Source organism: Homo sapiens, chromosome 7 (assembly GCF_000001405.40).
Source record: "Homo sapiens chromosome 7, GRCh38.p14 Primary Assembly".
Classification (NCBI taxonomy): domain Eukaryota; kingdom Metazoa; phylum Chordata; class Mammalia; order Primates; family Hominidae; genus Homo; species Homo sapiens.
In genome coordinates this window covers 10365750-10919948 of record NC_000007.14, presented here as the reverse complement: position 1 = coordinate 10919948, position 554199 = coordinate 10365750, and the positions used below count along the sequence as shown (strand labels likewise).

At 37.1% G+C, this 554199-nt stretch overlaps 5 long non-coding RNA genes and 2 pseudogenes across 5 annotated transcripts, besides 9 other annotated features; 3 read left to right on the top strand and 4 right to left on the bottom strand.

Annotated features, from left to right (window-relative positions):
- Positions 10252-10784: an enhancer, noted in NCBI's record as "H3K27ac hESC enhancer chr7:10948792-10949324 (GRCh37/hg19 assembly coordinates)". NCBI's record gives its function as "activates a minimal SCP1, AML or CMV promoter by ChIP-STARR-seq in naive H9 embryonic stem cells {active_cell/tissue: H9 hESC(naive)}" and the evidence as "EXISTENCE:reporter gene assay evidence [ECO:0000049][PMID:30033119]".
- MGC4859 (uncharacterized LOC79150) lies at positions 140005-470129 on the top strand. The gene is made up of 3 exons (NR_147499.1): positions 140005-140067; positions 358372-358467; positions 467171-470129. It is a non-coding gene; the product is annotated as an uncharacterized LOC79150 (long non-coding RNA).
- Positions 177278-177777: an enhancer, noted in NCBI's record as "H3K27ac hESC enhancer chr7:10781799-10782298 (GRCh37/hg19 assembly coordinates)". NCBI's record gives its function as "activates a minimal SCP1, AML or CMV promoter by ChIP-STARR-seq in primed H9 embryonic stem cells {active_cell/tissue: H9 hESC(primed)}" and the evidence as "EXISTENCE:reporter gene assay evidence [ECO:0000049][PMID:30033119]".
- Positions 196310-196506: a silencer, noted in NCBI's record as "fragment chr7:10763070-10763266 (GRCh37/hg19 assembly coordinates)". NCBI's record gives its function as "represses an EF-1alpha promoter that drives an FKBP-Casp9 reporter gene in an ReSE screen in HepG2 liver carcinoma cells {active_cell/tissue: HepG2}" and the evidence as "EXISTENCE:reporter gene assay evidence [ECO:0000049][PMID:32094911]".
- LOC100131472 (uncharacterized) lies at positions 212411-217273 on the bottom strand. Its single transcript, NR_149037.1, has 2 exons — positions 217173-217273; positions 212411-212890 (listed from the first exon to the last, which is right to left on the bottom strand). It is a non-coding gene; the product is annotated as an uncharacterized LOC100131472 (long non-coding RNA).
- Positions 216394-256612, top strand: LOC124900231 (uncharacterized). The gene is made up of 2 exons (XR_007060210.1): positions 216394-216878; positions 256276-256612. It is a non-coding gene; the product is annotated as an uncharacterized LOC124900231 (long non-coding RNA).
- Positions 241970-242170: a silencer, noted in NCBI's record as "peak6385 fragment used in MPRA reporter construct". NCBI's record gives its function as "represses an SCP1 promoter by STARR-seq MPRAs in K562 erythroleukemia cells {active_cell/tissue: K562}" and the evidence as "EXISTENCE:reporter gene assay evidence [ECO:0000049][PMID:32103011]".
- LOC107986766 (uncharacterized) lies at positions 244558-279605 on the bottom strand. The gene is made up of 4 exons (XR_001745090.2): positions 279440-279605; positions 274084-274194; positions 267419-267516; positions 244558-244653 (listed from the first exon to the last, which is right to left on the bottom strand). It is a non-coding gene; the product is annotated as an uncharacterized LOC107986766 (long non-coding RNA).
- Positions 273320-273520: a silencer, noted in NCBI's record as "peak6384 fragment used in MPRA reporter construct". NCBI's record gives its function as "represses an SCP1 promoter by STARR-seq MPRAs in K562 erythroleukemia cells {active_cell/tissue: K562}" and the evidence as "EXISTENCE:reporter gene assay evidence [ECO:0000049][PMID:32103011]".
- Positions 274217-275258: an enhancer, noted in NCBI's record as "VISTA enhancer hs793". NCBI's record gives its function as "enhancer in: midbrain (mesencephalon)[10/13]" and the evidence as "EXISTENCE:transgenic organism evidence [ECO:0001131][PMID:17130149]".
- On the top strand, positions 281697-282987 carry LOC124901588 (uncharacterized). Its single transcript, XR_007060209.1, has 2 exons — positions 281697-282107; positions 282843-282987. It is a non-coding gene; the product is annotated as an uncharacterized LOC124901588 (long non-coding RNA).
- Positions 325670-325870: a silencer, noted in NCBI's record as "peak6383 fragment used in MPRA reporter construct". NCBI's record gives its function as "represses an SCP1 promoter by STARR-seq MPRAs in K562 erythroleukemia cells {active_cell/tissue: K562}" and the evidence as "EXISTENCE:reporter gene assay evidence [ECO:0000049][PMID:32103011]".
- LOC101154643 (cyclin dependent kinase 2 associated protein 2 pseudogene) lies at positions 442603-443549 on the bottom strand (annotated as a pseudogene).
- Positions 442673-443314: an enhancer, noted in NCBI's record as "H3K4me1 hESC enhancer chr7:10516262-10516903 (GRCh37/hg19 assembly coordinates)". NCBI's record gives its function as "activates a minimal SCP1, AML or CMV promoter by ChIP-STARR-seq in naive H9 embryonic stem cells {active_cell/tissue: H9 hESC(naive)}" and the evidence as "EXISTENCE:reporter gene assay evidence [ECO:0000049][PMID:30033119]".
- Positions 454348-455258: an enhancer, noted in NCBI's record as "NANOG-H3K27ac hESC enhancer chr7:10504318-10505228 (GRCh37/hg19 assembly coordinates)". NCBI's record gives its function as "activates a minimal SCP1, AML or CMV promoter by ChIP-STARR-seq in primed H9 embryonic stem cells {active_cell/tissue: H9 hESC(primed)}" and the evidence as "EXISTENCE:reporter gene assay evidence [ECO:0000049][PMID:30033119]".
- On the bottom strand, positions 466452-468713 carry HSPA8P8 (heat shock protein family A (Hsp70) member 8 pseudogene 8; annotated as a pseudogene).
- Positions 470130-554199: the final 84070 nt, after the last annotated feature.

Sequence of the window (554199 nt, the reverse complement as noted above, 5' to 3'; positions counted from 1 at the left end):
GGAAACTGAAGTACTTATAGGTTATTAAAATGAAAATAAAATGTAGTAAACTGTTATTTTATAAGCACCTAAGGGATCATATATATAACAGCAATAAAATAGCTGTTGAAGAAACCCTAATTACTGATAATTGTTTACCATGTAGACACCTTATGTGATGTTTCTAGATGGAAGCTATTAATTTGAATTACTCTAGAAAAAATGATATATATAGGCATTTATACTTTATCATTATAATGTGGCAATATACACCCTCTTTTTTTTTTTAACTAGAATCCCACAGTGCCTAACAGTCATGACTAAATTTATAGACTTGTTTTTCATAATGAAGCAAAATAACTATGAGCATGAAATGTCCTCTTCTTTTAGTTTCATTACTGCAGGCAAATAAAACAAAGAACCTAGTGGATAGGGAGAATAAGTTATGCCATGGAGAAATAAGAAATAGATGCCTATTATTAATTTTCAGATTCAGAAACAAGTAAACAAAATGGATCATATTATCAGCTTGTATTGGTACAAAAAAATGATTGTAATTCTAGTTTTGTGCTCAAGTTTCAAATAAGTATAATTTTGAGTTCAAATAAATGTTTCCAGGAAAAGGAAATGAGTATGGTATTTGCTGGTATATCAATATGTAGACATGATCACAGATCATAAACAAGTGCAGGAAATACAGTGCAATTTATTTATTAGAATGCAGTGAGAATTTGTTCACCAGAAAGAAAACAGAAGCACATTTTAGCTAATTTATATTGCTTCTTAATAGCACACACCGAATGAAAGATTGTATTAGGAAAGAAATGCTTAGAAAGCAAAGAACATGGGGAAACATTGAATAATCAGATTGCTAGGGATAAAAAAGGAAGCTTAAGGAATTAGAAGGATTAATTTTGCTCTTGCTTCTGTAATGAATAGGGAGGGGGAGAGAAAGGACTTGTGTTTAAATGTGCAAGTCTATTTACAGGGGTTATCTCACTTTTTATCCTCCCATCAGTCCTATTGAACTTCTATTTTTTCCCCATTTTCATATAAGAAAAATAAGGTTCAGGAAGGCAAACAGAATAAATTTTTCAAAGTCATGCTATTAGCTTTAAGAGCAAGTATTTGAATCCAAGTCTACATAGCTTCCCAAATTAATTCTTTTCCCACTATATTATGCCTCTTCTCTGGCAAGCTCCTCTCTACTTGTAGCAATGCTTGTTGGGGCAGACCACAAAAAAGTGTCAATTATTTTGAGTCCCAAAGTCATTGGCAAAATAATCTAGCTTTACAAATCTGCAACCAGATGGGAGTGGCTTAGCGTGCCTTAACTGTAGCTTGCTTTGTTCTTTGCTTTTGGGTTATTTTTATTCATCTTTAACAGTTGAGAAAGTTAGAGTTAAGTAAATTACCTATGGTTACAGAGACCAGAAATTACTGAACTAGGATTTGAAACCATCAGGCAGGGTAACTCCAGAGCACAAACACTTAACCACTGTGCTAAAATGCCAGTCCTCATAGAGGAGGAAATGTAATCTTTCCTCGCTACCAAAGATTTCATTATCTTCTGGTGATTTACGTTGCTTGTGGAAAAGTGGCTGGGGAGGTATATATGTGAATGGGCACGGAGGGAGTGGAGAGGAAAGGGAACTCAAACGCAGTTACTTCATTACCTTGGTGATTGGTTTATGGCTCACATCTGCTTTCTGCATATGTTGTGGGAAGTGGGAAAACAAAAGGTATATAATGGTAAATAGGGATACAAGGTTTATAAGGTACACAGTTTGTAACATAGGATATGTAATCTGATGGCAAGAGATAAGACTGAAAGTATGTGTTGAGGACAGATCAAGAAAGGAATGAAAGATAAGATTGGATTTTGGGATTTTATGTGGGAGCTGAAGAGGAATATTTATAATGGACACAATCAGAGATTTGCTTTTGGGAGATTCATCTGGCATAGTTGTACATGGTGAATTGCACAGAAGAGACACAGGAGTTAGGAAGTCCAACTGAAAGGCCATTTAAAAAATAACTTATATTACATGTATTTATTAGGGAAACATTAATTGTTAAAAGAAATAAATCTTCCTGTGTTAGTTAGCTTGGGTTGGCATAACAAAATACATAGACTGGGTGACTTAAACAACAGAAATTTATTTTCTCACAGTTCTGGAGGCTGGAATCCAAGATTAAGTTCAGTTTCTGGTGAGGGCTCTTTTCCTGGCTTGCAGATGGCCACCTTCTCTATGTGTTATCACATGACAGAGAGAGATAGAGATAGAGAGAGAACTCTCTGGTGTTCCTTTTTACAAGGGCACTCATCCCAGCATGAGGGACACACCCTCATGACTCCATCTTACCCTAATTACCCCCCAAATGCTCCATCTTAATTGCCACAACTTTGGGGGGTAGGGCTTCAACATATGAATTTTGGGGGAATTCATTCAGTCCATAATACCCCCAAATCTCCATGGTTTAACACAATAGAATTTAGTGAAGTTCAAAACAGGTGTTTTTGATTGGCAGAAAGCTTTCAATAGGGGATTCTTCAGGCAACTTTCTGTGGTGTGGTTCTACCCTCTTGTAGGGCTTAGAATTCTGTCCATTAATTTGGCAATTCATTAAAGAGAATGGAAGATCATGCATAGGAGGTGTTTCTTGTTGTTGTTGGTTTTTTTTGTGTGTGTTTTTCTTTTTGTTTTTTTGAGACACAGTCTCGCTCTGTCACCCAGGCTGGAGTGCAATAGTGTTATCTCAGCACACTGCAACCTCCGCCTCCCAGGTTCAAGCTATTCTCCTGCCGAGTAGCTGGGATTGCAGGCACCCATCACCATGCCTGGCTAATTTTTGTATTTTTAGTAGATATGGGATTTCGCCATGTTGGCCAGGCTGGTCTCAAACTCCTGACCTCAGATGATCCACCTGCCTCAGCCTCCCAAAGTGCTGGGATTACAGGCATGAGCCACCTCGCCCAGCCTCCCTACATGGGAGGTTTTATAGACCATGTCTGAAATTGGTTCATTCATATCACTTCTGTCATACCCCTTAGACGATAACTCATTCATATGTCTAAAGCTGACTGCAAGGGAGACTGGAATATGTTCTTTAGTTGTATCAGTCAAGTTGGCTAGGTTATGCTACAGTAAAAAGCAACAACAAAACTTCACTGGCTTCAGTAACAGAATTTTATCTATAGGGAGTGATGTGCAGTAATTTCTAAGTTTGGTCTAGATAAAGTTCCTCTTGATCCAGAGACTTAAGAACTATAGTAAAAGCTGTTTACATCCCATAAACTCAATATACAGGGGTATGAGAGGGACAGGATAACCATAATAAACATTCCCATTTAGAAAGAGGAAAAATGGGACCACACAGTAGTCCCTGGTCCATGAAATCTCTCCATGTGATAAGCAGATTCCCTACCTTAGGCATAGCTTAATGTTCCTTGATTAGGTCAATCTGCTTTCCAGGAGGTGCCACCCAGTTCTTTGTTCTCTGTGGCTCTCAGGTCTCTTTTTTTTTTTTCCTTAGTTTTTATTTTAAATTCGGGGGTACAAGTACAGGTTTGTTACATAGGTACACTTGTGTTATGGGGGTTTTTTGTACAGATTATTTCATCACTCAGGTATTGCCTAGTACCCATTAGTTATTTTTCCTGATCCTCTCCCTCTTCCTACCCTCCACTTCCCAGTGTCTGTTGTTTCCCTCTATGTGTTCATGTGTTCTCATCATTTAACTTCCACTTATAAATGAGGACATGCAGCATTTGGTTTTCTGTTCCTGTGTTAGTTTGCTAAGGATATTGGCTTCCAGCTCCATCCATGTCCCTGCAAAGGATATGATCTCGTTCTCTTTTATGGCTGCATAGTATTCTATGGTGTATATGTACCACATTTTCTTTATCCAGTCTATCATTTATGTGCATTTAGGTTGATTCCATGTCTTTGCTATTGTGAATTATGCTGCAATGAACATACACATACACGTCTTTTTTTTTTTTTTTTTTTTTTTTTTTGAGGCAGGGTCTTGCTCTGTCACCCAGGCTGGAGTGCAGTGGCACAATCTCGGCTCACTGCAATCTCCGTCTCCTGGGTTCAAGAGATTCTTGTGCCTCAACCTCCTAAGTAACTGAGATTACAGGTGTGTGCCACCATGCCAGACTAATTTTTGTATTTTTAGTAGATGTGTTTTCACCACGTTGGCCAGGCTGATCTTGAACTCACGGCCTCAAATGATCTGCTGGCCTCATGTGATTCACCTGCCTTGGCCTCCCAAAATGCTGGGATTACAGGTGTGAGTCACCGCACCTAGCCCATACATGTGTCTGTATAATAGAATGATTTATACTCCTTTAGGTATATACCCAGTGGATTGATGGGTCGAATGGTATTTCTGTCTTTAGGTCTTGGAGGAATTGCCAGACTGTCTTCCACAATGGCTGAAGTAATTTACACTCCTACCAACAGTGTATAACTGTTCCTTTTTCTCCACAACCTCGTCAGCAACAAAGGTCTAATATCAAGTGTCTATAAGGAACTTAAACAAATTTACAAGGAGAAAAATCCCATAAAAAAGTGGGCAAAGGACACGAACAGACACTTTTCAAAAGAAGACATAAGTGTGGCCAACAGTCACAGGAAAAAAAGTTCAACGTCATTGACCATTAGAGGTCTTCCTCTTTAAAGATTTTTCTGGCCAGGCAAATCCCAGAAGTTTTGGAGGCCAAGGTGAGAGGATTGCTGGAGCCCAGGATTTCGAGACCAGCCTGGACAATGAAGTGAGACCCTGTCTCTACAAAAAAAATTTAAATATTAGCCAGACATGGTGGCACATGCCTGTAGTCCCAGATACTTGGGAAGCTAAGGCAGGAGGATATCTTGAGCCTAGGTGGTCAAGGCTGCAGTGAGCTGTGTTCATGCCACAGCAATCCAGCCTGGGTGACACAGTGAGACTCTGTCTCAAAAAAAAAAATTCTTCCTTACTATTATTCTTCCTGATTTCATCTAAAATTGACATTGGAGAACATGCCCTTCTTGGAGTCTGAATAGTTTTTTTTTTAACCTGCTTGCTGTTCAAAGAAGGTGGAGGTCAAGGGTCAGTCTAAGTTTCAAATAATCACAGATATTTCTAGTCTTGTTTCATAATTTATTTGACAGAAAAATGCTCTTGTAAGCTTAATAGAATTTTAATCAGATTCCAGTTATTTCCATGTGTCAATGACATACTCACAGTTCTTTTGAAGCATACTTAGATGTATTATATATCTTTTCTTTCTCATCCATATGTGCTTTTTCTCCATCTCTCTATTACTCTATCACTCTCATCATTCTCTCTTTGTGTCTTAACTTAATTGGAGTACCTTGGATTTATCAGACTTCAGGGGCAAAAGCACACCTTTAATTTATTTTCCTTGAGTCAGGGAAAATTATTTACAACTCTTAGGTTCGATCTCTCTTCCAAAGGCTGAGTTTCAATCATTCTTTCTTACTCAAAGATCTTTTCTGTTTTACCTTTCACAACTTGTATTTGAAGAGAGTTACTTCTTCTGACCCTACAAATTACTGAATTTGTGCGTTCTCTCTAAATTGTATATTCCTACTTATTACCAGCCGATTATTTCCATGAGCTTTTCATTTTTTGTAATACCTCATTGAATATAGTCAGCTGCAACCAACACACTGCTAAACTTCTCTGTTCTACCTTTTCCCTTAAGGCCACAAGTTCAGTAGGTATATCATCTTTCAGTTATTTCAGTTGGCAACATTATCAAAGTTTTGCCATGGGATAGTATTGAAAAACCATGTTTTCAACCTCTGAAAAGACTTCCTCATCACCTGCTGCCTGGACCTAATGCCACATGTATTAGGTTTTGTTGTTATGGCAGCACCTGTCCAGTTAGTACCTATTTATGCATTTCTTAAGGGAGGTCAGATTATGATATAGAATCAAAAACTACCAGATCTCAGTGGTTCACTCAACCAAAATTTATTTTTCTTTGATGCTACATGCTTAGTGTGGGTTGAGTGAGAGTTTCTCTTCATATTCACTCTGGAATCAAGGCTATTGTAAATTTCATCTAAATACCTTTTCCAGAATCACAGAGTAAATAAATAATTCCAGTTTGCTTGGATCTTTCCCAGGTTTACTCTTGAAAACCCTGTATCCTGGAAACCCCCATTAGTTCCAATCAAACCAGGGCAGTTTTTTCTGGAACTGTTTTGGTTTTAAAACAAAAAGTCCTGTGTCCCAGGAACTCTCTCTGTCCTGCCCCCACACCGTCACTGCAGCAGTGGGAAGGAAATTTGACTCTTAAGGCATCTGCCCAATAATGGCAACTGCTACTTCCTCTTTCTTTCATTGGCCAGTGCAAGTTATATGGCTATGCCTAAAATCAAAGTGCCGAGAAAGAGCAACTGACCCTATGTCTGTAAGTCAGAGAGTCATAAATATTTAATGAACACCACAAAAGACTGACACACTAGCTCTATGCCTAAGAAGACAAACTGGTTTTATAAGCAGCTGGTCAGACTTTTCATTTATAAAAGATATTGTGGGGGCTTAAGGTACTAAAATATAGAAAAAGTTGAACAAACAAAATCAATATAAAAATTATAAAAGTAGATGTTTGGAAAGAGATCCAGAAAATAAATCAGATCCAAAGGATAACAGGATCTGCCTTTGAACTATACATTTAACAACAAATGCCTTCTTGGTTTTAGTGAGTATATATATGTATCTAGATGTGCATGTGGTAGTAGAGGTAATGCGTAAGATAAAGTTACTTCCTGAGAATGAAATTTTGAAGAACATATAGGCAATGAATGCAAATTAGCCACAAGTAGAAATTACTGTCTCTGAACTTAGTGAATGTGAGAATGAGCTTTAAGAATTTCCAAGTCTGTCAGTTACAGACTTGGAAGGGTTTGGGCTCAGAATGGCATTCATTTATTTATTCATCTATTCATTTAGTCAATGAAGATTTATTGAATGGCAAGCACTGTGATAGAGACTAGGGATGTACAATGATAAGACATGATGTCCCTGTTATTCGGGGAGTCAGATAAACAGATAGTTATAGGTTGTGACAAGTACTATGAAGGAGATGTGCAAGATGATAAGATGGAGTACAACACAGAGGGCAAAGAAGAGGTAGGAAGACTTATGAATTTGGTCATAAGGGTCATTTTTTGTAAAGGGAGTCATATAAGCTGAAACCTAAAGGGCAGAAATTAGCTGCCAAAGGGAAAAGCTGGTGGAATAGCTTTATAGCCACAAGTGTCAGCAAATGCAAAGACGTTGCAGCTTGGAAGAGGAACCAAATGGGCTGGGTGCGGTGGCTCACACCTGTAATCCTAGCACTTTGGGAGGTTGAGGCAGGTGAATCACTTGAGACCAGGAGTTTGAGATCAGCCTGGCCAACATGGTGAAACCTTGTCTCTACTGAAAATACGAAAAAAAAAAAAAAAAAAAAAGAAGAGGAACCAAAGGAAGCCCATGTGATTAGAATGCAGCAGCCACAAGGAAAACTGCAACAAAAAGAAGTGGGAAAGGAAGTAGGAGCCAAACCAGGATAACGAGTTTGAATTTTATGCTGCCAATAAAAACCTTTGTATTCAGGAAGTGATATTATCTGCTCCTCTATTTTTCAGAGAACAACCTGATTGCTGTTTGGAGAATGGATGGGAGAGGTCAAGAGTGAAAGCAAGGAAACTAGCTAGGAGCACTTTTAACACTCTTGACTACACAATGACACTTGGACTAGGGTGATGTCAGTGGAGGTGGAGAGAAGAGGGTGGATTTTAGATATAATATGAAACTAGCAGCAATAGGACTTGATGATGAATGGAAGGGAGAAAGAAAGAGAAAGATCAATGATGATGTAATTGCCTGATTGGTTCTTTCTGCCTGCTTCACAAAATCAATTCACTGAGACCATGGCATTGTAGTAGAGAAGAGTTTAATTGGCATGCGGCTGGCCGCAGCCATGTGAACTAGAGTTTTCACTCGAATAAGTCTCCCTGAAGGCTCAGAAGTTAGGGTTATTTTTGGACAATTTGGTGGGAAGGGGGCTAGGGAATGGGTGCTGCTGATTGGTTGGGAATGAAATCATAGGGGTGTGGAAAACTGTCTTCATATGCTAAGTCTACCTCTGGGTTGGGCCACAGAATCAGTTGAGTCATGAGTCATGAATCCAGGTGGGGGTCAGTCTGAAAGCTTGAAAAACCAATCTTAGGTTCTACAATAGTGATGTTATCTATGGGAACAATTGGGGAAGTCACAAATCTTGTGACTTCTGGCCACATAACTCCTGAGCAGTAAGGGGTTATAGAAAATATGACTACTTCTTAGCATAATTCAGACACCTCTCATAATTTTATACTTGTGGCCTTTCATTAGTCCTATGAAGGCAGTTTTTGGTCCTTGAGCAAGGAGGAAGTTAGTTTTAGGGAGGAACTGTTATTAACCTTGATTTCAAGGTAAACCCCAAACTAAATTTTTCCCAAAGTTAGCTTGGTCTACACCCAGGAATGACCAAGCATAGCTTGGAAGTCAGAAACAAGATGGAGTCAACTGTCTGATTTATCTTACTGTTATAATTTTGCAAAGGTGTTTTCCATCACTCTTTAGTTTCTGGCTTGAGCAACTGAATGAATGGATGTACCATGTTACTGACCTATTGAAAACTTGGAAGGAACAAGATTAGCGGGAAAATGAAGAATTCTGCTCAGAGGTAGTTGGATATACTTGTTAGATGTCCAAGTAAGCACTTGGTATGTGGGTATGGTGCCATGGAGGGGCTGCTGGGATGGAGATAAACATTTGTGAGACATCCACATATTGATGGCATTTAAGAGAAGGAGGTTGGTTAAGGTCGCCTAGGGGGAGTGTAGATACAGAATAGAAGAAGGTCCTGCACAGATCTGGAAATGCTCCAACATTTAGAGATTTTTGTTGAGAAGGAAGAACAGAAAAGGAGACCAAGAAGGTGCTGCTAGAGACATAGTGTTGTGTAATGGATACCAAGTGGGAAACCGCTTTAAGGAGATAAAGTGGTTGACATTTTGGATGGAACGAAATAAAAGGAGAAAAAACAAAGAAAAAAAGAAGGTAAAGTGGCGGTGGGTAATTGTGCTATTGCTGCTGAAAAGTTCAACAAGCAAAGGACAGAAAATAACCACCAAACCTTGCAACGTGCAGATTATAACAAGAGCTATGTCTGTGGAGTGAGTTGAGGAATGAGTGGAAAATCAGGAAATAGAGACAATGAGTATAGATAAGGGTCTCCAGGCATAAATAAATCATATTAGATAGTAAACAGCTGTAACATAATTAAATTGCAACTTCATATACTAGAGTAAATGGAAAATTTTTACCAGTTATAATTATATTACTTATCTCTAGATGAAAATTAATTAACAGAAGGTGACAATAAACATAGATCCTAGACAAGACCAAAGTCCAGGAATCTAGTACTGTTGGTGCAGTGGGCTCAAAAGGAGCTTGACAAAGAACCTGGAGGGAAAGACTGCTTTCATAACCACACAACTGACTTTGTTGTGTGGTAATGAAATAGGAGAATTCTTCAGATTTTGTATTGTGTGAACAAAAATTTTCTCAAGACTCTCCATCTCTCTTCACTTTGATTTCTTGCCTACTGTACAACCTTTTCACTAATAATTCAGTGTCCTAAAGTAACTTGATACCAGAAAGAAAGGAAAGAGTGGGAAAGAGAAACAGAGAGGACTTTAAATGGGAAGAGGTGGTAGGAAGGCTACAGACAAACGGATTTATTTTGGAGATAAGAGGCTGTTGTTGGGCCGGTGGTAGCTCATACCTGTAATCCCAGCACTTTGGGAGGCCAAGGTGAGAGGATGACTTAAGGCCAGGAGTTGAAGGCCAGCACAGCCCTGGTGACTTAGCAAGATCCCATTTTACATACATATATATATATATTTAAGGAGCTTCTTTTTCTAAGATGCATGTAAAGATTATAAGATGTAATCAGATGCAGCAAAATATGTAGCAGGTGACTAAGTGTGGAGTTCCTTCAGGATGGTGTATTTGTCACCTAGGGCAGCTGTAACAGAAAACCACAGGCTTAAACAGCATGATTTTTCCCCCCTCACAGTTATAGAGGCTAGAAGTCCAATATCAAGGTGTCAGCAAACTTGCTTCCTTTGGGGAGACCTCTTTCCTGGCTTGCAGACTGCCGCCTTCTCCTTGTGTCCTCACAGGACATTCATTTTGTGCATGTGGAGAGAGAGAGAAAGAGAAAGGGAGATAGAGATATCTCTGGTGTCTCTTCCTCTTCTTATAAAGACACCAATCCTAACAGATTAGGGCTCCACCCTTATGACCTCACTTAACCATAATTACCTCCCTAAAGGCAATATATTGAGGAATTGAGAAACATAGTCATATTGGAGTTCAGGGGTTCAACATATGAATTTTGCAGGGACACAATTCAGTCCATAATAGATGATTTTACTTGTCTTACAAAGGCAGGATGCATCCCCAACTAATTTTAGGTAATAAGAAATGGAAGGACTGTGTATCAATTTATTGTAGTTGTATTACAGTCCCAAGCAAGGCAGGGCATCCTGGGAATGGGAATTTGTAAAAATGCCAGGGTAAACAGGATTGGGAATTGGAGTGATAGACAAAGACAAGACTGTTTGGGAGCGTGGGGGTAGTGATAGGAAACAGACATAATTGAAATGGTTGGCCATTAGATTTAAACTAATGCTTTCCTAACTTTTTTCATGTCATGGCAGGAAAAGGACATAGATATGATAGTTTTTGTGGCATCTGGAGGCATCTATATGGGATGTGATGGGAAAATTTTTTTAAATTATTTTTTAGGAATATATACTATAATATAGCAAATATTATGTAAGATATTGAAAGGGCTCCATTGTCTGGGGGTATATATCCTGGCTCTTGGTCGTGGTTGAGAAATAATTCAGGACACTGACACACATGAGGAGTGGGTTCAGGAGCAGAAAGTTTAATAGAAAAAGAAAAGAGAGAGAAAAAGCTTTCTCATATTGAGAAAGTCGGTAGCCTGAGGGTCTTCCGTTTGCAGCGGAATGCAGTTGGTTTTGTAAAGAGGCTTGAGGAGGCGGTGATTGATTTACATGGGGCCAGGGGACTGGTTTTACCAGGTGTGCCATTTACACATCCCACGAAAAGACTGGCCCTCCCACCCTAGTCTTTTATTATGTAAACTTGGCCTCCACGTGGCTGGTCGCCATGATGCCTGTACACGTGGTGTCATCTGGAGGCTGCCATGACAGCTGGCACACGTGGTGATAAGAAAAAGAGGGCAGGAGATGCCACATTGAATGTACCTGGCTTCCAGGTACAGCTGCCTGCATTTACATATAAAAGCTTCCAGTTTGCATATCTATGCCTGACTTCTCAGGCCGCTTTCTATTAGAGAAGAAATGGTTTGGGGTTGCTTTTTATTAAAGGAAAATTGCGCGGAGAAGTTTAACCTTCTCTAGCTGCCTAAAAATAATTTCTTAATAACTCCTGTATTAATATTAACTATTGAATTTGCATACTATCCTAAATAAAATCTTAATTTTTTTTTGAGGCAGAGTTTTGCTCTTGTTGCCCAGGCTGGAATGCAATGGAGCGATCTCGGCTAACCGCAACCTCCGCCTCCCGGGTTCAAGCGATTCTCCTGCCTCAGCCTCCCGAGTAGCTGGGATTACAGGCATGCACCACCATGCCCGGCTAATTTTTGTATTTTTAGTAGAGATGGGGTTTCTTCATGTTGGTCAGGCTGGTCTCAAACTCCTGACCTCAGGTGATCCGCCTGCCTTGGCCTCCCAAATTGCTGGGATTACAGGTGTGAGCCACCACGCCCGGCCTAAAATGTTTTAATGAAAAAAACCTGAGTTTCTTTTCATAAGCATACTTAATTGTTGCTGTTGTTGTTGTTGAGGCAGAGTCTTGCTCTCTCACCCAGGCTGGGGTACAGTGGTGCGATCTCGGCTCACTGCAACCTCCGCATCCTGAGTTCAAGCGATTCTCCTGCCTCAGCTGCCCAAGTAGCTGGGACTACAGGTACGTGCCACCATGCCTGGCTAATTTTTGTATTTTTAGTAGGATGGGGGGGTTCAGTATGTTGGCAAGCCTGTTCTCAAACTCCTGACCTCAGGTGATCCACCCACCTTGGCCTCCCAAAGTGCTGGGATTACAGGTGTGAGTCACTGCGCCTGGCTGCATACCATTTTTAATGCCAGCATTATTACTTCCCTAGGATGACCATATGCAATTCCTTATCAAGACTTCTAAATGATAATACCTTTAAATTCTCAACAGTCATTATTGATAAGAAATGTTATTCACATAAGTATGTAATAAAAAAATTAAAACAAATTTTATAGGACAATTCAATTTTAGAAGAGTTGAAATCAGTTTCAAAAACTTTTTAAAAAGCAGCTTTTCCTTTCTTTCCATGGACAAATGTAATGTTAGAATTTTTTTTTTTCCATCAGGTGATTTCACATATAATTAAGCTTTTTCAGACCAAGCATTTAAATGCATGTGCATTGTTAGAGGAATCATCCTATAGTTAGCTTGGTGGCTACCAAAAGGGTAAATTAGCCATGAATATTAATTATTTATAATGACAGATTTTCGGGATGCAGCCTCCAGCTCTGCCTGTCTGACTTCCTCACCCCCAGCTTTCTGGAGTGTGGGCTGTTATAACTTGGCTGTGTGGAACAGAAGCTTCTTCAACAGCTTCCTGGCTCATTGTGTGTAATGGGCAGTGGCTGCATGCTGACATTGATTTTGTGGACATCCAGATGATAAAACACACCCTTGTCTACTCTTATCATTTTAAGACAGAACAGGAGACAGCAGATGTTACTCATCACTTCTTGTGGGCATCAATTGGGCTGCCCTCTGAGGAGCCCTAGAGAAGGCTGCTTTCTGCCAGAGGTGACAGGTGGTGCCCTGGTAGATCCAGGTCCCAGTGTGCCACCTCCAAGATTAAAGATGGCATTGTTTCAGGGAGCTCTGCTTACGTTTTATAAAGAGGCTAGTAATATCAGAAGTGGAATAACGGTTAAAGTCAGAAGAGAGATGATAGTTTGTCTCTTGAAGAACCAAGAAAAATTTTGATAAAATGAGCAGGCTCATTAATTCGGAGCTTAAATTCTGAAAACTATCTCTTTTTTTCTTTTTATCATATAAAAACAGTGCCATATTTATTTAGGCCACTAGATCATTCAGCTCTGTCTTCTTTGAATACTGCCACCAATAAATATTTTCTAGGGAAGCAATTTTTTTCAAGCAAGGACTAAAACCAAATTTGCTAACTTTTCTGGATAATCTATTATGGATTAGTCATCTGTGCATTTGTGTTAATCTTCTTGAATCTACTGCAATACTGTTCTTGATAGTAGCCCATATATAATTTTAGATAGCTTTATTGGGAAATGATTCTTATAGCGTATACTTCACCTACTTAAAATGTGCAATTCAGCGGTGTTTCACATATTCACAGATATGTGCAATTATCACTACAGCCAACTTTAGAACATTTTAATCACCATCAGGGTTGCACAAGAAAGAACAAGCAGGGGCATGGAGGTTAGGTTTTGTAGTAATGAAAAGATGAGGTAATTCTTGGTACCCATGAGAGGATGTGATTGGCTTGTTTGAATTTCATGGAGTGGCAGGAAAGTAAAACTTACTAGGTTGAGGGCTAGCTGGGGTGTAGCAGGTACAGCTGATAGGGGAACTAGCCAGGTGGGAAGCCTTTGCTGTTAGTTGGGAGAACGTAATAAGAGCGAGGGGTCCCGTTGTTAGAACTTTGGAACTTAAACTTGTCTATGAAGCTTAAACTTGTCAAAGTAGCACATGAAATGTTATACCTCACAATACGAAGGGTCCAGCTTCATTCTTTTGCATGTGGCTGTCCAGTTATCTCAGAACCATTTGTTGAAAAGCCTCTTCTTCCCCTACTGGAGAGACTTGCCATCTTTGTCAAAAATTGGTGAATTCACTGATGTATAGGCTAATTTCTAGACTCTTAACTCTATTGCATTTACCTTTATGTCTATCATTGTTTCATTACACAGTCTTGATCTGCATTGCTTTGTAGTACGTTTGGAAATCAGAAAGTATGAGTCCTCCTGCTTTTTTTTTTTTTTTCAGGGTTGTTTTGGCTAAAGAGCCAATATTCTTTTGGAGGTCATATTAGAAGTGAATTGAGATCGATGTAGAAGAAGAACATAGCTATTGTAGACTAAGGAAGGGTTTGCTTTTGCTTAATAAATGTTCCTTTTTAAGAGAGGCAACTTTAAAAAGGAGGTAAGTAGAATGAGAGAGGAGAATCCTTCCATAAGGCGGAATTAGCCCTGGATAAGGTGATAGTAAAGTGGGAGATGTCTAAATAATATAGCATTTACATCCTTACATATTGAACTCAATAACAGTTGAGAGAGTAATTAGCTCTACTCACTAAATATTTCCAGATGCAGGTAGGATTGCACTCTCCTGTACCTTGAGGTGACTTGCACTGGATAACGATATATGGACAGAAGTAATGCTAGTCACTTCTACACAGAAAATATGAGTCAGTGCACATTTTACCGTTTGTTCTTCCTCTTACCCTGAAACATGGAAACAGGCAGATGAACTTTCCTTAGTTGGAATTCCTGAGTGAGGAGAATATAGGGCTAACTTCACCCCCTAACTCCCACCCAAGCTTACTCATAATGGACATGTAGCATGAGTAACAGACCACTGTTGTTCTAAGACACTGGGTTTGATTGTTACCAAATTTGTTACCAAAGCATAATCAAGTCTATCCAATAGAAAATTGATACCAGAAGTAGGGAACATCATAAGTCTAAAATTTGTGGCATTGGCTTAGGGATTTGAAGATAGCCTGCAAAAAATGGTTAGTGAAGACTGGAAGGATAGCAATCCATGTATTGTGATACAATTCTTGGGGGAAATATTACATGCAATGACTTAGAAGGAGAATTATGATCCAAATGAATTTGTAACTCTTAGGAAAGAGGTTTTAAGCAAAGTATTAGAAATGTAAGCTGGCTTCTATTGATTGCATTTGGCAGGGTATTACAAGACAGAGACAAGCTCAGAAAAGAATTAGTCTACTTATAAGCAAGGATTAAAGGGAATGGAGTAAGTCCGGAAATTCAGAAATGTTCAAATCTGGACAAGGCAGCTGCTTCACAATCTCAACTAGTAAATACAAAGTGACAAGGCCATTAAAATTCAACTGTATGTATGATAAGGATCAAACCAAGTGTTTGCTCATTATATCCGTTGCTAAAACTCGTGAATGACTTCAGGGAGCATTCAGTAAATCTTTTCAATTGAACAACGTAGCTTAGCAAAAAGAGATTGAAGCAGTTATCCTCTAGTCTTGATAGGCTCATGGAATACATAATTACATTAGAGATGGGTGTGGTATGGTGACAAGAAAGCGGAACAAAGAAATAACAAAACAAATCAAGGAAGTGTGTCCAGAAATGAGTGATGGCTGTGGCTATTGGCACATAGAAATAAGTGGAATCAGATAGACAGAAAGTTTGCTATGTTTGTAGTAAAGTGATACTGGTAAACCATTAGATTGGAGTAAAAATAATTGTGACTGTTTGAGCCTTAAAATAATGCCATCTATGGGCAGGAGAAAGCAGCTCGAACTCCAAAGAGGGTATATATTTTGGTGCCCCTTCACGTGTGGCCAAAGAAACTATGGGAAAGGAAGACTCTCTCAGAGGGTGGAGCCAGGCACCATGAAGAAAAATGGGAAGGGTGTTACTTTCGGGAAGTAAAATCAGGGCCTAATCAAAAGTTATTTTTCACCTCATGTAATGGGATCCTCATAATTTTGCCCTGTAGATTTCAGAATTGCTAAGGATCAATGTCTCCTAGAGTGTTTCTTTCATTTTTCCACCTTCTGAATGGTTATCTTGGTTATCCTGTCCTGCTTCACTATTGTATAATGTGTTTGTGGGACAGATAACTTGCTTTTCTAGTTCTTAGACTTAAGATCAAGAGAAGCCACTGCCAGGGCTTTATATTAACCCCAGATGTAAGAGACTTTTGCATATGACCCAGAGATCCTGAACTCTGAGCTTGATGCCATTTTGGATTGTCTCTATGGAGAGGTAATAAGTATATTTTGCCTGTGGAAGAATAACGAATAGGATATTTGGTCAGGTGTAGGGCATATTATGGTGGTCATTATTGCCACTCACCAAATCTTCCCTGTTCACGCCTTTTTTGGTACACGGTAGGATTACATTTCCTTGTTCCTTTGCAGTTAGATGAAACAATGTGTCTTGCTTTTACCAGTGAAATGTAAGTGGTAATATGCCATTTCTGGTTATAATTTTAAGAGCTAATGTGTAACTTGCTACTCTTTCTTCTTCTTGGCTTGTAATATGGAGATGGAGCCTCTTTCTGCCTGCAGGCTGGTGGGACAGCAACCCAAGCCGACCTGTGATAAACTGTAGTGAGAGTATTACTGTATTGTAGGACAACCTAGCCTACTCTGACTGATACAACAATCTTTGGTTTGGCAGCTTCTGGAAATTTTTTGGAAAATATGAATATATAAGGTAAGTTGATCTAAAGTTTACTACAAGCTTAATTGTTCCTCCAGAAATGTCTAAACTATGGTAGACAACTTAGCTAAAATGGAAGTAACATTACATTGAGCTTGTGAGTTGTAGCTTCTGAGGTATTTGCTGACCATCCTGGCTTCTGAGGTATTTGCTGACCATCCTTGTATCATCAATCAATGTAAGCTTTCCTGCCATTAGCTGAGTTTAGCGTAAGACAGAAGATCTGAAACTCAAGACCAGCCCTGGGCAAGGCACAGTGGCTCATGCCTGTAATGCCAGCAGTTTGGGAGGCCACAGTGGGAGGACTGCTTGAACCCAGGAGTCTAAGACCAGCCTGGGCAATATAGCCAGACCCTATCTCTACAAAAAGTAAGAAAAATTAGCCAGACGTCGTGGCATGTGCCTGTGGTCCCAACTACTTGGGAGGCTGAGGTGGGAGGATCACTTGAGCCCAGGAGGTCAAGTCTGTAGTGAACCATGATCATACCACTGCACTCCAGCTAGGCAACAGAGGGAGAACCTTTCTTAAAAACAAAGACAAGAACAAACAAGGTCTGAGAACTGGAAACATTTTGCCACCTAACTTTAGAGTTAAGTGAATTAGGAACAAGTGGGGCTAGCTTTACAAAACTAGATTCATTATGAAACTAGGGATAAGTTATCAACATAATTAAAAATGAGAAAACAGCAGCCCATGTAACAATTGCTTTGTTTTTATTATGCTAAAATTAAATGTTTTAAATACAAATGCATACAGATCACATAAGTAATTTACATTGCTAAATTCTTTAGCATTTAATAGAACTAATATTTATATCTGATACTTTATACAGAAGAGGAATTCTACTATACTTACTATGTAAATTAGTTCAAAAACAATTTGGTTGTTACCCTCAGCTATAAACAGAGATGATAAGTTCAAGCTGATTTGGGAAATTATTTAATCAGTAAGGGCCAAATGTGTGCAAATGAAAATAGAACATCATATTGTACAAATCAACTTCAATATGAAATAATATAATTTCTACATACAATTTGACTGTCCTGTAAACATTAACAGTGCAAAGTCAAAGCCACATTTTTACATTTATATCACACAATGGCATAATTTTTCAAGGATATGTTAACATGAATTACAGAAAATGAGACCTCCTGTGTAAAACTTTACCAGAATGAAAGTTGGAAGAAAAAGCCACAACTTTGTGTAATTTCCTTCAGTTAGGTTTATTACATATTTATATTTTACATATATTTTACAATTTCTTCAAGGCTAGTCAAGTGAAGCAGTGAGAATGGAGAAGGAACAAAGAAATCTGTAACTGGTTGTGATCAATTAGTTATAAACACCACTTGGACCAGTCTGATTTATTTATTTATTTATTTATTTATTTAGAGATGGAGTCTCACTTTGTCACCTAGACTGAAGTGCAGTGGTGTGATCTCAGCTCACTGCAACCTCAGCCTCCCAGGTTCAAGCGATTCTCCCGCCTCAGCCTCCAGTGTAGCTGGGATTACAGGTGCGTGCCACCACGCCCGGCCAATGTTTTTTTGTAATTTTAGTAAAGTCAGGGTTTCACCATGTTGGTCAGGCTGGTCTCGAACTCCTGACCTCAGGTGATCCACTCGCCTCGGCCTCCCAATTTCTGGGATTACAGGTGTGAGCCACTGCTCCCGGCCTGATTTTTTTATATATGTTTTTAAAATTTAAGTTACACATATAAAAATTAAAGGTTATCATTTATGTGTGTCGCTATGTGCTAGCCCTGTGCCAAGTGCTTTATTATTATTTTTTATCTTTATGATTGGCCTATGAGGTAGGCACTAGCATTATTATACCAGTTTTATAATAAGAAAACAAGAACATAGGTTAAATAACTGTCCAAGATTATAATGCTAATAATTGGCGAAGCTGGAATGAAGCCCTGTCTTTCTGACTATAAAACTCACATGCTTGGTAGGGCATGGTGGCTCACGCCTGTAAGGCCAGCACTTTGGGAGGCTGAGGCAGGTGGATCACTTGAGGTCAGGAGTTTGAGACCAGTCTGGTCAACATGGTGAAATCCTGTCTCTCCTAAAAAAAATACAAAAATTAGCCAGGCATGGTGGCAGGTTCCTGTAATCCCAGCTACATGGGAGGCTGAGGCACTAGAATCCTTTGAACCCTAAAGGCAGAGGTTGCAGTGAGCTGAGATAGTGCCACTGCACTCCAGCCTGAGCAACAGAGAGATTCTTGCCTCCAAAAAAAAAAAAAAAAAAAGACTCATACTTTTATGCTGAATACTCCTCTGCCTCCCATAACATTTTTATATTAATTTAACAGAATTCTAGAGAACTCTATGACTAATAAAATGGATTCAAAAAAGTAAAAACTTACTTTGGATTAATTCTGCTCTGCTCTTTCAAATGGAAATATTCTATGACTCTTTTCCTGGCGTACATTTTAAAATGTCAATAGATGATTTAACAAGATGTCTTGTCTTAGATTTGCCCAAAGAACGTTGAAAACTTTGATAAGATTAGAGGAAGCTAGAAAAATTATCCATTCAAACTCAGAAGATTTTTTTTTTATATTAAACTTGACTTGAAAGAGGGGTAACCAGAATTGACTTGGAAGCACACTATTTCTTTTTGTTCTGGAAAACTGCTTTGGGCTATTTCATTACATACAACTACCAACAAAATTGGAGGAGTTTGGAAATCTGGAGCTCTAAGGGGCTAAACTGTCCTTTACAGTAAATCTGTGTTTGTCTAGGAGTGGTAACATTGCATTTCTGCAGAAAGTGTTACCTTTGGACAAGAGAGTCTACTCCATGTATGTCATTAAGTGAAACTGTGCTGAAAATTCCATATAGTTTATATTCTGGTAGAGAGAGGCAGACAATAACAAATACGTAAAATATATGTCAGATGTTGATAAGTGCTCTGGAGAAAAATTAAGTGGAGAAGGGGATAGGGTAGGCCTTGCATGGATTTACAATTTTATTTATTTATTTATTATTATTTTTTGAGATGGAGTCTCGCTGTCTCACCCAGGCTAGAGTGCAGTGGTGCAATCTTGGCTCACTGCAACCTCCGCCTCCCAGGTTCAAGTGATTCTCCCACCTCAGCCTCCTGAGTAGCTAGCATTACAGGCGTGTGCCCCTGGGCTTGGCTAGTTTTTTTTTTTTTTTTGTATTTTTAGTAGAGACGGGGTTTTACCATGTTGGCCAGGCTGGGCTCAAACTCTTGACATCAAGTGATCCACCTGCCTTGGTCTCCCAAAGTGCTGAGATTACAGGTGTGAGCCACTGCCCAGGGCCAGCAATTTTATTTATTTAGAAATAACTTCAAACTTATGAAAAAATGCAAGAATAGTACAAAAAACTTCTGTTTTCATTAACCATTTTAAGGTAAGTTGCTATCACTCCTGAATGCTACCATCAAGGACTTTCTCCTACATAACCATAACACAACCATCAAAATCGGGAAATTAGTACTGATTCTTTACTGCCATCCCATTCAGTTTCAAAAGTTGTCCTAGTAATGTTCTTATTAACAAGAGATTTATATTTGGCATCATGCATTGCATTTAATTATCTTTTTGATGTCCTTCAATCAAAACCAGTTTTTCAGTGTTTCTTTGACTTTCAACCTTGACACTTTGGAAGATTACCAGCCAATTATTTTGTAGAATATTTCTCTACGTGGATTTGTTTGATGTTTCTCACAGTTAGATGTCAGTTATACATTTTTGGCAAGGATGCATATCGGTGATGTTGTGTTCTTATTGCATCCTATCAAGTGATAGATGATTTCAATTTGTTTCATAACTGGTAACTTTGATCATTTCAGTAAGAAGGAGTCTATTGGGCACCTTCACTGTAAAGTTTCTCTTTTTTTCCTTTGTAATTAAAAAGCATTTTATCGGGAGGTATTTTGAGAGTATGTAAATATTCCATGCCACTTAGACTTTCATCCGCTAGTTTTAGTATCTGTGGATGTTTCCTGATTGATTATTTCTTTTGTGGTCCGTTATGTTCACTACATTTATATGTCATCATTCTGCTACAGAGAAAATCTCTTTTTTTCAGTTATTTATTATTCAAAAAATTTATATCAGGATGAATTTATAGGTTTTATTTTATTCAATAAGTTCTTTTTTAGTATTATTAAATTCAATGCTCATATTTTCTCAGATTTTGTCAGTGGGGGCCTCTTCAAGCTGACGTAAGTGACATTTTGATAAAGCTCCCATCTTTGAGCACTTCCTTTTTTTCTGTCATAAGATTCAGGCTCATCTGTAATTTCCTTGCCCCAGTCCTAGAATCAGTCATTTCTCAAGAATCCCTGGATCCCTTCAGTGGAAAATGGCATTTGATATTTGGAAACCAAGTTTTAAGTGCTAGGTATGCTTGTTTCTAATGAGATATTTATTTTTCTTTACTTTTTTCTCTTGGAGATAGGGGTCTCCCTGTGTTGCCTAGGGTGATCTTGAACTCCTGGGCTCGGGTGATCCTCTTTTTTCTCTCTTTTCAGCCTTTCACGTAGCTGACTACAGGTTCATGCTACCATGCTTGGCTATAGGTACATGCCACCACACCTAGCTGCTAATAGGGTATTTCTGTTACCATAACTTTTTAAAAAAATTTTTTATTTATTATTGTTTTTTAATTTTTTGTGGGTACATAGGTGTATATATTTATGGGGTACATGAGGTACTTTGATACAGGCATGCAATGAGTAATGATCACATCAAAGAAAATGGATATTCATCACCTCAAGCACTTAACTTTTGTGTAACAAACAATCCAATTATACACTTTTAGTTATTTTATTTTGTTTATTTATTTATTTTTGAGACAGAGTCTTGCTCTGTTGCCCAGGCTAGAATGCAGTGGTGCTATCTCAGCTCACTGCAATCTCCACCTCCTGGCTTCAAGTGATTCTCATGCCTCAGCCTCCCGAGTAGCTGGGATTATAGGCATGCGTCACCAAGCCTTGCTAATTTTTGTATTTTTAGTAGAGACAGGGCTTCACCATGTTCACCATGCTGGCCTTGAACTACTGAACACAAGTGATTGGGCCACCTTGGCCTCCCAAAGTGCTGGGATTACAGGCATGGGCCACCAGCCAACTTTTAGTTATTTTATAAAGTACAATTAAATTATTATTGACTATAGTCACCATGTTGTTTTGTAAATACTAGGTCGTACTCATTTTTTCTAAATTTTTTTTGTACCCATTAATCATCCCAACCTTTCCCCAATCGTCCAGTACGCTTTCCAGCCTCCGTTAACCATCCTTTTATACTCTATCTTTATGAATTCAATTGTTTTCATTTTTAGCTCACACAAATAACTAAGAACATGCAAAGCTTGTCTTTTTATACCTGGCTTACTTCACTTAATGACCTCCAGTTCCACCATGTTGTTGCAGATGACAGGATCTCATTCTTTTTTACAGCTGAATACTACTCCATTGTGTATATATGTCACATTTTATTTATCCATTAATCTGTTGTTTCCACATCTTGGCTATTGTGAGCAGTGCTGCAACACATATGGGAGTGCAGATATCTCTTCAATATACTGATTTCCTTTCTTTTGGGTATATATGAAGCAGTAGGTAGCTCTATTTTTAGTTTTTTGAGGAACCTCCAAAGTGTTCTCTGTAGTGGTTTTACAAATTCACATTTCCACCAACAATGTATAAGGGTGTCCCTTTCTCACCAACATTTTTCATTGCTTGTCTTTTGGATATAAGCCACTTTAACTGGGTTGAGATACTATCTCATTGTAGTTTTGATTTGCATTTCTCTAATGATCAAGGATGTTGAGCATCTTTTCATATGTCTGCTGTTTGTATATTTTATTTTGAGAAATGCGTATTCAAATTTTTTGCTCTTTTTTTTTTTTTTTTGAGACGGAGTCTTGCTCTGTTGCTCTAGCTGAAGTACAGTGGTGTGATCTCGGCTCACCACAACCTCCACCTCCTGGGTTCAAGTGATTCTCCTGCCTCAGCCTCCCTAGTAACTGGAGGTAGCTACCAGCATGCGCCACCATGCCGGGCTAATTTTTGTATTTTTAGTAGAGATGGGGTTTCACTATGTTGGTCAGGCTGGTCTTGAACTCCTGACCTCAGGTGATCCACCCGCCTCGGCCTCCCAAAGTACCGGGATTACAGACATGAGCCACCGCACCGGGCCTCTTTTGCTCATTTTTAAAACTAGATTATTAGATCTTTTCCTATAGAAATGTTTGATTAACCCTTTGGATTAATCCATGGTTATTAATCCTTTGTCAGATGGGGAATTTGAAAATATTTTCTCCCAATTTGTGGGTTGTCTTTTAACTTTGTTGATTGTTTCCTTTGCTATGCAGAAGCTTTTAAACTTGATATGATCCAATTTGTCCATTTTTGCTTTAATTGCCTGTGCTCGTGGGGTATTACTTGAGAAATTTTTGCCCAGATCAACGTCCTGAAGAGTTTCCCCAATGTTTTTTTTAGTAGTTTCATAGTTCAAAGTCTTAATTTTAAGTCTTTAATCCATTTGATTTGATTTTTGTACAAGGCGAGAGATAGGGGTCAAGTTTCATTTTTCTGCCTGTGGATATCCAGTTTTTCTAGCACCATTTATTGAAGAGACTGTCTTTTCCTCAATGTATGTTCTTGGCACCTTTGTTGAAAATGAGTTCACTGTAGGTGTGTGGATTTGTTTGTGTATTCTCCATTCTGTTCCATTGGTCTATGTGTCTGTTTTTATGCCAGTACCATGCTGTTGGTCACTATAGCTCTGTAGTATAATTTGAAGGTAGGTAATGTGATTTCTCCAGTTTTCTTCTTTTTGCTCAGGGTGGCTTTGGCTATTCTGGGTCTTTTGTGGTTCCACATAAATTGTAGGATTGTTTTTTTCTATTTCTGTGATGAATGTCATTGGTATTTTTATAGGGATTGCATTGAATCTATAGATTGCTTTGGGTTGCAGGGACATTATAACAGTATTGATTCTTCCAAGCCATGAACGTGGGCTATCATTCCATTTTCTGGTATCCTCTTCAATTTCTTTCATCAGTCTTTTATAATTTTCATTGTAGAGACCTTTCACTTCTTTGGTTAGCTCCTAGGGATTTAATTTATGTGTGGTTGTTTTAAATGGGATTGCTTTTTTGATTTCTCTTTCGGAGTTTTCACTATTGGCCTGTAGAAATGCTACTGATTTTTGTATGTTGATTTTGTATCCTGCAACTTTGCTGAATTTGTTCTAATAGTTTTGTTTTGTTTTAAACTCATGTTGTTTAATTAACAGTTTTTTGGTGGAGTCTTTAGGTTTTTCCAAATATGAAATTATATCATCTGCAAAAATAGATAATTTGACTTCTTCCTTCCCAACTTAGATGCCCTTTATTTCTCCCATATATTTTTATTGGACAGAGCTGGAATTATATGTATAAATATACATATGAATACATTAATTTGTATGTATGTATATATATATGCTCATATACATATACACATGCACATATTTATTTACATATTCATTTTTATATTTATATATACTGAAAACATGAATAAATATCTATATCCTCCAATTCCAATCCAAAACCACAGGATTCATCATCGGTTTTTTTTCTTTATTTTTTTTTTTGAGATGGAATTTCACTCTTGTTACCCAGGCTGGAGTGCAATGGCGTGATCCTGGCTTACTGCAACCTCTGCCTCCTGGGTTCAAGCGATTCTCCTGCCTCATCCTCCTGAGTAGCTGGGATTACAGGTACCCTCCACCATGCCTGGCTAATTTTTGTATTTTTAGTAGAGACAGGGTTTCACTGTGTTGGCCAGGCTGGTCTCGAACTCCTGACTTCAGGTGATCCACCTGCCTTGGCCTCCCGAAGTGTTGGTATTACAGGCATTAGCCACTCATCATAGTTTTCTATCTCTCCATATTGTAACTCCCTTTTCCCACAGTGAGAAACTGGGCTACCATCCCCCTTAACATATTTATGCATTAGATGAGTCCCTTCTGAATGGAACCAATTTCCTGATTCTCCTACCAGCACCCTTCCTCGACAGGACTGAGCTCTTTATCCTCTTTCTACCTTATCCTGTTTAGGTACTGACAGCCTGCTTCATGCTCCCTCTGCCAGAGCCCCCTGTACTGATGGCCTCCTTGCCTTGTGCAGCACAATGCACAGGTGTGTCACCCCACCCCAACCCTGCATAAATGACTACCTTGCTGGGCCTTTGAACTAAATTATTTAGGAAGGCAGGAAGAATATGAAGTTAACAATTTTAAATGGAATGCTAGGGTAACACCTTGCTAAGATGACATTTGAGATTATAGATCTGAAAATACGAAGTTGATGCAGGCATGGGTGGGTCATGTGGATATTTAGGGAAGAGTATTCTGGCAGAGAGAGTAACATGTGCAAGAGCTGTGAGGCAAAAAGTTGCCTGCATGTATAAAGTAGAGAGGCCACCATCATTGGAGTACCGTGAGCAAGGAAGAAAGTAGTAGATGAAGTCAGAGAAGTGCTGGGGGACCAAGTAGTAGATGAGGTCAGAGAAGTGCTGGCGGATCAGACTTTGTAGGGTCTTGTAGACCATTGTACAGTCTTGGCTTTTTCTTTAAGTGAGCTGGAGAACCATGGGAGGATTTTGAACAGTGGAGTGATGTAGTTTGACACGTGTTTTGAAAGGATTACTTTGGTTCCTGTGTCGAGAGTAGATGGTGTATGTGTGGGGTGGCAGGATGTAGGGGAGAGGGAAGTTGAAAACAGGGGAACAGCTAAGATACTATTGAGATAATTAGAAGAGAAATTAGACTAAGTGTGGTTGCTGTGGAGGTGGTGAGCATTGGTCAGACTCTGAACATATTTTGAAGGTAGAGCTGATGGGATTTGCTGATGGATTAGATGTAGAGTGTAAAAACCAAAGAGCCAATGATAGCTCCAAAGTTTTGCTGACTGGTAGGATGGTTACCATTCACTGAAATGGGTTAGCCTGTGGGAAAAGCAAGTTTGAGCAAAAATATTATGAGTTTTGTGCTAAGCATATTAAGTTTGGGTGTATATTGGACATCAAAAGGGACATATTTAATAGGTAATTAAATATATGTGTCTGGAGGCTGGGGGAGAGACTTGGGTTGGAGGTAAAACTTTGGGAAGTTTCATCATATAGAGAGTATTCAAAGCCTTGTGGTAGATGAAAGGGTGTAAAATATGAATAGAAGAGAACTAAGGAATGAACCCTGGGGCATGGCAACAATATGAAAAAAAAAAAACCAACAAAGCATAAAAGATGGTTAGAAGTAACTAGTGAGGTAGGGGAAGCCCGGGGACATGTTCTGGAAGCAGAATAAACAAAATATTCAAGGAGAAGGGAAATACCAAGTAAGGTAAGGACCGAGATATAGGAACATAGAGGCCATTCCTGAAGAGAGCTGTTTCAGTGGAGTGATGAGAACAAAAGCCTGATTGAAATAGGTGCAAGAGAGAACGGAAACACTAGAACTGGATTAAGCAAGTCACCGGCAACCTTTTAGGGAGTTCTGATATAAAGAGAGCAGAGAAGTGGGGAAGTAACTGGTAAAGGAAGTTGAAACAAGAGAGTTTATTTTGCCAAGATGAGAAATATTATAGTTCATTTTTATGCTGATGGAAAAGTCTCAGTAGAAAGGGAAAATTGATAATGCATGAGAGAGGAGAAAATAGCTAGAGCTATGTCCTTAAGTAGATGTATTAGTTTGCTTTCACACTGCTATAAAGAACTACCTGAGACTGGGTAATTTATAAAGAAAAGAGGTTTAATTGACTCACAGTTCTGCATGGCTGGGGAAGCCTCATGAAACTTACAATCATGGCAGAAGATGAAGGGGAAGCAAGGTACATCTTACATGGCTGCAGAAGAGAGAGAGAGAGAGGAGAGAGAGAGGAAAGAGAAAGAGAGAGAGAGAGAGAAGGGGGAAGTGCCACACACTTTCAAACAACCAGATCTTGTGAGAACTCACTAACTATCACGAGAACAGCAAAGGGGAACTCTGCCCCATGATTCAATCACCTCCCACAAGGCCCCTCCCCAATACATGGGGATTACAATTCGAGATGAGATTTGGGTGGGGACACAGAGCCAAACCATATCAGTAGGTGACAGGGAATATGTTCAGGACTTGACCTAACTAGAAGCATGGCAAATGCCTTCATAGCAGTAAAACAGAAGGCAGAGTATTGGACACGGAAGAAGGCAGGTGGTTATACATGGTGGTTAAGAGTTTGTGGATATTCTCTTCTGATTTGCTTTCAGTTTTTTTTAAGGAAATAGGAAAAAAATATCATTAGCTGAGATTGAGGATGGTGGAAAAGGTGATGATAGATGCCTATGAAAGAAGAAAGCATGAAATAGTGGTCTATGAGAGAGGGAGAAAGAATAAACTAGAAGAGACAAAGTATAATTGCTTGGCAGCAAAGCACCTTTACTTAGTGGTTATGAATTCAAAGCAAGAGACCAACTGGAATGATTTGGGGTGTGTGTGCATTTTTTTCTCCCCATTCACATTCCATTGAGTGAATGCAGGTGCAGAATGTGGAGGCTAGTATAGAGACAGTGAGAAAAGAGCAAGGGAGTTGATAGTATACTTAAAGGATGAATATAAAGATGCAATGATGCAATTAATCTGGGAAGATAAGAAAATGAAGATTTCAGTTGAGTTAGGAACACTGAAAGGTGATAAGATCAATGGACTATAGGTCTCTATGAGATCAAAGAATTGTTACAGTCAGAAAACTGGAAAGAGTGAGCTGGAGAGATAAAAAGATCATGGTTAGTGAATGGAATGTCTGAAATAAAAATTATGGGTAGCTGCAATTATCAGTAATAACAATACTTAGGTGTGACTATGGGGAGTCATTGCCTGAGATAGGATAGAGGATAAGACCATTGATTGGAAAAGAGGAGATCAAGTAATTAAGAATGCAGAGTATTAGGACCATTGATCAGATCAGGACATTAAAATAATCATGAATTATGACCCAAGTAGTGTTGGAGACAGTACTAGAAGTGGGCGCAAAGCCCAAATATCCAAGGCATTAAAGGAAGTGATCTGGAGGTGAACAGATGACTACAACAAGGAGGGTAGAGGGTGATATGGCTTGATGAAGAGAATAAGGTTAGGTTTCTTTCTTAAAAGGAATAGGAGAATGGTCTGGAAGTAACAGCGGAGGAGCAAGAAGGACAATTATACCGTGAAGAGCTGTGGGTAAAATTTTATCCTGAAATTTCATTACAAAATAGCTTTGGTTCAGAAATGTCTAAATCTGAATTTATTATGGATAGCAAATACTTAAGAGAAAAAAATCATGAAATATAAGCTTAACGAGATCAGGGATTTTTTTTTTGGTCATTTTCATTTACTGTTATAGTCCCAATTCCTACAATAATGCCTAGCATATAACAGATATTCAACAAATGGTTGTTAAATTGTGAATGAATAATAAGAAGTAAAGATGAAATCTAGTTTTTGTGTTTTTGGGGAAATTCACATCTTACTTTTTAATGATGGCCATAGAAATTACCACTGAAAAATATTGGGAAACCTAGTATTTAGTTAACAGATAGAATGTGAGGGAAGTACAATGAAAGGAACTCAGAAATGCCAACAAAATACAATTTTAAATGTTTTCTTTTTACCAAAAGTACTTTCTAAAAATGAAAACAAGGAAAATGTAAGGATTCTGATTGTACTCTGTAAGTACTCACTCCAGGGCAGCAGCACGTGCTCTGGTGGCATCTGGTCCTCATTGTGGGTAGCAAATTTCTTGTATTTGCCATGACACAATGTATTATTGTGCATATGTGTTGAGTGGCAAGAAGTTTGCTACTCTCAGTGGGGAAGAATCAAAATTTGAGTAGAATTTACTTAAAGAAATAATCTAAGAACACATGTCATGATTATTCTTATAACAGCCTTTCTGTGTTTTTGAAAGAGAGAAACCAGATTTGCAGCAAGTATGCTACAAGATGTACATAATCTGCAGCCTATCTTATGTACTCCACACCTGTAGTGTCAATTGGTATAAACTTTCTAGAAGGAAATTGACTGTAGATAGGAAATCTTCACCATATTTATGAAAGTTGATACCGCAATTCCACTTCTATGATAGTATCAGTGTTGTTTATGTAAATGGTGAAAAATCCTATTTCACCAGCCTGGTTATATAAAAAGTCACATTTAGTTTAAAAAACATATAGTTATGTAAATTGCTCATGATTCTGCCTTCTCAAAGTAGAAAAACAGCTGGTAATGCACTTTGAAGCCACACTCTTGTAAACTGTTGAAAAACGTAGGGGGCTTAATTTGCTAAAAGGGATCATCTTCCAAACCCTAGGCAGAGAGGCAAGAGAATGTGACTAACACTCTAGTTTGTCTTGCCATTGTAACATTTTACCTTACTCAAACGAATATGTCTTTGGCTATCGTGATGCCGCTGTCATCACTATGACCACCTGTATGGGCCACAGTAGTTCTTTTTGGAGATCTTACTCTCTCAGTCTTATACTCAGGCATGAGTGACCCACAGTTTAGCATTTACAGGTGCAGATTTTATGACTGTAAAATGTAACACATGCTTATTGGATAATACAAACAACAACTAGTAACATTTCAGACCATTTCTTTCTCTATTATTGGGATGTTACAGTAATTCTTTTTTTTTTTTTTTTTGAGACGGAGTTTCCCTCTTGTCACCCAGGCTGGAGTGCAATGGCACGACCTCGGCTCACTGCAACCTCCCGGGTTCAAGTGATTCTCCTGCCTCAGCCTCCCGAGTAGCTAGGATTACAGGTGCCCGCCACCATGCCCCACTAATTTTTTGTATTTTTTGTAGAGATGAGGCTTCACCACATTGGCCAGGCTGGTCTCGAACTCCTGACCTCAGGTGATTCACCTGCCTCGGTCTCCCAAGGTGTTGGGATTACAGGCGTGAGCCACCACACCTGGCCTACAGTAATTCTTTTTTTTTTTTTTTAATGTTTAGCTATTGCATTTAATATTACATTGTAAGCATTTCCACATAATTTTGGATTTTTTTTTAAACCTAATAGTTAATAGTCACAAAATAAACTATTGTAAGGTGTACCACAATTTATTTAAGTAATCCTTGATTGCTAGATATTTAAGTTGTTTTTATTGCTTCTTTATTTGCAGGGTTCCTATGCCAAGATTTCAAATGAGCAGGCGAAAGGCTTAAAGAATTGACTCTTGAGGCCGGGCCCGGTGGCTCACGCCTGTAATCCCAGCACTTTGGGAGGCCAAGGCGGGTGGATCACGAGGTCAGGAGATTGAGGCCATCCTGGCTAACATGGTGAAACCCCGTCTCTACTAAAAATACAAAAAATTAGCCAGGCCTGGTGGCGGGCACCAGTAGTCCCAGCTACTAGGGAGGCTGCAGCAGGAGAATGGCGTGAACCCGGGAGGTGGAGCTTGCAGCGAGCCGAGATGGCGCCACTGCACTCCAGCCCGGGAGACAGAGCAAGACTCCGTCTTAAAAAAAAAAAAAAAAAAAAAAATTTTGACTCTTGAAAGGAACTCTTGATGAGCGTCAGAGTTGGGCAAGTAAACTGAGGCATAAACTAATCTATTGAATACCTAGATATTATTATCAGTCGCATTATAGCCCTGCCCTTAAAACCAGGCTCTGACTTAGGCCTGGGGGCAGGAGAATCACAGAACAGTAGCAGTATTATATGTCACAGGTTTTCTTTTTTTAAATCTGTATTTGCATGAAGCAAAAATAACCCATCAAGTAATTCATTTCAGTAAAAATATGACTTTATTGTTTCAAGTCCTGCCATGCTACTAATGGATGCTAGAGGGCAGCAGAAGCCAGGAACTGGCAGGAAAAGCACTAGCTTCGATAGGCTAAAGAGGCTCTGCCACGTCTGGGGAACCATCTGTTCAGGGCAGAGACAGAAGTTTGGGTTCAAGGAATCTGCAATAAAGGTTCTATTCAGTAACTTGAGAGGCCAACAAAATAGAGGAGTAACAAGATTGCTAAAAAGGGCTAGGTGCTTAACAGGCACTTACCTTAAACCTTTTGGAGGATTGAAACAGACAAAGGAAGACTTGGAAGCATCACCAACTTAATAAGCCAAAAGCCATGGGTTACCAGGTTATCCATTTGAAGGAAAGGATAGAATTAAGCTGTAGTAAAGTTTGAAGCACACATATTAGGGAAGCACGATGTCTGTACAAGAACTGGGGTTGTCAGAGAGTCATGACAACATGGCTCTGACATCCTCTGAATACACGCTCCATTGAAAGGACCACTTGTCAGGGTAAGAAGTGGGTAGGGCGTGAGGAAGTGGGTAGCGCGTGGGGAAGTGGGTAGGGCGTGAGGAAGTGGGTAGCTCGTAAGCTATGGGAAGAGGCAACATTTTGGTAAAACAGTTTCTGACTTCTGATGGTAGAAAGGACACTAGTTAGGAGTCCTGAGAACTGGATTCTAGGTCTATCTACCAATTACTTATATGACCTTCAGCAAGTCACTCCCACTTACTTGGGATTCTGGTTTCTCACGGACAAATTAGGTAGTTGAAGACTGGATGAATTCTTAAATGTCTAAGATGTCTGAAATTCCAGGGCTGGATTGATTGGTTTGATCTATTTAATCAAAACTATAACCCAGTAACACTGTGCAGACAGAGTGAGATAACAGCCTACCGTCATTACTTCCTTTGTCTCTACAAATTGTCCTAATGCAGCTAGGCTAACAGCGTTGCGATCCCACCATTTAGTTTTACACATGTGAAGAGCAGAAGGGAGAGTATTTGACGTTTCATATTGTGTATTAACGTAAGAGGAAAAAGAAGGAGCACGATTTCCCAGGATTCTTTGATCCTGTTTTAAATAGACTAGTATATATCTGTAAAATCTTCAGAGGATTTGTAAGATAATATAAAAAGACTCATTATTGCAGTTTAAACTTTTTGGTTGCTGATCCTTGGGTCATGGAGGTAGGAAGAATTTAAAGGATCTAAGGGATAGTTTAGATTTCTGTAACCAAAGCTTGTATTTTTGAATTTTAAAGTAGTAGATAATGATAAGCACATTGGCAAAATGTTCATTATTTCCTTTTCTCTAACTATCACTGTATGATTACAAATAACTTTTTTTGTTTTTGTTTTCAAATTTCTTTTAAATTTATTTATAAACCTATTTCAAGGCCGGGCGTGGTGGCTCAAGCCTGTAATCCCAGCACTTTGGGAGGCCGAGGTGCGCGGATCACGAGGTCAGGAGATCGAGACCATCCTGGCTAACATGGTGAAACCCCACCTTTACTAAAAATACAAAAAACAATTAGCCGGGCGTGATGGCGGGCGCCTGTAGTCCCAGCTACTCGGGAGGCTGAGGCAGGAGAATGGCGTGAACCCGGGAGGCGGAGCTTGCAGTGAGCCGAGATCATGCCACTGCACTCCAGCCTGGGCGACAGAGCGAGACTCTGTCTCAAAAAAAAAAAAAAAAAAAACCTATTTCAAAGTGAAAGTTATTGCTATTTGAATTTTATACCTTTATGTAAAAATTTAATAAGTAGATAAATTGGAAGAGGCTGTTTATGGTTATTAGACTACAAACTTTTTTTTGATAAACTACTTTCTTATGAATAGACATGGAGAAATGTAAAATACAGACATTTAAAAATATCAAACAACTTTAAAACTGCTTGGAAGTAAAATCTGATCTGATTTTTCATTTAATTTTATGCAAAAAATTAAAAAATGTGATTTAAAGTGATGCACAGTCAAACTGATTTTTAAAGCTAGACAATATCATAGACATCATCTAGTGCAAGTGGTCCTTGATCTTTTTACTGCCAAGTGCCCTTTTAATTGTTTTTGTCTCTAGTGATTCAACATTTTGAAATATTTTGGCTATTTTTTTCACCAAAAGCATTTCTTAAATTATAATTAGGTTTTTCATCTTAAATTAGTCTGAAACACATATAACTGCTTATCTTTTTAGCGTGGGTTTAGCAATAACACCATCCTGAGATGATGAATTCCAACCAAATTTAAAAAATCCTAGCATTTAGTGCAGATTCACTGTGAAAAAATGTGTTAATTATATTATAGTTTGGAAAAATTGAAAATAGGGCCTGGACTCCTGTGGACTCTGGGAAACTATTTCTTTTCCCTCAATTTGCCAATGAATAGCTTAATCACTTGTTTAATGTCACACTGATTCAAGTCCAATGTTCTATCTGCAATTCTGAGTATTCTTTCTTCTTTAGGATTAATCATTACAGCTGATGGTAATGACTGAAGTTAAGTTCATACTTCTCTCAAGAGGAGAATCTAGAAATTTGGGTTGGTTGGTTTTTTAGTTTGTTTTTTCTTAGATGACACTTAAACTGAAAATAATCTAAGTTTAGGAGACATTTCAGGTACCAGATTCACAGAACTAAATTCTGTATATTTCCTGGAAAATAGGTATGATAATCTGTCTTACTGTTGTTTTCTTTCTGGAATCCTTCAAGAATAAGAAACAAGAGGTTATTTTGTTTTAGCAGTGTGCCTGTGTGACTGTTATTTCATCACTTAAACTTTACTAGATGCTAATTTACTTGCAAAATAGAAAATCATTAATTTCCAATTCTGTAGGAGTCAAATAGCAACATTGTGTGTGTGTGTGTGTGTGTGTGTGTGTGTTTGCTGATTACAGTCACAGTTCTCCCTGCCCAAGCCCATAAACATGTTACACATGTATAACATTTTTAGAGTTGAGGGAGGAAACCCATTTTGAGTACTCCTGAAATACCCAAGTATACGTTACCTACTTCTCCTACTCACAGAGACAACTCTGATTCTTCTTCTCTTCCTGCGTATACACAGCCAAAACTATCTCTTGCCACCTCTGCTATCCTGCCGTGATTCCTGGAAGGTCTGTAGCAATATATATATATATATATATATTTTTTAATTTTAAGAGATGGGGTCTTGCTCAGTTGTTCAGGCTTGAGGGCAGTGGCAGTGGCTATTCACAAGCATGATCATTGCACACTACGGCCTCCAACTCCTGGGCTCAAGTCATCCTCCTGGTTCAGGGTCTTCAGGTGTGTGCCATAGAACCTGGCTCAAATAAGGTTCTGGTTTTTTTTTTTTTTTTTTTTTTTTTCAGATCAAAATGTATGAACATGTCATCTTGGAGGGTTAACACAATGATTTATTATCAGCATAACCAAGTTCATATGAGTTATTCTAACTGAGTTAACTAGCAGAGAGTAGGGATTAGAAGTAAGAAAGAAAATTTGGAGGAGTGGTTAGATGAAGGATGATGGAACTCAGAATACCCAAGGGACAAGGTATGCCAATGACAGTTATTATGAATGTACCAGGAGCTTGAAGTTGAAATTAAAGAAAGATGAGGCTGGTGGAGGGATGATAGAATGATAGAGAAAGAAATGTTTTCTTATTCATAATTTTGTATGCAGAATTTGTATTCTAAGAAAAGCCAAGTCTTTACCAATGTTATTTGAAAGGGCTTTGGCTGGCCACGGTGGCTCACGCCTGTAATTCCAGCATTTTGGGAGGCTAAGGTGGGTGGATCACCTGAGGTCAGGAGTTTGAGACCAGCCTGGCCAACATGGTAAAACCCCATCTCCATTAAAAAAAAAAAAGGCTGGGCATAGTGGCTCACACCTGTAATCCCAGCACTTTGGGAAGCTGAGGTGGGAGGATCACCTGAGGTCAGGAGTTCAAGACCAGCTTGGCCAACATGGTGAAACCCCATCTCTACTAAAAATACAAAAATTAGCCAGGCCATCAGAGAAATGCAAATCAAAACCACAATGAGATACCATCTCACACCAGTTAGAATGGCAATCATTAAAAAGTAAGGAAACAACAGGTGCTGGAGAGGATGTGGAGAAATAGGAACACTTTTACACTGTTGGTGGGACTGTAAACTAGTTCAACCATTGTGGAAGTCAGTGTGGCGACTCCTCAGGGATCTAGAACTAGAAATACCATTTGACCCAGCCATCCCATTACTGGGTATATACCCAAGGGACTATAAATCATGCTGCTATAAAGACACATGCACACGTATGTTTATTGCGGCACTATTCACAATAGCAAAGACTTGGAACCAAACCAAATGTCCAACAATGATAGACTGGATTAAGAAAATGTGGCACATATACACCATGGAATTCTATGCAGCCATAAAAAATGATGAGTTCATGTCCTTTGTAGGGACATGGATGAAATTGGAAATCATCATTCTCAGTAAACTATCACAAGAACAAAAAACCAAACACCGCATATTCTCACTCCTAGGTGGGAATTGAACAATGAGAACACATGGACACAGGAAGGGGAACATCACACTCTGGGGACTGTTGTGGGGTGGGGGGAGGGGGGAGGGATAGCACTGGGAGATATACTTAATGCTAGATGATGAGTTAGTGGGTGCAGCACACCAGCATGGTACATGTATACATATGTAACTAACCTGCACATTGTGCACATGTACCCTAAAACTTAAAGTATAATAATAATAATAAAAAAAAAGAAAAAAAATTTGCCAGGCATGGTGGCAGGCTCCTGTAATCCCAGCTACTTGGGAGGCTGAGGCAGGAGAATCGCTTGAACCCAGGAGTTGGAGGTTGCAGTGAGTGAGCTGAGATCGTGCCACTGCACTCCAGCCTGGGCAACAAGAGTGAAACTCCATCTAAAAAAAAAAAAAAAACAAAAAAAAAAAAAAAAGAAGGGGCCTTATTTTGGCTGGGTTCATGCCTGTAATCCCGCAACTTTATGAGGCTGAGGCAGGAGAATCACTTGAGCCTAGGAGTTTGAGTCCAGCCTGGGCAACATGGTGAAACCTCATCTCTACAAAAAATACAAAAATTAGCTGGGCGTGGTGGTGCATACCTGTAGTCCCAGCTACTTGGGAGGCTGAGGTGGGAGGAGCACTTGAGCCCAGGGTGGTGGAGGCTGCGGTGAGCTGTGATCACACCACTGCACTCCAGCCTGGGTGTCAAAGTGGGACCCTGTGTCAAAGAAAAAAAAAAAAAGAAAAAAAAGAAAGTGTCATATTTTTATACCTGCTTCCAGCACTGACTTAGCAGTGGAATCATCTCTGTTAGACTTTGCTTTTAATATTGCAATCATCACTAGAATAAAATGAAATTTCAATTTTATGTTTTTTAATGATAAACAATTAAAAATACTTCAATAGTCCATGAAATATTCATTGTATTTTAAGTTTGCATCCAGAGAATATTTAGAGATCACCTTTTAAAACAACATCAAATAATTTTGACTAGAAAACACTTAGACCTCTTTAGGAAAGAGAGCATTGTAGGGTTTTATAGAATTGTGCAGCTCATACTTGCATAGTTGGTCAGTGGCAAAGTCTGGCCCAAAAGCAAATTACCTGTTCCCCCTGAGATGCTCATTTCTTAAGTATGAGGTTCCTGAGGAACTGAAAATAAACGAAAGTTGAAAATGTTTTAATAGATGAATGCACAGCTGAATTCTACTAGACATGTAAAGAATAGCTGATACCATTCCTGCTGATACTATTCCCAAAAAATCGAGGAGGAAGGACTCCTTCCTAACTCATTACATAGGTCAGCATAATTCTAATACAAAACCTGGCAGAGACACAAAGAAAAAAATTTCAAGCCAATATCCCTGATGAGCATAGATACAAAAGTCCTCAACAGAATACTAGCAAACTGAATCCAGCAGTACATCAAAAAAGCTAGTCTGCTATGATCAAGTAGGCTTTATTCCTGAGATGCAAGTCTGGTTCAGCATACACAAATCATTAAATCTGATTTATGACATAAACAGAACAACAAACAAAAATCACATAATCATCTCAATAGATTCAGAAAAAGGCTTTTGATAAAATTCAACATCCTTTCATGTTAAAAACCCTCAACAAACTAGGCACTGAAGAAATATACCTTAAAATAAAAGCCATTTATGACAAGCCCACAGCCAATGTCCTACTGAATAGGCAAAAGTTGGAAGCATTTCCCTTGAGAACCAGAACAAGACAAGATTGCCTACTCTCACCACTTCTATTCAACATAGTACTGGAGGTCCTAGCCAGAGCAATCAGGCAAGAGAGATAAATAAAAGGAACCCAGATGGGAAGAGAGGAAATCAAACTATCTCTCTTCACAGATGAGTTAAGTCTATAGCTGGAAAAACCTCATATTCTCTACCCGAAGGATCCTAGATCTGATAAACAACTTCAGTACAGTTTCAGGATACAAAATCAATGTACAAAAACAGTAGCTTTCCTTTAAAATTTTTTTTTTCACAACTTTTAAGTTCAGGAATACATGTGCAGGATGTGCAGGTTTGTTACATAGGTAAACACGTGCCATGGTGGTTTGCTGCACTGATCGTCCCATCACATAGGTAATAAGTCTAGCATCCATTAGCTATTCTTCTTGATGCTCTCCCTCCACCAAGCCCCCATCTTCCAACAGGCCCCAGTGTGTGTCGTTCCCCTACAAGTGTTCTCATCATTGAGCCCCCACTTATGAGTGAGAACATGTGGTATTTGGTTTTCTGTTCCTGCGTTAATTTGCTGAGGATAATGGCTTGCAGCTCCATCCATGTCCCTACAAAGGACATGACCTCATTCTTTTTATGGCTGCATAGTATTCCTGGTTGTATATGTGATATGGCTCCAATGACTGGAGGAACACCAGGATCCTTGGTCTTGTGCCAATTTAAATAAAATGACACGGACACAAGTGGAGTGGTTTTAAGGTATGGAGAGTTTAATAGGCAAGAAAGAAGGAAGAAGCTCCCCACTACAGAGACAGAGGGAGAGGTCTCCAAGCCAAGAGAGGAAACCCTGAGGGGGTGGGGTGGAAACAGCCAGTTATATGAGGAGGCTAGAGGAGGTGGTGTCTGATATTTGCATAGGGCCCAGGGGATTCGTTTGACCAGGTATGTCATTCAAGTAGCCCACAAAAAAACTGGCTCTCCCACCCTAGACTTTTAATATGCAAATGCAGGGCACCATGATGTCCTACACATGCAGGGATATGTGGGGGCAGCCATGTTGCTAGGCACATGTGGGGACAAGAAGAGGACTTTGGGAATCGCCATGTTTGGGTGGACCCAGTTCTAATGGCTAGCATTTGCATATTGAAGTTTGCCAGCCTGGCTCTTAGAGCCAGGGCTTTTCTGCTAGACAAGAAATGTTTCTGGAGCTGCTTTAAAAAAAGAAAAAACCTTCCCAAGGACCCCTTTTCCTCTCTATCTGCTAAAATAATTTCTTAATAACTCCTATAACATATGCACCACATTTTCTTTATCCAGTATATCATTGATGGGCAGGTAGGTTGATTCCATGTCTTTGCTATTGTAAGTAGTGCTGCAATGAACATACATGTGCATACATCTTTATAATGGAATAATTTATATTTCTTTGGGTATATGCCCAGCAATGAGATTGCTGGGTGAAATGATATTTCTTCCTCTAGGTCCTTGAGGAATTGACACACTGTCTTCCACTATGGTTGAACTAATTTATACTCCCACCAACAGCATAAAAGTGTTCCTTTTTTCTTCACAACCTCATCAACATCTGCTGCTTTTTGACTTTTTAAGAATAGCCATTCTAATTGGTATGAAACGGTATCTCATTATGGTTTTGATTTGTATTTCTCTAATGATCGGTGATGTTGAGCTTTTTTCATATATTTGCGGTCGCATGTATGTGTTCTTTTGAGAAGTGTCTGTTGATGTCCTTTGCTCACTTTTTAATGGGGTTTTTTTAATGAATTTAAGTTTCTTGTAGATTCTGGATATTAGACCTTTGTCAGATGCATAGTTTGCAAATATGTTCTCTAATTCTGTAGGTTTTCTGTTCATTCTGATGATAGTTTCTTTTGCTGTGCAGAAGCTCTTTAATCAGATCCCGTTTGTCAATTTTGGCTTTTGTTGCAATTGCTTTTGGCATCTTCATCATGAAATCTTTGCCAGTGTAGATTTTCTTCTATGGTTTTTGTAGTTTTAGGTTTTACATTTGAGTCTTCAATCCATCTTGAGATTTTTATATACGGCGTAAGGAAGTGGTCCAATTTCAATTTTCTGCATATGCCTAGCGAGTTCTCCCAGCACCATTTATTAAATAGGGCATCCTTTCCCCATTGCTTGTTTTTGTCAGGTTTGTTGAAGACCAGATGGTTGTAGGTGTGCAGTTTTATTTCTGGGTTCTCTATTTTGTTCCATTGGTCTACGTGTCTGTTCTTGTATCAATACCATGCTGTTTTGGTTACTGTAGGCTTGTGCTTGGTACCATGTTAGTTACTGGGAATGTTGTAATGAATATATTTGAAGTGAACTCTGCCCAGCTGGAGCAGCAAGGGCAAGAGAGTAAAATGATAAGTGATTTGAAGGAGATGAAGAGTGTAAGGATAAAGAATGTTGCTTCTTACCTTGGGTGAATGAGTTGAGAATACTTAGAGAGGGTAGCCAGGAAAGATGTCTGAGCTAATATCATTTAGACTGAAACCATTGCGAACAGAGTTGACCCCCTGGACCTCAGGGTTCAGTATGGGTAGCACTATCACAGGTGATGTGCCTGTCAATGACCTTTCTTCGTCTCTAGGACTTCTGAGTTTGAGTAATACAATGTGGTCTTATTTTCTTTTCCTTTATGAAGGCATTTGGCTTTTATCTTTGTTTTCTGAGACAGCTGTTTCATTTTATTGATAGATGTTATGTCATCCTATAGCAAGCCAGTGCCTATTTCATCTTATGAGGATTGCTTTCTTCTACACATTTTTTAAAACTTTTTATGTTTCTTATTTTTATTTTTTATTATACTTTAAGTTCTAGGGTACGTGTGCACAACGTGCTGGCTCATTACATAGGTATACATGTGCCATGCTGGCCTGCTGCACCCATCAACCTGTCATTTACATTAGGTATTTCTCCCAGTGCTATCCCTCCTTCTACCTCCCACCCCACAACAGGCCCTGGTGTGATTTTCATTTCAACCTGTGTCTTTTTATATAAATGATGAGCTCTTTAAAAATAAGGATATTTGTTGGTGCAGATCAGAGAGGAGCTGCAATCCACAAGTTAGAGTGGGATTGTTCCATTTTGCAGGTTTGTTTTCCTATATCTCAATGACTAGTTTCTCATAAACAATTGAATATTGCCTAAAAAGTAATTTAGAAGGTCATTTATGTAATATTTAATTCCTTCACTGTCACAGAATTTCAACTCTTTCAACGTATGATATTTATTTTTCTATCCATGAGCATGGGACTGTTTTTCTATTTGTTTGTGTCCTCTCTAACTTTTTTGAGCAGTGGTTTGTAGTTCTCGTTGAAGAAGTCTTTCATTTCCCTTGTTAGCTGTATTCCTAGGAATTTTATTCTTTCTGTGGCAATTGTGAATGGGTGTTCATTCATGATTTGACTCTCTGCTTCCCTATTGTTGGTGTATAGGAATGCTTGTAACTTTTTGCACATTGATTTTGTATCCTGAGACTTTCCTGAAGTTGCTTATCAGCTTAAGAAGCTTTTGGCTGAGACGATGGAGTTTTCTAGATATAGGATTATGTCATCTGCAAAAAAAGATAGTTTGACTTCTTCCCTTCATATTTAAATAAACTATTTCTTTCTCTTGACTGATTGCCCTGGCCAGAACTTCCAATACTACGTTGAATAGGAGTGGTGAAAGAGGGCATCTTTGTCTTGTGCCAGTTTTCAAGGGGAATGCTTCCACCTTTTCCCCATTCAGGATGATATTGACTGTGGGTTTGTCATACATGGCTCTTATTATTTTGAGGTATGTTTCTTCAATACCTAGTTTATTGAGAGTTTTCAACATGAAGGGATGTTGAATTGTATCAAAGGTTTTTTCTGCATCTATTGAGATAATTATGTGGTTTTTGGCTTTAGTTCCATTTATGTATGACCCACATTTATTGATTTGTGTATGTTAAACCAAGCTTGCATCCAGGGGATGAAGCCTACTTGATCATGGTGGATAAGCTTTTTGATGTACTGCTAGATTTGGTTTGCCAGCATTTTATTGAGGACTTTTGCATCGATGTTCATCAAGATATTGGCCTGAAGTTTTCTTTTTTTGTTGTAGCTCTGCCAGATTTTGGCATCAGGATGATGCTGGCCTCATACAATGAGTTAGCGAGGAGTCCCTCCTTTTCAATTTTTGGGGAATAGTTTCAGTAGAAATGGTACCAGCTCTTCTTTGTATCTCTGGTAGAATTTAACTGTAAATTCATCTGGTTCTGGACTTTATTTTTGGTTGGTAGGCTATTTATTACTGCCTCAATTTCAGAACTTGTTGTTGGTTCATTTAGGGATTGAATTTCTTCCTGGTTTGGGAGGGTGTATGTGTCCAGGAATTTATCAATTTCTTCTAGATTTTCTAATTTATGTGCATAGAGGTGTTTATAGTATTCTGTCATGGTTGTTTGATTTTTTATGGGGTCAGTAGTGATATCCCCCTTATCATTTCTTTTTTATTTTATTTTATTTTTGAGACAGAGTTTTGTGCTTGTGGCCCAGACTGGAGTGCAATGGTGTGATCCCGGCTCACAGCAACTTCTTCCTCCCAGGTTCAAGAGATTCTCCTGCCTCAGCCTCCAAAGTAGCTGGAACTGTAGGCATGTGCCACCACGCCCAGCTAATTTTTTGTATTTTTAGGAGAGACGGGGTTTCACCATGTTGGCCAGGCTGTTCTCAAACTCTTCCCCTCAGGTGATCTGCCCACCTTGGCCTCCCAAAGTGCTGGGATTACAGGCATGAGCCACCTCGCCCAGTCCCCCTTATCATTTCTGATTGTGTTTATTTGAATTTTCTCTCTATTTTTTTTAAGTTAGTGTAGCTCATGATCTATCTATTTTATTATTTTTTTCAGAAAACCAGCTCCTGTGTTTGTTGACTTTTTAAAGGGGTTTTCATGCCTCTGTCTTCTTCAGTTCAGCTCTGATCTTGGTTGTTTCTTGTCTCTGCTAGCTTTGGGGTTTGTTTGCTCTTGGTTCTCTAGCTCTTTTTGTTGTGGTGTTAGGTTGCTAACTTGAGATCTTTCTAGCTTTTTTAATGTGGGTATTTAGCGCTATAAGTTTCCCTCTTAATACTGCTATAGCTGCATCCCAGAGAGTCTGGTACATTGTATCTTTGTTCTCATCAGTTTCAAAGAACTTCTTGATTTTTGCTTTAATTTCATTATTTACCAAGAGATATTCAGGAGCAGGTTGTTTAGTTTTCATGTAATTGTATGGTTTTGAGTGAATTTCTTAATCTTGAATTCTAATTTGATTTCACTGTGGTCTGAGAGACTGTTATGATTTCAGCTCTTTTGCATTTGCTGAGGAGTGTTTTTACTTTCAATTATGTGGTCAATTTTAGAGTAAGTGCTATGTGGTGATGAGAAGAATGTATATTCTGTTGTTTTGGGATGGACAGTTCTGCAGACATCTATCAAGTCCACTTGATCCAGAGCTGAGTTCAGGTCCTGAGTAGCATTTCTATATACCAATAATGCCCAAGCTGAGAACCAAATCAGGAATGCAATCCTAGTCACAATAGGTACAAAAGAGTGACATACTTAGGAATATAGCTAACCAAGGAGGTGAAAGATTTCTACATGGAGAACTACAAGACACTGCTGAAAGAAATCATAGGTGACATAAATGGAAAAGCATTTCATGCTCATGGATTGGAAGAATCAGTATCATTAAAATGACTATACTGCCCAAGCAATTTACAGATTCAGTGCTATTCCTACCAAACTACCAACAACATTTCTTCAGAGAAGTAGAAAAAACTATTCCAAAATTCATATGGAACCAAAAAAAAAAAAAAAAAAAAAAAAGCCCAAGTCCCCAAAGCAATCCTAAGCAAAAGCAACAAAGCCAGAGGCATCACATTATTCAACTTCAAACTATACTACAAGGCTGCAGTAACCAAAACAGCATGGTACTGGTATAAAAACAGACACATAGACCATAATGGAACAGATTAGATAACCCAGAAATAAAGCTGCACACCTACAACCACCTGATCTTCAACAATGTTGACAAAAACAAGCAATGGGGAAAGGACTTATAATTCAATAAATGATGCTGGGATAACTGACTAGTCATATGAAGACAACTGAAACTGGACCCCTTCCTTTCACCATATACAAAAATCAACTGAAGGTAGATTAAATACTTAATTGTAACACCTAAAACTATTAAAAACTCCAGAAGAAAACATAGGAAATACCATTCTGGACATTGGCCCTCTCAAAGATTTCATGACAAAGACTCCAGAAGAAATTGCAATAAAAACAAAAATTGACAAATGGGATCTAATTTAAAAAATTGCTTCTACACAGCAAAAGAAACTATTAACAGTGTAAACAAACAACCCACAGGATGGAAAAAATGTTTGCAGACTATGCATCCAACAAAGGTCTAATATTCAGAATCTATAAAGAACTTGAGCAAATTAACAAGCAAAAAAGAAGCAACCTCTTTAAAAAGTAGCCAAAGGACATGAAGAGACACTTCTTAAAAGAAGACATACAATTGTCCAACAAACATATGAAAAAATGCTCAACATCATTAATCATTAGAGAAATGCCAATTGAAACTACAATGTGATACCATCTCACACCAGTCAGAATGGCCATTATTAAAAAGTCAAAATATTGAGCTTGTCTTGAAGGTAAAAAAAATGTCAAAACAACTGATACTGGTGAGACTGCAGAGAAAAGGAAATAGTTATGCACTGCCGATGGGAATGTAAATTAGTTCAGCCACCATGGAAAGCAGTTTGGAGATTTCTCAAAGAACTTAAAACAGAACTATCATTTGACCCAGCAATCCCATTACTGAGTATATACCCAAAGGAATATAAATCATTCTACCATAAGGTAGAATGTTCATTGCCACACTATTCACAATAGCAAAGACACGGAATCAAGCTAGATGCCTATCAAGAGTGAACTGGATAAGAAAAATGTGGTACACGTATACCATGGAATACTACACAGCCATAAAAAAGAATGAAATCATGTCCTTTGCTGCAACATGGATGCAGTTGGAGGCCATATTCCTAAGCAAATTAATGCAAGAACAGAAAAATATTGCATGTTCTCTCTTTAAGTGAATGCTAAACATTGAGTGCCTGTGAACACAAAGAAGGGAACAATAGACACCAGGGACTACTTGAGGGTAGAGGGTGGAGGGTGGGAGGAGGGTGAGGGTCAAAAAACTACCTATTGGATACTATGCTCATTACTTGGATGATGAAATAATCTGTATACCAAACACCTGTGACACACAATTTACCCAGGTAACAAACCTGCACGTGTACCTCCTGAACCTAAAACAAAAGTTGAAAAAGAAGTTTTAGTTTTTCTGATTAATAATAATAGAAGCCCAATTTTTTTTTTTGTTCAAAGTCTTGTCATGAGCCAGGCATGTGCATACATCATCTGCAACCTTCACAAGCATCCTATAATGTGAAGATTACTAACACTTAGAAGTCTAATAGCATAGAGGTGAGGAATCAGTGTCTAGTACATATCTGGATTCAAATTCCACACTTGTCATTTAATAGCCGAGTGGGCACTGTTTCTTCATCTTTAAGATCTAGATATGGTGTGAAGTCAGGGGCTGGGGGAAAGGTGGGGTTGGGGAGATGTTGGTTAAAAGATATAAAATTTCAGTTAGATAGGAGGAAAAAGTTAGAGATACCTATTGTTTAACATGATGACTATAGTTAAGAGCAGTGTAATTGCTAAGAGAGTAGAGTTTAAATGTTTTCACCACAAAAAACCCTATGCATGTGAGGTAATACATATGCTAATTAGCTTAATTTAGTCATTCCACAATGTTTACATATTTTAAAACAGCATGTTGTACACAATAAGTATATACTATTTTTATTTGTTAATTTAAAAATCTGTACAAATAATGCTTATCTAATAGGGTTGCTGTGAGTGAGAAGGGAAAGAAAGCAGTGCCTGACAGCCAGGAGCTGGCCTGGCTCTATCATCTAGATCATGGCGTTCCTGGAAACTGGACAGACACTGGCAGCTAGGTTGCCATGTTTGCCTGCTGAGTGTAAATAAGCTCTTAGAACATCAACATCAGACAAGGCCACTCTGTGATTGTGGTGAGTGAAGACAAAAATGAGACCAGACCACTGTATAATTATGTCTGAACATAGACAAAAACAAGAGCTACAAAAATGACCAAGCATCCCCGTATCTTGGCTAGAATGAGTGACGATAACTGCTTTCCCAATTATAAATCTAGCCTTATTCTACTCTTCCTGCATTCTAGATAACAATTAATTTACCAATTATAGAATTACCCTCACTTTCTGACTGTTGTAAATCCAGAGCAAGGTTCCACTTTCATACTCTCCTTAAACCACCTAAACTGAAGCCTGAATCCCAGTCCTTTGTAACAACCACTTGCCGAGATGCCACATAGTTTTCAGATGTGTCATCTTTCTTGTTGTCACAAGTCAATAAACCCAACCTTGTTTAACTATAGGTGTGCTCCTGGTGGTCCTCATCTAGAGGACATGAACATGAGGAATCAATGAGTTAATTCATGTAAACCATCTAGAAGGGATCTGGTACCTAGGAAGTGCTCAATGAATACTATCTATATAGGGTTTTATATTTTTGTAGATGAAAATATGGAAACTTAGAGAGGATCCGCAGCTGGGAGGTGGTAGTGCTGACATTCCACTTCAGGTTCTATGCTCCAGAGCCCATGTTTTCACAACACCACACACTTCTTTGCTTTGAGTCATCTCTGTTCTTCTCCCATGTCTCTTGTCAGGAGGTGCCTTTATTGGCCCCTGGGATTCTGATTCTGTTTTGATCTATGTTTAAGTAAAAATGATTTCCCTTTAAATGGCATTAAAAATCAACCCTTAATCCTTTTCATTTATATAGAGGCTTGTTAGGTGAAAGACTTTCAAATTTTCTTTCTTTTACTACAACTTTAGCCTTTTGATCATGATTAAATTCTCTTTTATCCTTCAAGGTGTCATTGAGTGAAAAGGCTATAATAAAGAATGTTAGCTTAGATCTTTTGCAAGATAAGGTAGCTAAAAAACAAGAGTGGCAACAGTTCTATGCTAGCCCCAGGGTAGAAAAGTCGGAAGATAGGAGTCCAGGATTTGGCCTCATGTAAAACCATCCAGCCAACAGCTAAAGTGATAAGAGAATATTGGGGACCTCAAGGAAAGACAACATTAACATCCAAACCATTCTTGACCTCCAGAGCCAAAGGTAAAAGAGATATTGGTAATAAATTAGGCCATGATAGAAGTGCCTTTTGCATCCACTCACTTTTCAGTTCATCAGTCATGGGAATTTGTGTGTGTTCTGGGGCGGGTGGAGAGAGGTCTTCTACATATGTTTGCTTTAGACAAGAACTTCTAATTGAGTTCTTCCCAAACTGTGTTTCTGGGAGTGCTGGCATTCTAGGAGATATTAATATGTGTTCTGTGAAAGTTTGAAGGTCAAGTTTTGGAATTGTTCCAACTGTATCTACTTCTCATAGATTCACATAAGCATATTAGCAGCATGGTAAAAGCTCTGAACATGTAGTGAAATACCTGTTTAACCTTGTAAGTCAGGTATTTTTCAAATTTACTTGAGTTTAATAATTTTTTCTTAAATGATATCATTATTACTTTTATAGCTAATGCTTTTGGTTACCACACACTAGACATTTTTCTAAGCACTTGATATGTATTCACTCACTGTCAAAACAGTTTTAGTATGGCTAAAGAGACTGAGGCATGGAATAGGTGACCTATTCATAGTAGCATAGCTAGTACATCAGCACAGAATATTTCTTTAACCACTAACATCTTGGGAGACAAAGTAGAGGGTACTCTTTTGACTTAGAGAGTTAACAAAGAGAAGTAAACTAGATTTATTCAGGTATTCTGTGAACATTTGTTGAGAGACTAATTTGAACAAATGCTATTCAAAGTGCTGGAAATGCAGCATTTAGTAAGACAGACAAGATCTCAATTCTTAGGGAGCTTACGTTGCTATGTGGGGATAGACAATAACAAATAAACACATAAATGAACCAAAACCAGGCAGTGACAGATACTATGATAAAAACAAAACAATGATGTGACAGGATTTGGATTAAGGGTAGCTTAATTATTCTTGAAAATTAATTGCAGTGCCTTATCAAGTAACTTAATGTAACTCTAATTAGAGCAGACCAATCAGTTTAATCATTTCCTCTTATTACTAATCTTACCAATTCATTGATAAAGTATATTTTTCCCCATTGGAAAAGTCATCAGTTTGGCTTTTATATTGTCAGAGCAGTGTTTCCCAAAATGGGATCAATGAATTACTAGTTCCTGGGAATTTTAATAGTTGTGTGTGTCAAAATGACTTTCACATTTGTGTGTAGTCAAAGAAGTTAAATTTCTTTACTACACCAATTACACAGAGCCTTCAATATACCAATGTTTTTAGTATTTTTTTTTTTTTTTGAGAGGAATATAGTACGCAACATCCTAAACTTATTGGACCATGGGACTCTTTTTTGTTAAAGCTGCTCATAGGGGCAGTGTTCTGTGGAGTGCACTTTGGAATGCATTGCATTAGAGTATCTCTCTTTCTTTACTGCATGATACAATTATGGTGCTTGTGCATTCTGACAATTAGGTCACTTAAAAGAAGTTTTGGTCTTTTGCATTGATTTAGAATAATTCCTTATTAAATTTTCCTTTGCTGTTAGAACTATAAAAAGCCAGGTTTCAGACCTAAGAGAAATAATATTTCATAGAAAAGTACTATTCTTTAATATTCTGAAATCTTGTTAATTCTGTTTGCTGGCGTTTGGGTTAGAAGATTGGAATATAAACCAGATAATATAAGTTTTTCCCCTTAGTTCCTTGCTTTCTTATTGTAAATCAGTCTTTCTTGATATAAGCCTGTGTAACTCTTGGGTCTAGTGAGCACTATGTATTATGTGCTCTTTCTATATCAATAAGTAAAAGAAACTGTATATCTTTCTCTCTCTGTCATCACACATGAGCAGAACAAAAAGAGAAACAAAGTTTTCCTATTAAGATGGTTTGCCTGGATGTGCAGTAAAAAAATTAGCCTCTTGTCTACCCATATCTTCCAGTGTCCAAAGGCAAAAATTGTTTCCAGTTCATGTATTCTTCTAGAAATATTTTATATGTATGTATGTGTATATAACATATCATATACATGCGATATTTATACTCATATACATATATAAAACTCCTCTTTTTGAACACAAATGCATCATGTCCCTTACTTTATTCTACCCTCCAGTTTATTCACCTTTCAATTCATTTTGGGAATGTTTCCATACTAGTACATAGAGATTTACATCATTAACAGGAGGGAAGAAGAAACTGAAGCAGAGGATTCTTGTATAGATTGTTAAATTTATTTAACTATAGTCCACTGTATAGATTACTATAATTTTTTAAAATAGTCTCCATTTCATAGACAGTGATTTTTAAATTATTTTCTAAAACAAAATAATCCCTTAAACATTAATCTTGTAACTGCAGTGGATTTTACCTTGATATTATTATTTTTTTAACTTTATGTTTTTAAAATGGACTTTTTACAATTTCAAAAGGTTTTTCACTTGTTATTTTCTTTAGTGTAAAAAAAGAATAGTTTTCCAAAACATCAAAATTCCTAAACTTATGATAAAAGCAGTAGGCTTACAAAATTCTTACTGAAATTTTCTTTTTTAAGATTCTTCTTAATTTTTACCTTTATGATATTCTAAGTTTTCATATTCATTACATACTAATATTAACCTCATATTCCCAACCCCAAATTATGTCTTAAAAGCTTTTCAATTCTTCATTTTCTAATTTTAGATCCAAGACCTTTCTGCATAGATTATAGTTCTGAGGTACAATACCACTACATATTTGGTTGACTTCTTTCTACACAAACAAGTCATGAATAATATAAATGAGCTTAGATTAGATCAGATGTGATGAGGGTTGAAGAGTGATGGTTGATGCAAACAAGAGGGTGATTAGTATTGTTCTTGCTGCATGATGAATTACACTATATCATGCATTAAAACAATGGATTGTCCTTCAGGATCAAAGACTTTTTAGCAGACAATACAATGGGAAAGATATAGTCCTTTATCATGTAGCAAAAAGTGAAACTTGCAATAACAATGTTGAGACTTCTTTTCAAGTCTCAAAGAATACAATGGTGTCAGTGCTGATGAGAATGTACACACCTTGTCCTTGGTAACAGGCACAGTGTATTTTATCGTTCTTTTACTCTGCAGGACTGTTCTGTGATGATGTGTAAGCTCTTTTGATCTCTGAGTACTTAGAGTGGACCAGGAACTCTTCTACCCTTGGAGCTGTTAGTAGGATTCTAATGATTCTGTTTGATCTACCATGTTAAACACAAATGAAATAAATCAAGAGAAATACACATAGTGAGTATATCAAAGAGTTATTTCTACTTCTGGGCATAAGGCAGTTGCTAAGCAACCTATGTCAGACTTCATGGTCATCTGTTAGGAAGGACACAAAGTCAATGCTCACTCAAGACACATAAAATTGTAAATGAAAAAAACTATTTTGTTGGATTCAAGAAAAAGCTACTTGAATGAACGTATAGTAGTTGCAGGACATAAGGCATCTATTTGTATCCTGCTTGGGATAGAAATTAAATTGGCAAAAAAAATTCTATATTCAATCTAAGCAGGGTAGGAGGATAGAGAAAATAAAATTTTGCATGAATTGTCTTCCACATTCCAGGATCCACCTTCAGAATGTGAGATTGTCTGTGGGATGTAACAGCATTAATAGGCTATGCTGTGAACTTCCAACAATAGTAGCAACCACAGGGAACCTTTGGAATTTGGAGTTTTATGGGTAATAATATCACTTATCATCTTCTTTCACATATTTTTAATACCATATTTTAAGATACAAAGCCTGTAACTTAGAAGGATTTCCTTTTTTAAAATTAAAAGTATTTTTTTTAAGAGAGATGAGCTCTCATTATGTTGGCCAGGCTTGCCTCGAACTCCTGGGCTCAAGGGGTCCTCCTACCTCAGCTTCCTGAGTAGTTGCAACTACAGGTGTATACCGCAATGCCTGGCTGAAGAATTTATTTTTCAGCGTCTTGCTCTGTTACCCAGCCTTGAGCGCAGTGGTGAGATCATGGCTCACTGCAGCCTTGACTTCTGGGATCAATGGGTCCTCCTGCTTGAGCCTTCCAAGTAGCTGGGACTAGAGGTGCCACCATGCCTGGCTAATTTTTTAGATTTTTTTTTTTTTTTGGTATAGATAGGGGTCTTGCTATGTTGCCAAGGCTGGTCTTGAATTCCTGGGCTCAAGTGATCCTCCTGCCTTGTCCTCCCAGAGTACAGGCATGAGTCACCATGCTTGGCCCAAAGAGATTTTCTTTCAAGAAGAGAGACGTATAGGATAGGTTTCAGAATGATTTAGAATAATTATTTTAAGAAATTTACCCAAGGCACAATGTGTGAAGGAAATGATATTTTTTGGCTTTGCAGAACCTATATATTCAATATCTTAAAATGATCATTTTTCTTCTTTTTTTTTTCTAGATGAAGATTCTTCTTCTGATATTAGAATATTGCTTGGCTGATCAAAACATTTCTTTGTGCTTTTCATTGTCCATAGAGTAATGCTTAACTGCAAGGTTTATGTGGTTATCATTACTAGCCACTTGACTTTAGAGAAAGTTTTTTAATCTTTCTGAGCCTCAAGTCGCTCAAATGTAAAACAGGGCTATAAATAGTTATTACCTGAAATGAAATAATACTTATAAAATGCCTAATAGACAGTATGAGTTCATTTTATGATAATCGTTACTATGCTATGGTGTAGATTACTAGGGCATAGTACTCTAAATAGAATTAATGCATTTTATCTACTAAAGGCATAATAAACATTTTAAAATGTGAAAGTATATTAATTTATGGCTTCTATTGAGATTTAATGTTTTTGAGAAATTAGTCACTTTCAAGATTAGGATTTAAATCATTATTGTTATGTTGAAGTTTTAAAAATACTATGTCTACACTTGAAGTACAGATGGTAGCCTGTATTAGAGTTCTCCAGAGAAACAGAACTAACAGGATACAATGTATATGGAGATTTATTATAGGAATTGGCTGACATGATTACAGAGGGCAAGAAGTCCCACAATCTGCTGTCTGCAAGCTTGGAACTGGGAAAGCTAGAGGTGTAATTCAGCCTGAGTCCAAAGGCCTGAGAATTGGGAGAGCCCGTGGTGTAACTCCCAGCCTACATCTGAAGGCCTGAGAAGCGGGGGCAGGGCATCCAATGGTGTTAAGTCTTATCCTAGTCCAACGGCCTGAGAACCAGGATTGCCCATGTTCGAGGGCAGGATGGATATCCCAGCTCAAACAGGAAGCAAATTGCGCTTTCTTCACCTTTTAGTTCTATTCAGGCCCTCAGTAGATTGGATGATGCCCATCTGTAAAAGTGAGGGCAGTCTTTATCTGCTCTACCCATTCAAACTAATCTCTTCCAGAAATAATACTTTTTCAGCTATCAGGGCATCCTTGAGCCCAGTCAAGTTGATACATAAAATTAACCATCACCTAGCCCATTTCCTTTTTGTTTCTACAGCAAGTATAAAGTACCTAAAGTTTGTCAGTAAATGAATGTTTCTTTCCATAACATAATGATAATGTGTAGCATAAACATGACACAAAAACTCCACAACTTGCAGATCTGACCTCTCTCACAGACTTGACCTCTCTCTTCCCCTTGGTAGCAGAGCCTAGCCTTTTCACAATAAAAGGGGAAGAATTTCTGGGTTTAATTTTGGGAGCCTGTTAATGATCTGTTAACATTTTTCACAATGATGAGTTCAGTAGCACTATAAAGTCAGTTGGGAAGAACACTACAATGATGAAGTGAAAGCTGCAGAATCCATCCTTAGAGGGTTATAGCTTACCTTTGTGGGACTGGTTTGACCTAGGTGTACTCTCTGTGGCAGTGGAACAGTTGTTAATTTGTTCTGTAACAAATACCCACTATGTTCTCGGCACTATGGATGCCTACTATGTGCTTGGTACCATGTTAGTTACTGGGAATGTTGTAATGAATATATTTGAAGTGAACTCTGCCCTCCTGGAGCAGCAAAGGCAAGAAAGTAAAGTGATAAGTGCCTTGAAGGAAATGACAAGTGTGAGGATAAGGAATGTTGCTGCTGACTTGGGTGAATGAGTAGAGAACACTTAGAGAGAGTGGCCAGGAAAGATGTCCGAACAGATATCATTTAGACTGAAACCATTGCGAACAGGGTTGACCCCCTGGACTTCAGCGTTCAGTATAGGTACCACTATCAGAGCTGATGTGCCTGTCAATGACATTTCTTTGTCTCCAGGACTTCTGAGTTTGAATAATACAGAATGGTCTTATTTTCTTTTCCTTTATGAAGGCATTTGGCTTTTATCTTTGTTTTCTGAGACAGCTGTTTCATTTTATTGATAGATGTTATGTCACCATATAGCAAGCCAGTGCTTATTTCATCTTATGAGGATTGTTTTCTTCTACACATTTTCATTTCAACCAGTGTCTTTTTATATAAACGATGAGCTCTTTAAAGATAAAGTTATTTGTTGGTGCAGATCAGGGAGGAGTGGTAACCCACAAGTTAGACTGGGATTGTTCCATTTTGCAGGTTTGTTTTCCTATATCTCAATGACTAGTTTCTCATGAACAATTAAATATTGTTTAAAAAGTAATTTAGAAGGTCATTTATGTAGTACTAATTACTCCATTGTATAATTTCAACTCTTTTAAATTATTATGTTATATATATTTAGTGACAAAACTCTGCTTTAACACCAATAATAAAAGCATCCTTGCATTGGCAGGAGTGGTGTTTTCAATTTGGTTACCTTTCAAAACACCCATGAGTTGTAACAGTAGGAGTGTATTAATCTACACAATTTAAATGTGAATAGACTAGCAATCATATTTGTATACTTATATGATTAAAGCCTAAAGTGCACAATTTCTGTTTTAATATAAATTAGTGTCTACCTGTCTGTTTGGATGATTGGGAGTTTTCAAAATTCATAATTAGCATCTAACGATTGCTAGAAAGGTATTATAAGAAAAGAGGGCAAACAATATGAAACTTCAAACAGAATGCTATATTATAATAACATCTGTAACCCATGTTTTATCTGGATTCTATAAAATTCACTATAGGTGAGCTACTTCTAAATCTTACCCAGGAGATTGTCTTACCTAGAAGATCCTTACCTAGGATGTGAATCAGTTGTTTACATAAAATAATTGGTTAGAATTTATTTTTCCTAAGGATTTTTTATTGCTCAGCTTTAATTAAAAAAACAATGGAAAACTAAGCTGTTTTACAATAAATTTTTCTTTTCTTTCTTTCTTTCTTTTTTTTTTTTTTTTTTGAGACATAGTCTTGCTCTGCCACCCAGGCTGGTGTACAGTGATGTGATCTTGGCTCACTGCAACCTCCGATTCCCGGGTTCAAGCGATTTTCCTGCCTCAACCTCCTGGGTAGCTGGAATTACAGGTGTGAGACACCATGTCCGGCTAATTTTTATATTTTCAGTAGAGATGGGGGTTTCACCATGTTGGCCAGGCCGGTCTCGAACTCCTGACCTCAAGTGATCCACCTGCCTCAGCCTCCCAAAGTGCTAGGATTACAGGTGTGAGACACCATGCCCGGCCCTTTATTTGTAAAGATTAGAAATAACCAAAATTATAAAACATAAAATAAGGATTTCAACTATACTGATTAAATAACCATTTTCCAGCCTATATATATATTTTAATAAATAAATTTTCAGACTATCTGTATTTTTTCTAAGGCATACATATGCTGTATATTATCTCCATAAATATCCATGAATCCTTTTTTAGATTCTCTTTTCTTATATATATACCTGCAAGTATACTAACTCCAAATCATTTGGGAACAAACATGAAAATAATTTAATTTGTAGAATGGTGTTTTGAAGAATATTTAAAAACACTTCAGGGATTTTTTGTGTGTGTGTGGCTCAACTGGCATTTTGGCTGTGGTTATGAAAACTTGAATTTACACCTTTGCAGCAACATAGATGTAATTGGAGGCCAATTAAGCAAATTAATGCAGAAACAGAAAACCAAATACCTCATGTTCTCACTTAAAAGTGGGAGCTAAACACTGAATACTCATGACCATTAATATGGGAACACTAGACACTGGAGAGTACTAGAAGCAGGAGGGAAGGAGGGAAGAAAGAGTTGAAAAACTACCTATTTGGTGCTATGCTCACTACCTGGGTGATGGGATCATTTGTATCCCAAACCTCAGCATCACTTAATATACCCATGTAACAAGCCTGCACATGCTCCCCATGAATCCAAAATGAAAGTTGAAATTATTAAAAAAAAGACTTGGACTTATAGCAAAAATTTAATTACATTTGATTAAAAGGCTGTGTTTACCTTTGACTGACTGATAGGATCACAAAATACTAATGTATTCAACTTGACATTCTTAGTGATTCAAATCAATTACTCTATATTTTTTTCTAGTCATCTCATTAATGGCTTTGCTGAGGTACCCCCCCATTTTCTGAGAATAGACCTAGCTTTATTCCGATGACTCACTCTGCCTCTGCTTAATGAATTCATTAAAAACCAAAAATACTGCTATCTTTTAAAGGATGGTTAGACAGAGGATGAAGGTGCCCCTGTTGTGGCTCAGCCCCCGCTCCTTTGCAGGGGTACATCAGTTCTCTGTAAATGTAATATATTGAATGGGTGCATGGGAGAAGATCTGGCCTGGATAACAGCTCTCTTTTTATCATAATTCTTCTGGGTCTGAACTTTGGAGCACTGGTCTATAAAATCAGGCTTTATGTCTAAAGAGGAGAAAACATAAAGAATATTTGCTTTCCCCTCGATTCTCCTCAGTTGCAAACTCATTAAAAATACTGGGCTGGGCATGGTGTAACCCCAGCACTTTGGGAAGCTGAGGCTGGAGGATCCCTTGAGTTCAGGAGTTCAAGATCAGCCTGGGCAACATAGTGAGACCCCTGTCTATAAAAAATACAGAAATTAGCATTTTAATTAAAAAACTCTGTTATACTATGCTTATGCTACCCCATTTCTTGACGTTAAGGGAGTTAATAAGACATAATTAATCAAGTATTTTATTTAAGTACTTATTTATTGTTGTGCATTTCTGTGTCTCCTTTCAGCTCACAGGGGAAGTATTTGTGTATATACTTTGCTTATACATAATTTTCTACCCTTCTTATTTGTGTATGGATCCTACCACCTCATGGTCATTTCAGTAGCTATAATCCACACACCTTGAATTAAATAGCACGTGAGAGGGTTCCTGGGTAAATGAGCATTTAATCACTTTTCATACCCTTTTTATTGTCAAGGGAATGAACAGGGTCTGGAAAAGTGGTGAGGTATTTTGTTTTACTGCAGTTGCTATTTAGATTCATGGAAGTTTGAATAATGACTATTACTGAAAAAGATTGCTTTGGCCAGTTTAGATATTAAGAAAAAAACTGCAGAAAGATTATGGAGTAATAATGGAAGTATATGTGATTTTAAAAGTTCAAGATAAAATTATTAACATTGTTTTTCTGTATTCTTCTAGAGGTTCTTTATAAATATATGAACAAATTTAAATATATTTAATTTTTCTCCTTTAAAAAGTATCATGCTACAGCATTATTTGTGCATCATGTGTTTTAAATGTTTCTGTGTGTGTTAAAAAACAGTATGAACATATTTGAATATCAGAATAATTTTTGATTGCCTGTAGAACAATTCCCTAGTGCTCAAAGTGCAAAAAGAAGCCTATAATTTCTTTTTCGTGCACAAATATGTAATTTTTAAGTGCTTAGTGATGTGGTAGGCATATTAACAGTTACACACCTTTATTTTTCTCTTCAAAAAATAATCTAATTCTGAAAATGAGATATACATGATTTAAGAAAGTTAAGGTTCATCACAATACATGTTACTTTCAAATTTATGTATGCAGAAAACATTATTATGGCTGTGGAACTCATTTTTGTCAAATAACACCAAAGTTTTTTTTCACAGAAAAATTACTCTTATTTTTGCAATAAAGAACTTAAGAAATTCAGAAATTACAGAAAACAAAGTAATAAAAGTGATCTCCAATCTCACTGCCTCAAAACAACCATCATATTAAGTGAACATTTTCCCATTATCTTTTTATGTACATATGCAAATACAGGCTAGAAAGAAATCTTTGAAGTATTTTTTATGAAATAGGATCATATTATAAGTGATATTTTGAAAACAAAATAAATTTCATTTTATACAAATTAGCAGGAACAAACAAAAATGAGGTAAGATAGAGGAAACTGCTGAAACTCAAAATGTTTTTTCACCACAAGAATTATTTTCTAAAAGATCCTTTAAAAGTTCAGTAAAAAGGGGCTGGGTGCGGTGGCTGACACCTGTAATCCTAGCACTTTGGGAGGCTGAGGCAGGCAGGTCACTTGAGGTGAAGAGTTCAAGACCTGCCTGGCAACATGGTGAAACCCAGTCTCTACGAAAAATGCAAAAATTATCGGGGCATGATGGCGTGTGCCTGTAGTAATCCCAGCTACTCGGGAGGCTGAGGCGAGAGGATTGCTTGAACCTGGGAGGCAGAAGTTACAGTGAGCCGAGATCTCACCTCTGCACTATAGCCTGGGCAGCAGAGTAAGATTCTGTCTCAAAAAAAAAATTAGATAAAAGGATTATGGAAAATATTAAGAGTTTAGAGTTTAGAGCCTTTTTAAAATATGCATCTTTAAGATGGTGTTGATTGACTTTTTGCTTTCAGGATTGGGCATTAGTACTCTCACATTTCTTTTTACTTTTCTTCCTTAAGCTTCTAATTTTTGTTAGTAACATTATTATTTTCATACTGTCAAAGTTTATAGCACTTATATACCACCCTATAGACATAATCTACACAAGTCTCTTAGTATACTATACGTAAATGGAGCCAATACTCGTTATTTGTTGTTTTTACATTGTTTCACCATTCCTGAGGTCTTTTTAAATTTCATTCATCCTATAAAAATCGTTTTACATTTTGATTTGTCTCTTAAATCAGGCATAGTGGCTTACACAGGTAATCTCAGCACTTTGAGAGGCCAAGGTGGGAAGATTGCTTGAGCTTAGGAGTTGGAGACTAGCCTGGGCAACATAGCGTGATCTTGTCTCTACTTAAAAATACAAAATTTTAAAAAATGAAATTTTAAAAAAGTAGTTTTTGAAGAAAGGCTTGTGAGTTCTGTGGTCTCCAAATTCTTTTTTTTTTTTGGAATGACTGCCTGCTGTCTTTATATTTGACTAATATGATGGCTGTGTGCTAGGTTATCTTCCCTTTGGAATTCTGCAGGTATTGCTCCTATGCTTACGGCATTAAAAAATGTTGTGTGTAGAAATCTGAGGCCAGCTTGATTTTTAAAAAAATCTGGCGAATTGTTTCTTTAGTTCTTGAGGTTGAAAAACTTGACTAGGATATGTCTTAATATTTAGCATTCTGCATCAATTTTTTTCCCTGAAATCTGGCATGTTTTGTTGATTTATAGAATAATTTTGTTTTTGTCCACGGAAATTTATGTTTTTTGAGTTTTCTACTTCTATTTTGGATCATCCCTTGCTGTCCTTCATATTATGTACTTTATCTTTGTTGCTTTACTATACTTGGATTTTAAAGACAAAACATAATTTTGTCAAGCTTTTTTTCTGTGTTAGTAATTTGACTGTTAGCTACATTTATTCTGTTTCTCTTAGTTTCTCATTTAGCTACTATCTTTTAAAATTTTTTTTATCTTGCAAATCCTTCTAATTATCTTAATTATGTTGCTTTGACCCTCAATTTATTTTTTTAGGCTTGCAACCTCAATATCTCTCTGTCTCTCATCTCTCTTTCTTTCTCTCTGAAGGTTAATTTTATGTATTTACTTGGCTAGGTTATGGCACTCCATGTTTGGTAAAACATAAGTCTAGCTGTTACTGTGAAGGTATTTTTAGATGGGATTAATATTTAAATCCGTAGGTTCTGAGTAATGCAGATTATCCTTCATAATCTGAGTGGGCCTAATCAAATCAGTTGAAGGTCTTAAGAGAAAAGACAAGGGTCCCCTGAAGAGGAAGGATTCTGCCTCCACACTGCCTTTGTACTAAAGACTGCAACATTAATTCCTGCAGGAATTTCCAGAATGCCCTAGAAATCTCAGACTTGCCTGTCCCATAATCATGAATCCAGTTTCTTAGAATAAAATTTGGTATCTCCTTCTTTCTCTCTGTCTCTCTGTCTCTGTCTCTGTCTCTGTCTCTCTCTCTCTATGTACATGCACATCCTATTGAATAAATATGCATACATCCTATTCGTTCTGTTTCTCTAGAGAACTCTAACTAATACACTTTTTTTTCTTATCTCATTGTGTTCTTTAGTCATCCAATCTTTGAACTTTTGTTGTCTTGAACCGATGGCTATTAAATTGATTTTAAAATTATTCGGAATTTTCTTCTGTAGGCCATGTGTTCTTATTAGGCTGGATTCTTTGACAATTTTTTCATGTAGTCTTCCCTTCCATTTCTTCCCTTTCTTCCTGTAGCCCTCGCTGTCTTCCTTTTCTCCTTTTTTGTGTAGTGTGTAGTGTGTGTGTTTGTGTATGTGTGTGTGCGTGCGCACATGTGCATGCACTTGTGGTAGCTTCATACAAAACTTGCATTTGCAGCCGGGCGTGGTGGCTCACGCTTGTAACTCCAGCACTTTGGGAGGCCGAGGCGGGTGAATCACCTGAGGTCAGGAGTTGGAGACCAGCCTGGCCAACATGGTGAAACCCCGTCTTTACTAAAAATACAAAAATTGGCTGGGCATGGTGGCATGCACCTGTAATCCCAGCTACTTGCGAGGCTGAGGCAGGAGAATCGCTTGAACCTGGGAGGTGGAGGTTGCAGTGAGGTGAGTCCACGCCACTGCACTCCAGCCTGGATGATAAGAGCAAGACTTCATCTCAAAAAACAAAACAAAACAAAACAAAAACTTGTATTTGCGAAGTGACTCCCTTTTAATTCTATGGGAAACTTTTTGGATTTCTTCACCAAATCACAGTGGATTGCTGTGTATTTCTTATGTCTTCAATGGTGAAGGTCTGTGGGGAGGGAAATTAGGAAGAGTTGAGCTAAATTCCATGCAGTGTCTATTAGAATATTTTGGCTCTATTTTCACTTCTGAGATTTTGTTAAACATCTCATCCTAGGCTTCCTGGAAAGTAATTGGAATACATGTCCTATTCTCATTGAGGGAACAAAGAAATGGATCTGCCCTTTTGCTTATTATATTTGTAGCCTGGGGGCCTTTGCTTCCATTAGAGGGACTCACGTTCTTAGTGTCATTATTCATTTCCCAAACTTTACCTCTTTCTTCCCTGTAGCTCTTTCCACTTTTCCCCACTGGAACATCACACAGTTCCTTTTTCCTCACATTTGGGGTATTAGGAGATGACTCAGATTCCCTGACTCACTATTTGGCCTCTGAGTGATAGTGACGGGGGAGGGGTTAGGTGCTTCCCTGTTAAATACCTTCCACCTTGCTCCAGAATCTCATCTTTTTTTCCCTCTTGACTGTCACTTTTTGAGCTTCATGGCATTGGATTGATTAATTGCTGCTGTCAAAATTTTCCTGGATTTTGCTATTTGTTTGTTCCACTAAATTTTATGCTCTCTGTCTCTGTCTGTCTCTGTCTTTCTGAATCTCCCTCTCTCTCAGTCTCTGTCTCTCTCTGTCTCTATCTCTTTCTATCTCTCTGTCTCTTTCTCCATCTGTCTCTGTCTTTGTCTCTCTCTGACTCCCTCTGTGTCTCTTCCTCTCTCTCTCTCTCTATCGCTGTCTTTCTCTCTGTCTCTCCTTCTCTGCCCTCTCTTTTCTCCTCAAGGTCTCTTCCTTTACCTGCTGTCTAGTTCCTCAGAGACAGAGTTTCATCTTTGATGTGGGGAACCATGCCTTATATTGTATTAATGACCCCTTTCTCGTCTTTAAAAAAAATTTTATGTTGGGAGAGGAAATTCTGTTTTATTCTACCATCTCAGCTCAGAAGTCCCCAAAGCTTTTTGTTAGCCAGAAAAGTATTTCTACTTGTGCAGAAATAAAAATTTGCAAATAGAAGATGAGGTAGGACACACCATCATGTGAACAAGTACTGAATTACATAAGGATGCAAATGTTTTTTGAGATTATACTTTTGTAAACAAGATGATCTTGTTATAATGGAGGATTTGTGATAACTGCAATGTAAGGGAGCCTCAGAGGAAAAATTAAGAAAACTGACTATGCAAATTATTTATTGCCTGAGTTAGTAGTGTGCACAAAATGCAATGAATATCAAAGACTGTGCAAAATCACAACACGGTACATTCTGTAACCCCGTCTTATTCTGTTCTTTTAAATGACTAGATTGCTTTTCATTTCTCGTAACTGAACTGAAGAAATGTGGTCTCAGATTGACATACTTCTGAACATTTTAAATCTGTAACAATCAAAAACACACTTGGCAGAGAACTAATTTCACACCTCAGGCATTAAAACACAGAGTCTGTATTCATTGTTTGTTTTACATAATGTAAAACAGCATGAAGCGTGATATATTATACAATGGATGAATGGGGATTTTAGAAAATGGGAATCATTTTACATTTACACCTGGTAGTTGACGTTTTATATGCTGGAAGTCATCCTGATATATCAAATATGATGATTTTGTCAACTAACTGAATTTTTGTCACTAGCATACATTAAAGAATAAAGGATTTCTATTATTATTTGATTATATTTTTCTGGAATATAGTGATAATTTTATGAGCTATTGTGATATCAGTATCAATATCTAAAAAAACTCATCCTTGCTCATGCCTGTAATCCTAGCACTTTGGGAGGTCGAGGTGGGCGGATCACAAGGTCAAGAGATTGAGACCATCCTAGCCAACATGGTGAAACCCCATCTCTACTGAAAATACAAAAATTAGCTGGGTGTGGTGGCATGCACCTGTAGTCCCAGCTACTCGGGAGGCTGAGGCAGGAGAATTGCTTGAACCCGGGAGGTGGGGGTTGCAGTGAGCCAAGATCATGCCACTGCACTCCAGCCTGGCGACAGAGCGAGACTCCGTCTCAAAACAAACAAACAAAAAACTCAGCCTTTGTACTAATATGAAATTTGTAATTTATAGATCACCACTCTAGATTAATAAAATTATAACACATTTACCATTTAACAAATTTTATTTGGCTGGGCCAATTAAAAATAAACCTTCAGCAATATAATGATTTATTTCTTATTATACATCTTTTGAATCATTGTTGAGTATATGAATAATCAGTGGTTTAACTGCTGGAGCCAAATAGTAATATATTGGTGTACTTCCTATAATTTAAAGGTGTTTAAATCATGTCAGGTACAGTTAATTGTTAAGTTAGTGTCAGTGAAATAAATAGTTTGGTAGTATGCTACTTTTTGTCCATGGGGAGTAAAACTCAAATTGTTGTTATTATGAAGGCTAAATCACATTATATAGAATCATATCTATCAACCAACAGTCGGTGGTATTTTGGTTCATACTAGGAATTCTGGTTTAGAGTTCATTGGAATTGACCATCGCCTGGAGCTGCAATTTCAGGTGAACTGTTACGTTTTATTAGAAAGACTAAAGTGGTAGAAGTCAGCTCAGCACTGAATCTGCTGGCTTCTGCTCAGTTTTTGATCCCTGACTTACATTCCTCCAAATAACAACTTGTTATAAGGAAGTTAATATGAATAGAAGAGAATGGATGCTAAATAGTTAAAGAGATGTATAGCATTGTCCGTTTGCTGCTTAGTTCCACTCCTGCCCTTCCATGCCTTACTCTGTATCTCAGTAAGCTGGACTCCTGCAAACTTCATTTTCTAGCCTTTTTGGCCTGGTAGCTTCCAGTTAGAGTTGGCTAATGGGAGGGCACCTGTGGGAGACTGAAGGCAGGAAGAGGGATGTAGCCTATGCTTTGGTGGCATTTCCAACAGCAGAATACAGCTCTAAGTGTAATGTCCCTTGGCAGTTCCAGCAGTGGCAGATGTGGCTCCTGTGGTTTGAATGGTAAAAGCTCTGAGGGTAAGGGTAACTACTAACCCCAGGGGCTTTTGGCGGTGCAGGCAGGGGTGAAAGAGGTTTCAGTGGCCACAGCAGTCTCTAGCAGCTTCAGAGTCATTGTGTTCCAGGTTCTAGCATTTCCTTCTCCCATCTGTTATTGCAGCCCAAGAGGTGGTAGCAGCTTCCATGGTTCTTACTCTCTGGTTTACCTCATCTTACCTCAACCTTTTTGATACTTAAGCCCTTCCATCATTTTCATAAAGTCTCTTTGTAGTAAATACTCTGTGCTTGAACTATTTAAGGTGGTTTCTGTTTTCCTGATGAGACCTTACTGATTCTGTCCTGACAGTATTTTTCTGGCATTAACTTAAACTGTTCTAAACTGGGCCATCTTTAGCCTGGAGTGGGCATTCTCATTGCATCTGTGTGGCTGTTAATTTGTTTTGGGCTCCCGAGATCAGAGGTGCACTGTAGCTTTGTTAATGAGTGTGATGTGATGGTGAGTATTATTTCAGTAACATGTGTTGGCGTTTCCTGGGGTCTGCATATTTTGATATAGCTCATTCTTTTTTTTTTTGAGATGGAGTTTCACTTTTGTCGACCCGGCTGGAGTGCAATGGCGTGATCTCAGCTCACTGCAACCTCCGCCTCCCAGGTTGAAGCCATTCTGCTGCCTCAGCCTCCTGAGTAGCTGGGATTACAAGCGTGCACCACCAGGCCGGATAATTTTTGTATTTTTAGTAGAGACGGGGTTTCACCACATTGGCCAGGCTGGTCTTGAACTTCTAACCTCAGGTGATCTGCCTGCCTTGGCCTTCCAAACTGTTGGGATTACACGCGTGAACCACTGCACCTGGCCAAGATAGCTCATTCTTAAAGGAAATGCAGACAATACATACAAGACTTATTTTGGACAAAATGACTTTTTCTCTATTATAGCATTTCGCACACTGTATTGGAATTGCCTTTAGTCTTTTAGGCATCTTTTCAGTAGACTGTAAGCTTCATGCGGTAAGCTTCACATTTGTCTCATTTACTGTTATGTCACTAGTTCTTAGACAGGATCAAGGACTTAGTGGCTTCTTGTTAGATGTTTTAACAAATGAATAAACAGCTTCCTCTGTGTGTGTGTGTATGTGTGTGCATGCGTGCGTGTGCTCATGTGCTTGGGTGTGGTATTTGGGGAGGTGAGGGGGTGCACTCTAGAGCATATAGCCTTCATATCTCTTCCACTGTTATAGTTGATCTCTCAATTCCTCTTAGTTATTCCTCTGTCAGTTTATGCTTTATGCTAAATATTTACTGTCTGTTTTCTGTTCTCCTACATTCCGCTGCTCTTTTCCCCCATTCCTTACCGTTAGTTAGAATGATAAAGTTTCATTTATTCTTTCTCTTTCCCCTCTTAAAAAAAAAAAACCAAAAACTTCTGAGCTACTTTGGAACTATAAATTGCACTTCCAGTCTTATTTATTAGGACTCCTGAGAATTCTACCACTTTGGCACAAAAGTTACACAGTTATATTCCCTTTGCTAATATGTTGTTGAAGAACTCTTTAGATTTTAAATTTCTAAAAATACTGTTTAAATCACACTTAAGAAAACTTTTTATTATGAAAAATTTTACACACACCTGTTTTTAGACCAGTATAATAATCTCTCTTGTGCTTGTTACCAGCCTTAATGATTACAATTAAAACAAAACAATCAACCGTTTTATTAATACTACCCATTTCGTAACATTCCTTTTGTAACCATTTCAGCCTTTGTTTCAAAATGGTAAAGACTTCAAAAAAATATAATCTCACTGCCATTTTTACTCCTAAATATTTATTTAATGTCACCCAATATCCAGTGTCCAAATATTCCTAATCTCATATATTAATTTTTTTTGCAATTTATTTGTTCAAATCAGTATCCAAATGGGGCCCATGTGTGGCAATCAATTGAAGTCTCATTCTTGAAATATAATTTAGTTTACATTTCCCTCTCCTTTCTCTCTTTTTCCATTGCAATTTATTCCATAAATTTTTCTACAGTGTGGATTTGTGTATTGCATCCTGTGATTTTCTTAAACGCATCCCCCTTATTTTATATAAATTAGTAGTTAGATTTAGAGGCTTGATCTTGATCTACGGGATCTTTGGTGTGTCGCTTTTTCTGGCTGGAAAACTCTGTGGCCAGTGGAACCTTTGCCTGAATTTTGCTTGGGCCTGTTAGGCTTGTTCTGCCCACTTGGCCTGGCAGGCTGCACTCGGCTCATGCTACTGGCCTGGATCCCACGCCTCCAAGGGAGACTGCGAGTCAGGCGTGGAGTGGCGGCGGGTGTGTGAGCAAGCGTCGGGTCCAGCCACTGCACACAGACATGCCAGCTGCTGCCGTAGGGCAGGCAGCTCCAGGTGTTGACATGGGTGCGGGCTTTCTGCGACGCTGTGGCTGGACCAGGTGCACTGCAAGCAACTTCCTCAGCTGGCACCAGGGAATGTGGTGGCGCCCGGAAGCTTGGAGACACCAGGAACCGCAGTGCCCTACAGAGGAGTCACAGCCATGGCTTGGGGAACTCCCAGGTCTGGGCTCTCTGGAGGGCCGCAGCTCTTCTCTCTCTTCACTTGCAATATGGCGAGCAAGGGGCATGTTTCAGCCATGTTTGTGTTACAGCTCTTTTAGCCTCACCATTTGGTGGGTCCCGAATTCTTGTCCTGCATCCAGGAAGAATGAGGTACGCAGACAAGTGGAAGACAAACAAGACAAAGAGGAGCTTTATTGAGCAATAGAATAGCTCAGAGGAGACCCGCAGTGGGCAGCTCTTCTCTGTAGCTAGGGTGTCCCGAAGAATGTTCAGCTCTCAGCAAAGAGGGTAGCTTCTTTCTGCAGTTGGTCATTCTATTGTCTTTTCAGCTCTCAGCAGAGAGGTAGCTCCTCTCTGCCCCTGGTCATCCCTTCCCTTCTCTATCGTCTCTTTGGCTGAGTTGGGGTCGGGGAGGATGGGGTGGGGAGGGGTGGCTTATGGGCCTCAGAGGGGAAGAAGTGCATGCTGATTGGTTCATGGGTGGCCATGGGCAGGTCCAGGGAAAAGTACCACACGTTCCCACTCCAGTCTCCTGGACCGGCAGCCTGGCCCCCTGGCTTCAGGCCCTCCCTGGCTTGAAGGTGGGGCTTCACCAGGGACCTGTCCCTTCCACCCAGGAGCCTGTCTACCTCCTGCGGTGGTTCATGGTGCCCAGGCTGTTCATGCCAAGGAGCACCTGCAGGCCAGCACCCAGCTGTCTTCAGCCACCTCTCGGCCTCCCTCCTGTGCTCTTTGATGTCCAAAGTCTGGAGGGGGCCAATGCAGCAGGGGGCTGGTGTGTCAGTGCTGTCCTGAGCGTGCACACACCCGGCCAGGCTGCGACAGCACCTGGGCTCAGCTCCATCGTTGGTCATCGTTGCTGTTCATTCTCTCTCTCTCTCTCTCTCTCTCTCTCTCTCTCTCTCTGTGTGTGTGTGTGTGTGTGTGTGTGTGTGTGTGTATTAAAAATAAAGATGGCCAGGCGCCGTGGCTCACACCTGTAATCCCAGCACTTTGGGAGGCTGAGGCAGGTGGATCACCTGAGGTCAGGAGTTCAAGACCAGCCTGGCCAACATGGCGAAACCCCGTCTCTACTAAATATATAAAAATTAGCTGGGCGTGGTGGTGCGTGCCCGTAGTCCCAGCTACTCAGGAGGCTGAGGCAGGAGAATTGCTTGAACCCGGGAGGTGGTGGTTGCAGTGAACTGAGATCACGTCAGTGCACTCCAATCTGGGTGACAGAGCGATACTCTGTCTCAGAAAAAAAAAAAAAGAAACGATAAAATACATCATAATTTATGTTAATTTCAATTCAAATTCAAGAACCTAGAGTACTTAACCTCTTGAGTCTTATATTTGATTCTCTTTATATTCTTGTTAAAAATTCTGGTTCTCATACCAACAGAATTACTTATTTGCTTTATTTTGTAATAAATTCAGAATAAAAATACCAACACTACCTCCAGTGGTATGATTAGTGAACATAATTTAAGATTTTTGTTGTGAAGCTCTTTTTAGTATATTTGAAGCTTTTAGTGTATACCGTATTTCACTAGACATGTAGGACAAAATTATTGTGTTTTAAGATCACTTAATGCCACTGTGTGGTTTTGCTGCTAGCTTGTTACACTATATGGTTTATTAATTTATTTTTGGTTTTGATTTTTTTTAGTGATTGTTTTTTAAAAATTTTATTTTATAATTACATAAAGTATTTTTATGGTCCCAAAATTAAATAAATAAAGCAAGATATAATCTGAGAAGCCTAGCTTTATTCTTACCCCCTTTTGCTTGTTCCTTCTCTTCCCCTATAGGTGAACATTTTCTTTTTTGTTTTATTTTTAATCTTTCCATTCGAAAGAAAGTATATGCAAATATGTATCTCTCTTTATTAGTTATGTGGTAGCATACTATTGACATTTTTCTCCAACTTGCTTTTTTAAAAATCATGTAGTTTGGAGATCATTCCATGTTAGTAAATGTAGATATTTCCCATTTCTTTCTATATGTATGTTATGCTCCATTATGCAAATGTATCCTGTTTATTCAATTAGTCCTGCATTAATGAGGATTTAGTTGTTTCCAGCCTGTAGATATCACAAATAATTCTAATTCTGCAGTGGATAGCTTTATGCCTACTTTTTTTTTTTTTTTTTTTGATGGTGTCTCACTCTGTCACTCCGGCTGGAATACAGTGGCACAATCTTGGATCACTGCAGCCTCTACCTCCAGGCTCAAGCGATCCTCCTGCCTCAGCCTCCTGAGTGATTGGGACCACAGGCATGCATCACCACACCCGCCTAATTTTTGTACTTTTTTTGTAGAGACAGGTTACACACCATCTTACCCAGGCTGGTCTCCAACTCCTGAGCTCAGGCAATCCACCTGTCTTGGACTCTCAAAGTGCTGGGATTACACATGTGAGCCCCCACAACTGGATTATGCCTGCTCTTTTTTTTTTTTTTTTAATATTTTCACCAGTGTATATTTGGAATAGATTCTTGAATCATTTGTATCTATCCTTAGTAGTCTTTGATAGGAATTTCTAGGTGAAAGGATAAATGCATATGTAATTTTTCTAGGTACTGCCAAGTCTTCTTAGAGATTGTACTATTTTGTGTCATTTCTGTGTGCCTTTTCCCTATGGTCTCACCAACAAAATATGTTATCAAATGTTAGATTTTTCTTCTACCTGAAGGTGAGAGATGGTGCAGTTTTAATTTGCTTTTCTCTTTTTAAAAAACCCAAGTTTATTAAGTTATAATTTACAAATACTAAAAATGTACATAATTTAAGTATACAGTTCAATGAGTTTGGACAAATGTGTATATCAGGGTGACCACAGCCTAATTAAGATAGAATGTTTTCATCATCTTTTTCATTTTGGCTTCTGATTCTTTCAACCAACCTCTATCCCTTCATTGAAAACTTCCTTGCCTTTTGATATCACAAGCTTTTGCAGAAAGTTCTTGTGTATTTTTCTGTCTCAGCTATGAAATTTTTTTTATTGGAGAATGATGTTTAGAAAATAAGATCTGGGTGCTAGTTGTAACCATTGCTAATGGAGTGTAATTGGTTCTAGGTAAGGTTGCCAGATAAAATATAAAAACCCCAGTTACATTTAAGTTTCAGCTAATTAATGGATAATTTTTTAGTATGTCACAAATAGTGCATGAAACATATTTATACTAAAAATTGTTTTTTTTCTGAAATTCAAATTTAACTGGTGTCTTATATTTTTATTTGCTAAATCTGGCAACCCTACTTCCAGGCTCTTTTAGAAGAAAGAAGTAAGAAATCATCTTTCTCTCTCTATCATTTATATATCCACCTAATCTACCTACCTGTCTAGTCTGTCATATCATGAGTTTATACTAATATTTCTGATTTCAGTTCAATGCCACAAGGTTTATTTTAGCCTACTCCCTTTTCATATTTGTAGTCTCTTTTTCCAACACTGAGAAATTTGACCGTCCTTATCTATAAAATATTTCAATATTCATTCAATTCTGGGATGCACATAGTTTCAAAATGACTAAATCATATCCCTGTGAGAAACATATTTATTAACTAGATTGCAGCATTTATGTACATTTCTTTTTGTCTTTAGCTATACAGTTTCTAGTTAAAATACTATTTTTCAAAGTTATGTAGGTTATTCTTTTATTTTCCATCACTGTCAATGTATTGATGCTATCCATTTGTAATACATTAGGGTGATTTGTTAGCATTTGTATTCCCTTTGGGTCCCCCTCATCCACCATCACCACCGCCACCACTGTATCTAACTGGTGTTGTTTTATTTTTTAATTTTCTGTGGTATGTAAAACATTACTATATTTTGACAGTCTGAGCCACACACAAAATATATATCCTCAAGATGTGTCACTTCGTCATCATCTCTGCTACTCCAATTCCAATTCTTCCTCTTCTTTTTACTGATTTTTCACTTATCTCCATAGGTTACCAGTCTCTTAAGTTTCAGATTTATCTTTCCTGTATTTCCTTTGCATACATGAACAGATACATGTGCATTTTCTTTTATCCTCACCTTTCTTACATAAAAGATAGTATGCTATAGATATTATTTTATGACTTTTCCCTATGGTCTCACCAACAAACAATGTTATCAAACTTCTATATTTTTGCTCACCTGAAGGTGAGAAATGCTTTTTGCACTATGTCCTGACTATCATTCCATACCAGCTCAATAGAGATCTTCATTCTTTTTATACAGCTATATAGTACTCCATTGTGTATACATATGTTATTCAACCATTCTCCTACGTATGTGCATTTAGGTTGTTTCTGTTTACAAGTGAAGCAACAATAAATAACTCTCTGCATATATATTTTTGTATAGTTAAAGGGATATTATTTTCGGGGCAGATTCTTAGAAGTGGAATTGCTGGATCAAAAGATGGGTGCATTTTTTAAAAGGTATTGCCAAATTACCCTCCATAACTGTTGTATATCAATCTGAGTTCCCACCAGCAATGTATGAGAGTGCCTCTTTCCCCATAAATTGGCGTCAGAATACACTGTCATATATATTTTTAATTTTTTGTCAGTCTTACAGTGTTTTAGTGTTGTTTTAATTTGCATTTCTCTGTGAACGAGTTTGAGTATTTTCCGTTTATTTGAGGGACATTTTTATACCTTTTCTTTGTGAATTGTCATGTCTTTCCCCTGTTTTTCTGTTAGATTTTGTTTATTTCTCAATTTTAGGATTTTCTTTTCTTCTTTTTTTTGTTTTTTGAGACAGAGTCTCACTCTGTCTCCCAGGCTGGAGTGCAGTGGCACAATCTCTGCTCACTGCAACCTCTGCCTCCCAGGTTCAAGAGATTCTCCTGCCTCAGCCTCCCGACTAGCTGGGATTACCTGTGTGAGCCACCATGCCCAGCTAATTTTTATATTTTTAGTAGAGACAGGATTTCACCATGTTGTTCAGGCTGATCTCAAACTCCTGACCTCAACTGATCCACCGGCCTCGGCCTCCCAAAGTGCTGGGACTACAGACATAAGCCACCATGCCTGGCCTTTAAGGAGTTCTTTATATATTAGAGATATTAGCTCTTTATCTATGGAATATGTTACAAATATTCCACACACCCCCCCCCCCCGCCCCGTCAGTTTGTCAGTTACTTTTAATTTCCTTTGTCATTATGCAAATTTTATTTTTATTTTTATGTAGTTAAATTTATCAATATTTTCTTTTATTGCCTCTGACTATTGAGTCATAGCTAGAAATCTTTTTCCCTACACAAAGATTAAAGAGGAATTCACTCTTGTTTTCTTCTAGTATTTAGTTTCATTTTTAAATATTTGTATCCCTCGTACATTAGGATTTCATTTCTGTATGTAGCATAAAAAAAGAATCTAATTTTATTTTTTTTCCAAATGGCATCCCATTTCTCCAGAACAATGTACTGAAAAATTTACCTTTACCCCAGTAATTTGGGATGCCACCATTGTCATATGGTATATATTCATATACATTGGGTCTATTTCTGTGCATTCTATTCCATTCCACTGGTATACTTGTCTAGTCATGCAACACACCATACTATTTTAACTATAGAGTCATAGACTATGTTTAGCATCGATTTAGGCTAGTTCTCTCTTTCAGTTTTCCTGGCTATTCCTGCATGTTTCTAACCTGCCTTTCTTTTCTTTTCTTTTTTTTTTTTTTGATAAAAGTTGAGCATCTTTTCCTATACTTTCGAGCCATTTATGCATACTTTTTCTGTCATCTGTCTATATTTATCACCCTTTTAAAAAGGGGCTTTTGGTCCTTTCTATATTTGAAAATGTAAAGAAAACATATTAGGGATATTAACACTTAAACTGTGATATACTACAAATATTTTTTCTCAGTTTTTCCAACTGACTTTTTATTTTGCTCATGAAAGTTTTTGATATTTAATTTTAAAAGCTTGTATATAATAAAATTTACCTTTTTTTTTTTTTTTTTGCTTTACTGCTTCTGTATTTGGAGTCATGTTTGGTAAAGTTTTTTCTGCTTCCAGATTACAGAGGAATTCTCCGGTGGTTACTTCTATTACTCATGTAATTTTGTTTTATAACATGAAAATCTTTCATCATTTGGGGACTTATTGTAGCTATGGAGTGAGGAACAGATCCAGTTTTGTTTTTTTCCATATTCCCACTCATGCTGGAATGATAGATAGTTGTATAGAGTATTGTAGGAAATCAGTTTATTCCTTCAACAATGTGAAAATATCATTCTTTGTTTTCTGGCATTGATTGTTGTTAATGGGAAGTTGGCTCTCTTTTCATTGACTTTCGCTTTTATTTTTTTCTTACTGGCTTTTCACTAGTATCTTTTAAGAATTTTCACTCTGTCTTTGCTATTCTGCAATACTGCTTCAACATATCCAGGTGTGGATTTGTTTTTCTTTAATTGATTGGTACTCAATGTGAGCGCTCATTTTGAGGGCTTGGTTTTTCTTCAGTTGAGAAATATTGCTTTTATTGTTCTATTTATTCTCTACTTCTGCATGTGTTTTTAGACAAATCATGGTGCCTCAGCCTATCTTCCATATTTCATGGCTTCTTTTTAAAGATGATATGTATTCTAGATGAATTCCTCAAAACCACTTTCTAATTAAATTCTTTTATTGTTTCCATCTTGATTTACCTTGACTATTGTGTTGTGTTTCATTTCAAATGTTCTAAAGTAGCCTACTTGTCTTTCAGGTTATGAGACTGACTCACTGCACACTGCATTGAGAGGATGATCTACTTGCCTTTTGTATTTCAAATCTGCTTTTCCCCCACTACCAGTGTACTATGGTTTTATTTATTTATTATTTTATTCTGAAAAGGTTACATGTAGTTTAGTAGTTCTAATTTGTTCTTGAGTCACTTTGGTCTGTTTTTGTTCCCAAAAGTCATATTACTTTGATGAATGTTATTTCTTTATCCCTCCTTGAATATCTTAACTATACTTACATTAAAGCCATTTAAAAGAGTAGGGAGTAAATGTATCTCCCTAATGTTGAATTTGTTAGTTGAGTTTCTTTTAGTGTTATTTTTCTTCCTGTGCTTTTGAGTTTTAGGTTTCAGGCTTATTCTTAAAGTTAATTTAAAATTTTTTTCTCTTTGTATCCACCTCATCTTTTCTGGCTCCTTTGCAGACAAGGCCTTAAGCCCGGAACATATTTTATTTTATCTGTTTTGGGACCGCTATTCTTTGCTGATGTCAGTGTTATCACAACTCCAATCACTGAGTCAGTACTGGTGTTTTAGCACTGTTTTTTCTTTCTTTTTTAAATGACCTGTATGCTAAGCTAACATTAAATATTGAGAAAGTGATATTTCTTATTGGGGAATACTGTTATTTCATGTACTGATCAGCAGTTTTGTTGACATGTTGTGGCTCTCTCTCCCGTCCTTTCACCTTCCCTTTCTTGCCTCCGCTTCCCTCTCCTAACACCGTTACCAAAACTCCCTCAGCCCCTTTTTGCAGTTCATGTCTTGTATCTCTCTTCTGCTCCACCTTGGCCATCAATGAGACAATCAAACAAACTAGACATTAAACACTGGCAGGCAGAGGAGATGATTTAAATCACAGATACGTGATATCTGGTTTGGCTGGAGATAAGTCCGAATTGCTGCAAAACTCAGAGTGCTGGTCTGACAGTAGGAGTTGTACAGAGGTGAGTACCAAAGCATCTCTTTGGGTAGCTACACTCAGGAGGGATGTATTGATGTTCTGACTCCACCTGCAACATCAGAAACAGTAGTTTTGGGAGTGGCTTGGGCTAGAGGGGACTGAATCCAAAAAGGCAACAGAACTAGTAGTTGCCAGAGGGGTGAAGAAACCTGACTCTTTTGTATTTTGACATCATGATCAATGACATAGATATTCAGTTCATAGCGGAGAAGAAAAACTTACTGGACACCTCCTTCACTTTTTAAAAAAATTTAACTAGTAGCCATAATAGTAAAAATGTGAACTGAACAAAGGCACATTCTTTTAGAAAATGAGTTCTTCTAAACCTTCACAATTCTCATGAAGCAGATGAAAATGACAGTTTGACAAAGCCAAGTTTTCTCTGCAAGACTAATTCATACCCTAAAAATATTTCCAAACAAGTAAGATATGAACATGAGAGCACTGAAATTATATCAGTGTCTCAGTCCAGGGATCTCCAGCTATACAATTTGAAAGTAAAGGTGATGACGTGGAATGTGAAATGCTTTATTTGAATAAAAATCTATGCCTTGCTATCAAAGAAAGAAAGTCTAGTTCCTGCAAAAACTTCTCAAAAAGAAAAGTGTAGTTCTGCAAAAACTTTTCAAAAAGAGCTCTCCAAAGTTATTGATATTTTTATCAAGTTACAAAAAGATAACATTTTTTGAAGATAGAAGAATCAGAGAAAAATTCTTAGAAATATTATCGCTTATACTCATCTCTTTACCATTTTTTTTTCTGGTCAGGGCTGAGTCAGAAAGAGCTTTTATTACAGCTGGAAAAATTTTTATAAAAATGTATTTACGACTAGTGATGTTTGACACACTTTGCTTTTAAAACTGAATAATATTGCCAGGTGCGCTAGCTCATGTCTGTAATCCCAGCACTTTGAGAGGCTGAGGCAGGTGGATCATCTGAGGTTGGAGCTCAAGACCAACCTGGCGAACATAGTGAAACCCTGTCTCTACTAAAAATACAAAAATTAGTCAGGTGTGGTGGCGCATGCCTGTAGTCCACTACTCAGGATGCTGAGGCAGGAGAATTACTTGAACCCGGGAGGCAGAGGTTGCAGTGGGTCGAGATCATGCCACTGCACTCCAGCTTGGGTGACAAAGCAGGACTCTGTCTCAAGAAAACAGACAAACAAAGCAAAACTAAATAATATTAATGTTTCTCCATTTTATATAATTTAATTTTAGTCATTTTAATGTATTTCAGTATTTTTGATTAATATTTTACTTCTGTTAGTTTAGGTGCCAGTAATTTTTATTAGAATAAGAATATATAGGAAGTATATTTAATAAACTTACATTTTTATTGATATCTTGTAAAAGTAAATATTTTAAATATTTGAAATGGATTGAAATTGTAGACAGCCCACAGAGTGGGAGAAAATCTTTGCAATCTGTACATCTGACAAAGGACTAATATTCAGAATCTACAATGAACTCAAACAAATCAGCAAGAAAAAACTCCCGTGAAAAAGTGGGCTAAAGACATGAATAGACAGTTCTCAAAAGAAGATATACAAATGGCCAACAAACATATGAAAAAATGCTCAATATCACTAATTATCAGGGAAATGCAAATCAAAACCACAATGTGATACCACCTTACTCCTGCAAGAATGTCCCTAATCAAAAAATCAAAAAATAATAGTTGTTGTCATGGATGTAGTGAAAAGGGAACACTTCTACACTGCTGGTCGGAATGTAAACTACTACAACCACTGTGGAAAACAGTGTGGAGATTCCTTAAAGAACTAAAAGTAGATCAGTTATTTGATCCAGCAATCCCTGTCCTGGGTCTCTATGCAGAGGAAAAGAAGTCATATATGAAAAGATACTTGCATACACATGCTTATAGCAGCACAATTTGCAATTGCAAAAATAAGCAACTAGCCCAAATGCCCATCAGTCAATGAGTGGATAAAGAAATGTGGTATATATACAAGACGGTATACTACTCAGCCATAAAAAGGAAGGAAATAATGCCATTTGCAGCAACCTGGATGGAATTGGAGAACACGATTCTAAGTGAAGTAACTCAGGAATGAAAAACCAAACATCATATGTTCTCACTTATAAGTGGGAGCTCAGCTATGAGGACACAAAGGCCTAAGAATGATACAATGGACTTTGGGGACTAGGGCGAAAGGGTGGGAGGGGGTGAGGGACAAAAGACTACACTTTGGGTACAATGTACACTGCTCGGGTGATGGGTGCACCAAAATCTCAGAAATCGCCATTAAATAACTTATTCATGTAGGCAAACACCATTTGTTCCTCAGAAAACCTATTGAAATAAATCAGTTTAATAAATTGTGAACATATTCAATAAAATACCAATATTGATACTAGTACTTCAGTGTTATTAAAAGAAATAGAGAAATATGATGATGTCATTGTTTCATTCCAACCAGGAGAATCATTTACTTTTCTTCAAGCTATGACAAGTTCACAGAAGCTTCATTCAGGTAGTGCCCGTAATATGCTGGAGTCAAGTTTTACTAGCTTGCAAGAGTCAATTGTTAAAGTTTCAAGGAATATTTTAAGTGAGTTGTTAAAGACAGCCATTATAAAACTAAATTATATAAAATAATAACTAAATACATTATATTAAAAACAAAGGTAATACATATTAAAGACATCACTTCCTAATTACTTTACTATTGTCTATGCTGTTAGAGTTATTTATGTCTATTGTATTTTAGGGTGGAAATTCCTATATAGTGGTGTGATACTGTACATCTCCCCCAAATCTCTGTTCAGTTACACTTTGGTACTTCGCAATTGGCCATGGTGGAAGTATTTTCCCAAAGAAATTGGCAAATGCTATAAATCAGGGCTTGATTTATTGTTTTTTTGTTCATCTAGACTTAAGTTAGTGATGGAGAGCATATTAATAATTCAGATTAAATTTAAAAGTGTGCTGAGTTGAGCCGTTAGTGAATAGCACAAAAATGAGGAAATATTCTTCTCGTATTAAGAAACTACTTTCAAAGGAGTTCTTCACATCATTGATGAGTAAGTCAAGTTTTGACATACATCCTCGTTATTTTATCTTATTTATTAATGTAAAGGGGGACTATCAATCAACATGCATGTTGTGAGTATAGTGGTTTGTCAGTTGCAACTACAGGTTGGCTATGCATACAAGACTTTAGCAAAAATCAACAAAAGTCCAGCCTGGGCAATGTGGTGAAAACTTGTCTTTACAAAAATTACAAAAACATTAGCAGGGTGTGGTGGTGCACACCTGTGGTCCCAGCTATTTGGGAGGCTGAGGTGGGAGAATCACTTGAACCCAGGAGGCAGAGGTTGCAGAGAGCCAAGATCACACCACTGCACTGCAGCCTGGGCGACAGAGACTCTGTCATAAAACAACAGCAACAACAACGACAACAACAAAATTATGTGAGAATCAATTGGCTATATGGAATTTACAACAAAGGGTATTGTATATATTATTATTTATAAATTGCTATACATCCTTTATATTAATAAAATTTATAATAAATGTATAAGTTTATATAGGCATACACTCCCCTAACCCCAGAAAACTATTAAAAAATAGATTTAGGGGGTAAAAATGCTGTTTTATTATATGGATATATTGTGTAGTGGTGAAATCTGGGCTTCTAGTGTACCCAACACCTGAAAAGTGAACATTGTATCCAATAGGTAATTTCTCATTCCTCACCCCTGACCTACCTTTTACCTTTTGGAGTCTCCCATATCTGTTCTTCCACTCTGTATTTTCATGTGTACCCATTGTTTTTAAACATTTATCAGTACACCACTGGCAGTAGGTCTGGGCAATCACAGGATTTGCAGCTTCCTTTTCTGGATAAGGAGCCCTTCCCCAACATCTATCTCTACAGAGTGAGCTTGGCTATGCCTGGGTAACCTTTAGTCTCTGTTAACCCCCAGGTTTTCTGAGGGACTTTGAATGCACCAGGTTCATGGCTCTAGTACTGCTATAATTTTCTGTTCTATTTCTGGTCCATAATGATGCTTATCTTGATTTTGTGGGTGGTTATATCAAAGAAGCTTAAAAATATATTTTATTTATAATTGTTAGGGGTTTAAAGCAAGTTGGGGAATACAGGACAGGAAGGCATTGTGCATTTTGTCACTGATTATCGTTATGACTACTGGGGTCTATAGTAGCAAGGGTGAGTGAATGATGGGACAATGACTTACCTGAGCAAGTCCGCCTCACCCTTTAACTTTAGTATCACCCTTTCTCTAAATCCTCATTTGTCTCTCTGTCTATACAGAATTAATTAATCTGTTTCTTCCTTTTATATAATTAATTCTTTCATTCAACAAATATGTACTGTTTCCAGTATGTTTTCATGTGCTAGGCCCTGGGCCCCACAATGAAGACTAAAACCAGACATGGTCTTGGCCTTTGCCAAACTTACGCTTTAGTGGAGAGACAAATGTTAATTAAGTAATCACATAAATTTCAAACTGTGATAAAAGCTATGATTAAAAATATATGGAGCTTTGATTACTTATAATAAGAGCACCAGATATAGTCTAGCATTCTAGCAAAGACTTCCCGGAGGCTGTGATATTTTAACTATAATTTGAAGGTTGAGTAGAAATTAATGGTACAAAACAAGAGAAAGCATTGGGTAATGAAGATAGGGAAGAAGACTGATGTGTTTGGGTTGCAAACTCTAAGGGCGGAAAGTGGCCAGAAATGAGTGGGAAGACATGCAGAGGCCAGAGCATGTAGAGCTTTGGGAAGCCATTGAAGTGTTTGAGTAGTTGAATGGTTTGATCTGATACATATTTTTAAGAAATCACTTTGTCAATGGTGGTTTAGAAGGAAGCCATAATGTGGGTCATTCTTTAGAAGGCTATTAATGCAGCAATCCAGTGAGAAATCTTGGAAGCATAGACTTAGGAGTGGTGGTGATGTTGGAAAGAAGAATGATTACAGAGAGATTCAGGAGGCAAGACTGATAAGACTTGGTGATGTATTGGCTATTGGGAGTGAGAAGGAGGGCAGTGTCAAGAATATCTTACTGGCTTCTGTCATGAACAAGTGGAAGAGTGGTGCCAATTGTTGACTTAGAGAAAATTGACAGAAGACCCAGGCCTAGTTTTGGAGATTCTAAGTTTGAAGTATCTTTGAGTCCTCACAGTGGAGATGTTGATTGGTAATTAGACATACCATATTTATGCCTTTATATGGTGTCATCGTTGGCATCTCTTTTGAGATGTTAACTCTTTCAGACTAGGAAACATGTTGTATCACTCAAACTTCTTATTTTGAGGCAGGAGGTGTGGACTCCAATTGAACAGAAAGGAGTTTATTGAAAATATATTCGGTATTTACCAGCTATAATGGAAGGCTGGAGCACTAGTCATGAGAAAATGTTTCTAGAAACAAAGCTCCAAATTCCACATTGGAATTGGTCTGATGAGTAAACCACGGCAGAGCACCAGGTGCTACACTTGCACTCCTGCCTCTTTGGTGCCAATACCTCACCTTCCTACAACTGCTACTTCATATCATTTCTGTGCCTTGACCTTGAAGCCTCCACTGCTGATACTGTCTTCAGTTAGCGTGCATGAGTCAGATATGGTTGTACTGATGGCCAGAGCCTAAAATTATTCTCCATCTACAAGAATGACTAGCTATCGGAGTGTCTAACACTTTCAGCTCTGATGAGGAAAGAAGCTTTTACCCCTCCACCAAGATAATAAAGTGAAGAGTGAAGAACCCCCACACAAATGTAAGGGAGTTCAGATTTTGAATTACTTAACGCAAGTGGCAGATTTCCACTTGCATATATCTTATTCATGTTTGTATACTTAACAACTCATACAGTAGTAGTAGCACAAGAGAAGTAATAAATAATTCTGAATTCTGAATGGAATTTTAAAATTGTTTTAACAACGAGTTAGAGTAATTCAGATAAAAATTGCCCCCTTCATTTTGGTCATGTAGACAGTGTACTACTAGCTTATTATGCCTCATTTTAATTTGTTTTTGTGAACTGACCTCACTGTGAAATTCTATGATTACTATTATAATTTATTCTTTAGAGAATCATGTATTTTTTCCAAAACAATAACAATGGCCTTGTATCTCATTAGGGGATATAGGGCACATTTCAATGCCCAAAATATTTTAGACATTTTATTTAAGAAAAACATCTTTCCATTTCTTTTTTCCTACCTGTGCCTTATGATCCTAAGGAAATAAATAATATTTGACATTTCCTATTGTTCCGTGGCACATTTTTGTCCTAGAACTTATTTCACATTCCATCAGTCCCACTCAGATTGATGGAGTACCATCATTTAGCATTTCTCTTGCCTTCTTCCTTTTTAATGTTTCAGGCCCTTAAGTTTTGTTTTTCCCTTCACAAATTTGAAAATTTTTTTTGAAAAATTCTGCATTGTTTTCATAAGCTATGATACATGAGCAACAAAGATTCTAGGTGAATCTTGTTTAATGGTGGTGATGATTAATGAGGAAACAATTTCTTATTCAATTGAAAGAGTAATCTTACTATATCATTTCTCCTCCAGACATGCAAATTAGACAATTTTACTTGCTTATTTCCATTTCACCTCTCATGTTTTGGTGTCAAAGGAAGTTTTTGCCCTTTTTTCCCCCTCACTAATGTTGCAGTTTTCCCTGATGTTGGCATCTTGACTTTTTTATTTTTATGAAAGCAAGAACTGTTGTTAGAAGAGGCATACTGTGTTACAATGCTGATTACCTGTCCATTTAATCCAAACTCTTGTGGTGGTTTGTACTGTGTCAGTTATGCAAGAAACCATGTGTGTTGGAACACTGTTCCCTGCATAATTTTAGCCTAGCATTGGCCAGAAAAAAGACTTCGACAAGATTTGGAAGGCAGAAGCGAGGCAGTAACTATTACCCTGGAAGCTGGCTTGGTTAGGCGGACAGGAAGATGCAGAGGTGCCAGCAGGTTTCAGCTGGTCTTTACTCAGTACCCAGCTTTTCTTCCTGACTGCTGACCGTGTTGAGCCACCATAGCTCTAATCCTACACCCAGACTCTCTGGCGTGGGCTTCCTGAAATGGTAGCTGCACTTCCCATAGACCTCCCCGTGAGCTTTCCTTTTACAGCCCCATTTTAGTGGCCTGATGTGCTTGGTTTCTCAGATTGGTTGGTGGTCTGATTCTCCAACTTCCCTCCTGGACCCCAACTTGCCCAGTCCTTTTTCTGATTGCGTAAGGTCTAATTCCTATAATACATCCCTTATTCCATAACTCATGGTGGGCCAGCTTCCTGGTTAAATGTTGACTGATTAAATTCTCTGTGCCGAAACTTATTCGGATGACTTTTCCTTTGCCACTTTCTTCTGTTATAAATTACTATATTTTTTTCAAATTTAAGACTTCTCTCTTGACTTATGTAAGTTTGATTTCCATTATTAACAAGAAGTCTAAATTTATTCTTCTAGAGTTATTCAGTTTCTAATTCTAGTATATTTTCTGCATAACCAAAACTATAATTATACCTTAACTACTGTTTCTAGAGCTGATCATGCTGAAGACTTTGTGTAAAGTCACATTGGGCTGTGGTATCAGTTAATAATCAGATGATCTTATTTGAACAGTATAAAACATTTGTTTTGTACTGCACACTTCCTATTGGACATTTAGCTAGATCAGTTCATTTGAGTCCTTAGCAAATGTTAGTAATTTGAGTATGGGTTGATTAAGTAATCTGCTGTATAATTTTTTAGATTGTGGGTAACGGTTTTGAGATGTGGCTTTGTTTCATATTTACTCATAATGGATAATGAAATGTATATTTTCTACCTGAGAGTGAGGAAATATAGAAAACTGTTGAATTAAAAACAATGTTAATTGAGTGTATGGAAACAAGCTTACAGGTAAAAAAGAAATGCAGACATTAACGGTGTTCTTAATAAACTGAACTTTCTCAATTACTTCTCGGAACAAACCTATACTAGGTTTAATAACCAATATCTTTATCAGAGTTTCAAATGATTAGAAAACTGAAGTGCAGAGAGGATAAGAAATTTACACAAGTTCACAGACAGAATAATCAGAAGTGGGTTCTGGGCCAAGGCTGTAGGATTCAAGTGCTCATGGTCGCAACAACTGCAGAGTCCAGCGCCCCCAGCTTCCTGCCCAGCACAATATGGCGAGAAGAGGGTGGACTTTGAAGTCAGAAAGGTAAGAGGTGACATGTCAGCCCCATAACTTTCTAACTGTCTGAACTTGAGTAGGACACTTAAACTCATTTAGCTATAATTTATGAATTTAAAAATTGAGATAATAATTACACATACTCCCAGGGTGGTTGTTATAATGTTGGTAAATTGCAAAACATGTTATATAATTGGTAGTCATTAATTTGTTCTCTGGATGTATGTAAATTTTCTATATATTGTCCTTAGTAATAGATGAGGTGCTTAAAAAAAGCATTTTTGGGGGGTATTATCTCACCATTTCCAGATGGAAGAAATATTGCTTAATTTAGAAATAGAAAAGTTCAAGTTATCAAAAATAAGATATACATATATAAACAGGGATGTGAAATAATGATATTATAATAATAAAAAATTGTATAACATCTAAATATCTGATGATGGACAAATGTCATATCAACTTTGTTATATATTATATTATTCATGGACTGTTATGTAGTCATTAAAATGTTTATGAAGAGTTTATAACATGAGAAATGTTTAAATACCGGGAAAAAGTAAGAGACAGAATATTACATGTAAAAATACATTAAAAACTGCAAGAAAATACTTTAAAATATAAATATTAGTGGGTCAATAAGTGAATTTTTTGTTTTATTTTCTTATGTTTTCTAAATTTTCTCTGTTACCTTTAAAAGAAAGTATAAGCTTTATTTTAGAAGTTGTGAACTGCTATTGAGAATAGTGCTCTGCTATTTATTTATAGGTGTGAATCCCACAATAAAATGATAGAGAAGCTAATAAATTGCATTTTATTTCATTGGCAAAGCTAAAGAGGTATCTGAGCAAACTTATTTTCTTAAATGGTTGGCATAGATTTTCTTCCTCCTTTTTCTTTTTTTCACAGTTGTTGCTAGATGTAAAGGTGCTGGCACCAGTACAGCATTTAATTTTCTGCAGAGGAGTGCATGCAATATTTACATATTATATATCATTGCTTTGAAATCAGTTTATGATAAAGGGAGCCAGAAATCTTCTATGAGGGCACTTTTTTCTGTTTAAAGAGGCATCCTTTCATTGGATTGTAGTAATGTCCATAGTACTTAAGCAAATAGCTGTAAAACATGAAAATGTCCTCCTTTCTTATATTAATCCATCAGGAAGCTTTCAGAAATTCTTCTTGTCTAAAATATTCATAGGCAGCAAAATGTCCTGAATGCCCTACAGAATTTGTGCAGAGCCAGGCAGATGATTGATAGTGAAGTTCTGTTCTGAGTCACTCACAGTATGTAATTCTATTTGTCTTGCCAAATACAGGAGAGCAGGCAACTCATAAAAGGTAAAGGTAACAGACACTGTATTTTCTTACATTTAAAAAAGAACTTGGTGTCTCCACTTCACTGTACTCTACTGAATAAAACAAATTTTTATTATATAAAATAAAAGGCAGGCGAGCTATTCTTTGTAAAGTAAAATAAAGTTTTATTAAACAGATGTCATTTATTATATTGCATATTTCTCTTTGGCATATATTTGGTTGTATGGGCATATCTTAAGTAAAGGGTGTGTAAATGTTGTCTAATTAAAGAAAAACTAGTCAGGGTGCAAGCAAGGTATAAACTAGATGCTCTGTAGATTACTTAATGAATAAAATTTCATTTCCACCTTCCAGTGTTTTTGCCATTAGTATTTCATTTTTCCATGAAATTGATGTTAAAACTGAAGTTATGATCAGGTTAATCTTATGAAGTCAGGTAAAGCGATAGATGGGCATTAGATGATATTGCAGTTGCTAGCCAGATTTAGCACTTTGAACTACTCTTATTTCCTGAGGGCATGATTCTGTCATTCATACTTGTACACAAGTCCCTGACTTTTGGTAGAGTCAGGAATTTGGAATCAGGTCTAGAGGATTTGCTTTTGGTTTACATGATTCAGTACATAAACTATCATCGTTCATGACAGATACTATGCTGCTCTATATCCAAAATGAATTGCAATGTACAGGTAAGATAGAACAAATTAATTACAGTAGTTACTTTTTTATTTTTTGAGACAGAGTCTCTCTGTTTCTCAGGCTGGAGTGCAGTGGCATGATTTCGGCTCACTGCAACCTCCACCTCCCAGGTTCAAGTGATTCTCTTGCCTCAACCTCCCGAGTAGCTAGGATTATAGGTACACACCACCGCATCCGGCTAATTTTAGTATTTTCAGTAGAGAGGGGGTTTCGCCGTGTTGGCCAGCCTAGTTCTGAACTCCTGGCCTCTAGTGACCCACCTGCCTCAGCCTCCCAAAGTGCTGGAATTACAGGGTGAGCCACTGTGCCCAGCTAAATTATAGTACTTTTTTTTCCCCTGCAGTGAAAGGATTTTAGAAATATAGAAATACAGCATCACAATGAAGAACTTGTTGATAAGTCTGTTCAAGTCAGCTGGGGCCTGCCACATATGAGGAGGATATATTTGAGCCAGTGGTTGGCTATGGTGTCCTTAACTGATTATAGGCAGACTATAACCAGTTAAAGAGCAGGGGCCATATTTCAACATTATTCGGCTTTCAGTCACATCTATTGCTTTGTACATACCTGTAGTAAGAAATCAACAAATGTTTCATTAAGCAAGAACCCAGAAGAGTCTTAGATTGTAGGCAACAATAATTTAGGTAGAAATGACCAATTGATGGTTTTTCACAGGAGGTTTCTCTGACCTTGAAATTAAATTTTAAAACAATATTTATTATTATTTTTTTAGGGATGTAGTTTCATTTTGTTGCCCAGACTGGACTTGAACGCTTGGGATCTATCAGTCTTTCCACCTCAGCCTTCAAGTTGCTGGAACTGCAAGTGTGTGCCACGGCACCAGGCTTAGACCTTGGGATTTGAGTATCACTTTGACCAGTTTGCTTCACATTTCTCACTGATTTCTCTTCCTACAATATTTTCATGCTTTAGCATATTCCTTACATGTCTTTATTCCTGGCATAAAAACATGGTTACCTTTCAATTTTTGAGACAGACAATAAGTTTGCACAGAAATTTGCCCACTAGGCAAGGAAAAATATTTGCTGACACAGGTAACCAGAGATATATATATACATGTGTTAACACATCCTGAAAACGTCTTGTTGATTGTGATTTGTTGAGAATTTTTACATTCTTTCCGATGAGGTTATGAAAAGTTGCTTTTTTTTGAGAATTGAAACTATTAATATATATAGAAATATTTTTCTTTATAGTTGCTAAATTTACCATTGGAAATTTTATTTTTCTTAAGCCTTGAATAAAATGTTTTACCTGTTACAGTCTTTTCTAATGAAATACATTGTTTACTGCCATAATAACCACCTTAGAGGGACTCCTGGTTTCTCTCTAGTTATTTTATTAACTGATATTTCCCTGGAGAGTCTGATTCCCTAAGTGTGGTCTGAATTGACAACATGGACTTAAAGATGAGATGATCAGTGCCACTTATTTATTGATATTGCCACATGGGAGGTTCTGGCAATGGAGTGGGTCATTTCTGTCTGCCTTTATAGCTGCCCCTTTGAGCAGTCCTTTGGAGCAGGAGCAGTATTGATGGGAGGCAGCCTCATTAGTGTTGCAGCCATCATCAATTAAAACTAGTCCTTGCCAAAGATAGTCTCTCTTCCCTCTCATTTCTTTGTAGAGCAAGTGCCTATTGTTAAAGAATAACTTGACTTGGCTGTCTTTTCCCATGGTTGACACAGAAACCATGGTTCTATTTCAATCAATAGAAACAGTGTTTGCAACAACAACAAAAACAGCCATGAACACTTATTGAGGACTTATCTGCTTTATATCAACATTACATATTCAACCTTGATGACTCTTGAAAAAGTGAGGAGAAATTGCTCAGATAGACAAGTAAGTAGCATGCTCCTGCCCTCTGCCACTCATTTGTTCAGCTTTTGTTTCTCCTTATTCTGCATCTAAGAGCTCAGAGAGCGTTCCGAACATGCAGCTGGGGAAACGTGTTTGGGTTTTGGCTTGAGAAGGCAGTAGATGGAGGAAGCATGGGCATATTTTGATAGGAGGGGTAATGGGGACAGAAGCCTCTACAGGCATATATAGAGTTGTCTTTAGATAGTCCCATTGTGTTTATGTATGGAACCAAACAACTCTGATTTCAGTGTACCAATGTAAACTTCTGCTATGAAGTTAATTTAAGGCTGAGCAGCAAAGCAGAACCAGAATTGTATATAACCTGGGTACACTCTATGCCATCAAGAATCCAGGTGTGACATTCTCTTCTAAATTGAGAATTTATGGCCATCGGTGCATTTACTCAGGTAAATGATATGGTGACAAGACTGAATGAGCCATTAGTTCAGTGGCCAGCGTTCAAATGAGAACTGTTATCTATATCTGTGTCTATATCTGTCTATATACGTATGTATGTATATATCCTCTATCTACCTACATAAGTATGTATATGTCATCTATTCTCTATCATCTATCTATCTATCTATCTATCTATCTATCTATCTATCTATCTATCTATCTATCTATCATCTATCTATATCTATCTATCTATCTATCTATCTATCTATCTATCTATCTATCTATCTATCTATCTATCATCTATGCCTTTTAGGGACATGGAAATACTCTTTACATGGGGTTTAGTTAACCCCTGGGACTTCATTTAATGGAAGCTGTTTGGAATGCTACTGGACTTTTGTTTTGCTGAGTAGAGTCTATCAGCTGGAGGATTTTGAATTTCTGTGTGAAAAGAAGATGGAGAGGTAGCAGGATTTGTTGGGGTTGTGAGAAATTTTTTCTCTGTAATATAATATAACTTTTCTACTGCCTACTGATGAAAATTTGAAAAAATTTCAATTTTAGGATTGAATTTTTGTCTAATTTTGAGTGTACTATACACTAAGATAGGTTCTGGGAGAGCACAGGATGAGAACCAAGATTGTAAAGCTGTTCCCACATACACAGTTTACATAGCAAAGGAAAAGGGGGAGATTGCAAACTGCTTACCATTCCGCTGAGTACAACAAAGAGGAGAGGCTCAGAAAACATTCATCCATGCAGTGTAATGCCATTTGCAATGCCTGATATGATAGACATTCAAGAAATACTTCTTGAACAAACTTTTGTATTTTAGAATGAATGAAAAGAAGGTGGCAGAAGAGTGGACAGTATTCCTCAGTAGTGGAAGTAGAAAAGAAATATGCCCATGTTCACTCTGTAAGTGAAATGCTTAAAAGGTGTGTGTATGTGTGTTTGTGTTTGCGTTTTAAGGATTAAAAATAAGCAGGAACTCTTCAAGAAATTCTATTTTTGTGTGTTTTAAAAATAAAACCAGCAAGCCAGTGTACTGGCAGCACTTGAAACTTTAATATTAACTATGTCTATTTGAAAGAACCTGTTCATTATAGATATGTGGTGGGTGGAGGAGGAGTTATTTGGTTAATAAGAAACAGAATAAGAATAATCCACATAGACTATATTTGATTATTAGTAGATTGCTTTCTTTTGAAGACCATGAAATGAGTCATGGCTCATAATTTTCTTTTCATTATTGCTATTGTTATTATCATTATTATTTCAACTTTTAGATTCAGGGGAACATGTGCCGGTTTGTTACATGGTTATGTTGTGTGATGCTGAGGCTTGAGGTATGATTGATCCCATCACCCAGGTACTGAGCATAGTGCTCAATAGTTAGTTTTTCAACTTTTGACCCCTTTCTCCATCCCCCAAGTAGTATCCAGTGAATATTGTTGCCATCTTTATGTCCATGAGTACCCAATGTTTAGCTCCCACTTATAAGTGAGAACATGCAGTATTTGCTTTTCTGTTCTTGCATTAATTCACTTAGGAAAATGGCCTGCAACTTCATCCATGTTCCTGCAAAGGACATGGTTTTGTTCTTTTCCTCTGGCTGCATGGTATTCCATGGTGAATATGTACCACACTTTCTTTATCCAATCCATACTGATGGGCATCTAGATTGGTTCCATGTCTTTGTTATTGTGAATAGTGCTCTGACGAAAGTACGAATGCATGTGTCTTTTTGGTAGAACAATTTATTTTCTTTGGATATATACCCTGTAATGGGATTGCTGGGTCAAATGGTAGTTCTGTTTTAAGTTCTTTGAGAAATCTCCAAACTGCTTTCCATAGTGGCTGAACAAATTTACTTTCTCATCAACAATGTATAAGCATTTTCTGCAAATCAAAACCACAACGCGACACTAACTTACTCTGCAAGAATGACCATAATCAAATACTCAAAAAATAATAGATGTTGGCATGGATGTGGTGTAAAGGGAACATTGCTCCACTGCTAGTGAGAACGTAAACTAGTACAACCACTATGGAAAACAGTGTGGAAATTCCTTGAAGAACTAAAAGTAGAATTACCATTTGATCCAGTGATTCCACTACTGGGTATCTACCCAGAGGAAAAGGAGTCATTATACAAAAAAAGATACTTGCACATGCATGTTTATAGCAGCACAATTCACAATTGCAAAAATATGGAACTAGCCCAAATGCCCATCAATCAACGAGTGGATAAATAAACTGTAATATATATATACATATATACACATATATATATACACGTATATATATGTGTATATATACGTGTATATATATATACATATGATGGAATACTACTCAATCATAAAAAGGAATGAATTAATGGCATTCACAGCAACCTGGGTGGGATTGGAGTCTATTATTCTAAATAAAGTAATTCAGGATCAAAAACCAAACATTGTATGTTCTCACTTATAAGTAGGAGCTAAGCTATGAGGATGCAAAGGCATAAGAATGATACAATGGACTTTGGGGGCTTGGGAGGAAATGGTGGGAAGGGAGTGAGGGATAAAAGACTACAAATTGGGTTCAGTGTATACTGCTCGGGTGATGGGTGCAACAAAATCTCACAAATCACCACTAAAGAGCTGACTCATGTAACGAAATACCACTTGTTCCCCAAAAACCTATGGAAATAAAAATTATTTTTTAAAAAACAAGGTATAAGCATTTTCTCTTCACAACCTTGCCAGTATCTACTGTTTTTTTGATATTTTAATGACAACCATTTTCACTGGTGTGAGATGGTATCTCATTGTCGTTTTGATTTGGATTTTGCTGACGATTGGTCGTGCTGAGCATTTTTTTAATGTTTGTTGGCTACTTGTATGTCTTCTTCTTTTTTTTTTTTTTTTTTTTTTTTCTGAGATGGAGTCTTGCTCTGTTGCCCAGGCTGGAGTGTAGTGGCATGATCTTGACTCACCGAAACCTCTGCCTCCCGGATTCAAGTGGTTCTCAATTCTTGTGCTTCAGCTTCCTGGGTAGTAGCTGGGATTATAGGCATGTGCCATCACACCTGGCTAATTTTTGTATTTTTAGTAGAGACAGAATTTCACAGGTTGGCTAGGCTGGTCTCGAACTCCTGACCACAAGTGATCCGCCTGCCTCAGCCTCCCAAAGTGCTGGGATTACAGGCATAAGCCACTGCACCCAGCCTGAATGTCTTCTTTTCAGAAGTGTCTGTTTGTGTCTTTTTTTTTTGGGTTTCTTTTTTTGGTTGTTTTTTTGACAGAGTCTCACTCTGTTGCCCAGGCTGGAGTGCAGTGCAGTGGTGCAATCTTGGCTCACTGCAACTTTCTGCCTCCTGGGATCAGGCAATTCTGGTGCCTCAGCCTCCCAAGTAACTGGGATTACAGGTGTGTGCCACCACACCCAACCAATTTTTTGTATTTTTAGTAGAGAGGGAGTTCCACCATATTGCCCAGGCTGGTCTTGAACTCCTGAGCTCAGGTGATCCACCTGCCTTGGCCTCCCAAAGTGCTGGGATTACAGGCATGAGCCACCACGCCCATAAACATAAAAAAAGTTTATGTCTTTTACACATTTTTTTAAACGGAGTTATTTGGTTTTTTTTGTGTTGAATTGTTTAAATTCCGTATAGATTCTGGATATTTTACCTTTGTTGGATGCATAGTTTGTGAATATTTTCTCCTATTTTGTAGGATGTATGTTTATTCTCTTGATAGGTTATTTTGCTGTGCAGAAGCTCAGAAAAGAAAAAAAAGTTTAATTAGGTCCCATTTGTCAATTTTTGTTTTTGTTGCAATTGCTTTTGAAGACTAAGTCATAAATTCTTTCTCAAGACTAATGTCCAGGATGGTGTTTCCTAGGTTTTCTTCTAGGATTCTTATAGTTTGATGTCTTACATTTAAATTTTTAATTCATTTTGAGTTGATTTTTGTATGTGGTGTAAGGCAGGTGTCCAGTTTCAATCATCCTCATGTGGCTGGCTGGCTGTCATAGCACCATTTATTAAACAGGGAGTCTTTTCCCCATTGCTTACTTTTGTCAACTTTGTTGCATATCTGATGGCTGTAGATGTGCAGCTTTATTTCTGGGTTCTCTATTCTGTTCCATTGGTCTATGTGTCAGCTTTTGTACAAGTACTATGTGTTTTTGGCTACTGTAACCTTATAGTATAGTTTGAAGTCAGGCAATGTGACGCCTCCAGCTTTTTTTTTTTTTTTTTTGCTTAGGATTGCTTTAGCTATTTGGACTCTCTTTTGGTTCCACATGAATTTTGGAATCATTTTTTTCTAGTTCTGTGAAAAATAATTTTGGTAGTTTGATAGGAATATCATTTTAATGATATTGAGTCTTCCAATCCAGATCATGGAATGCTTTTTCACTTGTTTGTGTTAAAAGGAAAACGTTAGCTGAAATAAATTTAAAGGAGTTTAACTGAGCAATGAATGATTCACGAATCAGGTATCCCTCAGAATCACAACAGATCCAGAGAGACTCCAGTGCAGTTATGTGGTAGAGGAAGACTTACAGACAGAAAAAGGGAAATGAGGTACAGAAACCAGAAGCGAGGTACAGAAACAACTGGATTGGTTACAGCTCAGCGTTTGCCTTATTTGAACACTTAGCAGTGTATGAGTGGTTGAAGTATGGCTGCTGGGATTGGTCAAGACTCAGCTATTGTTACAGGCACATATTAAGTTAGGTTTTCAATTTTGTCTACCTATTAAGTTAAGTTACAGTTCATCCACAAAGACTGAAATACAGAAGTACAGAGACCTTCTCAGGCCATATTTAGTTCGGTTTAACAATTCCCCCATTTTGGTCGTTTTCTCAATTTTGGGAGATTGGCTAAAATTTTAGTCTTTGATATCACTACCGTCATCGTAAATATAATTCTTTGGTCTTGAAACCCTCTGGAAAACAGTGCAACCGTGGGTTTTGCAAGATGGGATCAAGGACTGAGTAGAGGGTAACTTATGCTGGAACATCCTGTTTGTAGGAGAAAAATAAAACCTGGTCTGTTCTAGGATATATGCGCTTCCTTAAAGTCTTAGTTTGATTATGTCACATTTAGCATGAGCAGCTCCATTTTTATTTGATTTGGTCTGTTGGGGCCTAATGCATGAGCTCAGTCTAAAACAATGGCCTCCCATAATTTTGTTTAAAAATTCCCCCTTTGTGGTCAGGTTCTCACTTAAGAGAGAATGTGACCAAAATTTAGGGCCTTAGTGCCACTCTCAGTTACCATCATTTTGGGTTTCCTGTCTTAGCATGTGATTCATATGTTACAGTGTCCTCATGGTCACACATTTTTTTCAGCTCATGCCATTTCAGTTGAAGTGAGACCATTTGACATTCTAGAGATGGCTGCATGCAAGCATTTAAAACTTTTGAGGGAATACGGCACACCAGGGAGACTGCTATTATGACTATTAGGAGGATAATACCAAGCATTTGGAGTATGCTCCTTAGCCAGCATCCCCATAAACCAGACCACCTAAAATTAAATAGATCAAAGAATGAGCTAGATAAAGAGTCTACTCGCTTAACTAAGCAGTCTTTCATTAATCCCCTACAACTGAATTTCTATAATCTATATTTGATTTATTTCTCCATAGTCCACAAAGGCCAGCAATTGCACAGATACTTTTCTGTTTAGCCAATTCTATTATTTAGCATAACTTTCACAAGAGAATTGAAAGTCTGTTATGTAACAATAGCCTTTACAGTAGAATCTGCTACAGAGCTTATCATGAGGAATACATTTCTAGTCATTGCTTCTTTTGCTCCAAACCATGGAAAAAGGACCTAACAAATGATGGCCTTCTAGAAGAGTGAAGGCCTCCTGGCATGGTTCTCTTTAACCCATGATGTGAGTTAAGAGGAGTGAACCAATGTTCTGTTTCTGACTGATTATGAGGTAACGTATGTACCATTAAAGTTTTTCATTTACGTTGGGCCTTCATCTTTTATCTATGAAAATATAAGATTATCCATGCATAAGGCTGGCTACAAAATCCTTTACAAATAAAAATATACCCCGTTAAGTGCACGCAACAGACCATCTTTTTACTTCTATTGTTCATAGAGGTATAAGTAAGGAAAAAAATATTTAAAGACAAGAGTCTCATGATAGTAGAGAAGTCTTGACCTGTGATCTTGGGAAAAGCTGTTCACATTAAGGATGCTGCCTTCTTCTGGGGAGAAACTTCCCTGGTTAGCTTTACCTTAAGAGTTCCAATGGGCGTACAGTTCCAAGAGTGTGGAGTGACCCTTCTCAGTTGTGAGATTATGAACCCAAAGTTTAATGTCCCGAAGTTTTGCTGTAGTGTAGATGGCAAGGACAGTCTTTCTCTGCTGTTCTCAGAAGATCCAATCTTCAGGTTCTAGATTATGAAGGGGTTGATTGTCTTCAGCCAGTGAACCGTAAAAAGCTTTCTTTACCTGGTGAAAATACACTGTAGCATAATAATCTACTGTTATAACATCAGCCTTTTTGCATGGGAAAGCTTTTATACAACCAGAAAACATGCACTGAAAATCACAATGGAATGAAAGCCCTTTATAAAAATGTTTAAATGGTCCCTCAGGTAACCAAATATACCTGAAGCTTTGACTGTTTTCCCAGGAATATGGGTTTGACAAAGCAAATGTTGGTCATAAATTATTTTAGCAATTTAGAAGTCACGACACCAATATATATTTAATTTGAATCATTTTATCTTTTCCATGATGACTCATGGAATGCAAAACCTTTAATAATAAAAGCTTAAAGGACTCTGGAAGGACAAGGTGGCCATCCTGATTCTCCGTGAGTCCATGCTTAATCCATGCTTAATTAACATTAGACTTATGTCCTCTTGAATACCAGTTGTTTCTCCAAATTAGGTGCATAGCACTGATAACTGATGGGTTATCATAGGTAATTTGACTTAGACCATGGAGTTCATTCAAAGTGTATATCTAAACAATTTCAGTATTGGCCGATTTAGCATACAAATCTGGCAAAATATTTGCTTGGTATTCAATTAATTTTTGTTCTACTTGACTTAGCAGTTTTATAAACCAGTCAGTCTTTTCATTAAAGTTTCAGGAATTCTTACCCAGTACAAATGATAGGATTTTAAAGTTATTAGAAACCTGTATTCAAGAGGGCTTGTCAGGGTCCTTTTTATCCTTTCACGAACCTCCTAAAAGACGCCATATTCTAGGATTTTGTGTGCTTGTGAAGTTGTCAGAAACTGCATCAGCATTAAACAATTAATTGTGGAAATGACTTTAAATGGTCAAAGTTAAAAACACAATTGACAAGAAAATTTGATTATTTCTGTGGTCTGAAATAACATAATAACCATAATTATGATTGATAGCTTATACTCAGACATATTAGAATTTTAGGAATCCCATACAATTTTAAAACATATATTAATAGCATTCATTAAAATATAACCTGAGGAAGGTTAAACATTATTTTTTATTTTGACAATGCTTTCCATGTAACTTAATATGTCAAATAATCCTGTTTACCTCTCTTTTGGATGTGTCAGGGGCCCTCTGTAGCATCTGAAAGTTAGAGGTCAGAAAAGATAATTTTGAAGCTGAATTTGATTTTGAGAAGCCTATCAAATGTGTTAAAGGTTTAAAACACCTGATATTTTAAAATAGAATTCTAGATCACCATAAGTCATTAATTTAGCCAAAATGATGATCCCAAAATTTTAAAAAGGCAAAAACCTTGACTCATTGATAGAGGGAAGACAGCTTCCCAAACAACCTATCTCTTATCTTTCCCTTCTTTGCTAGTTTATTAAAAAGGCAAACAAAAATCTTGCATTATTTTTAAGATTACATAAAAATCTTATTGAAGAGAAAAAGACAAATTTCACCCTTACATTACTGTACCATTAATGCCAACCCCAATTCTTAATAAAACTTTATAGACAAATTGATTCAATCTTAATCAATTTGACCATAAGGTGAGATTCTCATAAACCTTTTATAACCCTTTACAAATTTTTGTTAAATAGCAAATCTGTGCTCTAAGAAAACCCTGTTGTGCTTTTTTTTCAATGTTCAATTTGTGGGAAAAAAAAATCCCTTTAAATTTAGTCATGTTCACAGACAGAATTTCTTTTACAAGATTGATTTTTAGAAATCTACAACTTGCTCAGTCTTTTAGCTTTATCTTATCTAATTTAAAACAATCCTTTAACACTCTATGCAAAAATTTACATTCCCATGCCTTCTTATAATCTTTTACCAAAAACACATTTCATTATCTTCACACACCTTGCATGTAAAACTGTTTTTTCAATAGTCTTTATTACCTGTTATAGTGGTAATTCTCAGCAATTTTCATTTAAGTCAAAAAATCTGGTAAGTGATTTTAACTATGTACTAGGTTTGGAGCCTAGGAAATCAGAAGTGAGATACGAGGCTGGGCATGGTGGCTCATGCCTGCAATCCTAGCACTTTGGGAGGCCGAGATGGGAGGGCTGCTTGAGGCCAGGAGTCTGAAAAGTGCAGGTAAGTTCTGACTCTTTGCAGCATAGAGATGGGTGTGGCTAACTCCACATGTCCCCAGGCCTTACCTAGCTGTAAAATATGCAAGTTGAATGGTTTTCAAAAGCCAAAGAGGCAGTTTATGGACCTTAAAGCATTTAGTAAAGCTAATATCTCATCTGCCTAATTTAGACTAAATGTCTTTATTTTACTAATAATCTTTAAAGCTGTTTTTATTTCACAAAGATTACTAAAGTCGTGTGAACTAAAAGGCATTACAGTTTTTATTTTTCTTTCAAAATATTTGATTTAAGTGCTTATTTTTTTATTTAAGCCAATTAATTAGAGCTCTTTTATATAAACATCACACACACGACACATGTATAACTAAACAGACAGACAGACAGAAGATCCAGTAGTTGTAAGATTTTTCATTTGCCAGTTTTAAGTTTCTTAATTGGATTACTGGCTTCAGGATGGAGCCCTTGGAGAAAAAGAGCCAGGAAAGCATGCAGTTTCTACAACCTAATTTAAAGCAGGCACAGCTGGAAGGCAAAACAGATTTTTCCCCCATCTCATCTCCCATGAGAGTCTTATCTCTCAGTGGGGTAGGGATGTTGCCATACCTTTTAGGTGGCCAAGACCATGCTTCTCTGATCCGAATGTGCGAAGAGCTGTGTACTCCCCCAAAATGCCATTAGCTGTCCCCCAAAGTATATTTCCTACCTAGTTATTACGCATCAAAGCTCTGTCATAATTTGAAGTAATTTATGATACCCCCAAAAGTAAAAAATGTCAGATAATCCAATGCAAAACAGAACATAGCCTTTGATTTTGAGAGGGACTTATTTGCTTTCAATTCCTGGGGTTTCATGAGGAAAAGAGAGGTCTCTCCCCAAAAGCGCTCTGTGACACCTCCTCTGTCCAGGCCATTAGAGCTTGAATATCCACTTCTAATTAAGCTGACTTTTAACCATAGTGCTCTTAAAAAAGTCCTTTTAAATTTCTTATTACTTGACTTTAGTCAGTCGAAATGCCCAATATTTCTGGCTCATTCTCTCAGCTGAGAATTGAACCCTAAACCTGGGTTGTCATTGTAAAATGTTGAAGACTTAGCTACTGAGCTACAGAATTAGGAAGGTTTCGTTGCTCTAGGAGTGTAGAGCAGTCAATTTTGAGCTTGCAATAGTTTTTAACTGCTTGAGATAATTTTTAGAGGTAACTATAACATAAACCCCCAAATTTCTGTTTACTGGATGGGAGACCAAGAGAAAGTACCACCACTGGGTTACAAGGTCAAGCTCCCAAGGACATAACTGACCAGTTTGTTGGGCCATCTTGAACAGTGGGCTTATGGGGTCCTAAGGCCATGTTCTATCCTAAGGTACCCCTCTTTCTGACAGAAAGATACAGAAAGACAAAATCATAGTACAAAGCACACCAGATTCACTATAGCTTGACTAGCCTCACAAATCTTTTTTTCCATTAATCCAAACTTTACATGATATAAACAATGATTTTTGCCATTCATTCAACTAGTTTGTACAGAGAGAGCAAGGCCAGAAGTCTGACTGGTAAGAAATTCTTGCCCTTTTGCCAGCATGCCAGGTTTCTGGGTTCTCTTTCTGTGAGTGGCCTTAGTGACCCTGTTAGCTGTATCAAAGCCCTGGGGGCCAAGCTGCAACATAAAGGAAAATCATCTTTTGTCTATTTTTATGGAACCACAAGAAAAAGCCTTAGTTTTATAAGTTGCTGCCCAACTGGCTGCATGGGGGACCTAAATTAATATTTCCCATTCCAGCCAGAGCAAAATACATGTGCTTTAAATAAAAATATTGAAATCTATTTTTTGGAAGCTTCTGCATGTCGATAGGCATCCCTAGATGAGACTAATTTGGTAGCTCCATTATTTTAAATGTACTTCAGTGTGTTGTTGTTCATTTGGAATATTCCACTGTAAATTATCTTTAGTAAGATTTTTCCATTCCCCACAAATTTCCAAAAGCCAAATTTTAAAACCCCTACAATATTAACATTTACTACCAGTTTCTTTCTGACCCAGTCAGATGTAAGAGGCCTCTAACTGAATCCAAGCCGGTTAATTACCAGATCAAATCTTTTCTTGAACCCAGTCCAGTTTCTGTCGTGACTTCCAAACCCAGTTTGGATCAGAAATTTGCTCAAAGAAACTCAGAGAGCTCAAAACACAAATCCCTGGAGCTCTGCAATCCAAGAGAGAACTTACCAAGATCCCCAGCCACTCTGAGAGATCAAGGGACACAAGTGAGTCCTTGCGTGTTCACTCAGCACTCCTGGGGGTCATTAGACGCACTACTTTGGATCCTACTTCTGACACCATCTGTTAAAAGAAAAACTTAATCTGATTTAAATTTAAAGGAGTGTAATTGAGCAATAAATGATATGTGAATTGGACAGCCCTCAGAATCACAGCAGATTCAGAGAGACTCCACCACAGCCACATGTTGGAAGAAGATTTATAGACAAAAAAGGGAAGTGATGTACAGAAATCAGAAGTGAGGTACAGAAACAACTGGATTGGTTACAGCTCAGTGTTTGCCTTATCTGAACACAGTCTGAACACTCAGCAGTATATGAGTGGTTGAAGTATGGCTGCTTGGATTGGCCAAGACTCAGCTACTGTTACAGGCACATACTCTTAAGTTACCTTTAAAACCTTGTCCACCTATTAAGTTAGGTTACAGTTCGCCCACAAGGACTCGAATATAGAAGTATGGAGTCCTTCTCAGGCCCTATATAGTTCGCTCTAACATTTGTATCATCAGTGATTTCTTTAAGCAGTGTTTTCTATTTCTCTTTGTAGAGATCTTTCCTCTCCTTGATTAGATGTATTCTTAGGTATTTTGTTTTTTTGTGGCTATCGTAAATGGGATTGCATTCTTGATTTGGCTCTCAGCTTGAACACTATTAATGTATAGAAATCCTACTTATTTTTGTACATTGAATTGTAACCGAAACATCACTGAAGTTATCAGTTCCAGGAGCCTTTTGGAGGAGTCTTTAGGGTTTTCTAGGTACGGAATCATATCCTCAGTGAAGAAGGATAGTTTGACATCTTTTTTTCCTATTTAAATGTCTTTTATTTCTTTCTCTTGCTTGATTGGTCTGGCTACAGCTTCCTCTTTTCATTATAAAGCAAGCTCAGTTTCTTCCAAGGATCTTCATCACAAGTAAAAAACAAACAAAGAGTAATAAAACAGAGGCTATTATTTTTATTTTTTCATTGATACTCCTTTTGGCTACACTGATGAAATAATAGGTTGGAATCTAGTTGATTTTTTAATTTAACCCTGATCAATGTAGATTGCTGCAGGACTGGTTAAATTAATGAGAAAAGCGACCAAAATGAATGAATTTGAATAGCCAAGTCTACATCATTTACCTTAACACTGATTTACTTTTGTTTTGAACAATCAGTTTGGCAGTGAAGCAGGTAATGTTAAAAGGCAATGTCCATTTTCTCATTTTCATAAACTTTGCCACTTTAATTCTAATTTTTTTGTGTTCAAACAAGATAGATTGTTGTTTGAAACTTTTTGTTTCCTGAAATACAGCTAGAAATATTGAGGTTGATATAAATATAAGTGAAATCAAACAAAGTTTTAACAAATAGTATCTCTCGAAAATTTTAAGCTTTCACAAAAATGTACAATGGAGAATGAAGTAAGGATAATTTTGTTCATATTCTGATTACCAGTGTTATCCTTTTATTTTTTTTTGAGACAGAGTCTCGCTCTGTCGCCCAGGCTGGAGTGCAGTGGTGCAATCTTGGCTCACTGCAGCCTCCGCCTCCTGGGTTCAAGAGATTCTCTTGCCTCAGCCACCTATGTAGCTTAGATTACAGGCATAAGCCACCATGCCTGGCTAATTTTTGTATTTTGAGTAGAGACAGGGTTTTACCATGTTGGCCAGGCTGGTCTCAAACTCCTGACCTCAAGTGACCTGCCCGCCTCAGCCTTCCAAAATGCTGGGGCTACAGGCATAAGCCACCATGCCTGGCCCCAATGTTATGCTTTTAAGGAGAAACTGTGTGTGTGTGTGTGTGTGTGTGTGTGTGTGTGTGTGTGTTCATGTGCACATATATGTACATATATACAGTGATCTAAAATAACATTGATTTGAAATCAGTAACGTGGCAAAGAAAACTTTTTCATCTGATGTCTTTAATAGAGTAAAATTCACTTCTTTGAAATTGTATCAAACATAAGTGAAGCATTATCTATTCATCTTCTGTGATATTTTCTAGCCTAGGTATAGTATCTGTCAGCATTCTATTTTGATAACCTCTCTTTGATGTTTTCCTTCTTCTACAAAGTTTGTTACATTTTGGTATAACTTGTAATAAGAATTTATAGATGTATTTTCACCTTCTTGCCAGGGAGCATTGTTATCTTTTAGCAACTCTTTTGTTGGATACAGCAGAAAGAAACTTGCCATATTTATCTTTTAAGGGGATTCAATTTACAAAGCAGTCTACTAGTGATTTATAGCAGAAAAATATGAAATAGAAGGAACACCTTTATAAAAGAATTTCTCACTCTCCAAGAAAAGGAATCCCACACTTTGACAGTGTATAACTCCCTCGAGATCATGATGCAATATCATTTGTATAGCTATATGGACATTCTGTTTCTTTTGTTTAAGCCTGTACCTATGTGGTGTAGACAAAATTCTTTTTCTGTGAAAGTAGGGAAAGATTGATAGAGAAAATTGGAATAATCCTGATAGCTTCAGACTATTAGATGTTGTCAAAAGAGACTGAGAAACTATTTATATTAGTTGCTCCACAAAATAACCAGGTAGAAACATGTCTAACAACATGTTGTAAGGTGATGGATTACCCAAGAAGTTTCTCAAGGAGAACTGATCTCCAGGCGATCAGAAACATTTAGTACTAATTACAATAAAATGAGTAATAAGGCATGATGAAGTAAATAGTATTATTTGATTAGGGCTTAATGGACAGGGGCATGATAGAAAGGAGAGAATTGAAGGAAGACAGTGCAGCTTTGTAGTTTTGATGAACCGTGCTCCTTCCAATTTCATTGAGCTTTAGTCAGATTATAGCTGCCTATTGGCTTCCTTGAGAGGCAAGTGCCTTAAGTGGGAAATTAACTGATGACCCTTTTATCATTATGAATTGTCTGTCTTGATCTCTGATAAAACTCTTTACCTTGAAGTCTGTTTTATGTGATAATACCATAGGAACTCCAATCTTCCTACAGTTGGTGTTTGCATGGTAAATCTTTGATATAGTTTGGATATTTGTTCCCACCCAAATCTTACGTTGAATTGTAATTGGAGGTGGGGCTTGGTGGGAGGAGTTTGGATCATGGGGCCGATCTCTTGTGGCTTGGTGCTGTCTTCACAATAGTGAGTAAGTTCTTGTGAGATGTGGTCATTTAAAAGTGTTCAGTACTCCCCCTGCCCCCCCTACTTTCTTGTCCCTGCTTTGGCCCTGCGACATGCCTACTCCCCTTGTGCCTTCAACCATGACTATAAGCTTCTTTAAGCCTCCCTGGAAGCTGAACAGATGCCAGTACCATACTTTGCGTAAAGCCTGCAGAACCATGAGCCAATTAAACCTCTTTTCTTTATAAAGTGCCCAGTCTCAGGTATTTCTTTATAGCAATGCAAGAATAGCCTAATACAATTCTTTTCCATCTATATACTTTCAATCTAGTTTCTTCATATTAAAGTAGAACTCTTGCAGAAAACTTATAGTTAGGTCTTTCTTTCTTTCCATCCTCATAACTTCTGCCTTCTAATAAGTGTGTTTAGCTCATTAACACATTTACAATCATTTTGGTTTGGATTGGATTTAGGTATATTTTCAAGTATATTTTCTGAATAATATGTTTACCTCCTCTTGTTGTCACAGATACTAATTTCAATCCCTTTGCAAATCATGTTGGTTCTACTTTGAAAATCAATTAAGAATCTAAATATATATATATTTTATCACCTCCACTACTGCCACCTATTCCAAATCACTGTCCTATCTCACTTGGATGATGATGATAATGATGATTTTTAAAGACAGGGTCTTGCTCAATCACCCAGGCTGGTCTGCAGTGGTGTAATCATAGCTCACTGTAGGCTCAAACTCCTGGATTCAAGGGATCCTCCTGCCACAGCTCCCAAATAACTCAGACTACAGGTGCACACCACCATGCCTGGCTTTAATTGTTTTATTTTTGTAGATATGGGGTCTTACTATGTTGCCCAGGATTTCATGTAGCCGTTTCTTGTAAGAAACTGAAAAAAAAGTCAAATACAGGCTCTAAAAAAGGTGATTTAATTATGTTTAAAGACTATCGTCTAAGTATGTAGAATATGATGGTCTAATCACACAAAAAAATAGAGTTGGACTGTCTAGAGGAGGCCTTTCCTACCCAAATCTGCCAGGCACAGTATCAGTTACATCAAGCCCTGCTTCTCTGTTTATCAGTTACCACAGAAAGCTCCAAGCCCACTTGAATTGGTTTTTGAATTCTCATTCTGATATGGCTCTGTGTAGTTTCTAAGCTGGATTCCATTACCCACCTTTCCTCATTTCTTAAAATACATCTCTTCTGCTCTCTAGAATGCATTTGTTATAAGCAAAAATACCCCAGCTTTAAAGCTCAATATTTTCTCCATCTCTTTCACTTTTTTTTTCTCTTGAGCCATTAACATTTCTTTTGGTCAATAACTGAAATCAAATACTATAAACACTTTGTCGCCATCCTTCTAGATCAGTGACTACCTTCTTTCACATACTCTTTGAACTACTGGGCAGGAAAGTCATATAGATATGCTGCTTGCTCTTCATTGTTGTTATCAATTTTTTTCTTTCAGCCTTCTAAAGAGCCACAGCTTTAAAACACATACCATTGGATCATACTACTCACCTGCACCCCATGCACAGTCATCGATAGACCCCAGGTTGCTTCTCTTAATTCTTAGAAGACTACAATATGTGGCTTGCTGGCATTTTCTCCATATTACTCCAGCCAGAATTTTTTGGGGGATCACTATCCCAAGTGGAAGATCTCTTTAATACCCTTGTCTTCTTGATTTTTTTCTTCTCCAATGATCTTGTCTCCTTCCTACTTCAGCTATTCCTCCCCATGATTGCACCTTAGACTTTTTCACTACCAGTAACTACTTTCTTTCTTAAATCTTAATTTCAGGCTTTTTGCCTCCTATCTATCCAGCGCACTCTTTCTAATATATTATTTCCAAAAAATTATTTGTACATATTGAGACCCATAATTTTTGATTCTATCGTGTTTTAACTGTTGCTTACTTGTGGCCATGAGAATGCACCTTGCAGACTTCCTACTACAGGGAGTGAATTGACCAAGGACCCCTGTGGCTGCATTTGTGCTAAGGCCAATGACAGTGTAGTGAACATTCTAAGGAAGACCCATTCCCGGGAGACACGGGACTCCTTTGTCTGCCAGCTTTGGCTCAAAGACTCTCCAGTGGCTTGTTGAACTTTCCTTAGATTTCATGACAGGTTAGGATGCTTACACTCAACTTACTTTCCTTTGAATTTTTCACTCGTGTTCAGATTTGCATTATGGTCTGGCAGTTCTCACCCTCTGTGGCTCCATTTTTATGTCCCTTCATACAGACATTTCCCCTAATAAAATTTTTGTGCTTTCAACCCCATTTTGTATCTGCTTCTTGGAGGAGCAAAACTAAACACTTACCCTGTTCATATCCTTACTATCATTCTTACCCATGATTAAACTCTATGATTCACTCGCTTTATACTCCTCTGACCCTGTACATCCTTTTTATGTTGTCATACTTGCCTATAAATCCCCCAATTTTGCTTATATCTATCCATATGCCTTCCTTGGGCCTGCAGCTCTGTAACTCAGTGTGGCTGGACACAATACAATCTGATCATCTTATTTAAAATTCAAGACTAGCAATGTTCAGGGGAAATTCTACTACTCTTTTCTACTTCATTCACATTTTCTCTTTTGTAGATACCATTTTAGATCTTCCCCTCCACTGTCAAACCTTCAGCATTTTCTTACCCTCTTCTGTGATGAAGCTGCTTCCTACTTCACTAAGGAAATAGAAGCAACCAGAAGAGAACATCTATACATCCTCAAAACCACATAAATGTATGACTTGCAGCTGTATGTATTTAATTTGGTTTCTCCTGGTACCAGGATAAACACTTATTTAAGATGAACGCCTCTACTCATGTATTAGATTCTGTTCCTTCTGACCTACTTAAGGATATCACCTCACTAACTGTCTTCACTCTCTCCTGCACTTGTCATCTCCCATATGAATATGGAATCATGAACATAAAATGATACCACATTAAAAACAAAACAACTGGCTGGACATGGTGGCTCATGCCTGCAATCCCAGCACTTTGGGTGGCTGAAGTGGGAGGATTCGTTGAGTCTAGGGATTTGAGACCAGCCTGGGTAACATAGTGAGACCTTGACTCTATAAACAGACAAAAAGGAATTAAAAAAAACAACAAACAGAAACTTCCATTTATACCATATAATTCTCTAGATACCATCTGATTTTTTTGCTTCTTGTTATGTCAAAATTTCTCAAAATTGCATATTTTTTACTGTTCACTTAACCTCTTCTATTCTTTCTTGAATCTACTCTAATAACATTTTCCCCTCATTACTAATCTACCAGATATTGCTTTGTCAATGTTATCAATGGCTTTAGCGTCAATCTTTTAGTCTTCTTACTGGAACCATCAGCAGCATTTGACATACTCATTTCCTTCTTTTAAAATATTTTATTTATGTGGCTTCCAGAACATTATTTTCTTGTCCTCTTACTTAACTGTTGATAGTTTCTCAGTCTCCTTTGCTGGCACCTCTTCATTGCCCCAACATCTAAACTTTGATTTAGTCTTTAAACTTTATTTTTCTTCAACTGTACTCCCTCTCTAGGGGATCCCATCCATGCATGTAGGTTTCAATCGTATCTCTAAATGTTGATTCCTAAATTTACATGTACATCTCTGACTTCTGCCTTGAGTCTAGGCTCATGTTTCTATTTGATGTTCAGTAGGCATCTCAAGTTCAATATGTCTAAAACTGAACTCTTGATATACCTTCTCTCTATATCTCTACCACAAACCTGTTCTTTTCCCATTCTTCCCCATTTTAGTAAGGGCCAATTGCCTTCTAGTTGCTCAGGCCAATAATCTTGGGCATATACTTACCTCCTCTCATTATTATAGATAGTAATTTTAATCCATTTGCAAATCATGTTGGTTCTACTTTGAAAATCAATTTAGAATCTGAGTATTTTTTATCACTTCCACTACTGCCACCTAATGAAAGCCACTCTCCTCTCTTACTTGGATCATGATGATGATAATAATAATAGTAATAATTATTATTTTTAGAGACAGAGTCTTGCTCTGTTGCCTAGGCTTGAGTGCATGGTGCAATCATAGCTCACTGCAGCCTTGAACTCCTGGGCTCAAGGGATCCTCCTGTCATAGCCTCCCAAGTAGTTAGGACCATAGGTACATGCCACCATGCCTGGCTTTAATTTTTTTAATTTTTGTGGAGATGGTGTCTCGCTATGTTGCCCAGGCTATTCTTGAACTCCTGGCCACAAGCAATACTCCTGTCTTGACTTCCTGAGGTACTGGGATTATAAGAATTAGCCACTAGGGTCAGCCTCATTTGGATTATTGAAATGGCCTTGTAATAGTCTTTTTGTTTCCTCACTTCCTCTAGTGTCAGTTAGGATTTTGTGTTGCTATATATGAAAGAACTTCACCAACAGTACAACCTTAAATGAGATAGAAGTTTATTTTTCTTACATATAAAATAGTCCAGGTAGAGATAGTTCAGGATTGGTTTGTTGTTCTATATCAGTGACTCAGACTTTTTCTACCTTGTTGATCTGCAATGAAGAGGTCTAAGATGGTCATAGTCTAAGCTGGACACTGGAGACATAAATTCCATATCTAATTCAGCACATAGGCAGGAAAGTTGAGGAAAACAAAATGCTTCCTCTTTTAAAAGTCAATTTCTGAAAACTTCACTTACCATTTCCAGTTTCTACCCCTAGGGATGTTTTGTTGCTACACATAGGTGCAATGGAGGCTGGAAAATGCAGTCTTTATTCTAGGTGGCCAGCTGATCAGATGAATATTATAGTCTTCATAAATAAATATATATAGTCTTCATAAATAAATATAGTCTTCTAAATAAATATTTAGAAAGTAAATATTTTGGGGGTTTGAAACTGTCTTTGTTAACCCCAATAGAGATATTCATCCATCCAGCAGCCAGAGAAATCCTCTTAGAGTATAAGTTATCTGCTCAAATTTTCCAAGATTCCTCAACAGCCCATAAGACTCTATATTTGAGTACATACTCTGGTTCTTGGCTCCCTCTCTGACATCACTTTTTTCTACTCTCTCCCTTATTTACTGTATTCCAGCCACATTGTCCACCTTGCTGTCAGCCAGATACTCAATTCAATTTATTCTCTCACAGCTCTGCAGGCCGAAAGCCTGAAATCCAGACACCGGCAGAGCCATCCTCCTTTTAGTTACTCTAGGGACACTCCTTTCTTGCCTCTTTCAGTTTCTGATGGTTCCTGATATTCCTGGGCTTGTGGGAGCATCACTCCAATCTCTGCTTCTGTCTTTATATCACCTTCTTCCCTATGTCTCTCTGTCCTCTCTCTTATAAGAATGCTAGTCATTAAAGTTAGGGCCCACTCTAAATCCAGGTTTATTTTATCATGAAGTCCTTAACTAATTACATCTGCAAAGACCCTATTTCCAAATAAGGTCACATTCTGAAGTTCCGGGTTGATATGAATTTTGGGAGAACTCTATTGAACCAACTACAGGCATATGTGGAAGTCTGGAGAACGATTGTTCCGAGCAGAGCAAGCAGCAGTGCAAAGGACATGAGAGAGTAATGTGCTCAGAATATCCGGTTTTAAGCCACACAGTTTGTGCTCATTTATTATGGCAGCCCTAGGAAATAAATACAATGCCAAGGCTTGTTTCTTTACTCCTATCAGATTACTGCTCAGATGATCCCAGCCCAACCAATATAAATAGCCACTCCTTTTCCTCTTGGCACTCACTACTCCCTTCTACTAATTAATTTTCTCCCATAGTACTTACCACAGTGTTGTGTATGATATAATCAGTTTGTTTATTCTCTCCTTCTCTCTCCCTAAGAACCATGAAGACTTTGTCTATCTTGCTTACCAATGTATTTCCTGGCCCTAGAGGAGTGCTAGGCACATAACAAGCACTCAATAAATATAGTAAGTAAATTAATGAGTGTCATATCTCTTAGAATATTTTCCACACATAATTATTTTATCTGGGTTTTGGAATGGAGTATGGGAGTGGCATGTTGGTATTCTTCATAACAGATTGAGGTAGACTCATATGTTTTGCTAGTAGAGATTTTCGTCAATAACCTATTTATGTTTGCTCCAGTATTTGGATTTGCCTTATGAAAATCTAGAATTTCCCAGAGAGTAAAGAGTACAGGAAAGATGATTTTTACCTGGAAAGCTTTTCCACTTCAAGTAGGAGAAACCTCAGAAATCTTCCTGGGGTATGTCTGATTCTGACAGAGGTAGCCTTCTGATATGCCCATTAGAGAGCTGGCAAATATCTTCCAGAGTTACCGAGTGAACTGGCTGAATTCATAGTATTTAATATCAAACCATTAAATTTTAGAGACTTGAGCACCAAAGTGAATCATTTTAGTTTCTCTTGTCGTTAGCTGTAGTACTATTTCCGTGTTTGCCATAATTAAAAATCAGCATCAACATTTTCATTTCATTGGCAGTAGAAAGTATTTCAGGGGTTTTGAAGGGAATGGAAGTAATTTGCAAAATGGATTTTAATGGATTGAAAAAAATTAGAAAAGGAATTGGAAGGTGATTTCAAGAGTTTAGACAAGAGTTGATAGAGCCAAAGGTGTGGTCTTGGGTAACTGGTGGTGAAACAAACAAAAAATGAGACCACGAGAGGAAAAATAGGTTAGGAAGGAAAAAGGATAAACTTACTTTAGACACCATTGTTCCCTTGAGAGGCACAGAGCTTCTCAAGATTTCTAAAACATTCCCATATAGATCTGGGGATTATTCACATAGTGCTGACTGGTAGTCGCAAAAGCATACAGGTTAAGGCAAGAGGAAAGGAGAGACAGCCCAAGACACAATACTGTGAACTAGTTCTCTAACAATGTTTCCATAGTTAGAAAGCTTTCCTTGGTATTGAAGTGCACTAGGAAAAGATACACTGGCCTTACTATCACTGACACTGTAAAGTTAGATACCGATTGCCTTGTGTGGCCTTGTTTCCCTACTTTAAAAGACCTTGTTCCTAAGTTTTCTTTATTTATGAAGGGGCCGAATCCAAATTCTGTTGGATGAAATTATTTCGGTAACTTTGGCTGAGTTTTATGTGGCCTAAAGGTTATATCACAAAATTACCACACATTTGGCACAACTGTTCAGAAAAGCCTTTTATGCAAAAGGCCAAAATTAGCATAGGAACGGATGAAGAATGTAGCACATCCTCTTTTCGTACCCAAGGAGTAATCTTTCTTTGTAGATACATTGGCAAAATAATGCTTGCATATAGGCCTACTTTGAAAATTAAAGCAAAAAGGAGCTTTCCTTTTGGAAATAAAAAGTGTAGCTTTGAAGTAATTTTTTTCAAAAAAAATTTCTCTCCTTGAACATAAATGAGATTCTTATATTGTTTACTGACAATAGTGATCTGGCACAGAGTAGAGTGAAATATGAAGCCTTTATATGTTCCAGAATTCTTTTTTGATGTTCTGCTATTGGATTACTAAATTTTAGAAACAAATTTACAAATAAGAGGTGACAAATAATTTTGGGGCATTTGTGATTTTTTTGTTCAGTAGAGGCAGCATGTCGAGGTGAAAAGAGCATGAACTTGGTCATTGAGCAGATGCAGCTCTCAATATTGCTCTGCCGCTTACTGCCAGTGTGACTGTTTCGATTTGTTTATCTGTGAAATGAAGACAAGCACTTCTATGTTATAGGATTGTAGGATTAAATGAGGTCATGGATATAAAGTGTCGAGCCTTATAATCATGATGAATATATTTTGGATACAATGTGGAATAACTTCTGGATTATTTTTCTTTTATGTGTCAATGGAAAACTTTCAATAATACATGACAAGTTAATTTGTAACAAGGCAATAGAGTTTAGGAATCAAAAATGTATTATACTCTTTTTAGCTCTTAAAATTCACCTCTTTATTATTCTGGAGAGGGTAATGTATATGACATGCTTCTGATTTCTTGGAGTCATCTTATTGTTTCATTTGGCTCAATTATGAAACAGCTTTGATTGCATGGGCCAAAGGTAAGAACACAGGTGGCTGCACAGATATTTCCAATGCACCATAAGGGATGGGAAAATACCACAAACTGCCACCATCCTAGTAGCCTTAGGATTTTGGAGACATCTGTTGGTTATGTTATTTGGAATAAAAATCTGCTCTTTTAGGACAATGGAAACATTTCTTTTCAAGGAGCCACTAGAGCATTAAGGAAGGCAATGTCCCTGAGAGATTGGTAATAGGTCATTTAATCAACCATGTTTGAGAGCTGCCTTCTGCAAAAGATTACTCTGTGCTCTGGGGCAAGGCTCGGGGCATAGGGGCAGATTTATAGGGGCATGAATAGGCAGGGTCCCTTCAGTAAGTACTATTTTCCTGATTTTCCAGGCAGTTCTAATTAAAGTGATGTTTAATTTGTTTACACCTGAATTATTTACAACTGTAATAAGAAATTTTCCTAGGTAACAAATTTATAGAATAAGCACAGATCATCTTTGGGTTCTGAGACTTTTCCTGAGTAGTGTGCCTTTTCCAATACTGGATACTCTCTGTCTGCACCATCCCCAGATAATTAGTTGATATCTTATTTCTAAGGAGTTTTGCTGAAAGCTTGTCTATTAAACTAGCATTGCTACTTATATCTAAATTCTGAAAATCTTGACGGATGAGGAAGCTTCAAAATGCCACATGCCAATAGCACAATCACACTTTATCCCAATAAGGTAGAAACAAGGGAACATTTAAATATACCAACGTGGCCACAAAATCTAAATTTTAAAAGAGTATATACAAAAGGTGAAAAGAGGAAAGCCATGAGAGAATATGAAACTAGCAGATACCTACAGGTCATGTTAAGAAGAACAAACTTGGCACCAAAAACATGGTGGGACTATAAAAAGGCCTTTTAAGATATTACTAGAACTGAAAGAAGACCAAAGAAGCGATAAGCTCAATGTCGGCAGCAAAGGGGTGACAGGAACACAGGTCCTATGCCACTTGTGTCGAGTGGTTGTTTCTCTCTCCAGGAAAACTACAAGGCTTCACAGTACCCACCATCAGCCGGGAGTAGTGGCTTCTTGGCTCTTGGTTGGAAGATTCCCTGAGGGAACTGGAGCTGCCAGATACGTGCGGCCAGCACTGGGCAATTAACTGCTAAATTTAAGCTGGGTAGGACCACTTCAGACTAACTCTTTTACTAGCACCATTTAACCTCCCTGCTTCCAGAATTGTGTTTGGGTGTAAATTTCGTATTTTGACCTGACCAAATATGAACTTTTGTTTTTCTTTGTGGAGACATACAATGTACTGAAAAAGCACCCCATAGATCTAAAACTGAATATTTTTCAAAACACTTGAATGGGAAATAGATAAGTAATAAAAATCATATTTAAATTACTAGAGAGTTGAGGGTGGAGCCAAGATGGCAGAATAGGAACAGCTCCAGTCTACAGCTCCCAGCGTGAGTGACGCAGAAGACGGGTGATTTCTGCATTTCCAACTGAGGTACCAGGTTCATCTCACTGGGGAGTGGCGGACAGTGGGTGCAGGACAGTGGGTGCAGCACACTGTGCATGAGCCAAAGCAGGGCGAGGCATCGCCTCACCTGGGAAGTTCAAGGGGTCTAGGAATTCCCTTTCCTAGTCAAAGAAAGAGGTGACAGACAGCACCTGGAAAATCGGGTCACTCCCACCCTAATACTGCGCTTTTCCAAAAGGCTTAACAAACGGCACACCAGGAGATTATATCCTGCCCCTGGCTTGGAGGGTCCTATGCCCATGGAGTCTTGCTCATTGCTAGCACAGCAGTCTGAGATCAAACTGCAAGGCGGCAGCGAGGCTGGGGGAGGGGCACCCACCATTGCTCAGGCTTGAGTAGGTAAACAAAGTGGCTGGGAAGCTTGAACTGGGTGGAGCCCAACACAGCTCAAGGAGGCCTGCCTGCCTCTGTAGGCTCCACCTCTGGGGGTAGGGCACAGACAAACAAAAGGCAGCAGTAACCTCTGCAGACTTAAATGTCCCTGTCTGACAAATTTGAAGAGAGTAGTGGTTCTCCCAGCATGCAGTTTGAGATCTGAGAACGGGCACACTGCCTCCTCAAGTGGGTCCCTGACCTCCTAGCAGCCTAAATGGGAGGCACCCCCCAGTAGGGGCGGACAGACACCTCACACGGCCAGGTACTCCTCTAAGACAAAACTTCCAGAGGAACGATCAGGCAGCAGCGTTTGCGGTTCACCAATATCCGCTGTTCTGCAGCCACTGCTGCTGATATCCAGGCAAACAGGGTCTGGAGAGGACCTCCAGCAAACTCCAACAGACCTGCAGCTGAGGGTCCTGACTGTTAGAAGGAAAACTAACAAACAGAAAGGACATCCACACCAAAAACCCATCTGTACATCACCATCATCAAACACCAAAGGTAGATAAAACCACAAAGATGGGGAAAAAACAGAGCAGAAAAACAGGAAACTAAAAATCAGAGTGCCTCTACTCCTCCAAAGGAATGCAGCTTGTCACAAGCAACGGAACAAAGCTGGACGGAGAATGACTTTGACGAGTTGAGAGAAGAAGGCTTCAGAAGATCAAACTACTCCAAGCTAAAGGAGGAAGTTCGAACCAATGGCAAAGAAGTTAAAAACTTTGAAAAAAAATTAGATGAATGTCTAACTGGAATAACCAATGCAGAGAAGTCCTTAAAGGACCTGATGAGCTGAAAACCATGGCACGAGACCTACGTGATGAATGCACAAGCCTGAGTAGCCGATGCGATCAACTGGAAGAAAGGGTATCAGTGATGGAAGTCAAAATGAATGAAATGAAGTGAGAAGAGAAGTTCAGAGAAAAAAGAATAAAAAGAAACTAAACAAAGCCTCCAAGAAATATGGGACTATGTGAAAAGACCAAATCTACGTCTGATTGGTGTACCTGAAAGTGACGGGGAGAATGGAACCAAGTTGGAAAACACTCTGCAAGGTATGATCCAGGAGAACTTCCCCAATCTAGCAAGGCAGGCCAACATTCAAATTCAGGAAATACAGAGAACGCCACAAAGATACTCCTCAAGAAGAGCAACTCCAAGACACTTAATTGTCAGATTCACCAAAGTTGAAATGGAGGAAAAAATGTTAGGGGCAGCCAGGGAGAAAGGTCGGGTTACCCACAAAGGGAAGCCCATCAGGCTAACAGCTGATCTCTTGGCAGAAACTCTACAAGCCAGAAGAGAGTGGGGGCCAATATTCAACATCCTTAAAGAAAAGAACTTTCAACTCAGAATTTCATATCCAGCCAAACTAAGCATCATAAGTGAAGGAGAAATAAAATCCTTTACAGACAAGAAATGCTGAGAGATTTTGTCACCACCAGGCCTGCCCTAAAAGAGCTCCTGAAGGAAGCACTAAACATGGAAAGAGCAACTGGTACCAGCCACTGCAAAAACATGCCAAATTGTAAAGACCGTCAAGGCTAGGAAGTAACTGCATCAACTAATGAGCAAAATAACCAGCTCACATCATAATGACAGGATCAAATACACACATAACAATATCAACCTTAAATGTAAATGGGCTAAATGCTCCACTTAAAAGTCACAGACAGGCAAAATGGATAAAGAGTCAAAACCCATCAGTGTGCTGTATTCAGGAAACCCATCTCACGTGCAGAGACACACATAGGCTCAAAATAAAGGGATGGAGGAAGATCTACCAAGCAAATGGAAAACAAAAAAAGGCAGGGGTTGCAATCCTAGTCTCAGATAAAACAGACTTTAAACCAACAAAGATCAAAAGAGACAAAGAAGGCCATTACATAGTGGTAAAGGGATCAATTCAACAAGAAGAGCTAACTATCCTAAATATATATGCACCCAATACAGGAGCACCCAGATTCATAAAGCAAGTCCTTAGTGACCTACAAAGACACTTAGACTCCCACACAATAATAATGGGAGACTTTAACACCCCACTGTCAACAGTGGACAGACCAATGAGACAGAAAGTTAACAAAGATATCCAGGAATTGAACTCAGCTCTGCACCAAGCGGACCTAATAGACATCTACAGAACTCTCCACCCTTAATCAACAGAATACACATTCTTTTCAGCACCACACCACACCTATTCCAAAATTGACCACATAGTTGGAAGTAAAGCTCTCCTCAGCAAAGGTAGAAAGAATAGAAATTATAACAAACTGTGCAATCAAACCACAGTGCAATCAAACTAGAACTCAGGATTAAGAAACTCACTCAAAATCGCTCAACTATGTGGAAACTGAACAATCTGCTCCTGAATGACTACTGGGTACATAACGAAATGAAGGCAGAAATAAAGATGTTCTTTGAAACCAATGAGAACAAAGACACAATATACCAGAATCTCTGGGACACATTCAAAGCAGTGTGTAGAGGGAAATTTATAGCACTAAATGCCCACAAGAGAAAGCAGGAAATATCTAAAATTGACACCCTAACATCACAATGAAAAGAACTAGAGAAGCAAGAGCAAACACATTCAAAAGCTAGCAGAAGGCAAGAAATAACTAAGATCAGAGCAGGACTGAAGGCAAAAGAGACACAAAAAAACCCTTCAAAAAATCAATGAATCCAGGAGCTGGTTTTTTGAAAAGCTCAACAAAATTGATAGACTGCTAGCAAGACTAATAAAGAAGAAAAGAGAGAAGAATCAAATAGACGCAATAAAAAATGACCAAGGGGATATCACCACCGATCCCACAGAAATACAAACTACCATCAGAGAATACTATAAACACCTCTATGCAAATAAACTAGAAAATGCAGAAGAAAGAGATAAATTCCTCAACATATACACCCTCCCAAGACTAAACCAGAAAGAAGTTGAATCTCTGAATAGACCAATAACAGGCTCTGAAATTGAGGCAATAATTAAGAGCTTACCAACCAAAAAAAGTCCAGGACCAGATGGATTCACAGCCAAATTCTACCAGAGGTACAAGGAGGAGCTGGTACCATTCCTTCTGAAACTATTCCAATCAATAGAAAAAGAGGGAATCCTCCCTAACTCATTTTATGAGGCCAGCATCATCCTGATACCAAAGCCTGGCAGAGACACAACCAAAAAAGAGAATTTTAGACCAATATCCTTGATGAACATTGATGCAAGAATCCTCAATAAAATACTGGCAAACCTAATCCAGCAGCACATCAAAAAGCTTATCCACCATGATCAAGTGGGCTTCATCCCTGGGATGCAAGGCTGGTTCAACATATGCAAATCAATAAACATAATCCAGCATATGAACAGAACCAAAGACAAAAACCACATGATTATCTCAATAGATGCAGAAAAGCCCTTTGACAAAATTCAACAACCTTTCATGCTAAAAACTCTCAATAAATTAGATATTGATGGGACGTATCTCAAAATAGTAAGAGCTAAATATGACAAACCCACAGCCAATATCATACTGAATGGGCAAAAACTGGAAGCATTCCCTTTGAAAACGGGCACAAGACAGGGATGCCCTCTCTCACCACTCCTATTCAACATAGTGTTGGAAGTTCTGGCCAGGGAAATCAGGCAGGAGAAGGAAATAAAGGGCATTCAATTAGGAAAAGAGGAAGTTAAATTGTCCCTGTTTGTAGATGACATGATTATATATTTAGAAAACCCCATTGTCTCAGCCCAAAATCTCCTTAAGCTGATAAGCAACTTCAGCAAAGTCTCAGGATACAAAATCAGTGTGCAAAAATCACAAGCATTCTTATACACCAATAACAGACAAACAGAGAGCCAAACCATGAGTGAACTCCCATTCACAATTGCTTCAAAGAGAATAAAATACCTAGGAATCCAACTTACAAGGGATGTGAAGGACCGCTTCAAGGAGAACTACAAATCACTGCTCAGTGAAATAAAAGAGGATACAAACAAATGGAAGAACATTCCATGCTCATGGGTAGGAAGAATCAATATCGTGAAAATGGCCATACTGCCCAAGGTAATTTATAGATTCAATGCCATTCCCATCAAGCTACCAATGACTTTCTTCACAGAATTGGAAAAAACTACTTTAAAGTTCATACGGAACCAAAAAAGAGCCCGCATCGCCAAGTCAATCCTAAGCCAAAAGAACAAAGCTGGAGGCATCACACTACTTGACTTCAAACTATACTACAAGGCTACAGTAACCAAAACAGCATGGTACTGGTACCAAAACAGACATGTAGACCAATGGAACAGAACAGAGCCCTCAGAAATAATGCTGCATATCTACAACTATCTGATCTTTGAGAAACCTGACATAAACAAGCAATGGGGAAAGGATTCCCTATTTAATAAATGGTGCTGGGAAAACTGGCTAGCCATATGTAGAAAGTTGAAACTGGATCCCTTCCTTACATCTTATACAAAAATTAATTCAAGATGGATTAAAGACTTAAATGTTAGACCTAAAACCATAAAAACCCTAGAAGAAAACCTAGGCAATACCATTCAGGACATAGGCATGGGCAAGGACTTCATGTCTAAAACACCAAAAGCAATGGCAACAAAAGCCAAACTTGACAAATGGGATCTAATTAAACTAAAGAGCTTCTGCACAGCAAAAGAAACTACCATCAGAGTGAACAGGCAACCTACAGGATGGGAGAAAATTTTTGCAACCTACTCATCTGACAAAGGGCTAATATCCAGAATCTACAATGAACACAAACAAATTTACAAGAAAAAAACAAACAACCCCATCAAAAAGTGGGCAAAGGATATGAACGGACACTTCTCAAAAGAAGACATTTATGCAGCCAACAGACACATGAAAAAATGCTCATCATCACTGGCCATCAGAGAAATGCAAATGAAAACCACAATGAGATAGCATCTCACACCAGTTAGAAGGGCAATCATTAAAAAGTCAGGAAACAACAGGTGCTGGAGAGGATGTGGAGAAATAGGAACACTTTTACACTGTTGGTGGGACTGTAAACCAGTTCAACCATTGTGGAAGTCGGTGTGGCAATTCCTCAGGGATCTAGAACTAGAAATATCATTTGACCCAGCCATCCCATTACTGGGTATATACCAAAAGGATTATAAATCATGCTGCTATAAAGACTCATGCACACGTATGTTTATTGCGGCACTATTCACAATAGCAAAGACTTGGAATCAACCCAAATGTCCAACAGTGATAGACTGGATTAAGAAAATGTGGCACATATACACCATGTGGTATACTATGCAGCCATAAAAAATGATGAGTTCATGTCCTTTGCAGGGACACAGATGAAGTTGGAAACCATCATTCTCATCAAACTATCGCAAGGACAAAAAACCAAACACTGCATGTTCTCGCTCATAGGTGGGAATTGAACAATGAGAACACATGGACACAGGAAGGGGAACATCACACACCGGGGACTGTTGTGGGGTGGGAGGAGGGGGGAGGGATAGCATTAGGAGATATACCTAATGCTAAATGATGAGTTAATGGGTGCAGCACACCAACATGGCACATGTATACATATGTAACAAACCTGCACATTGTGCACATGTACCCTAAAACTTAAAGTATAATAATAATAAAATTAAAATAAATAAATAAATAAATTACTAGAGAGTTTACATTTTCTAAAATAAAAATATAAAATAGTATTTCTATTTAGAATTTTCACAAAGAAATATTTCTTTTCCTGAGTGTCAATGAATTTCTCTATTTGAAGTACTGGTGACCCATTTATACTCCCTTTAATAATAATACATTCAGTGTACTTAATAGTTTTAGAAAGCCCATTTTCTTCTGTGATTCTTGACTCTTATTTTTGAATCTTAGTTGAAGGAACTCATGAGTTTTACAGTCACACCTGGCTTTACATTCCAGCTCCACTAGTTTCTGCATGTATGTTTTTGGGCAAGTTATTTACACTTTATGTTTTATTTTCTTTGTACTTAAAAAAATATAATAAAAGATAATAGACTTTTGATAGATGCAAAAGCTTAAATGAATTTCAAAGTCATCACGCTGTGTGAAAAAATCCAATCTCAAAAGGTTATATATCCTATATGATTCCATTTGTATGACATTCTTGAGAAGACAAAAATGTAGTGACAGATACAGATCAGTGATTACCAGAGTTTAGCAGTGAGGGGTTTATGTGTGTGACTGTAAATGGGTAGTATAGGGGAGGGTAATGGAGTGTTGGAACTATTTTGTGTTTGATTGTGGTGGTGGTTCTATGAATCTATACATGAATCAGAATTGATGGAACTGTAGATCTAAAAAAAAGTAAATTTTACTGTATGACAATTGAAAAAAAGAAAATTGCAAAGTAAAACTTAGCAGAGACAAAAAGGGGTATGATAATACTAGGCCATGTAGCAGTTGGTAAGATTAACTGAGCTCGCGTGATTGTGTGTGTGCATGTAAAGCACTTAGCACATTCGTTGTTGGTGTTCAAAACCCGTAGCTGTCTTTTTACTTTTGCTTTAAGATAAGTCATTTGCTCCCCCTATACCTCAAGTTCCTTATTCTTTCTTGAAAAAAGGAAAAAAATAAATCACCCTGTATTTTGACATACAGCAGAGAGTTTTTGTGTGAAGTTGAAAGATGCATTAAAGCACTGTTTTAGATTTTTTGGATAGATTTAATATACAGCAGGGATTTATCTCAGCCAGTGGAATATTGCCTTCTAGGAGATCTCATGAGGTGGTTACGGGGATTAAATGAGGTAATGTATGTAAAGCATAGAACATACAGTAAACACTCAATAAATGACAGCCAATTGGCATTGGAAGCTAATTCCAGTACTAGCCATATCCATATGACAGCATTATGAAAAATATATGCCAATGTGTTATAAACTGTGAAGTATTATTTGAATATCATATCATCATTATAGCTTATTTTCCTTTAAATTCTGTGATTCTATCCACTGCATCATCTATTTAAATTCCTCACAGTGATTTATCTTTAAGATAATACCTGTCTTAATATCATAATTTTTTCCTTTGAAACAATTTGTGGTGCTAAAATAACATAAATAATAAACAATTTTTCTAAGCAGAAGGAAAAGCAATTTTTTTTTTGCAGGGAAAGTGTTTGTCTTCCTCAGTGATAACTATTTCATTTTAAAAGCATTGGAAAACTTAATGAGAATTTTCAATGTGGGATTGTGACATGTTTCTCTCTTGGCCATTCCTTGATTTATTCTATGCTCTGCTATAAAATAAATTGTCCTAACCCTAAGGATAGGCAAACCATCCTCTTCTTGAATTATAGTGATGTCTATTTCAAAGCCAAGGTTTAAAAATATTCCTTTAGATCTATCATGCTTAGTGAAAAAAAAGTAAATAAAAGCAAGATCTTTTTTAAAAAAGTAGCTTGTATGTCTTCACTATAAAAAAAATCAAGCTATATTTTCAGAACACTGGAGAGCTTTCTGCGAGAGTTGGCAAATGCATCAAGGCATTGTTTGTAGATATTACTTTTGATAGGTTTGATATACAGCATAGTTTTCTTTGCCAGTGGAATATTGTCTTCTTACAAATCTCATCAGGCCAGCAGTGCTGCTGCCATGGGCTGGCTTATCAGCTCCAGCCAGAGTGTGCTGCACTTGCATGCACCTTCGTAGCCTGAGAGGAAAATAAATTGTACCCAAGCAGTTAATAAGAAAGAATTATTGTGAGTGAGATGCATGACATTATGAGTGAGCGTCGTTTTACAGACTAAATGTTGATTTGCCAAAGGAGAAAAAAAAGCCCTTCCTGTACATAAAGTGAGAATTTTATTTCAAAATTATTAAAAATTATTTGCTGGTTTCCCTGTTCAAGAAGTAAATATTATCTATTTTTGCTGTGTTTTGGGATAGTATTGAATAGGTAATTCCCATTTTCTGTGGTTTGCTAATGAACATTTTTATCCATATTTACTATGTTTTTTCTATGAAGTAGATATACAGTACCTATAGGTACATAGAATGTATGTTTTAAAGCACCAAACATATGAGTATGATCTCCAGTAGCATGTGAATTGCTTGTCGGGAGTCAAAGGTCGTTGTTTAATTTTGTACTTGTTTGGGTTAGCAGTTGCAATGCCAAAGGATTTGTACTTGAAGAGCATAAATAGTTAAATTTAAGAGAGGTTAACTACTAATATAAAGTATCTTTGCTAAAAAGGGAGATGAAGTCTTAGTCCTTCTATTGTAATTAGGCCCCAGAAGTTTGTTGATCACAAGGAGGTGAAATAGCTTTTGTAAGGCTACAGAATGATTATGTGGAGGAACTGGACTTTAGACTGAGAGTTGTCCAATTCCACTCAGAAAATGCATATTTTGAATTAATTTTGCTTACTCTATATTTAGAAACAGAAGAAACAAGATATCTAGCATAATAGTGTTATTTTCCGTACCAAATCAATCCTAAATATTTAGTAGCTTAACCCAATACAAATATATTTCTTGCCTATTAACAGTCTGGTGTAGATGTCCCTTGTCTGTGAACAGCTTTCTTCCACCTGGTGATTCAGGAACCCAAGCACCTTTACCTTGTGGCTCCACCATCCCTTAGGGGCTTGAAGTCCTTAACATTCATCTGAAAATGGGGAGAGAGGTACTAAAGAAGAAATGCCTGACTTAAAATCTCTGGCCTGGAAGAGACACCACTCTTGCTATGTTATTGGTGAGAACTAGTCAGCACATCGGAATGTAAGGGAAACTGAGTGGGTAGGCAGAAGTTGTTAAGGCCTTACAACCCCAAAGTCTAGCCCACAGATGACGCTCTATGATCTCATTTTCTTAGGGATGAAGGAAGGATTGTCACATGGAAAATGGCCAGAAGTCTCTGCCTACCACTGTGTAAACCTCAGCTTTCCTGGCACATCTAGTAAAACTTTGAGGTCATGTGGGAACATGTTGAAGAGATTTTTTTCTTTATTATTAATTTAATAATCAAAATATGAAGGGGAAATTTTGTGCTCATAAAGACATTAACAGCATAGTAGAAATAGAAAAATAGACAAGGGGTGAATGCCTGGTTGAAAGCCTCTTAAGGCAGTGATTCTCAAACTTTAGTGGGAATAAAACTTAACTGGGGTGCTTGTTAAAAAGGGAAGATTTCAGGATCCCACCTCCCAGAGAATCTGATTCTGCTGATCTAAAGTGCAGTCCGGAAATCTGCATTTTTCACAAACATGTTAAGTGATTTCACTTGAAGGTAATACAAGAACCACACTTTGAGAAAAAACTGCTCCAGGGCAATGGTTTAACAAAAAAAGGTAGCCTGTAAGCTATAAACTATTCAGAGGGAAGCCCCTTATTCAAGATAAAACTTGCCAGAGTTGGCTTCTAGTGTCTGGATTGGAGTCCAGGGAAGCTCCACTTTTAAAGATTTTCGCCACGTGAGTCTGGAGCACATTGTGTTTAGGAATCACTGTCCTAAGTCTTATGGCGTCCCCATCTCTGAGACCAGGCCTTGGCAGTCCCAAATTTTAAAATTTAAAAAGGCCTGCCTGCTAGAAAGTCATCTGAGAAGGTGCCACCCAAGCATTGCTTCTCTTTTTTCTCTCTAATGCTAGAGCAGTATGGCTTTCCTTAATTTGTGTAGATAATAAGGAATATGGTTCTGTTTTTGTGAAAAGCTGATTTTTTTTCTGAACCTTCCTAAAAACATTAACGCTCACCATGTAATGAAATATGCTTTTATTTGAAGACAGAAAATGAAGGAAAGAAACAAACAATAATTAAATCCCCTAAATAATGTGAGCTTTGTGGTTAAATCTCCATGCTACTCCTTGAAAATTTAATAAGGGAATAAAGGCTGTTTTCCATTTGTGAATACAGTGCCACATTTCTCTTTTCTATGCAGTTGTCTCCGGTTAAAGTGTGCCTCACAATTTAGGTGGCTGAGTATCTAGCTTGAGAGAATTTTATGCGTCTATTTTTTAACTCAAGTCACTCATGTACAACCATATTATCTCACATCATAGTAAGATATAAAACCAGGAGACTAGGTGAGGGGAAAAAAGTCAGGGATGAATGTCATATTATACGATCCAATTACACACAGTCTCTGACTTACATATGCCTGACTTATAAACATCCTTGCATTTACAAATGGGTTCTCCAGAGAGGGCCAGCTGAATTCTTCTTTTCTTTCACCCCTTCTCTTTCTGCTGCATTCATCAGTCCAGCGCTTTCGAGGCTGTGGCAAAAAGGTCTGTACCTGTCAGGCTCTTACTGCTGCCCCTATCTTCACACTTCACACTATCTTTAAATACATAAAAAAAAATTTTAAAATATATATTTTAAACATGGTACTCACATTAGAAGTAATAATAACTAGGATAAAAGAGAGGAAACGTAAGGGGAAAAAACATACAAACTTCATTGTCACATTATTTCTTACAGCCCTTTCCTTTTCCTTGGCCCTTATAATGCCTTTTTACTTAAAAAAAAAAAAAAACCCGAAATAGTGAGTTTACTTTTGCCAACTGCCTACTTCTCATGTCTGTACTTCACCCCAGATCCTCTCTCAGGCTGTGGGCATTGTATCACTTGTGGTGTCGAGTTGGACCTGCCCCACTGATCTACAAAAAACATGGGGAGAGGAAGGAAGTGTAGTTAGTGCTTCCATTGGGGGAAGATGTACTATGAACAGCCCATGCTGGAACTTGAAATATACTTTTCTATAGAAACAATGATTTGTATGATGGTTATCATCCATTTTATTTTGGATGCTGTGAATCTATATTTTGATTTTAATAAGAAATTGATAGCTATTTTTGGAGCCCAATCATAATGTATGTACCACCTTATGATCAATAACTTGCTTAGGGAATTGGTGAATGAATGAATTGAAATTAAAAAATGAATTTGAAGTTCTTATCCGTGTGCTTAATGTAGTAGGCAATCATTATTTATTTGTCTTTTCTTTGATTTTTTTTCTATGGAAAAAAGTTCTAAAAATTCCATGACTGACTCCCAAATAAACTTTTGAAACATGTCTATCTAGTAGGTTTATTGACTTATCTATTAGATCAGGCATGTCACCCACAGTGCCTGTTGAGTTGGCAGGGTCCATGTGGAATCAGGACTGAGCTGTCAATTTTGGTACAATTCATAGTTTGGGAGTTACAGCATGCTGTAGTAGAAAAGGCTTTCATTAAAACAGCTGGGATGAACCAATCAGATACTTTTTTTTTTCACAAAAATGTGAAGTAAGAAACCATTATTAATCAGTAAAGTTTGCTGGAGCTGAGGTACATGGTAACCAGTTGAGGACGGCAGCCATCCTGGGCCCTACTCAGGGGGAGCCTGGCTGAGGGGATTGCTGAGAGAGAAGAGACGATGCAGGCAAAGTTCCAGAGAGAAGCACAGGCAGGGACCATGGGGCTGCTGAGGGATAAGTACAACAGCCTTGGTTCAAGACTTTCCAAGTCTTAGTTCCTATTTTTCTGAGACCTGACTATATTTTGCCTCAATTCTTGGATCAAGAGCTTACAGTTTCTTCCTATTCTATGTGCCCCTTCCCCCTTGGCCCTGTTCTTTGTGACTGGAAGAGATTTGACTCAAGCAGGAGTTGTACTATATTCTGTTACGTTCTCAGTCCACCACTTTTCGTTTTTCGTGGAGTCTCCTGACATAATAACTTTTAGACTCATCGAAAGAGACTGCAATTGGTGAATCCATGTTAATTATGTGATTGACAATATGCCCTATGTTAAAGCTAGACTTTAATAGAAAGAATACATATCTTCCTTTTAAAATTGTGCCTTGATTGTCCCCATTTATTTAAGAAGCATCACTCTTTCCAGAGCTCACGTTGATTTCACAATCCTAGAAAACCATGTCTATGTGCCCTTAACAAAATCCTTGAGTTCTCAAACTCTGCTGTAGAAAATCTTATAGGTAAATTATGAAATTAGGAAAATCAAGACCAAGGTTGGCAAAATGAAGAAACAATCTTAAATTTGTAATAAGGTTGAATGAACGAACATATTTCTAAGAGTGTATGGCATTGGACATTAGCTTTTATTTTGTTATTGTCGAAGTGGAAAAGGTTACCTTACTTCATATCTCTTTCCATTTCTTTTTAGGTTTGTTTTATCTTGAGTGAACCACTAAATCTATAAAAAATAAATTGATTTTAAAGCAACAGCTTCTTCTGGAGACCGGTGCTGTGGTGTTTTGGAGTCAGGCATGAATCTAAGCTCATGTTGACCACCTCCTAGTTGTCTCAGGAGGGTCAATTCGTTAACTTACTTAAGAGCAATGAGCTTTTGTTTCCACAGCTGTAAAATACACAATTCCTTCTTAACTGAATTTATAAAAGTTACAAAACTAATAAATACAAACTAATAAATACAAAATATAAACTGTCAAAAAAATACAGATGTGTATGAAGAGTTGTTATTCTTACCTGTCCCCTTGTCATTCTGGCCATCCTGACGTAATTAATATTTTGATGTGAATCCTCATTTGTCTTTCTCTATATACTTTCAAGTTTATAGCAATATAGCATCTTACCACATATTGAGAGCTCAAAAAATCTATGCTGAGTGAATAAAATAAGATATATATATATAATACAGAGGGGTTTTTCCTTTTTATAAAAATAAGATCAGACTGTATGTATTATTCTGCAACATGCTTTTATTGATGTGATTTCTGATTGATTCATTTTTTTTTTTTTTTGCCTGTAAAACACTGCAGTAATGAACCTCCTTGTACATACACGATTATGTACTGGTGCTTTTGTTTTTAAAAATATTCTTCAATGTAGGATTGTGGGGTCTAAAAGTAGGCACTTTAAATTTTTGAATAGATATTGTCAGTTACTTTCCAAAACTGGTTGTAGTAGTGTACATGTTTACCATCAATATATGGACTTTTCATTTCTTAAAATGGGAATTCTAATGCTTATGTGGTAGGATTATTAAGAAGACATGATAGCTTGCTTTCCCTCTGTCTTTATAGATACGGTGCCTGACATACAGTTGTGCCAAAAGGCTTTTTTTTTTTCCATTTTCATTTCCATGCTTTCTTGTTACTGGATATGTCTCATGAAAACTCTGACATTTTTCTGCCTTTCTCATTGACTGTCATAAGGAATGTGAAATGTGTGGGAAATAGGATCCAAGTACAGTCAAAATAGTTTCTGCTTATGTAAGTGCTCTTCGGACTGACCTTACCAGTTAGGGGAATATCTTTCTGTTGGCCACAAAGCGAACCCTAGGCAAGGTGACTGTGTACCTCGCAGCTGGCCCAGCGCAGTCTCTGTTTTTCCCCGTCGTTGCAGTGTCTTTTCTGTTTAGTGCCTCTTGTGACTTTCAAAAGTGCCCCTATTTATGTGGTTACCCTGTCTAAAGCTAAAAATAATCTATTTAAACCAGCAGGAAAAAGAACAGACTAAAGCTTATAGATGAAATTAGAGGGAAAAAAAAAAAACTTAAAGACTTTACCGTAGAGGTACTAAGTCACCCAATAGGCAGCAAGACTTAAAAAGCTTAAGACATTAAGGAAGAACAAAATGGAAATAATCAATTAAACTTTTTCTCCTCTTTTTCCTGGATGAGTGAAAATGAAAGCTTCCAGTTGAGTATGTCTGAGAGATTATCCCAGTTAATGTTAGGATGAAGATTTATATAGTGTGCACATTATTGCTTTGCCTTGGGAACCAGAAATGTGGAGTGTTTTTTAAGTAGGTTTCTGTTTTTGTTGAACAGGTATTTTTCTCTTATGACCTGGTTTCACTATATGATTACATCTCTTTGCATAATTTGTATTTCATATATGCATAAATCCCCGTTTTGAGCAGACCATATGGAAAGCTCCACGAGTGCCCTGGGACCCAGGGGTATGCAGTGATTAACCATGGGTTCTGCTATTTGTGCGGCAGATGAGCAGAGCTGTGAAATAAAAGGCATCACACAATGGTTTCATCGCCCTTATTTTGTCCTTTGTTTGGTGATGCTTTACTAAGGATAAGAAAGTAAAACAAAATAAAAATAAATCCCAGACAAGCAAGGAAGAGAAATGGCAAACAGTTTTTCAGAACAGAATTGAAGAAGGTAGGCTATTCATGGTACAAACTTGACAGCCTGAAGAGTAAACTGTTTTGTGAAAACAAAACTAAAAATGAGGTTGCTGGTTTCTCAGGAACCCCAAAGAACTTCTAATGTGTGTGAGACAATGTGACTGGCAGCAACTGGTTTTGTAATTAAATTTGGTTTAACAAGTATTTGTTTAACAAGTGTTTTATGTGCATATGTTATGGAAGGGACTATTGTGGGGCATTCAAAAGAATGTAGCTGCTTATCTTTATAAAATTTGCAATCTGTTTGTGGAAATTCATCTGACACAGGAAATATTAATAAATATCTAGATAAAATGATAATTTGAAATTAAGTCCCTAGAAACATTTAACCAATCTGTAAGTTCTAAAATTCAATATCTGAACTTCAATTTTTAAAAAAATTTGTAACTAAATTATTTAGTAAGCATCGAAAAGAAGAAATAAATATGGGCTTAGTAAGACATGTTTTACCTTCTTAGTCCAGCATTATAAAACTTGGCTCCAGCTTTCTCTATAATAGTATTTTTAAAATTGTGCTAAAAATCAAAATTACCTGCGATGTTTGTTATCACAATAGGGTTCCAGGTTCTTTACTCATGAATCTGTGTTAGTGGCTGAGATTCCAGGACAATGAAAAGGTGAAGGATAGGTGTCTTGTCTGAAGATACTTTAGAACTCCTGGAGTTCATTCTGTCCACTGCCTTACTACTTGAGCAACCTTTTTCTAAAACTTATGTAAATGAGAATTCCCCAGTAAGCATCTTCTCCAATATTCCTCAAATTATTGCTCATCTTATAATAATCTGAGACACCATTCAGAAAAGGAGGGTTTGGGAATTTTAATAATGTAGGAGGCTTTTTAACTTTCCTCTTAGTGGCTTCTTTCAGTTTTTATTCTTTCCTTGTAAATGTTGGACCAACATGGCAATGGCACTACAATTTACCATTGTGAAAGGTTCAGCTGGATTCAGGGACTCCTGATTTTGGAACTCTTCTCAGAGTAAATCTCACTTAGCCAGACCATAGTATTTTTGAGGACTGGTGTTTTCTAGGCTGTGGTGAGAAGAAAGCCATTTTAAGCACCTGTGTATTGCTTGTAAGTGTGTAATGATGGATGTCCCATTTCCAGACACAGGACATTTTCTGGGATACAACCATCAAGCATGTTCTGCAATCCTCCTCCACCATATAAGTTTTCTACTTTTTAACACCTCCCTCACTTTTACTCATAGTCATTTGATACTTACTCACATTTATCCATTATTTTGGGGCTGTACATTTGCACCTACTATCTCATTTGATTTCCACAAATCCTAGTCATTGATGACTTCTCTGATATCCCAATCTAAACTTGGATACCTGGTTCTAACTCTCTCAAGTCATCCTATGCTTTTCCTCCATTTCACTTATCAAAGTTTGTAAGAGTACAAGACTTTCAGCTTTACACAAGCAGGAACTATTCTAATTCTTCACCAATGTATCATTTTACTCTTATACAAAGTACAGGACACAGTATGTACTTAATATATACTTGTAGAATGAGTAAGTGGAATTAAATTCAACTGTGTGATGCCTAGTTTACATCCTTAGAGAACTGAGACACATTGAACAGCAAGATTTTTTTTTTTTTTTTTGAGACAGAGTCTCACTCTGTTGACCAGGCTGGAGAGCAGTGGCATGATCCCAGCTCACTGCAACCTCCATCTCCCGGGTTCAAGCAATTCTCATGCCTCAGCATCCTGAGTAGCTGCGATTACAGGCATGTGCCACCATGCCCCGCTGATTTTTTTGTATTTTTAGTAGAGACAGGGTTTTTGTCATGTTGGCTAGGCTGGTCTTGAACTCCTGGCCTCAAGTGATCTGCCTGCCTTGGACTCCCAAAGTGCTGGGATTACTGGTGTTAGCCACTGCATCTGGTCAGCAAGATTTTTTTCTCATTCTATTACTCCAGCTATTTTTGGAGGGGTGTGTGTGTGTGTGTGTGTGTGTGTGTGTGTGTGGTGTATTTACAGACAAATCCCACTATGTTGTTGCCCAGGTTGACTTTGAACTCCTGGGTTCAAGCTATCCCCAACCTCAGCCTTCCGAGTGGCTGAGACTACAGCTATGCACCATTGCCCTGGGCTCAAGCAGTCATAAATTTTTCAAAATAATTGTGTATATACATATATACATGTATATACATATATGTATATACGTATATATATGTATATATACGTATATATACATGTATATACGTATATATACATGTATATATACGTATATATACATGTATATACGTATATATATGTATATATATATATGTAGCTAAATAAGAGTGGAACATGAAGTCATCCTAGTTTTATTGACAATCAGAAGGGCTTTCTTTCTTGTTTTCTGGGCTAGATAGATTGAAATAGAATCTGAACTTTTTTTTCATGGAAATGGTAAAGGTATTAATATTTTTTGAAAAATAAATCATTGAATATTATTATAGCATGATGAATGATTTAATATCTTTCTGTGAAGCATCTGGCATAAGATGTTAAGAACTGTAGCATACTAGCAAGATAGTTCCAGTTTGGTGAAAATTGCTTCTGTATTCTTGTTTTAGGGAAACAAAGTAATCAAGGAAGAAGCATCAATGAGAGGGCTAGGGAAAACCATTCCAGAATAGTCTCAATGAAAAAGTGGATAAGATTGGGAGATAAGTGTATAGTTAGTATTAGAGTGTAGATTGGAGGTTAAAATACAATTAGAGGCAAAGAGAAGGAAGGCAAGCAAAGCCAGAAAACATACTGCTTTGTAGAAGATCTCCTGGGAAAATAGAAATCAAAACCACGATGACACATCATCTCACACCAGTCAGAATGGCTACTGCTAAAAAGCCAAAAAACAACAGATGTTGGTGAGGCTGCGGAGAAAAGGGAACGCTTACACACTGTTGGGATATAAGCATGCTTATACGTTGGTGAGAATGTATATTAATTCAGCCACTGTGGAAAGCAGTTTAGAGATTTCTTCAATAACTTAAAACAGAATTACCTTTTGACTTGGCAATCCATTACTAGGTATATATTCAAAAGAAAACATATTTTTCTACCAAAAGACACATGTCTTTGTGTTTTTATTGCAGCACTATTCATAATAGCAAATACATGGAATCAACCTAGGTGCCCAAGAATGGTAGATTGGATAAAGAAAATATGGTGCATATACACCATGAAATACTATGCAGCCATAAAAAAGAATAAAACCATGTCTTTTGCAGTAACATGGGTACAGCTAGAGACCATTATCCTAAGCAAATTAACGTAGAAACAGAAAACAAAATACTGCGTGTTTTCACTTGTAAGTGGGAGCTAAACATTGGGTACTCATGGATCTAAAGATGGCAACAGTGGACACTGGGGACTGCTAGAGGTGGGAGGGAGAAAGGAAGGAAAGGGTTGAAAAACTGTCTATAGGGTACTATGCTCACTACCTGAGTGATGGGATCATTCACATCCCAAACCTCAGCATCACACAGTACACCCATAAAACATACCTGCATATGTACCCTCTGAATCCAAAATGAAAATTGAAATTATAAAAAAAAGAAAATCCCCTTTTCCAAAAAAAAAAAGAAAGATATCCTTGGGACAAGTGGTAGCTGTTTTTTCAAAACTGAAATCAAATATTTTGTTATGGGAGCAGGCAGGCATTTCCTCACTTTCTGCTTGTGGATGAGCAAGCATACATTCGATTTGGCTTCATAGAAAACTCTTAAGCATGATGACTATACAAAGGAACAACAGTTGTTAACTCTCTGTGGAGAAATAAGTTACCTTGTAAGTAATACAAGTGCCTATTTAGTCACTATTAAAGGACCTGATTTAAAATAATTGCCTGTGCCTAAGGCTGAAATTTAATTTGGTTACCTCACAGAACTACCTCAACAACCTCTGAATAAAGGTCACTTATGACATTGAGAAGGTATAAATTGCTAATTAATACTTTATATTGAAATTGAGTTACTTAAGATTTTGAAGAAATGTTCAATGAAATAGTAATGGGTACCAAGATTTCAAATTACTTTGATTTCAAAAGGTAATAAAACACAAGAAAGGAAATTTCAGCCACTAACTTTAAAAGTCTGTTTTAGAGAAAGTAGTGAGTGTTAATTAGATAAAAATTTCTATTAACCCTTAGAAGTGCATTACTTGATTAAATACAAAGAACTTAAAACCTGAGTTTGAGTAAATGAAAGAAGCAGAGAGGTTAGAATCTTCTGTTTTTTTTTTGTTACCTAAGAGTTTTAAATTTCTTTACTGGTGTGGTGAAGGAGATGTAATGTTGGTACCGGTTGGTGGCAAGGGAATGGTGCTTGGCTATTGGCTGGGGAGGAGCTGCGGGTTCCAGAGGCAGAGCCCTGTGGGCTGGAATTTTAGAGTAACCATTTTGTAGATATCAGATCCAAATGAAGCTGGATATACAGAGAAGTGTGCCGCAGAGAGAGGAAGAAAATGCACCACTTTTTGATGGCTACGATGTGCCATATTTTGTGACATGGACTTTCATATACATTTTCTACTTAATATGCACAGCGATCCTCAAAGACAAGTAAGGAGACTACATCTATCTATGAATCCGAGATATCTGATTATTTGCTTGAGATCAAGCGTGAGAGTCAGGTGTGCACTAAGTGCTGTGTAACTGTGGAGTCAAGGCTGTTTTCCAGGATATCATTCTGCCTTCTTTGCCGAAGTATGGGTATCTGAGATGTGATAGAGAAAATTATAAGAAGGTGCTTAAAGGGAGGCAATTTGCAATATGACTAATCTATTGTGGAAGGCTGTTAACATTAGTGAAAATAATTTTCAGGCATTAATTTATTAAATTTAATTTATTAAAATTTTTTATTGATACATAATGGATGTACATATTTCTAGGATACAAGTGGCAATTTAATGCATTTATATAATGTATAAAGGTCAACTCAGGGTAATTAGGATATCCATCATATTACATTTTCTATCCATTTAACAAGTTCATATTTATTAAATGTTTACTGTGTACTGGACACTGCCCTAAGCTCTGTCGTGAACAAAGCAGACATGTTCCTTATTTTCACCAGTGATATTGCCTAGAGTAAGAAGCTAACTTGCAATAGAAACTCACTATCAAGAAAAGGTATAAGAAAGTAGACGCTAATTGTTGGACCTAAAAAGAGTAATTTTTGATAATTACAATCATGAGATACAAACTTAAGAATTCCATAGATCGTAATCTCTGGTTTGTTTATTTTAGTTTAAACAGGCTGGTATTTAATTACTAAATGATATTAAAGTCAGATTTTAATTTCCTTCATTAGGCATGTCTATGAATTTCATAAGAAAAATCTCTGTTGTGTCTGTCATAGAAGGATAACAATCAGAGGCTCATGGACTGAAGAACAAAAAAGTGAGTTGTCAGTTAGCCAGTAAGCACTGATATTCTACTTCAGTGAAGCCTTCAGATTTAAAGGCAATTAAAGATGATTGTGACTCATCCCAAGTAGTCATATGCAAAATTCTATGTATTCTTTGCTAATTCGTTTAGTTTGTTGTATTATCGTATATAACATACCCATTTCCCTAGTGGCAGTGAAGGGTTCCTAGAAGCTGGCCATCTCTGCTCTGTGATGTAATTATCTTTTACATATATTATCTGGGTTAATGATCCATAGTTTTTTCATTTGTTTATTTGTTTTGTTTTTCTTGTGTAGATGGGGGACTAGAGCCTCATTCTCTTGGCTCCCTTTTTCCCCTTTTAACCTTTGAGGGGTTCTTTGAAGCACAGATTGAAAACCATCAACCTAGCTAAATAGCCCAATTGATCTGGTCATTCCAGGGTTAGCAAAGAGAAAGAAATCACAAATAGGTAACCAATCAAACTGATAAACATTTGTCAAATACCTACTTGCTTGTCATTGTGCTAAAGAGGCTTATAATCTATTTAAGGAGACAAGCCAAAAACACATCTAAACTTATGCGATGTAAGATTAATTTCAAAAAACTTGACATAGGTTCGGAAGCAGTTAGAGAACTCAGGGAAAGTTTCACTAAAAGTAAACAAGAACATGGCCTACTGTCTAACACCTGACACAACTTTTTGCTTTTCCTGTAGGGTAGTTCCCACTTATTTGCAGTTTCACTGTCCACAATTTCAGTTAGCCACAGTCAACTGAGATCCAAAAATATTAAGTGGAAAATTTCAGAAATAAACAATTCATAAATTTTAAATCGTGCTGTTCTGAGCAGTCTGATGAAATCTCACCCCATCCTGCTGTGTCCTGACTGGGACATAAATCACCCCTTGGTCCAGCATATCCACACTGTAGACTCAAAAACTAAGTTGCTCATTAGTAACTTAGTAGGGGGCTTAATTATCAGACGAATCCTTGGAATATCACAGTGCTTGCGTTCAAGTTACCCTTATTTTACTTAATAATGTCTCCAAAGTGCAAGATGCTGGCAGGTTGTTATAATTATTCCATTTTATTATTAATTATTGTTGTTAATCTCTTACTGTGCCTGATTTATAAATCAAATGTTATCATAGGTATGAAAGTATAGGATAAAACAGTATATAGTGCCTAATACTATCCAAGTTTTCACGCATCCACTGAGGATCTTGCAACGTATCCCCTGTGGATACCGGGGGATTAATACTGTCTTGGAATATTTAAGCCAGAAACTCTTTGTAAAAATCCCTCTTCCAATGTTTGGACTTCCAGTTAGGTAATACCTTAGTACCAATTGTAAAGAACCAGGTTTTACTGAATGCCATTATCTTGAAGGAGAAACAAATATTCCATAGGACATATTTTAATTATTCCCTCCATAATTTGCTATTTATAATTTATATCCAAAAACTTCCTCCATAAATCTTTAGTCTTTCTGTAAGAATTTAAATAAAGGGAGAAAATGGGCAAAGAAATTCCATAAATGTAAACCATTTAGAGATTTTGATGACTACCACTGATGCCCGGAGCTTCAATGATAGTAATGCTTCTGCAGTGCCAATGAGATTGCTAATCGTATTGAAACAGTTGCTGATTGTAGCTCAATAGGTTTAAAAAAAATTTAGGGGATTATTTAGAGAAATGCCATAAAAAATTTTCTGCTGTAATTATTTGTGTAGGTTTCTGAATTCTAAAACTAAAAATCTAAATTAGAAGCTGGACTTTGGAAATACTGTAAAATTACTTTTGATAACTTTACTCTGAGTCATTCTTGGCAAATAGTAATTTGGGACTATTTCCATAGACCTATCACTATTTTATACTCAATAGAGACTCCAGGCTGGTGTCTAATGTGGGGGAAAGATGATTCTGCCATTTATTGCTTAAAGAACAACAAAAGATTATTCTGTGATCTATTTTTTACCAAAAAAGTCAGTTTTTTTCTTTAAGCATTAAGACAGAACTCTCTTTACTTACCATAGTTTTCTGAGGCTGCACGTTTTTATTTTTTGATTATCTTTTCCCTTCAAACCTGTTCTTGATAATTGTTGCCTGTGAAGGAAGAATCAGTTTGTATTGCACATTGATGGAGGACGTGATGTGTGACTTGTACCAAGTGTTGCACCCAGCTAAGTATGGCTCCATCCCCACCATGGGTGCTCTGTTTCCTCAAGCTGCTCTTTGTAGCCCCAAAACACTATTTTTACATGCCATTTAGGCCTGCTCTTGCCAGTCTTGGTTTTTCCTTTACTGTTAAAATTTTGTGATTTCTTTCTCCTTAGAATGTCCCCAAACAATTTCTTCTGGAATATTAATGGAAGACTATCTAGTTCAGAGCTAGTTCAGACTAAGTCATAAATTACTGATAGTCTCTTAATTTTACCATGAGTGTTTATATTTTTAAGTTTTTTAATACAAATACATTTTTAATTGGTAGATTTTTAGCCAATTCCAAAAAGAGGTTTACAGCCAAGGACAGCCATAATTGGCATTCCTTTTCAAAAGTTTTAAATAGAATGACAACTCATTCTGTTTATACTTGACCCACCCTGATGGTGTCACATCAAAACTGCAAGTCATTCAACTCTATCACAGCTTCACTTTTCTCCTTACCTTACTAGCATTTGAGTCTAGTCTCTTTTCCAGTCCTTTCCTCATTTCTCTTGTCTCCCTTAGAATCGTCTTTTTAAAAGAGATGGAATCCTACAATTTTTTATTCGATAGCCCCTCTTGCATACACAACACAGTTTAAGCCAGGATCAGTCATTTCTAGCCTCATCATCCATAGCATCATCTTTTTCTCCGTAGTCAGAATGAATTGCTATATTCTCTGTGGTCACTCGTTCTAGTCCTATTAAAAAAATAGACTTTATTTATTAGGGCAGTTTTAGGTTCACAGCAAAATAAAGTAGAAGGTACAGATATTTCCTATATGTCCCCTGACTCCATCTGTGCACAGCCTCTTCCCACCACCAATGGTGTACAGCAGAGTGGCACATTTGTTACAACAAAGGGATCTACACTGATACCTCATTATCACTCAAAGTCCACAGTTTACATTAGGGTTCACTCTTAGGTTTGTATGTTCTATGGATTTGGAAAAATTTATAAGGACACAGATCTGCCATTCTGTTACCATACAGAGTAATTTCACTACCGTAAAAATCCTTTGTGCTCTATCTAGTCATTCCTCTCTTCTTTCTAACCCCTGGAAACCACTGATCTTTTTCCTCAAGTTTAAAGTTAAAAAGTTTAATTGGCACATAATAATTGTCCATCTTTGTGGGAAACCATGTGAGGTTTTAACGCAGGTATTCACTGTGTAATGATCAAATCAAGTCAGACTGACTCCATAGTTTTGCCTTTTCCAGAAAGTCATATGGTTGGAATCATATAGTATGTATAGAATCATACAGTCTGTATATTCAGACTAGTTTCTTTCACGTAGTAATATGCACTTAAATTTTCTCCATGCCTTTCACGGTTTGAACTCATTTCTTATTAGCACTGAATAATATTTCATTGTCTGGATTTTTGTGCAGGCTTAGGTTTTGAACTCCTTTGAGTAAATACGAAGAAGCATGATTGCTGGATCACATGGTAAGAGTACATTTGGTTTTGTAAGAAACTTCCAAAGTGGCTGTACCATTTAGCACTCCCATCTTCAACAAATGAAAGTTTGGTTCCTTTTTAAAAATGGCACAGTAGTTATATTTAAAATTTCATTTTGTAATTATTATTTTGATTTTGTTTTACCTATAGAAGCTAAACTCTTTGAGGACAAGAACCTTATCTTATTCATTTTTGTTTTTCCACAGCCTAATATTATATTTTAGGCAACTCAAAAATAGTTTATTGAATTTAATTTTTGATGAAGTGAGCTATTGTTATGATCTATAAAATTATTAGTATGTAAGAATGTAATTGAGGCTTTAAGGATAGGTGAAATCATGTTTGTGGAATCTTCTCTGGGTCAGTTATAAAATGAAAGGACAAGAAATACAAATATTGGAAGTATTTATAACGATTATGGTTGAGTTGGGAGTATTTAAGGAAGATAGCCTCAGTAGAGTGACGTAGAGAGCAGATTCTAGGTTCAGGCCTGAGAGAGAGCAGTAGAGGTGGACAGATCTGAGAGAGGTGGTTGGGGGAGAAGTTAAAAGTGAAATCCAAAGCAGGAAGTTTCTGATTTATGCTTTAACACTTGTGCTTATTTTATTAATGGAAGTTTTTTTGAAAAAAAATATCAATTGAGTTTAGGAATGAATTCTTTCTTCATCCTATTTTTAGATAGGATTTACAGTGAGATCCTAATGGGTTTACCTCTATATTAATAAGAAAGACATTATTCCTGGTTGTTAGGGCAAGTCTCCATCATGTCCTTTGCCCTCAAACCTGACAGCAAGCCTTCGATGTCTAATACATATGATTTCTGTCTAATGTATTTAGGTCTATAAAGTTGGGAGCCATTCTTAGGCTGTTTTGCCTTTTTCTGAGAGCCAAATACTTTGTTATGGTCACATTAATAATCAATGAAACATATGTTTATTAATACCATCTTAAATGTTATTTACAAGCTTGGTTTTCTAGAATTAAAGAGTTCTAAAGAATCAGTCTTTAAGAAATGACTATTAACTTCCTCTAAATCTTTGGGTAGGATTTATCACTGCTGGTTTGTGTAAATATTGAAGTAATTCTCTTGCCCCTTGGAGGCCCAGGCCTGGAAAATGAAGGGAAATCTAACCCAAAGCATAATTAAGAGAGACAACGTTGGGCTGGGCACACTGGCTAACGCCTGTAATCACAGCACTTTGGGAGGCTGAGGCGGTTGGATCACCTGAGGTCAGGAGTTCGAGATCAGCCTGGCCAACATGGTGAAATCCCATCTCTACAACAAATACAAAAATTAGCTGGGTGTGGTGGCACGCGCCTGTAGTCCCAACTACTCGGGAGACGGAGGCAGGAGAATCGCTTGAACCCAGGAGGCGGAGGTTGCAGTGAGCCGAGATCGCAGGCCTGGGTGACAAAGCGAGACGCCATCTAAAAAAATAAAAAAGGGAGAGAGAGACAACGTTAAAGAACTTTGACGTTAATGTAGATACAATAGACAGATGCATGAAACCCCGTCTCTACTAAAAATAAAATAAAAAAAAAATTAGTCGGGCGTGGTGGCCGGTGCCTGTAGTCCCAGCTACTCGGGAGGCTGAGGCAGGAGAATGGCGTGAACCCGGGAGGCGGAGCTTGCAGTGAGCTGAGATCGCGCCACTGCACTCCAACCCGGGCGACAGAGCGAGACTCCGTCTAAAAAAAAAAAAAAAAATTCCCTAGTATAAAATAAAATAAAAAAGCTAATTTGACCTCTTTTAAAAAAGCTAGTTTGACCAAGGGAAACTACAGTTGAGATCCCTGACTTTTGGTAAGTGGTGCTGATTTCAGAGAAACATTTCTCTAGTTTTTACTGATTCTCCGTAGCTTGCTCTGAGTTACACAGTTCAGATGGGAATAGGAGATAAATTAATTGGGTTCTAGAATGTTTTCCTTCTTGTGAGAATCTATAATTTTTTCTTTTAATTCTTTAATAGTTTAAAATTGGTATATTTCCTGGTTAGAAATATAATATAAAGGCCGGTCGCGTTGGCTCATGCCTGTAATCCCAGGACTTTGGGAGGCCGAGGCAGGCGGATCACCTGAGGTCAGGAGTTTGAGACCAGCCTGACCAACATGGTGAAACCTCGTCTCTACTAAAAATACAAAATTAGCTGGGCATGGTGGCGCATGCCTCTAATCCCAGTTATTCGGGAGGCTGAGGCAGGGGAATTGCTTGAACCCGGGAGGCAGAGGTTGCCGTGAGCCGAGATCATGCCACTGCACTCCAGCCTGGGCAACAAGAGCAAAATTCTGTCAAAAAAAAAAAAAAAAAAAAAAAAAAAAATATATATATATATATATATATATATATATTATATAAATAATGCATCTGGCATTAAAATATAAATCGCACTGTTGTTAAAAATAACCCTTAATTATTTTGTTTCTTGTAATTAAAAAATTCTCAGACAAAGCAGAAACTTTGAATTAGAGTTAGGTAAAGGAAATAGAAAATTGGAGCTGATAATAATCAAAGGTAAGTTAATCTCTTCCTCATTTGACGATTTCTTTTATCTGCATTCTCAGATTGAAATAATGATAGTAATCCAGAGATAGATGAATGGAACCCTTTTTAGAAAAATTCTGGGGTAATATGGAATTGGTGAAACTGAGACGAATAATTTTTTGGAAATCTCTACTGTGTAGCAGTAAAGTTGGCTAAAATAATTTTAAACCTATGAATGGTGAAAATATAGAGAAACTTGTTTACATTTTGCCAACTTTTTCGATGAGTTATGAAATCTGGACAATAAGAAAAGCAATATTTATTGTTTTCTTTTTTTTTTTTTTTGCTTGATTTTTAATGAAGTTTGTATTGGGGTGATAATGTGATGAGTTGAGTTGGGAGATGAGGCATCTGCAAGTAACTTTCTCCCTAGGAAATCAGCATGTCTCGAAGCTCTTATTGACTAGGTTAACAGCCCTCTACATTTTCCCAGATAATAATGGAACATCACCAATAATCCCAAAAACTTATTAAGCTTCAAGGTGGAAAAGAAAGGTTGAAAATTATGCAAGGGATGTAAAACGCTTCCTTCTCCAAGAGATTTCCTGCTTTTCCTCTGGTTTCTCTTTCCTCAGAAAATGATGTTCCCTAAAATTAATGCTTGCTGTTTTGATTACTCCAGTGGCACCTATATTCTGTCTTATCCTATAAAGTGGTTACATTTGTATTTTTCTTTTGCTTTCTATGTATACTTTATATACCCCTTGAATAGAGGCATTGTGTCTTAGCCTTAGCATTGTGTCATTTGAACCCAGATGAAATTATAATTATGTGAAGGTCTCCGGTAGAATAAATACCATTTCAAATTTGAGATTTTCTTTGGAGGGGGAATGGGGAAAGAATAGGCTTCTAAACCTGGTATTTATATTTTAATATATGTTAAAAGCATTTTCATAGAATCCCTTCTATGAAAGATTTAGTAGTCTGTTGTTATAGTTTAGGGTGAAATGTTCTGTTCATTACTGAAATAGTGAAGCATGTGATTCAAAATTTACTGCTATTAATTTTTTAAATTTAAATATACAATTTACTGATATAGAAAATTCAAGAAATATATACAGGTATACAAAAGAAAATGAAAAACACTCCCACTCTTCATAGGCAACAGCTATTAATTTTTCCATGATGATAAATACATATGTAATTTTAATCAAAGGGATTATACTGTGCATGTTGATCTGCAACTCTTTTATTCTGTCATAATTATGTATAGAATTTGTTCTTTAATTTTCTTTTTCCCTCCCATTTTATTTTCTTCCTATATATCTTACGGAAAGGGCTACAATATTTGAATTTCTTTGTGTCCTTTATATATATATATATAAGTACTTATATATATATATAAGTACTTTTTAGAAATGTTTGAAAGCCAATGTGGCATACCGGTATTTTTCATATTAATGATCATAAATATATATTGTCTTTTAAATTTATTGTTTAGATTCATCACAATTTACGGAGCCTAAATTTATTTATTAATAGGCCATTAAGTTGTTTCAACTTTTGACTGTTATGAACACTGCTAATTATTGCTAATTTTTCTGGGACCCAGTTTTCTAGAATTCGTTATCTTTGTGTAATTCTAGGATAAATTCTTAGAGATAGAATTGCTAGTTGACACCTATTGCCAGACTACCAAAAATATGAACCCATTTACAATTTCTCCAATAGTACATCAGGGTATATACTTTCCCTACATCTTTTCCAGCACTTGTAATTGTCCATCCATATAACAAAAGGCAAATTACTTTTTACAAATTAGTTATTATTTTTAACAAAGAAAAGAACAGTGGATCATATTTCCATAAAATAAAGGTTTTTGTTGACAATTATAAACTGGACATGCACATGATTAGAAAGTTCAAATGACACAAAAAGCTATACTTCTCCCCAAAGGAAATGACTGTGAACAGTTTCTTGACTATTCTAGAAAATTGAAATTTATACATACATATGTATCTCTTTTTATTTATAAAAAGAGTATACTAATATTACTACAATTCTGTACTTTATATTTTTCACTAAATATATTTGAGCATAATTCTGTAACAGCAACTATCTACTTCTGTCAAATGGCAACACCAATTCCCAATACATTTGTTCTCATTTATACAAGTTGTTTTTTATTATGAAAGGTCATTTAAATTATTTCTAGTTTTTCATTATTTATTTATTTTTGCTGTGATAATATCTTTTTACATATTTTGGGATACTTATGTTATAATTTCTGTAGAATAACTTGGTAGCTGCAGAATTGTTGTGTCAAAAGTACATTTACAATTTTGAGAGACATTGCCAAATTTCCTTCCACAAGTGTTTTACCAATTTATTTACTTTCCTCACATCTTGGTTAGAACAGGTATATGTTCACTTTTTAATTAGCCAGTAGAATAGGTGAAAAACAGCCTTTTATTGTAGTTTCATCTGCTTTTTAATATTAGAAGTAAGATTGGACATTTTTTTTATGATTTTTTTCCTACCCCTAATCTGTGGATTGCCTTTTCTACTTTTTTGTCCCACTGATTTTGTTTTTTTAGTTCTATTATTACTTCATTGCTTATTATTCATTTTCATGGATTGTTTTAGTTAAGAATAATAGTTTTTCATATGTATTAAAAAATTTCCCTAATTTGTCATCTGACTTTATATTTTTCACCATGCTCAAATGTTGAATTTATCTAAATTTATTAATTCACTTTCTCATGACTTCTGAATTATGTTTCCTATTAACAAATACCTGCTAAACTCTGAAATTACAAATATGTTTTTCATTTAATCTTTTTAAATTTCTATTACTCTTTGATGCATTTTGGACATTATGTTGGTGAATGAAATAAACAAGAAATCTAGATTTATGTTTTTTGAAAGAGCTAACCAGTTGTCTCAGTGTCATTTATTGAATAATATTTTTCCCTCCTCATTGAGAAATGATTTTTAATATCAATGATGTTTTCATATTATTTTATTTATTTATTTATTTATTTATTGAGACAGAGTCTCACTCCATCGCCCAAGGCTGCAGTGCAGTGGCACGATCTCGGCTCACTGCAACCTCTGCCTCCTGGGTTCAAGCAATTCTCCTGCCTCAGACTTCTGAGTAGCTGGGATTACAGGCACTCGCCATCATGCCCGGCTAATTTTTGTATTCTTAATAGAGAAGGAGTTTCGCCATGTTGGCCAGGCTGGTCTTTAACTCCTGACCTCAGGTGATCCACCCACCTCAGCCTCACACAGGGCTGGGATTACAGTCATGAGCCACCACACCCGGCCTCATATTATTTTAGATATATATTCATACAATATTTTTTGTCTGTTAAATATTCCCCTAGTACTAAAGTAAGTTAATTAATTGTAGCTTCAAAATATATGTTAATATCTGGTAGGACTAGTCACCTCTCATTAATATTCTTATTCAAGATTTTTCTGGATATTCTCACATTGTTTTTCTAAATGAACTTTAGTAGTATTTTGTAAAGTTAAAAAATAATTCTACATAATATATTAAATCTTTAGAATTTTGAGTATTACTAAGATAATTCTTTTATATTTCAGTACATTTTAAATGTTTTCTTTACATAAGTTCTTCATATTAAAAATTTTTTTTTGCTATTGTAAATGAGATACAGTTTTTAAATTATATTTTCTAGCTTCCCATTGATTATACATAGGAAAATGATTGATATTGAGTAATAATTTTATAACTAGCCACATTATTGAATTTTATTGGTTTTACATTATTTATTATAGTTTATATTTTTTATTATAATTTTGAGTCTATGTATACAAAAGTTCACCTGCAAGTAATGGTAATTTTACCTTTTCCTTTCATATATATACATATATATCTTATTTGTTTTCACTGAGTGAATTATTTAATAAATATTAATATTAATATAAAATATAATAAATAATATTAATATTTATTAAATAATAATTGTAAAAGTGGACATTCTTCTCTTGTGACTGTTGAAGTTTTCCAAGAGCTCTTATTTGGCATCTATTGATATAGATCTATTTTATTCTCTTCTAGCTTATTAATATGGTGTGGTATATGAATAGATTTTCTGATACCAAATCACCTTTAAGGCAAACGGATTTTAATGAAGCCAATTTAAAGGCCACATAACCAGTATCACATCTTAACAAATGAAAAGGAAATGTTTTGTTTTAAGAACTCTGTCCAAGGTGAAGCAGAAATGTCATTCTCAATAGTTGTAAGATTTAAGCATCCCTAGAGCTCTGTGTGTGAGGATCATTATCTCCTCTTTGTTGTCTTAAGAAACATTATTACCAAATCCTGGCCAATTAGCTACTTTCCTTTTATTTTTTTTCTTCAAAGAATTTTATGCTCTTATTTAAAGAATAATATTGTACATTTTCTTATTTGAGTCCGTTTGCAAACAATAATTATTTTTAATTTTTGTCATGGCTTTGGAATTCTGTAATTTAGATAAAACCTTTGTATAATCAAGATTTGCTCATCATAAAACATAATCAAAAGAGTCAGTCTGTAGCTTGTTTATTGTGGAAAAGGGAGTCTACTTTACTCTGTCATTATCTTCTTTCTTTCAAGTGTGGTATCAAAAGAATTTTATACAAATAAGAAGGCAAATTTGGGTCAAATTTCCCATAAAAAGAATGAAAATAATGCCAAATAATGTGTTATTAAAGGGAAAAAAAACCCTTTCAAATGTCTTAATATCATAGTATCAGACAAACCTACTTTCCAAAATAGGCTCTCAGAGTTGTAAATTGTAATGTATATTCATTTTGATGGAGAGATTTATTAGAATAACAAATTTCAGGATTTTTAAATTGAAGAGAAAGATCTTTATCAATTATCATTTTTACCCTTCTTTTGGTAAACAAAGTTAAGGAAAATAGCATGATATTTCAAAGTATAATTTCACAAAACACATCAAAGCAATACCTATTTTATAAAACATGAGGAAAAATGACAGTCTTTCCTTTCATCTAATTTTAGTTTGTCATATTCTTTTTTCAGGTTTTCTTTTTTCTTTTTTTAAAGATATTAAAATAATTTATTTCTGTCACAAAAGGTCTTTCTCAGACACATCCTCCACTAATGGTGACATGGGGACTGTCTGTTCCCAGTGTTTCTGGATGCATGAGAATGGTAGGGTAAGAGAGAGAACAAAGCCTCTTAGTCCCTTTCTTTCTGCTACAAACACCTTAGGGATGCGAGTCCGGGGTGAGAGGAGAGAGGGAAAACCGCGGCTGGCCTTGCATGTGCCTGACTCAGTGTGCATGCCCCTTGCTGCCCAAGTCCCTTGTTGTCCATGTGCCTTGCTGTCTGCCTTCTGTCCCCGCAGAGCTGTGCAAGGAGACATCGTGACTTCTTTCTGTGTTGCTGACTAGGAGTCAGCCACTAGGTCCGCAGATAAGTCCTCCCAGAGTTGAAGTGTGAGAGAGCGTGAGGAGAAGCCCGCGGCGCAGTCTATGGCCTCCTAGGGGGAAGGGCCTTGAGGTCCCTGTCCTTCTCCTAACAGGCGGCGACGCAGCCATGGCCTTGCTGTCGTGGGAGTCCCAGACAGGGTAGGAAGGAGGGCCATAGAAAGGAGGAGGGCCGAGTGAACATGGAGTTTTGAAGGGGGAAACCATTTGTGGTATTTGAGTCCCGGAGGCATATGAAACCGCCCACAGAAGACACATTCCAAAGTCTTCAGTGGGAACCTGGGAGAGGGCAGAGGACTGCGCGGCGCTGGATGGGGTAGAGCGAGGAGGGTCGAGGAGGGGCGCCACAGCCCACAGAGCAGGCACCGACCTCACTGCGCATGTGCCCTGGGCGTCTTCCCGTCGGCCCCTTTGCCCACGTGGTGAACGCGGCGGAGCTGTGAGGGTGTGAGGGTCGCGCTCCTGCTGTCTGGACTTTTTCTGTCCTACTGAGACACGGCCGGTAGGTCCGCAGGCCAGTCTTCCCAGGGGTTGAAGTGTGAGTGAGTGTGAGGAGGAGCCAGCGGCCGTCTGGAGCATGGGGCAGCGTGGTCCGTGGCCTCAGAGGCCGATGGGTCTCAAGGTGATCGTCCTTCTCCTCGTGAGGTGGCACCGCCATGGGCCTTGTTGTAGTGGGGTCAGAACGAGGGAAGAAGGTGGGCCGCGTAGTTGAGAAGGCTCAGGTGAAGATGGGGTAAGTGCTGGGGGTGCTGGAGCAGGTATCGGAGTCCGTGGAACCCTCGACAGAGGACAGATTCTGGACTCCTCCGTGGCGACCCAGGAAGGAGCGGGGTGGGCATTAAGGAAGGGAACTGGAAACGCTGCAGGTTGGTGATCGCGGCCCTGAGGTCTGTAGAGTGCCCCGCAGAGGTGTCCAGTGAGGAGTGCCCAGCAATGTGTGGCAACTTCTCAACTTCACCGTGGAGGTTTGAATGAGCGGGGCTCTGCGTTCCAACGAAACTTGATTTTATGGGGGAAATGGGCCTAGCAAATGGGTGTGTGATAAAAGCCTTGATCACTGCAGTTTTAATTCTCTGGCTGTATTTTCCTAAATGTCTCCACGGAGGAGAGTTCAGTTCTGAAACCAAACCTTATCAGAAATATCCTGTATCTTTTGCCAGGAGCCTTAAGACATATCTAGTCAAAAAATGTCATTGTTACAAGAAAAAAGTATTTAAATGGTATAAGTGATCTAAGATATAGGTCCCAGAAAAGTTCAGTTCATAAGTCCTGAATTTCATTATTGGTTGAAACTTCTGGACAGATTATCTAAGGATTTCTTTGATTTTCTCTTGTACAGCTCTGAATTACAGCCTTCACTCCCAGAAATTTGTCTCCTAACCTCCTCCATATTGTGAGCTGTAGGGAGATCTGTATTTTATAAATGTTTGGGTCTCCCACAATTCCTGACTCAGAATAATAATAAATAATGAATGCTTATAGTATAGTTATATGACCATATTATATATCATAAAATACCTTTTTTTCCCCTAGGAATGAAAGGTCAGGTTTCAGTGGCAGTGAAGGTAATAGGCAACTACCCAGATAAAGTAAATAGAAAATAATTTATAAAGTGTAAAAACCAGATTGTTGAGTTATCTCAATTATTTATTTATTTTTTATTATACTTTAAGTTCTAGGGTACATGTGCACAACGTGCAGGTTTGTTACACATCTATGCATGTGCCATATTGGTGTGCCGCACCCATTAACTCGTCATTTACATTAGGTGTATCTCCTAATGCTTTCCCTCCCCCTTTCCCCCACCCCACAACAGGCCCCAGTGTGTGATGTTCCCCTTCCTGTGTCCAAGTGTTCTCATTGTTCAATTCCCACCTATGAGTGAGAACATATGGTGTTTGGTTTTTTGTTCTTGCGATAGTTTGCTGAGAATAATGGTTTCCAGCTTCATCCATGTCCCTACAAAGGACATGAACTCATCCTTTTTTATGGCCTCATAGTATTCCATGGTGTATATGTGCCACATTTTCTTAATTCAGTCTATCATTGATGGACATTTGGGTTGGTTCCAAGTCTTTGCTATTGTGAATAGTGCCGCAATAAACATATGTGTGCATGTGCCTTTATAGCAGCATGATTTATAATCCTTTGGGTATATACCCAGTAATGGGATGGCTGGGTCAAATGGTACTTCTAGTTCTAGATCCTTGAAGAATCGCCACACTGTCTTCCACAATGGTTGAACTAGTTTACAGTCCCACCAACAGTGTAAAAGTGTTCCTATTTCTCCACATCCTCTCCAGCACCTGTTGTTTCCTGACTTTTTAATGATCGCCATTCTAACTGGTGTGAGATGCTATCTCATTGTGGTTTTGATTTGCATTTCTCTGATGGCCAGTGATGATGAGCATTTTTTCATGTGTCTGTTGGCTGCATAAATGTCTTCTTTTGAGAAGTGTCTGTTCATATCCTTCGCCCGCTTGTTGATGGGGTTGTTTGTTTTTTTCTTGTAAATTTGTTTGAGTTCTTTTTAGATTCTGGATATTAGCCCTTTGTCAGATGAGTAGACTGCAAAAATTTTCTCCCATTCTGTATTCTATTTAATAAATGGTGCTGGGAAAACTGGCTAGCCATATGTAGAAAGCTGAAACTGGATCCCTTCCTTATACCTTATACAAAAATTAATTCAAGGTGGATTAAAGACTTAAATGTTAGACCTAAAACCATAAAAACCCTAGAAGAAAACCTAGGCAATACCATTCAGGACATAGGCATGGGCAAGGACTTCATGTCTAAAACACCAAAAGCAATGGCAACAAAAGCCAAAATTGACAAATGGGATCTAATTAAACTAAGGAGCTTCTGCACAGCAAAAGAAATTACCATCAGAGTGAGTTATCTCAATTTTTAAGTAAACATTTAGCCTTGCTCAATTCCCAGATCTGACCCTTGCTGCAACTTTGGACTTCAAGATCCTAAGGGACTGCAGTATTTAAGTGGTTAATGGGGACCTTTCTGGCATACAGTTACTTTGGGTCTTCATGGCCCCAACTGATAACCAAGGTTTGGTTGAACTACACATATATGGGAAAAATACATAGAGCTTAAAGATTTGGCCTTAATAATCATATTTCATAAGGTAAAACTAAGCTACATGTTTTTTTTAAACTACATGTTTTATAAATGATCATGAGAATACAGAGGAAAAGAAAAAGTGTTGCTGACACCCATGAGAAAGTTTTCATTTCTGAATTCTCCTCCTTCAAGACAAGCAATGCCTATAGAAGTTTCTGTCATGTATCCTCTCAAACCTGTGTTCTTTGGAACATTAAATTAATATTTTATATCACATTTCAATTTTTGTTTATATGCAGCTTAGCTTTGTTGCTAATGTTTATTTAACTTTGTGTTTGGCTCAGACTATGTGTATATATAGTTCTTTAAAGATAGTTTGAAAGTTGCTTAATATTTTAAATGGTAACAATGGCGATCTATCAACACTAAATACAATTTAATAAATGGTGACAGGAAGAATATTTCAATTGTGACTTTTTATAGCCTTCCAAGTACCAGCATTGTTGGTTAGTATAGTAAATTGTTTTGATCCATGTAGGATATTTGAAATGGCCATTACACACACACCCCCCCCCCCCCCCACACACACATACATATATACACATATAATGCTAAAAGACTATCTTTTAAAGTTTTGTTTTGGTTTAATCTCAAGACAAAGGGCAGAATAATCAAGGACTGTCATTTGCTAAATAAAGCATCTAGCTCTTTTTAGTTTATAAGGGCTATTAGGGAGGCAGGAATCCAAACTTACTTGATGAAAAGTCTTGAGTTTGAGTTGATGGGGGCTGCAATGGGCCTAAGTAGGTTGATTTTTAAGGGCATTTTTGTTTTTATAAAAGTTATATGTGAAAATAATTTTAAACTCAAATTAAGCTGTTATGAATGACAACAGTCTCTTCCTGCACTGACACCCTCCCTCATTTTCTGCTCTCTGTAAGCAACTAGTTCCAACTTTTAAAATATTTTTTAATGTTTCCTGTCATTTTGTTAAATAATGGATAACTTTGGAAAATGAAGGTTCCTCTCTTTCACAGGATCACCACTGACCTTAGCACATACATGTACTTTTCCAGTGTAGTTGTTGTGTATATGTTGGTTGTGTTCAGATCAATTATTAGGGTTTACATTAAATGACAGAGTCATTGATATTTATAGCTGACCCATATAGCAAACTCTGATTTTTCTTTTGGATATGATCTTTGGTTTTCCTGGAGTTAATAATTATTTTGACTTTCATATGCTTATTTTTTTTTGTATTTATCACCAATTCAACCATAAAATCTTCTCCAGATGTATAAATAATCTCTCATATGTTGAAAATCATGAGAAATTCTATTGATTTCATCTTATTGAAGATTTCTCACTTGGAGTTTTTTGCAATGCTTAAATATGTATCCAATGTTATTTAAGCGTATTGTACATCACCATCCGTTTTATCCATTACTCTGAGCCCTTAGCCCTTTTCAATTTGGAAACTCATGTCTATCAGTTATGAAAAGTTTCTTGAATGATTTAGTCCATATTTGGTGATATCTCTGAAACTCCTACTATCATAATCTAATATGGATTTTTTCTTTAATTATGTTTTCTGTTATAGTTTCCACTTCTGTATTTTTGTGTTTTTTTTCTTCTGAGAGATTCTTTATGTAGAATTTTAGATTTCTGCTATTGCATTTTTAGTCTCCAAGAGCCATTTTTTTGTTTTCTGAAAGTTCTTTTACTCTGTCGCCTAGGCTGTAGTGCATTGGCGTGATCTTGGATCACTGCAACCTCCGCCTCGCAGGTTCAAGCAATCCTCGTGTCTCAGTCTCCAGAGTAGCTAGGATTACAGGCCTGTGCCACCATGCCTGGCTAATTTTTGTATTTGTATTAGGCACACGGTTTCACTATGTTGGCCAGGTTGGTCTCAAATTCCTGACCTCAGGTGATCCACCTGCCTCGGCCTCCAAAAGTGGTGGGATTATAGGCATGAGCCACTGTGCCTGGCTTGAATGTTCTTTTCTTATAGTAACATAGTCCTTACTTTTGGGGTGCAGAATAAATTTAATATTATTGATAACATAAAGTTTATCATTAACATCAGCTCAAACAATTACAGAATTTCATAGTATGAGCTTTATCTGAAAAAAATTGGCAAATATAGTCAAAGAACCTAGCTAATCTTTGTCCTGAAATATTTGTAATAGCACTTGAATTGTATAATACTATTCTCAATGTTTAGATGTGAATAGGAACACACAGGGCTTTTTAGTCAAATTTTGCCTCAATTTCCAATTGAACTGATAAGTACCTAACCTTAATTTGCTGAACATAGATTTCTAAACATTTATTAGCAATTTCTAATCAAGTTAGTGAATTAGCATCCTCCTCTGCTGCTTTGTCTACATTTTCTTGTGTAGCAATACTTCTTTTGCTGATTTTTGTGAATTCTTCAAAGTTTCATTCCATGGGATACAAGTGTGGTATATTTCCCGCCCTTGTCCAGACTTCAGGAAATAACTAAAACACAAGGCAGACCTCCTCATCACAAAGTTAAATTAGTACATTTATTGAACAGAACTGAACCTACGACATAACACATGTGCATTATGACATGTGAGGCATAGCATGTAGATGATGCATAGACAGCCGACCTGCAGAACCACTGACTCTTATCTATAGCTAGAATTCATTTAGGATGCCTGGTATCAGAATATGCACTGAAGTGCTGAATATATCAACCCATTTTCTGTGTTGCTTCTGTGAAAGCTTATACAACTTCTTTGACAAGGAGTTCTGTTTTGGGCAGTGTCAGAAAAGTTTGCTAGGCATCACTGGTACAAACAATAGGACCTCTCAGATGCAAAAGTTTCTGGTCGAAAGAGCTCAAATGGGGCTTCCATTGGAGTAGATTATTCACTGCCCCTACCCAGTCTTCTTGTCCTCTTCTCCCACATGGAGCTCTTTCTCTAACTCATTATATTTCTCACCCTATTTCTTTGCCCCTCTCCTTTTTTTTCCTGTCTTCCATGAAATATTATAAACTCCAAGTTCTTCACTTTATATTTGTCCTTATCTCTGAAATTTATAAATAATGCAATCTATTATTTACCTAATAATGAACTAGGTGCTTTGCAGTGTGTTATCTAATTTAATCCTTGCAACAACTTTGCAAGTTAAGTTATCCTCTTTTTAAGCCACCATCTATTTGTGTTTGAATGACTGTGTGTATGTTTAAGACAGAGTGATTTTCATAGACTAGCATTTATTAATAATTTGCAGTACCACCTTCTAATTGGATTGAAAAAGTGTAACATCTACTAGAATATCTTATGCATTTAGTGCCTAATCATTTAGATTCTATTTTAATTTGTATTTCTCAGTATAATGGGGGTTTCATTCTTATGCAGTTTTGAGAAGTTTATGTTAAATTGAATGTCCCAGAATGAAATAAAATCACAAAGATGACAGAGTACAGTGATTTATCATTCTTTTTCTGTATATACCTCTATGAAGTAAGAAGACATTGCATCTTCTGTTTTTAGGTAGCACTACTTATATTTTTTTTAGTAAAGAGTTGTCACCGTGAAAATCAAAAGCAGACACATCATTTAAAATCCCACAATTAAGTATATGCTTCTCAGCAGCACAGTGACATCTTTGATAGTGTGGGTAATGTATGTTTTCTTCTCAGCTATCGGAAGCTGTGGTAATGGAAGCCAAGCTCAAACATCAAAGAAAAGAGGTTTTCCTTTGTAGGAAAACATCATTACATTTTCACACCATTAGGGTGATAGAAGTGTAGCACCTCCTCTGCATGAAGTAGATGCTTTTGATTTTTTTTTTAAGTAAACATCGACTAAGAAGCATGTAATGTTGATCATTACTTGTGTATATATTAGTACCACAATGCCCCAATAATGCCTATTGACTACCACCTTATTAACATTTTTAGGAAGGGGGTGGGATATTAAATAACTCACTAATTGAAACTCACTTTAATTAATTATTAGCAGTTACTTAGGCATATCAGCATCTAATTTCCTGTCTTTTAAATGACATTCCTTTGAAAACTTGAAGGTTTCTTCATGATAGCCTCGTAAAAATCAGCCATAGCAATTATTAAAGTGAGGACATCAGGCAATTTAATCTCCAACTGAAATCAGGACTAGATGCCAAGAAATGACCGGAATGCCCATTATTCTACTTTTCTCCATATTGTTAATGAACCGTTTTACTTAACAAAGGGTATATATACTTTAGAAACTGAGCTTACTGAAGGAAAAGTTTTACTTGAATAAAGCCAACATTGCCAAGATGCTTATTATTTTCTTGTTTAAGGAGGGTGAATACAGGTGAACCAAATATACCTGAATTCTATAGGTATTATTTTCATTGTTGTTCATATAACTTTACCTTAAACAATGTACAGTACCCAAGATAACACTGCTAAAATAATAGCAACGTAATGGTAATGACAAAAGCATCTCAAATCCATAAGGAGAAAGCAAAAAGCTTCATTTACTGCACTATTTCACACATCCAAAAAGATGGCCAGTTGTAGAATGTAAGCTCTTCTACAGGGAACAAAAACAGCAAGAGAAACAACGTGTTTCAATGGTTAAACCATTTTCTGATTGGTTGAAATTTACCCATCTCTTTGTTAAAGCTGCTGAGAAGTTAGCAAGGCCAAAATGGTACCCTGAGCAGCTGTCATTTATTTAATTTTCACCTACCAATATTCCTCAGATTAAATAATGTCATCCCAAAATCTTAGCAGCTACCACTTAGTTCATAGTTGCCTATTAATATTCTTAATGCTAACTATAAAAACTTTGGGGCATATTATAGAAATAATGACATTGATTTAGTATCTTCCATTTAAGCAAAACAAGTTTTTGCTTTACTGTGGCACTGGTTTTTAAAAAATACAAAAAATTAGCCTTGATATTTATGTAAAGCAGGAAGCCATGTTCTTTTGAAAACATTCCCTTCTAGTGATGATATAAGATAATTTATTATTTTAGTGTCGTTCTCCAGGTGATTTGATAGCTTGTGGTAGCAATGTTGGGGACAACGGCAGCAAAGCTTGAAAGACAGAAAATGGTAGCATTTAGTCCTGCAATAGCTATACCTCTGTCTGATTTTCAGGTGTACTTCTATCTGCTTTTATTATTTATGCTACTGTTTTCTCTTTTTTTCCTGTTTATTATTAGTTTTACTGGTTGGTCCAGATTGCTGCTTATTTCCTTTCCCTTCTCGTGTAGTCTTCAAATAATTAGTAATTCCAGTGGTATTTGGCATAGAAAAATAAAAATGGATTAATGAAGCATACTAGTGTCCAGAAATATATCCCAGTAAATATGAGAACTTAATATATGATAGAGATTCAATTCAATAGGAAAATAATGGTTTATTTAACAAAGAATCTTGGCACAATTGTCTATTCATTTGGAAGGAAATAAGTTTAGAAGCATGCCTTACATCATATATGCAGACTTCAGATAGAATAAAATGTAAATTTAAACACTGAAAATCTTAGAAGGAAATATAGGTTACTTCATGTAAAGGTTAGGGATGGAGAGCTCCTATCAAATATAGGACTCAGAATCTATAAAAGAAAAGAGACATACATTCAGGTATTTATGAATTAATATCTATTGTATAAATAAATTTTCATCGCAAAATTAAATAGAAAATATAGATTTTTGGAAAAAATTAAATGCAAATGACAGAAAAAGGGACTAATCTTTAAAATAAACAGAACCCTTAAATAATAAGCAGAGCCCTGAATAATAAACAAAAACAACTCTATTTAAAATGTACAAAAAGATTTAACTCTGTAATTGATAGAACAAATCCAAACGGCTAATCACATTTTTCAAGAATCTGAAGTTCACTACTTAGAAAATGCAACTTAAAGTAGCAGTGAGATATCACTTTATACCCATCAGATTGTGCCATTTAAAAAGAGCAATTACATCTACTCTGATGGGGTTGAGGAGACAGGGGGTTCTTACATATTGCTGTTGAAATGTGACTCAGAATGCAGTCTGGAACGGTCTACTAAATATAGAGATAAACATACCCTTTAATCAGCAAACTTATTCCTGGGAATTGAGCCCATAGAAATAAAAGCATTGAGTGCATAAGATTTATGTAAAAGAAGTTTATTGCTGGAATATTTGTGGTGGGAACAAACTGGAGACAAAGTGAATGCCCGTGAATAGAATAATGCACAAATAGATTGTTACATCCTTACAATAGAATATTGTTTTTCATTAAAAAGTATAGATTGGATCTTTGGCAGTTAACTTGGAAATGTTTTCAAATGAGAAGAGCAAGAATACATTAAAAAATGGGCATAATAGTTTCAATTTTAGGGAATAAACACTGACCAAAAATGTACCAAATCTCTATGTAGGTGGCTATGTCTTTGTATATTATTCTTCTGGTGTGGATAAGGTTATGGAAGTCACATGACTTGGTGCTAACATTAGAGGTGTTGTTGTATAGTGATGAGAAACATGGACCTTGGAGTTAAAATTCTTACGTTCAAATCCTGGCTATGTAATTTACTCGCTGTATGACTTTGGGGAAGATTTTAATTTTTTTTTCTATGCTTTAGTTTTCTCTTTTATAAAACAGGGATGGTGCTAGAACCTATCTCATTGGATTGTTGTATTAAATGAGTTAATATACACAAAGCACTTTAAAACTGTGCTGGTTGTACAATGCTATCAACTTATCAGTTACACGAGCTTGGGTAATGTGAATGGGGAATAACAGAGAAGAGAAAATAAAGAAAAAATCACCATGGAAAGAAAGAAATTAGCAAGAGTCCTCTTTTCAGATGGTTTGTTTCTCTGGGTGCTCATGTTGGTTACCCAACCGTGTCTTTCACCAGCCTGCTCTATTCAACTGTCTGAAAGATCCTTTTGTTCCGAGCACCACTTTCAAATCCTTGTCCCCTAGTTTGCCAGAGATTGAGGCATGAGGGACAGGCCTGCGTAAGGATTGGGGTTGATTTCTCAGAGCAAAGATTAATTGACACTTTAATTCAAATTCATTGGATAATTACTTGATGTTCATGCCTACTTTGGTTGCACAGTTTGTTTTTTCTTTAAGCGTAATTAATACTGCTCTTGTTCTTTTCTTTGGTCATTAGCAGGGGATTGGTGGGGAGGGGAAAGAGAATAGTAGGTACTTCAATCTGATGTTTCTATTTTAGGACATAATTATCCATGGACTTCTTGCATTTCTGTATTTTTTATCAGCAGCAGCACTTATAGATGTCTTTCAAATTATTTTCAAGGATTTGTATAAGAAACAGCTTAAGAAGATAGTGTCTCCCTCTATAGCCAAGAGTAAGTTTGTTTTCCATCCAGTAAAATAAAAATAATGCCTCCTTCTGGGGCAAAGGGCAAGTTTGCTTTTAGCTCGTTATAAAAGATTGGGGGTTTACTAAGTTCAGTAACCCTCAGATGTGACATAGACTCACTGTATATGTAGCATGTATCTGGGCCCCTACCCATTGCCTCAAGAGACATGGAGACAGGAGAGCTGATATGAACATGAAACTCATGCTGCCTGCTGTGTTATAAATAACAAAATTCCTTGCCTCTGACCCAGGAGTCTCATGTCTTCTGCCAACATCTATAAAACTGTGGCAGGCTAACTTGTCACCTTAGAAGTAGGGCAAATTCTCAGACCTTTCACTCTTTGATACCATTTACTTTAAGACATTTTTGTACTTTTGAGGTGAGATATTGTGGGTAAAGTGCTCATATAGCCAAGTTATAAGAAACAACCTTATAGATTGTAATGAGATGGAGAAAAGTATATTTTCCCAGTTTTCTCAGGAAGAGTGTGGTTTGTACTTTGAAAGAAAAACTTGAATTTTGAAAACATTTGAATTCCTGCTGTGTTGAAGGGGAGACTGATATCCCTTAGGGTGTGCTTAGTTTTCAGTAACTAAAATATTACCTGAATGCAAAATCCAAATGTCCATACCTAACTGCACAGAAGACTTGGAAATGTGATCTTTGCATAGATGAGATGTTCCTGTACCTTTCTATCATTATGTAAAAATAGGAGAATGTGTGTTGGGAACAAACTGCAATCAAACTGGTAACTTCTGCTGTAAATTTGCCTCTGGTTTAGATTCATTAAGGAAAGCCTCTCAAAGTAAGTTGTCTCAGATGTAGTGTGGCTATTATAGTTGAAAGTCGTTTTGAACTCAGGATGAGTATTAGGAAGAAAAGAAATGTATTATTTTATAGTATGGCTTACTTGACAAGATTGGGAGGAATGGCTAAATTTTGGCAAGAGATAACATTGAGTGGATGGCAAAGAGAAATCTTGTGGAAGGACTTGAAGGTCATTGTATGTTTATTACTGGATCTGAAAACACTGGATCTAGTAAGTGACTTAGCAGTGAAATACTTTAAGCACTTCCCAATATTTTTTATATCATACAAAATAATAATATTAACATGGTATTCTAGGGCAAATAGAGGAGGCAGCATGTGGCCAGTGGCAACAGGCCAGATCATTTCAGCCCACTGTGTCCCAGCTGTCCACCCTGAAAGCATCAATCCTGCCATATAACATTGTCCTTTATCATCCTGCCTGGGAAGCTGTACACTCAAAAGCATGTGTAGAGATATATTCTTAGTCAAAGCTATGAAGACAGAAGACAGAAGAAATAACAGATTGGACATAAAATGACTAGGGCCATTGCTTTCCTGAATGGAAACGCATACACTCAGGTCAGGTTACCTTAGAGAATTCACCCACTCCTGGGCCTGGCCCTGGCCCTGGCCTGACAAGCTTAGAAACATCATTTGTCAGCTGACCAAGAACAAATCTACCTCAGGGGACAGATTTACACAGAACAAACTAATAGAGATTGGTAAATAAAAACCAGAACACCAATGTATTAATTTACATTGAGAACGGAAGGTGTTGAAAGGATCCAAAAATCGTGTTTGCTGATCAATACATTTTATCTGTGGGAAATCTCACAAGGGCAAATTATGATTAGAAGTTTGCTCAGTGAGCCTGGGATAAGACCAGGAGAATGGGTTGTATGATCTTTGGGCCTGAGTGGAGGGGTTGAGATGCTCTGTGTTTTGGGATCACTGGACCCCAAAGTGTTGGAGACATACTTCAATGTCAGATGTTGAATGCTCTTTCAGAGGGGCCATCTTGACAGTCTTCATTTGTTTTTCTCTTTCTTTTTTGTAGAGATTAATATGAAACTCTACTTGGACACAGTTATTCTTAGTTGCAAATGTAATGCAGACCTACTCTCCTGAAGGCTTGTACTCTGGTCACATTGATTGACCATGAGTCATTTCTACAAATGGATGATCTCATTCCTTGCATTTTGAATTTTCTGTGATTCGATGGCCTTGGGAAGGAAGTGGGGGAGGATACATTATTAGCGGTAGAAGCTATCTTTGAGACGTAGAAAAATAATTGTTAATACATTCCTGGATGCGAAATAAATTACATTAAATATATAAAGGCAAAACTTACAAATAAAATCAGCATTTCTTTTTTTTTAAGAAAACAGATTGTGGGCCGGATGCGGCAGCTCATGCCTGTAATCCCAATACTTTGGGAGCCTGAGGTGGGCAGATCCCTTGAGTCCAGGAGTTTGAGACCAGTCTGAGTAACATGACAAAACCCTATTTCTACAAAAAAATATGAAAATTAATCAGGCATAGTGGTGCATGCCTGTATTCCCAGCTACCTGGGAGGCTGAGCTAGGAGGATCATTTGAGCCCAGGATGCAGAGGTTGCAGTGAGCTGAGATCACGCTGTTGCACTCCAGCGTGGGGACAGAGTAAGACCTTGACTCAAAAACAAAAAACAAAAAAACCCCGTAAATTTTATAATAGCAATTATGAAAGCGGTGGCATTTATTTAGGAGAGGGCAAAAATGCAAGCATTATATTTTAATCTGAAATCCCTGACATCGGTAAAAATTGGGGAGGAAAAATCTTCAGTTAAAAAAATAGTAAAAAATGAATACCCTTACATCTATGCACTAGATGTTTCTTGTTTTGTAGAGTGATGTGGCTGCTTACTATTCACTAGCAGTATTCTTAATACAATGAGAAATTTGGCTTTAAAGAGGTAAAACGTCTGAGGTAGGGAGACCAGGGAAGATGTCTGATGGCTAGAATAGGCAACATGGAATATTCTTAAAATAGTAATAAGCAATTAATTCAGGAAATAATGAAGCACACTTTGTGAAACCTTAAAGTTATGAGACAGAGTGTGTGCTTAACTGCATATATAAGAATTTTGACTTGGTTTTCAGGTAACAAATTTAGCAAGTATTTATAGAGTGCTTACATTGGTCAGATGCTTTTCACATTTTAATCACATTTCACCCATATGCTCTCTTTTTGAAGCTGGCTTATTATACACATAAGGAAACTTATGTTTATAGATGTCAAATAAATTCTTCCAGTATCCAGCAATTATTTTCTGGGCCAGGCATGGTTCTGTGTGCTAGAGATACATCAATGAATAAGACAGACAAGGTCCTGATTTTGTGGAGCTTGGATTGTAGTAGACTCTACAGACAGAGCAGTGTCTCAAATACAGGACTGTTGGAAACAGTAACACGTGAGTTAACACAATAAACCACTTTGACTCCATAGAATAATAACCTACTTTTAAAAGATGAGGTTGAATATTTTAATTCCATCATTGTTTTTTTCCAGTGAAATGAAAGAACCTACATTTTCCTTTAGGAGGCAGTCAAAATGAATTGACATGAAGGAGATGTGATACACAGCACAAGGCTCTCCAAGGTCTATGGAAATCAATTCCACAAGCAGCAAATGTGTATACGGTGACATTTCTTTCCAAGTGATCCATTGCTCTGCCATGTCTTTTGGTTTCTTTTATTATGAAGTTCATTGGAGGTAGTCTTTCTTTCATGTGTAATTCATATTGAGTGTAATCCTTCTTGTAACATTTTTTCTTTATCTCTAGTGACTCTTTTTGAAAAGGGCTGCACTGCAAAAAGCAGTTAGAAACTACTCATAAGTAAGGATCTGCATGCCCAAATAATTCATTTCAGTTGTATTTAGCTTAAATCCCCAAATGCATCTCTCAAGTATATTAGTTATCTTGTAATATTTTCAAGAAGTATACCACCTTAACAGAAAAATTTACCTTGACTAGAGAACTGTCTGTTCATCTGAGAGTAAATGATCTTGAACTAAACTTTATATTGAAATGTAGGTATAATGGGTTTATTTCTATTAATGATTATATCTTCATGTCCCTGAAGTTAGTTCTAGATAAGGGCTGCTTTTTTATTTGAAGTGGATTTTTGGTTACAATTTACTATAAAATTGAAGCAATCACCTCCATGATTATATTATTTGTGAATGTTTTTATACTTCTAGATACTAAGGCATAATGGCATTTTAAAAAATATTGAACTTCAGTATCATCTTTGTGCCGTTTAATATATAAACAAGTTTTTGTTTACTGTATTTACCTAGAACCCAGCAATTTAGATTTTCTACACAGTACCATAGAACCACAGAAGCTGGTTGAAAAGTGGAAACTTCAGTTGAAACAGTATTTTGACATAACTTTTCACATGAATATTAAGTACTGATATGTAAGACAAATTATATGTATTCATCTTTTTGCTGTAAAAGAACTTGACTTCCTCCAAAGAAACCCAGAATTTCCTAATGCATCTATCTCCATAAGATAAATTTACATATTTAGTTCTGAGGTCCTCAACTCTCTGGACCATTCTCCAAGTGTGTGTATGATGTCCCTCCAAATTAATCTTATCTTTATTTCTTGATGTGTAAGATCAATAATGATTCAAAGACATCAAAACACGGTCTATACAAAATCAATATGAAGCAAAAAGGGATTGTTTTAGCCTTCTCATTTAAATTTTATTTGAGGTTTTTGGTATATCTGTGAATGTGCATTTTTAGGGGGAGAGGATTAGTAACTCTCTTCATGTTCTCAAAAGAATTTATAACTTCAAAATGTCAGATGTCAAAATCCAGGCAAATCAATCTGTAATGGCTTTTTCTTATGCTTTCCTCAACAGTGTATAAAATGAGTATCAACTGCAGCCTGTAGTGGCAATGAGGAGCTAGAGATGATGGAAATGAGAGAAGGGGAGACAGAATTTGTTGTTAAGCAGTCAGTCTCGATGTGGCCTGATATTGGAACAGATCTTAGATGTTGAGAATGTATGTGGATTCTTGAGTTCTTTCAGGGCTAACTACTTATGCTTTTTCCTGGGTTGTAGAAGCTCATCCTCTTTAGTTGAGAAAGCTCTTCACAACAAGAACTTCCCTGTTTTCATGGTCTGGGACAGTTTGAGAAGTTGTTCATACTGAAAGTGAGAAAATGATGAGTGCTCATGCAATCCACAGGTTGATCATAATATACCATAAAAAGTGGATCCACCCCATGTGTTTGAAAGACAATGGGCTTTGGAAGGTAAGAATCTTGGTTCAAATAACATGACATGCAGAGTCAATGTCTTTTAGCTTTAATTCCCTTAAAATAATAACCACTTTGAAGATTTATAGTAAGAATTAAATAACGTGATACATGGAAAGGAACTAGTACATTTTTCAGTACCTAAAATTGTGATTTTATGTTTCTTTTTAATCCTTGCATGTTAAATTTTTAGTACTTAAGGTGTAAGGCCATTTTAAAAACAAAAGACTGCTGTTTAGCTCTTAAAACTTAATTAATGTGGATAAATGAGAATTTTGGAAAAAACAATATTCATGGAAAGTCTGCAATGACCACAGTGCCCTGCACAGTGTAGTATTAAAATTAATCAATTTCCATCTGTCTTTATTTGGCCGTACCACTAGATCAGGCACCACATATTATATCCAGAGAGTGTCTCCTACTGCTGCTGCACTGTCTGCTGGTTTTATTGCTTGCCCTAGAGATAATACTTCCTTTGGAAATGAGAATGAATCAGTTGGAAAATGATCTACTTATAGCTGATTCTACAGGACAAGCTTACCTGATAATCATATGTGTTTGAGTTGCTTGAATCTATCAAGAGAAAAAAATTTAATATACTCATCACCTTATAAAGGTAGACATTTATCTTATTAAGGAATTTGCCAAATAATAATTATTAACAACTTCAAAAAGATGCAGTGTTTAATGTCTCTTTTGGCACCTACAGCATCCTGCTAACTTACATGAGAATTCATTCATTCACTCACTCATTTAACATTTATTGAGTGCCTACAGGGTGCAAGTCATTACTCTCTCTTCTTAGTATTTTGGGGCAATATTTGGAACAATCTAAATTGGAATATTGTTAACTAAAGCTTTGTGTGTGTGTGTGTGTGTGTGTGTGTGTGTGTATTTGTTTGTTTTCAACTCAACCAACTGATTTACATTCAGTCAATTCAGTTCAATGTATTGAACTGAACAGGCAAATTGCTAAATATTGTAGACATAGCTAGCAAATGAGATAGCAGCTCTTTCCTCATGGAATATTTAGTAAGAAAAAGAAAATTACAATACAGTACTGTGTATTACTTGTAAAATATGTGTGCAAATAGACAAAGAAAAGAAACTTGAAAAATGGAAGCTTTATGCTAAAATGGCAGAAATTAAGAGTATTATCTTAATTTTAAAATTTGGCAATGATGGTGTCATGGGTTAAATTGCATTCCCTCAAATTCATATATTGAAATTATAACCTCTTGAACCTCAGAATGTGACTGTATTTGGAGATAGGATCTTTAAAGTTTAATTAAGTTAAAATAAGGTGAGTAGGGTGGGCCCTAATCCAATATGACTGGTATCTTTATAAAAAGAGGAAATGCAGACACACCGAAGGAAGACCATGTGAAGACATAGGAGGAAGACTGCCATCTAAAAATTAAGGAAAGAGGCCTCAGAAGAAACCAACTCTGCCAAAAACTCTAATCTTAGACTTATGGCCCCTAGAACTGTGGAAAATAAATTTTTGTTGTTTAAGCCACCCAGTCTGTAGTAGTTTGTTATGGCAGCCCTAGCAAACTAATCCAGATGGCATAACAAATGATATGAAAAAAAAATCTTGACAAAAATCCTCACATTATCAGGTGTTGGCAGCTCTGGTTTCATCACTAATTCTCACATTTGCTCTGTGTCCTGCAAGTCACCTAGTTTTGATTAAAATCAATTTATTCCCTTATAAATCATTAAGGGTATCCTTCCCATTTATGTTATCTGATGGTTGTAAGGATTAAACGAAATTCTGATTTGAAAAGTCATTGATGACCATTAAGAACCATATAAAGATGAGAGATATTGACTTGGTAAAAGATAATCTCTTTGAATTTCATACAAATGTGCACACAGTATGCCCAAGTCAGTAATTTTATGGATTAACAGTTTTCAGGAAAGCCGAGGGTCATGAGTAGGCTAATAAACATTAGTTTTGTATCTTAGAATAAAAAGGCACCCCAATTATTCAATTTTGATTTTTCAAAATTTATTCAATTTTGGTTTTTCTGTTCATGAAATTTTTATGTCTGGACAGTGATAATAATATAACTTCAGGAAGGGGACTGTATTAGTCTGTTTTCATACTGCTATAAAGAACTGACTGAGACTGGGCTGACTTTATAATGGAAGGGGGTTTTCTTGATTCACAGTTCAACATGGCTGGGGAGGCCTCAGGAAACTTACAGTCATGGTGGAAGGTGAAGGGGGAAGCAAGGCATCTTTTTCACAAAGTGGCAGGAACAAGAAGTGCTGAGCAAAGGGGAAAGAGGCCCTTATAAAACTATCAGATCTCATGAGGACTCATTCACTAATCATGAGAACAGCATGGGGAAACCTCCCCTGTGATTCAATTACCTGCACCTTGTTTCTCACTTGACACGTGGGGATTATGGGGATTATGGGGATTACAATTTAAGATGAGATTTGGGTGAGGACACAAAGCCTAACCATATCAGAAACCATATTACTGAAGAGAAGTTCTCTTGCTCATCTCAACCATCTCTATCTTCTAGCAAGTTGGAATTTAAAAATTCCAGGCAGAATAGAGCTTTTTATTTTTTAAAAAAGAAAAAAGTCTATTAAAGGAACATCATCACAAAGTAAAGCCAACTTTAATTTGGATTTTACTTCCTCTACAAATATGAAATACAAAGGACATGTACAAGAAGTTTTATGAAAAGCAAGAAGAGTGAGAACTGTAGAACTTGCTGGAAGTGTTCAGTCAGTTGATTGAAATGATAAAGGAAAAAGAAGCACAGGGCAAACTAAAGTGATGCCTCAGTTATTGTTCATGGAGAAATGACCCAGGGCAAAATGAACATGATTTGAATGCTCACTCCAAATCAGAGTTAGTAACTGGATCACTTTGTATATATTTTTCTCTTAATCTTGTATTTTCTCTTTTATTCCTCCTCTGGTACACCTGCACTTTTATTTGAGAACTCTGCAGTTGGCCTTCATGGCTTCATTTTCCAATTCACACGCAACTATCACAAATTGAAAGACTAGCATCTGAACTCTAGTTCACAGAGAAGGAATTTTTTACTTTGGTGATTCAAATAGAACTGACTGTTAGCCACTGAAAGATATTTCATCCCTACAAGCAAGTCAGGTAGACCCAGAAAGTGACTTTTCAAAAAAACTGGGTAAGCAGAAATACCTTGCTGCTATTAAAGAGTGTGTTTTCACAAACTAAACACTACTATCTTTATAGGTTAAGTGACCTGCTAGTGACTTGCAATTTACCTAATAAAATCTATTAAATAGATAAAATCAGGAAATCAAGAAATCATTCAAGACAGAAAAATGCAAGTCTAATGCAAAGTAAATGTATTATCTCAGGTATCAACATGAATGTATCTTAAAAGGGTAAAGTTGACTGGCAAAAGCAAGTTATAAAATGATATATATGATGTGATTATATTTATGAAAATATTTATTTTTTAGAGACAGAGTATTCTCTGTTGCCCAGGCTAGAGTGCAGTGGTGCAGTCATAGCTCACTGTAGCCTTGAATCCCTTGGCTCAAGCAATCCTCCCACCTCAGCTTCCTGAGTAGCTAGGACTACAGGTGCATGCCACCATGCTGGGCTACTTAAAAAAATTTTTTTTTCGAGGCCTTGGTTTGGTGCTCTGGCTTGTTTTGGTGCTCTGGCTTGTTTCAAACTTGTGGCCTCAAGCAATCTGCCCACCTTGGCCTCTCAAAGTGCTGGGATTACAAGCATGAGCCACCATGCCCATACTGAAAATATTTAAAAATACATAAAAATATTTTAAAATATTACATATACATTTGTGATAAAAGTATAATAGTATGTATGAAAATGATAACAAATGTTAGGGTAGTGATTACTTCAGGGGAGAAAAAGTTGAGGGTAAGTGGGACTTTACAACTTTTTTTACATGAATATTAATATTTTATTGAGAATTAAAAATGTTCTAAAGTTATTAAGCTCAGAGGTAGAAATGACCTCTACCAATAAACTTTATAGTCAAAGACAATTTGTGCATTTTAGTAAGTTCCTAATTATGGTATAAAAATCATCAAGACTTGTAAAATCAAATATAAAACATCTATAAAAGGTTAAAATATGATAGGATGGTTTGTGACCAATACAGCACAATGTCTGCTTATTGGTGATAGAGTGCAAATTCTCCTGTAATGAAGCTATACTCTTTTCCTCAAACTTATTTTATATTACAAACTCTTGGTGCTCTTTAGCCAATTTGGCTGCCATCATTTCCACTCTTAAGTCAGGAGGAAGATATGAGGGATCTGTCACACACACTAAACTTGTCACCAAGTAGAGTAAGAATTGAACGTCTCAATGAGCAACTTGTCTTGTTGCAATAAGACGATATGTTATGCTCATTCTAGATGTCTGAAGAAAAGATTTTTCAATCAACCACCAGATATTTTGACTTTGCAAAGGTAGAGCCTGTGTTCTGATTCCATTTTTAGAAAGAAATACAATTCAAATGGAAATTGCTTCTGGAAAAGAAAACAACATTGATTTTTAACCCATTTCAGGAAAGTAAACATTACAGAAGAGACTTTTAACATTTCAGCTACATTCTACATGTGATAATTTAAGCTAAGTCAATACTGACAGTTACATGCAGATGCAACCTTTGTCTAAAATATTTCTCCACCATTAGGATTCATTTGTTTTTTAAAAGAGCTATCTGAAGCAAGTATGGCAGCATATTGTCATCTCTTATATCTAGACAGTATTTTCATAGATGTCTTTTTCATTATTTTCTGAATGTTTGGAATATTTTGAAATTAAAACTAGAATCTCTGTAACTTGTGTATTTTATGGTGCAGTTTGCAATATATACCCATTAATGTATAGGTTTGTTTTCAAAAAGGCCAAAGTAACACCCAAATACAGAGAATGTCATCTGTACATTTAGGTAGAGTATTTGTAAATGATATGCATTGCTATTAAGTGAAGCGACAAAGTATAGCAGAAACAGTATGAACATGGTCAGATATAGTAAGTTCCTCTTCAAAGGTTTAATGTCTTGACTTCCTTATTCTTTGTTCTTGAGATCAACTTCCTTCTCCCTTCTCCTAAGCCACCTGCTCTGTAAACAACTTTTCCCTCCAGTCCCAATCTGTAATTCACATCTCTTCCTTACTTGGGAAGAGTCCTCTTTTACTCCTGGCTACCCATTCTGTAAACTGCTCTTCTTCCCACCTTTGCTGCACCCTGACATGCCCAAACATGCCTTGTGCTGTAACAGACAGCCTTTCTCTTCCCACCTAAGTAGCCATATTCAATTTTAAACAGTAGCCAGTCAGGTCAGTTTAGATTTTGCGGTCTGACTCCAGTAAATGGGGACAGGACATAGAAGCAGGGACTAACCACATTAGGGATAAAAACCTTTTCCTTCCTTTGTTTGGTGTGCTGTCTCATTGGCCAGAAGTGTGAGCGGTGCCCTTCTGCAGAAGTAAATTTGCCTTGCTGAGAAATCCTTTGTTTGAGTGCTAGTTTTCCTCACAACTCTGAGCTCTTGTTTCTAACAACATGAGCCTTAGAATGTGATGAACCTAGGATTGAGTTCCAACTCCAACATTTAATAGCTTGAGAAAGTGGTCTTTAAGCTTCAGTAAAGTGGGAACAAAGTGACCTACCCCATGGGGTTATTGAGAGAACTAAATATAATAATATAGATTAAATGCTCAAAAAAGTGACTGATAGAGTAACTATTTAATAACTGGTAACTATCAATGAGTCTATTGTCATTATGGAATTTTTGCTTGTTTTTATACATTTTTGGAAGGACATTCAATTTTTATAGTTAGTGTTTTGTTTTTGATAAAATAGCAACATGGGAAGTTGATAGATGGTCAGGTCTTAGTAAGCCCTTCTCCAAAGGTGGTTACTGGCCTATGTATTTCTGTGACCCTTCTTGCTTTGTACCTACTTCTACATTGTCAAAATAATTGCTCTCTTCCTGATTTTTCAGGGAAAATGTAACATTCTCCAGAGCGCATAGAAGGATGGCATTATAAAAAGAGTTCCTCAGTTGTTACCAGCTATTATGCAGTGTTTCCATTACAGAGTATCTCCATGGGTGATTAGAAGTTTATGAATACAAATCTCATTAACAGTAGTCATCAGGCTTGAGGGAATGTTTAACATCTTTGTTTTAAAAGAATTCCAGAGAGGTCAATTGATTTGATAAATGTCACAAAATGAGTTACAGGTGAAGCTAGCTCTAGAGTTAGCGCTTCTTAGCACTTTAGGTTTCTTAACACTTTATTTGTTCTTTTTTTTGTATTAGGCTTTAAAAACAAGTATGTGTAAAAATAAGATTGTATATAAAAATGTGAATTATGGGCCATTACAACATCCTTTGTGAGAAATGTGAATTTCAAGGAAATAGAAGAATGGCTAGGTGCTAGCACTGATTCCAGGCTTTTGTGTGGTTTTGTAGGTAAAGAATTGGGACATTGGGAGGCCGAGGTGGGCAGGTCACCTGAGGTCAGGAGTTTGAGACCAGCCTGACCAACATGGAGAAACCATGTCTCTACTAAAAAATAATAAAATTCGCCATGCGTGGTGGTGCATGTCTGTAATCTCAGCTACTTTGGAGGCTGAGGCAGGAGAATCGCTTGAATTCGGGAGGCGGAGGTTGCGGTGAGCTGAGATCGCGCCTTTGCACTCCAGCCTGGGTGTCAAGAGTGAAACACTATTTCAAAAAAAAAAAAAGGACGAAATTAGTATGAGTGGGAATCTAAAAAAAAATAGTGATTTTGTGGAGCAATGTTTTTTGCATGGGTTGATTTTAATTCTTAGTGAGAGTTCCTTGTAAAGATAGTCCCCAAAACCTCAAGAGCTGTTGGTGGCCATTTTTCCACTGTGTGGAGAAAATTAGTCTACTTCAGGAGAAAAGAAAGAAGCCACGGTGGAGGGAGAGCTGAGAGAAGCAGACTGAATCCTAATGCTACTTAAGCCTCTCTGGTTCCAGCAATTTCTGGAGTCCAGCCTCAACCCTGCCCTTTTCATGACTTAGTTTTTCTGTGAAACTCTGTAGTGCCCTCTAAAAAATTTCCTTTCTGGCTTAAGGTAGTTTGCTTTGGCTTCAGTAGCTTGTGCCCCAAATAATTTTCATAAATACAGCTTATATAATGTTATATTTGTAAGAAAATGCTTTGTCTTTTTAATTTACTCATCTATTACAGATGGAAGAGACGTGTGTTCACTAAGAGATTACTGATTGTGTTCTCCTAGACAAATAAAACTGTAGGCAATAGGGAAGGAGCTTATTGTTAGGAAAGGCATCTCTTGGTGGGATGGCAGTGAGGACTTGATCAGGTTGGCTTGATCTATGAGTGTGTAGCCAATCACTATATTTTGGTTCCCAAACTTTCAAAAGTTATTTGCTGGATCCAACTAATCTCTCTGTTAGAATAAGCAAAAGTGTTGGAATTCTACTCCAGACACTCTATTGACCTGAAAATGAGGTGTGATGTGGCAAATTTAGTATAAACTATTTCACACAGGATTGACTCGGAGGAGCAGATGGCTTTGAGAAAGAACTTTTTGTCATCCAACCAGTATATTCACTGTTTAGCAAAATTGGCAAAGGGCCGTTAAACAAAGAGATACATTCTGTTAACAAAGCATTCTTTGTGGCCTCTTTCTGTCTTTCAGACACTCAAAGTTGATGCCTGTGTGTCTGATGTTTCTAGTAACTACCTGGTGTTTGTTTGTTGTTTGGAGTATAACTGAAAATATTTTTTTCATGGAAAAATTTGCTGAATATTTTTCTTTGGGAGCAAGAGAGGTCTTTGTATTCCATTTCAAGCAGTGGGGAATAGTAATGTAAATATTGGCTGAACAGATTTGCTTGATTTAAGTACTAATACTTTCATTTGCACAATAGGAACTGCATTACAGTATTTGTAGTCTCATTAAAAATGGACCACATTGGTGGTAATGTATAGTGATACACATATACCAAGGTAGAACATGTATGACCTAAGAAGATTTTTAAAAAAATTAATCTTTGTGAGACTTTGTCTTAAAATTCATCTTCTTTGGACTTTGATTCTGCTTCTGACAGATAAGAAACAAAGTCATATTCCCTTAAAAGGCAATTTCCTGGATATCTATTGGCCTATTGGTAAAATGTGTTTGCGTCTTTGGAATAAAGGTAATGAATAGTGACAAGGTGTTATTTATTAACTATTGGCTAGTATGAATTCATTAATTTGCTTGTGTATGTAGGTCGAAACAGATTAGTGTAGAGGAAAATATATCAGTGCCTGCTCTTCTTTGTTCAGATTTTTTTTATTGCCAGCATAATTAATTTGCAGTGAGGGGTATAATCTATAATTTAGATGCTGTATCTGGGAAGGCAATGCTTTGTATCTGTGGTACCAAATGTATCTGCTAAACATATGATCACTGTCACTAAGACTTTTAGTATAAAATGGGAAACTGAAAATAGCAATGGAGATTATATATTTATAATGTATTTCTTTTCTCTTCTATATTTCTGCAGTTGAAATGTTTGCCCATCACAACAGTCATCAACAGATACACCAAATTGATCTAATGGTAGTAGAGTTCAGAACATGCTAATGTACTCCTAGGGGTGTGGAGAGAAAGGCCGGCCTTTTCTCTTTATACTCATTTGAATTTTCCTTCTAATGGTTCTAACTTCGAAATTCTTTTCATGAGACATTTTGATGAGACTTTGTAGAATGGCAGAGATGTACTTAGCCTGTGGGTCAGACTGACCTGTGATCATCACGCAAATCACTTAGCCTCCTTGCCTCAGTTTCCAAGCCTGTGAAATGTAGATTAAAATACCTACCTTGCAGTGGTTTTGTAAAGATAGAATGATCATAATGTTTGTGAAGCATTTAAAACAGTGACAGCATATGGAAGTGCTACATGAAAGGCAGTCCTGATGATTCTGATGGAAATAATAATCAAGGTGATGATGGAAGAGAATATTCTTCCTGGAATTCAAGAATTCTTGCTGGAATTCTAAGAAAAGTTTGTAATATCATTTCAAAAGTGACTAGAGAATCAAACCAAATGTATTTTCCTAAGAAAGTGAAAAGGGCAGCTTAAAATACTTCCACATTTACTTATTTGCAAAAAGAAATCTAACCACTTGGTCTTAATTTTTACTTATCCATCTGATGTGAGGTTGCTATCTCTTACCATCATAAGACTTTTTGTGAGGTTCTGAAATTCAATGTATAAAAAACCTCTTGATCATATGAATTTGATATGAATTTGTCTGAATTACAGATAAGAGGATTTGTAGGATTTGAGAGGTATGACTGAAAGTAAGGGCATCTGTTCTTTTTAATTTTCTCCAGGTCTTGCCTCCCTGTGCAGAAGCAAGGGGATCAGAAACTCCCTTTTCACTACCTGCCCCCTGGTTTAGCTAAATGAATGCTCCCATCTGGGGTCACAGTCAGGGGCAAGAGATATAAGCAAAGGATTCATTTGTTTTTAGTTGCACCATCAGAGATGCCAAGTGGTAGAAATGGCCAGAAGGGACAGTGTGAAGTGGTGGCAGCATCCATGGCACTGGAGAAGATGACCAGCAGGGGAGACAGTAACTTAATCTCCTTGCTCCCCGCCCATGGCTTTTACCTACAGTCTAGTTGTCTGTGGTGCCTGCCCAATTTCTGGGCCTGGTTCTCTAAACTCTCTGTTGATTCTGAGAGCTACTTGATATCCTTCAAGAAAATCCTTTAAAAAAATATCTAACACAGAGTCATGCTCTTTTATTTACATGTAATATATTTTAAAATATACTCAGTATAATTTATGCATTTAAATAAGTGGTATCTTTTAAGATGGCCTATTAGGAAGTAATTTTTTTGAATTATCTTTTTGACTTCTGTAATGATATATGCTCTATTACCTTGTGACCAGAATTGGTTCTAAACTGTTTTGGATACTTAAAAAAAATTGAATCCATATGTATTTGGGAAAAACAAAGCTAAGTAAGAATGTTGGATAGAACATGCTATTGGCTCAGATAGGAATTCCAAACAAGAATTTTCAAGCTGTTTTGGTACTGGGTACATTCTCAAAATAAGCATAGATCTTCTTCAAGTTCCTACTTTTGAAGGTGACATTGTTTGTATGCTTTAATTCACACACACACACACACACACACACACACACACACACACACACACACACACACTGTATTCTTCTCCCAAACAAAATAGGGTATATAACTTTTCTTCCTTGAATTCTAAGAAAAAATTGTTATATCATTTCAAAAGTGACTAGAGAATCAAACCGAATGTGTTTCCTTAAAAAATAACTCAAGTAATTGGGAAAAATTAATGATCATGTTCATATCCAGTTACTTTTGCTACTACAGGGTTTTATTTTTATTTTTTTAAATTATACTTTAAGTTCTGAGATGTGCAGAACGTACAGGTTTGTTACATAGGTATACACGTGCCATGGTGGTTTGCTGCACCCATCAACCCGTCATCTACATTAGGTATTTTTCCTAATGCTATCCCTCCCCCAGACCCTCATCCACTGGGAGGCCCCAGTGTGTGATGTTCCCCTCCCTGTGTTCATGTGTTCTCATTGTTCAACTCCCACTTGAGTGAGAACATGCAGTGTTTGGTTTTCTGTTCCTGTGTTAGTTTGCTGAGAATGATGGTTTCCAGCTTCGTCCATGTCCCTCCAAAGAACATGAATTCATCCTTTTTTATGGCTGCATAGTATTCCATGGTGTATATGTGCCACATTTTCTTTATCCAGTCTATCATTCATGGGCATTTGGGTTGGTTCGAAGTCTTTGATATTGTGAATAGGGCTGGAGTAAGCATACATGTGCATGTGTCTTTATAGTAGAATGATTTATAATCCTTTGGGTATATACCCAGTAATGAGATTGCTGGGACAAATGGTATTTCTGGTTCTAGATCCTTGAGGAATCGCCACAATGTCTTTCACAATGGTTGAACTAATTTACACTCCCACCAACACTGTAAAAGCATTCCTATTTCTCCACATCCTCTCCAGCATCTGTTGTTTCCTGAGTTTTTAATGATCACCATTCTAACTGGTGTGAGATGGTATCTCATAGTAGTTTTGATTTGCATTTTTCAAATGACCAGTGATGATGAGCTGTTTTTCATATGTTTGTAGACCACATAAATGTCTTCTTTTGAGAAGTGTCTGTTCATATCCTTTGGCCACTTTTTGATGAGGTTGTCTAATTTTTTTCTTGTAAATTTAGGTTCCTTGTAGATTCTGGATATTATGCCTTTGTCAGATGGATAGATTGCAAAAATTTTCTCCCATTCTGTAGGTTGCCTGTTCACTCTGATGACAGTTTCTTTTGCTGTGCAGAAACTCTTCAGTTTTTTTTTTTTTGCTCTATGTGAAAACCTTTGATGTGATCGCCAATTAGTGCATCAGTCACTCTTAAGTATTTTTAAACCTTAGCAAAAATAAATCCCTTTAATCTTGCTCCCAGCTTTTATTTTTACAGTACTTTTATTTTTCATAGTATTTTCTGAATCTTCTCCAACATTTCCACATTTTCTTTTTTTTATTATTATTATACTTGAAGTTCTAGGGTACGTGTCAACAACGTGCAGGTTTGTTACATATGTATACACATGTCATGTTGGTGTACTGCACCCATTAACTCGTCATTTACATTAGGTATTTCTCCTAATGCTATCCCTTCCCACTTCCCCCACCCCATGACAGGCCCCAGTGTGTGATGTTCCCCACCCTGTGTCCAGGTGTTCTCATTGTTCAATTTCCACCTAAGAGTGAGAACATGCGGTGTTTGGTTTTCTGTCCTTGTGATAATTTGCTCAGAATGATGGTTTCCAGTTTCATCCATGTCCCTACAAAGGACATGAACTCATCCTTTTTTATGGCTGCATAGTATTCCATGGTGTATATGTGCCACATTTTCTTAATCCAGTCTATTATTGATGGACATTTGGGTTGGTTCCAAGTCTTTGCTATTGTGAATAGTGTGCAATAAACATACTTGTGCATGTGTCTTTATAGCAGGATGGTTTATAATCCTTTGGGTATATACCCGGTAATGAGATTGCTGGGTCAAATGGTATTTCTAGTTCTAGATCCTTGAGGAATCACAACACTGTCTTCCACAATGGTTAAATTAGTTTATAGTCCCACCAACAGTGTGAAAGTGTTCCTATTTCTCCACATCCTCTTCAGCACCTGTTTTTTCCTGACTTTTTAATGATTGCCATTCTAACTGGCATCAGGTGGTATCTCATTGTGGTTTTGATTTGCATTTCTTTGATGGCCAGTGATGATGGGCATTTTTCCATGTGTTTGTTGGCTGCATAAATGTCTTCTTTTGAGAAGTGTCTGTTCATATCCTTTGCCCACTTTTTGATGGGGTTGTTTGTTTTTTTCTTGTAAATTTGTGTGAGTTCTTTGTGGATTCTGGATATTAGCCCTTTGTCAGATGAGTAGGTTGCAAAAAATTTCTCCCATTCTGTAGGTTGCCTGTTCACTCTGATGGTGGTTTCTTTTGCTGTGCAGAAGCTCTTTAGTTTAATTACATCCCATTTGTCAATTTTGGCTTTTGTTGCCATTGCTTTTGGTGTTTTAGTCATGAAGTCCTTGCCCATGCCTATGTCCTGAATGGTAGGTTTTCTTCTAGGGTTTTTATGGGTTTAGGTCTAACATTTAAGTCTTTAATCCATCTTGAATTGATTTTTGTATAAGGTGTAAGGAAGGGATCCAGTTTCAGCTTTCTACATATGGCTAGCCAGTTTTCCCAGCACCATTTATTAAATAGGGAATCCTTTCTGCATTTCTTGTTTTTCTCAGGTTTGTCAAAGATCAGATGGTTGTAGATGTGTGGTATTATTTCTGAGGGCTCTGTTCTGTTCCATTGGTCTACATGTCTGTTTTGGTACCAGTACCCTGCTGTTTTGGTTACTGTAGTCATATAGTATAGTTTGAAGTCAGGTAGCATGATGCCCCCAGCTTTGTTCTTTTTGCTTAGGATTGTCTTGGCAATGCAGGCTCTTTTTTGGTTCCATACGAACTTTAAAGTAGTTTTTTCCAATTCTGTGAAGAAAGTCATTGGTAGCATGATGGGGATTGCATTGAATCTATAAATTACTTTGGGCAGTATGGCCATTTTCATGATATTGATTCTTCCTATCCATGAGCATGGAATGTTCTTCCATTTTTTTGTGTCCTCTTTTATTTCCTTGAGCAGTGATTTGTAGTTCTCCTTGAAGAGGTCCATCATGTCCCTTGTAAGTTGGATTCCTAGGTATTTTATTCTCTTTGAAGCAATTGGGAATGGGAGTTCACTCATGATTTGGCTCTCTGTTTGTCTGTTATTGGTGTATAGGAATGCTTGTGATTTTTGCCATTGATTTTGTATCCTGAGACTTTGCTAAAGTTGCTTATCAGCTTAAGGAGATTTTGGGCTCAGATGATGGGGTTTTCTAAATATACAGTCATGTCATCTGCAAACAGGGGCAATTTGACTTCCTCTTTTCCTAACTGAATACCCTTTATTTCTTTCTTTTGCCTGATTGCCCTGGCCAGAACTTCCGACACTATGTTGAATAGGAGTGGTGAGAGAGGGCATCCCTGTCTTGTGCCAGTTTTCAAAGAGAATGCTTCCAGTTTTTGCCCATTCAGTGTGATATTGGCTGTGGGTTTGTCATAAATAGCTCTAATGATTTTGAGATACATCCCATCAATACCTAATTTATTCACAGTTTTTTTAGCATGAATGGATGTTGAATTTTGTCAAAGGGCTTTTCTGCATCTATTGAGATAATCATGTGGTTTTTGTCTTTGGTTCTGTTCATATGCTGGATTATGTTTATTGATTTGTGTATGTTGAACCAGTCTTGCATCCCAGTGGTGAAGCTAATTTGATTGTGGTGGATAAGCTTTTTGATGTGCTGTTGGATTCAGTTTGCCAGTGTCTTATTGAGTATTTTTGCATCGATATTCATCAGGAATGTTGGCCTGAAATTTTCTTTTTTTATTGTATGTCTGCCTGGTGTCAGGGTGATGCTGGCCTCATAAAATGAGTTAGGGAGGAGCCCCTCTTTTTCTGTTGATTGGAATAGTTTCAGAAGGAATGGTACCAGCTCCTCTTTGTACCTCTCTTAGAATTTAGCTGTGAATCCCTCTGGTCCTGCACTTTTTTTGGTTGGTAGGCTATTAATTATTGCCTCAATTTCAGAGCCTCATATTGGTCTATTCAGGGATTCAACTTCTTCCTGGTTTAGTCTTGGGAGGGTGTATGTGTTGAGGAATTTATCAATTTCTTCTAGATTTTCTATTGTATTTGCATAAAGGTGTTTATAGTATTCTCTGATGGTAGTTTGTATTTCTGTGGGATCAGTGGTGGTATCCCCTTTATCATTTTTTATTGCATCTATTTGGTTCTTCTCTATTTTCTTCTTTATTAGTCTTGCTAGTGGTCTATCAATTTTGTTGATCTTTTCAAAAAACCAGTTCCTGGATTCATTGATTTTTTTGAAGGGTTTTTTGTGTCTGTATCTTCTTCAGTTGTGCTCTAATCTTAGTTATTTCTTGCCTTCTGCTAGCTTTTGAATGTGTTTGCTCTTGCTTCTCTAGTTCTTTTGATTGTGATGTTAGGGTGTCGATTTTAGATCTTTCCTGCTTTCTCTTGTGGGCATTTAGTGTTATATATTTCCTTCTACACACTGCTTTAAATGTGTCCCAGAGATTCTGGTATATTGTGTCTTTGTTCTCATTGGTTTCAAAGAACATCTTTATTTCTTGCTTCATTTCGTTATTTACCCAGTAGTCATTCAGGAGCAGGTTGTTCAGTTTCCATGTAGTTGTGCAGTTTTGAGTGAGTTTCTTAATCCTGAGTTCTAATTTGATTGCACTGTGGTCTGAGAGACAGTTTGTTGTAATTTCTGTTCTTTTACATTTGCTGAGGAGTGCTTTACTTTCAATTATGTGGTCAGTTTTGGAATAAGTGCGATGTGGTGCTGAGAAGAATGTATATTCTGTTGATTTGCATGGAGAGTTCTATAGAAGTCTATTAGGTCTGCTTGGTGCAGAGGTGAGTTCAAGTCATGAATATCCTTGTTAACTTTCTGTCTCGTTGATCTGTCTAATATTGATAGTGGGGTGTTAAAGTCTCCCATTATTATTGTGTAGGAGTCCAAGTCTCTTTGTAGGTCTCTAAGGACTTTTTTTATGAATCTGGGTGCTCCTGTATTGGGTGCATATATATTTAGGATAGTTAGCTCTTCTTGTTGAACTGATCCCTTTATCGTTATGTAATGGCCTTCTTTGTCTCTTTTGATCTTTGTTGGTTTAAAGTCTGTTTTATCAGAGACTAGGATTGCAACACCTGCTTTTTTTTTTTTTTTTTCCTGTTTGCTTGGTATATCTTCCTCCATCCCTTTATTTTGAGCCTATGTGTGTCTGCACGTGAGATGGGTCTCCTGCATACAGCACACTGATGGGTCTTGACTCTTTATCCAATTTTCCAGTCTGTGTCTTTTAATTGGGGCATTTAGCTCATTTACATTTAAGGTTAATATTGTTATGTGTGAATTTGATCCTGTCATTATAGTGTTAGCTGGTTATTTTGCTCGTTAGTTGATGTAGTTTCTTCCTAGCATTGATGGTCTTTACAATTTGGCATGTTTTTGCAGTGGCTGGTACTGGTTGTTCCTTTCCATGTATAGTGCTTCCTTCAGGAGCTCTTGTAAGGCAGGCCTGGTGGTGACAAAATCCCTCAGCATTTGCTTGTCTGTAAAGAATTTTATTTCTCCTTCACTTATGAAGCTTAGTTCGGCAGATTAGTTTTCTTTTCTTTAAGAATATTGAATACTGGCCCCCATGCTCTTCTGGCTTGTAGAGTTTCTGCTGAGAGATCTGCTGTTAGTCTGATGGGCTTCCCTTTGTGGGTAACCCGACCTTTCTCTCTGGCTGCATTTAATGTTTTTTCTTTCATTTCAACCTTGGTGAATCTTGACAATTATGTGTCTTGGGGTTGCTCTTCTCGAGGAGTATCTTTGTGGCATTCTCTGTATTTCTTGAATTTGAATGTTGGCCTGTCTTGCTAGGTTTGGGAAGTTTTCCTGGATAATATCCTGAAGAGTGTTTTCCAACTTGGTTCCATTCTCCCCATCACTTTCAGGTACACCAATCAGACGTAGATTTGGTCTTTTCACATCGTCCCATATTTCTTGGAGGCTTTGTTTGTTTCTTTTTACTCTTTTTTGTCTATACTTCTCTTCTTGCTTCATTTCATTCATTTGATCTTCAATCACTGATACTGTTTCTTCCACTTGATCGAATTGGCTACTGAAGCTTGTGTATGCATCATGTAGTTCTCTTGCCGTGGCTTTCAGCTCCATGAGGTCATTTAAGGTCTTCTCTACACTGTTTATTCTAGTTCGCCATTTGTCTTATCTTTTTCCAAGGTTTTAGCTTCTTTTGATGGGTTTGAACATCCTCCTTTAGCTCGGAGAAGTTTGTTATTACTGATCTTCTGAAGCCTACTTCTGTCAACTCGTCAAAGTCATTCTCCGTCCAGCTCTGTTCTGTTGCTGGTTAGGAGCCGTGTTCCTTTGAAGGAGAAGAAGAGCTCTGATTTTTAGAATTTTCAGCTTTTCTGCTGTGGTTCCTCCCCATCTTTGTTGTTTTATCTACCTTTGGTCTTTGATGATGGTGACCTACAGATGGGGTTTTGGTGTGGATGTCCTTTTTGTTGATGTTGATGCTATTCCTTTCTGTTTGTTAGTTTTCCTTCTAACACTCAGGACCCTCAGCTGCACGTCTTTTGGAGTTTGCTGGAGGTGAACTCCAGTCCCCGTTTGCCTGGGTATAACCAGTGGAGGGTGCAGAACAGCAAATATTGCAGAACAGCAAATGTTGCTGCCTCATCCTTCCTCTAAAAGCTTCATCTCAGAGGGGCACCCGGCTGAATGAGGTGTCAGTCAGCCCCTACTGGGCGGTGTCTTCCAGTTAGGCTACTTGGGGGTTAGGGACCCACTTAAGAAGGCGGTCTGTGTGTTCTGAGAGCTCAAACTCCATGCTGGGAGAACCACTACTCTCCTCAAAGCTGTCAGACAGGGACATTTAAGTCTGCAGAAGTTTCTGCTGCCTTTTGTTCACCTATGCCCTGCCGCCAGAGGTGGAGTCTACAGAGGCAGGCAGGCCTTGTTGAGCTGCAGTGGGCTTCACCCAGTTTGAGCTTCCGGCCACTTTGTTTACCTACTCAAACCTCAGCAATGGCGGATGCCCCTCCCCCAGCCTCGCTGCCGCCTTGCAGTTTGATCTTGGACTGCTGTGCTAGCAGTGAGCAAGGCTCTGTGGGCATGGTACCCTCTGAGCCAGGCATGGGGTATAATCTCCTGTTGTGCTGTTTGCTAAGACTGTTGGAAAAGCGCAGTATTAGGGTGGGAGTGTCCCGATTTTCCACGTACCGTTGTCTGTCATGGCTTTACTTGGCTAGGAAAGGGAATTCCCTGAACCCTTGCACTTCTCAGGTGAGGCGATGCCTGCCCTGCTTCAGCTCACACTCCGTGGGCTGCACCCACTGTCCAACAAATCCCAGTGGGATGAACCCACTACCTCAGTTGGAAATGCAGAAATCACCCGTCTTCTGTGTCGCTCACGCTGGGAGCTGCAGACTGGAGCTGTTCCTATTCTGCCATCTTGGAACCCAAGCCAACTCTTCAGTTTAATTAGATCCCGTTTGTCAATTCTGGCTTTTGTTGCCATTGCTTTTGGTGTTTTTGTCATGAAGTCTTTGCCCATAGGCCTGTGTTCCTGAATGGTATTGCCTAGGTTTTCTTCTAGGGTTTTTATGATTTTAGGTCTTACGTTTAAGTCTTTAATCCATCTTGAGTTAATTTTTGTATAAGTTGTAAGGAAGGGGTCCAGTTTCAGTTTTCTGCATATGGCTAGCCAGTTTTCCCAACACCATTTATTAAATAGGGAATCCTTTCCCCATTGCTTGTTTTTGTCAGTTTTGTCAGAGATCAGATGGTTGTAGATGTGTGACATTATTTCTGAGGCCTCTGTTCTGTTCCATTGGTCTATATATCTGTTTTGGTACCAGTACCATGCTGTTTTGGTTACTGTAGCCTTGTAGTATAGTTTTGAGGTCAGATAGCATGTTGCCTCCCACTTTGTTTTTCTTGCCCAGGATTGTCTTGGCTATACATGCTCTTTTTTGGTTCCTTATGAAATTCAAAGTAGTTTTTTATAATTCTTTGAAGAAAGTCAAGGGTGGATTGATGGGAGTAGCATTGAGTCTATTAATTACTTTGGCCAGTATGGCCATTTTCACCATACTGGTTCTTCCTATCCATGAGCAGGGAATGTTTTTCCATTTGTTTATGTCCTCTCTTATTTCCTTGACAGTGGTTTGTAGTTTTCCTTGAAGAGGTCTTTCACATCCCTTGTAAGTTGTATTCTTAGGTATTTTATTCTCTTACTGGCAGTTGTGAATGGGAGTTCACTCATGATTTGGCTCTCTGTGTATTATTGGTGTATAGCAATACTTGTGATTTTTGCACATTGAGTTTGTATTCTGAGACTTTGCTGAAGTTGTTTATCAGCTTAAGGAGACTTGGGGCTGAGACGATGGGGTTTTCTAAATATACAATCATGTCATCTTCAAACAGAGACAATTTGACTTCCCCTCTTCCTATTTGAATGCACTTTATTTCTTTCTCTTGCCTGATTGCCTTGGCCAGAACTTCCGATACTATATTGTATAGGAGTGGTGAGAGAGGGCATCCTTGTCTTGTGCCTGTTTTCAAATGGAATGCTTCCAGTTTTTGCCCATTCAGTATGATATTGGCTGTGGGTTTGTCATAAATAGCTCTTATTATTTTGAGATACATTCCATCGATAATGTAGTTTATTGAGTGTTTTTAGAATGAAGCAGTGTTGAATTTTGTCAGAGGCCTTTTCTGCATCTATTGAGATAACCATGTGGTTTTTGTCATTGATTCTGTTTATGTGATGGATTACGTTTCTTGGTTTGTGTATGTTGAACCAGCCTTTCATCCCAGGGATGAAGCCGACTTGATTGTGGTGGATAAGCTTTTTGATGTGCTGCTGGATTCAGTTTGCCAGTATTTTATTGAGGATTTTTGCATTGGTGTTAATCAGGGATATTGGCCTGAAATTTTGTTGTTGTTGTTGTTGTGTCTCTGCCGGGTTTTGGTAATCAAGATGATGCTGGCCTCATAAAATGAGTTAGGGAGGACTCCCTGTTTTTCTATTGTTTGGAATAGTTTCAGAAGAAATGGTACCAGCTCCTCTTTGTACCTCTGGTAGAATTTGGTTGTGAATCCATCTGGTTCTGGGCTTTGATTGGTAGGCTGTTAATTATTGCCTCAGTTTCAGAAGTTGTTATTTGTCTATTCTGGTATTCAACTTCTTTCTGGTTTAGTCTTGGGAGGGTGTATGTGTCAAGGAATTTATCCATTTCTTCCAGATTTTCTAGTTTATTTGCATAGAGGTATTTATATTATTCTCTGATGGTAGTTTTTATTTCTGTGTGATCAGTGGTGATACTCCTTTATCATTTTTTATTGTGTCTATTTGATTCTTCTCTCTCTTCTTCTTTATTAGTCTGGCTAGCGGTCTATCTATTTTGTTAATCTTTTCAAAATACCAGCCCTTGATTCATTGATTTTTTTGATGGGTTTTTTTGTGTCTCTATCTCCTTCAGTTCTGCTCTGATCTTAGTTATTTCTTGTCTTCTGCTAACTTTTGAATTTGCTTGCTCTTGCTTGTCTAGTTCTTTTGATTGTGATGTTAGGGTGTCGATTTAGATCTTTCCTGCTTTCTCCTGTGGGCATTTAGTGCTATAAGTTTCCCTCTAAATGCTGCTTTAGCTGTGTCCCAGAGATTCTGCTACATTGTATCTTTGTTCTCATTGGTTTGAAAAAACTTATTTATTTCTGCCTTAATTACATTATTTACCCAGTAGGCATTCAGGAGCAGATTGTTCAGTTTCCATGTAGTTGTGCAGTTTTGAGTGAGTTTCTTAACCCTGAGTTCTAATTTGATTGCACTGTGGTCTGAGAGACTGTTATGATTTCCATTCTTTTGCATTTACTGAGGAGTGTTTTACTTCCAATTATTTGGTCTATTTTAGAATTAGTGCAATGAGGTGCTGAGAAGAATCTATATTCTGTTGTTTTGGGGTGGAGAGTTCTGTAGATGTCTATTAGGTTTGTTTGGTCCAGAGCTGAGTTCAAGTCCTGAATATCCTTTATAATTTTCTGTCTTGTTGATCTGTCTAATATTGACAATGGGTGGTTAAAGTCTTCCACTATTATTGTGTGGCAGTCTAAGTCTCCTTGTAGGTCTCTAAGAACTTGCTTTATGAATCTGGGTGCTCCTGTGTTGGGTACATGTATACTTAGGATAGTTAGCTCTTCTTGTTGCATTGATCCCTTTACCATTATGTAATTCCCTTCTTTGTCTTTTTTGATCTTTGTTGGTTTAAAGTCTGTTTTATCAGAGACTAGGATTGCAACTCCTGGTTTTTTTTTTTTTTTTGCTTGCTAGGTATTCCTCTTCCCTTTATTTTGAGCCTATGTGTGTCTCTGCACGTGAGATGCGTCACCTAAATACAGCACAGCAATGAGTCTTGACTCTTTATCCAGTTTTCCAATCTGTGTCTTTTAAGGTAACCCATTTACGTTTAAGCTTAATATTGTTATGTGTGAATTTGATCCTGTCATTATGATGCTAGCTGGTTATTTTGCCCATTAGTTGATGCAGTTTCTTCATGGTGTCGATGTTCTTTGCAATTTGGTATGTTTTTGCATTGCCTGGTACCGGTTATTCCTTTCCATGTTTAGTGCTTCCTTCAGGCCCTCTTGTAAGGCAGGCCTGGTGGTGACAAAATCTCTCAGCATTTGCTTGTCTGTCAAGGATTTTATTTCTCCTTCACTTATGAAGCTTAGTGTGGCTGGAAATGAAATTCTGGGTTGAAAATTCTTTTCTTTAAGAATGTTGACTATTGGCCCCCACTGTCTTCTGTCTTGTAGGGTTTCTGCAGAGAGTTCTGCTATTAGTCTGATGAGTGTCCCTTTGTGGGTAACCCAACCTTTCTCTGTGGCTGCCCTTAACATTTTTTCCTTCATTTCAGCCTTGGTGAATTTGATGATTATGTGTCTTGGGTTGCTCTTCTCAAGGAGTATCTTTATGGTTTTCTCTGTATTTCCTGAATTTGAATGTTGGCCTGTCTTGCTAGGTTGGGGAAGTTCTCCTGGATAATATCCTGAAGAGTGTTTTCCAACTTGGTTCCATTCTCCCCATGACTTTCAGGTATGCCAATCAGATGTAGATTTGGTCTTTTCACATAGTCCCATATCTCTTGGAGGCTTTGTTCATTCCTTTTTATTATTTTTTTCTCTAATCTTGTCTTCACGCTTTATTTCATTAAGTTGATCTTCAATCTCTGATCTCCTTTCTTCGTGTTCATCAATTCGGCTATTCATACTTGTGTATGCTTCACGAAGTTCCGTGATGTGCTTTTCAGCTCCATCAGGTCATTTATGTTCTTCTCTTAGCTGGTTATTCTAGTTAGCATTTTCTCTTCTCTTTTTTAAGGTTCTTAGCTTCCTTGCATTGGGTTAAAACATGCTCCTTTAGCTGGGAGGCATTTGTTTTTACCCACCTTCTGAAGCCTACTTCTGTCAATTCATCAAACTCATTCTCCATCCAGTTTTGTTCTCTTGCTGGCAAGGAGTTGTGATCCTTTGGCAGAGAAGAGGCGTTTTTGTTTTTGGAATTTTCAGCCTTTTTGCACTGTTTTTTCCTCATCTTTGTGGATTTATCTACCTTTGTTCTTTGATGTTGGTGATCTTTGGATGGGGTTTTTGTTTAGACATCTTTTTGTTTATGTTGATGCTATTTCTTTCTGTTTGTTAGTTTTGCTTCTGACAGGCCCCTCTGCTGCAGGTCTCCTGGAGTTTGCTGGACGTCCACTCCAGACCCTGTTTGCCTGGGTATCACCAGCAGAGGCTGCAGAACAGCAAAGATTGCTTCCTGTTCTTTCCTCTGGAAGCTTCATCCCAGGGGGGCATCCTCCAGATGCCAGCTAGAGGTGTCCTGTATGAGGTGTCTGTCGACCCCTGCTGGGAGGTGTCTCCCAGTCAGCAGGCACGGGGGTCAGGGACCCACTTGAGGAGGTAGTCTGTCCCTTAGCAGAGCTTCAGCGCTGTTCTGGGAGACCTGCTGCTCTCTTCAGAGCCAGCAGGCAGGAACATTTAAGTCTGCTGCAGCTGCACCCACAGCCGCCCCTTCCCCCAGGTGCTCTGTCCCAGGGAGGTGGGAGTTTTATCTATTAGCCCCTGACTGGAGCTGGTGTCTTTCTTTCAGAGATGCCCTGCCCAGAGAGGAGGAATCTAGAGAGGCAATCTGGCTCCAGCGGCTTTGCTGAGCTGCGATGGACTCTCCCCTGTTCACACTTCCTGGAGGCTTTTTTTACACTGTGAGGGGAAAACCGCCTACTCAAGCCTCAGTAATGGCAGATACCCCTACCCTTACCAAGCTCTAGCATCCCAGGTCGACTTCAGACTGCTGTGCTGGCAGCAAGAATTTCAAGCCAGTGGATCTTAGCTTGCTGGGCTCCTTTGGGGTGGAATCCACTGAGCTAGACCGCTTGGCTCCCTGGCTTCGGCCACTTTTTCAGGGGAGTGAGCGGTTCTGTTTCGTTCACGTTCTGGGTGCCTCTGGGGTATGAGAAAAAACTCCTGCAGCTAGCTTGGTGTCTGCCCAAATGGCCGCCCAGTTTTGTGCTTGAAACGCAGGGCCTTGATTCTGTAGGCACCCGAGGGAATCTCCTAGCCTGCAGGTTGCAAAGACCATGGGAAAAATGTAGTATCTGGGCATGAGGAAAGAAGCGCACCTTTCCTCACTGCACAGTCCCTCACAGCTTCCCTTGGCTAGGGGAGGGAGTTTCCCGACCCCTTGTGCTTCCTGTGTAAGGCAGTGCCCCACCCTGCTTCGGCTCGCCATGGGCTGCACCCACTGTCTAACCAGTCCTAATGAGATGAGATGAGTACCTCAGTTCGAAATGCAGAAATCACCCACCTTCTGCATTGATCTCACTGGGAGCTGAAGACCGGAGCTGTTCCTATTCGGCCATCAGGCCGGCCACCTCCAGGGTTTTATTTTTTAATGGAAATTTGAAGTTACTTTTAAACTTTGCAGTGCCTGGACCTTACTGAACACTGAATGCTGTAGTTCTCTTTTCAAAACCATTAGGTAGCCACTTTAACTTATAGCAATAATAAAATCTGTAGCTATGAGGACCAAACAGTTTCTTTTGAAATGTATAAATTGTCATTACCATGTGAAAACATTTCCTAATTTGTGATAAATTCATAGTGATGTATACACTCCCTCTCACCAAGTTGTCCTCATCATAGATATTTTTGAGATTGTTGAGGCTGTCTTGATATGGAATATATAAACCTCTGACATTTTCAGAGATGGAAGCTGTGCTCATTTCATCATATGCAGACTATGTTCCAGATCTAATCTCAGTAGATTGAATTATTTAGTCCAGTTCTTTACCTCTTTCTAGATCCATAGCTTTGCCAAGGAGACTTTACTGTTGTCCTTCCCCAACCTCACAGTGGCTAGTGTGCACCTTCTTTTCCCTTGCATTGGCAGATAAGCCTTGACATGTGCCAGCTTGCTCTCTTGAGCTTGTACCACCCCCAGGAGCCTGCTAGCCCACGATGAGGGAGAAACACATGAAGCAGAGCTCTTCTAGCTGACCTGAAACTCAAGAGTATTAAAAACAAAAACAATGTTTATTGTTTTATACCACTGAGGTTTTGAGGTTAGTTGTTTTACAGTATCATGTAGCAATAGCTAATGATTTCTGTGGGTTTGAGCAGCTTGTAGGAAAAGGTTAAATTAAAAGCTAATGAATACTAAAAAAGCAATCTCTAAAGAATCAGTCTTGAAATTTATGAATTTTATGTCTAAGTAAAGTTCATCTTATACATTTGATATACCAGAAGTTATAATAATGAACATATGGATAGATCATTGATTCATATTGTCCTATATATTCTAGTGATAAAATAAAAATGTAGAAATAATTAGAATATGAGTGATAGAGTTGCATGTGATAAAATAACCTAAGAAATTTTTTACTTGAATATTCACTTTCCTAAAATTATGCCAGATAGCCAAAAATTAAATTGGCCGTGAGATATCTGGAGTTGCCCCTTCACAATTACTTACATGAGAAAACAGAAAGAGGATTATGTAGGTCTCCCAATTTATGCTTCGAGATAAAAGAAAAATTCTAACTTGTAAGCTTTATTTATTGTTTGTTGCTATTAAATGAAGGACAAGTTATTTTAATCTTCCTTAATATTTTCTATTTTTAGAGAAAGAAGTCTATGAGATTTTTAAATAAGTATCAGCTCTAAATAACAGAGGCATATGAAAAAACAGTTTGATTGCATTGATATTTTCCTCTTGTGTCATTAGTATAAACAGTTTTAAATATATTTACCATTTTAAACCTACTATTCTTAAATCTCTTAGTCACTTTTACTTTGTAAATAAACTAATCTTCTTTGGTAAGTATAACTTCACTGAAAATGGAACTACGTAGGATTGCTAGGATGCAGGCTCAACGAGGGTAGAGATTTTGGTTTTGTTCACTAATATGTTGTTCCCATATCTCAAACACCAACAGGCACATCGCAGTCACTCAATTAAGTATTTGATGAATATAATGGGTCTCTCTTGGACTCACCTGAAGACAGTTTATTGTCTGAACTCACCCTTTGGAGGGCATTATACAATGATGCTCTGCACAATCCAATGTTTATGAGGACTAGCACCAGATTTTACTGATTAAATGACTAAGAGTACCTGAAAAAAGCCTATTTCCTGCCAGTTTTCTGTGTGCACACATGAGAACGTATCAGCCACTGCTATTTTTTTTTCTGAACTTCGAATCCTCCAGAACTCAACAGATAGTTCTCTTTTGCTGAGTAGAGATAGATACCAGCTATTCAGTATGTTACTGATATACTTTCTATCATGTAATCTGCTTATTTTCTTTTCTGTTGCTTCTCCACAATCACAGATAATTTGCCTAGGAGGAGTTTAACTTTTTCCTCAAAGTCTGATTTCATTTCAGAAGAAGAGTGAGTCACTTTGTGAGAGGAATGTGATAGTTGGCCACTTCTCACTACAGTCCATTTAAAGTTTTTTTTTTTTTTTTTTCTTTAATGGAGTCTTGCTTTTGTCCTCCCCCAGGCTGGAGTGCAATAGCATGAATTTGGTTCACTGCACCCTCCGCCTCCTGGGTTCAAGCGATTTTCCTGCCTCAGCCTCCCACGTAGGTGGGATTGCAGGCGCCTGCCACCATGCCCAGCTAATTTTTGTATTTTTAGTAGAGACGGGGTTTCACCATGTTGGCCAGGCTGGTCTTGATCTCCTGACCTCAGGTGATCCACCCTCCTCAGCCTCCCAAAGTGCTGGTATTACAGGCATGAGCCACCACCGCTCCTGGCCGGGTTCTTTTCACCTTCATCTGGCCTCCTTTCCAACCACCTCCATGTTGTTTGTGCATCTTACACGTACCTAAGAAAATATTGCACAGGCTTCATAGCCTAAAGTGTTATTTATACTATGAAGTATAAATAAATGACTATTTTAGCTTTTGTTAATAATAGCAACAATAATATTAGTAAATATTGATTATGTATTATGTACCAAACTCTATCCTAATCACTTTAAATAAATAGCATCATATAATCCTCATAACACCTCAGGAAAATGAGTCTCAGTGAGGTCATGTAACCTTTCTGAAGTCCCACTTAGATTGTCAAGCTGGCACTGGACATGTCTGGAGACTGGCATGTAAACTAAGGCCTTTCTACAGGATGCTATCCAGTAATAATTAATTGGTCACTGTATCCTTTAGCCCAGTGCTGTCCAATAGAACTTTCTGTGATGATGGAAATGTTCTATATCTGTGCTGTCTTACACAGTAACCACTAGCTGCATGGGGCTTTGGTGCACTTGAACTATTACTAGAAAAACTGAAGAGTTATTTTAATTTAAATTTTAATAGTCATAAGTGGCTAGTGGCTACAGTATTAGATAAGCAAAGCTCTAAGCACTATTATACTGTCTTGTATATAAAAACTTGAGTGCATACTTGTTTTAGAGGTTGCATTTAAGTTGGGTATACAAAGATAAAATTGATGCCTTCCCCCCTCAAATGAGATATATATTTTTTTCTTTACTTTTTCCTCCTTTAGGTGACTGTCTTTATCTTAAGCGTATAATATAGCCTTTTGGTTTGAAGGGCTTATTGAATTAGAAATGAAAGAGAGAGGTCACAGGTGATTTGGGGGCACATGGGGCTCTGGGAACCTTATGGACACCATGACTAGGTCAGTGCTGAGAATGATCACATTCAGAAAGCTTTGTTGGTTCAGTTGTTAAATATTGGAGGCCCCTGCCCAAACTAGGAATACTGGCAGCCTTGAACACATGGCTGAATTAATGGAGAAAAAACTGAGTCCAATAAGTATGCTTATATATATGCTAGGCATATATGAATATTAGTTATTTATTCATCTGTTTACTCATTCAATAGATATTATTAGGCATCTACAATATACAAGGCTGGGGATATTCCAGTGACCAAAGTTATTATCCTCATGGAGCTTACATAGTATTGTGAGGCAGGGTGTAGAGATGGTTGTGCAGAGAACGAACAGATAAACAAGTACATAATGAAGTATGTTTGATGATAATTGCTGTAGAAGAAAATACAGTGTAGTAAGAGGGATAAGGAGTACTGGGGATGGAAATTTTAGCAGGTTGGATCTATTTCATATATGGTGGCCAGAGAAGGCCTCATTTTAAGGAAAGAGCTGAAGAAGGTGAGAAAGTGCCATGCAAATATAGGGGTTTATGGCTGGATGTTCTAGGTGAAAAAAGGGCAATGGCAAAAGTCTTGAGTTGGGAGTCTGATTGATATGTCGGAACTACAGAAGATTCCAGTGCATTTGGTGACTGTGAGTGGAATAGGTGAGGTTGATGTGGCAGGAAGGGCAAGAGAAGCTTAGTGAGAGAAATCAAAGAGGTGTAAAGGGGCCATATTTTGTTGGGTCTTGTAAGGATTTTGGCTTTTACCCTAAGTAAATTTGAATAGAGAACTGACATGATCTGAGTTTGGATTGATAATCAGTGAAAAATCTATTCAAAATGAACAAATATAGCTATCCGCATTCCTTTGAGAGCACATCAACTGCTTATATGTCTGATAGATATCTCATGCACTTACTTGATAGTTTAATTTTGGTCCTAAGGAAATAGAAACAGCTACCGCAGTGGTTGGTGCTTGGAGAACTGAAGGGGCATAAAGCCTGTGCTGCTGCTAAGGAAGAGTGAGAACCAAATTCAAGTCCTCAGAGGAAAATATTCTAACAAGAGCTCTCTAAATGGCACAGAAACTCCCCTTCTATGTGTCATTCCTTTGGATCCACAGTTCTTTCTCTTGAGTAGTTTTTGGATTTAGTAAATATTTATTTAGTATTTAATACTTTCTAAGGGTTTTATAAATATGAACTAAATAATTCTCTTAACCTTTGAGATAGGTTCTACTCTTCTAGTTTTTCAGAGAGCAGGCTGAAGCACCAGTTTTTTGGGAGCTCAACGAGGTGTGTAGGGGTCATTAGAGGTAAATTCCTTCCTGAATGGGAGGCTGAACAAGACGGTCTTTAAGGTTCTACAATATCAACTGTTCTGTGATTACAAATGTGGCAGAATTATATGAGATATTTTCTAGGTAAAATAAAAGCCAAAAGATTGGATAAAACATTGCAGCTAGTGTATTAAAATGTGCCTGAAATTCTGATAGGAAATATTACTTTGAGCCATAATCGAAGCTCTAGTCTTCCTAAAGACCCGTTGTTATTACTGTTAATGATTAGCTTTTGACCAGTGAATTATATGAAAATTCAACTGTTTTGCCAACTCTCTCATTAGTTGGTCCTGCTTGCACACCTGTCATAATCCATGCTCCAAAACACAGTATAATTATAGGATTCAAGTGCTGCTCTCTGTCCAAACTCTTTAAGGTGCTAAGCTTAGAGCTTTGAAAATGCCACCACCTTCTCTGAAGCAAAGAAAATATTTCCTAATTGGGGCCTGACTGTTTCAAACAGAATCACTTCAAAAGGAGGCCCACAAAAAATAATAAAGGTTATGACTATGGGTCATAATAAAAATCTCTTAAGAAAATAAAATATCTGAACGTATATAGTACTGAATTTTCTGTCCCAAATGAAGACCTCAGTGATTAGTGTTCTGAGAACATAAGGAAGGCTGGCCTAATGAGAAGAAAACTGAAATGTATTACTTTCCTAAATGCCACTCAAAAGTGTGTAAGGTAGGCTGTAGTAAGTCTCAAAGGACCAGAATATGAGTAAAGAAATTCAATAATTTAAGTCAGTTTTATTGATAGAATTAAATTTATGACAAAATGACCTTTTCCTGTTTCTGGTCTGTGATTGGCTACTACTGAAATGGTAACACTTTCACATTGTCTGGTTTTGGCTCTAACCCTTCTTTTCAATGCCTTTCCTTAATTAACAACCATGATTGCTTTGTTATTGAAAGTGGGTGATGTATTGAGGGGATCTGTGATAGAGACTGCTAATTGTCCCCCCAATATCCAATTTTTCTCTTCTTCCTTTTAGCAATTAACTTCCACAAGTTTTAGTGATCATGTGTTTGCCCTGCTGGTGTCTACTCTTCTGCCTTCTTTGCATCTCAGGGTGACCATGGGACTGTGTTCTATAGAGTCCTAGTGAAATTATGTGTGTTACTTCCAGGTCATACCCTTGAGAGGAAACTTCTTGCTTTCTACTACCTTTCTCTCCTATCTGCAGAGGGAAAGATAGGTATGGGAGCAGTGAATTATCTTCAACTTCAAGCATGTGGATAAAGAAAACATGATAGGTATATCAGCCGGCATTCAGTTAAGGAAATGGAAACCAGTCTAGGTAGCCGAAGCAGAAAGGATGTAATGCAGTGAATTAGGTACTTACAAAATAATCATAAGGGCTGGAAGAATGGAAACCAGAGAACTGCCACAGGTCAATTGGCATTAAGATCAATCACTGTCCCTGTGAGGTGGAGGTCAGGCAGCTGCTGCAGCTCTTGTCCACTCTGCTGTCCCCTTGGCTGCCTCATGCCACAAAAGACTAGTGTTTAGAATGTGGCTTCTGTTAGAAATTGCTTGAAAGCCACCACTGTATCCACTGTTATAAGAAGGGAGTATTTACCTCTCTTCTGCCTTCCAAATCTCTCATGAATGCCTCTCATTGACACAACCAACATTACCTCCTAAACCGTAGCTGGTAGGGAATCTAGAAAGTATATTCATCTGCTTTCTGACCACTGTGATAAGGAGGTGAAAACGTGCTCTAGTTGTCAATAAACAAAATCCAGAACACTAAGAGTTGGTGGCAACAAGATAGAGGGAGTCTGGGTACCAGACCCTGTGGCGTACCCAACCAGTCCAGGACCATACACCAGGAGGTTAGATGAGAAAGAAGATTGTTGCCCTTTAAAATCTGCTGTTATTTTGAGTCTTCTGTCACTCATAGCGGAATCTAATATTAATTCAAGTGTTCTTAGAAATGGGATGCCACAATCAACTTTTGGTGTTGGATTAGTCTAAGTGGCCAGGTAACAGAACTCATTGCAGATTAGAAGTCTGGTGACCCCTATTTTGTCATTGCAAACATTTAAGAACACCATCCCCAAAGGTCTCTTAGAAGGTAGTCCGTGTGCCTGGTGAGGATAAACTTTAAAAAGAGAAAATGGTAAGAATAATTCAAAATGTTGGGTTTTGTTTTTGTTGTTGTTACTGCTTTCAACAAGGCTGTAGAAGTGAGATATTACTTGGGGGTAGAGTTGTCCAGGCTGCAAGCAGAGATAAAGGTAATATTACTATGCTGAGCTCAACCATCTCTGCCTCCAGCTGGAATACAAACTGACGAAGAGTTTGATATTTAAAAACTTGCAGGGTTGAAATAGCTGACTGATTCTATAACCCCAAACAAAGCAGCAACTTTAGCAGAAGGTAAAGCAATTTCCAAGCCAACTGTGATGGCAAAACTAGTGGCAAAGATCAGATCAAAAGTACTGCCTTTTCTCTCAAGCCTACAATGATGAAGTAAATTGTACTTCCCTTTCCATAAATCCATATATTGAAGCCCTAACCTCCAGTATATGATATTTGGAGATTGGACCTTTAAGGAGCTAATCAAAGTTAAATGAGGTCATAAGGGTAGGACCCTAATCCTATAGAACTGATGTCTTTAAAAGAAGAGGCAGAAATACCAGAAATCTCATTTTCTCCATGTGTATACACAGACGTGAGGATACAGCAAGATGGTGACTATCTGTAAGCTAGAAGAGAGGGTACCCGTCAGAAACCAACCCTGCTGACACCTGATCCTGAACTTCCAGCCTCCGGAACTGTGAGAAAATAAATTTCTGTTGTTTTAAGCCACCAAATATGCAGTATTTTGTTATGACAGCCTGAGAAGACTAATACACTGACTTTTAAAAATATCCCCAAGGTAATAACCTCATGGTCTGGCAATGGAAGAGAGAGAAATGGGCAGGACTAGAGCCTAGTAATTAAAAAACAAATTCCTTGGGCCTAAAAACTATGCCTAGATAAGATTTTTGGGTCTAGTCATTTGTACTTGGAATTGACTCAAAGTGAATACTCTTTGAGGGAACTGTAAATGCTGACCTTTGCACATCTCCATCTTAATTAACAAGATGGGACTGCAAAAGCTTATAATTGTTCTATCTCTAATAAAATCCTCAGATACACTAAGCTGCATCAGCAGGAAGCAGGCTGTGAAATCTACACAGCCACCCTAAAGCGTAAACTCTAATGCCTACCTTACATGTGAACATGGGACATAATACAGCAGGAAGAAGCTCCCAAAAGGAAGAATTGAGGTCCAAGACATTGGACAAGGATGTTGCCCCCAGAAAGCAAAACCAAACTTGCTAGATTACCTACTCAAAAAAGGGAGTCTTCATAATTCCTGGTCAGCAGGTTTTGATAATTGTAAAGTACAAGGGACTGCAATGAACTTCCAATTTTCTGCTTTTTCTAGCGGGGAAAGCCAATTATTGCTTCACCGTTGAATACCATGAAAGGCCAAATAATTTGTATTTTATCTTGTATTTTCTTTTCTCCTTTCGAGATGGGGTTCTTACTATGTTGCCCAGGCTGGACTTGAACTCCAGGGCTCAAGTGATCCTCCTGCCTCAACCTCCCGAGTAGCTAGGATTACAGATGTGAACCATACTATCTGGCTTTGTATTTTATTTTGTAAGTTGCTGGGCCATGAGCTATCATATCCAGACTTGATGCATCACATCACCCAGACATCCTAGACTTTGAGCCGGTTGCTGAAATTGGATAGGACTTTGGCACTGGGTCCCTTGGAGAGGGGCAGGATGAGTTCCATGTATGGGAAGAGTAAATCCGTGAGTGATGAAAGAGGCAGAGTTTGTCAGAGCCTGCTGATTGATAGGTGCTCCTTCTGTGATAGAGCCCTCAATTTTTGGCTCAGCATAACCTAACGTGGAGTGCATTTCCCAGTTTACCTTGTTATTGAATGATTTTCTAACTCAGGTCTGGCCAGTGGTATTTAAGTAGAAATGTGATGAAACGTCCTTAAAGATAATGTACATATGTGCTTTATTGCTTCTCTTTCACTTCCTTTATTCTATCACATACTCGTTGACAACCACCATCTTGGGCTATGAGAGCTCATTTTTTTTCCTCATTATTTATGGTTTTTTTTTGTTTGTTTTCTAAAGAATTTTAGAATTGAGAAAAACAGCATGTAAAGCTTCAATGATTAGCCTATTGGCAGCATTGTGAAAGTTAGATTTTGCCAAACTTGCAAAGACAGGCATAATTCAGGATTTTCTCCTGAATTCACAAAAGGAGAAAAAATCATTCATGATGTTTTTCTATTACCTTTAATTTTGGTTGATACAAGCATCTTAGTTTTATGCATTCTGGAAATGAGAGTAAATTTTCACTCAGTCATACAACTAGTATTTTATACCTGCCTTGTAAATACATGACTTTTATTCCATTAGAAAGAAGCAAAATAAATGTAGAGGAAGGATTTACTTATAATGCAAAATACTTCGTTCAGTTGTTTCAATTAAGAAAGAAATAATTCGATGTAACTATCTCAACCCCAGTTTATAGTCTTTATTTTTCTCTGGTTTCCTTTTTGCCTTAAGCAATGAAAAGGATTAATTCTGTGTAGTAATTTAAATAAAATTACTTGCTAAAAATCCTCTGCCAAGATCAGTGAAAGGGGGATTAGTTTTAAGCTGCCCTAATCAGAATATTTTTAAGAGAAAGACTATCAAGGAATAACTATTAACACTCTAGGTACATCCATTTTTATATAATTTGTAATATATGTTTTCTCTTTAAAATTACTTAACAATTATCTAGAGTTCTTGGCCCTAGATTTGAATGGCAAAATATACCACTAAAGATATTGAGTTCTTCAGTTTGTATGCTAGTATTCTATATCATTGTATAGAATATATTGTCTTTGGGTAAAACCAACTCATGAATATTATTAGTAAGTTCCTTTCATATTTCCATATTTCTTCACTGAGCTATTTTGGAGGTGATACTAACAGTTATGATTTGCTTTCTTTCATCCCAGTGCTGGCAAAAGTAGCCCAGATGCTCCTCATATTTGAAAGTGGCTTTGGGGATATATTAACCATAGTTGTGATAGAATATACTTGAGTTGTACAGAGTTGTGTAGAGTTGTATAGAGTTGAGTTGAGACTCAAGTGTATTCTATCCAGAGAGGAAAACAGAATAGGTAGGAAATAACGATACTTGGAACAGGGAATCAGCACAGAGATATCTTCAGTATATTTCTGGATTTATCCAGCAATTTCCCAAAGAAAACTCAAAATGTCAGAATATGTGTGGTTAAAAAAATAGTATTTGTGTTAGGCATTCTTGTGTTGCTACAAAGAAATACCTGAGGCTGGGTAATTTAGCATGTGACCCTGGTGAGGGACTCAGGAAGTTTGCAATCATGGCAGAAGGTGAAGGTGAAGCAGCCATGTCGCATGGCGAGAGAGGGAGCAAGAGAGCCAGGTGGTGGTGTAGGGGTAGACTTTTAAATGAGATCTCACATTAAGTGAGTGAGAACTCACTTATCACCAAGAGGATTGTGCTAAATCATTCGTGAGGGATCCACCCCCATGAGCTAATCATCTCCCACCAGGCCCCACCTCCAACATTGAAGATTACTTTTCAACATGAAATTTGGAGAGGACAACCATCCAAACCATATCAATGTTTCTTCTCTTATCCTTTAGGGTTTATGTCTTGAAACCACTAGTTTTAACATTTCGTGTCCCTATTCTCTACCTATCATATCACAATTGGCTCAGGGCTGTCTTTTTTTTTTTTTTTTAATCATTTACACCAAAGCTGAAACAGATCTCATGATTCCATGCCTCTCAATAGAGTCATATAAATTATTAGGCTCTATGTGTGTATTAGGCTACAGGGGCATGAGAATAGGTCTAGTCAGAAGAGGCCTAGAGGTATATTCAGGAAGGGCAATGTCTAGTCTTGAGAGCTGAAAAAAAATGAATACAGAATTCAGAGGCTGGGAAGCCAGAAGGAGTCATCAACTTCAATACTGCACATACAAGGCAAGCTCTTATTCTGTGGCAGGTGCTGCATGCTTTTTACCTTATTTTATATTATTTTCTGGGTGTTCTCTAAAAGGACTTTAGAGACTGCAGACAAATCCTCTCTGGCTAAGACAAGAATGGAATATTTAGTTACACAGAGATCTTCAGGGCATGTTCTAGCAGCTACTAAAAACAAAGGAGAATATCTGGGGTGAGGAATTTATTTTTGGAATTTCTGTCTGTTTGCAAATAACACATACTAAATGATTTACCTTATTAATCCCAGAATGAATAATATTCTTTCATACTTTTGGAATTTTCATTTCCCTATTATGCATTTTGACAATTTTCTGTTCATAGGCGTAAACATATGAGGCTGAGAGTATTAAAGAAATTGTGTTTTGGCCGGGCGTGGTAGCTCATGCTTGTAATCCCAGCACTTTGGGAGGCTGAGGTGGGCAGATCACGAGGTCAGGAGATTGAAACCATCTTGGCCAACATGGTGTAACCCCGTCCCTACTAAAAATACAAAAATTAGCTGGGCGTGGTGGTGCGTGCCTGTAATCTCAGCTACTCGGGAGGCAGGAGGTTGCAGTGAGCCGAGATTGTGCCATTGCACTCCAGCCTGGTGACAGAATGAGACTCTGTCTCAAAAAAAAAAAAATTGTGTTTCTATAGTATGAATTTGATATCTTTTCTTAGATTTTGGCTTTTCACCAACTGCATATTTCTTACAATGGTTGTAGAAAAGACATTCTACCTTTTAGAGTACTTGTGTCATGCATTTGCTTGTGGTTTTAATCAGCAGGAAGAGGGGAACTATACCTTTAGAAACACATTTCAGTAGAGGAAAGTAAGCTATTATTTATCCAAGTTTCTTTTAATTGATGATTGAGAAGTCATTTAAGCTGATTTCAGCCCTTTACTTTGCACTGTAAGCAGAGCTCATGGCTATGACTCTGTAATCTTGTTCTCTGGCAGTGAGTTAGGAAGAGAGCCCTGGTACCCTGAGGTGGGCCACTTAACCTTTAAAGGCTTTCGGTTTCTCATTGATAAAATGAAGGTAATAGTAGCACTTACCTCTTAGTATAATTGGGAGAATTGAGTTAATACATCTAAAATGCTTAAAAGGGTTGATAATACATACTAAGCACTCAAATGTTTTCTGTTCTTAAAATCTTACAAAAACCCTGTTCATTGGGGTAGTGTCAGCTTCATTTTATAGACGAGGAGACTGACATACAAGAAAATTTAAATGACTTATTCAAGCATTACCACTATTAGGTATGAAATCCAGGCCTTTGGTTTTTTGACTCCAATTTTTCAAATGATCCAATATCTTAATGTGCTCCTTATTAATTTTAAAACTCAGCTAGAAATACTTTGCAAATGCCAATCAATAATTTGTTTTTATATTATACTTTTCTAGTTTCATATAAACTATTCAACAAAAACCAAATTTTTTTTTATAAACAGACTCCTATTTCCTACATTGGTGGTAGTTAAAATGAAATAACTACTTTGGAGGCAGTATTTATATTAAAATAAAATACTGTGGTTTGTCATAATAATCTCATAAATACCTCAAGATTAGCCAGTCAGATTTTAAAAACACAATTGAATTTTTATGCATCTATGAATAAAAATAGTACTATGCGTTATTCAAACTTCTCCTATAGATAAAAAGGAAATTCTGAAGTACAGGTGATTTTGTTCCTAACATTGTGATTTATGTATATCACCTGAGCAATATCAATAAAAAATGACCTAAGCTCTGAGCCTTCACATTTTTGAAACAAGTAAATACACTTACATGATACAGGCACCCAAATAAACTTCCAATTAATAATCTTCTTAGCTGTGCTACCAAAAGTCTAGGAGTTTTTACAAAAAACTCTTGCTTACATATAAATGAGAAGCCAGTAGGTGACTGTCACAGTTGGTAAAATGGGACCATCCAGCAGAATCACCGGGCAATTGACATTTACTGTGATCTCATTATGCTTGGAATACAGAAAACGTCATGACAGGCATGATTCTTTTCTTAAATCTACTCGGAGCAGAATATAAAGGAAAATATTAAAGTATTTCTAAAGCAAGAAATATTTTTGAGATGTTTTGAAAATGGGTGTCTTGATTTCACATTAAATGAAACAGTAAGTGGAGGTGAAATTAATCAAGGAAAGTGAGGGAGTGAAGTCTTGAACCAGGTTTAGAATAATAGAAACATCTTCCATTTATGAACTCTATTTTTGACAATAGATGAATGGAAAGATCTTTTAAAAGTGTGACTTGGGAAAAAAATTTTGTAGATATTAGCATTTCTTTATCTGCTTTACGTTTTTTTTTCCCAGAAAAATTTCAGCTTTTATTTTTGATACGGGAGTACATGAGCAGATTTCTTACATAGGAATGTTTCATGATGCCGAGGTTTGGAGTAAGGATCCCACCACCCTGGTAGTGAGCTAAGCATTGAGCACACATGGACATAAATATGGGAACAATAGATACTGTGAACTACTAGTGGGTGGAGGGAAGGGAGGTGGGTTAAACAACTATCTATCAGGTACTATGCTTTATGTTTTATTAAATATAAGAAACTGTGGTTTGTCTTTCCCTTTAGAATGTGACCTACTTGAAGGCAGGGATCATGTCTTTAGCCCCAGCATCTAGCACAGTGCCAAGTACAAATTGAAAACTAAAGAAATATTTGTGGAATTGGTTGTTCAGTCTCAATCAGCTCAATTATACCAGATGTGGTACAAGATAAATTGTTTATATGGTGTGCATGCATAGGTTGTGTGTATGTATGTTTGGGGACACTTTTATAACAAGTGGGATACTGCGGGTTGTAGGGTCAGAGAACAAAATTCTAGTCATACAAATGGTACTTTGGGAACTAAAGAAAGCTTGACTTGTGCCCTAATGTTTTATTTCCTTCACTCAATTCCGAAATCCTCACTCCACATTGATGGTGCAGTGGGGACAAGATGAACTGAGAAATATCACTACGTAAATTATGATTGGAGAAAGTCTTGACCTGTATCTTAAAAGACACTTGGGAGTGGAAGAGTGGCCAGTGCAGACTGTGAGGCACAGGTGTTCCCTGCTCTGCGCTGGCAGTAGACCGTTTCTGACAGGCTGCCGCATTGGGCACAACCTGAGGCTCCCAGGTGGTCTTCAAGGACAGCCTGCACTGCAGCCAACTCATTCTGCTGAGGTCAAGGAGAGAGCTTGGGCACACAACCACGGATCCACAGCAGGTAGAAGTGAATTATTAGAGGGCAAGAGTTGGCATTTGGGAAAATGATTCCTGACTAGTGATAAAGAAATGATTAATTCTCTCAGGACAGCTGTGCTGTATTTAATTCTACTTTAAGGTCAGTGGGAACTTTGAATGAATATTAAAGAGGAAAGATTTTATTGCTAACACTTTAATATAATGTTTACTTAAACATTTAGCATATGAATGAATCTCTGCACCCAGAGATATACAACTTCTATGGCAGCTCACTACCTATGTTTTCTTTGAAATCTTAACAAAGACCATGGACAGACACAAATTAAGACAGTCATCAGGATGGTGACCCCTGCATCTTAACTTGTGCTGGGTTCTACAACTTCAGGCTATTGAAAGCCTGTGGGAATTATTAAACCTGGGCCAGACATTCCAGCCTGGCCTGGTACAAAAAGAACTTTAGCCCAGTGTTCCAATAAGAATGTGAGGTTACATCATTACCTCCATGCTTACTCTCCTTCCTACCCTGTGATGCCTCTTAATATGCAAGAGCATCCACATGACCTACTCTGACTTTTAATCGCATCCTCAAAATCTCTGGGACTTGTCTTCTCTCCTTCATCCCCAAACAGGTATATACACCGCTAATCCCTTTGCCTACCTCCTATGCTTTGTTGTTTGTAAATTTTGTTTTTTGATACACAAACTTTACATCTTTAAGCTCTTCCAATAATTGCCCCTCATCTATGCCTCACACAAATGACACTGTGATTAATATTTTTCACATTTTGCTGACTCTGAAATAGGAATACATATTAAATTCATGCCATTTTACAATTACGACTGGCAACTTTAAAAAGTACTTTCTTTTTTTTTTTTTGAGACGGAGTCTTACTGTGTCACCCAGACTGGAGTGCAGTGGTGTGATCTCGGCTCACTACAACCTCTGCCTCCCGGGTTCAAGTGATTCTCCTGCCTCAGCCTCCAGAGTAGCTGGGACTACAGGCACCTGCCACCACACTCGGCTAATTTTTTTTTTTTTGTATTTTTAGTAGAGACGGGATTTCACCATGTTGGCGAGGCTGGTCTTGAACTCCTGACCTCAAGTGATCTACTCACCTTGGCCTCCCAAAGTGTTGGGATTACAGGCATGAGCCATTGCACCAAGCCAAAAAGTACTTAATAGATTTAATATATTTCTGTTTAGTAGAAATAGAAACACATTACTTTATGTATAAAGTAATAGTGTATGTTAGCCCTGAGGGCATCATATATTAGATGACATGTGGTAGTTCTCTTGAAGAAAATCCTCTTATTACCTGTCTTTGAGTGAAGTCCTTTCACTTTTCCACATGGCTCCCAGTGTGCCTTGACTCCTTTCTGATGAGTTCAATTTCTGCTTTAAGCTCTACAGAACTCTGTGTAGACCATTATCACCCTAAAGAATTATAGGACATTGTAAGGATTTACTTATAAATCTGGTTGCAACTGTACAGTAAGTGTTGATTTACATCTATGAGCCATTTCTTATTGACCCATTTATTGTCTCTTAAATAAAATGAGGTTTAATAAAATTGGGAGAAACAAAAACGTATATTGCAAAAGTCAGTGACTTGAGAAATGATATGGCACTGAGTGAAAAAGTATTCATTTTAATAAATGTTACCAGCAAAACAACAACAACAAAAAACCCCAAACTCAAAAAACTAAAACAATAAATGTTATCAGCAGTTGTCTTTATTACTCATCATGCCTCTTAGGTGAGCACAGTTGAGTAGAATTGTATCTGTTGTATTTGTCATTATGAATAAAAAAATTAATCTGCATAGTTCTGATAATATCTTGCATATACATTATTGGTTAAATTCCAATGGTAGTCATATAAGAATTTACTTTGCACATTTATGTTGGTAAGCCTGATGAATTTACTCTTTTGTTTTCTGTTTTTTAATTCTGATAATTCTTAAAACAGTCTTGGGTTTGCTAAATCACTGTCAGTATATGTTAAGAGGAAGCTTAGAAGTCAATGCTATAATCCTTTTGGAAGACCTATTGAAATTTACTATGAAATCACACTTTTAATTATCAGGCTCTCTTTTCATCTTCTTCAGTGCCCTGCTGGGGTGATTGAAACATGAAACTTATTTTAATGAGAATGTTTGTATATGGAATATGAAACAAATTTTTAGATGGATATTTATATGAACCATTATATTTATCAATGGAAATACTGCTATCGTTTAAATGTCCCCTCTAAAACTCATGTTGAAATTTAATTGCCATTGTAACAGTGTTGAGAAGTGGGACTTTTAGGAGGCAATTAATGCTATTCCTGTGGGAGTTGGTTAGTTACTAAGAGAGTCTGGACCCTCTTTTCTCTTTGTCTCCCTTGCTTACCTCTGCCTTTTGCATTCCACCATGGGATGATCCTAGTCAGAGGCTGGCACCATGCTCTTGGACCTCCTAGCCTCCAGAACTATGAGCCAAATAAATCTCTTTTCTTTCTGAATTACTCAGTTTGTGGTATTCTGTTATAGCAGCAGAAAGCAGATGAAGACAAATACTTTTATTATAAAATTTCACACTAACTGTACATGGCAAGAATTAGAAAACTATATGAATCTGTAAAAATACTTCCTTGGAAATCAATGAATATTTGGATGGAGGAATATGTATTCATATTTTTGGCTTTGTTCAAAACCAAATGATTTGTTAAAACATATCATTGAAATGTCTGTATACCAATTTTGGGAAGCATGAAACCTTTCTCTGTGATTGGCCAACTTTCCATGTACCCTTAAAACCCAAAAATACTATCAATTATGTCAATAATAAATATTTATATTTCTGAAGTATAACATGAAGTTAAGTGTGTTTTTTCCTATACTTTTTTTTTTTGCAAGTGATGAAATGATGGCTTTTCCCATTCTAGAATGTTTGATGTCATCCAGAATGTTGTTGAGTCTCTGTTTTTCTACCCTCATCATTCTCTGTGGGTCACATCTCTGGGTCCAGTGATCTAGAAAGTGAGATCTGTAGTATTCATGACTGAACAGTTTATAATCCCTTGGCAGCCACTCTGTCTCGAAACAAATGGAAACTTTGTGACATCATATATGCTCAGACACATTTTCACAGAAGTTGGCACATCTTTCTGACTAGACCCAGTTATAAGTTGAATTGTACAAGTTAGGAAAAATTTGTTAACTCCAGAAAGATGAAAGAGAGTGCTGTATTAATTTCCTTGGGGCTACTGCTGTTACAATTCATGATTCTTTTAAAGTATAGGATCTGGAGGCTAACCATTTTTGAATGCAGAACATTTTTTTCTGAATTAGTGTTGTGTTTTCAACATTTTATATTTTTAAGAGGTTACCCAGGCTTTTGCAATATTTATTTGTTATAATTACATTTCTAATTTTCAGTTCTTTTTTCTTTTGAAATTAAATGTATTCTTTATTTAGTATGATTATGCGGTGCTTCATTTTTCTTTCAAAGAATGAAATAAATTCTTTTCTGTCTAGCTCATAGGCACAAATATATAGAGATAAAGAGTTTTATTTGGTAAGTTTTACACATCAGGTTTATATTCAACCCAGGCCTGAAATGATCAAAATGTGTTATTGACTGATAGTTGTTTCAGTGTCCTACAAGAAATATTGATAAAGTCAGACCAGCTCTTACTTTAATGGTATGTAGAGTGACAAAGCAAAAATATTGAAATGTTGGCTTCAGTTTGATGTCTTGAAAGGAAAAACATTGTAATGACTTTCTATTTCACTTCCCATATGGAGATGTGATCCATTCAGGTCAGGGCTCAGGGCTGGTTCACGGGGAGCTCCAAGGTCACCTCATGACTTGGGTCAGTGAAAATATGAATTGACTCTTTATTTCAGTCACTGGAGAAAAAAGAAATAATTTAAGTGCAGGAGATTTGCAAATAATTAAGAAATTTCTTAGTCCCACATGGTACATACACACACACACATGCACACACACACACATATTTTGTGTGTGTGTGTATGTGAGAGAGAGAGAGAGAGAGAGAGGGAAAGAGAAAGAGAGAGAAAGAGAGAGAGAGAGAGAGACAGACAGACAGACAGACAGACAGAGTCTCATTCTGTCACCCAGGCTGGAGTGCAGTGGTGTGATCTTGGCTCCTGCAACCTCTGCCTCCTGGGTTGAAGCAGTTCTTGTGGCTCAGCCTCCCAAGAAGCTGGGATTACAGGTGTGTGCCACCATGCCTGGCTAATGTTTTTGTATTTTTAGTAGAGACAGGGTTTCGCCATGTTGGCCAGGCTGGTCTCAAACTCCTGGCTTCCAGTAATCCACCCGCCTTGGCCTCCCAAAGTGCTGGGATTACAGACGTGAGCCACCACATCTGGGCCTCCCATCAATATTTATTCTCAGAAAGAAATAGTCACACTTGTCAGGTCATGTTTACCTGGTCACCCCCAGACACTCATATTTTAATTTTTACCCACTGGATAATTTTCATATTGCTTCCCCAATTTGTACTGCCTGTTTCTGTCCCCTCCAAATTCACACATTGAAGCTCTAGCCTTCAGTGTGACGTTATTTGGAGGAGGAGTTTTGGGGATGATTAGGTTTTAATTAGGTCATGAGGGTGGGATCCTCATGATAGGATTAATGCTCTTAAAAGAAGAGGAAGAGAAGGAGAATTTCCTACAAGCCAGGAAGACCCTCACCAGGAACCACATCTTCCAGCACCCACACTGTGGAACTTCTCAGCCTCAAGAATTGTGAGAAATAAATTTCTGTTGTTTAATACACCTAGTTCTTTGGTATTTTGTTGTAGCAGCCCCAGCAGACTAAGACAATGTTGACATCTATTGTCCATTGAAAAGCACCTTTACCCCACATTCTTGATTGTGTCTTTTCCTCAATGCTTTCAAATAGCCGGATTAGCACAAATCTTACATAATTAACCCATTAGACATTCAATATCATAGACTAAATAATATTTGGCACTAAAGTCTTACTCATTTTAAACATATTTTATGCTTCTAAAGATTTTTAAATGTAGGAAACATACCAAATTTTATATATTTTTTCTTTCCTGGGCAGTAAAATAGAAAGTGATGTGTATTATCTGCATCAGCTGGCACTTTTTACAAAGGGATTTTAATTGTCTGGATGAGATTTTTTTCAATTTAAGGATTAACATCTCAATGCTATTTTAAATGATGTAAAAAAATCTGGACGTGCTTTTCAAAAAGCAGTTTATTTCTTGGTACTGACTTAATAAAAATAAAGGTGAGGTGTTTTAGTCCTATTAACATATATTTGAAAGAGATATGCAGATTAAGATTTACGTCTACTGACATTGATGCTCTAGGAAGAGAAAAACTGATCCTCATCTCATCATATGTGTAGTGATGTAGGCCCTGAAATCTCAAACTAAGATGAAAACAGCAATCCCGGTCTTCAAGCACACTTTGATCTTTGCTCTCAGCAGTGCTAAACTTCACTGTTGCCTCACGTGAAGAAAAAAGAAAAAGAAAAGAAAGGGAAATAGCTTAATACAAAAGTTAATTTGTATTAAATCATTTGCCACTTTGCCGGTTTTTTTGCAACCTAAATTTTACATCCTCCATGTATTTTCTTTATGCATTAAAATGAAAAAATAAAACTTGATTTGTAAAGCACAGAAATAATGACAGCAAATGGGGATTTTTTATTTGTTCTTTGGTGTGAATTGGCATAGGCATTATGATGAAGTTAAAACGCAGAGGTTAATTGAAAAATGAGATAAACAAAGCCCCTTGAAGGTCTCTGAATAATTTCGCCTGGCAGCATTGACAGTCTACAACCATCAGGCACTAAAACCTACTCCGAACTGCTGGAGATTAAAAAAAAGTAGCTAAAGTTAATTGTCTTTCTGTTCCTTCCACCTCATTTCAGCCCAATTATAACTGGGAAAAGTCATTCTGCCTAATTTGCATTAATGCACATCCATGGAAAAATAGCTTAGACAGTGAATTCGATTTTTAAAAAATATTATGGACATATTTAAAATACCTAGCACAATTCCCAAATGTAAAATTCCTTGTGAAATTCCTGGATGACAGTTCTCAAATTCTCCTAAGATGCCTTTAAATTATAGGTGTTAAGAAAAATAGTTCACATATTGAGGGCTTATGAAATGCCAGAGCCTACCTTAAGGGCTGCATGGGGATTACTTAATTTAATCTGCACAACAACTCCATGATGTGGACCGTTTTACTGTCCCCACTTCAAAGATGAGAAAGCAGAGGTTTAGAGAGGTTAAGTAGCATATTCAAGGTCATGTAGCAGAGCTGAAATTTTAACTTAACGCAGTCTAACGTCAAATTCCTTGATATTATTGTAGATAGATGATACTTTATTATTATTACACTTATTTTGATTTCAATTTCATAGGTAAGTATCAATTAAACTGCCATTTCTTGAAGACAATATGAAGAGAGAAAAACTATCAGTACAGTGTGGTATTATTAGTTCATTTACTCAGGTTTCTTTCATGGCAACTTTACTAGGAAGCTCATGTTCTCATTTCTATTATTAAATGGAATCATATTTATGCTACTCCTGTTCAATAGTAAAATAGCCGCAAATCTGAAGAATGTTAGCCGTTTTATCTCTAGTGTAAAATCAAGCTAAGAGGTGTCAGTATTTTCAAGGGAATATTTTTTGTTTTAATAGTCATGCAACAGATATGATCCCAGTTAGAAAATTAGGTGTCTCCAGATATGCCTCATGTCTTGTTTTTTCATGGAATGGCATAGAAATATAATTTTTATTCCTGTTAATTGATAGACTTGGAGCAGAAGCTGAATCTGTTCAAAATCATTTATATTAATAGGTGCACTTATCCACAGAGGTCTTTATTTTGAAAGTGCTAGGTTTGTAGCCCCCTTTTGTGCCTGTTTCTGGTGCTAAAGTGTTCTTAATGATGAGGAGCATCTGGTTGAAAACTATTGTTTCTCATTAAAAGGACATGTCTCTGAAGCTTTTGGGAATTCTTTGTGCTGAACAGTGCAGACTGAGCATTTTGCTCTTTTCATAATTTGTAAATGTGTGTTGTTGCTACTGCTTCTAGCCTAAGGTGCATGCTTGCTTATTGCTGAGCTTCTGAGCATCTAAATATGAGGTGAGAATGCAATCACTGACTGCATGTCCTTCTTTTGTTTGGCTGGTATTTTGGTTTCTCTGCCTTTTCTGTTTTCTGTCATCAGTAAATATTGTGTAATGATATATGGTAATGATCTAAACCAACAATCACTCGGAGTGATTTTGGATATTCTGCATATTTAAATTCATTCTTAGAATGGTGGCTTCTTGACTGATGGCAGGTTAACTCAAGAGATGGAAAACTGAACTGGGAGTACAGATTCCTGTTTGAGTTGTAAATCTTCTTGGACATTAATTTCCTCATCACTGAAAAGAGGAGAATTATTTCCTGGTTGCTTCCATGAGGCTCTCATGAGCTTCTATCCAGGCACTAGGGGGAGTTTGGCTTACTAAATCAGTCTTGCCAATCATTAGAAAAATTTCTATTTGGCCTATACAGCATGTATTACCATTGGCCACATATAACTATACCATCTTGTCCTCTTAGATTTTGACCTTCTCTGCCAGCCTCTTAGATGAAAAGAACAGTGAAATCTGCCTAAATGAAGCATATTGTCTTTCCCCACAAACTGAATCATGTGAAAACGAGACTGAGAGAAAGATAGAGAGAAAGACAAAGAGAGAGATAGATAATATGAGAGAGAGGTGTACAAGAAAGTACACTTGTTCCTTGTAGGGCCATTGGATTTGGTTCCAGGCACTTGTATTTATTTTTGCCCTTAGGCCTGAGGACTGGGGTCAATTTTCATTTCTGTTGCTCCTCAAGAAGGAAAACCTTCAAATCAGAAGAGTTAATATGACTTCTTCATTAAGAAGAGAAAAACAAATTACTTAGAGTTGAAAACAGTACATTGTTTGCAGTTAAAAACAGTGGGAGGGAAGGGAAATGTGCCTTTATTCATGATAAATGCAAATTAAATCTCAGCCTGTGATAGCTATAGTAGCTGATTTTCAGAGAAACGGGTTTCCAATAAGAAAAGCAGTGTTAGATATAAAAGGGCAGATAGTAGAAGTGGAAACATAATTTCCTGTATAAAACACATATCAATCCCTAGAATACAGTTATTACCGTTTTTATTTTGTTGTTGTTTTTTAGGCATGTCTTGGGGCTGCCATGATAGTTTTCTCTACACATAATTGTGAGTAATTGTATACATAATTCTGTACAAATAGTTGTACATATAATTGCACACATAATTGTGAATTTGTTACACAGTAATTTTGTACACATAATTGTATACATATTTGCACACATAATTATGAGTTTGTTAGGATGAAATAAGTAAAGTGCTTTTCCTTCTGAGAGAAATTCCATGCATGAAAAAGAGTCTTAAGGGATTCATTAGGAGATGACACAAACTGGAAGGGATGGGGGCATAAGATAGATAAGAAAAAATAGTTGGGACCACCCAGAGATTGGGTTGACAGGAACAAAGCATGGCTGCTGAATAGTGACGAATTGGCTGAGGAGGGGGTCTTTGGGAAGGGTCAGAAAAGTATTCGGATTATTTTAAATGCGAAATAGTTGTCTGAATTGTTCTAAAGTCTGAGCCTGACCTTGCTCCTCTTCTGTTAGGTCACTTTATTAACTCTACTTTTTTGTTTCTTGTTTTCCATTTTCTTTAAGCAAGTTATATTTGGCTCCCTCATATCTGAAATTGAGAAATGTTAGTTCTCTGAACTAACCAACCAGCCTCATCTCAAAATGCGTTGTTCATTTCCTGTCATGATTTCTTTAAAAACAATATGTTTATTAGAGGGGTTACTGGCTATCTTAGCTCTTTATTTTAAAAGGTGGTAAGTAGGCCGGGTGCAGTTGCTCATGCCTGTAATCCCACCATTTTGGAAAGGCGAGATGGAAGGATCACTTGAAACCAGGAGTTCAAGACCAACCTGGGCACCATAGCAAGACTGACTCCAAAAAAAAAAAAAAAAAGGGAAAAAGGGTGTTAAGTCACTTAGAGCATGCTGTGTGTAAATTTCTGCATCTCCATTTACCCATTGTTTGTTCATCCTCCCATTTAGGAGAATATAGATCTCCCTGAAAGGGGTGCTTCATAGAATTTGAAATAAGCCATGGCGATTACATATGTTGAAACTCTGTGTTTACTAAAAATAAAAATATGAAGTAATGTAGAAATAGAGATTCAAAAATGGTGGTGAATTTTAAATGTTTATTTTAAACAAATTCACACTTAAAAATATAATGCATTGTTCAAATGGTAATTATAGAATTTATGAAGATACGCAGGTGTTGGTATAGTATATGTAGGTTGTGTGGTTGAAGATTGGACACAAGTTTAAATTCTATTGTGAGTATCTCTGTGATTGTCCATATAGCCTCATTCAGAGACATGGTTGAAGTCTAAAGTTGAGTCCCTTTGTGTGAAGGCCAGGGCCAAATGGCGCTTGTTATCCATCCATGAATTTGGCCCTACCTGGGACAAATCAGACGCTTCGCAAGAAGAACAAAGCTTGATCAGGATTTTGAAGTTTTATTCAGGAAAGAGGGAAGAGTGTTAGGTCTTACATAGTCAGCAATGGTAGCAGGAAGGCCTGGACTTTTGGGGAACCTCAGTAGCCAGCGGCCAGCAATGACATGTAGTCCCTACTGCGTGTGGCTGTGGGACGCAAACGGGAAGCAGAAGCAAGCTAAAGGCACATTTACTTACAAAGCAGTATTGGATTAGTGGTCAAAATACCCTAATTCAAATCCATTGGTAGTCAACCCAGTTTATCTATCTGAACTTCAATTTTTTCATCTGTATAGAGGAAATAGTAATTTCTATCCTTTCTAACTCTTGGGGTGGCTTGTTGTGAGTAAAACAATGTGTCTGAAACTGTGTTGTAAATACAATGTCATATATATATGCTCTCAAGTGGATGAATAGCAGTTCAAAAATCAGATAACATCCTTATCATCTCAAGGCAAAGAAGAGCAGTGTATCCACAGCTTGTGATCTTTTACTGTGAGGGCTGACAGTAAATAATTGAAGATTAAAAAAAAGTTAAAACCTAGTCCTCTTCTGCCTCTTTTCTTTGCTTCAGTAAGAGTTTTGTAGAATATAACAGGACCTAGTCTGAAAGAACATGCAAGGACACTTAAATAGGAATATAATGGTTTAAAAATGAAACATGAAAACTAGCTTTCCTTTGCCTTTTAATTCCTATATTTATTGCCCTGTGCTGCTTCTATTAGCATTGATAATTAAAGCAGTATAAGGAATGTCTTGCATTTGATGTTAATAGTGTCATGCTGGCTGCTGCAGGACCCTGGGCCTGATCTTTATCCCCTTTGCAGGTAAATCTTTGAGCTCACCTTTAGAAAGCACATTAAACATTCTGGAAGAGAATCTTTAAACTTGTGGATTCTCCAGTGATCTCTTAAGTATCAGAAGCTCACATTAGAGGACGACATCTTATAATCTTCTGACCACTGCCTGACCTATGTTAGCAAAAGAATGGTATAAATAGCCTTAGGATATGGATATCCCACGTCTTAATTTTGCTTTGAATTGACCTTAGGGATCCACTGAGGCCATAAAGAAAAATATCAGTATGCCAGAACTATGAAGTTCCACGCTTATTAACAATAGTGGCAATAAACTTTATTTTTGTAATATTTTATCTAATTAGTGTATGACCAAAAAATCACCATTTAAGAGATGGTAAATAAAATATATATTTAGATTTCTACTTTCTCACTATTTAGTTCATTTACATTATATATTTCTATGACACTTTGCAGATTTCTGTTAGTTTGTTTAGTTATATTACATTTAAACTCTAGACTTTATTCAATTTTTCCACTAATGTCCTTTTTCTGATCCAAGGTCCCATTCGGGATACCACATTACATTTAGTCATATGGCTCCTCAGACTCCTCTGGTCTGTGACAGTTCTTTTCTTCTTGATCATGATCTTGACAGTTTTGAGGAGTATTGGTCAGGCATTTAGTAGCACAGATCTCAATTTGGTCTTTCTAATATTCTTATTATGGTTAGACTAGGGTTATTTTATCCTTTGACTTACTTTTTTCAGCTTAATTCAACTATCACCTCCTTTCTGCCAAACCAATTTTATGTGATAACTGTTGTCTCCTGTATTCGTTTTCTATTGCCACATCACAATTACCACAAAATTAGTGGCTTAAAATAGCAGACCTTTGTCAGCTCCAGTTCTGTAGTTTAGAAGTCCAGGTAGGATTAATTGGGTCCTCTTTTGCTCAGGGTCTCATAAGCTAAAACCAGGGTTGGCTGGGCTACGTTGTTGGAGGCTCTGGGGAAGAATCCACTTCCACACTCATTCAGGTGTTGGAAGAATTCAGTTCCTTACAGTTGTAACCTCTATGTGGGTCCCACTTCCTTCAAGGCCAACGATAGCAAGTCTCCCTTGTGTTGAAATTCCTTCCACACTTCAATCTCTCTCACACATCTCTTTCACCAGGAAAAGCCCAGTCACTTTTAAGGACCATCTTATTAGATCATGTCCCTTTCTCACAGGCGATCATGCCACCTAATCTAAATTAATCATGGGAGAGACCATATCATATATACAGGTTGGCCACACCCAGGGGCTTCTATACAGGACTTGTACAACAGGGGGCAGAAATCTTGGGGCCATCTTAGAATTCTGTCTACAATATCCACCACACATAATCCTCAGTACTGGCAAATTGGATTGAGGGTATTCTGTTTATTTAGATGCTCCATATGCCAGGAACTTGGTAACATTATCCTAAACCCCTGTGCACTTATTACAAAGATAGCCAGATCCTTGCTTCTGGCCCTATTCAACACTTCTGAGAATTGGCACAAGTTTTTCTACATCCTGTAATTAGGATGAAGTTTTTTTTTCTTCCTTTGCTCTTTCAGATTCTTTGCAGGCAGTATTTTAGAGGGGCTTTGAGATTATTTTATTAATTTTTCATTTTTAATAAAAGGTATCAACAAACTGAATGGAAATTACCAGCAGGGCTTAGTATTTTAAGTTTTGAACTTCACTTGACAAACTCCCTTAGAAGATAAGCAAATCTTATTTTATTAACCGGAGAAACTATGATTCTGAGTTTATTTATACTACATTGACATGATTTGGCTTTGTGTCAGAATCCCAAGTGTAACTCCATGGTAAAGCCACTTTGTCTTACCAGGGTGCCCTGGTCCTAGGTATCTCCAAAACCCAACAGTGGACCTTGTGGCTGAAGTCAGCTTGTATCTCATTGTTAATTATAAGGCTTTCACCGAGTCCTGGCACTTTTCATCTTTATTGTAATGCAATTAAACTGATGCCTTTATATATCAATTGAAATCTCATCTTGAATTGTACTCCCATAATTCCCATGTGTTGTAGGAGGGAGATAATTGAATCATGGGGGCAGTTTCCCTCATACTGTTCTCATGGTAGTGAATAAGTCTTGTGAAATCTGTTGGTTTTATAAGGGGTTTCCACTTTTGCTTCTTTCTCATTCTCTCTTGTCACCGCCACATAGGAAGTCCCTTATCCTTTGGCCATATTGTGAGGCCTCCCAGCCACAGGGAAATGTGAGTCCATTAAACCTATTTTTCTTTCCCGTCTCAGGTATGTCTTGATCAGTAGTGTGAGAACGGACTAATAAATATATCATGCTTTGAGGTATATATTGTTAGTTTTCAATACGTATCAACTAATCAAAACAATAAGAAAGCAGATCTTTCTCTGGGGACAAATGCCATCTGATATTGGTGCCACTTCCAAAAAATACTTACCAAATGGAGAGCTAAGACATATTGTGAATATAAACAGGACTGAAATCAAAAGCACAATTTAAACAAGAAAGGTTTTAGGGGCTAAAAGCAAAGGGTAACTTTGTGACATGAGCAAGGAGGCTGTGAAACTTCTGTGGCAGTTCCCTCTCCTGTGCTCCATGCTTTGCTTTAAGGGCTCCAGGAAGTGCCTACACAGCTGTCAGAAGCAAACCTCAGGCCACTAGGCAGCTATCCTGCTATTACCTGTTACAGAGGATCTCAGGCTGAATGATATAAGGAGGTCTTTTTTTCATTCACCAGTTTTGTTTTTGTTTTTCTTTTATTTGGGAAATAATTTAATATATTCTCTATTGTTAAGTGCACCAGATGCCAGACTTCTGAAACAACAGTTATGCTTCAGCATAATAGCATTTTCTATGTATTTCTATTAACAATGCTTGTTCCTCTGATTTACCTGGAATCAGTGAACCTTTCCTGAACCTACTTAGGCCCAACAGCTTAAGTGGGCTGGAAGGCCAATGAGGCTCGAAACTCAGAAGGTGGTGGGCCCCCTGGCTCACGCCTGTAATCCCAGCACTTTGGGAGGCCCAGGCAAGAGGATCTCTTAAGGCCCAGGAGTTTGGGACCAGCCTGGGCAACATAGTGAGACTCTGTATCTAAGATGGGCAAGGCAGATGCCTGCCCCCCCAGCTCTGCTACCTGCCTGGAAATGGGCACCATGCAACTGTCCATCGTGTTGCCATGGCAATTCAGCCGACACTGGAACTGGAACATTCACCAGCTTTGAAATGGCTTTCCCATGCTCTTTTCCTTGAGATGCTATAATTTTATATCTCAGAGACACTAAATTGGAGGGCAGAATCCCAAGTGTAACTCCATGGTAAAGCCACTTTGTCTTACCAGGGTGCCCTGGTCCTAGGTATCTCCAAAACCCAACAGTGGACCTTGTGGCTGAAGTCAGCTTGTATCTCATTGTTAATTATAAGGCTTTCACCAAGTCCTGGCACTTTTCATCTTTATTGTAATGCAATTAAACTGATGCCTTTATATATCAATTGAAATGTGCCTCAACTTCATCCACTTCACCAGCCTGCCCCTTCAGAGCCTAGTAGTTTTATTTAAGGAGCTCTTAGATTTAAACTCCCGCATGGAATCTGAGTTGACCTTTCTATCCTGTGAAGACCTATTGTCAGCTAGGAGTCTGATTTAGTAAGGGCCCAGATATGAAGCAATTTTATTTTTCAATTACTATTTCAAACATAAACATGTTTGAATAAATGGTCAAACTTCCTCTTCCCTGTCATCTTTCATGTTATTTTGGGTGGATCCTAGGTTTTCTGGTATCTCTTGAGTATAGTAGACCCCACTTACACTTGGGGCACATACTCCAAGACCTCAGTGGATACCAGAAACCGCAGAGAGTACCAACTATATATATATACTGTTTTTTCTTATACATACGTATCTATGATAAACTTTAATTTATAAATTAGGCACAGAGATTGGCAACAACTAATAATAAAACAATTCTAACAATATACTATAATTACAGTTATGTCAGTGTAGTCTGTCTCAAAATATCTTGGGATATGGTACTCATGTATTTTTGTACCACAACTGAGAGTGGGTAACTGCAACTGTGAAAGTGAAACCGTGGATAAGGTGGGGGGACTACATATAAAAAAATTTAGCGCAGTCTAAATACTGAACTTAGGCCTTGTCATCATCACCTCAGCACTTGTGAGGATTCAGCCAGGACTTGGAGAGGGAAGAGTTGTGCTCTTCTCCTTCCTTTCCTCTCCCCTACCTCCTGGATCCCTCTGGTGTGTTTAGTGGTAGGAGTTAGAAGAGTTATAAATGTTTTCATTTACCTGACTGCTGTAGACCTGTCTGTTGAGGCTTCTGTGTTTAACATCAACTGGCTGTCACAGCTGTCTGCATAATGGGCATCTAAATCCCGTCTCTCATGTGAGAGTCATTTGTGAATTCTTCAGACGGTCAGTTGGAGCCTCATCACTCCACTGAATGTGATTCAAGCAAGCCTGCTCTGGTTTGAACTCTCGGGACCCCTCCAAATTCCTTCACTTGGGGTCTCCCTGCCTTCTGAAGTGTTCACGTGACCGACAGGAAACTCAAACATCTCTATCATGACCCAAAACTCTGCTATTTCATACGGCATGTCAACAACTCAGGTACATAACAAACTCATCCAACCCGGGGAAGGAGATGCTCCCACTTGATTTGCAGGGAGAGGTGAAAACTACCCTCTTCCTAGTCTGGAAATTCCTTATTTCCACATATTTCCCTACAGTAGTTTCTCCAACTCTCCAGAGTCGGGAGAGAGGTGCGTTGGATGTGTGAGTGATGGCTAGGGGTAGCACAGCCAGTTTGTCTTGGTTCCTCGTGAGTCTTGGAGGGAACTTCTGGCCCTCAATTGCTTGTAGGTCCTTTAAAAAGGTATGATATCATGACTTGTTTTCCTCCAACTTTGAATGCAGCTTGTAGAGCTGCCAGATAAAATTAATGTGCAGTTAAATTTGAATTTAAGATAAGGGGAAATTTTTAAGATAAGTATGTCCTAAATATTGCATGGGTCACACTTATACTGGAGAATTTATACCTAGTTATCTATAACTGAAATTAAACTTGGCATCCTGTATTGTTGTTTGTCAAATTTTGCAACCTTAAATGCAAATTAGCAATCTAGAGCAGCAGGAAAATCCCACTATGATTATATTCTAGGTGTCAGGCCCTATGTATGCTAGGCATTTTACATAGATTATGTATTATTTTTCCAGGTAGGTATTGTTAGCTTCTTTATGTAAGGAAAATCATTGAAGCTCAGAGAATGTTAGCTCAATGCTCAAGATTACTCACAAAAACACAACTGGTTAGGGCAAGAGGGAGGATTTGAGTCTGGGTTAGCTGGCTCTAGCATCTGATCTTTATTTACACTTTATCACATTTTACTACTATCTTTCTCTTCCTCTCCTTAGTCCCAGGAATCCCACATATATTCAAGACACCTCTCACTCCCACTGGCTACTTTCCTCCTACTTGGTTTCATTTTGCTCCTGCCATTGATACAACACTGGAATGTATTCCAACTTCCTCCCAGGAGTTAACCCTGATTAAGTGTGTAAGTGGATAATGCTTATTGCTTAGTAGCTACGGTTTCTTTCTCATTTTTTATCCTGGTAAATTGATTGGCCTTGAAAGTCTTCTCCCCTTTCTTTTTCCCTTAGTCATAAAATAAGCCCTATGCAAGTTGACCCTTGTTTTTTCACCGTATTTTCCAGGGCAAAGGTGTCTAAAAGGAAAGAGCCCTCAGAAAACTGAAGGAGAGGCTTGGCCACCACATCTAAAAATGCCTCCAGGTTCTTCCTGGCTTTCTTCTTGCTTAATGTCCCTGCCCCTGTGATGCCTTCATCTAAACTTAGGGAGAAGGAGGCATGACTCGCATTCTACTTTCATCTCTAGCTGATTTACTGAGATCAATCTCTAAATTCCAGCTTATTTAGCATTGCTGCAATGGTTCCTCTCTCCTGTTTTCCTTCACTACTCATCTGTGCTGCTTACCAGGGATACTTCTTGTGAAGGATTGGGTGAGTGAATGGTACATGGAACCTACAATATGATTGATGGGAAAATAACAAGAGTTCAATTTAAGACTTCAGCAGGTAAACATAAACAGAATGATTGAAAGAGAAATTAATAAGGAAGCATGTAAGAAGAATGTAACTAAAAGAGCAAATAAATGAGGAAGAAGGGAGATTTACAGCAAAATTTAGTAAAGGCAGATCTACTAAAGATTTACTTCTATTACTTATTTTAAATCAGTGTCTGAACATAATTGAACATGTGCTATATGATAATTTATTGATATTCTCACCACTTTTTCTTAAGTTGTCGCAGACAGTTTAGGAAAGACTTGCTGTCTTTTGGTAAGTATGAGATGGGTCAGTGGTTCTAGGTCTACTGCAGAGGTTAGTTATAGATTAACACATTATTTATGAGACCATTTTTAAAGGAGGCATGGAAATGTATTGCAACATGGCGTATCATATGTTATAATATGTTGGACATTATGAAAATGGTGCTTCGTTTTAATCCACTATCATGAAGACATGTGATATGTCTTGAATCTTTGGCCGTCTTTATGAAGCAATTTAAGGAGCAATGGAGAAGTCTTTTATTTTTAAATCTGGGAGTCAGATACACCAAGGAGGTGCTGTAATAGAATGTCACACTAGCTCTATGATGTTGGTTAAGTCACTCTTCTAAGACTTTGTTTTCTCATCAATAAAATGCAGATAATAAGAATTTCTATCTAAGTTATAAAAATTAAATGAAAGAATGCATATAAAGCATTAACATGGTGGCTCGCACATTGCAGTAGCTCTATGGTAGGATATAATCATCATCATGATTATTTTGATAAATGGCACATTTGGGTCATGGATAGTTTGGGTATATCCTTACTAATAAGGGAATGCAGACTATGCAGTCAGTTTCATTATTTATGTCATTGTTCAAGATAACACTAGCATGCTATGAGAACTACTTTAAAAATTTGTTTGAAAACTCATGCAATAAAAGTCACAAAAGTGGAAGTTTTCAGTCACACAAAGGGAAGTTGATTAAGGAGGGAGGGTATCTGCATTTTCATTCTGGTCTACTGCCCACTGCTTTGTGACTTTGCAAAGACATATTATCTACCCAAATTTAAAATTTCTGTCTGTAAGATGGAATAATTGGAGGAAATAATTTCAGAAGTCTACTCTAAAAGTTTTATTTTAGCTATGGTTATTTATATTCAGGACCAACTGCTAGAATGTACTTCCTTCAGAGTTAGGAATAGTCAAAACACAGATTTAAAAAAACCCATTGTTTATTTCTATGCTGTTTCAAATTCAGTATCTGAAGTCTTCAAAAAGCAGTCATGGTGAAAAAAAAAGTCCAAAATAAGGATTTGTTTATATTTTTAAGAAAAACTAATTTTTGTTGTTATAAAAGTTATTTATGTATATTACATAAAACATAGAAAACAGAGAAGTCTATCAAAAAAATAAAAATCACTGGTTAAATAAGCTCCCTCATCAAGCTCCCGCCCTTCTTTCCCCAGGATAATAATTCTTCATGTGAAAGCATGAATTTATTAGAATTTTAAATATACATAAAACATTAAAAAAACTTTATAATATTTAATATTTGCTTTTTCACTTAATAATTATATTCTGTACATTTAATGGAATCGTAAAGCATAGATGATATCATTGTATTTAATAGCTGCAAAGTATTAATTTGTAAAAATGGATTAATTTATTTACCAAATTTGAAACAATAAACATTTACTATTGCTTGCAATACTTCATTACTATAAGCAATACTTTTTGGATATTTGTTGCTTAGTTATGCTCACATGTTTGTCTGATAAATTTGTAGAGATTGCATTTCTGGTTAAAGGAATATGCCTATTTCAATTTTTATATATATTACTAGATTCCTCCCAGGCCCCCAGGAAACTTGCATGTGTAAATATACTCCTATGTATTAAAGTGTCTATTTCTGCATACTAAGCATTGGGCATTATTCTTTTAAATCTTAGCCAAGATGGTAGGTACATGAAAAAAAATACTATCTCATTGGTCTTTTAATTTGTAACTTTTATTCTTTATTACCAATAAAGTTTGATGTATCTTAGTGTGCTTATTAGCCAAAATGGTGTGTTGTTTCTTCCTTAAAAAAGTTTAAGAGCTCATTCTTTCATAAGTGTATGCGCTATTGGCCTGTTGTATATATCGCAATTTTGTTTTTCTTAGTTTTAATTTAGTTTAAGGAATTTAATTTAGGTGAAGTTTAGGAATTTTATGTGAAAAATCTAGTGGCATCTTTTATGGCTTGTGATTTTGATATCCTGTTTAGAAAGTCCTTCCCCAGTCAAATATAAAATTATCCATCAAAATTTCATTATATAATTTATTACATTTAAATCTTTAATCCATTTGGAATTTATTGTGGTTTCTATAAAATGCTTGCAGTTCTTTTTAATCACTTTTATCTAGACTCGTTGGGTTCTATAGTTACTTACCTGTGGTTGAAGGAGAACTGAGTCAATTAAATACCAATAATAAGATACAGCGAGTAATACTTCAAATGCTCACCTGACAGCCAGACAAGTCCCTGCTCCCTCCTGGCTGGTCACTTCGTATCACAAGGGGGAGCTTTCGTGCTTTAGTAAATACATCTTATGTTATTCAAGCCACTCCTTTCATTTGTAGCTTTTGTCCAACCTCGATTTGTTTTTCTCTTAATCATGCAAAAGCAGTGTGTTGAGGTGGTCAGGAAAAAAAGATATGAAAAAATTGAGCTGCATAGGATAAAAATCCTAAATATTAATCTGTATTAAAAATATTTTCCTTTGTGCATAGGAAAGAGATTTAAAATTTTCTTTCATTATTCTCTCATTTCCTAAATAATTATTGTAATACGCTTCCTTAACAATGGAATTTAGATCCGTATTTAAAATTAAGGGCTTGAATGAAAAGTAAAATTAGGTATCATTTATTATGGGGATTTTTTTTTTCTGCACTTGTGATGAAAGCCAATGTGTGTCAAAGATCATATAGTGGATGCTAGCAAGGATTTCTCCCTACTCCATATTTATCAATTGGTCAAATTGTTCAATTAGATAAATATGTTTCAATTTACCTCCCACCTCTTTTTGTCTCACCCCTTTGAGGAACTTTGTTATCTATACGTTTGAGTTCTAAGGTGAGTAGAGAGGGTAATCCTATTTGTGGCTAATTATCAGTAAATTTACATTTTTCTAATTTATTTCCTCAGTACAATCAGAATTGTATAGCATTGTGTCTTGAGTGGAGGCCACTTGCATGTGTCTGTCATTTGCACTTAATAAGAAAAGGGTGCTGTCAAATAGTCTCATTCTCTGGCTGTGAGCATATGCATTTATGAATGTTTGGATGATAGAGTGTAAATGCGAAGTCCTCTTAAAAGAGGGTAAAAAGGCTCCCAGCTACTCTTAGAGCACATATCCAAGGCTAAACATATGGCCTTGTCATCACAATTTCCCACATTCCCTTTTTTGTGGTTTTAACCTTCTACTTTATTTATTACCAGAAGGCCTTATCTCTCTAGCCTGCTGCTACAGACTGCTAGGCCAGGATGTAGTGAAAGCACAAAGTAATGAAACAGGGATGATCATAAAATAGAGGGGAAATGGCCATAGCCTCTGTCTGTGGTACAGCTGCCCAGGTTTTGTAACCTGAGCCAAACCATGCTAAAGAAACATAATGTTGCACAGTGCTGATGATGCTTCCATTCCTGTTACATTTGGTATCACCAGAAGACCTTAGATTTTGTGAATGTCAAGTCTTTTCACAAACTTTCAGCAGAATTGTCAGCCTAAGGAAAAGAAAGAAGACAGCTAGAGGACCTCAAATGCTAAGATGCCATTTAAAGGGCAAACAGCATCTCAAGTGAAGAAATGTCATGCAGGTGAAATATTTTGAGGGACTCAAGGTAGAGGACAGTGAAGAGGAGAAGCAGTGAGTACTGCTTGACAATATAGTGTTTTATGACTTTTTTTCTTCCTTGTGCAGCCCTTAGCAAAGTGATCAAACCAGAGCTTCATGCCCCCTGATGGGTGACTGACGGGTGGTTAACTGCAGCAAGTTGGATGACAGTTGAGTTAGTGTTTTCCAAAAGCTGGTCCAGGTCTGGCCAAACCCTGTGTGTGTTGTAGTTAGTGCCAGGGCTCCTTGGGGAGGTGTGCGTCCGTTCCTTCTTTCTGCAGGTGGAGCAGAAGGGGAAGTGAGAAAGAAGAATTTGACTCATCAACCCAGATGCCATACACAACCATCTCCAAAAAAATCAAATCTTTATAAGGCAACTTTAAGATTTCTATAACAATAATAGAGCAGTTTTGATTCTCTGGTTGAAAAAAATTTTTAAATGATAATATATGGTATTCATAAAGGATAAATAACTGATAATCCTAATACACAATTGATAATAGTGTGTCAATTGATACTCCTCTTATTGTGGAGGACAATTTGCCAATATCTGTTATAACTGAAATGTATTAAACCCTTTGAACTAGTGTTCCATATTTAGGAATTTATTGTATGGAAATACTAATATTAGTGAATAAAGTGACATGTAGAAGATGTTGCAACATTACTTCTGGTAGTAAAGTAACAAAATAATCCAAATGCCTATTAAAATAGGAATTGTTAACTTTACAAAATAGGAATGCTAACTAGTCATTAATAAGAATGAAGTAGAATCATATATATTTTGATTTCTGAGATCTGCCACTTAATTATCTGTGAGAAATTGAACAAAATACTTTATATCTGCACCTCAGCTTTTTCGTCTGTGTAATGGGCATAACAATAGTATCTACTTTATAGAGTTTCATAAAGCAAATGAATAATACCTTATAAAGTTTTTAGAACATTTTCTGGTATCTAGTAGACACTCAATAAATGTTATGTCTTTACAGTTATCCTTCTGTATTTGCATAGGAAAATGTGCGAGTTGGAAAGTTGCAAATGAGTATACATAATATAGTCTCACAAAAACAGTGGAGTGATATTAGTTATATTAACGATTTTTGTTGTGCCTGGGGAATGGAGTTACGGCCTTTAATATCTTATGTAATATATTTCTATATATTTGAATTTTTACCTCTCAATTTTTACAAGAAGCGTTACAGCCTGCAGTGAATAATTGTCCCTACCACCTCGTATTTCTTGGGTCTCACAAGGAGTTACCATGACATTTCATATGGTCAGAGGACCTGGTAGAGTTTGAGGTAGAAGAGTAATGAAAATAAAGCAGTATCACTTAAACAAATTGTGGGAAAGAACCAGCTTTTCTTTTCATAGACTTCAATTTTCGGTTCACAGAAAGATTCAGTGGAAGGTACAGAGATTTCCCATATTCCCTTATCCACATATACTCCCCAACCTTCAGACTTCCCCAGCCTTCAACATTCCACAGCAGAGAGGTGCATTTACTACAGTCGATGAACCCATCTTGATACATCATTATCACCCAAAGTCCATAGTTTACTCTTGGTGTTCACTCTTGATATTGGACATTTTATGGATTTTGTCAAGTGTATAATCACATGTATTCACTGTTATAATACCATACAGAATAGTTGCAGTGCCCTAAAAAATCCTTTATATACCATCTATTCATTCCTTCCTCCCTGTTAACCTCTGGCAACCACTGACCTTTTTACTGTCTTCATTGTTTTGCCTTTCCCAGAATGTCATATAGTTGGAATCATACAGTATGTAGCCTTTCAGATTGACTTCTTTCACATAATTATATGCATTTAAGTTTCCTCCATGTCTTTTCATGGCTTGTTAGTTTATTTCTTTTTAGCACTGAATAATATTCCATTGTCTGGATGTACCACAGTTTATTCATTCACTTACTGAAGGGCATTTGGTTGTTTCTAAGTTTTGGTAGTTAAGAATAAAACTGCTATAAACAATGTGTGCAGGTTTTTGTGTGGACACAAGTTTTCAGCAGAGATTTTTTTTAAGTTTTCAATTCATCACAGACCAATAGTTTGTTTTAATGAAATAAAATGAATTATTAGCCTAAAGAAACAGAAAAATGGATAGAAAATACAAACCCTAACTTTTTATTGCTAGATTCAACAGACTTATAAATACTCTATCAAATTGATATAAAAGGTTCTAAAGGCTTGCTCTTAATTTCTGTACTTAATGTTGAACCAGAAATAGTTGTTGGCAAGTCCCAGTCCACAGACCACACTTTTGAGCAGATTTGTATAGGGAATTCAGAGTATGTAGGGAGAGGAAGGTCAGATAACTCCATCCTTTCATCTTGAAAACTCCATGCTTAGCCTGCAAGAATCAGGCTTTTCTGACTTCTGTAGTCTGGTTGAGCTGCCCCTTCTTTGGCTCCAGAGTGATGCTTGCAGTGCTCTCTGGCGGTGCTGATTCCCACGCCTTCCCGCCTACAGAAGGCTACTTGAGTGCGGGTGCCAACTTCATAGTCCTAGTACCTACCACAGGCAGGCACACAGAAGACTTTCAATTTAGCTTAGTTAAATGACTAAACAGGAAAACAAGTTGAAATTGAAAAGAATAGTTATCTTTGCCATTGCAGATTGAAGACATCAAATAACCTTTAAATATGGATTAAAATTATATTATTTTGTATACTATAATGTGGATTTAGCTTTACATTGGGTCAATGTATGTCTCTCAAAATCTAATAACTACTAAATCTGTTAAACTACAGATATATATCTGTGCACATGTATTACATTAATGTGTGTCACTTAATAATGGGGATATGTTCTGACAAATGCATCATTGGGTAATTTCATGGTTGTGTGAACATCATAGGGTGTACTTACACAAATCTAGATGATTGAGCATACTACACACCTAGACAATATGGTATATAGCCTATTGCTCCTACACTACAAATCTATACAGCATGTTATTTTACTGAGTACTAGAGGCATTTGTAACATTATGGTAAGTATTTATCTAAACATATCTAAATACAGAAAAGGTACAGTAAAGTATGGTACGAAAGATAAAAAATGATACACCTGTCTCAGGCACTTACTATAAATGGAGCTTGCAGGACTGGAAATTTCCTTGGGTGAGTCAGTGAATGAGTGGGTGAGTGAATGTGAAGGCCTAGGACATTACTGTACACTGCTGTAGGCTTTATAAGCACTGTATACTTAGGCTACATTAAAATTATGAAAACAATTTTTTCTTTACAAATAAATTAACCTTAACTCACTGTAACATTTTTACTTTATAAACTTTAAAAATTTTTTAAACTTTTTGACTCTTTTATAATAACACTTAAAGCACAAACATATTGTATAGTTGTACAAAAATATTTTCTTTATATCCTTATTCTATAAACTTTTCTCTATTTAAAAATTTATCTATTTATTTATTTTACTTTTCAAACTTTTTAATTAAAAACCAAGACACAAACACACACATTAGCCTAGGTCTAACAGGGTCAGGATGATCAGTATCACTGTCTTCTGCCTCCACATCCTGTCCCAGTGAAAGGTCTTCAGGGGCAGTAACACACATAGAGCTGTCATCTCCTGTGGTAACAATGCGTTCTTCTGGAATACCTCCTGAAGGACTTGCCTGAGGCTCTTTTTGAGGAGATGTTACTCTTTTCAGAAATATGTCTATGGCAGTGATTTGTTTGATCTGTTTCTTTTTTTCATCATAGATTTGCTTGTAAGCAGATAATGTCCTCTTCAGGTAGCAGCCTTAAGAGCTGCTATTACTTCTTGATCCATTGGTTGGATCAAAGAGCTGGTGTTTAGAGGCGAAAACACCACTTTGACATTGTGATAATCACCAGTGAAAGGAAGATGTGCAGGAACATTATGAACAATAAGCAAAATCTTGAAAGGTATATTATCTCCAAACAGTACTCTTTTATTTAACTGGCATAGGAATTCAGGAGGCCATCTTGGAAGAGGAGCTGGGTCATCCGTTACTTCTTTTTGCTTTGTAGTACAAAGGCCATGTATGCTTATTGACATGCTGGAAGGCCCTCATGTTCTCACTGTGCCAGATTACGAAAGGTTTCAATTCGTGGCCTGCAACATTGCCCCCAGCAAGACTGTTATCTTGTCATAGAAAGCTTAAACCCTGGCACTGACTTAGTTTTCTCATGGATGAAAGTCCTCTCAGGCATTCATAAGCAGGTTTCATTCATATTGAAGATTTTCTCTGGTAAGTAATTTTCTTCCACAGTCAGCTTATGTAGTGTTTCCAAAAATTCTTCAGCTGCCTTTTCATTAACACTTGCAGACTCACCACTCATATTCACATTATGTAATAAATAATGATTCTTGAATCATTTAAACCACACAGAGCTAGCAGTAAATTCAACATCCTAGTCAGGCCCAGCCTTTTCTTTTAACATAGCAAACAAACTTTTTGCTGTAGACATGATTGTTATGGTCCTGAGAGGGATATGCTTTTCTGTCTGGTCCTTAATCCAGGTCATTACAAATTTCTTCTTACCTGATATAGGCCCTTCCTGAAATTTGTGTCTTGTTGCCTTCAGTGAAGCAGATCTTTTAACAGTTTCTGTTACTTTGTTCTTGTTCTTCAAGATCATAGCTATGGTGGAATAGAACGTGCTTGACTAGTGAGCAATAACCGCCACTGACTTTCCACCTTAATGGCCCTTAATCACTTGTAATTTTGTTTCCAAGTCAGACATTTGATGTGGCCTCTTACTGGCAACATCAGCAGTGGATTTTATATGCTTAGGAGCCACAACCAACAAAACAACACAAGATTAAATCAAGCAAAAGAGAAAATGTTGCAAACAAGAGATGCAATAAACATGAGCTGTATGAGGCTGCTGCTGGTGTAAGATGTCATACTGTTTTGCAGTAAACTGTTTTTTTAATAAGTAGGAGGAATGCACTCTAAAATAATGATAAAATATATAGTACTGTAAATATATAGACCAGTACATAGTCATTTATTATCAAGTATTATGTAGTGCATAATTGTATGTGCTATACTTTTATAAAACTGGCAGCACAATAGGTGTGTTTACACCAGCCACGACACAAACACATGAGTAATGTGTTGTGCTACAATCTTAAGATGGCTAGGATGTCAATAGGCAATAGGAATTTTTCAACTCCATTATAATCTTATGGAATCACCATCCTATATGCGGTCACTGGGTGAAACATCATTATGTAGTACATGACTACATGTACAATCTATAAGCAGTTTTGGCCCTCATGATAGTTTTAAGGTTCATCTTTTTTTTTATTATACTTTAAGTTCTGGGATACATGTGCAGAATGTGCAGTTTTGTTACATAGGTATATACTTGCCATGGTGGCTTGCTGCACCCATCAACCCGTCACCTACATTAGGTATTTCTCCTAATGTTATCCCTCCCCTAGCCCCCCACCCCACGACAGGCCCCGGTGTGTGATGCTCTCCTCCCTATGTCCATGTGTTCTCATTGTTCAGCTACCATTTATGCATAAGAACATGAGGTGTTTGGTTTTCTGTTCTTGTGATAATTTGCCGAGAATGATGGTTTCCAGCTTCATCCATGTCCCTGCAAAGGACATGAACTCATCCTTTTTTATGGCTGCATAGTATTCCGTGGTGTATATGTGCCACATTTTCTTTATCTAGTGTATTATTGATGGACATTTGGGTTGGCTCCAAGTCTTTGCTATTGTGAACAGTGCCACAATAAACATACATGTGCATGTGCCTTTATAGTAGAATGATTTATAATCCTTGGGGTATATACCCAGTAATGGGATTGCTGGGTCAAATGGTATCTCTGCTTCTAGATCCTTGAGGAATCGCCACACTGTCTTTCACAATGGTTGAACTAATTTACACTCCCACTGACAGTGTAAAAGCATTCCTATTTCTCCACATCCTCTCCAGCATCTGTTGTTTCCTGACTTTTTAAATGATTGCCATTCTAACTGGCATGAGGTGGTATCTCATTGTGGTTTTGATTTGATTTCTGTAATGGCCAGTGATGATGAGCATTTTTTCATATGTCAGCTACATAAATTTCTTCTTTTGAGAAGTGTCTCTTCATATCCTTTGACTACTTTTTGATGGGGTTGTTTTTTCTTGTAAATTTGTTTAAGTTCTTTGTAGATTCTGGATATTAGCCCTTTGTCAGATGGATAGATTGCAAAAATTTTCTGTCATTCTGTAGGTTGCCTGTTTACTCTGATGATAGTTTCTTTTGCCGTGCAGAAGCTGTTTAGTTTAATTAGATCCCATTTGTCAATTTTGGCTTTTGTTGCCATTGCTTTTGGTGTTTTAGACATGAAGTCTTTGCCCGTGCCTATGTCCTGAATGGTATTGCCCAGATTTTCTTCTAGGATTTTTATGGTCCTAGGTCTTACATTTAAGTCTTTGATCCATCTTGAGTCGATTTTTATATAAAGTGTAAGGAAGGTGTCCAGTTTGAGTTTTCTGCATATGGCTAGCCAGTTTTCCCAACACCTTTTATTAAATAGGGAATCTTTTCCCCATTGCTTGTTTGTGTCAGGTTGGCCAAAGATCAGATGGTTGTAGATGTGTGGTGTTATTTCTGAGGCCTCTATTCGGTTCCATTGGCCTATTTATCTGTTTTGGTACCAGTACCGTGCTGTTTTGTTTACTGTAGCTTTATAGTGTAGTTTGAAGTCAGGTAGCATGATGCCTCCAGCTTTGTTCTTTTTGCCCAGATTGTCTTGGCTATACACACTCTTTTTGGTTCCATATGAAGTTTAAAGTAGTTTTTTCCAATTCTCTGAAGAAAGTCAGTGATAGCTTGGTGGGGATAGCATTGAATCTCTAAATTACTTTGGGCAGTATGGCCATTTTCACAATATTGATTCTTCCTATCCATGAGCATGGAATGTTTTTCCATTTGTTTGTGTCTTCTCTTATTTGCTTGAGCAGTGGTTTGTAGTTCTCCTTGAAGAGGTCCTTCACATCCCTTGGAAGTTGTATTCTTAGGTACTTTATTCTCTTAGTAGCAATTGTGAATGGGAGTTCACTCATGATTTGGCTCTGTTTATCTGTTATTGGTGTATAGGAATGCTTGTGATTTTTGCACATTGATTTTGTATCCTGAGACTTTGCTGAAGTTGCTTATCAGCTTAAGGAGATTTGGGGTTGAGACTATGGGGTTTTCTAAATATACAATCATGTCATCTGCAAACAGCGACAATTTGACTTCCCCTCTTCCTATTTGAATACCCTTTATTTCTTTCTCTTGCCTGATTGCCCTGGCCAGAAAATCCAATACTATGTTGAGTAGGAGTGGTGAGAGAGGGCATCCTTGTCTTGTGCTGGTTTTCAAAGGGAATGCTTCCAGTTTTTGCCCATTCAGTATGGTATTGGCTGTGGGTTTGTCATAATTAGCTCTTATTATTTTGAGGTACGTTCCATCGATACCTAGTTTATTGAGAGTTTTTAGCATGAAGCGGTGTTGAATTTTGTTGAAGGCCTTTTCTGCATCCATTGAGATAATCATGTGGTTTTTGTCATTGGTTCTGTTTATATGATGGATTACGTTTATTGATTTGCATATGTTGAACCAGCCTTGCATCACAGGAATGAAGCTGACTTGATTGTGGTGGATAAGCTTTTCGATGTGCTGCTGGTTTCAGTTTGCCCGTGTTTTATTGAGGATTTTCACATCATTGTTCATCAGGGATATTGGCCAGAAATTTTCTTTTCTTGCTGTGTCTCTGCCAGGTTTTGGTGTCAGGATGATGCTGGCCTCACAAAATGAGTTAGGAAGGATTCCCTGTTTTTCTATTGTTTGGAATAATTTCAGAAGGAATGGTACCGGCTCCTCTTTGTACCTCTGGTAGAATTTGGCTGTGAATCCATCTGGTCCTGGACTTTTTTTGGTTGGTATGCTATTAATTACTGCCTCAATTTCATAACTTGTTATTGGTTTATTCAGGGATTTGACTTCTTCCTGGTTTAGACTTGGTAGAGTGTATGTGTCCAGGATTTTATCCATTTCTTCTATTTTCTAGTTTATTTGCATAGAGGTGTTTCTAGTATTCTCTGATGGTGGTTTGTATTTCTGTGGGATCAGTGGTGATATCCCTTATATCATTTTTAATTGCATCTATTTGGTTCTTCTCTCTTTTCTTCAGTAGTCTGGCTAGCATTCTATCTATTTTGTTGATCTTTTTGAAAAATCCACTCCTGGATTCTTTGATTTTTTTTGAAGGGTTTTTTGTGTCTTTATGTCCTTCAGTTCTGCTCTGATCTTAGTTATTTCTTGTCTTCTGCTAGATTTTGAATTTGTTTGCTGTTGCTTCTCTAGTTTTTTAAATTTTGATGTTAGGGTGTCAATTTTAGATCTTTGCTGCTTTTCTCTTCTGGGCATTTAGTGCTATAAGTTTCTCTCTACACAATGCTTTCAATGTGTCTCAGAGATTCTGGTATGTTGTGTCTTCATTCTCATTGGTTTCACTGAACATCTTTATTTCTGCCTTAATTTCGTTATTTACCCAGTAATCACTCAGGAGCAGGTTGTTCAGTTTCCATGTAGTTGTGTGGTTTTGAGTGAGTTTCTTAATTCTGAGTTCTATTTTGATTGCTCTATGGTGTGAGATACTGTTTTTTATAATTTTTGTTCTTTTGCATTTGCTGAGGAGTGTTTTACTTCCATTTATGTGGTCAATTTTATAATCAGTGCGATGAGGTGCTGAGAAGGATATATATTCTGTTGATTTGGGGTGGAGAGTTCTGTAGCTGTTTATTAGGTCCACTTGGTCCAGAGCTGAGTTCAAGTCCTGAATATCATTGTTAATTTTCTGTCTTGTTGATCTGTCTAATATTGACAGTGCAGTGTTACAGTCTCCCACTATTGTTGTGTGGGAGTCTAAGTCTCTTTGTAGGTCTCTAAGAACTTGCTTTATGAATCTGGATGCTCCTGTCTTAGGTGCACATATATTTAGAATAGTTAGCTCTTCTTGCTGCATTGATCCCTTTACCATTATGTAATGGCCTTCTTTGTCTCTTTTGATCTTTGTTGGTTTAAAGTCTGTTTTATCAGAGATTAGGATCGCAACTCCTGCTTTTTTGCTCTCCATTTACTTGGTAAATATTCCTCCATTCCTTTATTTTGAGCCTGTGTGTGTCTTTGCTCATGAGATGGGTCTCCTGAATACAGCACACTGATGGGTCTTGACTCTTTATCAGATTTGCCAGTCTGCATCTTTTAATTGGGGCATTTAGCCCATTTACATTTAAGGTTAATATTGTTATGTGTGAATTTGATCCTGTCATTATGATGCTAGCTGGTTGTTTTGCCCATTAGTTGATGCAGTTTCTTCATAGTTTCGATGTTCTTTATAATTTGGTATGTTTTTGCCATGGTTGGTACCAGTTGTTTCTTTTCATGTTTAGTGTTTTCCCTCAGGAGCTCTTGTAAGGCAGGCCTGGTGGTGACAAAGTCTCTCAGCATTTGCTTGTCTGTAAAGGATTTTGTTTCTCCTTTGCTTATGAAGCTTAGTTTGGCTGGATATGAAATTCTGGGTTGAAAATTCTTTTCTTTAAGAATGTTGAATATTAACCCCCACTGTCTTCTGGCTTGTAGGGTTTCTGCAGAGAGATCTGCTGTTAGTCTGATGGGATTCCCTTTGTGCATATCCCGACCTTTCTCTTTGGCTGCCCTTAACATTTTTTCCTTCATTTCAACCTTGGTGAATCTGATGATTATTTCTCTTGGGGTTGCTCTTCTCGAGGAGTATCTTTGTGGTATTCTCTGTATTTCCTGAATTGGAATGTTGGCCTGTCTTGCTAGGTTGGGGAAGTTTTCCTGGATAATACGCTGAAGAGTGTTTTCCAACTTGGTTCCATTCTCCCCGTCACTTTCAGGTACACCAATCAAATGTAGATTTGGTCTTTTCACATAGTCCCATATTTCTTGGCGGCTGTGTTCGTTCCTTTTTATTCTTTTTTCTCTAATCTTGTCTTCTCTCTTTATTTCATTAAATTGATCTTCAATCACTGATATCCTTTCTTCCACTTGATCGATTTGCCTATTGGAACTTGTGTATGCTTCTTGAAGTTCTCATGCTGTGTTTTTCAGATCCATCAGGTCATTTATGTTCTTCTCTGCACTGGTCATATTCTAGTTAGCTATTTGTCTAACCTTTTTTCACAGTTCTTAGCTTCCTTGCATTGGGTTACAACATGCTCTTTTAGCTTGGAGGAGTTTATTATTACCCACCTTCTGAAGCCTACTTCTGTCAGTTCGTCAAACTCATTCTCCATCAAGTTGCATTTCCTTGCTGGCAAGGAGTTGTGATCCTTTAGAGGAGAAGAGGCATTCTGGTTTTTGGAATTTTCAGCCTTTTTGTGCTGGTTTCTCCCTATCTTTGTGGATTTTTCTACCTTTTGTCTTTGTTGATGACCTTTGGATGGGGTCTTTTTGAGGACATGCTATTCCTTTCCATTTATTAGTTATCATTCTGATAGTCCCCTCTGCTGCAGGTCTGCTGGAGTTTGCTGGAGGTCTACTCCCGATCCTGTTTTTCCTGGATACCACCAGTGGAGGCTGTGGAACAGCAAAGATTGCTGCCTGATCTCTCCTCTGGAAGCTTCGTCCCAGAGGGTCACCTGCTAGATGCCAGCCAGAGCTCTCCTGTATGAGGTGTTTGTCAGCCCCTACTGGGAGGTGTCTCCCAGGCAGGATACACAGGGGTCAGGGACCCAGTTGGGGAGGCAGTCTGACCCTTAGCAGAGCTTGAACACTGTGCTGGGAGGTCTGCTGCTCTCTTCAGAGCTGTTAGGTAGGAATGTTTAAGTCTGCTGAAGCTTTGCCTACAGTCACCCGTTTCCCCAGGTACTCTGTCCTAGGGAGATGGGGGTTTTATCTATAAGTCCCTGACTGGGGCTACTGCCATTTTTTTCAGAGATGTTCTGCTCAGAGAGGGGGAATCTAGAGAGGCAGTCTAGCTGCAGTCTTGCTGAGCTGCAGTAGGCTCCGTCCAGTTGGAACTTCCCAGTGGCTTTGTTTACGCTGTGAGCATAAAACTGCCTACTTAAGCCTCAGCAATGACAGACACCCTTTCCCCCACCAAGCTTGAAAATCCTGCATAGATCTTAGACTGCTGCTGTGCTGGCAGTGAGAATTTCAAGCCAGTGGATCTTAGTTTGCTGGGCTCTATGGTAGTGGGACCCGCCGAGCCAGACCATTTGGCTCCCTGGCTTCAGCACCCCTTTCCAGGGGAGTGAACAGTTCTGTCTCACTGGCGTTCCAGGCGCCACTGGGGTATGGAAAAAAAGAAATCCTGCAGCTAGTTCGGTGTCTGCCCAAATGGCCATCCAGTTTTGTGCTTGAAACCCAGGGCCCTGGTGGGGTAGGCACAGGAAGGAATCTCCTGGTTTGTGGGTTGCAAAGACCGAAGGACAAGTGCAGTATCTGTGCCAGAGTTCCTCAGGCTCAGACCCTCACAGCTTCCCTTGGGTAGGGGAGAAAATTCCCTGACCCCTTGCGCTTCCTGGATGAGGTGATGCCCCACTCTGCTGCTCACCTTCCGTTGGTTGCACCCTCTGTCCAACCAGTCCCAAAGAGATGAACCAGGTACCTCAGTTGGAAATGCAGAAATCACCCGCCTTCTGCGTCAATCTCACTGTGAGCTGCAGACCAGAGCTGTTCCTGTTCAGCCATCTTGCCAGCAATAGGTTCATCTTTTTTATTCAGGGTAGTTTTCTCATATCGTTTAAATCTTAGCTAGAAGTTATGTTTCTGGAATGCTTTGAAGTAGGTATGTTTTCCAAACAACAATATAAATAGCTACAAATGGAGTGAGAAAATTCTTACGTACTTAGAAGCACTTCAGCTATATTATTTGTGATATAATTTTATGGTATAATCTTTGCATGTTAACAGGTCCAAGTACTTTGATTTCCTTTGTGGTTAATGCCAAGCACAATGAATAAAATAATTAATTGTGATGATCCATGTCAACATTTAAATAATCTATGGGAACAGATTGGCCATCTGGGGATATACCAAGAAGAGAACGATTATGCAAGTTCTGTAATTTGACACACTTCCAGGCAGAGGAGGTCAAATACTCCAGAAGACGAATTCACTATAAGGTTAACTAATTTACCCTATTCAGTTATTTTTGTTTCTTATGTTGTTTTAGTACTTGCTTTTCTTTGCAGTGACTGTTGAAACCTTTGGCTTCTTCTTCAAACCTCCATTCATTTCTTCTGTCTCAGCAGATGTCCTAAGCACTGACTTTTGTCAACTCTCATCTCCCTTTGCTTACTCAAAATATTTCTCTATGAATGCCTTCAATTTATATAGTTTAGTCTTTTAAATTCTGTCTTGAACTCTTAGGCATCACCAACTTTTTTTCCTCAGCTTTCTTTCTTGACTTTCCTGGAGGTTTTTATCGAGTATTGTTTTCTACTTGAAACTCTCCTCTTGTTTGATTTTTGTGATAGTACCTTGTCTCTGATTCTTCCCCCAAAATTTCTATTTTATGATTTTATTCTCTTACTTTTGCTGCTCCTGTTACATTGGGTAGTATTTTAGATTAAGGTGGTAGCAGTGAAGGTGAAGAGGTGGAAATAATTGGATTTTAATGTGTTTTGGATGTAGAATTGACAAGACTCACTGATGGACTTGGTATGAGAATGAATGGAAGACAGGAATCACAGACAAACCCTAGTTCTTAGTTTGAGCAATTGAAAGAATGGCAGTGTCATTTACTGAGACAGAATGAGAGTACAGACTTGGGAGGAATGGAAAATCAAGAATTTTATTTAGGTGACAAGTTTGAGATACTTGGTGGCAACTAAGTGGACATGTCAAGTTAGCAGCTGGGTATACCATTTGGAGTCCAGGGGAGGAATCAGATAAGTGATAGACACTTAGGAGTTATAATCATACAGTGATATTGATGACTTGTGATTGGGTGAGATAACCCATAGCTTTGGTTTTCAAATGTTAGTGTGCATCATAATCATGTAGAGGGCTGGTTTGTCAAACAGATTGCTGGGTCCTATCTAAGAGTTTCTAATACAGTAGGGTTGAGATGGGCCCTAATAATTTTCATTTCTAATTTCTCCAAATGATACTGGTTTCAGGACCACATTTGTTGCTGGTTTGTTTTTTTTAAATTATACTTTAAGTTCTGGGGTACATGTGCAGAACGTGCAGGTTTGTTACACATGTATACATGTGCCATGTTGGTTTGCTGCACCCATTAACTCATCATTTACATTAGGTATTTCTCCTAATGCTATCCCTCCCCCATCCCCCTAACCCCATGACAGGCCCCAGTGTGTGATGTTCCCCACCCTGTGTCCAAATGTTCTCATTGTTCAATTCCACCTATGAGTGAGAACATGCGGTGTTTGGTTTTCTGTCCTTGCGTTAGTTTGCTCAGAATGATGGTTTCCAGCTTCATCCATGTCGCAACAAAGGACATGAACTCATCCTCTTTTATGGCTGCATAGTATTCCATGGTGTATATGTGCCACATTTTCTTAATTCAGTCTATCATTGATGGACATTTGGGTTGGTTCCAAGTCTGCTATTGTGAACAGTGCTGCAATAAACATACGTGTGCATGTGCCTTTATAGTAGCATGATTTATAATCCTTTGGGTGTATACCCAGTAATGGGATTGCTGGGTCAAATGGTATTTCTAGTTCTAGATCCTTGAGGAATTGCCACACTGTCTTCCACAATGGTTGAAATAGTGTACACTCCCACCAACAGTGTAAAAGTGTTTCAGGACCACATTTGAGAGGGAGATAGGGTGCGATTAAGAAAATAAAGAGAAGAGGGCTGAGAAATGAGGTCTGGATATACCAACGTTTAGAAATTGTATAGAGGAATTTGAGAAGAGCCATTGAGTTAGGAAGCAATTTAGAACACAGTGACATAGAAACTAAAAGAAAAGATGTCGCAGAAAGGAAGAAGCTTTTTGTGTGAGAAAAGGAAAGTGACTAGCTTAGTGAAGAATGGCTCTGCAAAGAATCTTGTCCCAATAGATTTGGGAGTCACTTGCAAATTCTGTGTCCACAAATAGCCTTTTTGATTGGTTGGAACAGTATTACATACTGATGTCTGAATCCATCTTGTCATTAAAATAATAGTATATAAGGTGTATAAACTCTGGTTATAACAGCTCCTTCCTCATCGCTATGTTGTGAACCAGGAGAGGTTGAATTGGGAGAGGAATCTCAAGATAGTGATAGTACTGTTGGTGTTACACTGGCATTGCCCAAAGATGGCCAAATAAACGTTGCTGGCCCTATCTTTAAGCCAACTTTCTTCCCACCTACCCATTGACAGTATGGTTTCTGCTTTATTTCTCAGGATGTTAGAATGATGTATTGGGTTATGGCTACTTATGAGTCCCTTCCTATATCAAAGGAACAAAAGAGTGCTAGATAGTCTCATTCCCTTCACTCAGTTTAGGTGTTTTTATTCTAAGCATATGTGGCTTTTCTTTTCAATGCTCCTGATTCCCTGCCCTGCCCACTGCCTCATAATTTTAGCTTTAGGTGGTCAAATTCTATGAAAATTCTATGAAATCATTAAGAATATGAATCTACAAGGCCCCGCAACCCTCCTTCTAAGTACTTTGCTAAGACTTATTTTCAGTTCTATGACAATTGGATTGATGTTTTTCTTGCATTCACACAGGTGTAGCTGACTAGATTTCAACTTTCTGGTTTTTAAAAGTAGTTTTATATGAATTTCAGTCTTTGAATCTTTGTTTGTACTTTCCCCCCAAACCCCCATTGGTTTGTTAACTCATCTTAAAAATTTTCAACCAAAGAGGAAAGGAAATACATCTTTCCGTGCACCTCAGTCCACCTCGAACCCCACTACCACTCCATTTACACCCCGTTCCCCAGTGTGCTGTGTACTTTCCCGTCTCCATGCCCTGCCTGACTATAGTGCTTCCTCAGCCTAAAAAGGAAACTTTGCCCTTTAAAAGAAAATTCAAAAGCTGTCCCTGCTTTCTGCAATGCCTCAGTCAGAATAACATTTTCCTTCCCTTGGTACTTCTTCCCCATTTTGCTTTAGCACTTATTCAGATTCATATGTACATAAACACACATCTATGTGAATGTATGTATGTGTGTGTGTATATATTTTCTTGGCTAGAACCAAATTTCCCAAATTTAGTTTAGAGTAGATTACTCAGGATCTTTGCCTCAGATAGCATATCAGAATCCCTAAGACAGGTTGGGAGGCCAAGGCGGGCAGATCACCTGAGGTCAGGAGTTCCTGACCAGCCTGGCCAACATGATGAAACCCCGTCTCTACTAAAAATACAAAAATTAGCCAGGCGTGGTGGTGTGTGCTGGTAGTCCCAGTTACTTGGGAGGCTGAGGCAGGAGAATTGCTTCAACCCGGGAGGTGGAGGTTGCAGTGAGCCAAGATCGTGCCACTGCACTCCAGCCTGGGCAATAGAGCAAGACTCCATCTCAAAAAAAAGAAAGAAAAAAAAGAATCCCTAAGACAGGGTGATTCTTATCAACTGAGAAATAGTGATCTGGCATGCTCTGAGAGCAGGATCCACGGCATATATTTTAATGGACACATGACGTACAGAGTTGGGCCTGTGGTCAGAGCCAACCTGTGAGTAGCCAGAGTAGGTGAATGAATGTCAGAATGAAAGCAGAACTGATGGATTTTGGACACTGCAGACAGATCTTTCTTTTTTTCCCCCTTTCTTTTCTTTCCTTTTTCTGTTTTTTTAAAGACAGAGTTTCACTTGGTTACCCAGGCTGGAGTGCAGTGAGGCAATCTTGGCTCACAGCAACCTCTGCCTCCCAGATTCAAGTGATTCTCCTCCCTCAGCCTTCCTAGTAGCTAGGATTACAGGCATGTGCCACAAAGCCTAGCTAATCTTTTTTATACTTTTAGTAGAGATTGGGTTTCGCTACGTTGGCCAGGCTGGTTTTGAACTCCTGGCCTCAAGTGATCCTCCCACCTCAGCCTCCCAAAGTGCTGGGATTACAGGCGTGAGCCACCGCACCCGGCCTCCCAAATGTTTTGCACACAATCGTATTATGTATATTTGAAGTAATCATCACAGAAGCCATTTCTTTCCATTGAAATCATGAGATCTTCAGAACGCTCTTACTTAAATGGAAATACAATGTTTCATCGTAGAGTTTCAGTTCAGATTAGTTACCAGATTAACCCCAAAGGAGTAGACTCAGGATGAGTAAACTTTAGAGTGCGGTGAGACCACTCGTCTGAGGGCAGAGGAGGTTGAGAGATGGGGTTCTACATGCCAGTGTAATGGCTTTAAAGTTATCCAAATTTGGAAGGAGCAACATTAGAAGGACAAATGTAGAACTTGATGGCCTATTAACAATGTTGTGAAGGGCCATCTCAAACTCTAATATTTGCTCCTAGCTTATGATACATAGCCTGTAAATGTGATCTTAGCTTCTTTCTTCTTTTCTTTTTTTTACATTTCTATTTTTTATTTTGTTATTTTTTTATTTCCGTAGGTTATTGGGGAATGGGTGGTGTTTGGTTACATGAGTAAATTCTTTAGTGGTGATTAGTGAGATTTAGGTGCATCCATCACCCGAGCAGTACACACTGAACCCTATGTGTAGTCTTTTATCCCTCTCCCCGTTCCCATCCTTTTTCCCTGAGTCCCCAAAGTTCATCGTGTCTTTCTTATGCCTTTGCATCCTCATAGCTTAGCTCCCACTTATGAACGAGAACATATGATATTTGGTTTACCATTCTTGAATCACTTAAGTTAGAATAATAGTTTCTAATTTCATCCAGGACACTGCAAATACCATTAATTCATTCCTTTTTATGGCTGAGTAGTTTTCCATTGTGTGTGTGTATATATATAAATCTCATAGTTTCTTTATCTACTCATTGATTGATGGGCATTTGAGTTGGTTTCACATTTTTGCAATTGTGAAGTGCTGCTATAAATATGCGTGTGCAAGTATCTTTTTCGTATAATGATCTCTTTTCCTCTGGGTAGATACCCAGTAATGGGATTGCTGGATGAAATGGTAGTTCTACTTTTAGTTCTTTAAGGAATCTCCACACTGTTTTCCATAGTGGTTGTACTAGTTTGCACTCCCACCAGCAGTATAGAAGTGCTCCCTGCTCACTGCATCCATGCCAATATCTACTATTTTTTTTATTATAGCCATTCTTGCAGGTGTCAGGTGGTAACGCATTGTAGTTTTGATTTGCATTTCCGTGATCATTAGTGATGTTGAGCATTTTTTCATGTTTGTTGGCCATTTGTATATCTTCTTTTGAGAGTTGTCTATTCATGTCCTTAGCCCACTTTTTTTTTTTTTTTTTTTTTGAGATGGAATCTCGTTCTGTCACCCAGGCTGGAATGCAGTGGCATGATCTCGTCCTTAGCCCACTTTTTGATGGGATTGTTTGTTTGTTTCTTGCTGATTTGTTTGAGTTCGTTGTAGATTCTGGATATTAGTCCTTTGTCATATGTATAGATTGTGAAGATTTTCTCCCACTCTGTGGGTTGTCTGTTTACTCTGCTAACTGTTCCTTTTGGCATGCAAAAGCTCTTTAGTTAAATTAAGTTCCATCTATTTATCTCTGTATTTATTGCATTTCCTTTTGGGTTCTTGGTCATGAAATCCTTGCCTAAGCCAGTGTCTGGAAGGGTTTTTCTGATGTTATTTTCTAGAATTTTTATAGTTTCAGGTCTTAGATTTAAGTCCTTAATCAATCTTGAGTTGATTTTTGTATAAGGTGAGAGATGAGGATCCATTTTCATTCTCCTACATGTGGCTAGCCAATTATCCCAGCACCAGTTGTTGAAAAGAGTGTCCTTTCTACACTTTACGTTTTTGTTTGCTTTGTCGAAAATGAGTTAGCTGTAAGTATTTGGGTTTCTTTCTGGGTTCTCTATTCTGTTCCATTGGTCTGTGTGCCTATTTTTTTTTACAAGTACCATGCTGTTTTGGTGACTATGGCCTTATAGTATAGTTTGAAATCAGGTAATGTGATACCTCCATATTTGTTCTTTTTGCTTAGTTTAGCTTTGGCTATGCAGGCTCTTTTTTGGTTCCATATGAATTTTAGAATTGTTTTTTCTAATTCTGTGAAGAATGATGATAATATTTTGATGGGGATTGCATTGAATTTGTAGATTGCTTTTGGCAGTATGGTCATTTTCACAATATTGATTCTACCCATCCGTGAAGATGGGATGTGTTTCCATTTGTTTGTGTTGTCTATAATTTCTTTCAGCAGTGTTTTGTAGTTTTGCTTGTAGAGGTCTTTTACCTGCTTTGTTAGGTATATTCCTAAGTATTTTATTTTTTTGCAGCTATTGTAAAAGGGGTTGAGGTCTTGATTTGATTCTCAGCTTGGTTGCTGTTATTGTATAGAAGAGCTACTGATTTGTGTACATTAATCTTGTATCCAGAAACTTTGCTGAATTCTTTTATCAGTTATAGGAGCTTTCTGGAAGAGACTTTAGGGTTTTCTAGGTAAACAATCATATCATCAACTAACAGCAACAGTTTGACTTCCTCTTTATTGATTTGGATGACTTTTTGTTTCTTTCTCTTGTCTGATTGCTGTGACTAGGACTTCCAGTGCTATGTTGAAGAGGAGTGGTGGGAGTGGACATCCTTGTCTTTTTCCAGTTCTCAGAGGGAATGATTTCAATTTTTCCCCATTCAATATTATGTTGGCTGTTGGTTTGTCATAGATGGCTTTTATTACACTGAATTATGTCCCTTGTATGCCAATGTTGCTGAGAGTTTTAATCATAAAGTGATGCTGGATTTTGTTGAATGCTTTTCTGCATCTATTGAGATGATCATGTGATTGTTGTTTTTAGTTCTGTTTATGTAGTGTGTCACATTTATTGACTTGCATATGTTAAACATCCTTGCCTACCTGGTATGAAACCCACTTGATCATGGTGGATTATCTGTTGGATTTGGTTAGCTAATGTTTTGTTAAGGATTTTAGCATCTATTTTTATCAAGGATATTGGTCTGTAGTTTTCCTTTTTGTTATGTCCTTCCCTGGTTTTGGTATTAGGGTGATACTGGCTTCATAGAATTATTTAGGGAAGGTTCCCTCTTTCTGTATCTTGTAGAATAGTGTCAATAGGATTGGTACCAATTCTTCTTTGAATGTCTGGTAGAATTCTGCTGTAAATCCATCTGGTCCTGGACTTTCTTTTGTTGGTAATTTTTAAATTATCATTTCAATCTCACTGCTTGTTATCGGTCTGTTAAGGGTATCTAATTCTTCCTGATTTAAGCTGGGAGGATTGTATCTTTCTAGGAATTTATCCATCTCCTCTAGATTGTCTAGTTTATGTATTTAAAGGTGTTCATAGTAGCCTTGAATTATCTTTTGTATTTCAGTGGTGTCAGTTGTAATATCTCCTGTTTTGTTTCTTATTGAGCTTATTTGGATTTTCTCTCTGCTTTTCTTGGTTAATCTTGCTAATGATCTATCAATTTTATTTATCTTTTCAAAGAACCAGCTTTTTGTTTCATTTATCTTTTTTGTTTGTTTGCTTCAATTTCATTTAGTTCTGCTCTGACCTTGGTTATTTCCTTGCATGTGGCAGGTTTGGGTTTGGTTTGTTCTTCTTTCTCGTTTCTTGGGGTGTGACTTTAGATTGTCTATTTGTATTCTTTCAGACTTTTTGATGTCGGTGTTTAGGGCTATGAACTTTCCTCTTAGCACTGCCTTTGCTGTATCCCAGAGGTTTTTATAGGTTATGTCATTATTTTTGTTCAGTTTGAAGAATTTTTAAATTTCTATCTTGATTTCATTTTTGATCCAATGATCATTCAGGAGCAGGTTATTTAATTTCCATGTATTTGCAGGGTTTTGAAGGTTCCTTTTGGAGTTGATTTCCAGTTTTACTCCACTGTGGTCTGAGAGAGTGCTTGGTAAAATTTCAATTTTCTTTAATTTATAGAGGCTCATTTTGTGGCTTATCATATGGTCTATTTTGGAGAAAGTTTCATGTGCTGTTGAATAGGATGTATATTCTGTGGTTGTTGGATGGAATGTTCTGTATATGTCTATTAAGTCCATTTGTTCCAGGGTATAGTTTAAATCCATTGTTTCTATGTTGACTTTCTGCCTTGATGACCTGTCTAGAGCTATCAGTGGAGTATTGAAGTCCCCTAGTATTATCGTGTTGCTGTCTGTCTCATTTCTTAGGCATATTAGTAATTGTTTTATAAATTTGGGGGCTCCAGTGTTAGGTGCACATATCTTTAGGATTGCAATATTTTCCTGTTGGAGAAGGCCTTTTATTATTATATAATGTCCCTCTTTGTCTTTTTTAACTGTTGTTGCTTTAAAGTTTGTTTTGTCTGATAAAATAATAGCTACTCCTGCTTGCTTTTGGTGTCCATTTTCATGAAATTTCCAACCATTTACCTTAAGTTTATATGAGTCCTTATGTGTTAGGTAAGTTTCTCGAAGGCAGCAGATAGTTGGTTGGTGAATTCTTATCCATTCTGCAATTCTGTATTTTTTAAGTGGAGCATTTAGGCTGTTTACATTCAATGTTAGTATTGAGATGTGAGGTATCATGTACTCATTGTGTTATTTGTTGTTGGTATACCTTGTTTTTTTTGTTTGTTTTTTAAATTGTATTTTTGTTTTATAGGTCCTGTAAGATTTATGCTTTAAAGAGGTTCTCTTTTGATGTGTTTCCAGGATTTGTTTCAAGATTTAGGGCTCCTTTTAGCAGTTCTTGTAGTGGTGGCTTGGTAGTGGCAAATTCTGTCAGCAATTTTTGTCTGAAAAAGACTGTATCTTTCCTTCATACATGAAGTTTAGTTTCACTGGAAACAAAATTCTTGGCTGATAATTGTTTTGTTTGAGGAGGCTGAAGATAGGGCCCCAATCACTTCTAGCTTGTAGGGTTTCTGCTGAGAATTCTGCTGTTAATCTGACAGGCTTTCTTTATAGGTTACCTGGTGCTTTTGTCTCGCAGCTCTTAAGATTCTTTCCTTCATTTTAACTTTAGATAACCTGAAGGCAATGTGCCTAGGTAATGATCTTTATGCAATGAATTGCCCAGAGGTTCTTTGTGCTTCTTATTTTAGGATGTCTAGGTCTCTAGCAAGGCTGGGGAAGTTTTCCTCAATTTTTCCCCCAAATATGTTTTCCAAACTTTTAGATTTGTCTTCTTCCTCAGGAACACCAATTATTCTAAGGTTTGGTTGTTTAACATAATCCCAGACTTCTTGGAGCCTTTGTTAATATTTTCTGATTTTTTTTCTTTGTCTTTGTTGGATTGGGTTAATTGAAGACCTTGTCTTTGAGCTCTGAATTTCTTTCTTTTACTTGTTTGACTCTATTGCTGAGATTTTCCAGAGCATTTTGCGTTTCTATAAGTGTGTCCATTGTTTCCTGAAGTTTTGATTGTTTATATTTATGCTATCTATTTTATTGACTATTTCTCCCTTCACTTCTTGTATCTTTTTTTTTATTTCCTTATGTTGGTATTTGCCTTTCTCTCGTTCCTCCTTGATTAGCTTAATAAGTAACCTCCTGAATTCTTTTTCAGGTAAATCAGGTATTTCATCTTGGTTTGGATCCATAGCTGGTGAGCCAGTGTGATTTTTGGGGGGTCTTAAAGAACCTTGTTTTGTCATATTACCAGAGCTGGTTTTCTGGTTCCTTCTCATTTGGGTAGGCTCTGTCAGAGGGAAGGTCTTGGGCTGAAGGCTGTTGTTCAGATTCTTTTGTCCCACATGGTGTTTCCTTGATGTAGTACTCTCCCCCTTTTCCTATGGATGTGGCTTCCTGAGAGCCGAGCTGCCATGATTGTTATCTCTCTTCTGGGTCTAGCCACTCAGCAAGTCTGCCAGGCTCTGGGCTAGTACTGGGGGTTGTCTGCACAGAGTCCTGTGATATGAACCTTCTATGGGTCTCTCAGCCATGGATATCAGCACCTGTTCCAGTGGAGGTGGCAGGGTAGTGAAATGGACTCTGTTTGTGTTCTTAGCTTTGATTGTTTAATGCACTATTTTTGTGCTGGTTGGCCTCCTGCCAGGAGGTGGCACTTTCCTGAGAGCATCAGCTGTGGTAGCATGGGGAGGAACAGGTGGTAGGTGGGGCCCTAGAACTCCCAAGAGTATATGCTCTTTTTCTTCAGTTATCAGGGAGGGTAGGGAAGGACCACTGGGTCAGGGCAGGGCTAGGTGTGTCTGAGCTCACACTTTCCTTGGGGCAGGTTTTGCTGAGGCTGCTGTGGGGGATGGGGGTGAGGTTCCCAAGTTAGTGGAGTTATGTTCCCAGGAGGATGATGGCTGTCTCTACTGTGTCATGCATGTTGTCAGAGAAGTCGGGGAAAGCTGGCAGTCACAGGCCTCACCCATCTCCTATGCAATCTGAAGGGACAGTCTCACTCCTACCAGGAACGCCCCCTGCCAACAGCATTGAATCTGTTTTCAGGCAGTGGGCAAGCAAGGCTGAGAACTTGCCCCAGGCTACCCGCCTCCCAGCTGTGAAAGAAAGTATGGCTTTCCTTTTTCCCCAACCTGTGGAGTTTGCACACGGGATTCATGCCCTCCCCCAAGTTCTGGCTAGGAGACTTCTCGATCAGTTCAAATTGTTACAAAGTTCAGCTGGAGATTTCCTTCTTCCTGTGTCCTTTTTCCAATGCCTCTGGCTGCCCTCCTGAAGGATCCCTGTGAGGCCAGGTAGGAATGGCTTGCTAGGAGACCCAGCAAGCTCACAGGGCTTTTCCCACTGCTTCTTCTATTCCTGTATTTCGCTTGGCTGTCTAAATTGACTCAGCTCCTGCTAAGGTCAGAATCTTCTCCTGTAATCTAGACCAGTTTCCCCAGTGGGGCTGTGTGTTTGGGGACAGATGATCTCCCTTTTCCACTTCCACAGTTTGAAAGTGGAGTCCTTCAGAGGGTCTCTGGGTCTGTGGGTCCTCTTGGGTTTCCTGGTTTATTCCTGCAGTTGTTCTAGAGCAAAAATTTACAGTGTGAGCCTCCACATGCTTCTCTGTCTGTTGGAGCTGCAATCTAGTCCTGCCTCCCATCCACCATGATCCTCTGTGATCTAAGCTTCCAATTTCCTTGGTGCACATTAGTTTTCTTGTGATGAGATCAGGGTCTTTTTGCCAAAGATAGAAATATAACAGAGTCAACCTACTGTTTCTTTTATAATCCAATTAGCAAGAAGGTAATTGTGAATGAAAACCAGTAAAAAGAAGAGTTACCAAAGACATTACACACTTCTTTTTTTTTCTGATAATTTAGATGTATTTTTTAGTTGTGATGATAATTCTTACTGAATATTATTTACTAAGACTGTTATACATGTTCATAGAGTTAAACTTAGCTTGACAATCTACAAATTAACTGATGGAGCTAAAGTATAAATTGTAATTCAGTGATTGTAGACATTTGTGAGTTTTTTTTTTCCTTTAGCAAATTCCTTTCCACTTGAAGGTTAAAGTAGAGCACAGATAACAACAAGGAAGGTACAAAAAAAATTAACAGAAGCTTGAGAAAATATTTTGGGATTAAGCAAGATGAAGCAGGATAATATTCAAGAACAGAACTTTGTAAACTATAAAGCATCACATAAATATTTATTGTAAGAAAGTATAAAAGAGAAATTCCTTGTGTGATCATTTATTATTTGCATGACTCTGAGGCAGTCAGGAATGATACTCTTTAGTAAAAGTGATACCTTTTTGATGTAGAGGCCATACAGATGGTGATTAGAAGTTGACATGATTGTTACTGATTTTATTGCTGTGTAAATATTAATAAAATTTTTGGCATACTTGTAAGCCAGCTATTCCATCACACAAACTGAATGCACTTTATAGAACATCACAAGAGTACTGAACCAGGTACTGAAAATAAGTCAGTTATAATAGAAACCGACGCTATATTTCTGCCTTTTAATAGTTTGCAATTTAAGAAGAGAAAGCAGAAACAAAGCCCACAAAATGAGTATTAGAAGTACATATACTAACAATCACATAGTCAACTCTTGCTATTTAAAATTATACATTGAATTCTGTAAAAATAATTGTTTAAAACGTCTCCTTACTGGCACTGTAGCCATCCCCAATGTCAATACTAATCTGACTGTCTCTGTATTCAATTCATGGTCCCTACATTATGTCAGATTTCCTTATCAATCTCTTTTTTCTCCGTACAGATTATTATGTCTACCCTGAGGATGCTATCATTCAATCTTAATGTTTTACTCCTGAGTACCTGTAGTTGAATGTTGCAGTGATTTCAGAAGGAATTAGCTTATTAGGATTTGGGAACGATAAAATACCTTCTAGACCAGTAAAGCAGAAGTTTTGTGTCTGTTTATTTTGTCTTTTACTTGCTGGTTTTGTTACCAAGTTTATTTAGAGTTGTAGCTTAAAAACTACAGCATTTCTTGAAATAAATTATTGTATCTTATTTACAGTTTATACACAATCACAAAAAATTCAATGGCAGATTGTTGATTTCAGGAATAAATTTTAAAAGCTAATATTACCTCATTTTGATGAGTTTGCTTCCCTGTGTGTTTATATTTTAATATGCTTATAATTGGGTTGATTTGCTAAGCTGGAATTCCCTTTATTTTCTGTTAAAGATTATGATAAATGAGGTTTAAATCTTTCTAAAATTACAGAATATTCTTTCTCCCTAGGTTCCTTACTCCAGAATAAGCTGATTTTTTTCTCTCACTTTTGATGGTCCCTAGAAAATTATTATGCCAAATGAAAAGTGACTTTTTCTTTCCAAGTGAAAGGGGAAAATACAATAGTGTTATGGCTATGAAGAAGTGGGGTGTTTTAAAAACAGTTTTGGAGGAGACAAGTCTGTATTCTTCAACACTGAGAGCTGAGGGATTGCCAGCTGAAGTTTGTTTGATTGATCTGCCTAACACAAAAAATATGTTTTCTGACAAAGTGTTAATAAACTCTCTCCAGCAGTTGTAGGCTCCTTTCAAGATTCTGCCGTTTGTTTTTGAAGTAGGAAAATTTACAGAGAACTATTATAAGGTTCTAATTGAATTTCACAGAAATAGCCCTGGCATGACCCAAAATGGAAGGAAAAAAACCCAGCCCACAAAACCCCACACCATAAAGCAACTCTCTGCAGAATCATTGTTTAAGGACATGAAGTGGAAAAGAGAGGCCCAACTCTCAAATAGTTAGCCTCGGTTAATGAAGACTTTTAAGATATGGCAAGTTGATGTTGATAACTTCTTTGGGACATAGGGAGATGATGAAAAAGATTGGCAGCTATAAAAGAGAAGTGTTTATTAAAACACTTTTTAAATAGCCTGGGGATATAATAAAAAGCCATCTTTAAAGGAATTTATTAAAATAAAACCTAGATGGAATTGATAATTTCACCACTTGCAGCTTTCACAGAACTTTCTTGGCTTTCGTGAAAGCTTTTATAGACTTCATGGAAAGCTTAACATATAGTATCTAGATTTTACACTCTTTATTTTGGTGAATCATATTAAAAGAGGTTTATGGTTCATACTAACAGGAAAGTTTCCATATTTAAGCAAACAATGATGCTTGTAAAACACTTTTCTTCTCAACATGGCCAGTGATTAAGGGGTGGATACATAAACACCTTATCCTACAGATAGTGAAGTCATTTTTCTTGTGAGTTTATTACTTTATAGAATGCTTCCCATTTATTGTCTCTTACCTTCAAAGTAAGTCAATGGGGTATGGCAAGCAGGTAATGGGATTCTTAATTTTAATATGGAGAAAATGAGGCTAAGAGGTGAAGAGATTTGCACAAGGTCACACAGAGTTACAAAGGTCACACTATATTTAAGAGGGAGAATGGGAATATAAACTCAATATTTGAACTATAAGGTCAAAACTGTTTCTCTTACCTTATAGGAGTGTCATGAGGGTCAAATGAAATAATGTACCTGGCCCTTAGGCCAGGCTCTTTCACAAGCTAAGTGCTCAGTGCATGTTAGCTGTTATTATCACTACTATTCTTATTGGACAATGACTCTTTGCATATGAAAAACACCATTCAAATCTCTACACATTTAACTGGAAAGTTGCAGTGTAAATAATGCCCTCTATAGGTAATAGAACCACTGACAGTATTTTGGGTTCCTCAGCAAAGAAATTTGACAAATAACCAGGTCTATTTCTCTCTAAGCTTCTCTGTAATACTTTATTGGCTTTGTTAGCTTAAAATCAGACATTTGAAGAGAGGATATTCAGTATACCTCAAAATCCTCAAACATTTGACTTCTCTCAGGCTCTTCTTTTTCAGATCTGTCATCAGTCAAGGGTTTGAGGGCTTTGGGGAGGTATACAACTTGGTCTTCACAGTACTATGGGATTGTTGCATTGTCACAGTTGTGTCTCCCCGATGGTGTCTGTGAGTGCTCACCTGCTGTGTGCTATTTGCTATACAATATATGATTGTCTGGAGTTTTGAGTCCTGGTAAAGAGGCTGACATTTGTTTAGTCCCTGGACTTACAGATAGAGCATGAATTGAACAATACTATTCTGTGACAATAAATGGTATGGATGATAGTGCTAGGCTGATGTTTGCCTTGTAAACTGACCTGTGCTGAGCCATGGATGTATCTGACATGAGCCAAGCCTCAGTTCTTGAGGAACCAAAGGTGCAGAAGAGGCAGCCTTTGCTAGTTCATTAGCACAGATGATTACTATAAACAAAAAGTCTGATTGCTAAAATTCATTTACATATGCTTTAGGTCGAAATGAGACATCATGACCAAAAAAAAAAAATTCCATCAATTTCCTGTTTTTATATCATGTTGAAATAATAGGCAATGACTACTATTTTTGATTATCAGACTTGAGAAAACTACTACAACAAACAACTAGTGACTAGATCTCCTATTTTTTCCCCTGACTTCAATTTGAGCATTGGAATACTGATGATAGGGCCTAGTAGACACAGCTGTCATCAGGGCCCCAGGAATCCTGAGAGGGAAGAACAGAAAAGATGAGGCCAGGAGGGGCCTATTTGAAATATAAAAGCAGAATGGCACAGATCATCATAGAAACAGAAAAGAACAAAAGAGGACAGGAACGCAGGCTTTTCCTTCTTTGATTTTATAAAATTATATATATAAAATTATACCAATTTCACTATCATGACCTCAAAATGAAATCCAAGCTTTCCTTAGGGAGCAGAGACAGGCCAGAAAAAAAATTATTTGGGAGCTTCAGCCCTATTAACTCAAATTAGGATGAAGAAAGGAAAGTGCTTGGCATTACTTTTTACAAGAACAAACATTACTTCACCCAGAAAGACAATTGTTTCAAGTCATTTCATTGTTCTAAGCCTTGGCATGTATTTCTTTGTTCTAAAATATTGAAAATATATATTATTGAAAATGAATATTTCTAGTCAAAAGTAGAATTTAATGTGTAAGCTGAGGATGTGTAAGCACTGGTGGGAAATCTCCTTTGACCAATAATATATTTGTTTCCTTATTAGAGGAGAAGTCAATTTTAGCTCTTCTCATATTTTAAAACATATTTTCTGACTCTGTTAATGGATTCAGATTTCAGAGGCATTGTATAATTTGTGGAGCTGGTATGAATAGTAGGGATATCCATATCCAGTAACTGTTGAAGTGGTTCAGTCATGGCTCTGGGAAAGTCACCCTGGCTGTAGAGTGTTTTCATAAAGATTTGATCCTCATCAAACACTTTTAATGAAAATCTTTTCCAAATCATCACTTATCACCAAGTATTTACTTAGTGTCCGTTTGCAAATGAATCTGCAGTGGATAGTTTTCAAACAGGTTAAGCAGTCGTGGTCCGTACTGCCTACTGGAAATTTACAGGAAATAAGAGCCTGGGATAAAAGAAAAAAACACCCCAAGATAATTTTTATGCAAAGACAAATGATACCTTAATTGGCAGCCTTAAGATTGGATCTGAAATGCTGTGGCCTTTAAAATTTAAATGGCCTATGCAGACTCAGGTGCTGCAGACACACTAATAGAGACAATCTTGTATTCTCAGATAAATGCTTGGGAGCCTCTTGCCTGCTGTCATTTAAGGTTATGTGGCAAGTAGGGCAAGAAAACCAAAAGAAACCATGAAGCCTGCACATTCTAGGACTTGCAGGATGTTATTTCTGTTAGCTGTGGCAGGCATACTCATGATAAGCATTTCTAAATAAAGATTTTAGCCATAGAGATGATGAACTGATGAGAGCAGGCTCTAAATCTTTTGCCTTGTTCCTAAAATGTGTGGGCATCTGGTGCTAAAGAATCAGTTCCACTCATCACCTCCCACCTTGGCTATTTAGTGAGAAAAATGTGGTTTTGGTAATGGGATAAGCATGGCAGAATCTAAGTTTTATAGAGCATTCAATTAATGATTTCGGAGTCCTCTTTAAGAAAAAGAGTCTGAAGTATGTTGCTATTGCAAAATTTAAAAAAGAAATATGTGAAAACATTTTAGGGCCCCTCCCAGGCTTTGATCAGGACATAAGTGAAGAAAGGACACTGATATTCCAATTTTATTATCTCTATGGTAAAGCTGCCCCTGCTTCTGGTATGTTTGGGAAAGAGAAGGTCTGAAGACAATTTTTCTACTAGTCAACATTTTAGGGTCTCAGGTTAAGCTGTTGATTCATTCATTCATTTAATTTTTACTAAATTCTAACATGAAATGAATCACTATTTTGTCATCACAGATTGTGAGTCTTGAAGGATGGGTTACCTTTTGTTTTCTGAAAGTAGTCCTTTGCAATAGCAATAGTGGAATGGAAATAAAATGGTTTAGAAAAAAAATGAAATATCCCTTGATTGTAAGTTTCCTATAGATCATAATCAGCTATCTATAATTTGCTGGGATAAAAGTGAATTACATAGTTTCCAAATTCTCAGTTTCTCACTATTTTAATGAGGTTGGAATAGATCAGGCTAGTTTAGAACTCAAAAGTAGGTCTTATTTGTATACAGGCATGACAATGGTTATGATAATGCCATAATAATTAGGATAGCAAAAGTTAATGAGATATGTATAAAAAGCCTGTGAAGTCTCCTGCTGCCAAGACACTTTGGTGTCTTCTGAGATCCTCTTTACTAGGCTGGTGCTCCCATCTCCAGCTTCTGTGGTTGCTGAAAGCTCACAGGGGCACCTTTTCTGGAGGTTGGTTCTAGGCAGACAGGAGGTGCTTGGGAGGCCCACAGCCAATGACTGACTACTGTGGAGGAGTGGCAGCTCAGCCTCCTTCACTCTGGTTGGTACAACCTGTGAGATTCAATTCATGGTCCCAAGCTCCCTGGAGGACCAATCTGAGGCCAGGCTTCTGAAGCAACCTCATTATCCACCCTCTTTCCCTAATCTGCCTGCTTCCTCCAGCTTCTTAAAACCACTTCCTCAATAGACGATGTGCCCAAGAATACCCATATTAGTCTCTGCTTCTAGGGAATTTGACCTAGGACAGACTCTTAGCAAAGTCAGACTAGCTTGAGTGTTTTGTATGCTCAAAACACTTGAATGTTAGTGACAAAATATAGGAGAAAGGATAGAAGTAGGGAATATAGGAGAAAGGATAGAAGTAGGGAATACAATTCTATAATCTTAGTATCTAATGCCTGACTAGCAATCAACTAAGTGAACTTTAAAATTAAATATAGAATAATTTTATAAGTAGTTGGTATCAAACCCCCACAATGCCCTTCTCCTAAGAAATGTATTTTGCTAGTCATTTTGTAACCAAGCCACACTTTCTGGCATGGTTTGACATTTGCCCCCTGGTCAGGGTCAGGCATTCTGTGATACCAGACAGCCAATTTCAAGCATTGCTGGAGCCACAAAATGAACCATTCATATGACAACAGAAGAGGCAGGTGATGCAGGATGCTCGGGCTTCTCTTGGCAATTGCGCAGCAGGGCCAAAGCCAGATGCCAAGCTGCTTTTCCATCTGCTGTTGACTCCACTCTGAATTAGCTAAACAGGGCTCAACACTTGTTGATTAAAAACAGTTACAGCTTTGAAATGAGCAATTGGTCTTTTGTGAAGGCCAGACATGAACTCATAATAACCAGATAACTGATATTAATATATTTCTGATGTTCAACAGTCTTTCTCAGTATCTGCAGAACAGTTTGAACAGGTTTGGTAGTTGTGATTTATACTCCTAAAAGTCCATTTGGAGGCAAGTTTTGGAAGACCTTGCCTTGAAGTAGCAGATGTTTTGAAAAGATAGTTAAATTGACCTTTTCTCCTCCATTTCATATTTGAAAATGAAACTACTCAGTGAATTGGGCTAGCGTGCCTGGAATGTTGAGTGTCAGGAGGGAGATGCAGGAGATGAGGTGGATAGAAATGGGGCAAGATAATGAAGGACTTTGCAAGTATTTTGGACCTTAAAATAAACAACCAAATTTTAAAAATGAACCAAAGATCTGAACAGACCTCCTACCAAAGAAGATATACAGATGGCAAGCGAGTTCATGAAATGATATTCAACCTCATGTGTCATCAAGGACTGCAAATTAAAAAGAAACATATGACCACTACATACCTGTTAGGATGCCCAAAATTTAGTATGCTGACACTAAATTCTGCTGAAATCATGGAGCAACAGGAACTCTCATTTATTGCTATTGCAAATGCAAAATGGTGCACCACTTTGGAAGACAGTTTTGTAGTTTCTTTCAAAACTAAACATACTGTTACCCCGGTTGTGCTTCTTGATGTATATCCAAAGGAATTTAAAACTTATGTCTACACAAAAACATAAACACAAATGTTTATAGTCACTCTACTCATAATTGCCAAATGCAGGATAAAATATCTGGCAGTTTTAATTGTTCGAAGTGTAAACTATAATCCTTAAAGCTGGATCAATGTGAAAATATCAAAGCTAAATAACATATTTAGTCAAGGAGTTATATAAAAGCTTTCTTATATCAAAAGTAAATAACATTTAGTCAAGAAGTTATATAAATTGGATTTGAACTTCCAAATGAGAAGTCCATTAATAATAATTAATCTCATTTAGAAACTGTGTTAATTTACAGTGTTTTCTTATTTATAGCTAATTATTTCCCAATGATAGTTTTAAATAGCTTTTGTTAAACCATATTTAATCTACATATAACTAGGAAAGATTTTGTAGAAGACAAGCAAATGATATATTCCTATGAATCTTAAATATTTTTGGTATATCAAGTAATTCTCAGTGTATCATAAATACCTTTTTAACTAAGGCAAAAATTAAAAACATTCTCAGAATCCAAGTATAAAGGATGGTCTAAATTTTTTTTGAAATAATTGAAAGTAGTAGGAGTGCATAAAACAGGTCTGAGTCAACACCTAAGTCATAGTAAATAGGTTTCACTTCATTTGTTATTTAAGAACAATTAGTCAACAGTAGTTAATACATTGCTATATGTTTATGTCACAGATCAGGAGTTGATAACCATTTAGAAGTATTAAGCCAACGTTGCATGTGAGATAAGGTGGAGGTTGCTGATCTCTGAATGGTTGGGTGATTGTGGTATACCCCTATCTCAGGTGATGTATGGAGGCCATACTGACTGTAACGACAGTGAACAGGGAGGTATTATCATACTGCCTTTTGTCAGGAACTTTCAGTAAATGAATGAATCCCAAGTGACAAGCAAGAATTTTTGGGTCGATGATGGATCCACATCACCAAAAAAATATCTTTGAAGGGAATCTCTATTATTTATGCTTCTCCCACACCCTTTCTAATATTAGTTTTCTCCTTTTTGCTTGAGAAACCCATGCCATGTAGTTTAGTTGGTGCTGACTCCCCCAGGGTCACGTGGGTGGAAAGTCAGAATATCTCTGCCCCCACTCTACAACAATCACCCCACTCTACCACAGTACCTCATACAGAAATGGGTTCTAACCCTAACTGTGCCAGAATCCTGTCAGGACCATTCCCAGGCACTGCAAGTTGAAGTAGGTTGTAGCCGGTCTTATCTGTAACCAAAGTAGAATTTTCAAAGGTTGAAATAATTTTTTACTCTTATGCTTAATAATTTAGCCTCCGTTTACAATAAAATATAGGATGTTTCCTTACAATATGAAAATCATCAGAATTGTTTATGTTATGAGACCTTAAGAGAATACTTTCTGCCTCATGCAGGGAGTGAAAGAAATAATAGGTTTCTCCTCAAAAGAGCTAAAAATAATACAGCATAGGCATTTATCCCTAATGATTAGTTTTCTTGATGTGAGAACTGAACTGAAAGAACTCAGAGGCAGCATCCATTCATTGTGAAAAATGTTTTCCTCTCACCAGTCCCTTTACAGATGTCTCTTGGTAGGTGCTGGAATTGAACTTTCTGTGATTGAAAATGGCCACTTTTTCTCTCTCTTTAACAAAGGACCATTAGAATGTCAGAAAGTTCTACCTAAGGAATAAAAAACTCTAACATCCAATGTACTCTGCACAGTGAACTCTAGATTATTCCACTTGTAAGTAGACTTAAAATGGTTAGACATTGAAATATTAATTCCCTGTGTTGCTGTAGACAGGACAATGTCTGCTTTTGTTATTTTGGATGTAACAAAGTCTCTGATGCCCATTTGGTAAGAAAGACTTTTTCTGACAACACTCAAGATAAAAGGTGCTCTTTTTTCTCAAAAAGGAAAAAAAACCCAATAACTCCCCAAATAAATAAACAGAACCCAAACAGAATGGGAAATAAAATGTATACAGTGATAAAGTACCTATTTCTAGCTCGAAATATTGTCTGGTTGATGGTTTTTATGTCTGGGGAATTGAATAGTTTCACTTGGTCTTGCAGCAATTAGGAATGTGCTGGAGTTGTATCGGTTACTGCACATTTTGGTCAAGCAGGTGTCAAATATCCAGGGCCTTTAGCATAGTTGGAGGTAGGTGGAAGAATAGGCAGGTATTGAGAATCCTAAAGCAAAATCTTTACTCCAACCAGGTGATCACATTGTCAGCAAGGGGCATTGTGGAGCCTTGAGAACCTAGGAAGCTTATAGTTCCTGCTTTGCTTCCCTTTACTTCATGCAGTATGTTCTTGTATTCTTCATTTCCAGTAAAGTTACTTGTTTTCTTCACTTTATGTCAATCATTCCAGCATTACCTTTGTGACAACAGTCCAGTAGGCAGGTAACACTGTAAGAAGACATTTGTCAGGAAGCGCTTTAGAAAGCCATGAACTTCCTTAGTCTCAGGAGTTGTATAGATCTGTGCTATAGGCATTGGGAACAGTCATGGAAAGGGCATAGAGATATGATTAAGGACACTCTCTTAAATGGCTTTGTTGATCTATCACAAAAAGAGGGACAGGCTCTTCAGGATTTAGTAAAGAAGGCTTGCTGTAAGGAAGTCACCATTCTGACACTTTGTATGGGATATGAACCAATTTAGGACACTGGGGAAACATTAATGATGAAAAGGCTAGACTGGGGGAGATTAGAGTGAGATTTTCTTTATTGGATTTCACTAATTCCAAGATGCACGTTTTTCATACTATAACATTTCTAAAAATGAGATGTATCTTATTAATGAGACTGTGTCATCTTTAATTGGCAGTATTTTTTCATTCTAAGTAGAACATAAATACATCTTGTAACCAGTGTCATCTTAGAAATATGGTAACTACCTAACAAAACAGGTTTAGAATGACACCAACTTCACATTAACTTAAGACATAAAACCAAAGTCATATCTTATGTGAAATGTTTCATAAGCTACATATAGCATGTTATAGACTGGAGGTGGAATAATTCTTGAATAATAATTTCTGTTCTTTCTACAATGCCTTAAACACAGAGATGTGCTCTTGATATTGCTTTTCCTCTCATCAGGCTGCACTCTTTATAACATGCTGATGATCACGTGTTTCATTCACCAGTGAATTTCCAGCACTGATGTTACATGAAGTTATCCATTGCTAGGGAATCCTCTTTAAATCATCTTTGATTTAAAGTTATCCATTTCTAGGGGATCCTATTTAAATCATCTTTGATACCACAACTTTACAAGAAGTTATCCATTGCCAAGGGATCCTATTTAAATCATCTTTGATACCACACAAGAGATACTGACCTTGTGCTATAACTACTTTCCCTTGTATAAAGAACATTCCTTAGGTCAGTTTTCATAATTATTGTTAAAGAAAAGAATGTACACATTTTTAGCTGAGACAGAGCTTTAAGTTTAATTTTATAAAATAGTTACCTTAAAATGAATAATAGGAAGAAAAATTATTTTTAATTAAGGATAGAAGAGTTATAAAGGAATGTAGGGAATATTATATATGCTGGAATGCAATCTTAATAAAATAAAGATGTTTGAAAATTTCAGTGAGTTAAATGACACAGCCATCTAATGACTGAAAAAGGGTTTTTATAAATAATAATGGCTTTTGCTATTAAATATGTGTGGTATATAATACATAATTAGGGGAGCAGTGGCAAGATGGCCGACTAGAAGCAACCATGTTTGGAGGCTTCCATTGAAATAAACGATAATAAGCATGTGAATTCTTCACCAGCAACCAAGGTATCCCGGTTCTCTCAGCAAAATTGATGAGAAGGCTGGCGTGACCCACAGAAGGAAGAGCAGTGTGGTGCGGCAGCCTACCTGAGAGCCACAGGGGAAGAGGAACCCCCTCCCCCCAGCCAAGGAAGGCATTGAGTGCGCTACCCAGTTGGGGTGACTGTGCATTTTCCATGGAACTGTGCAATCCATGGATCAGAAGATCCCACTCACGAACTCACACCACTGGGGCCTAGCGTCCCAACCCTGGAATGCACGGATTCTTACACCCTCTCAGCTGGAATCTGCTTAAGCCTACCAAACTCCTGGGGGGAGAGGAGACCAGCACCAGCTGCCGCTGCCTGCTGTCTAAGTCATTTGAGCTCCTTGAGGGAGGGGCAGCAGCCAGCACTGGGACTCACAACGGCCTAACATGCTAATCTCCCTGGGCAGGGGAAAGGCAGCACCCATTTCCATAGCTCCAGGCTGTGCTTTTCCCCTGCTGGGGCCAGGGAGGCTGGAAGTCTTGGTCCCAAGACTTGTCCCCACAGCCTAATACACTGGCTGTGGCAATCTGTGGCCAGAGTGCCTCTTCAGGCCTAACCCTGACACATCCTTCGTCAGTGGGTGGAGCTTTCCCTCAGGATCTTCAATAACTCCAGCCAGAGGCTCAGGGACAAAATTCAGATCTCCCTGGGCCTGAGCCCCTAGGGGGAGGGGTGGCTGCAGTCTCTGTGGACCAGCAGACTTAGCCTCTCCTCCTGGTAGTTCTGAGGAATCTGGGCAGCCCAGACAAGTGGGTTCCCCCTAGCAAAACACACACCCCAATCCACCAAGGGACAAAGTGCTTTGTTAAATGGGTCCTGCTCCCTGTGCCACTCAACTGGACGGACCCTCCAACAGGGGTTGTCAGATGCCCTTTATAGGAACGATCCTACTGGCATCAGATTTGTGCCCCTCGAAATCAGAGGTCCCAAAAGGAGCAGGCACCCATCTTTGCTGCTCTCCAGCCTCCTTGAGTGACATCTCTGGGCATGGGAGCGAATCAGATGAATAGGGCCTGAAGTGAACCCCCAACAAACTGCAGCAGCCCAACAGAAGAGGGACCTGAATATTGAAAGAAAAACAAACAAGCAGAAGGCAACAACAAGCATCAACAACAACAAAAAGGCCCCTGCAAAAACCCCATCCAAGGATCAGCAGCCTCAAAGACTGAAACTAGACAAACTCATGAAGATGAGAAAGAAACAATGAAAAAGTGCTGAAAACTCAAAAGGCCAGAGTGATTCTTCTCCAAAAGATCACAACGTTTCTCTATCAAGGGCACAGAACTTGACTGAGGATCAAATGGACGAACTGACAGAATTAGGCTTCAGAAGATGCATGTTCTAACACAATGCAAAGAAGCTAAGAAACTTGATAAAAAATTAGAGGAATTGCTAACTAGAATAGCCAGTTCAGAGAGGAACATAAACGACCTGATGGAGCTGAAAAACACAGCATGAGAACTTCGTGAAACCTACACAAGTATCAACAGCCTAATTGACCAAGTGGAAGAAAGGATATCAGAGTTTGAAGACCACCTTGCTGAAATAAGGCATGCAGGCAAGAATAGATGAAAAAGAATGAAAAGGAATGAACAAAGCCTCCAAGAAACATGGGACTTCATAAAAAGACCAAACCTATGATTAATTGGAGTACCTGAAAGAGATGGGGAGAATGGAAACAAGCTGGAAAACACGCTTCAGGATATTATGCAGCAGAACTTTCCCAACCTACCAAGACAGGCCAACATGCAAATTCAGGAAATACAGAGAACACCATTAAGATACTCTACAAGAAGATCAACCCCAAGACACATAATCATCAGATTCTCCAAAGTTTAAATGAAGGAAAAACTTTTAAGAGCAGCCAGAGAGAAAGGCCAGGTTACCTACAAAGGCAAGCCCATCAAGACTAACAGTGGACCTCTCAGCAGAAACTCCACAAGCCAGAAGAGATCTGGGGCCAATATTCAACATTCTTAAAGAAAAGAATTTTCAACCCAGAATCTCATATCCAGCCAAACTCAGCTTCATAAGTGAAGGAGAAATAAATTCCTTTCCAGACAACCAAATGCTGAGGGATTTTGTTACCGCCAGGTCTGCCCTGCAAGAGCTCCTAAAAGAAGAAGTAAATAGGGAAAGGAAAAACCAGAACCAGCCACCACAAAAACACACCAAAATGTAAAGACCAATAACACTACAAAGAAACTGCATCAACTAGTATGCAAAATAATCAAATAGCATCATGAGACAGGATCAAATTCACACAATACTAACCTTAAATGTAAATGGGCTAAATGTTCCATTAAAAGACACAGACTGGCAAATTGGATAAGGAGTCAAAACTCATTGCTGTCTTCAGGAGACCATTCTTACATGCAAACACCCACAGGCTCAAAATAAAGAGATGGAGGAAAATTTACCAAGCAAATGGAAAGTGAAAAAATCAGGGGTTGAAATCCTAGTCTCTGACAAAACAGACTTTAAACAAACAAAGATCAAAAAAGACAAAGAAGGCCATTACATAATGGTAAAGGGAACAATTCAACAAGAAGTTAACTATTCTGATTATATATGCACCCAATACAGGAGCACCCAGATTCATAAAACAAGTTCTTAGAGACCTGCAAAGAAACTTAGACTCTCACACAATAATAGTGAGAGAGTTTAACACCCTGCTGTCACTATTAGATCAACGAGACAGAAAGTTAACAAGGATATTCAGGACTTGAACTCAGCTCTGGATCAAGTGAAACTTGTAGGTGTCTACAGAACTCTCTACCCCAAATCAACAGAATATACATTCTCCTCAGTGCCACAAGGCACTTAGTCTAAAACTGACCACATAATTGGAAGTAAAACACTCCTTAGCAAATGCAAAAGAACTGAAATCATAACAGTCTCTCAGACCACAGTGCAAATTAGAACTCAGAAATAAGAAACTCACTCAAAACCATACAATTTCATCAAAATTGAACAACCTGCCCCCGAATGACTGCTGGGTAAATAATGAAATTAAGGCAGAAATCCAACAGTTCTTTTAAACCACGAGAACAAAGAGACAACATACCAGAATCTCTGGGACACAGCTAAAGCAATGTTAAGAGGAAAATTTATAGCACTAAATGCCCACATCAGAAAGCTAGAAAGATCTCAGATCGACACCCTGACATCACAATTAAAACAGCTAGACAGGCAAGAGCAAACTAATCCAAAAGCAAGCAGAAGACAAGAAATAACTAAGATCAGAGAAGAATTGAAGGAGATGGAGACACAAAAAACCCTCCAAAAAATCAACAAATCCAGGAGCTGGCTTTTTGAAAAAAATTTATAAAATAGACTGCTAACTAGACTATATAGGAATAAGAGAGAAGAATCAAATAGACACAATAAAAATGATAAAGGGGATATTACCATTGACCCTACAAAAATATAAACTACATCAGAGAATACTATAAACACCTCTGCAAATAAACTAGAAAATCTAGAAGAAATGGATAAATTCCTGGATGCATACAACCTACCAAGATTAAACCAGGAAGAAGTTGAATCCCTGAATAGACCAATAACAAGTTTTGAAATTGAGACAGTAATCAATAGCCTACCAACCAAAAAAAGCCCAGGACTGGATGGGTTCACAGCCGAATTCTATCAGAGATACAAAGAGGAGCTGGTTCCATTTCTTCTGAAACTATCCAAGCAATTGAAAAGGCGGGACTCCTCCCTAACTCATTTTATGAAGCCAGCACCATCCTGATACCAAAGCCGAGAAGAGATGCAACAAAAAAAGAAAATTTCAGGCCAATATCCCTGATGAACAGCGATGTGAAAATCCTTAATAAAATACTGGAAAACCAAATCCAGCAGCACATCAAAAAATTTATTCAGCATGATCAAGTCGCTACATCCCTTGGATGGAAGGCTGGTTCAACATATGAAAATCAATAAATGTAATCCATCACATAAACAGAACCAAAGACAAAAAACACATGATTATCTTAATAGATGCAGAAAAGGCCTTTGATAAAATTCAACATCCCTTCATGTTAAAAACTCTCAATAAACTAGGTATTGATGGAACATGTCTCAAAATAATAAGAGCCATTTATGACAAACCCACAGCCAATATCATACTGAATGGGCAAAAACTGGAAGCATTCCCTTTGAAAACTGGTACGAGACAAGGATGCCCTCTCTCACCACTTCTATTCAACATAGCATTGGAAGTTCTGGCCAGGGCAATCAGGCAAGAGAAATAAATAAAGCGTGTTCAGACAGGAAGAGAGGAAGGCGAGTTGTCTCTGTTTGCAGACGACATGATTTTATATTCAGAAAACCCCATCATCTCAGCCCAAAAACTTCTTGAACTGATAAGCAACTTTAGCAAAGTCTCAGGATACAAAATCAATCTGCAAAAATTGCAAGCATTCCTTTACAATAACAATAGGCAAACAGAGAGCCAAATTAGGAATGAACTCTCATCCACAATAACTACAAAAAGAATAAAATACCTAGGAATAAAGCTAACAAGGGATGTGATGGACCTCTTCAAGGAGAATTAGAAACCACTGCTCAAGGAAATAAGAGAGGACACAAACAAATGGAAAAACATTTCATTCTCATGGATAGGGAGAATCGATGTTGTGAAAACAGCCATACTGCCCAAAGTAATTTATAGATTCAATGTTATCTTCATCAAGCAACCATTGACTTTCTTCACAGAATTGGAAAAAACTATTTTAAACTTCAATATGGAATCAAAGAAGACCCTGCATAGCCAAGACAATCCTAAGCAAAAACAAAGTTGGAGGCATCCTGCTACCTGACTTCAAGCTATACTACAAGACTACAGTAACCAAAACAGCATGGTACTGGTACCAAAACAGACATGTTGACAAATGGAGCAGAACAGAGACCTCAGAAATGACACCACACATCTACAACCATCTGATCTTTAACAAACCTGACAAAAACAAGCAATGGGGAAAGGATCTCCTATTCAGTAAATGCTGCTGGGAAAACTGGCTAGTCATATGCAGAAAACTGAAACTGAACCCCTTCCTTACACCTTACACAAAACTAATTCAAGATGGATTAAAGACTTAAAAGGTAAAATCCATAAGCATAAAAACCCTAGAAGAAAACCTAGGCAATACCATTCAAGACACAGGCAAAGACTTCATGACAAAAACGTTAAAAGCAATTGCTACAAATCCAAAGTTGACAAATGGAACCTAATTAAACCAAAGAGCTTCTGCACAGCAAAAGAAACTATCATCAGAGTGAACAGGCAACCTACAGAATGGGAGAACATTTTTGCAATCAAGCCATCTGACAAAGGTCTAATATCCAGAATTTACAAGGAACTTAAACGTATTTACAAGAAAGAAACAACCCCATCAAAAAGTGTGCAAAGGATATGAACAGACACTTCTCAAAAGAAGACATTTATGTAGCCAACAAACATAAAAAAAGCTCAATGCCACTGATCATCAGAGAAATGCAAATCAAAACCACAATGAGATACCATCTCATGCCAGTCAGAAAGGCAATTATTAAAAAGTCAGGAAACAATAGATGCTGGTGAGGCTGTGGAGGAATAGGAATGCTTTTACACTGTTGGTGGGAATGTAAATTAGTTCAACCATCGTGAAAGACAGTGTGGCAATTCCTCAGGGATCTAGAACCAGAAACACCATTTGACCCAGCAATCCCATTACTGGTATATAACCAAAGGATTATAAATCATTCTACTATAAAGACACATGCATACTTATGTTTATTGCAGCACTATTTACAATAGCAAAGAGATGGAACCAACCCAAATGCATATAAATGAAACACTGGATAAAGAAAATGCTGTACATATACACCATGGAATACTATGCAGTCATAAAAGGAATGAGATCATGTCCTTTGCAGGGACATGCATGAAGTTGGAAACCATCATCCTTAGCAAACTAACATAGGAACAGAAAACCAAATACTGCATGTTCTCACTTATAAGTGGGAGTTGAACATTGAGGACACATGGACACAGAGAGAGGAACAACACATACCAGGGCCTATTGGGGGGTGGGGATAAGGGGAGGGAACTTAGAGAATGGGTCAATAAGTGCAGCAAACCACCATGGCGTATGTATACCTATGCAACAAACCTGCACACTCTGCACATGTATCCTGTTTTTGTTTTTGTTTTTTTAGAAGAAGTAGAGAAAAAGAAAAAACTTAAATGAAATATATAAGAAAGGAAAAAACCACATAATTGTGTACTATATATACTATCTACCTACTTAATATTAAAAACTATCATTTTAGAAATAAATTATATAGTTATATAACAGTTAATCTTATTTATTCCTGCTTCTAATAATTTCCTAAAACATAATTTAGGTGATATTGCATTAATTAAAATACATATATGCTGTATATATTGTATCTTTATACTTTGTGTTACAATATGAGTCATTAAGCTATTATGGCCACATAAGGATCTGACATTTACTTTTCACTTTTTATCACTTCATTGTTAGATGTTGATCTCTGTAGCATATTAGTTTTAATGAAAAAGAAAGATAATATAATAAAATATGGGAACTTACTATTTGCCTTAGAAACTATAAATATTAATCTAAGAATATAAAGTTAGGCTTCTCATGAAGACTGCTCTAATAATGGAAATGTTTTGGTATTATGAAAAAGTTATAAGAAAGCTACTTTTAGATCAATGATAGGGCAATGCCAGCTATTCTTGATTATTTGGAGGCATTTTTCTCTTTCTCATTGTCAAATGTATTCCATGATCTCACTCTCACTTTTTCCTGATCATCTTTTTCTATTTCTTTTTCTCCCACTTCACTCCTTCCTGTCACCACAGTCTGTCATTCCTTGGTCTCCACATAGAATCCAGTCTGTCAGTATGAATAGACAAAGACCATAAGCTTCACAAGGTTAGAGACTGTGTCTGTTGACTCTCCACTTCATCCTGGTGCCTATCACATTGCTCTCACATGGCAGGCACCCCAAATTGCTTGATGACTGAAAGAATTCTGAATCTGTTATAGATGTGAAGTAGACACTGTATGAATTTTAGGCTATGTCCAAAGAGTGTTTATTACGTTAAATAGTGCTCATTTGGTTGTTGCTTTATTACCATTGTTATGCATTGTTTTATTAGATTTGAGTTGGTTCCTTGAAAGAGGGATAATGTATTCTTTTAATTCCTCTAGCTAAAACTAATTAACTTTTGCACTCCCTTTCTACAAAGGTATGAGTATTATATGATAGCTTGAGACCCATGAATAGTTTTACAAGTTAGAGAGGACTCCCAGGCACTAGTGTAGAAATTTGACACTCATGCAAGCTGAATTTTCAAAGTGTCACTGAGTATCTGATGATCATGTTGAAATCCTAGGCAGGGATTAGAAATGATTGTTTTGCCCATGGCCATAGGATTTGCTTTCTTTAACAGAAGATAATTCCTGAGAAAAGTCTCACAAATTCTGAAATGAAAATAATAATAATTAATAATAATAATAAAGCCAGAACTTTACTAATGACATATTTACCTTTTCATGTCTTGTGTATTACAGAAAATTGTTCCTGTTATGTGTATTGACTTAGTAAATGGGAACCTATTATTATAACATGTAATTTATAACATGCTAAAGGGTTTGTTTAAGATAATAAAATAAAAATAGAACATTTAAAAAATTTTCAATTATATTGGTATTTCTTTGACATTGTCTTTCTTATCAATAAGAAAAATCTTCCCAGTGTTTTTAAAAAATATATATTAAAAAATATATATATATGGCTGGGCACGGTGGCTCATGCCTGTAATCCCAGCGCTTTGGGAGGCTGAGGCGGGCAGATCAGGAGGTCAGGAGATCGAGACCATCCTGGCTACCACAGTGAAACCCCGTCTCAACTAAAAATACAAAAAATTAGCCGGGCGTGGTGGCGGGCGCCTGTAGTCCCAGATACTCAGGAGGCTGAGGCAGGAGAATGGCATGAATCCGGGAGGCGGAGCTTGCAGTGAGCCGAGATGGCGCCACTGCACTCCAGCCTGGGCGACAGAGCGAGACTCCGTCTCAAAAACAAACAAACAAACTCTATCTATCTATCTGTCTGTCTGTCTGTCCGTCTGTCTGTCTATCTATCTCAAATTGTACTGCTAAAAGGGTACCTAAACTAGCGCTAATAAAAGTGATTTTAGGCAGAATATGCTCCTTTTCATGGCTCTAACAGAAGATTTGTGCTTATATCAGCTCCATGGGGACATGAAGTGAGAAGAGAATCAGAAGGAACAACTCCTTTGGCAGACTCAGGTGTCACAGACGATTTCTGGTAGTATTACTGGCTAGTGTTTTAAGCATGCGTATTCTTGTGTTGCTTCCTAGGTCCTCACAGTTCTAGCTAGGGGAACTTTCTGTACCTTAAACTCTTCATCCTTACAGTGGGAATAATTAAAAATAACTATAATAATAATAACTTATTATTATATAGGATTGTTATGAGGCTGAAAGGAGTTAATATATATAAAACCTTTCCACCAATGCCTGTAACATATTAAGTACTCAGTTAGTACCTGGAACTTAATTTGTATCAATAAGTCTTAGCTAATTATCACCAGATAATTATCATCATCATTATAATTACACAAAATACTTTCTACTGGTGTTTCTAATAGTCTTTAGTTGCTTTCCAAAAATAAAAAATAAAACTAGTTCCTTAAAACCAAATCATCGTCTTGGTATTCTTTCATTTAAAAAAAAAATATCATGTGACTTATTATATGACTCATTTATTTATGTTGGGAGATCTATTTAGGCTAAATGTATTTATTTTAATATTCATGAATGAAAGTGATTTGTTTTAACTGCTCACTGCAACGCAAAAAAGCTCCTGAACAATTAACCTAGATTCATATAATTTGCAGTTTTTTGCTTTTTCTAATATTAATCTTTTTGCTGAACCTACAAAAATGTTCTTACTGTTGTGTGTTTCACTTTCATTTCATTGTCTTTTTGCTTTCAGGTGGAGACCAATTCAAAGCCACACATTTTATGCTGTGATAATACTTTTCCAGTGTCAAAAAGAAAGGAAGAAAATTAACATTGACTTCAATTTTACTTATATTCTTATTTAACAACCTCTTGAGGCAGATACTATCTTCACTTTATGAGGAAGTATGAACCTGCTAAGGTCACACAAATCATAAATGGTAGAGCGTGGTTAGAATTGAGGTCATCTGACTCTAAGGGAGTGATCATTTCTCCAAGTCACAGCACACAGTTCCCAGATATGGACAAACATTCATCCAAAGGAACATCAGAAAATTTTATTTGGTCAGAAATAAATTGCTAAAGCTTACTTTCTTGGTGATTGTCCTGGAGAAATAGCATCAACCATCTTAAGTGAATTTGCACCTTGGCAAGTGTATGAAAATATGTGTATCTATGTGTGGGAAGAGAGAACAGCATTGTTACCGACATACTTCGATGCTAATAAACATTTGGGCCACACCTCCCATTGTTCCTGCCCATGATGGCCCTTGGCAGGACTGGATCTGCCTTTCTGTGGTCTGAAAATAGCTCTGAAAATGTCACGATCTGGTGTTTTCCCCTCAGGTGGAGGCAGCCTGATCTACATAGGTAAATGAAGTGGAAGATTAAGTAATTATTTTCAGAATTTGATTAATGTGGAAAATCAACATGAAAAATTTTAGCATCTCGAGCTATTTTTTCCCTCAATTGTGCACGTTTAAACCTTAATTAAGTAAATATTTCCTTAGTCTTTTCTGTGATTTTAACACCAGGATTGAAGAGGACAGCATACAAGCAATTCTAAAAGGGGTTTTAAAAACTCCTGGAACAAAAGATGTAAGTGTGGGCCATACAACCATAGTGGTCTTCAGCCTGAGACAGTGAGGGTCAAGGAACACAGGCATTGGTCCCAAGGCCACACTATCATGTCTTCTGGCTCTCAGCCCCACTCTCCATCAGTGTTCCACTGCACCTGTTTACACAGCCGACTGCTCCATCTTTCAGACTGTGTGGAGTCACAGCCTTGTCTCTAGGACTGCTCAGCTTCTAAAAGGGCCATCCTTATTCAAAAAGCCTTGTACTCTCAAAGACTTTGTACTTTGCCCCTCAAGTGTAAATCCTTCACAGCAGCTAAGGAATAACTTTACTATTATAAATTAATAATAATAATTCAATAATTATCTGTGAAAATTTGTAATAATTTATATTGTTTTGAAGAGTTTAAGCTATATTCCTCCCTGTGCCTTCCCCTCTTGGTTGATGCCCTGGCTACCACTTCCTTGGGAGCCTCCATTCTCCGCTGTATCCTTTAGTTACTGAATGGGGCTCAGTCTAGGGTAGGAAGAGGGCGATACCCACAGGTCATTGTTTTGATCTTAGATTCTTGCCAGAGAATGAAACTCTTGGATCAAATCATCAGATGTCAGAGATGGAGCTGGTGGAGGAGATAGGCAAAGGAGGGGAGTTAAATGCAATAAAAAGGAGAATGTGTGCATATATGTGTGCCCACAAGTAATAACTGCTAATTTTATTCAATTTTGCAATCTAGGAGTACGGTAGTAGCCAGTAGCCTCAAGCCTCTTCCTTGTAGCCTTGTTTTTTTTTGGCCATGTATCTCTAAAACTAATTTTTAAAAAAGTTACCCTTTACACATTTTAGATCTTCATATTTTATAATAAATTGAAAAAAATTGAAAATAATGAGAAAGTATGTTAAGTTCAGTATGGTCTTCTCTCAGTATCCATCAGGGATTGGTTCCAGGACCCCCTTGGATACCAAAATCCACAGCTGCTCAAGTCCCTTATATGAAATGGTGTTGTATTTGCATATGACTTTTGCATATTCTCCTGTATATTTTAAGTCATCTCTAGACCACATGTAATATCTAAAACAATGTAAATACTATGTAAATAGTTGCTATACTATATTTTTTATTTGTATTATTTTTATTGCCATATTGTTATTTTTTATTTTTAATATTTTGATCCACAATTGGTTGGGTCCGTGGATATGAAGTCACAGATACAGAGGGCTGACAGTATATTATAAATACTGACAGCAAGAGGTAAAATTTTCCATTATTGTTTTACATGTATTCAAAGAAATACCAAAAAAATGCATAAGTAGTTTGATAACCATCATCTGTCTAAAATATTTATATATGTGGATTTATGTATATATGTGTACGTATACATATATGTAAAATCTAATGTAATAATTGAAACATTTACATTATTCTTTATTTTCCCTCAAATTTATACTCCCATTCCACTTTCTGCAAAAATTTTTGTCCCAATGTAATGTAATTTTATGTTTGCAGGATTTTTATTGATCACCCTATCATACTCCTGTACAACAAAAATTATTTATAAATTAATTTTTTATATAACCAAAGGCTTTAAGTATTAATCTTTTCTATTGAGTTATATTATAAATATTATCATATGATTGATCAAAATGATATAAACGATTACAAATTTTTGCAGATAATTATTGAATTATTATTATTAATTTATAATAGTAAGGTTGTTTCTTAGCAGCTGTGGAAGATTTACACTTTAGGGGGCAATGACCATGAGAGGGCTGTTTTGTAACATGGAAGGCTGGCGAATGGGAGAGGGAGAGAGGAAGGAGAACTTGCACCTCAGTGACTCTACAGGCAGATAAAGTTTCAGACAGAATATATACAGGAATTGAGGACCTTGAAATTATTTTTTAAAAATTCTGACTTTTTCAAAGTAATGTACCATAGTTTGAAGAGCCCTGCTGTAAGCTGTAGTTCTTGTGTTAGTTTTTCTTCTTTCTCTACACTGCAAGCAAAGGAGTTCCATTTGAGTCTCTTCCCAACCATCAGTGATAGAAACAATGTTCTTCTCTTGACTACATAATGGCTGAGAGAGCTTCTGTTTTTCCCCACAGTAGTTTACTGTCCATTCCTCATAGGTTTCCCAAATAGAGTCCCCTTAAATACTCTTTCCTCCCTCAGGGCTTCTGCATGTAATCCATGACTGTGAATTCACTAAGGTTACAAATATTAACATTTTTGCTATAAGACATTCTGAAAGATACTCCAAAATTAAGTCAATGTAACCAGGTCCTCAAAAAGCTTACAATGTAGTAGAAAAAATAAGATATATACACAAATCACTAGGCAGAGATGGGAAGCTAAGGTATTATAGATGGGTGGATGGGGAGGGGGCGGATGACAAGTGGAGATGGCCCAGAGCATCAAAGCACAAGGTGTCACCAGAAAATGGGAGTTGTCCAATCTGCCTGGAGCACAGACCAAGCTTAAGAACAGGATTTCTGTATCTGCAGTTTGAAGTGTATCTGTAGAACAAATGTTAGAAAGTGTTTTTGAAAAAGAACTAGTGACTATGTTAGTTTTGTTTGAATGTGTCAGTTTTGAAGTAAGTAAAGAAAATGCTAATATGCTAGATTTTAAAAAATCAGACTCCTTCATTATAGAATTTATTAATTCCCACGAGAGTTTCATACATTAGGGAAAGCCAGGAGAGATGGTAACACAAAATTATTTCCACCTCATTTTTTTTTCTTTTTTGAAGGATTTCTAGTCAAACAAGAGGCTGAGGAAGAGGCTTAGAAAGAGCAGTTTCAGAAATAGTTAGATGTAAGGAAGCAAAGATATTCTGGAGTCAGGTTGCTAAAGCTGTAATGTGTGGAATTGCTTTGATGGCTCTGGCAAGATTGCTCACAAGCAGAGTTGAGCTGTAATATGGGTAACCTGGTGGTCTGTTTGAGGTGAGGGCTGAACTAGCAGGGGGTACATAGGAAAAAAAAACCAAGGCAAGAAGTATTAAAAAATTGCACAAGGAAAAAGTGGAAATATGTATCTACAGTTGGGTAGTTTAAGTATAGTTGAAGTGGGAACAGAGAGAAATGTATACGTATGTGCACACACACACACACACACACACACAACCATTTGTAAAAGTTGAAACGTTTAGTTAACTTGATGTTGAGGCTTCTTTTTTTTCCAATTTACTTTTATTTTTGTGATGTTAAATCAGAAGTTTAACTTTCATCTCCTTCTGAGTTTATATTCAAATGAAACAAAACTTCTTATCTAAAAACACAAAACATCTGGACAAAAGAACTGTTTAATTTTTTTGATGTTTTCAATGTTGGTATTTTTTCCAAGAAGTAGAGAAATATCTCTGGATGGTTATCTAAAATGTATAATTTTTGAACTGATATGGTATATAGGGCAGTGTCATAGTTTTAATGTTGAAAAAGCATTCTTTTAAATTATAGCAAATTATAAAGTATTTATATATATAATATGGCAATATCACTTCAGGAATTCAGAATTTTACCAACTAAAATAAGAAAAAAAGTCAATTTAAATAAAACATTTAATTATTTAGGTGGTTTACCCTATCTCCCATTTATTTAGTCTGGTTGCTTTGGTATATCTTTAGATTGGATAAGATTTATTCTCTTCTTGTTATAGGACATCTACTCTAGCATTTTAGATATACATTCTTTAGCACATTGTTTATGTAATGGTTTAGCTAAAAATTATGGCTTTATCCCTATTAATATAAATCAGATTGATTAATCTAATTAGCCCAATCAAATATAAAAATGCAACCCTTAATTGGTTCTTATTGTAAATGACCCACAAACAAAAGTTTCAACCACCTTCAGAATAAGAAATAAAACACTTAAGCAAGTATAGTAACACTTAATACAGCACAGTAATTTGACAGCTAATGATTTGACCAATTGTATTAAGACTTGATATGACATTTTGATAGAAAACAGTGTAGCCTGTTTAATTATTGAGTAATGCATACCAAGGACTCTTAACAATGAACATTTATTTTCCTGTGATAAACTGACATTAAGTAAGAAATAGCGCAATGCTAAAATAAATTATCTTAAAATAAAATTCAGATCAATAATAATCATAACAATAATACATAATAATGGCCCCGATTTATGAGTATTTACTATGTGTCAGTAGCTTCAGATACAATAGCTTAATCCTCAAATAGTTTTGCCTGCTGGAAATTATCACCCGATTTACAGGTGGCAAAATGGGCTTAAATAATTTAAATGAATCACATAAGTCCCACAGTAGGTAGCCTTTCTAATATTCTGTGCTGCTCCCACACACTACAACTCATCATTGGTCTTGAGCTTAGGTATTATGTAAACTCTGACATAAGGTTAATAGATTGTGCTTTTATTTCAGCTCAAATTTTTCGTAAGAGATCATGAAAGTTTTTTTTACATTGTGTCCTTGTGTTTTTCAGTATTTTGTGTTTCATAAAAATATAATTGATTCAATCATGTGTGGGCTTAGCAGAAATCAGCATTTCTTAGATTGGAGAAGGAAATGATCTCCTTGATTTGGTTGACAAAGTTTAAATGTTTGACACATGGAGTGGGTTGTATACATGTATGTTTGATCTATGTATCTATTATCTGTGCAAAAAATAATTCTGGTTTTAGATTTCAAGGGTTTTTACAATTGCATAATTTCATAATTTCTGAGCAGAGTCAAATCACTTTGGTGCAAAAAAGCCCAATATAAGGTAAGAAAAATAAAAGCTTCAACTAATTGTGCTTAGAAAAGTGTGTAGGCACTTACTGGCTGATTGCCAAGAATTATATTCTGCAGATTCTTTTTAAAACTGAAATACACAAAGTTTGGACATATGCTACAAATTCTGAACATAGATAATATAAAAATACCTACTCAGTTTCTTGAGATTGATTATAATCTGCTCTAGGGGAAAAGGAAAAAAAAAGAAAAATCTTTGCTTCATCTGGTGTTTGAATAGGGGAGATAGGTTTATTTTTTATGACCAGTCTTGCCCTTCAGCCAAAGCTTATACATTTTTTTGCTTAAGATTAGCCTTGTTCCTAGACTTCTGGTAAGTAGCATCTTGTTATTGGGACTGATTTCCCCCCAAATGATGTATTTTTTGAAAGGCTTGTGTTCAAACTATAGGTATAATTACCATGTAAGAAACCCTAAAATGACAAGAAGTTCACAGAAGTTAAGGAGGTAGCACACAAGCTGAGAAATGTAGCTATTTCTTAGGGCAATAGGTCCTTTTGAGAAATGTTACTTGGTGATTTGGAATTTGCACATTGTGGAGTTACACATGTGCTTTACCATATTAAGCTTTCTCTAGCATTTGGAGCTTTCCCTACATAAAGCTTGGGGCTCTTATTTGCATTCTCCCCACTGCCAAATGGCTGCCTAGGGCTCCAATACACATCTTCCTCTATTTCAGTGATCTGTGGGATGGCGCTAGAGGCCTTAGAGGTCATTTGAAAGGACCTAAATACTATGTGGGAAAAAAGCAATTAGTCTGCTCATTTATTGATCTTAGGAGCCTAGGAAATGGAACTCAGGACTACTTGTCTTCACTTGGGGAAGAAATTTACCAAGTAGAAGAGGCAGTTGCTTAAGGGAGGGGCAAGTACCTACTATGTTTCAGGCATTGTTATACACTTTTTATATTAAATTTCCCTAACAGATATATGAAGAAATATCATTATCTACATTGATGTCTGTAGCTTTGATTTCTCCCCTGTGCTCTATGTCCACATACCCAACTGCCTAATGGATATTTATATTTGAATATCTTACAGGCATCCCAAATTAACAAGTCCAGATCTGACCCCACTCACCTCAGCCCCCTCACACACAACACAATCTATCTCTGACTCCTGCCAGTCATAACTTCTAAATGTTGCTCGATTTCTGTTCGTTTCCTCTGCTACCACTCTATTTTGAATGAATGTTGTTCTCAGTGGGACTGCTGCAATGGTTTCCCTGCATTTCTACCTACACTTCTCCCTTTTGAATCCACTCTTTTCACTATAGCCAGAGTAATCAGCCAAAGCTCTCAAAACACTTTATTGCCTAAATGACTAGTGGTTTCCCATTGCCCTGAGGATGGAAGTGAAAATACTAAACATATGCAAAGGCCCCACCTCCTTCTCCAGTCTCCCTACCACTCCCTCCTTCTCTGCACTTCCATTCCACCCGCCTTCTTAGTTCTCTGAAAAAGCAGAGATTCTTCCTGTTCTAGGGCCATTATCCCATTTGTTTCTTCTCTCAGGCCTCTCTTCCCCAGTATACATAGTTAATTTACTACCTATCGTTTCAAACTTATTTCAGATATCATTTCCTCCAGGAGCTTTTTCTAACTCTAGATAAGAGAGGTCAAGATTCCCTGTTAAATGGTTTTTTTCAGAGTTGCCACAATGATAATTAAACATGGTATTAATACAAATTAATATTTGTGTAATTAGCTATCTAATATTTGTTTTCCTAGCTACAGAGTAAGACCCAGGAGGGCAGGGGAAAAACGTTTTACACATACTGTATCGCCAGAGCTTTTCACAGTACTTTGCCAAAGAGGTTGCTAGGTGAATATTTTTTGAATGAATGAATAAATGAATGAGTAGATAGGTATTTTCCAGTGAAGAAATTTAAGGTTGGATGGGTAAGTGATAGAGTGAGAATGTGAGCTCAGGATGAATTCACCCTATAATTTGTGTTCTTTCTGCTTAAAATTTTCCAGTCAAAATCTTACAATTCACATTTATGTTATTTTTACCAATACTATTTCCATAATGAGTTTTTAAATAATATTATATATTTTACACGAGTGTTATGGGGCCAAAATACTAGAGACAAATATTACACTAGTGTTCTTTCCCTATTGTAGAATTTTCCATAATATTAAGTGATTTTTTTTTGTCACTTGGATTGTACAAATTTTTTTGAGTGACTTTAAGGTGCTCATTTCTAATGTAATAGAGTTGCCAGTTTGATTTGTCACTAGTATTTCTATCTTCTTTATTAAAAAAGTTTATCAAGTAGTAAGCAGCAAAAATGTAATTAGCAGCAAAAATGTATTAATTCGAAAGTTTATGAGGACTAGACAGCATAAATGGGTAAAGCAGCTTTACAGGACATTGGTAACTGGAAGAGACCACTGTTCTGTCTAAGGTGAGAGCCACCTGCTTGCCTCCCACCAATGGTGACAATGTGGGAATATAAATAGAGCATTGCCAGATTATATTTTGTGTTTTTTTTGTTTTTTCAAGAGAAGACCTCAACTGAATTTTTGTAAGCAATCATTTGTTTTTATCTGTTGAAAATTTATTAGATTAAAACAACAACAACCACTAAAAACTCTATTGGCCAAATAAAATGTATCTGTAGGCCTGTTCCAGCCTCTGGGTTGTCTATTTTCAGCCTTTCATGAAGACCATGTTTGATCTGTATTTTTGTTTAGGTCCTATAGAAGTTATTCTTACAACAATGATACTTGAGTTTTCTCCTGAGCTCCATTCTTTGAATAAGCACTTGTGAAATGTGTTCACATGATTTGGAATGAGGTGTTCTACACCTTTGACCTTTGACTTGTCTTTGTTGTCCTTTCACTTGGAGTTATAACTCAGATGACTGTGGTGTTTTCCTTCTGACTCTTTCAATAAGGAATCATTAACTGACCTATCACCTTCCAAACACCCTACAAAACAAGCAAATGAAATACTGAATTCATTTTGTTATTGAGAAAGGCAAATAAATGTTTTTGAGTATTTTATGGCTGATTTTAAAGACGTTTAGTCTGGTATTCTCAATAAGTAGTTGAAACAGCAGCTAAATCAGCACAAGGGTTGGGGAAGCAGTTCAGCCTATTCATTTCTACATTTCACAAGTAAATGACTATTTTTGGTCCTTTAATGGTAGACACTTCATAATGGGTATGACAAAATTAATTTTTTAAATGCTTGCTAATTGTTTTCAGAAAAAAAGAAACTTCAGATATTTTTGGAATCCTGCCCTAGATTTTTATATGGAAGCTTACTGCATCTTGAATGTGCACACCATATTAAATATTATTGAATTGTATACATAAATTAATTAAACAGTTGGGAAATTGAATTTCACAATGGATCACTGACTTTAAACTACAGAATTCTACCTTGGGCTAAATTAAAAAGTAACCACTTGGTGTTTTGACGTCTCAGTAGCAGCAATCTCTGCAAAGTCTTGTTCAGAAGAATGAAAACTAGAGAAGTTATTTTGTGAAAATAATGTTTTGGGAATTAATATTTTTAGATAATGAATGTGTAGATTTTTTAACAGCAATTAGTTAACTAAGAACCTTCTTGGTTATCTAAGTTTGTTTTTGCTTTCACTTCTTTAAAAGCTACTTCAGAGGATGTTTGTAATTATTTCTGTGACTACCCTAAAAACATTAAAAGCGAAGAAAAGAAAAACAAAGGAGGTGTGAAGTTTTACTATTAAATTGATTTTTCTCTTAATCCAGTCTGATTATGACCAAACATAGATCTGTTAGTGGGGATATGAGGAGTAAGACAAGAGCATAAACAGTTTCAGGAGTGATTCAACTATTTCTGCTGCAATGATCCTATTTTCTATGACCTCCTGCAGCCCAAAGTTCTCTATGCTGAATATCGACATAAAGAACTCTTTTTTTTTTTTTTTTTTTTTTTTTTTTGAGACGGAGTCTCGTTCTGTCGCCCAGGCGGGAGTGCTGTGGCGCGATCTCCGCTCACTGCAAGCTCCGCCTTCCGGGTTCACGCCATTCTCCTGCCTCAGCCTCCCGAGTAGCTGGGACTACAGGCGCCCGCCACTGCGCCCGGCTAATTTTTTGTATTTTTAGTAGAGACGGGGTTTCACCGTGGTCTCGATCTCCTGACCTCGTGATCCGCCCGCCTCGGCCTCCCAAAGTGCTGGGATTACAGGCGTGAGCCACCGCGCCCGGCCGACATAAAGAACTCTTAGCAGCTGTGTTGCAGCCAGAGTTGTTCAGTGGCAGTTGAATAACTCTCCTCCTTGTCTGTAAAGGTGCATGGCGTCACCTGCAAAGTGTAGAAAGGGGTATTTGCTTCATTACAATTTTATAGAAGTAATAAAACAAAAAATAATTGAAGACATTGTTCTTAACTTGCTTTCCTAAATTACCAGGATCAGGAAAGACTTGTCCAATTGTTTCATTTCTCTTTAGAGAAATTTCAACAGTGTTTAAATTCCCTGAAACATTAAAATACAAATTTGTGAATCTGAAAAGTGCAGTACTCAAAGTTTTTCTTATTAGATCATTGACAGTTTTTCCAAATATATTTATATATTTTAGTGGAAGCCAAAGTCAAGATTGAGTGGTGATAGAAGGGTATACATAATGTAGGAAGCTGGAACTAATAGCCAGAGCGAATTCTAAGGTCCCTGTGTAAGATACAGTGGGGTCAGCCACCATTGGGAAAATATCAAGGCTTTGCAAACAGTCAAAATTCATAGTAAATACTGGGTTAGAAGCAACAAAATGGTGAGAAGTAGGAGCCTGGAAGAACTCTTTCTAAGAAAAAAATAGTTAGCCACTCTAATAGTTAAAAACCCATGATAGGCTGGGAGTGGTGGCTCATGTCTGTAATCCCAGCAGTTTGGGAGGCCGAGGCAGGCAGAACACTTAAGGCCAGGAGTTCGAGACCAGTCTGGCCAACATGGAGAAACTGGTCTCTACAAAAAATACAAAAATTAGTCAGGCATGGTGGCTCATGCCTGTAATCCCAGCTACACACAAGGCTGAGGCACGAGAATAGTTTGAACCCAGGAGGCAGAGGTTGCAGTGAGCCAAGATCACACCATTCTGCACTCCAACTTGGGCAACAGAGCGACACTCTGTCTCAAAAAGAAAAACAAAATAAAACCAAAAACCCATGATGATTCTCTAATACCCCAAGACAAAATCTAAATTCCCCCAAAACATTAAAAGCCCCATACAACTTGATCTTGGTCTATTTTACTGACTTCACATTCTGCCACTCTATTTCACCTTTCTCTCCATTTCCATCTACCAACATCACCCATGCAATTCTCAGCCACACTAAGCCACCTGGTGGGTTTTAAGTTTCCTTGTTAACACCCGTGTCTCCATTATTTTATGTGACACACCCCTGAAGACAAGCCCTCAGCCCTGTCCATGTGAGTCATTTCAAGGATATATTTTTAAATATAACTGACGCTAAGCTTTTCCAAGTTATCTAGGCCAAGTCAGTGGGCCATTGGTGCTTTCATGTCACCTTGTTCACACGTCTACTATGTTACTTACCACAGTGGTTCTTCAGTTTATTTACAATTTTGTTTCCTCCAATACTCTGGGAGTGCTGAAATGAATCTAGAAGACAGTAAAATGTCCAGACTTGTGATCTGAAAATTAGGACATAGACCAAAATGACAGGTTCAAGGAAAAGTTTGAATAAAAGACATGAAACCAGAATTAAAAGATGATACCATGGGAAATTCTAGACCTAAATAGAGTTTTGCAAATTCCAGTAGAGATTAATTCCAGCTCCTAGTCTTCCTAAGTCCTGCAGAGGTAATCAAAGACACAAGGTCCCCCAGGGCTAGAGAATATGTGTGGCTAGGCTATAAAGGCTCACACTGACCATCTGTCTAATGTGCAAACTCATAATGACACAGATCTTCAAACCCAAAACCCAAGAGAAATCAGATTAACATTTTAAATAATAGAAGCTGACCTACCACTCTGTTTAGGCAGTAAAGGTTTATTTGTATAAACCTTCAAAAAGGTTAAGTAAACCTCTGCCTTCTTCCCCAATTTCTTCTCTATCAGATAGAAGGCTAAATACGGGGGATAAATATCTATTTTATTTAATTTGTTTTCTTTTTTTAAATAGGAGAAAAAGCATACAATTAGTAATAATCATTATTATTATTATTTTATATTAGATTCAAGGGATACATGTGTGCAGGTTTGTTACATAGGTATATTGGGTAATGCTGGGGTTTGGGTTTCTAGTGAACCTATCACCCAAATAGTGAACACAGTAACCAATAGGTAGTTTTCAACCATCACCCCCCTCCACCTTTTGGAGTCCCCAGTGCCTGTTGTCTTTATCTTTATGTCCATGTGTACCCGTTGTTTAGCTCCCACTTATAAGTGAGAACATTTGAAATTTGACTTTCTGTCTCTGCATTCATTCACTTAGGATAATGGCCTCCAGCTGCATCCATGTTGCTCCAAACGACATGATTTCACTCTTTTCTACCTCTGTGTAGCATTCCAATTAGAATCTGTTTTCTAGTTTTTTGGTGAGTGATGATAAAAGGACATTTTGCATGAACTTATTTTATGGTTATAGGAAGCTAAGTGAGGGGCATGCTACCAGGAATAACAGAATTGGGAGTGTCCATCTCTGTAAAGCTATGCATTTTTTTCAGTCATCTTCCTCTGTGGAAGTAGGAGAGTTTCAAGATTCCTATGAAGATAGGAAGGGACATTTATAGCCTCAATCTGGACCCCTGGTAGGAGTAAAGTTCAGTCCTCTGGGTAGAAGGTTTCCAAAGTTGATATTGTGTGAGTCTATCAGTAAAAAATTTCTGTGCATGGCTCCTGCTATTCATTTATTTATGTATAAATTATATGGCTGAGCTACTTCATGAATGTGCAGTGTATGTAAAAATAGAAAGTAAAAAGATAATAAAATTGAACTGAGCCATCTTTTAGAAGTCACTTTTTTAAAAAAAATCAGAATATAGTTGATTATAGAGTGGATATAAGCCCATCGCTCAAGTAGTCCTTATAACACTGGATGTTTTAGGCTGACATTTTGGCAGATGTGATTGGCATACTTTTGGTCTTGAACATGACTGATGGAGAGCTTGCACTGGGAGTAGGGGTGTGGGCCCATCTCTTACTGTCCACTTGGAATTGTAGCATTCTTAATTTGAGGATGATTGTATTAGTTTTTAAAATCCATATGTCCATATTATGATAGTTGACTATTTTATACTACAGAATCAATTAATGTAACAGAGTATGTAAACTGCAACTTGTCATAGTATGCTAAAAAGGAATGAAAAAGGGAAGGTAATACTACCACCCCTTCACATGATAGAACTCCTATGATTTCTTGAGGATACCTCACTGATATGGTTTGGCTATGTCCCCTCCCAAATCTCAACTTGAATTGTATCTCCCAGAATTCCCACTTGATGTGGGAGGGACCCAGGGGTAGGTAATTGAATCATGGGGGTTGGTCTTTTCTGTGCCATTCTCGTGATAGTAAATAAGTCTCATGAGATCTGGTGAGCTTATCAGGGGTTTCTGTTTTTGCTTCCTCCTCATTTTTCTCTTTCCGCTGCATGTAAGAAGTGGCTTTTGCTTCCCACCATGATTCTGAGGCCTCCGCAGCCATGTGGAACTTTAAATCCAACTAAACCTCTTTTTCTTCCCAATCTGATGTATGTCTTTATCAGCAGCATGAAAATGCACTAATACAATAAATTGGTACCAGTAGAGTGGGGCATTGCTGAAAAGATGCCCGAAAATGTGGAAGCAACTTTGGAACTGGGTATCAGGCAGAGGTTGGAACATGTTGGAGGGCTCAGAAGAAGACAGGAATGTAGGAAAGTATAGAACCTCTTAGAGACTTGTTAAATAGCTTTGACCAAAATGCTGACAGTGATATGAACAATAAAGTCCAGGCTGAGGTGGTCTCAGATGGAGATGAGGAACTTGGGAACTGGAGCAAAGGTGATTCTTGCTATGTTTTAGCAAAGAGACTGGCAGCATTTTGCCTCTGCCCTAGAGATTTGTGGATCTTTGAAATTGGTAGAGATGATTTAGGGTATTGGGTAGAAGAAATTTCTAAGCAGCAAAGCATTTAAAAGATGACTTGGGTGCTGTTAAAAGTATTCTATTTAAAAAGAGAAACAGAGAAGCATAAAAGTTCAGAACATTTGTAGCCTGACAATGCAGTAGAAAATAAAAACCCATTTTTCTGAGGAGAAATTCAAGCTGGCTGAAGAAATATGCATTAGTAACAAGGACCCAAAGGTTAATTCCCAAGACAATGGGGAAAATGTCTCCAGGGTATGTCATGGGTCTTCATGGCAGCGCCTCCCACCACAGACCCAGAAGCCTACGAGGAAAAAGTAGTTTTGTGGGCTGGGCCCAGGGTCCCCGTGCTGTGTGCAGCCTAGGGACTTGGTGCCCTATGTCCCAGTTGCTGTAGCCATGACTGAAAGGGGCCAACATAGAGCTTGGGCTGTGGCTTCAGAGGGTGGAAGCCCCAAGCCTTGGCATCTTACACATGGTGTTGAGCCTGTGGGTGCACAGAAGTCAAGAATTGAGGTTTGGGAACCTCCGCCTAGATTTTTAGAAGACGTATGAAACACCTGGATCCCCAGGCAAAATTTTGCTGCAGGGGCGGGGCCATAATTGAGAACCTCTGCTAGGACAATGTGGAAGTGAAATGTGGGGTCGGAGCCCCACACTGAGTCCCTACTGGGGCACCACCTAGTGGAGCTGTGAGAAGAGGGCCACCTTCCTCCAGACCCCAGAATGGTAGATCCACTGACGGCTTGCACTGTGTGCCTGGAAAAGCCACAGACACCCAACGCCAGCCCATGAAAGCAGCTGGGAGGGAGGCTGTACCCTGTAAAGCCACAGGGGAGGAGCTGACCAAAACCGTGGGAACCTACCTTTTGAATCAGTGTGACCTGGTTGTCAGACCTGGAGTCAAAGGAGATCATTTTGGAGCTTTAGAATTTGACTGCCCCGCTGGACTTCAGACTTTCATGCGCCCTGCCATCCCTTTGTTTGGGCTAATTTCTCTCATTTGGAACAGGTGTATTTACCCCCCTTGTATCTAGGAAGTAACTAGCTTGCTTTTGATTTTACAGGCTTATAGGCAGAAGGGTCTTGTCTTGTCTCAGATGAAACTTTGGACTATGGACTTTTCGGTTAATGCTGAAATAAGACTTTGGGGGACTGTTGGGAAGGCATGATTGGTTTTGAAATGTGAGGACATGAGATTTGGAGGGGCCAGGGGCAGAATGATATGGTTTAGCTGTATCCCCACCCAGATCTCAACTTGAATTGTATCTCCCAGAATTCCCACGTGTTGTGGGAGGGACCCAGGAGGAGGTAATTGAATTATGGGGGTAGGTCTTTCCCTTGCTGTTCTGGTGATGGTAAATAAGTCTCATGAGATCTGATGGCTTTATCAGGGGTTTCTACTTTTGCTTCCTCATTTTTCTCTCGCCTCTGCCATGTAAGAAGTGGCTTTCGCCTCCCACCATGATTCTGAGGCCTCCCCAGCCATGTGGAACTTTAGGTCCAATTAAACCTCTTTTTCCTTCCAGTCTCGGATAAGTCTTTATCAGCAAAGTGAACACAGACTAATACACTCGACCACTACATGGCAGTACTATCCTTTTGATATGTGGACTGAGGGAAGATACCAGTGTCGATCAGTATCTTAAAGGTTTGTGAACTTTAGTTGTTTTGATAAACATAAACACATATTGAATTAATAATATTGGCTTACTTGCACCCTAATAACCTAATCCTTTTGGACACATCTTGAGGAATGTGTACCAACTTTGGAGACTACTAGTCAGTATTACAGAGAATCAGAGAAATTGGAGCTATGTTCCTCAATATAATTATTGGCAATTGTTGAAGTTTTGAAAGAAGTAAAACAATGTATTTGTTCCAAAAGAAGGCACAGGAATAAGGGGTAGGTTTTTAAAGTGTATGATTTTCTTCAAAATGTATAAATTTATGTTTATATTCATGGGTTTCAGACCCTACTTTTGAAAAGATGTATAATTTCTTTTGTTAGTGTGCTTCTCTTCAAATACTTGGTTTGGTTATAACCGATTAAACTGGCAGTAAATTGTGACTTATGTTGCAAGTGAAGCAAAAATGAAACTTTGGGGAGTTTTATAGTTTTAAAATATATTTGAAGAACTTGGTTTCTATACACTGCATATACTTGGATTCCAAAATGATACTTATACAAGTTCTCCAGGATTCAGAAAGTCAATGAATATCACTCGGTCTGTGAGAGCAGTTATATCGGCAGTGTCATGCAAGGCACCAGTAGACAACCTGTGAATACTGATGGAATAGAAAGAGTAGATTGTCTTAATGAAAGACCATTTTGTTTAGCAAATTCCTGAAAATCCATGGTAGTCTAGGGAAGAGCTGTAAGTTTAATTTTAGTTTAGGAAATGTTGGTAAATTATAAGAGATGCCTTTAGAATAATTCAGAAAATGTAGGCTAAAAGACAAAAGTATTTTTTCAATTATGAGACAGTAGATATAATCATTAAAATCAAAGAAATGAAAATGAAAACCATATTCTGTGTAGCAAATGTGACATAAGATTAATGCACCCTTTTAGAAAAGCTGAACAAATAGAAAATACATGCACTTTATTTTATATACTAGGTGTGTTTCTTGAAATTTTCAAGTGCATCAAACTGTTAATTGAACTGTTTGAATTGTTCTTTCAATATATCACCATATTTTTACACTTTTAAAATTAGAATTGCTGAAATTGGATGAGAAGTGTGTGTATGGGGTGGAAGAAATGGGTGGAGGTGGGGATTAAAGGGGCAGGAGGAACTGGTGACAGTGGTTTTAGGTGTTTTACCCTTAAGACACCAGCAAGGAAACCCCAGAGCTTCTTGGGGTTACTGAAATGATAAAGCTTAGAGCTCCCTTTGAAAATTAAATAATTTAATTGTTTTTTGCCAGTCTATATGCTCATTCATTAATTCATTCATCTATCCACCATTCATGCATTTATTCAATCATACATTCATTTGGCCAGACTTTATTGTTTGTCGTGTATATTACAGACACTGCATTTGACCCCGGGGAATTACAGTGATTATATAGTGTCCCTGACCTTGAAGTACCTACAGTATTTTGGACAATTGCTGCCAGGTGGGAGCATTTACAGGGCTCTCTTCTGTTTTGTGTTGTTAAAGTGAATTGGGACTCTTTATAATCAGGCTAATTAACTTTTTAGAAATTGGTTGAAGTAGAAGATATCTTTTAAAAGTCAATTATAAAACCGTTTATTGGTAGGTTGGAGTATTGTGTAATGCATCTGTGTAGTTACTTTGTGACTTTGATTACCCACATAGCTGATATTTAATGCATTGTTATCTGTGATGATGTCTTTTTTCCAGTGACCTTCAAACTTAGCCTCAGTGTGTTTATTCAAATTATTCATTAAAATAAATTATATGTTAGCAGAAGTGCAGATAACACCATGATGGTTTGAGGGTTTACTGTGTTTATGTCTGTTACGTCTTTACTAATGTTATTGTGTAAGAGGAAGTTCTGCTTGGCACGACATTTCCGTATTTCAGCCAGAGTTTCTTAAATTTTTCAGTTCTCATAAAATGTAGTTTCAGTCTTTATGTATTATGTATGATTCTTTATGATATCTAATTCCCTCCCCCTTCCACCCTAGGGTGTAACTATAAATAGCCATAACATTTAGCCCTGGCGATTGAACAAGCGTGAGGAAAATTTAGATCCAAATGGGAGTCATTACTTCACATTTCATGATTCAGTGTGCAATCTATGTTATAAAATGGCTCTTTTATTATTATAAATATGTTCCTTTCTGCCTAATTGTGACATCCTCAAGAACAATTATTGCCAATCGAGTTCATGCCACTTTAAAATAAGTAACTCCTATGGTTTGAAATAAGTGAAACAGTAATTATATTGTAGATGGGATATTAAAAAAACTTTAAAGTTCAGCTCAGCCACTATCAATAGTCATGTGGGGCTTTTTATGGATATGTTACTAAAGCTGGTTGATATAAATTCACCTTGCAATTTAAAATTTGAAAAGATGGAAACCATTAATATTTGTATTATAAAGAAATTGGTCAAAGAAAGTTAAAATTATCTTTTGGATAAAAAGCCTTAAATCTTACCTCCAAACGATAGAGCTCCATTGATGCTTACATACTGTCATTGCTTTGAGAAATTTTGAAGTGGATTGGAAACACTGACATATAAAATCTTTACCTCTTGTGCTGGTGAAACTAGTGAAATACAAACAGGGATAACATGAGGATTAAATGAGAAAACACATGAAAATCATGCTGACTTCAGTAAATATTGATGGAATAAATGATTACATGATAAATAATAAGGTAAAGCTTTAACTGTGCTGTGTGAGATTAATTAATAGTGGGTGATCAAGGAAGGGTCTAAATCAGTGATAACTGTAATGACAGGCAAGACTTGGCTCCAACACTTCATTAAACTTCTATTTTTATGGGGATTTCTTCATTTCCACTGGAATGAACAAGTCAGTATGCATGACTTATTCTGCAATGAACTTTGATGAATTTTTCTAAGTACATTAAAAATGAGTGGCACCCTTCTCTTAATCCGAGAAACCCCTTATACCTACACTGATAAACCCTCTGATGCACATGTAAGAAGGCAGGATAATGGGCATGAAGGACAATCATCTATATGTGTATATAAAAAATATATTTTTGCTTGCCAGTAATAACTCTGAACTGCCTACAGCATTCATCGTGCTTCTTAAAAGTCAGGTATTATATTGAATTCAAAAATTCTCTTATGCTGAGCAGGGAAAGGAAAAAAAAAAATCAAACACTTTCTGAATTGGGCCCAAATATCCAAGGTTAATTTTCTGAGAAAGCTGCAGTGGCTAGATAAGGCCATCCCCTGCAAATTAGTTTTGCCTGCCTGGATTACAGCTAAATTTATGCAGCTTTCCTTATCCTTTCGGAAACGCCTCTGAAGTGTTGTAATTAACTGGCACACATAAAGTGAGCACATTTTCTGCTTGGTGGCGGCCATTCCTCATTTCATCTCAGTTCTAACCCACATGGAAAGGTAGTTTCTTATTTTTACTGTTAAAAACACACATGAATGCACTTGTGTATGTGTGTGCACACACACACAAATACACTCTCCAGTACTTTACCAGAAGCCTTTGAAAACAATCATAAAACAGCTTCAGAACAGAGTTTGGAAATTTAAAGGGGCAAAGAATACTGCTGAGAGAGCAGAAAGAAATTTTTTTTGCAGGAAATTGAAATAAAGAGTATAGGCACCCTTTGTGAAGTGGATGAATTTTTTTTTCTTTTACTAGAAAAATTAGGTTTTAACACATTTTCTTTATGTATTTCTTGGTCTAAATGGAAACTCAAAAATCACCAAGAAATGGTGAAAACAAGTATGATGAATGTCTCTTTAGTTTGTATTTTCTAATGTCATTTTAAAATACATCTTTTAATTTCCCCCTTATTTTTTTAAACTTAATAGTTCCATTAAAACTTAATCCTCCACCTCCCCCCACCCCAAAAAGCTCAAAGCAAACCATCATTAGACAACATTCTCAGAGATTTGGCTCTGTCTTCCTATTTGTTGTTACTTTGGCTAAAAATCTTTTTTCTTCTTTTTAAACATAAGGCTGAAGCAGTCAGTGTTTAATGAACTTCAGTGTTAGTCTTTGTTAGAATCATCCCTGGCATCGTATTTGACTTTGGTTATCTCCTGGAAAATACAGTAGATATTACAGTACTCCTTGCTTAACTTCTTCATTAAGGAGTTGTTTTTGTTTTGAAGACAAAACATTGGACTTGCAGCCTACAGAAAGTGATCAAGAATCCCACAATGTCCAGGTTCATGGAGTTCAATGTTGGGAATGACACCAGAGTAGTTACAATCCTTGAGGGGCCAGGAGAGATTTTCTGCCTTCCACCCTGTACTCTGTTCCCAGATTTGCTTTGGCTTCAGTTCCTCATAGAGTTATTATGAGGATTAAGTGTGTTAATACATGTAAAATGTTTAGAACTGTGCCTGGCACACTGCAAGTGTTCAATAAATGTTAGCTGTTATGATTCAATTCTCAGGAGGATGCTGCTCCAATGCTGGCTTCTGGCAGAATCCTTTCTTACTCATTTAAGTAGCAGTTGCCTTCTTCCTGGGCAAGTCCTTATTTTTAGCAGGTGAACTGTATCAGGCTTTCTTTTTTTTTTTTTTCAGTTTTTTTAACTTCTTTCCCTTCCAGGAAGCGGACAACACCACTTCCTGCCCACTCTGGTGACTTTTTCCTCTCAATCTTGCTTTCTTCTTCCCCTGTAAAGTTCAGGGCATCACTTTTCACCCTCTTTTCTGATGTCTGCTGTAGTGCTCTCTAGGAGCTTTTCTTCATTCTTCGTTACCATTCTTATAACCCTTACCCTTTGATTCTCCTTTTTAGAAATGTTTAAATTCCCCTCTCAAGTAACTACCTACAAGAAACAGATACGAAATTCTTTTGTGTAGGGGAAGCACTCAGTGGTGCCTGAAGGAAGATGTGATCTAATTGCGAAGTCATCTAATACAGTTTAGAAAATATTTCCCTTCCTTGATTATTTTATCCCATGGGAAAATTGTCATGCTGAGACTTCTTTACATGAAATAGATTATTCACTTTTCCTACTCTATTATATACTTAAAAGACAATCCACACTTTGCAAAATTCATCAGAGTTATACAGATTGATAGGCTCCTCTACTTACCTTCAAGATGCTTTCCAATTGATGGTGATTGATGGTGACTAGCCTTGAGACTTTCTCAGGAAAGTCAAATACATCTATATTCTTTTGGGGTATGATAGAGTGTGTGTGTGTGTGTGTGTGTGTGTGTGTGTGTGTGTGTGTGTGTGTGTAGAGGGGGTGGGGAAGGTGCTTCATCTTTTGGTGACATCTTAGAAGTGAGGGAGAGAATCAGCCAAAATATTTCCCAATGGGAAATGGACTTCTTTCGGACATCTGAGTTTTGATCCTGGTTCTAGTTTAAGCCATTAATTTTCTAAGTGACTGGAGAGTAAATATAATATAATTATTCTAAGACTGAGGCTAAATAGGATGTTCACTTTGAGGACAGCAAAAATGCCAGTCTCTTCAAGATCTAAGAGGTAGGCATCAAGTTTCTGGGCATAGATCTTTTTACTGAAGTAAGAGTGCTTGAATGATATCTTACTCAAAGGTACTGTCTGGAGGCAGCCTTGGTTGTGAGATGAAGACATTACTCAATTTTTGTTGACTTGATTAAAGCAGCTGGTTCCTGAGACACCTTTGTAATTCTGACCACCAGCATGTGTTGTTAACTTTTAATTAGGAGCCCAGAAGACTTATTTCAACTCCACCTCCTAAGAAGACTTGGGTCTAGGCAGAGCACAACTGCATCACCATATCATGAAGAAACAAGAAACAATGATAGTAACAGAATTTTCTCTTTCCTCCCACCCTTGGCCTTCTTTTAGATTTAAGTGTAAAATTTTGCTTAAATGGTTATTTAATGTTTTCAATTGATAATATGTTATATTTATATATTTTAGATAGATGTCTAATGTTTGATTATAAAATTATACATGTTCATTGTTTAAAATATGAAAAATGAAGGAATTTTTAAAAATTTATAATTTTACATTTTAAAAATGATGCTTGATATTCTTTGCTGTACTTACTCTTTTTTGTTGTTGTTAAGCTTGCGTTTCTCATGATGTACTTACTCTTATCACTTCAAATCTTCAGTGTGTGGTTTAGCACTTAAGTTATGTTATAGCTAAAATTGTTACATGGGCCTATCAAAAATATTTTACTACATGTGTTTAATAGTATTACACAGAGACCCCATGCCAGATCTTACTTTATGTATTCTCATCCCAAACTTCTAAAGCTAATAAAAGAGGGCTTTTAAATGCAACCAGTATGCCTAGACGGTCTTACTTTTATTGAGTGTATTACCATAGTAGAATGACTACCCAAGTTGATCAATAGCAAGATTTAAGCATAAAATCTTCAACTAGTGATCACCAACAAATATTAAGGAATACGTAATTTCTCTACCCATGTAAGAGGTAGAACTCTACTGTTTCCTCCTGAAATTTTATTAAATCCTGAGGTAGGAATGAGGGGAGGAATACCTAGCGAAAAAGAAAAAATATCCCCAGTGATGTATCTAGAATGCTATATAACCTCCTGACCTGAATCAGGCTTTGAGCTGAGCAGAGAAAAAATATATTTTAATCCAATAGCTCTCATCTTCTTTAAGTGTCTCTCTGTAATGTTTGCTTCAAAGAACAGTCATTCCTTTTTTTATACTTAAAAATATAGATTAAACTAATTTCCTAGAATTATGCTGCAAGCTTTCATGTCAAGTAAATCCTTACTCTCAATCTTAGTATTAAAATACATTTTCTATTTTAATTCATATATTTATATTTTAATATAGGAACAAATATTTATAATATTTGTGGTCATTTGTGGATGGACTTGAGTGTTGCTGTCAGATTTTCTTGTTTTTAGGTTCTGATGGAACTAAAACTCTCTCTGTTCGCTGCAAATTCAGTGAAAATTCCCAGCAGAGGTCATAGTCTGCACAGACTGGAAATACACTTAAAACATCTAACAGGTTTAGGCAGTTTTTTGAGGTGTATTAATTTAAATAAAACCAGGACTGATCAAAACTAGAAAGCAAAGATCTATATTCTAAAAACCTAAAGAAAGAAAAAAAGTCAATTATTTATAGAACTAGCACAGGATTAATTGGCCTTTAACAATAGCAATGACTACAGGAATATTACCGTCTGTGGAAAAGGTTGAGAATTCATTTTTATGTTCTTTCGAATTAAGAACAACTTACCTCAGTCTAGAGGCTTAGAAAAATAATGACGCTTAAAAAAAGGCATTCCAAAGCCTGTTCATTTTGAACTTGTTCTTCACACAATTGCATGTATGAGACTGTCTTTCCATGTCCCTCTTTCTTCTGGCTAGAAATGTGAGGGCTAGGTGATTTTCAGGTCTTTTTATTGGCATGAGTAATTTTTTTTTTTCTGTAGTAAGAAAGAAAATGAATAACAATTTCTACCTTCCCCTTAGATGGGGGAATAACTCCTTTTTCTCCCAAACGTAAACTTAAAGTAAAATCGTATGAGCTGGAGATTTCTGAACTGAAGGTGGTGCCCAGCGTGAAACTACCTGCTGCTTCAAGCAGTGCCCGGCAGCAAAGGTTTTTATTGTGTCACCCTCAGCAGCTACTCCCAGTACCAACTAGCAGCTGTTCCTTCAGTAGTGACCCTGGTGGAAAACAGTCCTTTTAGCAGTGGCTTCAGCTTCCAGTAGTTTTTTCATTTGGCAAGAGTGAATTCAACCAGCAGCTCTGCTCTGATAGAGGTTTCTGATCTTTCATGTGTGAGACAATTTAGGGTAATGAGAGTGATTCCTTTTGCATGTTCCTTAATATTCCTGTGGTACTTACATGTTAAGATCACTTAACAGCTCCCTCCGCCACCAGGCTGTGTGCTGCTTCAGTCTTTGGGAACGTGGCTGTTCCAGGGAGGGGAAAGTGAAGGAATCTAGGGCAGTATTTGGGTGGCCCAAAATTATCTAGAGTTTGTGTTTGTGTCAGTTATCAGGAACTGGGATCTTGCTTTGTTTGTGACTTCATCACTTACCTTCCCACTTACCTGTCCTAGCACATAGATGATGACACCTTGTTCTAGTTCCTTGACCCGCTCCTCATTCTCAAGTTGAGAATGCTTGTCCCCAGTGAAATGCTCCTGTTTGTCCCCAATGAAATGCTGCTGTTCTACCTTGCTTTTGCCCTTCTTGCAGGGTGAAGACTTCTTTCTCTCATGCTCCAAAGACACAGAGAGTTCCAGTAAGTGGATTCAGGCCTTTCCTTTAGGCCCTAAGTCCTGCTTCTGAACACTTACCCCAAAGACAGACAAAGGGAGGAGTCTTGCCAAGACTTCTAGGCAGTGTTAAACTGACTGTGGTTTTTGGAGCCTTGATTCCAATACAATCCACCAGGTCTGCTTTATGTTCGTGTAACCATCAGACAGACCTCCTAGAAAGAGAGAGCGTATTATCTTGAAGATACATTCTAGTCTCCATGTTTCCTAAACAGAAAATATCTGGAAGCTTTGTTTCACAGTTAACTCTCAAGGTAATGTATGTTTTTCTATTCTCTCCGTCCCCTTCCTTCTCTGAAGTCTAAGCAATGAAATAGTTTTCTCTGAGCCTGGGATCTGGGAGGCATTCTGTTCTTGGAGAATAACGAGGAGGAGAATATCATTCACTTCAAATGATGATTGGCTCTTGTTAAGAGCACACTATCACATTTAACTCTTTCCTTAATGTATGGAAAAACTGAGTGCCAGGGAGTTTCTAAACTCTGGCATACATGGATTTGGAAAAACCTTCAATTTTTCTTTATATATCTCTTTTTTAAGATATTCTGGGTCAAAATGCCAATTAAATTCCTTGAGAAAACTTCCCAAAGGTAAATATGCAAATTTACCCTAATTATGGCCATTCATTGCATATGAATATGCCCTTTCTTGTAACAGAATTGGTTTCTGTTATTAGATATTTCCATGTATTAAGTATTTATCATTACTTTGATAAATTAACGTGATGCTAGATTACTGACCCTTTCTTTTACAATTTTTTTCCAGACTTAACAGTGGGAAGCCTACATAATCTGCTTTTAGCCATGTTTGGTTGAAAAAAAGTTTTAGTTATATCCTAGCTGTTAGTGTTGAAAATATTCATTGAAGAAATGTTAGAAACATTAACAAGTAAATAAGATGAAAGATGAATAGCTAAAAGATTATATATGTAGTAATTAAAAATTTAACAATAATCATGACAGTGAAGGTGTGGCATCCAAGGATGATAGTTTTACATACTTCAGGGATATTTTGGGAGGGTCAGCAAAGCAAAAATCCATGCCAGAAATTAATACCCTAGTGAAAGTCATAAAAATATATAAAAGTTATTAATAATCAGTGAAAAGGGCATGGGTTGTTTGATAAAATAGGAATTTGTGTTTCAACTTTTATTTCTTACACTTCACTATATCTGTGACTTCAGGAAATTTACTTATGTTACTGATTTCTCACCTTTCCTGTTTTATTAAATGGATCCAATAATGATAATATTTATGTCACAAGTTATTGTGAAGCAAAATATATGAAAGTGCCTTATAAATTGTAAAGCATTGTATAGATGCCAGTTTTATTTATTTATGCATTCATTTCATTATTTGCAAAGCAGTGCTGTAAGCAGGGTGGAGACTACAATAGTGTGCTGAACACAAGGGACAGAAGTCCCTGACATAAAAGAGCTGCATTTTATTTCAAAGCCAGAACTTTAAGGCTGACTTCTTTCTCTGTATTAAATCCACTGGAGTTTATTTATAACTTAGCTTCATCTAAGCTTGAGGAAAGGTTTAAAGGTTGAAGGTATTTGTGTTTATTTAGTCAAATTCTGTGTCACAAAAAGCTTCCACAATGTTTACTCTTAAGATTATTTGGATGATGTACATAAAGGGAACAAGGATTGGCTTTGGGGTATTTATAAATTAAGATAGTGAAGCCACTGAGAAGTTCTCAGTAGAACTATCTGTTTCTTTGCTTCTGGATATACACTGTACACATATATGACTGCTTTAAAAAAGTGTTATCTTGAAAAACAGACTTCGTATGACAGTCGAGGTCTCTCAAATTCTTTAAGATTTGATTAAAAATCTGTCTCCTTGAAGACATCACTTTGGCTGTAACTGAGAAACAACTATGATGTCATAGTTGGGTAGACTGTATCAGCAATGGTGCATTAATATTTCTGGTCCCACATGCTCTTTCTGTTACTCGTCCTTCAAGAGATAGAGTCAATTTCCATTTCCTTCAACTGAGAAGGGCCTTTGTGACTGCCTTGATGAACAGAATGAGGTGAAATTGAGGCTACACATGATTTCCAAGGTTAGGTCATAAAATAAGACAGCTCCTGCCTGCCTCTGTTCCTCTTGGGACATTCATCTTGTAAGAAGTCTAGCTACCCTTAATTCAGCATGCTGGAGAGACCCTGTGGAGAGGGCTCACAGGAATAGATGTCTCAGGAGCCTCAGCTGTGACAGTTCCCAGGTATTTGAGTTCTCCCTGAACACTGGGTTTTTGGATGGTGATATGGTTTGGATGTTTGTCCCTTTCAAATCTCATGTTGAAATGTTATCTCCATTGTTGGAGGTGAGGCCTGGTGGGAGGTGTTTGGGTTATGGGGGCAGATCCCTCATGTCTTGGTGCTATCCTCACAAAACAGTGAGTTCCCTCATGATCTGACTGTTTAAGAGTGTGTGGCACCTCCCCTCCCCTCTTGCTCCCAGTCTTGCCATGTGAGATGCCTACTTCCTCTTCACCTTCTGCCATAATTGTAAGCCTCCTGAGACCTCAACAGAAGCAGATGCCAGCACCATGCTTCTTGTATAGCCTGAAGAACTATGAGCTAATTAAAACCTCCTTTCTTTATAAATTGCTCAGCCTCAGGTATTTTTAAAAATTTTTTTTGAGACAGAGTCTCACTCTGTCACCCAGGCTGGAGTACAGTGGTGCAATCTTGATTCACTGCAACCTCCACATCCTGGGTTCAAACGATTCTCCTGCCTCAGCCTTCTGAGTAGCTGGGACTACAAGAGTGTACCACCTGTAGTGCACCACCTCCTGGCTAATTTTTGTATTTTTAGTAGAGACCGGGTTTCACCATGTTGGTCAGGCTGGTCTCAAACTCCTGACCTCAAGTGATCCACCTGCTTCTGCCTCCCAAAGTGTTGGGATTACAGGCATGACCCACCACGCCCAGCCAGGTATTTTTTTTTTTTATAGCAATGCAAGAACCGCCTAATACAGATGATTACAACATCCTGCCTTCAGATGCCCTGGCTGTTGCTGATAGACCAGAGACAAGCCATCCCTGCTGAGCACTACCCTTATTCCAACTTCATAAGTAAATAAATTTTGCTACTTTGGAGTGGCTGGTTTGAAACCATAGACATCCAGAACACATAGTAGCCCAACTGACCATTTGCTTATGTATTTAGATTGAGGCACTATTGATATAAGCTCTGTAGCTTTTATCTGTTTTTATTGTTTTCATTAACTTTATATAACCACTAGATAATAAATGCCTTGAGGACCTCTTTGCGTTGGATCTACTCTATATAAATCTTTTGCATGGGATACACTGCTATGTCTATGTTGAAACTAGTGGCATTTTTTGATATATGGGGTTATCCATTATGCTTCTTTATGTCTAGTTTATCCCGTTTATGTGGATTGAACCTCTTGTCTCATTGATTATGTGGAAGCTTTGATGGATTATTTTATTAATTAGGGAGATTTGGGCTGCAAGTAGCAAAAATACAACTGAAAGTGGCTAAGCAAAAAGACATGTAATATCTCATGTAATAAGACGCTTAGGGGCAGCATGCCTGCAGATTTTAGCACTGTCAACCTTGGCATGTTTGCTACATTTTAGGCTTGCCTCCTTAGGGTCACAAAAGGTCTCTTGGTCTTCTTGGAACCACATTTAGACTGGAAAACATCCAGTTAAAGAAGAATGGCTTTCCTCCTGTTCACTCCTCTTATTTTTGCAGAGGCCCACAGCAGGCTTGCCTTCAAGGGCCATTAGTTAGCATGAGTCAAATGATCTTGGAAGTGCCTTGAATAATCAAGCAATGCCACCAGAGATCTCCAGGATCCTATTAGATACTATTTTATATCATAGAAATGGTATCTGAAAAGTTGGGGATCTTATGAAGAAAATATTAGATTGCATCAAATTTAGTCATCTTTAGTGTTAGGGAAAACATTTGCACAGTATAAGAGCAAAAATGCAACATATAATTATGTAATAAATGTGTACAGAGATTCTGCAGACTTTGAGTCACTGAGACCTACTACTCCCTTAGTTTTAAAATTCTTCTCTTAGATTATAAAGGTAATTCAGAATACTCTAGCAAGGCTTGTGAAAAAAAAATCCAGTTAGTGATCCAGGTAACTTCTATGTTTTACATTTTTATTTATTTAATTTTAATTTTTTTATTGAGAGAGGGTCTCACTCTGTCACCCAGGCTGGAGTGCAGTGGTGCAACCTGCCTTCCAAGTTCAAGTGATTTTCATACCTCAGCCTCCCGAGTAGCTGTGATTACAGGTGTGTGCCACTATGCCTGGCTAATTTTTGTATTTTTCGTAGAGATGGGGTTTTGCCATATTGTCCAGGATGGTCTCGAACTCCTGGCTTCAAGTGAGCTGCCCATGTCAGCCTCCCAAAGTGTTGGGATTACAGACATTAGCCACAACACCCAGGCTAAAATCTATGTTATTTAAACAATTGCAACTGAGAGGGAAATTATTCCTTAAAATTGCCTGTTATGACATAAATATTACCTTAATAGTTAAGTGCCTTTCAACCTTGAGAAGACTGAGAATTCAGTGATTTCTAGTGTTTGAATGTATCCCCCAAAAAGCATGTGCTGGAAACTTAATCTTCAATGTAACAGTGTTGGGATGTGGGGCCTAATGGGAGGTGTTTAGATCATGATAGTGCCACCCTCATGAATGGATTAATGCCAATTATGAGAGGGCTTGAGGCTGTGAGTTTGATCTCTTGCCTTCACATGTTCTTGCCCTTCTGTCTTCTCCTGTGGGATGATATAGCATTAAGGTCCACACAAGATACTGGTACCTTGATATAGGACTTTCCAGCCTCAGGAACTATAAGATATAAATTTATTTTCTTTATAAATCACCCAGTCTGTGATATTCTGTTATAGCAACATGAAGCTGGCTAAGACAGTGATAAAAAGTTTAAGATAATCTAACCATCATGTTAACAGCATATTTGATGGTTTATATAATAATTCTTATGGAATTCGTTTCTGTAGAGTTACAAGTCAGCTTTGTTATTCCCCTTAAAATATAAAATAGTTATCAATTTTGGCTTGTGTTTTATGATAAAATCTTAATAGGTTTATAGACAATGTTGAAACATTCATGAGAATGTATGATTAATCCTGCTAATAAGTTTAATTTATTAAATATAAAGCTGTTTTAGAACTCAAGTTTTATAAGTAAAATAATTTAAATATTTTAAATTTTGAATACACTTAATTTATAAATACAGTTTGAAGTATTTAAAGTTGTTTAAGTTTGTAAGTGATGCCAAGCATTAATCAAAGGACCTTTAAAACCAATTATTAAAACATGCTAGGTTATTAGTAGAATTATCATAAACTCTATAACCTGAAAGTTTAAAGAGAACTGTTTTTTTATATATGTGATTTTAATAAAATGAATTTTAATTTTTTAAATAAAAGTAAATGTACAAATAGATTTTCTTTTCTGGACACAAAAATGCCCTTATGCTCACCAAGAAATTCGTATTTAACAGCAAGGACTTATTTACAAGTTCATTCCTAACCGGTCACTGCAAATGTAATGTGTCCACAATGATTAATTTAGACCTATTATTTCACCACAGGGACCTGAGGAGGGGCCTCCCTTAATCTCCTGGTATCCTAGCTCATGTTAACAAAATCAGCCCATCCATCATACACAGAACTTCACATGATGTTTGCTAAAAAATAAAGAACTCTTTTAACAAAGACATTCATAATTTTTATTTCCTGGGAGGAATACTGCCATCTCTTTGTAAATCTACAATATTTTTACTCTTCTAGACAAATGCAACCCCTTGATAATTTCTGCACGCTTGAGTGGATAAATACTATGACTTTCAAATTTGTTTTATACGTATCCTTTCAAATAGCTGTTTTGAAGTTTCTTTATTTATATCTTAAAGGTTTCTTTTCCCCAACCTGCTGAACATCCTGAGGTTTCATCTTCCCTACCTGATTGTCACAAGGATACTGCTTCCCTTCTGACCACATGAAACTTATGAAAGGTGCCTTGGGAATATGTCAGTATAAAAGACAGGCTATAATTGGGATACCTTCAGGAACTGGGGTGTGGGTGTTCTCAGTCCTTGTCCGGTGAACTCTTTCCCTCTTCTTTTCTGAAATGTGTTTCTTATGAACAGCAAAGTCTTACTTCTAAATTCTGAGTCTGTCGTCTAATTGCAACACAATTAAATTCAGAGTTCTGCTGGAAAGAAATAAAGGAGGGTGTGGGGAAGATGATGGCTGGTTAGGTAGCCACAGTGTCTGCCATAATCTTTCAAATGGATAAAACTTTGATCTTCTGACACTGTTCCTTTGGCTGCAAGTATATAAGATATTGATGATATCCTTTGATTAATATAAATGGTTGAGGTGGTTAAATTTCTGTTTCCTTACAGAGGTGCTAAATGATGTTTTATAATAAACACATATGTTTTAAGAATAAAGCTCTTGAGACATTTAATTATTTTAATGGGGGAACTAGGCCAGACAGTCCATTCCAGGGAACAGAGATGCTCAAGTATTTATTAGTAGAAACACTCAGATATGATGAATGTGAAATATATTAAAAAGAAACACAGAATGGCAAGAGTTTAACAGTCTCAATTAATGATGTAATTAGGCTAGAATAATCTATTTCCTTTGGATTATCCAATCATTAATCTAATAAATTTTTTTCTTGAATGCCTGCATCTACAAAGCACAAAAAGATCATAGTTAACAATTTTATGATCTAGGTGGGACACAATCTGTGAACTTGAAAAGATAATTAACAATATGATATTGAATTTGATCATTGGCAGATAAGCTGTCTAGGCACATGATGTATAGGAATTTGGGGGGAGAAAAACAGTTTCAGCTGAAGTGATATGGGATGGCTTACAATCTAAACCTCTTTTCTGAGATCTTGGTCATTTGGATCTGGCAGTTGTTTAACCACTGGCTCAAACTTCTGTCTAACAGTCAACCCAGTCACTTAAACAATACACGTTTAATTATCACTCATGCATGTAGTGCTTGGTTTCCATTTGAGCTTTTACAGGAGATCACAGGCTTAGAAGACAGCCTTAGCTTGAATACAATCTCATGAGAAATCTTGAGCCAGAGGCACCCAGCTAAGCCACACCCAGATTCCTGATACAGCATAACTGTAAGATAATGCCTGTTTGTTGTTTTAAGTTGCTAAGTTTTGGGGTAACTGGTTTTATTGTAATTTACAACAAATGCAGGAGTTTATTCAAATGATACTGTTAATTTGAGATTGAGTGTATTCATAGGCTTGAAATTATATGCCTTGAGGGGATAGTTGAAGCCTTCATAATGTGAATATATACATATATATTATGACTGAGCCACAGGGATACTCTATTTAAGGTGAAATCTAAGGAAAAGTGAAGTTTCAAGAAGGATATAGTAAACAATGCCAAGTAATAAGAATAAATCAAAAGTAATTAAAAAATTATTTTTTCCTTCAAAATTTCCAAATAATACATTTATGGGGATTACTCTGGCAACTGAACAAGCAATTCTCTAATCAATTACCATGCATAGTTTCATTAAAAAATATTAGCAAACTAACATGGATGTAAATATTACTTTCATGACAAACTTGCATAATTCATATAATTTAGATTGCTAGTTCCATTAAACTATATTAGTGATATAAAACAAAAAAAAACATGGTGAAGATTATAGATTTATTGAAATCTTGTAGTGGTATTATTCACCAAGTGCCAGAAGATATGACCTAATGTGTGTTTTGTGAAAATAAGTCACTTTATTCTATTTTACTTTTTTTTTAACTTTTATTTTAGGTCCTGAGGTACATTTGCATGTTTGTTATATAGGTAAATTGTGTGTCACAGGGGTTTGGTGTACAGATTATTTCATCACTTGGGTGATAAGCATAGTACTCGATAGATAGTTTTTAGATCCTCCCCTTCCTGTCATCCTCCACCCTGAGGAAGGCCCCAGTGTCTGTTCTTCCCTTCTTTGTGTCCATGTATTCTCAATATTTAACTCCCCCTTTTAAATAAGAACATGTGATATTTGGTTTTCTGTTCCTGTGTTAGTTCACTTAGACAGCTCTATGCAGGTTGCTACAAAGGACACGGTTTCATTCTTTTTTATGGCTGCTTAGTATTCCATAGTGTATATGTACCACATTTTCTTTCTTTTTTTTTCGTTTCTTAATTCATTTAAAAATAATTTTTTAATTATACTTTAAGTTCTGGGATACATGTGCAGAATGTGCAGGTTTGTTACATAGGTATATATGAGCCATGGTGGTTTGCTGCACCTATCAACCCATCATCTACATTAGGTATTTCTCTTAATGCTATCCCTCCCCTTGCCCCCCATGCCCAAACAGGCCCCAGTGTGTGATGTTCCCTTCCCTGTGCCTGTATGTTCTCATTGTTCAACTCCCACTTATGAATGAGAACATGCAGTGTTTGGTTTTCTGTTCCTGTGTTAATTTGCTGAGAATGATGGTTTCCAGCTTCATCTATGTCCCTGCAAAGGACATGAACTCATTCTTTTTTATGGCTGCATAGTATTCCATGGTGTATATGTGCCACATTTGCTTTATCCAGCCTATCATTGATGGGCATTTGGGTTGGTTCCAAGTCTTTGCTATTGTGAATAGTGCCGCAATAAACATACGTGTGCATGTGTCTTTATAGTAGAATGATTGATAATTCTTTGGGTATATGCCCAGTAAATGGATTGCTGGGTCAAATGATATTTCCTGTTCTAGATCCTTGAGGAATCACCACACTGTCTTCCACAATGGTTGAACTAATTTATATTCCCACCAACAGTGTAAAAGCATTCCTGTTTCTCCACACCCTCTCCAGCGTCTATTGTTTCCTGAATTTTTAATGGTTGCCATTCTAACTGGCGTGAGATGATATCTCATTGTGGTTTCGATTTGCATTTTTCAAATGACCAGTGATGATGAGCTTTTTTTCAATGTGTTTATTGGCTGCATAAATGTCTTCTTTTGAGAAATATCTGTTCATATCCTTTGCCCACTTTTTGTTGGGTTTGTTTGTTTTTTTCTTGTAAATTTGTTTACATTCCTTGTAGGTCCTGGATATTATCCCTTTGTCAGCTGGATAGGTTGCAAAAATTGTCTCCCATTCTGTCAGTTGCTTATTTAGTCTGTTGATAGTTTCTTTTGCTGTGCAGAAGCTCCTTAGTTTGATTAGATCCCATTTGTCACTTTTGGCTTTTGTTGCCATTGCTTTTGGTGTTTTAGTCACGAAGTCTTTGTCCATGCCTATGTCCTAAATGGTATTGCCTAGGTTTTCTTCTGGGGTTTTTATGGTTTTAGGTCCTACATTTAAGTCTTTAGTCCATCTTGAGTTAATTTTTGTATAAGGTATAAGGAAGGGGTCCAGTTTCAGTTTTCTGCATATGGCTAGCCAGTTTTCCCAACACCATTCATTAAATAGGGAATACTTTCCCCATTGCTTGTTTTTGTCAGGTTTGTCAAAGATCAGATGTTTGTAGGTGTGTGGTATTATTTCTGAGGCCTCTGTTCTGTTCCATTGGTCTATATATCTGTTTTGGTAGCAGTGCCATGCTGTTTTGGTTACTGTAGTCTTGTAGCATAGTTTGAAGTCAGGTAGCATGATGCCTCCATCTTTGTTCTTTTTGCTTAGGATTGTCTTGGCTATATGGGCTCTTTTTTTGGTTCCATATGAAATTTAAAGTAATTTTTGCTAATTCTGTGAAGAAAGTCAATGGTAGCTTGACAGGAATAGCATTGAATCTGTAAATTACTTTGGGCAGTATGGCCATTTTCATGATACTGATTCTTCCTATCCATGAGCATGGAATGTTTTTCCGTTTGTTTGTGTCCTCTCTTATTTCCTTGAGCAGTGGTTTGTAGTTCTCCTTGAAGAGGTCCTTCATGTCCCTTTAAGTTGTATTCCTGGATATTTTGTTCTCTTTGTAGCAATTGTGAATGGGAGTTCAGTCTTGATTTGGCTCTCTGTTTGTCTATTATTGGTGTATAGGAATGCTTGTGATTTTGGCACACTGATTTTGTATCCTGAGACTTTGCTGAAGTTGCTTATCAGCTTAAGGAGATTTAGGGCTGAATCAATGGGGTTTTCTAAATATACAATTATGTCCTCTGGCAACAGAGACAATTTGACTTCCTCTCTTCCTATTTGAATACACTTTATTTCTTTCTCTTGCCTTATTGCCCTGGCCAGAACTTCCAATACTATGTTGAGTAGGAGTGGTGAGAGAGGGCATCCTTGTCTTGTGCAGCTTTTCAAAGGGAACGCTTCCAGCTTTTGCCCATTCAGTATGATATTGGCTGTGGGTTTGTCATAAATAGCTCTTATTATTTTGAGATGCGTTTCATCAATACCTAGTTTATTGAGAGTTTTTAGCATGAAGCAGTGTTGAATTTTGTTGAAGGCCTTTTCTGCATCTATTGAGATAATCATGTCGTTTTTATTATTGGTTCTGTTTATGTGATGGATTATGTTTATTGATTTGCGTATGTTGAACCAGCCTTGCATCCCAGGGATGAAGCCAACTTGATCATTTTGGATAAGCTTTTTAATGTGCTGCTGGATTTGGTTTTCCAGTATTATTTTCAGGATTTGCATATCAATGTTTATCAGATATTGTCCTGAAATTTTCTTTTTCTGTTGTGTCTCTGCCAGGTTTTGGTATCAGGATGATGCTGGCCTCATAAAATGAATTAGGGAGGAGTCCCTCTTTTTCTATTGTTTGGAATAGTTTCAGAAAGAATGATACCAGCTCCTGTTTGTACCTCTGGTAGAAATCCCCTGTGAATCTGTCAGGTCCTGGGCTTTTTTGGTTGGTAGGCGATTTTCAGAACTTCTCATTGGTCTATTCAGGGATTCAACTTCTTTCTGGTTTAGTCTTGGGAGGGTGTATGTGTTGAGGAATGTATCTATTTCTTCTAGAATTTCTAGTTTATTTGTGTAGAGGTATTTATAGTATCCCTCATGGTAGTTTTTATTTCTGTGGGATCAGTGGTGATATCCCCTTTATCATTTTTTATTGTGTCTATTTGATTCTTCTCTCTTTTCTTTTTTGTAAGTCTGGCTAGTGGTCTATTTTGTTAATCTTTTCAAAAAACCAGCTCCTGGACTCATTGCTTTTTTGAAGGGTTTTTTCTGTCTCTATCTCCTTCAGTTCTGCTCTGATCTTAATTATTTCATGTCTTCTGCTAGCTTTTGAATTTGTTTGCTCTTGCTTCTCTAGTTGTTTTAATTGTGATGTTAGGGTGTAGATTTTAGATCTTTCCCGCTTTCTCATATGAGCAGTTAGTGCTATAAATTTCCCTCTAAACACTGTTTTAGCTGTGTCCCAGAGATTCTGGTACATTGTGTCTTTCTTCTCATTGGTTTCAAATAGCTTATTTATTTCTGCCTTAATTTTGTTATTTACCCCATAGTCATTCAGGAGCATGTTGTTCAGTTCCCATGTAGTTGTGCAGTTTTGAGTGACTTTCTTAACCCTGAGTTCTAATTTGATTGCAGTGTGGTCTGAGAGATTGTTTGTTGTGATTTCCATTCTTTTGCATTTGTTGAGGAGTGATTGACTTCCAATTATGTGGTCAGTTTTAGAATAAGTGCTATGTGGTACTGAGAAGAATGTATATTTTGTTCATTTGGGGTGGAGAGTTCTGCTGATGTCTATTAGGTCTGCTTGGTCCAGAGCTGAGTTAAAGTCTTGAATATCCTTGTTAATTTTCTGTCTCATTGATCTGTCTAATATTGACAGTGGGGTGTTAAAATCTCCCACTACTATTGTGTGGGAGTCTAAGTCTCTTTGTAGGTCTCCAAGAACTTGCTTTATGAACCTGGGACCTCCTGTATTGGGTGCATATATATTTAGGATAGTTAGCTTTTCTTGCTGCATTGATCCCTTTACCATTATGTAATGCCCTTCTTTGTCTTTTTTGATCTTTGTTGATTTAAAGTTCTGTTTTGTCAGAGAGTAGTATTGCAACCCCTGCTTTTTTTTTTTTTTTTTTTTTGCTTTCCATTTGCTAGGTAAATATTCCTTCATCCCTTTATTTTGAGCCTGTGTGTGTCTTTGCATGTGAGATGGGTCTCCTGAATACAGCACAACCATGGGTCTTGACTCCTTATTAAATTTGCTAGTCTGTGTCTTTTAATGGAGCATGTAGCCCATTTACATTTAAGGCTAATATTGTTATGTGTGTATTTGACCCTGTCATCTGATGCTAGCTGGTTATTTTGCCCATTAGTTGATGCAGTTTCTTCATAGTGTTGATGGTCTTTACATTGTGGCATGTTTTTTGCAGTGGCTGGTACCGGTTTTTCCTTTCCATATTTAGTGCTTCCTTCAGGAGCTCTTGTAAGGCAAGTTTGGTGGTGACAAAATCCCTCAGCATTTGCTTGCCTGTAAAGGATTTTATTTCTCCTTCACTTATGAAGCTTAGTTTGGCTGGAAATGAAATTCTGGGTTGAAAATTCTTTTCTTTAAGAATGTTGAATATTGGCCCCCACTCTCTTCTGGCTTGTAGGGTTTCTGCAGAGAGATCTGCTGTTAGTCTGATGGGATTCCCTTTGTGGACAACCCAACCTTTCTCTCTGGCTACCCTTAACATTTTTTCCTTCATTTCAACCTTGGTGAATCTGACAATTATGTGTCTTGGTGTTGCTCTTCTCCAGGAGTATCTTTGTGGTGTTTTCTGTATTTCCTGAATTTGAATGTTGGCCTGTCTTGCTAGGTTGGGGAAGTTCTCCTGGATAATATCCTGAAGTGTGTTTTCCATCTTGGTTCCATTCTCCCCATCACTTTTAGGTACACCAATCAAGCATAGGTTTGGTCTTTTCACATAGTCCCATATTTCTTGGAGGCTTTGTTCGTGCCTTTTCATTCTTTTTTCTCTCATCTTGTCTTCACGTTTGATCTTCAGTCTCTGACATTTTTTCTTCCACTTGATTGATTCGGCTATTGATACTTGTGTATGCTTCGCAAAGTTCTCGTGCTGTGTTTTTCAGCTCCATCAGGTCATTTATGTTCTTTTCTAAACTGATTATTCTAGTTAGCAGTTCCTGTAAGCTTTTATCAGGGTACTTGGCTTCCTTGCATTGTGTTAGAACATGCTCCTGTTGCTTGGAAGAGTCTGTTATAACCCACCTTCTTTTTTCTTTTTTGTTTTGGTGGCGGAGTCTCACTGTGTCACCAGGCTGGAGTGCAGTGGCACAATCTCGGCTCACTGCAACCTCCGCCTCCCAGGTTCAAGTGATTCTCCTGCCTCAGCCTCCCAAGTAGCTGGGAGTACTGTTGCGTGCCACTACACCCAGATAATTTTTGTATTTTTAGTAGATACAGGGTTTCACCATGTTGGCCAGGATGGTCTCGATCTCTTGACCTCATGATCTGCCCACCTTGGCCTCCCAGTGTTGGGATTACAGGCGTGAGCCACTGCTCACAGCCCTATTACCGACCTTCTGAAGCCTACTTCTGTCAATTTGTCAAACTCATTCTCTGTCCAGTTTTGTTCCCTTGGTGGTGTGGAGTTGTGATCCTTTGGAGGAGAAGAGGCATACTGGTTTTTGGGATTTTTGGCCTATTTGCACTGGTTTTTCCTGATCTTCGTGGTTTTATCTACATTTGGTCTTTGATGTCAGTGATCTTTGGATGGGGTTTTTGTCGGGGCATTTTTTTTGTTGATGTTAATGCTATGGCTTTCTGTTTGTTAGTCTGCCTTCTAACAGTCAGGCCCCTCTGCTGCAGGTCTGCTGGAGTTTGCTGGAGGTCCACTCCAGACCCTGTTTGTCTGAGTATTACCAGAGGTGGCTATAGAACAGCAAAGATTGCTGCCTGCTCCTTCCTCTGGAAGCTTTGTCCCAGAGGGGCACTCACCAGATGCCAGCCAGAGCTCTCCTGTATGAGGTGTCTGTCAATCCCTGCTGGGAGATATCTCCCAATCAGGAGGCACAGGGGTCAGTGATCCACTTGAGGAGGTAGTCTGATCCTTAGCAGAGCTCTAGCACTGTGCTGGGAGATCCACTGCTCTCTTCAGAGCCAGCAGGCAAGATCGTTTAAGTCTGCTGAAGCTGCACCCATAGCTGCCCCTTCCCCCAGGTGCTCTGTCTCAGGGAGATGGGAGTTTTATCTATAAGACCCTGACTGGGGCTGCACCTTTCTTTCAGAGATGTCCTGCCCTGAGAGGAGGAAATCTAGAAAGGCAGTCGGGCTACAGCAGCTTTGCCATGCTGCGGTGGGTTCTGCACCCAATTCGAACTTCCTGGCAGCTTTCTTTACACCGTGAGGGGAAAACTGCCTATTCATGCCTCAGTAATGGCAGACATCCCTCCTCCCACCAAACTTGAGCATCCCAGATTGACTTCAGACTGCTATGCTGGCAGCGAGAATTTCAAGCCAGTGGATCTTAGCTTGTTGAGCTCTGTGCGGGTGGGATCTGCTTAGTAATAGTACTAGGCTCCCTGGCTTCAGCTCCCTTTCCAGGAGAGTGAATGATTCTGTCTCACTGGCATTCCAGGTGCGACTGGGGTACGAAAAAACTAATGCAGCTAACTCGGTGTCTGCCCAAACAGCTGTGCAGTTTTGTGCTTGAAACCCAGGGCCCTGGTGGTGTAGGCACCTGAGGGAATCTCCTGGTGTGTGGGTTGCAAAGATCATGGTGAAAGCCTAGTATCTGGGCCAGATAGCACCGTCCCTCAAGGCAGAGTCCCTCATGGCTTCCCTTGGCTAGGGGAGGGAGTTCCCCGACCCCTTGCACTTCCTGGGTGAGGCGATGCCCCCCTCTGCTTCTGCTCGCCCTCTGTGGGCTGCACCCACTGCCTAACCAGTCCCAGTGAGATGAACCAGGTACCTCAGTTGGAAATGCAGAAATAACCCACCTTCTGTGTTGGTCTCGCTGGGAGCTGCAGACGAGAGTTGTTCCTATTTGGCCATCTTGAGCTCCATCCCCACATTTTCTTAATCTAATCTGATTTTGATGGGCATTTAGGTTGATTCTCTTTGCTCTTGTGAAAGTGCTGCAAAGAAAATAGGTATGCATGTGTCTTTATGGCAGAATGATTTACATTTATTTGGGTTTATACCCAATAATGGAATTGCTGAATCAAATGGTAATTCTAAGTTTTTTTTTTTTTTTTTGAGATGGAGTCTCACTTTGTCACCAGGCTGGAGTGCAGTGGCGTGAAGTCGGCTCACTGCAACCTCCAACTCCCTGGTTCAAGCAATTCTCCTGCCTCAGTGTTCCGAATAGCTGGGATTATAGGCATGTGCCACCACACCCAGCTAATTTTTGATTTTTACTAGAGATGGGGTTTCACCACGTTGTCCAGAATGGTCTCGATTTCCTGACCTCATGATCTGCCCACCTTGGCCTCCCAACATGCTGAGATTACAGGCTTGAGCCACAGCGCCCGGCTTATTTTAAGTTCTTTGAGAAATCACCACACTGCTTTCTACAATGGCTGAACTAATTTACATTCTCACCAACAGTGTTTAAGCATTCTCTTTGCTCTGCAACTTCATCATCATCTGTCATTTTTTGAAAATAAGCAGTTTTAGACCATGAGTGAGGAATTGGTTATTTTATGAGGTATTTTTTATTTCTTCTCACTGATCATAACTAGTATCCTACCAGTCCTGATATAGTTTGAGTCTGTGTTCCTGCCCAAATCTCGTGTCGAATTGCAATCCCCAATGTTAGAGGTGGGCCTGGTGGGAGGTGATTGGATCATGGGAGCAGATTTCCCCCTCAGTGCTGCTCTCATGATAGTGAGTGAGTGCTCATGAGATTTTGTTGTTTAAAAGTGTGTGGCACCTCCCCTCTCTCTCTCTTCCTCCTGCTCAGGCCATGTAAGATATGCCTGCTTCTCCTTCACTTTCCACCATGATTGTAACTTTCCCGAGGCCTATCCAGCCATGTTTCCTGTAGAGCCTGCAGAATCATGAGCCAATTAAACCTCTTTTCTTTATAAACTACCCAGTCTCAGGTAATTCTTTATAGCAGTGCAAGAACAGACTAATACAAGTCCTATAAAAACAAAACAAAACGAAACACCTCTTCAGTTGGTCTCTGATAGGAATTAAGCTCCCTTTGATGAGACCTCAGTGGACATTTTACGAACTTGAATCAGGGCTCACTAGTCCATAGCTCCAGAGACAATATTTTATTATAGCGATTTAAACAATGTATTTTGAATGTCATTTTATTAACAATCACATATCCTTCTAATTCAGCATAGTATTTTAGTGACTCTTCCATGGTATTCCATAAAATTGCAGGGCTAGTCTGAGCTTAAATCCATGAATTCAGTTATTTTCACCTTATATCTCCAGTATATTTTATGTAAAGACTACTCCTTCTACTCCTTTACATGATCCTTCTCTCAGATGTCTATGAGCTCTGGGCAAGACTTAATTAACATTAAACTGAAAGGACTAGACTTTTCATTTCATGCTGATCTTAAATAACAAGCACCATTGGATGCTTTTGCGTGTGGGAAAATTTTTTGATTGTTTAGTAATCTACAGCCATCTTTAAAAATGAGTATAATCTGTTAAAGTTTTATACTGAGAGATTAATAAAGTATAATCAAACCAAATAAACCAAACTAAAATAAAACCTTAGTTGGCCTTGTTAAACTGTAAAAGGAAAATTGCTTTCATGTAGAAGTGACAAACAAATCCTATGTACCATATAAATCTAATGAAGGCGAAGCTGATAAATCATCAGTCTCTGAAATACTTAAGAAAAGTTGCACCTTCTGGATGGTGGCTGAGTAGGCAATAGATATTACGTTGAGAATCTTTTATCTTCACTTTGAGGCAGCTTAGGAATTTTCTGTGAGAAATAGCTTCCAATAGATTAAATATGTTAAAATTGCCCAATCATGCCAAATCATTTGAAAGCAAAAATTTTGGTTTTACTATATATATTTCTTTGAAGAACTGAATTCAGTGGAAAGTATTTTTTAGACAACTAAATAAATACCTTATTTTTCTTTATTAATCATTTTACTTGGGATGGGGCAAAAGAAACACCCAACATGCCAATACCACTTTCAGTCAGTAGATAGATGTTATGATTTTTGGCCTCTTTCTTTCTTTTTCTTTCTTTCTTTCTTTCTTTCTTTCTTTCTTTCTTTCTTTCTTTCTTTCCTTCCTTCCTTCCTTCCTTCCTTCCTTCCTTCCTTTCTTTCTTTCTTTCTTTCTTTTTCTTTCTTTCTTCCTTTCTTCCTTTCTTTCTTTCTTTCTTTCTTCCTTTCTTCCTTTTTTCCTTTCTTTCTTTCTCTTTCTTTCTTTCTTTCTTTTCTTTTTTTTTTTTGAAGAGTCTTGCTCTGTCACCCAGGCTGGAGTGCAATGGCATGATCTCGGCTCACTGCAACCTCCGCCTCCCAGGTTCAAGTGATCCTCCTGCCTCAGCTTCCTGGGTAGCTGGGATTACAGGCATGCATCACCACACCCAGCTAAATTTTGTATTTTTAGTAGAGATGGGGTTTTGCCATGTTGGCCAGGATGGTCGAGAACTCCTGACCTCAGGTGATCCACCCACCTTGGCCTCCCAAAGTGCTGGGATTACAGGCCTCAGCCACCACGCCTGGCTGACCTCTTTACTGTCTGATTCCACAACCTTGGTACTACAATCAGAAGAGACACTTTTCTTCCTCATATGAATTGAAATCCTCTACAGACACTGAGAAAAACATTGGAAATGTTTAATAATCAATTCTTGAAATACATATGTGAGTAATATAAAAAGTTGTCTTCTTATTACCTATTCAGAGTGATCTGAGGAAAAGTAGTTGTGAGGTAGATCTTGAAAGTGAGAGAGAAAGGTCTTTAGATAGATAAAATATTCTAAGTGTTGAAGTTTAAAGAAGGAAATAAATGATTGATCATGTTAGAAAGTGAACAGTCAGGACAACTACCCATATGTTTTATTTGTGCAGATTAGAAAAAGACACCCATTTTTTTGCATAATAGTTCCATGGGCTTAAGTCTTGAAAAAAAGATGGTGTCTTTGTGTGTGTGTGTGTGTGTGTGTGTGTGTGTGTGTGTGTGTGTGTATATAAAAATATATCTATCTATTTATTATTATTATTATTATTTTTTTTTTTGGAGATGGAGTCTTCCTCTGTCTCCCAGGCTGGAGTGCAGCAAGCGGTGTGATCTTGGCTCGCTGCAACCTCTGCCTCCCAGGCTCAAGCGATTCTCCTACCTCAGCCTCCCAAGTAGCTGGGACTACATGAGCACACCACCACACCCAGCTGATTTTTGTATTTTTAGTAGAGACAGGGTTTCACCATTTAGCCAGGCTGGTCTTGAACTCCTGACCTCAGGTGATATACATGCCTTGGCCTCCCAGAGTTCTGGGATTACAGAAATTTTTTTTTTTTAAGTGTGTCTTCCTCTGGGCACATCAGTCGCATGCTATTTTACATTGTTTAACAGGAAGAGTGTAGGCTGAATTATAGTCTCCACTCCCTCCTTGGCTAAGGGCTCTGGGCAGTCAGTACTCTGCTCAGCCTTTCATTGTGGTCCTGTGGATGGAAGAGGAACATTTCAGTTGAGAAGGATGGAAGAGTTAATGGGAGGACATTTTTTTAAAAGTTAACATTTTTTGCTCAGTTTTCACCACTGTAACAATTAAGGCTCTTTGGTTGCAAGTGACAGAAACTGACTTTGACTAATGTAGACAATATTTATCAGAATAACATAGGGTATTTCACAATATTAAAGAAAAATCTGAAGAACCAGCCTTTGAAAAAAATATGAATCAGGCAGGGTGATATGGTTTGGCTGTGTCCCAAACCAAATCTCATCTTGAATTGTAGCTCCCATAATTCCCATATGTCATGGGAGGGACCCAGAGGAAGATAATTGAATCACAGGGGTGGGTCTTTCCCATGCTGTTCTCTTGATAGTGAATAAGTCTCACGAGATCTGATGGTTTTGTAATACACACGCTCTCTTGCCTGCCACCATGTAAGACGTGACTTTTCTCCTCATTTGCATTCTGCAGTGATTGTTCAGCCTCCCCAGCCAGTGGAATTGTGAGTCAATTAAACCTCTTTCCTTTATAAAATTACCCAGTCTCAGGTATGTCTTTATTAGCAGTGTGAGAACAGACTAGAACACAGGGCATCTTCACAGATCAAAGTAGACTAATAGAGAGTCTCTTTTGAACTGCAGAAGTGGTCCTTAGTTCTTGCTGAACTTTAAAATAAGGTGGGAAACTTTTAAAAGCCCTGATGCTTAGGCCACACCCAGACCAATTAAATCAGGATCCCTTGGGCGGACACAGGCAGCAATAGTTTTTTAATCTCCTCAGGTGAAACGTGCTTCATAATTTTACCTTTGGGATGATGAAAGCCAGCTGATTTCAGTCTTTATGTCATTATAATTAAGACTGAAATTCTGAATTTGTTGGAGGAGAATCTGGCTGTCCAAGTTTGGGCTTCGTACCTATCACTCCTTAGCTGGGAGAGGAGAGGTATCCTAAACTACAGTCTACCACACTGTATGTTAAAAGAGTAAAAATGAGCACCTGTAGCAAATCAAAGGGTTGTAGAGCCTGAGTATATAAAACCAACCGATGTTTCCCTACAACTACTTTTGCAGTTAAGTAATATATTGAACAAGAAAGAAGAATAATTGGAAAATTCTTTCATTGATGATTTCATATTAATATTTTTCCTAACTCTTCAATTATTATAATGGGAATATATTTGTTTATATAGTATGATCATTATTGTTACAGTAAACCTTGGAATCAATTTTTAGAAATAATGCATGGATTAGGGTATTATATAGTTTGGATGTGTGTTCCTGCTCAAGTCTCATATTGAAATGTAAACCTCAGTGTTGGAGGTGGGACCTGGTGGGAGGTGACTGGATCACGGGAGTGGATTTCTCATGAATTGTTTAGCGCCGTCCCCTGTGGTACTGTCTTTGTGATAGTGAGTTCTCGTGAGATCTGGTCCTTTAAAAGTGTGTAGCACCTCCCCCCTTTCCCTCTTGCTTCTGCTCTGGCCATTGTAACTTACCTGTTCTCCCTTCACTTTCCACCATGAAAGTTTCCTGAGACCGCCCCCCACTTCCTAGAAGCCAAGAAGATGTCAGCATCACACTTCCTGTACAGTCTGCAGAACTGTGAGCCAATTAAACCTCTTTTCTTTATAAATTACCTCGTCTCAGGTATTTCTTTATAGCAATGTGAGAACGGACTAATACAGGGCTTAAGCCTCTGAATCTTAACCTTACCCTATCATTTTTTAGAAAAGCTTCTCTAAGATCCCAAAAGTAATTTGTGTACTATGCAACTGAGACAACACAGGAACAAGCCAAGTGACAACTCAGGTCTGTTGAAAAGGAAAACCTCACAGATAATTTATGTAGTTTTTCATGTCTATATTATACTAGTTTCCCAAAATTCTTCCCAATTTAATTCCTTTATTGTAGAAACCTATAAAACATAATAGTCAAAAATCATAGAAAGTGAGACAAAAAAAAAGAGGAAGCTTTTGATGCTCCTCTTCAGGTTTCCATTTGAAGTCTTTCTCATCATCATTTGTAAAGTTTCACAAGCATTTGGAGATTCTAACTTGCGGGTGCCTGGCAGGACTCTAACCCTTCTCTACTGTCTCCTAGTTCACACCAGTTTTATATTAAAAGGCTAAATTAAATAAACTACATAGCAGATAGGGGAAAGGAGGTCACTGATTTACTGTATTCTTAACCACAAAATAAGCTGCAAATACAAAGCCGTCTAGCTGAAAGTGAGTGTCTCCAGAATCCCTGCTTTGAGAGGAAAAAAAGGGAGAATGTGTGGGATTCTCCAACATAAAGGCTTTTTAAGCAGGACAAAGGAAGCTCAGGAAGCGTTAGGCCTCAGAGAACATGTTATTCATCATGAAGGGTTCTGGCTAGGAGAAAAAAGAAAAAAGGCCCAGGCAGGCTTAAGGATCCCTTATGCCTCAAGCAGGCTAGAGCAGTTCACCCTAATTTCGTGTGAATTTTAGACCTCTCCAACAGTGAACACTGTTTTAAGTGTTATCAGTCACCTAGTTAGAAATCACAAGTCTTTTCAATAATCTTGCAATTGGTAACAATCTTTAGGGCAGGAGTAACTACACAATTGAAGTGACAGAGTCACCTTTTCAGACATATGAAGTGTTTTATACTTCTGGGTTTTACTTCTTTAGAGAATAATAGAGAAATGTGATGTTATTGTGCATAACTTTGTGTAATGTGATACACATATGACCAACTTATGGATAAAATAAAGCAAAATCCCTTATACATAAAAAATAAATCAAAACTGGTAAGGAAAAATAACTTGCAAATTACAAGGGGGCAAAAATTAAGGAAAAGAGGTATAACATCAAGCCATAAACCTCAAAAAATGGCAGATGAGGAAAGATAAAGAAGATTCTGGTAAGGCAGAACCTATCCCCTAACCCCTGAGACCTGCTTTTCATATGATGGAATAAAGCACACATAATGAAATTCCAAAAAATTTTACTAATGACCCAATTTGGAGAGAAGTAGCCTTTTAAGGTGAGTAGGCAGACTGGTGAAAAACTCTTGAAAGTAAAAAACCAAAAACCCCAAACATTTGAAAGTAGACATCCTTTTCTACCACTGAAAAAACATTCATTAGTGGGGCTGAAAGGTCTTAGAGACCAGACCCTTCACAATCTTGGAGAATGAGCTGAAGCCCATGAGAGTGAGAGAAGACCCTCACTATGTAAGTGGGCCTGAGTGTGAGTATTTATGGCATCTCTGATGAAAGAAACAAGTTCAGAAACCCAGCAAATGCTAAATGCCCTCTCAACTAAATGCTACCTCATCTCCATGCCTCTAGGCTTCGGCAAAATAGACAAGAAGTAGTAGCCAGCACTCCTACTGAAGTGTGCAGAAAGATGGGTCATAGAAAAAAAAAAAAACCAATGAAGACAGGATACAAGAGAATTCACTCATATTGATATTATTAAAGACAGTAGGTATTCTGAATAAAGACACCAATGTTAAGTCTCTCAGCAGGATGAAAAGAAAGGCATGGAGACTAGATCACTTATATTTTGTTGGAAAACAAACTACCATGATTCAGTGTTTTAAAATAATGAGTATTTATTTAATTCACAGTCCTGCAGGTTTGCAATTGATCTGTGCTCAGCTAGGCAGTTCTGGTTTCAGCTGGGCCCAGTCATAAGTCTGCAGTCAGCTGCCAGATCCTTTGGAGGCTGACTTACTGGGACTGTCCATTAACTCTTTGTGGTCTCTCATGCCCTAGCAGTCTAGCCCACGATTGTTCATGTTAGGGCTGGACAGAGTTCAAGAGAGGAGGCAGAAGTGCACAAAGTTTCTTTTTTCTGTATAGCGTTTTTGAGGTATGACTGACAAATAACAATTGTATATATTTAAAGCATTCAACATGAGATTTCGATACACATGTTTTGAAATGATTACCACAATATAATTAACATATTACCTAATACTGTAGTTACCTTTTTGTGTGTGTGTGGTGAGAACACTTAAGATCTACTCTCTTAGCAAATTTTTAGTATGCAATATGTTATTATTAACTGTGGTCGTCATGCTGTACATCAGGTCTCTGGAACTTATTCATCCTATAACTGAAGATTAGTACCCTTTGACCAACATCTCCCCATAGCCCCTGTTCTGGTAACCACTCTTCCACTCTCTGTTTCTGTGAGTTCAAATTTTTTAGAATTACATATAAGTGAGATTATGCAGTATTTGCCTTTCTGTGCCTAGCTTATTTCACTTAAGGTAATGTCTTTCAGATCCACCCAAGTTGTTGAAAATGGCAGAATTTTCCTTTTTTTTTTAGGCTGAATAATATTCCATTGTATATATACACTACATTTGCTTTATCCATTAATTCATCAGCAGGCACTTAGGTTGGTTACATATTTTGGCTATTGTGAATAATGCTGCAGGAAACATGGAAGTGTAAGTATCTCTTTGACATACTAATTTTATTTCCTTTGGAAGGAGTATACCCAGAGTGGGTTTGCTGGATAACATAATAGTTCTGTTTTTCATCTTTTGAGGGACCTCTGTACTGTTTTCCATAGTGGTTGTACCAGTTTGCATTCTCACCAGCACGGTACATAGGTTCCCTTCCTTCACGTCTTCACCAACTTTTGTTATCGCTTGTTTTTTTCTATAATAGTCATCCTAAAAAGTGCAAATTGATATCTCATTGTGGTTTTAATGAACTTTTCCCATATGATTAGTGATGTTTATCATCTTTTCACACCCTGGTTGCTCATATATATGCCTTTTTTTGACAAATGTTGATTCAAGTCCTTTTTCCATTTGAAAAATTGTGTTATTTATTTATTTTTTGCTATTGAGTTATATGAGTTCCTTAAATATTTCCCTTTTAGCCCCTTATGTATGTGGGTTGAAATGAAATGTTTTCTCCCATTTTGTAGACTGCCTTTTCATTTTGTTGGTTATTTCCTTTGCTGTGCAGAAACTTTTGTTTGATGTGCAGGCATGTGTGACATAATGATGTTTTGGTCAATGATGAACATATACAGTATAGTGGTCCCATGAGATTATAATGGAGCTGCCCTATACAGGTATGCAATTTTTAATCTTTTTTACAATGTTTTTATTGTAGCTTTTCTATGTTTAGATAGGCTTAGGTGCATAAATACCATTGTGTTACAGTTGCCTACAGTATTCAGTACAGTCACAGACAGGTTTATGGTCTAGGGGCAATAGGCCATACCATCTAGCCTAGGTGTATAGTGCCTATACTATCTAGGTTTGTGTAAGTATACTTTATGATGTTTGTACAGTGAACAAATCACCTAAAATGCATTTCTCAAAATGTAACCCCATCTTTAAGCTACACATGACTGTAGTTTCACTTTTTGTTTTTGCTTTTGGTGCCTGTGCTTTTAATCTCCTATCCAAAAAATCATTGCCAAGACCAATGTTAAGGATATTTTCCCCTGTTTTCTTTCTGCTGTTTTATGGTTTCAGGTCTTACATTTAAGTCTTTAATCTATTTTGAGTTGATTTTTGTGTTCGGTGTAAGATAAGTGTTCAGTTTCATTCTTTTGCATGTGGGTATCCAGTTTTCCCAGTATTATTTATTGAAGAGATTATTCCTTCCCCATAGTGCACTTTTGGTGACTTTGTTGAAGATTGGTTGACTGTATATGCATAGGTTTATTGTGTTGATATCTATATGTCTGAAGGGGCAAACACCTCTTCCTGTCTTTGCAGACTAGTTTTAGCAGGTAAAGACTTTCTCCTGCTAGATCCCTGCATTCATGGGACTACCTCTGTGATCACAGTCAGCTGGGGCTGGAGCCAGATCATGTAGCTGTTTTTGGCTATAGGTGAGTCAGAAGTTGGAAGACTTGTTACTGCACATGGTTGCCACTGGATTCCCAGGGGAACAAGCCTGCCTTTGGGACCATGGTAGACTGGGGCTGGAGCCAGGTCACAGGGCTGCTTCAGGGTCTTCAGTCAGGACCTAAGTCAGCAGGCCTGGCACTGGGGGCTTGGACAGGTGTGTGTCCCACAGGTTCTCTGGGCAGGAAGGACTGCCCCTGAACTGCTGCAGACTAGGGCTGGAATAGAGTCTCAGGGATACTTCAAGGTTGGTCCACAGTCAATTCATAGACTGACCTCAGGGTCCACAGCCAAGAGGAGGTAGGTGTGTATGCTACCAGGGACACAGATGGTCATTGCTGGGTCTTGAGGTGGGCAGGAGTAAGAATAGGGTGAGATGGGCCACAGGACCACTTCAGGATCCGTAGTTGGGCCTGAGGTTATCATTAGCAGGCCTGTACCCAGGGGCTCTCATCACGACCCTGTACAGGAAGGAATGACTCTGGACTGGTGGTAGAGCAGAGCTGGAGCTGGGTCACAAGGCTGTTTCGGGATTCACAGTGGTGTCCATGGCTGAAAGATGTGCACAGTGTTTCTTGGGGGTAGTCTTTGGACAAATACATCATATTTCTTTGGCTAAAAAAGTCACAAGGCTTGAATGAAGTTAAGAGATAGGAGATAGATTTTCTCTCTTCTTGGGAGGAGCTGCAGTCACATTGATCATAGCATTGATATAGGAAGAATGTGCAAACACACTATCACAAAAATTGAAAAAAGACATTCCAATAAAAGGGCAAATAAGTCAATCTATAAGAAAACTCAAGAAACAAAATTCCCAAAGATACAAATATAAATTCTGTTAAAAAAAAACTGTTAAACAGTAGAATGAGAAGGAATGTGAGATTGAAGAACAAGAGAAATAGCATGAGTACAACAACAGCAAACTCTGTTACAGATTTCACAAATATGCTACAAATACAAAAATAGAGTAAATAGCTTAAATGCAACTATTGACATACAGGAAAGATGGTCATAAAAAAAGAGGGGAAAAAAGCAACATAGCAAAGCAAGTGCAGAAACAGTTATAAAGGACAGACAGGAATAAATATAAGGATAATTGTATTCTTGAAGTAGACACGACAACAAATGAGTGAGAAAAAGTAGGTGTAGTTATAAAGGAAAATTTCCCTGATAATAGCTGCTTTCAGTCTTCTCCACAGTAGTGTCAGATGATAATGGAAGAATGTCTAACAATTTCTAAAGAGAAACTGTGATCAAAGAGTGTCCTTTATGTTCAGCTAAGTATTTATTTTGGAATTAATAAGGCAACAGAAAGGCATTCTCAAACATGGAAGAACTCAGGGGATATAGAAGCCCAAAATTATTCTAGAATAAATGAATAAACTGAAATTCAACTAATCAAGAGATAAATCTAAATAATGAACTCAGAAATGTGGAAGTAGCAGTAGAATGATTGGTCATGACTGTTGAATCCACTTAAATACAGACCACATATAACTGGGAAAATTTTTAATAAAAGATAAAAAAATCTTATAAATCTCGATAAAATAATAAAAATAGGCTGGACGCAGTGGCTCATGCCTGTAATTCCAGCACTTTGGGAGGTTCAGGCAGGTGGATCACCTGAGGTCAAGAGTTCTAGACCAGTCTGGCCAACATGGTGAAACCAACTCCATCTCTACTAAAAATACAAAAATTTGCTGGGCGTGGTGGTGGATACCTGTAACCTCAGCTACTTGGGAGGCTGAGGCAGGAAAATTGCTGGAACCTGGGAGGCGGAGGTTGCAGTGAGCCAATATCGCGCCATTGCACTCCAGCCTGGGCCCACAACAGCAAGACTCCATCTCAAATAAAATAAAGTAAAATGAAATAAAATAACTAACAAATATATCACTGCTTATCTTTACATCTTTTTTTTTTTCTTATTAACAAGCTATCAGTAATACTGTCTAAAAAGAAACATAACCAAAAGTAAGTCCAAAATATTGGTATCTTTTAACATCTTTCTTCTTGATTATAGAGATCTTTAGGGAGTAGCATTAAAGAAACATTAAGCCATTATTTCAGGTTTTTTCCTTCATAAAAGCCTTAAGAATAAAATACCTTTATCTACAACATAATTAACACTTATTGAATATGGGCTTTACACCTAATAATTAATTTAAATCTTACAACAACTGTATAAGAAAGGCCCTATTTTTATCTCAATTTTACTTATGAGAAAACTGAGACACAGAAAGATTTTTAACTTTCTTAGTTTACTCGACAATGTGGGGATTTGAACTCAAGCAAATCCAGTGCTTTTTATATAGCTCTGGTAAAATATCATTGTTACACATTGTTTTATCTATCTCACTATCAAGTTATTTAGCTAGCTGTTTTTCTCTTGATATAGTATATATGTCAGAAATCCTTGAGAGATAACTAGAATAAAGTTTCACAAATTGTTGATTATTGCTGAGTGGTAGTATTTCTTCTTTTTAAACAATTTCTTGAATTTAATTTTTTTATAATCAGCACACATTGATGTTATAAGAAGTCAATAATGTCATGATTTTTGGAAAAGATAATGATATGGTTATTTTCTTTGTATCAGATATAATGAGCAAACATAATGATAGACCTAATTTAAGAAAAACTGTGCTCTTAACCCTTTTGTCCTGACACTGTTGCAGAGCATTCTTTTAAAGTACAGAATGTGAGCATTACTGGAGCATAAGATGTGGGTATTCTCTTTAAAAAATATAATTTAGATATAGTGCACTGGGCAAATCTTAAGTTTTATACCTTAATATTTATATATGTATTCATCCCAAAGCATGAAGTTTCTTATTATATGGATAGTCTGCATAAATTTCCCTTTTTTATTTGGAGGAACAATGAAGCTGTACTGGTGAGATCACCATGCGACCAAGACAGGAGAAAAGGAGACCTAAAATTGAGGAAGATTTTACAGTCCAAAGTTATGCAGGAAGTTGGAGTTTAATGGTCACCAAACCATTAGGATTGGGACACTGTATAAGATTTAAAATGAGGAAATATGGCAGTTAAGTAGTCCAGAATCACAAGTACCTGCTGTTGTGCTTTGCCTCTGAAAATAAATGAGGTTATTCCAAGCTAGCTGACCTATATATGATTATTAATATTATATAATGTCCTGTGATATTAGAGACAGTTTTTGTTTTCAGTGACTATAGGTTAAGGTATATGGTTGAGATTCTGATTTATCAGTCGAGGCTCAATTGGAAAAGTAGACCATTAGGAGATATGTATGCATATATTAAGGGATTTGGGTTTGTTATAGAGATTTGACCCTTCAGAATTGTTAGAGCTGGTTAAGAAATTTCTGTAAGGTCTTTGTCTTCCTAACCCTGGAGTATGAAGTCCACAAGGCGGGCAGTTGTGAGGGAATATGGATATAAAGAAAGGTTGATGAAGAGCAAACTAAAACTTACAAACGTGAGCTAGAGACCATGAAGATGGATTGAAACATGAGTTCTTGTCTCCAATTTTGGTAGTATGGGGGGGGTCCTGCAGAAGCTGGGGCCCTAAACTCACACACCTGGCCCAGGAAGTAAAGAGGCTAATGGAGCATCCAGAGAAAGGCACAGAAGTTACAGGCTCAGCTGCTGCCTCACATCTACAAGGTGAGTCAGGTAATAAGCAAAGATGTAGAAGAGCTACAAAATGGTTGCTCTTTACTTGGGCCATCCCAAGTGAATCTGTCACAGGAAACATACAGAATGGGGAACTCCGGGAAATGTAGTTTAGCTTAGCTAAGTTGACATAATATAAAACCACCACATGATATAAATTGCTGTTTATGGCAGGCAGAGAAATTTCACTTAAAGACTTAATCTTTTTAAATCACTTACCTAAGGCATTAAATTGATTGAGGTCCTGCTTTCTGTTTTTGAAATAAATGATGCACCTAAAGCTATATTTTCATTGCATAATTATTTTGAGTTACTGGATTTTGAGCTGCCCTGGGAAGTTTCTGTATTGTGTAAAAAAATTACCATACGAGTGAGGTCATGATTGTACTGCTCTTCTATATCAGTTAACATTGTGTGTACAAAATGTAGACCCCATGCTTGACTTTCTAATATCTGAAAAGAATAAAAATACTAATACATAATCTTTGAAATGTGTGGAAATTGTGGCTAGATAATGTGATATAAAGATGAAAAGGAAAGAATGATGGATGGCAGTTCTGCTTTTTCTTTTCTCCTTCATAATATTAGGTTTCAGGGAAACCCAGACACAGGTAATCCTTTCAGTTGCTCACGTTTCTTTTCATTCAAATGGTGTTTAAGAATCACCCTTGAAGATGTAAAATGCCCACTCTTATCAACAGCTAAGCGTATAAGGGAAACAGAATGCTAACATTTATTACATTGTTTCTTTTCGATAATGTTTTGTCATTTATCTAACAACTAATGGGACAGTGTCACCTCATATCCTCCCAGCTGATTCCCTCCATCTCCTCCCTGATTTCTTTCTATGACAATTTTGTTCCAACTGAGCCTCATCTTCTCTGAATAATTTCAGCCTTTACTTCTGAAAGGCTTTGGCAAGGGTTGTTTGCTTTTCTATATGAGAAAATGACTATCAATGGCCTGAAAGGTTTAGGAGTGGTTGGTTTATGAAGTTCCTATTCCAGATAGCAGGTCTCTGTCACAATGGTGAAATCAGTCAGCTGTCTTAAAACACATTTAAAAGGTAAAGATTAATATTAAATAATAATGAATAATCAATTATATTTTAAGAGGCCGGGTGCGGTGGCTCATGCCTGTAATCCTGGGACTTTGGGAGGCCGAGACGGGCGGATCACGAGGTCAGGAGATTGAGACCATCCTGGCTAACACGGTGAAACCCCGTCTCTACTAAAAATACAAAAAAAAATTAGCTGGGCATAGTTGGCGGGCGCCTGTAGTCCCAGCTACTCCCGAGGCTGAGGCGGGAGAATGGCGTGAACCCGGGAGGCAGAGCTTGCAGTGAGCCGATATCGCGCCACTGCGCTCCAGTCTGGGCAACAGAGCGAGACTGCGTCTGGGAAAAAAAAAAAAAAAAAATTTAAGAAAAGTGGAGCCTTTCTGTGTGGTGAAGAAGTGCCAAGTTGTCACCTATAGATAGATTGTCAGCCTTGAATTCAAGCCCCTACTTCTTGCTAAGTATTTTGGCAATCATATTTACCCATTCCAGCCACTAGATTTTAATTTTATTTGTGTAGTTATCTCAGCACTATTCCACAAAGAATTTTAGGTGTTCCACAAAAATACAGTCACATAAAAAGATATAATAAGTAATGGAGAGAATGAGCACTATAAGAACATAGCAAAATAATGAGGGGAAGGATGAGATCAGCACATAGAAATGCACATGGTGGAATTCCATACTACTGCTAAAGTTGTTACTGCAAAAAGCCAACATGACAAGTTACATCTTCATATGTTCTGTAAAGAAAGATATCCAGTTTATAGCAGTGCCCCAGAGATGTAGAAGAGTTATGTGGAATGTTCAATTTATAGATACGTGTGGAAGTAATATATATGACACCTTGTTTGAGTATCTAGGAATTGTTTAGCCTCTTACCTCACAGTTAAGTTCACAGATGGAAAGGATATGTATATGCCCTTGGAACTCCTAAGTCTGGTGGGTTTCATTCCTTACTTAGCTATTCCAGTATACTTACTCAGGTAAGGGGCTGCTGTGCGCAAACTAGTGCTCTGCATTTGGTAATCTCTGAGGTGTTTACAAAATGGAAGGCTGACAGTGAATGGGTGGGACACTGAATGATAAATGGAATTATGGTTATATTTTTGCTTAAAATCTCATTTTTTAACAGAACGTGCTTTATATTTGATTCAGATTAATGTGTTATTGCTGGTTGAAGAGAGGTAAGGGGTATAATTGAATGAAAAATTAGTCAACTTTCCCACCATGTCAAGGAACATTTGACTGTTCAAGTCAAGAGACCATGTTCAAAGCATAACTTGCCCTCCAGGTATAACGCAGTATAATTCAGTCACAAAGTTCCTATCTGGGGAGAAATGTGCTATCTTTTATGGGTTAGTGTGGTCAGAAGTTGCCCACAGAACCTTCTATAAGTTTTACATGATATTTTTACTTACATCCTATTGGTGCAACCTTAGTAACATAACCACGTCTAACTGCAAGGAAGAAATGTAGTCTTTATTCCAACTAGCCATATGCCCTCTTGAAAATTTGAGGATCTTTTACTAAAGGAAAAAAAATAATGGTTATTTGGGAACTACTAGTAGCCTCTGTCGTAAGGGATAAAATGAAGAGTTTGGTTTTAGTTTTGTTAAGTTTGATCTAAGTAGAGAGGGAAAGAGGTGATTGACTATTCAACTAGGGAAAATATGGGACTGGAAATTAGAGAGTCATCTTATTTAGATCTTACTTGAAACCATGAGATTGAATGAGATTAATTAGAGAATTATTTTATAGATAGTAGAGAATACCCAAAACTGTTGAGATGTGGGACACTCTAATAATTGATGTTGAGAAGAAAAGAATCCACACCATGAGAATGAAGAGGATTGGTAAGTGTGCTTTGCAAGAAAAACTGTGGGAAGCGATATCCTAGAAGTCATATGAACAAGATGTTTCAAGAAAGAAAAGACGGTCAGTAGTGTCAGCTCCTGCCAAGAGGTGAGATATGGTGGAAACAAATAATTGAACATTGGATTTAATGAGGTAGAGGTCACTGGTCATCAAGAAGAGAGTGATTTCAATGAAAGAAAAGGGACAACAACATGATTACAGTGAGTTAAGGGAGGTAAAGATGAGATAGCAGGTATAGAAATTTTCTTTTGAGGGGACAACATGATTACAGTGAGTTGAGAGAGAAAGATGAAGAGATAGTAAGTACAGAAATTTTCATTTGAGCCTAGGCATGGTGGCTCACGCCTGTAATCCCAGCACTTTGGGAGGCCGAGGCAGGCAGATTGCTTGAACTCGGGAGTTTGAGACCAGCCAGGGCAACATGGCAAAACCCTGTCTCTACTAAAAATACAAACAATTAGCCAGGCATGTTCGCATTCACCTGTGGTCCCAGCTACTCAGGAGGCTGAGGTGGGAGGATTGATGAGCCTGGGAGGTGGAGGTTGCAGTGAGCTGAGACTGCGACACTGTACTCCAACCTGGGTTACAGAGTGAGATCCCATCTCAGAAAAAGTAAAAAAATAAAAAAAATTATCTTTTGAGAAAATTTTCTGTAAATGGGAATAAAAATTGGGTGATTAAGGGAAAGTATCATTAAGATGAGTGATTATACACCAGGCTGGTATTATGACTGGTGTGATATAGATGAGTGGAGAGGCCTACTGTTGGAGGGGCCATCCTCAAATAAGAAAAGGGAAGGAGAAGAGAAAATTCATCAACTGTAGGGAAGTAAAACATGTAGGCTGTAGGTTACATATGATGATGGTAATATGATGATAATTCCCTTTTAGTTGCCTCAATTTTTTTCAGTGAAATTGGAAACAAGATCATCTGCTGAGAAGGAATTAGGGAGGAGAGTTTGGAGGTTTGTGGAGAGTGGAGAATATGTGAAATAGTTGTCTTGAAGAGTAGAATACTGAATTTACAACAAATACATAGTGGGTTGCTGGCATACATGGACTAAAATGCAATTTATGCTATTAATTCTGGTATGTTTTTCTCCACTTATGCTCAGTTTGTTAGATACAGGTGTAGAATTGGAGTAAAGTTGCTGTTAGCCAGAATTAGGATTTTTCTAGACAAATAAGATAGAAGGAAAGGGATAAAGTGAAAGAGGAATTTTATGAAGGGTGAACTGTTGTGATATTTCATGAAATCTAAACTGGGTAAGAAGTGAAAGAAGAGGAGACCAGGGGAATTATGGGCAGTAAAAAGTGATGTGGTGGGCATAATAATGCCCTCCCAAAGACACCCAACTCCTAATCTCCAGAACTGTGAATATGTTATGTTATGTAGCAAAGGCATCTTGCAGGTATGATTAAGGTTACAGACTTTGGGATGGGGAGATTTTCCTGAATTACCTGGGTGGGTACAATCTAATCATATGAGTCTTTCGAAGTGGAGAACCTTCTCTAGATGGAAGCAGAGGAGAGATGAGGCAGAAGGGAGGTTAGAGAGATTTGAAGCATACAAGGACTTGATCTGTAATTACTAGCTTTGAAGATTAGAAAGTAGACCATAAGCCAGTGAATATGGGTGGATTTCAAAAGCTGAGAGCAACCTCTGATAACAGCCAGCAGGAAACTCAGACCCAAGTCTTAGAACTACATTTGGAATTTTTGGAACTGAATTCTGCCAGCAACCTAAATGAGCTTGGAAGTTGAAGCATCCCCACAGCCTTTAGGAAAGCAAGTACCTTGATTTGGGTCTTGTGAGACTCTAAGCAGAGAACCAGTTGAGCCATACTGTGCCTGGACTTCTGACCTACAGAAACTATAAAATAACAAATGGATGTTATTTTAACTCCAAAGTTTGTGGTAATTTATTATAGCAGCAATAGGAAACTAATACAAATAAGAATTGTCATATGATTGGAAGTACCATTGGGGATAAAGATGGCTGTGAGGGTACTAAAGTAAAACAACTGGAAAGTTAGGAAGTTTTGGTGAGAAAATGGGATGCTAGAAATATACATTTTGTGGGTGGTACGTTTATTAGTGAAAAATGTTAGCTGAGACGGGGTAGAATATTTGAGTGCTAGAAGTGAATAGTTGAATACGTAATTTTATATGGATGATGACAAGCAGAGTAAGATAGTAATCTAGGTGCTAAAATGGTCACAAATGAGTGTTTGTGACCAGGAGTAATTACAGAAGCACAACAAGGGAGACTAGTAGTGTGTGTGAGTGTTTGTGGGGTGCAGGGTTGATGGAATGCCCTGCAAGGATGCCCAAACTTTTATGAATAAAATACCAATTACTGGGAAGAAAGCAACAAGCAGTACACTTCCAGGAGGGCCCATCTGGGTGGCATAGCATGGAAATATGGGAGGAAGAAAAAGAGTCACAATTCAGGGCAAGGCTAAAAGGCAAATAAAGTTTTCATAGATAGGTTTCAGTTATGAGTGTGAGGAGAAGCTTAGAGAAGATATTTAGAATACAGTGTAGCCCAGTGGTAGAGTTTGAAAGGAAGGGAAAGGCAAAAATTGGGTCAGTTTAGAGAGTGTGCAGATATGATTGTGAATGAAGGATGATCTGAAAGATTTGGACTTCTTGTCATGACTGAATCAAATAAAGAAGTAAGGCTTGATGAGATGCAAGCTTTGATAGTCCTTTTGAAAAAGTTGGGCAAGCATTCTAATTATATTCTTTAAGATTAGTTTTTTAGGCAGTGAACTCATGTACGTTGTTAGTGGGAATGTAAGTTAGTTAAGCCATTATGGAAAACAGTATGGAGGTTCCTAAAAAAATTAAAAATAGAATTTCCATATGATCCAGCAATCCCAGTTTTGGTATATATCCAAAGGAAATGCAATCAGTATTTTGAAGAGATAATCTGCATTCCTATGCTCATTGCAGCATTATTCACAATGGCCAAGATATGGAATCAGCCTAAGTGTTTATTGACAAATGAATGCATGAAGAAAGTATGTAACAGACACACAAAGAAATATTATTCAGCCTTAAAAAGAAGGAAATCTTGTCGTTTATGGCAACATGGATGAATCTGGAGAACATTATACTAAGTGAAATAAGCCAGACACCGAAAGACAAATACTGCATGATCTTACTTATATGTAGAATCTAAAAAAGTTGAACTTATAGAAACAGAGAGTGGAATGGTGTTTACCAAAGACTGGGAAGAGGGGTTGTTGGGGGCACCCGTTTGTAAAATGGAACAAAGTTTCAGTTAGAAAGGATGAATAGGTTCTGGAGATAAAATGTGCAGCATAGTGATCACAGTTAATCATAATGTGTTGCACACTTGAAATGAGAGAGTAGATCTTAAATGTTCTTACCACAAAAAATGTTAAGTGTGTGAAGGAGGTAATGTATATGTTAATTAACTTGATTTAATCATTCCATAATGTATACATATATTAAAATCACGTTGTACACCATAAATATATACATTTTTGTTAGTCAATTACCTTAATAAAGCTGAGAAAAAAAGAATTTGTTTTTTAGGCAATTTAGTGCTGAGTAGGGCCGCCATGCAATCTAGAGCAGCTCTGCCTTATAATAGCATGTGTGACCACTTAGATTTGGTGTCCCTACTTAGAGATGGCAGCAGGCAGTTATACTGTTGTTAAAGACCTTGGGAAGTCAACATCAGATACACCATATGACTTGATGTAAGCATGGGAAATTAGATTGCCTTACACTCTCTTGACTTTTTGACTAATCAAGAATGAAAATCTTGCTTTGTAATTCTGTACACAAAATGATAAAATAATATTTTAAAATGTACATATCTGTTTTTAGAAAGTGCTATGGGTTTTAAATGCAAAGGAGATCTGTCCTACCACTTACAGCCATCTTTCTTTACATCAATACTTTCATCCTTTATTGACTTTCTGAAGAAGCAAGTTAAAATAGATTAATCACATATGCTTTCTGTCCTAAGGAGAAAGTTTTTTTTCTTTAATTTAAGAAAAGCTATTTTCTAAATTTTATTTTCCCTTAGTAGTGATGAAGCTCAGTGGGGAAGAATATAATTTAATATTAGTAGATGTTAATTCTTTAAATAGAGTGCTTAAAAGTTTGTAGGAGCTTATTATTTGATTTGTAACTTCCAAAGACTATCTCTCTCCTAGGATGTTATACCCTCTGTTAAAATTGTGATGAATAACTCTATAAAAGTGTAGTTGGGGAATAAAGAAGAGACAAAATTCATATTCATCAGCAAATCCTTAGTCTGAAATCACCATACTGATTACTTAAAGTGAATAGCAATATAACTGGTGTATAACTTAAATAGTACAGAATCTTACAGATGATGACACTATGATGGTGTGGTTTTAAAGGCGTATGATTTGGAAAGAAATGAAGTAATAGAAGATTAGATATTAGCATGTAATGTACTGTTTTTACTCTACAAATCCATGTTAGTGTTAATACAGAGTATTCAGAAAAATATAATTTGTGAGCAAAACTAAGACAAGTTGTTTAGAGAAAGATCAGGCTATGAATAAAATATGTCCTATCATCTGGCCATGACACATCAAAGTGGTCACATCATGGGACAGTCTGTTGCTCTCAGAGTGCAGATGGTCACTAATGTGGTAGAGAAGCTGAGTGCTTCAGGGCTACCATCAAGAAAGTATGACTTGACTGTCTTTCATCTGGTGAGGAAAGTGCTTCTCACTTCTGTGTTGCACTAGGATGAGGTAAGTCATTTACTGCCCCAGAAATAACCCCATGCAATTACTTTACTTCTTAAATGATGTATCTGGCTTACTACTGTTACTCACATTTCATTTAGAGCCATAAGTTCAGGCCCATTAATAATAAATTCTTATTAACCTTTTCTAAAGGACAAGAGTAAAACTCTCCTGACAGCTGGATTGATTTCCATACTTGAATATCTTTCCATTGATCAACCTCTTCAGAGAGCCTTTCAAGTAAAGACCGAGTGTTTTGATTCTACTTCCTTTTGTTTCAACATTTAACCTCTAACATTGTTCAATTTTATTAGGATTAAGTATGTTATCCAACACAGATGTGTAATCTTTTTAAATTCATAATATCATGGACAGGTATTTCTAAAGAACAATGTACAAAGATGTATGCCATAAATATTTTATGTTGAATTTTCAGAGATAATATATTTTACTTATTTATGTTTTAGGAGAAAAGAGATTTTGAGAGCGAGAGAGATACATGGAGAGAGCATCCTTTATTTAATTACAAATTTTCATGTCTCAGGTTCCCTCTCTTCTAAAGTATAAACTAAGTTTCTGGTCTATAGAGCTTATTCCTTATCTTTTTACTTCCTTAGAGGTTGAGCAGCTCAACCATGATAGGCTGGAGCTAAATCAGTACAAGCATCTACCTCGCCTACATTGTGCTTGTGGGTCTATCTTTGGATAACTAGTTATCTGACCGTGAACGATTTCTAAGCCTCTTGGAGGAGAGAGTAAAATGTACAGTAAGTAGACTGGATGAGCTGGAACATCCTGCTTCAACTGGTGATGTGGTAAATTGTTTTTCTGCTTCAATTCAGCCAAGACTTTTTTCTGGAGCCGGTAATGGGACTGTAAAGATGCCAGATTTTCTGTGCCACCCTTATCATATTTTCTCAGGAAGAGTGCACACTGCCACTTAGTTCTTATTAATGGCCCAATTACAAGCCTGCAGTCAAGATGATCTGTACATCTATTTATGTGGTGCCCATCATGCTTTCAAGCAGCTCAGACAAGTAAAGAAGGCAAAATTTTGGAAGTTATTTGATAAGATACGCATTCGATCTATATCTGCTTCTGAGTAATAGTTTATTAGAAAGGGCTATTGGAGTCATTCTTTTTAAGAATGAAACTTGGATGTCATTTGTTTTTATTTTAAAAACCTAAAGTAAGTCTTTCCGAAGGTGACAAAGTAACATAGTAGGGGGCTCTATGGAAGTACTGGCTTACAGACAAGGAACTTAACATTTTATGTACCAATTTACTAAGAGTCATGCAAGAGCTTTAGCTCTTTTAGCAAGATTGTAGATTAAAGATAATCTCCATGGCCTTCTAAACATTTTAATATTTTTTTCTGAAAGTGCGAAACGTGTTTTAATGTTTTACAGAATTCTGAGCAACAGAATTCTCAGTGTAGAGTGCTACAATAAATTGGATTACATATTAGAGGTGACTCAGCCTGTGGCTCTAGGAACAAGATCAAATTGGATGAGATGAAAGTCTGACTTGCCATAGCAAGTGTTTGTGGTTGTGCTGTGCCCAAGCAAAGAAGTACCTGCCTCATTGTGCTACAATAGCCTTATGTAAGTTGGTGTTAATCCGATTTGGACATGTTCATTATACCTTGGCCTAGGTAATTTTCAGTAATGTAAATCACTTCATAATTCCAGTATTTTTCCAGGATAGGTACTTAAGAATCTTAAATAATTTTTACCATATACTGTAAGAATATCAATCATGCCTCTCGCCGCCATATAAAAAATTCTCTCACATTATCAAGGTTGATATGAATTCATTCATCAGGTATTTATTGAGTATTCACTGAGTGCCAGCCACTCTTCCAGGCATTGGGGATAAAATGAAGAGCAGAAATAAATCATATCTCTCTCCTCCAGTACTTATAGTTCCAAAGGAAAGACAGGGACAACATACCCAGCCCATTAAATAAATAGCTAGAGTGACCATACTTCCTTGTATAATTAACCTACAGATACCTCTTTTAGTTTCAAAAAATGTTCTGGTTTAGACAATAGTCATCCTAAAAAATGATTTCATAAGTGTTATGAAGGTAAAAAGCAGAGTTAATGAGTGAGGGTCCCAGGGAGATCCTAGAGGTAACTCTTAAGAGTAATCTGGTCAAGAGGAGAAGGGGAAGGTTCTCAGAGTTAGGGAACAGCATGGTGTTGGAAACAGCAGACTGGGTACCTCTAATACCAACATTGGAGACCCCAGGTAGCAGAGACATTTGTATTTTTCCAAAGTTGTGTTGATACAATATCAGTGGATAACTTTAGATAAATTTTCATATGAACTAAAATATAATTTTAATATTTTAATTGATAAAAGGGAGGAAGACACTTAGATAAGAAAAGCACAGGCACATAGCATCTAATTCCTCCCTCGGCTGCAAATTGAAATGAGAAGCAATGTAGTGCCACTAAGAGACTGGGTTTCAAATTCAGAAGACCTTGGTTTCAATTATAGTTCTACTAATGACCACTTTCTCTGTGATCTTGGGTAAGTTGCTAAAACCCCTAAGCCTCAAATTTTTCTTTGGTGAAAAAGAGAATTAATGTATGTACAGTGCCCAGAAAAGTGTCTGCATATTGGAAACATTCAGTTAATATTAGTTGTTATTCTGTACAATGACTCAATCCCTTTACTTGGCTCCAACCTTAAACCGTATTTAAAGAAATAGGGGTTGGTAGCTAAAGTATAATTAAAAATACCTCAAATTCTTACCACATCCCTTGAAAATTGTCAACAAATATATTATTGTATTGATTTTGAGAATGCATTATTGTGTTCATTTTGGGGGTCTGCCTTACCAAATTTCCACTAACTCGGTAGCTTACAGCAATTGATTCTCTCAGTTATAGAGGCTAAACATCTGAAATTAAGGTGTCAGTAGAGCAGCACTCCATCTGAGGGGTCTAGAAGAGAATTTTTTTTTTCTTTTTTTTGACTCTTCTAGCTTCTGGTGGCTTCGGGTATTCTTTGGCTTGTGGATGAATTACTCCAGTCTCTGCCTGCATCTTCACATTGCCTTCTGCGTGTTGTGTAATTTCTTACTCCCTTTCTCTTATAAGGACACTTGTGATGGCATTTAGAGTCCACCCAGGTAATCCAAGATAGTCTTCTTATCTCAAGATCCTTAACTTAATTATATCTACAAAGACTCTTTTTCAAAATCAGGTAACAGTCGCAGGGATTAGGACATGCACATATCTTTTGGAGAACACAATTCAGCCCGTTACAATTATTAATGTAAAATTCCTCCTACCTGTAACTACCAGTCTTTATACCCTATCCAATGATGCCAGTCATTCCTCAAAACTCTCTTTTACACTCTCAAATTCTAATTCTAGAAGCTTCCTTGATACCAATTCATGAGAATCTTTTCTGATTCTCTAGCTAATGTTTTCTTTGGCCTTTTTTGTTGTTCTTGTTTTATTTTCTCTTCACTCTCTTACACAGATTTTGCATGATAAAATTAACTCAGAAGGTGACCCCAAATGTAAGAATGTTTGCCTCTGAGAAGCCAGAGAAGGGATGAGGGCATATAAGTTGTTAATATCTTAATACTTTTTTACTTTGTAACTCATTAATAGTGGTTTTCAGAGCCCTGCATACTATTAAATAACTGACTTTTGCCAGAGAGGACTCAGATCCCCCTTAATGAAAGAAATTCTTATAGACTGAATGTTTGTGTCCCCTCAAAATTCATATATTGAAATCCTGTTCCCCATTGTGATGGTATTTGTAGATACTACCTTGGAGCGGGAGGTGGATAAGTGACAAGGGTGGAGCCCTTATGGTGAGATTAGTGTCCTTATAAGAAGATACAGAAGAGGGCTTACCCTCACCCCTCCCTTGAGAGGATACAGCAAGAAGGTAGATATCTGCAAGTCAGGAAGCAGGTCCTCCTGACAAGAAACCAGGCCTTGATCTTGGACTTTCCAGCTTCCAGAACTATAAGAATTAAGTGTTTGTTGTCTAAACTACCCAGTTTCTGGTATTTTTACTCCAGCAGCCTGAGCTAACTAAGACGGAACTCTATGTGTATTATTTAGCAGCTCCTCTTTACTATCTCTGCTTTGAAAATGATGCAGGAGTCAGGCATGACTTAACAAATTTGGGGAATCATTTTCTCTATATGTAAATGAAGATTATCTGGAAGGACATTTGGATATTCTTTTTCTCTATATGTAAATGAAGATTATCTGGAAGGACATTTGGAGATTCTTTTTCTCTGTAGATAAACAAAGATTAATAAAGTGTTCATAATAAACCCAAGTTTTTCCCACTGAACACTATAAGGAGAAAGTCAGCAGCAGATGGAGGTTTATTTCTGACAATATAGGTGACAGCATCAGGAAAAGTGCCAGTCAGAAGCATCACTAGAGAAGAAATAGTATTGAAATCAGTTTCCAGTGCTGGTAATTCCCAGAGCCTACATTCTCACCTCTTCTCACAGACTGCCAAATTATTGAAATAATTGATGCAGGATTTTTTTGCTCCTTAGGTTAGCTAAAATCCAGGTACTTGTCTCACAGCCAGGAAAAATTAGGCACATGGACACTTTAAAGGGTGAGGAGGTGGGTTTATTAGGTGAAAAGGAAACTCTCAGCAAAGAAAGAGGGGGTCTTGCCAATAGGCTCCCGCCTCACAGATTGAATACCAGGACACCACTCAGGAGCTGAAGGGGCCAGGCTCCTCCCTGCTGCATAAAGCATGAATTTCTGGTGCCCACCCCATTCTCCCAGTGTGCAGGTGGACCCCAGTTCATTGTGGGCATGCCCAGACAAAACCCTGGGCAGGTTCCCTCATCTGCAAAAAATCATCTAATGTAAACACTTGTGGGGCAGGTCGGAGATTCTCTGGGGACCCTCCTTTATCTGCCTCCTGCATCTATCATAATGATATATGAAATAATGATATAAACTTATATTGGCCAAACTTTTGGCTTAACATCTATTGGGAGAATTCTGAAACAACAAGGTGGAAAAGGAGGGAAATCTTAAAGAATGCTGCCTCTGGTTTAATTCTTGGTTTGGAGAGAAGACTTCCGTTCATCACTTCTGAGGAAGCAGAAAGTCAAACAGCAATATTATGCCTATGAAATACTTGTCAGTAAAAGTGAGGATAGTACTCAAGGTGGAGATAGAGTATTCTTTAAGTTAAAATTTATTACCAAAAAGCATGAAGAAACTTTAGAAAGCATTTGTTTTGTATAGTTAATAATGGATTGCACATATAGATGCTCTAAAAGAAAATATAGTGAAGTCAGTGCCAGTTTGCTATCTTTGTACTGCAATAACCTGTGCAATTTATTTTTTAAATTTAATTTTTATTTTTTAAAGTTATGAATGTACTTTGTTTAAATAGTGAAATGGTCCTACAAGTTTTTGTCATAAAATATTGAAGTTCTTTTTCTCTTTTCTCATATTATATTCCCAACTTACATTTTTAAGTTGATTTATTTTCTGGCTTTTGCATCTACATCTCTAAGTAGTATTTGGACATTGCTATTTCTACTTTTTCATTTTCAGAAGTTATCTACTGATTTTTCATAGAATGAAGTGAATTTAGCTTTCTGTCCCTACAGTCCCACTGTCCCCATAATAAGCATGTGCAATTCTTCCTCCATTTTCCAGTTTTGTTATAATTTTGGTTAGATCTGTTGATAGATATTAACAGAATAAATATTATCAATGTTTATTTTTTAATATCTAAGATTTATTTTTCTATTTTTAATTATTAAAGGAACACAAGTTAAAACAAATAACATTCTCTAAAATTCCAATTATATGACAAAATGAGGAAGTGATTTGAAATAAAAGAGCTAATTTTCTTCTGTAACATAGGTGCAAATTAACAGATGTGATTACATTATTAACACTGATAATTAGGGACATTTAGATTCAAGTGGTTTTAAAAAGGGAAAGTAATAACTATTTCAAATAAATGAACACAATTTCTGAATAGCTAAAGGAAAATAAACTAAAAATTTTAAAGGAGAAAATAAATGTCAAGTAAACATTTTTTAAAAAGCAAAAAACCAAGATGACAGTATTATGCCAAGTTTAGCAGCATTGATAATAAATGTGAATGGACTAAAATCCCATCATAAAAGTTTCAGAAAGTCTCAAATTTGATTAATCAGATAAAAACTCCACTGCCTAGTGTTTACAATGCTTTGACCATATTTAAAACAAAAGATATAGTATGTTTAAAAACAAGACAGGATAAGTCAAACAAAAATATGGTTATATCATTAGTACCAGATAAATTAAAGACATTACCTGAAAAGAGGCAGAAGAGCAATAATAAAAATAAAATCAGAAAGTAACATTAAAACATAGGAACAAGAATAGAAACGTTCCATCTTGAAGGTAGTTCCTTGAAAGAAAAAAATTCCCACTTTTCTAAAATTCTGCACTGATTAAACAAACAACCAAAATTCTGTTAGGAATAGTACACATGAGTTATGAATAAGGAATGCAATACATTGGAATGGATAAGATTGTTCGCTAAGTGCTTGTTTCAAAATGACCGTTGAAACAATAAAAACAATGGCTGTAAAGAGCAATAACCATATACTAACAATATTGTATGGAAGATAATGGAAAAAGATCCAGCCAAGAGGCAAACTAAAAAACAAACTAAAAATAAGAACTATATAGTCTAGACCAATATAGTGAAAACTAAATAACTTTACTTAAATATGTAAAATAAGACTTTTAGTAGATTAGAAAATATATCAGAGGTTCCATGTTTGTACCAAACTTAGTTCACTTAAAATAGGAAAGCAAGATTTCATAGTCAATTGTGGAGAAAAAAATGTAATAACAAAAATCTGAAAATTGGTTTATTTTATGAATTGGGAATTATGTTTCTGAAATGTATTTTCTCTTTGCTCATCTAGGAGCAAAGTCTGCATATAGGCTAAAGTCTGCATATAGGCTATGTCTGCATATAGGCTAAAGCATGAAGTTTATTGTCCAGACATGGGAGAGTAGTATCAAAGATCATAAAATAAAAAAGAAGAAAATATCACCTAGAGCAGTGCTTCTCCAACTTCAATGTGCCTTCACTTGAAAATCTTGTTTAAATGCAGGCTCTGGCTCTGTAGGTCTGTGTGGGTTCTGAGACTCTGAATTTCTAAACCATGCCTCAGTGATGCTCATCTATTTGGCCATGAACTACACCTTGAGCAGCAAGGCCCAGTGCCCTGGTTCTCTAAGCACAGTCCCCAGAACAGCAGCACCCATATCAATGTGCGTGCTTGTTAGTCTGCAGATTCTCCGGCTCTGCCCCAGCCATACTGGATTAGAAACTCTGGGAATGGGGTCCAGTGATCTGTGCTTTAAGAAGCCCTCCAGATGATTCTGATGTTCCCTGAGGCTGGAGAGTCACTGACCTGGAGCAACTCCTACCAGACATGAAGATAAAATAGAAAGTCATTTTGTGGCTGAGTCTGTGTGCATGTATGTGTGTAAGACCTAAGCATTTTACTTCTGTCAAAAGGAATGACTCTCTGAAGGGGAGTGGGTAAGTAATTGCACGCTTACAGGAATACCAGATGGGTTTGATAGAAAATTTTCAGTGAAAATCTATCACCTGTGCTTCTTAGAGAATTTCTAAACCCCTCCAGAGAAACCCAACACAGTGCAGGCTTGTAGATGGAAGTCTATGGATTGTTGGGACTGACTTAACACGATTTAATTCCCGTAGACTATGTAGATATCATGGAATATTCTGAAGCTACCAGTATCTGTCCCTCTTCTTTCCCATGGAGGTCATGAAGGGAGCCACGAAAGACAATTATTGACTTCGGGTAGAAAATGTTGCTTCAGAGAGGAAAAAAGGGACCTTGTAGAAAAAAGGTGGCCCTCCTAAACTGAGATGATAACCAGAGTGGCAGCCAAACTCAGTTTCTGCTGGGACTGTTACTACAGAGAGAGGTGCATTATTCCTTGGGGTGGCTGAGCTCCCACGGAACCATACAATACTTTGTAGACCTGACCAAAGTTATTCAGACATTTAGGGTCAATCTATAAGCTCAGAGATGGAGGCCGTGGGGAGAGAAGGGCACAAGGAGATAGTTCTTGGTACTGGTTTCCTTTTCTAATTCCTTGAGGTTGAGGATACAGAAGCTTCTCTCTGCAAAATCGCTAACTTGGGAAAGGAAAAAGGTCTGGAAAGAAAACCAAAATGGAGAGAAATAGATGCATAGTGTATGAACTTAGAGTTTAGTGAATATTTACAAAAAAAGAGATTGTTTCTTAAACAAAATGAGATGTAGTTACCTTTAACTGGCAGTTCATCTTTTTTCTCTTTTAGTAGATTTGTGGAATATAGAACAATAAAAAAGCTACGTTTATCTTTATGTATGAGTTTAGAGTGCAAATTTCAACCCCAGTATTTTCATACAAAAAAAGGTTGTAATAATAACTATGCATCAGTTCATGAAGGAACAAAACATGTTTGGTGTGTTTTTTTGCCTAATTTTCCCTATAAAATTGACATTTCAATTGTGCATTTTTTGGAACCATCATAAATTTGTTTGAAAATTCACTGAGAAGAATAAATGGGGGAGAGAGAATACATAAAGTTTGGTCTCTGAGGTGTGCTATTGTGGGTAAATTTTTTTTTCTTTTTTTTTTTTTTTTGAGACGGAGTCTCGCTCTGTTGCTCAGGCTGGAGTGCAGTGGCGCAATCTTGGCTCACTGCAAGCTCCACCTCCCGGGTTCAGGCCATTCTCCTGCCTCAGCCTCCTGAGTAGCTAGGACTTCAGGCATCCGCCACCACGCCCGGCTAATTTTTTTTTGTATGTTTAGTAGAGATGGGGTTTCACCATGTTAGCCAGGATGGTCTTGATCTCCTGACCTCATGATCTGCCCGCCTTGGCCTCCCGAAGTGCTGGGATTACAGGCGTGAGCCATCGCACCCTGGCCTATTGTGGGTAAATTTTAACTTTTAATTCTGTGTGAATCCTGGAGCCAGGTTGTTTGAGTTTGAGTCCCACACATGCTACTTTCTATATCAGTTTTTACATTATATAAATGGTGATAATAACAGTACCAAACATGAAGAATTGTGTCAAGTATTAAGTGAGTTAATACAGTTACTTCATTACTTGATACTAGGGTTAAGTATTTGTTAGTTATTGCTATTTTTGTTCTGCTTTTCCCCAAAACTTTTAACAATAATTATTTTTATTTTCAAAAAAAAGTGTTATAAAAGTGAAGTGAGATGACCAGCAGAGATTCTGATTTACCATGTGGATTTTAGATATTTATGCCTTGAGATGTTTCTATAAAAGATAGTGATGAGTTTCTGTATTTTAATTTTTTTCTTGAAAAGAAATAGAAGATTGTTGAGATTTATGGTTTTTTTTTCCTGATAAACTGTGTCTGGCAATTTTGTGGATACGCCATCCCCAGAATCTCACTGGCATCTTCTGTTTCATTTTTGATGATCATTTGAAGGAAATTAATTTTAAAGGACTGTGGCTGCAACTGGTTAATATGAAGGAAACACCCAGCAGAAAACAATCTGAGCATTTCAGTGACTTTGAGGTGATTTGGTGGCTTACCTTTTCACTATCTTTCAATCATAATTAAAAATTAAAGCTTTATGTAATTAAAAGAACTTGGCTTTGACTGTAGTTCCAATAATGCATGGAGGTTAAAAAAAAAAAGTGCAGTTGGCAACTTGAGATAGTACGGAGTTTGCATTTGTCATTCAAAACAGATAATCGTATAGACTCTCTTGTCAGGGACAGGAAATAGATTTTTGATGCTATCTAACATTGATTGAACTGCCAGAGAACTGATGGGACAAGATTTGAAGGGTACTGCTTTAAACAAGCTTGAAGTATTCTTTTCATATGGTTTAATCATGCAAGAATGAAAAATAAAACAATTATGAAAGGAGGGGTTTCATTGACTTCCTTAAGGGCAACTCTCGCCTACTAAAACCACTGATTATTTAAGGTTATTTGCAAGTGTTTTTTTTGGAAGTGTGGTGAAGAGATAACATGAAGATTGGGAGACCTGCTTTTTTTCCTCTCCCTGAGTCAATTTGCATCTAATCTGTACAGTCTGTGGAACATGATGGCTTTATGCTATTCTTATCTCCTTATTGATATTTTACTCATAATGGACCTAACAATAGTTTTAACTCAAGAAAAATAGACCATAGGAAAATAACAGTAATTCAGCCTTATGGAAAAATTATTTAAATTATTCAGATGTAAAAATATTTATTTTAACATTGAAAGAATGAGAAAAGCTAATACAAAGAACTCTAATTGAAGTAATATTTCTAGATAACTTCCTATACAAATAGAAGAATAAATAAACTCCAGAAGTCAATTGCTTTTGGCTTAGTGTTTAATGGAATCCTGCAGTCTCTTTCCTTAAATAAGTGACCTGATTAGATTTCACATATAATTAAGTGGCAGCTTTAAGGACAGTGTTTCACAAATACAATTTTAGTACAAGAAATGTTCATCGAAAATAGCACTGAATTTTATTACTAAGAACATTTTTAACATTTATAATTGTTCTTTTTTACATTCCTTAAAGACCATGGGATGAGGATCTGCTATTTTTGTTTATAGCAGAAATATTTTTATATTCATTTAAGAATATGTATATTACTCTGTCAAAAATAATTTCTTATCAGTAGAAAGAACAACTAAATTGATATGCAGTAAAAGCCTACTAGTGTGGAATATAGTCATTATTTTTAGATTTCTGAAAGTGTTATTTTGAGTGCTTTTAGTATGTAATATAAACTGTATAATTTTTAAAAAGACTTTATATAAAGCCCTGTGTTGCTCTCAATCTGTTTTCCTGCCACTGACAACCTTCATAAACTTGTCCACAGAGGATGCCATAGCCCCAGGGGGCAGGTGGAGAAATCATGGTCAAATTAAAAACAACGTTCCCATTGCGTAATAATGCAGGGTCCTAAAACAAGTAACGGCGTCCTTATTAGAAAATCTGTATTTTTTTCATCATGGATTAGTTTTAATCTTTTACAAATATTGCACTTAAACACTGTTTATCTTGATTACTGCCATTTTTGCTGCCCACTTAAATTTTGTCCCTGAAAGAATGCCTCATCCACCTCACTCTAACCCAGGCCCTGTTACACACCCTTCTGAGGATGGTTTTATTTATTTTATGATGTGAATCTAAGACTATTCGTTTTATTTTTCTGTACTGCATTTTTATTTTGTAAAAAAAAAAAAAAAACCCACAATTTTTTCAGCAATGAGCTTAAGAAATAAAAGTACAGATTTAAGGATAAATTAAATATTGATTTTCTATTAATGTTTTACAAAATGTTGGTGGGTATTCACCATCTGGCATTGGAGCTATGGTGATATCACTGATTACATGAAAACCGGAAGACCAATACCTGCTGAAGAAGCATTGGCATCTACTTCCAAAGTGAATGGTTTCTTTTAGGAGTTGCCAAAAGGGATGATTTAACTCCAAGCAAGCAGCTGCGGAAACTGTATCTACATGTTACTCTTTGAAGCATGCATTGTATTTAGACCTAATGAGTCTTCTTTTAAATTAATTTTGCTCTTTTTCAAATTCAAGTTTTCTTGTGCATATTTGAAAACTAAAGTGAAAACTGTTACTATTTTGGTCCTGTTAGCAGAACTTCAGACATAGTTAAATGATGCCAATTTTATATCTGTGCTATTAGATGCTTCAGTTGGAAATTAGAAAATTAGAAATTAGTCAACTACCCTAATGAAACCTTCTTTTTTTTAAAATTTATTTTATTTTATTTTTTTTTTGAGACGGAATCTCACTCTGTTGCCCAGGCTGAAGTGCAGTGGTGCGATCTCGGCTCACTGCAAGCTCCACCTCCTGGGTTCACGCCATTCTCCTGCCTCAGCCTCCCGAGTGGCTGGGACTACAGGCGCCCGCCACTGTGCCTGGCTAGTTTTTTTTTTTTTTTTGTATTTTTAGTAGAGACGGGGTTTCACCGTGTTAGCCAGGATGGTCTCGATCTCCTGACCTCGTGATCCTCCCGCCTCGGCCTCCCAAAGTGCTGGGTTTACAGGCGTGAGCCACCGCGCCTGGCCTGAAACCTTCTTTTCCCTATTCAATTCATAGAGCCAAAGTAAAGAATTTAGAAATACTGTTAAAGGAAAATATCTGATATTATTGTGAATGCTCTTAAAATTCAGTTAAAAAAGTTCTACATACATTAAAGATTAAATAATTTTTTTGCAGTAAAATTATAAATACCAAGTTTGGAACACAACATCATGGTAAATGCAGTGTTTCTTAATAAATTAGAAGCTTATGATGCGGCTATGTATTGGTGTGGTGCCACAGAATTCATAATTGCATTCAAATATTTGATATAGAGTAAAATTCACCCATTTTAGTGTAGTTCTGAAAGTTTGGAGAGACAGCCATATATCCATGAAGAATTTTTAATTGTCAATATAATAGCTGAAAATGAATAAATTGACCCTCTTTGATGCTTATAAAAGGAATATGTGACTAACACATAAATCATAGAAAACTCCAAGGAAAATATAAAAGATAACTCTTTCCCTCTCTCTCTCTCTCTCTCTCTCTCTCTCTCTATATATATATATATATATATATATCCCCAAGATATATATATATCTCCCCAAGATATCTACTGTTAATAATTTGGTGTCTGTACCTCCAATTTTTTTTAATGTGCATTTTATAGTCTACCAAATGGTACTGTAATGTGCATGGTGTTCTGTGGGGTTTTCACAAAAGGCTTTTTTTTTTCAACTTTTATATTTAGGGGGTACATGTATAGGTTTGTTATAAGGGTATATCACATGATGCTGAGGTCTGGGTTATGGATGATCCCATCACCCATGTACTGAGTATAGCACTCAATAGGTGGTTCTTCAGCACTTTCCCCCCTCTCTCCCTCCCGCTTCTAGTAGTTCCCAGTTTCTACTGTTGTCATGTGTATGTCCATGAGTACCAAATGTTTAGCTCCCACTTATAAGTGAGGACATGTGTTTGGTGTTCTGTTTTTGCATTAAGTTGCTTAGGATAATAGCCTTCAGTTGGATTCATTTTGCTGCAAAGGGCATAATTTTGTTTTTTTTTATGGCTGTATAGTATTCCAAAGTGTATATGTACAGCATTTTCTTCATCCAAACCACCATTGATGGGCACCTGGGTTGATTCCATGTCTCCAGTATTGGGAATAGTGCTGTGGTGAACATGTGAGTGCGTGTATCTTTCTGGTAGATTTGTTTACTTTTGGATATATACCCAGTAATGAGATTGCTGGGCTGAGTAGTAGTTCTGTTTTAAGTTCTTTGATTAATCTCCAAACTGCTTTCCACAGTGGCTGAACTAACTCACATTTCCATCAATAGTGTATAAGCGTTCCCTCTTCTCCACAGTCTTGCCGGTATTTGTTTTTTTTTTTTTAACTTGTTAATAGCCATTCTGACTGGTGTGAAATAATATCCATTGTGGTTTTGATTTGTGTTTCTCTGATGATTAGTGATGTGGAGCTTTTTTAATGTTTGTTGGCTGCTTCTATGTAGTGTTTTCACAAAATATTTTGATTACTTTTCTTGCACATAAATTTTACTCTTTAACATTACTTTTAATGGCTAAAGCTGCAATTACTTTTGCACCAACCTATAAAAAAATGCTGTATAACATTTCCCAATATGTCAGGATTATAGTTTATCTAGTCCCTTCCCTATTATTGGAGAATTGCATTGTTTCTAATATTTTCCTATCAAAATCTGTACCGGTTGCACACACATCTTGGTGTCTGTTTATTTTCTTATGATATATTTAAAGAAATAAAATATTTTGGCTAAAGCATGTACACACAGTGGTTAAGCATTTTATACTTCCTTTGAAAATTTGTTCTAATTAAAAATATTTACTATTATAATTCTGAAGGAAGACGGTGAATACGGGCTTGATGAGAGGGGGAAAAAACACTTTCCCTAACCTAAGTAGAAAGGGAGATCTCAAATTGAAGGATTTTTTTTTACTTTCCCTAACCTAAGTAGAAAGGGAGATCTCAAATTGAAGGATTTTTTTTACTTTCCCTAACCTAAGTAGAAAGGGAGATCTCAAATTGAAGGATTTTTTTTACTTTCCCTAACCTAAGTAGAAAGGGAGATCTCAAATTGAAGGATTTTTTTTTACTTTCCCTAACCTAAGTAGAAAGGGAGATCTCAAATTGAAGGATTTTTTTTTACTTTCCCTAACCTAAGTAGAAAGGGAGATCTCAAATTGAAGGATTTTTTTTACTTTCCCTAACCTAAGTAGAAAGGGAGATCTCAAATTGAAGGATTTTTTTTTACTTTCCCTAACCTAAGTAGAAAGGGAGATCTCAAATTGAAGGATTTTTTTAACTTTCCCTAACCTAAGTAGAAAGGGAGATCTCAAATTGAAGGATTTTTTTTTAACTTTCCCTAACCTAAGTAGAAAGGGAGATCTCAAATTGAAGGATTTTTTTTTTTACTTTCCCTAACCTAAGTAGAAAGGGAGATCTCAAATTGAAGGATTTTTTTTACTTTCCCTAACCTAAGTAGAAAGGGAGATCTCAAATTGAAGGATTTTTTTTACTTTCCCTAACCTAAGTAGAAAGGGAGATCTCAAATTGAAGGATTTTTTTTTTAACTTTCCCTAACCTAAGTAGAAAGGGAGATCTCAAATTGAAGGATTTTTTTTTTTTAACTTTCCCTAACCTAAGTAGAAAGGGAGATCTCAAATTGAAGGATTTTTTTTTAACTTTCCCTAACCTAAGTAGAAAGGGAGATCTCAAATTGAAGGATTTTTTTTTTTACTTTCCCTAACCTAAGTAGAAAGGGAGTTCTCAAATTGAAGGATTTTTTTTACTTTCCCTAACCTAAGTAGAAAGGGAGATTTCAAATTGAAGGATTTTTTTTTTCAGGTTAAAATCCGAAAAAAATAACTGATAGGGCTATATTTAAAAATCAATTGAAGGCTCTATCACAGTGGTTTTCAACCAGGAATGATTTTTCCCTCTCCCAGTGCCCTCAGCCTCAGTCCCGGGACATGTGGAAATGTCTGGAGGAGTTTTGGTTGTCATGAAAAGGAGGGAGGTTGAGGCCAGGGATGCTGCCAAACATTTTATACAGCATAAGACACTCCACCTCCTTTCTTTCCACTCCCATCCCACCAAATATTCTCCTAACCACCCCCCCGCCTCAAAAAAAAATGAAATGTCACAAAATTGTCTGGCCCCAAATGTTAATATGTAATATTGAAGCTGAGAAACCTTACTTTATCAGAAACTGAATCAAAGATGAGAAAAAAAAAACAGGAAAAATGTTATCAAATCTTTCTCAGAGGGAAAGTATCTCGAAAGCCTTAGGTACTGAAGCTTCAAGTGCGGACATAAGCAATTAGAAACTGAATTGATGTATAAACAAATAGGTGGAAGTTCTGATCTCTAATCAGGAACCATTATTTGTTTAAATAGAGATAGTTCATAACAATAATTTAGAAAGAAATAAACAATAGTCTTTACTTTCACTGGTTAGCTCACCTAACATTTCAGTGTTAGTATGTTTGTTTTGTTAGTAAGTTTGTTTTAATATGTTAGTATGTTTTATTAATATATATAAATATAAAACACCCCATGTTTTATATCTATAGGATTATTTTATAGAAAACTTAAAAATTCAGTTGTAAAAGCATGGAGTACATAATGTTTTAATCATTAATTTCTAAATGACTGATTTGTGTGTCAAAATCAGCTGTTTGTAGCTATTGATATTTCAGATAGAGTGATGTTCTTTTAGCTAGCTGGTAGGTGCTATGCCATGAAAATCTAACTTATTTCAGTGATGATTGCATTACATAAAGGGTGAGGCCATAGAAGAATGTTTTATGAGGATGTTATAGATCATATGTGTGTCTTGGCAGGGTTTCATCAGTAGCCTTGGGCCAGGGATTTGACACTTTATGAAATAAGAAATATTTTTAATTCTCTTGTGATGATACCATCTACTATTACATGAAGTAAACAAAAACATGTGTCATATGCTCAGATGAATAATTCTTACAAATAATAGATGACTGATATTCTCAATGCAAGTTAAGCTTTCATTGTTTCTTCGGGAAGGAGAAGCATGATCATTACTATTTTCATTTTAAAGGTGGGAAATAGAGATAAAAGACTAAAACAAGTAGAAGTCTTTTTATTATTGCTTGTTTTATGTTATCTTTTACAGGTAATTCAGACTTGTAGTCTATGGATGGGTGTATTGAGGTATGTAGTTGGAAATGTTTAGAGAACATATTTATGATGTTCTTTTATCTCATTGCACTTTAGCAGAAGTCACCTATAGAACTAGTTGCATAAGATCAGCATAGATTGGCAGAGCCTTCTTATAATCAGTGGGAGGGGATTGTTGTCCTGACTCACCAAATATAACTCTCAGTTGGTGCAAAATTGTGTCTTCGACCATCTCTCCTTAAATTGTATCCTGATGCCTTGATGATGTACAGCAGATGATATGGATGAATACTCTACCTAGATGGGAAGTAGGGAGACTGATCTTCTTCTCATATTGATTACATTAATGAATTAGAATTGGCCAGGAGAAGAAAACATTTCCATTGTTTAATTATTGTGGGAATGAATAAGTCAGTATTCATTCCCACAATAATTCATTCCCACAGACCAAGTCTGTCAATCCGAAGTATTCTAACTCTCTAGGGTGGACATTTTCAAAATTCAAATAGACAATATTAAATAATTCCATTATTAGTTTAGATCAATTTGTTTAATTATAGTAAGATGAATTTTGTAGGCAGGCAGTTTGGAAAGCAATGCTGTTTAAAGCATTCAGAGCAATAAGAATAATGCTGAAGAGTCTTCTGTTATCAAAGAGAAAACTATTTACAGTTGCTCTAAATTTTTACATGTGAAATAATCTCTGCTGTGCTCTGTAGTGTTAAAATGAAATCTTAGTCAAGATTTAGTTCAGGAACTTTTTAATCAAACAGAACATTTGGTCTCTATAGTATTAATGATTCTATTAATACAGAAATAGTGATTCTGTATATTTACATGGCTCCAAAATTACTAACGCGAACTTAGCCTATTTTAATGTATTAATTTTTCAAGCGGAATAAGAAGTTCTCTTAAAATAAATAAAAACATTAAATAACTTGTTCAAATAATATATCAAGCTCTTTGCCTTGATGGCTTTTTAAGAAATTTCAAGAACATTTTCCCAAATCTTAATGAAAGACTAATAGATTTTTTTATTATTATACTTTAAGTTCTAGGGTACATGTGCACAACGTGCAGGTTTGTTACATAGGTATACACGCGCCATGTTCGTTTGCTGCACCCATCAACTCGTCATTTACGTTAGGTATTTCTCCTAATGCTATCCCCCGCCAGCCCCCAAACCCACGACAGGCTCCAGTGTGTGATGTTCCCCACCCTGCGTCCAAGTGTTCTCATTGTTCAAATCCCACCTATTAGTGAGAACATGCGGTGTTTGGTTTTCTGCCTTTGTGATAGTTTGCTGAGAATGATGGTTTCCAGCTTCATCCATGTCCCTGAAAAGGACATGAACTCATCCTTTTTTATGGCTGCACAGTATTCCATGGTGTATATGTGCCACATTTTCTTAATCCAGTCTATCATTGATGGACATTTGGGTTGGTTCCAAGTCTTTGCTACTGTGAATAGTGCTACAATAAACATACGTGTGCATGTGTCTTTATTGTAGCATGATTTATAATCTTTTGGGTATATACCCAGTACTGGGATTGCTGGGTCAAATGGTATTTCTAGTTCTAGATCCTTGAGGAATCGCCACACTGTCTTCCACAATGGTTGAACTAATTGAATAGAACAGATTTTTAATGACATAGGTAACCTTTCTCTTTTCTACCATATCTTGAAAATTTATTACATTTTCAGTTTTGGAAGTTCAATAATGACACAAATATTAAGTAATACAGAGCTTATAGTAAATGTAATATCTTGTGAAAGGGTATATTCATATCCATATAATTATCACATATATATTAAAATGAATGCATCTTTTAAAAGCAGTGAATATTTTTTCTTTTTTTTATTCAGTTAGCCAGAGGCTACGCAATAGTTCTTTAAAAAAGTGTAATGGAAGATCTCACTTTATATTTCAAAACTACTTTAAAGTAATGAACAAATTTTTCTCTCTCTCTTGTTTCATATTTTCCTGAAAAATTAGTACCTGGGGTGATATAATATATATAGAAACCTGCAACCTACATTATTTAATAATTCAATATTTCTCCCAAGAAGGGAGCTTTTGCTAACGAAGCAAATGTTGATATCAATATTAAAAGCCAGAAAACACTAACGTTTCCTTTGTGTAAAGATGCTGCAGTATTTGGTGGTATGCTTAGCAGCCCCCAGTTGCTGATGGTAATTTGATATTGAAAATGGTCATGTAGGTTAGCATTAGCTCTACATTGTATTTAAAGTGTGGGTTCTGTGCACTCTAATGTGTAAGAGATCTCATCTGTTTTACTCTTGTCCTCTTAAAGAAGATGTAGTTAAAAGATATATTTAGTGTCTGTCTATTGTCGACACTTGTGTCATTTTGCCTGTGCAGAAGTGCTTAGATACTAGATGCTAGAAGACACTGGAAAGCAAAAAAAAAAAAAGAAAAAAAAAAAAGCCCTGACGACAAGTGATTTTTTGGCATTTATATAGATACTGACTTTTAAAAGAATGACTGACAGTGTAGAATTGAACCTAATAAAGCCACATGATTATGCTAATGCTTAAAAGCAATCAAAATGATCTTAGATTAAATGTTGATACTTTAAGTGTAACACTTCTTAAGTAATAAAAAGTTAAGAAAGAAAATGAGACTGAATACCTTTAGATGTTTTAACAGGACACTTAATGAAATAGAAGATAATTTACGAGAAAATTGGAAGATTCTTCAATGTAATCTGATAACAGCATTGAAACTTTCTCAGCTTTACTTTAAAAGTGTGGAGGACACAATATAAAATGGCCTTTCAGAACATAACTTTTTATTTTTTACTTATTTTTTTAATGGTGAGGAAAAAAGGGCAATCTTCCAGCAAAGCTGACCTTCTAAAGTGAATTCAAATTCTTAGCATGCTTTGTTTTAGTGCAATGCAGCACGGCTCAGTAGAGCAAGTCAGATGAAAAGTTAAAGGATCAGAAGTTCGATTCCAGACCCTGTAACTAAATTGCAATATAATCTTGGGGGTAGGGAATAACATTCTGGAAACCTGATTGCCTTCTCAAACTGACTATGAAAGATAAACTTCCGATATCAATGAAGATGACCTATTAAAATAATTTTAGTTTTTGAAAATGTTAAGATGTTGATATGCAAAATAATACACTTTATTTTGAAAACTTTTGCAATCAGTGTGCACAGTTTCCACAAAGTCATGAATAGCAGTTACAAAATATATATGCTTGTGATGAGTGTACAATTAAAAGATAATGGTACATGTATTCCTTACATTGTTTGAAAGTTCAGGTTTCAAATGTCGTTGTCATGAGCTTTAATCCTAGCATTGTTTCTGTGCTTTTAATAACATGGCTTAATCTCTAGTCTCACATCAAGATGATGACTACGGCAGTTCCCAGTCTCAGAGAAGTAATGTAAGTCTTAATTAATGTTTGTAAAACTATCTAGGAGCCATGGATGAGAAGAGTTATGAACAGCGGAGCTGGAGTTGTTATTGTAAGAGGTGACTGCATATTGCCTTGCATTACACTAATGTGACAACAATAGGTATTATTCCATTATTAATAATAGGTGTAACTCGGCTGCTATTCAACATGATTAGCATGTTTAACATTTTCATGTTAATGAATTCACAGATAATAAATGCTGCCACTGGCTGTGTCTATGTGCAAAGGAACCAAGTTATTACATGGTCTTTCTCTACTGTAACTCTTTCCTGAATGAATGCATTACAATTATTAATGGAGTAAAATAATCAGAATATTTCCTGTTTGGAAATTTGTGGCTCCACGTAGACACAATTGGCCTGTCAGTTTAAACCATGTTTAGAATGCTTTCGTGTCAATACTAGTGTACTCTTTTGGCTGTAAGACTGTGATATGGCTATAAATGTACAGGGATACTGTGGGAAAATTGAGGGTTTGTTCCATACCACTGCAATAAAGTGAGTATCACAATAAAGTGAATTACACAATTTTCTTGTTTTCCCAGTGCATATAAAAGTAATGTTTACATTATATTGTAGACTATTTAATGTGCAATAGCATTATCTCTAAAAACAATGTAGATACCTTAATTTAAAAATACTTTGTTGCTTAAAAAATGCTAATGATAATCTGAGCCTTCAATGAGTCATAATCTGTTTGCCTTAATGTGGATGGCTGCTGACTGATCAGGGCGGTAGTTTCTAAAGTTTGCAGTGGCTGTGGCAGTTTCTTCAAATTTTGCCATGTCAGTTGACTCTTCACAAAAAATTCTTCTCCCAAACTCCTGTTAATGTTGTTATTTTGACCTCCCCCCATGAATCCTGAATGTTCTTAATGCCACCTAGAAGGTGGCATTTCCAGAAGCTTTTCAATTTACTTTGCCAAGATCTATCAGAAGCATCACTATATGAAAGCTATTGCCTTACAAAATATGTTTCTTAAATAAGACTGGAAATTTGAAATTACTCCTTGATCCATGGGCTGCAGAATAGATATTTTGTTAATAGGCATGAAAACAACATGAATCTCCTTGTACATCTGCATCAGAGCTCTTGGCTGACCAAGTACATTGTCAATGAGCAGTAATACTTTGTAAAGGCATCTTTCTTTTGAAGCAGTGGGTCTTACCAAGTGGGCTTAAAATTTCTTGTCATCCATGGTGTAAACAGATGTTCTGTCATCCAGGCTTTGTTGTTCCATTTACAGAGCTCAGGCAGAGTAGATTTAGCACAATTCTTAAGGGCCTTACTGTTTACAGAATGGTAGATAACCATTGACTTCAATTTAAGTCACCAGCTGCATTAGCCAGTAACAAGAGAGTCAGCCTGCCCTTTGAAGATTTGAAACCAGGAGTTGACTTCTCTCTAGTTATGAAAGTCCTACATGTCATCTTTTTTCCAACATGAGGCTGTTTTGTCTACAATGGAAATCTGTTTTCAGTGTAACGACTTTTATCAGCTAGCTAGATCTCCTGGATAACTTGTTATAGCTTCTGCATCAGCGCTTGCTGTTTCATCTTGCACTTTCATGTTATAGAGAGGGCTTCTTTTCTTAAACCTAATGAACCATCCTCTGCTAGCTTCCCACTTTTCTTTTGCAGCTTGCCTACATCTCTCAGGCTTCATAGAGTTGAAGAGAGTTAGGGCCCTGCTATTAATTAGGTTTTGGCTTAAGAAAATGTTGTGGCTGATTTGATCTTCTATCCAGACCCTTGAAACTTTCTTCGTATCAGCAGTAAGGCTATTTAGACTTCTTATCATTCATGTGTTCACTGGAGTAGCACTATTAATTTCTATTAACTTTTCCTGTGCATTAATCACTTGGCTGTTTGTTGCAAGAGGCCTAGCTTTCAGCCTACATCAGCTTTTGACATCTATCTCTCACTGAGCTTAATCATTTCTACCTTTTGACTTAAAGTGAGAGACATGTGACTCTTCTTTCACTTGATCACTTAGAAGCTATTATAGAGTTATTAACTGACCTAATTTCAATATTCTTGTGCCTCAGGGAATAGGGAAGACTGAGTAGAGGGAGAGAGATGGGGAACAGCCGGTTGGTGGAATAGTCAGAGCACACTCAACACTTATCAATTAAGTTTGTCATCTTATATGAACACAGTTTGAGGCACCCCAAAACCATTACAACAGTAACATCAAAGATCACTGATTACAGATCATCATAACAGATATAATAATGAAAAAATTTGAAATATAGGTATTACTAAAATGTAATACAGACGTACTAAGTTAGCACATGCTGTTGAAAAAATTGTTTTGATAGACTTGCCCAATGCATGGTTGCCACAAACCTTCAATTTGTAAAAAGTACAATATCTGCACAGTACAGTAAAAAGAAGCACATTTAAATGAAGTATGCCTGTATAGCCTCCTTTCCAAATAGTTGTACTTTCTCTGGTAGCTTCCAAAAGGATCAAAGTTATCCCTGAAAATTATGTAGCCAAAATCGGCTTGGCATTAGAAAATCTGATTTGGCATCTCCATGAACCTTAGTTTTGTTCACTATAAAGTATTCTTTATGATTTTAAGGATTTTATAAAGCTCAGATTTTACAGTGCATGTGAGTTGTAACTCATGACATAAAAATGAACTATTCATTATATTAGAAAGAAAGGCTAATAGGATTTCAAACTATACCCATAATCTGACCACTTCTCACCAGCTCTACTGTTGGTATCCTGGCTAACAGCACCATACTCTTCTTCTAGGTATCTGAAATTGACTCCTAAGTGATTTTCTAGCTTCCCCCCTTACCCAGTCACAGTCTTAGCACTGTAGCCAATGATTTTTAAAATCAGTTATGTTACACCACACCATTTGAAATGATACCAAAGTTCTTGGATATTCATTTTCCCCCATTCCTTTCTGTCTTTGCATTTCACTTTTGGAAGTTTCTGTTGACCTATCTTCAAGCTCACTGACTCCTTGTTCAGCTCTGTCCAGTCTATGGATGAGCCCATAAAAAGTAGACTTAGTTTCAGTTTATGGCTCCTGTGGCTTCTGCTTCAGGTAATACCTCAGCTTAGAATCTCTCTGGATTCACCAGTCTCTCTGGATTCAGCGTGGCAGTTGACCCTGTAATCTTGTTATTCTGATGGGTTCAAGAAAAGTTCTGATTTTATTTTGTTCAGCTTTTTCTTGTTGTAAACAGGAGAATGACAGTTTCTAAGCTCTTTGCATATCAGAGCTAAAAGCAGAAGTCCAGAGTGATTCATTTAAAATTTAAATAAAATTATGTTTCCAGCAATGACCCTCAATTTACTCAAAGAAAAAGCTAAAGTTCTACAATAAGCTATAGGGTCTTACATGATCTGATTCTGCTGACATTCAATCCCAATACCCACTGTGTTGCCCAATTTTTCTTTTCTTTTCTGTAATACTCACTTATCACCCTATAACCAATTAAACAATGTATTTCTTTATCATGTCAGTTGTTTATGCCTGTTTCCATGATTGGAATGCATGAGCTTCATGAGGCAGGGTTCTCTGGTTTCTTTCTAGATCACACTAAGGGCCTAGAACAGAGTTTGGCACACAGTACAAAGCCAATCTTTGTTGAATCAATACATTTATTACATCTTAAGCATCCTCAGAAATCAGACACATATACCAGGTGAATTAGATGATTGGTCTCAATTTGTGAATGATTTTTCACTTCCTTCTAAGGTGCCTCAGTAAGGATGCACATAAGAATGAGCTGGGAATCTTTTTTGATGCCACATACTCCGTTTTGAGAGATTCTAATTTCATGGTTTCAGCTTAGGCCCCAGCAGGTTTCTAAGGAAATAAAAACAAGCAATAAACAAAAACCTTCCATATTGGTGGGAGATATAAACCCATTACTATGGTTTTTCTGAAGAGAGGTTATTCCCCCTAAATATTTTTTTTTTTTATTTTTTGAGACGGAGTTTTGCTGTTTCGCCAGGCTGCAGTGCAGTGGCATGATCTTGGCTCACTGCACCCTCCATCTGTCGGGTTCAAGCGATTCTCCTGCCTCAGCCTCCTGAGTAGCTGGGACTACAGGTGCACACCACCACACCCAGCTAATTTTTGTGTATATATATATATATATATATTTTTTTTTTTTTTTTACACGGAGTCTCTCTCTGTCCTCCAGTCTGGAGTGCAGTGGTATGATATCAGCTCACTGCAACCTCTGCCTCCCAGGTTCAAGTGATTCTCTGCCTCAGCCTCCCCAGTAGCTGAGATTACGGGCGTGTGCCACCATGCCCGGCTAATTTTTTTTGTATTTTTAGTAGAGGCAGGGTTTCACCATGTTGGCCAAGCTAGTTTGGAACTCCTGACCTCAGATGACCTGCCTGCCTCGGCCTCCCAAAGTGCTGGGATTACAGGTATGAGCCACTGCACCTGGCCTAAATTTTGTATTTTTAGTAGAGAAGGGATTTCACTATGTTGGCCAGGATGGTCTCAATCTCTTGACCTCGTGATCTGCCTGCCTCGGCCTCCCAAAGTGCTGGGATTATAGGCGTGAGCCACCATGCCCCGCCCCCTCTAAATACTTTTAACCTCGTACGTACTCTTTCCTCTCCTAAGAGAAGTGGAGTGAGTTACTTCACTGGTGAGCTGAGTAGAGTCTCAATCTCTTCTCCACCTCACCCCTCCTCTTTAGAGTTTGACTTCTGTTCTGCTGTGGTCAGCTCTGTGCCTGATAGCAAAAAGCCCTGGAGGCCTCATTCCTGCCTGAGTGGTTAGGGAGCCCATTGTTAATACACAATTAGGCCACTTATTTCAATCTGGACTTTATCTGTCCTGAAGGTACTTTTCTCCTTTCTCTTTCAAGTTGGTTCAGAACTTTGATAAGGGGAAAATGTTGATCTCTTGAAAACCCAGCACTACCCAGCTGTTTCTAATGTGCTACAACCACAGTGTAATTTGAAGAGCAGCATCTAAGTCCAAAAATTCGCTGTGTATTTGCAGCCAGTCTTTCTAGAGTGAGCATGAAGTAAGTGAAGTAGTAAATTTAAAGTGTTTATCATCTTCATTAATTATAAATATTTTAGCTAAGGACGCATATATAAATTGAGTTAAAATTCAGAAATTTTAGAAAATATACGTGTGTTTAACTGTACATAAATATGCACTTTGATAGATTTGTTACATTTTGTTTATGTTTATTATTTAGAAAGAATCACCTCTTTTTCACACAATAATATGAAGAGTAATTAAAACACAATTGAAGTAGGTATTTGCTCATTTCATTTTACATTGTATATAACCTAGATTTGCTCCCCCCATTTTAAACATGAGACCACTGTTTAATTTTTGTTGTTCAGTGGGTCTCCTGTATTGTTTTTGCCTCTCATCTGCCATCTTTCAAAAGCTTCTTTTCATCCTTGGTGTTTTGAAACTTCTCGGTGATGTCTTGGGGAAGAGAGATTAAAATTCATTTTGCTTCACCCTCTTGTAACCTTTCAATATGATGTTTCACATATCCCTTCGCTTATGAAAATGTCCTTGCATTTTTTTTTTAATGAATTTCTTCACTACTTTTTCTGTTTTGGGAACTCATGTTAATTGAATGAATCTAGGTTGATCCTTGGATCTATACTTTAGGAGATATCCCTGATTTTATGTTCTAGATTTTCCATTGAAATGTTTTATTTCAGGAGTCACATTTTTTTAGATTAACATGTTCTTTGAAACAACAACAACAACAACAAAATGAGTCAAATTTGTGTAAAGACGGACGTTGAGAAGTACAGGGAATAGGGGCAGGAAGGAAATAGAAATACCTACTGATTTTGCTAATGTCAGTAAACAAGACCATATGTTTTATCCCATAGACAATCACACATAATAAGTCACAAATGCAACCTCTCCTATAAGATCTATCACTCTACTTTGAGATAGCGAGAAACAAGACCGGAATTTGGGGCAGGAGGCTTTTATTTTCTGGGGAAATAGGGACAGATCCTCTCAGTCAATATTAGATATTGCTACTCTGTTAATAACACTGTATCTATGTAAAATGTTACAAATTTTTCTATACATGAGATGAATGAAGGCTTAGTTAATGTACTTCCAAATACAGAGTTATCCATTCCCTGTGCTTCTCCTGTTACTTTCTGGATCAGTGTGCCCTTCTGTTTGTAAGCCTCTATTGACATTTTTTTTTCAGAGTTAAATTTCTTTAAAGCCTAATTCTGGGACCCGCATATTCCACTAGTATACTATGTACAATGGGATGACATTCACCCCTAGTGTTAGATTTGCGATGCTGAGTAAACTAACAGGCCACTGTCACCATGTAGCCATCAAGCATGGCTAACTGCAGCCACCCTGACTCCACACTTTCATCTACTACTCATTAGGATTCACTTATTACTAAGGTTTGGGTTATCTTCTTGGTCCCACTGTCATTAAAGTACCTCTTATCGGTATCTGTATCTTGAAGATATGAATAAGTATGGGGCTTTGTGAAGCTGTGGTGATTGGTTTCAGTTTTATTGAAGAAAAGTTGGAGAAGATGAGGGTTGAGGCTCAAACTGGCTTATAATCTGCAGTTTTGGATTTGAGCTCATAGAATTTAGGGAAACCCCATTTTAGTTTGAAACTGTGAGGACTTAGGCCACTCAAAGACAGAGCGGTCTGTCTTCCCACGATAAGTGGAGACTGTATCAGAGAAGAGTTGAACTCAGCAGCTGGTCCAGTTGTGTGTCCTTCCCTGCATCCTTCTAGCTTGACTTCCCCAGTAATTACATTTTAAATTTTCTTATCAAAGAACAATTATCTACTTGTTCCTTTTTCATAGCTACTAATTCTTGTTTTATGGATGCAACATCTTTTTACGTTTATCTGAGTAAACACATTTCTACTACTTTTGTTTCCTGAATTGTTACTTTGCTCTGGGATCAATTTTTCTTTTTGTAAATGGTGGCACTCGGCTGTCCAACGGTGTTTTAAAATGAGCCATTAGAAAAGCATCCATGAGTTCTGTGTAACTTTGTGAGTTTGTCAGCTGGCAAGTTTAGTTTTAGGGTGATTGATTGGGAAGGGAGCTTGTCATTTTCATGGGGTTAGCCAAAATGCCAGATTGTGGTAGGGTTTACTGTGGAGCATTGACATTCACACTGCTTGCCTTCACTTTCCCTTAGACGGTTAATTCGATTCCTTTAAAAAGTAAATTTCCCAGTCCCCTTTTTAATATCTGACTACCACTTATTCTCTGATTAGGAAAGATTTCAGAGTGGTAAATGGTTTAGTATATAACACTTCAGCTAACACTGTCTTTAGCTTTACTTCTGACTCTTTCCTTCACAGCATCTCCCAGAGATTCTCAAGATTCTGCTCAGTAGTTCAGCTGCTTCTCTCCTCATAGATACTAGATTGTAGCTTTCTTCATGCTGCTTCCTTACTCAGTATTTTTCCATCAGAAATATGCTGTGCTGTTTGAAAAATAACTTCAGTGGTGTAATTTAATGGTGTCTTGGGAAAGATTAATTATTACATAGTTTTTCTTATAACCACAAAAACTTGGTGCTTTTCAATTATTTTCTTGTGGCAAAAATGATCACTTGATTGTCTCGTGTTTGCTGAGGATTAAAATCCTTTCATAGGGCAGTAGTGGAAGGAAAGGGGGCAGATGACTATCAGTTATTGAGTATCTGCTCTATGCATTTTGTTGGATATAAGGTGTGGGGAATATATAGCCAGACTTAGTGTTATATTTTAACTTTCCATATCAGTTAACTGAAGTTTTGAGAGATTAGCCACCCTGGTAATTTCATATACTAACAGGTTACACAAGGATTCACACCTTAACTTAAAAACTTATTGGTCTTCCCACTACTCATTGATGTCTTCACATTTTGCATTATCTGTGAGTCTAGACTGACTTTATACTGGTTTGGTTTATTTCCCATATAATTGCAACATACTTCCTTCAAAACATGAGTTCAAAGATTTCTATAGCAAATTAATGCAGTAAAGATAAAACCATTTTAGAAATGAATGAATATAAAATATCACCAAAAAACTTAAAAGCATAGACAGTTTTAATATTAAACATCATATCAATTTTCTAGAATGCTTTGCAATAATATAAGCAAGCCATTTTTCTCTTAATAACTATGTTAATATTGCTATTTCCAATTTAAAAGTGAAATTGAGTCATCACCCTATACCTCATGTTCCCCCAGCTGTCTTCATAAATTAAATTCAGCAAATTTCTTTGCTGGTTGTTGTCTTTTTCCAGTGTTTTCAGGAGTTCTGGGCCATAACTGCATTTTCTTTAGCCTCAGCTCCTCTATCTTGCTCCATGAAAATACAGGTAATTTTATGAGACAGTGCCTTACTTTTTATGAAAGTCACATAATACTGACATGGAAATCAAAAGAGAAAGGTATGATGCGGCACGTGCTGTGACCTCTGCGTCTTTTCTCAATTCAAATTCCACTTTGAATTAACTCTGAATGGGTTTTAAACATTCTTTCATTATACCCAGGGCTGTAGAAAGGTAAAAATACTGAAATTTGAAAGCCCTATCTCAGGGTGACCATAAGCTATTTGATCATATTGGTAATAGAATTTTTTTTTTTTTTTTTTTTTAATCTTGGAACAATTTAAAATAGTTTTATGCTAATTTGCTCAGTAGTTTTGAACAATGAAGTCATAAGACTTTACCTTGTTTTCTAGTATTACTTAACTAGATTTGTCATGGCTAGATTTTTTTTCCTGAGGTTTCCTTAGAGATCTCAGCATTTTCTCTCAATATTTAATCCTTTGTCACCAATGTAAATAGTGAAACACTTGAAGAGCTCATTAAGTTTTAAGTTGTCTTAAAAGCAGTACAAATCAGTGCAATTATCACTTCTATTTAATAATCCTCTTTGCTTCTCCTCCCTCCGTTAATGCTAGATCTAAAATTTACTGTCTAATTAGTATTAAATCTTTTACACAGGCACTCCCGCAAGAGAGCAAAGTGTAATTTCACCAGCTAGGCTAAAATCCAATAAAATATGAGATTTTATTAGCTATTATTTGAAGGGTTGTAGTGTAACTCAATTTCCTTCAAATTTTTATAAAATATTTTAGTGGGGAAGGATGTAAGGGAACCAATTGACCCTGCACTCAATACAATCATTCATTTTTCAGCATCCTTGCTAGTTGACATCTAGCCTTTGCTTGACTATTTATGGTGTTTATTGCCTTTCCCTCAACGTGGGCTTTCCCATTATGGGCAACTCTCATAGTTAGAAAAGTCATAAGCTAAATCTGCCTCTCTATCACTGCTTTCTGTTAATTAAGCTTTCATTCTATACCATGAAGCCACATCAAATGTTTTATCACATTCTATACCTTGAAGCCACATAAAATGTTTGTTTTATCATATTTTATTACATATGACAATTATTCATGATAGTATAAAGGAGGGAAGACAAATACATGGGTGGTTACTTGAAAGAAAATAAAGAGAGTGTAGTAAAGTTTTGGAACAGGAAGCAAAGGCAGAAACTGTATGATTTTCTCCCAATGAAGTGTCAGAGAAGAAGGAATATTGATCTTGAGCTAGTTTAAATACACTTCCAGAGGATATATTTCTGAAGTATTTAGGCTAATGAAGGTAGAGGAGAGGGTTCTGCCACTGAGATAACATATGCTAAAGAAGAAAATAAAGAAAATACAGAGACCAAGATTGGGAATGTTAATTATGGGCATTGCGCATCAAACCAGAGTTTACCATAATTTCATGAAATCCTTTCAGGGAACAGAGCCAAATAAAATTGAATAAATTAGACAGATGTGATACCTAGTAGTTTAGAATTTTTCTTATTAGTTTTTTACTACATGTATCAAATTTACATTTCATAATGAAGTAGGAAATTTTAAATTTTAAGTGATTAGAAGACCGTTTATTAAATCAGCAATAGAATCCTGTTTATGAGATTTATGCCCCTTTATATGTTTCTTATGGAGTCAATAAGTGTTCCTTCTAATCTAAAGATGCCATCTTTTGTTTAGTGGCTTTAGCTAAGAGATACTTTCTTAAGAAGGTATTAAGAAGCCTTACTGGTAATTGTCTAATTTTCAGTGGTAGAAACCGCTAGTTGTTGGTATAGCATCTAATACTTTACCCTTATACTTTACTAATAGAAGTCTGCCCAGCTGAACGACTACATTTTTCAGCCTTCCTTGAGGTTATGGGATGTGAGTGTAAGATAAGATGTGAGTGAAAGATGTGCTGCACTTACCACATCTTGAAGAGTTTTTTTTTTTTTTTTATTTAAAGCATGTGGACTCTCTTGGGAAAGGTTATTCCTCTTGCTTTTCTTCCTCTTCCTTTTTCCTGACTCAAACTAGATGGCCAGCACTTAAGCAGCCATCTCATACCGTGAAGCAATATTGACAATGGAAACATTTTCTAAAGATTAAAAAGCATAGACTAAGCTTGCATCCCTGATTCCTTCGGAATTACCATATCAGCTCTGAATTCTAGACATCTGAACAACTTCTACTTTAAGAAAAATAAACATCTATCTTGCTGAAACCATTATTATTTTGGGACAAGGGATTCTGTAATGGGGAGACTAAACTAATTCTACCTAACACACCCCAAATCAAAATTATTGACATGAGGAAATGGCACATGGGAGTCAAGGCATTGCTTTTGTTTTTTAAATGTTAGGTAAGAATTTCTGGCTCCTAGAACGAGATATGCCACATTATTCAGAGATATTTGACATTGCGAGGTTGAAAGTTGATAGAAGGCTGTGCAGTGTCATGCGGAAGCCCACAGGCTCAGGATTGAGGCTGTGGTTGAATTCCATCTTTGTCACTTTTGGATAACTGGGAAAGTTGCATAACCTCTCTTAGCCTCATTTTATTCATCTATAAATTGGGCATAATAATTTCTACCTTTTAGGTTTGTTATGAACAACTAATGTGTGTAAGCTAATGTGTGTAAACAATTTAGTAAAGTGCCCAGCACTTATTAGATAGAGGTTAGATGTTATTATCATTGCTGTTGTTTTTGGTATCAGCTAAAGGTGGATGATTCATTTTTCTTCCTGATTTAATTGTTTTACATCTTCTTTCTTAACATTATTATCTATGTATCAAGTATCTATGATATTCAGCATTGCTTCTGTTCTAACCTACTTCTTTTTAGTCAGAAAATCAATAAGTGGTATTTAATAGTTTTGAGATTTTTCTTTCTGTCAAATTCAGGGAGAAAATATATACTTAAAACTTTAAAATTATTAAAGACTTGTGTTCTTGTTTTTTTCTCAGTTGCTAGGAATTAGTTATGAGTTATAAGATTCAAGATGTGAAATACCTACCTTTATTGTAAAAATATAAAATTTTATGTTTTTGCAAGTCATAAAACTTGAAGAAACTTTTTTTTTCTTTTGCGCATCTTGTTGATGCATTCTCCTTAAGGCCAGATTTAAAGTTTTATATAAATCAGTCTTTATTGAGTTATTTTATGGCCTAAGTTAGATAATTTCCTGAGATATTGATACTCAAATTTGGGTTTGATCATTAGATTTCTTGCCCCTTCCTCTGACCTAACCTGACCAGTGAATAGGGCCCTTGCACCTCCACATTAAAAGTTGTGGAGTCATGGAATATCCTGAATGAACTGGATTCAATATTTGTTAGCTGGAGTTAGTGTTGCTATTATTATTATTATTATTATTATTATTATTATTATTTTAAATTTCTGGCTTCAAATCAGAGTCGAGGTTAGAAACAATGAACATGGGCTCCCATAGGATTGAAAGTGACAGTAGTGTCTCAAACTGCTTTCATCTGTCACTGACTGAGATATATAACTGGATGGTATATAACTGAGATATATAACTGACTGAGATATATAACTGGTAGGTAAGGTTTGTTTTAAGAATTAAAACATGTTTTAATTCTAGTTATTCAATTGTCAACCCAATACGATTTGAATTTTTTTTTTTTTTTGAGATGGAGTCTCCCTCTGTCGCCCAGTCTGGAATGCAGTGCTGCCATCTTACTCACTGCAACCTCCACCTTCTAGGTTTAAGCTTTTCTCCTGCCAAGTAGCTGAGATTACAGGTAACTGCCTGTATTTTTATTAATTTTATATTTTTAGTAGTGACGGGGTTTCACCATGTTGGCCAGACTGGTCTTGAACTCCTGACTTCAAGTGATCTGCCTACCTCGGCCACTCAAAGTGCTGGGATTACATGCATGAGCCACCGTGCTTGGCCAAGATTTGAAAATTTTAAATTAACGATTTGGTTACTGGTAACCTTCTTAGATTTATTAGAGAGATGCAGTTTTATTAAAATATTCCTTCAAGAAACCTGTTTATTTCAATGACAGTCACTGTTCTCTGTGAGAACCTCAAAATCAGAAATTGTGAAATGAAGATTCTTACAACCTTGCTAGTTCTATAAGAAAAGTTTTGATAGTTTTTTTATTTTATTTTATCAAAGCAACACTTTGAAGCACATTCAGAAGTTAGATCTGGATATGTGATAAACAAATCGCTTTCCAACATCAGCAGGGACTTCCTCTTTTGTCTGAAGTTGCTAGGATACTATCTTAAAGAAATAACTCATTTGATTAACTGCAAATAGAAATTGCTTTTTTTTTAAAAAAGTTCATACATTTATAATAGCCTAGGTCAGGCATAAATCTATACTACCTAAATGTTAAGCATATGATCTTGATGACCCTCTTGAATATTGGAAGAAAAGCCATTATTTTTCTTCATCTAATGCATGACACAGATGACTTTTAGCTCTGTTTCACCATAAAAATGAAAATATTATTGGTAAAGGGATACTTTATTTTGCTTTATTCTTGATTTTATTTCACATTGTGAGGGTCAAAATGCCACATGCAAAACCACTTTGAACCTATAAAATAAATATACAAATCTAATAATTTTAGAAAAGTTATGTCATTACTGACAAGTGAAAGTCTTGTCTGTTACTCATGTCTGTTACCTATTACCTATACCTGTGCATTAGCATTTGATTCCATATTTTATTCTGCAATAAAAAAGTTTCATAATATCATGGCAGTGGGCATTATTATATATGAAAAAAGTCATGTCTGAGGGGCAGTGAAAAATCTTCCTTTGGTCACAGTTTGTTTATAGAATGATACTAGTCTTGGTCTTAATATGAACATTGCAAAGCAACTCTATTATGTAATAATCTTGCCTTGTTTTTATATCTTGTGGAACTCAAATACCAAATACCACCTATGGACATGTAAGACAAAAGCCAAAAAGGTTACTTAAAACAGTATTTATGGTAGAATCATTTATCCAAATAAACTAAAAACTGTCAATTTACTTGTTAGCTGTTCCCTCATGAGAAACAAGAATTTCAAATGCCCTACACTATGTAGATTTTCCAAAAGCATCGTTGGCTTGCTCTATCCTGAGAGAAGAGTGATGAACAGTAGTAGTGTCCCCTTATATGCAATTTCACTTTCTGTGGTTTCAGTTATCTGTGGTCAACCATGGCCTAAAAATATTAAATATAAAATTTCTGAAATAAGCAATTCATCAACTTTAAATTGCTTGCCATTCTGAGTACCATAATGAAATCTTATCTGTCTTCCTCTGTACTGCCCTGGATATGGATCCTCCCTTTGCCCAGCATATCCACGCTGTCTACCCAAACTGTACTATTAGTAACTTAGCAGTTGTCTCCCTTACCAGATTCACTGTCATGGGATTGCAATGCTTGTCTTAAGTAGCCTTTATTTTATTTAATAATATCCCCAAAATACAAGAGTGGTGATGCTGGCATATTGTTTTACTTGTTCTATTCTTTCATTAGTTATTGTTGTTTATCTCTTACTATGCCTTATTTATGAATTAAACTTCACTATAGGTATGTATGTACAGGAGAAAGCAGTACATTTAGAGTTTTAGGCATCCACTGGGGGTCTTGGAAAGTGTCTCCCTCATGTAAAGGAGGACTACTGTGTTCTACCAGGGTGTTTCCTGCAGGTGTAGCACTGACAAGGGTGAAATTTGTAGCTTGTGATTATAAAATACAGCTTGAAAGCATTGAGACCATAGAAAATCCACATGCATAAACTGCAGAAGCATATAGAGAATAAATGTCCAGGGCTTAACTTTCCTGTGGCTATTTTTCAGCTGAAGATCCAGGCAAAAGTTGGAAATAAATGCAATTTTCAAGTTCTGTTCTAGGGTAACTTAAGTTGAGAGTGAGGAGAGAGCGAAAGAGATAGAAATAAGACTAAATAAACAAATTTGTAGTAGTGGAAGTACAGGCTTTCTGAACAATGTGTTCGTGAGTGTGTCTGAGCTAGACAGGAGTGCAGCTGTGTACCTGCAGGGTACAGTTCCTTGATATTCTGTCTCCAACTTTGGGTGAGTAGTTAAGGAGGAATGGCATATCTGTGCATGCTAGTTTGTATCAAAACTTTTTTAAGATTAAGGAAAAGTCTTCTATCTAATATTTAATTATTAAAGTGATATTGGAAATTTGCATCCCTGAAATATGAATGTATTTTATAATTTATCTCTGATACTTATTTACAAAGCCATATGAAAAATCAGTGTTGGATCATAACCATAATAGTGCATTTTGGTTTGGTTAACAAAATGCTGCTAATTACCTGTGTAATCTGGGCAACTTTTCTGAACTTTAATTTTCTAATCCATAAAATGAAGTAATGCTGCCAACTTTGTGGATTTGTTGAAGACTTAAATGAGAACACATGAATAAAATGCCTAGAATGATGCCTGACATGTGGTATTTTTAATGCAGTCATGTGTTTCAGAGCGGGCCTCCTGGGGCACTGTTTCCAAAATTGTCTTACCTCCGACCACTCATTCTCTATAGAAATATACATTAGAGTCACCTTATTGTCTACAACCATTCAATGGTTCTTATCGCTCTCCCAACTCTTAGTCATGCCCCTGTAGCCCCGTAAATCTGGTCTCTGCCCCAGTTCTCTAAACTCACTTTTTTCTGCTCTCCCCATTGCTGTCACACAGACCTCCAGTTTGTTTCTTGAGCGTGCAGAGCATTTGCTTGGTCTTTAGGCCTTTGCAGCCACTCTTCTCTAAACCTAGAAGTCTGGTGCCCGCCAAGTTCTTCATATGGCTGCTGCCTCTAAAATATCACCTTGGAGAATCTTTCCCCAGCCATCCATTAAAGTATTTTCCCCTCTTTAATCACTCTTTAAAAATATCACCTTGGAGAATCTTTCCCCAACCATCCATTAAAGTACTTTTCCCCTCTTTAATCACTCTTTATCACATGGCCCTTGTTATTTCATTTATAGTAATCATGACAATCTGAAATGACCTTGTTTTGTGTTTACTATGTTTTATCTGTCTCCTTCCACTAGAATGTAAATGTCAAAAGGGCAATGACCTTGTCTGTGTATTCACTGCTGTTTTGCTGGGGCCTAGGATAGCAGTTGGCACCTGATAAAAATGGAATAAATATTTGTTGAACATTTCACTAATGATACACATTTCAGGAGAAACAGAATGGGTGATTGGCAGCAACATATTTGTGAAAGAGAAATTCTAAAGGTTTATTCTGAAACAGGATCTTGTAGCAAACTACAAATACCGTAAAGCATATCTTTGCTTTGTCAGGTAGATCCAAGTCCTTCATATACTTGTAGTTTTTTGAAAACAACTTTATTGAGATATAATTCACATGCCAAAAAATTTGCCTGTTTAAAGTATATAGTTCAGTTGTTTTTAGTATATTCACAAATATGTGCAATCATCGCTACAATTTTAGAACACTTTCATCACCTCAGAATGAAGTCCTGTATTCTTTACTTATCACCCTTCTATTCCTCCACACTCTACCCCAGCCCCTAGTTGCAAGCAACCACTAATCTACTTTCTGCCTCTATAGATTTCTTTATTCTGAATTTTATATAAATGGAATCACATAATATGTGACATTTTGTGACTTGCTTCTTTTTTTTTTTTGAGACGGAGTCTCGCTCTTTTCGCCCAGGCTGGAGTGCAGTGGCGCTATCTTAGCTCACTGCAAGCGCCGCCTCCCGGATTCACGCCATTCTCCTGCCTCAGCCTCCCGGGTAGCTGGGACTACAGGTGCCCGCCACCGTGCCTGGCTAATTTTTTTGTATTTTTAGTAGAGACAGGGTTTCACCGTGTTAGCCAGGATGGTGTCAATCTCCTGACCTCGTGATCCGCCCGCCTCGGCCTCCCAAAGTGCTGGGATTACAGGCGTGAGCCACCGTGCGCGGCCGTGACTTGCTTCTTTACTTAGCCTAATGATTTGAAAGTCTGTTCATATTGTGCCATGTTATCAGTACTTTATTTTTTATAGCTGAATAATATTCCATTGTATGAATATGCCATGTTTTGTTCATTATTTCTCTGTTGACGAGCATTTGGATTGTTTCCATCTTTTAGTTATTATGAATAATTCTGCTATGAGAATTTATGTACAATTATTTTATTTTATTTTATTATTATTATACTTTAAGTTTTAGGGTACATGTGCACAATGTGCAGGTTATTACATATGTATACATGTGCCATGCTGGTGTGCTGCACCCATTAACTCGTCATTGGTATATCTTCCAATGCTATCCCTCCCCCCCTCCCCCCACCCCACAACAGTCCCCAGAGTGTGATGTTCCCCTTCCTGTGTCCATGTGTTCTCATTGTTCAATTCCCACCTAGGAGTGAGAACATGCAGTGTTTGGTTTTTTGTCCTTGCGATAGTTTACTGAGAATGATGGTTTCCAATTTCATCCATGTCCCTACAAAGGACATGAACTCTTCATTTTTTATGGCTGCATAGTATTCCATGGTGTATATGTGCCACATTTTCTTAATCCAGTCTATCATTGTTGGACATTTGGCTTGGTTCCAAGTCTTTGCTATTGTGAATAGTGCCGCAATAAACATACGTGTGCATGTGTCTTTATAGCAGCATGATTTATAATCCTTTGGGTATATACCCAGTAATGGGATGGCTGGGTAGAATGGTATTTCTAGTTCTGGATCCCTGAGGAATCGCCACACTGACTTCTGCAATGGTTGAACTAGTTTACAGTCCCACCAACAGTGTAAAAGTGTTCCTATTTCTCCACATCCTCTCCAGCACCTGTTGTTTCCTGACTTTTTAATGATCGCCATTCTAACTGGTGTGAGATGGTATCTCATTGTGGTTTTCATTTGCATTTCTCTAATGGCCAGTGATGGTGAGCATTTTTTCATGTGTTTTTTGGCTGCATAAATGTCTTCTTTTGAGAAGTGTCTGTTCATGTCCTTCGCCCACTTTTTGATGGGGTTGTTTGTTTTTTTCTTGTAAATTTGTTTGAGTTCATTGTAGATTCTGGATATTAGCCCTTTGTCAGATGAGTAGGTTGCGAAAATTTTCTCCCATTCTGTAGGTTGCCTGTTCACTCTGATGGTAGTTTCTTTTGCTGTGCAGAAGCTCTTTAGTTTAATTAGATCCCATTTGTCAATTTTGGCTTCTGTTGCCATTGCTTTTGGTGTTTTAGACATGAAGTCCTTGCCCATGCCTATGTCCTGAATGGTAATGCCTAGGTTTTCTTCTAGGGTTTTTATGGTTTTAGGTCTAACGTTTAAGACTTTAATCCATCTTGAATTAATTTTTGTATACAGTGTAAGGAAGGGATCCAGTTTCAGCTTTCTACATATGGCTAGCCAATTTTCCCAGCACCATTTATTAAATAGGGAATCCTTTCCCCATTGCTTGTTTTTCTCAGGTTTGTCAAAGAGCAGATAGTTGTAGACATGCGGCGTTATTTCTGAGGGCTCTGTTCTGTTCCATTCATCTATATCTCTGTTTTGGTACCAGTAGCATGCTGTTTTGGTTACTGTAGCCTTGTAGTATAGTTTGAAATCAGGTGGCATGATGCCTCCAGCTTTGTTCTTTTGGCTTAGGATTGACTTGGCGATGCGTGCTCTTTTTTGATTCCATATGAACTTTAAAGTAGTTTTTTCCAATTCTGTGAAGAAAGTCATTGGTAGCTTGATGGGGATGGCATTGAATCTATGTCCGAGATAATTTATAGATTCAATGTACAATTTTTGTGTAGGACATATTTTTATTTCTCTTGGGTATATTCCTAGAGTGGAATTGCTGGATCGTCTGGTTACTATATGTGTGTTTTAGAAACTGACAGACTATTTTCCAAAGTCATCTCTCTTTTTAAAAACATTTTGGTCAATCTAGCTAAATGTCAATTTTCTTGATCTATTCAGAGAAACAGCTTTCAGTTTCATTGATATGTTTTTCTATTTTCTATTTCATTAATTTCTGCTCTAATTTTTGTTATTTTTTGCTTCTGCTTGCTTTAGGTTCAGTCCCTACTCCCCCACCCGCCTTTTTTTTAGTATCCTAAGGTGGTAGGTTGGGTTATTGATTTGAGATCACTCTTTCATCTTAATAGCTTTAAATTTTCCTCTAAATGTTGCTTTACCTGCAATCCATAAATTTTGGTATATTATGTCTTCATTTTTATTCATCTGAAAGTATTTTCTGAACTTTCTTTTGGTTTCTTCTTTGACCTATTGGTTATTTAGGAGTGTGCTGTTCACATATTTGTAAGTTTCCTCCATTTTTTCTAATTTCATTCTTTGGTGGTCAAGACATATACTTTGTATTATATCTATCCTTTTCTATTTGTTGAGATTTGTTTTATGGCTTATCATATGGCCTATCCTAGAGAATTGTCCATGTGCTTTTGAGATGAGTGTATATATTATTGTTGTCGGATGGGGTGTTCTCTAGATGCTTGTTAGGTCTAGTTGATTTATAGTAGTAAGTCTTTAATTTCCTTGTTGATTTTCTGTCTAGTTATTCCGTCTGTTCTTGAAAGTCAGGTAGTGAGGTCTCCAACTATTGTTGTTGAGTTTCATTTCTCCTTTTATTTCTGTAAGTTTTTGCTTCATGTATTTTGATGCTTCATTATTTGATGCGTATATACTTATAATGGCTATATCTTCCTGAAGGACTGAAACTTTTGATTATAAAATGTCCCTGTTTATCTCTAGTACCACTTATTGTTCTCAACTCTATTTTGTCTGATATTAGTATCACAATTCATTTCCAGCTTGCTTGTGGTTGAATTTGCATGATATTTCTTTATTCATTCTTTTAATTTACTTATGTCATTAAATCTAGAATGTGTTTCCTATAGACAGAATATAGTTGGGTCATTTTTTTTTTTTGTAGTCTTACAACCCCTGCGTTTTTATTGAGTTGTGTAATGTATTCATACTTAATGTTGTTTATTATTATTGTAGTTGTATTTACATCTACCCTTTTACTTTTCATTTCTATATGTCTCATGCCTTTTTTGTTGATCTGCTCTTCTTTTTCATTAAGTAAATGTTTTTTATCTGGCATTTTAATTTCTTTAATGATTTTTTTCACTATATTTTTTGATATTTTTATTTTAGCGGTTATTCTCGGGCTTGCCATATACATCTTAATTTATCAGAATCATCTTTTGGTATGTACTAGCTTAATTCCAGTGGTATATAGATATAGAAATATTACCCCTATAAGGCTATATTCTCTTATCCCCCTTTTTTGTGGCATAACTGCTATACATTTATACCAATTAATATTGCAAACCAAATGACACATTATCATTATTATTTTGTTATATTTAATTAGTTCCATAGCTTAATATACCTTCGCTACCACACATCTCCTTTGTGCTGATGTTGGTAAATATATTACACATATATTACAATTCTTTAAGTTATAAGTCCGACATTATGTTGTATACGTAGTTATTTTATACCATTGCTTTTTAAATCAGTGATAAGAAGAAAGAAACTTAAGCATGTATACTTTTATTTTTGTTCCTAATTACTTTTACCAGTAGTTTTCTTTGGTCTTATGGATTTAAATTACTAGCTGGGGTAACTTGCTTTCAGCCTGAAGAACTTCCTTTAGTATTTCTTTTAAGGTAAATCTACCTGCAATGAATTGCTTTTGTTTGGTTGTAATATTTAAAGTGAACTGTAACATTTATGCACACATTTCATAAGAGTAATAATTTAGAAGTCTCCACAACAAATTGAAATTTTTATTGACACATAATAATCTAGCCATGTCCAAGATTTATAGTAATTCAGATATTTGAATTTACAAGTACATTTTAATTGGCTGAAGTTTTTGCATACATTGGGCCGGTAAACATATTTGGATCCTGATTCATCCTACTTCTTTAGGCCACAGAAATGTCTCACTGGCAAGGAAAGGAAAGAGAAATGAATCTTGTAGAGAGGGCTCCATTTAAAAATAAGTCTCAATTTCTCATTTGATTTTGATAGAAATGTGTTAAAGCTGGATGATGGAATTAACACCAAGTCCGATGTGAGAAAAAACAAACAAACAAAAAACAACTTTTAAGGCTGGGTGCGGTGGCTCATGCCTGTAATCCCAGCAATTTGAGAGGCTGAGGCGGGTGGATCACCTGAGGTCAGGAGTTTGAGACCAACCTGGCCAACATGGTGTAACCCTGTCTCTACTAAAAATACAAAAATTAGCTGGATGTGGTGTTGGGTACCTGTAATCTCAGCTACTTGGGAGGCTGAGGCAGGAGAATTGCTTGAACCCGGGAGGCAGAATTTGCAGTGAGCTGAGATTGTGCCACACTCCAGCCTGGGCAACGTGAGCGAAACTCCATTTAAAAAAAAAAACCTTTATCCGTGAAATGTGAATCCTTTAAAATTTTCAGGCCCAGAGAGGCCTTATGATGAGATAGCAATCAAGTCCTACTCCCCCAGACCCCACACCTTTTGAGCTATGTACTATGTATTCATCCCTTGAAACTGCTATTTCCACAAGTAGCTGTAAATTAACCTAATAATGCTGTACTGGGCACTATAACCCAAACCCTATAGCTTAACAATGTATAGCCAATCAATAGTATATGTTATTTAATGTAAATTCTTTGTAAACAACTCAGAAACTGCTTCTTTTTGTTTAAAAATCTGCTGGTGACTACTGTTAATAGAAATGTATATTCAGAGAAACTTGAATCTATGCCCCTGGGTTACAATCTTCAAGCTTGGCCCAAATAAACTCTGTACTTTTATTTAAAAAAAAAAAATGCCTCATTGAAATTAATACACAGATCTTTTTACATAGAGTTTGTGTCTCTGATGACTGTGCAGAAGTGGGTAGCATCAAAAGTATACCCAAAAGCATTTAAAACACTTGTTTTATTTTGCTAAAGGTTAGATTTCTGACTTTGACAGTTTATATATTTTTTCAGACCAAAAAAGACACATTAAAAAGTTATATACTTATCAAATTTATATATTTGATTTCAGGTAGTATTATATCATTTCTAGTAATTATTCAGTTGGTACTGATAGGATTATTTAAGAAGTCAAATGGAAAGTCTAGAGCTGTGAATACTTTCTATTGTGTTGTGGAGTATTGTATGTGAAGACAAATCTACATGTGCCTGAAGGCAAATTTAGTCTTTTATTTGTTATCTGAGAACTCTGAGTTTGTTGGTATGCATGGAGTACTGCTTTAATACTTATATTTAGTAATTTTATTAATGAAAGGCAATATCCTGAGGGGCAATGATTCTTATATCCTCTTTTTAATATTAATTGATTTAATATATTGCCAACTCTAATACTGATCCTTCCAATCCCTTGAGTGGCCTTTCTGAAGTAATCTGACATGTTTAATACATTATAATGATAATAATGACAATTACTTGGTTTTCTTTTATGCATTTCTTCTGAGGAGCTCAAAGCACCTTAGGCCTTTTTTATATAATTAATTTTTATAAAATATTTATAATTTGGTAAAACTCACATAGGAGAGGATATACACTTAAGAAAGAGCAGTATTTCTATAACCCAGAGCTAAGATACCATGGTCTAATATTAAAAACATATTGAAATATTTAAGTTGTATTTTCATGTGAGTCTCTGGGTTCCACATAGGCTCTAGGCTAAAATTTTGTACCCATTTTCTACTTATTTTTTCTTTATCTACCTCTTGCAAACTGAGATTTCCAACTCAACTGACCAATTCCAGTAAACATTTTTGTTAGTCAATAGACAATTGTCCAATAGAAAATTTCATTCAAACATGTTAATTCTATAGTAACATTAAGAATCAGTCCTTACTATACCTAATTTTGAGATACTGTGAGTAAATAAGATTAATATATATATGAAGTCACACATATACACAGATACACATAGGCTTAGAGATAGTTCAGTAAAGGGAGGATAAAGATTCTTTTCTAGACTCAGTGATACAGGAGGTAGACAGAAATTATTTAGGCAGATAGTGAGGGTAAGAGTCCTCAGCAAAGCTTCTCTTCTCACAAAAAGCAGCACAAGAGATTATTTTTTTCCTAGCAAAGAGCAGCCTGAAAAGTTGAACTGCAAACATAGAGAAACAAGCTGGGAGCTTGGATGGGCAAATGCTGCCAGCTGTGCCAACAGAAAAGGGCTACCTGGGGGCCAGGCATATCCAGTGTGGAGGGTCCATCTTCCCTTTTTTTGTTACCACATGTACAGTAAATGAATGGCAACATGTTGCTGGCCAGGCAGATAATCCATCTGCATAATAAAAGACTAGGGTGGGGGTGGCCAGAAATTCACACCCTGTACAAATAGCATGCCTAGTCCTAACCAGTTTTTTGAGCCTTATGCAAATGGTATACCTGGTCTAACCAATCTTTTGTGCCCTATATAAATTAGACACTGCCTTCTCAAGCTCATCTATAAAACCTCCTGTATTTCACCACAGAACTGGCAACCCATTTCTCTGGGACCCCTCTCTGCTGCAGAGAGCTCTTCTCTTTATTTCACCTATTAAACTTCCACTCCTAACCTCACTCTCTGTGTGTCCACATCCTTGATTTCCTAGACATGAGATGATGAACCTCAAGTACCACCCCAGACAACAAGGCTGCTTCATCAGGACACAAACCTGCCTGTACCAGGACCTCTGACCTGTGTGCAGGTATGTGAATGTATAGATAAATGCATTTTTGCTTTAAGAAATTGGTGTGCTACATGGCAAGATATATGTAAGTTTTGGTGGAAAATAATCATTTCAATATATAATGGTAAGGAAATACAACATATTATAAAGAGAAGATTTAGTCAGATATATGATCATGAAGACTTTGACAAATCAGATTTCATAATTTAAGAGAAAATGTAACTATGTTACTTTTATGGGATGAATAATGTTCCCCCCAAACCTATATGTTGAGGGTCTAACTTCTAGTACCTCAAAAACTGACTGTATTTGGTGATAAATCTTTTAAAGGAAATTAAGTTAAAACAGGGTCATTAGGATGGGTCCTAATCCAATACGACTGATATCCTCATTAGAAAAGGACACACAGACAAAGGGATGACCATTTAAGGGCACAATGAGAAGGTAGCCCTCTGCAAGCCATGGAAAAAACCAAACCTGCTGATACCTTGATCTTGAACTTGAATCCTCCAGAATGGTGAGAAAATAAATTTCAGTTGTCTGAGCTACCCAGTCTGTGATAATTCATATGACAACCCTCTCAAACAAATACAGTTACTAAGATGACAGTTTGTTTAAGGAAATTCAGCTCAAAAAGAATGGAAGACTCCAACAAGTACAATTGTCAACAATCTCAGAAGGAAGTGTAAGTAGTTAATTCTATATATCAGCTTGACTGGGCTAGTGGGGCCCAGATTAAACACTAATTCTAGGTATTTCTGTGAGGGTGTTTCTGGATGGGATTAGCATTAGAATTGGTTGACTCAGCAAAGTAGATTGTCCTCCCCAATGTGGGTGGACTTCATTGAATTTGTTGAGAAGGAGAAGAATTCTCTCCTTTTTGCCTCCTGCCTTCCTGTAGAGTTGGGACATTAGTCTTCACTTCCTCACTTGGATTGAAATTTACACCATAGGCTTCTTGGTTCTCAGGCCTTTGGACCCAACCTGGAATTATACCACTAGCTTTCCTGGGTCTCCAGCTTGCAGATTGTGGGATTCTCAGCCTCCATAATTGTGTGAGCTAATTTTGTATAGTAAATATCTTCATATATATGTGTCTATGTGTTTGTGTGTGTGTGTGTATATATAAATATATGTGTGTATATTTATATATCCATATCCTATTGGGGATCCTGTATATATATCCTATTATATAGATACACGTATGTATTATATACATGTTGTATATGTATATACAATATATCTATACACACATACACTCACACATACATACACACATACATATATACTTTATTTGTTCTATTTCTCTGGAGAACCCTGACTAATAAAGAAAGAAAGCTCTAAATCTAACAAAAGCAGAAAAAAGTACAGTAAGAGAAGCATAATTCATATGAAAATATTCCACAATTACAGTTTTATTATATCCTGTGTTTTTTCTGTGTGCTGTTACTAGTGTGTTTTGTAACTTCAGATGATTTCTTATTGTTCACTAACATCCTTTTCTTTCAGACTGAAGAACTCCCTTTAGCGTTTCTTGTAAAACAGGTTTGGTGTTGATGAAATCCCTCAGCTTTTGTTTTTCTGAGAAGGTCTTGATTTCTTCTTCATGCTTAAAGAATATTTTCATCAGATACACTACTCTAGGGTAAAAGTTTTTTTCCTTCAGCATATTGAATATGTCATGCCACTCTTTCCTGGCCTGTAAGATTTCCACTGAATAGTCTGCTGCCAGACATATTGGAGCTCCATTGTATGTTATTTGTTTCTCTTCTCTTTCTGCTTTTAGTATCCTTTCTTTATATTTGACCTTTAGCAGTCTGATTATTAAATGCCTTGAGGTGGTCTTTGTTGGGTTAAATCTGCTTGGTGTTCTATAATCTTTTCGTAATTGAATATTGGTATCTTTCTCAAGGTTTGGGAGGTTTTCTGATATCCCATTGAGTAAACTTTCTACCCCATCTCTCTCTACCTCCTGTTTAAGGCCAATAACTCTTAGATTTGCCCTTTTTGAGGCTATTATCTAGATCTTGTAGGCATGTTTTATTGTTTTTTATTATTTTTTCATTTTGTTTCCTCTGACTGTGTATTTTCAAATAGCCTGTCTTCAAGCTCATTAATTCTTTATTCTGCTTGATCAATTCTGCTATTAAGAGACTCTGATGCATTCTTCAGTGTGATGGTTGCATTTTTCAATACCAGAGTTTCTGCTTTATTCCTTTTTATTAATTCTATCTCTTCGTCAAATTTATCTGATAGAATCCTGAATTCCTTCTCTATGGTATCTTGAATTTCTTTGAGTTTCCTCAATACAGCTATTTTGAATTCTCTGTCTAAAAGGTCATGTATCTTTGTTTCTCCAGGATTTGTCCCTGGTGCCTTATTTAGTTCAATTGCTGAGGTCATGTTTTCCTGGAGGGTTGTTTGTCTGCATCTGGGCATTGAAGAGTTAGGCATTTACTGTAGTCTTCATAGTCTGGGCTTGTTTGTGCCTGCCTTTCCTAAAAAGGGTTTCCAGGTGTTCAAAGGGACTTGAGCCCCAATACCCTAATATCACTGTGGTTCTTGCAGACTCATAGAGGTACCACCTTGGTGGTCTCTGATAAGATCTGGAAGAATTCTCTGGACTATGAGGCAGAGACTGTTCTTCTTTTCCCTTACTTTCTCCCAAACAGAGTCTCTGTCTCTATGTTCAACTTCCTGGAACTGGGGATAGGGGGACACAAGCACCCCTGTGGCCACCAACATTGGAACTGCACTGGTTAAGACCTGAAGCCAGCACAGCATGGGTCTCATCCAAGGCCTGCTGAAATCACTACCTGGCTACCACTTAAGTTCACTCAAGACCCTAGGGCTCTACAATCAGCAGGTGGCAAACAGCCAGGTTTATGTCCCTCCCTTTAGGGCTGTGAATTCCCCTAGGTCCTGCTTGGGTCCAGAGATGCTGTCTGGGTGCCAGGGATTGAAGTCAAGAACCGTAGAAATTTACCTGGCCTCTATTCTATTGCAGCTAAGCTGGCATTCAAACTACAAGACAAAGTCCTTCCCTCTCTTCCTTTCCCTTTCCACAGCCAGCGGAGCCTCTCTTTGTGGCTACCACCACCACTAACCCATGGGTGGTTCTGCCAAGCCACTGCCAGTGTTCACTTAAAACCAAGAGCTCTTCAGTCATCTTAGGGTGAATGTTGGCAGGCCTGGGACTCACCCTTCAGGGCAGTGGGCTCCCTTTTGGCCAAGGGCAGGTCCAGAAATGGTGACCAAAAGCCTAGGCCTGGACTCAGGTACCCAAGAGCCTGCTTGATGCTCTATCGTACTGTGGCTGAACTGGTACCTAAGGTACATGACAGAGTTTTCTTTACTTTTCCACCGCTTTTCTCAAACAGAAGGAGTCTTTCACTGTAGCCATTGCAGCTGTGTTGGGGTACATATGGAGCTAGCACATCTCAGAGCCCATCGCCCATGGTGTACTGCTTGGGTATCATTGTTGGCTATTCAGGGCCCAGAGGCTCTTTAGTCAGCAGGTAATGAATCCTGTCAGGTCTCTATTGCGACAGGGCAGCATTGCGTTCAATGTGAAGTCCCCCAGTTGCTGTGCTTTCCCTTTTCCAAGTGAACAGATTTCTCCACTTTGTGTGGTGCCTGCTGGGTGATGGGGAAGGGATGGCACAAGCACTCCCTTAACCATCCTGACTGGTACCTCATTAGGATGCATTCCCCTGCCCCCTACCACCACCCAGTCTACTGTCTATGTTCCCAGCCCAGAATTAGAACTTGTTTAGGAATTACAGTCCTTGTAGCCTAGACTGCCCTTCAAGTTTACTTAGGGCCCGAGAATAATCCAGCCCTTGGTGGCAAGGCTTCCTGGAAATCAAGCTCCAGCAATTGGGGTGGATGATTCCCCTCTGGCTAGGGCCAGTCCAAATGCTCCCGCGGTGGGCGGACGTCAGCTCAATACAGCCTGGTCCTGCTTTCTGCTATGTCAGGGCAGCACTGAGTTCAATGCAAAGCCTCACAATTGCTGTGCTCTTCCTCTCCCAAGTGCCCAGATTCTTTGAGGTGCCCAGTCTCACCCTGGGGATTGGGGAAGGATAGAGTTGGTGATTCAATGTCTCTTTCAGTGATGTGAAGTTAAAACCAGGTACTGTGATTGCTCAAGTGATTTTTGGTTCTTGTGATGGTGCTTTTTGTTTGTAGTTGTTAAAATTTGGTGTTCCTGGCCGGGTGCGGTGGCTCACGCCTGTAATCCCAGTACTTTGGGAGGCCGAGGCAGGCGGATCACAAGGTCAGGATTTCTAGACCAGTCTGGCCAACATAGTGAAACCCTGTCTCTACTAAAAATACAAAAAAATTAGCTGGGCGTGGTGGTGTGCGTCTGTAATCCAAGCTACTCGGGAGTTTGGGGCAGGAGAATTGCATGAACCCTGGAGTCAGAGGTTGCAGTGAGCTGAGATCGCGCCATTGCACTCCAGCCTGGGCGACAGAGTAAGACTCCGTCTCAAAAAAAAAAAAAAAAACCAAAAAAAAAATCTGGTGTTCCTGCAGCGGGGACAAACAGTGTAGGCTTCTATTCAGTCATCTTGCTCTGCCTCCTCAATTTGTTTATTAGTTCTTACAATTGTTGGTGGAGTCTTTAGGTTTTTCTATATATAAGATTATGTCATCAACAAATTGTGACAATCTCACTTCTTTCTTTTCTATTTGAATGCCTTTCAGTTTTCTTTTGCTTAACTGTTCTGGCCAAGAATTTCAGTATGTTAAACTTGATCTTTGTCGTGTTCCCAATGTCATAGGAATGGCCTTTAACTCTTCACCATTAAGATTTTAACTGTGTGCTTGTCATATATGGCCTTTATTGTGTTGAGGACCGTTCCTTTTGCACCTACTTTGTTGAGAGTTTTTACCATGAAATAACGTTGAATTTTGTCATATGCCTTTTCTAAATATATTGAGATGATGATATGGTTTCTGTCCTTTTTGTTCTGTTAATGCGATATATCAAATGTATCAATTTATGTGTGTTGCACTAGTCTTGCATTTTAGAAATAGAGTCCTCTTGATCATGGTGAATGATCCTTTTAATGTGCAGACACATGGTTTGCTAGTATTTCGTTGAGGATTTTTGCATCTATGTTTATCATTGGTATTGACTGTAATTTTTTTTTAAACATGTACATTTACATTTCCAACTATAAACTTCTCCTTAGTACTCTTTACTGGATCCCATTAATTTTGGTGTGTTTTTATTTTCATTTGTCTCAAGGTATTTTTAAAATTTTCTTGTTACTTATTTGACTCACTGGTTGTTTAAGAGTGTGTTAATTTTCTTATGTATTTGCGGATTTTCCAGTTTCCTTGTACTATTGATTTCTAGTTTCATTTCATTGTCATTGGAAAAGATACTTGTGTGATTTCAATCTTTTTGTATTTGTTAAGACCTGTTTTGTGTCCTTACATGTGGTCTATCCTAGAAAATATTCTGTGTATACTATAAAAGAATGTATACTTTGCTGTTATTGGGTGGATTATTCTGTACATATCTGTTGGGTTCTATTGGTATATAATGTTGTTCAGGTCCCTATTTCCTTGTTGATTTTCCAGTTGTTGTTCTTTCTATTGTTGAAAGTGGTGTACTGAAGTCTCCTATTAGTATTGGGTTGCTGTCTATTTCTCCTTCAATTCTGTCAAAGTTTGTTTTATATATTTAGGAGCTCTGGTTTAGTACATAAATATTTATAATTGTTAGATCTTCTTGGTGAATTGACCCTTTTATCATTATATAATATCCTTGTTCATGTCTTATAATAGTTTTCAAATTAAAATCTGATTTTATCTGATATTATTATAGTTATTCCTACCGTCTTTCAAGGTATTTGGTCACTTCAGACAATTTGATTGTAATGTACCATTTTCACAGAATACCTTTTTTTATCCTTTCACTTTCAGCCTATGTGTGTCCTTGGATCTAAAATAAGTCTCTTGTAGAAAATATATAGTTGAATCCTGGTTTTACATTTATCAATCTGTAGCTTTTGATTGGGGAGTTTTATCCATTTAGATTTAAATTAATTACTGATAGGGAAGGAGTTACTATTTCCATTTTTAATTGTTTATTGTCTGTCTCGTAGATTTTGTCTTTTCCTTTCTCACTACCTTTCTTTGTGTTTCATTGATTTTTTTGTGGCAATATGCTTTGATTTTCTTTTCATTTTCTCTCATGTATATTTTAAACATATTTTCTTTGTTGTAACCATTGCATTTACATAAAACATCTTCAAGTTATAACAGTCTATTTTAAACTGATAACAACTTAACTTCAATTACATACAAAAACTCTACTCCTCTACAGCACCATACCCTCACTTTATGTAATTGATGTCACAAATTACATTTTTATATAATTTTTACACAATATCATAGATTTATAATTTCTTCAAAATGTTTTTGTCATTTAAAACAGTAGCCCAAGTTATATCTTTCTTGTTTAAAGTCAAGGGGAAAAAAGCATGATATCTCTGTATAATATTAGCAAATATCCGCAGATTCTCTCCATGTTTGGTTCTCATGCCCAATGCTAAAACTATTACTGTGCCCAGGGAAACTGGGATCCTCCAGTTGTCCATTCATCACTCACATGCTCTCCCTGAGACTCAGCTGTTTTTAAAGCACATAGAAAGAAATAAAGAAAATAGAGTTGACTGCTCCTCTCAAGTAAAATAAGAATACTTTAACCAAAGAATGGGAGTTGGTGCTTGATTTTCAAAAAATTCTGACTATAAGCAGAAATATTTGTGACTGAGTTTTGACACCTTTAACCTAGGGATACCAAAATTGATTTCAAAATCTATAACCTTTCCAGTCATAGTCTTGTTTTATGTTCAGCAGTTTAAGGGAGTGACTTTTGACCAAGGGTGTAAGTTTTATATTTTGGACTAATCAGTGTTTCTGTCTTGCTCACTATAGTGTTACCTCAAGTGACTTCTCCTGACTTAGGTCTGCCTCTATTAATGACCTATCAAGAACAGTCACTGTTCACAGTTTGAAATATAATGTACTTCTTTAAGGATAAACATCAAATTATATGTTAATTTTTAAAAAACCAAATTTGCCCAATTACAGAATGGAAAAGGTAGAATGAAGAAAATATCACAAATATCTTCAAATAGTTAAAAAAATTGTTCCAGGAAAAAGGCTGGCTAATTTTATACAGAAGCATATATTATTTGACTTGCTATAAATAAAAGCTTCCTAATAATTAGAACTGTTCAATCAGAAACTGAAATTGATTGCAGCGGTGTGAACTAGAATTTATTGCAGTGGTTTCTCTCAATGGGAAGTTTTAGAAACAATAGAGAAGATCTTTCAGGATTTTATGGAGGAAGAGTCTTTCACTGTATGGTTTGGGTAATATGACTTCTGGGCTTTCCTTTAAAATTGTGTGATTGTCCATGCCAATTTTCAAACTAAGCTACATGTTTTAAATGAAATACAGCATAGGGCTGATATGTTTCTACATTCAAATTTTATTCATATCTGCTTATATTCTGAACAAAAAGATAGCTTCTAAGTTCTAGAAATTTAAACATTAAAACTTCAAAAGGTAGGGTTTTTTTTTTTTACAATCTCATAATCAACAGCCAGTATATACAAATGAAAAGAAAATTATAAATTGGTAAAAATAAAGTGTGGGCTTATATGGGTTAGCACTTTATTAAAATGTTAATAGTAATTCTGAAGTTTTAGTAAGGGAATAAAAGTACTGACTATGATATAATATGTTGACTTCCATTGAATAAGTGATTTTACTGGATCTAGATGGCAATGTAAATATAATAAAATTTTTGATTTTATTCCTGCTTCCTCAAAGCCTAAAATTTATTCTGGTAGAAATATTCCTTAAAAAATTTACAATTTTATTTGTTTTTCTGTAGTCAAGATTTCCAAATTTCTAATGTGGAGTTTTCATTATTCACTGTGAGTGTTATATTGACTCTTTAGTGGAAAGCATACCTATTGAATGAATAGGTCTTTGTTAACAGCATGAAGATTTCTGGTGATACACTACATGCTACTAGAAAAAGTCAAAGCATGGATAAGATACTAAATATTGAAACTAATGGCATATATTACCCTAGGCAAGGAAAAAAGCAAATGAAAAATTAGCTTTTTATTTCTGACACAAAACTATCATTGAATTTAAATCATGTTGTGATGGAGACTATATAATGAATATCTTAATGACAATGCTTATAATGCTATTTTGTTTGATTGTGTTTATTTGTTGAATTAATAAGCCTTTGAGAGCACTCTATTAGTATCTAGGGTTCATTAGAAGTACATTTTGCAATTTCTGGGTTGTAAATTCTTTATAATAATTTGACATGTAAATAGAATTTATATAGAGAGATTTAGATCCAATTTAACACCTGTTGAATAAATGGTTCTGTGATTTAAAAATTATTTTAGCATATATCTACTTTTAGTTTCATATAATTAGTTTGATAAATAAACACTGAACTGAATTAACTGTATAACTGAATTTCATTATATTTATCTGAGCTCTGCTGTGCTGTATAAATCACATAGAAAGTTAATGTATCAGATATGTTTTCTGTTTCATAGTTCTTGTTTCTGTTTCTTGACAGTCAAAACTTGTAAAAAGTAATTGAAACAGTAGTAGCCTTTTACTAGAGATAATTCTAATTTGTAGCTATTAACTCTTACTTGAGAATTTTTAAGGCCAAACAGTGTTTCCAAATATAAAATTTATTCCTGTGACAATGTTTTCTTTGTTAAATTATTTCCTGGTACATCTAAGTTTTACAACAATTAGTAAATACTTTCATTATTTAAGAGTATTGGCTTGTTTGGGGAAAATATTAGTATTGTGTTTCTTAGGAAAGAATAGTTCTCTCAACTCAATAGAGAACAGCTTCAAAAGTGTTCTATATCTCCTATACCAACACTGAAAGCTAATTATGATTCTTTTCCTAGGGCAAGTGGTATCTTACCTAATTTTCTACTATCTTCTAAGTTTATGAAAAGTTAGATTCTATTTTAATTTGTTGGTATGTCTCTTTCAAAAATTTCATATTAAGTATCTAAAATTGGGTTTTGCTATGTTTAAGCTATGAGAACAGAGATAATTTGATGCGAATACCTTTAGTTTGTGTTTAAATTCTTTATATTCAAATTATGTCAATTTAAAGAAGTATTTTTCAAGCTTGATGTTAATTTGAATCTTGGTTTTAGACATTCAGATTGATATTTCTCCTTTATCTTCTGAATGTTCTGGTGCTTACTGTAGTCAATCCTCTTGATATTTTTTTCATTTATATTTTTCTACAACAGATAGCTTGACTTCTTTCTATTGTTCTTTTAATTGCCAGGGTGGAAAAAGAAGAGGATGTAGCATTTTTATTGTAAATACATTGAGTCTATTGTTGATTAGGTTTGGCTACTGAACTTCCTCATACAGGTTCTTTTTGTGAAATTGGTAATTACAAAATATCTGTCTATGCTTCTAAACTCAATGCCATTTTTTAAAAGTTTTTAATTTTCTTCAGTTTCTGAAAATACCATTAGACTAATGGATTTTATATAGGTAGCTTCAATGTCTTTCTTGTCTATGAATATATTCCTTTGAATGAGGAAAACTTACTTTTGTTAGACACTTATCTCAGACAATAATTTGTAAACTTGACCATGCTAAATTTATATTTTGCCCCAGAGTTGGTATTTTTATGATAACTCTGTTTTGTTTACACATATTATTTCTCAATACTCCATGCAATTTTTTTTTTTTGTAAGTATGGCATCAAAATAAAAGTTATACCATACAAAGTGAAACAGGTAAGGAATGCTTTATTTAAGACTACCGCAACAGGGGAGAAAGGCCAGAGCTAAGTTTGACCTCAACGTCACTAAAGCAGAGAGGATAGGGTTTTATGAGTGCTGGGGTGAGCTAGTGCAAAAGTCCTGTAGGACATTAGGGGAAAGTCATAAGCCATCTGTATTAGTCAGGGTTCTCTAGAGGGACAGGACTAATAGGATAGATGTATATATGAAGGGGAGTTTATTAAGGAGTATTGACTCATGATCACAAGGTGAAATCCCACAACAGGCTGTCTGCAAGCTGAGGAGCAAGGAAGCCAGTCTGAGTCCCAAAACCTCAAAAGTAGGGAAGCCGACAGTGCAGCTTTCAGTCAGTGGCTGAAGGCTGAGCACTCCTGGCAAACCACTGGTGTAAGTCCAAGAGTCCAAAAGCTGAAGAACTTGGAGTCTGGTGTTCCAGGGCAGGAAAACATCCAGCATGGGAGAAAGATGAAGGCTGGAAGACTCAGCATGTCTAGTCCTTCCATGTTTTCTTGCTTTATTCTAGCTGCACTGGCAGCTGATTAGATGGTGCCCGCCCAGATTGAGGGTGGGTCTACCTCTCCCAGTACACTGACACAAATATTAGTTTCCTTTGGCAACACCCTCACAGATACACCCAAGAACAATACTTTGCATCCTTTAATCCAATCAAGTTGACACTCAATATTAACTATCACACCATCTGTGTTTTCTCATTGGCTTTATGTGAAGGTAAAATGAAACTCTTATATCTTTATGACAAAATGTAGTTTTATGACATAGCCAGACACCCATTGAAATTAGACTCCTTCCCTCTCACAGAAAATAGGAGACTGAGTGCTATCTTCTTTGATGATGACATGTCGAAGACATGACTCTCAGGTCCTTGAAAAAAAATTTCTGGGTTATAAAACTGTCAGGAAGCTTTTAAAAAGATCTATATCTCAAAGGGTCAGAGAAATAATTTACAATTTAAAGTTTTCTAAAAGAAACACTCTGAGAAAAGGGAGGTAAGAACCTACGGTGAAGAATAAGCCTATGTAAAGTTTAGTCAAACTGAGGCAAATATTAGGACCATGTTGGTCAGTGGCATTATTAATTAAATACATAGTGCATCTTCAAATTTTTATAGGTTTAAAAACTTATAAAAGTACTTCTTTATTTACTACAGGAATTAAGCCATTCTCATGAACCTTAAGATTTGTATATGCATATATCAGTTATTATTTTAAGGATAATTTATTTAAACATCATTTAATTATAAAAGCAGTATATAAATTTATAATGATAGAAATCTAAGATAACATCTTGCAGAGTTTGTTTGAAAAACAAATTACAGCTATAAGCACAAACCAGAAAGCTGCTACTGCTGTTTCTTGTGAACACTGTATAGGTTGACACATTAGTGTTTGAATTTACAGAGCATTTTCATTCTCTCTTTATTCTTTCAACAAAACTCCTAGCTAAAGTTTGTACTAAGTTTGTAACCTTGGGCAAGTTTTCTAGCATCTTGGGACTTCATTTTAGAATTAGATTTTCTGTTTAAACATAATATTTAATAATACAATTATCTTTCAGGGCAGTTTTATTGCTGAAATGAGGTAATTTCTTTATTGAGGAAATATTTTTTAAGCAGTAAGGTTGTAGGAGCTATTGCAGTAGCTGGAAAAGAAAACATTGTACCATTTAGGTGGGTTGCAATCCAATTTTTGTCAAAATAAATATGTAGCTTCTGTTGGATACTAATAAGGGCAACACATAAATGCACTGGAATGGAAGTTACAGAGGGACAGGCACCTGACCATCTTGTTCACATGTGAATTCTCAATAGTAAACAATAAATAATCTGTTTATTTAAAATTTTGTGCAAATTTTTGCAGTGCAGTGGAGCTCAGTGAAGGACAATGGAGGATATCATTATATTCTATCTGAAACTTTGACTAGCTACTATACTTTCTAGAGCCTTGACTAGCTGCACATTCGGTAACTATACTCCATAACCCCATTACCCAGGTTTACTGCATTTGTAATTTGCTTATGTTTTTATCTCTTATCAAATGATAAACAATTTGAAAACTCCACATATTTTAGCTACTCATCTAGAGGTAAAATAACAGATGTTTTCCTAATTGGTTAGTGTTTGAATATCTTCAAGTGCTTTAAATACAGTTGTGTGTTGTTTAATCATAGGGATACATTTTGAGAAATACATCTTTAGGGAATTTCATCATTGTACATTGTAGAGCATACTTATGTAAACCTAGATGGTATAACCTACTACATACCTAGACAATATGGTATTTCCCATTTTTCCTAGGCTACTAACCTGTACAGCATGTCACTGTATTGAATACTTTAGGCAATTATAACACAATGATAAGTATTTGTCTGTGTAAACACAACTAAGCAGAAAAGATAATGCATTGTGCTACAGCATTACAATGGCTACGATGTCACTAGGCAACAGAAATTTTTCTGCTCGATTATAATCTTATGAAATCACCATTCTATATCTTTTCAGTTGTTGACCAAAATATCATTGACCAAAATGTCATTGTGTAATTTATAATATTTTCCAGGTATATCAACTACTTTGAAAGCATCATTTACAAATAACCAAAGATTAGCCATTAGATTGTTAACAAAGGTATCTTTTTTAAAAAAAATTGTAACTTTTAGGGCCTTTTACAGTGTCCAAAATTATGGCAGTCACTAAACTACTATAATTTATTAGCTACTAATTTTTATTGAGCAAATAAACACAATTAATGTTTTTTTTTCTAATAAGGTAGTTACAAGGAAGCATTGAGTTGGTCTGATTTCAGATATTAGCATGCAGAAAATTAGTGAAACTACATTTTAATAATAAGTCATAATTTAAACTTGTATTTTCAAATGGCCTTAGGCTTGGTTTGAGCAGTGATGAAAACTTAACAATTTTCAGTAGGGTTTTTAATGTAGCCGACATGGGGTTTATTGAATGAAGACTTTTTGCTATCTAGACTTATGAAACTGAATTGCACAAATATGGACTCAATGATCAGAGTAGGAGAGGGTGTTGTTCTTTCTCTCCTCTACTGCTGAGTACTAAAGACAGGATACTTGAAATTCAGAAATCCTCCTGCTGCAGAAAGAGTCAATGAGGGTAAAGGGTTTCTGCTCAGCCTGATCTTTACAGTCTGGACGGTTTTGGGGCCCCATAAATGTGAGCGAATGAGAGAGGCAGGAATAAAGCAGTGGAGAAAAACTGAAATCATTTAAGACTCTGAAGGTTTCAGAAGAAGACCTGCCAACCACACCAGTTGTATCAGTTTTTGCTGTTGGAAGGGGGTTTTGTATTCTGTTGCTTGCTTCTGTAAGTCAGAGGTGGATAACAGTTTTAGACAAATTATTCTTTATTCAAGTCCTGTGCACCACAGAGGACGGTACCAGAAAAAGTTCTTCTGTATCTTTGGAATATCTTTGTTCTACTTCCATATTATCTAAAAACATATCATTAAACATTTCTTCAACACAAATTTCTTTAACCTTCATGATATCAGGTCAATAAAGGACCTTAGAATACAGTTCCTTGACTTTTCCAAGCCATGGCATATATAAGTAGTTAACTTCATATTACCACTAACCAATTCATTCTTGGAGTCAAAGCTTTTTGAATCAATATAATAGGAAGATAACTGCAGAGAATATTAATAGAACAAATAATAAGCCTAATTTGGATGGTAAATGTTCTTAAGGATTGTCTTATCTTCAAACAGTCTGTTAATAACAAACACAGTGTTACTTAGTTGAAAACTGAGTTTTTATTCTGCTTTAAAATCTAAAGTTCAAATCAAGATTTCAAGTTATACTAGGCACATGATAATATCAATACCATTTTATTTTTTTGTGATATTACTGGTAGAATAGTAATAGGACTGGCTTGTGTCTTCCCTAAAAAAGAACATTGCTTAATTACAAGACAAGTAAAACAGAACTATGTCACTATACATTATTAAAACTGCTATTTGCTTTCAGAATGTGTGTTGTATGTATGTTTGGGTGTGAGAGAGAGAGGGAGAGAGAAGGGTAATCTGAGGAAAAATTTTCAGAAAGCAGGCTAGTAGAACTGGACTTACTTGTTTATTTAAATGTTTATTACCTTTCTCTTCTGCTGGATTATATACATGAATCAGGCTAATGTCTATTTGGTTCACCACTGAATATCTAGTAATTCCCACAGTGCTGAACATATATGCTCAATAAATGTTTGCTGAATTTAAGAATGATTTTGCTTAATTTTTACTCTTTCAGATTACTCAGACCCAGAGAGAGCCTCTCTCCTCATTGAGACCAAGGTCTGAAAAAACCTATCTGCTCCCTTGATAGGGTTGCCAGATGAAACCCAGAACACCTACTTAAATTTGAATTTCAGATAAACGATGAATAATCTTTCACAAGTATTTCTCAAATATTGCAAATGTGTTCCATGCAATATTCGAGCTATATTTATAAACAATTATTTATTGTTTATCAAAATTCAAATTTCATAAGGAATCCTATACTTTTATTTGTTAAATCTGTCAACCATCCCTCTTGGGTAAGAGAGAAAGAACACTGGGCTGACCCTTACCCTGAAGCTCCCTTGTCAAGGTAGAGTTACAAGTCATCATAACGTCATGCGTCCTACTTAAGATGGAGTGGATGGAACAGGGCCAATAGAGCAAGAGTAATTCAAGAATATTTAGAGATAGTCTAAGTGTTAAGGCCACAGACCATCAGTTTTTAAAAGAGAGAGATTTTTAAGTGTTTGATGTGGACAGAGACAGGGTGGAAGTCAAAGACAGTGAAAAAAATTTGAGTTAGTAGTAGAGTGAAGCCAATGAGATTCTACAGCTCTTTAGTCTAACAGATATACCAAATCTGGCTTAAACAGAGATGGGACAGCAGGGGTTCTAGAGAAATCGTTTCCTTCTTTATGATCTAAAAAAGAAACTTCCAGTAAAATAATTTGATGAACTAATTTATGTGCTTTACATTTTTCTGGTTGATTCCTACCAAAGAAAATAATCTATAATAGTGGTTAGGATTTTAGGTAATAGTGACATTTTTTAAGGTCATGTAACTTTCAAATTACTCTACTTATCATTTATTTATTTATTTATTTATTCATTCCCTAACACATTAATCAGATATTTATTATACGCTAGACACTATTCTGGGCTTCAGAAATAGAGGATTTGAGTTTATAATTTAGTCATAAAACAGTAAACAAAGTTATTTCAGATTGTGATAAATGTGTTGAAGAAATAAACAGAATGGTATAAAGGTTAATAACTGGGTTTGGAGGGTGGGGAAGACAGCTTTAGGTAAGGTGCTCCTGGAAAACCTCTCTGAGGTGGTGCTATTTGCAGTGAGTCTTGAAGAATAAGAAGCTAGCCATGCAAAGTTCTTTAGGAAAATCATGTTATGCAGAGGAACATGTTCAAAAGCTCTTTTCTTGGAAAGAGGTCACTGTCACTATTTTCATGAAAAGAAATGAGGCATGAGTGGTTGGAGAGTGGAAGATGAAATTGGCAAGGCAGGGAAGGGCCTGATCATGGTTGGACCTTATAAACCTTCATAAGGTGTTTGATTACTTTTTCAAACTACTTTGGGGAAGCTTTGAGGGGGTTAAGTAGAGAAATACTATGCTTTGATTTGCCTTTTAAAGAGATCATGCTTGCTGATGGGTGGAAAATAAATAGGGGGTGGAAAGAATAACAGTCGAAGTAGAAAGGCTGCTGAATTTAGGAGGCCTTTGTAGAAAATGATCTCACCAAAGGTAGTGACTTGGACTAGAGTGTTGGCAATGAAGATAAAGTGGCTAGACTTGGCTTACTTTGTAAGTAGCACTGATAATTTGCTTATGGATTTTATGGAGGTAAAATTGGGAAAAATGTTAGGTTTATGGAGATTTGGAAAAAGGGGGGTGAAGGTTAAGACCTGTAGTTTTTGACTTGAACAGTTCGGTAGATAGGGATATCATTTGCTGATATAGAAAAGACTAATTGGAAAACCAAGTTGAAGGAATAAAGAGATCCCTTTGAATATGTTAAATGTGAGATGGCTTTAGTCATGCAAATAGCAATGTCATGTAGGCCATTGCCTACATGAGTAAGGATCTCAGAAAACTTAGGGCTGGAGATATAAATTTGAATGTTATCTGTATGTGAATAATATTTGTAGCCTTGGGAATGAATGAGATTATTTAAAGAATATTAGTAAAGAAGACGAGAGGACTGAGAACTGAATTCTGAAAGAGAAATTTGAATAAAAAATTGAACGATTGTGTACAAATTATATAAGAATTTGGGTAAAAACAAAAACAGAGAAGCATTCATTGGATTTGTAACATGGAAACTATTAAAGATTGATGAAGAGTGTCTTTTTAATGCAGGGTAGGAAGTCAGATTGGAATGGATGGAAGAATATATAGGAGGTAACAGTGTGATTAATGAACTAGTAATACATTTTCTTTGAGATGTTTTGATGTAACAAGGACAAAAAATGTAACGCAATAGCTAGAATGATATGTAGGGTCAATGGAGAATTTCGAAAAGTTGGAGACAAAAGAAGTTCATCTAATATGGAGAAAGAAATTGATAATACAGAAAGGCAAGATAGGTTAATGTAGAAACAAAGGCCCCTGAGAAGATGGGACAGGCGTGTCTTCCAGTTTGTTCGTTCTGAAAACATTTTTTTAACATCTGCAATTAGACAGGTACTGGAATGGACACTGAAAGCACAAAGAAAATCTGTTACTCAGAAATGATTATAATCTAGGAGAAGAGATATACAATTAAAGAAAAAATATGTGCAGAAATAAGTTATGGAAGTTATATGAAGCCCTAAGAAAAACTGATAACTTTATGATTGACAATAGAACCAACCATTTTGGCTTTCTTGTGGATCTTTGGAATACGGCTATTTGCCACCTTACTTTTCCTGGTATTTTATTAGAAGTAACTAATTGATGATTTGCTTGGCCCCAGGACATTGAAAATATTAGATATTAAAATATTAATTAAAAATGTGCTAATGAAAACAACAAAATGGAACATCATTCTGCGAAGATTTTTGAGGAAAGATAACAAGCATCTTAGATTGGACTGCTTTTGCAGTTCTAGTTTGTTGTGCCAAAAAAACAGCTTTCAACTTGAAAACTGCAAGATTCCTCCGCAGAATGCCTTTGAAATGACAGTTCATTTCTTTTCTTGTGCTTCCGTATTATACGTGTCTATTTATTCCAAATTATTTTAGTGATTTCTCAATTCTTTGACCACAGGGAACAGCTATTTATTATGATTATCCCAAAGGAAAAAGTATGGGCAGAGGGGGCACCTAAATTCATTTTTCAATGATCAGTGTCATTAGCATTAACCTTTTTAGACTGTCTGTCTCTGGTATTTGCAAAAGCTAGAAAAAAGGTTTATCCAGGCAGAATTACAGTTTTGCTCTTTTGCCCTTATCACCCTTGACTCTTACCGATATTAATGGTGGAGATATGACCTGATCATCTTTTAGACAGACATCTCTCAACCTGAAATAAGCATTGCTCCTCTCACTGTCCCCTGAGTTTAAACATCAGGCAGTCATTGGCCTAGTTGATGTCCCCTGAGTTTAAAGATCAGGCAGTCATTGGCCTAGTTGCAATTTTTTAATTGCTCCTATTTTAGCCTGCAAGAAAAGACCACTCATTAGCCTATTTTGAATGTGTTACCTTCACTTCCTAGTTTCCAAAAATGCCATTCCAGTGACACTTCTTCAGGGCTCTCCAAGAGACACTTGATGGCCGTATCAATTCTGTGGATTCTTACTCCATGCTAAACAGCCTTGATTAACTCAACACTATGGTTAGCTGCTGGTCAACACATTAGAATACTTGGCCAAGAACAGGCTCCCGAGCCTTGTGGTCAAGGCCCCAGCTGCTTCTCTAGAGATATATTCAAAACCAGAGTTCCCAATGATTCCTTTGTCTTTACTGTGGTACATGATGACTCTGGAAAATATGGAAAACTAATACACTATAACCATTTTGAGGGAATATATTATTGTGGCTTTGGCTCTGATAAAGCCACAATTATTAGCTGAGAGATGAGGAAGAGATCATTTTATTGTCCTGCTTCCCATGGATGCCCTGAGAATCAGCACACAGTAGGTAACTTTAACTGGAGGGAATTAATTGTGGGTTGAGGGTAACCTATGGAATAGAAGACTCATTATGAATAACGTACCTGACCAGATGTATTGAATATTTTGTTCTGTTTCCACCAGACTTCAAAAATTCTGTGTACCAGTTTTGATATGATAGTATCAAAAGAAAAAGTTATGGTGCATAGTTGCCTTGTATTATTCTCCATCCACGTTATAATTGTTGAAGAATCAGTGCTTTCTATAGGGCAATATCCAGCACTACAAAGAGCTTAGGCCTTAGGAGATATAGAAAACTTCAAACTTCCTGCAGTAACAGCATCTTTTCAGATAACATTGAGATTTTCACATAATATAGTAGATAAATTTATTTCCATTATTGCTTTCCAGGTTCTTTTCCCTCTCTCTTTTTCTAATATCTATGTCTATTTTCCAGATCTTTGCCATTTAAAATTAATCTAATTTTGATATGTAAGTACCCACTATTTTTTTCTAATGACTTTATTATTCTTTCCTAATATTTGTACATTTGAATAATCTGCTCATTATCACTTTTAGATCTTTAATGAAGATGTGAAAAAAACCCAATTTTAACCTCTGTAGACATCTTTCTATTGTTCTACCATTTCTTTGCTTATAACCTTATATTTCTATTGCTAATGAAATTTTCAGTGGATATAAAAGTGCTTGTTTCCAAACTAATTTGAATTAATTTTTCAAAGTATATGGCATGATATCATAAACTTAAAATTTCATAGCAGTTCCAAAAGTCTTAAACATCACTGTGTTAGTGATTATATAAATAACCTTTAATTTTGAATATCTGTTCTAGTTAAGCTGTTTTCTTAACTCTGAAATCAAATGTTCATAAAGCAAATGTCAAGCTGAAATTAATATGTTTAGAAATAAGCAGCATGATGGTGAAGTTCAGTCATCAATAACTAAATGCCACCCAGGAAAGACTTCTGCACCATGAGTATTTAAAGACAACCCCCCACCCACACAAAACACACACACACACACACACACACACACACACACACACACACACAACAACCACTGAGTTCCAATAATCTTAGCTTGTTTACCTTTCCTAGTCCTATGGACATGATGCTGCCTCATTGGGCCCAGGACAATCCTTTATTTTCTCTAAATTATAAATACATACATTTTTAAGTCGTTCAATCTAAAACATATGCCATTTTTATACTTTATAAGTTATAAATTATACTTCTTAGCTCAGTGTTCAATGTAGAGGTCCAGTAAGATCAGGGAGGCCTATCACTTCCACCAGTAAACCTGTACTCTTTTGAATGAAATACCAGAAATAATACAGAAATAATACAACAATAATAAAATATTACAAATTTTAATAGCCTTTCTTTGTTTTTTCACTCTGTGGGCAGATATTTGTTATATTTTACTGTTACTACAGACCCTAGGCTGCACTGAGCCAAGAGAATGTTGGTAAAAATGCTGTGTTGATACTTTAAACAATAATTTCAGAAATGATTAAAAATAATATGTATTTAAGTTCCCCTTCCCATCTCTTTAATCTGTTCCTCAGTAATTTGATTTCATGTTCAGATATTCTAGAAACATGCTTGTCTTCAGGAGTGAAGTTAGCCATGCATTCTGTCATAATGAAGAGGGTGAAATGTTAGCATCAAAATCTAGGAGTGGCTTGAATAAAAGAGTAATTCCGCTCTCTAATCCTAGAAGACAGAAGGCTTATAGATCAACTACTTTAAAATCAAAGTTTTCATCAGTGAGGGTTCTCTAATTTTAACTGGTTTATGAATAATAATCTAATATTTAGCTGTATAGAAATGTGTTTTGAAATAAATTTATATGGGGTGTTTAATAGGAAGCTATTTTACTTGAAGCTATGGATGTTTCAGTAAAAACAAAACAAATATTGGTTGAGAAGTATACTCAATTATACTAAATATCCAAATCTCTCTCCATGTTAAAATGAGATTGACCTTGCTATACGAGCAGGATTTTGGATATACATCTGTTTGTCTGTCTGTCTCCCTGTCATCTATCTGTTTATCTGTATGCTACCTCTTTGGTCAGGAACCACCACAATTAGTTTTTAAGTAAATGTTGGATACAGGCAGTTGCTTGGTTTATCTCTTCCGTTCAGGCAAACATCTTTGTTAAACTCCTTAATTGTTTTAAACGGGTATAACATCTAGCCTCACATTTATTAATTGTTAAATCTAAAATCTACATTAAAATCAACATTTAGAGTAGACACGCTATAGGTACTTGTCAGAATATAATCTTGAACTATTTAGTGCCTTTCTAAAAGTCAATTGAGAGAAACAATAGAGAGAAGATTGCTTAAATGCCCTAAAGTCCACTAAATCAGTAATTATCAAGAGGGAAATATATATTCCTTGTATTCTTCAGAATAAGTATATATTTGCTGTAATAACAAAGGACCACAATTCTCAGTGCTTAGAGTTTCAAATTTCTCATGTATGCAAGAAATACAAGTCTGCCATGGGTCATCTATGAATTTGCTTCCACATTTTTTTTTCACTCTGTGACCTGGTAAAACAGAGCAACCTCTATGTTGAGCATTTCGGTTATCATGGTATAGATGAGAGATATGGAGAACAACAAAATGGCTGTTAAAGCTCATGTCCCCAAATATCACATATCACTTCTGTTCACCTTTTGTTGGCCAAAGCAGGTCACCTGGGCATTTTTGAATTCTATACTGTGGGGATATTTAATCCTTCCCAAGAGATGGTTACTGCATGAAGAAAAATCAGAATATTTTGTAAAGGGCAACATAATTTCCTATACTCCCCTTTGGGGGCATATCTCTTGAGAAGAAGAGGATATATTTTTCAATAGTTAAGTCATCTACTGGAATCTGATATGCTCCACAAGGTGAACATGCCCCCATGCCAGTATGTGGAGAATCTGGGTATTACTGACCTACTGCTCTTGATAGGTATGTAATTCCTATGTGTTGGCTTGACCAGGAAAAACAAGAAGTATTACCATTCTAGATATATTAGTTGTAATCACTTGGTGAATTAGTTCAAGTCAAAATATGAATCTGCACTTAAAAATATCTGCCTGAACATGGCGTATGTCATATATACTCATATCCCAAATGTCACAGCAAGTGCTATAATAAGCCCAGTTCAATAGGGCAGGGATATACAGTTGTTTTACAGTGAAGGAGGAAGTGAGTAATTGTCAAAAATAAATCTATTATGCTATCTTTAGCTCAGTATTTCTCTTGTTAAGTCTTGATTACTTATGAAAGAAAGGCTAAGCATGGTACTTCTAGTTTCTCACAAATATGCATGCAACAAATATTTGCTAATGTGCGCTAGAAGGCTTCCTAGAAATATGTAAGCTAAATAATTCCCTCAATCCATGGAAATTCACAGATCTTGTGTAAAGACACTGCATAATCCCAGGGGTATTGATTTCCATTGTCTATCTCTTTAGATATTCTTTCCTTCATTTGGGAAGATATTGTGTTTACCATAGACAATACAGTTTTGTTGGGAGCGGTTTCTTTTTGGTAACTTTTCATATACAAAAAGAAAAAGAGTATAGATTTTGGATTCAGACAAAACTGATGTGACATTCTAGCTCTACCACTTTTTAGCTCATGACTGGTCTCTTTAAGGTTGCATTTCGTTACCTAGGAATTGGGTGAAATACTTAAAATCATTGAGTTGTTGTGAAGATAGAAAGAGCTTATTTGTAGGATACCTGGTATATTATTGTAGCAAGCACTTAATATGTGCTAGTTTCTCTTCCTCTCTAAAGTTGCACAACTGGAAGAATAAATAGAATTGGCTATCTTTGTGGGGAGCATGTCGAGACATTGACATAGAGTTGTACTAGTACCATCCACTGTGATAAAAAACTTATAAAACTTTGAAAGTGACAAATTTCCTTCTTCCTACTCACAGAAATTGATTTAGAGAAAATTTACATCTATTTTAAAATTGTCTTTCTGATATCTTACAGGAAGAAGTAATTTAGTAGAAAACTAGGAGTTTTTCTACAACGTTGAGTAAAGCAGCAGATAATGTAGATGGAGAGTCTTTTGCATTGTGGCCCTATAAGAAAAATGATAGTAGATAATCACTAAGGTAGTTTTCAACTCCATGATTCGATGGAAAGAATATATTTGTATGTGTGTATGCATATATATATATATATATAAATATTGTTTATATTTAGTAGATGTATATATATGTATACAGTTTTTAATTAGTAAATATAAATATAAAGCAATAAATATAAAGCCAGATTAAACCAAAGCAGAAGCCATTGTTCCTGATTCACCCTTCATTATGATGAAGGCTGTTTCAACTCACCCTTTGACTGCCAACTTAAACAGAGATTACTGATCACCCAGAATTGTCATCTTCAACCTCTAAGGCTACCATTTATTCTCTCATTAAATGATGATTTATTGATATCCAAACTATTCTGAGAGCTGAGGTACATCCTTGAGGAAGAGACAAGCACTGCTATAATTCTGAGTTCTGTTCCTCTATTTCAAAATGTCAAGCCCAGTGAAAGTTGGGCTTGACAAAAATCAAGTTCTAATTTCAAGCTTAATAGAATGTTAAAGAAAGTCCCAATTTCTGCTTCCTTACCAAATTTTAGAATTATAACACATCTACCTCTTAGGCTATCTACTAGCTCCTTAGGCTCCTAGAATCTTAGAATTTTAGTTTCTTCCAGAGAGATCCTAAAATGAAATAATTTTCTTTGAGATGGTTTGGAGAATAGGGGCAGAACATGAATGACACTTGTATTTCTCTGCTTTCCTGAAACAGGAAATAGAGACAATTCTTGAAGAAGTGATATCCTTGTTTCAACTCCTGAATCAAATAAAATATTCAGGGTAGCAATTGTGTGTAGGGAAACACTGAGGTGTTTGCTCTGGATGGCTATTTATGTTCTCTAAGCTTAGTGATCAAGAGAGCAGATAGGGTAGAAATGGGAGGAATATAGAAAAGCAGGCATAACTGGCATTGGCAGTTTTGCTTGGGTGAATCCCTTGGTGTAATAAGGATTTCTTGTCTCTCCCTGCAAATGTATGAAAATGAGAGAACATAATTTTCCTTATACATTTCCAGGAAGCAGACTTGAGAAATCTTGTGGCTTCTCAGTGGTTTATGGGAATAGCGCAGTTTATTTAGACAAGGGGAGAAGGGAGGAGTGGGGAAGAGAGAGAACAAATGAGAAATCAGGGTCAGTGTGGATCTGTGTTCTGCAAAGATGGGGCCATTTTTTCCCCCCAGATTTTAGTAGATCTACTAGTTACTGAGATTGTCCCGTGGGCTTCCTCTTGACATGTCAGAACACTCAGACAAAAACTGACCAGGAAAGGGAGGAGAGAAAATGTGTCCTTCTACTGCTACAAAGTGGAAAGATGGAACTAGTGCATATAGCCCAATCTCTCAGGCCAAAGACCAGGTATCAGTTCCTCCTCCCCAAATCAAAGCCTGGAGCAGCAGCAGCAGCTGAAACCACTTATTCTGACCATCAGCTTTTAACACAGAACTTGCTTTCGACTTTGCAAAAAGTCCAGTGGCAAGATGAGCAGAACTGGGGAGGCTGGAGGAGAACTGTGCCTTCTGTGACACGTTTAAATATAAAGGATCTCTGGAGGAAATAAAGTTTATAAAATTCTTAAAGCTTAAAAATTTTGGCATGTAGGATTCTGCCTTGAACGTTTGATGTAAGTCCTTTTTTACCCTCTTTTCTCTTTCTTTTCATTGTAAATTCTTCTCTCATTCTCATATTCTCTTCTTGCTGAACTCTTCAGCTCTGGGTAACCACTACTAGCCCTTAAGGCTCTTAGAATCTTAGAATTTTAGTTTCTCCCTGAGGGAGTCCAAAATGAAATAATTTTCTTTGAGAGAGTTTGGAGAATAGGGACAGAAAATGAATCACACTTGTATTTTTCTGTCTTGCTCTGAAGGAATCCTCCAAATTTTATGCATTTTAGGGATAGAACATGTTGGTAACTATTGTCTTTCAGAAAGCAGAGCTCTGCTTTGGATCCTATGGAAAACGTGTAACAGATGAAGTACTCAGGCAGTGTGGCACAGAAAATAAAACAGTATACAATGATGGGATTGTGAAACATTGCACTTTAAAGAGCCCGTTGTGCATCATGTACCTGAGATAATCCTGTCACTACAATTGACAGAGTTGTAGGGGGTGGAAAGGGGTGTCAGGGGAAGATGGGTGTCCTGTTGCTGGCTAGAACTTGAAACAAATGACAGATGCAGAGACCTGACCATCCATACTCTTCCCTGCCATGCCTTTAAAACCCAATTCTAAATTCCACTTTCCAGGACATCTTCCATTTATAATGCTCCTTTATTATGAAAAAAATTAATCTCACATTTCTTTCTTGTGGTTGTGCTTTCTTGACAGCATGATCATTTGTATCCATTTACACATTGCTTTGAGAACTTTTCACATTTTTCATTTTTATTTCTTTCCTGTATATATGCTGTGGGTAACCAATTGTTTTGTACCTTTCTACAGAGAGAAAGCATGCCTTTAATTTGTTTTGTCTCCCTCCTGATATCTGTAGACAGTGCCCAGCACCACAAAGTTGATGATTAAGTGATAAGCAGAAATATTCAATCTCATGAAAAATGACAAGGGAGCCTTTGTTTGCAGGCTCTCATAATGAGTTCATATGTCGTCCATATTGTCTGAATGTTACAGATTCCCTTTCAAAAGGAGGCATTGACTTCTCTTTCAGCATTTGTACTATATAAGGAAACGAGAGTAGGGAGAATGTGGGGAGAGAAGGAGGAAAGTGTTCCTAATCAGCCTCTTTCCATGTTTGCACCACTTTTTGCAATGCCATTGGTACACAACTCTGAAGCCCTTCTTTCTCTTTTTATTCTGATACAATAAGGTATGACAAGAAATAGCCTCTTTATTTTTATTTTTTTCTTTATCCTGAAAAAAAGGGATACGTGTGCAGAATACGCAGGTTTGTTACATAAGTATACATGTGCTGTGGTGGTTGGCTGCACCTATTGACCCATCCTCTAAGTTTCCTCCCTTCCACTCCACCCTCCGACAGGCCCTGGTATGTTTTGTTCCCCTCTGTGTGTCCATGTGTCCTCAATGTTCAACTCCCACTTATGAGTGAGAACATGCGGTGTTTGGTTTTCTGTTCCATGTTAGTTTGCTGAGGATGATGGCTTCTAGCTTCATCCATGTCACTGCAAAGGACATGATCTCATTCCTTCTTATGGCTTCATAGTATTCCATGGTGTATATGTACCATATTTTCTTAATCACTCTATCATTGATAAGCATTTGGGTTGGTTCCATGTCTTTGCTATTGTAAATAGTGCTGCTATAAACATACATGTGCATGTGTCTTTATAGTAGAATGATTTATATTCCTTTAGGTATATACTCATATAGGGATTGCTAGGTCAAATGGTATTTCTGAAGGACAGTTTGTTATAATTTCTGTTCTTTTACATTTGCTGAGGAGTGCTTTACTTCCAACTATGTGGTCAATTTTGGAATAAGTGCAGTGTGGTGCTGAGAAGAATGTGTATTCCATTGATTTGGGGTGGAGAGTTCTGTAGATGTCTATTAGGTCTGCTTGGTGCAGAGCTGAGTTCAAGTCCTGGATATCCTTGTTAACTTTCTGTCTCGTTGATCTGTCTAATGTTGACAGTGGGGTGTTAAAGTCTCCCATTATTACTGTGTGGGAGTCTAAGTCTCTTTGTAGTTCTCTAAGGACTTGCTTTATGAATCTGGGTGCTCCTGTATTGGGTGCATATATATTTAGGATAGTTAGCTCTTCTTGTTGAATTGATCCCTTTACCATTATGTAATGGCCTTCTTTGTCTCTTTTGATCTTTGCTGGTTTAACATTTGTTTTGTCAGAGACTAGGATTGCAACCCCTGCCTTTTTTTGTTTTCCATTTGCTTCGTAGATCTTCTTCCATCCCTTTATTTTGAGCCTATGTGTGTCTCTGCACATGTGATAGGTCTCCTGAATACATCACACTGATGGGTCTTGACTTTTTATCCAATTTGCCAGTCTGTGTCTTTTAATTGGAGCATTTGGCCCATTCACATTTAAGGTTAGTATTGTTATGTGTGAATTTGATCCTGTCATTATGATGTTAGCTGGTTATTTTGCTCATTAGTTGATGCAGTTTCTTCCTAGCATTTATGGTCTTTACAATTTGGCATGTTTTTGCAGTGGCAGGTACCAGTTATTCCTTTCCATGTTTAGTGCCTTCTTCAGGAGCTCTTTTAGGGCAGGCCTGATGGTGACAAAATCTCTCAGCATTTGCTTGTCTGTAAAGGATTTTATTTCTCCTTCACTCCTGAAGCTTTGTTTGGCTGGATATGAAATTCTGAGTTGAAAATTCTTTTCTTTAAGAATGTTGAATATTGGCCCTCACTCTCTTCTGGCTTGTAGAGTTTCTGCCAAGAGATCCACTGTTAGTCTGATGGGCTTCCCTTTGTGGGTGACCCAGCCTTTCTCTCTGGCTACCCTTAACATTTTTTCCTTCATTTCAACTTTGGTGAATGTGACAATTATGTGTCTTGGAGTTGCTCTTCTCAAGGAGTATCTTTGTGGCATTCTCTGTATTTCCTCAATCAGAATGTTGGCCTGCCTTGCTAGGTTGGGGAAGTTCTCCTGGATAATATCTTGCAGAGTGTTTTCCAACTTGGTTCCATTCTCTCCGTCACTTTCAGGTACACCAATCAGACATAGATTTGGTCTTTTCACATAGTACCATATTTCTTGGAGGCTTTGTTCATTTCTTTTTACTCTTTTTTCTCTAAACTTCTGTTCTTGTTTCATTTCATTCATTTGATCTTCAATCACTGATACACTTTCTTCCAGTTGATCGAATCAGCTACTGAAGCTTGTGCATTTGTCAGGTAGTTCTCTTGTCATGGTTTTCAGCTCCATCAGGTCATTTAAGGACTTCTCTACACTAGTTATTCTAGTTAGCCATTCGTCTAATCTTTTTTAAAGGTTTTTAGCTTCTTTGCCATGGGTTTGAATTTCCTCCTTTAGCTCGGAGAAGTTTGATTGTCTGAAGCCTTCTTCTCTCAACTTGTCAAAGTCATTCTCCATCCAGCTTTGTTCCATTGCTGGTGAGGAGCTGCGTTCCTTTGGAGGGGGAGCAGTGCTCTGATCTTCAGAATTTTCAGCTTTTCTTCTGTTTTTTTTCCCCATCTTTGTGGTTTTATCTACCTTTGGTCTTTGATGATGGTGACATACAGATGGGGTTTTGGTGTGGATGTCCTTTCTGTTTGTTAGTTTTCCTTCTTGCAATCAGGACCCTCAGCTGCCAGTCTGTTGGAGTTTCCCCTCCAGACCTGTTTGCCTGGGTATCAGCAGTGGAGGCTACAGAACAGCGAATATTGGTGAACAGCAAATGTTGCTGCCTGATCGTTCCTCTGGAAGCTTCATCTCAGAGGGGTACCCAGCCGTGTGAGGTTTTAGTCTGCCCCTACTGGGGAGTGCCTCTCAGCCTACTCGGGGGTCAGGGACCCACCTGAGGAGGCAGTCTGTCCGTTCTTAGATCTCAAACTCTGTGCTGGGAGAACCACTACTCTCTTCAAAGCTGTCAGACAGGGTTATTTAAGTCTGGAGAGATTTTGACTGCCTTTTGTTCAGCTACGCCCTGCCCCGAGAGGTGGAGTCTACAGAGGCAGGCAGGCCTCCTTGAGCTGTGGTGGGCTCCACCCAGTTTGAGCTTCCCGGCCATTTTGTTTACCTGCTCAAGCCTTAGCAATGGCGGGCACCCCTCCCCCAGCCTCGCTGCCACCTTCCAGTTCGATCTTAGACTGCTGTGCTAGCAATGAGCGAGGCTCCGTGGGCGTGGGACCCTCTGAGCCAGGCGCGGGATATAATCTCCTGGTGTGTCGTTTGCTAAGACTTTTGGAAAAGTGCAGTATTAGGGTGGGAGTGACCCGATTTTCCAGGTGCAATCTGTCACCCCTTTCCTTGGCTAGGAAAGGGAATTCCCTGACCCCTTGTGCTTCCCAGGTGAGGCGATGCCTCGCCCTGCTTTGGCTCATGCTCGGTGGGCTGCATCCACTGTCCTGCCCCCACTGTCCGAGGAGCCCCAGTGAGATGAACCCAGTACCTCAGCTGGAAATGCAGAAATCACCTGTCTTCTGTGTCACTCACACTGGGAGCTGTAGACTGGAGCTGTTCCTCTTTGGCCATCGGTTCTACATCCTTGAGGAATAGCCATACTGTCTTCCACAGTGGCTGAACTACTTTACAGTCCCACCAACAGTGTAAAAGTGTTCCTATTTCTCCACAGCCTCACTAGCATCTATTGTTTCCTGACTTTTTAATAATTGCCATTCTGACTGGCATGAGATGGTATCTCATTGTGGTTTTGATTTGCATTTCTGTGATGGCTAGTGATGATGAGCATTTTTTCATGTGTCTGTTGGCTGCATAAATGTTTTGTTTTGAGAAGTGTCTGTTCATATCCTTTGTCTACTTTTTGATGGGATTGCTTTTTTTTTCTTGTAAATATGTTTAAGTTCCTTGTAAATTCTTGATATCGGACCTTTGTCAGATGGGTAGATTGCAAAAATTTTCTCCCATTCTGTAGGTTGCCTGTTCACTCTGTTTAATTAGATTCCTTTTGTCAGTTTTGGCTTTTGTTGCAATTGCTTTTGGCATTTTTGTCATGAAGTCTTTGCTCATGCCTATGTCCTGAATGGTGTTGCCTAGCTTTTCTTCCAGGGTTTTTATGGTTTTGTGTTTTACATTTAAGTCTTTAATCCATCTTGAGTTAATTTTTGTATAAGGTATGAGGAAGGGGTCCAGTTTCAGTTTTCTGCATAGGGCTAGCCAATTTTCCCAGCATGATTTACTGAATAGGAGATCCTTGCCGCATTGCTTGTTTTTGTCAGATTCATCAAAGATCAGATGGTTGTAGATGTGTGGTGTTATTTTTGAGGCCTCTGTTCTGTTCCATTGGTCTATATATCCGTTTTGGTACCAGTAACATGCTGTTTTGGTTACTGTAGCCTTGTAGTATAGTTTGAAGTCAGGTAGCATGATGCCTCCAACTTTGTTCTTTTTGCTTAGGATTGTCTTGGCTATACGGGATCTTCTTAGATTCCATATGAAATTTAAAATAGTTTTTTCTAATATGTGAAGAATGTCAATGGTAGTCTGATGGGAATAGCATTGAATCTATAAATTGCTTTGTGTGGTATGACCATTTGCACAATATTGATTCTTCCTATCCATGAGGATGGAATGTTTTTCCATTTGTTTGTGTCCTCTCTTATTTCCTTGAGGAGTAGTTTGTAGTTTTCCTTGAAGAGGTCATTCACATCTCTTGTTAGCTGTATTCCTAGGTATTTTATTCTCTTTGTAGTGATTGTGAATGGGAGTTTATTCATGATTTGGCTCTCTGCTTGCCTTTTGTTGGCATAAAGGAATGCTTGTGATTTTTGCACATTGATTTTGTATCTTGAGACTTTGCTGAAGTTGCTTATCAGTTTGAGAAGTTTCTGGGCTGAGATGATGGGGTTTTCTAAATATAAAATCATGTCTTCTGCAAACAGAGACAACTTGACTTACTCTCTTTCTATTTAAATATCCTTTATTTCTTTCTCTTGCCTGATTGCCCTGGCCAGAACTTCCAATACTATGTTGAATAGGAGTGGTAAGAGAGGCCATCCTTGTCTTGTGCTGGTTTTCAATGGGAATGCTTCCAGCTTTTGCCCATTCAATATGTTATTGGCTATGGGTTTGTCATAAATAGCTCTTATTATTTTGAGATATGTTCCATTAATACATGGTTTATTGAGAGTTTTTAACATGAAGTTGTTCAATTTTATCAAAGGCCTTTTCTCCATCTATTGAGATAATCATGTGGTTTTTGTCATTGGTTCTGTTCATGTGATGGATTACATTTATTGATTTATGTATGTTGAACCAGCCTTGCATCCCAGGGAGGAAGCTGACTTGATTGTGGTGGATAAGTTTTTTGATGTGTTGCTGGATTCGGTTTGCCAGTATTTTATTGAGGATTTTCACATCGGTGTTCATCAGGAATATCATCTGATTGGCTACCGTGCCTGGCCTGAAGTTTTCTTTTTTTGTTGTACCTCCTCCCGGTTTTGGTATCAGGATGGTGCTGGCTTCATAAAATGAGTTAGGGAAGGGTCCCTCCTTTCAGTTGTTTGGAGTAGTTTCAGAATGAATGGTACCAGCTCCTCTCTGTATTTCTGGTACAATTTACCTGTGAATCTGTCTGGTCCTGGGCTTTTTTGGTTGGTAGGCTATTAATTACAGCCTCAATTTCAGAAGTTGTTATTGGTCTATTCAAGGATTCAACTTCTTGGTTTAGTCTTGGTAGGGTGTATGTGTCCAGGAATTTATTCATTTCTTCTAGATATTCTAGTTTATTTTCGTAGAGGTAATTACAATATTCTCTGATGGTAGTTTGTATTTCTGTGGGGTCAGTGGTGACAGTCCTTTTATCATTTTTTATGGTGTCTATTTAATTCTTTTCTCTCTCCTTTATTAGTCTAGCTAGTGGTCTATTTTGTTAATTTTTTCAAAAAACCACCTCCTGGATTCGTTGATTTTTTGGAGGGTTTTTTATGTCCCTATCTCCTTCAGTTCTTCTCTGACCTTAGCTATTTCTTGTCTTCTGCTAGCTTTTGGATTACTTTGCTCTTGCTTATCTAGCTCTTTTAATTCTGATGTTAGGGTGTTTATTTGAGATCTTTCTAGCTTTCCGATATGGGCATTTAGTGCTGTAAATTTCTCTCTTAACACTGCTTTAGCTGCATCCCAGAGATTCTTGTATGTTGTCTCTTTGTTCTCACTGGTTTCAAAGAACTTCTTGATTTCTGCCTTAATTTCATTATTTAGCCAGGAATCATTGAAGAGCAGGTTGTTGAATTTCCATGAAATCGTGTGGTGTTCAGTGAGTTTCTTAATCCTGAATTCTAATTTGATTACACAGTGGTCTGACAGACTGTTTGCTATGATTTTAGCTCTTTTACATTTGCTGAACATTGCTTTACTTCCAATTATGTGTTTAATTTTAAAATAAGTGCCAGGTGGCCATGAAAAGAATGTATATTCTCTGTTGGTTTGGGATAGAGAGTTCTGTAGACATCTACTCGGTCCACTTGATGAAGAGCTGACTTTAAGTCCTGAATATTTTCTGTCTCATTGATCTGTCTAATACTGTCTGAATTTTCTGTCTCATTGATCTGTCTAATACTGACAGTGGGGTGTTAAGGTCTATCACTATTATTATGTGGGAGTCTAAGTCTCTTTGTAGGTCTCTAAGAAACTTGTTTTATGAATCTGGGTGCTCCTGTATTGGGTGCATATATATTCACAATAGTTAGCTCTTCTTGTCAAATTGTTCCCTTTATCATCATGTAATGCCCTTCTTTCTGTTTTTTGATCTTTGTTTGTTTAAAGTTTGTTTTGTCAGCGACTAGTATTGCAACCCTTGCTTTTTTTTTTGCTTTCCATTGGTTTGGTACATTTTTCTCTATCCGTTTATTTTTAGCCTGTGTGTGTCTTTGCACGTAAGATGGGTCTCCTGAATACAGTACACCAATGGGTCTTGATTCCTTATCCAATTTGTCAGTCTGTGTCTTTTAGTTAGGGCATTTAGCCCATTTACATTTAAGGTTAGTATTGTTACGTGTGAATTTGATCCTGTTATCATGATGCTATTTGGTTATTTTGCACACTAGTTGATGCAGTTTCTTCATAGTGTCATTGGTCTTCATATTTTGGTGTGTTTTTGCAGTGGCTGGTACTGGTTTTTCCTTTCCACATTTAGTGCTTCTTTCAAGAGCTCTTTCAGGGCAGGCCTGGTGGTAATGAAATCCCTTGGCATTTGCTTGTCTGTAAAGGATTTTATTTCTCCTTCGCTTATGAAGCTGAATTTGGCTGGATACGGATTGTGGGTTGAAAATTATTTTCTTTAAGAATGTTGAATATTGGCCCCCAGTCTCTTCTGGCTTATAGAGTTTCTGCTGAGAGTTCTGCTGTTAGTCTGATGGGCTTCCCTTTGTAGGTGACCTGGCCTTTATCTCTGACTGCCCTTAACAGTTTTTCCTTCATTTTGACCTTGGAGAATCTGATGATTATATATCTTGGGGTTCATCTTCTTGTGGAGTATCTGAATGGTGTTCTCTGTATTTCCCGAATTTGCATGTGGCCTGCCTTGCTAGGCTGGGGAAGTTCTCCTGGATAATATCCTGAAACATGTTTTGCAGCTTGTTTCCATTCTCCCTGTCTCCTTCTGGTACTCCAATCAATCGTAGGTTTGGTCTTTTTATGAAGTCCTATATTTCTTGGAGGGTTGGTTTATCCTTTTTCATTCTTTTTTCTCTATTCATGTCTGCATGTCTTATTTCAGTAAGGTGGTCCTCAAACTCTGATATCCTTTCTTAGACTTGGTCGATTCGGCTGTTGATACTTGTGTATGCTTCACAAAGTTCTCGTGCTGTGTATTTCAGCTCCACCAGGTTGTTTATGTTCCTCTCTAAACTGGTTATTCTAGGGAGCTATTCCTCTAATCTTTTATCAAGATTCTTATTTTCTTTGCATTGGGTTATGACATGTTCCTTTAGCTCATTATAGTTTTTTATTACCCATCTTGTGAAGCCTACTTCTGTCAATTCATCCAACTGATCCTCTGACCAGTTCTGCGCCCTTGATGGAGAGATGTTGCGATCATTTGGAGAAGAAAAGGGACTCTGGCCTTTGGGTTTTCAGCATTTTTTCATTGATTCTTTCTCATCTTAGTGAGTTTGTCTAGTTTTAGTCTTTGAGGCTGCTGACACTGGATGGGGTTTTTGTGGGGGCCTTTTTTTTTCTTACTGTTGATGCTGTTGTTGTCACTTTGTGCATGTTTGGTTTTTTTCAGTAGTCAGGTCCCTCTTCTGTAGGACTGTTACAGTTTGCTGTTTCACTTCAGGCCCTATTCATCTGATTCGCTCCCATGCCTGGAGATGTCACTCAAGGAGGCTGGAGAGCAGCAAAGATGGATGCCTGCTCCTTCTTCTGTGACATCTGACCTCAAGGGCCACCAACCTGATGCCATAGGATTGCTCCTGTATAGGGTGTGTGACTACCCATGTTGGAGGGTCTTACCCAGTTGGGTGGCATGACGAACAGGACCTGTTTAATGAAGCACTTTGTCCGTAGGTGGAGAGGGTGTGTTTTGCTGGGGGGAAACCCACTCATCTGGGCTACCTGGATTCCCCATAACTACCAGGAGGAGAGGCCAAGTCTGCTGGTCCACAGAGACTGCAGCCACCCTTCCCCCTAGGGGCTCAGGACCAGGGAGATCTGAATTCTGTCCCTGAGCCTCTGGCTGTCGTTAGCCTCTTCCCTGTAGAGATCCTGCAGGGAAGCCCCACCCACTGATGGGTGATGGACAAGGGTTAGACCTGAAGAGGCACTCTGGCCACAGACTGCCATAGCTGGTGTGTTGGGCTGTGGGGACAAGTCTTGGGACCAAGCCATCCAGTCTCCCTGGCTCCAGCAGGGGAAAAGCACAGCCTAGAGCTATAGAAATGGGTGCTGCCCTTCCTCCGCCCAGGGAGCTTAGCCTGTTAGGCAGTTGTGAGTCCCAGTGCTGGCTGCTGCCCCTCCCCCAAAGAGCTCAAATGGCTTAACAGGCAGCCACAATTGGTACTGGTTGCCCCTTCCCTAGAAGTTCGGTAGGCTTAAGCAGATTTCAGCTGAGAGGCTGTAAGAACTTGTGCATTCTGGCGGGATGCTAGGCCCTGGTGGCGTGGATTATCTGATCCATGGGTTGCACAGTTCCATGGGAAAAGCTTTTTCCCTGGATGGGTAGTGCACTTGCTCACCGACTCCTTTGGCTGCCGGGAGGGAGTTTCCCTTCCCCGTGTGGCTCTCAGGTGGGCTGCCGCACCACAATGCTCTTCCTTTTCTCTGGTTCACGCCAGCCTTTAAGTCAGTTTTTTTGTTTTTTTTTTTTTAATTTTATTATTATTATACTTTAAGTTTTAGGATACATGTGCACAACGTGCAGGTTTGTTACATATGTATACATGTGCCATGTTGGTGTGCTGCATCCATTAACTCGTCATTTAGCATTAGGTATATCTCCTAATGCTATTTCTCCCCCCTCCCCTCACCCCACAACAGTCCCTGGTGTGTGATGTTCCCCTTCCTGTGTCCATGTGTTCTCATTGTTCAATTCCCACCTAGGAGTGAGAACATGCGGTGTTTGGTTTTTTGTCCTTGCCATAGTTTGTTGAGAATGATGGTTTCCAGTTTCATCCATGTTCCTACAAAGGACATGAACTCTTCATTTTTTATGGCTGCATAGTATTCCATGGTATATATGTGCCACATTTTCTTAATCCAGTCTATCATTGTTGGACATTTAGGTTGGTTCCAAGTCTTTGCTATTGTGAATAGTGCTGCTATAAACATACGTGTGCATGTGTCTTTATAGCAGCATGATTTATAATCCTTTGGGTATATACCCAGTAATGGGATGGCTGGGTGAAATGGTATTTCTAGTTCTGGATCCCTGAGGAATCGCCACGCTGACTTCCACAATGGTTGAACTAGTTTACAGTCCCACCAACAGTGTAAAAGTGTTCCTATTTCTCCACATCCTCTCCAGCACCTGTTGTTTCCTGACTTTTTAATGATCGCCATTCTAACTGGTGTGAGATGGTATCTCATTGTGGTTTTGATTTGCATTTCTCTGATGGCCAGTGATGATGAGCATTTTTTCATGTGTCTGTTGGCTGCATAAATGTCTTCTTTTGAGAAGTGTCTGTTCATATCCTTTGCCCACTTTTTGATAGGGTTGTTTGTTTTTTTCTTGTAAATTTGTGTGAGTTCATTGTAGCTTCTGGATATTAGCCCTTTGTCAGATAAGTAGATTGCAAAAATTTTCTCCCATTTTGTAGGTTGCCTGTTCACTCTGATGGTAGTTTCTTTTGCTGTGCAGAAGCTCTTTAGTTTAATTAGCTGCACTAACCAAAACAGCATGGTAGGGGTACCAAAACAGAGATATAGACCAATGGAACAGTACAGAGCCCTCAGAAATAATGCCACATATCTACAACTATCTGATCTTTGACAAACCTGACAAAAACAAGCAATGGGGAAAGGATTCCCTATTTAATAAATGGTGCTGGGAAAACTGGCTAGCCGTATGTAGAAAGCTGAAGCTGGATCCCTTCCTTACACCTTATACAAAAACTAGTTCAAGGTGGATTAGAGACTTAAATGTTAGACCTAAAACCATAAAAACCCTAGAAGAAAACCTAGGCAATACCATTCAGGACATAGGCATGGGCAAGGACTTCATGTCTAAAACACCAAAAGCAATGGCAGCAAAAGGCAAAATTGACAAATGGGATCTAATTAGCCTTTAAGTCAGTTTTGATGATAGAACCTGGATACCTTGGTTGATAGTGAAGGATTCATATGCTTATTATGGTTTTTTTTCAATGGAAGCCTCCAAATGCGGTTGCTTCTAGTCGGCCATCTTGGCCCTGTCCCAATTCTTTATTTTAATCCAGGCCCCATCACTTACTAATGGTAGCATTGTAGAAATTACTTAAAATTTCAATGCCTCTGATTCCCCGTATCAAAACGGCATGACGATAGCTTCTACTGTATAGTGATATCACGATGAGTAAATGAGTTTGTATATGTAAAACTCTTAGAGCATTGCTGGGTAATACAATGTAGTAAGTGATTAGTAATCATCAATATCATTATGAGTTGGTAAAGGAGAAGGATATAAGGACTGATCAAGATGACAACCATAGGTCATCCTAACTGATGGGGAAAATAGGTATTATGTGGGATAAGAGTAAAATAATCACTGAACAAATTTCTGACTTTCATTCCTGCCTTGTCAATGAGAGGCAAAGTTTAATCTTAAAATTATCAGTTGCTGGTCATCTTTAAGCTTTATAAACAATAATAATAATGAAAATTACTTTTTAGGCCATACTTGGTGGCTCATGCCTGTAATCCCAGGGCTTTGGTGGGTGGAAGAAGGAGGGTCACTTGAGGCCAGGAGTTCACGGCTGCAGTGAGATATGATACAGCCTGGCTGATAGAACGAGACCCTGTCTCTAAAACCAAAATTAAAAAAGAGAAAATGATTTTTAACAAACATTTACCAAAGGAAGTACTTGACAGTTATTCTGCTGCATCACTGATCCATTTTTCTCTCCATCCACTATTGCCATTGATTATGTGGAGGTTGCTATCAGATTAAGGTCTTATCTCCAACTTATTATGTAATTGAGGGAAATAAAGTTTGACCTGGGAAGAATGAAGACTTTAAGAAGGCACGGTATTGTTATTGGACAATAGCAAAGGGACAAGCCGTGCTGAGTTGTTTGCTTGAGATGAAACACTGCTCAGCACAGAGAGGTGTTCTGCTGTGGTACAAAAATGAATCTGTACTCCAAAAATACTCCAGATTAATGGAGACTGTGGTAAAGCATACTGGACTGCACTGTAGTATTTATTGATTTATTCAAGTTTCTTGGAGATAGTGTGTAAGAGATAGTGTATAAAAATATAAGAGAATCCATAAAAATATCAAGAGAATAATATCATCCTTTACATTTTTATCTTATGTATGAATCTGCAAGAAGTTACTAGGTAAGTATTAATGTCATATATTAGAATATCATGGTAGCTTTAAAATGAACCTCACAGGTTCTTGGAGAGATCTAAAATATCAGATGATAACTGAAGCAATAAGAAAATTGAGAGGGAAATGGTAAAACAAACAAAGAAACAAATAAACAAAAAACCCAAATAGTAATGTCACTGAGGTAAACATTATCCAGACAGCAGTATGCTACATGATCGTTATATTCTACAAGGAGACTCAACCTGGACTGAACTTCAACTCAATCATTAATGTGGCCCAGCTGGCCCAGTTAATTCTCATTTGTAACTGAAAGCCAATCATTAATTCAAGGCTTTATAAAGATAATAAAAGAATTATTTGAAGATGATAACCCTTTATTGTGGAAGAAGAATTGTATAGCTTATATGATTAACCTGAATACCTACACATTTTCGGTTTCGAGCTAAGCATAGGATGTCTTTGGGTATATTTTAAGATTTCTTTGCTAATTCCTTTTTTAAAGTAGTTTTTATATTGAGAATAAAATATACATATATAAGTTATCATCTTTATTATTTTTAAGTGTACAGTTCAGTGGTAATAAATACATTTATATTATTTTTCCCCCCATCAGGTCTCCTCCTCCCTCTCCTTCCTGGCCTCTGGTAACCACCAATCTCCTCTCTATATTCATGACATCTATTTTTTTAAGCTCCCACATGTGAGTGAGAACAGGTGATGCTTTTCTCTATGTGCTTGACTTATTTCACTTAACGTAATAGCCTCCAGTTCCATCCATGTTGTTGCAAATGACAGGATTTCATTCTTTCTATGGCCGAATAGTATTCCATTGTGTATATGTACTACATTTTCTTTATTCATTCATCTATTGTTGGGCACTTAGGTTGATTCCATATTTCGGCTATTATAAATGCTTCTGCAATTAACAAGGGGGTGTAGATGTGTCTTTGATATATTAATTTTGTTTCTCTTGCATATATGCAATAGTGGAATTGCTGGATCATATGGTAGTTATATTTTTAGTTTTTTGAGGAACCTCCATATCCCTATCCTTCTCCATAATGTTGTTTTCATTTTGTTACTTCACTTGGCAAATAAAAATTGTATATATTCATCTAGTACAATATGTTATTTTATGCTAATTCTTAAATTTATTTTTTCCTAATGTAAATACTTAAGGCTATGCATTTTCTTCAAATAATCACTTTCAGTTTATCCCACAAGATTTATATGCAGAATTTTAATTAATTAAAGTTACCTGTTACTTCAAACTTGATGGCTCTGAGATTAGAGAATGCGATTTATGTAATTCTCATTTTTCAAAATTCATTAAGACTTGCTGCTACCTACTGAGATATAAAAACTGTTTTAATATCTCATTATTTAGTGAGTCAGAATTTTAGATAGGATTCATCCGTGTGATTGTTTTCTTCCATTGGCATCAGTGGATGGGCTGGTCTGGATGGCTTCACTCATATGTCTGGTGGTTTGACAAGGATGATTAGAAGACTGGACTCAGTTGGGACTGAGTCCTTCTTCTTCAACTTGGTGAACTGAGGGTGGGTAGACTTCTCATCTTGAGGCTCGGGAATCTAAAAGCAGATAAGCAGAACTGGCATGCTACTTTGTAAGTTAGCCTTGAAAGTCACATAGTGTTATTTCCATTGTATTCTACTGGTCAAAGCAGTTACAACCACTCCCAGATTCAAGAGGATGTGACATAGAATTCACATATCCATGGGATATATGTCAAGTTATTTGTAGGTGTTATATTGTTATATTAAAGTGTATATTCTCTTCACCCTACCCCAGGATCTAGTTGATATGCAGTCTTGGGGCCTTATTATATGAGCTCCAAGTGAAGAAACATCTTCCATTTTTTTTTTTATCAGAAACAAGAACCCTATGATACAAAAACATTAAATTTTTCCTTGGGTGTAACAGCTTGCAAGTTCACCCTTTTTATACCCATTTATTTCAAAGAAGTTACATCTACTGCCTTCTGCTATTTATGGCAGGGCTTAGAAACTGAGAATCCATTTCCTGAGACCATTAGTTTGAGAGACTTTGGCTTCTCTAGGAAAATATACCAGCCAGTCCTTCAGAGAATATCTGAAAAGTCAACTAGGAGCTTCCTGAACTAGTTGAGCAATTCCCCTGCTTGTAAATGTCCAATTTAAATAGAGTTTAATCAAGGACAGCAGACCCTGATAAAAGACCATTTCCAGGTGTGCAGATGGTGTGCTGCCAAAGGCAATCAAGGGAATTAGTCATGAGAATGATGAGCAGACTTAGACGGGATCTGAGGTTGTGTGCACTGATGGACAAATTGTTGTTCAATGCAAATGAGGAAAAATAGGCTGCTTCTCTGGAATAGGGCAAGGGCTTCCTAAAATGGGAGCTGAGAAATTTCCATGTGGTAGCAATTGGTTAAGAACCAATAGGGTTTGTAGTTAAATTTTCCCCTTTCAGCTCCAACAATGTTGGGCCTCTACCTGTTTTTATTTGCAGCCCCAATATGAAAGATACTTTTTTTGATACAATAATTATTATACAACTTGGATTTGATGAGAAGACTATATGCAGTAAGTAATGCAATTAACCTAGACACAAGCCAGTGACCAATTTCCAGGTCTGTTGAAAAATTAGTATAAAAGATTGTTCTTCAGCAAGTCATACTACATTAAAACAAAAGCATTAACAATAAAAATCTGTATAGTGAAAAATGTAGTAAGCTCTAGTTGATATGACTTATTTCAATAAATAATGTATACAATTAAATGCTAATATAAAAATGTTTTAGCTGTCTTTTGAAAAATTTTTTCTTTATTTGTCAAATACTTATTGAATTCTTATGTGTGAGGCCCTGTTATAGAATTCAGGAATATAACTTTGTGTGGATCAGAAAAAATTTCCCCTTTCAGAGGTACATTGTAATGAGACATAGTAAACAAATAAACACATGCTATATTAGTTAGTAATAACTACTATGGAGGAAAATGAAGCAGAATAATAAAAGAAGGATCGTTTGGAAGTATGTGAGTGCGTGTGTGTGGGAAGTTTTAGATACACTTGTCTCCTAAAAATTTTCTAATAAAGTGACATTGGATTAGACCTAATTCTGAAAGAAGAAAGGAAAAGAGATTTAAAGATATGCAGAATGCTCCAGGCTAAGGAATTAGCAGGTATGTATTCCCTAAAATAGAAACATGTTCAGTGCGTTCAAGCAACAGCTGGAGTACAGAATAAGGGTGTTTGTTGTATTCTCTGTCAGACAGGGGGCCATTCATTCCGTGGTTGTCATGTGATTTTCACAGAAATTCTAAGCAATAGCAGTCTTATAGCAGTAACACTCTTTAAAGATTAAACATATACTTTATGTAGGTTGTAATTATTTCCTGATAATTGATTTATCAATATTCATCTAGCATATAGCACTATGCTGAGTTTTAAGATTTTGTCTCTGTTCATAAAGAACTCACAATATAATTCCGAAGATAACTTTTTTGGTTTGCTCCTTATTTCTTCAAACCACTTTCCCATTTCTTTTCTAAAATGATTCACTTGGAGTACGTGTGTGTGTGTGTGTGTGTGTGTGTGTGTGTGTGTTTAAATGCCTGAAGGCTTTTCTTCTTTCTGTATCTTTATACACCTCTTGATGCTCCCCCAATTCTCCATGGCTTGCAAAGACTTGAGGATCTGCCTTAGTTTCATCTGAATAGGAAAGTCCCCAGTGGGTTTTATCAAGTACAATCTCCCCTGATTTCCCCTCACTCCTTCTGTCCTTCCAACACACAATTAAAATTAGGGGCTAGGGAAGAGGACTTCTTTTTTCTAGCTACTCGTTTTACTTCTTTCAGATTTTTCTTCTGCCTCAGACCTGATCAAACTCTGGAAGTCAGTTATCAGTTAGCATAATCTTTCATACAGTCTTTTTCCAATCCTTTATTTATATACTAAACTTTATACCTGCCTTCCTTTAGATTTATATTTGACACCCCAAATCGAAGTTTTGGAACACAAGTCCTATTCTTTCTCTAAAAATGTAGCTTTTAAGATTAAAAATCTTTGGCTTCCTAAATATTATTTCTTCCATAAATTTTATAAAGTCTACTTAGAAACTCAAAAGCTAACAAATTGGTTTCTGCTCTCAAGTTTTGGCTATACAGGCCCTTTGCTGAGAAAAAAAGCTTGGAATGCCTTGACTTCAAAGGCAGATTTTAACTGGGAATGAAGAACTTGTCTGTTAGCATACTTAAATCTTATTTCAGCATAAAGCAAATAAATAGTTGAGTTACATACATGGTATGGTTATGTGGTTAATGAGAACCATTTTCATAAGTGACAAACAGAATACCTCCATTTAGCAAACATTTCCCTCCAAACTGCCATCTCTGGCACTTCTGGATCCAAAGTTGGGACCATTAAAAAAATTCATTAACTTAGGCAACAAATGCATATTGGATTTCTTCTCTGTGTATATTACTAAAAGGGAAAAATAAAAATGACTATGAAGAACTTCTACTGTAATATGAGAAATAAGGCATATATACCAATGCCCGTGATGTTCCTGACCACTGAAATAGTTTTGGCCCAAGAGAGATGATTGGATTAGGCAATTAGGATGGCTTGTCTTTGGTGCCCTGTCATTGCCAAACAGTTATCTCTTTTGAAATTTAGCTTATTTGACCTTTAATTTTTGTATTTATTTTGCCTCTTTGTTTTCAAATATCTAGTTGATACCAATATATGAATCTACATTTTCAGCCCTGATCTGTCACCTGAGTGACAGACGTATATAATCTTCTCTGGTTGGATGTCTTACAGGTGCCTCAAATGCAAAATTGAACTACTTCTCCCCACACCCACACCCCCAACCTTACACCTTTTCTTTCCACATATATCACTGAAGTCTGTCAATTTTATTGCCTGAATAGCTTTCATAATTTTATTCTCATATCTATTCACTGCTACTTCCTTAGACCAGCTCTGTAATTATCTTCCTTGAACTATGTAAATGGACTCTTGCAAATGTCTCTTAACTTGTTTCCCACTAAAAGTCATCCTCACTTGACTTTTTATAGGATTTTCCTAGCTGATGCAATCTTCCCTAAAATTTTTCAGTGCCTTCCCCATTACTTTTAGGATTAAAAATAAAACATCTTAAGCTAATATAAAAGGCCCTTATTATCACACAAATGGTTTTCAAAAATAATATATTTAGAACTTGTTGAGGTACAAATTCTAGAATCTAATTCTCAGAGATTCTGGTTTGTTGGTTCTGGGGTAAGGCCCAATAATTTTTATTTTTAACAAGGATGCAAGAGTATCCTGATGGAGTCTTTAGAGCATCCTTAGGAAAGCACTGCCTAAGATTGTAAGCTCTGTGGAGGAAGGGGCCATCTTCTTTTCTGGTTTTCTCTCAGAATCTAGCACAGTGCCTAATCCGCAGTAGGCTCTTAATTCATGTCTACTGAATGAATGAATTAATCTGCACCTGTATTCCTTTTAAGACTCAGTTACAACTCTCTATCAGCTGTAATGGCTGAGGAAAACAAAACATGCAAGTCTGTTTCCCTTCACACACGTTTGCATATTGCACATGCTCCTAGGGTGCTTCATGCTTAAAAACAGAACACCGTCAAGAACTCTACCTAGGTTTTCTGATTCATTTGAACACAGCATAAAATTCAGGTCCCATGATAAAAGTCAAAGATTGTGTTTGCAATTAAACTCCTAGAAAGCAAAAGAATCAATGAGACCATATCTTAAAAGACATTAATGTATGTGTTTTTATATGTTTCTGTTATATGTCTTGATATTTTTGTAAAATTTTCTGTTTTATCTCTTTAAAACAAGGGTATATGTAATTTGTATACAAAGACATGTCTTTTGGATTAAAAATATAGGTTTCCAAGATTATAAATCTGTGTGGCAAACTCTACCAGAGATCCAAATTTAGAAATCTGGAAAAAGTCTATAGTCTGTAGCTTATATACAAACATATCACCTTGATTTCTCACCCCTTAACATGGCATTGCAAGTCCCTCCATGATCTGATACCTGTATTCTTTTATAGCCTTATATAATCAGGTCCCTCATTTGCTTAAAACCCTTAAATGGTTTCCACTGCTCTTAGGACAAAACCAAAGACTTAAAAAAACTGCCTGTAAAGACCTGAATAACCCCACTCCTCTCTTTGTACTTCTCTCCTTTTCTACTCTTCTCCTCTCCTTTTCTAGTCTTCAGTTATTTCAATATGCTATATTCTGTCTAACCCCAAGGCTGTTTAAAACACCACCTTCACCTTCGTACTACTTTAACCTGAAGTCCCATCTATTTTAAGATCTCAGCTCAAATTTTACTTTTTTTTTTTTTTAAGAAATGCTTAGAATGATTTCCCTTCCTTTCTTTATTAAAGGTCAGTTCTCTTTATATTGATTCTTGCGGCTCTATGTCTAAAAAGTTTATACCATTTGTTTTGATTATTTGATTGATATCTCTGTCCCTCACTGAACTGTAAGCTCCATAAGGATAGTGGTGGTCTGATTCACTCACAATAAAACCTTCAGTACCTAGCAGAGTACTTAGCATGTAATAAATCTTCAGTTGATGTTACTGACTTCAGCAGAATAAATAAAAATAATTGCTTGTAACATGCACCCTCCCCAAACTTTAAGCCACGTGGTTTAACAACCCTCTGGTTTTGCACAAATTTCTTGTTTACTGAAACACAGTTACATAAAATTTAAGATTCAGTTTAAGAATCAAATGAGCTTCTAGTGATTCTCTTACAACCTCCTAACCCATTTTAAAAAATATTCTATCACCAAGAACTGGTCAATTCTACTGTAATAACAAATCTTACCTCCACCCAACATCATTGCTTTGGCTCTAAGTCCAAATCATTACGATATTAGCAACAGGAAGTAGAAGTCTTCTTTCTAGTCTTAACCATGCCTGTCCCTCCACCACTACCCATTTTTTACATGATGGTCAAAGTGAGTTTTTAAAGAGTGTACCACATCACTTATGATTCAATTGCTTCGCATTTCACGGATTATATCTAAGCTCTGTAACATAGTCTTAAAGCATTTGGCCCCATTCTGTGAGCCAAATAGAGAGATGTTGCGATCATTTGGAGAGAAGAGGGACTCTGGCCTTTGGGTTTTCAGCATTTTTTTGTTGATTCTTTCTCATCTTAGTGAGTTTGTCTAGTTTCAGTCTTTGAGGCTGCTGACACTGGATGGGGTTTTTGTGGGGGCCTTTTTTTTTCTTATTGTTGATGCTGTTGTTGTCACTTTGTGCATGTTTGGTTTTCTTTCAATAGTCAGGTCCTTCTTCTGTAGGACTGTTACAGTTTGCTGTTTCACTTCAGGCCCTATTCATCTGATTCGCTCCCATGCCTGGAGATGTCACTCAAGGAGGCTGGAGAGCAGCAAAGATGGATGCCTGCTCCTTCTTCTGTGACATCTGACCTCAAGGGCCACCAACCTGATGCCATAGGATTGCTCCTGTATAGGGTGTGTGACTACCCATGTTGGAGGGTCTTACCCAGTTGGGTGGCATGAGGAACAGTACCCATTTAATGAAGCACTTTGTCCTTTGGTGGAGAGGGTGTGTTTTGCTGGGGGAAACCCACTCATCTGGGCTCAACAAGTACTGCTGTGCTCTAAACTCATAGACATTCTTTTAGTTCTCTGAAAGAGCGGTGCTCACTCTTGTCTCAGATAATCCACACATTGTTTTCTACTCTCTATCTGACCAATTCCAACTCATGTTTCAGATCTCAGTTCAGATGTCATTTTCTCAGAGAATTTTCCGTGACAGCTTCTATCTAAATTAAGTCTTTTTTGTTATTCTTTTCCATAGTACTCCTTTACATTTCTTTGTGGCACTTATCAAGCTTTAGTGTTGTGAGGGCGTGCATGTGTGTATCTGTGTGTCTGTGTTTATTTGCTCAACTCTACTCTTTACTTCACTACTTACCTCTTAGTCCATAGGCTCCATGAAGGCAGGAATCATTTCTGTCTTGTTCAGCATTATAGTGCAAGATGTCAGTATGATCTTTTGCTCATAGTAGGCACCTAATAAATGTTTTTTTGGATGAATAAATAAACAGCCATTTTCTTCTTTGTATCAGTTATCAAGCTTATGACACTTTATTACACATATTTGTTTTATATAATGTGATTCTCCCTAGACGATAGTAATTTCTTTCTCAAGGTAATTATGGGTTTTTTAGAATTTATCTTTGCTTTTTTTAAGCACATAATAAAGTACCAGAAACATAGTAGATGTCTGATGATTATTCATTGAATAAATACATGAATATAATATTAATGTGAATTGTAAGCAGTTCAATATGATTGGAGAATATGGTTGGCAAAGGTTAGGTACAATAGGAAGAAAATCAGACTGACTACTTGGAAATTGACCATTATAAACCTGTATTTTATACAGTGAATAATTAAAAGGAAAGAAATTCAGAGCAAATGAATTTGGCCATATTGAGTAATGGCACATGATGTTAAAACGTTTTCCAGCTTTGGGTGTGCCATTTGCATTGGAGATCATTCTTACACATATCCCACAAATAGACAGAAAGCCATGGCCCTTCACCCTCAACATATTTGTATTAAAGCTACAGCCACCTTGGAGAAGAAAGTTTCAGGATGTTTACCTGCTTTCCACTAAAAACAGCTGGTAGAAAACAGGTCACATGCCATCTCTTGAGAAGCAGTAGCTATAGATGGGGTTGGCTTATATGAGGTAGACAATTTCAAACAACTTTCTATTCAGAAAACTCTATCATAAATTACCTTGACTTATGCCCTCTGACATTTAATATTATGTGGATCCAACTCCATGGGCTGGTATAAATCTGTTGGAAGGATCAATCTTAAGTTGGGGAACAATATTAAGTTGAGGGAAGCCTAAGGCCAAGTCAGACTTGGTGAGCAAAAATGTGAAATGGGAGCCAAATGTATATCTGAGGTCAGTGCTTATTGCTATACCTCATAGAAGGGAAGAGAGAAAGAAAGTAGACTACTTAACTATGATGTCAAGCTAGAACAACCAAGAGCTAGGCTACATCATGACAAACTAGACAAAATAAGTAGAGACAATTGATTCAGTGCTATTAAGTGGTGTTCTACTTTAACGTAGTTCCTAAAGTGTGGGATAGAGAAAGACAGGCAAGCAAAGTACCCTTAAAAATTATGTCAGAATTGTATTGAAATGAAGTATATATACATAACATATACTTTTTTCTCTTGTGTATAGAATCTCTCCTAATGTTAATGCATAGTAGGATATTGGATATTATGTGTGTATTGAGAGCAATACCACTAAGATGGCAGAGTAGGAGATAACACCCCTCATCTCTCCACAAAAATTTAAGTATAGAAAGCCACTCACAAGCCAAAATAGCCCAGATAGGGATTAACAGCCCATTAAAGACTCTATAGCAATATAGTAGAGCAAGAAAACCAGACAACATCTGTGTAGAAAGGATTGCTAGTGAGACTGATATACCTGAGATGCCAGGAGATAGCTAGGAGCAAGGAAAAAAGGCAGAGGCTATTGGTATGAGCCAGATGTTGGAAATAACTGTGGACCCCAGTAGTCTGCTCTTCAGAGAACAACAGCATCTCTTGCCACTGAGGTAACCAATGACCATTGGTTGTTGGTTTCTCTGAGGAAACCCACAGAGAAAGACTCGGCTGCACACCCAGCCCCACCTGCAAGAAGTGGCCAATGTCGAGTAGCTTTGGGAAGGAAGCAGCCATGTCTCCCAACCTCTCACATGCCCTGACCCTATATCTGCAACCACTCCATGAGTACCTACACTCAGACCCAGGCTCTGTGTCTGTGTCGGGCCTACCTTGTTGCAGACATTGGAACTATCACCATGGAAAACTAGTTTGTACTTTGGGCCCCAAGCCAAGCCCTCATTATGGATACTCAGGTTTTAGGCACTGGCATAGTTACCGTAGAAATCTAGACTCCACCCCAATCCAGCAGCTGCTGTAAATTTGTGCACACCTGTGTTCCCATCAGTGGCTCCCCAGCCACTTTGCAAGCATCCATGCCTCACATTCTGTTGTTAATGTGGAAGCAAGAGAGTCTGCATCTTGGGCAGCAGTGTCATTATTGCCCCAGATTCCAGAGCCATAGTCCCTTCATGCATGCTTATGCTTCAGGTGTTAGCTCCATAGCTACTCCACAGGTGCTACTCATCAGACATTGGTGTGATCAACACTGCAAGTGAACCTAAAAGGCAGATCCAATGCTAAGAGGGATTCTCTTAGCCACAACATTCCTCTTGGGAGACAAAGAGATGAGGGGGACCTTAGTAGCCATCACCACCAAAGACCCCCAACAACCCTCAGGACCATTATGGACATCTACAGCTTTGGCTGTTGAGGACCTCTGCATTATTTGTTAACACTGTTCTCAACTGACTGAACTGCATGCAGACTCTATAGCTAGCACCCTCACTGATGCTGGAACTGCTGGACCACACACAGGAAGAACCCTCACACTCCTCCTCCTCGTAGGAAAAGATATTTCTACAATGAAACTAACCCATAAAGTCTGCAAGAGGTGACTGTTCCATCAAATATGCAGACATCAATATAATACAATAAGAAGTATATAAAAAACAATGGGATATACCACCAAAAGAACATAGTAATCTTCTGGTAGCTGATCCTAAAGAAAATGAGATATATAAATGATCTGATAAAGAATTTAAAATATTTGTTTTAGGAAATCTTATTGAGCTTTAATAAAAAACAGAGAAACAATTCAATGAAATCAGGAAAATGAACACCCAATAGTAGAAACCTGACAAGAAAAGTTGAAATTATTTAAGAAATCAAACAAATTTTGGAGCTGAAGTATACAATAAATGTAAAATGCAATACAGAGCATGGACAGCAGAATTTTTCAAGCAGAAGAAAGAATCTATGAAGACAGTTTATATAAAAATATGCAATCGGAGAAAAAGAAAAAAATGAAAATGAATAAAGATTTCAGGATTTATGGGACAGCATCAAAAGAGCAAACATTCAATTTATAGGAGTTAAAAAGAGGAGGGGAGAGACCAATGGCAGAAAGCTTAAAGAGATAACATCAATATACTTTCCAAATATGAGGAAAGATATAAAATATCCTGGCACAGGAAAGTCAAGTCTCCAGATAAAATCCAAATAAGATGACACCAAAACATTATATTCAAACTGTCAAAAATAAAAAACATAAAGAAGATTTTGAAAGCAGCAAGAGAAAGAAGCAAATGACAGGTAAGAGAGTTTCAATAAGGCTAGCAGCAGATTTATCAGCAGAAATTCTACAGTCCAGGAAATAAAAGGATGATAGAGTCGTCACTCAGCATCCATGTGGGGTTGGTTCAAGGCCCTCCCATGGATACCAAAATCCATAGATGCTCAAGTACCAATATAAACTGGCATAGTATTTGCATATAACCTATGCATATACTACCGTATACTTTAAATAATCTCTGGATTATTTATAGTAACTAATACAGTGTAAATACTGTCTAAATAGATATTACACTGTACTGTTTAGTAACAATGACAAGAAAAACATTTGTAGGTTTTCAGTACAGATGCAGTTTTGCAGGGGAATGTTTTTGATCTGTGGTTGGTTGAATGCACAGATGGGGAACTCACAAATATGGAGGGCTGACTGTATGTTCAAAGTTCTGAAGGAAAAAAAAATTCCTACCAATCAAGAACACTATACTGAGCAAAGCTATTTTTCAGATTTGAAGGAGAGTTAAAGACTGTTCCAGACATGCACAATCTGATAGACTTCTTCACTACTAGACCTCTCTTATGAGAAATGCTAAACGGAGTTCTTCAAGCTAAAATTAAAATGTGAATTTTTAACATGAAAACATATGAAAGTATTAAACTACCTGAAAAAGAAAGTACACAGTCAAATTTAAAATACTCTAAAACTGTAAAGGTGTGTGTAAATAATTTATATCTCCAGTATAGTATTAAGATTAAAAGATAAAACTATTAAAAATCATAACTACCATAATTTGTTAAAGGATATACAATATAAAAATATATGAGTTGTGAATCAAGAACTTAAAATGGGGAGTGGGGTGGAGTAAAATGTAGAGTTGTTTTATGTGATCAAAGTTAAGTTGTCATCAGATTAAAATAGCCTATTATAACTATAAATTCTTTTAGGTAATCCTCATAGTATCCACAAAGCATAAACCTGTAATAAGTACACAAAACATAAGAAGTAAGAAATCAAAGCATATCACTGGACAAAATCATCTATTCTGAAAGGAAGATAGCCAGAGAAGAAAAAAGGAATGAAGGATCTACAAAGCAACCAGAAAACAATTAACAAAATGGCAACAGTAAATCCTTAGCTACCAATATTTACTTGGCATATAAATGGATTGTATTCTCCATCAGAAAACATATAGTAATTGAAAGGATAATGAAACAAGGCTCAACTATATGCTTTCTACAAGAGACTCAATTCAGCTTTGAGGACACATAGATTGAAAGTGAAAAGATGGAAAAAAGCTATTGTATGCTAATGGAAAACAGAAAAGAACAGAATACACTATATTGATATCAGATAAAATAGACTAAGTCAAAAACTGTATAACAAAAGCAGGAAAGTCATTATATAACAATGAAGGGATTAATTTATCAAAAGATACAACAACTGTAAACATATATGTACCCAACATCAGAATACCTGAATATATGAAGCAAATAATAATATATCTGAAGAAAGAGATAGACAATAATACAATAGTAGTAGAGGAACTCAGTAACACACTTTTAACAATATACAGATCATCCAGAATGGAAATAAATAAGGAAACATTGAAGGTGAACTACACGTTAGACCAAGTTGACCTAACAGACATATTATAGAATATTCCATCCAACAGCAGCAGAACACATATACTTTTCAAGTGCTCATGAAAATTTCTCCAGAATAGATTATATGTTACACCACAAAACAAGTCTTAACAAATTTAAGAAGATTGAAATTGTATCAATTATCTTCTCCAACCATAATTTTGTGAAAATACAAATAGGAATTTCATAATACTCACAAATATGTAAAAACATGTAAAAATAAAGCAATAAGCCCCTAAATGATCAATGAATCAGAGAAAAAATTAGAAGAGAAATTAAAAAATATTTTGAGACAAATCAATATGGGAATACAACATACCAAAACTTTTTAGGATACAGCAAAATCAGTTATAAAAGATATGTTTATAGCAATGCCTACATCAAAAAAGAAAGATTTCAAACAATCAAAAATTACACCTCAAGGAAATAGAGAAAGAAAACTAAGCTCAAAGTTAGTAGAAGGAAGGAAGTAATAAAAATCAGAACATAAATAAATTAAGTAGAAAATGGAAAAACAATAGAAAAGATAAATGAAACTAAGAGTTGGTTTTCTGTAAAGATAAAATCAACGAAGCTTTAGCTAGATTAAGTAAAAAAGAGAAGACTCAGAAAAGAAGGAGGAAACATTAAAACTGATAACAGAAATACAAAGTATCCCAAGACAATACTATGAACAATTGTACACAAACACACTGAATAACCTAGAAGAAATGGATGAATTCCTTGAATGTACAGCCTACCCAAACTGAATAAGTAAACAACATGAACAGAAAAATAATGAGTAAGGAGATTGAATCAGTAATAAAAAGTCTCCCAACCATGAAAAGCCCAAGACCTTATAGCTTCACTGTGAAATTCTGCCAAATATTCAAATAATTAATACCAATTTTTCTCAAACTCTTCCAAAAAACTGAAGAGGAAGAAAAATGATGAAACTCATTTACCAAGGCCAGCATTACCCTAATACCAAAGCCCGATAAGGACACTATAAGAAATTACAAGCTCATATATCTGATGAATGTAGGTGCAAAAATTCTCAACAGAATACTAGTAAACCAAATTTAATAGCACATTAAAAAGATTATTCGTCATGATTAAGAGGGACTTATCACTGGGATGCATGGATGGTTCAACATATCTAAATCAATAAGTGTGATGCACCACACTAATGAAATGAAGAACAGAAAACATATCATTATCTCAACAGATGCTGAAAGGGGATATGACAAAATTTAACATCCTTTCATTATAAAAACTCTCAACGAACTAGGTAGAGAAGAAGCATGTCTCAAAGGCTATGTATGACAGCCCGTAGCTAACATCATACTGAACGGTGAAAATTTAACAGGTTTTCACCTAAGATTAGAAACAGAGCAAAGATGCCAACTCCCATCAATTCTGTTCCACATAGTACTAGATGTCCTAGAAAGAGCAGTTAGGCAAGGGAATGAAATAAGGCATCCAAATTGTAAAGGAAGAAGTGCAGTTGTCACTGTTTGCAGACAACATGATCTTATTTATAGAAAATCCTAAAAACTCCACTGGAAATCTGTCAGAACCATAAACAAATTTAGTAATATTGCAGGATACAAAATCAACACACAAAAATCAGTAGTGATTCTATATACTAACAATAAACTACATAATTTTTTAAAATCTCATTTACAATAGCTGTATAAATATAAAATATTAGGAATGAGTTTAACCAAGGAGAAGAAAAATTTATTCACTGAAAATTATAAAACATTGATGACAGAGATTGAAGAAAATGCAAATCTCATGTTAGTGGATTGGGAGAGTTAATGTTTAAATTTTCATATTACCCAATGTGATCTACAGATTTAATATAATCCCTACCAAAATTTCAATAATATTTTTTCACAGAAATATAAAGAAATTCTAAATTTTGCATAAAACAACAAAAGATCCAAAATGGCCAAAGCTCTTTGAGAAATCTCCAAACTGCTTTCCACAGTGACTGAACTAATTTACATTTCCACCAACAATATATAAACATTCCCTTTTTTTCCACAGCCTTGCCAACATCTGTTATTTTTGACTTTTTAATACTAGCCCTACTGATTGGTTTGAGGCATTATCTAATTGGGGTTTTGATGTGCATTTCTCTAATGATTAGTGATTTGGAGTATTTTTTGTTAGTTTGTTGGCCACTTGTATGTCTTCCTTTGAGAATTGTCTGTTCATGTCTATTGCCCAATTTTTAATGGGTTATTTTATTTTATGTTTGTTGAATTGTTTAAGTTCCTTAAAGATTCTGGATATTAGACCTTTGTATTGCATTATTTGTGAATATTTTCTCCCATTCTGTAGATTGTTTATTTACTTTGTTATTTACTATCAAGTTTCTTTTGCTGTGCGGAAGCACTTTAGTTTAATTATTTCCCACTTGTGATTTTTTGTTTCTTTGCAATTTTTAGGACTTAGTCAGAAATTCTTTCTGAAAGCTATGTTCACAATTATATTTCCTAGGTTTTATCCTAAGATTTTTATAGTTTGATGTCTTACATTTAAATCTTTAATCTATCTTGAGTTAATTTTTGCATATGGTAAAATGTAAGTGTCCAGTTTCATTCTGGCTAGTCAGTTATCCCAGCACCATTTTTTTTCCTTCAACTTTTATTTTAAGTTCCAGGGTACACGTGCAGAGTGTGCAGGTTTGTTACATAGATAAATGTATGCTATAGTGGTTTGCCGCACAGATCAACCTATCACCTAGGTATTAAGCCCAGCATGCATTAGCTATTTTTCCTGAGGCTCTCCTTCCCTGAGTACCCCTGAGAAGTCCCAGTGTGTGTTGTCCCCCATTCTCTGTGTTCATGTGTTCTCATTGTTCAGCTGCCACTTATAAGTGAGAACACGTAGTGTTTGGTTTTGTTTCTGTGTTTGCTGAGGATAATGGCTTCCAGCTCCATCTGTGTCCCTGCAAAGGACATGATCGCGTTCCTTTTTATGGCTGCATAGAATTCCATGGTGTATATGTACCACATTTTCTTTATCCAGTATACCATTGATAGGCATTTGGATTAATCCATGCCTTTGCTATTGTGAATAGTACTGCAATGAACATATGTGTGCATGTATCTTTATAATAGAATGATTTATATTTCTTTTGGTATATACCCAGTAATAAGATTGCTGGGTCAAATGTTATTTCTGCTTCTAGATCTTTGAGGAATCACCACACTGTCTTCCACAATGGTTGAATTAATGTACATTCTCACCAACAGTGTAAAACCGTTCCTAATTAATTTATATTCCCACCAACAGTGTAAAACCGTTCCTTTTTTTCCACAACCCCCAGCATCTGTTATTTCTTGATTTTGTAATAATCGCCATTCTGACTGGTGTGAGATGGTATCTCATTGTGGTTTTGATTTGCATTTCTCTGATAATCAGTGATGTTAAGCATTTTTTCATGTCTGTTGGCCACATAAATATCTTCTTTTGAGAAGTGACTGTTCATGTTCTTTGCTCGACCTTTTAATGGGGTTGGTTTTTTTTTTTTTTTTTTTTTTGTAAATTTGTTTGAGTTCCTTGTAGACTTTGGATATTAGACCTTTGTCAGATGGATAGATTGCAAAAATATTCTTCCATTCTGTAGGTTGTCTGTTCACTCTGATGATAGTTTGTTTTGCTGTGTAGAAGCTCTATGGTTTAATCAGATCCAATTTGTCAATTTTTGCTTTTGTTGTAACTGCAAAAATTGACAAATTGGATTTCATGATGAAATCTTTGCCTGTGCCTGTGTCCTAAATGGTAATGCCTAGATTTTCTACTAGGGTTTTTATAGTTTTGGGTTTTACATATAAGTCTGTAATCCATCTTGAGTTAATTTTTGTATAAGGTTTAAGGAAGGGGTCCAGTTTCAATTTTCTGCATATGGCTAGCCAGTTTTCCTAGCACCATTTATTAAATAGGGAATTCTTTCCCCATTGTTTGTTTTTGTCGGGTTTGACAAAGATCAGGTGGTTGTAGGAGTGTGGTCTTATTTGTGAGTTCTCTATTTTGTTCCATTGGTCTATGTGTCTCTTTCTGTACCTGTACCATGGTGTTTTGGTTACTATAGCCTTGCAGTATAGTTTGAAGTCAGGTAGTGTGATGACTCTGGCTTTTTTTTTTTTTTTTTTGCTTAGGATTGTCTTAGCTCCTTTTTGGTTTTATGTCAGTTTAGAAATTGTTTTTTTTTAAAATTCTGTGAAGAATGTCAATGTTTGTTTAATGGGAATAGCATTGAACCTGTAAATTACTTTGGGCAGTATGGCCATTTTCATGATATTGATTCTTCCCATCCGTGAGCATGGAATGTTATTTCATTTGTTTGTGTCTTCTCTTATTTCCTTGAACAGTGGTTTGTAGTTCTAATTGAAGAAGTCATTCACTTCCCTTATAGGCTGTATTCCTAGGTATTTTATTCTCTGTGCAGCAATTGTGAATGGGAGTTCATTCATTATTTGGCTTTTTGCTTGTCTGTTGTTGATGTATAGGAATGCTTGTGATTTTTGCACATTGATTTTGTATCCTGAGACTTTACTGAAGTTTCTTATCAGCTTAAGAAGCTTTAGAACTGAGACAATAGGATTTTCTAGATATACGATGATGTCATCTGCATAGATAACTTGACTTTTTCCTCTTTCTATTTGGATATGTTTTTTTTTTTAACATTGAGATAACTTTTATTTTTTATTTTTTATTTTTTTTACCTTTTTTCATTTTATTATTATTATTATTATTTTTCATTATACTTTAAGTTCTAGGGTACATGTGCACAACTTGCAGGTTTGTCACATACGTATACATGTGCCATGTTGGTGTGCTGCACCCATTAACTCGTCATTTACATTAGGTATATCTCCTAATGCTCTCCCTCCCCCCTCCCCCCACCCCACAGCAGGCCCCAGTGTGTGATGTCCCCCTTCCTGTGTCCATGTGTTCTCATTGTTCAATTCCCACCTAGGAATGAGAACATGAGATGTTTAGTTTTTTGCCCTTGCGATGGTTTACTGAGAATGATGGTTTCCAGCTTCATCCATGTCCCTACAAAGGACATGAACTCATCATTTTTTATGGCTAGATAGTATTCCATGGTGTATATCTGCCATTTTCTTAATCCGGTCTATACATTGTTGGACATTTATGTTGGTTCCAAGTCTTTGCTATTGTGAATAGTGCCGCAGTAAACGTAAGTGTGCATGTGTCTTCATAGCAGCATGATTTATAATCCTTTGGGTATATACCCAGTAATGGGATGGCTGGGTCAAATGGTATTTCTAGTTCTAGATCCCTGAGGAATCGGCACACTGTCTTCCACAATGGTTGAACCAGTTTACAGTCCCACCAACAGTGTAAAAGTGTTCCTATTTCTCCACATCCTCTCCAGCACCTGTTGTTTCCTGACTTTTTAATGATCGCCATTCTAACTGGTGTGAGATGCTATCTCATTGTGGTTTCGATTTGCATTTCTCTGATGGCCAGTCATGATGAGCATTTTTTCATGTGTCTATTGGCTGCATAAATGTCTTCTTTTGAGAAGTGTCTGTTCATATCCTTTGCCTGCTTGTTGATGGGGTTGTTTGTTTTTTTCTTGTAAATTTGTTTGAGTTCTTTGTAGATTCTGGGTATTAGCCCTTTGTCAGATGAGTAGATTGCAAAAATTTTCTCCCATTTTGTAGGTTGCCTGTTCACTCTGATGGTAGTTTCTTTTGCTGTGCAGAAGCTCTTTAGTTTAATTAGATCCCATTTGTCAATTTTGACTTCTGTTGCCATTGCTTTTGGTGTTTTAGACATGAAGTCCTTGCCCATACCTATGCCCTGAATGGTATTGCTTAGGTTTTCTTCTAGGGTTTTTATGGTTTTAGGTCTAACGTTTAAGTCTTTAATCCATCTTGAATTAATTTTTGTATAAGGTGTAAGGAAGGGATCCAGTTTCAGCTTTCTACATATGGCTAGCCAGCTTTCCCAGCACCATTTGTTAAATAGGGAATCCTTTCCCCATTTCTTGTTTTTGTCAGGTTTGTCAAAGATCAGATAGTTGTAGACGTGTGGCATTATTTCTGAGGGCTCTGTTCTGTTCCATTGGTCTATATATTTGTTTTGGTACCAGTATCATGCTGTTTTGGTTACTGTAGCCTTGTAGTATAGTTTGAAGTTAGGAAGTGTGATGCCTCCAGCTTTGTTCTTTTGGCTTAGGATTGACTTGGCAATGCGGGCTCTTTTTTGGTTCCATATGAACTTTAAAGTAGTTTTTTCCAATTCTGTGAAGAAAGTCATTGGTAGCTTCATGGGGATGGTATTGAATCTATAAATTACCTTGGGCAGTATGGCCATTTTCACGATATTTATTCTTCATATCCATGAGCATGGAGTGTTCTTCAATTTGTTTGTGTCCTCTTTTATTTTATTGAGCAATGATTTGTAGTTCTCCTTGAAGAGATCCTTTACATCCCTTGTATGTTGGATTCCTAGGTATTTTATTCTCTTTGAAGCAATTGTGAATGGGAGTTCACACATGATTTGGATCTCTGTTTGTCTGTTATTGGTGTATAAGAATGCTTGTGATTTTTGCACATTGATTTTGTATCCTGAGACTTTGCTGAAGTTGCTTATCAGCTTAAGGAGATTTGGGGCTGAGATGATGAGGTTTTCTAAATATACAATCATGTCATCTGCAAACAGGGACAATTTGACTTCCTCTTTTCCTAATTGAATACCCTTTATTTCTTTCTCCTGCCTGATTGCCCTGGCCAGAACTTCCAGCACTATGTTGAATAGGAGTGGTGAGAGAGGGCATCCCTGTCTTGTGCCAGTTTCAAAGGGAATGCTTCCAGTTTTTGCCCATTCAGTATGATATTTGCTGTGGGTTTGTCATGGATAGCTGTTATTATTTTGAGATACGTCCCATCAATACCTAATTTATTGAGAATTTTTAGCATGAAGGGCTGTTGAATTTTGTCAAAGGGCTTTTCTGCATCTATTGAGATAATCATGTGGTTTTTGTCGTTGGTTCTGTTTATATGCTGGTTTACATTTATTGATTTGCGTATGTTGAACTGGCCTTGCATCCCAGGGATGAAGCCCACTTGATCATGGTGGAGAAGCTTTTTGATGTGCTGCTGGATTCGGTTTGCCAGTATTTTATTGAGGATTTTTGCATAAATGTTCATCACGGATATTGGTCTAAAATTCTCTTTTTTGGTTGTTTCTCTGCCAGGCTTTGGTATCATGATGATGCTGGCCTCATAAAATGAGTTAGGGAGGATTCCCTCTTTTTCTATTGATTGGAATAGTTTCAGAAGGAATGGTACCAGCTCCTCCTTGTACCTCTGGTAGAATTCGGCTGTGAATCCATCTGGTCTTGGCCTTTTTTTGGTTGGTAAGCTGTTAATTATTGCCTCAATTTCAGAGCCTGTTATTGGTCTATTCAGAGATTCAACTTCTTCCTGGTTTAGTCTTGGGAGAGTGTATGTGTTGAGGAATTTATCCATTTCTTCTAGATTTTCTAGTTTATTTGCATAGAGGTGTTTATAGTATTCTCTGATGGTAGTTTGTATTTCTGTGGGATCGGTGGTGATATCCCCTGTATCATTTTTTGTTGCATCTATTTGATTCTTCTCTCTTTTCTTCTTTATTAGTCTTGCTAGCGGTCTATCAATTTTGTTGATCGTTTCAAAAAACCAGCTCCTGGATTCATTGATTTTTTGAAGGGTTTTGTGTTTCTCTATCTCCTCCAGTTCTGCTCTGATCTTAGTTATTTCTTGCCTTCTGCCAGCTTTTGAATGTATTTGCTCTTGCTTCTCTAGTTCTTTTAATTGTGATGTTAGGGTGTCAATTTTAGATCTTTCCTGTTTTCTCTTGTGGGCATTCAATGCTGTAAATTTCCCTCTACACATTGCTTTAAATGTGACCCAGATATTTTGGTATGTTGTGTCTTTGTTCTTGTTGGTTTCAAAGAACATCTTTATTTCTGCCTTCATTTCATTATGTACCCAGTAGTCATTCAGGAGCAGGTTGTTCAGTTTCCATGTAGTTGAGCAGTTTTGAGTGAGTTTCTTAATCCTGAGTTCTAATTTGATTGCACTGTGGTCGGAGAGACAGTTTGTTATAATTTCTGTTCTTTTACATTTGCTGAGGAGTGCTTTACTTCCAACTGTGTGGTCAATTTTGGAGTAAGTGCGGTGTGGTGCTGAGAAGAATGTATATTCTGTTGATTTGGGGTGGAGAGTTCTGTAGATGTCTATTAGGTCCACTTGGTGCAGAGCTGAAATCAATTCCTGGATATCCTCGTTAACTTTCTGTCTCGTTGATCTGTCCAATGTTGACAGTGGGGTGTTAAGGTCTCCCATTATTATTGTGTGGGAATCTAAGTCTGTTTGTAGGCCTCTAAGGACTTGCTTTATGAATCTGGGTGCTCCTGTATTGGGTGCATGTATATTTAAGATAGTTGGCTCTTCTTGTTGAATTGATCCCTTTACCATTATGTAATGGCCTTCTTTGTCTCTTTTGATCTTTGTTGGTTTAAAGTCTGTTTTATCTGAGACTGGGATTGCAACCCCTGCCTTTTTTTGTTTTCCATTTGCTTGGTAGATCTTCCTCCATCCCTTTATTTTGAGCCTATGTGCGTCTCTGCACATGAGTTGGGTCTCCTGAATACAGCACACTGATGGGTCTTGACTCTTTATCCAATTTGCCAGTCTGTGTCTTTTAATTGGAGCTTTCAGCCCATTTACATTTAAGGTTAATATTGTTATGTGTGAATTTGATCCTGTCATTATGATGTTAGCTGGTTATTTTGCTCATTAGTTGATGCAGTTTCTTCCTTGCATTGATGGTCTTTACAATTTGGCATGTTTTTGCAGTGGCTGGTACCAGTTGTTCCTTTCCTTGTTTAGTGCTTTCTTCAGGAGCTCTTGTAGGGCAGGCATGATGGTGACAAAATCTCTCAGCATTTGCTTGTCTGTAAAGGATTTTATTTCTCCTTCACTTATGAAGCTTAGTTTGGCTGGATATGAAATTCTGGATTGAAAATTCTTTTCTTTAAGAATGTTGAATATTGGCCCCCACTCTCTTCTGGCTTGTAGAGTTTCTGCTGAGAGATCCACTGTTAGTCTGATGGGCTTCCCTTTGTGGGTGACCCAACCTTTATCTCTGGCTGCCCTTAATAATTTTTCCTTCATTTCAACTTTGGTGAATGTGACAATTATGTGTCTTGGAGTTGCTCTTCTTGTGGAGTATGTTTGTGGCATTCTCTGTATTTCCTGAATCAGAATGTTGGCCTGCCTTGCTAGGTTGGGGCATTTCTCCTGGATAATATCTCGCAGAGTGTTTTCCAACTTGGTTCCATTCTCCCCATCACTTTCAGGTACACCAGTCAGACGTAGATTTGGTCTTTTCACATAGTCCCATATTTCTTCGAGGCTTTGTTTATTTGTTTTTATTCTTTTTTCTGTAAACTTCTGTTCTTGCTTCATTTCATTCATTTGATCTTCAATCACTGATACCCTTTCTTCCACTTGATTGAGTCTGCTACTGAGGCTTGTGCATTCATCACGTCGTTCTCCTGCCATGGTTTTCAGCTCCATCAAGTCCATTAAGGACTTCTCTGCATTGGTTATTCTAGTTAGCCATTCGTCTAATCTTTTTCCAAGGGTTTTAACTTCTTTGCCATGGGTTCAAACTTCCTCCTTTAGCCCGGAGAAGTTTGATCATCTGTAGCCTTCTTCTCTCAACTCATCAAAGTCATTCTGCATCCAGCTTTGTTCTGTTGCTTGTGAGGAGCTGCGTTCCTTTGGAGTTGGAGAGGCACTCTGATTTTAAGAATTTTCAGTTTTTCTGCTCTGTTTTTTCCCCGTCTTTGTGGTTTTATCTACCTTTGGTCTTTGATGATGGTGACGTACAGATGGGGTTTTGGTGTGGATGTCCTTTCTGTTTGTTAGTTTTCCTTCTAACAGTGAGGACCCTCAGCTGCAGGTCTCTTGGAGTTTGCTGGAGGTCCACTCCAGACCGTTTGCCTGGGTGTCAGCAGCAGAGGCTGCAGAACAGCGAATATTGGTGAACAGCAAATGTTGCTGCCTGATCGCTCCTCTGGAAGTTTTGTCTCAGAGGGGTACCCAGCCATGTGAGGTGTCAGTCCTCCCCTCCTGGGGGGTGCCTCCCAGTTAGGCTACTCGGAGGTCAAGGACCCACTTGAGGAGGCAGTCTGTCCGTTCTCAGATCTCCGGCTGCGTGTTGGAAGTAACAGTACTCTCTTCCAAGCTGTCAAACAGGGACATGTAATTCTGCAAAGGTTTCTGCTGCCTTTTGTTCAGCTATGCCCTGCCCTCAGAGGTGGAGTCTACAGAGGCAGGCAGGCCTCCTTGAGCTGTGCTGGGCTCCACCCGGTTCAAGCTTCCAGGCTGCTTTGTTTACCTACTCAAGCCTCAGCAATGGCAGGCGCCCCTCCCCCAGCCTCGCTGCCGTGTTGCAGTTCGATCTCAGACTCCTGTGCTAGCAATGAGCGAGGCTCCTTGGGTGTATGACCCTCCGAGCCAGGCGTGGGATATAATCTTCTGGTGTGCCATTTGCTAAGAACATTGGAAAAGCGCAGTATTAGAGTGGGAGTGACCCGATTTTCCAGGTGCCGTTTGTCCCCCCTTCCCATGGCTAGGAAAGGGAATTCCCTGATCCCTTGCACTTCCTGGGTGAGGTGATGCCTCGCCTTGCTTCAGCTCATGCTTGGTGTGCTGCACCCACTGTCCTGCACCCACTGTCCGACAATCCCCAGTGAGAGGAACCCGGTACCTCAGTTGGAAATGCAGAAACCACCCGTCTTCTGTGTTGCTCATGCTGGGAGCTGTAGACTGGATTTGTTCCTATTTGGCCCACCTATTTGAATACCTTTATTTCTTTCTGTCGCCTGATTGTGCTGGCCAGAACTTCCAATACTCTGTTATATAGGAGTGGTGAAAGAGGGCATCCTTTTCTTGTGCTGGTTTTCAAGGGGATTTCTTCCAGCCTTGCCCCTTCAGTATGATATTTTCTGTGGGTTTGTCATATATGGCTGTTATTATTTTGAGATATGTTCCTTCAACACTTAGTTTACTGAGAGTTTTTACATGAAGGGATGTTGAATTTTATTGAAGGCCTTTTTGCTTCTATTGAGATAATCATGTGTTTTTTTGTGTTTAGTTCTGTTTTGTGATGAATTACATCTATTGATTTGTGTATGTTCAACTAACTTTGCTTCACAGAGATGGAGCCAACTTGATCATGGTGGATAAGCTTTTTGATGTGCTGCTGGTTTTGGTTTACCTGTATTTTATTGAGGATTTTTGCATTGATGATCATCAGGGATATTGGCCTGAAGTTTTGTTTGTTTGCCTTTCTGTTTGTTTTGTGTCTCTTGCAGGTTTTGGTCTCAGGATGATGCTGTTGTCATAAAATGAGTTAGGGAGGAGTCCCCTCTTTTCAGTTGTTTAGAATAGTTTCAGAAGAAGTGATACCAGCTTCGCTTCATACCTCTGGTAAAATTCAGCTGTAAATCCATGTGGTCCTTGGCTAGTTTTGGTTGGTAGGCTATGTATTACTGCCTCAATTTCAGAACATGTTATTAGTCTATTCAAGGCTTCAGCTTCTTCATGGTTCAGTCTTAGGAGGGTGTATGTGTCCAGGAATGTATCAATTTATTCTAGATTTTCTAGTTTATGTGCATAGAGGTGTTTACAGTATTCTCTAATGGTTGTTTGCGTTTCTGTGTGGTCAGCGGTGATATCCCCTTTATCATTTCTGATTGTGTTTATTTGAATCTTCTATCTTTTTTTCTTTATTAGTCTAGCTCGTGGTCTATTTCATTAATTTTCTCAAAAAACCAGCTACTAAATGAATTAACCTTTTGAAAGGTTTTTTATGTCTCCATCTCTTTCAGTTTCACTCTGATCTTGGTTATTTATCTTCTGCTAGCTTTGGGGTTTGATCTTGGTTCTCTAGTGCTTTTAGTTGTGATGTTAGGTTGTTAGTTTGAGCTCTTTATAGTTTTTTGATGTGGACATTTAGTGCTATAAATTTCCCTCTTAACACTGCTTTAGCTGCATCCCAGAGATTCTGGTACATTGTCTCTTGGTTCTCATTAGTTTTAAAGAACTTCTCAATTTCTGCCTTAATTTTATTATTTACCCAAGTGTCACTCAGGAGCAGGTTGTTCAATTTCCATGTATGTTTAGTGGTTTTTAGTGAGTTTCTTATTCTTGAGTTCTAATTTGATTGTGTGTGGCCTGAGAGACTGTTATAATTTCAATTCTTTTGCATTTAGTGAGGAGTATTTTACTTCCAATTTTGTGATCAATTTTAGAGTAAGTGCCATGTGGTGATGAGAAGAATGTATAGTCTGTTGTTTTTGGGTGAAGAGTTCTGTAGGTATCAATCAGGTCCACTTGATCCAGAGCTGAGTTCAGGTCCTGAATAGCTTTGTTAATTTTCTGTCTCATTAATCTGTCTGATATTGACAGTGAAGTGTTAAAGCCTATCATTATTATTGTGTGGCAGTCTAAGTCTCTTTGAAGGTCTCTAAGAACTTGCTTTACTAGCCTGTGTGCTCCTGTATTGGGTGCATGTATATTTAGGATAGTTAGCTCTTCTTGTTGAATTGAACCCTTTACCATTATGTAATACCCTTCTTTGTCTTTTTTGATGTCTGTTGGTTTAAAGTCTGTTTTTTCAGAAAGTTTGATTGCAACCCGTGTTTTTTCTGTTTTCCATTTGCTTGGTAAAATTTCCTCTATCCTTTCTTTTGACCCTATGTATGTCTTTTCACGTGAGATGGTTCTCTTGAATACAGCACACTAATGGGTCTTGACTCTTTATCCAGCTTGCCATTCTGTGTCTTTTTTTTTTTTTTTTGGAGATGAAGTCTCGCTCTGCCACCCAGGCTGGCACGATCTTGGCTCACTGCAACCTCCACCTCCCAGGTTCAAGTGATTCTCCTGCCTCAGACCCCTGTGTAGCTGGGATTACAGGTGCCTGCCACCAGGCCTGGCTAATTTTTGTATTTTTAGTATAGACAGGGTTTCACCATGTTGGTCAGGCTGGTCTCGAACTGCTGACCTCGTGATCCACCTGCCTCAGCCTCCCAAAGTGCTGGGATTACAGGCATGAGCCAGCGCCGGGCTCTGTGTCTTTTAATTGGAGCATTTAGCCCATTGACATTTAAGGCTAATATTGTTATGTGTGAATTTGATCCTGTCATCATAATGCCAGCTGGTTATTTTGAAGACTTGTTTATGGAGTTGCTTCATGGTGTCACTAGTCTCTCTACTTCAATGTGTTTTTGTAGTGGGTGGTAATGATTTTTCCTTTCCATATTTAGTCTTTCCTTCAGGAGCTCTTGCAAGGCAGGCCTGGTGGTGACAAATTCCTTCAGCATTTGCTTGCTTGAAAAGGAACTTATTTCTCTTTCAATTATGGAAGCTTAGTTTGGCCAGATACAAAATTCTGGGCTAGAAATTATTTTCCTTAAGAATGTTGAATATTAGTCCCCAATCTCTTCTGACTTGCTGGGTTTCCACTGAGAGTTCCACTGTTAGTCTTATGGGCTTCCCTTTGTAGGTGACCTGGCCTTTCTCTCTTGTTTTTCTTAATATTTTTTCTTTCGTGTCTATCTTGAGGAATCTGATGATTATGTGTCTTAGGGTTGATCTTTTCATGGAGTATCTTACTGGAGTTTTCTGCATTTCCTGGATTTGAATGTGCCTGTTTTGCTAGGTTGGGGAAGTTCTCTGGGATGATATTCTGGAGTATGTTTTTCAACTTGGTTTTGTTCTTTCTGTCTCTTTCTGGTACTTCAGTAAGTCATAGGTTCAGTCTTTTTGTATAATTCCATATTTCTCAGAGGTTTTGTTTTTTTCCTTTTCATTTTTTTTCTTTAGTCTTGTCTGCCTTTCTTATTTCAGCAAGACAGTCTTAAAGCTCTGAGATTCTTTCCTCCACTTGGTCTATTCTGCTATTGATACTTGTGATTGCATTGTGAATTTCTCGTGTTGTGTTTTTTAGATTTATCAGGTCATTTATGTTCCTCTCTAAACTGGTTATTCTGGTTATCAGCTCCTGTAATGTTTTTATCATGGTTTTTAGCTTCTTTGCATTGGGTTAGAACATGCTCCTTTAGTTCAGCAAAGTTCATTATTACCCACCTTCTGAAGCCTACTTCTGTCAATTCATCCATCTAAGCCTCCGCTCAGTTCTGTGCCCTTGGTGGAGAGGTGTTGCAATCATTTGGAGGAGAAGAGGCACTCTGGCTTTTTGAGTGTTTGGTGTTTTGCATTGATTTTTTTTCTTATCTTTGTGGGCTTATCTACCTTTGATCTTTGAGGATGCAGACCTTTGAATGGAATTTTTGTGGGGTCTTTTATTGGTGATGTTGTTGTTGCTTTCTATTTGTTTTTAACAGTCAGACCCCTCTTTCACAGGGTTGCTGTGGTTTGCTGGGGTTCCACTCCAGACCCTATTCACCTGCATCCCTCCTGCACCTGGAGGTATCACAAGTGGAGGTGGCAAAACAACAAAGATGGCAGCCTGCTCCTTCTTCTGGGAGCTTTGTCGCAGAGGGTCACCAACCTGATGCTAGCCCCAATGCTTCTGTATGAGGTGTCTGAAGATCCCTGTTGGGACATTTCATCCAATCAGGAGGACCCAGTTTGGGGACCCATGTGAAAAAGCAGCCTGGCTGCCTCTTGGCAGAGTGGGGGTGCTGTACTAGAGGGAACCCCCCTCATTTAGACTGCCGGAACTCTCCAGAGCCTGCAGGCGGAAAAGGCTATTGGCCCCTCTCGCCAGGGGCTTCCTCCCAGGGAAATCAGAGTTCTTTTGTAAAATCCTGCCTGAAGTTGCTGAAATTCCCACAGGGAGGCCCTGCCTGGTGAAGAGGAATGGGTTAGGGTACTACTTAAATAAGCAGTCTGGCCACAATCTGCTGTAGATGCTGTGCTGCACTGTGGGGAATTCCTCCTGGTTCAAAACGCCAAGTTTCCCCAGCATGGCAGGGCAAAATGGCAGACTGGAGCCACAGAGATGTTGGCCGCCAATTCCCTCCGGGAACTCAGTTGTCTCAGGCAACTGCTGCTGCTGGCTGGTGGAGATTCCAAGCCAGTGGGTCTTAGCTTGTGAGGTTCCATGGGAATGGGGCCTGCTGAACAATGCCACTTGGCTCCCTGGCTTCAACCCCCTTCCTATGGGAATGAACAGATGTCCTGCCTTACTGGAATTCCCCAGGCTGGAGTATGCAAAAACTCCTGCATCTCTGAACCTGCCCAAGTGGCTGCAGACCTCAGCAGCCACTGAGTCTGCATAGCAGGCTGGGTGCAGTGGCTCATGCCTGTAATCCTAGCACTTTGGGAGGCTGAGATGAGCAGGTCACTTGAGGTATGGAGTTTGAGACCAGCCTGGCCAACATGGTGAAACCTTGCCTACTAAAAATAAAAAAGTAGCCAGGCGTGGTAGTGGGTGCCTGTAATCCTAGCTACTCGGGAGGCTGAGGCAGGAAAATTGCTTGAACCCAGGAAGCAGAGATTGTAGTGAGCTGAGATCTCGCCACTTCACTGTATCTTGGGTGACAAAATGAGACTCCGTCTCCAAAAAAAAAAAAAAAAAAAAAAATTCTGCATAGCTTTGTGTTTGGGACCCAAGGCCCTGGTGGCATGGGCTCAGGAGGGCTGCCCGATCCATGTGTTGCAAAGATCCGTGAGAAAAGTGGTAGTTTCCTGGGAGGGGTAGCACTCACTACCTCCCTTGTCTGGCAGGGGGAGCTCCTCTTGTTCTGTGCCACTTCAGGGTGGGCTGTCACCACATGCTGCTTTTCTTTGCTTTCCATGGGTCATGCCAACTACCTAGTCAGTCCCAATATGAGAATATGGATACCTCCATTGAAGGTGCAGAATTCACTCACCAGTTTTCGTTTTTCTTGGTGAGAGCTGTGGACTGCAGGCTGCTTCTAATTAGCCATCTTGGCTCCTCCCACACCATTTATTTAATAGGGATTGCATTTCTCATTGCTTGTTTTTGTTGATTTAGTTGAAGATCAGATGGTTGTGGCTGTATTTCTAGGTTCTCTATCCTGTTCCACTGGTCTATGTGTCTGTTTCTATATCGGTACCATGTGTCTGTTTCTATATCAGTACCATACTGTTTTGATTACCGTAGCCTTATAATATTTTTTGAAATCAGGTAATGTGATGCATCTAGCTTTGCTCTTTTTGTTAAGGATTGCTTTGGCTATTTGGGCCCATTTTTGGCTCCATATACCCAATACCACATATTCTCAGTTATAGGTGGGAACTAAACATTGAGTACATGGATATAAAGATGGGAACAAAAGACATTGAGGACTACTAGAGTGGGGAGGGAGGGATAGAGATTGTGAGGGCTGAAAAATTACCTATTGGATACTATACTCACTACCTGAGTGACAGAACCATTTGTACCCCAAACCCAGCATCACTCAATTTACCCAGGTAAAAAACTTGCATATGTATCCCATTAATCTAAAAGCTGAAATTTTAAAAAATGGCCAAAGCAATCTTAAGCAGAAAAGAACAAAGTTGGAAGCGTCACACTACCTGATTTCAAAATCTACTACTAAACTATAGTAATTAAAACAGTATGGTACTGGAATAAAAATAGACACATTAACTGGGAACTGGATATTCACATGCAGAAGAACAAATTGAACTCTCATTTCACACCATATACAAGAATCAACTTAAAATGGATTGAAGACCTATAAAGGTCGTTCCTGAAACTGTAAAAAACTAGATAAAAACACAGGGGAAAAGCTCCATAGCATTTGTCTGGGCAATGGGATTAGATAAAATAAAAAAATTTTGCACAGCAAAGGAAACAATCTACAGAGTTTGAGACAACCCAAGGAATGACAAAATATATTTGCAAATCATATAGCTGATAAGTGGTTAAATTCCAAGGTATGTAAGGAATTAAAACAATTAAAGAGTGAGAAAACAAATAAGCTGCTTAAAAAGAAATGGACCTGAATAGATGTTGCACCAAAGAAGACATACAAATGGCCACAGGTGTATGAAAAAATGCCCAATATCAGAAATCATCAGGGAATCGTACATGAAAACCACAATGGGATATCACCTCATACCTCTTAGGATGGCTATTATAAAAAAGACAATATATAATGTATTAGTCAGGGGTCTCTAGAGGGACAGAACTAACAGGATATATATTATATATTATGTATATATTATATATATTATATATTTTATATATAAATTATACATATATTAGATACACACACACACACACACACACACATATATGTAAAGGGGAGTTTATTAATCACAAGGTCCCACAATAGGCTGTCTGCAAGCTTGAGGAGCAAGGAGAGCCAATTCGAGTCTCTCAAAACTGAAGAAATTGGTGTCTGATGTTTGAGGGCAGGAAGCATCCAGCACGGGCAAAAGATGTAGGATGGGAGTCTAGGCCAGTCTCGCCTCTTCATGTTTTTCTGCCTGCTTTATATTCACTGGCAGCTGATTAGATGTTGCCCACCTGATTAAGGGTAGGTCTGCCTTTCCTAGCCCACTGATTCAAATGTTAATCTCTTTTGGCATCACCCTCACAGACACTCCCAGGATCAATATTGCATCCTTCAATCCAATCATGTTGACATTTACTATTAACCATCACAAATAACAAGTGTTGGTAAGGATGGTAAAGAAAAGAAGACCCTTGTACCCTGTTGATGGGAATGTAAATCAGTACAGCCGTTGTGGAAAACCAATATGGAGGGTCCTAAGAAAGTAAAGTAGAACTACCATATGATCCAGCAATCTAACTTCTGGGTGTATATCCAGTGAAAATAAAACTACTATCTTGAAGAGATATCTGCATTCCCATGTTAATTGCAGCATTTTTCACAGTAGCCAAGATATGCATTCAACCTAAGTGTTCATCAGTGGATGAATAAATAAAGAAAATGTAGCATATATACAAATGGAATACTGTTCAGACTCAAAAAACAACATAATCTTTTCATTTGCAAAAACATGGATGAAACTGGAGGACATTTGTTAAGTGTAATAAACCAGGCACAAAAAGAAAAATATGGCACAATCTCAGGTATATGTAGACTGTAAAAAAGTTGACCTCATGGAAACAGAGCAAAATTGTGATTACTAGAAGCTGGAGGGTGAAGAGATTGGGGAGATATTGGACAAAAGACACAAAATTTCGGTTAGGAAGAATAGGCTTAAAGTCCTATTGTACATTATAATGACTACAGTTAATAACAATATATTGTGTATTTGAAAATTGTTGAGAGTAGAGTTTAAGCATTCTCACCACAAAAAATACACATGTAAGGTAATATATATGTTAAATAGCTTAATTTATTCATTCCAGAATGTATACAAATGTTGAAACATCATTTGTATATAATAAATATATAAAACTTTTACTTGCAAATTGAAATAACTAAATCAGTAATTATATAATTATTCATTCATTTAATGAGTATATATTGTTTTATTTTCATTTTATTGATGAGGAAACTGACTTTAGGAAAGGCTATATAACTATCCTTAGAGATGGAGATGAAACGATGTTCTAGTACTCCCGGAGTCTCAGTCTATAAAATATCAAACATGTGAAAATATGTAGAATTTGTGGCTATTCATATTAATATACTACATTTAGAACTTTAGTAATATAAAAAGAATGACTCCAAGTGATGTCAAAGTATAATTGAATTTCTATCAAGACTGAATGGAAAAGAATCTCATTTTCTACCTTCTTTTTAGTTCATCCTCCTCCTGCTCTATTTAATTCTTCTCCATTTCAGGACTTAACCTTATGATCATAGTTATCTTTTTTTTTTTTTTTTTTTACCCTTTACTCTCACATCCCACATACTTTATATATAAATAATCTGTTATTAACAAGGTTTATTTTTAGATTTACAGAAAAATTAGTGTAGTAGTTTCCATATACCCTAAACCTAGTTTCCCCTATTATTAACATCTTATATTAATATGAAACATTAGATATAATTAATGTACCAATATTAATAAATTATTATTAAATAAAATCAATAAAGTATCATATACCTTTTGTTTTCACCTAATATTCTTTGCTGGTTCTACAATTCTATATAGAATATTATATATAGTTATGTCTCTTTAGGTTCTTCTTGACTTTGGCAGTCTCTGAGACATTCCTTGTTTTTCATGACTTTCATAGCTTTGAAGCGTTACCAATTCAGTATCTCACAGTATACTCCACTGTTGCAGTTTGTGATGCTTTCTTATGATATGACTGGGGTTGGGGTTACTAGGAAGTAGACCATAGTGCAAAAGTGCCATCACCACATCATATGGAGGGTATATACTATCAACATGACTTATCACTGTTGATGTTGACCTTGATCACTTGGCTGAGGTAATGCTTGTCAGGTTTCTCTACTGCAAAGTTACGTTTCCCCATTCTTTCTAGTACTCTTTAAAAATAAGTGATTATGTAGAGACCACATCTAAGGAGTGGGAGTTAGGCTGCTTGAGGACAAAGTAACTGCATTGATTATTTGAAATTCTTCTATAAGAACCCGGGAGGTGGAGGTTCTTTGACAAGATAAGAGTGCTTATCTTGTCTCTGTCATTTATTTATAAATAAATAAATATTATATTTATTTTTATCAATATTGACATTTATTATATATTTTGAGTTGTAAAAATACTACTTAATTTGTTTTGTTGATTCAATTGTTTCAGATTTGGCAATTGGGAGCTCTTAGCTACTGCCCTCCTTTGACATACCCTATCAATGTGGGATGTGTGTTTGGGTATGTGTACACTTGTATGTGTGTTTGAGCATTTCCATACTTTCTGGTGCTACAAGATGCTCCAGGTTCATCCCGTGTATTTTTTTCCCCAATCCTAGAATCAGCCATTTTTGCAAAGATCTTGATTCCTTTATTGAAGGGTGGTACTAGAAACCAAGATCTGGCCAGCCTGGTGTGTTTATTGCTACTGGTCATTTCTTTTAGTTCCTCTCAGACAGTAGAGCAAATATATATGTTTATACCAACCCATGTATATACACGTACCTGTGGATATTTCTATATGTATTCATTTGTATCTGTATTAAGACAAACATGAGTTAATACTTACATCTCCAAGTCTAATCCATGACCACTCTTATACTTGTTTTGCTGTAAACTCATACTCCAACAGTGAGAAACTTTACGAATTGTTCCATTCCAGTTTGTTTAAATTTTATAGCTTCTCCATTCAGAGCACATCATTCCAGTTTAAATGTATAGTAGCATCAGAATTGTTAACCCACAACCCCGTTGGAAATAACATTATTAACTGACTACATTGCTTATGTGTTCCTTTTGCCTTTAGTCTTACAGACTCCACTCCTTTCCAAAGATACTTAGATCAGCACCATTTCCCCATCCTCTTCAGTGCGGTTGTTTTCTGCATTTGTAATACAGCTAGATTCTTTTGTCACAGTCTGCATTCCTTCCTGAGATCCTCCTCATCTCATGAGTTATTTAAAAAATCTTAATTAAGGTTTATTCTTTGTGCTGTAAAATAATGTCTTGTATTCATCATTAATATTCCATTTGAAATAATTTTACTGCTTGAAAAATCCCCTGTACTTTACCTATACCTTTTAGAAACTGGTCATGACACCCCTAGACTTTTTATCTTCATGTTCCCTTACCCTCAGTTCCCAAGTGCTTTTCAAAGGCATGTATCTTTAATCCTTTTCTATACTCTGTGCCTTAAATTGGCCTATAGGTAGCTCATCTTCCTGTGGTTTCAATATGGAATTAATAATGGAAAACATATCACCCTTGTTTAGCACTTCTTATTTGGTACCTCAGAGCACTTTATCAATTAAACAAACTTCCAAACCTGAGTGAATGAGATTTTTATCGATGATTATGTTGACAGAGAAAAACCTTTTCCAAGGTCATTGAAAACTGCCCAAATCATGTCCATGGAAAGAGTATGTCATTTCCTCGTGCCATTTGCTCAGACAAGGTTGTCTCTTACAATAATGAGTGATAAAAACAAAATCATATTTCCCCATGTTCCTCCTTTCTCTCCCCTGGGAACCAGGTATTTTTGGGAAGCAAGAAACTTGGATAGCACCCAGATACATTTGGGAGTCTTTCAATGGCACAATTTTAATCCAATCTAGCTTCTGGTATTTAGGAAACCAGACATATAATCTCTGTCTCTGTAGGGGATCTAAGCACACACATGCTTTTCTCCCCAATGCTGTCTGCCTATTTTTGCCCAAAGACATAATAACTATTTTAGGTAGCTTCATACTGTGACAAGTCTTGTGTTATGTAAATGAAATGAAGACATTTTAGGCTGAATTAACAGATTTTTTTTTAAGGCAAGACAATTCAGGAGAGAATGTCTAAGTAATTTGGGTAGAATTTAAAACTTCCTTTACAATATTGACTCTAGCACCCACGTGAGAAGCTATTTTTTCTCAGCTTACAGTCTTGCTCTTTCTTAATAAGTCTAATACTTAGTTATTTACACGTACTAATTACCTGAGCAAAGTGTGGGTCTGTTTATTTGAAACTTTTAATGCAAAGACAAAGAATTACTTTGGATAAATTAGGATAAGCATTAGCTTTGACATGCTTTAAAGGTATTTCTAACACATAGTAGGTATACCTATGAGATACGTTCTGCATAATAAAGAAACAATAAATATTTTATTAACTTACAAAACATGGGCTGGGCATGGTGGGCTCATGCCTGTAATCCCAGCACTTTGGGAGCCCAAGGCAGACAGATTACATGAGGCCAGGAGTTCAAGACCAACCTGGCCAGTATGGAGAAACCCCATCTCTACTAAAAACACAAAAATTAACCAGGGGTCGTGGTGCATGTCTGTAATCTCAGCTACTCTGGAGGCTGAGACACGAGAATGACTTGAACCCCAGAGGCGGAGGTTGCAGTGAGCCCAGATAGCACCACTGTACTCCAGCCTGGGTGACAGAGTAAGCCTGTCTTAAAAAAATAAAATAAGTAAACAAATTAATTAATTAATAAATGATTGAATAAAGTATGTTTTAACAGCATTAGATTTCTCATGGAAAGTTAAAAATCATGAAACTTTTCTACTTCAGAAAAATAAAATATCTTAAAGCATTTTCTTTACAAGGATGCAGCTATAGAAGTGTTAACATTTATATACACAAAGCTTTCTTTTAAAAAGAAGTAGAATAAGAAATTCACTGTGTTAAAAACCCCAGATATTTCCTTCGTTTCCTGGCTGTCATTGGCATCAGGAGTCTACCAGGAACCACGCTCAACATCTCATTATCTACTTTGTCTTATATTCCACCTCTGATATCTTATCATTTGTCATATTCTGCAGAGTTTACTTCATTACATTTTGAATCCCATTGCTGTCCTTGCTTCCACCTCATGCTGCATCACTACATGGTTTTTATTTGGGGTACTGAGGGAAAAATGCAGCCTCCCCTTCTGATTCCCTTTTTCTCCTTGTTCCAGTGTGTTGCACATAAGGCTGACAAACTGATCCATGTAAAGCATTGAACAATCATAATTTCTGCTTACTCTATTGATGATTTCCTGCCACACACTACCTAATTTTCTTACCTGTCGCCATTTCAATTTTAACTGAAATGTGTTTGGTAGCAAAAAGTCCAATGAGATACTCTAAACAGGGGAGGGCATTGTTCCATGATTATGTAAGTTCAGGAAGTGTATACAGCGTGTATCCTTCTTCGAAAACAATGGATCATCACATATGAAAGCCCACAATGGCCTGCAATAAAGAAATTTGTTTAGTTTTGACCAGATTTTCCAAACTCATTGGACCATACAATTCGTTTTAGTGCAAACAATTCCTTAATATGATGCATGCTTCTGTTCAGGGTGTTCCTTCTGCCTGGCTTAAACTTGTTGCCTCTGCTTCCCTGTGTAATTGACAGCATCTATCTCTTCTTGAAAACTTATCTCAAATGCTCCCTCTTTTACAAATATCATGTTGAATCACTATCAAACACAGGTCTCCTTGATGAAAACTTTGTCATAATTCTTGAGTAACTTTCTTATGATACCTGCCTTACTGTGACTTTTGTTCAGTTATTAGTATTTTTGGTTTTAACTATCTTATCAAAGTTGTAAACTCCTAAAGATAATGTGTTTATTTCTCTCAGTATCATTTCTAGAGACTAACGTTGTTTCTTGTACATGGTAAGAGTTCAATATATTTATTGTATTGAACGTTATAATAATAACAGTATCTCTTTCTATAAATGTCAATCTTCTTTGATCCTTATTACTCTGGGACTGGGCAGAGATTATCACACTGTCATATTAGAGAACTGAAACCAATGCAATTTATCGTCCCATGTTAAAAAGATACTGAACACAAACATACTTTCCTTTCCCAATATTGAGAATAACTTAGCTACCTACTCCAGGGTACACCAAATTGAAGAGGATAATACTGTGAACCAACTAAAACAGTATTTTTTTTTAAAAAATCAAGACTAACAGTTTACTCAGCAAGACTTTCTTCAAGACCTTCACCTCAGGCTGAGCATGGTGGCTTATGCCAGCAATCCCAGCACTTTGGGAGGACAAAGCAAGAGAATTGCTTGAATTCAGGAATTGCAGACCAGCTTGGGAAAGGAAGTGTTATGCTAGCTCCACAAAAAATTTTTAAAAATTAGCCCAGCTCTGTAGTATGTGCCTGTAGTCCTATTTACTTGGAAGTCAGAGATGGGAGGATTTTTTTAGCCCGGGTGTTTGAGGCTGCAGTGGGCTATGATTGTGCCACTGGATTCCAGCCTGGGTGACAAAGTGAGACATTGTCTCTTAAAAAAATAAAAAAGAACTTCACCTCACTGGGGCAACCAATCCAAAAGTATTACATTATAAATCCTTCCCCATCTTAATTCTTGAAAGACCTGTTCTAAAACTAGGCAGGTCCTAAAACAATACTAATGTCGTTTTCTGACTTCTCAGATCTGAGATACTGCAAAGATCCTGCCATGTTCTCTCCTACTGCAGTTAAGTGTGGTGGAATTGGTGGTTGGTACTTATAAGTGAAAAATTTGATGCATAAAGGATTAAGAATGGACCCCACACTGCATAGTTAGAAAATGGCAGAGCTGGGTTTAATAGCCAGACTCTGAAATCGTTATCCACAAAGACTTTTCTCCATTTTTCCTCTGTATTATGTAATTTCTCTGGAACAGTATAAACATCAGATAGCTGTAAATAGTAGTATAAGATTAATTTTCCCATAGCCTCTTTTTCTTATAAGTATGTTTCATTCATTTATTCCTTAATTCAAACAAAATACTTCTTGAGTCTCTGTTACACAGCAGGCATCGGGAGTACATCAGTGATAAAACAAAATTTCTGCTTTCAAAGATGTCTCACTTTATTTGGGGTAGGGTGGGGAGCAGACAGCAAACAAATAAATGACAGTTAAAGTGGAAAATTGACAGAATGATTGCAAATTTTTATGGGATTGTCAGAGAAAGGCCATCTTAAAGGGTTACTTCTCAAAGAAGTGAGTGAGAGCTGTTCAGGTATCAGTGGGAAAACGTTCTATGTGCTCCTTGAACAAAGACTAAACTTAACAGGCCATGACATTTATGTTTAAATAATGCTACACTGATTGAGCAATCATTGTTGAATAAAATATTTGTGGATTGAATTAATGGTATAAGTGGTTTAAGGCTATACCAATTGTACATACCACTTTATATTCTGGTGCTGTTTTGATTGTAAACAATACCCCCGCTTGCTTTTTCATTTTCAAGCCTTCTTTAATTCCTCATAGGTGATAGGTGACCCTCTCTTCCAATTAATTTTTCTGGATGATTCCTATGTAAATTTCTTGTGTGATATGAAGTGCTTAAAAATCCACTTTATTTCTGAAAGCCCAGGAAATCATAACATTTGTTTCCAGAGCCATCAAGGATAATTGGAAGGAAAAAAACCAAACAGAATATGTTTAGCCATTCATTTGGTTCATTTATTGTGAAATAACTTTCTTTTAGATGATTTAATACAAAGAAGTTTCAGTCCTATGGAAATATTGAGAAGTCTTGAGAGTAAACTCTTTAAGCTGTGTAATTCAACCAAAACATGTCCTTTTCTTTAAGAGTAATTTCTCCCAATATTTCTGAAGGATTTTAATGAGGCTAGACACATAGAAGTTCTTTGCCAAGAAAATTTTTGTTGGGTATTCAAATACAAAAAATACTGAAAACCAAAATAGCAGCCTTCACTATTTAATGTCATTAGAAATACTGTTTCTCTAAAACTTGGCACTTAATCCATTTAGCCCATTTGACTCTATTTTTCATCCTGGAGTCTTCAGGGTCCCCGATCTATACTTTAGTATCCCTAATAAGTCACACAAAACCTGTGGATCCTGGCCCTCTTCAGCATTGACTCTATCCCTCAATACAACAATACTTGTTTCCCAGTAAACTTCAAACAGGTTAGAGTTGCCTGCTCACCTGTGCTGCCTCTTATCTGTTGTCCTTTATTTCCCTTCCCTTCACTGGGGAATTCTCCTTTCCTGGCTTCATGTCTGTGTTGGAGTCCTTCAAGTTTCCACGTGATGCTCCTCTCTGTTCTCAATGTGTACTGTCTCCCTTGGGGATCTCATCCATCTTTTGTAGTTTCAATTATATCTCTACACAAGTGAACCTCAAACTTATATCCACATCTCAGTTTTTCTTCTGAGCTACAGATCATGCATCTAGTGCTCTTAACATTCCAACTCAATCTCCAGCACCAAGTCAATAATTTTTAATCGAAACATATTGTTTTTGGAGTCTTCCTGAGCTCCTTGAATGTCATTATAATACAACTGATTGTATAAAACATACACTTATATATTTATTTGTTCATTCACTACCATATGCCAGACACAGTTCTAGGCTTTGGAGACACAACCGTAGATAAAACAAACTATTTGTTCTTAGGAAGTTGACAGTTGATTTGGTGGAAGCAAGAACTAATAAACAAATACATAGTATGCCAAATAGCAGTAAATGCTGAGAAGAACATAGGGTAAAGGAAGTATGGAGCTTTGCAAGTGTAAGACTTTTCGGTCAGTTCGAAGTTTGGCTCTTAGGTGGAGAATCTGAGGAACATCAAGGAGGTCAGCATGATTACAGTAATCAATAGTATGAATAGTAGGATTTTTTTTTTAAATCTTATTGGCTCCTCAAAGATTGAGCCAGGTCACTTGTAGCCTTGAGGCCATGGTAAGGGCCTTGACCTATATTCTAAGTGAATGTAAAACTACAGGAGGGTTTTGGGCAGATAAGGAATATAATTTTAATATGGTCACTCTGGCTGCTGTATTGAAAACTGATTTTAAGGGGTTAAGAGTAGAATCAGTGAAATCAGTTGTCAACCTGAAGAAATAATTAGGATGAGAGATATCAACCTTATACTAAGACTTAGATTCAGGTTTTATTAATGGAAATGATGAGAAACTATGAAAGTCCCGATGTATTTTGAAAGCAGAACTAAAAATTTGTTGATGGGGTTGGCCGTAGGTATAAAAGAAAGAATAACTTCCAGTTTTCTCCCAAACATGTTTAAGGATAGAATTGATATTTAGTGAAATAGAGAAGACTGTAGAAGCATATTGTTTTTGGAAGGAAATCAAGATTTCAGATTTTAAAAAGTCAAGTGGATGCCTCATAATAATAATGCACATCATTTACTGAGTGTTACAATATGCTGGGCACTGTTTTAGGCACTTTGCATATTTATTCACTCATTTAGTCCTCAAAGTATCTTTGTAAATTCACTATTGTTAGCCCCATTTTATGGATGAGAACACTGAGGCAAGAATACTAATTTGCTCAGGACCACTTTGCTAGTAACTGGCAGAGTAGAGTACAAGACACTCTCTTCCAGAGCTTGAGATTTTTTTCCACTACACTGTACCACATCTAAAATGACATACATTCTAGTGGAAGTATAGTGACATTTGAAAGCATATCTTATAAGATAATTAAAATCCTGAGCAAAAGTAGATTGTTTGAGGAGTGAGAATAAATAGAGAAGATACCTATGAACCAGACCCTAGAATACACCAATGTTGTAGTGTAAAGAGATGAAGAGGACCTCATAATGGGGGTTGAGAAAGGATGACCACAGGTAGGAGGGGACTCTTAAGATAAACTTGTGTCTAGAAACCAAGTGAAGAAAGTGTTTCAACATAAGGAAGTGAGCAACTACCCCAAATTCTGCTGCTATGTTAGGTATGGAGAAGGCTCTGATTAAACTGATTTTGGCCAGTGAGTCTTGCACATTTCTGGTCTTCAGAACTGTAAGATAACTTGTGTTGTTTTAAGCCCCCAAGTTTGTGGTAATTTGTTATGGCAGCAACAGGAAACTAATAGAGTTACTAGAGGAAATGAGCTGAAAAGGTAGGAATTGATGGCCAGAGAGTGAGAATGAGGTTCTTGAGACTGAGATTATGGTGGGAGTGCCATGGTTGGTAATGACAAGGCCCACTTTCAGACCAGTAGTGTTTCAAGTAGGGTGAATGAGAAGAGCACTGAGAAGAGATGAAGGAACTGTGTGACCAAGCTATTAGAAGTGTTACCTATGTAGGTGATAAATTTGGAGGGATAGTATCAAAGACAGAGATACTGAGCCAAGTACATCCATGTTTGCCTTTCTCCAAACCATTCTCCATTCTCTTTGAAGTTCACCTTCTATTATCCTTTTCCCTTGCTTGAAAGAAACTTTTCCGTATCTTCTCATTAATCTTAGGATAAAAGCCAAAATCTGTAATATGGTCCAGAGAGCTATGCATAATCTGGCCTCTGCCTCTTCTCTCTGTGTTACTTTCCCCCAGGCTCGGTGTTTCAGCAACACTGACTTTCCTTCAGTTCCAGGCATGAGTCATGCTCCCCACTTCCTCGGGGGCTTTGTGCTTGCGTACTTTCTGCTTGGCACACCTCTTTATGCCTGCCACCATTGTCTACACTTAGTAAAATTATCCTCATTTTTATCATGTTGGTTCAAATGCTGTGCCTTTAAGGAATTTGTCCGTAATCCAGTGGATTATATCAGACTTTTTATGTTATGCTTTCACAACATTGCATACATTTTTAAATTCATGTATCTCTTTCTTGCTCTGCATATGTGTGTGCATGTATGTGATTGCTTAACTTTTCCAATGAATTGTAAACTCATTGAGAGTAGGGACCTTGTCAGTCTGCTTAATGTTGAAAAAGTAAGAATTTCTCTCTGACAATATTTTTTTACTCCCTTGTTATGAAAACTTCAATTATCAATTCTCACATTGCTATAAGTAATATAATATTTTTAAATCCATCAAAATTCACATCTATTAGAAAATAATAATTTGAAGCTATGATGAGAAACTTTTTTTTTTTTTTTGAGATGGAGTCTCTCTTTATTGCCCAGGCTGGAGTGAAGTAGCGTGATCTCATCTCACTGCAACCTCTACCTGCCGGGTTCAAGCGATTCTCCAGCCTCAGCCTCCCAAGTAACTGGGACTACAGCTGTGCACCACCATGCCTGGCTAATTTTTTCATATTTTTAGTAGAGACAGGGTTTCACCATGTTGGCCAAGCTGTTCTCAAACTCCTGACCTCAAGTGATCCTCCAGCCTCGACCTCTCAAGGTGCTCACCATGCCCGGCATGAGCAATGTTCTTTAGTTGACACTTCATCTATTCAAGGTTATTAAGAACAAGAGATCATTTTAAAATGGTCTCTATTGTAATTTTGATATAAAGAACTTAAACATGGGGTTGTATAGCCCTCATGTTTCATTTCAGTTTAAAAATAGTTCTTTCTATGGCTGTTCATTTATTCCCCATTCCCCATGATTTTATCTGATATGTCTGTGCCAGAAAAATTTGAGATACAATTCTGAAGAAGTATACTTGTTCAGGAAATCTAAACTTTCCTCCTAGAAAATTTTCAGGTCTGAATCAGAGTAGCCGAAATTGCTGGCAAATCCACTGTCTCCACACCATGTCATGGTCTCCAATATCAGCTTTATCAACAACAAAAGTGAAGAATGACAAAGAAAAATGGGGTAGGAGGAATCTAAGGATAAATGTTTCGATGACATATAACCAAATGCAACATAAGAAACTTGTTTGGATTCTGATTCAAGCAACCCAACTGTAAAAAATCATGTACAAGACGATCACAGAATTTGAGCATTGACTGAATATTTAATGATACTGTATTATGCATATATGGTCATATAACAAATTACTCCAAAACATAGCTTAAAATAACAAACACACTATCTCACAGTGTCTGTGGGCCAGGCATCTAGGCATGGCTTATCTAGGTGCCTCCATCTCAAGGTCTCTCGTAAGACTGCAATCAAGGTATCCTCTAGGACTGCAGATATCTGAAGACTTGACTGAGATATCCTGGCTGAGGATCTGCTTCCAAGCTCGCTTATGTGGCTTGTCAGGCTTCAGCTATAATCTGGCTCAGGGACAGAGTCATTAGCCTGCTACACAGGCCTCTCCATAGGGCTTCTCACAATAAGACGGGTTGCTTCTCCCAGAGTTAGGGCTCAGAAAGAGATAGAAAAAATGTGTGTGTGTGTGTGTGAGAGAGAGAGAGACAGAGAGAGAGAGAGAGAAAATATGAATGAGAATGATCAACTATGGCCCATGGAAAGATGTGGAAAATGAGAAATTGAGAGAACAAGAGAAGGTGAGAGAGAAAAAATTCTCAAGATGAAATTTTCAGTCTTTGTAACCTAATCTCAGAGTGATATCCCATTGCATTAGCCATATCTTATTCATTTAGAGGTTCAGGTAACACTCAAGGGGAAGAACAACAACAAAAAGTCTTCGATACCAGGAGGTGAGGATCACTGGGGACCATCTTAGAGGGTTACCTGTGAGATACATTAAAGAATTATTGTTAAATTTTTCCTTAGGTATGATAATAATGTGGTTAAGATATTTTTTATCTTTTATTGATAAATACTAAAATATTTATGGATGAAGTAATATTAAACATTTGTTTCAAAATAATACAATAGGAAGTGGCAAAGTAGATGGGGGTATAAATCAAACAAATAGGGCCAAAAACTGAAGAACATTGAAGCTGGATGTTGAGGATTAATTCTATTATTCCTTTTAATTTTGTGTTTGCTTGAAATTTTTTAAAATAATTTTTTAAATAAAAATATTTTAGTTTACAGCTACTGAATTTCTGTGTTTATTATGCAATAGCTGTTATCTGGGTCAAAGAAAAACAAGTTTATTTAATATGCCCCCTAAACTTCAATAGTAATAAAGTCAACATGCCATGATTTTATAATTGATCTTTATGTTGCTTTATATTTATTCAATCAATGCCGAGTCCAGAAATTTATGATATTTCAACCTATTTACATTAAGGTCTAATCTGTTTAAATAAAAGTTCTGCAGCTGTCATAGCAACTTGAGATGACTACCCTATATTAAAAGCCCCATAAGGCTGAATACTCAGAGTAATGTCATCTTAGAAGAAAATTCGCCAAGTGGTGTTATAATTATTCCCCAAAGTAATTACAAATTAAATTTACATACTACCAGTTAAAGTTGGCTGCATCCTTTAGAGTAAAGAAGTTGAGTGATAACATGTAAAGAATGCTTATTTTAAAAACCCATATATGGTTAGGGTAGAAAAAGATGCATATTTTGATTCTTTAATTCATTTGGTAGATAGACAGGATGTGCTAGTTTTTAATAACACATATTTTTCAGCAGAGTATATAAAGTGACCTTTCTCATAACCCAGAGGCACTAATACTAGAAATATTAGGTTAATAAATCAAAAGAAGTATAAGACTTAAAAAATAGGAGACAAGGCACCTGCTCCTAAAATATATTAACATTTGTCTAAGCAGAATATATTCACAAAAAGACCATATGTGTCACGGCATACCTGTCAACTTTTGCATCACCATTTTGGAATTTGCCTGTCTTCATGATGTTCCTCAAGTTCTCTATGACGCCTTCCCTTATCCGTCAACCAATGGGAATATCTCTCTTCCATATTCCTTCATTGAACTCCATGTCTGTGTCACACATTTATGCGGCAGCATAGTCAATATTTTTTGCTTTGTGTCCTTCTCTAAGAGTATTTTTAATATCTTCTCAGGTCATGGATTAGACTTTTGAAAGCCTGGGCCAGGTCTCTTAACTTTTTGTACCCCTGAAAGGCCTTGTAATATGGGTTCTCAATACATGCGTGTTGAAGGAGTAATGAAATAAAATGATTTGCAAAGCTTTGATATTTATTGACTGAGTTTTATTCCACTGTAGAGTGTGTTCCTGTGTAGTCTGCTCAGTGATGTGTGTTGAACTGTTCTGCACGGGCTCTGTTCAGTTTCTTGGGGAAGATATGTTAGTTGTTAACTCATTTACTTGAAGAGCTCTTTCCTGAGAAATCTTACAGGCTTTTGGGAGCAACATGGGATTAAAATGTTTTAGGCCTCTCTTCCCTCAGTACTTTGCAGGTACTTACTGTGTTGTTGTCTCAGTCTAATTGCTTTAATGCTTTCTCTTAAGATGCTGTGTGAATGAACAATCTGAGATGTATCGGTAAAAATGGTGCAATCTGGTGAGGCAGAGGTGATACTAGAATTATGTTATCAAAGTGACCTTTAAGTGTTCTTTCAAAATTTTCTGTTAGGTAATTTAGTAATAAGTTGAGTTCATTGAGTTCACATGAATTTTTGTTAATTCTTTTTAAAATGATTAACATTTGAATAGTATGTGTTGATATAGCATTTCTACATTGCCTTTATAATTTAAAATATATTTATTATATCTGATGCACTTTATGAGCAGACATTAAAGCATGCTCAATGAACTTACAGATCATTTTAAATTCAGAGTCTTAATAACTGCATGCTTTAATATCTTCTCATAAGAAAATGTGTCAATGTCTGAATATGCAGCTGCTTTTTAAAAAATAAGTAAATATAAAGCAAAAAAAAAATAAATGAACATAAATGCTTTGAAAATATCCTTAAACATTAAAGAAAAATATTGAACCTGAGCTCTTTGGAAAAATGCAGAGAAGCTGTACTCTTTCCATTTGGTTCATGGTTGGAAAAGGCTTGGAGAATGACTGAGAAGCTTCCCTGGGGCTGGAAGAACATCAGGCAGAAGCCTCTAGACTAGGGGGCTGAAGCAAGTGCACTGAGAAGACCCATATTAGAGTCTCCTTGCTATTCTTGAGGAGGACTCTCTCCTGAGGTACTCCCCTGGGGGAAGTCTTGCGGCTTCCAGCCTGTGCAGGCTGGTCAGAGAATCACCCAGTGTCTTGAAGACCGCCATATCTTCATATGTCCAGGAAGTGACTTCCGAGGAATTCACACAGAAGAGCTTATTCAGGCACAGCAAGGTTTGATTCAGGTTCTTCTCATACCATGGAAGCCTTTTTGGCATCCAGGTTATTCTTCCATCAGTGATGGCCTATGAGCTGCTTGGAAGATGGTACAGCTGCCCTGCATGCTTTGGAGCTTCGGGAAACACTCTGACTTTGCTTTTGCCAGCTAACAACTGTCCCTAGACCTCCAGGCATGATGTTGAAATAAAAGCTTAGGGAAGAAATATAGGAGGCCCTCTCTTCCTTTTCAGGCAAGCACATTACATGAGTTTCACTCTCAGGTATATCTAACAATATTCTGGTCAGAGTTCCACTTCCAGGATTATCTAACAATATTCTGAAGACAAACACAATCAACTTTCTACTCTAGATTTAGAATTAGAGCCTTCTACTAGCTAAGGATGGACAGACAGAAATGGAGCTCCTAACCGAAAGTGCTATTTCAAATATAATAATAGGCTAACCAGGATTCTAATACATTTATTGAGTCAAGGGGGTATTGCAATTTTTTTTTCTAGCTAATTACATATCTTGAACACATTCATTTCATCAATGAAAATCATTATTTTATGCTAATTAATAGATGTTCTGGGGATCTATTTGGATAAGTTTGAATCACTTGTATAGCTACCCTGAGCACAGATTTTGAATAAAGATACTTTCAAAAATAAGTAACTCTTCAGCACCACCATGGCCAGTGTAATTATAATATATAAATATTTTAAAGTATAAGACTGACAATATTACATTTGAGTAAATGACTTATAAAAGACATTCAGCCAAAAGAACAAAGTTTGTTGCAAGTTAGGGCTTTTGATTGATAGACTACTCTCTAGTCTCCTCATCTTGATTAGATGTCTTTTTCCCCACTATCTTAAGAACTTACATAGGTACATATCTAGTGAGCTCTTTCACTCTTATTCCTTAGGTCTGTGCTCTGACTACTACCAGCCCACTCAAATGGATCTTATCAAGGTCAATAAGGACTACTATTAATATATTGATAAGTCATTGACCCATACTTGACTCTTATGTTAACCTATCAGTAACACATGACACAGTGAAATTTTTACTCAAATGTCATCTCTTTGAGGCCTTTCTCAGCCACTTGATCTAGAATTCTAAGTCACTGCCTTATTACTTCTCTTCCCACTTCTTTGCCTCTTCTTCTTAGCTGTTATGTGCATTTAATATGCTACAGGTTTTACATATCAGTCCTAGTTATTTTCTTTCTCCTCCCAACCAGAGCATGAGCTCCACGAGGGCTGTAATTTCTGTCTGTTTTGTTCATTGTTTTATCCCTGGTGCCTAGAACAATGCATGACACAAAGGAAGTGATCATTATGCATTTGTTGATTGACTGGATGAATGAAAAATATCATTTGTGGAAACCTAAACCAACATGAACTTGTGGAAAGCAATGTGAGAATGTTTATGTATGTATATAAAGAGGGTTTCAAAAAACTTGTTCATACATTTTTTATTCCAGTGAATTTATATTTAGGAGTCTATCATAAGTAAATGATCAGAGACAAGATGCAAATTCTCAGTCCCTTAAGTATTATCACCACAGCCTACTGGAACACATCCGATAGCCACATGAAAGTGTTTACTACTAACCTGAGATTTGACTACAAACCATTGTTGTATTCCCCATCTCTACAGATGCCATGTGTTGTTTTGCATTATGCTGTGTGTGATAAGATGTTTCACTTTGGTGGGGGTGACGTAAGATGGAGAGCTTCATTCACAGCCTTTGGGAGTTTATGTTTATACAATTTTACGAAAGCAATTTTTAAATCTGTAACAAAAGACTTACAAATATTAAAATTTTTAACACACAAATCCCACTTAGAATTAATCATAAAGCAATACTCATACAGGCAAAAATTTACATACAAGGATAGTCATATAATTATTGATAATGGTTAAAAGTTGAAACCTCAATGTTCAGAAATTAAATGTTATATTTATTCAATGGAATATTTGGTTTCACAGACTAATAATCTGCAAAATGTTCTTGATAAGTGAAAAATCACATTTTTTTTGAGAGCACAACTCCAAATAATCTTTTATTAATATGAAAAGGGCATATTTAGCAAAAGACACACTGAGAAAACAGTCACTGTGGCTCAGGACATAGGGCAGAGAGGTGCCAGGCCTGAGCCCCTGCTGGGAGAGAAGGAGGCTCGGGACAAAGTGGGAGAAGTGCTGGGAAGAGCTGCGTGGTGAGACCACAGAAAGATCCAGTGGGCAACAATGTTGGCAGGTCATGGGTGGGACTCACCGGGACCTACCTGCTAACTCTTGTTTTTAGGGTAGCCGGACCTACCTGCTACCTGCTGCCACCTGGAGTGAGAGCCGCCCCTTGGTTCCTGGAGGGAACCCACCAAGGGACACAGGACTGGAAGCCCAGGATGGCTAGCGCAGCTCGGGATGAAGGCCAGGGAGAAGCGGGTGCTCTGCAGTGGCCAGGAAAGGTCCAGCCCCTGAGGCCGAGGGGCTTCCTGTTTCGTGCGGGCATTGCACTCTGTCTCTGCCAGGCACTCTCTGACTAGGGCCCGGGCATGGATGATACCTCTCTTCAGGCGCTCCATGGTGCTCTTGCTGCCAGCATAGGCAGGCCGGATCTCTTTGCCCTTCTCCTCTATGACCGACAGCAGGTCGTTGTAGGTGCTCTGGGAGCCCTGGGCGCCGGTGGCTTCATCGCCTGCACATAGCCCATGGAAGGCTGTCCAAAGTTGTTAAACAGCGGTCTGAAAGGGGCAACGGCACCTGACACTGAGCCCGACGGAGATGAGACGCTTCGTGACTATGCCCACTTCACGGGCCAGCAAACTGAGGCTCAGGGAGGGTAGGCGGCAGGCCCAGTATTGCAGAACTCATGCTGTCTTCATTTCGAGGTCTCCACCGCCTGGCAGGCGAGCAGGGGTGGAGCTGGATCCTCACCTGTAGGGACCGGGTTGCACGGCCCAGGGGTGCTGGAGCCGGTGGCGAAAAATCACATATCTAAACAAGGAATCCAATTTTATATTAACAATATACATCTTTTAAAAAATATATGTATAGAGAAAGGGGATGAAATCAATAAGTTACAATGTTATCTGTGGAATTTGACATGGGTGATTTTCCTCACTAGAATATTAAGGTAGAATAAAAAATAGAATGGGACAGTAAAAGTCAGGTTCTTGATTGAAAATCTCCAGGTTTCCTTGCCCGACCTTTTACATTTGCACAACACTTGCATGCCACCTTCTGTCAATCGATTGTCCTAACCGCCCTGTGAGGTTGGTAGGTCAAGAATCATTATCTCCAGTTCTTACACATGAGATAATATAGACCCAGAGAGATTAAGTGACTTGCCCAAGGTAACCCCGTTAGAACATGATAGAGCTAAAATTAAAAAAAAAACTCCATCTCTTCCAGTCATATGCTTTCCCCGACATTGTTCTAAACTAATGTGCTAAAAAATTAGAAAAGAGAAAGACAGTGATTGTGTTCTCCTGAAAGCTATTTGAGTGCGCTTCTATTAGTGCCAGACAGCTTTGAAGTCATTGATTGCCCCTGCGAGATGATGAGATTGTGCTATACGGAACTTGGCCATCATTACCATGTGATTTTCAATTAAGAAGCAAATCAAAAGTATCCCAGTGTCATGGTCATAACCTGAAGGGTTCAGACAAGCTACTAGCTGCATACAAATCAGGGAGGACAAATCATTTGTCTGTGTGTGCTGACTGTCGTTTTTCAGAAGAAATGGTCTTTCACACTTGTGGCCAGGCTATTTTATTTTTCATACTATGGATGTTGTCATTTGTGAATTAGGTCTTTAACTTAATTTTGACTCTTGGGAAAACTTATTCCAGAATGTTCATTGAACAATCACTACAATGATACAGAATGTGAAAGTGTATTATTGAGAACAGAACAACTTTGAGAAGTTCAGTAAGAAGGGTGCTGGGGAAAGTATAAAAAACTGTGGACTTAAAGATATGGGATCAATACAGCCAAGCTGAGGGTCCAACTGTCTAACCTTCAGCAAGTCACAGCCACTAAACTTCATAATTCATAAATCAGTGCTATTAATCTCTATCTCATAAAGTAGTGAAGACTAAAATAAAATAACTTATGCCAAAGGATCTAGCCCTATAATAAAGTATAAATTTGCTGAATACATTTTTGTTTTGTTTTGTTTCAATGTAGTGATATAGAAACAGTATCCTCTAGGATGACATTAGCTGGAGACTTTAAGGGTCAGCACCTTACTGTGAGAAAGGGCAACTTCATGAAGTAAATGTGATTGGTGCTATGTGATGTGCCCTTATGAATTGGCCACTAAGGAGGACGTGAAGGAGCCACTTTGACTTTTATTTTTGAGTGATGCACTTGACATAATTTAGTTTCAGGGTCTCCCTGGGTGTCATGAATGAAATAATTTGATGACCATGATGTCATGCTCAGTAATCATTCATGAATCCTCCTTTAGGACATCTAGAAACTCTTACCCAAAAATCAAAGAAGACAAGTGATTATCAATTTCTCAGAATGAATTAACTTTTAATATTCATACTAATGTCACAGCACATAAAGATGCTTCTTGTGGTTAAGTTTGAAGATGCAGAAATCCTTGTCAAGTTACTGAGCCAGAGATGTGCTGTGATCATCTGCTCTTTGTCTTTGTTCTCAGTGCTATGCCTACTGGCTACTTGGCAGGGTGTATCCTAGGTATTCCTTTGTAGAGTATATGTCCTAGCTCTGTGTTCTAGGTTCATTCGCTCACTCGTTCATTTAACAAATAGCTCTTGGGTGCCTACTATATACTAGGCACAGTTTTCTGAACTGGGGATACATAAAAAAAAAAATCCATAGCTTTATGGAGCTTATATTCTAGTATGAGTGACTAAAAGTTAGCAAGTAAAATAACCAGGATGTTAGCAAAGGTGTCCAGGTTAGTGTTGCCAAACCAGTAAACATAGCCATATAAGAGACTTGCCTCAAAAAGTTATTTAATGATAAAATGTTTGAAAATCCTCATGTAAAACAAATATTTTCATGTCAAAATTCTACCACTGTCAACATGTTGAAACATGACGCGATTCTAATTTGTATCCAGAAGGCGTGGTTTAGGACTGGTCACAAGTGAAATATCTTAAGTATTTGTGTGGATAACCTTGGCTTTAGTCACTATCATTTTGTACATAGTGTATAATAAAGCAAGCTCTTTTTCTGCAGCTTCCAGTTGACCTTCTACAGAGCTTCTACAGAGTTGTTCCAAAAATGTTTGAATAGTGGAAGTCTCATTAGAAGCAGCATGTGACATCATCTTAAAAGCTGACCACTTTCCAGGGTATTTGGACATTTGTTTAAAACAACAAAATTAATATCTATCTTATGGTGTTATCATCATCGAATGAATGTCATCAAATGTCAATCTTACGATAGCAGCCCCATTCAGTAGATGGTAATACTGGGGCAGTGTTGTTCCTAAGCTCATAGTCATCAATGTAAACATTGCCAATATTCCAAGGGTTTGGGAAGATTAATATTAGATGAGGCTAAGAAGCGTGGGCTGAACTATAAAAATATCTTGTTTATAACAAGGTCCGATAACAGGACCTGGCCTTGACTCACTTGGAATGTCTGGGTGGACATCAGAACAAATTGCACTATTAGAATTTGATTAAAAAGGCTCATTTGCTGCTTAAATTTGAACATTACCCAGATGACTAGAAAATAGTGTGGAAAAATATTCAACTCTCTGCTTTTGCAATATCTCCCATTGAATGTCATAATGGATGAATGAGCATTTCAGGAACAAATACTGGCAGTTAGAAATACTGTGTCCTATAAGTCATTTGAGCTATTTGTGGGAGGTGTGAGTACCTAAAAAAATTCAGGTTTTGGTAAGAAGGAGGAAGGGTTAACAGATGGTAGGTAAACAACACACCCAGCTGCACACTCCAAATTAAAATTGAAGCCATCACACATTTTGTTTGCGTATGCTACTAATAGTTGTTTTGAAATATAATAAATTGTCCTGCAGGGTCAGCATAACAATCTAGTTGGCACAATTTGGACTTAGTTGTATTAATTATGTGTTTGTTGATGTTTCATATATATATATGTGATATATATGATATATATGATATATAGATATATATGATATATATGATATATATATGATATATGTGATATATATATGATATATATGATATATATATGATAAAGGACAAATAAGAGAAAACATCAGGCTTTTTATAAGTTCTGAGTTAGGTGATTACCTTTCCTATCATGTTTCCTAAATGAAGCTGCAATATTATTTTGCTGCACGCATTCTCGAATGAGCTCCGTTGTTGGGATATATATATATATGCTTTGAAGAAAAGACTCAAGTACTAGTGTTTACTCAGTAATAGAAAGCCCTATTCACAACACCAACAAACACATAATTAATAACCAGGATGATGCTAAGGAATTAAAGACATTTTCTATTCCCTTGACTATATTTACTAATACCATTCTTGTTCTGTTGCTATTTGTTATGTAACAGATCAAATATATGACTTAGCCCCCGTATATGTTTCTAACTTAAAAAAGAGTGTGAACAAAGTCAAGTGATTGCGATTTGCTGCTTTAAGTGTTGAGCATTTTCTGCTGGTTCTTCTTCTCTTTCACAGTGTTTCTGGGCACTAAAGTAAAATTCTGACTGAGTTCATGTTGCTGAGAATAGCCTCTAATTATTTGTTTTTATTATGTCTCTCACACCTGACATTGTAACAAGTATTTTGAGGTTATAATGATGCCACTATTGAAAATTATAGTTTCAGGGCCAAGACAAAGGGTTGAGAGCTGTTAAATCCCTGAGCCACAAAGAAACAGTATTAATGAAGATATCCCCACTTGCAATATTACTAAATTTTATCTAATAGACTGTGTTTTTCCAGTGTTTCCTAATGATGGCCCTTGCACACTTTTATAACACTTGGAATGAACCTTATACTCACTGCCAGGGAAAGCCAGGTGAGCCGCTGTGTGCAGAGCAGAATGAGGTACTACAGTTGACTGTCACAACTGCTGTGATTTCCTCTGGAAATGATGGCTTCCTAGTTGCACAAACTGACATACTGTGTCACACAAAATTATAATGTCTTCCCTGTCTAGCCAACTACATACCTGTCACCTCTAAAACCGTTAAAATCTGTATTTATGTAGGGTATTCAGTTTTACTTTTTGCTTTGTAATGTGTCTCGACTGTATAGAGCTGTAAAACAAGGTTCCAGTGTATCCATTGGTAATTTTTATTTTCCATCTGTTGAAGCCATTTGAAAAAGCCGATGGTCTCTTACTAGCTCAAACTCAGAGCTTGGAAAATAATAGTTTATAACATTCCCATGGTGCTTTTTAAGAGTCTTTTTCTTCCTTGGTACTTAATTTTTTTCCTTCTCTGGGTGACAGTTTTTTACTTCCAGCATAGAACTGTATGTGTTTGGCTGTCTCTTTTTTAGATTTAATGCCACACGCTGCATTCCACTGCTACAACATGTGTGTACAATAAATTTTCTTGTAAACTGAGGATTTCAAGGCTAGAATTCTGTCAAGCTTATATTTTCAGAGCTCTTGAAATATTTTCCACTTAGCAACCTCTTTGCATTACTTGGAAAGCTTTTATGGGGTTTGTCAGTCAAAAGGATGACTCTAACCAAAGAAAGAACAATTCAGAGAATGATTTTGAGAATTAGTATTAGCTTCACAGATGATTCAATGGCTGTAACAACTTGCATTGGAAGTGTTCAAAAGGCAAATATTTTGCCTCCATTTACATCGTGTATGCTAAGGGAGATAATTGCTTATCACATATCCAGATTTTGTCTATTTTCTAAAACTCAGTGTTACAGTTACTATTTACCCCATTTTGAGCTGATTTTTACAGGAACAGAATATAAAACATGGATTAGTGGTGACAAGATGACATAAAGGTGGTTGAGTACAGATATATGTGTATATACCCAAATCCTGCTCTGAGTCATTGTGTTCTTTTTTTTTTTTTTTTTAAATCTAACTAAAAGACTGAAGTGAGAATAATGTTTTCAAAGATAACTGTATCTCTGTCTGTGTTTCAGAATTACTTGGGTCACTTTCTACATTGACACTGGCTTGCCCAGAATCCAGGAGCACATACTGCTGATCCTATCAGTAGTTATGGAAGCAATATTAATGGGAACATTATTAATTTATGAAGATTTCCAGTGACACATATGCACTCTTTGGCCAACAAAGAGTGTGTGTGTGTGTGTGTGTGTGTGTGTGTGTGTGTGTGTGTAAGAAAGAGAAAAAGAAAGAGGCAGAGAGATGGAGAGGCAGAGAATACAGCATTGCTGGCTGCACTCAGCCAGTTGACCAGGGTAATGGTGGCTCTGTAAGGGGCATCAAGACCTGGCCTTATACCTGAAATGATGCCTGACTATGAATAAGGTGTAGGACAAGATTCAGTGTTTTCCCCTGGATGTTTAAACTGCATCTTAGTTTTTTTCTTGGTCCCCATTCCTATAATGGGGATTCCTATAATGCAAGCTCCCCATTCATATCCACCTTGGGTATTTTATTTAAGTAGCTCTCCACCTTCATCTCAATCCTGAATTGCTATTTGGAAACTTGTCAATGATAATGGCTAATATTTACAGAACACGTTTTGAATGACAAGGATAGCTCTAGATCATTTATATGCATTGTTTTATTTCATTGTCTCAATTATCTTGTGAGTTTCCTACAAGGAACTTTTCTAAAGGTCTCAAGAGACAGTAATTGGCAGAATATGGAATTAATGTCGTGAATGTCTTCATGAACTTTTTATTTAGACCACAAGCCCTAGTGTTCCTAAGATGTGAAGTGTATTTTAATTTTAATCAGTATCTCTTATGTCAGACTGAAGTCTTGCTGCTGAGCCTATGTTGATTAGATAAATATTTTCTAGCCATGAAGGGATCTGGAGTGACTATTTCCCTGGAATTTTGAGTATTAACCATTGCCTACCCATGTCTTGAGCTCCCATCATGCCTTCTTACACCTCAAGTCTATGTTAATCTGTGCTACTCCATGCTTTGCCTTCTTTGATCATCAGTGTTAGCTCCTACCCCAATCGATTTCCCTCAAAGTCACATTTCCGTATCTATGGTCACACACAGGTGAGAGCCAACAAATATGTCATTTGTGTAATACAATTTATTTAGCATTCTGAATGAAAACCCATGGATGCACATGTGACATTATATTCTAATTCAGAGCACATCAAGTATAATCTTTTTTGTACACAAGTTATCCTTTCATAAGAAATTCTAAGACAGAATTTTAGATGAGATAGTGCATACCACCATCCTATTTTGACTCCAAAAGTCTTTATTATAATGTTCCATTTTTATTTTAACTAATATAGATATTTATCTACAATTGTCTCAATTTTATATTTGGAAAAACCATTTACATGTGATAAAGAACAATTACTGAATACTTGACTACTCACATATATACGTGTTTCTTATTTAGGGAACATATATTACTCTGGTGACAGGGTCCAGTGCCACTGTGACCAGTCCTCTTGTCTCGTTCGTCTTACCGAGAGTAGACTGCCGTGATTCTGTTGAAATATGTCACATTCCTTATACCCTTATTTTGAGGGAGAAAGCAGAATTCCTTAAAGTACATTTCATAGATCACTAGTAGAGGTGCCTGAGGGAAGATGTGTCATGGCGATATATTCAGAAATTCTTGTATAATATATCCACAGTCTTCTTAGAGATTCCCAGATAACTTTAATATTTTAAAGGCTCTGAGAAGTCCTGATGAATGAAATATCTTCACTGTTCAGTATACTTATTTGGTCACAGAATTCTCTTTTCATATGATAAGCGTTATCCTGTAGAACTGAGGTTGCATATAGCATATTTTGATAAGATAAATGCTATTCTAGAAACTTTATATTAATTGGATTAAGCTGGAAAACTTAACTAGTCTCTAGGTTCTTCTACTTGACTGGCACAAGTGTAGGAAAAAGGCTGTGAGTTGTACATCAATAAAATTACTCATAATGCTACTCAATGCTTACTGTTATAATTTTCAAAATTTAAAAAGACCACGTGGATTCCATTTCAGCCAAACAGAATGATAATTGAAAAATTAAATTTACTGGAGATTAAATTGATTCTGGGAAATCTTGGTTTGATACTTCCATCCTAGAGCACTTACAGGATGTACATAGAAACCCGCATAGTTGCAAGTAGAGTGCACCGACCAGTCGACGGCCTCCAGCCATTCAGGTGAGAAACAGGCCTGTGTACCCTTGGTGTTCCACTTCAGCTGTTATTATGATTCTCTTAGGCTGGTGGTTATCAGGTCAAAGAAGCAATACGGCTGTAAGTCATACTCAAATAAGTTGAAAGATTATAGACAGAAATAAATTTTAGCTCACAGGGAAAAATTTGATGAAGCATTAGGAAAATAAAGCTCGTAACTACTGAGTGATTTGGTTTTTCTCCTCCCCCTTTATTAATCTATAGTTTTCCTCTGAGTTAAATCCTGTGATACTTTAACAAATATTATTGATTCTTATTGCTAGTTTAGCATGTTTATTTATCAGTCAACATTTAATACATATTTATAAAACACCTCCTATGTACCTTGCAAAGAGATACAATAATAATCAAGACACAGCCTCTGTCCTCTCTCATGAAACACACAGTCTACTAGGAAGACAACCAGTTGTCAATACTCCCTCTGTTGACGTGATATGCATGTGGAAGGTACGGGCAGGACAAAGGAGGGATTATTAACCCTGTCCTACATTTGGAAATTTAAAATACTTGATTGTAAAGGATGAGGATGACTAAGCCAGGTAAACAAAGGAGAAAGAAACATTTTATGTGTGGAAAGCAACACTTGCTGAGGCATTGCTGTACTGAAGAGCAAAGTGTTAAGCGATCAGCAAGTATCATAGTATTGCTGAAGCCTCAGGAGTGCTGATAGGAGTGAAAGTAGATAAAGCTGGAGCCAAATTATGAAGGCTCTTTCCTGTTAAGCAAAGCAGTTTTCACTTTACTGCAGGTGATGGGGGAGCTTCTGATGGGTTTTAAACTTTGAAGGCAGTCTGGATGTTTGGTACCCTCTTAGCCTTCCCCAAAATTATAATCTATACTCTACTATTTCATGTATCTATGCCTTCCAATACTAAATTGTCTTCTGTTTTTTTCTTCCACAAATGACAACAGCATAGGAGAGCTGCTTTTCTACTACTTAAACTTTCAGTGTGTAATATCATCTTTGCCTTCTTTCTGTTGTGGTATATCTACTTGCCCTTCTAATAAATTGATTTGTTAGCATAACTGAGATGGTTATTTGACATGCAAGTGATAAACAATAAGAGATGATAAAATATTTCTCACAGGATTTAAGGTCCTTATCTCAAATGTCCTCAATTTCACTTTAAGAATCTTATTAAACTTGGATGCTAGACCATGCATGAAGGATAATATGTCTTGCTGTTAGTAAAATGAGTGCTGTTTCCGTGGTAATCACCTTAGATTGGCTCAGAACAGCGTACCCACTTCTGTGGCTGCATGGAGAGAACACTGTTGCTTAGTATGACAATGTCAATGGAATATGCCATTCTATTAATCTCCAGCCCTGGGATACAAAATTTCCTACATAATGTGGTGATCAGCCATTTCTGTTATGATTTTATGGCAAAGGCCAACTGGCTAATGCTTTAATTATTGAGGTGATATTTTCACAAGGTTACAGCACAGAATCCTTAGGAGGATGTTTTTTCATATCTCAAGGACAATAAGACTGTCTTGGGGGACATTGGGATGTTTGAGATTTGGGGTAGTAGCCATTTAAAAATTTTTTTTCAAAATTTAAGTTGTTTTGATTATTAAAATCTTTGAGGAAATGTGCAAAACAAAGCAAGTATTTAAAAACTACCTATAATCCTACCACCCAGAGAAAACCATTATTAAAATATTTAGTACTTTCCTCTATTAATGCACATATCCAGTTCCATGCCAATATTCATATTTTATTCTTGTGGCCATGTCCGGTAAAATAAGAAGAATGACACAAATGTTATTGAGCCCACAATATGTCTAAAGTATTATTCTCAAATCTCTCTGTGTATTTTCTCATAGAGTCCTCACAAAACTATTTCTTATATATTATTATTACATTTTACACATGAGGAACTCAGAAAAAGATTAAGTGATCTACCGCAGTCACGCAGCTTGTCAAGTGATGGAGCCACATTCAAACTCAAGCTTCAAAGCCCAAGCCATAAGGAACATGCTTTGTTTCTATGTATTCACAAGTAAATATACATAGGGGCAGTAGAACGTTTTATTTTATTTATTTATTTATTTTTTTATAATTCCATCTTTGTTTTTTTTTCTTTTATTATTATACTTTAAGTTTTAGGGTACATGTGCTCATTGTGCAGGTTAGTTACATATGTATACATGTGCCACGCTCGTTTTAAAAGCATATATTTAAAACTAATGGCAATTTTATACTACACAGTTTCATTCAGCTGTTTAATTCCTCCTTGCTAGTAGTTGAAAGTTGCATGTCCCTAGAAATGCTGTGTAATGATTTACTGTCATGGAACTCTGCTTGACGTACACAATAAGGATATAAATATGTTGCCTAACCTACTATTTTTAATACTGGAATTTGCTTAAAATAAATTTCTAACCTTGTACATTTTCATTATTATATTAACCTGGGGAAAAATTCTTTGTAAAGATATTTAATTAAAATCCTTATACTAGACAGTATTATTCCATTCTTACATAGCTGTAAAGAAATACCCGAGACTGGGTAATTTATAAAGAAAAGAGGTTTAAGTCTTTGCCGCCGCGCCAGCGAGCGCCGCCCGGGAGGCAGCGGCTGGAGGAGCGGACGGGCCCCGCGGGGCCCGAGGGCAAGGAGCAGCCGCCTGCCTTGGCCTCCCAAAGTGCCGAGATTGCAGCCTCTGCCCGGCTGCCACCCCGTCTGGGAGGTGAGGAGTGTCTCTGCCTGGCCGCCCATCGTCTGGGATGTGAGGAGCCCCTCTGCCTGGCTGCCCAGTCTGGAAAGTGAGGAGCGTCTCTGCCCGGCCGCCATCCCATCTAGGAAGTGAGGAGCGCCTCTTCCCAGCCGCCATCACATCTAGGAAGTGAGGAGCGTCTCTGCCCGGCCGCCCATCGTCTGAGATGTGGGGAGCGCCTCTGCCCCGCCGCCCCATCTGGGATGTGAGGAGCGCCTCTGCCCGGCCGAGACCCCGTCTGAGAAGTGAGGAGCCTCTCCGCCCGGCAGCCACCCCATCTGGGAAGTGAGGAGCGTCTCCGCCCGGCAGCCACCCCGTCCGGGAGGGAGGTGGGGGGGGGGTCAGCCCCCCGCCCGGCCAGCCGCCCCATCCGGGAGGGAGGTGGGGGGTCAGCCCCCCCGCCCGGCCAGCCGTGCCATCCGGGAGGGAGGTGGGGGGGTCAGCCCCCCGCCTGGCCAGCCGTGCCATCCGGGAGGGAGGTGGGGGGGTCAGCCCCCCGCCCGGCCAGCCCCTCCGTCCGGGAGGTGAGGGGCGCCTCTGCCCGGCCGCCCCTACTGGGAAGTGAGGAGCCCCTCAGCCCGGCCAGCCACCCCGTCCGGGAGGGAGATGGGGGGGTCAGCCCCCCCACCCGGCCAGCCGCCCCGTCGGGTAGGGAGGTAGGGGGGTCAGCCCCCCGCCTGGCCAGCCGCCCCGTCTGGGAGGGAGGTGGGGGGGTCAGCCCTCCGCCCGGCCAGCCGCCCCGTCTGGGAGGTGAGGGGCGCCTCTGCCCAGCCGCCCCTACTGGGAAGTGAGGAGCCCCTCTGCCCGGCCAGCCGCCCCGTCCGGGAGGGAGGTGGGGGGGTCAGCCCTCCGCCCGGCCAGCCGCCCCGTCTGGGAGGTGAGGGGCGCCTCTGCCCGGCCGCCCCTACTGGGAAGTGAGGAGCCCCTCTGCCCGGCCAGCCGCCCTGTCCGGGAGGGAGGTGGGGGGGTCAGCCCTCCGCCCGGCCAGCCGCCCCGTCTGGGAGGTGAGGGGCGCCTCTGCCCGGCCGCCCCTACTGGGAAGTGAGGAGCCCCTCTGCCTGGCCACCACCCCGTCTGGGAGGTGTGCCCAACAGCTCATTGAGAACGGGCCAGGATGACAATGGCGGCTTTGTGGAATAGAAAGGCGGGAAAGGTGGGGAAAAGATTGAGAAATCGGGTGGTTGCCGTGTCTGTGTAGAAAGAAGTAGACATGGGAGACTTTTCATTTTGTTCTGCACTAAGAAAAATTCCTCTGCCTTGGGATCCTGTTGATCTGTGACCTTACCCCCAACCCTGTGCTCTCTGAAACATGTGCTGTGTCCACTCAGGGTTAAATGGATTAAGGGCGGTGCAAGATGTGCTTTGTTAAACAGATGCTTGAAGGCAGCATGCTCGTTAAGAGTCATCACCAATCCCTAATCTCAAGTAATCAGGGACACAAACACTGCGGAAGGCCGCAGGGTCCTCTGCCTAGGAAAACCAGAGACCTTTGTTCACTTGTTTATCTGCTGACCTTCCCTCCACTATTGTCCCATGACCCTGCGAAATCCCCCTCTGTGAGAAACACCCAAGAATTATCAATAAAAAAATAAATTTAAAAAAAAAAAAAAAAAACAACCAAAAAAAAAAAAAAAAAAAGAAAAGAGGTTTAATTGGTTCATGGTTACATAGGCTATACAGGAAGCACAATGCTGGCATGTGCTTGGCTTCTGGGGGGCCTCAGGAAGCTTCCAATCATGGCGGAAGGCAAAGGGGAGCAGGTACTTCACATGGCTGGAGCAGGAGGAAGAGAGGGTGGAGGTGCCACACACTTTTAAACAATCAGATCTTTTGAGAACTTATATTGTGTGAACAGCACTAAGGGGATGGTGCCAAACCATTCATGAGAACTGCCCCCGCCCCGCCCCGCCCCACAATTCAATCACTTTCCACCAGGCCCCACCTCCAACACTGAGGATTACAATTCGACATGACATTTGGAGGGGACACAGTTCCAAATCGTATCACAGACCATATTTAGATAATAGGCAAAACAGAAATTGTGAACTCTAAAAATTAGTATCAGTATCAATTATTTTATGTGATGGGGTTCACTTTTGAGTTATTTTCATTGAGGCATAATCTGAGTTTTAAAAATGTAAACATGCATGCAACCACTTGCATATGAATTCCATCATCCAAGTAGGTTCCTTTGTGCCTATTCCCAGGCAATCCCCTACACATCCTCCAGAAGTAATCACATCCTGATGTCAATTACTGTGGATTAGTTTTGTCTGTTCTAACATGGAGTCACACAGCAGGCACTCTTTTGTGTATTTAATGTCTTGGTGTTATGTTGAAGAATCAGTAAGTACTATAACAGGAGTCATGAACTACACACAGGTTGTAGGCCAAATTCTGTCATTTGCCTTCTTTTGTAAATAAGTTTTATTGAAAAACAGCCAAACTCATTCCTTGATATATTTTCTGTGGTTTCTTGTACATTTCAACAGGAGAGTTAAGTATGTGAGACAGAGATCATTGGTCTGCAAAGTTTAAAGTATTTATTTATTATCTGTGTCTTTACAGAAAAGTTTCCAAATCCCTATAATGACTAAAACACAAGAGTGCTGAGAGAAGTACTGGCAGATACAACTTGAACCTGATTATGGTCCTTGCCTGCTAGCATTTTTCACTTTATCCTAAAGGCAACTGGAAGTTTCTGATGGATTTTAAGTGCAAAGATGAGGCTTTGTTTCACTAAGCATGTTTTGAGACTCATTAATGTTGTTCCTTATATCACTAATTAGTTTCTTTTTATTGCTGAATAGTGTTCCATTATATGAGTATATTATTCTTTGTCAATTGATATTTGCATTGCTTCACCATTTTTACTATCATAAATAACCCTACTGTGAGCATTCTTGTATAAAATGATTTTGTGGACATATGTTTTCATTATTTCAGTAAATACCCAGGAATGGAATTGCTGCATTATAGGATAAGTAGATGTGTAACTTTATGAGAAATTTCTAAGTCATTTTACAAAGTGGCTTTACCATTTTACACTTTTATCAACAATACATGAAAGCTCCACATTTTTTCTAAAATGTGATGGTAGTGTCAGTATTTAATTTTACTAATTCTGGTGAATGTGTAGTGGTACCTTATGAGAGTTTCTATTTATATTTTATTGATATCTGATGATGCTGAACACATTTTAATGTGTTCATTGGCTGTTTGTACATATTATTTTGTGAAGTGTCTGGTCATGTCTTTTACTCATTTTCTTTATTATTACTAAAATATTTACTAGGTTTTATTTACTTGCAATAGGTATTATTTGTTTTAAATTTTAGTTTTTTAATTGGAAATTGTCAAATTATAGTTGTGTATATTTACAGGGTACAAAGCAATGTCATAATTTATGAATACAATGTAGAAAAATTAAATCAAGCTAATTAACACATTCACTTAAAATATTTATCTTTTTTGTGGTGATAATATTTGAAATTTACTCTCAGCAATTTTGAAATGTGGAATATATTATTAGTTATGATATCACGCTGTGTAATATATCTCAAAGTAAAAAAAAATACTTATTTTTCTGTCTAATGAAGTTTTTCTACCCTTTCACCGTCATCTCCTTATCCCTCTCATCCCCCTCACTCCGTAGTCTCTGATAACAAAAAATTTGCTCTGCTTCTTTGAGTTCAATTGTTTCAGATTCTACATGTAAGTGAGAACATGCAGTATAGTGTTTGTATTTCCGTGCCTGGCCTATGTCACTTCGCATAATGTTCTCCAATTCTAACCGTATTGTCACAAATGACAAAATTTTTTTCTTTTCTAAGGCTAAATGGTATTCCATTGCATGTATATATATGACATTTTCTTTTTCCATTCATTTGTTGATGAATACTTAGGTTGATCCCACAACTTAGCTGTTGTAAATAGTGCTGCAATAAATATGGGTGTGCAAATATCTCTTCAACATACTAATTTTAAGTCTTTTGCATAAATACTCAGAAATGAAAGTGCTAGATTATATGGTCATTCTATTTTTAGTGTTTTTGTGGAGCTTCCTTATAATTTTCCATAATGGCTGTCCAGTCTACATTGTTTAGTGATGGGGATATGTTATGACAAATGTATTGGTAGATGATTCTGTCATTGTGTAGACATCACAGAGTGTACTTACAAAAACCTCGATAGTACAGCCGACTTCACACTTGGCTATGTGGTACAGCCTATTGTTCCTAGCTATAAACCAATACAGAATATTACTGTACTGAATACTGTGGACAATTGTAACACAGTGGAAAGTGTTTGTGTATCTAAATAATCTAAACAGCAATGATACAGTAAACATATGGTATATAAGATAAAAAACAGGATACATCTACATAGGGCACTTACCATAAATTTAGTTTGCAGGACTGAAAGTTGCTCTGGATGTCAGTGAGTGATGAGAGAGTGTGAAGGTTTAGAACATTACTGTCCACTGCTGTACACTTTATACACACTCACTTATGCAAATCTAAATTTATATTAAAATTTTCTTTCTTCAATAATACCTTAACAGCTTGCTATAAATTTTTACTGTATAAACTTTTAATTTTGATCATCCTTTTGACTGCTTTGTAATGACATGGTTCAAAACACAAATCGTACAGCTGTACAAAAATATTTCTATCTTCATAATCTTATTCTGCAAGCTTTTATCTATTTTAAATTTATTGTATTTTTAAAAATTTACTTTCTAAATGTTTTTGTTAAAAACTAAGACATAAACACACACACATTAGGTTAATCCTCCACATGGTTAGGATTATTAAGATGTCACTAGGCGATTGGAATTTTTCAGCTTCATTATAATCATACAGGAACCTTACCACATATGCTCTCTGTAGTTGACTGAAACGTCGGCATGCAGTGCACGACTGTGCTAATTTATGTTCCCAACAGTGTAAAAGGGTTCACTTTTCTCCATGTCCTCACTTATACTTATCTGTCTTTTTGATAACAGCCATTCTGACGGGTGTGAGGTGATATCTTACTGTGCTTTTCATTTGCATTTCCCTAATGATTAACAATTTTGAACATTTTTTCATATATCTGTTGGCCATATCTTCTTTTGAAAAGTCTATTCATATCCTTTTCTCATTTTTAAATTAGAATAATTATTTTCTTTCTACAGAGTAATTTGAGTTTTTAAATATATTTTGAATATTAACCCCTCAACAAACATCTGGCTTGCAAATATTTTCTCCCAATCCATAGGCTGTCTCTTCACTCTGTTGTTTTCCCTGTTGTGCAGAAACTTTTTATTTGAGATTTTATTTTTATGTAATCCCATTTGTCTATTTTTACTTTTTTTTTTTTTGTCTGCGCTTTGGGGGTCAAATCTAAGAAAGTCATAACTTATTTGTTTTTCCTTATGTTCTTTTAGTAGTCTCACAGTTTCAGGTCTTACGTTTAAGTCTAATCCATTTTGAGTTGATTTTTGTATATGGTGTGAGATAAGAGTCCAATTTAATTCTTCTGCATGTGGATATTCAGTTTTCAAACAACATTTACTGAAGAAACTGTCCTTTTTTCATTGTGTTTTCTTGGCACTTTGGCAAAAATCAATTGACTAGGCAAGCATGGGCTCATCTTTGGACTCTCGACTCTGTTCCATTGGTCAATGGGTCTATTTTTATGCCACCACCATGCTGTTTTAATTACTATCTGTTTATGATAGTATGTTTATGTTGAAGACAGTTAGTGTGATGTCCCCAGCTTTGTTCTTTTTTACTTACCTGTTTGGGTTTTTTTGGTGGTTCCATATGAATTTTAGATTTTTTTTTTTTATTTCTGTGAAAAATGACATTCAAATTTTAATACGAATTGCATTGAACCTGTAGATTGCTTCTGGTCGTATGAACATTCATTCAAATTGTCTATTTATTCTCGAGTTATATAAAGTCTTTATACATTCTAGATACAAATCCCTTGTCAAATGTGTGTATCACAAATATATTCATCCAACCTATGGCTTAAAAATTTAGTTTTTAAATGGTGTTTTTGATAAACTTTTGAATTTCATGAAATATAGTTTACAAATGTTTTCCTTTATTCTTATTACTTTTCTTTATATCATCTAAGAGGTTGTGAAGATATTCTCTCTCTCTCTGTGTGTGTGTGTTTGTGTGTGTGTGATTTAGGAGCATTATACTTTTAGCTTTCACATTTAGTTTGATAGCCCATATGAAATAATTTTTGTGCAGGGTTTATGAGATATAGGTCTAGCTTTTTTTTCCAGTTTATATATTAAGATTTCTATTTGTTGAAAAGATTTTTCTTTCTCTGTTAAGCTACTTTGGTATATTTGTTGAAAAGGCCATATAAGCATTTGCTTATTTTTGTTCTCCTGAGCTCTTCACTTATTCTTATATTAATATTGTACTGCTAAAACTGCTGTAGCTTATCGTAAGCCTTAAAGTCAGGTATTGTAAATCTTTTAATTTTGTTCTTTCTCAAGATAAGTTTGGCTATTGTGAATCTTCTGCATTACCATATAAACTTTAAAATCAACTTGTCAGTTTCTACAAAAAAGCTGCCAAGAACACACAATGGAAAAAGGACAATATTGTCAATAAATGGTGTTGGAAAACCTGGAAATCCATATGCAAAGGAATGGAAGTGGACCCTTATCTCACACTATATACAAAAATTAACTCAAAATGAATTAAAGACTTAATAGACAGCATTGAACCTATATGTCAATTTGGTAATTGATATCTTAATAATATTGAGTTTTCTGTTTTAGATACATGGCACATCATTTAACTAAGGTGTTTAATTTTTCTCAGCAATGTTTTGTTGCTGTCAGGTTAGTACTTTTACTAATTTTAATTAAATTTATTATTATTAGATTTTGATTATTCTGATTTTTAGTTTATCTATTTTTCTCATACATAGAAACATGACTTATTTTTGTTTATTGACCTTTTATTATACAATCTTGTTAAATTTACTCATTAGTTCTAGTAGTTTTCTTAATTTTTAAGATTTCTTAGTATTCCATGTACATTATCATGTTATCTGTGAATAAAGACAGTTTTATATTTTCCTTGTGCCTCCAGATGATTTTACTTTGTTTTCTTTCTATTCACATTGGCTTGGACCTCCAGTACAATTTTGTGTTGCGGGAAGTCACGTACTCTGAACGGAGGGACTGGCTGAAACTGTGGCAGAAGAACATAAATTGTGAAGATTTCATGGACATTTATTAGCTCCCCAAATTAATACTTTTATAATTTCTTGCGCCTGTCTTTACTGCAGTCTCTGAACATAAATTGTGAAGATTTCATGGACATTTATCACTTCCCCAGTCAATATTCTTGTGATTTCCTATGCCTGTCTTTACTTTAATCTCTTAATCCCATCATCTTCGCAGGTAAGGAGGATGTATGTCACCTCAAGACCCTGTGATGATTGTGTTAACTGCACAAATTGTTTGTAGAGCATGTGTGTTTGAACAATATCAAATCTGGGCACCTTAAGAACAGGATAACAGCGATGTTCAGGGAACAAGAGAGATAACCTTAAAGTCTGGCTGCCTGTGGGCTGGGCGGAACAGAGCCATATTTCTCTTCTTTCAAAAGCAAATAGGAGAAATAACGCTGAATTCTTTTTCTCAGCAAGGAAAAGCCCTGAGAAAGAGAATGCGTGCCTAGTGGTAGGCCTCTAAAATGGCTGCTCTGGGGACGTCTGTCTTTAATGGTTGTGGATAAGGGATGAAATAAGCCCCAGTCTCCCATAGCGCTCCCAGGCTTATTAGGACAAGGAAATTCCCACCTAATAAATTTTGGTCAGACCAGTTGTCTGCTCTCAAACCCTGTCTCCTGATAAGATGTTATCAGTGACAATGCATGCCTGAAACTTCATTAGCAATTTTAATTTCGCCCTGGTCCTGTGATCTCACTCTGCCTCCATTTGCCTTGTAATGTCTTATTACCTTGAAAAGCATGTGATCTCTGTGACCCACACCCTATTCGTACACTCCCTCCCCTTTTGAAAATCACTAATAAAAAGTTGCTGGTTTTGCGGCTTTGGGGGCATCACAGAACCTGCCGACATGTGATGTCTCCCCCGGACATCCAGCTTTAAAATTTCTCTCTTTTTTACCCTTTCCCTTTATTTCTCAGACTGGCTGACACTTAGGGAAAATAGAAAAGAACCTACGTGAATTATCAGGGGCGGGTTCCCCCGATAATTTTGACTGAAGTAGAGTCAGTCAAATATTCTTGACTTGGTTCCAATTTTAAAGAAGAAACATTCAGTTTCTCACCAATAAGTGTAATATTTGTAGCTTTCTAAATAAATGCTGTGTATCAGTTTAAGGAAGTATTCTATTCCTTGGTTGCTGAAGCTGTCATAAATAAGAATTGAATTATATTAAATATTTTTTGATTATATGATGAACATATAATTTTGCCTTTTTAATGTGAAACACTAGATTAAATTAATTTTCAAAATGATTGCCTAATTTTGCATATTGGGATACAATCTAGGCAATCATGATTCTTTTGGTTTATTGCTGGATTCAATTTGCTAATATTTTGTTAAGGGTTTTTGGCTATGTTCATAAGGAGTATTTATTTTCTTGCCTTGTGCTTTTCCTGGCTTAGGTATGGGTTAGGTTACTTCATAAAATGATTTGGGAAATGTCCCCATCTCCTTTATATCACGAAACATTTTGCACAATATTAGCAGGATATTTTCCTTAAGTTTTGCTAGAATTTAACAGTGTAGTCATTTATTTGACTGAATTTTCTTTATGAGAAGTATATTTTAACTACAAATTAAAATTTTTAACAGATATAGAACTATATAGGGCTATTCAGATTTTCCATTTATTTTGCCTAAGTATTGATAAATTAGTGTCTTATAAGGAATTTGTCCACTTCATTAAAATTCTAAAATGTATTGGCATAAAGTTGTTTATAATATTCTCTTATATTTCCTTTGAGGTCTCCTGTATCTGTAGCTTTGTCCTGTCTCTCTTTCTTCCATTGTTGACATGAGCAGTCTGTATTTTTTTTCCTATTTTTTTTCTTGATAAGTCTATCTAGGTGCATATTAATTATATTGTGGCTGTCAGAACACCAACTTTAGATTTTATTAATTTTTTTCTGAACTGTTTTAAAATTTTATTGATTTCCAATACTATCTCCTATACTTCTTTTCTTCTACTTACTTTGAGATCAATTTACTCTACTTTTCTACATTCTTAAGATAAATGTTTTTTGGTCCCTTATTTTAAATCCTTCTTCCTTGCTAATATATGCATCAAAAGCTATAAATTTTCCTGTAATTATATCCCACAAATTTTGATATATGGTGTTATTATTATTTAGTTCAAAATATTTTCTAATTTTGCCATAATTAATTCTTTGATTCATGGATTATTTTTAAGTGTGCTCTTTAACTTAAAACTATTTGGGAATTTCTCACATATTTCTATTAAATTGGGGATTGCTCAAGTTTTACTTTGTTGTTGATTTTTAATTTGTTCCTGTTTTAAGGAATATATTCTTTATGATCTCAGATCGTTAAAATGAATTTAGACTTTTTAATGGCCTGGCATCTAGTTTTTCCTGGTAAACATTCCATGTGCACTTGAAAAGAATTCCATGGAGATTGTAGTTTTTAAGTATAATTTACCATAGCTATATATCTATATGTATCAATTTGGTTATATTGGTTGATAGTGTTTACATTTTCTCTATCCTTGCTTATTTTCTTTCTACTCCTAAATCAGTTAATATTGAGAGAATTATCAATAGAAAAGTTAAAATTTCCTGCAATTTTTGGGAATTTTATATATTTTCTTAGGATCAGTCAGCTTCTCTTTTATGTATTTTGAAAATCTGTCATTTGGTGCAAGCATATTTATGTCTTCTTAATAAAATGACCTTTTATTACTATAAAATGTCCCTCATTATCTTTGGTAATATTTCTTATCTTGAAGTCTTTGTCTGATACTAACATAGGCACTCAAGACTTGATTTAAGTGTTTGCATGTTATATTTTGTCCATTATTTCATTTTTACTATTTGTGCTTTTATACTTATATGTATCTCTTGTAAACAGTATGCAAATAATGTTATTTTATTTTATCTAGTCTGACAATCTCTGTCTTTTAATTAGTATGTTTAGTCCATTTATGTTTAATGTAATTGTTAATCTGGCTAGGTTTAACTTGCTATTTCATTTCTAGTTCTTCAATTTTGGTTTTGTTCTCTTTCCTCCTCTTATACTGCCTTGTTTTGTATTAGCTGAGTATTTTAAAAATACTCAATTGTATCTATTTACTTTATTGGCTAAATATGCTAAATTCCTTTATTGTATCATCTCAGTAGCTGCTTTTAGCACTATTATATGTATTCTTAATTTATTTTAGTCTACCATAAATATGTGACAGTATGGTTTCATTGTTTTTATACATTTTACTTCTACATATGATATAAATAATGTAACATTTTGTTTTTACTTTGCTTAGTCAATTAACTTTTAATAAAAAAGTATTTTCTATATATTCTTCCCTATTTATGCATTAACTTCTCTGTTTTTTTTTTAGCCAAAAACCTTCCATCAATTTTACCTGTAATGTAATTTTGCTGGTGATATAATCAATAATTTTCTTCCCTCTCTACATGTGTAGTAACTTTTTGTTATTGCTGAACATTGTGGTTGCTACATTGTTGAGAATCTGAGTTTTGTAATCTTAATTTAAAAAGTGTTAAATTTTATCATGACAGTTAATTACTGGTACATCAGCTTTAACTTTTCACTCTTGTTTTTCAACTTTGTTAGGATGGGTCTGGAGTAGTTTTTACTTCTAAGGTATAACCTGTGTGGCTTTCAATAGACTATCCAGGATACTAGGTGAGGTCTCTCAACTCTGGCTTGTAAGAGCTCCTATGTATCTTAACGTTGCTCAGCCTCTTAAATATATGTTTAGCTTACAGACCTCAAATTATTTTCTGCCAGGCCTTGTGGATTCTTGCTGTATGCATGCAAAACCTAATATTTAACAAAAGACTTATAGAGATCCCTAAGAAGAATTTTAGAACTGCTTCTCTGCATAATTTTCTTATCTCTGGCACCATGCCCTACAATAGTCAGCTGCCTAAGTAGTCTCATCCTCAACTCTCTGCCTCTTCATTTCACTGAAATTTCCATACTCTGCTTGGGCTTTATCTCTTTGGATGATGATTTAGGAAATATTCTCAACTGAATGGAGTAGTCACTGGGCTCACTTGTTTCTCTTTTGCAAAGATCAACATCCTGTGCTATCTGTTGTACCAAAACTAAAAACAATTGCCTTATATGTTTTGTGCAGCTTTACATTTGTATATGGCAAGAAGGTCATGATCTCAGTTGCTCTGTTATGATTAAAGCTGAAAATCAAGCTAAAATGTTTTTGAAAAAAAATCAGTTGCAGACCATAAGGTCTTTCTCCCAATGCAATACAGTAAATATTTACTTACTGTCAATAGATTCATAGAAAGTGCAACTGTAAGCAAAACAGTGTATAATGATACCAATTTTAACATAGGCTAATTTATATATACGAGTTAAAGTGAGGAGAGGGGCTAAGATAGAAGCAGTAAACAATTAATTCAAAGAATGACAGATAGCAATAAGTTAATGACCTACATATCTGGATACGGAGATGGAGAAAAAGGGGGTGGAATGGGATGGGGATGATTAGATTCTGAGAACATATTTTAGATAGAGATGAAAGTGAAGGTCTTTCTAACAAAGGAGAAATTTCAACTGAGATAGGAACAATGAAAAGGAACTTGTCCTGCAGAGAAAAGGGTGAAGAACACTCTTGATAGAGAAAACAGCATGTCCAAATGTGAGGAAGAGAGAAATGTTTGGCACATATGAGAAAATATGCTTAACAGGAGTAAGGAAGAAGTCAATAGGATTGGCGAAATCTATAATTTCAGATCAAATTATGTTATGTCAATTTTAAAAATATTTTTCAAATTAACACTAAAGAAACTTAGAAGGGTTTTAATCAGATGCATGCAGGATTTATTAACATTTTAAAGAATTACTTCTGCCACTATGTGGAAAGCAAGCTACAGAAAAGTCAGAACAGAAAAAATAGAAAAGAGTATTTTGAAGCTATTTAAAAATTGATAGGGGCTGGGCACAATGGCTCATGCTTATAAACCCAGCACTTTGGGAGGCCAAGGAGAGAGAATGGCTTGAAGCCAGGGGGTGGAGACCAGCATGGGCAACATAGTGAGACCCTGTCTCTACAATAAATAAATCGATAAATAAATAGCATATAGATAGATAGTGAGCATGGTGGCACATACCTGTAGTCTCAGCTACTTGGGAGACAGAGGCAGGAGGATCGCTTAAACCCAGGAATTCCAGGCTCCAGTAAGCTATGATCACAGCACTCCACTCCAGCCTGGGCTACAGAGTGAGACTCTGTCTCAAATAAAAACAAGGGAGATAGATTATAATTTCATGTCTATTTTAGATAACTGATAACATGTATTGGTGGATTATGGGAAACAGGTAAATCCATAGTGATTTCTAGCTGTAAGTACTTGGATGCATTGTGACTGTGTTTAGGGATATGGAAAATCTTTGGGACAGAGGAGGTTTGAAGTAACAGGGCAGAAAATCAGGGGCTTAGTTTTGAGCCAAAATTTGTCCAATTGTAATCTTCATTTTATCATTTTAGTTTGAAAGTTGAATCGTTTTTGATAACTTTGGTATAATCAAAGTTATTGATAATCGAATGAAATCATTTTTAAGGTTTCTTTTTTTATGGTGCCAATTTTAAATAGTTTTATTTAAGACATTGCATTTTCCACTTACAATACAGTGTTTATAAAGTGCAATGTTATTTCCTTCCCCTGTGCATATGTTCCATATTCAAGTATTGAGAATGCCCAGTAACTTACTATAGCAGCTTAACTTTTTAAAACTGCCACAGAATTTGCTACAAATTTAGGTCCTTCAAATGTTTTAAATGTGTGGAACAATGCTACATCTATACTTGGGTTGGCTTAATCAACCTCTTCGATGGTGGGCCCTAAGGAAGCACCACCAGAAGGAGGAGCTCCACCAACAGGGAATCCCCCAGGCATTCTTCCTGGCATGCCTTCTGCACTCTGGTACAGCTTGGTGATGATTGGGTTGCAAAGTTCCTCCAGCTCTTTCTGCTGATGTTCAAATTCTTCCTTCTTGGCAGTCCGATTCTTATTGTGCCAGTTGATAATTTCATTACACCTGTCCAGAATCTTCTGTTTGTCCTCATCATTAATCTTGTCTTGAAGTTTCTCATCTTCGACAGTTGCTTTCATGTTGAATGCATAGGACTCAAGTGAATTCTTGGATGACGCCTTGTCCCTCTGCTTCTCATCTTCAGCTTTTTAATTCTCAGCTTCCTGGACCATACGTTCAATGTCTTCCTTGCTCAAATGGCCCTTATTATTAGTGATAGTAATTTTATTCTCTTTTCCTGTACTTTTGTCCACAGCAGAGACACTGAGGATACCATTGGCATCAATGTCAAAAGTGACTTCAATCTGAGGAACACCTTGGGGTTCAGGAGGTATGCCCGTGAATTCAAACTTGCCAAGCAGGTTGTTATCCTTGGACATGGCACGCTCACCTTCATAAACCTGAATAAGCACACCAGGCTGGTTGTCAGAATAGGTAATGAAGGTCTGTGTCTGCTTGGTAGGAATGGTGGTATTACAGTTGATGAGGATGGTCATGACTCCACTAGCAGTTTCAATACCAAGGGAAAGAGGAGTGACGTCCAAGAGCAGCAAATCTTGAACATTTTCAGACTTGTCTCCAGACAGGATGGCTGCCTGGACAGCCATAAGCAACAGCTTCATCATGGCTGATGCTCTTATTCAGTTCTTTTCCATTGAAGAAGTCTTGGAGAAGCTTCTGAATCTTGGGGATACTAATAGAACCACCAACCAGGACAATATCATGAATTTGTGACTTGTCTGGTTTGGCATCTCGAAGGGCTTTCTCTACTGGGTCCAGGGTGCCACAGAACAGGTCAGCATTCAATTCTTCAAACTGGGCACAGGTAATGGAGGTATAGAAGTCAATTCCTACATAGAGAGAATCGATCTCAATACTGACTTGGGTGCTGGAAGAGAGAGTACGCTTAGCATGTTCACAAGCAGTACGGAGGCATCTTACAGCTCTCTTGCTCTCACTGATGTCCTTCTTATGCTTGCGCTTGAGCTCAGCAATAAAATGGTTGACCATTCGGTTGTCAAAATCTTCTCCACCCAAGTGGTTGTCTCTGGCTGTAGACTTGACCTCAAAGATTCCATCCTCAATAGTGAGGATTGACACACCGAAAGTGCCACCCCCCAGGTCAAAGATAAGCACGTTTCTTTGTGCTCCAACCTTTTTGTCTGAACTTTTGTAAACAATAGCAGCAACAGTTGGCTCATTAATAATTCTAAGTACATTGAGACCAGCAATAGTTCCAGCATCTTTGGTAACCTGAAACTGAGAGTCATTAAAGTAAGCTGGCACTGTGACCACAGCACTGGTAACAGTCTTCCCAAGGTAGGCTTCTGCAATTTCCTTCATCTTTGTCAGAACAATAGAGGATACCTCCTCTGGATAGAAGCTTTTGGTCTCTCCCTTGTATTCTACTTGGACCTGGGGCCTGTCAGCATCATTCACTACCATGAAGGGCCAATGCTTCATATCAGACTGGACAACAGCATCATCAAATCTGCGTCCAATCAGACGTTTGGCATCAAAAACTGTGTTGGTGGGGTTCATTGCAACTTGATGCTTTGCGGCATCACCAATCAACTGTTTAGTGTCCATAAAGGCGACATAGCTTGGAGTGGTTCAGTTTCCCTGATCATTGGCAATTATCTCTACTTTTCCGTGCTGGAAAACACCCACGTAAGAGTAGGTGGTGCTAAGATCAATACCAACTGCAGGTCCCTTGGACATGGTTGCTGGCATGTAGCCCTGGCTCCGATAAAGAAGAAAGCCACAGGAACCCGAGAGCTGCAGGCGAGTTCAATGAGCTAGGATTTCTTAATATATATGTGATAATGTTTTAACTTTGATAATTGACTTTTATAATGACTTGAGTAGTCTTAAATTGTCTTTCATTTAAAACTTTTGTTCTTTTAAAAAAGCACCAAGTCTATGCTACTAACAAAAATTTCCTTTTACCATGTAGACTACTTGGGATGAAAATAACTTTTCATAATTACTATCATGAAGGGAGGAGAGTGGAAAGTTGCCAGATACTGCAGCAAGATATAAAGATGAATTCTTCAAATGAGGAAGCAAACTTTATCAAGTGGTTGAATTTCTTAGATCACCTTGTTGGACATAATTTCTTGTAAACAAATTATGCAGTCAGTGTCACGTTCATGCAGAGTCTTTTAACTTAAAATTCATTACAGGTAACACTTTCAAAAAGAAGTTCTGTAGTCTTGCATACTATTTACCACACCATATTTACTGCACTTAGCTTCATTATGGAGGAAAGAACAATAGTAAACTATCAATAACTGAGACAATAATCATATTCATTAGTGATGAGTCAAACAGGTTATACTTATTTTTTAAAATAAAAACATTTGTAAATTTTTCTCTACGTTTTTAAAACAACAGTTTAACAATAGCAGTTCTGTTATTTTAGCTTTAATTTTTTGTACCAACAGTTAATTTGCTCATGCCCAAAGATTTACATTTATAAAAAATGTTCTGCCATGCAAGTTTTAAGAGATTTTTGAATTGTTGACAATACTCAGCACAGTCACATGTCTCTCATAAATCCACCCAGACTTAAGAACCAATTTTCAGTGCAACTCATGAAGACAAAGAATAGCCATTATAAACACATTGTTGAAAATCATTTAAAAAATCATTAAATTTTTTTGCATTTAATATTTTTTCAGCTTTCTTAAGATATAATTAACAAAAATTGTATATATTCAAGTTGTGTTATGTGAGGTTTTGATACATGTATACATAGTAAAATAATTACCACAGTTAAGCTAATTATACTATACATAGTAAAATAATTACCACAATCAAGCTAATTAATATATTTATTATCACACATAATTCTTTTTCTTGTTGTGGTGAGAATACTTAAGATCTACTCTCTTAGAAAATTTCAGGTATATAATACATTATTATTAACCATAGTTGCCATGCTATACATTAGGGCTCCAGAACTTATTCATTTCATAACTTCAAGTTATAAAAGTCACGATAAAAGTTTGTGCCTTTTGCAAGTTTGTACCTTTTGATGAACATCTTCCCATATCTTCCCATTTTCCTCAGTCCCCTGCACCTGGAAACCACCCTTCTAAACTGTTTATATGAGTTCACCTTTTTTCAGATTCCACATATAAGTGAGATCATGCAGTGCTTGTGTTTCTGTGTCTGGCTTATTTCACTTAGCATAAAGTCTTCCAAGTTCATTCATGTTGTCATAAATGGATTTCCTTTTTTAAGGCTTAATAATATTCCATTGTATATATATTCCATACATATGTGTGTGTGTGTGTGTGTATGTATATATATATATATATATATATATATATATATATATATATATATATATGTATTTCATCTGAATTTCATCTGATGACTTACACTTAGGTTGTTTCCAAATCTTGGCAATTGTGTTGCAGTGAAATGAGAATCCAGATGCATCTTTGAGATGGTTTTGTTTCCTTTGGATATATGTTCAGAAGCCAGAAGTGAGATTGCTGGATCATATGAGTTTTATTTTTAATTTTTTGAGGGATTCGTATACTGTGTTCCATTATTACTGTATAATTTACATGTCCACTGACAATGTACATGGGTTTCCTTTACTCCTCATCTTTGTCAACATCTGTTATCTTTTGACTTCTTGGTAATAGCCATCCTAACAGGTGTGAGGTGATAGCTCATTGTGGTTTTGATTGACGTTACCCTTATGATTAGTGATGCTGAACACTTTTAAAAATATCTGTTTGCCATTCGTATGTCCTTTTTAGAAAAATGTTTATTCAGATCCTTTTCTCACAGATTTTTCAATCTGTGCCTTGTTTTATTTTTCATTATTGAGTTGTATGAGTTCTTTTTGTATTTCGGATATTAACTCCTTATGGATACATGGCTTACAAATATTTTCTCTCATTCCATAGTTTGCCTTTTGATTTTGCTGATTATTTCCTCTGCTATGAAGAAACATTTTTGTTTCATGCGGTGCAATTGTTTATTTTTGCTTTTGCTGCTTGTGCTCTGAAAAATTATTGTAGAGACCAATGAATATCAAAGAACTTTTCTCTTTTTTTTTAGGAGCTTCTCAGTTTTAGGTATTGCATTTAAGTCTTCGATTGATTTTAAGTTGATTTTTGTGTGTGGTTTAAGAGAAAGGTTCAGTTTCATTTATTTTGTTTTTGCATGTTGATATCCAGTGTTTGGAAAAACCATTTACTAAAGAGACTGCCTTTTCCTCATCTTGTATTCTTAGTCTTTTGTCACAAATTAGTTGACCATACCTGTGTGGGTTTATTTCTGGGGTACATGTGCAGAACATGCAGGTTTGTTACATAGGTATACATGTGTTTGCTGCACCCATCAGCCATCACCTACATTAGATATTTCTCCTAACGCTATCCCTCCCCTAGCATCCCACCCCCTGACAGGTCCTGGTATGTGATGTTCCTCTCCCTGTGTCTATGTGTTCTCACTGTTCAGCTCCCACTTATGAGTGAGAACATGCAGTCTTTGGTTTTCTGTTCCTGTGTTAGTTTGGTGAGATTGATGGTTTCCAGCTTCATCCATGTCCCTGAAAAGGACATGAACTCATCCTTTTTTTATGGCTGCATAGTATTCCATGGTATATATGTGCCACATTTTCTCTATCCAGTCTATCATTGATGGGATTTTGGGTTGGTTCCAAGTCTTTGCAATTGTGAATAGTGCTGCAGTAAACATACATGTGCATGTGTCTTTATAGCAGAATGATTTATAATCCTTTGGGTGTATACTCAGTAATGGGATTGCTGGGTCACATGGTATTTCTGGTTCTCGATCCTTGAGGAATTGCCATACTGTCTTCCGCAGTGGTTGCACTAATTTACATTCCCACCAACAGTATAAAAGCATTCCTACTTCTCCACATCCTCTCCAGCATCTGTTGTTTCCTGAGTTTTTAATGATCACCATTCTAACTGCCATGAGATGGTATCTCATTGCTGTTTTGATTTGTTTTTCTCTAATGACCAGTGATGATGAGCTTTTTTTCATATGTTTGTTGGCTGCATAAATGTCTTCTTTTGAGAAGTGTCTGTTCATATCCTTCGCCCACTTTTTGATGGGGTTTTTTTTTTTTTTCTTGTAAATTTGTTTAAGTTCCTTGTAGATTCTGGATATTAGCCCTTTGTCAGATGGGTAGATTGCAACAATTTTCTCCCATTCTGTAGGTTGCCTGTTCACTCTGCTGGTAGTTTCTTTTGCTGTGCAGAAGCTCTTTCATTTAATTAGACCCCATTTGTCAATTTTGGCTTTTGTTGCCATTGCTTTTGGTGTTTTAGTCATGAAGTCTTTGCCCATGCCTAGGTCCTGAATTGTATTGCCTAGGTTTTCTTCTAGGGTTTTTATGGTTTTAGATCTTATGTTTTAAGTCTTTAATCCATCTTGAGTTAATTTTTGTATAAGGTGTAAGGAAGGGGTCCAGTTTCAGTTTTCTGCATACAGCTAGGCAGTTTTCCCAACACCATTTATTAAGTAGGGAATCATTTCCCCACTGCTTGTTTTGTCAGGTTTGTGAAAGATCAGATAATTGTAGATGTGTGGTGTTATTTCTGAGGTCTCTGGTCTGTTCCATTGGTTTATATATCTGTTTTGGTAGCAGTACCATGTTGTTTTGGTTATTTTAGCCTTGTAGTATAGTTTGAAGGCAGGTAGCGTGATGCCTCCAGCTTTGTTTCTTTTGCTTAGGATTGTCTTGGGTACATGGGCTCTTTTTTGGTTCCATATGAAATTTAAAGTAGTTTTTGCTAATTCCGTGAAGAAAGTCAATGGTAGCTTGATGGGAATAGCATTGAGTCTATAAATTACTTTGGGCAGTATGGCCATTTTCATGATATTGATTCTTCCTATCCATAAGCATGGAATGTTTTGATTATTCTAGCCTTTTAATATAATTTGAAATCAGGAGATGCCTGCAGTTTCATTCTTCTTACTCAAGACTACATTAGCTATTTAGGGTCTTTTGTAGTTCTATATAAATTTTAGGGTAGTCTTTTTTTATTTTTGTGAAAAATTCATTGTAATTTTGATGAGATTTGCACTGAATTTGTAGGTCACTTCAGGCAGAATGGATAATTTGGCAATATTGATTCCATTTATTTATGTTTTGTTTAATTATTTTATCAGACTTTTATAATTTTCAGTGTAACAGATCTTTCACTTCCTTGGCTAAATTTATTCTTAGATATTTATTCTTTTTGATGCCTTTGGAAATAGGATTGTTTTCTTAATTTCTGTTTTGAGTAGTTGTTAGAGTATTAAAATTCTGACTTTTATGTTGATTTTTCATGCTGTAACTGAATTCATTTATTAGTTTTAACAGTTTTTTGTGGAGTCTTTGTGCATATAATGTACTCTCAAAGAGAAGTAACTTTACTTCTTTCCTTCTTTTATTTATCCCTCTGACTCTTTAATTGCATGCCTTTTGTTTCTTTTTCTTGCTGAATTGCTCTGGCTAGGACTTCCAGAATTATGTTGAATAGCAGTGGAAAGAGTGGGCATTCTTATCTTGTTTCTGATCTTAATGGAAAAGCTTATAGTGGGCTTGTGGTATATGCCCTTTAGTATGTTGAGGAACGTTCCTTTTATACCTAATTTGTGGAGAGTTTTTATTATTAAAGGATGTTGAATATTATGAAATGCTTTTTCTGCATCTATTGAGATGATCATATTATTTTTGTCTTTCATTTTGTTAATGTGTTGTATCACATTAATTGAATGCATATGTTGAACCATCCCTACATCACAAGGATAAATCCCACTTGATCATGGTGTATGATTCTTTTAATATTCTTTTACTTTAGATTTGCTAGTATTTGGGGAGGAGATATTTGCATTTGTGTTGATCAGGGATATTGGCTTGAATTTTGTTTTCTTGTAGTGTTCTTGCCTGGCTTTGGTATCAAGGTAATGCTGGCCTCATAAGATGATTTTGAAAATTTTTCTCCTCTTCAATTTTTTGGAAGAGTTTGAGAAGTATTGGTATTAGTTTTGTTTTTTTTTTAATGTTTGGTAGAATTTACCAGTGAAGCTATCAAGTCCTGGACTTTTCCTTAATAATAGATTTTTTTTAAATTACTGATTTAATCTTCTTACTCATTGATCTATTCAGATTTTCTGTTTCTTCATGATTCCATTTTGGTAGTCTGTATGTTTCTAAGATTTAATCCATTAAGTCTTTTAGATTATCCAATTTGTTGGTATATAATCATTCATGATAGTCTCTTAAGATCTCTTGTATTTCTCTGATATCAGTTGTAATGTCTCCTCTTTCATTTCTAATGTCACTTAATTAAATTTTTTTTTAGTCTAGTTAGATTTATCTATATGGTATATCTTTTCAAAAAAAAGTTAGTTTTGTTGACCTTTCCATTGGATTTTCTCACTTCTGTTTCATATTTTGTGGTTTCCTTCCTTTTACTGATTATGAGTTTAGTTTGTCCTTCTTTTTGTAGTTCCTTAAGATATAATATTTTATTGTTTATTTAAGACCTTTCTTTTTTTTAATGTGTTTTCTATGATGAAATTTCCTCTTCATACTGCTTTTGCTACATCTCATAAGTTTTGGTATGTATGTTTCCATTTTGGTATGTCTGAAGGTGTTTATATTTCTCCTTTAACCTATTGGTTGTTCAAGAGAGTATTGTTTGATTTGCATATATTTGTAAGTTTTCCAGTTTCCTTCTATTATTGATTTATAGTTTCATGCCATTATGTTTGAAAAAGATACTTGATATTATTCCAATCTTCTTAAAAATTTTAAGACTTATTTTGTGGCCTAACATATTATTATCCTGGGGAATGTTCCATGTACTCCTGTGAGAAATGTGTATTCTGCTGCTCTTGGATAAAATGTTGCATGCATATATGTCTGTTACGTTCATTTGGTCTAAACTGTTGTCCAAGTCCAATATATCCTTGTTTTTGTATGATATCTATACATTATTGAAAATGAGGTATTGAAATCATTTATTATTATTGTACTGCTGTCAATTTCTCCTTCAAGTTCTGATAATATTTGCTTTATATATTTAGGTGCTCCAACATTGAATGCATGTATATTTATCATCACTGTATCTTCTTAATGAATTAACTTCTTTATCATTATATAATTATTTTCTTTGTCTCTGGTTAAAGTTTTCAACATAAGGTCTTTTTTGTCTGTTATAAGCATAGCTAACCCTGCTTTTTTTTGGTTTCCATTTGTATAGACTATCTTTTTCCATCTCTTTGCTTTTAGTGTATGTGTGTTTTTAAAGCTGTAGTGAGTCCTCGTAGTCGGCATGTAGTTTGGCCTTTTTCTTTAAAAAAATTATCCATTCAAGTCACTCTTTGTCTTTTGATTGGAGGATTTAATTATTTTACATTCAAGGTAACTATTGATAGGTGAAAACTTAGTGTTGCCATTTTGTTAATTATTTTCTGCCTATTTTCTAGATTCTTGGTTTCTTTCTTTCTCTCTTGCTGTATCTTTTGTGGCTTGATTTATTTTTAGAGGCCTGTTTTCATTTTTTTCTCTTTATTTTTTGTATATTTACTGTATTTTTTTCTTTGTTATGATGAGTCTTATATAAGACAGGTTATAAACGTTTATTTTAAGCTAATAACAACTTAACTTTAATCATATACGCAACCTCTGCCCTCTTACTCATCTCCTCCTGCATTTATGTCTTTGATGCCATAATTTACATATTTTATACTATATATCCATTAACAAATTATTATAGTTACTTTTAGCCCTTTTGTCTTTTAACTTTTTTACTAGAATTATAAGTGATTTTCAAACTATCATTTACAATGTTATTCTGAATTTGCCAAAGTATTATTTACTTTTACTCATTAGTTTTTTCTTTTTTTTTCTTTGAGACGGAGTCTCACTGTCGGCCAGGCTGGAGTGCAGTGGCTTGATCTCGGTTCACTGCAAGCTCCGCCTGCCGGGTTCACACCATTCTCCTGCCTCAGCCTCTCAAGTAGCTGGGACTACAGGTGCCCGCCACCACGCCCGGCTAATTTTTTGTATTTTTAGTGGAGACAGGGTTTCACCGTGTTAGCCAGGATGGTCTCGATCTCTGGACCTCGTGATCCGCCTGCCTCAGCCTCCCAAAGTGCTGGGATTACAGGCGTGAGCCACCATGTCCGGCCTACTCGTTAGTTTTATAATCCTGTTTTTTTTTTGTTGTTGTTACTAATTAATGCCCTTTATTTTCGGCTTGAAGCTGAATTTCATTAGCAATTCTTGTAAGGCAGTTCTAATGGTAATAAACGTCCTCTTTTGTTTCTGTTTTGTTTTTCTGGGAATGTGTTTATCTTTTCTTCATTTTGAAGGACAGATTTTCCAGGAAAGGTATTCTTGGTTGGCAGTTTTTTTTTTTTTTTTTTTTTCATTCAGCACTTTGACTGTATCATCCTACTGTTTCTGGACCTGCAAAATTTCTCCTGAGAAATCTACTCTACCCTTGTGGAATTTCTCTTATATAACATAATTTTCTTTTCTCTTCTGCTTTGAACATTGTCTTTGATTTTTGATAGTTTGATTAATATATCTCCATGAATTTTTGAGGGGGTTGAATCTATACTGGACCTATGAGCTTCAGAAGTACCTGAATATCAATATATCTCCTCAGATTTGGGAAGTGTTCAGCCATTATTTCTTTGGATAATCTTTGTGCCTCCTTTTCTCTCTTTGGTAATTGAGACTCCTATAATGCAGACATTAGCTCTCTGGATGATTCCCCGTAACTCCTGTAGCTTTTTTTAGTCTTTTTCCTTCTTTTTTTTTCTTTTATCTCCTCTAACTAGATATTTTACTTGACCATTTTTGAGTCTACAGATTCTTCTGCTTCATAAATTCTATTGATGCTCTCAATTGCATTTTTTACTTTATTCACTGTATTCTTCATCTGTAGGACTTCTGTTTATTATTATTATTATTTCTATTTATTTCTTGACCTATTTATTTTGTTTAAGTTTTGTTCGTGTTTCTAATATCATTGACTTGTCGGTCTGTTTTCTTGTATCTTGCTGAGTTTCTTTAAAACATTTATTTTGCATCCTTTGTCAGGTAATTTGTATATCTCTGTTTGGGGCTAGTTACTGGAAAATTATTGTGTTCTGTTGATGATGTCATGTTTTCTTGGCATTTCATGTTTCTTATTGCTTTGTGTAGATGTCTGAACATTTGATAGAGCAGTCACCTCTTCAAGAATTTATAGATCGGTTTCATTGGAGAAAGACCTTTACCTATAGGTGGGTGTGAGGATGCTGGCTGGATAAGGTGTAGCAATCCTGGCTCTAGTAGGGGTGCAGAGACATAGTCTGCATGAAGTTTCATTCACTGAGATCAGCATTGTCAAAGGTTACAGGTCCCAGGCTGTGGATGTATGCAGCAGAGAGTGTTGTTGGAATATTTGGTGGCAAAGCCTGCTGGGATCCTCTTGATATCCTTTTCTCCCACAGAGGAAATTGTGGCCAAGAGTTTCTCTCTTAGCATGGCTCAAGCTCGCTCCTGGGTGCACTTTAAGTGGCAGTAGTGCCAGTATCTGATGTATAGCACCCATGGAGCAGCCTTGGAGCTGAGGTCTGGATTATAAGTACACATAAAGGGACTTCAGGATCCGAGGTGGTAGTTGCACCAGTCCCTGGGGTACAAGTACACCTGCTGCAGTGTCGGTAATGGTGTGCAAGGCACAGGTGCTTGTGTAACAGCTGGAAATCTGGGGTTCAGGGTGCAGGCAATGTGCAGCACTTCGTTAACACTAATGTCCAAGACACAGGTACTTATGGCACAGTCATAGAGACAGGGTCTGGAGCACAGGCATGTGCAGACTACTTTTTTAGGTCTGCAGTGTATATGTGCCTGCTGGAGTGGCATCTATGTTGTTTGTGGTGCAGGTTTTCACAGAGTGGTTGTGGAGCTGGAGTCTAGCTTGCAGATACATGTGGAGTGACAGCGGCTCTAGAGTCTAGGGTATGGGCTCATGTGTTGTGCTGGTGGCTTTAATTTCCAAGGTGTGGGTGCTTGTAGTGTGGCCACAGAGCTGGGACTGGAGCATGGGAATCTGTGGAGCATCCATGTTTCCAGGGTCTGAGGTATGTGCAGGGTTGGTGGAGGTGGAGGCCCTTTTTCTAGGATGGCACAGCAGCAGCTCCTTCTAGGTGGCAGGGAGCACAGAAGCATCTCCCACTTTTGGGGTTCTGTGACAGTGATGGCTGCTGGTTATCTCAGTGATGAAAGCTCTTGATGTCCTCTGAGGAGGAGGCTGCTAGCATCTTTGTTGCTGAACACTAAGGGGATCTTTACTGTGAAAGCTATGAGGAGTGCATGGCTGAAATGGGTTGTTGAGGTCCTCAGTGGCAAAGTCTTCTAGGGCCTTCCACATAGTAGGCCGCTGGGGACTGTGGTGGCACATGCTGCATGTTCATATGGAGGATTATGACAGGCACCATCTTTTTTCTTCGTTCTTAGACATCTCCAGATATCTCAAGTATGCTAATTACTGATCTTCCAGCAAATCTTTTTATGCAGTTACTCTCCATTTTTTGCTCCCCTGTGTTATGGCAGGTTATTAATTAGACTCTTGATCCCTCTCTGGGCTATTTTTATTGGTGCATGACTGTCTAATTTTTTGTGTGTAGTATCTGGGCTAGTATCTTCTATTCTGTTATCTTATTAACATCAACCTTACATTTAATCAGTCATTTAAAGAAGACAAACTAAACATTTTGCATGGCCCATTTTACTGTGCCAGTTTTTACATAAATTGATTTTTCTTGAATTTACCTTGGAATAAACAATTCAATTGCTCCATCAAATGTATTAATGCAATTTTGTTTAGTTACTTCATTCATATTTTAACCTAATGCTAAATAGCTAAACAGCCTTTTGTTTTAAAATTTTTTCAAACCTAAACTTTTTTATATTTTGAAATCAACCATTGTTTTTTCCTCAAGTTCTCTGATGAGGTTTTGCTGTACTTGTCGTGGGGTAAATTTTCGTGGAGGAGGAGCACTGGATCAAGAACTGAGGGATTGATCCTAGCTTTGACTTGTGGTTACAGAATTGTTTGACCTTGGGTAAGTCACTGAAATGTATTCAACCCCAGTTTCCTCATCTGAAAAAGGCAACCATATCTAAAAAGACACTCTGCTTAAAATTATACAGATTCATGCTACCATATTCTGCACACTGTTACATTGGGCCAAATATATCTAACTACTTAAAAGACTATAGGTCTTGTATATGATGCAAGACAACTTTTTAGGACTGGGAAGTGAACCATGTGAAAATAAATATTGGTTGAATTGCTTTGTTTCTATTTAATATTAAACTATAATGACACATTGTTCCATATAATATTATAGCTACAGTCTGAACGTTTGTGTCTCCCCAGATTTATATGTTGAAGTCCTAGTCCCCAACATGATGGTATTTTGAGTTGAGGCTTTTGGGAGGTAATTAGGTCATGAGGGTAGGACCCTTATGAATGGGATTAGTACTCTTAAAAGAATATACAGGAGAGCCGGGCACGGTGGCTCATGCCTGTAATCCCAGCACTTTGGGAGGCCGAGGTGGGAGGATCATGAGGTCAGGAGATGGAGACCATCCTGGCTAACACGGTGAAACCCCGTCTCTACTAAAAATACAAAAAAAATTAGCCGGGCATGGTGGTGGGTGCCTGTAATCCCAGCTACTCGGGAGGCTGAGGCAGGAGAATGGGGTGAACCTGGGGGCGGAGCTTGCAGTGAGCTGAGATCGCACCACTTGACTCCAGCTTGGGTGACAGACGACAGAGTGAGACTCCGTCTAAAAAAAAAAAAAAGAGTATACAGGAGAGACACAATCTTTCTCTCTTTCTACAATGTGAGGATACAGCAAGATGGTTACCCTCTGTAGGCCAGGAAGAGGGCCCTCACCAAGAACCGAATCGGTTGGCACCTTGATGTTGGACTTCCAAGCTCCTAGAACTGTGAGAAATAAATGCCTGTTGTGGTAAGCTACCCACTCTATATGGCACTTGTTGTAGCAACTCATGCTGACTAAAATAATTATCTATAAAACATCAAAATAACTATGATAGAAAAAAAGACCTGTGATAATTTAAATAGAAATTATTTATTTATATTAGAAATGCAATAAAATTGGCTTCTACAGAATGTTCTAAGTTTGTATAGTACCCTTTTCTTATTAGGTGAGACATAAAAGGTGAGTAATTACTGCCTTATTCTGTACCTTTTGCTCCTGTCATTATTGGCAAGAGACATTTTAACATTAAAGGTGAGATAACCAATCCTCCAATGCACAGCTAGCTTTCCTCACTTGACTCTTTTGATAGCCTTAGATGAATCAAGTAAGAACATTTGCTAATTTAGCTTCACGAGTATAGGCTTGTTAAAAAGGGGAAAAAGGAAGTGAAATCATGGGCTAGTTAGTGTCTTTTTGCAGTGACTTGAAATACTAGATTAAAACAAAGTAAAAGTTATTTTACTTACATAATTGTTTTAAGTTAATTAGTTTGACATCACTGCCCTGTATTTTTTTCCAGGAGAAGAATTTATTCATTCCATAAATAATTATTTATTAGACACAGGATAAGATATGACTTGACTAGGCTCTTAGAATAAAATGTATAAACCTATGCTCATTCTTATTTAACAGAGGAGATTTATTTCAGCACTCTCTTAAGAAGTCAGGGCTTGCAGCATTCTCTGAGGAACAAGGGAGCAGTGATGGCCTGCATAAGTCGCCTTGGCAGCACTGATCATCTCTTGTCATAGCTCTAAGGAAAGAATGTGCAATCACTCTGAGTGCTTCTCTCTGAGTAGTTTTGCCTCCTGGCAAGAGAATACAAGGTCCTTGTCAGTAACAGTGATAACTCCAATAGCAGACGCTGAGAAAAGTAGGGCGGAACACCTCTATGACTTCTAAGTAGAAGTTTCATACTATGTTTAATAATGGCTGCAAGCCTTGTCTGATTTGGGATAAAAAAAAGCTTGAGAAGGTGGCAAAGATTTCAGATCTCTTTAGGCCTTTGTTTTCAGGTTGAGAGTGCTGCCTACTGTTTAAGGGCCTGTGTCTGTAAAGAAAAGTAAAAGAGGTCTCTCTCTCTCTATGTCTCTCAACTTAACTCTTCTGATGGTTCCAGTGTGTGACTCATTCATTCATCCATGAAACAGATGTACAAGGTACATTAGCATACATTAGGCACCCATTCCAGAAACCTTGACATGTTAACATCCAATAAAAATACGGGTTGCCACAGTGCTGTTCTATCCTGTGTGGTCTTCAGGCAGCAATGAGCTTTGAAGGTATCTGCCTTCTGGTTTAACCTAATACCTAGAGATGATACAAATCTCATTTTTGTTTGTTATATTTTGGTGTTGTAGGTGGGTTGAAAATAGATTTTAGAGAATATTTGAAGAGTCCCAAATATATCTAATATTTTTAAAGTCTCATTCTGTGAAAGGAATCCTTTTCACTATTTAAATAGAATTCTTTGGAGGAAGAACAGAGGCGTGACCTAAAGCCTGGCTTGCTGAGAAGTACTCTTCAAAACTATTCTTGGATTCACCAAGTTTGCAGTAAAAATAATGTGTGTGTGTGTGTGTGTGTGTTTGTGTGTGTGTGTGGAGGAATAGGGCATGTAACCTTCCTTTCACGAAGGGTCAAGATGAGCCTCTTATGTCTGGTGGAATCCTCTCTCTGTGCAGGTGGCCTCCGGAGCAGTGATATTTCTTCCAGGGGAACTTTGGAGTGTTGTGATGGGCCTTACTAGTCTGGGGGCATATTGCACCCAATTCTCCTTCTTTGAATTGTCATCTCCAAACAGATATTTTCTTTTTCTTTGCCAGGGAAGTCCAGGTTGTGTGGTGCCTGAAGCTTATGCAATTTTGGGAGCCCTTCTTATAGAAAAAGAAAGTAAAATTGTGAATACAAAAATACCTAATCGTATAAAGTAGTTAAATACACTATAAATTTTAAAAGCTGATAAATACTACAAGTATCACAAATCTCAGAAAAATTACACATTTACAGTCTTTGTTTTTCCTACTTCTGTGGCCTCATGGTCTCTGACCACCTCTTTATGTAGCAATGATTCATGTAGTTATTTTTCTGAGAGAATAAAAAGTCAATCTTTTCTGTAATATGGTCAATTTAATTATTTTTAATTATTGATAATTTTTAAAAGTGTATATTGTTGTTATTACTTGTTATTGGTGATACCATGTACCTTCTTGGGATTTTTGTCAAATTTGGGAAAACCTCTATCAAGAGTCTTTCATATACACATTTTAAGATCTAGAATTACCTGCAGATCATCTTCTGGATACATCATTTCAAACTTTCTTTCTTCTCTACTAGGTTTTGTTGCTATCCTCAAACCTTGCTCACCCTACATAATCTAGCTCCAGGTATCAGAGTGTCATTTCATGATGTGCCCCTGACCATGCCCTTTTGTGTCATCTAAAGAGTAAGTCAGTATAGACATTAGAGGGAGGATTCCTGAAAACTATTTCTATACCAGAATTGTTGGCACTAATTAAACTATACTTGGAAGTAATGGCAAACCATATAAATATATATTCCACTAAAAACTTCTATCTTTAAATCAACTGCCTCCTATTCCTACATTCTCATGGCTACTGCAACAGCATCTTATAAGGGGAGTTGTGACAGAGAGGAAGTGGAAATCAGCGTTGCTCTTAGAACTGGAAAACTAGGGCCTCTACTGTAGGCCCTGGGTTTTAGAGAGTCTCTCTTGAGTCCTTCCCCATCCATGCCACTCCCCACAGGTTAAGGAGTCTGAAGGGCCATGGGATATGTCCACTTAGAGCCAGTGCCTAACCCCACTCTTACCCCCTGCACTCCTTACCACCATGATCCAGATATCTGGGAACCTAGAACTTCCTGCCCTGCATAGCCTCAAGCCTATTTCCAAGGAATCACTGAGCATCTCTCCCAGCCATATCCTGTCATTCTTCACTCCTGCTATACAACTCCTTAGACCTGTAGAAGTCTGGGGTGGGGTGTTTGCAGGAATGGAGGTGGGTAGAGTATAGATGGAGTGAAGATGGAGGTAGTTAGAGTGACATACATGTCCAAGACCTTTACCTAGTAAGATGGAGTCTGTAGTATTAAGGGAGGTGGGCTGCAGGATGGAGACCTTCATCTATATTTTTTCACAAGTCCCACAAATATTAGAAGTGAATCTTATTGGAGAGAAATAACAGGGATATGAACCACTTGAGGTAAAACAGCTTGCTTTTTCATTGTATACAAAAATATGACCACAGGAATGCATTGCTAGCATCTCTCAGGGACTTGGAAGGGGTCTATGCAATTGTGCGGTTCTGAAGATTACACTGCATTAGCTTCTCAGCAAATCTCCTGTGTTCTTTGCCATTAATAAAACTGTACATCAAAACAATGGGCCTATTGGCATCTCCCCATCAATGACATCATCTTCCTATTGAAAAGTCACTCAAGGGCCTTATGTATTATTCTTGAAAATCATTAGTACTAATCATTGTCATACGTCACTTATCCCAAATTCTTTTATCTAGTTAAATTAACTACATTTAAACAATATCAAGAAATTCTGCAATATGTAACAGCATGGATGAACCCTGAGGACATTATGCTAAGTAAAATAAGCCAGTCTGAAAGATAAATACTTTATGATTCCAATTATATGAGTTATCAAAAACAGTCAAATTCATAAAATCATAGTGAAATAGTGATTGCTAAGGGCTGGAGGAAGGGAAATGAGGAATTACTAATCAACAGGCATAAAGTTTTGGTGGAGCAAGATGAGTAAGTTCTAGAGATCTACTGCACAACACTATACCTATATTTAACAGCGCTGTGTTTTACACTTAAAAATTTGCTAAGAGATTAGAGCTCATGTTAAATGTTTCTACCACAATAAAAAATATTGAGAAACCAAAATCAAAAAGAAAAAAAAAAATTTTGTTAGCTAAAATCAAAAACAAAATTTATTCAGGTTCATACATTCTAGTTACTGTAGAGTTCTCCAGTCATTAACATAGTGACTATATGTGTCTTCTGTAGCAAGGTTTTAACACCATTATCTTTTGACCCATTTCATAGTATCAGAAGTAACATATTAGAAAGGAATGGAGTCAGCATGCTAGAGGCAGCCACACAGAAAGTGGAAACAAATGATGGCTAAAGACTGACAGAGATAGAAATTATTCATTCAGCAAATATTTGCTGGGTACTATGCGCCAAAAACTGGTTTTGGTCACAGAGATATGGATGTAGAAAAAAAAAAAAAAAACGCACAAAATTACTGCCATCTTGGTGCCTATGCTTCATTAACAGATAATGACTTAAGGTGTCAATTTCTCCAGCAAAACAAGTATAATGAAACCTATCGGGTTTGGAAATGTGAAGTTTACTGATAACCTAGACATGAGCCTGATTATAGTGCATTTAAATAAAAATGGCAGGGACAAAATTGAAAACACTTTTCAAATGGTTGGCTCTTGAGTAAGCTTGTCTAACCCACGGCCCACAGGCTGGAGGCAATCCAGGATGGCTTTGAATGTGGCCCAACACAAACTTGTAAACTTTCTTAAAACATTATGAGATTTTTTTTTTTTGTATTTTTTTAACTCATCAGCTATTGTTGGTGTTAGTGTATTTTATGTGTGGCCCAAGACAATTCTTCTTCCAATATAACCCAGAGAAGCCAAAAGATTGGACACCCCTGTTTTAGAGGAATGGAAAGTAATGGGGCAGTACCTGTAGGGAAAAGAAGGGTTGTTTATCTCATTAATGAAAGAAGTGTTATATTTTATACTGAGGGAGAAAATTCAGTAAAAAGGAAAAAAATGATTAGGCAGAGGGAATAGAGAGTTTTTTGGGTTGTATTTTTGATCAAGTGGGAGGTAATAAGATCTAATGGAGGAGTAGGTGTATTGTTCTTAGGAAGAGCAATGATATTCCATTAATGGGAGCAGGCGAAAAGGCAGGGAATATGAGACAGATGCAATTGGTTGGCTAATGGGATAGTAGGAATTTTGGAAGCTTTATTTTCTTTTTCAGAAAAATAAATACAAAGCAAGGTCATCAGTTGAAGAGCAAGAGTGAAAAAGAAAATATTGGAAGTTTGAGAAAAGTTTAGATAACATAAAATAGTTGTTTATCAAAGTAGAGGAATGGCTAGACAGGAGAAATGTAGTAGAGATGAGAACTGGGTAGTATTAAAGTCTCACTTGAGGTTAGTGCTTATGAATTTAATGTTAGACCAGCCTGAGAGAGTGAGTGAGTGTGTGTATGTGTATTTCCTGAAATTTTTATCTGCCGGGACATGTATGAAATGGGCAAAGAGAGGGATTCCATCATGATTGAAGCAAGAAGAAGAAAGTAAACAAAACGAGTCTGGGTGTGGTGGCTCACGCCTGTAATCCCAGCACTTTGGGAGGCCGAGGCAGGCGGATCACGAGGTCAGGAGATCGAGACCATCCCGGCTAACACAGTGAAATCCCGTCTCTACTAAAAATATAAAAAAATTAGCCGGGCGCGGTGGCGGGCGCCTGTAGTCCCAGCTACTCGTGAGGCTGAGGCAGAAGAATGGCGTGAACCCGGCAGGCGGAGCTTGCAGTGAGCCGAGATTGCGCCACTGCACTCCAGGCTGGGCGACAGAGCCAGACTCTGTCTCAAAAAAGAAAGAAAATAAACAAAACGAGTAGGGGAATTGAGAGTGTGTGCAAGCAAATGGTAATTCCTGAGAGAATTCAAGGAAGGCAAGTAAGACATGAGGGTGAGAAGAACAATATAATGGTTATGGGATGAATTGATTGCGTCTTAATTTGGATTCAAAAATTGTAGAAGTTACAGTACAAGAAGAGGACAGTTGGAATAGCGAAAGATTATTGATGGAGAGTGGAGAACTTACAAAATGGAGAGTAGGACAAGGCTCCAGCATTCGCTAATAACAAGATCAAGGGCTTTGCTGAAGTAAGTAAGGAGAGGTCAAGGAACTAAGGGTGCTTGGTAGGAAAAGCATCACATATGTGATTACTACTCCAGGAGCTATGATAGCTGTTATGTTGAAGGGAGTGACAATAAACTAGGAAACTAAAATCTTCAAGGAATGAGATGGAGTGACCTGGGGGTTGGTAGAGGACTTCAAGAGGCAGTTAGAAGGTGTTGTAGACTGATGATATGAGATTCAAACATGGGGAAAGAGGAAGAAAGAAAAATATTGGCTGTTTCTAGAATTGCTTATTATATATTTTCTAATTACCCTGAATAATTATGAAACACTTTCATATCTTTTAGCATATTTTATTTTACAAGGCAGAGGAATGTAGAATATGTTTTAGAAGGATTTTGTTCAATAGCTATATATGTATATGTTTCTTTACTATTTCGTGCTTAAAAGTGTACTAGATGTGAGCTAAAATATAATTATACTGATATAGTGAAAAAATCATTAATCTACATTACCTTTAAAATTACTTTGCAATAGAAAAACCAGTTGATCACTAAATAGAGAAATATAATTTAATAAAGTAAAACACCTTTTAATGATAAACTTTTATCAAAATAGAATTGGAGGAAGTTTATTTAAATTTGTAAAAGGTCTCTTCCAAAAACTTATAGGAAGTAGTATACTTAATAATAAAATTTTAGAATAATTATTTCAAAGTCAAGATGCAATTTTAAATGCCTGCTACTACTACTTTTATTTCATATTGTATTTGAAATTTCATCCAGCACAGTAAGAAAGCAAAATAAATACAAGAATTGGAAAGGAAGAAACAAAAACTCTCTTTACCTGCAGATCATATAATTACCCACCTAGAAAATTCAAGAAAATTTAGAATATTGACTTTATTTGGATTTCATGTCTCTGAATTCCCATTTGAATTTCCATCAAAACCAGTACTGTAACATCTTCAAATGTCACAGTAAATATTATTGTAAATAGAATTAGTAGAAAAAAGTATTTGCATTCTATATAACATCTTAAAACAATAAAGATAACTTCAAGGTAGGGAAGAATTCCTTGAACCACCAAAACTACAAACTAGAAAGTGATAAATTTGACTATATTAAAACAAAAACAGCTTTACAAACAACATCACTTCTGAATTAAAGGCACTAAAAGAAAAAGACAAGTCACAGCCTTGGAGATGTTATTTTAAATACATATAATTTACCAAGGGTTGAAAGCTTAAAAATACAAAGAATTTTGGCAAATTTTATAAAAAAGCAAAAATTCAATGAAAAAAATGGGAATTAACAGACATGAAATCCAGATCAAGTCAATAAATATTATAAAAATATCTTCAATTGTAGGCAGGATAGTACAATGTTAAACATTATGGCCATCAAAATTATCACCCCCAAAGATGTCCCCAGAAACTGTGAATTAAAGTTGCAAATAGAATTAGATTGCTAATTAATTGGCTTTGAGATGGGGAGATTATATAGCGTATGGTACGGTCATCGACCTACTGGGCCGGGTGCAGTGGCTCATGGAAGGAGGCCGAGGTGGGTGGATCACCTGAGGTCAGGAGTTCGAGACCAACCTAACTAACTTAGAGAAACGCTGTCTCTACTAAAAATGCAAAATTAACCGGGCTTGGTGGCGCATGCCTGTAATCCCAGCTATTCGGGAGGCTGAGGCAGGAGAATCACTTGAACCCAGGAGGTGGAGGTTGCAGTGAGTCGAGATCGCACCACTGCACTCCAGCCTGGGTAACAAGAGTGAAAATCTGTCTCAAGGAAAAAAAAAAAAAAAAAAATCCGAGTCATTAAATTTTAAGATGTCACAGCACTGGTTTTAAAGATAGAAAAAGGGACCATGAGCCAGGGAATGAGGCAGCTGCTCTTCTGGAAGCCCTGGAAGGAATGCAGCCCTGTAGCCTCTTGACTTTAGACCCATTTTGGACTTCTGGCTTCCATAAGTGGGAAATAATAAAGTTATGCTGTTATTGATTTGTGCTGTGCTGTGGTCATTTGTTATGGCAAAATAAAAAAACTAATATAAGCACAAATGAAATACCATGACAAATATTTAAAAGTCACCAGGATGGCAATCATTTAAAAGTCTGACAATGCCATATGTTAAGAATATGATAAAATGGAAAGTCTCATACAATGCTGGTGACAGGTGATAAATCAATACATCTTCTTCAGAGGGCAATTCCACAGTGTCGAAAATGTTTATACCCTCAGCATCAGCAATTTTATTTCTAGGTTTATTTTAGAAAAATTATTACACTTGTGGACAAAGAGACACAAACAAGGATTGCTTGAGAGAGCTGTTGTAGTATGAAAATTTGGAATCAATATAAATTTTCATCAGTTAGAGAATGGATAAATCTGATGGAATAGTGTATAGCAGATGAATGGACTACAACTACTTATATCAGCCCTGGTAAATTGCAAATATGTAATTTTGAGTCAAAAAAGCAAGTTTCAGAAGGTATGTGTGTGTGCACGTGTGTGTATACACATATATACACACATATATTCAGTATACACACATATATAATATTACTTATGTACATTTTCAAATGTAGAAAATTTTTATATAGTTTTCAAATACATAATTATTGGTACAACTATAAGAAACGTCTATGGGAATCTAAATGCCAAGATCAGAATTTCGATGACATCTAACAGAGTTTGGAAATTGAACAGAAAGCTTTCAATTCTACCTATAATGAGTATATGGATGTTTCTTACTCTACATACTTTCTAATATGGCTAAAATATTTATTTTTTTAAAATAAAGACAAAACACATGTATACTTGCTTACTTCTGGTGAATACCTTCTTCCCAAACGATATTAGAAAATTAATACCATAATGTACATGATAAACAATTATATATTTATACAATTTTAGTTTAGAAAAACCAACAGGTTGCATAGTAGATGCCAACCTTTGTTATGATTAACAAAAATAATGTTGTTATACTGGAATTATATTCTCATTTTCACAAATACTTTTTTTCGCAAATACTTTTTATTATAACTTGAGGGTTAGAAAAAGAGATGATCCTTACCAGAATGACAACCATTTTCTTACATCAAATTTCAAATGAGGCAGACTATAAATCAATCAATTCCAATGGATGTGAGATATTAGTAGTACAGTATAATTTTTACCCATCTTTGTGAGTATATGAATTGCTGTACTTGAATTTTTAAAAGATTGAGTGATATCTACTCCAGACCCACCCACTAATTTGGGAAAAAAAATCAGTTTCTGTCATTCTGTCATATTAGCAGCAGCTCTCCTTTCTAAGGTCATCTGATACTTGGGGTAGTCCCCTTTTTTCTCCCATATTAATCACTTCTGTTTGCTCATTGTCCAAGCCCAGTGGTTAGCTTTACTGCTTTCAAATCAACTTGGTTATGAGAGATTTAGTCTAAGCTGTGAGCTGAGGACATGGTGTCTGGCTTCTCAGACTTACCATACACTATTTCTTTCTTTGTATCCTACAAATTCCCAGGGGCATCTTGAGGGAACAAGGTGGAGCTCTCTACCATTTGAAGGACCCATCAAAATAAACCCCCTTGGTCTTGGGGAACCATAGCTTTGGGGCTTTTATTTTCACCTCAACTACTTTCCTAAATAGCTCCTCTACCCCCAACCTCGCCACAGTAGCTGCAGTTCAACCTTCAGTTTAATAAGTGTGGACATAATCTTGCTCAGTGAATCTCTAAAAGCAGATACTGGATTTTCATTTTTGAGTGTGTAGGATGCTGACATCAGTTAGCGTCATGTTTTTATCTTTTAAGTATATGCAGAAAAATAATGCATAATTTGGCAGAATTCCTTGTCTGTTCCTCAGAGTAAACTGTGGTGGATTATACTTTTCAGAAATTTGAGCTCTCTGAAAGTTTGCCTACATTCATACAAATTTGCCTTAGCAATTTTAACATTTTATGTGTTTCTAAGTGTGCCAAATCTAATGACAGAAAGCATCATTGTCCCACTGAGGGCACACTTTAAAGGGACGGAGGTAAGAAAAGATTGTGGTCTTGCCCTGGATCAGTCTCAGAGGCTGGGGTACAGAGCCAAGCCTGCTAATCCTTCAGGGGGTCATTTTCTCTGTCCAAAGCCTTGTCTGGAGGATGCACGATCCTGTGATTACAAGGATGATCTAAATAATGTTGGCAGAGTCAAATGGCAGCTCACATTGTTAATTCTTCTTCAGTCCCCTGGAATCTCTAGTGTGCCTGCATTTTTGTGATTGTAGTGAAGTCAAATGGGCCCTTGTGCCTGCCTAGAATTGCAGCTTTGCAGAGTCCACTGGGTGCTTGGGCTGAATTCACAGGCTTTGTTTGAATTGCCAAAACAATCAAAGAGCATTCATTTCCTTAAATGGTTATATATCCTTGATAGATTTGTGTCCTAATGACTCTATCATTCTGCTCAGCAAAATGCACTAGGACACCAATAGCCAATTAATATGTGACTTAAAATTAGACAAGTGGCCATTTTATATAATAGTGATATTATTGTCACTATTATTTGAAGAAATCACACACACAGAATGAGAGCAGATGTTTTCCACTCCCACCATTGACAGATCAGGATACAGAAGACTTAAACTTAGGAATTTAGGTCAATGTGAGGAAATCAGTGTGATTTTTAAAAACTCTTTATGTATGTTTAAAATATGTTATAATGTTTTAAGAAACAGGCCTTCCTTTTAAAATGCTGTTAGAGAGCTTCTGTTGAGAGCTGCAGCTGTCTGGGTGCATTCAGTGGAGATGATTCAGCTGGGCAGACTGTCATCCCAGGGGGATAAATAGTTCAGAGGAGTGTGGGTATATGTTTAAATAATTTTTAGAACCAAGATTCGTTTTCTAGAACAGTAGTATCTGAAGTGGGGATGTATTTTTCAATGATTAGACACGAGTTTCCACTGGGGGCCAGGAAAAATAGATAAGAACTACCACTCTTTTTTAAGTTTATCATTTGTATTATTGTATTGATATTATGTTATATTATCATGTTTTACAATATATAATAGATTCATTTGTTAAAACATGAATATAACATTAAAAAGCTACTGTATATGTCTAGAGTGCTGACAACTTTTTGATTTTACTGAGAAGGGGGCAGCTTCAAAAAAATTTAGAGACTCCTATAAATCTATTAAAATATCCAATATGGGAGCAGAAACCCGAATGCCACCTTGATGATGACAAACAGCTTCTAAGGCCAAGGCTGCAGCTGGCCATGTAGGACCTTGGTGAGAACTGAAAAGAGGCAGCCCTCTCATTGGATATATTCCTGGGCAGCCACTGGCTGGGCAAACAGAATATGGTCTGGATGTCAGCCAGACCATATTCTCTTCTGAGCACTTTTGTGCAGAGCACAACGCATATATCCTCAGGTGGAAGCCTGTCTAAGGCAGACCAAGGACACCAGGGAGGGAGCAGGTGAGAGACCCTTGTATTCTTTCTGCTTCCTTCCCCAGATGAATCGCAGAACTTAAAAAATAACAATTAAAAAAACACCTAAATCTTCAGGTCTAATGAGATGGTCAGCTTTGATACAAATTTGGGCACCAGAAGGAGAAAGCAGTGAGAACATTTAAATGCCAAAATACATCATGGTTGTTCAGGGACACATACAGCCTAGATTAGAATTTTGGTTATTATTGTTAAAGGGTTTCCAATAGAATAATTAAAAAATTGAGGTTTACTTAAAAAAATTAACAAAGTTAGATAAATATAAATTCAATCAAAGGCTTTATGAATCTGGATTTTCTCTTATGTGTACACTTGCATTAAATGAGTATTCTCTATTTCCATGTAAAATAAGGAAAAATCATTAGAGCTGATTTTTAAATTAATATGTTTAAAGAGCAACAGGTTAAATGCCAGCAGGCTTGAAGTTAGAGTGCATAAACAAATCGCTATTTCTGAATTTTAATTTTCTCATTTTTAAAGTAACGGATCAAACTATATAATTTATAATTTTTTTTCAAATAAAATTCTAGATTGTGTACATAGGAATTTTTCAGCATTTCAGTCCCTAGTAAAATGAAGTAATTAAAGCAAGTAAAAATTTCTTTAGAATCTCATAAACAACAAACTAATTCATTTTCCACCGGTGGCAATAAAGGATTAACTCAGCAAGTTGACCTTCTGCCTGATAGGAGTGTATTTGCTTACCTGAGGCCTTGGCCCATGCCAGATACTCTATTACTAAAATGTGATTGTGGGGGCCTTGGATCGTATAGATGAGCTTGACTTTTTGACCTCCAGGTGGGTCCGAAGACCCATGAGAGTGGTCAGCTATGGCTATGTGACCAAGTCCCATTAAAGATCCTGGACACCAAGGCTCAGGGGAGCCTCCCTGATTAGTAATACTTTATGTGTGCTATAACATTTCTTAAAGAAGAGTTGAATGGTGTAGGCGTGACTCCACTGACAGAAGATAACTGGGAGCTTGCACCTAGTTTCTCCTGGACTTTGCCTGATATGCTTTTGGGGTGATTTTAATTTGTATATTTCCACTATAATAAGCCATATCTGTCACTATAAGCTCTTTTTAAAATTCTATGTGTCAAGATGGCAGAATAGGAAGCTCCACCTTGTACCCATCTCCCGTCCGGCAAGGACACCAAGTTAATAACAGCTATCTACACGGAAAAAAACACTTTCATAGAACAAAAAATTAGGTGAGCACTCATAGTACGTGGCTTTAACTTCACGTTGCTGAAAGAGGCACTGAAGGGATGGAAAAAACAGTTGTAAATCACCTATGCTACCCCCCCACCCCCCCCAATCCCACTGATGGGCATGGTGTGAAGAGTGTCTCTGGGTGCTGGGGTGAGAACACAGCAGTTGTGAGGCATTAAACTCAGTGCTTTCCTGTTAGAGCAGAAAGGAAAACTGGACCAAACTCAGCTGAGGCTCACCCATGGAGAGAGCATTTGAACCAGCCCTAGCCAGAGGGGCATTGACAGTCCCAGTGGTCGAAACTTGAGTGCGTGCAAAGCTCACCGCTGAGGGCTACAGCACTCTGTGTCTCAAATAAGTTTAAAAGGCAGTCTAGGCCTTAAGGTCTGCAACTTTTAGGCAAGTTCTAGGGCTAAACTAGGCCCAGAGACAGTGGACTGGGGGGGGTTTGGTAGGGAGCATGTGACCTACTGAGACACCAGCTGGAGCAGCCAAGGGAGTGCTGGTATCATCCCTCCCTTAATCCCATGCTGCACAGCTTGTGATTCTGAAAGAGACTCTTCCTGCCTGAGGACAGTAGAGGGAATTGTGGAGAGGACTTTGTCTTACATCCAGGATACCAGCTCAGCCACAGCAGGATCAGGTACTGGTCAGAGTTGTAAGGTTCTCTTCCAGGCTCTAGCTCCCAGATGAGATTTCTAGACACATCCTTGTCCAGAAGGTAATTTCCTGCCTTGAAGGAAAGGACTCCATCCTTGCAGCATTCATCACCTACTAACTAAAGAGCCCTTGGGCTCTGAATAACAAGTAGTGATACCCAGGTACTATACTGAGTGCCTTGGGTAAACCTCTGAGACTTGCTGGCTTCAGGTGGGACTCAGCACATTACCAGCTGTAATGGCTATGGGGCAAAACGTCTTCTGCTTGAGAAAAGCAGAGGAAAAAGTAAACGGGAGTTTGTCTTGCACGTTAGGTACCAGTACAGTCACAGTGGGATAGAGCACCAAGTGGGCTCTTGAGGTCTCTGATTCCAGGACTTGGCTCTTGGATGGCATTTCTGGACCTTCCCTGGGCCAGAAAGGAAGCTCATAATCCTGAAGGATGAGTCCAAGGCTAGGCAGCATTCACAACAAGCTGTGTTGAGGAAACTCAGAGAAATTCAAGGTAACACAGAGAAGGAATTCAGAATTCTATCAGGCAAATTTAACAAAGAGATTGAAATAATTAAAAAGAATCAAGCAGAAATTCTGGAGCTGAAAATGCAATTGGCATACTGAAGAATGCATCAGAGCCTCTCAGTAGCAGAACTGATTAAGCGGAAGAAATCACTTAGTGAACCTGAAGATAGGCTATTTGAAAATACAAAGAGGAGACCAAAGAAAAGGAATAAAAAGCAATGAAGCATGGCTATAGGATCTAGAAAATAGCCTGAAAAGTGAAAATCTAAGAGTTACTGGTCTTAAAGAGGAGGTAGAGAAAGAGATAGGGGTAGAAAGTTTATTCAAAGAGATAATATCAGAAAACTTCCCAAACCTAGAGAAAAATATTAATATCCAAGTACAAGAAGATTATAGGACACCAAGCAGATTTAACCCAAAGAAGACTATATCAAAGCATTTAATAATCAAACTCCCAAAGGTCAAGATAAAGAAAGGATCCTAAAAGGGGCAAAATAAAAGAAAAAACATACAATGGAGCTCCAATACATCTGGCAGCAGACTTCTCAGTGGAAACCTTACAGGCCAGGAGAGAGTGGCATGATATATTCAAAGTGCTGAAGGAAAAAAAAAAAAAACTCTTACTCTAGAATAGTATATCCAGTGAAAATATCATTTAAACATGAAGGAGACATAAAGACTTTCCCAGACAAATAAAAGCTGAGGGATTTCATCAATATTAGACTTGTCCTTTAAGAAATGCTAAAGGAAGTACTTTAATCAGAGAAAAGGATGTTAAGAAGCAATAAACAATCACCTGAAGATACAAAACTCACTGGTAATAGCAACTACAGAGAAAAACACAGAATATTATATCATTGTAACTGTGGTATGTAACCTATTCTTAAAGTAGAAAGACTAAACAATGAACCAATCAAAAATAATAACTACAACAGCTTTTTATAGTCAGTACCATAAGATAGAAATGACAGAGTTAAAAAGCAAGGGGACAAAGTTAAGGTTTAGAGTTTTTATTAGTTTTCTTCTTGATGTTAGTTTATGCAAATAGTGGTAAGTTGTTATCAGGTTAAAATAATGGGTTATTTGCAAGCCTTATGTTAACCTCACATCAAAGAACATACAAAGGATACACAAAAAACAAAAAGCAAGAAACTAAATCACTTTCACTAAAGGAAGGCAGGAAGGAAAGAAAGAAGAGAAGATCATGAAACAACCATAAAACAAATAACAAAATGGCAGCAGTAAGTCCTTACTTAACAATAGCATTGAATGTAAATGGACTAAACGCTCCAATCAAAAGACATAGACTGGCTAAATGGATGACTAAACAAGATTCATTGATCTGTTTCCTACACGAAACACATTTAACCGTGAAGACACACATAAACTGAAAATAGAGGGATGAAAAAATGTATTCCATGCAAATAGAAACAAGAAAAAGCAGTAACATCAATAAAAGAAAGCTACAGGTCATTATCTCTGATGAATATTGATGCAAATATCCTCAGCAAAATACTAGAAAACTGAATTCAACAATACATTAGAACAATCATTCATCATGACTAAGTGGGACTCATCCCGGGGATGTGAGGATGATTCAACATACCGAAGTCTGTTAATCAATGTAATTCATCATTCATCAGAATGAAGGATAAAATACATATGATCATTTCAATTGATGCTGAAAAAGCATTTGATAAGTTTAAATATCCCTTCATAATAAAATTAAATATTCCTTCATAATAAAAACCCTTAAAAAACTGGGGATAGGAGGAATATACTTCAACATAATAAAAGTCATTTATGACAGATCCACAGCTAGTATCATACTGAATGGGGAAAACCTGAAAGCCTTTCCTTTAAGATTTGGAACAGGAAAAGGATGCCCACTCCCACCAGTATTATTCACCATAAGTACTGAAAATCCTAGCTAGAGCCGTTAGACAAGAGACGGTTATAAAGGGCATCCAAATTGGAAAGGAAGAAGTAAAGTTACCCTTGTTTGCAAATGATATAATCTTATATTTGGAAAATCTAAAGACTTCACCAAAAAACTGATAAACAAATTCAGTAAAGTTGCAGGATATAAAATCAACATACAAAAATCAGTAGCATTTCTATATGCCAACGGTGAACCATCTGAAAAATAATAAAAAAGTAATCCCATTTACAATAGCCACAAGTAAAATTAAATATCTAGGAATTAACCAAAATCTCTATAATGAAAACTATAAAACATTAATGAAAAAAAATTAAAGAGGACACCAAAAAAATGGAAAAATATTCCATGTTCATGGATTGGAAGAATCAATATTGCTTCAATGCCTGTGCTACCCAAAGCAAGCTATAGAGTTAGTGCAATCCATGTCAAAGTATCAATGACATTCTTCACAGAAATAGAAAAATACAATAGTTAAGATTTGGAAGCAACCCATGTGTCTGTCAACAGATGAATGGATAAAGAAAACGTGATACATATAAACAACAGAGTACTATTCAGCCATAAAAAGAATGAGATCCAGTTATTTGCAACAACATGGTTGGCACTGGAGATCACTATGTGAAGTGAAATAAGTCACAGAAAGACAAACATTGCATGTTCTCACTGATTTGTGGGATCTAAAAGTCAAAACAATTGAACTCATGGACATAGAAAGTAGAAGAATGGTTACCAGAGGCTGGGAAGGGTAGTGGGAAGCTTGAAGGGAGGTGGGGACGGTTAATGGGTACCAAAAAAAGCAGAAAAAATAAATAAGAGCTACTATTTGATAGAACAATAGAGTGACTATAGTCAATAATAACTTACGTGTACATTTTAAAATAAAGAGCGTAATTGGATTGTTTGTAACTCAAAGGATAAATGATTGAAGAGATGGATACTCCATTGTCCATAATGTTATTATTTCCAATTGCATGCCTGTATCAAAACGTCTCATGTACCCCATTAATATATACACCTGTTATGTACCCACAAATATAATAAAAATTCAGTGTCTTTCTAACAAATCATTGAATCCAAGGGTTGTCTTAGGGAGCCCCAAAGAAAACTATCCCTGGCTGTAAGTGGGATCCCTGGATATTGTCTTTAACATTGCTGTTTTCCTTTATTTTCATCCATGTGATTCTTGGATTCCTGGTCCTGAAAGGAGAAGTATTGCCCCATTCTAATGGATCTCTGCTGTCACAGTCATCTGGAAAATCTACCTACAGCCCATGCAGCCAGTACACTGCCATTTTTTTTTTCATTTGGAAACTGAGATTTATTTACACAAAAATAAGTCAACAGAAACAGGAACTTGTCTGACAATCCTAATAATGAAAGTTTTTCAGAATTTGGAATGAGATTGGTGAATGAGGCCTACCCATTGCTCAGGAAGCTCAGCTTATCTGCTCTGGGAAGGCTGGTGGCTTCAGCTTCTAACTCAGACAATAGCCTTCGACATGAGTTATTTTTTTCAAACTAATTCGTCTTTTCCTTTGGTTGCCCCAAAAGGCAGTAATGCTGCATGAGCTTCTCCAGAAGCTAGAGAATTCATAGGCCAGTGCAAAATGCTGCCTCTTCATCTGCATTTTGCTACAAAGTATTACTGCCTTATGTGCCCTAGTTTTGAAAGAAAGTCTAGTGGCAAAGCTTTTATTTTATTTCCTCTCTCAAGGCTTATGATAAATTCTTCCTGCGGAAACAATATCAAAGCATCTCAATGGGCCAGATAGCTCCCTCCCAAAATACATAAGTCCCATCCATGTCAGATTTAATGCCTTGATACTTCCTCCCATTGATATAAACTTCCCTCTGTGTAGTATCTCGGAGTAAGGAGTAGGGGCAAAAGAGGGGCCTTTGTTCCTCTTAGTATAGAGAGCTAGCTGTCAGCTACTAGATGACATAATTTTTTCATCCAAGAAACCACCCAATTTCTTTACACAAAAGACCCCTGGCCCTACCAAACCCTCTAGCAATCTCTAGCTTTCCCAAATTGTGTGGCTAGGCTGAGTCACACAACTTGGGCTAACACACTGGAACACCATCACAACTTCCTCTTTTTAATTTAAATATAAACCTCTGGCATTAGATTAAAAAGGAAGCATCCAGAGTTTCTGTTGTCCTGGTGTGTACCAGTACAGCCATGCTGGTTGTTTATAGCTGGCATTCATTGTGATATGTCAGAAGATTTGATCTGTTTGGTTGGGCATATTCACAATAGTTCATAATATTTTGACTTTCAACCCTTAGATACAATGAAAATTAATGTCAAGTGCTTGGATTGTGAGATTTGCGTGTCCTCGTCTATTAAAAAGATAGAACTTTTTCTACTGTCTATGAAAGACAGAATATAGGTGTTTTTTTTTTTTTTCCTTCTGAGCGCTGGTTGATACATCGGTTTATTTCTTAAATGTAGCACTTTTTGTTGCCTCCTCATACCTATTCTCCTTTTCTTCCTGAATAAGGCTATTAGCTGAGCACATTGCCACAGCCAACGATTACGTTTCTCAGCTTTGTAGCAAGATTTGGACATGTTTTCATTTGGCAAATGAGATATCAGCAGTAGTTTTAGGAGTAAATTCCAGGAAGTTTTTAAAGACAGAGACTGAGCCCTTCTTCACTGCTTCTTTCACCATGCTTCCTTGAATGTAGATGTGATGGCAGGAGCACTGGGAGTAGTGTAGAATTACAAAGAAGAATCCAGTGTAGAACCACTACACCTAAGAATGGCAAACTAGTGAGATGAAAGGAGTCATGACCCTGAAAACTTCATGCAACATTCATATTGATGCTAAGTTGTCTTCCTGCAGATTTTCTTTGCTTGAAAGAGGAATAAATTTCTAACTTCAAGCCACTATTATTATAAGATGTTCTCTTATTTTCAGTTGAACTTAATTTAACTTGAACAAGGAAATTTCTTCCTAGTTCCATGATTCTAAGTATAGTTGGCTGTATTCATTCCTGTGAATCTAAATATGATAATGGGGCAAATAAGCAAGGAAAATTCTGATAATTTCTAACCATTAAATCATTGTGAACTACTTACCATAATTGTGTAGTAAATAGAGAATCAAAACAGAGATCTCTCTGATGCTTTTTCTCTGTGTCCTATAAAACCAGCTCATAGATTGCTGTGCTGATTAAATGAGAAGATGTTTATAAACTGCCTGCCACTCAAAGGTACTCTGTAAATATTAAGTACCTCTTACAATTCATCTTCTGGCAACCTGTAAGTTTATCTTTGTATCATTACTGGTTAGCACATTGCCTTGCACGGAATGCACACCAAATAAATTATTCTTTCATAAAATAAAGTTTCTACAGGACCTTACAAGTCAGATGTCACAGTTTATTCTTCTCATTGCTTTTTCACTCTTCAAATTATGTAAAATGTTATATTACTATTTAGAAAGATTGAGGGGCCACTTAAACTCCCAATTTACAACCAGAGAGTTAGTTTGGAATTGGGCAGAACCTGGCTTTTTATTTCCTAGTATATAGAAAATATAAAATTACACAGTGTACAAGATTCTGTTAGAGATGAAAATGAGCATTATAGCCGTTTTGAATGCAATGAGCACCATTTGTCTTAATGGCATATATAATTTGGAGTCAACACATAATAAGAAAAATTATTTCTGTATAATATTTTCAACAACACTCTCAAGAACCTACTGCAATGAACATATTTTTAACAAATTAGGTCATTTTATTTTCCTTAAATGTATAACTACTATCTTTGTGTGTTTGCATTTTCATCTCTCCCAGAAAGAGAATTATGGAACTGAGAAGAATTGACAGAGATCCTGTGGTGTAGCCCTCTGTATCGATGAAGGAGTTTGCCCAAACCAACTTGAAGACATAGTGAAAGAGAATTTTTCCTATTTAATGACCTGGATAATATATCATAATTTTTATATACAAGTAGTTTTATTAATTCTGCTTTTTTTTGTTATTTTCTCAGGAGTGTCCAGTAAAAAGATCTGGTGCCATCAAAAATGTTTTATGCACTTGTCTTCATATCCTATGATTCAGAGAGCATATTTCAGATGTTAGAGAGGGTAGGGTTGGAAAAAATAAAACAGTGACAAAATAGGTAAAAGGGAAGTGGAAAACTTTCTTCTTCGCCTCTATAAACTCTCTCTGAGAAATAGCAGACCTCTTCACCCAGTAGGTACATAGCAATTGAGTTATAACTGGTTTAATCCATCTTTAGTCTAGAGAAAAAGTAACTTTACTGATATAATGACATAATATTGGAGACTCTGTAAGAATGTATTACCACCAAACGACGAATCTCTGTGCATTCTCTTGTCCCTTTCCAGGATCCACTATAGACTAGGAAGGAGGCAACTCTAATACACTATACTGTATGGTGTATTTTGAAAATTGTTGGACAATTTAGAGGATATTAAGAAAAAATAGAACATGGAGAAAATTAGGAGAAAAGCAAGTGTTTTTCTTATGGATGTAGGAATTGAGAAAGGGGGCTGCATTTTTCAACTTACATAAGCCATCTTTGAAGTTGAGCATCTCATGTGAGTGAAACGCTACTAAAAGCATTCCACAGGCTTTTTATTGATTCCATGTCATGCACCTATCAAACTGGATTTGAATGACATCTAGATATTATTTCTATTGTAAGTGAAATCAATTGAGCTTTCAATGGCTTTATGATATTTCAGACAGGTATTTGTCAGGATTCTATCAACAAAAAGTGCCCTCAGGGAGGATGTGAGGAGCAAGGTGTCACAGGGAGGGAGGATAGGACCTGGGAGGCAGACCCCAGGTGAAACATTTCTGTGAAGATGGGTGTCTGAGGATATGCACTCAGTCAATACTTGTGCTATTCTGGCAGGGTCTGCCTCTTCTCTGTCGATGGTGAACAGATTCCATGGTATCAGCGTGACTGAGTGAGAGTGCAAACACTGCTCCTGAGGATAGGTTTTGTGAGTAATTTGCTGACACTGACAGATTTAGTTATTTTGTCTACACTTGTGCTCTCAAGGTCCTGGGTGAAATTCTTTCCCAGTTGTACCCTGACATGTACTACTGTCCTTTGTATTAGGAAATGATACTGCTTTTTGGAAGGATTGAGACTGTATATGCAAATATATACTCTATCTAAATTACTTTATGGGTGAAGCAGTTATCCCCATAAACATTTTTACCCTCCTGACTCACTGTAAACTCAAATCCTAAGTGTTGAAGTACTAGAAGGTCAGTGGATGCATATGTAAAACTGTTTCTACATATCTCTCCTATTTTTTTTTTTTTTTTACCATGGGGCATGTAATTGCTTTAATTTTCATTTATTTTTCCTCTAATATTTAATTTCTCATGACAGTTTGAGTTAGGAGCTTTGAAACCTGTCTTTGCTAAGCTTTTATGTTCAATGAAATGTACAGTACAGCAGGTAACATGCTAAAATTAAAGTCAACTTTAAGAGAAACATGTCTTTTGCTTTTAATAGTTTTTTAACATTTACATGTTTTTCTTCTTTCCATTGGAAATAAAGGAGCTTATTTTGGAAAGATCACAAAATGTGAAAAAAATCGAATCAGTTTTGAAGCCTAACTAGTTTTAAAAAATTGTGTATTTTAAGTGCTCAAGGGATACATTTTTCATCTTAAAGCATTTTAGATTTATGTTTCATCATAAACATTTTCTCTGTCACCTAGGTGGATTAGCATATAAAAAATTATTTTGACCCTGCAAGAAAATTACCAAAAGTTTTTCTAGTGGGATTTGGCTAATGAAATTATTTATTTTAAAATCAGTAATAAAATATATGTACATATTATTAAATGGTATATCTGTGGTATATAATAACAGTTTAATGTTCTACACATTACATGATTCAAAAGCCTTTTCATTTTTCGATATGCTAGTACTGAATATTTTTAACAAATAACTTTTGAAAGTTGTTGAAACAAAAGTCCCTAGGGCTTCGTAATTATCAAGAGTCTATGTATGTCTGTATACTCATGTGCATGTGTGTGAATACCTTTCTTTCACTAGATCATAAGCGTCCTGATGCAGGGACAATGTCTTTTATTGCTGACGGAACTACCTTATTTCATTTTTATCCTGAGGTACTATCACCTTGCCTGCCACATTGGAGGTAATCAATAAATATTTGATACAGAAATGAATGAACAAAAAAAAGCAAAAATAAAAACATAACCCTAAGGGTGAAGCATTTACAAACATCAGTATGAAAGGGTGATTGCTTCTTGTGTTGGGTAATTTTATAAACATTTCTGTAGAAATAAATGATTTCCTAGCATCAGTAGTGAATTGTAATAGATTGTTGTATGGAGGCTAAATCTAAAGTATTGTGTATTTCAAAAGGCATTTGCAGATTTTAATTGGAACTCATGCTAGTAGTGTTAAGTGATTAGAATCGTATTCTGAAAACTTGAAGCTAATCTTATCTTAAAGATCACACTTTATAGTTAAAGATTTCTACTTATGAAATTCCAGTTTCCCATAGATATTATAGTCTCAATCATGATAAATTGACAAAAATATTAGCACTATTTTGCATGTGAGGAATGTAGGAAAATATCATTCATTTCCAAAATCACTGCAAATCAACGTCATTAGAGAGTGCCATTGGCTCTACCTCGAAAATGTATTTTGGATCCGATTACTCCTTACCATCTGCATCTCTGCAACTTCATTCTTTAGTCATCATTAGTTCTATTGTCTAAGTAATCTCTGTAATCCTCTTCTTCCTTCTCATTCTCCCCTTAGCAGCCACAGTGATCTTTTAAAGCGTAAGTTAGATCATAATCATTCCCTGGTTGAAACACTTCCATGGCTTCATTGCAATTAGAACACAAGTCAGTCTCTGCCACCCCTCCCCTCTCCTCTACATGATCTGACTTTCATGTTCTGTGATCGCATCTTCTATACACTTGCCCTTCTCTAGTGCCATACCTGCACTGACTCTCTGCGTCCTCAGCCTCTTCCTATCCAAGACTGTTTGCATTTACTATATTCTGTGCTTGGGGGCTGCTTCCTCACATTTTCAAATGCCTGCTTCTCAACATTTTAATCTTAGTGTCCTTCATTTCATTCTCCAATCATATTTTCCCATTTTATTTTCTTTATGACTTTTTTTTTTTAAATTACCAGAGGTTAAGTGACTAACACACTGTATTTGTTTTCTTCCTTGACTATTGTTTGTTAGAATGTGAGCTTATTTAATGACTTGGACATTCTTGGACTTTTTTATTTTTATTTTTTGTCTCTGCTGCAGTTCTAGGCCTGAAACTGACTAGAGAGTCTTCTTTGAAAGAAAGATCTACATTTAAGACATTGACCTTTTGAGATTAATGTTCTAAAGTCAGTCTTGTATACCTTGCGGTTGAGCGAGTCATCAATAGAAAAAGACATAATTGTTTAAAGACCCCAGCTCCTGTCCATATTTGTTTATCATTTTTTCTCAAATTTGTTAATCTTTCACTTTAATTTTTTATGTCAGATAACTACACATATTGAGGAAATGTCTAGAGAACTGAGACAAAACAAGATCAAAGAATCAAATAAATTGTTGGAGGTTTTAAGGCTAAGAAGTAGATTCCTTTTGGAAACTGTCCTAGGGAAGCTGTATTGTAAGAGTTCCATTATTTTCTCTCTCTTCATGCTGCAGCTGGTAGCAGAAGTGAAGACCCATAATCTCGATGAGCATATCTTAGCCTTGGTTCTAACATGGGACATGTTAACATGTTCTAAACACAGTTAAGGACAGGAAAGAGTTTAAAAAAAATTACACAAAACAACGTATGGTAATTATGTGCTTTTGAGCAACATAAAAATAACTGAAAGATTGTAGATATTGATTTTATAATTAGCATTTTGATAAGAAACTAAAATAAATAGAAGGTAAATAAATACTCAAATGTATAATATATGTTCCTGAAACAAAGTTTCAAATCTTCATGTTAGAACAACCCAGGAAAAATTGATACACAGCGATTAGTATCAAGACATTCAGTGTTAAAATTAGTGGGCTTCAATAATAAAGAAAAATACTGTGGACATTCATACCGTAAATATAAATCACTCACATGGAAGACAAAACTTGGACTGAACTCAGATTCTCTCATAGCAACATTTGATGTCAGAAGACAGACGTGATACATGTGACAAGGTCAGGTAGCTTCTAAAGATCTAGTTGTCAGGAACAAGTTTAGACAGTCCCCATAAAGTTAGTGACTATTAGTTGCTATATCTTGCATCTCCCTTTTCTAACAAGGAAGCATTATGTTTGATGACATATACTACATTTGGACCTCCTACTCTGACCATAAGGCCTTGGGTGGTCCCAGAGAAAGAAATATCTTTACAACTGATTCAGGCTGGAAAGTGAGGGTAGGAGCACTGAACACTCATAACTCAGCAGATCCCGTGGGGATCTGAGGGCTGATAGAAAATCAGGATGCTTTATGTTTCCCCTGTCAAGCTCTACCAGGAAAGTCACAATGGATCATACTACTTCTTAAAAAATGAAGTTATGATTAATAATTGATTAGACTAGTGGAATATTATAGTTTAAAAGAAACTTAAGTATGTGTGCATCTAGTCTCCCCTTGTGTAATCCTCTTGATATGTAACAAAGAGAAAACAGTGCCTAAAATGTTAAGAGACTTGAGCAAGTTTCCAGCTTATGAGTGGTTAAATCATTAAGAGCTAGGTTTCTCATGAATTTTCACACTTTTCACCACTCTACCTCTCTGGATGGTGCTAATTTTTGATACTCTATCCATTTCTATCTGCATCCCTTAACCATAGCAAGGTAAGTCACAGGGTTCCAGTTTTTTCACAATTCTTCCAATTGTCACTTATTTTATTGAGAAAGGGAAATTGCTTTCATGAGAATCATCAGCAATTGAAATGAAAAGGCATTTGGATAAGTACCTTTTTTAAACAAGAGAAGTGCCTTTTTGGTATTTGTTACCTTAAGAAAGACCCTAGTACCTAACAGAGTACCTACCTAGAATGCAAAGCGTTTGCTTAAAAATATGTATTTATAGTGGATTTCATGGTAGTTCTATTTTCAATTTTTTAGAAACCTCCATACTGTTTTCTATAATGGCTGTACTAATTTACATTCCCACCAACAGTATATTAGGGTTCCCTTTTCCACATATCCTCTACATTTGTTATATTTCATCTTTTTGGTAATAACCATTCTAACAGTTGTCAGATAATATGTTGAGCATTTTTTCATATACCTGTTGCCCATTTGTATATTTTTTGAAAAATGTCTGTTCAGGTCCCTTGTCCATTTTTTTTCTATAGAGTTATTTGAGTTCCTTATATATTTTGAATGTTAACCCCTTATCAGATTATAATTTGTAAATATTTTCCCCCATTCTTTAGGTTGTGTTTTCATTCTATTTATTGTTTCCATTGTTTTGCAAAAGCCTTTTAGTTTGATGTAACCACATTTATCTATTTTTGCTTTTGTTGCCTGTGGTTTTTGAGTTTTATATAAGAAATTACTGGCCATATCAATGTTGTGGCGATTTCCCCATGTTTCTTTCTAGTTGTTTTATAGCTTCAAGTCTTAAATTCAAGTGTTTAATCCATTTTGAGTTGATTTTCATCTATCACGTGAGATACAAGTGTAATTTTATTCTCCTGCATGTGAATATCCAGTTTTTCTGACACCATTTGCTGAAGAGGCTGTCCTTTCTCCATTGTATGTTCTTGGCACCTTTGTCAAAAATCAGTTGGCTATAAGTGCATGGATTTATTTCTGGGCTCAATTTTGTGACATTGCTCTATATATCTGTTTTTATGTCATTATCATGTTGTTTGATTATAGCTCTGTAGATTTTGAGATCAGGTAAGTAGAATGCCTCCAGCCTTGCTCGTTTTGCTCAAGATTTCTTTCAGAGTTTTTTGTGGCTCCATTTGAATTTTAGAGTTATTTTTCTGTTTCTATGAAACATGTCACTGATATTTTCATAGGGCTTGCATTGAATCTGTAGATTGTTTTGGGTAGCAATTCCATCTCTGGGTATATATCCAAAGGAATTGAAATCAGTGTGTCAGAGACACATCCGCACTCCCATATTTAGTGAAGCATTATTCACAATAGCCAAGATAGGAAAACAACTTAAGTGTCCATCAAGTAATGAATAAATACAGAAAATTGGTATATATATACAATAGAATACTACTCAGCCTCTAAAAAGAATGAAATCCTATCATTTGTGATGATATGGATGAATTTAGAGGACATTACGCTAAGTGAAATAAGCCGGACACAGTAAGACAAATATTATATGACTCACTTATATGTAGAATCTAAAATGTTAAATTCATAGAAGCAGAAAGTAGAATAGTGATTATCAGAGGTTTGGGGGTAGGAGGGAGTATTGGGAGATGTTGGTCAGATGGTACAAAGTTATAGTTAGGTAGGAGGGGTAAGTTCTGGAGATCTGTTGTATGAAATGATGATTATATTAGGTGTGTGCAAAAGTAATTGTGCTTTTTGCCATAGTTAATGTTATAGTAAATAATAATATGTTGTATACAGTACTTGAAAATTGCTAACAGAATAGATTTTAAGTATTCTCATCATACACAAAAAAGGTGAGGTGATGAATATGTTCACTAGCTTGATTTCATCATTTCCCAATGTGGTGTGTTTTTTTGTGTATGTGTGTGTGTATAGATATATATATATATGTCTATATAAACATCATGTTATATATTAAAATAATACACATAATTTTTCTGTCAATTTAAAAAATTAGAAAGTACATATAGAATAAATAACTGTATAACTTTAAAAGCAGTATTGTTATAATGGTTGACATTATTTCACAGTTTTATGGTAGATATTTTAGTTCTGAGATGGAAACAGATCCAAAGGGACATTTGACATTTAGCATCTTTCTTTGGGCTCTCCTTACAAATGATGTTATCCTGACATCTTGTCAGCTTTTTAAGGAACCCACTAAAATGTTTATTCTATTATTTTCATATGAAAGATCTTTTCTTCTGGTAACATATAGATCCTCAGTCTTGTTTATAGATACAGTTGGCTTTGGAATTTCTAATTTGTTTACATCCTTATATCTTTTTCCATAGCTAAGCTGTTAGTTTTGACAATTTCCTTCAGTCAAACAGTATTATCATTGTTGTGCCAGTTAACAAGATCTGATGTGTAGTAAACACTAACGAATTTCAAATGTCACTTGTAAAAATATTTTGTGACCCACTATACCACTTAGCTGTCTGATTTTTGAAACTAGCTAACTGCAAGCAAGATTTGACTCCATTTTAATATCAATAGTTTTTGAAGCAACTTTTTACAAGTTAAACCTTATAAAAACTGTGCAATAAATAAATATTATTTGTATTCAGAAAGTATGATTATACTCCAAGTGATAAAAATTATATTTATAAATATTGATAAGTTCAATGACAATAGAAATATTCTTAATGTATCTGAAAAATCTCTACCAGCTGGAGCCATGATCTGATGTATTGTAATCTATGACCAACAGGTGGCAGCAGTTCACAGAAGGTTCTCACTGGAGAGCATGTAAAATTCATAGTAACGGTTTAACTCTCTTATACTTTATTCTTCAACGGGGTTGTTTAAAACACAATGTATTTAAACTGATTGATAGACATCTCTGTTTGCTGCTTTAGAAACAAAATTACTTTATTCAACTGTGTTTAAAATTATATGTATAACGTACATTTATTTATTACACTACACTGAAATATATACAGTAAACCAATAACTGCTTTCCTTTGTGTTGAAGGAAGTTGAGAAGTAATGATGCATTTCGTACATTAACTGTTCTAACTCTTTATCCCTGGGGATGTTTTAAAGGATTGTGACTTTTTACAGATTTCTTTTTTTTTTCCCCCCTGAGACGGAGTGTTGCTCTTGTCGCCCAGGCTAGAGTGCAGTGGCACAATCTCGGCTCACTGCAACCTCCGCCTCCCGGGTTCAAGTGATTCTCCTGCCTCAGCCTCCCAAGTATCTGGGATTACAGGCGCCCACCACCATGCCCAGCTAATTTTTTGTATTTTTAGTAGAGACAGAATTTTGCCATGTTGGGCAGGCTGCTCTTGAACTCCTGTCCCCAGGTGATCCGTCTGCCTTGGCCTCCCAAAGTGCTGGGATTACAGGTGTGAGCCACTGCACCCAGCTGACTTTTTACAGATTTCTATTTGGCTACAATATAGGGCTGGATTTTTGTTGTTATGTCGAAGTAGGGCACAGCAAACTACAGGAGTTGGTAAAATTCAGAATAAGATATACTGACAATACCACATCTGATGGTTCCTTTGTGTTCTCTATTAAAGATAATCTTTTGTTTTTGTGTACTTTGTTGTGCTCTTGAAAATGTATGACCATATATTAATTGATTAGTTGATTTTGTTCTCATGTATCTTTCATCAAAGAACACATTAATACAATTAATAAAAACAAATCAATATATTTAATAGCAAAGCTATAAAACAAATCTGGGTAATTTGAAGATGTACTCTAATTCATCATCCAACAGAGTCATGTCTCCAAATTCCATCTGATGTTACACAGCCAATCAGTGTTAAAAATAGTCTTCTGATATCTGCTTCAATCCATGATTTATTAGAAATTTTGGCCCCGTCTAGTGATATTTTTGGTTGTCACAATTGAGGTGGGGGTATTGCTACTGGCATCTAATGGGTAGAGGCCAGGTATGCTGATAAACATTTTTGCAATGCACAGGCCAGCACCCCATGAAAAGAATTATCTGACCCAAAATGTCAATAGCGACAAGGCTGAAAAGCCCAGGTCCACACTAGATAGTCATCTAGAAAAATCAATTATATCTCTATCTTAAGAATGTGTACACAGGAAGACTTAGAAATTAGAATCCAGGTGCATAAGCTAAAAGGTGAAATTATAATTATAGCAGCCTTTTTAAGGAAAAAAATTCTAACCATCCTCTGATGCATCAAAAGATCAGAGTGTGAAAAGTGCCCTTTCCTAAAAACTATGAATGTGAAGTGATCTATTTCTGAAGCCCCAAGGGACAAGTTTATATTTTCAACCTTTTACAAAAAGAAATCCCTTCAGAGAACTTTGTTAACCATCCAGCAAAATTGAAAAACTCAGCCTATCAAACCTTTGTTCGCTAAACAAATTTTGTGCTGAATATAATCATCGAAGTATTACCCTGTATACAGCTGCCTTTGAACTTTTGATGTTTGCTCCAAAGACTAAATGCAGAGAAACAACCATTCTTTCCCTACCCATCTTGCTTCAAAACTTACAAAAACAAATTTTTCACCTTGTGAATTAAGGGGATATAGGAAAATCTCATGGAGTTACTTTTGCACTTTCAGTCTGATTTGTCCTTATACTGTGTGTGTGTGTATGTGTGTGTGTGTCTTCCATATGGAGACGTTCCAAATACTGGAGTCTTTCCCTGTACTAGAAAGCTCTAGTAAAAAAGCATTTTTTGAGGTTTATGACAACATAGACACTTAAAGAATATTTAGAATATTAACTCTGTCTACTACAAAAAGCTTTTTTGGTCCAATAAATAGAAAATATCACAGCACATATTTGAAGTTTACTGTAAGGCATCTAAAACAATAGCCTTTTAATAAAAGTATTGTATATCAGGGCCTTGAAAATTTGACTTGGCTTAAATGCTCATATTATTGCATCTAAATGTAAATATTTGAATATTAAACTACTGCTTTGATTCCTAAGCAGTTTAAATGTGGTATCTAATAAGTACCTTTCTGATTCAATTGAATACTCTTTGTAAAAAGAAAACAAAGAGCAAAACGAGAAGTGAAGAGGTTATACTGATACAATAAACAAGTTTAGTGTAACGATCCAAAGCTCAATATATCTGGGAGCATTGCTCTGTCATCGGCTTCTTAGATTTCCAGCAACTACACAAGCAGAAACTCAAGTTTCGCGTGATGTAAAGGCTTGACTTCCTCTGTATTATAATGAAAAGAGATGTGTCTCTGACTTTACAGATCAAGGATTGTGCTTTGGTTAAACTGATAAGCACTTTTCCATTTTCTGTGCAGGGCTTATTTGCTTCATGAGAGCTACGTTATATAAAAAACAAAAATGAGACGGGAAATACAACTTTGGCCAAATGACATTTTCACATATTTTAGAATACTATAAAAAGAAGGAAAAAAAGAAAGGTAGGTCAGATAATATCTGTGATCCTTTTATATTTAAAAGCATTGCTCCAAAATAAAAGTGTGTGACAAGTTGTTAACAAGTATTTGCATGTCTCTGAGGAATGTTTTGGGTAGTATATAAAATAATTCTGAGGAGAAGATACTGGTCCTCAGAGGTTTATTTTTTTCTCCGCAGGCACGCTCTATAATTGAAAACAGTTCTTTATTCTAAGTCTTATATAATAAAATTTGAATAAAGAAAAAAACTGCAATCTTTAAATGAGGCCACGATTTTTCTATCAGGTTGAATCAGAGACAGCCTAATTTGTCCAATATCTTTTACCATTATTACCAAAGAGAAAGCATGGCTTAGTGGCTCATTTCAGATTTCTTGTTAAGTTATTTAGTGACTGTAATAAAATAGAGTGTTTTGCTGTGTGTGAGGTGCTCTTCTGAGAGCTGAGAACGAAGCATTCAATGCAGCAGGCAGTGTCCCTGTCCTCACTTCTAATAATACCATCAAAATGGTGGAACCCATCATGTGCTATTCTCTTTTCACTCAGATGGACCACAGGTAAAATGGCTGAAAACCTGAAAAAACACTTGTGTTAATTAGAAGTAGTAAAGTGAAATTGTTATCATAAGAATCTATTTGGCCAGGTGCTGTGGCTCACGCCTGTAATCCCAGCACGTTAGGAGGCCGAGGTGAGCAGATGGCTTGACCTCAGGAGTTTGAGACTGGCCTGGCAACATGGCAAAACCCCGTCTCTACTACAAATACAAAAACTAGCCAGGTGTGGTGGTGCACGTCTGTAATCCCAGCTACTCAGGAGGTTGAAGCACAAGAATCACTTGAGCCCAGGAGGGGAGGTTGCAGTGAGCTGAGATCGTGCCACTGCACTTCAGCCTGGGTGACAGAGCAAGACCCTATATATCAAAACAAACAAACAAAAAAACTTCTTTAAATCCTAATAATATTCTAACACCAGCAGTGCAATGTATTATAAATATTTGCTTCCTGGCCATGAACATTTTAAAATCTTTAAGTTTAATATTTAGTATTTGTATTTTAATGTTACTACAGTTCCTTCATGAATGAATATGCTGATGATTTTTAGTAAAGTCACGTTAATTATTATTACAGTTCTCAAAGTACTTCTTTTCTTCCAAATGCAGTTATGAGCACTATTCTGCTTAGTGATTGGGCAAAACTATTTAGAAACACTTTTGTAGAACTCTGACATCTAGAAATCTGAAGATTACAGAAAAACCTGGATAAGTCAAAGTAGCATTTCATAAATGAAATTTCTCAAGTACTTTATAAACTATTTTATATAGTATTGATTTGTAAATAACCTAGACAAATGAAAACTTAGATACTTGAAGTGAGTCCATGTTTTGCCATTCAAAGCATTAAGTAACTATTGACTTTAGAATTTAGTTGATACTCAAATAACGCAAACATGACTCAGAATAGGGGCAGGTGGTGAATTAGAGGCATCAGTGAGTTATTTTCAAATCCATTGTCTTAATTTAACTAAAAGCTGCAGTATAGATAGTCATTTCTTGCTTCAACACAGTATGAAAAATTACTTTAGGTCACACATTTAGGAAATGGGACTATGGAAATCTGCTTTGCTTTAGGAGCCAGGATAAAGGTGAGAAGGGAAGCAAAGGATAAATGCCATTTGCTAAAAACAAACAAACAAAACAAAACAAAACAAAAAAAAAAGGAAAAGAAAGAAAATCAGTTTCACAATGTATATACAAACAAAACAAAACAAAACCCAACAACAACAAAAAACCCCAAACCATTAGTAGAATATCTCAGTAATGCAAGGCATGTTTTTTTTTTCTCACATATATCTTTCATGTTGAATGTTGCTATAATAAAATATACCACTATATTTGACCAACATCAATTCCCAAATCTGGGTTCCTAGGGTTTACCACCCTTGACGATCTGTTGAATATGACTACCACCATTAGGATGATCTCCCACTAGTGGCTAGTCTTAGTGGATTGATCCCACTACTGGTCACCACTTGAAAAGACTCCCTTAAAAGCAAAGTAAAATTCTCTAAGTTTTAAGATAGTGAGTTTGATCTTATCAGAAGTAGGCAAAGGGAAAGGAGAAATTCAGGACACAGGACTACAAGTTTATCTGCCTGTCCCTATGTTAACAACCTCTTGCCTTTCCATCGTCTGAAGTAGGTTTCCCCACATGGTTCATTTTTTTTTCTCATGCAGGGAAGTCTTGAGGGTTTTGGTAAACTTTCATCTGTATGAAATGTCTCGACTCAGGGATGAGACGGTGATAGAGGCAGAGCATCCATATTGTGGTATACTGAGTCCCAATAACTCCCCAGGGAAAGGAGTTACCTCTTCCCATTGATTAGTAAAGTAGGTTTGTGATCAATAAATATAGAATACAAACAAGGGTATTCAATGAACAAAGTGTATGCTTAGTAAATAATAATGTGGCTATTTTGCCATTATTACTAAAGAAGCAGCATGACCTTAAAGTACATATGAAGCCTTCCTAAAAGAGCACAAAAGAAAGATTTGACAAATACATTTGCTTTTCCATTGTCAAGAACGTTTCCCATGCCGTCTGTCATCAGGAGTTATTCACATTTAAAGATGGAAGTAAGCTATTGTTATTCCTAATGAACACACTGAAATCTATGCTGCCTGATTTTAACATTTGATACTAAGACTCCCTCCCCCACATGAAGAAGTTTTTTTTTTTTCAAAGTTGTCTTTTGGGGTAATAAAGTGGGATTTAGAAAGAGTAGTTGCTTGTACTGAAAATAAAAATCTTCAGTGATTACATCTGCTAGAAGAGAATTTTTGTCAATGTATACAGTGATTTTTTTTTAAAAAAGTTAATGTGTTATAAAGAAACCCAACTGAAAAATACTACTAAATTTAATATTTAATATCTCAAAATTTAAAAAACTAAACAAGTAAATCAGAGTAACACACTATGCCTTCAGATTTTATAAATAATATTCAATCGAAAATAAAATGAAATAGATATGTATATGATAAAGAAAATATAAATTCTTAAAGAGGTGAAAATACATGAACTTTTAAACTACAGAGAAAACTAAAAGTCTTATTTTTTAAAATAACATAATAAATGGACAAGTCCTCAAAAGTAGATGAGCTGAAATAAGACATTTAAAAATGATGTTCATTTTATGTAGCTTATTTAATATTAGTATATTCAATGTAAAAGGTTATCATAAAGTAAGGACATGATATTGTACTTAAAGTTTTATCAGGAAGTTGGATGATACACATTGTTTAATTCCTTTCAAAAATGACACAAGTATTAAATTTTACAGGCACTAAAGTGTCCAGCATTGTTCTGACGTAAGGAAAGCCAAACTTTCTTACAGTGAATAGGAAGAGGAACAAAAGAGGCGTCAGCGATGTAATAACATACACAGGGTTAAACAGTTATTTTTCAAAGAAATGTAGAACAAAAATATTCCTAAAGGTCACATGCCATCTCTTCAGCCCATTTAAGCCTTCTGAAATGCCACTCTGAGTAAAATAACTACCTCTCCAGAAGAGTCATTCCATTAGAGAGCCAACTAACATCAGTACAGAGATAAATGGGAGAACAGAAAATTGATTTTACACTTGTGCCGTAAGTGTGGTCAAATGTTATAGGCAAGCACATCAAATAGGATTCCAAAGAATTGCTGTGCCTGAAAAATAACAACATAAGAGGATGTGGTTAAATACAGCTTAATAATAGGTTTGATGGTCAGTGTGTAGTAAAATATTTATTTACTCTTTCTATTTGTTATACCATATGACACATTCCAATATCTTTTTTCTTTTTGTTAATAAATTTATTATCTCAATGTTCTTGCAACTGATACCTTTTATCCCAGCTCATTGCTATTACATGTACCCAGAACCATACACGTGTAGCAGCAATGATTTATATTTTGTTTGATTTAAAATGTATGGATTGTGTCCAATAAAGATATTTTAATTAAATGTTATTTTATAGGATGCCAAGTCTGTATGTAAATATTATCCAGATGAAAAATGTTTAAATACTATTTATTGAAACTATTGAAGTTCACTGTATCCACTGGAAAAAAGGAATGCCACCTCTCTATTTTCTATGATTCTTTTGCCTTCTCCAGTGCCACTTAAGTTACTAGAATGTTCAACTGGGACTCGCCATTTCTTTTCAGATGTTTTAGACCTCACTGTGGTTGAATAGAGTCAGGTAAGATAAACGTGAGACAGCATATTCCTTCCTCACCACACTAAAGAGTCTCAGGAGGTAAGTAGAAAACCAGGCAATGACATTTTAAAAGCCCTGGTGAGTTCTTGGCAGCTTAACAAGAAAGTCATAGCTAATATATTTTTTTTCTCATATATACATTTAGGTCTGTTCAAGACCAATATAGCCTTTCTCAACATATTGCTAGGCAAGTGATCAATTTCAGTATAGACTGAAGAGTGAATGAATTTCCAACAAAATAAAGATGGGGTGAAAAATTTAATTCTTCCTTAAAGATGGTTCTACAGAGCAGCCATTGTAATCTACTCTGTCTCTTCCTGCACTTTCCTTCACACTTTTCCTCCCTGTATCTACAGATTTTGTAATCTTCCACCACTCCCCACTACCCCAGTTTATTATCCGTACATTATTCTTGGATATGGGATGCTCTATGGAATTCACCTCTGTGCTCTAGAAAAAAAAATCACTTTGTCCAACTTCAAGTGTAATTTTGAAAGAGATAGAGATAGAGTTGTAGTCCCAGCATTCTCTTGCTAGAAATTCCACTTTAAATGCATTGCTTTCCACGTTGCTTCTTGAAATCAAGATCAAGTGTGAGAATTTAAAACACAGCTTTATCTTCTTAGGAAATAACGATAATGTAAAGAGTTAACACAGAAACAGTACTTTCGAACGTAAATGCTTTTGATAGTGATGGTAGAATTGTGGAACTTGGTAAATACTTAACATCTTACCATTCTTTAATACTTGGTCTCCTTGGTTAGATTAGGTACCTGAGGAATCAAGGGTTATCAAGTTACATAAAGATGACTGCTTCCCTCCTCGGTCTGGATTGTTTCTGTTGCCATGCCAGTGTTAGCCATCCCCAACCCCTGCCCTTTGCAGCTCTAACCTTCTTGGCACATAGTTTTGAAATTAGGGCAATGTAATGTTTAATGTCCATTTTCCTTGAGAAATAAAATGCCTTTCCTAATCTAAAAATATCCAGAAAGTAAATTGTATTTTTTTCATGTGCCTATCTATTGGAACTCCTATGCTCTCTTGAATCTAAAGGAATATGAAAAGAGATAATTCATTTTAATTTTATTTTCTTGCAATCATGGCTTAGACCCTCTTCATTTTGGAACACAGTGAAAATTATTTCCTCCCTCCTCCTCCCTCCCTCTCTTCCCCTCCCTTCCTTCCTTCCTTCTTTCTTTTTCTTTTCCTTTTTCTAAATCCATGCTTTCATTTTTCTTTTCAGCTTGCTTCATTTCAATATAGTTACATTTGAAAGTCAGTAATAGAATTTCAGGCCAGGCGCGGTGGCTCACGCCTGTAATCCCAGCACTTTGGGAGGCTGAAGCGGGGGTGGGTCACTTGAAGTCAGGAGTTTGAGACCAGCCTGGCCAACTTGGTGAAACCCTGCGTCTAGTAAAAATACAAAAATTAGTAGGGCATGGTGGCAGTTGCCTGTAATCCCAGCTACTCAGGAGGCTGAGGCAGGAGAATTCCTTGAACCAGGGAGGCAGAATCCGAAGTGAGCCGACATCGCACCACTGCACTCCAGCCTGGACGATAGAGTGAGACTGATTCTCACAAAAAAAGATTAAAAAAATTTTAAAAAGAATTTCAGAACTGAATCACCTAGTCTAACCTTAGAGATGTAGAAGTCAAGCTTAGAGTGGAGAGTGACCTGCTCCAGGTCTCACAACTGGCAGGGGAAAGAACTGGCCTTGGAAGAGTGCTTTTCTGAGTCCCAGTGGAGGCCCCTTTCCACTGCAGACCATAGCCTTTTAGAAATCCCAGACCAAGCATTCTCTTTTCTCTTCTCAAGGACAATATGATGTATTGTCACTGGTGTTTTTACCTCTATACTACACCCGAGGAAACACCAACCACTAGGCATTCATTGCCCTTTCTAAAATATTTTAATTGATGCAGTAGTTTTGTTGTTTTGTGCCAAAGAGGTATGATCATAAGATAGAAAACAGCTGAGCAATGTGTTCTGTTTTTTAAAAGTGTAGAATAAAATAACAAAACTTTTTGTGGTAAAAGCAACAAGTCACCATTTCATTATTAACCATCTGTTATTCTCAAGGCATTTCATTCCATTTTGGAGGCAAAAACTTAAGAAATATTATCCACCACCTAGGAACTTACATTCTTCTCTGGTGGAGGGGGGAGGGAGTAAGTTATCACAAAGATACAGTCTTATATTCTTATAGCTTTTGGTAATTTAAATATATATTTTCTGACTTGCACTTCAAAAAACTCTAGAAATAAACAAATCAGCTATCATTCACTTTAAGAATCAGAAAATTGAGGTGCAGAGAGACACTTGAAAAGTTACCTTCTTCCTTGATCAGCATATGATAAGTATCCTTCCTGATCTCGTTATGTTAAACCTCTACGTTTATGGCTGCGACATGTTTCAAATTCTGAGTAAATGGGGGACTATGACCTACTTTGAGACTTTCAGGTCTTGGTTATAGAACAAGATTGTTTATGCTACCTGGGTGGAAAACTGGTTGTCCATAAGCAAGCTGCGGCCTAGAGGCACATCTTGTTTGTCTCATAAAATGTTGATTCTTGAAGCATTTCTTAAAGTAGTCCCTGATGAGCAAAATCTGAAGAGCACTCAAAAATCTCTTGCACAGTGAGAACATCTGACAACATGAATTGCTTCTTGGTTGACAAAAATTGCTGGAAGTTAAAATGGCAGCCTCAGTCCCTTTGCTACAGCATCTTCTCACAGGTGACTTCTTTCATTTACAATACCTGCCAGTCTCTGAGGATGTTCAAGTTCACAACCTCTAAAGGAAGCATTTGAAATTTTAACAAGTTATTTCAAATTTTAGTTCACTGGTGGCTACCACCATGGTAAATAGAATACCTTAGCTCCATTTTCTTATTTATCAAATTAAAATAATATTAACTCCAACCATGAAAGATAAATTGAGCTTATTTATGCCATTTCCCCTTTACTCTTATTTCATTGGCGAAAAAATTTGTAATGTGCATTAGTTTTCGTTCTTTTCTTGGCTGTCATTATAGCTTGAAATCATTTACTCAAACTTTTTCCAAAACTTCAAGTATCTCTTGATAATTGACTATGAGAACTGATCCCTTGACACCCCTTCTCTCCTACACCCCTATATCCCAACTGCTTCCAGCTGTCTTAGTGCTTTTACAGTGTCAGAATTGATAACAGCTTCTTTTATATATTGTTTATAGGTTCATTCTGGAGATTTGAAAATAATAAACAGTGTTAAATCTATGGAAATGTTCATTGCAGAACCAATTACTGTAACTGAATCTTTCAAGGAGGAGATGTAATCTCCTATGTGATTTGTTCTGGCTTTGTGTCCCCAACCAAATCTTACTTTGAATTGTAATAATCCTCATGTGTCAAGGGCAGACCAAGTGGAGGTAATTGAATCATGGGGGGGTGGTTTCTTCCATGCTGTTCTTGTGAAAATGAGTGAGTCTCAAAAAATATGATGTATGATGATTTTATAAGTGTCTGGTATTTCCCCTGCTTGAACTTATTCTCTCTCCTGCCACTCTGTGAAGAAGTGCCTTCTGCCATAATTATAAGTTTCCTGAGGCCTTCCCAGCCATGTGGAACTGTGAATCTTTTCTTTATAAATTACCTAGTCTTGGGTATTTCTTCATGGCAGTGTGAGAATGGATTAATATAGAAAATTGGTACCAGGAGTGGGGTGCTGATGTAAAGATACCTGAAAATGTGGAAGCAACTTTGGAATTGGGTAACAGATAGAGGTTGGAACAGTTTGGAGGTCTCAGAAGAAGACAGGAAGATGTGAGAAAGTTTGAAACTTCCTAGGGGCTTGTTGGATGGCTTTGACAAAAATACTGTTAGTGATATGGTCAATGAAATCCAGGCTGAGGTGGTCTCAGATGGAAATGAGGAATGTGTTGGAAACTGGAGTATGGTCAGTCTTGCTATGCAAAGAAACTGGCAGCATTTTTCCCCTGCTCTAGAGATGTGTGGAATTTTAAACCTAAGAGAGATGAATTAGGGTATCTGGGGGGAAATACAAGCTGGCTACAGAAATTTGCATAAGTAATAAGGAGCCAAAGGTTAATCACCAAGACTATGGGGAAAATGTCTCTAGGGCATGTCAGAGACCTTTATGGCAGCCCCTCCCATCACGGGCCTGGAGGCCTATGAGGAAAAAATGGTTTCCTGGGCCAGGCCCATGGGCCCCCTGTGCTATGCAGCCTTGAGACATGGTGCAGTGTGTCCCAGCAGCTGCTTTAACTCCAGCCATGGCTAAATGGGGCCAAGGTACAGCTCGGGCCATTGCTTCAGAGGGTGCAAGCCCCAAGCCTTGACAGCTTATATTGATGTTGGGCTTATGGGTGCACAGAAGTCAAGAATTTAGGTTTGGGAACCTCCACCTAGATTTCATGAAATGTATGGAAATACCTGGATGTCCAGGCAGAAGTTTGCTGCAGGAGTGGAGACCTCATGGAGAACCTCTGCTAAGGCAATATGGAAGGCAAATGTGGGGTTGGAGCCGCCACACGGAGTCCCCACTGGGGCACTGCCTAGTGGTGCTGTGAGCCACTCTTCTCCAGACCCCAAAATGGTAGATCCACTGACAGCTTGCACCATGCACCTGGAAAAGTAACAGACACTCAGTGCCAGCCCATGAAAGCAGCCAGGAGTGGGGCAATACCCTGCAAAGCCATGGGGGTGGAGCTGCCCAGAGTCATGGGAGCCCACCTCTTGCATCAGCCTGACCTGGATGTGAGGCTTGGAGTCAAAGCAGATCATTTTGGAACTTTAAGATTTAATGAATGCCCTATTGGATTTTGGACTTGCATGGAAAGTGTAGCCCCTTTGTTTTGGCCAATTTCTCCCATTTGTAATGGGTGTACTTACCCAATGCATGTATCCCCATTGTATCTAGGAAGTAACTAGCTTACTTTTGATTTTACAGGCTCATAGGTGGAAGGGACTTGCCTTGTTTCTGAGACTTTGGACGTAGACTTTTTAATTAATGTTGGAATGAGTTAAGACGTTGGGGGACTGTGGGAAGGGCAAGAATGTGTTATGAAATGCAAGGACATGACATTTGGGAGGGGCTGGGGTGGAATAATATGGTTTGGCTCTGTGTTCCCTACCAAATCTCACCTTAAATTGTAATAATCCCCATGAGTCAAGGGTGGGACCAGGTAAAGGTAATTAAATAATGGGGGTGGTTTCCCCCATGTTGTTCTCATGATAGTGAGTCTCATGATATCTTATGGTTTTATAAGCATCTGACACCTCCCCTGCTTGCACTCATTCTCTCTCCTGCCACCCTGTGAAGAGCTGCCTTCTTCCATGATTGTAAGTATTCTGAGGCCTTCCCAGCCACGTGGAACTGTGAGTTAATTAAACCTCTTTTCTTTATATTTATAAAGAATATAAAGATATATATAAAGAATATAAAGAAATACCCAGTCTTGGGTATTTCTTCATAGCAGCATGAGAATGGACTAATACACTATGTCAGAGAGCCTCTGCCACTCAACACATACTGCTTCACTCTGTACCGTCAAATAGACTTTCATTTCTTAAATCCTATTCAGGGCTCAAAGTTAAGTTGTATTTTAGGAGATTGCGTATGTGAGCCATGACTTTCTTTTATGAATTTTTGTTACTCCTAGAGCTTCAAATTGCCTTTTAAAAAGTATATGAGAGGATCACACCAACTTTATCACTACTACTTTTTGAATGGAATCTATTTTATTCTTAAAGATGTTCTGCTGTCTGAGTCTTCTCATTGAGGTCAACTGCTTTGTACACTTTTGCTCGGCTATCTTTGCAATACTTATTTTCATTAAACTTCTGATTCAGTATCTCTGTTCTTTGCTGCAAATGTGTGTGTGCTTTTTTGTTTTTATTGTTCTTTTGTTTTTGCTGGAATAGATCTTCTTTTATTTTTTTCCAAAAACATATTTGAGAAAATAACTGTCATTGAGTCTCTTCATTGCTGAAACTAACTTTATTTTCCATCTATGTATTCATAGTTTATTGTTAAAATATATTTTCAAAATCACTTTACCTCATAGCTTAGGAAATATTGCTCCATTTGGGTCTTACATTCAGTGTAGCTGATGAGAAGTCTGAGATCAGTCTGTTTCATACTCTTTTTTGGGTCACTTGTTTCTGAACCCTGGACTTTTTTTCATATTCTCAAATTTTTTGAGGCTATGTCTAGGTATGGGTCCTCTGTCATTCCTTCTGCTACGCACTTGTGAAGACTTTTACATGAAAACTTATGTCTGGGAAGTAGCCCTTCATTAAATCTCTCAGAATAAAGATATCTCCTGAAAAAATTATTTTATTATATTTCTTCTCCATTTTTTTCTGTACTCTCTGTCTGAGACACATATTAAACTGATGGGATAACGAGAATTAAACCTCAGCGTGTTCTAAGTTTTCTCTTTTTATTCATCTTTACCTTGATTTGTTTTAAATTTCTAGATTTCCTAAAATATGTTCCACTCCTCCAGTTAGTTATTTCATCAATTGTAATTTAAATCCCAGGAATATTTCATTATTTGATTGATCTTTGGAAATTATATCGTTTTCTTGTTTATGTATTCAACATTTTTTCTGCTGCTTATTTTCTGTGTAACTTTGGGCAAATTATTTAACTGCTTTATGCCTCAATTTCTGTAGTAAAAATGTAGATAATTGACATACTTACTTTATAGGACTTTAATTGGGACCGAATGACTTAGTAAATATTTAGAAATGTAGCTGTTGATAGTATGTGATAAATAGTAGCTATTACAATACTATCCTTATTAAACAATGAATACTTATGAATATTTTAAGTCCTTGTGATTTTTTAAATTTTAATTGAGTTTGTTCCAGTTTCGTTTTTTAATTCATTTGGTCTTTGACTTTTGAGGGTTGAGTTTTCTTTTTCACTCAGATTTCTGATCTTATAAGGCTGTAAGTTAATAATGTAAGAATAGATTATAGAGTAATTTTCTGCCCAGTGATGTAGGTCTATTTTACCAACAGACTCTCCCAAAAATAAAGTGACCTATTTGGAAATTGAGGTATATGGGGATGTGTTAATAACCAGCAGGCTTATCTTCAAGATGCATGAGGAAGAGGCAGGCTGAAGAAACTCAAATACAAAAAGGTCTTTACTCTGGGATGCCAACATCCATATATGGTGCTCTGTCTTTCCCCTTATATATTTCTATTTTTATTTTCTTAATGTTAAGAGATAGGATAGTATAGTGGCTAGGGTCATGGGCTTTAAAGCTGCCCTACCTTAATTCTAGCCCTAGCTGTGGGACTTACTAAGCATATGGTTGGTTAACTCTCTGAGTTTTAGTTTCCTCTTCTGTAAATAGGGATAATATACACTTGGGATCCTGTAAATTTATTTGATAATTTATTTGTGTCTGGATATATTAAGCTCAGAGCATTAGTTATGAAGACAAAACAATGAATGACTAAATAATGCAGTGGCCTAAGGAGAAAGAAACACTTGGTGGAAGGCTTCTTCTACGTAGGGCTGTGAAGTTGGCACTCTTTCTTTTTAATATCTTACCACAACTATTCTTCTCTCCCTCAGATTTTATACAGCTTTTCTGAACAAATATTCTCCATGCTATTTCTCCTGATCCTACGTAACTAAATTGTTAGTTGGTAAGGTTTAGGATATAACCTCTCCCTAAGGTATCTGTATTTCTATCTAATAAGCAATTTGAATAATTTACATATTCAACAAACACTGATTTACTACCTTCCAAGAAATCTACTGGTGCAGGGAATTCATAGATTTAGAAAGACCAGTAAGTTATGGTTCCTTCAGTGAAAAAGCCTAAAATTTAGCAGATAAAAGCTGAAATATTTTTTATATTTACAGAAATGGGCTGGGAACATTTTTGGCTCTGAATTACCATCTCTTGGGTGTTGTCAATAGCTGTTACTATAATTTTTGCCATTTTCTCCTGCTAAAGATATGTATAGTCTGAACACATCATAGACCTATTAAAGGCGGAATACCTGCAGCATATTATATATTTAATAGTTTCATCTCTTATAAGCACAAACTCAGAAGATAATTCATTTATTTATTAAGCATTCATTTATTTATGAAGCAAATAAATGATTTATTGATCTCCTATCATGTTGTCAGATACTAAACACAGAGCAGCCAATAAGATGTAGCCTTTGACCTTAAAAAATGTCTAGTCTAAAGGGAGCATGGCCAGTAAAACACACAGAAAGTATAATACAAGGTTCTAGATGATGAGATGGAAGTAAAACGTTGGATATAATGGCAACACATTGAAGGTTGGGGCTAAAAAAGAAAATTCAAAATAGAGACTTGGTCAAAAGTTTCAACACATTAAGAAACCAAGTGTCAATATTAGGTCTGGCTAGGGCTTTGAAACTGTGGCTAGCGGTGGAGAGAGAGGAGAGAGATAAATTTGGAGAGGCAAGCTGTGGCAAGATAATGAAAGGCCTTTGTAAACAATTAACTACATTTGCTGTACCTTATTAAACAATTTCAACTTTGTATTTAGGCAAATGGTATACTTTTGAACAGTTACAAAGACCATGGTCAGATGTTTGTACTGTTGAGAATGAATTTTGTGGAGGTAGTGGCTAGAGTATATGTGTAAGGAGGCATCAATGATTGATGGACAACACGGGAAGCAGAGAGATCACGTAGGAGGCAGTTGATGCAATACAGGTAGCAGATGATTTTGGCCTGATCCCAATTGTAGCTTATGGAAATAGAAATTTAGGGAATGAAAATGTTCTTAAAAAGATAAAATTGAAAGAATGTGGCAATATGAGGTGGAGAAGATTGAAGTCAAGAATGAAATTAAGATAATTCCAGTCTGTACAACTGGATAGATGTTGAACATTTGCTAAGTCAGGAAACCCAGGAAGATAAGAAGGTCTGGGAAAAGGTACATGAACTAAAATACCAGGGACATTAGAACTACAAGGATTACATTTACTAGGAAAAAATGTGAAACAATGATTTTCTGACATTTGACAAGAGGAAACACAGGACAGTAATCGCTGAGAGAAGGTGGGAAAAGTGAGCCTAAAAAGTGCTTTAAGTTATAGTCTAGGGTTTTTCTAGATGGCAGCACAGAGACAAAAAATACAAATACAGCCTGATGGTTTCACTTAGTTGAGAAGAACACAATTTGGAGTTCAGAGGGCCAAGCTGACTAGCATGTTCAGGGCAGTATACTGAAGATGAGAGAGCTTCACAGAGAAAGACAGCTCTGGAGATCTCCCAAGGGGTGGCGTCAAACCTTGAGCTGAAGATTGATCAGTGCATACACATGAGACAACTACCAAGGCTGGTGGGGTTTGGGGCACAGGAAAGAGGTAAGCAAAGCAATCCTTGGTTTAAGAGAATTTGTGTTCTAAGCAGCCAAAGTAAACAGCTCTTCATACACAGGGGCATCAAGTAAAGTCACCAGTGTAATATCATATGATTATCCAATAAATATAGAAAAAACAGTGAACTAGACTCAATACCATTTATGATACAATCTCTCAGCACCTATTTCTGTTCCTAGGAATACAGATAAACTTCCTCAATCTGATATTGGCATCTCTGAAAAACCTACAGCCTTCATCACTGATACTTAATGAAAGTCTAAATGCTTTCTCCTTAGTATCTGGAACAAGACAAAGATACCCACTCTAACCACTTCTATTCAACATTGTACTAGATTTCCTATCATTTGCACTTAGCCAAGAAAAAGAAATTCAAAACACCCAGATTTGAAAGAATTAAACTGCATCCATAGATACCATGATTATCTATGTAGAAAATCCTAAGAAATCTACAGAAAAGCTTCTAGGGCTAATAAAGGAGTTTAGCAAGTTTGCAAGATACAAGGTAAATATACAAAAATTGATTGTATTCCTATATGCTGTAAGTAACTGGAGATTAAAATTTATAAAATACCATTTCAAAAGCGAAAAAAAATGAAATATTTACGAAAAATTTACCAAATTTCTCTATACTAAAAACTAATCATAGAGCAACATTAAGTAAAATCTTAATAAATTGGGAAATATCAAGTGTTCCTAAATTAGAGGATTTAATATTGTTAAGATATAAATTTTCCTAAATTAATCTGTGGATCAACAGCAATCTCAATAAAAATTCCAGAATGTTTTTGTTTTTAATACAATTTGGCAAGCTAATTCTAAAATTTATATGGAGATGCAAAGGTCTTGAAATAGACAAAACCAATTTGCAAAAGAGGAATAAAATTTAAAGAATCATTTTATCGGACTTCAAGACTTGTATAAAGTTACAGTACTCAAGACAGTGCATTTGCTATAAGTACACATATATAGATAATGAAATACAACATTTAGAAATAGACCTGCAGCCTGGGCATAGTGGCTCACGCCTGTAATCCTAGCACTTTGGGAGGCCGAGGTGGGCGGATTGCCTGAGCTCAGGAGTTCAAGACCAGCCTGGGTAACATGGTGAACCCTGTCTCTACTAAAAATACAAAAAAAAAAAAAAAAAAGAAAGAAAATTAGCCAGGTGCGGGAGCCCTCACCTGTAGTCCCATCTACTCAGTAGCCTGAGACATGAGAACCACTTGAACCCGGGAGGCGGACGTTGCAGTGAACTGAGATCGTGCCACTGCACTCCAGCCTGGGTGACACAGCGAGACTCTGGAAAAAAAAAAAAAATGGAAGAAAAGAAAGAAATACACCTGCAAATTTGTGGCCAATTAATTACTGACAACATTTCCAAGGGCATTCAATATGGAAGTGATCTTTGCAAATAATGGTGTTGAAACAATTGGATACACACATAAACACACCCACACACCCCTTTGATTCTTGCTTCACATCATGTACAAAAATTAACCTAAGTCATTAATCTAAAATGAGAGCAAAAGAACTAAAAATCTTCTAGAAGCAAACATAGAAGAAAATCTCTGTGACCTTGAGTTAGGCATTTTGTTTCTAATAGAACAATCATATAAACGCAAAATCTATACAATAAAAAATAATACATTGAAATTTATAGAAATTGAAATATTTTTTTCTTCAAAAGCACTTAAAAAATGAAATGTCAAACCATAGACTGGGTGAAAATATTTGCAATGTCTACATCCAACATATGTAAAGAACATTTATAGCTCAAAAATAGGAAGACAAGACAATAAGCTTGGGTGAAATACTTGAAGAGGGCATATGTTTGGCAAATAAATACACTTGTCACTAGGGAAATGCAAATTAAACCCATAATGTGATACCAAAACACATTAACTGAAATGGCTAACATGAAAAAATCTGACTATTTCAAGTGTTAACAAGGATATGCGGCAACTGGAACTTTCATGCATTGCTATTGGGAATGCAAGATGCAGTCGTCTTGGAAAACATGTGGACAGTGTCTTTTGAAGTTTAACATAATACTTACCATATTACCCAGTAATTTTACTCCTGGTTATTTACCCAAGATACATAAAAAGACCTGCATGTAAACATTTCTAGAAACTATATTCATAATAGTCAAAATCTGAAAAAAAAAAAACTTGTCAGTTGCTGAATGGATAAACAAACTGTAATTCATCCATGCAGTGGAATACTGCTTTTCAATACAAAGGAACGAACTGCAACTAAACACAACATTATGAATCTCAAAAGCATTATGTTACATGTAAGAAGTCATACAATAAAGACTACCTCCTGTATAATTCCATTCATATGAAATTCTGGAAGAGGTAACCTCTAATGATAGTAAGCAGATCCACAGTTGCCAGGGGATTGGGACAAGAAGGAACATTTTGGTGTCTTGAGAATGTTCTATATTATCATAATCTATATTTTTCTAAGCTCATCAAGTTACACACTTAAAATTGGTATATTTTATTATATATAATTATGTATAATATAACATATAATATATATCTGTTATATATTATAATATATTATTATGTAATAATATATTACGTATAACATATATATATTATATATATATATATATATATATATATATATATATAAAAAATAATACCTGAATAAAGCTGACCCCTCCTTCGAAGAAACCTGAGCTTTCCTTTGGACTAGTTGAGTTTGAGGTGTTTGTCAGACATGCTTGGGAAATTGTTTATTATGAAACTGAATGTAGGAGAGACATCCAAACTGAAGATTTTGATCTGTGAGTCATCAGCTTATAGATGATGAAGGTGAACATGCATCACATGGGGGAGAATATTTAAAATAAAAAGATGAAAGGTCAAGGATGTATAATGTTCACATTTTTGGGATGAATCATCACCCAATTTGACTAAACTGAATGGTTAGAGCTAATTACTATTAAGTTAATTTAGTCAAATTAGCAGTTGTAGAGAGGTTAATGATTATTCCACTCTGTTAAGTGCTGAAATTGGTGGCCATGCATTGACCTATGACTGTAAATGCCTTTCAGCAGTTTATATGGAGGGACATGGATAACAAGCTTATAACTGTACTGGTTATCCTTAGAAATGAGGCTATAAGTTCCAGATAAGTTAAAATAATTAGAAATAAATATGATACTGACAATAGAGTTCTTTTGCTTGCTAGGGCTTATCATAATTATTGAAGTTTGAATCCCTGTCATTCATTACTTTTCATAGGCTTTGGCTCTAAAGATTCCTGGCAACTTCCAAAGATAAAATATATATATATATGTGAACTATTTTCCAAATTTTATTTATTTTATTTACTTATTTATGCCTCTTCAGCTGTTAAAATACATAAAAATTTAGCAAAAATGTATAAGAATTACAAATAGATACATAAATTTAGGTACAATTATGATATTATAATTCACATCTTTAAATATAAGTGTTAAATAAGGCTATTTCAAATTGTCACACTTTGTGGACTCCAATTTCTGACTCCATTCAAGTTGATAAACTGCAGCTATACTATTTTATTTATGATCTTTACTGGAATTTTCAGTTCATTTACATTACTCATCCAATTTAATTTTACAAGTAAATTTCCTGAAGCTCTGAATTAAGTCTTTTAAATGGAAGCTAACAACTCAGCATTTGTTGTACTCATTTTCTTTAATTTTATGAATATATTAAAAGCAAGCAAATTGAATAGTCTACTTTTTTATATAAGAACATAATTTATGTATGTTTTGTATAATCATTTTTTCCTCCACTATCGTAAAAAACACGTGCTACTGGATTTTACGAAGAAGTGATAGTGAGCTTACTAGAAAATTATACTGAGGGCCTGTTTTCTTACTTCTGAAACATACTACTCTTGTTTCATGTGCTTTGCTACACTGCTGGATGTCCGCTATTCCTGAATATATTCAAGAAGCCAAAAGAAAAGCACACAAAGCCCAAGTTGCCATACACAGAATCACTCTTTAAGGAAGTGGCATTAACAATTTCTTTCCTTTATAAACTACTGTAACTCATAGAGAAATTGAAAAGAATCCTGCAACTTTAACCATAGCTGATTGAAACAGAGAATTGGTTCACAAGTGGGGAGAAGTTACCAACAGGCTGATTGTGAGGGAGATTTGGTATCTCAGTACAGCTTAGCATCAAATCTGCCCAATAATAGGGGTGCTGCCTACCAGACAGCACCCTACTGCCTCAGAACCAGTTATTTACCAGTGAATGGGAAAAAACAAGCAACCTGAAATCAAGTTCTTGCTTCACTTAGTGAATTACTTCTCCGCTTCTCAATGAAGCTAGCTGCACATACCCATGTTGGAAAAACTAGGAGCTAGTGTTAACTGATGAGATGACTTCCTGTATGGGTTTGGCATATATATCCTCCCAAGAAATCTTAATTACCCTAAGTAATTTGTGAAAGTCTCCTCCTTGAAGCCCTAAGGAAGCTGAGACATGGAGAGAATGATTAAAAGCAATTGAAACTAAACAAATAACAAAAACGGAAGAATGACAGTAGTGTTAATTGTAGCTAGGGCCCTTGATACACCAAAACTCTCAAGAAGGTATTTAAATATTGACATTTTTAGGTTATATGTTCACATGTTGAGACTTGCTATTTTTCTTAAATAATTCATCAAGAACATAACAAAAATGTCAGTTTTGGATATTCTTTATAATGTAAGAACCCCTGATGTAATCCAGCTCAGCATCAGGGCAATATAGTAGAAAATGTACACCGATTCATCAAACATGCATCTAACATTCCTAATTTGATATAATCTTCAAATAGGAACTTTATATTGAATGTTATTCCTGGAAAATAGAAACTTACAAAAAAGTCCAATGATTTAATTAAGTCCAAAATTAATCAATTTTATCTCTAATTTTTTTTTAAGTCTAAATGACTTACAATCTTTCTTTAAGGTTAGCTAATTGGGTAATTTTTTTTTTGTTTAGTGGCTGTACTTTAATTAAGTGTTGATGAAAAGAGTCAAACTCTGTGAAATATTTTGAGAGATTTATTCTGAGCCAAATATGAGTGACCATGACCCATGACACCGCCCTCAGGAGGTGGTGAGAACATGTGCCCAAGGTGGTCGGGGTACAGCTTAGTTTAATATACTCTAGGAAGGCATGAGACATCAATCAAATACATTTAAGAAATACTTTAGTTTCATTCAGAAAGGCGTGACAACTCAAGGGTGGGGTACTTCCAAGCTATAGGTAAATTTAAATATTTTCTGGTTGACAATTGGTTGAGTTTATATGAAGACCTTGGATCAAAGGAAATGTTCAGGATAAGAAAAAGGATTGTGGAGACCAAGTTTTATTGTTCAGAGGAGGCTCTTAGATAGCAGACTTCAGAGAGCAGGTTGTAAAATGTTTCTTATTGGACTTAAAAGGGTGCCTGGCTCTTAGTTGATTATCTCACAACAGACTTTGCAGGGCAACTCCAAGCTATGGCAAGGAAATATATTTTGGGGTAAAACACTTTGATTTTTTCGCTTGCTATGTCAGAGTCATATTGGAAAGTAAGTCACAATATACAGGGTTAAATAAAACCCATCTGATGAGAATTTATGGTTTGTAGGGCATGACTCCCCAGACCCCTTAAAAAGGAATTTGGGCAAGATAAAAAAAAATCAGAGCTTAGTCCTCATAAATAAAGATTATGTGAGAGTTTGAAATTCTAGAATTTGTCAAAAATAACAATTTTTTAAAAGGGTTGAATAAAGTAATCAGAAGATGATGATACTATGAGTTAATAGTAAGACAAGTTTTGTAGCATTTATGCAGTTCTAAAATTTAAACATTTTATTATTGGGCTTATAATAAAGATTAGTTGATTTTACATGAACTCATTATCCCCTAATGTTTAGCTTTTATGCTTGACGTAGACTGAATTGTGTCCCCCAACCCTAACCACCGCCAAAATTCATAATGTTGATGTCCTAACCCACAGGGCTTCAAAGTGTAACTGTAGATGGAGATAATGTCTTTAAAGAGGTAATTAAATTAAAATGAGGTAACGAGGGTGGGCCCTCATCCAATATGTCTGGTGTCCTTGTAAGAAAAGGAAATTTGGACACAGGTATGGTACATTGTTATGGTAGCCCTAGCAAACTAATACAATGTTCCTGTTGAAATCAGCTACAATGTAAGAGACAAACAACTAAGTGGGGATTTAATATTGAAAAAGATAAGTTATACAGATGTGAAATGACTTTTTAGAAATATTATATCCTCTCTCATAATAGTCGGAAAGTCTAAGCCAAAGGGATTAACATTTAACCAAAGAAACTAATTAATTGTGATATTAAGAACATTCTTGATACACCTAAATTCATCTTAACAACTTAAAAAACCTCCATGCACGGTGGCTCACGCCTGTAATCCCAGCACTTTGGGAAGCTGAGGCGGGTGGATCACTTGAGGTCAGCAGTTCAAGACCAGCCTGGCCAATGTGGTAAAACTGTGTATCTACTAAAAATACAAAAATTAGCAGCGTGGTGGTGTGCACCTGTAATTCCAGCTACTCGGGAGACTGAGGCAAAATTGCTGGAGCCTGGGACGTGGAGGTTGCAGTGACCCAAGATCACGCCACTGCACTCCAGCCTGGGAGACAGAGCCAGATTCCATTTAAAAAAAAAAAAAAATCCACACACAGCTCTCATTAGTTGATCTTTGAACTATAAGAGGTTTGAGATCCTCAAAATCCTGTAAATTACAACACCTCTCCTTGGTGTTGTAATTTACACTGTATTAATAAAAGAGAACTGTCTTAAATGAGTAAAGTGCTGTCACTTAGTTTCAACTGGCATTTTAATACACATGAGATTCATCTATTGAATTTTGAAGGATTTCAGTGTACTATCTTGTGCAGTAGATAAAAAATTAAATTTACCTGTAAGAAAAAGTGAAAATTCTAGTAGTAAATAGATTTGAAATTAGTTTTGTATTATTAATGAGGTATAATGGAGCAGTGTTTGGCAAATTTTTTCTGTAAAAGGACAGATACTAAATATTTTAGGCTTTGCAGATCTTACAGTCCCTGTTGCAACTACTTAGCTGTGAAGCAGCTATTGATATTATGTAAATAGATAGGTATTGCAGTATGCCAATAAAACTTCATTTACAAAAATAGGTGGTGGCTGGATTAAACTCATAACATGTAGTTGGTTAACACTGTGACAGAGGACAAAAGCTATAAAAAAAAAGAATACAAAAGAAAAATGACCTATTCTTGTGCTGGATTTTGTTTTGAAGAAACTTTTTTATTTTTAAAACTTGGGATTTCTTTTCCTAATATTGAGTGATTATAAATTTCTTTGGTGAAGTAAATTTATCCCACTGTGATTTGTCAAGACTTTGGAAAGGGGAAGACATCATTTAATAGATTTTTATGAATTAGTATACAATCTCTTAGCATATTTTAATACAATTTTGTCTATATTATGTACTCAGAAAAAAGTTATTTAACGAGATCAATGGTATAAGATATTTGGGTAACCTTTACTATGCTTAGTTACTGGTCACTCAAGACTCTATGTAGCTTTGTGTTATATGTCCCCATTACATTTCTAACAGTCAAATGCAAAAGTGCTATTTTTTTCTTGAATACTAGTTTCCATGTACAGAGTTTGACACTCCCGACAATTACATTAGTTTTTATTAGATGTCTCTGTTTTCTTTTTTGATGGTGAAAGCAAAAAAATACCAAATCATAAATTTTTACAATCCCATTGCCCTGAATTCTAACAGAAATGGAATGTGGACAGAAGCCTTTACTTTCAGAACAGACCAAGAGTGAAGGAGAAGAGACAGTTCATACAACCGGTTTGTCAAGGAGAAAGGGTCAGAAAAGCGGGAGATGTGGCAGCTGCACTAGAGAAAGGAAATTTGGGGAAAAAGAGATGTTTAATCAGTATTTGTAGGAAGTTATCCTATATTGTATGATGTAATCCCCCTTCTATGTCTTTAAGGGGAAAAAATCTTGAAAATCTATATTACCCCTATACTTGTAGAGAAGTCTGAATTCTCTTTTTATATTGGAAAAGATGACATTTTGAATTTGGCTGTACCTGGAGAACACAGTAGCTCAGTCCTGTTATTGCTGGATTTTTTTAGGTGGCGATGATTTGATGAATGAAAGTTTCCCTAAGCTGTTAGTCTCAAGGATCTTAGAGACTTATTTTGGCAAATCTCTTTTGTAATGGGCAAAACTACGGCGATAAAAGGATACTCCAAGAGGAATTACATTTCCCTTTTTCCTAGCTCAGAGAAAGAAGTCGCTAGCTGCCTTCCACATAAGCGGAGACAGGGAAACACCTGGAAAGAATTCTTGTTGCTCTACTTTATGATGCAAAAATATATTAGGAAGGTCTTAGTCCTAAGGAAAAAATAATGTAATGGGACATTTTCTTTGAGTTAACAAAACCAAACCCTTCTTGTGGTTTTCAGAGCTCTAATTTGTTTACAGTTAGGGGTCTTGACGATACCCCAGCCAGAGCTCCCTAATATTTGTATTTAGGGATATTAAATGACCTTTGTCAATACCCAGGGGCAGAGAAGGGTCATGTGATCTCTGATCAAAAATTAGCAAGGGGCTAGCACTTGGTTAAGAGGCAAAGAGGGCAGATGCCATAACCTGCTCTCACCCTGCTCTCAGAAAGTGGCAGTGTTTTTGAATGGAAAAACTTCTGGTTTTTCTTTTTTTTGGTAGTATTTGAAAACTCAGGTTTACTGTGGCATCCTCATCTGTCCTTAAACTCCACTGACAGGTTTGGTGGAAGTCAGTGAACAAGTTTACAGTTGAATGATAGAGTTGTCAGAAATGCAAATGTCTCATAAAAAAAGATAGAAGAAAAAGAGTAACAGAGTCTATTTTTTCCACATGTATTGTTAATGATATTTTTACAAAGTTAAGGATAGAGAATTTTTCTATTGTCGAATTTAACTTTAATGTAAATGTCAAGAGAAGCACATGGTGATCCCTCAGGCTCATATTTACAAAATTATTTTTAATTTTGTAAATTAGGAGAGGCACTTAACATGAGTTTAATAAATGTATTTCTACATAGATTGTTCTTTCAGACAGTACTAGACTTCTATTGCTGTGAATGAAATCGGATGACCAGTGATTGCATAATTGTCTATAACAACAGAAACTTGTTTTAAACCTATTTTTCTTGAAACAGTTTAATATTTTTAAATATCACCATACAATATAATTTTTAAATAGATTCATCCTGTATGTGCTTGTGTTAGTTCAAAGGACATGTTCCTTTTAAAGATTTGAGAAATAGTTTGGTACAGGAGACATTTATTACAAAACCATTTCTCATGGAACAAGAACATGTAGTTTCACAGTGCAAGACTGCCTGATGCTTCTCAGATTTAAATGGCCTAGGTAAGATAAAGGAAAATTTGTCAAAACAGAAGAGCAAACAGATTTATCCTTAAGTAGGAGAGATAACCGTGCCCAAGAGTACAGAAGGGGAAGAATTTAAGTATTTCTGGTAACCTCCTGCCTTTTCTCAAAAGGAGATTTTAGTAAGAAGAAACCATTAACTAATTAGGGGCAGTTTTGAGGCGTTAGTATCAGAAAAATAGATTCAGAGTCAACAGTTCTTATCTAGAAATGCTGAAGGGAACCTAATGAAAATGGTTGACTCTGTAAAACACAAGAATATTAAGAATTAATTATACTAAATAATATAAATAGTATATATGCTACGAAATAAAAATTCTCTGACCAAAGGTTTAAAGTTCCTATAATTCTCTGATTGTTTGAAAATTCTAAATAAGTTCTTGTACCTTGAAACACATTGTGTAAATAAGCTATGAAATCCCCTTGTAGTCCTTTTGCTACAGTGTTAGCATGACATTTGTCACTAATATGATGCAAATATATTGTTTATATACTTAGAACACCAGTACATTTGATATGACACTAAAATACGTAGCTGAATGCCCCTGGTGTCAGTTCTGGCTCATTTAGACACTGTCTTTGAATAAATAAATAGCTGAGTTGATAGAACCTTTTAATTTTTTCTTCTACTTGATTTTAATAGATTATTGCCTTTCTCAGAGTATTTGAAATGTTTTCCTTCATTCACTTACGGCATAAATTAACATGTCGTTTCTTCCCATGATTTTTTTGAAAGCAGGTAAGATAGTGACAGTACTTGTACAGTGTGCATCTGTATACACATTTCAAGGTTTTAAATAAGTCATTTGAAGAAGATTAGGCTCATACAAGAATCTGTCATTGCTAGGTGATTATTGTAAGCTAAAATTGCAATGTCACCATTAAAAAATGAAACAATGCCAGAGTCATGTTAAAACAAAAATCAATTCTGGAAACAGCAACTACTGCCTGTTATTTACTTTGTATATTCTGAATCTGGAGGTTATCATTTGACCTTGAGAGGAGATGTTTTTGTGAGTATTGATCAGTACAATTCCCAATAATCTTTCCACATTTGCAAAATACACTGACTCCTTCTGTTTTTTGGTGCTTAAGTAAAATAAAGATAATGAAATAAAAATATATATAATTATTTGACAGTTAGATAAAAATATAACCTTTTTGGTAAACGATATGATTCTCTTCTGCATATTATTATCCCATACCTTGACATTCGTTGCAATAGTTTCAAATACATGTTAATTCACCTGATCTTTCTCTTAGTATTTATGAATTCTATCATTCCATATTTTCATCAGTTGCAATTTTATTTGACTAAAGTCAAGCTTAAATTTTTTTGTGTGTGTCCCTCTTTAATGATCCATTTGTTATTACAATGAACCACTCTTTTTTTATTTTTTGACACGGAGTTTCACTCGGTCGTCAGGCTGGAGTGCAATGGCACAATCTCAGCTCACTACAACCTCCACCTCCCAGATTCAAGCGATTCTCCTGCCTCAGTCTCCTGAGTAGCTGGGACTACAGGTGCACGCCATCACACCCAGCTAATTTTTTTTTTTTTTTTTTTGAGACGAAGTCTCGCTGTCGCCCAGGCTGGAGTGCAGTGGCGCAATCTCGGCTCACTGCAGGCTCCGCCCCCTGGGGTTCACGCCATTCTCCTGCCTCAGCCTCCCGAGTAGCTGGGACTACAGGCGCCCGCCACCTCGCCCGGCTAATTTTTTGTATTTTTAGTAGAGACGGGGTTTCACCGTGTTAGCCAGGATGGTCTTGATCTCTTGATCCGCCCGCTTCAGCCTCCCAAACAATGAACCACTTTTACCCCTGAATTCAAATAGGAATCCATCTCAGAATCAACCAAAATCTATTATTTAACTCTATTATTTATGTTGTTCTGTTCAAGATACTTCAAATGACCATATCTAGCAATCCTTTCTCCAGAAATGAACTTTATTGCCAATCCTAGTCTGCAAACTTATCTAACTCAACCATTTAGCTTAATTTAATTGAATCTGCAGAGACATTCAGCAGAATAATGATACTTCTCATCATTACTATGAAGTTTTCATTATAAATACAATCTGAAAGACCTATGGTTGGATTACATAATAGAAGTAAGGATTTTCTTTAAATAAATAATTCTATAAGGAAGTATGCTACTTAACTACACTACTCGTATTGCTAAACTATATGAAATCACTTGTTTTCATTCATTGTGAACCTACAAAAACTGCAATTTTATGAGATATAATCTAAGTTAAACCCAGAAAAGCATTTTGAGAAAAAACACCCACTAAATATAACTGTAATTTCCCCACTCAGATATCCTTCTCTTATTTCTTGCTAGAGATTTTCCCCCGTGACCACACTTACACACTCAAAACCATGTAAATAAAATTGAGATCATATGTGAATCTGAATATTACTTTAAGTACTCTTCCTGATTTTTGTGAGACTAAATATAATTAAATACTTTCAAAATTATGTTCATGACTGTGTAGAGGCATAGAGGGTAGCAAAGTTGCTTACCTGCCCTCTCTTGTTTATTATTATTGTATCCTTAGCATTTAACACACTATCTGGCATACAGTAAACACTCAATAAATGTTTTCATTTGATTAGATTAGAATGATTAGATAGAAAGACTAATGCCGAGAACAATAATGGTTCTCAAAATACCAAATAAGTAAAACTCTGGTTATGGATCTCTTTTTTCCCTGTCTATACCTTATCTTTACTGTTGTTTGCTTGTTTATTTTTTTAGTTATTTGGCTATTTCCCCTACAATGTGAAGCCTCTGAGGTGACTCCTCAGAGGTTGTAGCTTTGGGCATGTTCACAGTCACCCTGGGATGGTAGTAGTTTTAGCAGACCTCTCTTTGTCTCTTTCTCTGCCTCTGTTGGTGTCACACCCAGATTTTAGACTCCACATATTATCAGCTGATTGCTGTATTTTTTGACAATGTCATGGGGCATACTTTCTCCAATATCTCATCCAGTTAAATTTGGACCCTTTTGCAGGGGTGGTGTTGCTGCCAGTCTTTGTGGGTATTTTGACCCAAGGTGGGCTCTGCCCAGCCCTCTCCCTGTTTCTCTCTGACAAACTAGTTGGTTTGTGATCAAACTTCTCTTTCATGGCACTACCTGCCTTCTCCTAATTGTGTACCACCAAATCATCATCATTTTTTACAGTTTCTTAATACTTGAACTTCTCCACACACTACTTCAAATAAAGTTAGTTCTTTGGGGGAAACTTTAAAGTTTCCTGTCTAATTGACTGCCATTTTCTCAGGGCACAGTCTCTGCTCCATTATTCTAGACCTTGGAGTGGAGAAAGTTGCCTGGTTCTCTCAGAGTGATTTCCCTGCTATATGGATAGCTAAATGAAGCTATTTTACGTACATATTACCTTATGTACTTTTAAATTTTTGTGGTAAGAGCACTTAAAATCTACTGTCTTAGGAATTTTCAAGAATACGGTATATTATTATTCAATGTAGTCACCATGATGTACAATAAATCTCTTGAACTTATTCAAGAGATTCACTGATTCTAAGTGAAATTTTGTGTCCTTTGACCAGCATCTGCTTAATTCACCCAACCTCCAGCCTCTGTTTCTATGAGCTCAACTTTTGTACAGTCGACATATGAAAGTGGTCATGCAGTATTTTTTTCTGTGCCTGGCTTACTACGCTTAACTAATGTCCTTCAGGTTCTTTCATATTGTCGCAAACGACAGAATTTCCTTTTTAAAGGCTGAATAGTACTTTACTGTGTGTATGTACCACATTTTCTTTGTCTAATTATCTGTCGATGAACATTTAGCTTGTTTCCATATCTTAGCTGTTGTGAATAGTGCTGCAGTGAACACGAGAATGCAGACACCTCCTCAACATACTGATTTTATTTCCTTTGGATGTATATTCAGTAGAGAGATTGCTGGATCATACACTAGTTCTATTTTTAATTTTTTGAGAAACTTTCATACTGTTTTTCCACAATGTTTAAGCTAATTTACCTTCCCATCAACAGTTTATAAAGATTCCCTTTTCTTCACACCCTTACTAATTCCTGTTCTCATCTTTTTAATAATAAAATTCTTGTCTTTTTTATTATAGCCATGCTAACAGCTGTGTGATGCTATTTTATTGTAGTTTTAATTTGCATTTTCTTGGTGTTTAGTGATGTTGAGCATAGTTGCATATGCCTGTTGGCCATTTGGATGTATTTATTTTTGAGAAATGTCTAATGAGGTCCATTGCCCATTTTTTAATTATTTATTTTCTTACTATTGGGTTGTTTGAGTTCCTTATGTATTTTGGATATTAGCCCCTTATCATATATATGGTTTGCAATTATATTCTCTAATGTTATAGGTTGTCTCTACACTCTGTTGATGGTTTCTTTGGCTGTGCAGAGTTTTTAGTTTTGTGTAATCTCCTTTGTTCATTTTTGCTTTTGGTCCCTAAGCTTTTGGGCTTCTATCAAAACGTATTTGCCTAGACTAATGTCACAGAGCTTTCCCCCCATATTGTATTCTAGTAGTATAAGTTTTGAATCTTAAACTTAACTCTTTAATCCATTTTGAGATTTTTCTTATGTGGTATGAGATAAGGGTCTAATCTCATTCTTCTGCATGTGCATCATCAGTTTTTCCAGACCCTTTTACTGAAGAGACTGTCCTTACCCCAGTGTATGTTCTTAGCACCTTTGTCAAAAATGAGTTCACTGTAGCTGTATGGATTTATTTCTGGGTTCTCCTTTCTGTTCCATTGATCTATGTGTCTATTTTTATGCCATTGCCATGCTGTTTTAGTTAGTATAGCTCTGTAGCATAATTTGAAATCAGGTAATGTGATTCCTCCAGTTTTCTTCTTTTTGCTCAGTCTGGCTTTGGGTATTCTGCATCTTTTGTGGTTCCATGTAAATTTTAGGTTTTCTTTTTCTATTTCTGTGAAGAGTGTCATTGTTATTTTAGTAGGAACTGCATTGAATCTGTAGATTGCTTTGGGTAGTATGGGCATTTTAACAATATAGATTCTTTCAATCCATGAACGTGAAGTATATTCCCATTTTGGGGGGACCTTTTCAATTTTTTTCATCAATGTTTTATAGTTTTCATTGTAGAGAGCTTAAAAGCTCTTTGAGTTTAATTTTCTTTGTGGTTATTGTAGATGGGATTACTTTTTAAATGTCTTTTTCAGGTTGTTCACTGTTGGCATATAGAAATGCTACAGATTTTTGTGTGTTGATTTTGTATCCTGTAACTTTACTGAATTTATCAGTTCTAATAGTCTTTACATTGAGTCTTTAGGTTTTTTAAATAAAAGATCCTATAATCTACAAACAAGAATATTTTGATTTCTTCCTTTCAAATGTGGGTGCCCTTTATTTATTTCTTTTGTCTAATGCTTTAGCTGGGACTTCCAGTACCATGTAGAAAACACTGGAGAAAGTGGGCATTCTTGTCTTGTTCTAGATCTTAGAGGAAAGCCTTTCAGGTTTTCCTATTCATTATGATACCAACTGTGGATCTGCTTTTATAACTTTTATTGTATTGTATTTTATTGTGTTTCTTCCATATCAAGTGTGTTGAGGATTTTTATCATGAAGAGATGTTGAATTTTATTAAATGCTTTTTGAGCACTAATTGAAATGATCGTATGGTTTTTATCCTTCATTCTGTTGAGATGATGTATCACATTAATTGATTTGCATATGTTGAACCATCCTTGCATTACTGGGATAAATCCCAGTTGGTCATGATGATTGATCTTTTTAGTATGTTGTTACATTCCATTTTCTAGTGTTTTGTTGAGGATTTTTGCATCAAGGTTTATCAGGGATATTGGAGTGCAGTTTTCTTTTTTTAATGTGTCTGTCTGGTGTCAGTATCAGTACAATACTGGCCTCATAGAATGAGCCTGGAGGAGTTCTCTCCTCTTCTATTATTTGGACTAGTTTGAATACAATCAATATTAGTGCTTCTAAAAATGTTTGGTAAAATTCAGTCGTGATGCCACCAGGTCCCAGGCTTTTCTTTCATGGGACACTTTTTATTATGGCTTCAATTTCATTACTTGCTATTGGCATGTTCAAGTTTTACATTTCTTTCTGGTTCAATCTTGGCAGTTTCTATGTGTCTAGGAGTTTATCCATGTCTTCTAGATTTTCCAATTAGTTATCAGATAGTTGCTCATAGTAGCTGCTAATAATCCTTTGAATTTCTGTGGTATCAGTTGTAAAGCTTCTTTTTTTTTACCTCCAATTTTGTTTATTTAGATGTTCTCTCCTTTGATCTTAGTCTGGCTAAATTTTGTCAATTTTGTTTATCTTTTCAAAAAGCCGACTTTTTCTTTTATTGATTTTTGTGTTGTTTTCTTCATTTCAAATTCGTTTATTTCTGCTCTGATTTCTATCATTTCTTCTAACATCTTCTAGTCATTTTGGGTTTGGTTCACTCTTGCTTTTATAGTTCTTTAAGATCCATCATTAGGTTGTTTATTTGAAGATTTTTTTCCTCTTTTTTGATGTAGGCGCTTACAGTTGTAAATTTCCCTCTTGGTACAGCTTTTGCAGTATCCCATAGATTTTGTATGTTGTATTTCAATTATCATTTGGTTCAAGAAATTCTTGAATTTCCATATTAACTTTGTCATTGACCCACTGATCATTCAGAAGCATATTATTTAATTTCCATGTGTTTGTACAGTTCCCAAAATTATTTTACCTGTTGATTTGTAGTTTTATTCCATAGTACTCAGAGAAGATACTTGATATTATTTCAATTTTTTGAGTTTTTTAAGCCTTGTTTTATAAACTAACATATAGTCTATCCTTTAGAATGATTCATGTACTGAGGAGAAGAATGTGTATTCTGAAGCAATGTGTGAAATGTTCTGTAAATATCTATTTGGCCCATTTGGTCTATACAGAAGATTATGTCCGACTTTCTTTGTTGATTTTTTATCTGTCTAAACCTAATCTGTCCAGTGAATAAAATGGAGTGTTGACGTCTCCAGCTATTTTTGTACTGGGTCTATCTGTCTCTTTAGTTCTGATATTTGCTTTATATATCTTGGTGATCCAGTATGGGGTGCATATATTTTCTGTGTGTTGTGGAAATAGGCTTTATTTTATATTTCATCAATTTGCATAATATTGTATTGAATTACCTAGTAACAATAAATACAATTGGAATGAACAGTTTAGGATTAAGTAGACCTAATTCTTGGTAAGCAATAACTAATAATGAGTAAAAATAACTCAATTAGTGAGAGTGAAAGCCTACATACAAACAACAGTAGCTTCTTAGCTGCAAGAATTCCATATCCCATGGTTTTCAATCAGAACAGTTAAAGAAGAGATAGAGAGCCATAGTTTACCTGGTAAGGCAGTAACATGGTTAGTTAAGAGAACTTGTACTACAAAAACAGAAGGCACAGGAATGCATGTGGGGTTTTTTGGGGGAAAGATGAATAGAAGTGATATAGCAGCACTGCCAGAAGTGACCATGGCTGGGGAAAGAAATGCTTCGTAGACAGTTTCTTTCTTCTGGGCAATGATCACTTCTTGGACTAATCATGAGTGGGCAGTACCAATGCTAGTTACTATCAATCTGCCCTTTCCCAAAAGCTCAAGTGTTTTTATTAATATTATTATTATTATTTCAATAGTTTTGGTGGAACAGGTAGTTGGTTACATGGATAAGTTCTTTAGTGGTAATTCTGAGATTTTGGTGATTTTGGTGCTCCCACCACATGAGCAGTGTACACTGTACCCAGTATGTAGTCTTTTATTCCCTCACCCACCTCCCACCCTTCCCTGCGAGTCTCCAGAGCTCATTATATCCTTCTTATGCCTTTGCGTCCTCGTATCATAGCTCCCACTTATAAGTCAGAACATACGATGTTTGGTTTACCATTCCTGAGTTACTTCACTTGGAATAATTATCTCCTACTCCAGCCGGGTTGCTGTGAATGCCATTGTTTCAATACTTTTTATGGCTGAGTAGTATTCCATGGTACGTATGTATGTATGTGTGTACACACACACACACACACACACACACACACACACACACACATATATAACATTTTCTTTTTTCCTTTTTTTGCCTTTTTTATTATTATACTTTAAGTTCTAGGGTACATGTGCACAACATGCAGGTTTGATACATAGGTATACACGTGCCATGTTGGTTTGCTGCACCCATCTACTCATCATTTACATTAGGTATTTCTCCTAATGCTATCCCTCCCCCAGCCCCCACCCCCCGACAGGCCCCAGTGTGTGATATTCCACGCCCTGTGTCCAAGCGATCTCATTGTTCAATTCCCACCTATGAGTGAGAACATGCAGTGTTTTGTTTTCTATCCTTGTGATAGTTTGCTGAGAATGATGATTTCCAGCTTCATCCATGTCCCTGTAAAGGACATGAACTCATCCTTTTTTATGGCTGCATAGTATTCCATGGTGTATATGTGCCACATTTTCTTAATCCAGTCTATCATTGATGGACATTCGGGTTGGTTCCAAGTCTTTGCTATTGTGAATAGTGTCACAATAAACATACGTATGCATGTGTCTTTATCGTAGTAGGATTTATAATCCTTTGGATATATACCCAGTAATAGGATTGCTGGGTCAAATGGTAATTCTAGTTCTAGATGCTTGAGGAATCACCACACTGTCTTCCACAATGGTTGAACCAATTTACACTCCCACCAACAGTATAAAAGTGTTCCTTTTCCTCCACTTCCTCTGCAGCAGCATCTGTTGTTTCCTGACTTTTTAATGATTGCCATTCTAACAGGTGTAAGATGGTGTCTCATTGTGGTTTTGATTTGCATTTCTCTGATGACCAGTGATGATGAACATTTTTTCATGTGTCTTTTGGCTGCATAGATGTCTTCTTTTGAGAAGTGTCTGTTCAAATCCTTTTCCCACTGTTTGATGGGGTTGTTTGTTTTTTTCTTGTAAATTTGTTTGAGTTCCTTGTAGATTCTGGATATTAGCCCTTTGTCAGATGGGTAGATTGCAACAATTTTCTCCCATTCTATAGGTTGACTATTCACCCTGATGGTAGTTTCTTTTGCTGTGCAGAAGCTGTTTAGTTTAATTAGATCCCATTTGTCTATTTTGGCTTTTGTTGCCATTGCTTTTGGTGTTTTAGTCACAAACTCTTTGTCCATGCCTATGTCCTGAATGGTATTGCCTAGGTTTTCTTCCAGGGTTTTTATGGTTTTAGTCTAACATTTAAGTCTTTAATCAATCTTGAATTAATTTTTGTATAAGGTGTAAGGAAGGGATCCAGTTTCAGCTTTCTACATATGGCTCGCCAGTTGTCCCAGCACCATTCATTAAATAGGGAATCCTTTCTCCATTTCTTGTTTTTGTCAGGTTTGTCAAAAATCAGATGGTTGTAGATGTGTGGCATTATTTCTGAGGCCTCTGGTCTGTTCCATTGGTCTGTATATTTGTTTTGGTACCAGTACCATGCTGTTTTGGTTACTGTAGCCTTGTAGTATATTTTGAAGTCAGGTAGCATTATGCCTCCAGCTTTGTTCTTTTTGCTTAGGATTGTCTTGGCAATGAGGGCTCCTTTTTGATTCCATATAAACATTAGTTTTTTCCAATTCTGTGAAGAAAGTCATTGGTAGCTTGATGGGGATGGCATTGAATCTATAAATTACTTTGGGCAGTATGGCCATTTTCCAATATTGATTCTTCCTATCTATGAGCATGGAATATTCTTCCATTTGTTTGGGGCCTCTTTTATTTCATTGAGCAGTGGTTTGTTGTTCTCCTTGAAGACGTCCTTCACATCCCTTGTAAGTTGGATTCCTAGGTATCTTATTCTCTTAGTAGCAATTGTGAATGGGAGTTCACTCATGATTTGGCTCTCTGTTTGTCTGTTAATGGGGTATAGGAATCCTTGTGATTTTTGCACATTGATTTTGTATCTTGAGACTTTGCTGAAGTTGCTTATCAGCTTAAGGAGATTTGGGGCTGAGACGATGGGGTTTTCTAAATATATAATCATGTCATTTGCAAACAGGGACAATTTGACTTCCTCATTTCCTAATTGAATACCTTTTATTTCTTTCTCTTGCCTGATTGCCCTGGCCAGAACTTCCAACACTATCTTGAATAGGAGTGGTGAGAGAGGACATCCTTGTCTTTTGCCAGTTTGCAAAGGGAATGCTTCCCGTTATTGCCCATTCAGTATGATAGTGGCTGTGGGTTTGTCGTAAATAGCTCTTATTATTTTGAGATATGTTCCATCAATACCTAGTTTATTGAGAGTTTTTAGCATGAAGGGGTGTTGATTTTTTTTGAAGGCCTTTTCTGCATCTATTGAGATAATCATGTGGTTTTTATCATTGGTTCTGTTTATGTGATGGATTATGTTTATTGATTTGTGCATGTTGAACCAGCTTTGCATCCCAGGGATGAAGCCAACTTGATCGTGGTGGATAAGGTTTTTGATGTGCTGCTGGATTTGGTTTGCCAGTATTTTCTTTAGGATTTTTGCATCGATGTTCATCAGGGATATTGGTCTAAAATTCTCTTTCTCTTTGTTTGTTATTTCTCTGCCAGTCTTTGGTATCAGGATGATGTTGGCCTCATAAAATGAGTTAGGGAGGATTCCCTCTTTTTCTATGGATTGGAATAGTTTCAGAAGGAATGGTACCAGCTCCTCTTTGTACCTCTGGTAGAATTCGGCTATGAATCCATCTGGTCCTGGACTTTTTTTGGTTGGTAGGCTATTGTTGCCTCAATTTTAGAGACTGTTATTGGTCTATTCAGAGATTAAACTTCTTCCTGGTTTAGTCCTGGGAGAGTGTAAGTGTCCAGGAATTTATCCATTTCTTCTAGAATTTTCTAGTTTATTTGTGTAGAGATGTTTATAGTATATTCTAATGATAGTGTGTATTTCTGTGAGATCAGTGGTGATATCCCCTATATCATTTTTTATTGCATCTATTTGATTCTTCTCTCTTTTCTTCTTTATTAGTCTTGCTAGCAGTCTATCAATTTTGTTGATCTTTTCAAAAAACCAGCTCCTGGATTCTTCGATTTTTTGAAGGGTTTTTTGTTTCTCTATCTCTTTCAGTTCTGCTCTGATCTTAGTTATTTCTTGCCTTCTGCTAGCTTTTGAATTTGTTTGCTCCTTCTTCTCTAGTTCTTTTAATTGTGATGTTAGGGTGTCAATTTTAGATCTTTCCTGTTTTCTCTTGTGGGTATTCAGTGCTATTAATTTCCCACTACACACTGCTTTAAATGTGTCCCAGAGATTCTGGTATGTTGTGTCTTTGTTCTCATTGGTTTCAAAGAACATCTCTATTTCTGCCTTCATTTTGTTATTTACCCAGTAGCCATTTGGGAGCAAGTTGTTCAGTTTCCATGTAGTTGTGCAGTTTTGAGTGAGTTTCTTAATCCTCAGTTCTAATTTGATTGTACTGTGGTCTGAGAGACAATTTGTTGTGATTTCTGTTCTTTTACATTTGCTGAGAGGTGCTTTACTTCCAATTATGTGGTCAATTTTACAATTAGCGTGATGTGGTGCTGAGAAGAATGTATATTCTGTTGATTTAGGGTGGAGAGTTCTGTAGATGTCTATTAGGTCTGCTTGGTGCAGAGCTGAATTCAGGTCCTGGATATCTTTGTTAACCTTCTATCTCGTTGATCTGTCTAATATTGACAGTGGGGTGTTAAAGTCTCCCATAATTATTGTGTGGGAGTCTAAGTCTCTTTGTAAGTCTCTAAGAACTTGCTTTATGAATCTGGGTGCTCCTGTATTGGGTGCATATATATTTAGGATAGTTAGTTCTTCTTGCTGAATTGATCCCTTTACCAGTATGTAATGGCCTTCTTTGTCTCTTTTGATCTCTGTTGGTTTAAAGTCTGTTTTATCAGAGACTAGGATGGCAATCCCTGCTTTTTTTTGCTTTCCATTTGCTTGGTAGATCTTCCTCCATCCCTTTATTTTAAGCCTATGTGCGTCTTTGCAAGTGCGCTGGGTCTCCTGAATACAGCACACTGATGGGTCTTGACTCTTTATCCAATTTGCCAGTCTGTGTCTTTTAATTGGGGCATTTTAGCCCATTTCCGTTTAAGGTTAATATTGTTATTTGTGAATGTGATCCTGTCATTATGATATTCGCTGGTTGTTTTGCCCGTTAATTGATGCAGTTTCTTCCTAGCATCTATGGTCTTTACAATTTGGCATGTTTTTGCAGTGGTTGGTACCGGTTGTTTCTTTCCATGTTTAGTGCTTCCTTCAGGAGCTCTTGTAAGGCAGGCCTGGTGATGACAAAATCTCTCAGCTTTTGCTTATCTGTACAGGATTTTATTTCTCCTTCACTTATGAAGCTTAGTTTGGCTGGATATGAAATTCTGGGTTAAAAATTCTTTTCTTTAAGAATGTTGAATATTGGGCCACACTCTCTTCTGGCTTGTAGGGTTTCTGCCAAGAGATCCGCTGTTAGTCTGATGGGCTTCCCTTTGTGGGTAACTTGACATTTCTTGCTGGCTGCCCTTAACATTTTTTCCTTCATTTCAACCTTGGTGAATCTGACAATTATGTGTCTTGAGGTTGCTCTTCTCCAGGAGTATCTTTGTGGTGTTCTCTGTATTTTCTGAATTTGAATGTTGGCATGCCTTGCTAAGTTGGGGAAGTTCTCCTTGGTAATATCCTGCAAAGTGTTTTCCAACTTGGTTCCATTCTCCCCATCACTTTCAGGTACACCAATCAAGCATAGATTTGGTCTTTTCACATAGTCCCATATTTCTTGGAGGCTTTGTTCATTTCTTTTTACTCTTTTTTCTCTATACTTCTCTTCTTGTTTTATTTCATTAATTTGATCTTCAATCACTGATACCTTCTTCCACTTGATCAAATCGGCTACTGAAGCTTGTGCATGCGTCATGAAGTTCTTGTGCTGTGGTTTTCAGCTCCATCAGGTCATTTAAGGTCTTCTCTACACTGTTTATTCTAGTTAGCCATTCATTTAATCTTTTTTTAAAGGTTTTTAGCTTCCTTGTGATGGGTTTTAATATCCTCCTTTATCTTGGAGAAGTTTGTTATTACTGACATTCTGAAGCCTACTTCTGTCAGCTCATCAAAGTCATTCTCTGTCCAGCTTTGTTCCATTGCTGGCGAGGTGCTGTGATCCTTTGGAGGAGAAGAGGCACTCTGATTTTTAGAATTTTCAGCTTTTCTGCTCTGGTTTCTCCCCATCTTTGTTGTTTTATCTGCCTTTGGTCTTAGACGTTGGTGACCTACAGATGGGGTTTTGGTGTAGATGACCTTTTTGTTGATGTTGATGCTATTTCTTTCCGTTTGTTAGTTTTCCTTCTATCAGTCAGGTCCCTCGGCTGCAGGTCTGTTGGATTTTGCTGGAGTTCCACTCTAGACCCTGTTTGCCTGGGTATCACCAGTGGAGGCTGCAGAACAGCAAATATTGCTGTCTGATCTTTCCTCTGGAAGTTTGTCCCGGAGGGGTAGCTGCCTATATGAGGTGTCTGTCGGCCACTACTGGGAGGGTTCTCTCAGTTAGGCTACATGGGGGTCAGGGACCCACTTGAGGAGGCAGTCTCTTCGTTCTCAGAGCTCAAACGTCATGCTGGGAGAACCACTTCTCTCTTCAGAGCCGTCAGACAGGGATGTTTAAGCCTGCAGAAGTTGTCTGCTGCCTTTTGTTCAGCTATGCCCTGCCCTCAGAGGTGGAGTCTAGAGGTAGTAGGCCTTGTTGAGCTGCAGTGGGCTCCACCCAGTTTGAGCTTCCCTGGCTGCTTTGTTTACCTACTCAAATCTCAACAATGGCAGATGCCCCTTCTCCAGCCAGGCTGCCACCTCGCAGATTGATCTCAGACTGCTGCTTTAGCAGTGAGCAAAGCTCTGTGGGCATGGGACCCACCGAGCCAGGCATGGGAGAGAATCACCTTGTCTGCTGGTTGCTGAGACCTTTGGAAAAGCACAGTATTTGAGCAGGGAGTATCCCATTTTTCCAGGTAGTCTGTCACAGCTTCCCTTGGCTAGGAAAGGGAAATCCCTCGACCCCTTGCACTTCCCAGGTGAAGCGACGCCCCTCCCTACTTCAGCTTGCCCTCCTTGGGCTTCACCCACTGTCCAACCAGTCCCAATGAGATGAACCAGGTACCTCAGTTGGAAATGCAGACATCACCCATCTTCTGCGTCAATCATGCTGGGAGCTGCAGACTGGAGCTCTTCCTATTCGGCCATCTTGGATGTTCCCTGTATATACCACATTTTCTTTATCCCCTCAATTGATGGGCATTTAGGCTAGTTCCATATTTTTTCAATTGCAAGTTGTGCTGCTATAAATGTGCATGTGCAAGTGTCTTTTCCTATAATGACTTCTTTTCCTCTGGGTAGATACCCAGTGGTGGGATTGCTGAATCAAATGGTAGTTCTACTTTTACTTCTTTAAGAAATCTTCATACTGTTTTCCATAGTAGTTTTACTAGCTTATAGTCCCACCAACAGTGTAAAAGTGTCTCATTTTTGCCATATCCATGCCAAAATCTATTATTTTTTCATTTTTTAGTTATGGTGATTCTTGCAAGAGTGAGATGGTATCACACATTGTGGTTTTTATTTGGATTTCCCTAATAATTAGTGATGTAGAATGTTTTTCATATGTTTTTGGCCATTTGCATATCTTCTTTTGAGATTGTTTATTCATGTCCTTAGCCCACTTTTTGGTGAGATTTTTTTCCTGCTTATTTGTTTGAGTTTCTTGTAGATTCTGAATATTAGTCCTTTGTCAGATGCATAGTTTGAGAAGATTTTCTCCCACTCTGGGGGTTGTCCGTTTACTCTTCTGATTATTTTTCTTGGTGTGCAGAAGCTTTTTAGTTTAAGTCCCATCTATTTAGCTTTTTTTTGTTGCCTTTGTTTTGGGGTTCTTGATCATGAACTCTTTGCCTAAACCAATGTCTACAAGGGTTTTTTTCAATATTATCTTCTAGAATTTTTATGGTTTTAGGTCTTAGATTTGAGTCTTTGGTCCATGTTGAGTTGATTTTTGTATAAAGTTTGAGATGAGGATCCAGTTTAATTCTTCTACATATGGTTTGCCAATTATCCCAGCACCATTTGTTGAATAGGGTGTCTTTTCCCCACTTGAGGTTTTTGTTTCCTTTGTCTAAGATCAGTTGGCTGTAAGTATTTGACTTCATTTATGGGTTCTCTATCCTGTTCCATTGATCTACGTGCCTGTATTTATAGCAGTACCATGCTGTTTTGGTAACAACAGCCTTGTAGTATAGTTGGAAGTTGGGTAATGTGATGCTTCCAGGGTTGTTCTTTTTACTTAGTCTTGTTTTTGCTATGCGGACTCTTTTTTGTTTGTTTGTTTTATATGAATTTTAGGATTTTTTTTTTTTTTCTAGTTCAGTGAAGAATGATGGCATTTTGATGGGAATTCCATTGAATTTGTAGATTGCTTTTGGCAGTGGGGTCATTTTCACAAGATTGATTCTACCCATTCCTTAGCATGGAATGTGTTTCCATTTGTTTGTGTTGTCTATGATTTCTTTCAGCAGTGTTTTGTACTTTTCCTTGTAGAGGTCTTTCACCTCCTTCATTAAGTATATTCCTAAGTGTGGGGTTTTTTCTTTTGCAGCTGTTGTGAAAGGGGTTGAGTTCTTGATTTGATTTTCAGCTTGGTTGCTGTTGGTGTATAGCAGAACTACTGATTTGTGTCCATCAAATTTGTATTCTGAAACATTGCTGTATTAACTTACCAGTTCTAGGAGCTTTTTGGATGAATCTTCAGGATTTTCTAGGTGTACAATCATATCATCAGCAAACAGTGACAGTTTGGCCCCCTCTTTACTGATTTGGATGCCTTTATTTCTTTCTCTAGTCTGATTGCTTTGGTTAAGACTTCCAGTACTGTGTTGAATAGAAGTGGTGAAGGTGGGTATCCTTGTCTTATTCCAGTTCTCAGGGGACATGCTTTCAACTTTTGCCTGTTTAGTATGATAGTTGTGGGTTTGTCACAGATGGCTTTGATAACTTTGACGTATTTCCCTTCTATGCCAATTTTGCTGAGATTTTTTTTGTCATAAAGGGTGCGGAATTTTGTCAAAAGCTGTTTCTGCATCTATTGAGATGATCATGTGATTTTTATTTTCAATTATGTTTACATGGTTTATCACAATTATTGACTTGCCTATGTTAAACCATCCCTGCATCCCTGGTATGAAACTCACTGGATCATGATGTATGATCTTTTTGATATACTGTTGGATTTGGTTAGCTAGCATTTTGTGGAGTATTTTTTGCATCTATGTTCATCAGGGATATTGGTCTGTAGTTTTTTTTAGTTGTTGTTGTTGTTATATCCTTCCTTTATTTTGGTATTAGGGTAATACTGGCTTTATAGAACAATTTAGGGGTTTAGAGAAAGATATACTGTTTATCTTTTGGAATAGTGTCAATAAGATTGGTACCAACTCTACAATGAATGTCTGATAGAATTCAGCTATGAATCCCTTTGGTTCTGGATTGTTTTTTGTTTTTTTACAATTTTTCCATTACCATTTTAATCTTGCTGCTTGTTACTGGTCTGTTCAGTGACTCTATATCTTCCTGGTTTAAGCTAGGAGGTTGTATATTTCCAGGAATTCATCCATCTCCTTTAGGATTTCTAGTTTATGCTTGTAAAGGTGTTCATAGTGGCCTTGAATAATCTGTCATATTTTTGTGGTAGCAGTTGTACTGTCTCCCGTTTCATTTCTAATTGAGCTTATTTGGATTTTCTCTCTGCTTTTCTAGGTTAATCTCACTAATGGTCTATAGATCTTATCTTTTAGAAAACCAGATTTTTGTTTTAATTGTCTTTTTTTGTTTGTTTCAATTTCATTTAGTTCTGCTCTGATCTTTATTTCTTTTATTCTGTTGGGTTTGGGTTTGGTTTGTTCTTATGTCTCTAGTTTTTTAAGATGTGACCTTAGATTGTCTACTTGTGCTCTTTCAGACTTTTTGATGTAGTCATTTAATGCTATGAACTTCCCTCTTAGCACTTTTTTTGCTGCATACCAGAGGTTTTGATAGGTTGTGTTACTATTATTGTTCAGTACAAAGAATTTTTAAATTTCCATCTTGATTTCATTGTTGACCCAAAGATTATTCAGGAGCAGGTTATTTAATTTCCATGTATTTGTATAGTTCTGAGGGTTCCTTTTGGAGTTAATTTCCAGTTTTATTCCATTGTGATCTGAGGAAGTACTTGATATATTTTTGATTTTTAAAAATTTATTGATACTTGTTTTGTGGCCCATCATGAAGTCTATATCTGAGAATGTTCCATGTGCTGATGAAAAGAATGTAATTTCTGCATTTGTTGGGTAGAATGTTCTGTAAATATCTTTTAAATCCATTTGTTCTAGGGTATAATTTAAGTCCTTTGTTTCTTTGTTGACTTTCTGTCTTGATGAACTGTCTAGTGCTGTCAGTAGAGTATCGAATTCCCCCACTATTATTGTGTTGCCATCTGTCTCATTTCTTAGGTCTAGTATTAATTGTTTTATAAATTTGGGAGCTCCAGTGTTAGGTGCATATATATATATATATAATTATGATATTTTCCTGTTGGACTAATTGTTTTTATAATTATGTAATGTCCCTCTGTTTTGTAACTGTTGTTGCTTTAAAGTATTTTTATCTGCATATAAATACAGCTACTCCTGCTTGCTTTTGGTTCCTACTTTCATGGAGTATCTTTTCCCACCCCTTTATCTTATGTGAGTCCTTATGTGTTAGATGAGTCTCTTGAAGACAGCAAATAGTTGGTTGTTGAATTTTTATTCATCTGCCATTCTTCATCTTTTAAGTGGAGCATTTAGGCCATTTATATTCAATGTTAGTGTTGAGATGTGAGGTACTATTCTTTTCATCATGCTAGGTGTTGCCTGAATGCCTTGGATTTGTTTTTGTTTTTGTTTTTATTTTTTTTTCCTTTTCATTGTTTTATAGGCCTTATGAGATTTATGCTTTAGGGAGGTTCTATTTTGGTGTATTTTGAGGTTTTGTTTCAAGATTCAGAACTCCTGTAGTGCTGGCTTGGTGGTGGTGAATTCTCTCAGCATTTGTTTGCCTAAAAAATACTTTATCTTTTCTTCATTTATGAATCTTCATTTAGCTGGACACAAAGTTCCAGGCTAATAATTATTTTGTTTCAGGAGGCTAAAGATAAGACCCTAATCCCTGCTGGATTGTGGGGTTTCTTCTGAGAATCTGCTGCTAATCTGATAGATTTTCCTTTAAGGGTTACTTGATGCTTTTGCCACACAGCTCTTCAGATTCTTCCCTTCATCTTGATTTTAGATAACTGGATGACTATGTGCCTAGGTAATGATATTTTTGTGATAAATTTCCTGGATGTTCTTTGAGTTTCTTATATTTGGATGTCTAGATCTCTAGCAAGGCCAGGAAAATTTTCCTCAATTATTCCATCAAGTTATTTTTCCAAACTTTTAGATTTCTCTTCTTCCTCAGGAAAACAAATTATTCTTTGGTTTGGCTGTTTAACACAATCCCAAACTTCTTGGAGGCTTTGCTCATTTTTTAAAATTCTTTTTTCCTGGGGAGAGCGGGCAAGATGGCTGAATAGGAACAGCTCTGGTCTGCAGCTCCCATTGAGACCAATGCTGAAGGCAGCTTATTTCTGCATTTCCACTGAGGTACCCAGTTCATCTCACTGGGACTGGTTAGACAGTGGGTGCAACCCACAGAGGGTGAGCAGATGCAGGGTGGGGCGTTGGCTCACACAAGAAGTGCAAGGGGCTGGGGAATTACCTCCCCTAGCTAAGGGAAGCTGTGAGGGACTGTGCTATCTGACCCAGATACTACACTTTCCCCATGGTTTTTGCAATCCACAGACCAGGAGATTCTCTCATGTGCCTATACCACCAGGGCCCTGGGTTTCAAGCATAAAATTCGGCGGCAGTGTCTTCACACTAAGCTATCTGCAGGAGTTTTTTTTTTTTTTTTTTCATATTCCAGTGGTACCTGGAGCCTCAGTGAGACAGAACTGTTCACTTCCCTGGAAAGGGGACTGAAGCCAGGGAGCAAAGTGGTCTCACTCAGCAGGTCCCACTCCCACAGAGCCCAGCGAGCTAAGAACCACTGGCTTGAAATTCTCTCTGCCAGTGCAACAGTCTGAAGTCAACCTGGGACAAGCGAGCTTGGTCGGGCGAGGGGCATCCATCATTACCGAGGCTTGAGTAAGCGGTTTTCCTCTCACAGTGTTAAGGAAGCCGCCAGGAAGTTCGGACTGTATGGAACTCACCACAGTGCAGCAGAGTGGTTGGGGTCAGATTGCTTCTCTAGATTCCTCCTCACTGTGCAGGGCATCTCTGAAAGAAAGGCAGCAGGTCCAGTCAGGGGCTTATAGATAAATCTCCCATCTCCCTGGGACAGAGCACATGGGGGAAAGGGATGCTGTGGGTGCAGCTTCAGCAGACTTAAATGTTCCTGCCTGCCAGCTCTGAAGACAGCAGTGGATCTCCCAGCATAGCACTTGAGCTCTGCTAAGGGAAAGACTGTCTTCTCAAGTGGGTCCCAGACCCCCATGCGTCCTGACTGGGAGACATCTCTGAGCAGGGGTGGACAGACACCTCATACAGGAGAGCCACAGCTGGCATCAGGCTGGTGCCCCTCTGCGATGAGGCTTCCAGAGGAAGGAGCAGGCAGCAATCTTTGCTGTTCTGCAGCCTCTGCTGGTGATACCCAGGAAAACAGGGTTTGGAGCAGACCTCCAGCAAACTCCAACAGACTGCAGAAGAGGTACTTGACTGATAGAAAGAAAACTAACAAACAGAAAGCAATAACATCAACATCAACACGAGAGACACCTACACAAAAACCCCATCCAAAGGCCATCAGCATCAAAGATCAAAGGCATATAAATCTGTGAAGATTAGGAAAAACCAGTGCAAAAATGCTGAAAATTCCAAAAATCAGAATGCCTCTTCTCCTCCAAATGATCACAACTCCTCTCCAGCAAGAGCACAAAACTGAATGGAGAGTGAGTTTGATGAATTGACAGAAGTGGGCTTCAGAAGGTGCATAATAACAAACTCCTCGGAGCTAAAGGAGAATGTTCTAACCCAATGCAAGGAAGCTAACAACCTTGATAAAAGGTTACAGGAACTGCTAACTAGAAAAGCCAGTTTAGAGAAGAACACAAATGACCTGATGGAGCTGAAAAACACAGCAAGAGAACTTTGTGAAGCATACACAAGTATCAATAGCTGAATCAATCAAGCAGAAGAAAGGATAGCAGAGATTGAAGATCGACTTAATGAAATAAAGCGTGAAGACAAGATTCGAGAAAAAAGAATGAAAAGGAATGAATAAAGCTTCCATGAAATATGGGACAATTTGAAAAGACCAAACCTACAATTGATTGGTGTACCTGAAAATGATGGGGAGAATGGAACCAAGTTGGAAAACACTTCAGGATATTATCCAGGAGAACTTCCCCAACCTAGCAAGACAGGCCAACATTCAAATTCAGGAAATACAGAGAACACCACTGAGATGCTCCTTGAGAAGAGCAACCCCAAGACACATAATTGTCGTATTCTCCAAGGTTGAAATGAAGGAAAAAATGTTAAGGGCAGCCAGAGAGAAAGGACACGTTACCTACAAAGGGAAGCCCATCAGACTAATAGCAGATCTCTCTGCAGAAACACTACAAAACAGAAGAGAGTGGGGACTAATATTCAACATTCTTAAAGAAAAGAATTTTCAACCCAGAATTCCATATCAAGCCAAACTAAGCTTCATAAGCTAGAAGAAATAAAATTCTTTACAGACAAGCAAATGCTGAAAGATTTTGTCACCACCAGGCCTTTTTTATAAGAGCTCCTGAAAGAAGCACTAAATATGGAAAGGAAAAACTGGTTCCAGGCACTGCAAAAACATACCAAAATATAAAGACCAATGACACTATGAAGAAACTGCATCGACTAATGTGCAAAATAACCAGCTAGCATCATGAAGACAGGATCAAATTCACACATAA